At 32.1% G+C, this 541,617-nt stretch overlaps 3 protein-coding genes across 4 annotated transcripts; 1 reads left to right on the plus strand and 2 right to left on the minus strand.

Annotated features, from left to right (window-relative positions):
• Positions 1–6,733: 6,733 nt before the first annotated feature.
• Positions 6,734–104,992, minus strand: VAChT (Vesicular acetylcholine transporter). Its single transcript, XM_035353262.2, has 2 exons — positions 104,839–104,992; positions 6,734–15,703 (listed from the first exon to the last, which is right to left on the minus strand). Exon 2 carries the CDS (start codon positions 14,915–14,917, stop codon positions 13,172–13,174), a length of 1,746 nt encoding a protein of 581 aa, XP_035209153.1. The 5' UTR covers positions 14,918–15,703; positions 104,839–104,992; the 3' UTR covers positions 6,734–13,171.
• A 69,099-nt stretch (positions 104,993–174,091) lies between these two features.
• On the minus strand, positions 174,092–256,597 carry LOC118183663 (NCK-interacting protein with SH3 domain). Its single transcript, XM_035353261.2, has 11 exons — positions 256,380–256,597; positions 238,522–238,622; positions 230,289–230,368; positions 228,755–229,173; positions 225,054–225,212; positions 222,881–222,967; positions 217,057–217,195; positions 212,729–212,809; positions 208,118–208,336; positions 201,638–201,810; positions 174,092–192,320 (listed from the first exon to the last, which is right to left on the minus strand). The coding sequence occupies exons 1-11, from the start codon at positions 256,566–256,568 to the stop codon at positions 192,129–192,131; spliced, it is 1,839 nt and encodes a 612-aa protein (XP_035209152.1). The 5' UTR covers positions 256,569–256,597; the 3' UTR covers positions 174,092–192,128.
• A 267-nt stretch (positions 256,598–256,864) lies between these two features.
• bchs (WD repeat and FYVE domain containing 3 bchs) lies at positions 256,865–453,404 on the plus strand. Of its 2 annotated transcripts, XM_085827196.1 has the most exons (69): positions 256,865–257,087; positions 268,063–268,277; positions 268,672–268,795; positions 270,640–270,914; positions 274,518–274,710; positions 278,476–278,662; positions 278,753–278,913; positions 282,629–282,684; positions 283,355–283,501; positions 284,212–284,309; positions 286,861–287,036; positions 289,979–290,071; positions 295,066–295,259; positions 296,318–296,456; positions 308,535–308,635; positions 312,667–312,812; positions 313,252–313,341; positions 316,620–316,854; positions 317,096–317,310; positions 318,576–318,922; positions 321,361–321,582; positions 323,953–324,125; positions 331,522–331,750; positions 336,005–336,141; positions 337,877–337,988; positions 340,703–340,893; positions 342,416–342,568; positions 342,891–342,964; positions 345,792–345,953; positions 347,167–347,264; positions 347,531–347,639; positions 349,442–349,659; positions 351,354–351,544; positions 352,604–352,744; positions 355,269–355,472; positions 364,152–364,337; positions 370,463–370,664; positions 373,257–373,328; positions 378,109–378,195; positions 378,295–378,433; positions 378,651–378,807; positions 380,306–380,497; positions 386,554–386,652; positions 386,752–386,829; positions 388,487–388,619; positions 390,401–390,489; positions 390,742–390,907; positions 395,101–395,285; positions 399,039–399,187; positions 401,473–401,529; positions 405,159–405,219; positions 408,105–408,190; positions 408,339–408,422; positions 409,643–409,697; positions 410,507–410,626; positions 410,761–410,878; positions 417,623–417,729; positions 419,736–419,889; positions 421,135–421,226; positions 421,346–421,558; positions 424,445–424,595; positions 426,238–426,485; positions 428,949–429,176; positions 431,994–432,185; positions 435,224–435,500; positions 440,521–440,970; positions 442,465–442,576; positions 447,614–447,811; positions 451,313–453,404. In XM_085827196.1, the coding sequence occupies exons 2-69, from the start codon at positions 268,077–268,079 to the stop codon at positions 451,425–451,427; spliced, it is 10,644 nt and encodes a 3,547-aa protein (XP_085683322.1). In that variant the 5' UTR covers positions 256,865–257,087; positions 268,063–268,076; the 3' UTR covers positions 451,428–453,404. The 2 variants fall into 2 exon arrangements, with proteins under 2 accessions (XP_085683322.1, XP_085683323.1); XM_085827197.1 differs by lacking the exons at positions 256,865–257,087; positions 268,063–268,277; positions 268,672–268,795; ... (7 more) ...; positions 286,861–287,036; positions 295,066–295,259 and having other exon boundaries at positions 289,980–290,071.
• Positions 453,405–541,617: the final 88,213 nt, after the last annotated feature.

Genomic DNA, 541,617 nt, shown 5'->3' on the forward strand with positions numbered 1-541,617 from the left:
AATATATATATTTATTACCTAAGATTTTGTTAAATAAATGTAATATTAGTTTCGCTTTTTACGACATAACATTTCGTAATAAATAGAAAAAAGTGAAAATTTTTGTATACACAAAAAGAAGGTACAAATCTGCTAAGCCTACTTCCACAACGTAATTACTTTTAAGATATTTCAATAAACAGAATGACAAATGAAGTATTGTTATTCCTTATTCTAAACAATTCCGTTATCACGGATTCCTTTGACAATGAAATGTTCTTTTTTTTTTTTTTTTTTTTTTTTTTTTTTTTTTTTTTTTTTTTTGGTTATAAGTAGATTGTAGGTTTAGTTTTTTAAAATAGAAACTTTCTGGTACAAACGCTTTAAAATTTTCATGAATAAAATTTCAGTTACGAATAAAATTTTACCCTCCTGATAAAAAAAAACATTATATATATATATATATATATATATCTTAGAAGCTGAATAGTAGAATCTATAAGGGCGAGTCAAATGAAAGTGAGCCAACCCCTCCTCAGCAAGAATGGTTCGGTCCATCATCTGCGGCGCATGCGCGTAGCACAGAGACAGCCTTCATTTACGAAAGTGGCGCGAAAGTGTGAGGTTAAAGTTCTTTAAGGCGCTCTTACACTGGGTTGAAGACGGTAGCGTGACATAATGGACGCTCCAAAAGAGGAACAGCGTGATGTGGTCAGGTTTTTGACAGCTGAAGGTGTTTCCCAACATGAAATTAGTCGCCGTATGACTGCTGTGTACGGTGAACATTGCATCGCATTGGCCACTGTGAAGCGTTGGAGCAAACAGTTCAGAGAAGGACGTTAAAGTTGCAAAGGCGATCCAAGACCGGGCCAAAGCCACCTTGCAATTACCCCCGACACAATTGCACAGGTTGATGAGCTGATTAGACAAGAACGGAGGATAAGCATCGATGAACTGGCAGAGCGTGTGAACATCAGTCACGGTTCGGTTCACACCATAATTCATGATCATCTCGCTTATCGGCTTTTGTGTGCTCAATGGATGCCCAAGATTTTGAACGACCGCCAGAAGACGGAGAGGTTCGGCGCTGCTTTGACTCATCTCATCCGGTATCACAATGAGGGTGACGACTTCTTGTCTGCAATTCTGACCGGAGACGAATCATGGTGCCACCACTACGAACCTGAAACACGCCGGCAAAGCTTACAGTGGAAACATTTGAATTCACCACCCCCGAAGAAAGCAAAGGCTGTCATTTCCTCGGGAAAGGTGCTATTGACTTTTTTTTTCGATCGTCAGGAGCCATTACTGATTGAATTTGCTAAACGTGGAGAGACTATCAATAGTTCGCGATATTGTGCAACGCTGGATTGGCTGCGTGTCGCAATCAAGAACAAACGACCTGGAAGATTGACGAATGGTGTGATCTTGCTACACGACAATGCTCGTCCCCACGTCGCTGATGTGGTTAAGACACAACTGGCAAAGTTCAAGTGGGACACGCTGCAACATCCTCCATACAGCCCAGATTTGTCGCCATGCGACTTTCACATTTTCGGGAAACTGAAAAAACATCTCAAGGGTACCAGATTCGTGTCGGACGACACCGTGAAGGAGTCGGGTACAGACATTTTGAATCGACAGCCCAAGGAGTTTTATGAGACGGGGATCATGCGGCTCATTTGTCAATGGGATAAATGTCTCAATGTTCATGGAGACTACCTTTAAATAAAGTACTCTGTTTGTCATATATTCGCATTGGCTCACTTTCATTTGACTCGCCCTTATATACTATTAAAATATGTGCTCGTCTGTCCATCTGATGTGACATCATCTGCTCCGGAACGGCACAAGAGAGTTGAGTTTCAAGAGAGGTACCCGCCCCCGAATCCAAAAATTCATGGGAAGCCATTTTGAACATTCTCATCTTCGTACGATTTTAATCAGCCAAGATAACAATTAAAAACACTGAAAACGCTAATTTTCGCACTTATTTTTCCGACTGGCAACAGTCTCGCCCGCTGGAGATAAAAATCAAGGTCATATTCTGACGTCGAAAAAAAGCACACGATTGCATGTGACGTCATGTTATGTCAAAAATCTTTCGTTAATGTCAGCATTTTAAATAGATAGTTGCTGTTGGCAATTTTTTGGATTCAGGTTTGGATAATTGACACGATATGTTATTGACACGTTAATTCTTTTATTAAAAAAGTTCTTATATTACATTGAATATAAATCATGACGTCACACGTATACGCATTAACCTGAAGTGTCGATTTTTTTTTTTTTTTTTTTTTTTCCTGATTTGGCAACAAAAAAATTCTTGCTGAATTAGTTGCTGCTTGGAAAAAATACTGTTCAATTACTATAATTTAAGAACATAATTTTTATTTCTCATTTAATAATCCAATATTCAATTAATATAAGTTATGCCAATTAAAGATCTAAATTTTTTTTATGATTTGAAAAGAGATCAGCAAAGACGGGCAATGGGCAATGTGGGGCGCAGGAAACGAAACATTAAATATTTTGTAATAAACTTTTACTATCACATTACCTATTTCTCCACAGAATGATTCATCTACCTGTTTCTTTTACAAGCAAAACATTGTATCCAATATACGGATATATTTTCATAATTTGTACATATTAATTTTATTGCATTGTAAGGTATATGTTGAGTATATGTTAAAATGTCTTGGCGTCAGTTTAATCTCAAACGATTTCGAGTTAAAATATTTGGAATTCTTCCAGTAAAAAATATAGTTGTTCTTTCGATATTTATGGTCACTACAGGTTTGTTTTTGTTTTATAGAAGTTCAACAGGCAACAGTTCTTTGCCATTATAACACATAAATTTTACAAAATGGCTTCACATTTTTTAATGTCGATTTCCTGTGTTCTAGCGTAATGTTTAAATTATTACAAGTGTAGCTATGCAATTAAAACTGATCCATAAAAGGACTAAACCGTCAAAAACTCGCCAAAACCATTGATACAGAATGTAAACTTTATCGCCTCCCGATTTTCGCCAAATCTCGTGTGTACTCTATACTGGGATTAAACCTTAGAAGAGCGTGGGAGAAAGCACAAGCCTCAAATGATAATGTTTGATGCCATCAGAAGGGCAATTTATTAGCAATTTCTTCCCGAAACCGAAAGCCATTGGTTGATATTCACCAAAGGCAGGCAGTTAATACTAAAGTACCTGCTATTGTCTAATTTAGTTAGCAGTGCAGTATAATTTTAATTGTAATTGCAACTATTTCTTGCTATGCATACACACACATATATATATATATATATATATGCATATATATATATATATATATATATATGTTGCATGTTGGAAATATATTTTTTCTTATTCAAACAAAATTTCATTCCTTTACATAGATTTAAGACAAATTTCAAGTTATTCTGATTATTCATTGTTACATTACAATGTTTTAAAATCGAAACTTTAATTATAATCCACTGTATATAATTTTTTTTATTTTATACGTAAATATTTTTCTGCTGGGTCATCAAAAATAACTTTTAAGCTGTAATAGAATTAATTACTCGAAGCTATTGCATTTTAAAAAGAATTTTAAATTATTTAACTCATATATGAGTTTTCTTCGCAATAAACAAATGTATACGAACACTTATTACGATAAAACGGAATGATGCCGTTCGATAAGGGTTCAAATCCTGGAAAATCATCATAATGTGTTGTGGAGATTTGTGTTTTTCTGATATGTAACTATAAGCCAATTTCGCATAAAAAGTCCCCTCTAGAAAAAATTTTTTCTTTTAAGTTGGTAGTCATTGCATACAAATTTAGATAATCAGCGAAATCATATATACATGTAAGATAAAAAAATATGCAAATCAAAATTATGATTTAAGCTAGCAATAGCCTGTTAATTCCCCCTTTCTATTCTAAAAATAGTAATGTTTTTCCCTCGACTGCGTCATTTCTAGATCAGTGTATCTCGTATGACTTGCGTAACGTTGATGACATAGCTAATTCTAACCTTGAACTCAAAATTGGGAGACCTGAAGCTTTCTCTTAATAAGCAACTTAAACTGAAACCTTCTGTTGGTGAACTTTCATGTGGATAACTGCGCACTTCTGCGTCAGCTCTCTTCCCGTTCAGACTCTAGTTCTCTCCCGTAGCCTTTGCCAGCTATTGTCCATTGTTCTAAAAACATAATCTGTATAAAATTGTGGGCTACTTAGCGCACCTACAATGATGATGTGAAATGAAAACGAATATGCGTCCTCAGAATTAATTATCCAAGAATAAAATTATATGTGGAATTTTACGACTACGTCTGTCTTCGAGTGACATCTTTCTAACCACGCAGTAAAAACCACTCTAGTTATTATAACGCAGAGAACTTTTGCCAGTCTGTTGCAGCTTTCTTCAGATCATCTTATTACATACTTGTGTCACAAATCTAGTATGACCAAAGTACTTGTACAATCTAGTACATTATATATCAAAGAATTATTTACTAATTACATTTAGAGGTGTAATAATCGAAGTTACTTACTATGCTAATTTAAATATAATTTGTCCCAAATGTTTAAAAACCAATATTTCATTGAACTGTAAATATGTTTTTAAAAAAAAACCTTCATGGATGTATTGAATTATTTATTGAATAATAAAATGTCTCTTTTACCATAAAAGTAACTTTAATGAGCAATTAATTTTACAAACAAAAATATATAACATAGTATGTCAAAAAAGTTCAGAACTCTCAAACAAAATACTTTGCGAACCGAATTTCACACATAAAGTTAAATTACACATATAAATTGATCTGAAAATTGCTAAAAACGACAAAAATTACAGTAATTAATTATTTAATAATATAATAAAAATTTCATGCAAAAAAGGTAATCATTCTCTATATACATAAATTAACTCATGATAATGTAAGGCCGTTTTCTTTATACATTTTTCGAGATTTTAACAACCAGATGAAACGTTACATTATGCCAATTTGTATAACGTTTTGATAACCAATAGCAAAAGTGCTACATGAAGCAATGTTAATTACAGAAACAAGCCAAAGAACGAAGAACCTTCTTTTTTCTCATTGCGAAGAAATCGTTTGCAGACGTCCAAACAACTGTACCTTCTGACTTATTTATGCATTTAACATTGTTGCCATTTTATAATTTTTGTAACATTGTTGCCATATTATAAACATTGTTTGTCATTTTATAAGCTACTTCTCTATTTCAAAGTAATTCTTTTAAATAAACTTAAACGCTTTTAGGAACAGTCTATTGTAACCTACTTATGAAAATGAATTGAATATTCTTCTCCAATATATTTAAACAGTATGTAAGAAATTTAAAATTGACTTAGTTCTTCAGATATGAATGCTTCATCAAATCATAAATATTTTATTCTAACATTTTTCCTCATAACCGTGTTCTTTTGTAATAAAATTGTATAAGATGTTCTAAAACATTTAATAAAACATCTACTAATGTTTAATATATTTTAGAATATTCCACAATTAACATGAAAATAAGATTTGTAATATGCAGATAGAATAAATTTCTTCTTCTCTATACCATACATCGAGATAGATAAAAGTGGCAAAATTATTTCACTTTGTCTCAGAAATTTTAACGTGTTCTAAATCTACACACAATTTTCTACAATGTTAAGTTGATTTTTTACAGCACCAGGAGTTTCAATTTAAATAACATTGCATTTTTTCTTAAAAACACATATGTGTAGATAATCTAATTAGGACAGCACAAAATTTCAAATCGTAATGTGTTTTATTTTCTTTTTTACATTTCATTAAGTGCTAAATGAAGCTCAATTATTATTCTGATTTTTCTTCTGTTATTGGCTCCTATAAAATCTTTCGGTCTAGCTTTTAAGAAGCCATTTTCCAACCAGGATTCTTTTCAGGTTGTTAATATTCTGACTCTCATTTCTTCTAATAATTTTGTGTTATAAAAAATTAGCATTCACAAAAATAGGCTAATTTTGTAATTGATGAATTTTTATTTATTAGAATTTATTGTTTATTTATCTATTATTGTTTATTTTTAGCAATAATTAAATTGAGAAATTAATAACGTATTCAAGGCATTTCATTTTAAGAGATCCTTATAAAATGCTTCGCAGTTTGGAATATTTATTTTACCAAATTTCAGATAACAGCGCTTGATTGTTATAGCATATTTTGTAATATAAAGAGACCAAAATTGTAAAAACCATTTGCTAATTTGAACAGAATCCAAAAGTGATGCAAACAAAGTATTACTTATTGTGAAAATACTTAATTCTGAAAATAGCTATGAAAGCATCCCTTGAAATTTGACAGATCATTCTGTATACAGCTACACCTATTCTATTCACAATAATATAATTTATAGAATAGCTTTTATTGCCTCGTAAATAAAATTTGCATGGAGTGTAGAAATGTAAAATTTACAAATATTTTTTTAATTAAATCCATTTTTTGTTTTATGCACTCTATTAATCTAATTCAGATTGATAGGTAAACAAAACATTAATATATAAATTAATTTATCATTACAATAATGCTTTACAAAATACAATTTCTTCCGTATTTGAAAACATTTAACTGATATGTATACTCAGATTTAATTTAGATTAATAAAAAACATATTATTTGATAAAACAGCACTTAAGCCTTATTATTTTGAAAAATTAATAATTAACAAATTCAATAACATCTCAATGAAATGTAATAACATTTCATTGAGATGCTATTACAAATTATTACATTTCATTGAGATGCTATTACATTTTATTATGTATTTCATTGAGAAAGATACTGAAAGTACTCTTTTCTCTTCAGTGCTAAATCTTACACAGTTAGCAGCGTAATATTTGAAACTAAAGGAGAAAACATATATTTATTTATAATGTTTACTTTTACACATTTAGAAGAGAGATACTTGAAATTAAAGGAGAAAAATATACTTATTTATAATGCTTAAATTTCCAAGTTTTTTTCAGTGTAAAATATATAAGACTACCACTACAGATAATATTCCAATTTTTGAAATTTTTAGCTCATGAGGAAGATAGCAATAATAATGGCATCTCTTTTAACATCCAAGAAATTTCTTATTAAATATTTTTCCTAGAAGTCATAAATTTTATTTTTGCTTAGTTTCTAGTCAATTATCTACTCCCCAAGGAATTTAATTTCCTAAATAATTTTATTTATTATATTACTTTCCATAACTAACAATTAAAATTATTTATTCGAATTTTAAATGAAATCTAACTTAGCGTTGTAGAATTAAAACCGATGTGTATGCTTCAGTAAATAACAGAATTGATACATTGATAATGCTTCAATAAATTTTAATTTCTTATTTTTAAAATACATTTCTTATGTAAATTTATTATACTGATTACTGATACTGAATTAAGCCTTTTTACAGAGTAAAGGCAAAATGTAATTTTAAATTGACTAACGTCTGTCAGTTTAATTTCATTAGTGATAATAATTTTCAGATATTTTTGTAGTATTTCTTTAATACCAATATCTTAATTAATAATTTCTTCTTATCATTTTGTTCCATAAAACTATCTGAAGCCGGTGTATCCTTTTGAATTAAAATTTAAAATACATTTCCGATTTTGTTTGGCGATTTAATATTTCTGTATCTAATTTTAAAGTGTACTTTAAATAACTTGGTACCAAAAAAGGAACTTAACATTTATAATACTTATCTATCCTAAAACGTAATATACATATGTACAAGTGTGCGTCTAACTGTGAAAGTCACCAAAGTGTACTATGGATAAGGGGATAAATAAATTCTTGTGTTCTTGGATATCAATGCGAAACTTCTATGCCTCTTAACACTGATCAAATTAAAACACATCTTCATTCCAACTATCAATCCTTGAATAAGAAAAATGGCAAATATTTTTCCCTTTGAAAATACCCTGTATATTATTATAAACATTTAGAAAGAAGAATTCACAATTTAAAACAATTTCAACCCTTTGCATTCTGGGGATTTTGGGTTATAAATAAATTTATATTATTAATTGTAATGTATATTTTCATAATTTTATGATTTCACTTGTCTTTCAGAGGGAAAAATAATTCGAAAACTTACCCAGATTTTACAAATATTGAAATGTGGGGCATGAAACCTTTTGTACTAATGCATAAATTATTTCTTTGTTCTTCTAAATGTCATACTTATTCGTACATAATGTTATACTTACCCTCACTATCTTTCCTTCTCAAAACGAAAGCACTTGTCTTTCAATTATTCTCTGTTATAATTAATATTATCATTAATAATATTATCATAATTGATAATATTATCAAATATTATCATAATTGATAATATTATCATTATTCTCTGTTACATATATTGTAATACATATATTTTTAACAATACGCCGCTATTAGGACTAACTATCATAATAAAATCACTATCCCATACTGTTTAAAAATTCAAACTTCGCGTTTTCACATTTTTACATTGAACTTCTTTGTGGCCGAAGAGAAATCTCTAACAATTTCACTTCAGATTTCTTTTGCACAATATCAAACAGAAACGTTCGTGAAGATATAACTTAAATCAACCATGTCACCGGACTGGAGCTTGTAGAACTGTTTATAAACTGTTTATGTTGCCAGTGGAATAATGGCAACTTTACATGTCTCCGAATTGGCGCTTGTGAAACTGTGATATAAACTGGTTATGTTGCCAGTGGAATAACGGCAACGTCACATGTCTCCAAACTGGCGCTTGTAAAATGGTAATATAAACTGCTAAATTGTCGTTGCATCGAAGTAAGTGAAATAATAATAATTTCCTATGTCTCCGTAACGGGATTACTGGAGCTGTAACGGATATTTGCTATTTGAGTAGCGCCAATGGAATGACAAAAGTTCACGTGCTCCCGTGAAAGCGTTAGTGATGTTGTAAAGTAGATTGTAGAACAGTTGTCAAAAGTACACCAGTCTGTGTGGGTTTGTTTTGTCCGTACCGAATGCAATAGAGTTAGTGGAGTTTTGCTTGTTTCATTTTAATCATGACACTATTTTATAACATAGGACGTATGTATTGCTATAAAGTACAAAAGGTTTTGTTGATTTTGTTTTAAGAATTCAATTGTAAAATACATGATAATGTCAGAAAATTAGTGATAAATGTTTTTATCTTTAAATGTTTTTATCTTATTTTTAAGTTAAATATCACTCAACAAATTCAGTTCTTAGGCAAAGCCCTAAATTATTTTATTTTTAATTTTTGCAAAGAATTTTAAATTTAACCAATATTTTAATCTCATTTTAATCATAACACTATTTTATAACATAGGACGTATGTATTGCTATAGAGTACAAAAGGTTTTGTTGATTTTTTTAAGAGTTCAATTGTAAAATACATGATAATGCCAGAAAATTAGTGATAAAAGTTTTTATCTTTCATAATTATAACAGCGAAAATTTAGTCTTAAGTAATTGATCAAAATATCCAATTTGTGAGTTATTTATCTAAAGTTAAATATCACTCAACTAATTCAGTTCTTGGGCAAAGCCATGTATGTTTCTTAAATTATTTTATTTTTAATTCTTACAAAGAATTTTAAATTTAACCTATATTTTCCATTTTCCGTTTCAAAACAATTTACCCTTACTACACAAAAATATCACAATTCAATACCGTAAACAATACTGAAATCAGAAAAATTATTTTTTCATTCTAAATATCATTTGAAAATTAAATTTAGGCAAATTGTTAAAGACAATAAAATTTCTAAGTGCATTCAACTCAGAAAAGAAAAAATGGAGATTAGATTTATCATTTATCATGTCTTTTTATTTTCTTCAAGGTTTGTTAAAACAAAATCAAAAGAGATATTGTTCATGAAAGAGTCTTGAAAACATTAAACATTTAAAGCTTTAAAGAGTGATATAACAACAATAAAGTGAATTGCCAAAATTTAACTATATTAATGAAGTAATACTGTTAACATTGCCTATGCTTTCCACAAGCCATAGTCTTAAGAATTGTGTTCAAATATTGAGTCTTAAAAGCATTGTTTTAAAAGTCCTAGATAAAAAAAAAAGCAGCAAAAACATGAAAAATGAAAGATTTCACATCAAGCAAATTCTTCTAGAGAAGAGCTAACATTTGGTATTTGTTGCACAATACATAGAGAAATATAATACATTTGAATAATTAATATTTCGTTTACATGTGGACTTTATTAAAAAGAATCAGTTCCAGTATGCGAAAAAGTTAGTTAGTGAAATGAAAGAATATCTTGCATAGAACACCCACAATGTGCAACAGCAAATAAAGAACACGTTTTTCTTTCTTCCATACTCTAGAACTTGCTTAACTAATTGAAGGCTTAATTTTAGTTTTAAAAACAAATTTATACCATTTCTTTGTGGCAACAGTTCTATAAATTCTAAAGAGCTATTTTGTGATTTTTACTGGAATAAATAAATATCTTATCATGACAAAGATATTATGTACGAGTATGCACATTCATTAATATATTGTATCAAATGGTTCATAAATTTAAAAGAATTCAGTTATATATTTATTAACAGAACAGAGTTTCAAATTAAAATCTTTCCCTTTTATTTAAGATTCCTCTGTGCGATCCTCAACTTCTTAAAGCAAATCGTTTTCATTTTTGCAATTAAAATTTTCAAATGCAAGAGAGAAAAAAATTGAAAAATATTATTCAGAGACAAGTCAGAAGAGTATTAGTAAATGAAATTATAAATAAAATCTATAAAACATCACCTGAATGATTTGTATTTTATTAAAAAATTGGTTTATAAAGATTTTCATTTAATTTAGTTGTACAGATGAGCAGATTTTGCTATTACTCACTCAATTTATTAATTTAGGCAATTGCAAAATATTGTGAATGTTTAATTTTCTTTTTTAATAATTTATTTAATAATAATTTGTTACATAACAATCTAATCTATAATTAGCAATGTACATTGAAGTCCTGTACTTTATCATACATAAACGTAAAAACAAACTTGAACTCTCATACTAATCACATATATAGCTGTATATATATCTGTTTTCATACAATATTTTTGTAATTAGGTATCATGCAAATGAAAGTAAAAAAATCTTTCGTCACTATTAATTTGCTTTCATTTTTTAGAAGTAAAGGCTCGTAATACACTCAACCCCTTATGCTTATGTCTATACCAGTAACACTATAAATTATATCAACAACTGGAAACAACAGCAATTTAAGAAAATATATTTTTTAATATTAAAGGATATCTTTTCAATTAAATTTTAAGTCAAAACTAAACCAGAGATTAAAAATAGGAATTAATTGCAATAGGAATTGATAATGAGGAATTAATAAGAATAGGATTTAATATTGAGGAATTGATAGGAATTAGTAATGAGGAATTAATAGGAACATGAATCAATAATGAGGAATTAATATGGATATGAATTAATGAGAACATGAATTAATAATAGGGATAAGAATTAATACTAAGGAATTATTACGAATAGGAATTAATACTAAGGAATTATTACGAATAGGAATTAATAAGAGGAATAGAAAGAATAGTAATAATACTAACAGAAACTTAATAGTAAGAATTAACACTTCTAAAAATTCATGGTTATGAATTAATTATTATGGTATTAAACATAAATAAGACATACGAAAAGAAAAGAAATTATAATCAAATAATCTCTTTATGTTTCATTAAACAAAATCCTTCTCATTAAATGAAAAACATGTTCCTAGACATATAATACTAATTTAGACAATTAACTTTAGAGTCGGTAAACAAAATCTCAGTCATTAAGTGGTGTTCCTAAAATTTAAATGCAAAAAAAAAAAAAAAACTTCATAAATCTATAATAATTAGCAGACGCCCATATAGGTATAGTATAGGGGTTAGGGGAGCCTACTGCGATACCAAAAGGCCCGGGCTCGAATCTCGAAGAAGGCATGGTTGTAATTATCCGTTCCTTCATGGAGGTAACGGTGGCTGCCTGTTAGATGCCTCCACAATAAATTGGCCACTAATTCTGACCTTAGAAGTAGCCAGTGCTGAATATGCAAGTGCCCACCATTGAATTAAAAAAAGTATTTAGTAAGTGAATTATTAATTACCTTCTCATTGGGCTATTTGCAGTAGAGATTTGTTTCAATGATACTATAATTTCATAAAGTGGAGATTCCGCATTTAAACATAATAAAAATTTGACTGTTTTTCGTAATTTCAAAATATATGACTTTTTTTACATTGCTCATAGTAATCAAATTTGCTTGGATAAAATATTACAATTCCGTTGCAATGAACTGCTTGAAGCTGTTATAAAATATTGATTTAAATTGTTACCGATTCTTAGTTAAGGTCATTTCAATGAAGTCTTATTTTAATTATGAGAAATGTCACTTCAAACTTAACAATAAAATTCAGCACAATTTTTAGTACAAATATTTGAAACAACACTACAGTAGGGGAACTTATTGGGTTATTATGCCACACTTGAAATAACATGTTGTTTTCATTTTGAAACTGATTATATACAGTTCTTAAAGGACAATAACAAATAAAATAGTTATAATTAGAAACATGAGGATAATATCAAACGGAGAATAATAACCCATTTAAAATTTCTTGTTACGATCTCATTCCATCACAGTTACGACCCGAAGTTGGTATCTTCTAACATTAATAATGATTTCTTTGTTTTCTCTTAAATTTCACATTTCTTTGTTTCCACCAGTTTGCACTTATCAATCCTTAAGAGTAACAGTAACTAAAACATGCAGATTATTGCTGTCAAAGTTTATCACAATGACGATTGTTTAGCACAGTTCCACCTTGATCAGCAACATCATCAATTTATCAAGAATAAAATATAATACACTTCATAAGTAGTCAATTAAATACCTAATCAGTTATTTTGTTGATCCTAAATTAAATAATACATTAATTTATTTCACTAAACCAGTCAAACGGAGAACATCAGTTCCTTTTGTGGGCAGTAGAAAATGAATGCCATTCTTTTCACAACAACTTCGTACTTTCTGTATATTCAAATTTTTATGAAACTACTTCTTACCTTTAAAATTTACTCTGAAGTTCTCCGTTTAATCTGAGCAATAATACAGTGGTTAATGCGTTCCATCTAATCTTATTATTGTTCCTCATCAGAACTGCTAATTATTTTCTCCATATCTGAAGACCTGTAGCCTCTCACTTTCTTGGGACGTTTCGCAGCTGCTTGTTGAGTCTTGAATTGTTGCCCTTGAGGATTGTTATCAATATTTTGTTTGGCAGGGGCATTAACCGTTGGAGCTTGACGAAAAGGGTTTGTGTCCCGTACTTGAGTTGTTCTTGTATCTGCTTGGAACAGCTCCTGATTCTGTTGAGACTGGAAGAGTTCTGGCTGTAAATTCCCTGATTCTTCTGTTTGGTTCAAACTCAACGCATTTCCGTTGTTCATTACAAATGTCTTATATTCAGCTGCAGGCATTTCGTCTAGAACGATATTTTCTTCATTTTCAAAAGTATCGTAATCGTAAACATGTCGCAACATAAACAGCATAGGTACGTAAGCAAGATTACTTACGGCAATTAACATATTAAGCCCGGTAAATCCGATGGTATCCACTATACCTCCAGCAATGATAGGCCCAATGGCATATGCAAGGGAATACGATATATCCGCTATAGCATAAATAGATCCGTAAACCGACACGTAATATTTATCGACGAGGTATCCAAGCATGGGTAAAAGAGATGTATCGACTTGGGCTATTCCGAAACAGATGCCGGATATTGGTATCATCAGCAGCCAAAAATTCGCGGAGATAGGAACGAAGAAACTGCTTAATCCTTCCAAAGCTAGCCCTGTTGCAGCTATTAACCATTGCTTTTTTGGGTACTTTTTACAAAGCTTTACGGTTGTGTATACTCCCAAGACGTGTGGAAAGAAAGCTGGAAGCCATATCATACCCATCTGCCATTCTTCTACATTTTCAATGGTGTTCTCCATCCATAATGCTATCGTAGGTTCTAAGAAAGCCAAAGACACATTTGCCATAACCAGAGTGCCCGCTGCTACTGAAATATACTTGTCTATGAATAATTTGTATATAGGAGTTCCTTTTGGACGCTCAGCTCCTTTTTCCTTTATTTTTACTGGTCTCATGACGAATAGAAGGGCAAATCCATCCATTAAAGAGACCATGCTTAGAACGATGAACGGAACTTCCTTCCCAGCAAATTCATACAACAGTCCTCCAAAAGGAGGAGCCACTAGACTTCCAAATGATATAAAAGCTTGCGCAATTCCGATAGCTTTACTACGTGCTTCTTTTTCAGTAAACCGGTCAGCTATCATGGCCAAACCTCCAGTATCTGCAAATGCCGATCCAACACCCTGGAGACTTCGAGCGAAAAACAAGACACCGTAACTCTGCCCGCAAGCAAACATTGCTGTAGAAACGAACATGATGGTGAGTCCTATCATCATTGGTGTATCGTATCCAATCCTGTCAATTACTGCTCCAGAAAACGGATTGATGAAAAGCTGAACTATAGCTTTCGAAGCAAATAGTATCCCTACAGCACTGTCCTCGCCTTCATACACAATTCTGTCTTTCGCTCTCTTCCAGAAGGAAGCATTGCTACCAGGTACAGCACTGCTATTATCCCAAACCATGTCTCCTTTCACAGTGTGTGTACTCCAAGCTCCTATATACCTCAAGTAATCAGGGATGATTGGCACAATCACCATGTATAACATATTATCTAACAGTAGTGCAACACATACTATCACTAGCACCATTTTCCTTTGACTTTCAGGGTGCTCTAATTTATCATTCACTCGCCGCCATACTTGGGCAACATCCATATTTATTACTGGTATGACTGTCATCTTGAAGCTTTGAATAATTTCTAGGAATTTTCTTTAATTTTCTTTTTATAAGGATATTTCTCCTACTGCCTCCAGTGACAAATAGTGTAACGTATGATAATTTATTAGATGCATTAAAATGGTAATTGTATGAAACTCTTTGGAATGTTATCCGAAAAGATCAACCATTTCAGCTGTGCTGTGCTGCTAGGAGAACTCAGTTGCTGAATTTGACATCAATTATAGCTATGGAATTAGCATCTGAGCAATTCAAACTATGCAGCCGTAATGACTATAATTGGCTGGTGCGATTCATGCTGCAGCTTTCTCAAATTGTTTCATCTCGAGTTATGCAAAAATTATCCGGTCAATAATTAGCAATGGTAAATTTTACTCTTTCTGAATGTGTAATGTAAATCATTTTGAAATTTATATTTGTGATAAAAGATCGTTAGAAATTAGAAGATGGAATTTCGTCAAACTATTTTATTATTACTTGATGAAAGCTATGTATTTTCCAATTAAATCTTGTCCACCTTCTTAACATCCATTACTGCCACTTCAAGACAGATAAATACTTTAGATTTTATAACTTCTTTCCAGGGTTAGAATACATCTTTAATTAAACCTGTTGCGGTAAAATGAGTCTCTTTGTCGTCTCAGACTGAAGCTGATGCAGATAACAGTAACTTTCCAAAGAAGATGTTGAATACCAGGACAGCAGAATGTAACAGATCTTGACAATGGCGACATGGGTTTGACATCAGGACATCATTTTCCCTATCCTGCAGCCAGGTGAGATGAGCCCTTCAAATAGAAATAAAATTCCATTAGGAATGTGGTAAGCTTTTTCTTTTAATACAATAAAAAAAATTAAAGAATTTTAAATTTTAAATTTCTCCATTGGCCACAGGCTAGGGAAAAGATATCTGATATACAACAAATAACGACAAACATAATTTGTATGTCAAGATATTTGTTCACATTATATTTATTATGATTTAAATGAGAATGATTTTGAGCATAGTAAGTGATTTTTCAACTGAAGTAGGTCACAAAAACACTACATATTTGATTAAAATGCAAACAAAATTTTTACATATATTAATAAATGATTGGACTATATCCTGTAAATAGATTTTTCGAATAACAAGATAAGACACAAATTGCTTTTCTTATAAAAGTACCAATTGTTGTGCTTAACATTATAAATATATCCAATACAAATATCTGCCTGAAAAGCTGAAATAAAAATTCTGATGTGGACATCACGTGACTTCCTTGTACTGCCTATTAAATTCTGAACATTTCTTGCTGCATTTGATTGAAATTTATTTCCCGGAATTTAAGAAGAGATATATTCTCATTCAATCAATTCAGTTCTCCCTGCGCGGCAAGGAAAAAATACATATAAACTCAAAACAGCTTCAGTAAAAATTGTAAAATATAGACAAACCTAAGAGTTAAAAACCTTTAAGAAAACATTTTTGCAATTAAGCTTAGAGATTAAATTAATTAAAATTAGGCAGAAAGTCAAATTTTTCGGTGCATAAAACTTTTGACCCCACTCGGCAAAAAGACACTGAATTTGGTGTAGAAACTGACTTGATTCACTACGCTACTAAATTTCAAATGCTATAAGGTATTTCTCCCGTCTCCCTAGCGTTCCTACGTGATGTAGTGGTTCTGCACGCTGGGCCGGTATTCCAGAGATCCGTGGTTCGATTCCCGGCGAAGGCGATTGCTCATTTTTCATCTTGCCTGCTTTCAAAAAAATACCTAATATCTCTACAATGTAAACAAATGGCGGCGTCGTTAGGCTTAGTGCAGTTTAAGCAGCTTTTAAATTACTGATAATTCTACTACTATTGCATTTAGATTAACAAAAGGCATACAAAGCTTAACCAGAACATAAGAACAACACAATTAAAACACTTTTAAAGCAAAAAATGTACAATTTATCAACATATACGAATAAAAAGAACTTAGTTCACCGAGTCGGGTAAGAGAGTGGGTGTATATGTATACTTTTGGCGCGGCCGATTGCAACCAAAAGGGGAGGTCCACATGTGCATGTTATAGCAGTTCCATACACACAATTTAAATGTTCTGAGGCTACTCATTTTTGAACTATGCGAGATACGTCAATATGTACGTACGTACAGATAATCAAGAAAAAATTCTATACTGAATACATTTTATATCCATTTCACTATCCCTTTTGGGTAAGCCAGTCCTTTATTCTGTCCATATGTACCGATGTAAAGGAACAACATCTTTCAAATGGAATCGAAAGCGGCCAAAATGAATATTTTCTTTGGTATGCGATATCCAAAATGTTTCGCGATTGTAATACTTCCTTTACTTCGTATAAGGATGTAGAATATGTAGTATCTTCGTATATGGATGTAGTCTATTTTGAAAATACTACTGTTTTCATGCTTCACATTTTTAAAGCTCTTAATAATTTAATATTCGCAAATATAATCGATCACACTTGATATATGATTATAGAACTACACTTACATTTCCAAAGAAAATTAGAAGTTTTCCCATAAAATACCTGTTGGTAAAATTGTCTCAAATTATACCTGCGAACTCGTGGCCATCAAAACGTTTCGCTAAGCTTGTTCTATTGTGTCAGTAGCAATAGACCTGTGAAGCAACTATTCGCTAAGTTCTATTGTGTCAGTAACAATAAACCTATGAAGCACAACTATTCACTAAGTACTGTTGTGTCGGTAAAAATAGACCTGTGAAGCAACTATTCGCTAAGTTCTATTGTGTCAGTAACAATAGACTTGTGAAGCAACTATTCGCTAAGTTCTATTGTGTCGGTAACAATAGACCTGTAAAGCAACTATTCGCTAAGTTTGTTCTATTGTGTCAGTAGTAGTAGACCTGTGAAGCAACTATTCGCTAAGTTCTATTCTGTCAGTAACAATAAACCTATGAAGCACAACTATTCGCTAAGTTCTATTGTGTCGGTAACAATAGATCTGTGAAGCCTATTCGCTAAGTTCTATTGTGACATTAACAATAGACCTGCGAAGCAACTATTCGCTAAATTTGTTCTATTGTGTCAGTAGCGACTGTCCTCGCCTTCATACACAATGAAGCAAATATTCGATAAGTTCTATTGTGTCAGTAACAATAAACCTATGAAGCATAACTATTCGCTAAGTTCTATGGTGTCGGTAACAATAGACCTGTGAAGCATAACTATTCGCTAAGTTCTATTTTGTCGGTAACAATAGACCTGTGAAGCAACTATTCGCTAAAATCTATTGTGTCAGTAACAATAGAAATGTGAAACAACTATTCGCTAAGTTCTATTGTGTCGGTAACAATAAACCTGTGAAGTAACTATTCGCTAAGTTCTATTGTGTCGGTAACAATAAACCTGTGAAGCAACTATTCGCTAAGTTCTATTGTGTCAGTAACAATAGAAATGTGAAGCAACTATTCGCTAAGTTCTATTGTGCGAGTAACAATAGACCTGTGAAGCAACTATTCGCTAAGTTCTATTATGTCGATAACAATACACCTGTGAAGAAACTATTCCCTAAGTTCCATTGTGTCAGTTACAATAGAACTGTGAAGCAACTATTTGCAAGTTCTATTGTGTCAGTAGCAATGGAATTGTGAAGTGATTATTCGCTAAGTTCTATTGTGTTAGTAAAAATAGACCTGTGAAGAAACTATTCGCTAAGTTCTATTATGTCGGTAACAACAGACCTGTCGAGAAACTGTTCCCTAAGTTCTATTTTGTCAGTTACAATACAACTGTGAAGCAACTATTCGCTAAGTTTGTTCAATTGTGTCAGCAGCAAAAGACCTGTGAAGCAACTATTCGCTAAGTTCTATTGTGTCAGTAACAATAGACCTGTGAAGCAACTATACGCAAAGTTCTATTGTGTCGGCAACAATAGACCTGCGAAGCAAATATTCGCTAAATTTGTTCTATTGTATCAGTAGCAATAGACCTGTGAAGCAAATATTCGCTAAGTTCTATTGTGTCAGTAACAATACACCTATGAAGCATAACTATTCGCTAAGTTCTATTGTGTCGGTAACAATAGACCTGTGAAGCATAACTATTGGCTAAGTTTTATTTTGTCGGTAACAATAGACCTGTGAAGCAACTATTCGCTAAGTTCTATTGTGTCAGTAACAATAGAAATGTGAAGCAACTATTCGCTAAGTTCTATTGTGCCAGTAACAATAGACCTGTGAAGCAACTATTCGCTAAGTTCTATTATGTCGGTAACAATAGACCTGTGAAGAAACTATTCCCTAAGTTCTATTGTGTCAGTTACAATAGGACTGAGAAGCAACTATTCGCTAAGTTCTATTGTGTCAGTAACAATGGAATTATGAAGTGACCATTCGCTGAGTTCTATTGTGTCAGTAACAATAGAAATGTGAAGCAACTATTCGCTAAGTTCTATTGTGTCAGTAACAATAGACCTGTGAAGAAACTATTCCCTAAGTTCTATTGTGTCAGTTACATTAGAACTGTGAAGCAACTATTCGTTAAGTTTTTATTGTGTCTGTAACAATGGAATTATGAAATGACCATTCGCTAAGTTCTATTGTGTCAGTAACAAGAAAAATGTGAAGCAACTATTCGGTAAGTTCTATTGCGTCAGTAATGATTCAGCAAGAAGGACAAAAAGACCTTTTCATTTTCACAGAAGGCCCCACTTTGGAATACGAATAGCCAATACTTATGACTTAAAAATAGAAATGTAACTAAAAACTAATCCTATGTTGAATAATCAGCCGAAGCTGCACAAAGTAGTTTAACACGTAACACTGCCTCTTAGCTAATGTCATCGGTGTCGTATTAACAGACATTTAATATGCATGGCCGTAAAATAGCAAGCTTTAACTAGTGGCAGTAACATGACGGAAAGTCAGAACACGCTCTGTCTGAAGAAGCTCAGGCCTCAGCGTAAACAGTAGTTTCCCCCCTACTTTATAAACTGTAACAAATTCTGGCAGGAAAGCGTCGGTAGAAAAGCGATAATGTAAAGAAAAGTATGTTTCCCAAATAAAATTAACTGTTGGGAAAATAAAATAAAACCTTACAAAAAATATGCAAACATTGACGTGAATAAAAGGTAACAGATGTCTTTATAATCCCTTTGAATAACTAGGGTGTAAATAATGAATAACTGAATAATGTGAATAACAAACGGAGAACTCCAATGTATACTTTGTACCAAAAAAAAAAAAAAAAAGCGAGACAATTCTGTATCCCCCTTTCTACTGGACCAGTTGTCGAAATTTAACTTGCGTTTTCCATATCTCGAAAACGCGACTTAGGATATATATTAGATTTATATATGGCATTGTTCCGACATAGGCATTTTGACACAAAATCGCACTTTTTCTGAAATAACATACCATTTCTTTTCCATATTTCGGTTCTATGATTCAAATTATTCCGAAGTGCCAAGTTTTGTAAAAATCTCACGAGTAGTTTTTAAAAAATTAGCTCTCACAATTTTAGCTCCTCCTTGTTAATTGTCGGTAACGTCGCTGAACACTGGTAGTTCGGTCCGAGGTTCGAATCCCGCGAACGGGCTGGCTGCATGGGCGCTTTCGTGGTTTTTCCCATGTGTAACGTGTATACGAGCCAGTTTCTCTTAGAAAGTCCTCCACGAAGGCATCCCTCCCTTAACGCAGATAGCCCTCGAGGGCTTTGCCATAACCTAATAAAACCAAACCAAAAAAAATAAAAAACCTTGTTAATTGAATTTGGTACATATTTATTAATATCTCTTTTTTTTATTAATCTTATTTGATTCTTCCTTTCCCATTTCCAAATTTAGATTTATTCCAAATAAAATTCGCCCATTTTTTTATGATTTATTTTTAAAATTTATATTTTTAAATAATTTTTTAAAAAAAGTATCTAATTGTAACATACAAAATTTTTAACATAATCTTAAATTATATGTATTTCTAGGCGCACCTGAAAAAATTGGAGTTTTTTATTCAAAATTTCCTAAGATATAAATGAATTTACATATTGGCGCGTTTGGTTTCGGACTACGTTCTGATCAGCAATTTTGAAGAAATTTTTCAAAAAATTTTTATTACTTTAATTTAGAGCTTATATTTTTAGCTTCCAAAAACTTATTTTTGTTTTGTCTCTCCGGTGATTAGAAGTAGAGTTATGGCTGTTTTTGTTCTACTCCATGAACCGGAAATTGCTGTTTAAAAGGCCGCAAGTTGCTGTTTAATTGGCCAGAAGTTGATTTTAAGAGACACAGACTGCTCTAAACAAGACTATTTCATTTTAATACTGTTGGCGATATTCAAAAGATAATTTTGAAATATATGTATTATTATTATGTGCTTGGAAGCAAGATTACTTTCGAAATTTCAGTATCATATTTGGCAATATTTCCGTTTGTGTTTATATTCTGATTTGATTACACTCTGATTTAGCGTGCTTGCTGTTATTCAGTATTATTTTTTATCTCATTCTGCTTTGTTATTTTAACATTATAGAAATATTTTTACTTTATTATTGTAAACGTCGTGATGGGCCTGCGTGGAACTTTTCGATCTAAAAAAGGGCGATTTGCTGGAAACAGATAAACTGTGAAAGCTTCTACCAGTAAATCGAAACTAGGAAACAATAAAACATTTTCTGAAAATTATAATGAAGCTAATAATGCTGCTGGTAATAGAATATTCGATTTTGAAATTCTAAAATCTGTAATTCCTGCATTATTCTGTCCAATGTGTTTCGAAACTCAAAACAATAATGAGAGTTTTAATAACGGATTATACCAAAAGTATCTTACCAAAACAAGTGTTTGTTGAGTTGACAACTTTGTGTCTTGGTTTCTATATAGAAGTAATACAGTTTAATGATAGATTTTTGGGTATGTTAAAAATACTGGGAAACATAATATGAAATATGGACAATATACTGTCAAGGGATATAACTGTATTGATAAAACTCGGATTGTCGATTCAAAACGGCATTCTTTACATTGCGCAAAAATCACAAGAAAAAAATTAAAAGCTTCTTTAAAGAAAAAAATCTTCTAAAATAGAGTTAAGAGAAGGTGCAATATACAAAACAGGGCACTTTTAGCAATGTAACATATCAATTTCTAATACATTTTCTAAAGATAAAACTTTAAATTTGTTTTTTGGAAAACTTGTTTTTGTCAACATTTCTAATACGAAAAACACCGTAACTTAAAATATTACTATAGCAGTTTTATGATACTTCCCACAAATATTCTATAGAATATTGGGAATTAAATGTACTAAAATTTTAGGTTTATATACATATTTAAGATTTTTGCAGACAACTTTGTAAATGAAGAGAGAAAATTTCTCAAAAAATAGCTAGTATATGTACTCAAACAGGTATATTTAATAGACATTTTGCTTTATGACTTAGATTTTAGGCCATTTTATTCCTTATGCTTTAATAAATATAAGTGAAAAAAATAAATACTAAATAAGTAACATACTGATAAATAATTTTTAGGAAACTAATCTCGTGATACTGAAATTTCAATACATTTTTTATCCAAACTGCGAGAAAAAGTAAAAATTGCATTTTAATAATATGTTTATAAAATGTTTCTATCATTTTATGTAGCATTCTACTAATTAACACCAAAAATGAATTTATTTGTACACTTTTTAAAAATTAGGGTATCGAACTAGTCGGATACCTTATGTTATAGACGATAATAACGAGAAATGGGGTTTACGTACTTTGTTAAAATTATTTAAAAGTATGAACGATGACCTTTTTTCTTTCCGCTCATGTACAACGAAAAAAAGGGAAAGGAAAATAAGTTGCAGTAAATTAAGAAGTTCGCCTCGTGAATTATTCTTGGCGCGAACTGAAAAAAATTCGCCAAGATAAATTTTTAAATTTCTTCATAAATTTCTCACCAAAAATTACGAGTTGTAATACTTAGGTGTAATTGGAATCGTAGAATCGAAATATGGAAAAAAACGGTATGTTATTTCAGAAACAGTCCGATTTTGTGTCAAAATACCTATGTTAGAACAATGCCATATATAACTCTAATATATATTCTACGTTGCACTTTCGAGACGTGGAAAATGCAATTTGAATTTCGACAATCTGTCCGGTACAACAGGAGATATAGAACTGCGTCATTTTTTCGTGCAAGATGTACGTCAAGATGCTCGGTGTGTTGCCAATCAAACATTAAACGGATGTGTTAAAAATAAACAGTCCATAATGATAACTTGCTAAGAATTCGCAACAGTTTAGCTCAAATAGAGCCATTCCCAGTTACAACTTAGAATTTATTACAGGCAATTCCAAATTACTCAAAACGAGAGAGAGAGCACCTGAAATATTAAGCACAGGCTTGACCACCACTTACAGTCATCCCCGGCATTTACAGACATTCTCTGGAGTATTACTTGATAAATCCGTTTCGAAAGCGCAGCTTTTGTGCTGGCGTTCCAAAACTGAGCGCTACGGGAGTAGGATGTTCAAAAGCGAAATAAATAAGTAAACAGCTCTATAAAAAAAGAAGGCGGAGGAAATTTTTCGACGTAAAAGCGACCGTTAAAAGCGAAGGGATGTGGTAGAGCACGTGCGGCGATCCACGTCGGCACGGGCCAGGCTAGACTACATAATGGAGAACTGCACTCAGGTTGATTACGGCCACCTGCAAAATGTAAGAGTTGAGGAGCAGAGAAGGGGATTTCTCCAAACCTTAGCAATGATACCATCCGTCTTGCAGAAACACGAAGCGGAAGAAGTTTAAAAAACTGCGCTTAAAACAAACAATGTTTAAAAGTCCATTGAACTACAACAGTGAGTCCCGGCTAAATAAATTCATGAAAATCATGGCCAAACGTTTATTATAATACTAGCAGCTTCGCTGCCAGCCTTCAAATGTACCGGAAAAATGGCTGAAGGAAACACCAAACGTTAAATTTAAAAACTTCTTAGAATTTTACTCTGCAGAACAACTTCATAAAAAAAGTTATTACGTATAACAAAATTACAATGAAATAAGCTATATCTTAATACAAATATTAATTAACCTAATAAATAAATTAATCAGCTTCCCTTTGCAAACCTTTAAGAACTCAAATGGTATAAAAAAGATTAAGAACTTTGTTTCCTAAAAAAATCAATCAAAAGGTTTCACTCACTTTTCAATATCTTAAAGACAGTGTAATGAGCAATAAATAACATAAAAGAATACAAAAAAAGCAAAAAATTCTGAAAAGCAAAGTATAAAAAATCAATAAAAATGTATTATATATATAAAAAATGACAATGAAATATGCCAATCTCTTAAAAACAGTGACATAAGAAATACGATGAAAAATTGTTGCCAAACCCATATTTCTAAAAGAATGAAACTATTCAAAATGATGCCATTTCATAAAAAATCTATCAACAACAATAAGACAGGAAATTGTTGCCAAAATCACATTTTTAAAGATGTGAGATGTGAGAAGTGTACTCGGAAGCTTCATTTAAATTTTTTTTAAATACAGAATATTATCATTTTTCCAAAATTATTTTTGTAAAAGCAGTCGCAAGGATATAAGTTTAACGTGTCCAAAAATAAAAGAAAAATAAACTTTACATTTTTAAAAATAAACTTTTTTAGAAAAAATCCCGTTGAAAAGGTGTTAAGCTCCCCTTTGTAAAAAAATTGGTATTTAATCGATTTATTGAAGCACGAAATTTATTTTAAGTTCGCAAAATAGCTAAGTGCCTACGTTTCGTGACAATGTGAAAATGGAGTGCGTAGAGTAAAATCTCGCTTTCCTATAGCCCATTATGTCTCAAAATGACGCGATTTCGTCACAAAACATAAAATTAAAAAAATTCGAATTTGAATTTCGAAAAAATCGCTTCGAGGTGCACTGACTCTTGTCTAAATGCACCTATGTACCAAATTTCGTAGCCGTGGGTCTATTAGCTTACGCGCAACGCGAACGAAAAACACACACACACGGACAGACTCTTTCTTTTATTATATGTAGAGACTAGCAAAAGTCCAGTTAAGTTAAATTGACAGTAATGCATCTAACAGCAGAGAGAACGATACCGCTATAATCCTTCTGTAATAACGATGCAAAATGTGCGATTCATTTTCATACATTTTTCATTCTGATGCGATATGGAACCCACATAAAAATGTTTGATAGAAAAATAAGCTAATTCTGCCTTCAATAATTTCAATGAATACCATCCGTAAGGAAGCACATCTGCTTGGTTTTCATGGTCGTGCTGCTGGCCATAAGCCTTTGATCACAAAGTCCAACCGCGCTGCTCGGTTAATGTGGTGCAAAGCACATTGAAATTGGACCGTGGATGAGTGGAAAAGGGTTCTTTGGAGTGAGAAATCAAGGTTCACCATTTACCGTTCGGATGGCAGGGTCTGGAGAACATCTCCTGCCAGAATGCATTGTGCCAACAGTCAAGTTCGGCGGAGGTGGAATTATGGTCTGGGGGTGTTTCTCCTGGTATGGGCTGGGACCTTTGGTCCCCATTCATGGTAAGTTCAAATCCGATGCCTACTGCACTATTTTGGATGACAATGTGCTTCCTACGTTGTGGCAGTTTTACGGGTGGGACCCCTGTTACTTTCAGGACAATGCCAGTTGTCATGTTTCGACGTTAACCAAGGCTTGGTATGTGCCAATGGAGTTCATCGAATGGACTGGCCTGCTCAGAATCCAGACCTGAACCATATCGAGAACCTCTGGGACGAGTTGCATCGTCGAATTCAGGGGTGCACTACCCGTGGAAAATCGGTGAAGGAACTTCTATGTCTTCTCCAAGCAGAGTGGAAGAAAATACCACTAGCTGTCCTCCAAAGACTTGTGGAAAGTATGCCTCGGAGGGTCCACGCTGTAATTACCTCTCGTTAGAGCTCTACCAAAGTTAGATATTGAATAAAGTTAGTTTTTCTTTTCTATCACAGGTGTCCAAATACTTATTGGTAGTCAGTGTATATTTAAATTTCCTTCATTGAATGAAATTTATTAAGTACGAGAACGTATTTCTCATGAAACTGCTTCAATAAACTAGAGAATAAGTTTAAATAAAATTCATATGTAAGTTGAATGTGACGAAATCAAAGCTAGCAATTTATTTCTGGTAGCTGCTGCGTTACAACCTCACGCAAAACCCCTCTTGATGACTCACTTAGTGACTGTTCATTATCATGTCTTCACATGCCACGTGAGTGAGGTTTGATTGTTTTGCTTTTTAAACACAATTATAAAGCAATAGCGTTGAACATGATAGGAAGACAAATGAAATGAAATGTAAACTAGTAAGCTGTTTCTTAAACTGGATGTGCTACAACACCATACCTTCATACAAGCTGCAATTTCTTAAAAATGTAACAAATAACAGAATTCTAAACAAGAATACTTTGGTGATATCTAACTCAAAATTCTAAAACAAGCATAAAATTTTATAATTATTAATTAATGGAGACCAATTAAAGAAAATAAAAGTAATAAAGAACTTGTAGAGTCATTAAGATTTTTGACTGCGGGAAATGTTAAAAATGGCCAATGCCCTCGGCACGACTCGAACTTGGACTTCTGGAATACGCGCCGAGTATGCTACTGTTACACAACGAAGGCATGCTGGAAAACGGGAGAAAATATCTTATAAACTAAGTGCATTAATTCAAAGATGTGCGCCAAAAACATTGCGGCAAATAAACGCCTGCGGACAAAATAAGCAACAAAGGCTAAACACGGATTGAAACAAAAGTTATTTAACGGATTCGCGAGAAATTGGTCCACGAGGTTTGTGTGGTACAGCAGATAATAAAGCAAAGACATACAAAACACGTATATTTCGACCTCTTATAGCAAAATGCCAAACGAGTCGGAAAAATGTGCAATGAAATATCACGCTAATAACGGGTATGATACCCTCTAGCTGAAACGCATGCTTCACAACGGCAAGGCAAACTGGCAGTAGTGTCGTTGATCGCTTGTTGTGGCAGTAGCACGAATTCCTTTAGCAATGCATATCAAAGCTCGTGAAAAATACCTGGCAGCACACTGAGACCTACTACCCGGGGTTCAAACATGTCACACCCATGCTCTGCAGGATTCAGTGATCGGGTGATCTAGGAGGCCACGACAGATGTGGAATGGTTTGGCTCAGATAACTCCGCCATACTCGAGCTCTACGCGGGCGTGTGTTATCGTCCATAAATATCGTGTTGGTACCTATTGCAGCGGTAAAAGGATGCACAAGAGGGTGTAGATTTTCGGTGGCAATATCGTACGGCTGTGATAGAATCAGCAGGAATCACGTAGAGGTCGCTAAGGCAGCTCGTTACTAGCTTGCAACCTTTATAAAAACATACAACCCACGTAGGAACATGCAGCCCACATAGGAACATGCAACCCACTTAGGAGCCCCCAACTCGCATAGATTTTGTTTTTTGGTTTGGTTTCGGTTTATTAGATTACGGCAAAGCACTGGAGGGCTATCTGCCTTAAGGGAGGGATGCTTCGGGGAGAACTTTTAAAGGGGAACTGGGTCGTGTACACGTTACACATGGGAAAAACCACAAAAACACCCATGCAGCCAGCCCGTTCACGGGATTCGAACCTACCAGTGTTCAGCGACGTTACCGCTCGGCCGCTGGTGGGCCAAACCGCGTAGGAACACAGTACGTATACTGCGCCAAAAACAAAATGGACAGTTCTGTATCTCCCATTCTACTGGGACATTTGACGAAATTCAAATTGCATTTTTCATGTCTCGAAAGCACAAAATCGAACTTTTTCTGAAACGACATGCCAATGTTTTTCCATATTTCGATTCTACGACTCAAAATATGCCTAAATATTAAATTTTGTAAAATTTGGTTAAAATACTTCTGTGACTGGCAGCATATTGTTACGAAATGCCCATCTGCGGTAGGATAGCTTCTCCGGAAAGCGAGTTTAGGGTTGCTAGAAAGTAGAAAGAAAAGGCACGGTTGCCAGATTTGGCGCGAAATCGGCAATATATCGTAGATGGAGCGAGGACATTCTAGAACGTATTCTTTGCGGTTTTTCTCGGGAATGCTCTCGAAGATAGGATAATGCTATATATACACTACCTGTAAATAAAGGCGAAGTAAGAACTTTTAATCCAGGTTAGAGAGTGGGTATTTACCGATTGCAATAAAGAAGAAGGGGCACAACTAAGTGTCATAACAATCCCGCAATCTCATACATAAAATTTTAACGTTCTAACGCATATATCTTTTTCGACTTATGCGAGATACATACATGCACACATACGCATATACAGACATCACAGAAAAAGGTCTGTTTTGAATGGATTTTTCAATGGTTTTTGGAGAAAACATTCCTTTATTCTGTCCGCACGTGCAGACGTTACTCACAAAAATATCGCTCAAATGGATTCGGGAATGATAAAAAAGGTTAAAATGAATATTTCTATTGCATAACTTTACCTGAAAGTTTTCGTATTTACAAACCTTACTTTGCTTCGTACGAGAAAGTTAAAATAACGCTTTTAAGGTATTTTCAGTTTTATTAAATCGCCAGTAATTTCTCGTAGTAATCTTGAATGCCAAACCTTTGAATTTTCTGGATAGAATTTAGCGTTCTATGTCTAGTTTTCATTACAGTCTTCTTCTATGTCTAAATTTTTTCGAATCTAAATTTTAAAACATTCTCGAATATTTTGAATAACGAATGGCTGTAATGACTATAAACTAAAGGTGAAATGAATTTTAAATTTTCTCGAAATTGAATAAACGCTTCTTGAATCCCTCAATGCAAAATCTAAAATCTGCATTTAATGAAAAAGAATAAGAAGTAATGAAGTAGATAATTATTTCCAGAATCATATATATAACTATTGCAGACGTTTGATTTTTTTTTTTTTTTTTTTTGGAAATATAACTACCGCAGACGATTTTTTTTTTACATTTCTGTTAAAGCATATGTAAACAAATTAAATTCGATGTCAGTACAATAATTATTTTCTAAATTAATTTGGAAACAATGAGAACACTGAATGAAAGTTCTCTTTCTCATTTTTGGTAAACTTATATTAGAGATGATGTACAATATGTAAAATATAATATCCGCTTCTAATTTTAAAATTAATATGATTTTGACGTCCACTTTAAAGAAATGTTCTATATATTTCTTCAGAATCTGATAGAGGTGTATTTTCTTTAAGGAAATAGGCTGTTTTACGCCATGAAGCTAAGATTTGTGTAGTTTGAAAGTTCATATTGGCGTACTTTATCTTGCTCATATCAGTTTTAAATTTAAATTTATGAAATGTTACGCAGAAAGAGATAAACACCTTTAAATCTTATTTTCAGTTAATTTTGTAAAAATTGTATTTTTCACTCTAAATAGGATTACATCGTTCACCCATTTCCGTACCACAAACCTCTCTCGAGAGCTTTCATCTTGACAAGTTTTAAGTGCCCTTGTGTTGCTATGACCAGTGGCGTAGCTAGGGTGGGGCAAAAGGGGATATCTGTCCCCGGGCGCAGCATCCAGGGGGCGCCAAATTGATGGTACGAAATTTTGGAATGAAGTGTTTTCCATTCGTGGCACACAGAGAGGGGCGCAAAATTTTCAGTTGTCCCTGGGCGCTGAAAACCCTAGCTACGCCCCCGGCTATGACTCTATAAATAGCAAACCTCCATATTTTCATCTGGGGTTTAACTATGAGCTTCAAAATACAGGAATCAATCAGAGTTCTCCTACCAATTCATAAGTGGAGGGAACAAGCTCAGAATCGAACTATCAAAAAGACGAGGCAGCCTTACATAAGAAGAAATATGGATTCATAATAGCTTTTTAGAATTCATTTAATTTATTTGAATTAATATCTCATGAAATGAACTGTAGATAAAATATAAAACATTGAACTTTCAAAAATATAAATAATTTACGTCATAAAACTGCTGGTCAAATCTAAGGATTTAATTCCCTTTCAAAATTTCATATCATTTTGGCCAGCATTTGTTTATTCTTATTAATTATCACTTTGTTTATTTATAATTAATATTCTAACTTAAATAATTATAACTCATTTTAATTTATTTGGAATATGCTTACAGTGTTATTTTCCGTTAAAGTGTTATATAAAATCAATTATTATTTTCGTGATCTTTAAGTGAAATGATCATTTGGAAAATCGTATTACTATAGCATATTTTTTTCAGTATCATTAAAGAATCTTGGTGCTAATAATCAAAAGAATGAAGTATGACGAACGCTAATTTATGAAAAAAGAAATATAACGAAAGAATAAAAGTGAGAGAATCTCTTGTAGAGACACTGGGTATTTTTTGAAAGCAGGAGAGAGGAAAAATGAGCACTGCCTTCGCCGGGAATCGAAACACGAATCTCTGAAATACGCGCCCAGCGTGCTGAATACTACACTACGAAGACGGAAGAAATACCTTATATACTCCCCCTCCCCCAGGGAAAATGCGATTAAAACAGTAGTCTTTTGTCTTTGACTTGCGTGAGAGCCTTGTTGAATTCAAAGCGAGTCAGTTGACCCATCTCAGAAAGAACGTCGGGGGCCGTCCAGTACTATCTGAGTTTAAACGTGGTCACTGGCGGCCATTTGCTGTTCGCATCCTGTGTGGAGTTAGACCTTGTCGTGGTCTGGGGGCTCCCTCGAAAGAGGGTCTAACGTAACTCCACCCGCTAAGTAGCAGTTCCGTTGAGAACCCCAGGGTACCGGTTCTGTGAACAGCAGCTACCACATAAGTTGGGCCCATTAACGGTTCATGTGGTAGTCCCTTAGTGCTAGGTCACAATCCCTACACCCCTCGTACGCAGTACAAGTACAAGGTACGATGACGGGAAAATTACGATCTAAAGATTCTAAAAGATCCCCGGATCCTGAAGGCGGAGGGCCCTCAGAGAATCTAGCAAAAAGACCGGAAGGTCCCGACAGCGAAGTGCAGTCGGATATGAATCAAAACACGGAGTTAAGAAGACCAGAAGGTCCTGACAGCGGACTGTTGTCAGTGGTAACTCCACAAACAGATAGGACATATCCACAAGTAGGACGCGCAGACTTAACAACAGTTGATCCAACGGATCTCTCTACGATGACAGAAGCACATAATTGCCTAATTAACTTAGAAGGAATCTTGGCAAAAGAGCCCGTTTTCAATAACGTTGCTCACAAAATCAGAGAAGAATTCTTAGGGCTTTTAAATTTAGTGACAAAGCAGAATTTGAGGATTGCACAGCTAGAAGGACAGGTGGAGCAAACACAGCATCTTGAGGATTATGTTCAGGGCTTAGTCTCAATCGAGAAAAAGTCTTTCGCAGACGCCGTAAGGGCCAGATCCAGATCAGCAAAAAGGAGTAGACCAATGTCCAAGCGACCAGGGTCAAAGAAAAGAGACAACGCTCAGGAGCACGTTTTGTTTGTGTACCTGAAGCAAAACCACCTTTTGAAAGAGACTGGGGTTTAGGTGATCCAATCGTCAAATACTAGGTGTGAAGAATCATCATCCACCAACCCTTTTAGTTCTGGCGCCACTGTAGAGATATTAGGTATTTTGTGGAAGCAGGAGTCATGAAAAATGAGCAACACTCTCGCCGGGAATAAAACCATGACCTCTGGTATACGCTCCCAGCGTGCTGACCGCTACACTACGAAGGCCTGCTAAACAGGTAGGAGAAATATCTTATACCAGGGGTTCTCAACCGGTGGTAAGTAGGAGAAAATAGTTGGCACGCAAAGAAGCAAAGGATTTTTAACTATTAAATTCAAGAATTAAAACCCCAACATCCTGATTGAGTTTTTTCTCTAACATTTGTAAATTTATGTGATCTGAACTTTGTACAAGAATGGTGATGGTAGTAGTACTTTGTAGTGGTAGTACTAAAGGTTTTCAATTTTTGTATAGATGGTTCGCGTTAGTCAAAAGGTTGAGAACCACTGCGTTATATACTCTATGTTACATTGCTCTCGCGCAAATTTCGAAGTCCTAACTAACGTTCGTTTTGTCACATGACCTGTAAAAAGGAAAAGAATGTTTAGATTTGGGCGAATCTCGCATCACGTGACTTAGTGCAGATGCTGAGTTTGGGAACGACTCACGCTATCAGTTTGTAAGTTTTACAAATTAAGTGGCATTTTACTTTTCTATTAATAGAACAACAGAACTTAATTTGCTGTGCTTGAATTTGAAGAATAAATGAATGAAATTTCATAACTGCTATTCCTACTAATTCACCTATAAAATTCAAAATATATTCAGCTTTGATTTATTTTTTTACAATTAAAATAACCACCCACTCAAGTCTCCGTATTTCAAAGTATCAGAATACTTTGAATTAAACAACAAAGAACAAAATAACGAACTATAGTGTCAAAAATCATGCTGCAGAAAAACTCAAGTATATTTATAAAAAATTCTGACATCAAAAACCTGTTTTCTAAGAATTCCAACAAAGAACGAAAGCAATATTGATAAAAAAAAATTGCCTTACAGCGATGTTTCCTAAATCGAAAATGAAATTAGAGTCAATGTTTGCCAAACACCTGCAGATGTGTTTCTATTCAAACGGATTGTTTATTTTCTTCCAAAATTTTGAATGAGTTTCTTTTCCAAGATTGATAGCGATGCCTTTCTATGAAGGCCTTTATCATTAATGCAGATTTGGAGACAGGTTTTTAGTGATTAACATATCGAATTTCTAAGGAAATTTTTAAAAAATGTAACGGATATTACTTTCGTTTTAAGTCCGCTTTAGATGTTTCTGAGAAAAGTCAGATGTAATAATTACTAAAATGCAAATTAACCTTGTGTAACTCCGAAGAATTTATGCAAATTTTCTCATTTAATTAAAATTTTTGTTTTATATTTTATCGAATAGAATTGCGAAAAAACACCATTTTCTTATAATAAGGTTTTGATCATTCAGTATTATTCAAAAGCCGGAGAAATATTTTTAGTCCAAAGGGTCTTTGTCTCTGAAGGACTATTGTTTTCGTTTTGCGATTTTGCATTTAATCACTATAAATGTCCGTTTCACTTTTTAAACTGTTGCCACCGAATGTTAGAGTCTTGCATTATATTTGAAGAAATTAAATAATGAAAAATTTGCATAAAATGTATGTCTATTTTTCGCATTGTGATAAAACAACGGTACATAGAGCCATCGAATTTTGAATGACGTAACCTTCCTACAAATATGGGCATGCGGAAGACCAAATTTGGAATTTGGAATTTGTTTTATGATCAATTTCATATTTTGTAAAACTTTAACGAATTTTTAATTAACAAACTCAAGGATTTCAAAGCGAGCAATGGCAACACTCTACGGAACAAAAACATGTTTATCTTCAGCGCCATGAGACTGTGTATCGGAAATTCTAAAGATATACTCATTTTAAATTTATTTTGCGACATTTCTATTGAACTTGTAGGGTTTATATTTATTTTAACTAACATTTATTTTAAGTTTAAGCTATCTTTCCTGTCAAGCCTTTACTTTCCCCTGGAATTGCCAGTGCCAGAGTATGTAAATTTTAGTAGAACGCGCAGAGTATTCAAATTTTCAGCAGAAGTAATTTGAGTTAATTAGAAGGGAAGCGAGTTTGTAGGTGTGCTTTCTTGATTCATGAGCGTGAAGGTTCTGGGTAGAAATTTAAGAACCGCGCGTTTCGGCCTGTGTGCCTACTTCGGCAGTTAGTTGAATCTTTCAACTTCTTATTCAGAAAGTTTGCTGAAATCTCAGCTGTATCTTAGAACGCGTTTAAGTTAGTCACGTTTATAGAGCCTTCGTAGGTAGTGACCTTGTTATTTATTCATCCTGTTATTTATTTTTAGTTGTACTTTTCGATTTTTGTTTAACCGCCGGGTCGGCGTAGTTTGTGAGCGTCAAGTGAACGCATCTGTAACTTCTAAAGTTGAATAAAAAGGGAGTTAAACCCTTCTTAAGAGTTTGTGTAATTTCCAGTTCATAGCAGTCACTACTACTGTTGCGGGCAAGTTGGGGGCCACGCAACACCACAAACTTAATTTTATGGTTTACGTGCAAAGAACATGATATTTAATAAATAAAGGTAACACACAAAACGTTAAAAAACTCCTCTTTGCACGTAATTTAAAATCTGAAACCATTCAGATTTTTTAATTAATTTTCAAATATTTAAAACGTAAATGTTTTTATAATATAAAAATTAGGAAACCAATAAGAAATCGTTTTACCTAAAACAGAGGTAAACTCGCTATGTTTTTATCTCGTTATACATTTTACAGTCGATAATTATATATACCTCTGTTAGTAAGACAAATATCTATTATTTACAATAAAATGTCGGTTAAAATTAGCTACAAAGGGAGAGACCATTTGTGCGTGTCTCAATTAAAATTTACCAAAAAAGTCGACAGAATGCACAAGACAAGATGATGCGTTAACACAAGCGAGCACGAGAATTATCGTATTAAAATCCTCGTGACATTTTTATGTCTATTTTAAGTATATATTGTTGCGTGAGTACGGGTTCGTTATGAAATGAATGCACAAGTCCGATGAAAAATGAATAAAAATTTATTATTATCACAACAAAAGTGCTTAAATTTTCTCAAATTATCATGCAGTATTGCAATATCTCACAGTAGTTATCTCTTAACTACTCAAATGTACAATAGAACGTAATTCAAAACAGCTAAAGAACGCTAATCCGCGAATTCGCTATAATCAACAACAGCAGTTTTCTAAGCAACTACTACACACTGAGATGTTTTCCTCCTTTTATAACATTTTAAAATCACGCGCTAGAATTTTCCAGTACTTTCTCGAAATGAAAAAAGAGATATTTATTTATTTAATGCACGCGCTCTTGTATTTTCAATTTTCCGGCTTAGCTTTCTTTTAATATTCGTCACGCGCTGCACTGCGCGAGAAATAAAACCATTTAATTTATAATTGAATTAACGTTAGCTTTTTAAATACCAAATTCGTAACAATATTTTTGTGTACACGTCTTTAGCCCCTTTTAATCATCGGCTTACCGTCCACGGACTGATAAAAGTTGCTGAACATTGACAGGACAACTTTCATTCAAATCCGGGCGGGAGGGTGTGGCTGCATGAGAGTTTTCGGGGTTTACCCCATGGAAATGAGCCTTTCCCTTAGAACGTTCTTCACGAATTCATCCCTTTCCATACGCAAATAACTATGAGTTTCTCTGCCTATATCTTATTAATTAATCTGTAAGCTAATTATTTATTTTACATAACCAGTTTTTTTTATGTTCTTGCATTCAAATGAGGTAGAAAGAGATAGCATTTAAAGAGAGGTTTTGCATTGTTTAATTAGAGCGTGTTCCTCCTGTTGAAGGCCACGTTATTAGTTGAACTTCTATGTTAACTGTCTGTCTTCCGTGTTGCTTTATTCCTGCTAACAGTGCTTTTCATGCAGGTATAGGCTTAAGCCAACTTGCTTGTTATTTATTCATGTGTAGCCTTGGGGCTAGTTTAAGATATAACTTAGTTTCAAATTTAAATTCCTTATCTTTTGAGTTAAGTCATAAATGCTGGCTGCTTTGTGAGCACAAGAAGTAGCTTTGGTTCCGTTAGTTCAGTTCCTAATAAAATAGTCTTTTACACACTTTCATTAAGAACTCTCCTCCTGTTTTTCACTGGGCGTGGCGATAAGTTGCTTAGCTCCTTTCTTAAACCGTACCACTTCTTAACCGCACATAAAGCCAAACAGTAAGGGAGGAGAAAATTCCTTATATTCTCCTCTAATTACTGATGAAGAGGGTACCCAGTCGTCATAGCCAGGTGCTGAAGAATCACATTTTGTTTTACTTCGACCACCAGAGAGACAGTAGATGCAGTGTCAACTTATAACAGATCCGGAATCAACTTAGAAATGAAATCAACTTTATACCTGAAAAGAACTCTTTAAAGAGCATTAAGAAGGTGGTTACTTGATATCACTTCAAGTAACAGAGGACCATGCACTTTCCTTTCAAGAATTCTTCTAGGATTCTATTCCTGTCCAGTGAAAACTTTACACATAATTTCCAGGTGCTGCTGTTACCAAGATCGTGAACGTACGATTAATAACTGTAAAAATTCAATAGCTTGTTCAGTCAGAGGAGGACTTCACAATTGCCGTGATTGTACCCAACAAAACAAAACATTGCATCAACCGTAAGCGTAGTAACAAGAGATCAGAGTATAACTCGAAACTAGAACGCGATATTTGGCAGGTAAAATGCCCATTATACATCTTAGTCCAAAGATAATGGCCTCCAAAGACAAGAAGAAAATACTCCAAAACTACGCAGAATGAAGCTTACAGTGTTCTAGAGCGGAATGAATGCTGCAATGTTCTAGACTCTAGAGCGTTAAACTTACAATGCTAGACGGACAACTCAGTTAACGGTGCCGTATATGACATATGACAAGTGCCGTATATGACAAGTTCCTGTACCTTTTCCAAGACCACATTATAATAACAAGAAATTTATTGGCTTCCATAATTTTTTCCAGCCATACCAGTCTTAACCGCGTTAAAAAAGAATACAGAAGGGGCAATAGTTTATACTAGACCATTATGATCCTCTCTTCCTCAAACATACTTTTACTCGAATATTTGACAACCGAAAGGAGACACTCAGAACCACCTTTTATAGGAAAAATGTCACTAAAATCGAAAATCATCTTCCACTTAGAAGAAACGATGTAAATGCTAAAGGCCCGTAATGGGGCCGCCCAAGGCTTTAGAGGCTCAGAACTCATACAATTTGCAAGTGCAAAAGTATTCGTTGTATCAAACTCTTAAGATCCTAACTTTCACAACTACAAGAGGATGGCTCACACTATTTAGCCAGTAGAGCCCAGGAGTGGGAAATGAAATACACTGCGATTAATCATAACAATATCACCTATTCAGTAAATGAAAGATATTCTTATTCGAATGCATCGCATGTTATAGTGTGGAGAGTCTCGTGAGTACGTGGAGTTCCTAGAACGACCGAGCAGAGTCGAGACCTGTACTCAGGTGCTCTGCAGTGAAGCTATCTCCACCGTTATAACTTGATAACCTGAAGGCTGTGCGCTGATTGTTCCAGCGCGTGTATAGTAGATCTTCGACGACTGTAAAACGTGTCTTTGGAGCTGTCCTTATTAATATTTGCTAAATAAGGTATGTTTCGATATTCTATCAAGTAATGTCGCCGTTATTCACTCCAAATCCACACGAACCCCGTACGAACGTGAAGGAAGAAAATAACGTAACAACTGGTTTCAGAAAAAAACGCAACAATACTATTCCTTCCTCATTTGCATTCAACGCGATTCGGAAACCTCATTCCGGTAGGGAGTTGTAAGTTGAAACGGGGCAAGAAAGGAAAGGTTATCTAAATTAAAATAACTGTTATAAAATTCAAATATATCTTACAGTATATACCTGTAATTGTATTCAAAACTGCAAAATTTTGAGTTTAAAAATTGCAAAATTTCACTGATTACAATTTCCAGTTTTCCACAATGCTCTATGCGAGACTACATCGGTAAGCGTTTGTTGTAATTATACTCTGAAATAAATGTATAATTGGCCTGCTTATCCTGCCCCCAAGCCTGCTGCGATTGGCTGAGTAGAAAATAACTTTCTACTAACTGAACATAACCGCTTGAAGCATTATAGCAAGCAATCCTTCCAGCTTGAGAGTCAAAAAAAAAATCGAGTGCACCTTGTAGAATAATTAAGTATATTTCAGAACACGAGACATGAAAAAATGCCCTCATCAAGATTCGAAACCCGAACCTGCCAATTACCAATCGGACGTGCTTCCAATTGTACCACAAAGACACGCGATAAGGTGTGGTGTTGGTGTATTTAATTACGGCAAAGCACACTAGGGCTATCTGTCTAAGGGAAGGGATGCCTTTGTGGAGGACTTTCTAAGGGAAACTGGCTCGTATACACGTTACACATGGGGAAAACCACGAAAACGCCCATGCAGCCAGCCCGTTCGCGGGATTCGAACCTCGGACCGAACTACCAGTGTTCAGCGTCTTTACCGCTCGGGCGCTGGTGAGCCACGCGATAAGGAGAAGCTACTCTCTTGTAAGATGAAAGAAAGATTAGTCTTTCAGTTTTGAAAAAGCGTCATTCATTCGAGAAAAAAAAAAAAAAAAAAAAAGATTCCTAAAAAATCGTTACTTTTTTAATCAATATTTTTTACCATATTCTTCAACAAAAACCAAAAACACTCCCTCATTTAAGAAACGAAACAGCCAATGACTTTTTTTTTTTTTTTTTTTTTTTTTTTCTTTTGCTTTCAACAAGATTAAGATTTGTTCAAGATGGAATGAAGTGAAAAAGATTTTAGCTTCTACAGAATATTTTAATTTGTTTGTTTTGTTTTTACTTTTAAAATTATTCCCATTTTTAAAAGTGTACAGTAATGAAAAATTTTCCCCTAATTATCTACGAACTTCTTCAGGCATTTGTGAATTATTTAAAAAGTTTTTTTTTTACTAAATATGCTCAGGAAAATAAAGCTCATTACAAAAAAAAAATTTTTTTAATTAATACAAAACTTCCAATTCCTGGCAAACGGGTTCCATTTTAAAAAAAATTCATAGTTATCCTTAATTTTCAGAAGTGAATTTCAATAAACAGTTCTAAGAATCACCAACCAAAATTAGAATTTATTGAGAAAAAGTACTTAAAACAGAGATAAAAGCTGAGTTATATTCTGTTGTCCACACTTATTTCTATATAAATTACATTAACTAAGGAACTAAAAGCTAGCAACTATATATATCTTTTAAAACTCTCTATAAATATATTATTTATATAGCAGCAGAAATCTCTGATCTCTGAATAATATTTATTGGTTTATTTAATTCTGGCAAAGCACTCTATCTAAGGAGAGAGATGCCTTCGTGGAGGACTCTCAAGGGAAACTGGCTCATATACACGTTACACATGAGGAAAACCATAAAAACGCCCATGCAGCCATCCCGCTCGCCGGGATTTAAACCCTGGAGCGAAGTACCAGTGCTCGGGGACTTGTGCTGCTGGTGAGCCAATCTCTGAATAATACAGTCAAAAGTCGTTAATCTGAACTCGTCGGGACTTCGGCGATTCCGGATTATAGATTTTTCCGGATTATAGATCATCAGTTTAAATCTGGTAAGATGGCATGGAGAAATTATAAAATTAAAAATATGAAACCGTAATTTATGAAATAAAGAACAATTATGATCTAAAGGGTATCAAAATTTACAAAAAAAAAAAAGCTTAATATTTATTTGTTTACTTTATTAAACATTTCTTTCAATGTAAGTTGTTTAAGTTGCTTCGTTTTTTATGTGATAATACTTTCTCTTTAATTCTATAAACAGACATAATTTCTTGTTCAGTTACAAAGTTCCGCTGTCCAAGTCCTATAATTGCTGTGTCGAGAATACCGACTAATTCGTCAATCGAATTTTTTTCGTTTTCAATAACCTCTGTGTCACTTTCTTCGCGATCGGAAGCGAATTATAATGACGAGGAATTTCATTTAAATCATATCAAAGACGGAGTACATCGAGATGAAATACATTTAGTAAGGAATTATAAGCCAAATAAAATAAAAACATCTGCCCTGAAGATAAGGATAGTGCTGACAGATCAACTTCCAATTCATTGCGCGCCGTGACGTCCCCCCCCCCACCGTAGAGCAGCGTGAAATTGATAAACAGATTTCGGAATGGTTAGATAAACAAAGGATATGCCTTTATCCATTTTTTGCAGCAATTCTACTTTTTGTTTAATGGACTTCGAAACATACTTTCGTTTTGTAGATCCTTTACATATTAATAAATATATATCGGAAATTCTATTTGACATAATCGAAAGTTCAAGTTTACTTTTATAAAATTGTCTTTCATAAACTTTATAAAGTCTTTTATAAACTTTATAAATATTTTATAAACTTTATATACTTTTATAAAATTTCTCTAACAGTCTGCAAAAAATAATAAGCCGGATCCAATCCGAAGATTAAGGAACAACGCAATCTGCAACATTAACTGAATTAGATAACTTTAGCTTAGCTTATACCGTCCGTTATACATTAAACGCGCATGTGTAAACGTATTTTGCGCATGCGCACACGCATATTCGTAAAGGTCTCACGCGCATGCGTCAACGCGACGCATGCGCAGAAATTTTGCAGCTTTGAGGTCCGGATTATAGATCATTCCGGATTATGGGTGTCCGAATTAACGACTTTTGACCGTAATCATCTTCAATATCTACGCATAAGATATAAATGCCACTAACAATTAGGTCTTATTTTTGCTCTTTTTCTCCGTGTACGTTTAAAAATCCTCATGTCATAGATTACTAAAATATTTTCTAGATATAATTAATTAAAATTACATTAATATACAGCTTAAGGAAACATAATGTATAGCATTAACATCAGATGAATGAAACCATCAGATGAATCTACTAGAATTAAAGTATATTTTTAAGCTTCAGTATTGAATAAAAGCTATATTTACTCTATGTCACGCTTGAGTCAGTGATTTCAAATTCAAATTGCATTCTGTCTGACTGCACAAGATGAAAAGCGCTGACAAGTCGGATTTCTTTTGATAAAATGAAACATTTTTTTTAAACAAAACAAAATTTTTGTAACTAATTTTAAATTTTTCTTTGCTAAAGATTCATTAAAATATATGTAAACAGTAATAATAATAAAAACGTTTCATAATTATTTTCTTTCATATTTATTTTTATTATATTTATTTTTTATTTCACCAATTTATGTTTATTTTCTGTCCGAAATTTGAAAGTTGGTATCTACAAAAAAAATTCTTTTGATTACACTTTAATGCAAACAACTAAATACTGAAATTTGATTGACAGCTAAATATTGAACTTTTAGACTAGCATTTATTTGAAATAATTTTAATATGTAGAATGAACCACTAAATTACTTCGAATTTAAAACAAAAACTAACAAATCAGGAAAATTTTCTAACCAAACAAAACCTGAGAAGAAATGATGTTGTGTCCTTCTTTTAATTATTAATTTATTATTTGATATATCACAAAAGTACATATATTAGCACATAATTAATCATACTTCTTTATTTCTTATTAAAACTATCGACTATGGTGTTTCGTTTTGATAAAGTTTGTAACTTTAAAGGAAAATTATTAAACCTACCTTCATCATGAATTGTGGCTGCTAAGCAGAATCTTGTTTATATATAAATACATTCCCAAACAAAATTATTATTCTTATTGCAAAAACTCGTAACACAGGATATCCATCTTTTTATCAATCAATCAATAAATAAATCAATAAATAAAAAATCTGAAAGTTTTTCAGATTTTACTTTACGTCCAAAGGGATGTTTTTTAACGTTTTCTGTGTTACCTTTATTTATTAAATATCATTCTTCGCACTTAAACCATAAAATTCAATTTAACAACAGTATCGCAAAATAATTTTAAAGTGAGCATATCTTTAGAATTTCTGATACACAGTCTCGCGCGTTGGAGATATTTTTTTTTTCTTTTACAGTATTGCCATTGCCTTAATAGTGGCAAAAGCCTAAAAGTGGCTAGTGCCCGCCATCAAAAAAGAAAGAAAAAAATCTTTTAATAAGCACAAACAAAATCGGAATTTAATCAGCATGTTCAAATCTTTGAATAGGATTTATATCATTGTATAAATTAATTAGCTGCATCTGTACCTTTTATGAGGGCGTAACTCAAGTAACTCATTACTTTTAACAGTAGTGAAAATAAGAAAAATTGAACTCCAGTTCATTAAAATCTTAAATTGTTTCTTCAAATTAATGTCGTACAAATAAGTAATTTACGAAAAATGTGTACGCAAATCAAATAAAACTGCCTGTTTGTGATCACTGTTTTAGGCGAAATGTACAGAAAAACTGGACAATTTTTATGGTAAGCATCATGAAGTATCACTGAATTATAAAAAATATTATCAATAAATAAATTATTAGATTTATTATCAGTTCATAGGGACTTTGTCTCTGAGGAACTATATCGTTTTCTTTTTGCGATTTTGCTTCGAATCACTCTGAACGTCCGTTTCATTTTTGTAACTGTTGCCACCAAATATTATCGCCCTGCATTATATTTAAATAATCAAGAATCTGCATAAATGTATGTATGTATGTTTCTCCCATTGTGATAAAACAACGGTGCCTAGAGCTATTCAAGTTTGAATGACGTAATTCTACTGCGAATATGGTCATCTGAAAGCCCGAATTTTAAATTTGGAATTTGTTTTATAATCGATTTCCTATTTTGTAAAACTTAAACGAATTTTCGAGTAACAAACTCAAGGATTTCAAAGCGAGCAATGGCAACGTTGTACAGAAAAACATTTTTATCTCATGCGCGTGAGACTGTGCATCGGAAATTCTAAAGATATGCTCAATTTAAAATTATTTTGCGATATTTTTCTTGAACTGAATTTTATGTTTTAAGTGCGAAGAACATGATATTTAACAAAGAGAGGTAACACACAAAATGTTAAAAAATCGCCCTTTGGGTCGAAATATAAAATCTGAAGACCTTCAGATTTCTTTTATGTATTATTGTTCTATATATTTATTTTTAGGTTATATTTGGGATAATTTCAAGTTGTATTTTACAAAGCTATTAAAATAAATTGTGAAAATAACGTATGCATACTGCAATAGACATACCCAGATTTTTGCACATCTTTAAGACCTCCATTATCGCTGAGATAAAAGTAAATAATACTGTTTCTCATTAAATTGTGAATTATTGCTAAAAAAGCAATTTTATGCTTCAAAATGCTGTAAAATTGAATGTAGTACGCCATTGTTCAGAAAGCTAAAAGTACTGTCTTTTAATATTGCTTTAAGAACAAGTTAGTGTTCCTTTAAGAGGTCGTAAACATCATAAGGAAAGCTTGTACCCTGATGGAAAAAACTTCAAAGACCTCATCTCCAAATTAAAATCGATAACTAAAAGCATGCCTCACAGCCATTTTCCAAAAGACAGAAGCAAAATATAATAATAAATGCCTAAAACAAACAAACATCGCCAGCTATTTGCATTAGGCTTAGCTACGCAGAATATTCCTCCTGGATTTCCGCGTTCATTTATATTTCAACGCAAGAGCTTCCAAGAAGATGTTTTACAATCAAACGGGTTTTGGCGTAATAGCTTTTGAATTATGCAAGAGATTTACATTCGCATTTTTAATTCCTCTGGGCGAATATTTTTCATCGCTAAGATGAAAGCCCCAAAAATAACAGCGCTGTTGATGATCTGATTTAATTTAGAATTAATACTCTGGCAACGGCGCGATGTGAATTTGAATTTGCATTTGATACTTGGGCTTTCTTTGTAAGAACTCAAAATGAAAGTCGAAAATGAATTGTCAAAGTTTTGCAGAAAACGCAGAAGGAAAATGTTGATAAATGCGAACGTCAAACAGAAATTCCATGATCAAAGCATCAGATAATAAGTTAAGCCATGTTTGGAACTGCCTCGTATGAAACTCGATTCCCCAAAACATAGTTTTTATAAGCTTAGTTAAGGATGATACAGCAACCTTTCAATTTCAAATTAAAGTTAATAGCTCTTAAGATAAAGTACTAAAAATTTAATTACAGGAAGCTTAGTCAGTTGGAAGTCATGAAAAGCACATAAGTTAATTATGCACTTGAAATCCTGTAACTCAGTACCCAAATTTCTTATTTCTGAAGCTAGTTATTCCAATTTTGGATTTAGCTTGTCTATAGGATTTTGCAATAATATTAGGCTTCGTTTTATATTAGAGATGTTGTCCAACATAAATCGATACTTTTTAGTCTAAGATAAAATACAGTTTGGTAAAAAAAAAAAAATAATAATAATAATAAAAATAATTCAAACATTTCCTTTTTTAACGTTAAATGAAGCAGAACAAGCAATAAATTGTTAATACTTTTGAGAACAACACTATTAGAAGTGGCTGATAGTTGAAAAATATTTTAAATAAAGTATTGTGCAAACTTTGATTTTGAAAAAATATGCTAAATACTTTGAAATTAATATTTATTATTAAATTCCTACTATTAGCTCACATTCTCCCTATATCTTGTTCAAATTTTCAGTCGTTAATAAAATACTTTTTATTCATCCATTCAAGCTCAAAGAATTTTTTTTAATTTGTAGTGGATGTCACTTGATGTTAATACACTTTTTGTACATATTAAAGTCAATTCCTATTTAGTTATTGCTGTTTATCGGAACTAAAGATATGCTGTTTTTATTAAATATATTATAAGACTTACAAGCAAGGAACGTTTATTAGGAATTCTTATGTGTTGTAAAAATTAATTTTATAAAAACTTATAAATAATAGTACATGATTGTGATAAATGGGATTGTAATATTTAACAAAAATAGGTGGCAACAGTAAGACAGAGTTCTAAAGATTTTTAAAATGCATGGAATTAAAGAATTGTAGTTTTATAGAGTTGGATGAAGCGGATGTAATGTCCCATTACTTCGCAAAGTAAGTTCCGAAGCACTGTAGATTATCCAGCAACCACTGTAGCACTGTAGATTATGCAGTAATATATCTAGGACGAAACCTCTTCGCAGCAGGTCAAGCATATGTCGCGAGTCGTATGAAATCATTTGATGGAATATTAATTGAAAACCTGGACTGCCTGAAACTCACTGGAAAGGTTCCTTGCAATAATGAAGCATTAAAAGAGATGGATAGTATGAGAAATTATAGACCACCATCAGCTTCATAAATAAAAACGAAAAAATGTTAATAATGTTAAAAAAAGATACTAAAATAAAATTTTTCTTTGTTGACCTAAGTAGGAATTTATTTTTTTTTAATATTACTTGTTTTCTTCTTATTATTGCTCATTATTAAAGTACTGTAACATATGGTGTGAGTCATTCTTGAAAGAGATCGTCTGCTCTAGGTCACGTGATGCGTGATTCACCAAAATATAAACATTCATTTCCTTTTTGCAGGGGCCCACCAGCGGCCGAGCGGTAAAGACGCTGAACACTGGTAGCTCGGTCTGAGGTTCGAATCCCGCGAACGGGCTGGCTGCATGGGCGTTTTCGTGGTTTTCCCCATGTGTAACGTGTATACGAGCCAGTTTCCCTTAGAAAGTCCTCCACGAAAGGCATCCCTCCCTTTAGGCAGATAGCCCTCGTGTGCTTTGCCATAATTAAATACACACACACACACACACCTTTTTGCAGGTCATGTGATAAAATGAATTTTCATTATCAATGTAGCTTATGAAATCTCTTACTTTTATTCTTTTGTGCGTGTTACTTCATTAAAAAACTGCTGTTCGTCATAATTCATTTTTTTAATTATTAGCTCCGAGGTATTTTACTTTTAATGAGAGAAAATGTTTGTTACATTACTTACTGAGCTAAAATATTGTCAACGATTCCATTGTACTACATGCCATTAAAGATTATAATGATCTACAGCGAAGTTTCCATGGAAACCTTTTCTTGCAGCAATTATTAATTAATTATTTTTTCAAAACAATTTCAAGAAACTTTAATTATGTAAATTAATAAATTTGTTTGCGATGCTTTATTAACTATTGTAAAAGAACATATGTGTGATTTATTTGTTTACAATTATAAAATATGTATTTCTGGAATTATCCATCCATTTTCCCGTAATTTCAGTTAAAAAAAGTCTTAGAGTTCATCAAATAAAAATGTATTTCAAGAAAATGTAGATTTTTCCCTCTTCGAAACCGTATATTGTTTTCTTCTCAAACTTTTCCTTAAATTAAAGCCTGAAAAAAAAGGTCACTTTCATGAATTATTAAATATCTCAATACATTTCCCCTAAGTTATTAATTGAAGTAGTTTTCATTTCTGTTTAGGTATAAAGTTACCAAGAGTACAGAATTCTGTATCTGTAATACTCGTAAATGCACTTTTACATTTTGTATTTTTATTTGTGCTGCTCTTAATTTTCCAAACCAAAGATTAGAGTGTATCGGTGCCTATATTTTTCCTGTTACTTAAAATATATTTTTGGTATTTTGACTATTTTCCTAATAGGAAATAAAAATGTTAGAGAAATTTTAATTTTAACTAATGAGCTATATGTGCGAGAACAGATCTATGCACACAAGAAATCATTTATGTATAAGCATTAGTCATATTAATTGCAAAAAGTACATCATAATTTCAACTTTTTAGTCTACAGTTTTGTCCGTCTAGATATAATCTGAAATGAAATAATTAAATGCATTTCGGAAAAACAAAAGATATTGCTTCTCTTGTCTAAGAGCAAATTATCCTAATGCATAATTTATTTTTAAAAACAGAAAGAAAGGAAAACAGTGAAAAGTGTTTTAGCTTTACAATTTTCACATGAACTACTTTGCAAAACAAAATGTTTCGCAAAACGAAAGAATATACAATCTGGTTAAGGAAAGTACACCAAAATATTCGTTATAGACCCTTAATACTCATTCGAAAGAAGCGTTAACTGATAAGGGTTATTATTCTTGAAATGACATTTTACATCAAATCACAAACGCGCTAAATCACTGTTCAAATTGTTGCCACTAAGTATTATCGCCCTCTGTTATATTTAAAGAAATTAAATAATGAAGAATCTACATGAATGCATCGATGTTTCTCGCATTGTAAAAACACAACGTACCTACAGCCATCATATTTTCAATAACATAGTCCTCTATCCAAATATGGGCATCTGGAAGACCAAATTTTTATTATCGATTTTACATGTTGTAGAACTTTAAAACAAATTTTGATTAACAAACTCAACGATTTCAAAGCAAGCAGTGGCGAAACTGTAGGGGGTAAAACATATTTATCTCCAGCACGCGAGAATGTCTATCGGAAATTCTAAAGATATGCTGGTTTTGAATATTTGTAGCTGAAGTGCCCTCGAAATGTGTATGGGCGTATAAACGAAAAAAACGTTCCTTTGGGCGTAACATAAAATCTGAAAGCTTTCAGATTTTTTTAATATTATTCATAATTTTTATGGCTATTATGATAAAATGGTTCTGGTTTTATGATAAAAAAATTAGGCCTAACTGCATTTAAAGAACTTTTAAATTGTTGATAATTCTGCAACTACTGCAGGCAGATTAACTGAAGACATAAAAACCTTAACCGGAACATCAGAACAACATAACATTCAATCACTTTTAAAGCAAAAAATGCGCAGTTTACCGAAGTATAAGAATTCAAAATAATGATCTCACTGAACCGCGTAAAAGAGTGGCAATATACATTTACATATATATATATTTAGTGCACCCGACTGCAGCGAATATAGATAGGTACACAACTGCATGTTATAGCAGTCCCATATGTAAAATTTCGACGCTCTACGGCCACTCATTTTAGAGTTATACTAGATACATATATGAGTACGTACAGACGTCACGAGAAAAATTTCTTCGGAATCCATTTTAAATTCATTTTACAATCCGTTTTAGAAAAAGGTGGTCCATTCTTCTGTCCGTACGTCTTTTACATCGTACAAGAAAGTTGAAACAATTACACTCCATTTACGTTTTCGAAATTAAATTTGAAAAATGCTTCGAAAAGGTAACATTTTTTCAATTAACTTCACGAAAACATTTATCAACCTTAATTATATTTCTTTTCTAGACGCAAAGAAGGATAATTATCTAAGTAATCTTAGTTTTAACAGCATTCCCATATTCCTTTGACATCCGATATAGCAGAAAAGCATTTATGAGGCTTTTACGCTTTCCTACATCAATGAAAGCAATTTAAGAGTGAAATTAAGACTTCTTGCACGTGTATCTCTCAAGCAAATTAAGAACTGTGAAAATGCAAACAGAGGATAGAACAGTGAAAACAGTGGAAGTCAGAAATTCGGAGTACAGTAGAACTCCAATTGTCCGAATCAAATGGGACCGGACCCAATTCGGATACTTGGATTTTTTCCGAAGAAAGTATCTTCTTTAATTAACTACAGTAGAACTCCAATTATCCGAATCATTTGTGACCGGACCCCTTTCGGATAATCAAAAATTCGGATAATTGGATTTTTTCCGAAGAAAGTATCTCCTTTGATTAACTACAGTAGAACTCCAATTATCTGAATCATTTGGGACAGGACCCCATTCGGATAATAAAAAATTCGGATAATTGGATTTTTTCCGAAGAAAGTATCTCCTTTAATTAACTACAGTAGAACTCCAATTATCCGAATCATTTGGGACCGGACCCCTTTCGGATAATCAAAAATTCGGATAATTGGATTTTTTCCGAAGAAAGTGTCTACTTTAATTAACTACAGTAGAACTCCAATTATCTGAATCATTTGGGACCGGACCCCTTTCGGATAATCAAAAATTCGGATAATTGGATTTTTTCCGAAGAAAGTGTCTACTTTAATTAACTACAGTAGAACTTCAGTTATCCGAATCGTTTGGGACCGGACCTCATACGGATAATAAAATATTCGGATAATTGGATTTTTTCCGAAGAAAGTGTTTACTTTAATTAACTACAGTAGAACTTCAGTTATCCGAATCGTTTGGGACCGGACCTCATACGGATAATAAAAAATTCGGATAATTGGATTTTTTCCGAAGAAAGTGTAGTAGGACTCCAATATCCGAATCAATTGAAACCGGACCCCCATTCGGATAACTGGATTTTTTTTCCGAAGAAAGAGTCTACGTACACTTTAATTAATTACTGTATGTTGAAAATGAGAGGAAAAAAACATTTTTAAAGAAAAAGATATTTTAATTAATTAAAATGAAAATGCATCACTTTAACGTTCAGCGTAATGTACAGTACTTACAAGTGCTGAAAGTTATTGCTTGCTGAACATCTCGGTCAAAGTTAGCTGTCTGAAGGACACTGTGCCTTTCTTAGCCAGCCGTTATTTGCTTTCAAGGAAAAGCTTCTGAGCTAAGATCTTAGAGTTTTCACAAAGAATCGGACCGAGATTGGGTTTCCCATAAAACGTTGCTGCAAAAACAACTTGAAAACGACAGCTAAATTTTTCTTTGTTGCTGCCTTTATTGATTTTCTTGAAGAACTTCCATCATCCTTTCCAAGCAGTGCCATGAAGTTTAAAAGTGTAGGTTTGCTCATTTTAATGTCTGAAATCGTTGATTGTCCAACATTACGTTTCCGTCTTAATTTTCTTCTTAAATTCTGAAAGCGAGTCAGATAATCAGCGATTCGGTTCGGATAATTGGAATTGTAGAGTATATTGCATAAACTAAATTATCATTCCTTCTATTAATCTCTAGATCGTATGCATTTAGTGTCCTTTATAGAGAATGTAAATCCTCGATATAGGTCACCCAAAATGAACAAATCCACAGAAGAATACCTTATACTAAAAAGCTGAGAAGTAACTAATTTGGAATACTCATACAAACATTTTAACTTATCCCTCTATAATGCAAGAGTTTCTTGAAAGTTATTTGCTTGAAGTCAAAGTATGGAAGTAGTATTTGGCTCAGTCAAAAATATGGAAGTAGTATTTAGCTCAGTCAAAAGTATGGAAGTAGTATTTGGTAGTATAAGTGGAAGTAGTATTTGGTAGTATAAGTGGAAGTAGTATTTGGTAGTATTAGTGAAAATAGTATTTGGCTTAGTCAAAAGTATGGAAAAGTGTTGCTGGTGTTACGTGTACCTAAATCATTTTATTTGCAATATAATTACGGCCCCTTTTCCAGACGTTCTTGCACGTGCCCAGTACCTGGTTCGTAGCTTGAGAAATGTAAGTACTTAAGACGAACGACCTAACAACAAATTGAATTTAGGAGCTTTTCCCGTTTACTCCGCTGTATCTCATCCCCCTACACATACACTTCTCCTGGCAATTGGGACCTGTTTTTATGGGTATGCCTAGTTTATGTGGGTTCCGACCGAGAATCTTGTGAGTGGGTTTGTTGGATTAATTCGTGACGGAGAGGTTTTCCGACATTCCTCTTCTTTGTTTCTGTTTCCTGAGTTTTTATGCAGCCGATCGCATATGCTGTAAAATAACAACCTTAGAAAAGTAAGTACTCGTTTTGGTATTACATTAAATTACTTGTTTCAGCATATGCGTATTAGAAAGTAAAATAAGGCATTTCAGTAAAATTAATGCGTAATATCGATGAATTATAATTTAAAATTTGGTTTGGTTTATTTGATTATGGCAAAGCACTCGTGGGATATATGCCTAAGAGGAGGAACGCCTTGGTGGAAGACTTTCTAAAGGAAACTGGCTTGTACACGAAATACTCAAAGAAAAACCACTAAAACGCCCATGCAACCAGTTTGTTTGCCAGAATTTGAACCCCAGACCGAACTACCAGTGTTCGGCGACTTTACCATTCGGCCACCTGGTGGGCTCTCCAAATTTTCAGTTTATGCGCATTATTCTCCTTATATTAAATATAATAATCATAAATATTATTATTGTTATATGACCGAGACCCATCAAATTTTGAATAACGTATAATCCTCCACCCGAACATGTACGCCCTAATTTTGAATTTCGAATTTGTTTTATTATCTCTTTCGTATTTTGTAAAACTTTATAGAATTTTTATTAACAAACTCAACGATTTCAAAGCTAGCAATAGCAATACTGTACAGAAAAATCATTTCCATCTCCAGCGCGCGAGACTGTGTATCGGAAATTCTAAAGATACGCTTCAATTTAAAATTATTTTGCGATATTGCTGTTGAATCGAATTTGCAAAGAACATGATATTTAATAAATAAAGCTAAGATACAAAACCTTAAGCAAACGCACTTTTGGGCGTAATATAAAATCTGAAAAATTTAATTTTTTTAATATTAACTTGGAAAATGTTTAATAATATAGCAAACTTTGCTAAATGTTTTACCTCAGAATTTTTTAAAAGACCAATTTTACCGAAATGAATACAAACTTCGCTCTTAAAAAAAGGGAAAGAATGGAATTATTGTAACGTTAATGGTAAATCACAAATACACAAATATTAGTTCTCATTTTGTGCTGAGTACGGCAATGCAACTTAAGTAATTCTTAAAATAAGAGTAGGGCAGTGCAATTCTTAAAATAAACAAGTTTTCATATTTTCTTTGCACTTGCTTCTAATGAAAAGAAGTACATAAATTAGGAAAAGTCTGAATTGTTTTTCGAGTACATTTTTATGAAGAGAAAATGAGCCTAAAATTTCAGGGTTACAATTATGCACTTCATGTATTAAATTTCATTTGTCTCTTCGTAATAAATGCGGATGAATTTTTTTAAAAAATGTAATCTTTAATTCATTTTTCATTAAACGCAGATTTCAAATTTTGCATTCATTAAAAGCTTTTAAATAACTTTTTTTTTTCCTTTTCTTCTCATTATTCTTATTTTCATCTACTGGTATCGAGAAATTCGATATTCGAAAGATTCGAAGCACTTTAAGATTTGCCCTAACTGAAGTATTTCGGACCTGTAAAATCGAGTTAAATGATAGCCAGAACTATCTAAAGAATTTTTTTAACTTATCATGTAGAAAATATTTAAGTAAAAAACACTTCCTTAAGATTTACTAATAGTTAGTGAGATGATTTTGTCCTGTTTCATCTTTGTTCATCGCGATATTTGCTCAGACCAGAAGTATATGAAAATGAATAGCAAACGGCTTGGGTCAAAAGTAAGAGTTATGCTTAACCCTTAACCTATTGAAGCTTATTTATACTTGCTATCATTTTGCCTGCAAAAGTGGCTTAAGTAATAGAGAAGAAACTACCAAGAGCTGCAGATTGTACTTAATAAGTTTTTAAGACGTTAGTTACTTTAGATCCCCCTCCCAGAGTTTGTAGATTTGCGTTTTAGATTACTGTTGCATGTAATAGAATCTTTAGCACCACAGAAAGTTACCTATTTGTAAGTTTTGTTCAAGAAGAGTTAATTTAAGTTTGGATTATCACTTTAACATTGTAAGATTCCAACCTGTGTACTTTCAAGTTACGGTTAAAGTTGAAGAATCTTAAGAACTGGTAAGCGAATAATCGCTTGAGTTCGTAAAACAGAGAAAACCCTTTATTATTCTACTAAAGTTTTACAGACGACTCCTTTCTTGGAGTTACAATAAAGCCCCCATTTAGGCTTGAACTTAGGAAACTAAGAACTAAAACTTAACTAATCTTAACTAAAAAGATACAGCCAAAGCTATCAAGATTGGCGGCTTAACGCTAATTAACGGCGAAGCTATCAAAGGCCTAAAGTACGGTCGAGCCTAGTAATAGCTTAAAAGAGAGAGTAGCCTAAAAAGGTGAACGCGCGATAGTCAGAATCACTGGCTCTCTAACGAAGTCAGTCGCAACTTCTCTAACAGCAGTCTCCAACGAAGTCAGTAGAACAGTGGGTGCACAAACTTTGGCCTATCGCGAGCGTATTTCCAAAACATCAACTTTTTTGTTAAACATATTTCCAATCTTATGTGATACATCTGAAATATTAATTTCGGCAAATGGGTTTGAGATGAATAATAATATTGGTTGAACTTTATGGATTTCAGAGAAGCGGAGTTCAAAACTATTTTTCAATGCATTTAGGTTTTCTGAGTTTCAATTGCCTTGTGGTTATTAATATGGCATGATAAGTTCTAAAAACGGGTGAATTTGTTTTCTTTCATTTGATTCATCCACAAATTTAACTTTATCTGAAAAGCAGTTACAGTCGCAGTCACTAAAAAAGGTTTTTTTTTTTTTTTCTTTTCCCTGGAATCTTCGTTCAGTTTGTTCAATTTCGCTGTTATATCCGTGAGAAAACACATATCGGATAATCAATTATTATCGTCCAATTCTTTATAACTTTTCCAAAAACTGCTTTATTGGCGAAAGAAGTTCTACAAATAGTCAAAGTACATTTCCCCGGCTGATCCATTTGACATCGGAATGAAGCAATAAGATTCCATGTTCCCTATAAGCTCATCGCAGACCTCCTTGCGAAAGACGCTGCCCTAAATAAGGAAGCCGAGGAGCTAGCATTACAGTGGCCACACTCTACCTTAAAAAGAATGCTCCATCTGCAAGTACTCTCAAAGTGGCAGGCTTAGTGGGACATTGCTGAGACCGGCAGACGTACTCATTATCATCTTTTGTATGTTAATCCAGCCAGGCTCTACTCTAACCCGCACCTGGTCCGTTATGTTACAGGCCATGGACCCTTCCCGGAGTACTTTGCCAGGCACGGCACGACTGACACAGACCAGTGCAGCTGCGGTCACCGGAGCATTACGTCACTACCTGTTCTCTGACCAACGGAATGCACATACGTATTCCCACTACAAACACACAGGCGTTCTGTAAGCTCATGGTCAAACAGAAGCACCTCTGCCGGCAGCTCATCAAAATTATGGAGAAGCTAGCCAGTCTCGGCACGGACCTCTGCGCAGCAGAATAAATGACCCTGGAGTGACCATTACAGCAGGAAGTATCCTCTTTTAATGGCAACAACTAGAATACTAATCGTTAGCACTTTACAGACTATCGCTACATCTTTGTCTTTATCGTAACTTGTTATTTACACAAATGCAGCAATTTTACTGCCAAGGTGTACCACAATTGTTTGTAATCAATCATTCATTTTCAAGAATGTACTCACGTATTTGAATTAATGTTGTCTTAAGGGTTCTCTAGATCATGGTGGACGTGGTGCTATACTAATTAACCGTATGGTAGAGGCATAGTGCCCACGTCCCCCGTTTCTTATCCTTATCCTATTAAGCTCATCAGTCAACAATCAATTATTTTATAACGTCTTGCAAGATATCTCTTATGACTATAAATGCTTACCATATAACAATTAAGAAATATAAATGAATGGTTATTTTAAAAATATTTTTGGTCATAATATCTAATCGGGGTGGCGAGCACATACAAAACGATCGGCGAGCACACTTGTGCTCGCAAGCACAAGGTTGGGCATCACTGCAGTAGAACTTCACAGTTAAATTCTTCTCCTCATATGCATTCAAACACGATTCTAAAAATACGTTCTGGCCGGAAGTTGTAAGCTTGAAATTAAGAAGAGCTAGAAAAGTAACTTTAACTCAAAATTTAACTCTTAGATAAATTAACATAATTCTTACAAAAATTTTAAATCATGCCAGGAGTGGCATATAAGTTTATGTTGAAGTGTTACATTTGAATTGTACTGAGGCAGTTCGCACATTCTTTAGACGATTTTAATTGTATTTGCAAAAATATTTTACCTAAAAGTTTTTTAACGCTTATTCTTCACTATCTTTCTACGCCATAATTTCTAAGACAATAAAGCTTTTTTCAGTAGCGGGAAAGGAAAGGTGTTTTATCCTATTCCCCTTAAACAGCTTACCAAAGTCCAAGGAGAGTTGCTAGGTTGACGTCAGGACAATCCGCTTTTTAAAAATCCGAACGTGCAAAATTCCATGAATGATAGGTACATCAGGAGATTTAGTAGGAAAATGAGGGAAGGGTATGGCACTCATACACGGGTATACACGTTTCTTGTTCCATTTTTTCCAGGAAGTTAACAGTGGATTTTTACTTTCGGCTGCTTTCTTTGTCTTGATGCAATTCTACTCATTGATGGCACTGTGGGTAAAGAGACGGTGTTTCATATTTACGAACTGGGTGTAAAATATGTATCTAATAATATGCGGAGTTAACTTTAACAGTTTTCTCCATTCTCTTTATTTTTAATTTGCCGTTAAGTGAAAAATCAGCAACAATCATAAATCCCTTTGAAAAACGTTTCTTTAGATTCTTTAGACACAAAGCAGTCCATATATTTTAGCCATGTTTAGTTTTTTAAGACCCTCATTTTTCAAAAAAATCTTCCAGATTTTTTTAGGATATAAAAGGAAGTGTTAGAAAATAAATTTCTATGTTACTTTTTTCGGCTGTATGCTAATCTCCTTATTCTACATTAGTTTTAAATTTTTACCTTGAAATCTTGCCTAAAATCAAACGGCGAACGGTAGGTGTGGCCAGACCGGTTTCACCGATAATCTAGGATAACTGAGAGTCTGTAATTTTTGTTTCTCCCCATCTCATCGGTAAGTTTTTTGACAATAATGCTCGTTTCAGCACTCTTTTCGAAGCTCTATTCAATCAGTGTGCCACTTTAGGCACACCCACAGAATTAAAACGATAACTGCTATCTTCACAAAATTTTACTTGTGTACTCCTCTAGGCCTAATTAGACTGCTTGCCTTTTTTTTTTTTTTTTTTTTTAATCAAAACTCCGACTTTAAAAGGTAGCAAGCCGGAAAGGGTTAAAAGCACCATTTTGCATGAAAATAAAATTGTCAAACAGCAAACGATAATTTACATTTGAAAAATATATTTGCAGTTAAAATAATTTTTAAGCAGGCGATTTTTTTATAGCAAAGCAAATTCATCTAAAAGATGTGCGAAGAATCTCTGCATATTGTGTTGATAGATCAGTTAGGATTACGGGCGAAAAACTGGCTAATATTTTAAAATATTTCTATAGCTAGCCATGAGGTAGATAAGCTTAACTTATTTCACTGTAGAAGTTATATTTTTAATAGATTTCTCTATCGTCAACAAATGAGGAAAGAATTTAAATTATTTTTTCTGACAATATATATTTTCCGAAACCAGATACTTCACATTCATTTCACTTTCTTTTAAGAAATAAAATATTGCACATGAGTTCCAAATACATTTTATTTTGCCTCAGTACCGGAAATTTCGAATACTTTACGTATGAATTATACCACCAGCAATGTCGAATATTATGTCCAGCTTTAAACCTCTGAACAGAACTTTAACAGCCCCAACTAACCATTCCCGAAATTTATTGCCTAAGAAAAACGAGCGTCGGTTGGAAAATTTCTACCGGAACCGGAAACAGAATATATCCATACACGCCTACAACTATGGGGTGGGAGGTGACAAAGGATATTGCAGCTTTGGCAAAGCCCTCAAGAACCGTTACGTCAGCTCCGAATGGAGCAATATCTCCTATGTCGCCACTAACGCGAACGTATGGTGAATGACAATGAATGGGTAGAAGGGGGCTTTATGGGATGGTGCGAAAAGGGGATAGTTATTGACCCATTGCCAAGTGGCAGACAGAAGAAAGATCGTGCACACAGAGACTAGCATGTCCACAGATACTAAAAAAAAAGGAAGATTCAGATGCTTTGTATGAAGTACCTCGAAATAAAATTGCCCCATTTACAAATAAAAGCGGATTTGTGTCAAGAGTAGAATTCTCCTCAAATTTCAAATACATATTTTACAAACAAAAAGAAAACTAGAAATTTTCATAAACGCATACATGTGAATAAGTGGGAAAAAAAGGCACTAATCTAAATTTTAAATGTAAGCAAAATCTGAACTTGGACTAGCATTCTTGGATAAGCCCTTCTCCATCAGAATGCATAAGAGTCGCCTTTGCATAGCTTGTAAAAATCCACAGTCAGAAACATATCAAACCTTTGCAAAATGCGTTAAGGGGATTCATACACGTTAAAACCTATAAGATTTTCAAATATGTGACTGTTGCAAGAATTGGGATAGCTTGTTTATATTAAAAGCAATTATTTCCAGCTTTTTACAGCTGACTACATAATATAGCTGCTTTCTTAAATAGTAATGAGAAGGTTTGTGTTGCCACAAATATTTTTATAATTTAATCCGCTTTGTGACAAAATTTTTCGTCATGTTTCCACCTTGCGTGCACAGTTTAAAATGTTCTGTTGCATAATTTAATTCCATATTTAATATATATCTTTCATAACATTTGGAAACTACTGTGAACCAAAAATTCTAAGAATTTCATATTAAATTTTTATTTTATTTGGAGTTGAGTTTATAAAATGTATTTTATTAAAAAAATCTCTAATGTTTTCGTGCATGAATTTTTTTTAATATTGAAACATTTATCAGATTTTTAGTTCAGTTAAAAAATAAAGCCCATATAAAGAATTCCATCCAATTTCAAATATGTACTACTAGCTATTTTTAAAGTATCATGTGCGCAGTGTGGAAACATGACGAAAAGTTTTGTCATAAAGCGGATTAAATTACAAAAATGTTTTTGGCAACACAAACTTTCCGGTTGATAGTTCCCAAAGCAGCTAGTGTCTCACAAAAGTGATGGGATACTTGTGCTTTACAAAAGGAAACTGTAATAAAATAAATTAAAAACCATGTAAACATTTTTTGTGGGTGTGTTTCCTACTTAAATTTAGTAACAATTATTAAATAACATACATTTTATAAAAATATTAAAATACTAATTTAATAAAAATACAATTGTTTAGAACGGTGCCAAAAATGGCTCACATAAGTGATGGGACACCATTAGATACTACTATGTACTACAATAAAAATATGTTTTGTGGTGTTTATTTTTACTCAAAAGCAATTGGTATTAATTTCTAAAATCGTCTGCAGTATTTCTCTCCATTTTGTTTTGGAATTTTTGTGTTTTTTAGCTCTGTGCAGCCATGAATGCTAAACGAAAAGAAACTTTGCCTGATATTCGAAAATTAGTTATTAATTTGCATATTAAACGTGGAACATCTATTAGAGAAACTGCTGAAACAGTTGAGTCATTCATCAGTTTTCAATATCATTAAAAGATATAAAAAGAATCATATGATTCAAGATAAAAGAAGATCTGCCCTACCATCAAAGCTATCCAATGGAATGAAGCGAATTATCGTTCCAAATATTAAAAAAAAATCCAAGAATGTGTGCTCCTAAAGTTGCTGCTGATTTACAAGCATTATATAGAGCAATTGTTAATCCTGAGACTATTAGAAGAGCAATTCGATCTGCTGGATATCACGGCAGAGCAGCCAGGAAAAAATTCTTCGTAAGTGAAAAGAATAGAAAACTCAGACTGGCTTTCGCAAAATCCAACATAAATAAGAATTCTGATTACTGGAATGAAGTTATATTTGCTGATGAGAGTAAATTTAATATATTTGGTTCTGACGGTAGAACCTTCAGCACCAAAATTGAACCTTCATAACGATTTTAAATTCTACCAGGACAATGACCCGAAGCACACTGCTTTGAATGTTAGACTCTGGCTGCTGTATAACTGTCCTGATATAATAAAAACACCACCACAATCTCCAGACTTAAATCCCATAGAGAATATTTGGCAAGAATTGGAATCAAGAATTCGCAAACACACCATTTCTTCAAAACAACAATTAAAATCGGTGCTCCAAGAAGAATGGGGTAAAATCATTCCATAAATGACAAAAAAATTAGTCGAAACCATCCCAAGAAGATTAAATCATGTTTTAAAAGTAAAAGGATATCCAACAAAATATTAAAACCTTTTAAAAAGTAAAATTTTTGGATAAATATTTGACGGAAAAGTAAGTGTCCCATCACTTATGTGAGCCATTTTTTGCTCCGTTCTAAACAATTGTATTTTTATTAAATTATTATTTTAATATTTTGAGAAAATGTATATTATGTAATAATTGTTACTAAATTTAAGTATTAAACACGCCCACAAAAAATTTTTACATGTTTTTTAAATTTATTTTACTACAGTTTCCTTTTGTAAAGCACAAGTGTCCCATCCCTTTTGTGAGACACTGTATATTATGTAGCTAGCTGTAAAAAGTTTGAAGTAATTGATTCAAAAATAAATTAAATATCCCAATTCCTGCAACAGTCACATATTCGAAGACCATAAGAAGTATAAGGTGTATGAGCCCCCTTAAATTTGTCGATAAAAACTGATACTTAATTTAGTCTAAATTTGAAATGTGTTCGTGTATTCCTCTTATGTACGAAATAACTGCAAATTTTTTAAAGCTGCTAGTAAATATGTAATTTAATTTCTCGTCATAAGAGCAATCTTAGCTGTAAAAATTATTTTTATGCAACAGCGTCGGTAATATATGGCATAAACAGCATCTTTTTTTACTTAGCACTGAGTGTAAATTCGGAGGCCATTTCGAACATTCTCATGTTTGTACGACTTTAATTAAAGGAGTCATTACTTAAACAATCTGAAAACGCTATTTTTCAACCTCAAGTTTTTTTTAATAACAACAGTTTCGCATGCTGGAGGTAAAAATATGCTTTTTCGAAAAATATTGCAACTGCTTGCTTTCATATCGTAGAGTTTCTTAAGAAAATTTCTAAACTTTACAAAATATGAAGTAAAGATAGCTTTTTACAGATACAAAATATGAAGTAAAGATAGCTTTGTACATAATAGCTTACATATATTATTTCCATTCCAAAAAATTAATTACTACATTTTCTTAAGTGACATTTAAACTTCAAACTTAAGAGAGATGTGTTAACAGTTAATAACCATTCGATTCAATATGCATTCTGATTAGCAGAAAGAAATTCTAATTACATTCTTCAAGTTTACTTGTGAAACACATCTTTCGTCATAGACAGTATATATACATAAGCATTATATAACTTTTATAACAATTCTCGGCATCTAAAAATATCTCGACTAAAATTAGTTCTCCCATGGAAGTAGTTTATTCAATATTAATAATCATCTGGAAAAATCTTACTGTTGGCGTTAAATAAATAATGATTCATTAAGTAAACTAGAAATAATGGAAATGGCGTAGGAGTGTACAAAACAGGTAATGTAAAGATCTACTTTGTTGTTGTTTTTTATGCCAGATAGTTATTAGCTCAATCGAAAGCATTCTATGGAAAGGATACTCAAATAAATATTTTGGGGAAAGATAATTCAGTCGCAAGGTTACATTTTGCTGGAACATTCTTTCAACAAGTTGCTGCATCAAACGAAGTTTAATCAGAATTCAGGTTAAAAATAATTAACTCTTACACAACTTTTCGATCTTTAGTTCAAAGGGGCTTTGTCCCTGAGGTACTATTGTTTTCGTTTTGCGATTTTGCGTCGAATCACTCTGAATGTCCGTTTCACTTTTCAAACTGTTGCCACCAAATATTATCGTCCTGTATTATATTTGAAGATATTAAATAATGAAGAATCTGCATAAATGTATGTATGTGTCTCGCATTGTGATAATACAACGGTACTTAGAGCCATCCAATTTTGAATGACGTAATCCTACTGCGAATATGGGCATGTGGAAGCCCAAATTTGAAATTTGGAATTTTTTTTATTATCGATTTCATGTTTTATAAGATTTCAACGAATTTTTTATTAACAAACTCAAGGATTTCAAAGCAAGCAATGGCAACGTTGTACAGAGAAAACATTTTTATCTCCAGCGCGTGAGACTGTATATCGGAAGTTCTACTATTCTCAATTTAAAATTATTTTGCAATATTGCTCTTGAACTGAATTTTATGGTTTAAATGCGAAAACTGTGATATTTAATAAATAAATGTAACACATAAAATGTTAAAAAAACGCCCCTTTGGACGCAATTTAAAATCCGAAACCTTTCAAATTTTTATATTTTTTATTTTTTTTTAAATCGTGTATAATAGTCGTAAGTTTTATTATGCTATTAAATTATTTTGTTTTTGCAGTTCTGATATATGCTCTTCCTGTTAGACTGCTAGCCAACAAATTTTGGTTTAATTATTTAATTATTACATCTTGATTTTTTATCTGCATGTATATATGTATAATTAGAAATAATAACATAATCCGGAAATGGTAAGTCTCCCAATGAAAAGTGGAAAACAATTTATTTAAAATTTCCTTTTATTATTAATCTTTGTTTCTTATAAAAACTATCAAAGGTAAACTTTAAATAGACTTTATCAAATGTAACAGGAAGTTGAAGCATACACGGACTAAAGCTAGTATACTCAGCCATCAGACTTAAAAACAATTACCTGGAAGATGCACATCTAACATCTTTAGCACATATTACCACAGGAATAATCAGAATATATTTTAAACTTTGACAATAAGGTCATATATTGGTATTTTATACGAACATTCCGTATACATTTTCGTATACAGAATGCTCGTGACGGAAAGGTGAAACAAGCAGAAGGCATCTACACGAGCAATATTCGTCATAGAATGTATGATCGGAAAGCAAAAAGTAAGAAATTAAAGGGTAGTTTTCCACTTTCACATTTAAAGAATTAAGACAAGACTGAGAGGACATACATTGGAAATCATTTTTGTAACAAGACATGATGACAGAAATTGCTCAAAAGACCTTCCGCCAGCTGTGATTCAGGCTTCACGTCCATTTGTGAAAACACCAGGCATTTTCCGAATATTGCTGGCAACAGCGGCGATCCTGGTGACTACATCCATATTGGTTTCAATGGGGCACTTGTAGATTAGGCTCTTCATATGACACTCAGGAAAACGTCCAAACACGGGAGATCCGGTGATCTTGGTGGACAAGCTATGGGACCACCTCGACCAGTCTATCGCCCTAGAAATTTCGTGGTTCTTATAAACAGTAATCCTCTTGGCAATCCATGGTAGAAAATGTAGCTGCGTGATACTTTGATACTTTGATACACAAGTAATTATATAGGAGTTCTACTGCTTTTGCAGTGCTTCCCTGTAAAACTGAGATAAGTCCACAATGGGCATGCTGATGAGAGATACTGAATGAGTCCCATGGAGGGAGCTAGGAGAAGTTAGAAGAAAAAAGATGAAAACGTCCTCTCTTAGCCGTAGATCGTAGATCGTAACTTTGCCTCTGGTGTGCTACTACTGAGAGTATTAACCAGTACATTAATCGTAATTACCAATGGTCATTAGCTTTTTATAAATTTAAAGATATATATTTATGTATCTCACCCGAAGGCTATTAAATTTAATAAGTCATAACATGAATTAGGATGCCGCTTTGGGTGCGCGGACTATTTCTTTTTACACTATTTATTTACAATGCCACCTAGCGGTTTGCTGTTTGCGTTCCAACCGTACATTCTACGACGAATATTACTCGTATAGTTGCCTTCGATCACCCATTAAAGTTTTGTTCACTTGTTCAGGTTCACCTTGTATTGCTATACCCCCCGAGGTTGACTCAGGAGAATGCCTGGAAAGTACAGAATAAGATCTGTACTTAGGCAATCTTAACCACGAGGATACAAAATCAGTCTTCTTCACAGGGCTAGAGCCTCTGTTCACTCGAAGGTTGGTTCGGGCTTGGCACAGACCACACTAGTGCTGTCGTGTCTGTTCCTTCGGCTGGTGTAGAGCTACATCGGAGATCACCGACCACGTCCTCTCTATTTGACCCCATTCAGTTCTCGTGTCGGGGACTCACAGAGCGGATAGAGCCCCAAGTTGAATTTATGTTTGCCGATGGAGTGGTGCCGGAGGAAGAAGTGTCACACCGTATCTATTTTTGCATCGTATTTCTTGCTTTGCCCAATCCTTTGTATAAAGCCTGACAGGGGTTGTGCCTGCGTGTACGAGGGTCAATAGACCTTAGATATGAGAGGCTTAACACTGCATTATGCACGAGGTAACTAGGAGATAGAATCTAGTGAACTTAGAAGCAAATTTAGTTAAGTGATATGATTTCCGTAACATGATTCGGACTTAATTTGAATGCAGCATTATTGTCATCAGTTATGGAAAATGGGAGCAAACGATCATTTATAACGAAAAACGACACACAGGTAACTCACAATAAATAGTAGCATCAATGCTAATGCTCGGTAAGGAACGCAAATTTTCAGAATTGCTAGAAATTTAAAGCAATAAATGGAATCTGGTTGATATTGGTCCATATTCTTCTTAATCTAAAGACTTGATGGACCACTACCTCGTTTCCCATACCCGCTGTTTTCTTATCAAACGATGAGATCAAGTCTATAGCTATACTTCTGACTGACTAAGTATATGACACATTTTCGCTGTGCTTTTTTAATCTTTATTTTTCTCTGCATTATTGATGATTATTTAAATGCTGGAGTTAGAAGGAAGCAAATACAATACAATGAAACACCAGCTCATAAATATAATTTATTGCTGACGGTTGCTCTCCAATTGAAATGTTCGTAAATGGAAGCACTTTTTTCCGTAGGTGTTAAAATGAGATATATTAATTCGTTCTTGGACCCCAGATAATTGCTTGTTTAATCCTTCAGCAATTGCTATTTTAAGCAGTTCCTTCTTCCCAAACACAAGCGATATCTGTCAGTAGTAAATCTATAATGCGAGCTGGTGCGTTTGCGCCCACTGTCACGGCCGGATTTAGACTTGATAAAGGTCCTAAGCTGTTTGAGATATGGGGACATTGAAACCAAGAGAGGGACATCCATTTCCTGGCTGCTTCATTGAGCTGCCTTACATGTTAATAGCACTTTACGCTCAGAGACTGTACGGAGGGGCGCTACACCCATCGACCAGCCCGCGGGAACTTCTCATGTTCATAGCCACCATCCATCACCGAAGACTAAGCGGGGCCCTTTAAAAGTCCAGGTATTATATGTCAGTTCCAAATATGATTTTCGGATACCTAGAAGGTTTTCTTGAGGGGCTCCCAAGAAAGCGGGGGCCCTAAGCTATAGCTTGTGTGGCTTATGCGTAAATCATGCACTCCACACTGTGGTGCGTAACTAGAAAGCAAACTGAACTTGCTCATGACCATCAAAATATTAAACGTTTGCAAAAAACTTTTTGAACAAGTTCAAAAGACAAACGCTCTGGAAATCATCAAATCTTAAACGAAGCAAACTAGTAAAATGGACAAAAAATTAATTTAACTTCCCTTCTCTTAGTTCCACTCGATTCTGCTTGAGATTCACTGGCCATGCATCATTAAACATTTGTCCATTGTGATTTCTTCTTATCTATTTTTTGAAATATTGTTAGATAGAAATATTGTTCCTTGAAAAGGTCTATGCTGTAGCTTACTTTTGCTTTATCATAGTCATAGCCTTCCGTGAAATCTTGCACCTTACCCTATTTTGCATACATTTCGCGAACTAAAGACTTCTTCTTCCTCTGAAGACAATTTCTCGATAATAGCCTTTTGTTGCTTCTTTTTAAGGTGTTCAAGACCTAAACGGGCATTAAAAACTACACATTCGATACTCTGGACACCGTTGTTTCGTACTGAGCTAATTTTTGTTATCCTGTTGTAAATCTTTCATTTTTTATTACTAACTTCCAAGTGTTATGTTTGTTCCTAGAGACGCAATACGATCGACGGCACCTCAGTATCAAAGCTCTTAACTCCTCGATATCAAACCCCTCAAATATTTGTTTGCTACGCAATGCAGCAAACGTTCGAGTTCAGGTACCGGTAAATAATTATTCCCCCGGCTTTGTCAATGAGAGTTTAATAATAGGCAACGCTTAACTGAGAATTTCAGGTGTCTCTAAGTGTAAATTCGGTATCAGAAGTACCTTACATTCGCCTTTGAAACTCATTTCTTGTCGCCTTGGGTGCCGGCTACCCAAATACCATTCCTTTCCCGAGACATATTTTATCCCGAAAGTGTGTTTGTAACTGGAGGTTCTGCTGTACAACACGTATATAATAATTAATTGATGTGTAAGATCTTAACAGAGTCAATGATAAATCTAGATCAAATATAGCAACAGTTACAAGTTACAGTTACAGTGAAATATAGTAACAGTTTTTCTTGTTGCTTAATTAGAATGTAGTGATTATTTTTTAACCCAAAAGGGTAATTTGGTCAGAAGGGCTATTAATTTCGTTTTGGCATTTTACGTTGGTTCACTATAAACGGCGTTTCTCTTTTCAAATTGTTGCCACCAAATATTACAGCTCTGTATTATATTTAAAGAAATTAAATAATCAAGAATCTGCATAAATATATGTATGTTTCTCGCATTGTAATAAAACGATGGTACATAGAGCCATCAATTTTTAATAACGTATGTTTCCACCTGAATATAGGCAACTGATTGGACTAATTTGGAATTTTTTTAGCTATTTCATATTTTGTAAAACTTTAATAAATTTTTGATAATCAAACTCAATGACTGGCAACATTGTAAGGAAAAAAAAGACATTTTTATTTCCAGTGTATCGAGACTGTGTATCGGAAATTCTAAAGATATGCTCTTTTTAAATTATTTTGTGATATTGCTGTTGAATTGAATTTAGCGGTTTAAGTGCGAAGAACATGATATTAAATAAATAAAGGTAACATACAAAACGTTAAACAAACGTCCTCTTGCGCGTAACGTAAAATCTGAAATTACGTCCAAGAGACATTATTAGAGATTTTGCAACCATGAAAGGTATTTAATTTTTAATAAGGAATAGATATTTAATAAGGAATTTTACAACCATTAGAGGAAGATTTTACTTTTCAGATTTTTAATTTTAATTTTGTTAGTTAATTTAATAATTGCATTTTTTATGTAAATACAAAGCTCTTCTATGAAAGTTTTCTTTATTTTTCAAAACTGAAATAATGAATAACGAACTATTTTGAGCAGTAGATCTTTACGTTCCTGTTAATAATGTTGCACCTGATAAATACGCCATTTTGAAAATTATAAATTCAAATGCAGCTTTTGAATATAAATTAAATTTAACTTTTTTTTCTAGATAAACCTTTCATAATTTGTTTCTCATTTGCTTAAAAAGCGTCAGCTTGAGCGTTGTTAAGTGGTTTCTGTTTTAATTACTAAGCAAAATTATTCCCCGGACAAGCTTTTCTACCAATTTACACAAACGTAAAAAAGCATTCAAATTGCAACCGCAGCTAATGTATCATTTGCATAGCTTTACTTAACGGCAACCGTAATAAGACGCGCTTCGCGAGAATGTAGGAAATGTCAACCGAAAAACAAAATGATAAAAAATGTACTCGTCAATTACTCTAAGTGCATTTGACGTAGTTTACGTAAAAACTTCTTTCCCTTGCACGAACGCTACTCTGAAAGTGGTGAAAACATTCGTGAGTTTAGTTGCTTTTTTATTTTTTTTTAGACGATTGCGTTCTACGCTTTCTTTCTTTCATAAAAATAAGTTATTTGCAAACGATCGTACCTGCACGAAGTCTGTGCTTTTTAAATGAACTTTAAAAAGCTGTTTATTTCTAGCAAGTTTGATCAGAAACGTGAATTTTTAAAAATACGTGATCAGAAACGTGAGTTTTAGTCAAAGCCAAATAGATTCGAATCCGTTTTGGTCGGTTTTTGTGGAATCGCGTTTCTAACCGATGTGTACTGATGACCTTTTAGATCATGTCTCGCATTTCACAGTTTCAATCTTTCAAAATTTTTGTATTATTATTGTATTAATCGAATTATTATTATTATGTTTTTTTATTATATTATGTAGTATTTCGAAAGTTTTGTACGAGAGTAAGTTGAAAAATAAGTTTCCCCTGTCGACTGTGGTCAGAGTTGTGTATGAAAGTCAAAAAATAGAATGAGACATTAAAGATATGACATACCTTTATTTTTCCACATAGGTACCAAGTACATTGAGACATTTGTCATATCGCTTGATAAGCTTCAAAAAGCCCTCCAGGAAAAAATCAGGGCTTTGCATATGGAAGAAGCGTTGTCGAAATTGAAAGAGGCGATTCGGAAAAAGCAGCCTGGCCTTCTCACATCTGGCGTTCTGCTGTTGGATGACAATGCCAGACCACATTCGGCGGCGGCAACGCAAAACCATATTGCAACTCTTGGTTGGGAGCGCCTACACCATCCGCCATACAGTCCTGATCTCGCACCAAGCGACTTCCATCTGTTTCCGGCTTTGAAGAAAAATCTCGGGGGAAGGCGCTTTGGAAGCAATACTGAAGTGAAACAAGCCGTTCAACGCTTCTTCCATATGCAAAGCCCTGATTTTTTCCTGGAGGGCTTTTTGAAGCTTATCAAGCGATATGACAAATGCCTCAATGTACTTGGTACCTATGTGCAAAAATAAAGGTATGTCATATCTTTAATGTCTCATTCTATTTTTTGACTTTCATACACAACTCTGACCACAGTCGACAGGGGAAACTTATTTTTCAACTTACCTACGTATTATTATTTGTATTATTGCAGTAATTGTAAAAGATGTTCCTCTTATACGTATAATTACTGCAATACTACAATTTTAATTGTAAACGTAAGGCTTGAAATTTTCCTTTTTCGAAATACCTAATAAATCCTGAACATTTTCGAAGTTTTTTTAATCGAATGGCGGGCATTGGCCACTCCTAAGGCCAGTCGTGGTTGCCACTTTATTGTGGAGGGACCTAATGAAGACCTTACTCCTGTGAGGGGACAGACAATTTATATCTATGCCTTCTCCGGGATTGGAACCCGGGCCTTTCGCTATCGCAGTCGGTGCTCCTAACCACTTTTTTTCTTTTCGTCATCAACGGAACAGCTGGCCCACTGAGTTTGCTTTTCAGCCTGTTGGATCCATTCAATGGAATTAAAAATAAATATATATATAAAGAGCTTATTACTGTGTCCTGCGGGAATTAATTACATTAAGAACTTTGTGATGTGTCCTCCGGGAATTGGCCAAGCTAAACGAGAACAATGAAAGAACCACAGTCGGCAGCATTTTCGAAGTGATTTTACTGAATACGATGCTCAAATTCCGTTGATCCAGATCCTCGTTGAGGTTGACAGTAACGGAAAAGGGTTACGTAAGCCCTGCATCCATTCTTCAGATTATTCCTGAACAAAATTCAATTGAACTGGAACAACGTTTCACTATCCCAAGAAATGCGTAAAGCTTATATCTAACAACAAGAGCCATTTAATCCCTTGTATTTTTCATAATATGCCGTGAAGTACCTTTGATTTCAAATGGATCCATGTCATCCATAGCCTTGACATGGATCCATTTCCAACATCATAGGCACTTTCTTGTATTAAAAATGATCGTAACAAAATAAAAAGCATTAGCTTATAATGCAATAAATGATATTAATGAAAACGTGTTCTGCATTCTCTCATATATTCCTTAATTATTTTACATAAGAAATTTAGCAGAAGTTTCTAATATAGTGATGGCAATAGTTGAATTGTTCGAAACGATTTAAGTACTTGCAGCAGATTGTAAATATTATGAAAAAAATCTTTCTTGTTTCATAGTTTTAAGACATAAAGTTTTAAAAATATGCATACATTGCCACTTGTCCGTTTAAAAGCGGATTTTAAAGGGCTTATTGTCCAAACGTCGACCTACAGCCCTCCTTAGACTTTGTAAAACTGTTCGAGAGGAATAAGATAAATACCTCTTCAAAAGAAAGTTCGATTTTGTATCAAAATACCTATGTTAGAACAATGCTATATATAACATCTAGTATATATATGGGGGATGGCATCGTTATTATAATCGGCTGACGCGACAAGCTGTGAGAAAAATCTTTTACTTTTCCGATGATAGAAGTCAGATGATTCCGCCATTAAGACGATGATGCGACTGAAAGATGTTTACATGTAAAAGACGGTCGATTCTCTTCATCTGTAAATATCATCTATGTAAATTCATCCTTCTACACATGTAATCATTTTGTAGTTTGTAGCAACTATTCATGTTTCCATTAAATATCCAAGTTATTTGTAAATTGGACTAGTTTATTAGCCCCTAGATAGCCACAAAAGAAGTAAGTTTACAGACATCATATTCCTAGACAGTAAGTACCGATTCTACATATACTAAATCGCACTTTACAGACATGGAAAATGGAAGTTAAATTCCGACAATCAGTCCAGTAGAACTGGAGATATAAAACTATCCCATTATTTTTTGTGCAGGGTGTAAAAGCTACCAGCAGCAAATATTTAAAGATTTAACCAGAAATATAAAAATGGAAACAGATGCTCCTTGATCTTATTGTGATGCATTTCTAGTCGCTCTAAACTAAGAATTCTAGTATTGATCGGAATGTTAATCATTAAACTTAATCCTGTAGGATGAAGAAAGCTCTATTTAACAAAAAAATACCGATTGTCTGTCATTTAAGATGACGCCATGAGAATAAACACGAACCTCAAAGGCTTCTACTTTCTAGCTAACACACGAGAAGAATTACACAGCTGCATTCCAATGAACCTAACAATTCTAAAGTATTAAACTGTACGGAAACAAATTGTTCTTTCCTAATTTTTAACCATTTATTTCTCCTTTGTTGCGAAAATATAACGACATAAAAAATCACAGTTCTATCAAGCACCAGATCCAGTCGCTAAATTCGCAAATCCTGCGAGATCATCCAAAATCCTGGAAGCAATCGAAACGAGTTTAGATGTTTCGCGGCTGGGAGGAATAAAGCCCTTTTCCCATTACTCTTCATTTAAATGGCATTCTATACTCGACATGTTGTGGCTTTCGGGAGTTTAGAATTTTTCTCTTCTCTAGTACCAGAATCTTTGCAAAATACTTTTATTTATTCTCATCATCTGCACTTTTATAGATCGAACGACACGAAAATGTTAAGGTAATGTTGATACGCTTAGTGCATTGTTGTCTATGCATTAGTGTATAGAAATGTGTTGGCAGTTTTAAACTAGTATGTAGTAGTTCCGTCTTGAACAAAGAACATTATACAGTAATGCTAACTGATTACTTTATAGAAAGCATTTAAAATAAACTGGCATAATTTATTGTAAATTACATGAGAATTTAATTTAATGGACGTAATAACTGTAACATTGCTTAACAAAAATGTTTTATCAAAGTTCAGGGAATGTTCTTTCCTGTCTGTAAATAAAAGTTAATATCATTTATTCAATTTAAAATTTTGCTGTGACTCGTAATTTTTAGCAACGTCGCTTATATATCGGATTTTAACGAAAGTTTCCCGTCACTGCAATTATCGTCTGCGCAAACAGTTCAAGTTGACGTGTTTAATCATATTTTATCAAACGAGTTTTCGTATTTGAAAGAAAGAGACTTGCTTTAGAACAACACTGTGTTGTGAAATTTGTGAAAAAATATCATTTTCATTAAGTACAAGGTGTCTGAGATGAAACTATCGCGCTACCAGATTAGAGCCATCATTCACTTCCAGTTCTATTGCAAAATCTCAACTACAGAATGTCACCAAATCATGTATAAAGGTTTAGCTACTAATGTTGTATTATACGACACTGCGATGATTTGGTATGGAAAGATAAAAAAAAATGACTATGACTTTCAAGAAGCAGAGCTCTCTGGCCAGCCTACTGACGTTGATGAGGCCCGTCTGCAAGAACTTGTGGAAGAAGATCAGTATGCAACCACTCGAGAGCTTGCTGAGGAGTTAGACGTCCATTAGTTGCTCTATGCATCCCATAAACTTGACGTACAAATTCAATCGCTGGGTGGCGCATGTGCTGACTCAAGCAGATAAGGACAGACGTGTTGGGGTCTGCACTAAGCTGCTCGGATATCAACGAAAGGGCAGAATTCTAGACCGAATCGTCACTTGTGATGAAAGATGGATATAGGCATCTTGCTTGTGCTGTCTTCCACTCTGCACAGGACGTTTGAAATGAGGTTGAGCTGTTTCTTTGGACTCGCGGCCACCAAGTTTCTAGGCCGAAGACTTTAAAAAACTATGCCAAAACGTTGGCAGAAAATTATACGTTTGGATGGTGATCGCTATCTGCACTAAAGGTACTACTTTAATGCTTTTTCTAAGTTCATTAAGAACTTTTTCGGCGGAAAACTTTCATTACAACCAGATACTTTGCACAGGTTGTACTTCAGTTTTAATTAGGACAACAGGTTTTTTTTATTTTTGGCTGCAATTGTACTTTCTTTCATACTCTAGTTCCTGCATTTATGATTTACTCTTTCAGTTCATCTGGAATCACAAACCACATTGTAATTCTGAATAACACTAACAATAATCCTATCTTACTATTAGATCATCTATTAAAAATCCTTAAGTGCCCAGAATGAAACGTATCCTTGAACTTCAGCAGTACTATTCATAACAGCGTTCTTACTTAGGGAATAAGATAATAGTCATAAATTCAAAATATCCGAAAGGCGTTAACCAACATGAGCATCACTAAGCATTAACAATTAGCAACACTAATCCTAATAGACCACTCGTAAACCTTAATAATTGTATCATGTTCCGCTACATATAATCAATGCAGACTAATGGCTGGTAGACTTGTCTGAGAAATAAATATCTTAATTTTAGCAGTGATATAATTAAGGATGGTATTTTTTATTAGATCTCAAATTAAAAATTTATTTTTGGATCCGAAATTCAGTCAGTAACTGAATTCAACCGAAAATGTTGCATGACAAGTTATTTCTCTCGCCTTCTTAGCATGCCTTCGTGGTGTAGTGGCTCCCACGCTCGCGTTGTATTCGAGAGATCAGTGGTTCGAGTCCCGGTGAGGGCATTGCTCCTTTTACACATCTCTCCAACTTAAAAAAGCACTAATGTCTCCACAGTGGCGCTCGAACTAAAAAAGGGGGTGGATGATGATTCTCCACCATCAGGATTTGGCGATTGGGTCCCCTAATCCCCAGTTGCCCTTTAAAAAGGGGAGTGTATAAAGTATTTCTCCCGTCTTCTTAGCATGCATGTGTGGTGTAATGGTCAGCACGCTCGACGCGTATTCGAGAGGTTCCTGGTTCTAGTCCCCATTGTTCATTTTTCATTTGTTCTGCTCCAAAATAACCTAATGTCACTACATTCTTTAAAGAATGTTTGCAAAACTTTCGCGCGTAGTGTAGGGCACAGAACTGCAAATACATAGATATATATGTAGGATCTTTGAAAATCTTACGATGCCCTGAAATGAAGCAATTTTTAAAAAATTAATTTCCCACTCTCGCATTTAGTTGCTTTCTTTAGAAGTCTCGGAATAACGAATGGGTGCTTTGGTTTGTTTTATGTAATTACGACAAAGCCTCGAGATAGGGAAGAGATGCCTTCGTGGTGGGCTTTCTAATGGAAATAGGCTCGTATACATGTTACACATGGCAAAAACCACGAAAACACCCATGCAGCCAGCCCGTCCGCGGGATTCGAATCTCGGACCGAACTAGCAGTGCTCAGCGACTTTACCACTCTGTCGCTGGTGGGCTCGGAGTAACGAATGAATCTCAAGGGGTATCAGCAACCCCTATACCGACAATGTTAAACTGGCCATTTTCGATGTACCTTTTGTCAAAATCTGCTGTAGATACACGTATGAAATTTATTGTGTAATTAAAGTATGCCTACCTGATTATACTGAAATGAGCTTTTGAAACATTTTGAATTTTAGAGTACTTTATAGAATATTTTGTTGGGCATAGTAAAATTTAGCACTTTTCTCACACAAAAAGTTTTTAAATTTTTTTTTCTAAGTTTATCACAAAAAGCTCCTTTCAGTAAATATTAGGAGACCTAATAAATAAGCCATAAAAATTTCAGATATCTATGAGCAGTAGTTCCTAAGAAAAGCTACATCGAGTATAAAAAAATCACGTTTGGAAAAAAACGCGTTTTTAGGTAAAAATCCTCATTGATCAAAGCAGTCGATAACAAATTAAAACTAGATTTTTTACAGTTCTAATTTTTATAGAGATTAAAGAATGGTATTTTTAGATGGATAAAAGTGTAGAAAATTTGAAAATGCAAAAATCCGAAATCACAATTTTTTTAAGATTTTGGGGTTCCAACACCCCTTAAACATGGTTCTAATAATGAAAAATTATGCAAAGACTATTAGAGTCAAAATATGCTTCCTGGTCCCTGTTTTATCCTTAAAAGATATGTTCATTAAGTCCATTGCAACAGGAAATCGTGTAATTTAACTGCTCAGATGATTTTCTTCCTTGATGCCTAGTTAATTTATTATTTACATCCTAGCGATATTGCATCGAGTAGTGGCATTCAGTAACAAAACTACTGTCATCTACATATAATTTGATTAATATATTGATTAATTTCATATCTAGTTTTTTGTTTAAGTTAAACATAACAAAGACTTGGATTTTACAAATTAGTTCAGTATATTCGGTTTCTCCTTCTCTAACTGTGATTAGTATGTAACTGAAAACATTCTTAATGAAAGTTACAACATTAAAAAGTTTGAAATTACTATTGCTAAACTGGCACATTTATTAAACTTCAAAAACGAGAAGTAATAAACATTGTTTATGCCATTGTTTCTTCCTTAATAATCGTAAGAGGAAATCTAAAATATGAAGTCTTTTCATTAGTGTTATATTGTATAATTCAGCACCAATTAATTACACGCATCTTTTAGAAGCCAAACTTAGTTACAAAGTTTCCTTTCAAGCATTTAAGTAGAGTGATTTTTATTTGCTTATTTATGCCTTTTCGTTTAAATCACACAGATAAATACCACATATGATTTCTCTTCCCGGAGACTTCAAATACAATATCATATCAAGTATTATACATCTATATTATGTCAAGAAATGCAATTTTTGAGATTTTACGTTGAATGATTTAATTATTGATGTATTCAGAATAGGGAGGACTGTATTTGCAATTTCGGCTGGGAATACGTATTGATTTCCTTTGCTTTTTTAAGTAAAGATCAGAGAAAAGAAAGCAATTTTACAGTTTTATGTTATATTTGTAGGAATAAATTTGACCTTTTATTCCTCAATATTTTTTTGACTTAATCCTTTTTTTTTCTGTTAGAAAGAAAACGACCTCTCTGTGAGATCTTCTGATGATTTCCGAAACTGAAAAGTTAGAGTTTTACAAATATACCAGCGTTCATTTTCTAAACATCAATATACATTAGTTACATATTAGTTTAATAAAATCCGTATTTAATGGCCTGATTAGAAAAAAAAGCTAGCATTATTTTGCTGTGCATTTGTGAGCAAAACGTCAATTACCCAGTATCTGAAAACATTCTAAGTGCTATGGTACTTCACATTCAGGATTCTTATTTTCAAAAGCGATAGATGAAGTGTAATTCAATCTCGTTCAAGTAAGAGGTAATTGTTAATTAAATAAGATAAAAGTAATTGGTAAGAGACAGAAAATCATACACAAAGTTCTTTGATAACTAAGCAGAAAACAGCCAGATAAATAAGAATCAAAGCATAAACGTCATAGATTAGTAGCGAAAAAAACCTATAAGAGAAATGTGCAATCAGAAAAAGCACAAAGTGAAAACTAAAAGTAACCAAACAGGATATAAATATGAGTTTTCAAGTGGATAAGACCACTGCATATTAGTATTTTGACTAAAGTTTAATTAAGAAACCTGTGTCCATAATCACACCGTTCTCTTCGATGTCCCTTAGCTCCAACTCTCCGAGAAGTAGCACAAATGCATAACATCTTCTGCTCAATGGTATTTTAGTTAAGGTCTAATTAAGAGGTCTGGGCCCTTATGTACACCTTTCTGGTGTTCCCAATGCCAATGCTCCTAGGCTGCACGACAGTAAACATTATAAAGAAGTATAGGATGCTTGACTGCTTCTTAGAATCCGGGCTCTAAGACTGGGCTTTGTAGGCCTGAGGATTAATCAGGCGCTGAGTTAAACCCATCTCCGAATCTCAAGGAATGGTCCGGCATCATGAGAGCTTTCATGGATTTCTTCGTGTTTAATGTAAACAGCAGTTCTTTTCTTAGTCTTCAACCAAGAAACCTTACCCTTAGGAAAATACGTCACGGGTGCTTTGCTCTACTTAGTTGTCAAGTGGACATCTAGACATGAGCATTTTGACTAAGGGCTAATTAAGAAGTCTGGATCACTAAGCACACTGTTCCTTCCAGTGTCCCCAAAGAAACCTCTTCAAGAAGTAACTAAATAGGTAAGATCTCTGAACATTCATATTTTCACCAAGTGTTTATTATGAACATTGGTATTTTGACCCAATTATGAAGTATGTGGTCCTAAGCCCACCTTTTCGGTATTCTCAAAGCCAGTTCTCTTCGTCTGCACCACAGTAAATGTTACACAAAAACACGAGATAATTATCGGCTTCTTAAAATCTGGGGCTCTAAGACTAGGTCTTGTAGGCCTAAGAGCTAAGCAGGTGTTGGTTGGAACCAGGTCGAATCTTAAGGAATGGGCTAGTGTCGTGAGAGCTTTCATGGGTTTCTTTGTGTCAGACGTAAACAGCAGTTATTTCTTAGTCCTCAGCAAGCAATTTCTTACCCTTAGAAAGATACGCCTCGTGTGCTTTGCTCTCCTTAGTTAACAGGAAAATTTAATTAAATGAACAAAAAAAAATAAAAGCAAAATTAAAGTCTGTCAGAAAAGTATTTTTAACATTTTAGGCTAGCAGTAAATGCTTTCTAGTTAGACATAAAAGTCTTATATCTATCATTGAAACCATTATCTCATACATCACTCCAAAGTACATTGCAATTTATAAAATCAGCTGAACAAAACTGTCGGGTGCAAACATATTAGCAAATGTAAGATATATTCTATGATATTTATCAAGTTTCCTCTTCTTAAGCTTTTACATTCAAAGGCTGTTCTCACATTTTTAGACGACTTTGCTCTGCTATAAAAAAATAGTTTGTTTAGAAAATATTTTTTAACTGCAGTTATATTTTTGAAAGTGTAAATCACCGCCTGCTATTTGCCAATTATGTTTGCAACAAAATGGCGCTGTTAAAGAAGCAACGGACGAAAAGCGATATTTAAGCTCTTTCCGAAGAAAATGATTCGTTTTTAGTCATTAAAAAATGCTGTGAAATATTGCTTTTTTGGTATCTAAAGCGAAGATAGATAATATTATCAATAAGAAAGGACAGAAATATCAAAATTTGCGTTAAAGGGGAAACATTATTCAAAATACATATTCGAAGAGAAACCGGAATGTTTTGAATGAAAAAAAGGTAAGAAATTTAATGTTAAAACAAAATCTTCGAATTCAAAGGACATTTGCATAATCATTAAAATGCTCCATGTCAACTGTAAACACAAGGGATTAATGCTGATTTGAATCTTAAAAGGCGAAAAAAACTCATCTAAAAGTACTTCGTCTTTCTGTAGGACATATCGCCGAAAGCAGAATGCGCTGCAGAATTCACCATGAGAAACAATTATTCGGACAAAAAATTATAAAATGCTGTCGCAGTAGATAAATCTCGGATATATTTAAGTGACCGCAATACAACGAGACCCATTTATTATCATCAAACATAAGAAAATAATCTTAGAACATTGTTCAAAGAATCTAAATAAAGTTTTCCAAAGGGATTTATGATTGTTGTTGGTTTTTGATATAATGACAAATAAAAATTAAATAGAGTGTAGAAAACTGTTTAGGTCAGTTCCACATATTATCTGGAATATATTTAATAGCCAGTCCAAATATAAAATACCTTTTCTTTAGCCACAGTGTCATAAATCAGTAGAACTGCATCAAGACAAAGCAAGCAGCCGCAAGTGAAAATCCTCTTAATTTCCCGGACAAAATAGAATAAGAAACATGTATCAAACATGTACCCTTTACTCATATCCCTATTAAATCTCCTGATATGTCATTCACGGATTTTTGGGATTTTGGACTTTTAAAAAGCGGATTGTCCAAACGTCTACCTACAAACCTCTTTGGAAATCTGTTCAAGAGGAATAGGATATAATACCTTTTCCGCTACTAAAAGCTCTATTGTCTTAGAAATTACGGCTTAAAAAGATAGTGAAAAATAAGCGTTATCAAATGGAACATTTAAAACACAAAACGTTTAGGTAAAATATTTCTACAAATACAATGAAAATCGTCTAAAAAATTTGCGAACAGCCTTTGTATGTTCTCTTCTACGTAACACAATATTATCATTTGGTCTAACAAATCACGAATACAATGACACCACTACAGGATTTTATTGAAAAGGAACAGATGCTATGAGATACATGAGACCTATATAAATATATAGCAAGTAACGCTTATTTTTCTGAAACTTTAATAAGGTTTTAAGGTAAATTGCAGGCTGCTGTTATAAATTCCCTTGACTACAGCTCTAAAACTCTGTTGTAACGAAATTATTAATACCCCACTATTAATACCGTTTTTATAAAAAAGTGATTAATACTAAAGAGTTCCACAATGACAATAACGCAATGATGCAAAATACTGCCTTCAAACTTCAAAACATTGTTACAAATTAATTTTATCTTTGTGAAACTATCTCGGTGATTAAAACGATATTGATTCCATTAAAAGACAGAGCAAATTATGCTGATCTTTTCTTGCCTCGGGAGCTGCTCCTCAGCTTACAAATTACCACGCAATTTTTGTATTTAATACGAAAAATAGGAAATAAACACAAATTGTTGTCATTATTTCAAATAAATTACTAATGGCTGGTTGAAATAATCACTTACTGTGCCGCTAATAACTAAATTTGATAACTAATTGATCTAAATCTAGATATTTTGTACTTTTAAGGAAAAATAGGCAGTAAAATCTGCCAGATATTATATATATATATATATTAGATTTTTACTGCCTATTGTAACATAAAAAATCAAGCAAGTAAATGTTTTTTTCTCTTTCAAATATTGAAATATAATTTTATTAAACAAGTTTTAGTTATTATTTAAATAAAAATTACCATTATACGAACATTTAAACTTCTACATTTTCTTATCTTTTACTCTGAAATGAATTTAAATGCAAGAAAACGATCTGTAAAAAGTATGTTTTTTTTTTTTTTTTTTTTTTTTTTTTTTCAGTTTATTTGAAATACTAGGAATAATGAGTTCAAACTTTGTTCCTCATTTTCTTGCAAACTCTCTTACGAATAAAAACAAATGGCACTAAATATGCAAAATTAATAAATATGCAATATCTATCACTTGCTTTTTTTATTTTTTAACTGATATAATATGCAATCTTAATCTTATCTTGGTTTTAGACAATTGCTTTATCCAATTCTTGAGAATTTCACACAGATCTCACTTCTTTAAGGAACGGAATTATTGCATGGCTTGGAAGCTAAGATCGTCTGCCTGGTTGTCTGGTTCAAAATGTCTTAGTTTATTTTCTTTTACATTTCTTACTTTTAAATTTGTTAAATACGTATTACGTAACAAAAGACAATTTTGATCTAGAAAGTCCCTGTGAAATTCTGTTTAGGCCATAGGGCGTTAGCCCAGATGGGCTACCAATTTCGTTTTGGCATTTTGAGTTGGTTCACTATAAATGTCGGTTCACTTTTCAAATTGTTGCCACCAAATATTATCGCCCTGTGTTATATTTAAAGAAATTAAATAATGAATAATCTTCATAAATGCAGGCATGTTTCTAGCATTGTGATAAAAGAACGGTACCTAGAGCCACCAAATTTTGAATAACTTAATCTTCCACCGAATGTGGGCATCTGAAAGCCCTAATTTGGAAATTGAATTTGTTTTATTATCGATTTCATATTTTGTAACCCTTTAAAGAATTTTTTATTAACAAACTCGATCATTTAAAAGCGAGCAATGGCAACATTGTAGGTAAAAAAAAGCATATTTATCTCCAGCGTGTGAGACAGCGTATCGGAAATTCTAAAGATATGTTCATTTTTAAATTATTTTGCGATAATGCCATTGAATTTAATTTTATGGTTTAAGTGTAAAGAACATGATATTTAATTAAAAAGATAACACACAAATAGTTAAAAAAAGTCCCTTCGGGAATTTTTTATTAACTAACTCAACGATTTAAAAGCGAGCAGTGGCAACACTCTACAGGGAAAAAACATTTTTATCTCCAGCGCGCGAACCATGTATCGGAAATTCTAAAGGTATGCTCACTTTTAAATTATTTTATTTTATTATTTTTTATGATTTATTCTTTAAAATTCTTAAATTCTTATTAACAATTGAAGCATGCGCTAATAAATATTTAAACACTAGTTCTTTAACTCTATCACGAAGGAAACATAAAAAGTACATATTTTATTCAAATGTTTTAAAATAAAACACGAAAATATTCTTTTTAATGGCCACTTTTTATTTAACGACACCTACTTAAGTATTTTATGTGTCTTTTTCAGTGTTTGTTTCAGAACTACTTCACTTTTATATAGTCTCTTCGTCTGGTTTACCAACGATATTTTACAGCTAACCTTAAGCTCATAATTACACAGCCAGATTTTATTTTGAGAACTTTATTATCTTATTTGCACGCGAATATTTAACGATGTTACGTGTTTAAACAGATTCTTACGTTGAAGTTGGTAGTTATAATGCTATAAAACACTAATATTTTAATGATCAGTTTGTGCATTATATTTTGAATAAATTGCTGACTTGAAGTATTGAAATAAAAACACTCAATTTGTACAAAATCCAGCTGAAGTACTGATGAAAAATCACTGATGTTATGTAGATATATTACAGGCATCCCCATTGAAAGTCTATAGGCTAAAGCTTGTCTGAGTTTGGGAAATTGTCAAAGAAAAGAACCCAATATTTTCCTTAGCCTGAAATCTAGGTTGGCCATTGGAAAACATGAAAATGTAAGTATAAAACTATGTATTGTGAAGGTATACATAAACTAAACATCTCTCATTATAATGCAGACAGAATATATTCCTATGTTTAGAATGTTCGTAAAAGTGCTCCTAGACAGCTCAGTTTGAAATATTAAAATCTGTAAACATGCAAAGGCTGTTCGCACATGTTTAGACGATTTTCTTTTGCTGTAAAAACGTATTACTTGCTTCGAAATTACATTTTAACTGAAACTATGTTTTTGAAAGTTTAAATTATCGTCTGCTGCTTGACACTTTTGTTTTCATGCAAAATGGCGCTTTTAAAGAAGCAATGGATGGAAGTCTATGTTTGTGTTTTTTCCAAAGAAATGTATTCGTATCCAGTTATTACAAACTGCTGTGGAAGTCGTAGTTTTTCGATATCTAAAGCTACGATAGGTAATATCGTAGCTTTAGAAAATAAGAAATATTTTATATTTTGAAACTAAGAAATATCGTAGTTTTATGTAAAAAGAAAGAAAAAACATCAAAGGTTGACATTAGAGAGAAATATTGTTCCAAATATATTCCCAACGAAAAAAAGGAATGTTTCGAATGTTGCAAAGGTAAGATCACGATCTTTAATATTAAAAAAAATCCGCCAAGTCGAAGAACAGTTTCCAAATCATTAAAGTACTCACAATTACCTGTAAGAAAAGGTGATTAAGGCTGATTTTAATGTTAAAAAGGAGAAAAAACATAATAAGCATCGTGGTTTTCCACGACATGTCGTCAAATGCAGAACGTGTTGCAGAATGTTTTATGAGAAACAATTTATCCATATAAAAATGGAATAATGTTGTCACAACAGATGAATCTTAGGTGTATTTAAATGACCGCAATAAAAAGGATTCATTTATTATTATAAAAGGGGCGAAAAAAAATTAAAACATGCTTCAAAGAATCTAAAGAAAGGTGTTCAAAGGGATTTATGACAGCTTCTGGTTTTTCATACAACGGTAAATTAAAAATAAAGAGAACGCAGAAAAATGTTAAGATCAATTACACATATCATCAGAAACATATTTTATACCTAATTTTCAAATATGAAATAACTTCTGCTCACCTAAAGTGCCATCAGTCAGTGGAACTGCATCAAGATAAAACATGCAGCCACGTGTCAATATCCACTTCTAATTTCCTGAAAAAAATGGAGCAAGAAACGAGTATCAAGGCCATACTCTTTCCTTATATTCCTAGCAAATCTCCTGATATATCACCTACGGAGTTTTGTGCTTTGGACTTATAAAAAGCGAATTGTTGAAAGTCGACCTGTAACCCTCCTTGGACCTTGGAAAGCTATACAAGAGAAATGGGATAAAATACCTCTTCCGCTACTACAAAAGGCTTTTAATCTTGAAAATTACGGTCAGAAAGATAGTGAAGAATAAGAGTTATCATATAGAACATTAAAACTCGAATATTTTAGTTAAACTACTTCTGTAAATAAAATGAAAATACCCTAAAAAGGGGGCGAATACCCTCTACAATTGACGTACCCTCCGAGCGTTATGGGTTTAGTCCTGAAAGTTCCTCAAAATGTCATGAATAAGTGATATTTTCTTGATTTTAATTAAAAAATGACTCTCTCATTTTGTACCTTAATTCCTTTTCATCCAATATGCATCCAAACCGATATCAGATACATTAAAAACTGGCAGAAACTTTCATGTACTATAATGGATATAGAAGGCAGCCTTCTATGTGGAATTTTCCAGCCGTAACGCTGAGAAGGACCTATTTCCTATGGCACTCCTGGCATACATAATGTTCCTGTAATTAATACTATTTCTGACATAGAATAGTTGTCGCATCGCTTTGGACAGCTTTAATTGCTGTAAACCCTTGCTACCATCTTGACCAAAGATAGCATAGGGTCTAAAAGATATATAATATGATAAATAAGATACTCAAGCCATGATAGTTATTTCCTGGTCAATGATATTTAAGTAGTATTGTTACATTTCGCTTCGCTTAAAATGTGGTGCTGAAGATCCTTTAATTCCGTTTGCATTACAGTAGGAGCAATGTCGTTCTGGATAATATCTATTCGTATATTTCTCCTAAAGAGTATGTTAACGCCTTCTAACATTCAAAATTACAGCGCCATCCACGCACAAAACATGACTTTCCTGCACATTTTAACTCAAAAGGGCAATTTTCCCAGAATGCCTATCAATTTCGTTTTGGCATTTTGCGTTGGTTCACTATAAAACGGCGTTTCACTTTTTCAAACTGTTGCCACCGCCTTGAATTATATTTAAATAAATTAAAAAACGAAGAATCTTCATGAATCTATGTATGTTTCTCGCACTGTAAAAACCAACGGTACCTAGTGACATCAAATTCTGAATAACGTAGTCCTCCACTCGAATACGGGCATCGGGAACACCAAATTTGGAATTTGTTTTATAATATATTTCCTATATCGCAAAACTTTAACGGCTTTTTCATTAACAAACTCAACGATTTCAAAGCGAGCAATGGCAACATTGCATGAAAAGAAAAGCATTTTTATCTCCAGCGCACGAAACTGTGTACCGGAAATTCTAAAAATATACTCTTTTAAGTTATGTAACAGACCTATTTAAGTGTAATTGAACTATTTTATTCACGCCATGAACTCATGAACTGTAACCGAACTATTTTATTTAAACGCCATCTCGTGGCGATATGAAAAAACGTCAGTCGACCTCCAGCCGCCATGATGATAGCTTACTATGTTATGTTATTCTCAATGTTTGATGTTCCATTTCGTTTATGTTTCATTTTTATGTATATTTCTTTTGTTTGTAACCGTTCCTGTGTGCTCTGTTAATAAATCCTTTTAAAGCTAGCCGGCATTTGTGTCTATTGAGGAACGGCTACATCACATTGGCGCCCAACTAAATTTGAATCCAAAATGGCGCAACAAAATGTTTAGAATTTCTGTTTGGCTTTAACAAGCTCTTACTCCCGAATTTAACTTTTAGTTGCTGGAGATCGGCTCAGTTTCTTTTCAGGTGTGGACTACTGGTCAAATATTCTGGAAACGAATTCTGTAATTAAAATTGTCATACCGTGCTGCTAGCACATCGAATCATCAACTGGACAATTTCAACGGAAAAGATAAGTTTCGTTTACATTATCGTTTAATCTGAGTTTAAAGTTCTTTTAAACTGATTATTTATTATAAGCTGCTTCTTAAAGCAAATGTAAATTCTTTATTGAAATCTCATTTATTGATACTACATAAGAGTATTAAACGAAAGCAAACGGCTTTCTGTTAACCAAACGTTATTTCTTGAATTGTAATTTGTTATTTTAAAATGTTAATGCGCATAGGAAATAATTTGTGAATAATATTGTTTCACTGAATACATGTTTTGATATTAAAGTTTGAATATATTCATGGACGTTGTTCATTAGAATTTATTAGTTTCGATTATGACATACAGCAGCAGATGTTTTGCCCCGGCGGAAATGTTTAGACTAGAGATGATTTATGTTGTGTTTACGTCAAATTTTTTATTATTTTTATTTCCTTTGAGTGATGTTGTTCGTTATTAAATGTTTTATTCTACATAAAATAAAATATTGTACTTGTTGATTTATCTTTCGACGAACATTTTGAGAAAATGATTATAGTATAATACTTTAAGAAAATACGATTGTTTTCCTTTAATGAATGTCTTGAAAATATTTCTTGAAGCGAAAGAAAATAATTATGAATAAAATCGAATGACTATTTAAATAAAGTAAAAGAGTTACTAAGTGTGTGTCGCTTAATCAGCTTAATATTTTGTTAAGATTAAGATTTCGAAGAATTCAGCTTAAATATAAAAGCTTGGTAAGACATTTATGTATGTTTTTGTATGTTTTGCTAAGTAGTAAACAATTTTTGAGCAATTTATTATATGTTATTTTCTTGATACAAGTTGAATTTATGAGTGCATTTTATGATATTTTTACGACTCCGAAATAATAAACTTTGTGAGTATTATTGTTTACATTTATAAATACTGTTTAATAGTGGTATATAAATGTACGAGTAACATTGTTTACATTCATACATGCTGTTTAATAGAGGTATATACTTAAAGGTATAATTATTAATTCTATAATACTGTATTGTGAATAAAATCGAAATAACAACAAATTCAACTTCATCTTTTCCCTCCCCCCTGACCTCTCATATAATTATGGCTTACCTTGCCAAAGCACGAAAAGAGGATTTAAAAACTCTCGCTGCAGAACTGAGTTTCACTGTAAACGACACTATGCGAGTAATAGATCTTAAAGATCTTATTGTCAATTCTGACACTTATGATGAGGCTTTTACCAGGAATCTTCTGGAAACTTTAATCGAAACTAGACAACAAAAACAACGTGAAAGCAACGATCTGGAGACACGTCAAAGAAAAGAACAAGGACTTTTATTAGAATTGGAACGTTTAAAATTAAACCTGGCAGCTGCTAGCTCAAACCCTAACTATGCCGCCTTTGCTTCAAATGCAGCTATTGGAACAAATAGCTAATCCCTAAATTTACAGGAACTGACATTGCAACCTACCTGAAAATTTTTTAAAGACAATGTGAGAAAGTTAATATAAAACAAATAGATTACATCATTCATCTCCTACCTCTTCTGCCTATAGACATTTCGCAAATTATTTTAAGAGAACCAAAAGACAAATTAGAAGATTATTCTTACATCAAGAACATTCTGCTACAAAGATTCAAATTAAATGCTGAATCATTTCGAATTAAACTTACTACACACCAAAAACACCCTGGGTCCTTATGGAAAGATTTTCCTTACGAATTAAACAATTATCTCGAAGAGTGGCTTCATAGTCTCGATGTTACAGACTTTGAATCACTCAAAGACTTGGTCCTGACGGATCAGCTTAAAAGAAGAGTCAGTAGTGACGTTAAGGAGCATTTTATTGATACTTGGGGAAAAACAAAGAGTTCATCTGAATTAGTACAGAAATTGGGTGATTATGAAGCTGCACGTGTTAAAAATACGAACTATAAAACTGAACTTCCTGGCAGGCGAAACTATTCTTACAAACCGACTAATCCATCCAAACACAAAGTAGAAAATCGAACAAGTGACATACAGGGAACTCATAAAACCTTTTTAAATCGTGGTCAGCAACAAACAGAAGGAACGCGACCTCCTTTAACATGCTATGGGTGCGGAAAAACTGGTTTTATCAAGTCTAAATGTCCAGACTGTAACCCCCCAAAGACTTCAAATTCATTAAATTTTGGCACTATCCAAATCCGATCCTGTTTATCTTCCACTCGGACTGCTGTATTTCCAATTAGTATTGGTGGTGTTTCCGGTACAGCTTTCGCCGACACTGGTGCTAGTCACTCAATTGCAAGTGAATCCCTCTATCATATTCTGCAGAAACAAGATGCAGTATTTGAAAAGACAACACTAGAGGTGTCTTTCGCTGATGGTTTGGTATCTGAAAAAGAGGTACTTCGCACCGAACAAATTATTCTTCTCGAAGGCAGAGAGTTCAAAACTCCGCTCCTTGTGTTGCCTGATGCCAAAAATAACTCGACTCTGTTAGGAACTGACTTTCTTCAAAAAGCTAAAATTGTTTTAAATCTTGCTGAAAATAAGTGGAACTTTTCTGATGAACCTCGAAGAAAATATAGCTTCGTGAAACCTCATCAATCCCAAGTACTGGAAGAAACCCCAGTTGTTGTAAACAACTGCCAACTACGAGAAAATGAAGGACAACAATTAACTACAGCCCAACGGCTTGCAACTGATGCTTTGCTTAACAAATATCACACTGTCTTCAAAGTAGGGGGAGAAGCCACTCCATTCATTGAACACCATATTAACACAAGAAACAGCCCCCCTGTTTCAGTCCCTCCATATCGGATGAGCCCAAGTAAGAAAGAACTGTTGAAAAAGGAACTTGATACCCTTCTAAAACAAGGTATCATAAAAGAATGTGAAAGCCCCTATGCCTCTCCTGTGGTTCTGATTCCCAAGGCAAATGGAAAAGTACGGTTATGCATTGATTATCGTAACCTAAATGCTCAAACCGTTCCAGACACTTATCCTTTGCCACGTATAGATGACCTGTTGAGTGAAGCAAAACCGACACCTTATATGTCAACTATTGATTTGAGATCCGGTTATCATCAGGTGAGAGTAGCTGAAGAAGATCAAAATAAGACTGCTTTTGTTTGCCCTTTTGGTACATATAAATTTACCCGAATGCCCTTCGGATTGAGAAACGCTCCTGCCACTTTTTCTAGATTGATAGATAGGTTCCGTTCTGGACTTAATAATGTGTTTGCTTTGGCATATTTAGATGATATCATCGTGCTGTCATCTAGCTTAGAAAAGCACCTTTCTGACTTAGAACAAGTTTTCCAACGTCTATCGTTATTCAAGCTCAATGCTAATTGTGAGAAGTGCCACTTCTGTTGTGAAAAAGTGAAATATTTAGGGCATTACATTACTAAGCATGGTATAGCTGTTGATCCACACAAGACTGCTGCCATTGCAGACATGCCATCGCCGAAAACTGTTAAGCAAGTGCAATCGTTCGTACAAACGTGTTCCTGGTATCGTCGATATATTCCAAATTTTTCTCAAATAGCCAAACCGTTAACGGATTTAACAAAGAAGAAAGCGCTGTGGAAGTGGGAAGCACAACAAGAAAATGCTTTCCAAGAGCTGAAATCCAAATTAATTAGCCCGCCGATTCTTAAGCAAGCTGATGGAACGAAGCCTTTTATCATTCGCACAGATGCTAGCAATGTAGCCATTGGAGCAGTGTTGCTACAAGGGGAGAAAAATGAAGAACACCCTATAGAATATGCCAGCCGCTTGCTGACTGCATCAGAACGAAACTATTCCACCATAGAAAAAGAAGCCTTAGCAGTAGTATGGGCACTCAACAAATTTAGAGGATATGTTGAAAGCCAGTCTATCACAATCACCTCCGACCACCAACCATTGAAATGGCTGATGTCTTTAAAGTCACCAACTGGTAGGCTCGCAAGATGGGCCTTACAAATCCAATCCTACAATCTGACTATCAATTACATTCCTGGACGATTGAACTTTATTGCTGATCTATTGTCTCGTCCTATTTGTGAACACTCAAGTACAGATTCTTGTCAAGTATGTGCTGTCTCTGTCGAAATCCCTACTATTAGCCCTGCAGAACTAAGACAATCACAGCTAGAAGATGATGATCTTCGGAAGATCATCGAAACTTTTGAGAGTCCAGAGAAAGAAGCAGACTGTGCGACTTGGACTGGAAGAGGCTACGTTATGAACAAAAGAGTTTTGTACCGATATTCCCCTGATTCAGAAGAGGAAGAAGCTCAACTAGTTATGCCTCAAAAAAGAAAAGCAGAAATCTTGAAAGAATATCATGATTCGCCAACGGCCGGTCACTATGGATCTGAAGGAACATTTTATCGAATAGCAAAAAGATACTACTGGGTTGGAATGAGAAAGGATATAGCAGAATATGTCAAAAGCTGTCTCGAATGCTGTCGTTATAAAGCCACTAATCAAAAGCCATCTGGTTTACTTCAAACTCCAGTCTATGCTCAACGTTTTGAGACCTTGTCAATTGATCTTTTCGGTCCCCTTCCTGAAACACCGTCTGGTGAAAAATGGATTTTTATTGTGCAGGACTGTGCTACGAAGTGGACAGAACTATTTGCTTTAAAGGAAGCCACGGCCAGAGAATGTGCCACTATTCTTTTGGAGGAAGTTGCCCTTCGATTTGGGTTACCCAAGAAAATAATAAGTGATAATGGTACCCAGTTTACTAGTGCTGTTATGCAACAACTATGCTATATCTTGAACATTGATCAAAGTCTTACTCCTGTCTATCACCCACAATCTAACCCAGTTGAAAGGAAGAATAGAGATCTGAAACCACGTTTAGCAATACTTGTTGGTAACGACCATCAGTCATAGAAGGATAAACTGCCATTAATAAGGTTTGCTTTGAATACAGCCAAATGTGATTCAACTGGACATACTGCTGCTTTTCTTCAATTTGCACGAGAGTTACGAACCTTAGATGATGTAAAGCATGATATAAAAGCCGTAATTGAGAACGATAATTTTGTTCCCGAAATTACTCCATATTTGAAACGTTTTGCAAGAAATGTACAACAGGTACGAGAAAGAGTCGAAATGCATCAAGATAAGCAGAAACGATATGCTGACAAAAAACGAAGAGAAACACCGAAATTCGTTCCTGGAGATAAAGTTTGGGTCACCCTCCATCCAATCAGCAAAGGTCCACTGAAGAAAACTGCTAAATTCATGCCCAAGAGAGATGGTCCTTATGTGATAGTGACTACAAGATCTCCAACCACTTATGATAATGCCGATCCTCATGAACCAGACAAAATTCTCGGCAAGTATCATGTTTCAGCCTTGAAACCATATCAAAATCGAAATAAGGAAAACTCAGCTCGTGTAATTCCAGTGGTTCCCTTAAAGAAAAGAGGACGCCCGAAACGTGTAATACCATCCGAATCTGCACCTGTTGCACAAGGTGCTGGTGACGCAAAATCTACTCCTCGTCAAACTGGAGCCCGTCCATCTGATTCTCCGCCCGCTGCACGAAGTAGACAAATGTCAGTTCCTGACTTCTTGCCGAGACGTCTACGAAGTCAGAGGGGGAGGATGTAACAGACCTATTTAAGTGTAATTGAACTATTTTATTCACGCCATGAACTCATGAACTGTAACCGAACTATTTTATTTAAACGCCATCTCGTGGCGATATGAAAAAACGTCAGTCGACCTCCAGCCGCCATGATGATAGCTTACTATGTTATGTTATTCTCAATGTTTGATGTTCCATTTCGTTTATGTTTCATTTTTATATATATTTCTTTTGTTTGTAACCGTTCCTGTGTGCTCTGTTAATAAATCCTTTTAAAGCTAGCCGGCATTTGTGTCTATTGAGGAACGGCTACATCACAGTTATTTTGTGATATTGCCGCTGAATTGAATTTTATGGTTTAAGTGAGAAGAACATGATATTTAATAAATAAAAGTAACACACAAAATGTTGAAAAAAAGTCCCTTTAGGCGTAATATAAAATCTGAAAGATTACAGATTTTTATTGCTTTTAATAATTTTTTCATTCTTTTTTTTTTTACAGATTGCAGTAGCAAAAATGAAAGATACCTTTTAAAGACCCAAAACTGCTTAAAGATAAATTATAAAAAAGCTTAATTTTAAATATTTTATATCTATATGTATATATTAGAGACACCAAATTTTAAATAATGTTTATAAATAAATTTTAATAATTAATTTTTAAAAAATTATTATTTTTTATTTTTATTTATTTTAAACAAATAAATTTTAAATAATTTAATTTTAAATTAATTTTAAATCTACTCGAATATGGGCATCTGTAAATCTAAATCTGGAATGTGGAATGTATTTTATTATCTATTTCATATTTTGTAAAACTTTACCGAATTTTTGATTAACAAACCCTACAACTTCAAAGCGAGCAATGGCAACATTGTACCAAGAGAAAAAAAAAACAGTTTTATCTCCAGCGCCCGAAACTAGATATTCTAAAATTATGCTCTTTTAAATTATTTTGTGATGCTGCTGTTGATTTGAATTTTATGGTTTGAGTGCGAAAAACGTGATATTTAATAAATTATAATAACACATAAAACGTTAAGAAAACTACCCTTTGGGCGTAATATAAATTCTGAAAGCTTCCAAATCTTTTGTTTTACACAAATGTGCTTAAAACTGCGATAACATAAATGAAAGACAGCTGTTAAACATCCGGAACTGCTTAACGTTAAAGTATAAAAACTATTAAGTACTTTATATCTATTATATTTAAATATTGTATAATTAATTATCTGTGGTTAATATTTTCATATATGAGCACGATTAGGATAGCATCGACTCCCCGCTGAGCCTACAAATCTCAGAAACGGCTTTTACAAAAATGAATTTTACAACAAAAAAAATCTAATGCTGATGTTTTATTTCAAAAACCATTATTTATTCCACCGTTATGGAAACAATCACAACTCTATTGTATAAAGTATATTTTAGCGTAGCACAAAAATTTGAATAAAACTCGAGAATCGTAATGAATAATTGATCTTTAGAGAGGAAGCTTTCTGTGTGCATTTTCATTGTTATGGAGATACAAAAGTACACGACCTGCATTTAAATAGATATGCACGTAAAACGAAAGAAAATAGACATCGGAAAAAACGCCACAGTTGCCAGCATTAAAAAGAAAGGAAATAATTGTTTGTTGTGTTTTATTGATTAGGGAGAAAAGCTGAGTTTTAAAATAATCTTTCATGCTGCGCATCAGATAACTCTTGTTTTGCTTTTATTGTATGGAATGTAATTCTAGTGTTATTATTTATTAAAAATGTAAAAGATTTTAGTTTTCTGTAAGGTTATGTTAAGAATTTTTGGTACTTTTCCGTTTTGCCGGCGCAAGCGATAAAGTCGCCAATAATGGTACAACCGATGCCAAACAGAATATTCTCGCTGGTAACCTTTTAAGCCTCATTTTCAAAACAAGTCGCAGCTTTTTCTTATCAGATTGATTGTTTCTTTCAATACTGGCATATAATTACATGGAATTTTTATCAGATAGTTCAGTTTTATGTCTAAGGCCATTTTCGGTAATTAAGTCAATCAGGATGCAATCACAGCGCTTAACCCGAAGCCGAAAATATAGAAAAGGTAAAGTCAAGGGTTAAATTCATCAATTCTAACGAGAATGCATTAGCGAAGTAAAGCACTGCAGTTTTACATAATTTCTGAGTAAGCTATTCGTACGAATTGAAATAGTTCTTGCATTTAAACTTGTGTTCCAAATTAAGATTTAACTTGAAATTAATGTAGATAATTACTGAGAGCATTAGATTTTTGTAGAGTAGTTTACGTGAGATGAGATCGCTTGGTGTCACGTGATATAAACCGGCGAATCAGGATGTTGAACCATGAAAGCATAGTAAATTCTTAAATTAATGTCTTTTTACAAATTTATTGTCTTTATTTATTGGCTTTTTATAAAATTTTAAGTGATATTAAAATGTTTATGCCTTCAAAAAAGGAATTCTTAGAACTAAAATGTTTTTAATATTTTTTATGTGTATACTGTATGTTGTCGCCAATAAAGTCTGCTTGGCGAGATTTGCGCCGGCGAAACGGAAAAGTACCGAATTTTTAGCTCCTTTTGTTAATGAAGAAAGTTTCGTAATCTGATAATTCTTGTTCGGAAACAAAATTAGCACATATTTAACAAATTACATGAGTTATTTCATGAACTTTTTCACGTCAATTTTTGAGATTGAATATACAGGCTACACGGAAATAAATTTAATCTTTATTTTATTAGGTGTGTTAATCCTTCTACAATTCGCATTTAAAATAAAATAAACAAGAGAAAAGTAAATAAATTTTGGCAATATACAATAAAAATGTATGTATTCCTCATTTATCAAAGTGATCGAAGTTTCAGAAGAAAACAAAGCCAGAATTACAAAATTGTGAAGATAAAATATTTTATACATTTATATGTAATATCTACATATATAAAGAAGAATGTTTGTGTGTTTGTTCGCGATTAACTAAATCAATACTAGAGCTATCGTCACAAAACTTTCTAGGTCCTGGAAAAGGTTGACTTCCACATTTTTTTCCCAAAAAAATGTAGTTAAAATCAGGAATAATCATTAAAAACTCTGAAAACGCTAATTGTCGCCCTCATTTTTCCGAATGGCAACAGTCTTGCATGCCGGAGATAAAAATCCGCTTTATTTCGAGAAGTGTTGCCACTGCTCGCTTTCAAATCGTAGAGTTTCTTAATAAAAAATTTCGAAGTTCCACAATTAAATAAAAGTAGCGTTGCCAAACATTAAATACATTATTCCCGATTCCAAAAACTCGTGAGAAGCCATTTCGACTGTTCCCATTTTCGTATGACTTTAATCAGCCGAGATATCAATTAAAAAACTTTGAAAACACTCCTTTTTGCACTCATTTTCTCCGAGTGGCAACAGTCTCGCGCGTTGGAGATAAAGCTCTGCTTTATTTTGAAAGTGTTGCTACTACTCGCTTTCGAATTGTAGCGTCTGTCAATCAAAAAATTTGCAAGTTTTACGAAATCTATATATGTAAAGAAAAATGTGCGTTTGTTTGTTTGTTCGCGTTATTGATTTCTGATGAATTATGATCAATTTTTTGCCACATTAAATAGTCTAAAATTGAATACAGGTGAAATATTGGATGGAATTTGAGCTTTTACGACTATTTGATTAGAAAGACGAAAATCTTTAAAAACAGCGTCCCATTGTTGCTGACATAATAAGAGAGAATTAGTTTAAATATATGACGTATTTTTTGCATCGTTATTAGAGAAGGATTACAGCGGCATTGTTCTTTCTGTATGCAATCTAACTTAACCTGCTTCGGGTACTTCCGCTAGTATACAATAAAAACTAATGTATCTTTCATTTGTTAAAGCGATCAAAGTTCAGAATAAAACAAAGGCAGAATGACAAAAATTTAAAGATAAAATATTCTATATGTTTATTTATAGTATATATAAATATATATATGTGAAAAATGATCATGCAACTGTAACTCTGCCTGTATGACTTAACATTCATGCGCCATCTAGATGAGCGCGCAGACGAGATAATAACGATGACAAATGAAGACGCGTGATGTAACATTCTTTTTTTAATTTTAATTTATATAAATAAATCGTAATTTAGTAATAACTGGACAAACTAACCAATTCAAAATAAATCTTGAAATTTTTATATAGTGGCTTCCGAATGTGGTCGCACACTTTAGGAATTTGCAGAAGAAGAACTGTAACTCGGAACTGAATTCGAAAATAATGGCCAGTATTTTTTCGTATCATCTCCATGTGGTTTTGGATAAAATCGAGCTGCTTTTTCATTTTAATACAGGTTTATTTTTTTTTCTAAAATTTAAAATGTGAGGAAGCGTAGATAAAACACGCCAAAGTGATCGTACAACGAAACATTTTCGTAACATTTTGTAAATAAAATTATCCATCTGCCACTTTTTTATTTCTGCATTTTGGTGATGTTTAAAAAAATGTTTGGCTTTATTTTTTGCTTGTTTACATCATTATGTATTTTATTTAATTAAAAGATGGTTTGTAGTTTCAAGGAAACAATGAATGGCATTCAGAAACTGATCATTCTTCTCCGGCAAAGAGGACTCAAAGTGATTGAAGATTTATGGCTAGAAAATCTGTGAAAAATCCACGTTAGAGAGCTGTAAGATTTTTCTACAGGATTTACTGAAAATTTTTCTGCTTGGAACTGTTCGACAGGTACTCAAATCAGCTGGATTATATGGGCGCAATTCAGAAGTTTATGATGTTGTCATAAAATTCAAGACTCTATCGTTGCGTCATAAATGATCGTGTCATAAACCTTCAGAGCTAACTATTTATTTTGTTATTAGTTAGCAAAGATGTTCAGTCCTAAAATAATTCCATAAGACTGAGTTTTTAAAAGATCGTTATGCAATTCAATCCTTTATGGTTGTCTTAAAATTCAGGACTTTATTATTATTCGGTACTTTATGAAAAATGTGTTGTTGTGTCATAAAATTTTAGAACTATTTATTTATTTTCTTGTTACTTAAACGTTTTCAGTTTTAGAGACTTTAGGTATTTTTTGGAAGCAGGAGAAGTGAAAAATATGCAGCGTTTTCGTCGGGAATCAAACCGCTGACTTCTGAAATACTCGCCTAGCGTGCAGACCACCACACCACGAAGGCATGCCAAGAAGGCGGGAGAAATACCTTATACAGCTCTAAAAATCATTGCATATATGAATTTTATAAGACTGAACTTTTAAGAGATAGTTATAGAATTTAAGATTTTATATATTTATTTCAATAATAATGTTCACAACTATTTGAGAATTACAATAGAGTCTTGAATAATTATGTTCATTACATGCCAAGATGTAATTGTATAATCAGGAGATGAAGCTATTAGCCGTTTCTGCTCAATGGTAAAAATTCAGCAGTTTGGCTGAGCTATTAATCAAATGGTTAATTCCACATCTAATCATATTAAGTACTTAATACATTTATGCTTTCAGAAAATTGAAAGGCCTTGTTCAAAGCGTAAATCAGGCATAATTTTAATTCATTATTTAAAATATTTAAATTGGTTTTAGAATGAGCAATATGACTACATTTTTTTCTAATTCTAATGGCCGATTACAAAGACAGCTGTGGACAGAACAAGCAAAGATGAAAGAAAACAGCAAAACTAAAAAAGAGTTCGCAGTATAATTTATAAATCTATTTTGTGTCTCTCCTCCCAATATCTCTCCCAGGGTGATCTAGCGTTAAGTTCAGGGCAACGACCCAGATGTGAAACATCCATTTCCTGATGAAGGTTACACAATTTATAAATTGGGATTGGGATAATGTTCGTTCGATGCAAGTGTTTTAAAAGGCAATCATGGCCATTAACAAGATGAAAGACACCAACATATTTCTTTCTGGGCCTTAGAGGAGTTTAAAAATCTCTGTTAATCCATACTTTATATAACGATAAATGGTAACATCTTTCCAAAAATCTTCTCTAAAGTAATTTTGATTACTCTTTTGGTAGTGTGAAAAGGGATGTGGTTGTTATTTATTTGGAAAATATTGGCCCTTTCTCAGCCATAAAATCTGCCCCATTATTTCTACGAAGGCCACAGTGTTATGGTATCCATTGTACAGCAACTGTTTTGCCCTCTTGATTGTAAATTCAGTTTATATAAAAGCAACGAAAGTACAGATATGTTTAATATCAACGAAATGAATATATTGAATTTATAGCTCATTAATTTTTATCTTAATTAACAATAAAATTTACAATTACCTGTCTTAGGACTACGGTCAGATATATGTTAACAGCAAAAATTGTTCATTTTCTTAGCAAATCTGTCTGATTCTTCACATGTTTAGTAGAGAAACTAACTAGCCACTAGTTCATTCTAGGTTCAGCCCTCAACAAATGTAAATAAACTAAACTCAGTGGAGCAACAGCCCTGGTGGACCACGGCCAGCAGTGCACCGAAGTCTGCTTTCTTGACCATGGGCCCCGGGGGGGCGTAAGCATATGCCCTGAACATGTGGTCAGCTTGTCGCAGGACCCCCCAATGTTTAGTTCCCAAGCGAACTTGCTACTCATTTTATCGACCCAAGGATGGAAATCAAGGGATGAAAGGCTCAATCAACCTTGCCCCGCCCGCATATCGAACCCCGTACCTGTGGTTCTACTGTGTGATGAGCTAGCCACTGCGCCACCGAACCTCGCAGATGTAAATATATGAAGTAAAATTTCCAAATAATGCCTCAAATTTTAATGTAAAGATGGAAGGATTTCCACAAGAAAAGCATTATTAACCACGGGTTAACAAGAGATATTGTGGTAAAAACAATTATGCTGTCTGCAATTAACATTGCGAAGAAAGAATTCGTTTAAATTTCACTGAAACTTTGGCAGACGAGAACAACATTCTTCTTTGACAATACTTCCGCCATTACAATCAACATCTTAAAAAAACACTACAGTCTAAATTCTTCAGATGTTTTGCATTATGACATTTTCATTTCTCTAAGATGAGCGCATCGTTAGAAAAGCAATGTAATTGTAATGCAGATGTTATGAAAACAAATTTCAATAATGTTATGCAAAGCGTTTCTGGGAAAGTCTTCAAAAACAGTCTAGAAAGTTAGCTGCATGTGCTTGACATATGTGCGATCGCAGGTGTTTTTTAAATGCCTTCATGCAAGCAAAATCGTCAGAATCGTATTTAGACCTTCTTAAAAGCCCTAAAGCAATGCTACATAACTCTCTAAAGCTCGCAAGTCATGTAGAAATATACTACTATCCTTCTACCGTGAGAAGTTTTATTACAGATATCTCTTTAATTACCGAAATTGCAATTTAACCGAATAGCTGTTGAATGAAGATACAAAGGCTTTTCGCGCATATTTTAGACGATTTTGATTTGTAAAATAGTCTTCTTCTTCGAATTCTTTTTAAATGCAATAATATTTCTGAAAGTATAAATTATCGTCTGTTACTTGACAGTTTCGTTTTCATGCCAAATGCTGCTTTTAACCCTTTCCGGAACGCTACCTTTTAAAGATGGAGTTTTGATAATTAAAAAAAAAAAAAAAAGTTGGCAGTCTAATTAGGCGTAGAGTAAGAGATCACAAGTAAAATTTTGTGAAGATGGCACTTATCGTTTAATTCTGTGGGTGTGCCCAAAGTGATTGAATAGAACTTCGAAAAGAGTGCTGAAACGAGCATTACTGTCAATGAACTGACCGATGAAAAGCGGAGAAACAAAACATACAGACTCTCAGTTGTCCTAGATTATCCGTGAGCCCGGTCTGGGCACACCTAGGATTCGCCGTTTGATTTTAAACAAGATTTCAAGGTAAAAATTTAAAACTAATGTAGAATAAGGTGATTAGCATACAACCAAAAAAATAACATAGAAATATCTTTTCAAACAATTCCTTTTATACCCTAAAAAATCTGGAAGATTTGTTTGAAAAATGAGGTCTTAAAAAACTAAACATGGCTAAAATATATGGACTGGTTTGTGTTGAACTGCCATCTACTATAAATAAAGAAGGTTCAGAGTAACCTATAAATCCTTTTTCATTCAATTTTTTTGTGCGTACACAAGGAAATTTTTAGGTGTGTCCAGACCGGATACACTGTGACGCAAAGGGTTAAAGAAATAATGGATGGAAGGCTATGTTTCTGCTGTTTTCTAAGAAAATTATTCGTATCTAGTTATTGGAAAACATTGTGGAAGCCATTGCCTTTCGATACCGCTTCATAAATCATACATTATTTAAGTATCTAGAGTAATAATGAATGACTTTGCAAATCCAATATTTTTCTTACGATAGGTGATGCTGTTAACAACAAAGGAAAAAAACATCAAAGTTTAGCTTCAAATGGGAAAATTGTTCGAAATGCGTATCCAAGTAAAAAGCGGAATGTTTCGAATGTAGCAAAAGCAAGATCTTTAATGTTAAAAAAAATCCGCCAAGTCAAAGAACAGACGCAAAATCATTATAATGTTCAGTTTCAACTGTGTACAAAGTGATTAATGCTGATTTTAATCTTAAAGAATAAAAAAAACATAATATACATTGTCTTTCTAAGCGACATATCGTGAAACTCAGGACGCGCTGCAGAGTTCTTTATGAGAAACATTTATTCGGACAAAAATGGAACAATGTTGTCACAACAAACGAATCTTGGGCGTACTTAAATGACTGCAATAAAACGAGGCCCATTTATTATCACCAAAGAGAAGAACGAATCTTAAAACATGGTTCAAGGAATCTAAAGAAAGTTTTTTTCTGAGTGATTTATGATTGCTTATGGTTTCCCCTATAATGGCAAATTAAAAATAAAGAGAGTGGAGAAAAATGTCAAGATAAACTCCAAATATTATCAAAATCATATTCTATACCCAGTTTTCAAATATGAAATACCTTCTCTTAACACACAGTGTAATCATTCAGTAGAAATTAAACGTTGACCTACAACCTCCTTAGACTTGCTATTAGAGAAAAATGGTATAAAATACGTCTTCCGATACTAAAAAAAGCTTTATTGTCTTGGAAATTACAATTATAAAAATAGTGAAGGATAAGGGTTATCACAATCAGCAAAAAGTTTAACTTCTCAGAAGATGCAAGTAAAAGAGAAACTACTCATATTCATATAAAATTGCTTCATAAATCATACATTATTTAAGTATCTACAGTAATAATGAATGACTTGCAAATCCAATATTTTTCTTTTCATGAAATAAACTATAATGTAACCCACATAATTATAGCCAATTGAAATATTCTTTTGTTTTCTCTTTTGTAACGAAGATACCAATTTTTATTTAGAGAATCCAAATATATTCTAAAAAGACTTCTTCAATTTACTTAGCATTTTCATTATTGTTTTTCAGTTATTCCCGGGATTACTTTTCATTAATTAATTTGTTACTTTAAACCTCCATTAGTAAATTAAATTTCTTGTGTTTTCGTTTGAATTTATTACATTTCAGTGTTACTTGAAAAATGATATTACTTATCCACCTTCATCGTCATTATCATTTCTACGTTTTGCTTAATATCAAGTTAAAAAAGAAAGAAAAGTTTCTAATAAAAATATGGGTATTTATGCAAATTATTTTCCTCCGTAAGAATTGAAAAATTTAAGATTTTAACCTATTTTCTGAAAGCACACTAGTTACGTAAAGGGCACTTAAATGAATTAACACCGTAAAGAATGTTTTTGCTTAATACAAGTAAACATTTTGGGCTCCTAATAAAGATTATATTTAGATATTAATAGAGTTTCAAGTTACAGTAAACGAGATTACGATAATACGTTTAGTCATTTAGTACGTTCAAGATTGTTATAACAAAAAAAGGGGAAAGAAAAATAAAATCTGAAAATTATCAGATATTATATACATTTCGAGAGCATTGAGGCTAAAAATATTTAAAAACAGCATAGCTTTAGAATTTTCCACAGACAGTCTCCCTCGCTGGAGACGAAAATGTTTCTTTTTTTTTTTCTTTTTCTTTTTTTTTTTTTTTTTTTTTTTTGTAAAGTGTTGCCATTGTTCACTTTGAAGTCGTTGAGCTTTTCAATGAAAAATTCATTAAAATTTTACAAAATATAAAATAAATAATAAAACAAATTCGAAATTCAAAATTCGGGCTTCCAGGTACACACTTGCGTTATTCAAAATTTGATGGTTCCAAATACCATAGTTTTTTCACCGTGCGAAAAACATGCATAAATTCATGTAGATTCTTCATTATTTAGTTTCTTTAAATATAATGCGTAGCAGTAATATTTGGTGGCAACAATCTGAAAAATGATACAGCCGCTTATAGTGATTCCACACAAAATGCCGTTTCGAGAATAATAGACTTTCTGCGGTAACGCACATTTGCGCTAAAAAGTATTTCTGGTACGTTTAACTAAACCCATGTTGTTTGAAAAGTGATTTTACGTATGTTTACTAATTTTCAAGGAACTAATTTTCTTTCAATGTTAATTCAGATATGAAATGAGTGGAAAAAATTGTGTGTGGTCTTGATTTCCTTTTAAATTTATATTACTTTTAATTTTTATATTCCAGAAAATGAATCGAATAGAATTCTTGTTTAATGTTTTATCTTATTTTCAATAATTCATTTTTGCATAAGTTTTCTAAATTTTAAAAAGGGGGACTGTACTTTTTTGCAGATGAGTTTAGTAAGTTTCTTAAAAATTCAAGCAAGTGGATTTCTTAAGCTCAAAACTAAACAATTGAAATTAAATTTATTTTATGTAAATTAGAACTTAACTTCCAAGAAAACTTCGGCATTTTTTTTCTTTTTTTATTTATTTATATATTTTCATTATTTCATGCTGCCATATTTCATAAATAAAAAAATATTCTATTTTTTTAACTATTATAATATTCTATTTTTTAACGCCATGAATTTAATTTTCTAATCATCTTGGAACAAAAAGAAATAATTTTAAATTTGGAAAAATAATGTTTATGGTTTCGAATAAAGTCTTTTAAAACAAAATGGAGTTTGTTCTTGTCTGCGATATCTCTCAGCTCGAACTGAACAAAATGAAGCTATAAAATTGGCCGCCATTTTGAAAATTATGTTCCAACTCTAATTTTGGAGTAACTTATTACCTAAAATCTGATTCGCAACCCAAAAATATTTCATGATAACTGCAGGAATCTTATTCAAAAATAAATCAAATTAAAAGTTTTTCCGTTCTTGACGTTTTTCTTTCTCCTTTCCTAACCAAACGAAATGAAGACAAGAACTCAAATTAGAATAAACATCAATAATAAATTTTTACCATTTTATGTAAAAACGACGTATTAGCGAGAGGATAAATTCTATGTACTAATGAATATTTTGATTCTTTCTTAAATATTCGCTTTAACTTTTTTTTAAAACTATTTTTGTTGAATATATGTATATCGGGATCAACTTCCTCTAGATTTTTCTCAAACAGTAGAACTGCAGTTACAAATATTTTGTCTTTAATAAATTCTTCTTAATAATCACTGTTTTTAGAAGAAATAACTTACAATAATATTAGTGGCTCAAAATCTAGGCTGTAATTAAATTTATATTATATATTTATTAATATTTAAAGTCTTACGGGAATCAAAAGATTCAGATGCTGATGTTTCTAGAAAACGTTTCTTTCAACTAGAATTCTTAATCAAACTTTACCTTTCTGAAATGTTTTAAAACGTAGATTGGAATCGTTAAAAGTATAAATACGCATTTTTAGTTATAAAGCTAATTTACGTTTTTAACTTTGATTAAAAATCTGCTACTTGAACAGATTTTAGAATTTTTGCAGAAGTTAAAATACATACGTTTATGTATTTACTAGTATTCTTATCAGTTTATTAACAGTTTTTGAAACAATAAAGCTATCTATACTACTAAATTATTTATTTTTGTGTCTTAAAATATTTAAAACTATGCCCACTTATTGAAACCTGGTTCTGCTTTAAATTTCGTATCTGCAGTTCTAACATTTAAAACTGCTTATTCCAATATCTACTCCCACGCTGTAAAAAGAACAGGCAGACGACTTTTCAGTTTCATATACTTTGCTCACAGCCCTTTTGTTTTACAGTTGTTATTTCATTTACTTGTTCATTTTATTAATGCGATTTTGCATTATCTATAGTTTTATATTTTATTTATATTTAATTTTCGTCTTACTTTGCGTTGGTGGAACTGTACATAAAGCTCTTATCACCAATTTAATTTTGCTTTCTTTTATTTCGGTCACTTATATAGGTACACATTTGTAAGATTATTATACTCAAATTATGACAAAGTAATAGAAAACAGCTAACATTATTAACTAAACGTTGCTGAATTTTTCAAGAAATTATTTTTAATTAAAAGAATTCAACAAGAAGCATTTTAATTTAATTACTGATATATGCAATATATTAAATAAGAAATATTTTAAGCTAAATTTTAAAATTTACTATTTTAAGCTAAATATCATATATGCATTCATTTTGCGGTTTACAGAAAAAGGCTTTTATTAGTCTAAAGGGGCAATTTGCCCATAAGAACTATTAATTTCGTTCTGGTATTTTGCGTTGATTCACTATAAACGGCGAATCACTTTTTAAATTGTTGCCACCAAATATTAGAACCCTGTATTATATTTAAAGAAATTAAATAATGAAGAATCTGCATATACAGTGTCTCAAAAAAGTGATGGGGCACTTGTGCTTTACAAAAGGAAACTGCAATAAAATAAATTTAAAAAACATGTAAAATTTTTTGTGGGTGTGTTTCATACTTAAATTTAGTAACAATTATTACATAACATACATTTTCTCAAAATATTAAAATATTAATTTAATAAAAATACAATTGTTTAGAACGGAGCAGAAAATGGCTCACTTAAGTGATGAGACACTTACTTTTCCATCAAGTATTTATCCAAAAATTTTACTTTTTAAAAGGTTTTAATATTTTGTTGGATTTCCTTTTACTTTTAAAATATGATTTAATCTTCTTGGGATGGATTCGACTAATTTTTTTGTGATTTCTGGAGTGATTTTACTCCATTCTTCTTGAAGCACCGATTTTAATTGTTGTTTTGAAGAAATGGTGTGTTTGCGAATTCTTGATTCCAATTCTTGCCAAATATTCTCTATGGGGTTTAATTGTGGAGATTGTGGGGGTGTTTTTATTATTTCAGGACAGTTATACAGCAGCCAGAGTCTAACGTTCAAAGCACTGTGCTTGGGGTCATTGTCCTGGTAGAATTTAAAATCGTTATGAAGGTTCAATTTTCGTGCTGAAGATTTCAAATTTTGATTTAAAATGTCAATATACTTGTACTGATCCATTATACTGTCAATAAAAACAAGATTACCAACTCCAGCGGACGACTTACACCCCCATACCATAACTCCTTCTCCACCATGTTTTACTGTTGGCACCAAGTTCTGTTTGCGAAATTCTTCCCTGGGTTTTCTCCACACAAAGATTCTACCGTCAGAACCAAATATATTAAATTTACTCTTATCAGCAAATTTAACTTCATTCCAGTAATCAGAATTCTTATTTATGTTGGATTTTGCGAAAGCCAGTCTGAGTTTTCTATTCTTTTCACTTACGAAGAATTTTTTCCTGGCTGCTCTACCGTGATATCCAGTAGATCGAATTACTCTTCTAATAGTCTCAGAATTAACAATTACTCCATATAATGCTTGTAAATCAGCAGCAACTTTAGGAGCACTCATTCTTGGATTTTTTTTAAATATTTCGAACGATAATTCGCTTTATTCCATTGGATAGCTTTGATGGTCGGCCAGGTCTTCTTTTATCCTGAATCATATGATTCTTTTTATATCGTTTAATGATATTGAAAACTGTTGAATGACTGAAGTTAACCGTTTCAGTAGTTTCTCTAATAGATTTTCCACGTTCAATATGCATAACTAATTTTTGAATTCCAGGCAAAGTTTCTTTTCGTTTAGCATTCATGGCTGCACAGAGCTAAAAAACACAAAAATTCCAAAACAAACTGGAGAGAAATACTGCAGACGATTTTATAAATTATTGGCAATTGCTTTTGAGTAAAAATAAATACCCCAAAAGATATTTTTATTGCTTACTTCAGACGATTTTTATTGCATAGTACGTAGTGTCCCATCACTTAAGTGAGCCATTTTCTGCTCCGTTCTAAACAATTGTATTTTTATTAAATTAATATTTTAATATTTTGAGAAAATGTATGTTATGTAATAATTGTTACTAAATTTAAGTATGAAACACACCCACAAAAAATTTTCCATGTTTTTAAATTTATTTTATTGCAGTTTCCTTTTGTAAAGCACAAGTGTCCCATCACTTTTTTGAGACACTGTATGTATATATGTTTCTTGCACTGTGATAAAACAACGACACCTAGAACCATCAAATTTTGAAAAACTTAATGAACTGAATATGGGCATCTGGAAGCCCTAATTTGGAATGTGGAATTTGTTTTATTATCATTTCCCATTTTTTAACACTTTAACAAATTTTTGATTAACAAACTCCACGATTTCAAAGCGAGAAATGGCAACACTGTACGAAAAAAAAAACTTTTTTATCTCCAGTGAGCGAGACTGTGTATCGGAAATTCTAATGATATGCTCATTTTAAAATTATTTTACGATATTTCAGTTGAATTGAATTTTATGGTTTAAGTGCGAAGAACGTGATATTTAATAAATAAAGGTAACACACAAAACGTTAAAAAAAGCCGCTTTGGACGTAATATAAAATCTGAAAACTTTCAGATTTTTTTTATATAATTATAATAACACTTTTATGTCTGAGTGAACTTTCTCATAAAAAGTTTTATTATCAATAACCGTCGATTTTAAAACTCTTTAAATTTGTTTTCTTTTACCAACGCAATTTCATTAAAAAAGTAAGAATGACAATTTAAAAGTTTTTAACGTTACTTCTAGATATAATTTAATGTAACCATGAACGTTTCGTTTGTCTAAGATAGTGAAAAACCAAGATTTTTGACTACTCGGCTGGTCTCATCCTGTGTTTCTTAATATTTTCACCTCTAAACTTTTTCGTCACATAAGAAGAAAAATATATTAGTGAAATGCATTTATTTACATGGTAAGTGATTTCTTTCACATAAGCATGTACATTAAAAATGTCGAGCTCATTAATATGGACCATTCTAAATAGTTAATTTCTACAGAATTAGGATAAATTACGAATTACAGGCTACAAACGCAATCAAATGTCAGTAAATTAAAAATGATAAAATTAGAAAACAAATGATTGGAGAATTAAAAATTCGATGTTGAGATAAACGTTTAGAATTTATTTCGAATTCTACGTTTGAATACCCACTTCGAGTTAGAGAAATTCCAGCGTACTCTACTGAAATTATATTCTGTGTAATTCCTAATAATAAATAAAATAAAAATTAAATTATGATTTATGCGATATTAATAATACACGAAGTGTGAAATGGAACCTGATAATAATAAATTTTCAAATAGCGCAAAAATAAATTCTTTCACTCACGAGTTCTTTCACCTAGTACGTATTTCTTCCTGAATTCATAGCAATTTCGCAAATTTTCGATGGCTAAAAATTATTTCCACAATTAAACATATTAAATTTTGCAGCTAATTTCATGAGCCATACTGTAGGTATTAAATTATATACATAGAACTACTTTAATATAATTAAAATAATTGTTAGAATAAATTAGTGTCACTTTTGCATAATGAAACATGGCAACTCAAAAACAAACGAGCGTCAAACGATACATATTGACGAGAATGAATCGCCTATGTTGTTTTCAGATGCAGAAGTCTTAAAAAGAAGATTTAGTGTTAACGTTGTACTTGTGTTTTATTCTTTTCAGCACGTCACTTTCTTTTACGAAATACAGTCTTGATAATATTGCCTAATTGGTCAGCCTGAAGCTATTTAAACTTATAAATAAATTTCTTGTGAGTTCTTTTTCTTTAATACTTCGATTTAAATGTTTGTAAAGACTGTTATTTTTGATTTGTATTCTATTTGAGTTAAGCAAACTCTCTAACTTGTTAAATAAAGATTTCGTAGTTATTCTAACTTATGATTCTTTAATAAAACTGTGCTAAATAGGAGATAGTGTTCTCAAACGCCTTAACTGTGTTAAATCTACGACATATCGATATTATTTATGCAAAACACGTCAACATTTTTAACTGATTTGCTTGAACTAAAACTGAACCTCGTCATGATCATCTCGATTATGGTTCAGTTTTTAATTCAGCATAATTGATTAAATAAATTTGACTTACTTTGTATAAAACATTGCATTAAACATTGTAACGACACTAAATTTAATAAGCGAAATTTCTTAAAATTTGAGCTCTTGACGAAATTTAAAAAAAAAAAAAAAAAAAAAAAAAAAAAAAACCTACACTTGTTTTTCTGAATTCACATTTGATCTTTAAAAACTCACCTATAGTTTATTACTGTTATTTTATTGCATTTTTGATGAAATTAAAATGCTTTTGTAACCAGTGAATTATTCTCAGTTTTAGCAAAATTACAGTTTATGACTTCAAAACTGTTTATTATAACACAGCTCAAATTGTAGCATAACTAACGATACTCACAATACATATATGCACCTGAATGTACATTTATTTTCACCCTTCTAAGCAATTATTTTAACGGTAAAATTTTAATTATTTAATTTTACCGTTTTATTTTTCAACTTTCGATAACTTACATTTTTTTTTTTTTTTTCTTTTTTTTAAGTTTTTCTATCTAATGAGATTTATATTAGAAAATATTCTTTTCCCACACAAGTGCAAAGCTACGGTTACTGAACATTTCGAAAGAGTTAAACTTTTAAAAAGAAATCTTCTCACCTGTGACAGAGCGCAGACAAATCGTCGATAGTGGAGCACCTCCACGGCAGACGACGGACTCTCTCGGACAGCCGCCGAGCTCTCAACTCCCCTCTGCTTCTCTCTGCAAACCCGCGAACAAGATCAAGGACTGCGCCCTCGTACGGCGCAACATTCTCTCCGCCCCCGGTGGCGCCCCTGCCGACCAATGGCGAAGATGGTCCTCGCCCCCGAATTGAATTAAACATTGAGCCCCCATCCATTTTCTCTTTTGGCAAGGGTGGTCCTGGCCTGTAAACGGTCCAATCACGAGAGCTTTCCTTCCTTTGAGCTGTTTTTTTACAATCACTTAAGCCCCGGGCCTATACTGCACTTTAGGTAGCTAGCCTGGGAACGAAGGTGGGATCTTCTGCAGAATATGCTTAGCTATTTTGGGGGGTATACACCTTATGTTGCCCCATAGTGCGAAGTTGTGGTCAGCAGAAATTCGGCTCACTGTACCTAAATATGTTCTGCTGATTGGATATACTATTCAACCCTTACAACTCCTGGATAGTTTTTGTTGAAACCCTCGGTTATTCACATGCGTGCAAACTTTCATTTGGCCCCAAATGTATCGCACTGAAAGAACAGGAATCTCAGTCATTGTGATTTAAATAAACAACACATGGATGTACACCAAAATGTGCTTTTTAACATCACATCGTGCACGATGCTCTAAATTTATCGGCTCAAAGCGGAAACCTTGGATTATCATATTGGATATGTTTAAAAGTTATTTTATTCCTTCCTTTAATACATTGTTTAGAGTTCTACAACGAGCAAAACCAATGGATAATGACCTAAAAGGATATATTATAAGTATTAACTCCCAGTGGTTTTCTCGAAGTCCTTGCAGAAAGATTACGTAGCTAATAATGAACAAATTGTTCATCGTCTATCTATCGTAAATATTCGAGACATATTTATAATATATTTTAGATATCTTAGATTTTAAGTATTTAAATCGGCATAATAGATCTCAATATTTTTGCATTCGTAGCCATCAGACCATAACTCTTAAGTAAAAATATTACAAAAGATTACGTAGTTATGCTACTGTTGCCAAGGACTTCAAGAAATTTTACTTTCTTAAATCTTAAAAAAAAGCTTTGCTGTCATATTAACAAAGTAAAATAAAAATTGAGAAATTGTTTCTAAACTTTCTCTAAATTCGTTCTAAATTTTGTAAAAATAAGCATAAGAAAGAAATAAGATCTGATATCGTTTTGTGAGTTTCTAATTTCCCTTAGAAAGATAATTTGATCGACCTTAAATGAATACCAAAGTATATTTTTTAAAAATTGGAAGCTTTCGGATTTTATATTAAGCCCAAAGGAGCTTTTTAACGATTTTTGTGTTACCTTTATTTATTAAATATCATGCTCTTCGTGGTACATAAACCACAAAATTCGATTCAAGAGCAGTATCCTAAAATAATTCAAAAAGAGCATATTTTTAGACTTTCTGATACACATTCTCGCATGCTGGAGATAAAAGTATTTTTTTTCGTACAGTGTTGCCATTGTACGCTTTGAAATCCTTGAGTTTCTTAATCAAAAACTCCTAAATGCTTTACAAAATGTGAAATAGATAATAAAACAAATTCCAAATTTGGGCTTTCATATGGCCTTATTGGGCTGGAGACGTACGTTATTCAGACTTTGATGTCTCTATGCACCGTTGTTTTCTCACAGTGGAAGAAACATACATACATTTATTCAGATTCTTCATTATTTAATTTCATTTAATATAATGCAGGGCTCTAATGTTTGGTGGCAATAACTTGAAAAGTGAAACTCCGTTTATAGTGAACCAACACAAAATGCCAAAACGAACTTAATAGCCCTTTTTGGCTAACAGTTCATTTTAGTTCTTTTTGTAATTTGTTTAAATTAATTTACATCAGGAAACTTTTGTCGTCAACAACGTGGCAACACCGAGTTCTATGTTGCCCCATAATTTTTAATCTTTGGGAACGCACCTGTGTAAATTTAAAATATTTCTGAAACTTTTTAAACGTCCGAATAAAAGAAGGTTTTTAATAGAACTTCGTTTTAATGTTTAGATTTTCATATATAAGGTATTTCTTCCGCCTTCTGGGCATGCTTTCGTGGTGTGATGGTCTGCCCACTGCGCGCGTATTCCACAGGTCCGTGGTTCGATTCCCGGAGAAAACGTTGCTTATTTTTCATCTCTCCGGCCTCGAAATAATCTAATGTAATAAATAAAACTTGCTAAATAATAGCGCTTTCTTAAAGCTCATGCTTCCATCACAAAATACTTCTGAATCAAAAATTTAAATGCCACGTTGACTCTCTTTCAAAAATCAGCTCTTTTTCTTGCTCGCATCGAAATTTTTGACAGTTGTTGAATACTTTATTATTCATTATATTTGAGTTATTTATGCCCATTATTGAATATTTTTCAACCCGAAGGTGCAATTTGTTCAGAAAGGCTATTAATTTCATTTTGGTACTTTGTGTTGGTTCACTATAAACGGAGTTTCGCTTTTCAAATTGTTGCCACCAAATATTAGAGCCCTGCATTATATTTAAAGAAATTAAATAATGAAGAATCTGCATAAATGTATGTATATTTCTGGCACTTTGAAAACCCAACCGTACCTAGAGCCATCCAATTCCGAATAACGGAGTCCTCCACTCGATTATGAGCATCTGGAAGCCCAAATTTGGAATTTATTTTATTAACAATTTCATATTTGGTAAACCTTTAACGAATTTTTGATTAACAAGCTCAACGATTTCAAAGCGAACGACGGCAAATCTGTACAAAAAACAAACAAAAAATATTTTATCTCCAGCGCAAGAGACTGTGTATCAGAAATTAAAAATTATTTTGGCATAATTCTGTTGAATTGAATTTTATGGTTTAAGTGCAAGGAACATGATATTTAATTAGTAACACAAAACACGTTGTAATAACGCTCCTTTGGGCGTAATAAATATAACATCTGAAAGCATTCAGATGTTTTTAGATTTTTTCTTAGTCTTTCATTTCAATAATTCCAATAATTTTTGCATGCTTTTTTAATTTCCCTAATTGAAAAACAAATTGTTTTTTAAATTGTTTTTTAAAACAAATTGTCTTCTAAAATACTTTACAAATTTTTAGAAGTTTACAAATTTTTGCTTATTCTCAGAAAACTAAACTCAACTAAATTTTTATACTGAAAACAATTTGCAATTAGTGTGAATGCATTTATCAGACGGTAGAATTTTTTATGTAAAATTATGCACTAATATATTTCAGTCACTGCTTAATATGTAAAGAACTGTAGCAGTCTAAACGTGCATGATCGTGTAGTGTATGTGGTAGCAGGCACAGCTAGCAAGCGAGGCAAATAGTTAATTTTCATATTACCTGCACCAAACCTGCAGATACAGAAAATCATATCCGATAATCCGGCATATTCATGGCATGTCAGATGATCAAATACAAAGTATTATCAAATTAAAATTTTACGATGCCACAGAATTTATTTTGACTTACATAATTCAATTACTTAAGCCATGAAATTGTGTAAGAATGTTTAATGAATCAATCTCGTAAGTAAATAAATTTATTTATGGTTTAATTATATTTAATCAAATTTTGCTTTGAAAATATTAATATGAAGAGATTTCAAGTTCGAATATCGTACTGCTTAACAGATTCTTCTCTTTTTACCTGCCTGAAAATAAACAACTAGCTTTCAGCGTATTAATTTCTTGGCAACATTTCTTAACTTCTTACTATTTATCCTGTTATGTGTTTACCTTAAGATCTCTTCTCACTGAATCATCTTAATGTAATATATTATCCAGTTAATATAGGTAAGGCTTTCTTAATGTTCGCCAAATAAAAACACCTTTTAAAATATTAGATTTAGACTTGAAATTCTGTAGTTTTTTTTTTTTTTTCTAGTTTTAATAGTGATAATAACTGTAACTACTGTAATAATAGTGATAACTTTTTGTGCGGTATGAGGGCTTTCTAAATATGCGGCGAGCCAAAAGTCATCTCGAGAGGTTGATGTTGGGGGAAAAGAGGTGGGAGACCTCGGACCCGTTCGCAGGGGTCTCTCCTTCAAAACTGGTGGGGGGACTGAGCAAAAGTCACCTGGCTGCATGGGCGTTTTCGTGGTTTTTCCCATGTGTAACGTGTCCCTTATAAAGTCCTCCACGAAGGCATTCATTCCTTCCGTGTATTGCCTTAGGGCAGAACACGTAAATAATAATAACAAAAACAGCTGAGCAAAGGTGTGCAGTCACCTGTATGGTACCCAAGACTCTTGCCAACGACAGGCGCAATCTTGCCTTTTTCCTTGCCTCGATGGGCCCACCAGCGGCCGAGCGGTAAAGTCGCTGAACATGGGTAGTTCGGTCCGAGGTTCAAATCCCTCAAACGGGCTGGCTGCATGGGTGTTTTCGCGGTTTTCACCATGTATAACGTGTACACGAGCCAGTTTCCCTTAGAAAGTCCTCCACGAAGGCATCACTTCCTTTACGCAGATAGGCCTAGTGTGCTTTGCCATAATTAAATACACCACACCATACACACCTTGCCTCGATGAATTTTTGTGCACTTTCTCGGATATCAATCATTCTGTCGCCCACCAGCGGCCGAGCGGTAAAGTCGCTGAACACTGGTAGTTCGGTCCGAGGTTCGAATCCCGCGAACGGGCTGGCTGCATGGGCGTTTTCGTGGTTTTCCCCATGTGTAACGTGTATACGAGCCAGTTTCCCTTAGAAAGTCCTCCACGAAGGCATCCCTCCTCTTAGGCAGATAGCTCTCGAGGCTTTGCCATAATCACACACACACAATCATTCTGTTGTGGATTGGTGTTTAAGATACCCGGTACCTGGACGAACCCTACTACGAATCGTAAAACACAAAGCTTCTATAGTATCTCAACTAACTACAGATTGAATGTAATAAAAATGTATCATATGTAGATTTATACTAACATTTTTTTCTACTTATACAAAAAATATTAAAATGTGAATTAAAAATGGATAAATGGGAAGAAGCGTCAGAAAATCGTCGAGCTGGTACAATGAGCAATGGTGAAGCAAGTGCTAAAAGTCATACCAACATTGGAAAGGTAGAATAAAAATTACATATAAAAATACACAAATGTACAACAAAAGTAGGAAATGAAAACAAAGTAATAATAATACATTAAAAAAAATCTTCTGTAATAATTCTAGCACTGAGAATAGCCATAGGTTGTCTTATATTTGACACATCATTATAATCGCTATTCTAAATTCGCAATTCAGTGTTGTTACTATTTCTCATATAACAATGAAAACATTTAGCAAGATAGTAGTAAAATATACTGAGCTTGACAATTCCAGGCTCTTCACGATTATTACGACTGTACCATGGTGCGTCAGTAATCTGCCTCAGAGCGCTACTCTGGGCAGTTTGCAACTTTTTCCTGAAATATATGCATGAGTATGCCTAGACCGGGCAAGCATAACAGTTTGTGAATGGATCCGTAAATGAGTAATTTGTTATCAATAGATTAGAACACTACTTCAGGAAATTAAGGGCCAGAGTCTATCTTTACGCAGCCGAAACTTCTGGATAATAGAATGTACAAGTATGTGTGGGTAACATGTTAGAGAATCGGATTACATAACGTATTTATGGGTACCATGTGAGAGAATCGGATAATAGAATCTATGTTCGGGTACTATGTGAGAGAATTTATGATGCTCACACATGGATATCTACCTATCACCCCAAGATAAGGGACTTGCTTAGCTCAGGGGAGAGTTTCTGTCTAGAAATGAGGATGCTGATTTATGATCTTCTTCCTGATTAATAATATTGCCAGAGTTCTTTTAACGTTTATCTCGATTTTTACATCCTTGTACGAAGTAAAAAGGAAGTATTGTACTCGCGAAAAGTTTCACGCAGCATATTTCAACGAAAATATCCATTTTGACCGCAATCGAATGCAATTTAAAGATGTTTCTGCGTGACATCTGTACGTAAGGACAGAATAAAAGCCTCTTTTCCTCCAAAAAAAAAAAGATAAAATTGCTTTAAAATGAATTCTGAAGAGACGTTTTCGTGGTACGTACGTATGTATCCCGCATACCTCAAAAACGAGTAGCTTCAGAATGTTGCAATTTTGTATATAGGACTGCTATAACATGTAGATGTGCACCTCGTATTTTGGTTGCAATCGGCCGCACCAAACGCATGTAAATATCCACTCTGTTACCCGGCTCAGTGATCTCAGGTTCTTTACTCTTATATGTTTGTAAATTGTGCATTTTTTGCTTTAAAAATGATTGAATTATGTTGTTCTCATTTTCCGGTTAGGGTTTTTATACCTTTAGTAAATTTGCAAGCAATATTAGTAGAATTACCAACAATTTAAAAGCTGTTTAGGTGCGGTTAAGCCTATTTTTTAAATAACATGGCGGAAATGTTTGTTATATTTAAAACTGCAGAATAGTAGATTTGTTGCCAATCTATAGAGACTAAGCTTCGCAACAACAAAGATAACGCCTTCATTTATTATTGCGAATTAAATCATGCTTAATCCTTTCTGTAATTTTTTCGGGGAAATAAGTGTTTAAGATTTACTTCTTAATTTTTAATATAGATATTTTGAGCCTTTTCGCGAAGTGAGAACTGAATTAATTGAATGAGAAATACTGAATCGTCTGTGAAAAACTGTTTCTTTTTAGTTTTGTTTGCTTAATTTCTTTTACACATCTTTCTAGATTTATTATAGTATTTGTATATAACATGTGGCAACGATTAGATAATTCTTCAAATGGTATAAATTTTTGTTCATTCTGAGTTATAATATGAACGAAATATAAAGCTGTTAAGTGATCCTAGCGCCAGAGTGTCGCTATGGTAAACAAAGTGAATTTTAAAGAGTATGTTATTCTATTGTGATTTATTCACTAAATTTAATTCAATCCAATAAGTTTAAATGGAATGCAAGAAAAATGCCTATAATTTAATATTCCGTACAAGAAAGTCATGTGGTGTACACATCAGATTTTTTTATTTTCATAGCCAGATTTCTAATGCATGAATGCGATTTGGAGGTGTTGTATGCTTGGACTAAGAAATGCATTCTGAACAAGGATCGCTGTATCATCGGAGTATATTACAGGTATAGTGTTAGGTGTGCGAGTACAACAATAATATATACAGTTTTTGGTAAATTTTTTTAAACTTTCATGCTTGCGTTTTGTTTTCTTACAAGCAGTTTTTAAAATATTTAAAGTGTAAGTCAAAGAAGCAAATATATCATGTAAGAAACATTTCTAGTGATTGCAATAATATTCAAAATATTCAAAAATTTGTCAATTGGATAAATTAAATTAATATTTTTTATCATCTACGCGAAACATATTAATAATGAAAATATGAAGCGTTTCTGTATTTGGTACATTATGTATGACGTTAGAAACATCTCATGTAAACAGTAATGATGAAAGTTTCCTTCGAAATGAACAATTGATATATTACAAAAAATAAATATATTGAAACTATTAAGAAGTGCGTTCTTCGATTCCAGATCGTTTGACTTGTTGAAATAATTAAGCTCGAATAAATTTGAGAATTAATTTAAATATCCTTTGCTTTACCTAATAGAAAGATCCTGAGAATTCGCTATTTTTGAGGCCATGCGGAAAATAAATTAATTTTTTTTTCACTCCATGCGACACTTGTAAAATTAAGAAGATGATAAATGAAAGATAAGATAATATACAGTGTATCCACAAAATCCATCAACAGAATTAACAGCTTGTTGGTTGGGTATGGAATAACGCATTTTAAAAACTATAAGAAAGTTAGTTACAAATTTCTTGGTGTTTTCAATTCAAAACTCTAAATTAAGTATAACGGTTTCACTTACCTTTTTTTCTTCCAAAAATTTTAATCTAGGCCAAGCTTACCAAAAAAAATTTCAACGAACTGTATTTAAAATGTATATTCCAAGAAAACATTTTTAATTAAAAAAAAATCTTCTTACATGTCGAACATGAAAAATGCAGTTACGAAGCATGGCATATCTGCACATAAACAAACGATCAAAAAAGAATTATAGCCGACGTACATCTCTTTTGAAAACCGAACTCTTGTTGTCTTGTTGCCAATGTTAATGGCATAAAAAACATAACCTATGTGCCATCTGCTAAAAATACAACTGAAGGGCCTACAGCAAGACGGGCCCAGCTCCACATTTTCATATTTTGGGAAAATTCATTTTTTAACTTATGTTCTAAACATTTGTTATCCTTAAAAGGGCTAGTAAAAATGGCTTTTACGGTTTAATTACTATAACATAGTACTTTAGTTAGGCTACATTATTATTTTACTAAATTAGGAGCTAGAGTCTTATTGTTCCAGTGGTTGTTAAATTGCTTAAAGAGAACGTTTATAAGATATGAAAAATAAAATAAAACAACATAATATGAACAAAAAGGAGTGGACAAATGTATAATATATAAAAATTCATTTCAGTATGTATTCTTGTCAATATTACATACACTCATTAATAAGTACTCTTCATTATTCATCGTAGAATAAACCTTCAATTTCTTGAGCATCACTGCTTGTCAAGTCGTATTGTCTATGAACCAGTATTTCTAGGAACAACAACTTTTCCTCGAGTTGAAATATAACTCATAGCTTCATTAGGGATCATTTTCCCTTTGTTTTTTTTTTCTCACAGATTCCGATTCAATATTCTTTCTTCCTTCACCGTTCGTTGTATTGTCCTCGAATGGTATTCAGCAGAAGAGCCCGAACTGACTGGTTCAGAATCATTTGAACTTCTGCCACACGTATCAGAAAACAGGAAAATACGGTAATGTTATTAAAAATACAGTTGTTCTACACTTGAAACAATCAAGATAAACACTGCTGGAACTATAACACCAAGTAAACAAAATCTTACCCTATAGCGGTTCAACTCAACTGTATAACCACTTCCTTATCTTGAAATTTTCGAAAATTACCACTCGGAGCTGAGCCCTTTTTACTCAATGCAAAGAACAATTTTTTTAGCAAAACATTGCCCATGAACACAAAAATCTACCAGAAGTGGGTCTGGGCCTTTCTTGCTGAAACCCCTTCAAATGTCCATTTTCTAATATTTTTTTTAAATCATTTTCGACAGCGGTACTGGTCACACTTTCACAAGCAAGGCTCAAACCTTTTGGTGACAAGTGTTCATGTGATGGCGTTTCAGCCTGCTGAACGCCCTCCACCTGTGGGCAGTTGTAATTAATCAATGCATCGAACCAAGGTCTGGCTGTTATTGCTTGTCCATGGAATAAAAATAGTCCTAAAATCTTGCACCTTCGAGCTGTCCCGTTTCAGTTCCCTTGTAACATGAGGGATTTTCGAATCGCCGAATTCTCATATTATGTGTATATTAAGCCAAAATGAACTGTTAAGATAAAACTTTAACATAAGTGTATAATCTGACATATATACAGGGTGTATCGTAAATGTTGCGACAAACTTCTAGGGGAGGTAGGGCACATCGTAAGATTTGTTTAGGAACCCATACCAAAGAAACGAGTGATTAATTTGAAAGATGTATTGGACATGAACGCAAATGGTGTACGACAGCTTGAATGTTACAAGAGATGCTTGAAGTTTGCACCATCAGATGCCAAATATGCCTGACACCGACAGATCATTTGAATGCCGAGAATTATTTGATCTTTCTGTAGCAGGATCTTCCCGATTTGCTTGACGATGTTCCACTAAATGTGAGGTTCCATTATGATGAGGCCCCTGCTAATTTTGGACTGGATGTTCGTAGCCATTTCAACAGATCACGCCCGCATCGATGGATTGGGCATGGTGGACCAGTTCCATGACCCCCCACGCTCACTGGATTCATCGATCCTTGATTTCGTTTTACGTGTAAGCCATCAAAAGTGCCGTGTATCACGATCCTGTTGTGTCTGAAATGGATCTCGTGGCAAGACTCGCCTATGCAGTCGCTACAATCTAAAAAACTCCCGGGGTGTTTGAGCAAGTCTGGCAATTAATAGTCCGTCGCTGTCAGGCATGTTTGGCGTCTGATGGTGCAAACTTCGAGCATCTGTTGTAACATTCAAGCTGTCGTACACCATTTGTATTATTCATGTCCAATAAATGTTTCAAATTAATCACTCTTATTTCTTTTCCCATCTGCTACCTCTGCTACCACTTACCCCTGACATTTCCGGGCATGGGTTCCTAAGCAATTCTTAATCCTTATGATGTGTATATTACGTATATTGCTACCAAATTTTACAGCATTGCCTCGTCTCTTACAGGATACCCACAATAAAATTGTTCATGGACTTTGTGGGCACGCTGTACTTTAGCAAATTTTTAAAAACACCTTGGTTGTTGTTAACGAAACAGTGAAATAGAAACATTCAAAAATTGTAATTAATAAGTTCTCGGTTGAATTCGGGGTTGAGACAAAATATTTTAAACTTTTTGATATAAAGATTATTAAAATGATTATGTTTAATATACAGAGTGTTCGATGGATAATCGTCTATCAATGCATGATCGGAAACGCTTTCCTGACGCTGTGGTGACGACACGAGTCACAAGAAGGGAAGGATACGAACAGGGCGAGGAAACATGTTTGTTATGCTTAGCACAGCAGAAACTAAGGAATGGGAATAAAAATAGAAAATGATTGTCATTAGGGACTGATTTCGAGATTACGTCCCTCAGACTGTAATGCAAGCCGCACATCTCCGTTGCATGGAAGTTGAACACTTTTTTGGGTGACCATCGTTGTCTGTTTCTGTTCTTATTTTTGGTTTCTACTATACTAAGCATCATAAACATGTTTTCTCACCATCTTCGTGTTCTTCCTATCTTGTGATGTGTGTCGTCACTAGCGCCCCAAGAAAGCGTTTCCTACCATATATTGCTATATGATTTCCATCTTCTCTATCTTTCCTGAAAGTTTGTAACCGATTTGCTGAAACACTCTATGTATTAAAATTTTGAAGTCAATTAAAATCCTTAATTACGTATGCTAGGATTTCTGATTACGGGATCCATATACAAGCAAAGCGAATATTTATTATAGCAAGGCTTAAAATGAATAGGAAACCGTTAGCAGTTTATACAGACTTATTTTGCTTCATGTAGCCTTTGTTTGCATATCGTGGGCTAAACCTTGTAAGGATTTTAAGTTTTACTAACGTTTATTTTATATTAAATGTTTGCTATCCTCTCTTATTTCCCATATCCGGCCTGAATAAGAGCGAGCAAAATTGCTTATGTTAATTAAGTTGTAAACTATATAGGTATTTAAGATATGGCTTTTAGCCAAGAGAAGAGAGAGACTTCTTGCTGCCTGCCACGCGCGTGCTTTTGAGCCAATTCATGTCTGCCTTTACGACCATAACTTAGTTCCTGCTGTTATACTAAGACGTATTTGTAGTGCCTGCATTTCGCTCATTACATACGTACTATTAAAAGGCCAATCTTCGCGTTGCTAGTCTCTGTACAGCATCTAAGTTTTCTTATTTAGTTAAGTTAGTTTAGTTCTTATTTTCTACGTTTTAAACCATAAATGTATCCCGAAGTGCGGGAACGACTGTACGCTGTGAGAAATAAAGGGTAAATTTAACACTTCTTATCTTTGTCGTATCTTCTACGCAAGCACGAACATAGTTTTGAGTAAACTCCCTGTTCCTACTCAGGACTCCAGTTATGTTTCCAAAGGCAATTAGGAAGAAGAACAGTCCTGGCAACCTGACTGACTCCATCAATTTCCAGACCCATGTTGCATGTAACGAATAAGTAGGTAATATGCCGTAGAATCCATGTTCCTGATCTTATCAGTAAGTTCTTCTCAGTATATATTCAAATTTTCATGGCTTGTTATTTCAAATGCCTTTCTTTTAAATTAACCTGGAAAAGAACCCTTAACTTTTCACCTGAGTGAACCACAGATTCCCGGAAATTTAGCGTGTGTTAAAATGCTTCTTTAGTCCCGGAATAGACTATATAAATTGAAAAAAATATCTTGCATTTTGTTTGTTTGTCTGTTGCTGTTGTCTTTTCTTGTTGATGGTGGTATTATATTCATGCTGTTGTTAGTTTGTCATTTGTTGCCGTTGTTGTCAAAGTAATCATTTTAGGAAAAACTTTATTTTTAGATAACTTCAAACTCTTGATTCGTCTATTTGCCAGTTCCAGATATTTTAATTATTTTGCAGTCTTTATGAAGATCAATATATTCCACACTGCCATAAATATGCAGTGCTGCGAGGACATCTTCCTAGAAAACAGCTGCAGTCTTCCCCACAGTGTGCCAACGTAAATGAAGTTTCCGCAGGTCCATTTGTTGGACACAAATCAATCTAAGTCACCGCCAGCAGTACTTCTATACAATTTCTATTCTATTTCTATATACAATTCCTATTAGGTTTCTCCATGATAAAATGACCACCGCTTGCGACTTTAATTGTCGTCAACATCTATGACGAACTGTGCTGCCACTGGATGAAAACAAATTCAGCAAAAATGTTGCTGTACAGCGCCAATTAACTCAGTAGCCAAAACTATAACATATGATATTAATACTACTTTTTTAATAAGAATTACTTGTTTTACATCATTTTTCTTAAAATACGTTCTAAAAAGACTTTACTATTTAAAATATAAATTATGGATACTTTATTCCAAAATTAACTACCCTGCTCTATTGGCAATTAGTCGGATTATTTCAAATTCTTCGGCTCTAAATTTGGCAACAGTTTTCAGAACTGTCAGACAATGAATATTGCTGCAGTGATTCACAAGGTAATGCAACATAAGAAAAGCAGAAAGTAGAATACACATGACATTTCCAAATAATGAATCTGATCCTAAGCCTAGTATACTTTAGTAACATAGATTCCCTTCTCTATTAAAAATCACGTAAAACTTCAATAACGTAAAATCAAGTAAAACCTTCAAAATATTTGCATAAGTTGACAATATCTAGTCATGTGTGGTTTGGACTTTATGGGTCCGTTAGTGCTTTAATGAACAAAATGACTAATCATTATGAACAGCTCTATACTGGTTCAGATTTAATTGGCTTTATGAGCGTTTTCTTATTTTTAGCCCAAAGAAGCGTTGGCCCAAAAGGGCTCTTAGTCTCGAAACAGTATTTTGCGTCGAATGATTAAATTCGTTTAATCATTTTTCAAATTTGTTGCCACCAAATATTATCGCTCTGTTTTATATTTAAATAAATTAAATAATGAAGAATATGCTTGAATGGATTTATGTTTTTCGCATTGTGGAAAGAAAATGGTACCTATAGCTATCAAACTTTGAATAACGTAGTCCTACACCCTAATACAAACATCTGGGAGCCCGAATTTTGAATTTCGAATTTTTTTTAACCTATTTCATATTTTTTAAAACTTAAACGAATTTTTGATTAAAACACTTAATGGTTTCAAAGCGAGCAGTGGCAACACTGAAAAAACAAAACAGTTTTATCTTTAGCGTGCAAAACTACGTCCATCGGAATTTCTAAAGATATGCGATTTTTAAATATTTTTAGTCCAAAGGGACGTTATTCCAAATTCTCTCGAAGCGTGCGTATGTGCGTGTAAATGAAAAAAAAATGTTACGCCTTTGGGAGCAATATAAAACCTGAAAGCTTTCATTTCTTTTTTTACTTCCTTGTACGAAGTAAAAAGGAAGTACTGTAATCGCGAAAAGCTTCAGGCAGCATATTTCAACGAAAATATCCACTTTGACCGCTTTCGAATGCAATTTAACAATGTTTTTGCGTGATATCTGTACGTAATGACAGAATAAAAGACTCTTTTCCTCCATAAAAACTAAAAAACTGCTTTAAAATGAATTCTGAAGAGAATTTTTCGTGGCGTCTGTAAGAACATATGTACGTACGTGCGTGCGTACGTACGTATCTCGCATAACTCAAAAACGAGTAGCCTGAGAACGTTGAAATTTTGTATATAAGACTACTATAACATGTAGATGTGCACCTCGTATTTTGGTTTCAATCGGCCGCGCTAAACGTATATAAATATATTTATAAATATATCCACTCTGTTACCCGGCTGAGTGATCTCCGTTTCTTTACTCTTATATGTTTGTAAATTGTACATTTTTTGCTTTAAAAATGATTGAATTATGTTGTTTTTATCTTCCGGTTAAGGGTTTTATGCCTTTAGTAAATCTGTATGCAATATTTTTAGAATTATCAACAATTTTAAAATTGTTTAAGTGCCGCCTATTTTGATGGCGGCCATTGCTCTTGTTTACATTTGAAACAGCTGAGTAGCGGATTTGTTGCCAATCTAGAGAACCTTAGCTTCGCAACAGCAAACATAACGCCTTCATTTATTATTTAAATCATGGAATTTTTTCGAGGAAATAAGCATTTAAGATTTACTTCGTAATTTTTAATACAGATATTTCGAGTTTTTATGTATTTTTGCTTTGTCGTGAAGTGAAAACTGAATTAATTGAATGAAAAATACTCAATCGTCTGTGGAAAACTATTTCTTTTTTGTTTTGTTTGCTTAATTTCTTTTATACATAGTTCTGGCTTTATTACAGTATTTGAATAGAACATGTGGCAACGATTAGATAATTCTTTAAATGATATAAATTTTGTGCATTCTGAGTTATAATATGAACGAAATATAATACTGTTAAGTAAACCTAGCGCCAGAGTGTCACTATGGTAAGCAAAGTGAATTTTAAAGAATGCATTTATTCTATTGTGGTTTATGCGCTGTCGGCGAAGTAGGTTTAATTCAATCTAATAAGTTTAAATAAAATGCAAGAAAAAATGCGTATAATTTAATATTCCGTACAAGGAAGTCATATGGTGTACACATCAGATTTTTTTATTCATTGATATCTAGTTTCTCTTGAAAAGGACTTCATGAAAGCATCTCTTCTCTCAGGCAAATACTGTTGTGGATTTACCGTATTCGATTAAATAACAGCTTATCTGTTCTACTTTATATTCCATTTCTATAATTAATTTTCTATGATCTGAAATGAGAAAAGCTTTTAATCTCATCGCTATAACTCTTTCTTTCATATATTAGAGCACCTGTTTAATTTGTATGAGCACAAATTTTAAATGCCAATCAGGTAACTATATTTATTTGCAGTATTTTTGCACACGTGATCGTGGCAAGATGAATCTGTCAAATTTCAAATTAATATGTAAATTTTATTTCATTAAAAAATAAGCTAATTAAACTAGTACTAATAAAAAATATTTATAAAATTATAAGAAAAAATATTTTTAAATAATATTTATCAAAATATTTATAAAATTATAAAAACGTATAATTTTAAAGTAATATTTACGAAAATATTGCTAAAAAATAATTTTAAAATGCAAATAATTAAATGGTAGTATCTTTTGTTTGACTGCAAAAATCAATAAGAGAAAACAGCATATTAATTTCGCGCACGATCTCCAAATTATATTCGAAAGTGTGGGCTTCCAGAAGTTTTTATCTCTGCTAACTAGTATTCGTATATTTTACAGACCTAGATTGGTTGATCGGATTAGAATATGTCATACTTGTAATAAAGTATAACATATATATTAAATAACTTCCTTTGAAAAATCCTTCCTTAATGCTCCCTCATTCCTAGACTGATGGAAGTCGTGTGTTTTGCTACGATAGATTACTAACTACACAGCTATCTCTTTTACAGATCAAGATGACTTTTTTCTAAAGAAATTTATCAAAAAACTCAAAAAAAAAAAAATATATCTGAAAACTTTCAGATTTTATATTACGTTCAAAGCGGCGTTTTTTTAACATTTTGTGTGTTACCTTTATTTATTAAATAGCATGTGCTTCACACTTAAACCACATGAAATTCAATTCAACAGCAATAACACAAAATATATAAAAACAGCAAATCTTTGGAATTTCAGATGCACAGTCTTTGGCGTATAAAATCAGTCTTCACAGGACTAGAACCATCGTTTATATCGGTGATAGGTTCAGGTTCTGCAGGAACCAAATGGCACTGTCTTTGTCTGCCTCTTTGACAGTGGGGTTGCTACATGGTTAAATTACGAAGAAAGTCCTTCAGGGTTTGGCCCCCCTTGGCCAACGCTTGAGGACGGACTACGTTTTACTCGTTCTTCTCTTTGTTGGTGGATGCATAGCTATCCACCTCTAACTTTGCGTTACATGTACCCATACCGTGTGAATCATATAAGTCCTTTCGGGTTTAGCAAGGGAGTTACGGTTTAGGAGCATTATAACCGTGTAAGGAAATTATAGGCCAGATCTGACCGTCCCTTCTCCCTAATACACTGTCCAGTTAGTAGGCAACATAACCTGCATTCTTTTTTGGGGGATGTCATCTCGGATGGTATTGGTGAAGGCAGCACTGACGAAACGCACCAGTGACATGGACATCCGAATAGAAACATTACCAGTTTTAATTCCACAAATATCAAGAGCAGGGAAACACAACTACCTCTTCAAATCCGGAATTGTCTTGGAACTCTCTGACGGTTATTGTTTCAGTAATTGAAATGTCTCACAAAGGTAAGCAATTATTAAGAGCTTCATGGGTTTTATACAATTTTTATACCAGATTTACACTTAATAACTGTGTTATGATCAATATTTTTACGTAGAATTTGTATTCTAATCATCTGTGGTGAAATTTTAAAGCCTTTTCCAGGTCGCTGATATTATATTACATTAACTAATGCAATATACAGCGAATGGGCAAGAAACCTCTTCCAAATAAGAGTTCTTCTTTGCATAAGACTTTTATTTTGATTGCAATGAGTTAATTAATACTCTGCATTTTGATACACACTTGATTAGATTCACTGGCTTCAAAACATTAAGCACCATCATGACATTCAAATAAAAAAAATCGAAAAATATAGCTTTTATTGACATCAAATTGCCCACCAAAAGAGAAAATGTGTTCATGCATCAACGAAAATAAACATTAAGGACAAATATCAAAACAATATTTAACTTTCATAAATTATACTATAACATCACATTTCGTTTATCAACAAATTAATTAAGCCAAAACAGCTTAAAGCTGAAAACAAAAAAGTAGAACTGATATTAATAAGGACCACCCGGACCATCCCACAACATTTTCTGCGATTGCTGATGCATTCCACAAGATAATCAATCATTTCAGATGCTCTAGTAATGGCCATTACTCCATTAGAGTAATTTTCAACTCTCTGAGATGGTTGGACGAGATAACCGTGCAGAAGTAGCACGGAGGACGGCATCCTAAAGATTTTCGGTGGGATTAAGGTCGGTGATATGCGACGGCTTTATCCTACAAGAAATACCCTTACTACTCCAGGAACTCGTTAACAGCGTTAGCTCTATGGGGACAGGCATCCATAAGGAGGAAATCAATACCAACTTCTGCGTCTTAAAGTCGCACATTGGAATGCACGTCTTCATTCCGATACCATTCAGCTGTCATAAACCCGTTTTGGAGAGTGTGTAGCTCCATACGATTTTCCATTCAAATTCCAACCCATGTCATAATGTTGCCACCTCTGAATGAATGATGCCCGACGATGTTGTCAACCTTATTCCTTGTGGCTCGCTCTATCCAAACCCTTTGCGCTTAGTACCCAATTCCAGACAAATCTGTATTTAAGCAAGGATCAAGAAAAAATCATTTTCTGGGCTCTTAGGCAGAAAACTTTTATTCCCATATCATCAAAGAGAATGAAATTTAATCTGTGACAGGACGTTGCGCCAATTTGAGACTGTTCAACTGAAATGTTGAAGATGCCATATTAATCTTTCTTCTCTGGATTGTTAGTGAAACACAATAATAAAATCACTTCATGTACAGCTTTCGACCCATAGTACTGGTAAAACTTCTCTTACCAATTGGCACTGCAATCAAGGATGTAACAGTTGTAAAGGTTTCTTGTCAATTCAGTTTGTCGATATCGATCTTCCAGATATTATTTTGGCTTTGCAACCTATTGTTGTATGTAGAATTTTAGGTTTACTTTAGTTTCTTTGTACTAACTTTTATGTTACTCGGCTCCATGCTTTGGTTTCTCTTGGGTTTTCAATTTTTGTTATAATAATTATTCCTGGCTGGTGGGGGCGTGATCGGGCAGCTGACTGCCATCGTTTGTGGTATCAAGGAGAGAACCTTAAATGATCAAAAGGCAGTCTTGCCAGGCGGGTTGGTTCTCCTCCATTTTCTTACCGATCTCCAGATGAGGTGGTAACCCTTGTTTTGCTGGACACAGGACTCCGGCCTGTTTGCTGTTGTTTTTACATTCGAGAAATTATCAAATGTTCAACGCCAAAGAGAACAGCAACATCTTTGATTGACAGTTCTGCTTCAATATACGCCTAATCTGCTGTTTCTGTTCAACCACAGAAGCACAGATATCATTAATAATTATTCTACAAATGCTATACACGCTACATTTCAGAAGTCAGATAACTTTCTCAAACTCTTCAGAATACTGCTTAATTAGCAATTGCTCGGGCAGTTAATTATGATGTCTGTAGCGTACGATATTTGCATACTGCTATCAGCATCCGCAGCCATTTTCAGCCACTCAAATATGACTATGCTTCCGAAAACTGCTAATTTGCATTGATTGTAAAGTGTCAAATATTTTCTTATGAAAATATCGTGTGCAAAATGGGAAATAGTCTCAGCATAGGAAGCCAGTGTAAAATACGAGAAGATTATCGATGTTTCACAAAGTGCTTCTCTTGAATAGATTTTTCGGGAAATGTTTTTTCTTAATCTTATATTTGCTTTCACTTGAATTAAACCACATTCAAATTTTTCCCTTCGGAAATGAACTTGAAACGAATGTATTCATTTATCAGTGTATTGGTGTTTAGTCAACCAATCTGTAGATCAGTCCATATATTTCAATCAATGTATAGATAAATTGATCAATGTATTGCTGTTTAAGCAATCAATGTATTTTTCAGTCCATATTTCAAGCAATGTATCGAAAAATTGATCAATGTGTTAATGAATGCATTGATCAGTCAATGGACTGGTCGATCAATATACCGATAATGAGAGATAACTTTCACCCAAAGGTACAGCGATTTTTAGCAATTTAATTTTTACCTTTTCTGCAGTTGAGACCAATATTGTTTTAAGATTTTAATAAAAATAAATATCTTATTTAAATGTATAGGATTTTATTATTCAAAGAGCTGCAATAAAATAATAACCATGATAATAGGTGTATTCGTAAAGTCATTTTAAACTAACAATCGATTCATCAAAGTAAGAATAAATCAATAAAACATCATCGAAACTAATGTCCAGAAAATATAATCTACATTATTATAACATATCTTTTGTACAGATTTGTTAAATAAATAATTCAGTTTACGTTCCTAAACAAATAATTCATTATTATATCAACATATTTATTATTGTAAATACTTTTATATAGATTAACTGTACTTAATTACATCATAACATTCATTCGAGAAACCAATAACTGCAATAATATAATATACTCAGAATGCAAGACGAACGAAAATGTCATAGGTTAAAGATTTTCTATGCGCGCGCAAATAGCCGCACTCAATTCTAGAGGATGGTACATCAAAGATTAGTTACATGCTATATGTTAGGAATGCTAAATCCTATTCTTACCACCGAAGAAAATAATAACTTTTTGTTTGCGTTATAGATGAGAATATCAATAATTGATATGACAACCAATGAATGATAATCAATGAATGATAATCAATGAATGGTAATCAATGAATGATAAGCAACGAATGATAACGAATGACAATCAATAAATGAATTCCATCGCCTTATCATTATCATAAAACGATAATAAAAAATACACATCTCTACATATAATAAAAGAAAGAGTTTGTCGGTGTGTGTGTGTGTTTTGTTTGAGCTGCGCGTAAGCTAATAGACCCACGGCTACGAAATTTGGTACATAGGTACATCTACACAAGAGCCAGTGCACTTCGAAGCGATTTTTTCGAAATTCGAATACGAATTTTTTTTGTTTCATGTTTTGTAACGAAATCGCGTCATTTTGAAACATAATGGGCTATAGGAAAGCGAGATTTTACTCTACACATTCCATTTTCACATCGTCATGAAACGTAGGCAATTAGCTATTTTACGAACTTAAAATAAATTTCGTGTTTCAATAAATCGATTAAATACGAATTTATTTAACAAAGGGAGCTTAACACCTTTTCAACGGGATTTCTTCTAAAAAAGTTTATTTTTAAAAATGCACAGTTTATTTTTCTTTGATTTTTGGGCACGTTAAACTTTCATCCTTGCTAGTGCTTTTACAAAAAGAATTTTGGAAAAATGATAATATTTTGTATTTTTAAAAAAATTTTTAAATGAAGCTTCCGAATACACTTCTCACATCTCACATCTTTAAAAATGTGATTTTGGCAACAATTTTCCTGTCTTGTTGTTGTTGATAGATTTTTGATGAAATCGCATCATTTTGAATAGTTTCATTCTTTTAGAAATATGGGTTTGGCAACAATTTTTCATCGTATTTCTTATGTCACTGTTTTTAAGAGATAGGCATATTTCATTGTCATTTATATATATATCATTATATATATATATATAATACATTTTTATTTTTATTATTATTTTTTTTTTTTTGATAAAGTTGTTCTGAAGAGTAAAATTCTGCGCGGAATTTTACGTTTTTTGAGTTGCTTTCATGTTATGTTTTGCTTATTTCACTGTTTGTAAAATAGTGAAAAGTTTGCATGATTTTTTTTCTTCAACGGAAAGTTGGTTAATTTTTTATTAGGATAATTAATATTTGTATTGAGGGATATAGCTCATTTCATTGTAATTTTTTACTCTTGAAAATATAAGATAAAATATCGTTAATTATACTTTGCTTTTCAGAATTTTTTTGTTTTTTGCATTCTTTTATGTTATTTATTGCTTTTCACTGTTTTTAAGATATTGAAAAGTTTGAGTGATTTTTTTTAGGAAACAAAGTTCTTAACCTATTTTATACCATTTGAGTTCTTAAGATTTTGCAAAGGGAAGTTGGTTAATTTATTTATTAGTATAATTAATATTTGTATTAAGGGATACTGCATATTTCATTGTAATTTTGTTATACGTAATAACGTTTTTTTTTTATGAAGTTGTTCTGCAGAGTAAAATTCTACGCAGTTTTTAAATTTAACGTTTGGTTGTTCCCTTCAGCGAATTAAAAATAAAATAGATTTGCTTATGCCAAAATAACTATTAAAAATAAGAAAATCATTGCTATATTATTGTGTTTATGAGTATTTTGTTGAAAGGAACCAGAAGAGATCATTTTTCTTAGTGTTATTATGTAAGTCAATTTGCCCAAAACATTAGTACTGTGTAAAATCAGTAATGCTATGAAACTGAATGTATACATGAGGTAATACTTATAAAAAAGTGTTATTTCTTACACTTCAGAAACTTACATGAGAAGGTACCTCATTTTGTGTAAACACATTGCAAATTATACAGGGTAACCAATATATCGAGCATATCAAACTTTAAAAAATTGTAGAAATTCCAAAATGAATATTATTGACGGATTTTTTCAAAGAATGACATCTTTATCATGTTATAAGCGATAAATCATTTGAAATTTCAGTTGCAATTTATATTATTAACGTTAAAAAGTATTTATTTGTTGCAAGATAGAGATGAGTTTTTCCCATTCATAACGAAGCCCTATGGTTGAGCATTACTTCGCAATGCCTTCTTACGAAAAAGTTGTTCAAACATAAAAAAGAGAGCTTTCCTAACGTTTGTAAACCTAGCAAGACAGTGATTTTCTGCTTGGCAGTTTGAATTCAAGATACTGGTAGCGTCTGCAGTAAGAAATTAAATAGCCATTCGGAATAAAATTCTGTAACTACCAACAAAGAATATGAGACCTGCAATCAAATTTATGCATTTACGAATACAGTGTTCAATCATAAAAAAATAATTATTGCGTGGGAAAACTTCCATCTTTGTCTTGCACCATGCATGGTGCGAACCATTTGGTCTTGCACCATACGGTGCAAGATCGAGATGAGGTTTATTTGATGATCGTATAACAAATCGTTGGTTTAAAGGATTTTTAAGGATAACAGCATAAATTGTAACTGAAGTTCCAAGTGATATATTATTTGTAATTACGTAGGGTGTCTTCCATTGCAAACAATTGCCATTTATATCCATTTTGAAATTTCCACAATTTTTGAAAGTTTGAATAACGCAATTTTTGAAACACTCTGTAATGCTTCACTTACACATTTGTTTGAAAAATAAACAAGTGGAATGTCGCCTTAATAGGTACGGTGATTAGCAGATCTTGCTGCTATATCGTAGACGTGGCTCTGAATCTCTGAGAAAGCATTTATGTGTGAAAATGTATAGTCTCTTTGCGGTAAGGGTAAATTGGAATCCGTCGAACGGTCAACTCCTTCGAGATGTTATAGGTAAAGACGAGAGGTAAGAAATTCTTCGATTCTAGCTCCCCACCTTTCGTGGTATTTTCGATTAACACTGCGATGGAGCTTGACAAGAATAATCCTATTTTTTATTAAAGCGGCCATTGGCCAACAATAATCCTTTTCTTCGTCTTGGCCATGATGAATTCCTGGATCTGATCTGATAAATTTAGGTCAAGAGGGTAATAAACAACAATAACAACACGTAAAATGAACAAGTATAGATAGGATATCAGAATAAAAGCTTAATTATTGATAAAAGTATTAAAAACCTTTCTTCAGGATTTGTCCTTTTTCGAACACAGTAACCTTCAGACGATAAAAAAAGAGTTTTCATAAATTTTACGATAGAAAGCCAGTCGTTTCCCTTTTCACTTTGATATTAAGAATTCTTTTATAGTTCGACCGTCTGAAGCGCAGCCCTGGTTGGCATTCTGCCAAAACACATAGACTCGTCCAAAAGGGGCGGTATTACTTGCTGCGACGTGAAAGGTCTTCTCTTCTTCGGAAAAAGCTATGCTGGAGGGAAAGAAAGTCTCCATCCTTCCACCCTATTTTGAGAATAATTCGGTCCGAATGGTGCATGCGTGTTTGCGCTTATGGTCGCGGATGAGGCGGTCGAACTATATCCTGTGTTATCACGGAAGTCCACTACAAGAACTTTAAACTGCCTTCCTTTTTCACACCTTGAAAAAGATATAACCTTCTTATCACCTAAAAACAGATGCATCGTAACATGATACTGAATTAAATATCTCAATACAAAAGCGTTAGAAAACTCTCCTTATTTCTGATTGAGTTTCAACATTTTTACTTTCTTGCGCGAAGTGAAGGAAGTATTGTATTCCCAAAAATTTCGGGTATCATTATTTCAACGAAAATATCTCTTTTCGATCCTTCTCGAACCCATTTGCACGATGTTTTTGAGTGATATTTGTACGTACGGACAGAATAAAGGACTGTTTTGCAAAAACAAGATTGTAAAGTAGATTTAAAATGGATTCAGTAGAGATAATTTTTTTGACGTTCGTAAGCACGTGCGTACGTATGTATATATCTCGCGTCACTCAAAAGCGGGTAGCAGTAGAACGTTAGCATTCAGTTGCACAACTACTTTTTTCGTTGCAATTGGCCGCACTGAATATATATAAATAAATATATATGTATAATATGTAAGATATAAAAAAATACGATGGCTGCTTTAAAAATAATTGACGACCTCAAAATTAATATTCTAGATTTGGTGCTCTTCCTCTAATTCTCCCTGATTCGAGATCCTTTCATAATTATATAACAACTTCAAATTAACCAATCATAGCTTACAGTACTTTCTGCATGAACTTAGTATAAATGCCGCTCGTAAATAAACTGCGTCATCATCTTCTAGCTTCCACCACGCCAAGATCCAGTCTGCTTTGCTTGCCCGTCTAAAATGATATCGCCCCTTTAATCTGTGTATATAAGAAATTATTGTAATTTTTATGATAAAAAGTATTATCTACAAAGAACTATCCTAATGTGCCTTGAAATTAAGATGGTAATTAGCTGAACTGGGTTTGGTATCAATACCTTTGTCCTGTCTTGGAGCTCTGCTATCACGACTATGTCTCAAAAATCTTACATATATGTATATATATTCCTACTCTGCTTCCCGGTTTGGACAACATAATTTTTTATTCTTATACGTTAGAAAATTGCGCATTTTTTGCTTTAAAATTGATTGCATTATGTTCTTTTTATGTTTCGTTTTCCGTTTCGTTGATTGCATTTTGTGGTTTTTATGCCCTTAGTTAATCTTCATGGAATAATTGTAGAAATATCAAAAAGTTAAGTTCAAGTGGCAAGTTAAGCCTAATGAGCCGCCATTTATTTATGTTTGAAACTTTTCGAAGAACAGTGAATTAAGTCGGTTGGTCCACCAACTTCAGTGCTATTTTTCCGAATGGGATCAAAAGTTAACTTTCAGTTTTGTGCACCGAAATTTTTGCCTTTCTGCTCGCTGGACGAATTGCTTGTTTTCGCGCAGAAACTCTAAATTTAACTTAATTGTTGTCTTAGGTTTTTATACACTGCCGCGAAGTGAGAACTGAATTGATTGAATAAGAAATACATCTCTAATGAAATTCTAAGAAATATATTTAAATGAAGTGCATCAAAAAATGTGTATAATTTAATAGGCCGTGCATGGAAGTCATGTTGTGTTCACATCAGAATTTTTTGATAAAAATTTGTCACAAAGATATATTTTCATAAAATAATCGCCAATTCAGGCGTTTACCTCCTTGATACCTTATCTCAGTGATGAATTTGCTAAGTCCAACAGCAGCAACCTGATCAGAAGCAGGATGGAAACCCATCAGCAATTACTTAAATTTAACAAGTTATTAAATATAAGAGCTTTACTTAAAAAACGGAACCCGAAAGTTTCCATATTCAAAACTTTTTGACATTATCATGGCAGCAGACTGTTTCATAAAGCCTTTAAAGCGTTAGTCATGCGTTTATTCGCCTTTCGGTCGCAATAGTAAATTTCAGAATAATAATTCTCGAATGGTATTATGCAGAAAGCTAAATTTCTAAGAAAATAATTAAGGAATCTGCAACAATATTAATTCTTCCAAAACAATTAAGAGTTTGTATAAACTTCAATTCTGTTTATAGGAAGAGTCAAAAAAAGACACGCTTTTCAAATCTAATTGTTATATTTCAGATACATAGAATGCTATTTCAATATAAAAAGTGTCATCATTTGATAACCCATTGTTTTGTTAGATCAGTGATCTATCCTCTAAATAGAAGGTACTTACGAGGGTTGCTATTAACCCTTAGAGCTCCGTTGGCTCCGCTACGGAGCCGTCCGTCATTTGTTCCGTAACTCCGCTTTCAAATCTAATTGTTATATTTCAGATACATAGAATGCTATTTCAATATAAAAAGTGTCATCATTTGATAACCCATTGTTGTGTTAGATCAGTGATCTATCCTCTAAATAGGAGGTACTTATGAGGGTTGCTATTAACCCTTAGAGCTCCGTTGGCTCCGCTACGGAGTCGTCCGTCATTTGTTCCGTAACTCCGTAGGCTCCACTGCGGAGCCAAATGTTTTTAGCATGATTAGGCTTAATATGTTACGGAATCGTCGGCGTTGGCAATTGTTATCTGTAGTTAAAACGTGCTCAGTCTCGCTACTGTTACGATTGAAACATTATTTGACCCATTTTATGGTTAGCAACATGGAGAAAAATAATTATTGTGATGAGAATATAGAGTTGAGGGCAGTAGCGTAACTAGAGTGGGGCAAGGGGGGACATGTGTCCCCGGAGGCGGCGCCAAACTGATGCTACGAAATTTTTTAATGAAATGTTTTCCATTCTTTGCACACAAAAAGGAGCGCAAATTCTTCAGTTGTCCCATGGCGCTGGAATCCTAGCTACGCCACTGGTTGAGGGATAGTGAAGATGTGTTTGATTTTTCATTGTTAGAAGATATTGTGGAAGATAATGTTGATTATAATTCTGACACTTCAAGTTGTGGTTCTAAAATTATATTGCCAAAGAGACGACGAACGGTAGTTATTGAAAGTGAAAGCGAAGAGTCGCCGGAAGACTTAGATGAATGGCACGATGATAATAATCAAGAATTAGATATTCCGGATAGAACACATTTTAGTGTATCGCCAAAGGTCATTGGACCACAAATTCCTACAAATATTGTACGGCCCACACGATATTTCAAATTATTTTTTACAAACGAACTGGTAAATGAAATTATAAAAGAAACCAGCAATTACGCAGAAAATGAATAAAGAAATATCAATTAATTCTATTTGGAAAACGTGGGGTGCGGTGGAAGAGGATGAGTTTTGGGCTTTTATTGATGTTATTATCAATATGGGTACGATACCCCTGGCGAATATGTAGGATTATTGGTCAGTTAAGGAGAATAGTCACATCCCTTTCTTTGGTAAAATATTTACAAGAAAGAGATTTATGCAGATATTCTGGATGTTGCATACACCGGATCCTGCGAAACACCGGATCCTGCGAAAATGTGCCGGAGTTGTTGGTAGGCAGTGGTACTAAAACGTGCGGAGCGCTAAGGATTAATATTTCTGCCCTAATAATGAGAAAACAAATGTTTCTGATCTAAATTGTTTTTATTGTTTTTCACATTATTCTTCATGAATGAAAATACACTTTTGTATCCGTTTGAACCAATTTTCGAAGCACTTTATCAACTCCGATTGAGTTAACTCCAAAACATGCTTTTTGAATGCATCAACGGTTCTTCGGGTATCGCAAATTGCTGACCACATAATTTATTTTTGATGTGCGGGAATAAAAAAGAGTCATTGGGTGCCAAATCAGGTGGCTATACGGTGGATGACCCATCAATTCGATTTTTTGGCCCGTCAAACAATCCTTTGTTTAAGCCGATGTCTGAGAGCTCGCATTGTCATTATGAAGAATGTTTCGCCTCTTCTTCTGCTATTTTCGAATTTCCTGCGATGACTCCTGGCAAGCAAATGTTGTGTACCATTCGGAATTAACCGTCTTGCATAGCTCTAGCGCCATTTTTGTTACGTGACCGGTAATGCTGAAGAAACAAGCAACCATTTACTTCGATTTTCTTCTCCCGAGAGCAACTTTTGCTGAGTTTGGTTGTTCTTGGAAGACCTATACAGTCTACTGCCATTTTGTTTCCGGTTCATATGCACAGATCCATGATTCGTCATCTATGTAGATGTTTTAAACAGCCTTTGATGCACCTTGAATGTATTTCCCAATATTTCCTTGCACCAATCGGTACGACCGTTCTTTTCAACGTTTGTCAGATTATGGGGGATCCAACGTGAACAAATCATTTTTACTGACAAATTTTCATGAAATAACTTATTGATACTTGTCATACTAATACCAGAAGGTGCCTCAATCTCAAGGTATGTCACATGACTATCTTGCTTTATCAGTTCACTCACAGCATCGATGTTTTCTGTCACAACAACCGATTTTGGACTAACTTCACTGGATTCGTCCTGGAGTGAACGTCTACCACAATTGAATTCGTCATGCCAGTCTTTTACAGCGCCGTAGGGTGGTGCTTTATCGCTGTATAATGAATCAAGTTCCTCACCATGAACTTGATTCATTATACATTAAAGCATTCTTGTCTTGATAATCCACGTTGAAAGTTATGAAAAGTAATTGCACGGAAATGTTCACAAGTCCATTCCATTTTTTGCACGAGGTAAAGTTTTCAGTTTACTGCAAACAACACAAATCACGCGAAAATCGAAAAACGTTATGGTTAAAAATATCAAACTTACTATAGGAATCTTCTGCGGTCGCCTAGCAACACTTACTGTTGCCAAGGCCCGAAATTTTGTAACAAGAATGACATGCAGTGAAACCTTGGAAACAAAAACATAATTCATCCCTGATGATAAATTATCAATCGAAATATTCCTAAACCGAAACATTTTTTTTCTCAAGTGCTAATGTAAAATTAATTAATCTGTTCTCAGATGCAAACTCATTGTTTGGAAAAGATGTGTGTTAAGTTCGTAATGCGAAACCATTGAAATTCTTTAAACTTAACAAATGCACGAATCGTACACGCAGTATGTAACAAAGTACTAACTACATAAGAATTTGTTGTAGGCACCACGTGACCGCTTTGTACGGCCTATTAAATTATACACATTTTATTGCTGCTTATCATTAAAACTTATTTCCTCGAATTTCATTAAAGATATATATCTCATTCATTTAATTCAGTTCTCGCTTCGCGTCAAGGCAAAAAATACATAAAACTCGAAACATCTTTATTAAAAATTGTAAAATACATAAAATTATAAAACACCAAATACAGTTATAAAACAATTTTTACAATTAAAATTAGAGTTTGTATGCATCAACAAGCAATTCGTCCGGCGGGCGGGAAGATAGATTTTTCGGCGCACAAAACTGAAAGTTTACTTTTGCTCCCACTCGGCAAAAAGATCCTGAAGTTGGTGCAGAAACTGACTTAATTCCTTATTCTACTAAGATGTTCAAATGCAAACAAAAGGAGGCTTTGCTAAGCTTAGAAGCGCCTTAGACTTTTAAATTGCTGATAACTTTACAACTATTGCATGCAGATTAAGTAAAGGCATAAAATCCTTAACCGGAACATAAAAACAATATAATTCAATCACTTTTTTAAGCAAAAAGTGCACAATTTACCAACTCATAAGAAGATAAATACTGAGCTTACCCGGTGGGATAGCAAAGTGGGTATATATATATATATATTTACATACTTTTGGTGAGGCCGATTCCAACCAAAAGGGAAGGTGCACAATTACATGTTATAGCAGTCCCATGTAGAAACTTGGAGCTCTCTGAGGCTACTCATTTGTGAGTTATGCGAGATACATACAAACGTATAGACGTCACGAAAAGCTCTTCTGAATCCATTTTAAATCCATTTTACAATCCGTTTTGGAAAACAGGATTTCAGGTGCAGTCAAAATGGATATTTCCGTTGAAATATGATACGCGACAGTTGGTTACAATATTTTTTTTACTTCGTGAAGGAAGAAAAAAATAGGAAAACTTGAACTAAATTTTCTCGGATGCCTATGAAAATATTTGACGTCATTAAGTAGAAAATGATGAAGAATGTTTGAAAGAGTTTGTCACAGCCCTCTTGATATTTGCAAACGTATTGTAATTTCAGCAGCTCGGCGTACTACATACGTACCCTTTTTACGTAAAAGCCAGTCTTAGTGTTAGGCATTTGTATACTAATTCAAAGTTACCTTTTTAGTTAGAGTTTTAGTTAGTAGTTTTATATTCTTACGTTCAGACCACAGGTGGTTGGTCTCTGTATTCCGAAGTGCCTGTAAAGTATTGAAAATAAAGGGTTTCGTATACCCTTCCTGCTTGTGTCGCCTGTTATACACAAATCTTGAACATAGCTTGAGTAAGCTCCCTGTTCTTATTCAGGGCATTCCATGTTTCCAAAGCAAATCAAGAGAAACACAAGTCCTGACAAACCTTTGTCTCATTAAAAGTGTATCCGCTGTCATTTGTTTCTGTCAATGTTTTAAAATGTTTTCTAAAGCAATACATGCCATTGCCATTACACATATTTATGCTGTGGTTTTTTAGCCTTATCAAGACGATAATAATCTTTGAATCTTCGCACGTTATCCTATTTTACACAACATTCGCAGATCAGATAACTTACAGATTTCCTTCACTGCATTAAGCGTATTTTGGATTATCATTAATTATCGGCTTACTTATCGTATCATCGCTCGTTGTTCAAGACGTTTTTCATTTCGATAATTTGTTTGTGAACCGATTAGTTCGTTAACGGAGGCATTCGCAAGCCAAGATTCCACTATGCTAAGAATATATATTTCTTCATAGTAAAGAAATCCAGTATTGAGAAGTATTGATCATCAGAAACTCAAACGTACGCTGCAGACAACAAGATTCATTGTCAAAGGCAAAGAAAATTTATTATTTCAGTTCTTATACATTATGAAAGAGAAATCATGAGAAATATTACCAGCATTTAAATTACTTTTCGTTCATGCTTCTTGCTTATGAGTTACTGCTCGATTCTTTATTCGCTACTTGCTGTTTATTTAGCATATTTTCTCAGTCTTTCTTATTTCTTCTATGATCTGACTTTTCCCCTTCGTTGTGTTGAAATATTTTTAATTCTTTCTTCATTTTAGCCCAGGATCTACTTTTTAGCGCAAAACGCGTTATATCCCAGAAGAGCAGTTAACTTCAAAACAGCATTTTGCGTCGATTCACTTTTCAAACTGTTACCACCAAATATTATCGGCATGTATTATATTTAAAAAATCTAAACAATGAAGAATCTGCACGAATGCTTCTCGTATTAGGAAAAAATAACGGTACCTAGAGCCATCAAATATTGAATAACGTCGTCCTCCAATCGAATATGGACACTTGGAATTTTGAATTTCGAATTTGTTTTATTATCTGTTTAATATTTCGCAAAACTTTAATGAATTTTTGATTAACAAACTCAACGATTTCAAAGCGAGCAATGGCAACACTGTACGGAAAAAAACATTTTTATCTCCAACGCGCAAGATTGTGTATCGGAAATTCTAAAGATATGCTGTTTTTAAATATTTCGGTATATTGCTGTTGAGTTGAATTTTATGTTTTAAGTACGAAGTACATGATATTAAATATACAAAGGTAACGGACAAAACGTTAAAAAAAACGCCTTTTTGGGCGTAATATAAAATCTGGAAAAAAATCTGAAAGCTTTCAGATTTTGTGCCGTTTTTTCCCCTTTAATTTTAGCTAAAAAGATTAACTGAAATTAAAAGGGCTATGCTACTTTCATAAGATAATTATCATATTTCATAAAAGAATTATAAATTCATCCTTATGCAAAAAAACACCAGAGTTCAGATTAAGCGATCTCGATTCGCTTGAATGAGAACGTAATTAAAAAAACATCGAGGCTGAGATGTGCTCGACTCCTTAACTCTCAGCACTTCGTAGGTCTAATTTGTCTATTATAGATGACAACTTCTATCAGAAAGTAAATTTCCAATGTTAAAAACATCTAAAATTAAATTTTCAACGTGCAGTTTATCAAATCAGTTGTTACCATCTTAATGTTTAGTGTCAATTCCTGTAATTCCTTTAAATCTCAATCTAATTAAATACCTGAAAAAAAGTCTGCACTTAATTCCAACTGTTTCATGATGGAGATTCAAATCTGTTGTCACATGTCCAGACTTGTCATGCTCAAGATTTTGATTAGGAACGAGCAACATTCTTCTGCTTTGATTCTAAAAGCTCCGATATTTTCACACTTATCTTTTTCCATGTGCAAATATTCTTGAAAAAATGTTCATGAATGGCATCTTGAATTCCAAGTGTTACAAAGGAATGTTGGCAAATATTGAATGCGCTTGAATGGCAAATGTTACAAAGGAATGTTGGCAAATATTGAATGACCTTGAATGAAAAATGTTGCAAAGGAATGTTGGTAAATATTGAATGATCTTGAATGGCAAATATTACAAAGGAGTGTTGGCAAATATTGAATGGTCTTGAATGACAAATATTTACAAAGGAATGTTGGTAAATATTGAATGATCTTGAATGGCAAATATTACAAAGGAATGCTGGCAAATATTGAATGATCTTGAGTGGCAAATATTACAAGGGAATGTTGGCAAATATTGAATGCTCTTGAATGACAAATGTTACAAAGGAATGTTGGCAAATATTGAATGACCTCGAATGAAAAATGTTGCAAGGGAATGTTGGCAAATATTGAATGCTCTTGAATGACAAATGTTACAAAGGAATGTTGGCAAATATTGAATGACCTCGAATGAAAAATGTTGCAAAGGAATGTTGGTAAATATTGAATGATCTTGAATGGCAGAAAGGAATGTTGGGCAGTGTTGCGAAGGATTGTTGGTAAATATTGAATGATCTTGAATGGCAAATATTACAAAGGAGTGTTGGTTACAAATATTGAATGGTCTTGAATGACAAATGTTACAAAGGAATGTTGGCAAATATTGAATGATCTTGAGTGGCAAATATTACAAGGGAATGTTGGCAAATATTGAATGCTCATGAATGGCAAATGTTACAAAGGAATGTTGGCAAATATTGAATGACCTCGAATGAAAAATGTTGCAAAGGAATGTTGGTAAATATTGAATGATCTTGAATGGCAAATATTACAAAGAAGTGTTGGCAAATATTGAATGCTCTTGAATGGCAAAAGTTACAAAGGAATGTTGGCAAATATTGAATGACCTCGAATGAAAAATGTTGCAAAGGAATGTTGGTAAATATTGAATGATCTTGAATGGCAGTAAGGAATGTTAGGCAGTGTTGCAAAGGAATGTTGCTAAATATTGAATAATCTTGAATGGCAAATATTACAAGGGAATTTTGGCAAATATTGAATATCTATAATGGCAAATGTTACAAAGGAATGTTGGCAAATATTGAATGATCTTGAATGGCAAATATTACAAAGGAATGTTGGCAAATATTGAATGCTCTTGAATGGCAAATGTTACAAAGGGATGTTGGCAAATATTGAATGACCTCGAATGAAAACTGTTGCAAAGGAATGTTGGTAAATATTGAATTATCTTGAATGGCAAATATTACAAAGGAGTGTTGGCATATATTGAATGGTCTTGAATGACAAATGTTACAAAGGAATGTTGGCAAATATTAAATGATCTTGAATGGCAAATGTTACAAAGGAATGTTGGCAAATATTGAATATCTTGAATGGCAAATGTTACAAAGGAATTTGGGCAAATATTGAACTATCTTGAATGGCAAATGTTCTTCAATAGTGACCGTCATTCTTCCAACTACATTGGCATCCAATTAGCAACATCTTCTGTCGTTTTTAATATGTATGCCTATTTAGCTCTAGTTTTCAAATGATCCTTAAACTGCTTTTTTCAGATAGACCAAGATCTGTTTGGCAGTCTGGTGTTTCGTTATTTTTACCACTGCATTTACGTGAAAATATTTTGTTTAACTTACTGGACGATTCTGAAATTTTCGATTTCCCCTTGCTTCTGCAACTGGTAGTCACCATCAATTTCTATTTTACTGTTGGACTTACAATTTCCTTAGATTCCAAACTTATACATAGCTAAAAATTACTTCGTTGAGTTTATTTCACAATTCTACTAACGCATGTGAAACTTCGCAATTTAGTTTCTTCTTTCATTAAGAAAAAGTATTAACGAGGATGAATTCCTGGAAATTCAAGAGCAATGTGGACAAGTCAGAGGCTATCTGGTTCACGAAAAAAGTCAACATCGACTCGGAAGACTGCATCATCATGTATGATACTCCTGTACAGTGGACTAGGCAAGCCCGATACCTAGGTATTACTTTAGATAGGCGACTCACATGGACCCCACACATTACACAGCTTATTGCCAAGTTCTGTGCTCGTAAACGAACACTTACCCCCTTAATTAGCCGGAAATCCGTTCTCTCTATAGATAACAAATTGCTCATTTACAAAACTCTTTTGCGTCCCATACTTTCTTATGCCTGCCCTGTTTGGGAATATACCAGCCACACAAATGTTAAGAAAATCCAAGTGTTCAGAATGCAACACTTAGGCAAGCCACCAACAGCCAATTGTTCATTCGGAACACGGCTATCCATGAGGAATTTGAAATTCTCGTTATCTTTAATTACTTTACCCTACTGGCTGAGAAATTCTTTAAAAATATCCCCAATGTAAACAATAGTTCTATACCTGTTCTGCAATATGATTTTACAAATGAAGTTAACAGTAAACGGCCGCTTGCGGTCTTAAGATACCTATTGTAATTTAAAATATAAATTAATTATGCACTCTCCCTGATATTCTATGCTTTGATTTGGATCACCGTCTGATGTATATAGTGATTTTTCCTTTTGTATACTTTTATATTTTACTTGTATATGTTGATATTTAATTATGTAAACATGTGGTCACCACTTGGACTCTGATTCTCAGCGAGACTTAGGCAATTTCTTTATCCACTTATGCCATTGCCATGTGTACTTATCTCCGCCAAGGCCTACAGTTACTGGAGTATGTTTCTTCAGGACTCTGTCATCGGTTCTCCAAAACTTTTTGTGTTATGAACTCAACTTGATTCCTCGAATTTTTTCTCCAAATATTCGCACACACAAAGATTCGGAAATCGAAAAATTTCTATTCCGGGATAGCGTCATAACGCGGGAACCCGTTTTGCGATAAACTCGTCGAGTTTGCCTGAGCCGAAGTTCGAAAGAAAAGCTAAGAACCCACCACCCCCCAACCTAGCTGGACGAAGGAAGACTTTCCTAACCTGAAAAGCACAGATGAAAGCAAAGATAACAATGAAGCTGACGCCACTGCTAAACCTAAGTATAGCGAAAAGGTCAAAGGGCAAAGATTTCACATCCGGAAGGAAGCAAGCTCTGTAACGAATTGGATTTTGGATGATAAAGTAAAAGATTTTCTGAAAAACATTGTCATGCTCATCGAAAGAATCCGCAAAGCAAGGACTGTTGCCGACCTGCAGTTTCAGAGCTGCCACGTACATCATGAAAATTGCAGAAGATGAAAACTGATTTGTTCTGAGTATGTCACTTCTTCCTTAATTTCCTGTCCAGCTTTCCCATCATTTAGACCACCTTCGATGCTTTTTTCAACATGTTATTATTTTACAATTCATTCGAGTTCATCACCAGGTTATTTTTCATGAACCTTAAAACTTCAAACCAATCGTTCCACAAGGGGTAGGGCCTTCGGCCCAGGTACCCAGGTGTCACGATGCACCGTTCCACTGGAGGCTCTTGTACCATTATGATAAGTGTCTTAATTTATACGATGATTGTGTAGATAAATGGCTGATTAATATGCCTTTCAAATGTAAGTAATAAAAGATTTTTACTTTCATTTTTTTTTTAAATTACAAAACATAAGTTACTTTCTGAATAGCCTACGTATTTAGTTTGAGTTTTCACGAATGATTGGTGTTCTGCTACATCAGCAAGGGTGATCATAAGCAGCTAAGCATTGCAAAATATATTTAATATCTTCTTTTGTATGCCGTGCCGAGAATACTTGCTTTTATGAGATGTGTCGGATTTGCTGCATGTGAATAAATCACGCAAAAAATTTGAATTTTTTACTAAATTATTTTGATTGAAGTACAAATACCTTCCATTCTGTGCGACGACATTTGTGGTAACTTCCGCGCTCATAGAACGTCTGGTCTTTATCAGCAAAAACCTTAGCCAAGTGCGATTTGAGGTCATCATTATTATTGAAATTTTTAACATTTAAGAAGTTTTGTAAACTTTAAAATAAATGACAAACCGACGGTAAAAAATCGGCGCTATATGGAGGATGCGACATCACTTCCCAACCAATTCAAAGATTGCGCATGTCGTTGGCAAGAACCTTGGTTACCATACAGGCCCAGGACGACATTGCTCAGTTCCGATCTAATTTTGAAAGAGAGACCGTGGCGGGATTGTTCAAAGCGTCCTCCATCTCTCTTCTCCTCTCGAGAGGACTTTCGGCCCACATATTTAGAGTGCCCCCATGCCGCACAGACCCTGTACATTTACAAACATCCTGCCTTCTCTGGTATTCGAAACTGAGTCTTTCGGTATCCCAGTCAGAGTCATCAACCACTATCTGAGCTGTAAAACAGTAGCAGTTATCATCTTATTTCTTTTCTTCTTTTTCTTAAAATAAACATTAACATCCTATTTGTTTTCTTGATAATTTTAAAGTAGCCGTTACCATCCTATTTGTTTTACTGACCATTTTGAAACAGCAGTTACCATCATATTTGTTTTCTTCACTAATATTTATACTATTAAAAATCCGTGCGCGTCTGTCTGTTTGTTTGTTTGTGGCGTTATCTCCTCGCGAACGGCGAGGACTTGAGTTTCGAAAGAGGTACCCCCGGATTCCCAAAATTCGTTTGTGCCATTCTTCATCTCCGTGCGTCTTTAATCAGAGATATTAGCTAAAAACTCTGAAAACGCTAATTTTCGCACTCATATTTCCGAGTGACAACAATCTCACACGCTGGTGATAAAAAAACCTGCTTTATTTCAAGAAGTGTTGCCACTGCTCGCTTTCAAATTGTAGAGTTTGTTAGCAAAAAATTTGTACGCTTTACAAAATATGAAATAAAAATAGCATTTGCAAACATTAAATACACATCTTTATTATATGCGGCTGAAGTGTCTGTTTGTAACCGATAGTTTATTGGTTGTTGCGTACTTTATTATATGTGGCTTAAGTGTCTGTTTGTCACCGATAGTTTATTGGTTGCTTGCGAAACTGTACTAGCCAATGGTGTGAAGTTGCCACGACATTCTAATAGTCCATATACACTGATACCATACAAGCAGTTGTCATTGTTTTAATTAAATTATCATGGTGTTTAAGAACATTTAAATATTTTTAATTTATACAATTGCTGCTTATTATGAATTTAACTATATTTACATATGAATTACCCAGAAACTTGCAAACGTTGAGAAATTAAAGGAGACGAAACCAACTAACGAGTTGTGTGTAGTACATCTCATCAGGTAGGTTTATAAGGTATTTCTCCCGCTTTCCAAGCGTCCTTCGTGGTGTAGTGGTTCTGCACGCTGGCCCTGTATTCCAGAGGTCCGTGGTTCGATTCCCGGCGAAGGCGCTGTTAATTTTTCATCTCTCCGGCCTCCAAAAAATATCCTAATGTCTCTACAGTGGCGCCCGAACTAAAAGGGTTGTGGATGATGATTCTCCGCACCCAGGATTTGGCGACTAGGTTCCCTAAAACCCTAGTCGCCTTTTAAAAAGGGGAGTATATAAGGTATTTCTCCCGCTTTCCAAGCGTCCTTCGTGGTGTAGTGGTTCTGCACGCTGGCCCGGTATTCCAGAGGTCCGTGGTTCGATTCCCGGCGAAGGCGCTGTTAATTTTTCATCTCTCCGGCCTCCAAAAAATATCCTAATGTCTCTACAGTGGCGCCCGAACTAAAAGGGTTGTGGATGATGATTCTCCGCACCCAGGATTTGGCGACTAGGTTCCCTAAAACCCTAGTCGCCCTTTAAAAAGGGGAGTATATAAGGTATTTCTCCCACTTTGCTAGCGTCCTTCGTGGTGTAGTGGTTCTGCACACTGAGCCGGTATTTCAGAGGTCCGTGGTTCGATTCCCGGCGAAGGCGTTTGCTAATTTTTCATCTTTCTGGCTTCCAAAAAATATCCTAATGACTCTACAGGTTTACCCAAACTCCTGTGCTAAATATTCTTTCGGGTAAAAAGAGTTTAAAATTTTGCCCGATTTTATTCCGACATTGTATTTTAAACTGAATTTTCAGCTGAACGCAAATTGAGCGTGTCAGGGGGAACATGAATATTTGTTTGTATTAGCAATCATCTGTTTTTAAAACAATTTAAGGCTAAACGCAAATTGAGCGTGTCAGGGCGAAAGTGAACATTTGGTTACATTGGCAATCATCTGTTTTACATAAAAACTACGTCTTAACGTAATTTTTTTTAAGAATGCCTTCTAAAAACTAACAGTTCACAGTTCTATCTTGGTTTGAACAAATAAGATATAATTTATATATTAAAATATCAAACTTTTAACGTTATCTCTACATATTGTGACTGTAAATATTTGTTAAATCAAGGCAAAAAGAACTCAAATACGGTTTATCATGCTTGCCCCTATATTTCCTTGTTACATATCTTGAAATTTTTCATGTTCATTTTTAACTCTTCATTAAAAATGTAACTAAGAATGTATTTGCAAAAATAGTCGAAAAAGAGTGTATTTGCTAGAAATTAAAACTCTTTTCATTTAAAATATCTAAGATTATTAATTAATGTTTTGTTCCGACGTTTTCCTTTGTTTATCTGCCATGTCTTTGAAATAACTTCTAAGCTGAAACATTCCCGGGCGAATATCAGAGATAATCTTGTTTATTTCACATTTTGATTGAAAAAGTAATAAAGAATTCATTAAAAGGGATATCGAAGTAAACAAAAAAGGAACAATTTAAGCATGATATTAAAAGTAAAAATAACAACATTTTTCAATTATGGCAACGCACGAAAATCGATTAAGCTTATCCGCAGTTCTAGACTTCTGCTCATTTTCATGATGGTGTTAAAGGAATAAGTTCTCGTAGCAGTTACAAAAGCGAAATTCTAGTTTTCTGACTCATATATCTAAATTAATGAACTTGGATATCTTTCTCAGTTGTTCCATGATAAAATATTTTAGTCAACTATGCTTAGCTGTAAATATTGAGTTGGCAAGAAAGTAATTTCGGTTTCATACTGTGAAAGGAAACTCATTTTTTTCTGTACAAAAACCTTTAATCAGTCAGATAGCTCTCATTCTGTTCGATGACCTTTTGCCACCTTTGTTGGTAGCTTCATGATTCCGCACTCATAGAAGATCTGGTTATCATCAGCAAAAACCTTAACTAAGTGCCATTTGAGATTACCATTAATACTGAAATTTTTAACGTTTAAGAAATTTTGTAAACTTTAAAGCAAATGACGCTGAATCTTAACATTATGGCAACTTGGCGATTTTTTAGTGAAAATTTGGCGACCAACCCTGCTACAGCAACCTGTTAGTTTTGTTTTGGACGCCATTTTGTTTTCGCGAAGTAAAGGCATGTTCTATCTGCTAGCCAAATTACGCTTATACTAGAACTTTTATGGAAAAAAAAAATGCTTAATCATGACGAAGATTAGGTGCGAAATTGGGAGAAAAGGCAGAATCGCAAACTGCTTGCCGCGTTTTTAAGAATTGCATATACACGGTATCCATGTACACGTCGACCTATTTTCACTTAAGAAAACATGCCAGAATTGCACAAAAATGGCATTGCGCACACTCTTGACTTTATCTATGTACACATCGACCTATTTTCACTTAAAAAGTTAAAGAAAATTGACAAAATTCCAATTCTTCTTACTCTTGTAAAAAGCTCCAAACAAATAAGTGGGCGATTCTGCACTCAAACTCTGCAAACAATTCTGCAAACAATTTCGTTGTTTCTAAGTGCTTATTAGCTAACCTCATGATCGGAATTTTCCGGAAAATGTCACATTACATGTCTCATGATCTCTCATTTCTCTGAGACAAAATAATCTGTGATTCGAACTGTGTACTTCTCAGATTATTGCTAAAGTCCTAGCTAGTAACTTTTATCGCCTTACCAAAATGTCGACAAACTACATGTTACCATATTCTAAAGATTAGCCCAAATGACAATCAGACGGTACAAGGTCGTTGCTGTATGGGGAATACGACATTTCTTTCCAAACAAGCTCCAGTAATTTCGTACTGCTGCTAAAAAATTATAAGACCTCGCAATGTGGACGGTACAAGGTCGGTGCTATATGGGGGATGCGATATCTCTTGGCAACCAAGGTCCAGTAATTTCGTACTGCTGCTAAAGAATTGTGAGACCTCGTATTGTTATGGCGGAACACGATTCCTTTGCGATTTGCCAATTCTGGCTTTTTTCCCTTGATTGCTTCCTCCAGCTTTGTAAGTTGTCAGCGATAAACATCTGAGTTGATCATTTAGTTGTTTGGAAGCATCTAGGGGAAGAACAATAAACCAAAGAGCTTTAGTAAGAGATATGACCTTCACTAACTGCAATAATTGTGTTGAACCTTCTCAACATCAGATTATCTAACAACACTTGAAATAAGAGTTCTCACTCTTCAAGGAGCATCCGTTTCAGTTGTCTGGTGTTCTCCGGAGAATTGGATTATACCATCAGGCGTCTTTCTAAAGTTTCCTATGCATATTCAATGAGATTTAAATTAGGACAGCACTTTGGTTAATCTATTCTGTGGATATCTTCACTTTCCAGGAGCTCCTGAACAGCGTGAGTCTTGTGTGATCTTTGGATTATCACCCATAAAAACAAAATGGAGACCAATGGCACCACTTAAAAGATGCACCTTGGGGGGAAGATAACTTCATTACAGTAAGGATGTCCGGTAAGTGAACCTTTGTCGGAAACTCCGTCCCTCCGTTCATCCCTATGCCTCTACACATAAGCGCAGAGAGTGCCCTAACGATCTCTTTCCCTGTTGTTAGTGGAACAAAAGTGTGACCCTGCCTCTTTTCGTTATCAACAACGCTGAGAATCGTTTCTCAGATTGAAAGGACTCTCATCGGTAAAGAGAACATGACTTCACTGATGAGGTGGTCCAAGTCTTTGTGTCTCTACACCACTGTAAACAGTGCCGCCAATGGCTGCTGTCAGTGGTATGCAGTGTAACTGGACGGCAGATGAATGGGTCATTTTTATGAAGTCGTCTGTTCACAGTAAAGCGAAGCATCTGTTATCCTCATGAAGTGCGATGATGTTGAGCATGCTGCTCATTGTCTGGTTTTGATCGCTTTTCGCTTGCAGGGCGATATATTGGTGATCAGTCATCGTTGTTTTCCTTCACTGACCACCACCAACCTTTCTTATAGCTACACCTGTCATTTAGAAAGCTTTCCAAACTCCTGAAATAATCCTTTTATCCCAAAACAGATATCAAATTGCGCCCTCTCCTAAAGCTTGCCAGTCATTCTACCATCTGTAAAGGCTATCCGTCGCTTTCCTGTAGCATATTTGCACGGACGGTCTCGCTTTCACTTACAGAAGAATGCATGGAAATACGCCTTCTTTACTTCTTTTCAATTTGCCTTGCATTGCGCCCACTGAATCCTCGCGTTTAGCAGACCCTAACGACCCCTTTGATGTCATAGAGCTGATATTTGCATATTTTCTACAGAATTGGCTTTTCGTTGTGCTGATCGCCAAAAAAAAAAAGCCTTTTTCAACAATTTCATGATTTCTGTTGAAAAACGAATTTTGTTGCTTACGTTTTGCACACTAGTGTATATGAACATAATTAATATGTGCACAGTGAATTTCAAGACATATTTCTTAATATTAGTTAAATAGTGCTCTTAATATTAGTTAAATAGTTGCTCGCTTCCAAATCGTTAATTTAATGTTAATTAAAAATTTGTAAGTTTTACAAAATATGAAATCAAAATAACACTACCAAACACTAAATACATTATTATTATACGCGGTGATATTCTGACGTTAAAGAAAGCACACGTCTGCATATGACGTCATTGTACATCGAAACAGCTTTATTAATGTCGTCAGCATTTTAAACAACAACTTCTTTGTTTCAGGTTGGGGTAACTGATACCATATATTATTGCTACTTTAATTTTGCTGATATTGAGAAAAAGTTGTTATATTACACTAAATTTAAACCATGACATCATACTTATACGTATTCACCTGAAGTGTCCAAAGTTTTTGTTTCCTAGCTCGGGAGCACAATTATTATTTACAAACTAGTTGTTGCTTGGAAAGAATAAACTGCGTTCATTCATTTTGAAATGTTTTTATGCATTTTCTTTTCAGATGAATGCAGAATTTATAAATTTTGCCTTCACTGCAGCCCGCTCAATTGGCGGGCTAGCCCCTACAATTATATTATATTGTCTTATGTTACATGTACTAATATCACACATATTATATTACATTATGTTATTTGATATTATATTCCCCTATATTACATTATATTACAATATATTATATTATTTTATATTATGTTATATTCCACTATACTACATTATATTATATTACAGATAGAAAGCCCTGCGGTCATACGAAATGACAGCTGTTCTAGATATTATAAATTGTAATTAAAATGATTTGTGCAAAGGTGTCTGCTTTTCAAACTGAATAACCCAGGGCAGGCGGAGATTACGCCCCTTTGCTTACTGCCCCACGGGGTTTTCCCCTTCTACTTTCTTAATTGCTCAAAGTAGAGTGCAATGAAGGACACCACTGGCGGTACATTTCTTAAGAGCCACCGCTAGCTTAATAAATAAAGATGATTTAAATAATAAAATGTTAATTCACATGTCAAAGATCTCTTTGTACACAACATTTCTTGTGTAGATCTTTCCATCATTTTTAAGCTCGCCTTGCAGAGGAACATCCATTATTTTTAATTTTATGCCCGTTCTTTCACGAACTCTTGAACAGGCAACATAAAGTTGACCGTGTTTAAATGCAGGCTCAGGTAAAAAAAATGCCAACACGCTTAAAAGGTTGGCCCTAAGACTTATTAATGGTCATAGCAAAGGCAAGTTTTATAGGAAATTGTCTACGTCTCAATTGAAACGGCAACCCTGTGCCATGGCAACTTCACTGGCTAGTACAGTTACGCAGGACAGGACAGCAGAAAAGTGTAAGGGGCACCATTATGTCGCTATAGGCAGAAGTGGTATTGCCCCTGTACACTAACTATCCAGAGGCGGCCCGCGCAGGGATTTGGCTACGTGCTAAATTCTTTTTTCTCGAATATCTACGGAAATGCGCAGAGTTGAAATTCGAGACGCGTATCCTCGGATTCCAAAAAATTCTCCGAATCCACCGATATCGTTCTCATCTTCCCACGACTTTAATCGGCCGAGATATTAATTAAAAACTGCGCAAACGTTAATTTGCGCGCTCATTTTACCGAGTGGCAATAATAAACTATAAGCGACACACACTTTAGCCGTTTATATATATAAAAGATATATTATATTACATTATATTATTTTATATTGTATTCCACTTTATTACATTGTACTCGTATTACAATATATTATATTATTTTATATTATATTATATTACACTATAATACATTACATTATATTACTATATATTATATTATTTTATAATAGATTATATTCCACTATACTACATTACATTATATTATATTACAATATATTATATTTAATTTATATTATCAGGACTTGTGTTCCTCTTTACTTGCTTTGGAAACATGAACTGTCCTGACTCGGAACAGGGAGCTTACTCAAGCTATGTTCAATAGATTGTGAAGTAGACAATACACACAGGAAGGGTATACGAAACCCTTTATTTTTTCTATCTTTACAGAGATTTCCGGAACTTCGGAATACAGAGACCAACCACTTGTGGTCTGAACGTAAGAATATAAAACTACTAACTAAAACTCTAACTAAAACTAACTTTGGATTAATATACAAGTGCCTAACTTTAAGATTGGCCGTTATTTAACAAAATCCGTATGTAACACAGAGAGCTGCTAAAACTACGAAACGTTTGAAATTATCAAGAGGATTAAACCTCTGGCCTTGAAGGCAACCAGCAACCGAGTAAAACTACTCTGGCAAGCGGCCTGCTTCTAATAACTCCTTCCTCTCTCTTGCTTGGCAAAAAGCCACAACTTAAGTACTTGGCGTTAGCGAGACAAATTTGCATAAATAATTTAAAGCTTTTAATTCTGGCCGGAAGTAGAAAATAAGAAGTGATAGTAAAGATTTAAAATAAAATAAACGTTAGTAAAACTTAAGATGCTTACATACTTCCCGCCAGAGTTAATTAGTTTGAAACTGAGGTCTAAAACGACCTTGTTGAAAACTTTTAGCTCTAGAATCTAACGCGAGGCCAATCTTTTACAAACATTTCTCACTAGAAACTAGAAATTAAAAAGTCGTTTTTACATTATCAACTCCATGGACAAGTAATTTTCATCTGTACTGCATCTATAAACAGGAGTTTCTTAGTTGAAATCTGGTTCCTTCCAGAGATCTGGAAGGAAAACTAGTTTAATGAAATGTTACACAATCAAATGGCAAGTAACATGAATATTTATATTTCTCTTTTAAAATTCTTATTTCATTCATGACGTTATTTAATTATCTCCCCGTGCTCTCTGACATGTGTTGTAAAGAAAAACACCAAACACGAGCGTGTCTATGTACAAGTGTTCAACACTACCGCCTGCAATCAAAACACTAACGTGTTAAAATTCAACATAACAAGACCTCAGAACACACTTTATATTCATCTCTAAACCCTGAGGTACTATTCTGAAAAGTGGCTAACTCTGAAGTGTAGCGTCAGAGAGCCTAACTACATTCATTCAACCTTTAACACATATTCACCATAATTTGCTCTTTTTACAGTCACACGAATAAGTTAAATTTTTTTGGTATTACATTCACTTTTAACATATCACAGTATTTCTTAACGTTTAACATAACAGTTCACATTGTATATAAGGACATATTAACATGCCGTTTATTTTACGCATTTTAAAACATACATTAGTGGTACATTATTAACTTCTATTCGTTTCCAAGCAAGTGCCAATTCTTCTACATTGAAATACTACATTTCAAAGTCTTTCAGACTAAAACTTCTTTCTTGCCAGAATCTTTTAACTGAAATTTTATACAATAACTTTTACAATTTTCTTAAGGTACCTTTCTCAAAGATTATCAATGCTTTTACAATATTCAAGTATTTACACATTCCTCTTATACATTAATTTTAGTTTTACTCGCGAGTAATTGAAAAACATAATACCAAAATAGGTAACAACTCATTTCTCGCCTTTTTGGCAATAAAGGTAGGCCTCACATGAGGTAAAACTTCTTGAATTCTGCCACTTGCAGTAAGAATGAAAAATTAACTTAAGGTTTCAAAGTAACATAAAGTTTTACTTATCTTTGTGATATTCAGACATCCTTTTTTCTGCCCACTCCTGGAAAGTAGCGAAGACTACCGTCTGGTTTATCTTCCTTCTTGTGCGAGTTCGCCCTTCGGTTCCTTCCTCCATGAGTTTTCTTTTTCTTCCAGTTCGGTCACCCTTGAAGACCTTCTTTTTAGTCTTCTTTTTAGAATATAATTAACTGCTTGGCATGTTGGGCAGGACTGGACATACGCCCTTGTTAACTTTTGCAGCTCAGGAAAATAAACTGCTTCGCGTACGCGTTGGATGGTTTTTCGAATACCAGCATGAGAAGCTAAAGGGGAGTCGTGTAACTCCTGCAGTATATTTAATCTAAGACTAGCTGGGATAACAGGTCGAAATTCTTTGTTGGAATTCGTAGTTTTTGTATAAAATAATAGACCATCTATTAGTTCGTAATGGGCCGCCCTATTTCTTATCGCCACAATATCTTGCTGGCTAAAATTTTCAGGATCCTTTAAATACTCATAAATATTTTTAAATTCAGGATCCTTACCCAGTTCGGTTATTACAGTTTCTCGGGAATGTATCGTACATGCTGTGAGCATTGCCACCTTTACAGTATTACCTTCTTCATCTATTTTTATACTGGATAGAGCATCTGCTACGATATTTTCCTTTCCGGGGGTGTGCTTGATTACCAAATTATATTCTTGTAACTTGAGTGCTCATCTTATTAGCCTTGGGGATAAGTTTTTCCCTGAGTACAATCTAGTTACCGCCGCATGATCAGAATACACTGTTATTGGCGCCCTTCCAAAATAGACTCGGAACTTTTGCACTGTTAACAGAACTGCAAGTCCCTCTCTCTGACATTCGCGGAATAATTTCTTTGTGTTTGATTTAAAGTTCTACTAAAAAATGCCACGGGCTGCTGATTTTGCGAAAGTACAGCTCCTACCGCATAATCCGAAAAACCGCTGAAATTTCTAATTTCTCATCGTTTTCAGGAAATTTCAAAACAGGGGCTTGCGTTAATGCTTGCTTTAATTTTTTGAAAGCACTATTGGCTTCGGCCGTCCACGAGAATCTTGCCTTTTTCCTTTTTAATTTTAACAATGGTTCAGCAATAGTTGCAAAATCTTTTATAAAGGACGACCTATAATATGAACAAAGTCCTAGAAAAGAAGAGAGCTTCTTCGCCGTATTTGGCGGCGGATACTTTTGCACAGCGATTATTTTTGATTCGTCCGTCTCGATTCCATTCTGAGATATTTTGTAACCTAAGTATTTTAATTCAGGGGCTGCAAATTTGCACTTTTCGACATTAACTTTTAGACCGGCCTCATTTAATAATGAAAACACCTGTCTTAAATCCTGTACATGTTGGTCCAGATCACTAGTAATAATGATATCGTCTAAATAGTTAAATGTGGTCTTTCCTAGAACAGGCCTTAGCACAATGTCCATACATCGCTGAAATGTTGCCGGTGCCCCTGAAAGGACAAACGGCATACGCAAGAATGCATAAGTGCCAGACTTGGTTATAAAAGCAGTCTTAGGCACATCTTCTGGTTTAACCCCTATTTGAAAATAACCAGTCGTTAGGTCTAACGTAGTCATATATTTCGTAGAAGTTATGTTCCTTAAAATTTCTTCAATAATAGGTGACGGATATACCGGATATTTAGTCATGGAGTTTAATTTACGATAGTCAATTGCAAAACGCCACCTTTTCGGATGTGGTACTGGATAGTCATTATTTTTCTTACATAACACAACCGGGCTAGCATAACTACTTCAGATGGGCGTTATGATCTTTTTACGTAACATATCTCGAATGTGCCACTCTATAATTTTTTCTTTATTCTTATCATACCGATACGGTTTGTGGCGAACTGGCAGTGAATCTCCTGTGTCGATACTATGGTTAGTAACTTGAGTAAATCCGGGAATATCACTAAATAACGAAGCAAATTCACTTACCACATGTCGAATTTTTTTGTTGCTCTCTCTTAGGCAGGTGATTGAGATTTAATGTGGGTGGTTCTCTTTTTTCTTCCCGAACTGGTTGCATGGTCAGCTTAAGGGACACTTGGTTCAAATCCAGCTTTGCTTCGGCCTCTGAAAGAAAATCTATCCCTAAAATGACATGTGCTTGTAAATTTTTTACGATAAAAAACATGATCTTTACTTGCTCGTCCTTGATGCAAATATATAATGGTATTTTACCTATCCATTTGCATCTTTCTCCCTGCGCAGCTAACACTGTCGTATTATCCGAATTATATATGCGGTATCTACGGAAATACTTCCTAAAAAAATCTTCTGCCACACAGGAACACCGCGCGCCTGTATCCAGGAGTGCGGTGGCTGGGATGTTGTTCACCAAAACTTCAATCTTCGGAAGAGTCAAATTTTTCACCATTACTGTATTTAACTTGAAGGAAGAGGGGTTTTCGTGGCCTTCGGATTTTCGCACCCTCCCGTCAGCAGAAATCCTTTTTAGTTTAAATTTTCTTTCTTCCTTTCCATGCCTTCCTTCTTTTTCCACTGGCCTTCAGACTTTTTTTCTGGCTTACTATTTAACTGTCGACGTTCGCCGGTTGTTTTGGATACTTAGGTTTCCTTGCCCACTTATTCGATTTGCTTCCGTAGCCGTGTTCTTGCCTTTGCTGTGGCCTTGGCGCACCAAATTGGCTTCGTTGCTCATACTGGCGTCTTCTTTCAATGTCCGCCGTTCTTCTACTTTCAAACTGGATTGCTAGCTCAAATAACTTTTCCAGTGTAGTCGGATTCCTTAATTAAATAAAGTCTTGTACTTGGGGAAGTAACCTCGGCAAAATCACTTGGATTATCTCAGGATCCGGACGGCTTCCATACAAGAGTTTAAAGACGTGAATTTTTCTTAAAATAAAGCTTGAGAGATTTTCAATTCGTTGCTGGTATATGCTGAAGAGTTCCGCTTCTAATTTTGAACGATTTCTTACGACAGGGAAGGCTTTTACTATGGCAGTCTTAAAATTTTCGTAAGTATAGGTGGGAGTTCCCGCTTGACCCAAGAGGCTTCTGCCTATACATTTGAACCAATTAAGCGTTTGGCCCCTCAAAGCGCTGGTAGCTAAGGTTACTTTTTGGAATTCATGGACTGGATACAGCATGAAGTGGTCATCCAATTTTTCCAAAAAACTGGTTACCGGTGAGTTTCCATTGAATGTTGTTTCTGGTTTCATCGATGCGCGCATGGTCTGGACGATATACCCAAATCCTTCCAGGGCTGCAGCTGGCATTTCTGGATTCTGAGCCGCTTCTGCAGGCAGCACAGGTTCTTCTTGAAACTCGGCCATGGTTAATTCTTCTTCGTCGGGCGCCACTATCAAGACTTGTGTTCCTCTTTACTTGCTTTGGAAACATGAACTGTCCTGACTCGGAACAGGGAGCTTACTCAAGCTATGTTCAATAGATTGTGAAGTAGACAATACACACAGGAAGGGTATACGAAACCCTTTATTTTTTCTATCTTTACAGAGATTTCCGGAACTTCGGAATACAGAGACCAACCACTTGTGGTCTGAACGTAAGAATATAAAACTACTAACTAAAACTCTAACTAAAACTAACTTTGGATTAATATACAAGTGCCTAACTTTAAGATTGGCCGTTATTTAACAAAATCCGTATGTAACACAGAGAGCTGCTAAAACTACGAAACGTTTGAAATTATCAAGAGGATTAAACCTCTGGCCTTGAAGGCAACCAGCAACCGAGTAAAACTACTCTGGCAAGCGGCCTGCTTCTAATAACTCCTTCCTCTCTCTTGCTTGGCAAAAAGCCACAACTTAAGTACTTGGCGTTAGCGAGACAAATTTGCATAAATAAGTTAAAGCTTTTAATTCTGGCCGGAAGTAGAAAATAAGAAGTGATAGTAAAGATTTAAAATAAAATAAACGTTAGTAAAACTTAGGATCCTTACAATATTAGATTATATTCCACAATACTGCATTATACTATTTTACATTATACTTCACTATAATGCATTATATTATATTATAATATATTATATTATATTATATTACATTGCATTGTACTGTATGGGGTACAACTTATAAGTATTTTCGTTTCAGGGATACGCACTTCAAAAGGTTTCGAGCTTGTTGGCATAGAAACAGCCATCTGGTGGACTAAGCATCATCGTAAGCAATCGCCTTATCGCTCAATATCACAATCTCGCATTTCCGGGAACTCAAGGTTTACTTTAAAGTAAAGCGTCGTACTTTTCATGCAGGGTGGGAAAGTAAAAACAAGCTTTATTCTTTGCAGAGACGTCAAACCTAATGAAACACTATTTTAGAGCAGCACTACAAGAAACATCAGATAAGAAGATTTCGGCAACTATTTAAATACAAAATTTGAATAAACTTTACTATTGAAATGTAATATTTATTTAAGAAATCTGATCTTCATTTGGTACTGTTACTAACGGGAAAAAGTTCCACTCTTTAAAAAGCCTACTATACTAATAGTATAATAGAAAGTAAATGCATAATATGATACCCTGCGGAAAAAAAAAAAAAAAAAAAAAAAGTAATCTCCTGTTCTACTGAGACGTTTGACGAAATATAAATTGCGTTTTTCATCTCTCGAAAGCGCGACTTAGGACATATATTATAGTTATATATAGCAGTGCTCTAATACAGATATTTTGGCACAAAATCGGACTTTTTCTGAAATAGCATGCCAATTGTTTTCCGTATTTCGACTCTACGACTCAAATTATGCGTAAATATTAAATTTTGTAAAATTTGGTGCGAAATTTACGGAGGAATTCAAAAATTCATTTTGGCCCATTTCTTCCACTTTCCGCCAAGAATAATTCACTTGGCGAACTTCTTAATTTATAGCAACCTATTTTACTTTCCGTTTTTTTTTTTTTTTTTTTTTTTTTTTTTTTTTTTTTTTTTTTTTTCCCGTTTTACACGAGCTAAAAAAAAAGCTCATCGTTCATACTTTCAAATAATTTTAACATAGTGCGTAAACCACATTTGGTGTTTTATCGCTATTAGCATATACGCCAAATTTTAAAACGCGCCAATATGTAAATTCAGGTATATCTTAGGAAGTTTGGTATAAAAAAAAACTTTCATTTTTTGCAGGCGTGCCTAGAAATACGTCTACTTTGAGATGATATTAAAAATTGTATACAAAATTTTTTTATAAATACGAAAAATTTATAAAAAATATTTTAAAATACAAATTTTTAAAACAAATCATAAAAAATAGGCAAAATTGTATTTAGATTAAGCCTAAATTTCGAATTCTGGAAGACGGAATCAAGTAAGTTTAATAAAGAAAGAGATATTAATAAATATGTATCAAATTCAATTAACAGTTTGGACGTAAAATTTTGAAAGCTAATTTTTTAAAAACTACTCTTGCAATTTTTACAAAATTCGGCAGTTTGGCATAATTTAAGTCGTAAAATTAAAATATGGGAAAACACTGGTATGTCATTTCAGAAAAAGTACGATATTGTGTCAAAATACCTATATTAGAACAATGTATAAATCTAATAATAAGTCTAATAAGTACCGCTTCTGAGACATGAAAAACGCAAGTTGAATTTCCTCAATCGGTAGAAAGAAGAGAGATATAGAAGGAGATATAGAACTGTTCCCTCCCCACCTTTTTTTTCGCAGTATACTTGCAGTGTTATATGAAACAAATTATATTATGTTAGAAAAGGTGCATGTATACGCCGTGAATGCATTCGGCTGATTAGTGTTAACGCTTGCAAAATAAGTGTTGCCATACTTTTTACTTCCTTGTATGAGGTAAAGGAAGTATTGCAATCGTGAAAAATTTCGGGTATCATATTTCAACGAAAATATCCATTTTGACCGCTATCGAATGCAATTTAACAATGTTTTTGACTGACATCTGTACCTAACGACAGAATAAACGGGACTTTTTTCCCCAAAACAGATTGTAAAAGGGATTAAAAAGAGATTTATTTTTCATGACGTCTGTACGTACTTACGTTTGTAAAAATAAAAAGTTCTTTTTTTTTTTTTTTTTTTTTTTTTTTTTTTAAAGTCCAAAGGGGTTTTGTCCCTGAAGGACTATTGTTTTCGTTTTGCGATTTTGCGTTGGTTCACTATAAATGTCCGTTTCACCAAATGTTAGAGTACTGCATTATATTTCAAGAAATTAAATAATGAAAAATCTGCATAAATGTATGTATATTTCTCGTATTGTGATAAAACAAAGGTACATGCAGCCATCGAATTTTGAATGACGTAATCCTCCTACGAATATGGGCATGTGGAAGCCCAAATTTGAAATTTGGAATTGGTTTCATTATCGACTTCGTATTTTGTAAAACTTTAACGAATTTTTGATTAATAAACTCAAGGATTTCAAAGCTAGCAATGGCAACACTCTAAAGGGTGGGGGAAAACCTCCAGCGCGCGGAACTGTGTATCGAAAATTCTAAAGATATGCTCATTTCGAAATTATTTTGCGACATTGCTGTTGAACTGAATTTTATGGTTTAAGTGCAAAGAATGTGACATTTAATAAATAAAGGTAACACACAAAACGTCAAAAAAACGCCCCTTTGGACGTAATTTAAAATCTGAAACCTTTCAGTTTTTTTTTTTTTTTTTTTTTTTTTTTTTTTTTTTTTTTTTAACAGCATAGCAGTAGCAAAATTTATTTCAAGGAAAAGATAAAATATTTCTCACTGAAGCTGATAAAAGATTTCATCTTTTCCTTTACTTTAAAATTCACATGATCTCTTATAAGAGCCTAAGAGTAGCACCGTGGTAAAGCTTTATCATCGTTTTCATTATGCATATTTTCTGATTTTTTTATGCTTGAAATACTCATGAAATATTTTAATAATAAAAAAGGGGAAGGAATTATTGAAAATAAATAACTTATCGCTGCTTGTTATGTCGATTGTGATAATTGCAACAAATTAAGCGGTGAGCATATTTAATGGTGCTGCCATCTAGTGTTATCTATGTAAACAAATTCAGAACTTAAAGAAAGGAAATTTTTTGTGGATTCTATTTCTCGGTTTCTGAGTTAATGAATTTTTTCCTGAATCTGCCGTTGCATTACAGTCATTGCTAAATCTGAACGTCAGAAACAAAAGCAAAAGTTTTGTGTCTTTACAAGCAGACCTTTAAGGAGAAAATTTAAAAAAAAAAAAAAAATAGGGAATAATAATTTCTTCAAATAACTTAATTTGAGACCAGATAAGTCTGTTAAAATATTTGCATCTAAATTTAGCTACATGAATTACATATATGAATTGAAGAAACCAACTTCTACTTATTAAAATACTTATTTCATTTTAAAATTTAAAACTTTTTTTTTTTTTTTTTTTTTTTTTTTTTTTTTTTTTTAAGATATTGAATGCCAATGTATTCCTCAAATGTTTCAATAAATTTGAAAAACAGGAAATTTTAATAAAATTAACTAATAAAATGTTTATTTAAGAATATTTCAAATCACACATACATAATATGAATTAATTTATCAATCTGGCTTTATCTTACTCGGAGAGAACTTTATATGTTAGTACGATACAACTTAAATCTCAAATACTGTATATGTTGATTGCTGCTGTTCTAACACTGCTCTCTATATGTCGCTACTTACTATAAAATGTCGATTACAGAGCCATCATCAGGCTAGCGAATGGGGTCGAAATTGTTGGAGGATAAATTTTTCATATTGTAGCATTATAGACAGGAATATTTGTGTTCCTTGAATTGTAGCCGCCGCTAACGAATTTATCAGATCCTTGCATAGGTTTGCTATTGGATTTTTAAAAGTATTTATGTACCGAACAATAATACGAAATAAGTATTTATTTTTAAGTCCACTAGCATGAACTGAGTTGACCACAACTTTCACTAGCGTGATCAATGTCTTGCAAATGTATTGTTCTCGTAGTCTTTCGGTTTTCCTGAACATCACTTTTGCCATTTCTCAACATTTTAAAACACTTGTCATAAACATAGGCAGATACAATGTTCTTTCAATCAGTTTCGCAGAAAAATGATTATACGCCAAAATAAGCACTTTTTTTTTTTTTTTTTTTTTAGTCCAAAGGGATTTGAATCCCGAAGGACTATTAGTTTCGTTTTGGCATTTTGCGTCGGACTCATAAATGTCGGTTCACTTTTCAAACTGTTGCCACAAAATGTTAGAGTCCTGCATTATATTTGAAGAAATTAAATAATGAAAAATCTGCATAAATGTATGTATATTTCTCGTATTGTGATAAAACAACGGTACATAGAGTCATCGAATTTTGAATAACGTAATCCTCCAACGAATATGAGCATGTGGAAGACCAAATTTGAAATTTGAAATTTGTTTTATGATCGATTTCCTATTTTTTAAAACTTTGACGAATTTTTGATTAACAAACTCAAGGATTTCAAAGCGAGCAATGGCAACGTTGTGCAGAAAAAACATTTTTATCTCCAGCGCGTGAGTCTCTGTATCGGAAATTCTAAAGATATGCTCGTTTTAAAACTATTTTGCGATATTGCTGTTGCACTGGATCTTATGGTTTAAGTGCGAGGAACATGATATTTAATAAAGAAAGGTAACACACAAAATGTTAAAAAACGCCCCTTTGGACGTAATTTAAAATCTGAAACATTTCAGATTTTTTTTTTTTTTTTTTTTTTTTTTTTTTTTTTTTTTTTGTCATTTACAGACACGTACACATTTCGAAAGCATTTGGGCTAACGCCAGATTGGGCTAAAAATATTTAAAAACGGCATATCTCTAGATTTTCCGATAGACAGTCTCACGCGCTGGATATAAAAGTGTTTTATTCCCTAGTGTTGCCACTGCTCGGGTTCAAATTACTGAGAATTTTAATTAAAAATCCGTTAAAGTTTTACATAATATAAAATACACAATGAAACAATATCCAAGTTTCAAATTCGAGCTTCCAGGTGCCCATGTTCGGGTAGAGAGCTATGTTATTCAAAATTTAATGATTCTAGGTACCGTTGTTTTATCACCGTGCGAGAAACATACATACGTAGATTCTCCATTATTAATTTTTTAATATAATACAGGTCGATAATTTTCAGTGGCTACAATTTGAAAAGTGATTTGGACATTTGAAGTGATTCGATGCTATGCAGTTTGAAACTAGGAGCATACGTGGAAGGAGGGGAAGCCCTTTCACTGCTTTTCAGTCTATAATAGAAATATAGCTGCATTTTGAATTAAAATGCCATAGATCATTTATGGCATGAACTAAGTATTATGTTAAATTTATTTGAAAAGCCAAATAGAAATAATTTCTACTTATTTGCAGCCAGCTGAATTTTTGCCGACACATAACGCAATCTGCTGCGTTTGTTCCGAGGAATCGTTTCCCTTCAGGATCTAAAGTGATCATCAATCTTTTTTCTTCTATTGAAAAATTAATCTGATATTTGTGTACTAAATTTTTGGTAAAGCGACAACCAGTTTGTCAGTAACATCACCAAGTCATGACATTTCAGCATTGGCTTTTCTCAAGCCCCATCTTGTATAGTCTTTAAGTAAACTATACTCCTATAAATAACTATACTAACTACTCCTATAAATAACTATACTAACTACTCCTATAAACAAACACAACATATAGGCCATAAGAGCAGCATACCGGTTCCACTGCCGCCCAAACGGTATAGTGGAGCATACTGCGCTACCAAAGGGCTCGGGTTCGAATCCCGGAGAAAGCATGGATGTTTGTATAGTGTCTCTGCGGCATGGTGGCACTCTAAATATATGGCGAGCCAAAGAGGATTTCTTATTGAGGTTATGAAGACGTGAGTACCTTACCTACCTATTTACGTAATTTGTACGTTTTATTTACTTGAAAGTTAAATAAATTAAGATTGTATGAAAAACGTTGGTAAAGTTTCCCTCAAGTTTAAGAAAAACAGTTTTTCTGCATATGTTTTCCCTTATAGAAAACAAAATCACAATTTTTTTCTCGCTGGTCAACTTACATTTTAATTAATATATTTATTAAAGATTTTTACTTTCTTGTACGAAATAAAGGAAATATCGAAATCGCTAAAAATTTCGGGTATCATATTTCTATTAGAAAATATCCATTTGTGCCGCTCTCGAATCCATTTGAACGATGATTTTGCATGACAAAATAAACGGACGGACTTTACATACGTAACGGATCTGTGCGTACGGACAGAATAGAGGGCTCATTTTTACGAAAACGGATTGCAAAATGGATATGTACATGCATACATATACACACGTACGTACATACATATGTATGTTTCTTGCATAACTCCAAAACGTGTAGCCTCAAAACGTTGAAATTTTGTATATGGAACTGCTATAACACGTAGTTGTGTACCTCCCTTTTTGGCCGCACCATCCATATATAAATATATATATATATACATCTAATCTGTTACCCGGCTCAGTGAGCTCAGTTTTTTGTTCTTGTATGTTGGTAGATTGTACACTTTTCGCTTTACAACTGATTGAATTATATTGTTGTTCTGTTCCGGTTAAGGATATTATGCCTTTAGTTAATCTGCATGCAATACTTGTAAAATAATCAACAATTTTAAATTTTAAGTGTTGCTAAGCCTAACGAGGCCACAGTTTGTTTACATTTAAAACTCTTAGTAGAGTAGTGAATTAAAAATCAGTTTGTGCATCACCTTCAGTGACTTTTGGCGAGTGGGAGCAAAATTAGCTTTCAATTTTGGAAGCCGAAGAATCCTTCCCGCTGGCTGAATTGCTTGTTTCGGAGTAAGAATTCTAATTTTAATTGAAATTTTTTAACTATTTTAACTATATTTGGTGTTTTATGTTTTACTATATTTTACAATTTTTAAATACTTTGCTGCCTTGAGATTTTACATATGTTTCCCATACCGCGAAGTGAGAACTGAATCTATTGAATGAGAAATATGTCTCTGAAACGAAACTCGAGGAAATAAGTTTAAATTAAATGCAGCAAAAAAGGTGTATAATTTAATATGTTGTACAAGGAAGAGTCCACATCAGATACCTCTCTCTCTCTCTATATATATATATATATGTATATATATATATATATATATATATTATATATATTTGTAATAATAAAATTCCATAGTCAAGAATACACTTAAAATTCTAACTGTATGTTCTATTAATTTTTAATGGCGACGTTCTCTTATTTTAAAAGTACGTGGAATTAAATTCACAGCCCCGTAGTCGAGTTGTTTCTTACAGTTATAGAATGTTCTCGAGATATTTAAAGCGAACTGGATTGGCTGACGAGGCTGTCGTCATTTCTTGGAAGCTCCGCCTTTCCAGAGGCTATTAAAAAGACTCGGAAAAGGAATATCGGGGCTTTTTTCTTAAATGTCACGATGCAGTAAACTTCATACAAAACGTTATTAGTAATTCTTTTTATTTACTCCGGATATCTGATTACTCCGGATATCTGATTTTTGTAATTGCTATTGTTCCTGAATAGTAATAAATGGATCCTGTTTTTTAAACTTATCCTCTGATTATTTAAACTACGACTAAAGCTGCACATATATATATGTATATATATATATAAAGAGGAATGTCTATGTTTGTTTGTTTGTTCGCTATCAACTCAGTCACTACTACAGCTATCGTCACCAAAATTTCTGCATTCTTTTCTCGGTCCTGGGAATGATCAACATCCACTTTTTTTTTTTTTTTTTTTTTCAAAACAAAATAGCAAAAACCAGAAACATTAATTAAAAACTAAACGCTAATTTCTGCCCTCATTTTTCCGACAGGCAACAGAATCGCACGCTGAAGATAAAAGTCTGCTTTATATCAAGAAGTGTTGCCACGGCTCGCTTTTAAATCCTTGAGTTTGTTAATAAAAAAATTTCTAAGTTTTACGATGAAGTAAAAATAGCATTACCAAACATTAAATACATTATTCCCGATTCCAAAATTTCGTAGGAAGCCATTTCCACTTTTCCCATCTTCGTACGACTTTAATCAGCCGAGATATTAATTAAAAACTCTGAAAACATACATTTTTACGAGTGGCAACAGTCTAGCGCGTTGGATATAAAAACGCTTTTATTTCGAAATGTGTTGCTACTGCTCGCTTTCAAATAGTAGAGTTTGTTAATCAAAAATTTGTAAGTTTTACAAAATCTATACATATAAAGACAAATGCCTGCTTGTGTGCTTGTTTGTTCGCGTTATTGATTTCTGATTAATACTAATCAATTTTTTGCCACATTTAAACTACTAAAATTCAATATATACTAGATGAAATATTGGATAGAACTTAAAACTTTTACGACCATTCGATTAGAAAGACGAAAATCATTAAAAACTGCGTGCCATTGTTGCCAATATAATGAGAGAGAATTAGTTTATTTTTGTATCGAAATTTTTTACGTGGGTTCCGTATCGCATGAAAGTGAAAAGTGTATGACTATGAATCGTATTTTTTGCTTCGTTATTAGAGAAAGATTACAGAGGTATCCGTTCTCTCTGTTGTTAGATACTTCACTGGTATCTCAATCTAACTTCTCTGGTATCGGGTACTTCCACTATTTTTACATAAAAGAAGGTTAATTAATGGCGCTTTAATAAATCGAAATTCATATATTTCATAAAGTTTCCTATGCAGTTTTTCGTGTTGCCCTTATAAGTTGTTTTAGCAAACACATGTATTATATTTCGGTTTATTATAAATGCTCTCAGTTCAAAATCTGTGAGCGATTTCTCATCTCTATTGCATGGGGGGTGGACAAAAAGGTTAGGAACAACAACATGAAAGAGGATTTCTCCCTAATTAGCACTTCTTATGATATGGTAGAGCAATTCTTCCTCGGAGAGGAGAGGATAATTTTCGACCCCGCACGGCTTTGTATATCCATCCGAAAAACCGTCAGAGCCTCATTATCGAAAGCAGCACAAAGGGATTTCCCAAGGGAACCTGATCCTTAATCTAATTGCCAAGGGATTACAATTCATTTGAACGAAGGCTCCGTGTTCTTCAATTATTGAGCTGGAGAATTAATTACTTGTGTTGTGTTGACATAAAATTTCATATAACTAAAATATACTCTTTTCTTTTTATAAGTATTGCTAAATATAAAATCTCGTGGGCTTTTGTATTTAAATAGCAAATAGTCATGCTCGGGAATAGGAGGAAAGGGAAAATACATAAAACCATCTTTGAAATAAAGAAAAACATAAAATACCAAATACAGTTAAAAGCACTAGTTAAAAAAAAATTTTTTTTACAACTAAAATTAGAGTTTGTACGGGAAAACAAGCCATTCGGCCAGCGGGCAGGAAGACAGATTTTTTGGTGCACAAGACGAAAAGTTTACTTTTGGCCCCACTCGGCAAAAAGGCACTGAAGATGGTATACGACGTGACTTAATTCACTATTCTACTAAGAGTTGCAATCAAATGGTGGCCTCGTTAGACTTAGAACCACTTAAACAACTTTTAAATTGTTCATAATTCTACATCTATTGCATGCACGCATAAAAGCCTTAAACGGAACATGAGAATAACTTAATCACTCTCAAAACAAGAAATGCACAATTTACCAACATATAAGAATAAAAAAAAAAAAAACTGAGCTCACCGAACCGGGTAACAGAGTGTATATACACTTAGGTGTGGCCGATTGCAACCAAAAAGGGAAGTGCACAACTACATGTTAGAACAGTTCCATATACAAAATTCCAACGCGTGCTACTTGTTTTTAAACTAGGCGAAATACATAAATATAAAGCTAAACGTGACATCAATATAAAAACGTCTAAATATAAAACTAAACGTGACTTTCATGACGTCTGTATGTAGTACCGAATCCATTTTAAATCCATTTTACAATTCGTTTTTGAAAAAGAATCCTTTATTCTGCCCGCACGTTCAGATGTCACGGAAAAACATCGTTTAAATGTATTAGAGATAGCGATCAAAATGGATATTTTTGTTGAAAAATGATACCCGAAATTTTTCGCGATTACAATATTTCCTTTACTTTGCATCAGGAAGTAAAAAAAAAAAAAGCTTTACATTCGTAACTGTAGTGCTCGTATATGATGACAATTTGCCTATCTGCTAGCGGTTTTTAGGTCGTATTGAAAAAGTTATACCTACCTGGGTTAGATAAAAAGATTTAGAGTAATTAGGGTCCGCACTGCAAAGGGTCTCTTTAAAAGGACTGTCATAAAACTGACTATTTTTCCCCATACAAGACAACAATCAAATATAAAATTTTCATATTTATTATATCGACATTATTTATTATTATTTATGCAATTCATTTTGTACAAGCGTAAAATTTTTATACATATGACATGGTTATTATCATATGCTATTGAATTTAATTGTAATTGAAATAATTTGTGTTAAATTGTCTCATTTCATATGGTATGTGTAAATTTGAATTTATGAGTAAATTTACATAAAATAATTGAGACATTTTTCAATGGGTCCGGAATGTTCGGTTTATGGTAGCGCCGTCTTGTAAATGGAAACAATTTTACCTCAGTTAATAGCTGAAGTGGTTACGCAGCGGACTACTGGAGAGTTCGCTTGTCCCTCCTTTGTCTTCGATTTGTCCCTCCTTTGTCGATTCTACGACTCAAATTATGCCTAGAAATTAAATTTTGTAAAATTTGGTGAGAAATTCAAAAATTTATCTTGGCACAATTTTTCAGTTTGCACCAAGAATAATTCACTTGGCGAATCTCAATATGTGGCAACCAAATTTTCTTCCCCTTCCATTATGCCGGAGCGGAAAAAAAGGCACCTCGTTCCTACAGTTTTACATTGCGCATGACGGGGGGAAAGCCACTGCGTTTCTACTTACTACAAACAATTTTAGCGAAGTGTCTAAACCGCATTTGATGTTTTATCGCTTTCGACAAATACGCCAAATTTTAAAACGCACCAATATATAAATTCACGTATATCTTCGGAAATTTTAAATAAAAACTGTAATGTTCTGAAGGTATGCTTAGAAATACATCTACTTTAAGATAATGGTAAATATTTTATACATTATAATTCATAACATTTTTGGAAAAATTTATAAAAATTATTTGAAAATACAAATTTTTAAAATAAATCATAAAAAATGAAGGAATTTTATTTGGAATGAACCTAAATTTCGAAATGTGAAAGGAAGAATAAGTTTAATAGAAAAAGAGAGATTAATAAATATATACCAAACTCCATGAACATTGAGGAGCTAAAATTTTGAGAACTAATTTTTTAAAAACTACTTGTGCGATTTTTACAAAACTTGGCAGTTTGGCATAATTTATGACGTACAATTGAAGTATGAAAACAAATTGGCATTCATATCAGAAAAAGTCCGATTTTGTGTCTAAATATCTGCATTAGAACAATGCTATATATAAATCTAATACATATTCTAAGTGGCGCTTTCGAGACATAAAAACGCAATTTGAATATGTCCATCGGCCCAGTAGAACGGGAGCTATAGAACTGTCCCAATTTCTTTTTTTATAAATATTTAAAAAATAGGAATTTAAAAAATAAAACACAAAAAAATGGGTAAATTTTATTTGGAAAGAACCTAAATTTCGAAATGTGAAAGGAAAAATTAAAAACGTTTAATAAAAAAAAACATATTAATAAATTAAGACACAATAACAAGCCGAACAAATACTAATTCAGAAGTCAAACAACAAAAATCAGCGTTATATTTTCAAATTTTCACAAGCCTACTTTCGATGGTTTTACCGAACCACCATCGTCAGCTGCAAAAGCGCAAGCCTGGACAGAAAATAAACTAGTGGCGCCATCTGTTGATGAAACCAGAACTTAAACATACTTTCTTTACAGGCCCAAGGCAAAGATGGATTAGAATGAGGATCGTTAACTAGAACAGAATGATTTTTTTGAATCTGAAATGCCTCTAGAAAATCAAGTTCTCTAATGGAAGATGTTTTTTGAATAATTTTGGCAGCAGAAAAATTGAACGTGTGATTTTCGTACCAACAATGTTGGGCAACAGAAGACTTCAGCGTTTCCTTTTTTCTAACATATGCCTCATGTTCCTTGACGCGAAATTTTAAGGCTCTTAGTTTGGCTAATGTAAATTAAACCACAATTGCAAGGAATCCTATAAATATCCCAAGAATTCATATCCGGAATGGGGTCCTTGAGTGTGGAACTCGGAATTTTTTTGATGGGAGGATAAACGACCCGAAAGTTAAATTTCTGCAAAACACGTGCAATTTTATAGCTAATTGATGGAAAGAAGGGAATGACAACAGAATTTTTTATAATCTCCTAAAACAAGAGTGTGCCTTATAGTGTGTTGAGATGAGAATTTTTTAACTGCTTAATTAATAATGTTGGGTAAAAAGCCCCTGTCGATAGCTATTGCTTTCAAATAATTTAGTTTTTCATCAAGGGATAATTTGGAGGAGCAAACTTGGCTGATATATACATGCATTATTATGAATCAAAGTTGTTTGAAACTTTAAACTTTCCGGCATGGTTCCACTACGTAGACGATACTTTTACCCTGTTTGAAGGTAATAAAGATGAGCTAAATAAAGTTCTTTCAACAATGAATTCTATTGATCCCGCTATTCAGTTCACTTTTGAACTTGAGACTTGCAATTCTCTTTCGTTTCTCGACATTCTGGTCACACGTAGCACATCCAACTTCAGTGCTACGGTTTACCGTAAACCTTCATCGGTTTGCCTTCCACCACACTTTAAATCATGTCATAATAACTAAACAAAAGTTAGCTTCATTTTATTCCTATGTTTTCCTTGCTCTTCAAGACTGCTCCTCCAAACTATCCCTTGAGGAAGAACTAAATTATTTAAAAGCAATAGCTGTTGACAGGGGCTTTTCCCCCAACATTATTAATCAAGCAGTTAAAAAATTCTCATGTCAACACACTAAAAGACAAACTCTTGTTTTAGGAGATTATAAAAATTCTGTTGTCATTCCCTTCTTTCCATCAATTAGCTATAAAGTTGCACATATTTTGAAGAAATTTAACTTTCGGGTCGTTTATTCTCCCATCAAAAAAATTCCGAGTTTCATATTCAAGGACCCCATTCCGGATATGAATTCTGGGGTATTTATAGGATTCCTTGCCAGTGTGGTTTAATTTACATTGGCCAAACTAAGAGCGCTTTAAAATTTCGCGTCAAGGATCATGAGGCATATGTTAGAAAAAAAGGAAACGCAGAAGTCTTCCTTTGCCCAACATTGTTGATACGAAAATCATACTTTCAATTTTTCTACTGCCAAAATTATTTAAAAAACATCTTCCACTGGAGAAGTGGATTTTCTAGAGGCATTTCAGATTAAAAAAATCTTTCTGTTCTAGTTAATGATCCTAATTCCAATCCATCTTTGCCTTCGGCCTTTAAAGAAATTATGTTTTAGTTCTGGTTTCATCAACAGATGACGCCACTAGCTTATTTTCTGTCCAGACTTTCTTATCTTATCTGATCATTATATCCTATCTCGTTCATTTGCGCTTTTGCAGCTGACGATGGTGGTTCGGTAAAACCATCGAAACTAGTCCTGTGAAAATTTGAAAATATAACGCTGATTTTTGTTATTTGACTTCTGAATTAATATTAATAAATATTTGCCAAATTCAATTAAAACTTTGAGAGCTAATTTTTCAAAAACTACTCGTGCGATTTTCACAAAACTTGGTAGTTTGGCGTAATTTGAGTCATAGAATCTAAATATGAAAAAAATGGGTATGTTATTTCAGAAAAAGGCCGATTTTGTGTCAAAATACCTATATTAGAACAATGTTATATATAAATCTAATACATGTGCTAAGTCGCCCTTTCGAGACATGAAAAACCCACGTTGAATTTTGTCAATCGGCCCAGTAGAAAGGGAGATATAAAACTGTTCCCCCCCCCTTTTTTTTTTTTGCAGTGTACATTATGCAAATAATTAAATATTTTGTGTAGCCTAGCTTATTTACTGTTATTTCGAACCTGCACCATCATCTCTCATGCAAAAGAATTGCTATCAATATCCATAATATGGTCTGGAAAGATACCAGTCTTTCTAATATTTCTTCTAGTTTTCAGCTTATTTTCCGGCAAGTTGTACTTCTATTCTTCACATGCCCATTGTACATCAGTGTTAATAAATCATTCATTAATATTTATTGCTGTTTGATTTTGATGTTCCCACTGAGTGAGCAATAAAGCTGAAAGTGTTCATGGCGGCACAGCTGCTCACCCAGTGGTCTCCTGTTTGATTGTGATAAATGACGCACTTAAGTTGATGGAATCTAAAACATTGAAGTCAGTGCAGTCCAGTCTTCACTCCAATGCTGGAACTTCAGAAAACTGGTGCCCACCAGTGGCCGAGCGATAAAGTCGCTGAACACTGCTACTTCGGTCCAGAGTTCAAACGTCAAACTGCAAAGGCAATTTCGTATTGTGTAACATGTGCAGGAGCCAGTTTCTTTTCGAAAATCCTCTATGAAGGCATCTCTCCGCTTAAGCAGATAGCCTTCGAATGCTTTACCATTATCTAACAAGCTTCAGCCAACCGAGAGAAACCGTGAGCGGCTGAGCGATAATATCACTTAAGTGCTGGTTACTCAAAGACCCAAAGGCTAGATTTTAGGCAAACGGGCTGGCTACATGGCTATCCCCATGTATCACTTGGATGCGAGCCAGTTTCTATTAAAAAATCCTTCACGAAGGCGTCCCCCTCCCATAATCAAATAAACCATACTAGCAAGCCGAAATAAAAATCAAAGTGCCCATGTATCATCATAGCCGTCTCCATCTCCGCCAGCGGTAGCTATCAGAGTTCAAAAGCGACCATATGTAATGGTGAATCTCAGAGAAACTGAAATTTGTATCCATCGCATAAATTTAAAACAATACAAAAAAAGATCTAACTGCATAAAGGGTTTAGGTATTAAGAATAGTTTTCTGCATTAATTTATTATAATTTATTTCTGTTTCGCACGATTAAAGTTTATTCGTTTTGAAATTTTCAAACCGGTTTCATCGAAGCCAGACTATGTCAAAGTATACATATCTTACTTATGTATCTCCTCTTTTCCAGAAAGCATGCTTTTGTCCAGTTTCCCCCCACTCAAAAAATACAATAAAATTTAATGAAATCTGTTATAGACATAAAGTAATAATACATAACAGCAATTTATACCATACATTAGTTAAATGAACGTGTTAACAACCGTGCGTAACGTCGCCCGCTCAGCGTGACAGCAGCAGTGTCCAAAACTGACCTTGCAAGATGGTACCTAAAATAAGATTAATGATCATGTCTGACAAACACACAAGTCACACAGCAAGTCCTTATACTGTTAGATGTTCAGAGTCTCTGTGACAACCACACCTATTCCTGCACCGAAGAAGTTCTTAGTTCCTGGATGGCCGCGGCGGCTGATAAGTTGTAGTTGCCCTCTCAAGTCCATCCCAAATATCTTTAATCGGTTTGAGGTCCGAAGATATGAGTGAACAACATATTCCCTTAATAACCTCATTTTGAAGACATTCGTCCATCACAGCGGTTCTCAACCTTTTGACTAACGCGCACCATCTAAATAGAAATTGAAAACCCTTTAGTACCGCTACTACTAAGTACTACTACCTCCACCACTCTTGAACAAAGTTCAGATCGGATAAATTTACGAGTGTTAGAGAAAAACCTCAATCAGGATGTTAGGGGTCTTAATTTTTGAATTTAATATTTAAAAATACCTTGCTTCTTTGCGTACCACCTATTTTTCTCTTGCGTACCACCAGTTGAGAACCCCTGGTCCACCAGTTGAGCCTTGTGTAGAAAAACAGTACCATCCGTAAAAATGAACTGAGAGCCAGCTGTGTCTTGAAAGGTCGCACAGAGGTCCCTAAGATGTCTTCTCGAGGCCTATGAGCAATCAGGAAGCTTTCACAAACACATGAAATGGTCTGCGACCATCCACTACGATGCCTGCCTGGACTATGACAACTCTTAAGTTATCTCTCCCCTCGACGCTACAGAAATGACATCTGGTTCCATATTTTTCCTGAATGAAAGCACTATGAGAATCATTGTTGAGGCTAAATCGAAATTCGTCATTGAGAAGAACTTACGACCACTGAAACTGGATCCAAGTCTGATGCTCTCTGCACCGTGCCAGACTTATTCTCTTACGTGAGAGAATGAACAGTAGGTCCTCTGGTAAAAGCGATCTTGTATGAAGCCTTCAAGAGAAAGTAACCCTTCTAAACTTAGGTTGCAAGAGTATCAAAGAGCTTACAAAAGATGTGTATGGCGGTAGCAATTCTTCAGCGCCCGGTTGAAAATACCTTCATCTTGACTGTGAATCGTAGACGCTGTTCTTAAGTCTTCTGGATATCGATAGATCTCCTGAAATTTCCAATTTCAGAATTTCATACGATATTGGGCGTTATATTTGATTCTCTTGTCCCGACTTGAAACTGCTCTGCCTCCAATCCATTAATGATTCTCCACTTCTCATCCTTTAAACACTGGCGGTTACTTATTTTACCGCACAGCTTATGAAATTTAACAAAATTTTACAATACATGCTATAATTATCACTAATCTGTATAAATGAAATAAACGTGGAACAAGAAATGATCACTTTTTAATCTTATCCCTGGCGCTTCCGTGTACTAGTGCAATTTCGTATTCGAAGCTATTGCATTATCATTTGACTATATACATACTTTCCAGGTTTCGTCCAATATCAGTATCTCAAGGAAGCACAAAATATATAGCACGTTGAAATTCCTTTCCTAGAATGGTTAGAAGCTATATATTTATCATTATTTCCTAACTTATTTTCAGTATTTTTCATTATTTCCTAATCAAGAGAACTTTATATTAACTGACATATGGCTGCCAAACTGAGGAAAGAGAAATCCAACATTGCTCATCACAAATGGCACTGTGCGAAGGAAGAAGTAAATCATCATGCAACTGATAATTGGATTGAAGACGTTTTACTTGTGTTGTTGAATGAATGCAAGCAACGCGAACTCTATAATACAGACGAAATGACCTGCGTTACCAAGCAGTATCAGAATACACATTAATATTTAGAAGTGAAACAGCAGTTGGTTTAAGAAAGTGATGGAATAAATTACTCTACTATTAACATGCAATATGGGCAAAATAGTTAAGAAGGCAGCACTGATTTAGCCAAGTCACCTACCCGTTCGTTGCCCTTCGTACCTTAATATGCTCTTACCAGTTGAGGGAGAGTGTGGTGCTCAGGTTCCCATGTGCAGAGGATGTTCTTGAGCGCAAAGATGTGCAGCGGTATGTTACCTTTCTTGTTATGACTTTGCAGAACACTCATGTTGTCCGAGAAGATCGAGATATTGGAAAAGTTTGACTTGGCCAGTCCGAAGAGCTGTTCGTCTAAGTGCTTGAGATTTCGCTTGAAATACAGAAGTTGTGTCACTCAGTCGGAAGGACTCCGAGTGAATCTCCGTGTTGATATAGAAGACTAGAAAGGCTACCTTTTCGTTAATATTCGAATCATCCGTGGAGCTTTAGGACCTTGCTCGCTGGTTAGACATCTATGCCAAGATACATCCTCAGCTACGGTTGAATGTTGTAAGAATGTTATATGCCGCGATTCTAAGCAATTTTTTGAAATTATGAGGTTCCCATTTATTTTGACTTCCTGTTGATTATGAGTGAGCCTGAATATGTTCTTTTCCGCGACAACTTTAAGGTCCAGAGGTATTATTTCTGCGAACGTCTATAAGGCTGCTGTAGAGAACGCTTTCGTTATTTTCAAAAGGGCGATTTTTTGGATCTTTAGAAGTTTTTGATTAATTCGAATTTTATTCGTCATCCAAGCTGGACAACGGCATAAAATCATACGTTCTACTCCTTGAAGATAAAGTTCTTTCCGTAGACATCTTTTAGATTCCAATTGTGGTCCAGGATAATATTTAAGTGGTTTATGATTGTAGTGATTTTGATTTTGGTTTCAGCTAGACGCGGTACCTATGCGAGATTTTTGTCCAGCAGAAAAGATATTTAAATATATCCTCCATGCTAAATTGTAGTTTACATTTTTTGCTCCAGGTTTATTTTATCTAGCGCCTTTGTATGCAATCCGCTTTATGGTCGTCCTATTGCCTCCACTTATGATAAGGATAAAATCATCCGCATAGGCTTGAATCTGGGCATGATCCTCAAATTCTATATTTAAAACCGCGTTGACGAACCATGCTCCATAGGATAGGACCTATGCTTCAGCCCTGTAGTGCTCTTTTTTTCCTGTAATAATGCTAATAGTCAATCCGTCCTTTTTATAAATTACTTTTCAATTGCTAAGGTAGCTTTTGATAAGGTAGATTGCTGAGGCAGCTTTCTTCATCTTTTTTAATTATTTATATTTTTATTACTTTGTTTTAATACTTAATGTAGTCACGTTATTCCATTTCCCAGTTCGATGTAGTTATTATTATTGCAATGAGGTTAATTACTGATTTCTCTTTTTTTAATTCTATTTTTGTATTTTTTCGTACTCCAATCTCATGAATCTTTGATGCATGGGTGCCAATGATGTATAATCAAGTGCCTTCGCAATAAATAAATAAAAAAAAAACTTTTATATACAGAAAACTCCTTCAATTTCATAACTTTTAACTATTGAAAAAATCATTCTGATAAAAAAAACCCAAGTACTAATATGAGAATTCTTAAATAAATTATCTTTTAAAAAGGATCAATTCTCAACAACAGGTTAAGATTTAATACCATATTTTCTTGTGTGATTCTCTTAATACATGCTGTATCAGACTATAAATTTCCATACTGTTTAAGAAGTAATTAAAATTCTCGTAAATGAAAGTCATCACCATTGCTTAAGAAATAAGTATTTTCTTTGACTGATAACTATTCTACATTTAATGTTCTTTATTAGACAAGAGAAAGATGAAATATTATAGCAGCTCAATTATCCTTTCGAATCTCCTTTATTTCTATCAATTACTTTTATTATTATTACTGTTTTTTGCTCATATGCTTCATTACCAAGAACATTTCTCGTTTGTTTTAGCATTCCTTTTCTCTTTCTTTCCCTAATGAGAAAAGATTAATTTCAGATAAAGATTTATTAAAGTAAATACATTTGAGAAAATTGAAACATGCCCCATCATTTATAAAAATTGTAACATCCTTCATCTACACTCTTTTTCAAAAAAAAAAAAAAAATCGAAGCACCAAGAAGGACTTTTTGCGATCGTGACGAAATTTGGTATGTAAAAACATCTTGATCGAACATGCAAATGATCAAAGTTTCAAGGCAAATGAACAGGAACTGCGATCATAGCGCGCATTTCTAGTGTGCATTTTTTGTTGTTGTTGCTGCCATAGTAATTCCGTAAAGAAGCAACTAAAGAGGCCATTACGACGATATCGAAGACCTTACAGACAACTAAACGACTTCGAACGTGGTCGCATTGTACGGTTGCGTGAAGTTGGGTGGTCATACCGAGCAATAGGCCGCCACCTGCAGCGTACAGACACTGCTGTGCAAAGATGTTGGCAGCAATGGTTGCTACAAGGAAATTGCCGACGAAATGACGGCTTTGGAAAGCCAAGGAGCACAAATGCGAGGCAAGATAGGATGACTGTTCGCCAGGCCCGAACAGCCCCAACGGTATCATTGACGACTATTTAAAGCCCTACAGCCACGTCTATACCTCTCATGGCACCGTCTACCATTTCACGGCGCTTGTGTGAGGTGGGGTAAAGCTCACAGAGGCCTTTAAGACGCTTGCCTTTGACTTCACAACATCGGTGGAGTCGTCTGGAGTGGTGTCGCAGCCGATCATCATGGCTGCCATCAGACTGGCATCGTATAGTGTTCAGCGATGAGCAAATGACCACCGTGTTCGTGTCTGGAGAGGACGGGGCCGGGCCAGCGGTCCCGTCCTCTCCAGACACAAACCCTTTGTTTTACAAAGACAGCTAGCCATAACCCCTGGTGTGATGGTGTGAAGCGCTATTTCTTATGACCACAGGTCATCTTTAGTCATCCTCCGTACATCTTTAACAGCTCAACGATATGTTGGTTCCATCCTGCGGCCGGTTGCATTACCCTTCGTGGCACGCCATCCTGGGGCCATTTTCCAACAAGATAATGCCAGGCCACATACTGCTCACATATCTCTGGACTGTCTCCGTGCAGTTGATACTCTTCCTTGGCAAGTAAGGTCACCAGACCTTTCACCAATCGAGCATGTCTGGGATATGGTAGGCCTCCCCCCAGATTCGGGCACCACAAAATGAATGCCTGGCAGAATGTGTCGCAGGATGAAATTAGGAACCTCGACCACTCCTTGCCTCGATAAATTCAAGCATGCATTGCCGCCAGGGGCGGTTCAACCAACTACTAATTTGAACACTCAGTAGGTGATTGTGAGCCGTGAACAAGTACTATGACCTTGATTTTTTAATCATTTTATTATCTGTGTATACACATATTTAATTTCATCAAAAACAGCCACTTCCTTCATGGTGCTTTTTTTTGGGGGGGGGGGGCAAAAGAGTGTATATGTCAGCATGACACATTTCAAATATCTTGTTAGAACATATGACAGGAATGAAAAAGGGGATGAAAGAAGATTTTAAATTTAATGTTGTATTTTAAATTAAAACATTTGTAGAATACTGCAATAATAACAGTCTTGAATATCTAAAACTGTTTAAGGACTCAATTTTTATCCCTCTCTAATAATCTATTACAAAATATATTACTTTAGTTTTGGTACTTTACTAAAATAAATTTAAAATGCCCTTTCATAGCAGAATACTGCTCTTAAAACACAATTCACTCATTCATACTTGCCAGAAGCTTGCATATTGAAAGCACAAGCTTCAATTTTTTAATTTCATATTCTCTTTTATTACAGTTAGGATACAATTCAATACTGCTAAATGAATTCTGTTGCAGTACAAATCTATTTTGTAATACTTAATTATTTTCAATACACAGAATAGAACAAGCTTCATAATTTGTTTTAATTAAAAAAAAAAAGAAACTTCTAATTTCATTAGGCTAGGCCTTTAACATTTATTCGCTAACAAAATAAATTGATACACTGTTTTGAAACACTATATAGCTTCACATACACATATAAATAATTTCAACATCTTCTTAAATCTTTCTTCAAGCCTTAACTCACTGTTTGTAGTCTGATTTTAACACACACAAAATATGAAATCTGATTTTGCAATATGAATCATACAAATAAATTAAATTAAGACAGAAAGATACAATTCATTGAATGGAAATAAATTTTAAGAACTACATCCTTCTAAATATTTTTTACAGTGAGGGAAGAACAATAGTCAAAATTCTAAATTAAACTTTCAGAACTTTTTAAACATTTTTTTAATATATATATATATATATATATATATATAATCCTCTCCTCCCAATTTCAGGCATTCTTTCTTGGGGGAAAATTCTAGTGTTAATTATTTTTAGAATTCTCTGCAACAGTATTTATGTACTTATTCTTTTTTTAATTATTGGTAAAAATAAAATTTTTGTAAAAAGCACAAATGAAGGTTTCAGTAATGCAAAACTTGAAACATTTATTTCTTCATCAACTACAAAAATATCTGCTACTGAATATAACATTCCTTGTAAGACAGAAAATCATAGAACTGATAACTATTAAAAAATGGAACTCTTTTTCAAGTTATAAAAATGATTTCATCTGCAAATACTATAAAAATAACTTTTAAAAATGGCAACAATAGTAAAAAAAAATCCTCTCTTTGATTAGCAAGCAAAAAGGTTTTTAAAAGGAGTTTAACTGAATACTCTAATGATTATAAATGCATACACAATTTTACATACCTTTGTGCCAAATATAAAACATTTCACGAGTGTCAATTCTGAAAATAGCTGGGAATATGTTCTCAAGCTTTGTGCTTAAAGGATATACTATATATTATTTTTAATGGCAAGGCAAAATACAACATGAAGTTCAAAGACTGTACTTCAAAGAACATAACAAAAGTGACCGAAAGTCATTGCCTAAGGCAGTCTCTGGCACACCAATACCAGGTGGTTTCGTCGTCATAACCAAGAAGTGCCCCACAGCAAAGAAGGTGGACTCTGTTCATGGGTTCCACAAGATCACAGAGTGGGCAGAATAGCTGATCAAATATACCAATTTGGTAAAGACTGCATATTACTACCTACAGGTTATGACTGTAAGCGTACAGGTATGGCCTGTAAGCAGCCGAAAAAGGACCACGGCATTACATTGTATATATTCTGGAAGACAAGTGAGATTAAGGCCTTTCATTGTTTCCCCTTAATGCTATCCAACAATTTCAAATAATGTCTTTGTCTCATGGACTGTTTCATGTTTAGCTTTATTGATATGCCATACCTGAGCTTGTTCATTGTAACAGTGATGTACCCTTTCACGTGAGGAAATCTGCTGGCTCATTTCCATAGATGCTGCTGTGTCCAAGGATCTACTGTATTCTAATTTTCTTATTTTTCTGCAACAAGCTTCGGATCAACTCTCGACACTGAATAACTTCTGTTGATGTAGGGTTTCTAAAGAGCCAATGGCTTGAATTGCTGCTTTTGAATCTGATAACAAGACAACATTCTTGAAATTATAATGCAATGTCAATAAATGTTTCAGGGGAATTCTAACAGCGTCCAGCTCAACATCGAATGTATTTCGATTTTTCGTAGCAGAGGCATAGAAGGAAAAAAAAGGCTAGAATAAACCCCAAAACCTGTGGATATTAGATCATCATTGTATGACCCGTTTGTATAAACATGCACCCAGTTATGATTTGGGTATTTAGTATGAATGGTTTCCAGGGCAAGGCATTTGAAGACCTCTACAGATGTTTCATTCTTGGTGATTGAATCAATCAAGTGAAGTTGCGTCTCGATTTGGAACTGTTGGTGGCATTATTTCTTGTATTCAGTCGATTAAACCCCTTAATTTTATAAACGTTTTGTACGAAGCCACACTGGGTCTTGAGATTTCTAGATAATTAATCCAGAAAGGATCTGCAATGACAAGCAACTTTTCTTATAAGATAACAGCTCCCTCTTTAATAATAGTTCTCACAGGAAATTTTTTTTGTTAGTAGTAGCAGTAGTTCTAATAAGAGTAAATTTAAAACCTCCAGAAATAAGATACATTGCTTGATTTTGGAAAATTTCCAGTTTTGTGAGAATTTGCTCACTTGCCATTATGAGTGACAAATACTGGCAACCGTTATGATTAGCAGAGCATATAGGATCAAATGTAATACGAATGTCTTACAAGTAATACTTACAGTTGTTCTGGTGCTTCCCCACAAGCAGCCAGCCAAGCATTTCAAAATAGTCAACCTTTGACAAAAGCATTCTACAAGTGACTCTACATGTAGTCTCCAATTCAACTTATAATCAAAAACAACGCCTAAGCATTTAAATTTATCAGTACTTGCAATCCAAGCATCTTCAAACTTAACTTTAGGACACAGTGCCTGATGGGTCAGTGAGAAGGACTGAAATATATATATATATACAAAGAAATGGAGCTACTTCTAAACATCTTTTACAGAAAACCAAGAGAGAGAAATTTATTGCCAAAATGAAGCCCAGTTTTCATTTTAATGAGAAATTCATCAAAAACAACAGATCTTAAAATAAACACTTTTACTGCTCTTATCAAAAATTAAAAACAAGAGAACAAGCTAAAAATTAAAAACCGACTTTGCTTATATAATTATAATTCTACAGTTCTTGGATATTTCTTTAAGATATTGGCAAAAGAAAAGAGGGGAAAATAATAAGATCTCAATAAACACATCCCTCATGCCCAAAAGGAAATTTAACATGATTTAAAGGAGGAGAGGAGCAATAAAATTATAATAATATAAGAATAATAAATTGTTTGCTGCCATGGGTATATTTTCTTTTCCTTTCAGCAAAGAGGAAGATTCTAAATGTAATGATATATTTTACAAAACAATGATATTATCTGTTACACCTGCTTAACATAAAACTAAAGTTTATAAGTTAGTTTTAAAATTATACCCAAAACATATTTCAAAAAGCCAAATGCAAATTCTAGATTTATTAACTAATCTTCAAAATGATATAAAAGGTCCATAAATGAATGGAAGCAAAAACAATCTTTTATAATTTACTATCAGTTTTCAACTCAGTAATCATTGATCATACACATCTACCATCAGCTATTAATAATACGTTAATCTGAGCAAAAAACTATACAGCTAAAATTTGTTTAAAAAAAAACTTGATAAAGTGCTTATAAATTTACAATCCTCTAAGTTCAATAGAAGGTTAAATATAGCAACTATACAATTAAAAATAAATACCTGAACTATTTAATTAAACAAAATCACTTCATCATACAGCTAACTGATCATCTTCAATCTTCATTGCTTTTATTTTTTAAGAAAGAAGTGTGAAAAATAATGTGGAATATTTAAACTTGAACATGTGAAAAAAATATAAAATCAAAAATAAGTGCCTAATTGTATAAATACAGTTTGTACAAATTTCTGAGATTTCTATATTTAAAGAATGACTGAACAATGATCATTAAAAATTAAAGTTGTCATAAATAACAAATAGTTCATAACATGAAACATCAAAGTACAAACATGAAATTAATGAAAGAAAAAAGAATATTTTATTTCAACATATAAATTTCTCTCATATATCAACATTAGAGCTTAAAGTTTTTAATCATGATAAATTCCAGATATGAAAACAACATTAAATGAATCAATTTAGTATGAAAAATAATCATTAATAATAAATTACTTTTAAAAGAAGATATATTAATGCATAATCTACATTTTCTTTTCAGGCAATTCACATTTTAGCTCTACACTTCAAAACTGTATACAGTTTCCATTTTTAAGCCAGTTTTACTTCCATCTACATTTTTAAGAATGAAATACAAGTAATACACAAAAGTTAATCTTAGTTATCACATGTTACTCATTATGATATAAAGCTCAATCAGGTCAATAAATGGAACGAACAGGGGCAAAAGGAATGCACAATGAAAATATACATCAGGAGATTTGTGGTCCCATATACTAACAGGAAAGAAAATAATGCATGCTGTTCTTTGTTGCTGCAGAATAACTAAAGAAAGATTTTAACAATTATAGAAAATGGGGAAGACTGTAATTGTACTATTACAGTTCTAAATATTTTATATTACTAAGAGACAATAAATAGAATAAGATAATCACATAATACATGAACACCAAGTAAAAATTACAAAAGTCAAGGAACAGATATTTATATCAATAAAGTAAAGCTGTAACACGCTAAACACTACTTTGACATCAACACACAATACATAAAATCTTTGGCCATAACTGGGAGCATTTAGAGAAAATATTATGGATAAAATTGTAAGTGCAACTACCCATAGACAGGCAATCACAAATTAAATATAACATGCAATGTTTATAAAAATGTTAATTTAACACAGATGCATACACAAAACAATATATGTATATAATTATTTTCAGATGAAAAAACTATTTTAAATAATTTTTAAAAATGTAGGATAAAACCTGCTAGATTTGTTTTGTTATTACTTATTCTATATATTCTTCAAAAGTAAAATAAACAACACACTTATGTAGAATAGATGTGGCTAAACTACAGTGTCTAAAGTCTTGTTCACAAGAGCAAATTTGGTAAGTCTTACAACCCGATTCTTCAAAGCTGTCTCATTCATAGGGTGAAGTAGCATTAGTGGCTAGATGAGCTGAGATGGGTAGATGACTTTTCTACCCTCTTGAGAGCAGGATGAACAGAAAATTTTACCCATTTTAAACTGCACATTTTATTTCACATAAGATATTAACAGCATAACTGACTCAAATTATAAGCTCAAAAAAATGTTTATGAAGGCTTCAATTAATGTTTGACTTGATGGAACAATCAAAAATAAAACAGATAAAATTCCATTTCTTTCAAATGCACTATAAACAAATGTATGAGGTATAGAGATTACATAAATATCTTCTAAAACATTTCCAATGCTAGAAAAGGAAATAGGGCCTAGCATGAAAAAAGAAGGTTGTAAATTAATAGCTTCACAAACTTTCAAAAATGTATAGAAAGTCATTGACAATTTGAATAGTAAATTACAACCAATTTCAAGATAGAAATCATTCATAAATTCTTAATTTTTTTAAATGAGATAAATTAAGTACTACAAGTCATTCTTCACAGAATGTGAAAAAAAAAATCTGCCTGTACTTAAAAAAATTTTTAGTTAAGAAATACAGGGTGTTTGAATATGACCACAGTATTAATCTCCCTTGAATCACAAACCTGACTCAGAATTGTTTTAGAATAGCCTTCACCCTATGAAAATTTTTATTAGATAATTCTTTTTATACTAAGACTAACATCTGTCGGTGTTAACACTTATTTTTGCTACACTTGCTAGAGTACCAATGTGTTCTGCATATATGACTTTCTTTTGTAGAGAAGAAGAAAAAAAAAATTCATTTAAATCAATCAATCAGCAGTTAAATAAATCAATCACTGAAGGCAATAAACAATTAACTTTAATGCAATTTTACAGATTTAGTTCATTAAATTGGTGATCAAGTTGGTGATCAGTAATTTTCATTTTTACCTATCTTACTAATTTAGAAAATTTAATCATTTGAAAAGAGTAAATTTATTTTACATTTTTATTAGCTCAGAATATTAATCATCACTTACATTTGTAAGTTTGTAATAATTTTCTGTTTCTTTAATTCTAAGAATTTTCGTTTATAAGATGCACACAGTAATATTATCAGCATGATTAACAGAAGGACAAAAAAAAATTCCTATAAAAATCAAATAAACGAAAAAAAAATACCAAAATATAAAGAAGCCATATACAGAAGTTTTGCAATATGGGCAGGGCATAATGCATACTAAATAATAATAATAAATAATGCATACTAAATAAATATGCAAAAAATCTAATTAACTAAAGATATTGTTACGAATTTGGTATTTAAAAAGCTAATGTTAGTTCAATTAGAAATTAAATGGTTTTATTTCTCGCGCAGTGCAGCGCGTGACGAATATTAAAAGAAAGCTAAGCCGGAAAATTGAAAATACAAGAGCGCGTGCATTAAATAAATAAATATCTCTTTTTGATTTCGAGAAAGTACTGGAAAATTCTAGCGCGTGATTTTAAAATCTTATAAAAGGAGGAAAACATCTCAGTTTGTAGTAGTTGCTTAGTTTGTTGTTGTTTAGAAAACTACTGTTGTTGATTGTAGCGAATTCGCGGATTAGCGTTCTTTAGCTGTTTTGAATTACGTTCTATTGACATTTGAGTAGTTAAAAGAAAACTACTGTGAGATATTGTAATACTGCATGATAATTTGAGAAAATTTAAGCATTTTTGTTGTGATAATAATAAATTTTTGTTCATTTTTCATCGGACTTGTGCATTCATTTCATAACGAACCCGTACGCACGCAACAATTTTTGGTGTCAGAAGTGGGATTTGAATGCCAATAACAAGAGCGATGGAAGAACAATTGAGACAGCTCATTAGTGCTTTTGCTGCATTCCAAGAAAAGATGGAAGCTGGCCAAGCATCATTTAAGGAAGAAATGAAATTGGGCCAGGAATCCGTTAAGGAAGAATTGAAATTGGGCCAGGAATCCGTTAAGGACGAAATGAAAGCCGTTCAAGCTGGTCAAGAAGAAATGAAAAGAGAAATTACTTGCATAATAGAAAATAAATTTGAAGCTATGGAAGGCAGAATTGACGCAGTTGAAAATAAAGTTGGACATATTGAAGAAAGAGTTTCTTCGGTGAAAGAAGAAATAGAAGAAAGAGTTTCTTCTGTAAAAGAACAAATTGATGAGAGAGTTTCTGCAGTTGCCAAAGAAATGGATACTTTAAAGAAATTCGTAGCGTCGGCAGGGAGCAGGAGTGATGATTTTAAATTCTTACCAATGCCTGCTCATCCACCTCTGAAGCTATCCACATATGATGGGAAGACCTCCTGGCAGGTGTATAAGACACAATTTTCTATCGTGGCGGATGCGAATGGATGGGATTCCCAAGCTAAGGCCTGTCATCTCGCCGCTTCTCTAAGAGCCGACGCAGCGGATATCCTTCAGACTCTTCCCGAAAACAAAAGGTTAGATTTCGAAGCTCTGTCCGGCGCCTTGGAGTTGCGCTTTGGGGAGAAGTGTTTAAAAGACTACAGCAGGCTCCAATTAAAATCTCATCAACAGAAGCCTACCGAAACACTTCAGGAGCTCGCCGCGGATGTTGAAAGGCTGTCCCATCTCGCCTTTTCGGAATGCCCGACAGAAACAAGGGAAATCCTGTCCTTGCAATACTTTATCGACGGCATCCGAGATACTGAAATACAGAAAGCTCTACGAATGGCGGATGTAAAAGATTTAAAAAGCGCTCTGTTGTACGCCATGAAGTTCGAGGCAGCCCAGCAAGCAACTAGTAGAGATCGCTACCCAGTTAGAGCTGTGCGAGTCCATGAGCCAGTGGATCAACTGATGGCTCGTTTAGATGATTTAGCCAGACAAGTCGAAGATTTGATACGGAGTAGGAGCGAGAAGAAAGTGGCTCTAAGGTGTTGGAGATGTGGTAGTGAAGGTCACCTAAGACGGAATTGCAGAACTCCCCAGGGTACGGAATATAAAGCAGATGATTTTACCAGACAAGTCAGTGGCTTGAGACGGAACAGAAGTGAAAAGAAACTAATTCTAAAGTGCTGGAACTGCGGAGTTGAAGGCCACATACGAAGAAACTGCAGAACACCCCGAGGTACGGAAAATAAGACCATTTCCCAGCAACAACGCAGTAAACAAATTAGTGACCATATCGAGGAACGGAGGTTGCCAGATAGTGAAAAACCTTGTTTTAAAGCTCTTAAAATTTATACAGTGAGTGGCAACAATAACGGACTGTCCATCAATGGGAATATCGATGGAGTTCCTTGCAGAATGATCATTGACACAGGAGCTAATGTTACCATCATTAGGAAAGATTTAGCTGAACAGTTTAAAGATAAACTTATTTGGACGCCATCCTGTGTTACCCTTCAGCCTGCGTCTGGTGACAAGATCGACATAACTGGGAAGTTAAACGTAAACATCACGTTTGGAAGTGCCGCCTACCATCACACGGCATATGTGGCGGATATTACAGATCCATGCATACTCGGATTGGACTTTTTAAGGAAATACAATTTTTCCTTAGACTTGAAAAACAACAAACTGCTTTCAGGATCTGAAGACATGACTATCCATCCTAAGAAGGGATCCTCACCTGGAAATGCCGACGCTTTGTCCGAAAGAACCAGCTCGAGAAACAGCCGAAATCATGCTAGGGTCGAAAAGAAACACCAGACTACCAGCTATTCTCCATCTCAGATGCTCTTCGGTCGAGACCTTCGTCTGCCTTGTGACCGCCTGTTTCATCGCCGTACGGATGCGCCTTCATCGCCTGAGGAACACATCCAAGATGTCAAGGCCCGTTTTGAAGTGATGCACCGTTCCGCACGAAAGCGAGTGAACTTGACGACGGAGAAAGTGAAGACCAGATACAACACGAGAGCTGCTGGACATAGATCCAACGAAGGAGACAAGGTGTGGTTGTGGAATCCGACTCGACGGAAAGGACTTTGTCCGAAATTACAGTCACCTTGGGATGGGCCGTACACAGTCCTAAACAGGCTGAATGACGTCGTGGTTCGGATTCGTAAGTCTTCGAACTCTAAACCTAAAGTCGTTCATTACGACAGGTTAGCTCATTACTATGGCCATAGTACATAATGTAAATAATTGTAAATAGTATAAGACCATGGTCCATTTTTGTTTTTAAATGTGTATTTGATTTGTATTTGATAGCATTTGATTTGTTTTATGTATTGCATTTATTGTTCATGTTGTTTATTATTGTAATGTAATGCTTATTAATGCATTTATGCCACAGTTGTAAGTTTTGCTTCCTGTCCAGGGATTGTACTGCCCGGGACGTGCAGTCCTTGGGAAGGGGGCAGTGTTACGAATTTGGTATTTAAAAAGCTAATGTTAGTTCAATTAGAAATTAAATGGTTTTATTTCTCGCGCAGTGCAGCGCATGACGAATATTAAAAGAAAGCTAAGCCGGAAAATTGAAAATACAAGAGCGCGTGCATTAAATAAATAAATATCTCTTTTTGATTTCGAGAAAGTACTGGAAAATTCTAGCGCGTGATTTTAAAATCTTATAAAAGGAGGAAAACATCTCAGTTTGTAGTAGTTGCTTAGTTTGTTGTTGTTTAGAAAACTACTGTTGTTGATTGTAGCGAATTCGCGGATTAGCGTTCTTTAGCTGTTTTGAATTACGTTCTATTGACATTTGAGTAGTTAAAAGAAAACTACTGTGAGATATTGTAATACTGCATGATAATTTGAGAAAATTTAAGCATTTTTGTTGTGATAATAATAAATTTTTGTTCATTTTTCATCGGACTTGTGCATTCATTTCATAACGAACCCGTACGCACGCAACAATATACTATCAAAAGTTTTGCAAAGTACATAATATATATTATAAAATGACGTATATTTACTAGAATTATTCATCTTTATGAAATTTCATGTGAAAAAAAGTGTTTTGCAATGCTGACAAAAGAACTGAGAAAAGAAAGCTACATAAAATTATCAATAAATAAGCTTCATTACTCAAAAGCTTAAATTTTACTAAGTACATTAATCTTCTAAATTTTCATATTATTTTAAATTTTTAGATAATATACCTGTAAAAAATAATTCACAAGAATAAAGGTATTTTCCCCTTATTTCCTTATTTAAAGTACCTTCTATTCATGAATACCATAGACACAGAGAAGGGTATAGATAGAGACAGCTAGGAAGAAAATATAATTGTAAGCATGTAGACTTTTTATTAATCTTCAATTTTATCACTTTCATTAAATTCTTTAATAAGTATTTTAAGCATTTGCTCTCTATTTGTTTTTCTTTAAGGGCCAGAGAGAAGATGAATAAATCAGCTATTTGTTTAGTTTGTAATTTTTTATTTGTTTCTATTAACACATTTTTTATTCAAAGTAAAAGAAAAAATGTTGATTACTTTTCTTGCCAAGTCATATTGATTGATATGACAAACCATGTAGCAGCCACTGCATTATAAGAGATCAATAAATGAATATTCATAAAATCTCATCAAATATGATTCTAATATCTAATATATTCTAATATAAATCAACACAGGTGTAAAAAATTAATATGAATGAGGAAGTATTTTTATTTTCTTATTTTATGAGAAAATAAAACACTTCTCTTTAATAACTGCATAATGTACTTACATAAAATAAAGACATAAAACTTTATAATTAATATTATATTTAATATTTGTTTAGAATATGTATTTACAATAACTCTAGAAAGAATTTCTACATAAAATATTACATAAGAAACTAATATGTGTTATGAATTTCTATTCATTACTCAGCTGATACTTACTGAATACCAATGTTTGAATTTAAAAAATTCTTTATACTTCTCAAACAAAATTTTCTTTACATAATCATAATTTCTGCATTAGCAAAAAAAACCCTTGCACAATAGATAAAGTAAATGCCTTATTCCAACAAACAGAAGCTAAAAATCATTGATTAATTAATTAAACATATACACACATTGTTGCTCCTTAAAAGGATTATTATTAAAAATGTATCAAATGAAAAATCTTTGGCACATACTCAGATAAACAAGTATCTATGTGCTGCTGTGAATTACACAAAAAATGAATTAAAAATAAACTCATTAGAGCATATAGCTTTTTCAAGCTTAATAAAAAAAAAAAATTAACAGAAAGAATTTCAGCAAACAAAGAGAAAATGACGAGGTAGATACAAAGATGAAAGATATATATAGAAGATACATCTATGAGATATACAACAAAAATTATGTAATTTATGCAGAATAAACAGGAAAGAGATATAATGCTGATAAGATAACTCACTGAAAGTAATGATGAATTTAACAACAAAACTCCATAATATACTTAAAGAATTGAAATTATACATTCACTCCAAATATTTGATATTAATAAAAGCTTCTATTTGATAAAATTCTTAATATGAGAAGAGAAAATATGATATTAAAAAAGATGGATCACACCTTCACATCAACCATTAAGAACCATGGCAGGTTTAATTTCATAACTGAGAATTAAAGCCATTTTTATATTTGTTTGCCATCACAAATATCAAAAATACATTAAAAGTGTTCATGTTACTAATTTTACCTTACTGAAAATTACATTTTTATCATTTAAAATTTAATTTTAAAAAATTGGTTCATTTTTCAAGCATAAGAGAATTTTTCCAAATTTTTAATTTAATAGTTTTCAAAAAATTTTAATCAGTAATATTTTTAAAATGAAATCAAAAAAATATGTTCCATATTTACTATGCCATAGTCTTTAACACATTAATTACAGTATAATTTCCTAATACATTATTTGCAATTCTTCTCTACAATTTCTTTTTATGTGGTATATCTTCATGGTTATTAACAGCAGCTAGATGTCCATATGGCTTAAATCTTGATAAATACTTACATATCACAGTCCTGTATATTATTTGAAAAATATTTTGAATTCTTAACAATGCATAAAGGACTGAAGAGTTAATACTACCATTATATAAGACAAAGCAGAATCCAAATATTTAGCATATAATATATTGAATTAGGTCCTATTATATTAAAGTTTCCATGAAAGAAATGTAGTCTATTATACAAACATCAACTAAACAATCTTAAGCAATATCAGAGAGCTTGAACATTTAATAATAATTAATATGTTACGAATGACCTAAATTTGATAATTATGACTGGAATTACATTCTGTTGCATAAGTTATCAGGCTGCTATATATTACACAGATTTTATTCAGAGAAGAAAGAAAAGATTTGACTCTTAAATACGAGAAACCTCAACACCAAATACTAACATTACTTAAGACTAAGCTGAGTATAAAATGAATATTAAGAAGATTGGCAATATATTGCACAAAAAAAAAGTACTTATATGGAATAGATCAATGTCTCAAATATTATATCAAAATAAAAAAAAGACATTACATTAAAGTAGCAAAATGAAATAGTATTTTACTGTTAAAGGGGCACCCAGTCACCAAATGATGGAATCATGTGCAAAATGGCGCGAAATAAAGATCAGCATGTCAAAGGCCACTATCATTCATTCCTACTTCGTTGAATTCTTGTGGCAGTGATTGCATGAAAAAATGTGAATGTTTTTTGGCTATGTTAAACGAAATTAGAAGGTACAAATATGCCTTTTGTGTAATCAGGAATTAGTCTAGCAAACTGTGTTTTACATTTTTTGTATCTGTTTTTACTTTTTGTACTTATTCTGAATTTAATAAAATTCCATTCTTTTCATGGTGCTTTACATACTTTACATTAGGGTTGCTGCCACCTCACTAGATTTCCCACCAATGTTTAGGTTTGATACTAAGTGGTACCTCTTTAACAGAAAAATACAAAAGAAATAATTTATAGAAACATTTTTTACACATAAATAGTACACATAAGTAGATAATTAATCAAAAGCACAAAAAAGATAATAATCTACTATCCAATATTTTGCATTAATTATAAACTAAAAATTTTTAATTTATTCTGAATATATTTTAAAATTAAATTATAAAATATATACTTTTTAATTTAAATTAAAGAAAAAAATTCTCCATAACATGTTAATTACAATATGTTACAGCTTCTTACTAACTTATCTTAAATTTTATATTGAACATTGAATGATAAAATTAAAAAAAAAAAAGTATATAAACTTTGGCCCTTACTTGTCAGCATTATAATTAAGGATAGAATTTTAATCAGTAATTATTATGGACTATTAACAAAGAATACTGTGTACTTCTTTGTGAAAGCAACCACAGCACTTGGTTATCAAAATTAGCAAATTTAATTGTTCATTCTATAATGCGTATATTTCAAGTGTTCCCAAAGCCTCATGCTTTAACAAGAAAAAATTCTGTAAATTTCATTTTATCTTTGTTCAAAGGAACAAACAAGAAAATCAAAATATGCAAATTATTAATTTTGCTCTGTTTTTGTACCATAATGATTTCAAGTCATTCACAATTTCAGCACTTCTAAGAACACGGTTATTTATTTAAATTATTACAGAAATTTTTTCCAAGTATCTTTTTTCTTAAAAATAATAAAAAAAGACAGCATGAAAAGTGGATATCCATTAACTAAAATCTTCATTAATTAATAAATATATTCCTCACAATGAAAGAATTTCAGTAAATTATTTGCTCTTTTTAGTGAAAGCCCTACCATTGACTGAGTGGTTAAGACTGCTGATTACTGGAAGTTCAAGCCAGGTGAATGTGCTGGCAGCATGGTTGCTTTTTGTAGTTTTCTCCACATATAATGTGAATACACGCATTTCTTAGAAAGTTCTAAACAAAAGCATCCCTGCCATATTCAAATAACCTAAACCTATCCTTAAAAGTAAATAAAAAAAGAAAAAAACCATTGACAACAGTAAAGGAAAATATATATATATATATATATATATATATATATATATATAATAATTTTATTAACTAACTTTGCAGCAATTGCGCAAGTAATAATAACTTGTATTCGTACTAAATGGATTTAAGTTCATACAACATTATATATATATATATATCAATTGAAGGTATATAGTCAATCTTGAAAGATGATATTAACAACAGGCTAATTATGAATTTTATTTGTTTTTCAAGTTCAGTTTGGGACACATTTCTTATAAACTGCTCTTTTGCACACATTATCTAAAATAAAAAGTATTTGATTGATTATATTTTTACATATTTGCCTACATAATTTTATTTTCACTACCAAAAATAAATATTTAATTAATTAACATTTATAACTTATTTTCTTTTGCTATTGTTTATGGCAATCACAATGTAAAAGAACAAAAATTATCATATTCACCATTATTAAAATTTTTAAAACAAAAAGCTTCAGCTTCTTTAAAACATTATTTAAGTCCCTATTTCATATCTGAAATGTATTTTCTTATTATTAGATCACAAAACTGCACTGTTGAACAGAACTAAATTAAATAAAAATGCATTTGAATGAAGTTTATTGATCTGCATATTACTTTCTAAGGAATTTTATAGTAATTGATCAATTATTATGATTACAGCAAAACATTTACTATAACTTCTTTCCATAGTCCTCACCAAAATGTAAATTAGTTGTTTGTGAATCCAAGTGGAGGGTTTGAATATTTAGATTACAGCTTCAGGCAGCTTCATCTTGCTATTACCTAGTATCATTGACTCTACCAAATTTTATCCTGACTTTAGTATCTTGCTAACCAATGTTTAAATACAAGCCATAGTTGTCTTGAGCCACCTTACATAGATTAATTTGTGTTGTAATTTCAGACTATATTTCCTACATTTGAATTTAATGCTATCTTATGTTAATTTTAAGTTCCAACGAGTAGCAGAGGTTCATCTGCTGTACAAGCAGTGCTATCTGTTTGTTTATGACTTAAATAAAAAGGTTATTTTAACCTTCTTTAGACTTGGTGAGTTGTTTCAGACTAAGCAATTACTCACTTCCAATATAGTAAAGTCACTGACACAAAACCTTTTGCTCAGAATTGATTATTTTTATGATATAGCTGAAAAGAGCAAACACATTTTGCACTGTATTTTTCCATATTGCTAAAAGTTTTAGATTTTAGGATAATTAAAGGACAGTCATGAGAGACAAATTCGAGTGAACGTTTACATATATCACCCCCTTCAAGAAAATATGCTCTATGTCTCTGTGCTTCCACAAAAGTCTTAAAATTAGTATCTCTTCTTGATCATGAAATACACTGGATTTTTTTACTTAAATAAAAAAAAAGGGTGAAAACGGCATTTAGCATTTGCTTTATGCAATCTGTGATGAAGAATAAGACTTTAACCATAAAAAAAACCTACAATTTTAACTTAAGGGCAGTATGCACATTAATTTGAGAGTCTACAATGAACTATATAATAGAAAACTGCACAATGAAGCATATTATCTAATTTTAAAATTTTCACATTACTCATAGCAAAAAAACAAGCACTGACTTTCAATATTAGGGTACATTTGTAGAAAAATTAGTGAATAGCCTTAAAAAATAAGATATGGTTGTTTTCCTTTTAATCTCTGATCCCCTACAATCCCTACTTTTAAATTTCTAATTCAACCTCCGGTCATAATTATAAAATCGCTATGGCGAGAATTATCATCAATATCACCACCTTTTTGAAGAGCTGCATGCTAAGAAGAAACCAGTGGAGAGCAAACTAGCAGACTTTGCAAGGGCCAAGAACGGAGATATCCAAAAGATACTTTGTAAATTTTCTATGAAATGTAGAAATTATTGAGTTACAAGAATTTTCAACAGATTTTTCAAAGATTTGTGTTAAAAGATATTAAGCCATGAACAACCCCCCCCCTCCCATTGATGCTTCTGTTATCAGAGATCTGGATGTACCGCAGAATGTTAAAGTAAGATCAGGTGTATGAAATGCCTAAAAGGGCATGTTTCACACAAATGCACTCTGGACAAGAGAGTAAAAGTGAAATGTATAAACTGCAATGCAGGAGATCTATCTTCTCAACTATGAATAAATAGTAAAAATTATATATTACTCACATTATTCCAACTTATTCAATCAGTGTGTTTATGAGAACATTCTACTCTTAGATTTCATGCAATACTTGCTATGATTTGGTGTGACTGTTTGATCCTGGAATGCTAAAAAAATTCCCTGAATAAAGTAATAGTAATTTATTCTCCTTATCATTTTGTTTTAAAACATATTCATGAAAACTTTCGTAAAGCAGAGGAAACTTGTACTTCCATTCCTTAGCTTCTTCAGGGAATATACAAATGTGTGTATTTAATTTTTTTAATTCAAATTATTCTAGTCGAAAAAATTAAAATCTAAAACTCACTAAAAAATCTCTCAGCAATGAAAACAAAAAAAAAAAAAAAAAAAAAATTGTCATATGATAGCAATTTATTTTACTTGATAATCACTGCTATACTCTATAGAATAATCTGTTTCTATATACTGTTATAATAATAATCTGTTTTCAAAACAAAATTAGACTCTATAGGTCACTGCCCTAAAAATGGAACTGAAAATTCCTCCATGGTAACATGACAAAAATTGTGTAAAACAAACTTATTAAATTTGTGAAAAATGTAAAGCCAGTATGCCCTGAATATACAAAATATTTTTGTTCATAATTTGCTATTAATATTCAAGGGCCATATTTATGCGGACATTTCTTGTGCATATGTTTACTGCTTTACCCAACTGTTTTCCTTAGTACACCAAATTTCTACTAATATGAAAAGAACAACAACTACCGAAGCACAAAATTAAATGACTTTATGTCACTTTAAAAAATTTATCCCTAAAGATGTTAATAATCATATACTTCAGTGCTTTCTTTTACTATATATACGTTAATAGTCCATAATAAGATCATTAAAGATCAATATTATAATGCTGCAGGTAAGTAGCCATGAAATTAAAATTTTATTTAAAGAGAAACTTTTTAAATATTTTAAAGAAAAGGAAAAAAAATGGTTTATATATTCATTACTGCAATATTTTAATATAATTTTAGAATTAAAATGAGCAGAAGATTTCCAGAACAAGAAATAGAAAAGAAGGTTTTATTTTTAATTATGGTTTCATCTACTTGGCTCAGTATCCTTCAAAACTGAGTTATTAATCATATTAATCTTTCTTTAACTAATACCAAAATATTTATGTACTTAGTAAATACGGTGAATAGTCAATTATCAGGAAAAACCTAAACATCTAATTTCTTAGACTGCCTTATTCATGATTGAAAAATACATAGGAAAAAAATATTTTCCTGAGGTAGAGATATTTATATCACATCTTTGTTTCAAAACCTCTTACTTAGTAACTTCTAGAGAAAAGCATGATAGTACAACTTTGCTAATAAATTATCATATATGACAATTATTCACCACATGCATAACCAGACTGAAATTCAGAAAAAAACAAGATAAAACCTAATGGGCAGGAAAAGAGGATCCTAAACAAATTACTCGTTGAATGGGAGAATATATGAACACATTAGGACAAGCTTGTACTGTATAAATATAAAACCCTGATACCATTGTTCTATAGAGGTTATCTGAGCCAAGAAGATGAAATGTCACACAAAAAAAAGTATTTCTTCAACAGTTTTATATTTTATAACTAATTTTGTTTTTTTAACTTTCATTTTAATCAAGCTATTTAAAACTTGAGCTACAAATAAACTGAATTACTGTAAATAATATTTATTTAGGTATGGAATAAAGTATTATAAAGAAAACACTTTAAGAACTGAATTCTGAGGATATACTTTGATTTAACCACTATATAAACATCTTTCATATTACAGCTATCATTCTTCTTGAAACCAAACCTCAAATTCCTTGACTATGTCTAGAGTTATATCAACTTCTGCTTTCTCGGGAACTTCTTGAGCCAGAACAGAATGAAAACATTTACGTAAACTGTCTATTTGGTGCATGTGTTCAGCATAGTTAGAATTTCTTAGGAGATTTTGTATAAGTGTTAAATAAAGCAACCGTTTCTGAAAGAAAAATATAATAATAATGAACATTCGATAAAAATTTTAAGCAAATTATAGAAAGCAAAAATTAATTACACATAATCTGTTTGATTCCAAATTTATATCAAATCAAATTTTGATTTTTATTATTTAAATTAAGTAGCAGAAATCATTACAGCAGAAAAAGAACATCAGAAATTATATTGAAGAAGCAGAAATTACATTCACTGTACATATTTTTCTCTTAAAAGAAAAAAATTTTTTTTTTTTTTTTGTGTGTGTGTAAAAATGCTAGCATATCATTAACCCGTGAGCATGCATGCTGGATCCAATGGACCCACCCTATTAAAGACACTTTTCTGAAAATGCCCCTATTTTTCCCAAGTGGTTGTGGTTCAGTGTAGTCTCCTCCAAAGCCATCTTCTTTATGTTTCCGACGTTTTTTGCCGGAAATTTTTTTAAAAGACAAAATACCCAATGGTAAAAAGAAAGTCTAAAGCTGATGTTAGAACTCCTGCTCATAATATTATTACTAAATTGCCTGGAAACAACCGTGGTAACTTTTACTAAGTGAACAAATGTTGCTGAAAGTCGTCAGTTATACAAATATTTATATTGCATCTATTTCTGACAGCTTTCAAAGAGAGAGATATGCTCATAACACAACTCTAATTGAAATTCTCACTTTTATAGGTCTTTTATATTTTTGTGACATAAGTCATCTCATGTAAATGTGCGGGATTTGCGGGCAATAGATGGAACTGGCTTGGAAATTTTCCACAAAACTATGTCCTACATATGTTTATATATATATATAAAGATGTTTATGATGATGTTTATTTTGATGACATAGGAACTCGCGTCTTCAAGAATGAATCAGATAAACTTGCACCTGTAAGAGAGTTTTTTGAAGATTTTGTGAATAACTGCCAGAAATATTAGTGTCGGTGAGTTCATAACAATTAACCTTTTGAGACAGGGACTTTGGTAGCAGTAAAGGCCTTGAAAGGATGGGGAATTCTGAACCGAATGCTTTCTCTCCTTTAAGAAATCACCTCCTATTTGCAACAGAGATTCTTGTGTGTAGTTTAATGGATTCTCAGAGGGGTGCATCTCTGTCACAAAAGAAAGGGAAGTGTAGGGATTAGTTCCCAGACTTCAAGATGCTTTTTGTCACTGAGGGAAAATTTCATATTACAGTTGTTCCAGATTGAGATTATTGGGAAACCTGTAAATCTCTGTTGAAGAAAATTTCATTCTTTATATTATAGGACGTTACTTTCATTTTTATAAAATTTTGGTTTGAATTTTAAATTACACCGCAAAACTATGTGTTTTTACTAAGTGCTTACAATAATTATTTCTATCATATCCTTATATTAACGTTATGTCAAAAAAATATTTCAACTATTTGATTATTTCCTTGGACAATTTAAAATTCAACCAATCCTCATCTCAGTCTTTTTTTTTTTTTTTTTTTAACTGTTAAATGTCCTTATAATTTTAAATTTGTTTTGGTATATATTATCAAATATACCTATATCTTTGGACTTTCTTCCATACAGGGAATAATTAAAAAATAAATGCTTAAAGCTATAGAAATGATTAAAAATTAAAGTTCAGTGGAACTGTTAAAATTATGCTCTGTAAGCATAATGAAATTTTAATTTTACATAATTGTTCAAAATCTGCTTGATAACATACTATTTAAGGAGGAAACTTTCAGCAAATTAGAATATAACTGGTTTAATTTAAAATTATTTTATTTTACTGTAGACTGTTAGTACTGAAATGTACTAACAATCTACAGTTTATTGTAGACTGTTAGTACATACTAAGTGCTACTAATTAAAATTCAATTCTTTTCCAAATTAATGCATAATAAAACAGACACTCAAAAACTGTTTTTTAGAATATTTTAGTTTTAAAAATTTGAAAAAAAAAAAAAAAGATTATTTAATCATGTACCATTTTATACTGTTTATTGAAAATTAGTAAGTGATATATTTCAAGTATTAATAATAGAATGAATTTAAGTCATTAAAAATGTCAAATTATTTAGTATGCAAGCCCATAATTCAAAAGGTAAATTCTATTTGTCTAAAACTAAATTCCCAGCCTCATTAAGGGAACGTGTTCACTCGGGTATCAAAATTTAGGTAATTTCTTAGTACAAAGGGTTTTTCAAATTGAAGGGAAAATTGTTTGTTATGCATAGTGTCTGCAAAAACTGTGGGACAAAAGTTACATGATAATTAGTTGTTGTCTTCAATACTGTATTATGTTATTCTACATTATGCTACATAATTTGGAACATTAAGAGAAATTTCCAGATAAGTTCAGGTGCGCGGTCAGCAAAATTCTCTCCTGTTTGAAATTGTTGTCGCCTGTGAATTTTTCTATTTCCTCTATTGTTTAAACCAGTTCATTTCAACTCCAGACTGTCTTTGTAGCAGCTTTGTCATCAACCATGGCGGCATATTTTATATGGTGGAATTTAAATTCTACGATATATTAGCGAGTATCTTTACTTGCAGTTACTCAAAAAACCTTCATTGTCAGGTCATGCGAAATCTATACTGACACAGTTGAATTAACTGTTTTTCGCTTTTTTATTGAAAATTTGGCAGCTATTCATTGGTTTCATTAACACCTCATTAACACCATTAACTTATGCTTTTGTATCGAAACATTTCATAACTAAGTGCCCAAGGTATGTCCCCAGGAATTTGTCCTTGAATGTAGTTGCTGAGATATATGTCTAATGAATGACAAAGGCATTAAATCACTTAAAAGGTCAAGGTTCAGAAATTCAGATAGGGAACATGTGTTGTCTTAGAACAATGATTTGTACATTATTTGAGAGCTTTTACATTGTGTTTGTATTCTCAGAGCTCAACAGACAATGAAATTTTACAAATGCTACTTCAAAATTATTTGACCGTGAAAATTTCGGAGGTACCTTTTAAAATAACAGTACATCTCGAATCTAATGGCTAGAGATGACTTTTCAAACTGATTGGCTAATTTTAGTGTACTTACGATTTCCAGGTTTCAGACTGAAATTGTAAAACTAATGTTGTTTCTTTGACACAAAATTTATATTTATGTTCTTGTGATTTGTTTGAATAACAGTACCATCACAGTAAACTTCCTGTGTGAAGGTCACTTCAGCATAAACAGATATGTATAGAAATAAAGACAGACAGAACTGATAAGAATGTAAGAAAAACTGCATGTACATGTATACAAGTAAGTGGGAATTTATATTTATTTATGGAAATGTTTACGCACATATCCATGCAGTATATATGTCTGCACTGATATAATATGGTATAAGTGCAGATATGCACATAAAGCGGAAAGCATGCATACCCTTAAATGGGAATAATGTATATACAGACACGTACACGTACACACACAGCCACACATATGCAGTTATATATATGTATTTGCGTGTGGATTTATGCACACGTGTATAAATATACAGATAAATGTATTTATATATATTTCATCATCAAGCTTTCGAAAAAGTTTTCATATTTCTTCTTCAGTCAGACCTCTTTTCCTTTTCGGCATATTGCTAGAAAAATGTCAAAATAATTTCTAAAAACTTACAAAAATATGCAATATTCTAAAGCAACGCAAGGCTCTGTTTACAATTTGCAAATGCAGTTATCGCAAATTCTGTAACTATGTAGCTTCAAGAACTAAAAGGGAAAAATTGGGAAAAACCAGATTCTTAACACAAAGGTCTTTGAAAGAGATAAGTGGTTAAAATCCCAGGGATATCAAATTTGACATTTCACCCCACTCTTTCAGCCTGGAAATTGGGGAAAAATGACATGGCCACTAAAGTGGACAAACCCGTCATTTCAAACAGAGGACTCTATGGCCACTATAATGGCCTCTCGTCTTCAAAAGGTTAATGAAAAACTTGAAGCCTTCTGAGGAAGATGTTCTTTCAAGCAGTATTTTCCTGATAAACATGAATAATAATTCCTGAATAACCTGAATATTAATATAATGAATTCCTAATAAATTCTACATTCATATAATACGTTTTTCTATTCCTTTAAAAAAATTTATTTCATAAAGGATATTATAGAAATTGAAATTAAAATTTTAATTTTTATAGTTTGCATATTTTTTTAAGTTTGATCATAAAATTTTGGCATAAATGTAACACTTTTATCTGAAGAGTTTAGTTTACGAGTGTGTTGCAACCCTCCTGGCTGATAATAATCAGCCTCATGGTTAACACAGCACACCCAACGCAGACAAACAAAAATACAGACAAAAAATAAAAGCACAAATTAAACAGATTAACACAGATTGTGTATCTTGAAAAATACACTCACACAATACAAAATAAGGAAAATCATAAGCATAATCGGTTAAAAAACCAAAAATAGTAAGACGACACATAAGTCACTCACCCAACAGATAAACTCATAAAAAAAAGAAAAACTAAAATATTTAATGTCCTATTCCTATGATAGTCTTGTTTTCATTCACAATCCTCATAAATTCTGTTGCATAGCTATTCAAGAATTCAATTACCTGAAGAGTAACAGTTTTTTCTTCAAAAAACAGGAGCCAGGTCTTTTCGACCCAGGGTGCGCACTATTGTAACTCAAAAGAGCGTGCATGCTCCCGGGTAAAGTATAATTCTAATAAAAATTTTAAAATTTCAAATTTTTTTCATGTGGGTATTTCCTAATAAATTCTGAATGAGAAATCAATCACATACTTCTCAAATATTTTTTAGATTTAAATATTAGTTTACTAACAATTTTCATTGATTTCATAAAATAATACTAATTTTTTCTTTAAACAAATTATCTTTTGAAATAATATTAAGAATCAACTTGAAAATAAAAATTCCTGGCAAAAACTGGCAAAAAAACATCGAAATACTCCAGATTTTAAACTCTATCAAAGATATTAAAATGTATTTATTTACTAATGTTTCATATCCTAACAACTGCATTAGAAGTGCAGTATGTACATTATGTAATCTAAAAACTATAGTTAAATGTCATTTTTTGGCTTAGCAAATCTATGTGAAAAGAACTTCATTTATATTGATTGCATCACACAAATCCTCACCATACAAGATATACGGAACATGAAGGGTTGATTCTTAAATGCTTCTTTCATTTTTCTTCCCTAAATACAATACCTAATGAATAAATTAAAGATTTGAATGCAGAATGAAGCTAGCACAGAATTCTTAAACTCTTCTTTCCCATTTCTTCATAAAATAAAATAACTAATGAATTAATTGAAAATTTGACTGTAGAATTAAATCAGTCTTCATTGAAGATAAATAAGGAGAATTCTCAAAGAGAACCTAATTGGTTTATGAGCTATGAATGGAAATGGAATAATCAAGATTAAGATTAGGCTTGCAAAATCTTAAACTTTACACTGGCAACAGCTTTAAATTATTTTATAAATGTTAACATTATAACTTAATATTTGGTATGATTAATTTATTAAAAATCAATCATACCAAAATTCCTTATTTCAAGGTCAAGATTTCAGAAATATTCTATTAAAACACTGAATGCATCTGAGATTGAGTATTCAAACTTATTATACCACTGATGCATCAAATACGAAAAGAAATTTATAGACATTCAATTGCTTTAATGGTAAATTACATAATAGGCACATATTACCACTAAGATGGCTGATATTCAACCAAGTTTCCCATATACTGATTCACATAATATTTGTTTCAAATCTGAATTTCCTTCTTCTCCAAATAAAGTAAATTATTAAATTTTTTGAGCATGTATATATATCAAAAGCAATAATTCTGTCAATGGGACACATTTTTTTACTTTTAAAGTCAAAAAGATGTTTCAACATGATCTTAAAACCTGATCCTTTAAACTAAAAGCATATAAGAGGTTTCAAAAACATATACATATTCAATTATTCTTATTAGTAAGTATTTGTGCTCTTTCTCAATATGATGTACAAGAAATTACATGAAAAAAATATAAGAATGTAAAAATTTCTATACTAGGTTAATATGAGCAATAATAATGTATAGGTCTCTTTTATTTCCTTTGGTACTTGCTCTACATGTAGGAAATCTTAATGATGTTTGAGGAAGGTGTTTTCTTTTTATTATGAATTTAAATATAAGGGAAAAGATTTCAACCGAAATTTTAAGTGCTAATATAATTTGCAATTACGAAATTGCTTCAAGTAATATAAATTCAATAAAATTTCACTCAGTAAATCAACCTTAAATTTTAAAAAATGAGAAAATAAATTTATATAAAGAGTTTTCAAGAAAATAAGATATAAAATTTCTGAATATTCTACAGTAACAATGCATAGAATATATAGTAGTAAAAACACAAAATATTACCAAGTTTAGTTTTAATTTTTAGCCTTTAAACTAGAAATACAATCATATTTTAGCAAGGTTTAAATAAAAGTGTTAATTAATTGCATAAGAGAAACATAAATAACTACAAATTCTTTAGTATTCAAAACAAGAAAATATTCTGTTCACAAAGTCTGAAATCCTTTTAAGTCCTTTTTGAAACTGGAAGTTTTTGTGTAAAGCAGTAACTGTGATGAATAATCAGAACCAGTATTTTCAGAAGACACTAAAAAGGTATGTAATAAGTAATAGCTTCCTTCTGCTTCTTTCATCAGCATACTTTTCTAATGTTCCTGAAATTCCACTTCATCATCACTGTTTGATGACAATATGGAGAAATTTACATCTCTCACAATTTTAGCATCTGTTAAAATCCTACTTTCTGCAATGGATAAATCTGCTTCCAATAATTCTCCAGATTAAATTTCAAGGTTTAACTTCTTGTTAAGAATTTCCTACTGTTTAGAAGCTACATTTCCCTGAGATATGATAAATTTAGTGCCTTCATTCCCCCCCTCCCATTATAATTCACTGCTTAGAAGAAATAGCTTTTAACTATTTCTCTCATTACATTTCTCCAAATGAAGTCAGTCATGTGCATGGCATTCATTACATAGGTAACAGAAAGGATTTAACAGTCATCATTAGCATCTGAAACTGTTTAGCTTCTGTCTATAAACTTTACAATCTTTGATGAATCCCTGATGAAGAAGGTATAACTATGGTACCATCTTTGCAGGCAAAATCTTTACTATGATATTTCCTACACTTAAACAGGGAAAAGCAGACTTTTATTTTTATTTTTTGGGCCATGGTTCTGGCAACTTCTTCCAGCCAATCAACAAAAAATCCTCTAATATTCCAGGTTTGACTTTTTGCTTTATTTACAAATAATTTAATTTTAGTAAAGCACTTGGTTTCTGCATTCACTTGGTATTTTATTATAACAAATTCCAAACATTACATATCAATTTTTCAAGGCACCTTTGATTTGCTACTTATAGTATAAGTTTGTTTGCTTTGTTTACTACTGTAGCACTCCTCTCCCTAGGATATGGCTATTTTACCAAGTAAACACATAAAAAAAATCAAATTTCATGTATATTAGATATATGACCTTGTAGAGACATTAGGAATTTTTTGAAAGCACGCAAGATGAAAAATGAGCAATTGCCTTCACCGGGAATTGAACCACGGACCTCTGGAATACCGGCCCAGCGCGCGCAACCACTACACCATGAAGGCACACTATGAAAGTGGGAGAAATACCTTATATACTCCCCTTTTTAAAGGGCGACTGGAGTTTTCAGGGGACCCAATCGCCAAATCATGGATGTGGAGAATCCTCATCCAACACTTTTTTTTAGTTCGGGTGCCACTGTAGAGACATTAGGTATTTTTTGGAAGGAGGCAAGATGAAAAATGAGAAATCACCTTCACCGGGAATCAAACCACAGACCTCTGGAATACTGGCCCAGTGTGCAGAACCACTACATCACAAAGGCATGCTAGGAAAGCAGGAGAAATACCTTATAACCTGACTTCTAGCTTTGCAACAGTAGAGGAACCAGTTGTCTCACAAAAGAAAATTATCAAAACATTTTAAGTAAGATATTTTGACTGCTTTTGAAGTTTTCAGACAGCCTTTGAATTGCTACCTTTGAATTTATTCTTATTACAACAAATTCCTCACCAAAATTCAAAGTGTTTTGCTGCTACATTAATTCATGAATAGAAACTCTCTGAATTGCTTAAATTACTTCTCCACACTTTTTCTATATCAAGCTATTCCAATTTTCCAAATTTCTCCATTTCCTTCATGTCATCATAGTTCCTTTCAATAATTTTTTTATCCTTTATTATCATTCCAATAACACTTGAGAGTTTTTAAATTTTAAAGTATTTTTCTAAAAGAGTTACCTTCTCTAAAAAATTCTAAATTTTAATCATTTATTCTATTGATACAGTCCCCCCTCAGCATATTGTCTACAAATGTAATGTACACAAGTAATGTATAAGAAATTCCTACTGAACTTTTCCTTAAGAAGAAAGAGAGATCATAAATTATAATTTTTCCTTGCTGGTCATCATACTAGAGAATGAATAAGGAATAGAAAATAGAAATAGGAAACAGAAATAGAAAATAGAAAAGGAAATAGAAAATGTTCCATATGAGCATTTTTAAAAGTTTTGAATGTTCTGCACTTTAGAACACAAAAAAATGAATTTAAAAGATAACCCCACACCCTGTTATGATAACTCTTTACATTACCATTCATTTGATTTCTGTTCGAGCATTAAAATCCAGAGGCAACGGCGGGAGCTATCAATTCATAACACACGTAAACCATAGATCTATGCACAGATAATTTCTCAACCAGTGGTACTATGCAGTAGAGAGTAATAATAATCAACTAAGCCACTGACCATATATGTGGTCAATTTATTTATTGCTTTAACACAGAAATCAGAAATTTAATATAGCAAAAGTTAATGCACTGGCTTATTTATTTATTTATTGACTTGCTAAAGGAATTTAAGTAAAGAGATTCAAAATTTCAAAGTTTGATTGCAATAGCAACAAGACTAAGAGAATAAAAATTAAGTGAAAAAAGTATGTTTTGATGAAAGCACTTATTTATCAGAAATCGTGAAATTTTTGCTAGATTATTTGTCACATTCTTAACTGTTTCTGAAACACAAACTTTCTAATAAATTTATAGATATCTAAGGTAAGAAATATAAAGATATTCTTAAAAAAAAAAAAAAAAAAAAAGTATACATTAGGCTTCAAAACTGGTCAGTTAAAAATTAATTCAATAATTTGGATATTTAAAATCTTAATTTTTTATTAAAAAATTGCCAGATGAATTTTTACTCTCTAATTTATTCGCTCACCCTGTGGTGTAGTAAAAGACATAGAAATTACCTTTTCTCCAGGAATCAAATCCATTAGTTGCCTGACTATTATGTCAATCAATACTTTGATGTCGTTCAGATAAAACAGATCTATCAAGGATGGAACTGTGAACATATCTACCAAAAACTTTAAGACAGAATTTGGAGTTTCCATATCATGGCTTAAAATTCTAGCAGGATCTTCTGCAATAAACAAAGATAAACAATTAAAAAATATATACTTTTTGCACAATTTGGAAAGCAAATTATTGCAACACAAACGTGACTTTTTGGACAGTTCACAAAACAGATTATTTCAGTATTGACTTAGCATTATATGCATAACAGATGCTTACAAATATTACACATTTAAATTAACCCCTTGACATGCAGTGGGCGCACCTTAAAAGTTGAGTGTTTTCAATTTTCAAATTTTTTTCCTTTCTTCCTTCCGAAATTTTTGAGTGAAAACCGATTGATTACTTATCTTTTACCTCTAAATAACATGAAATGACTGCAGAACCATGCATTTTTTAGGCCTAAGTAATAAAAATTCAATGCCTTTTAAAATTTACTTTCAATGACACAAAATAACTTCCTTTTATTAATAAAAACAACTTTAAATTTCAAAAGTTATTCATCATACATCATTATTTCTATCATACCCAATAAAAATACAGCAATAATTAAACTGCATGTATAAATAACATGTATATATCATGGCATTTGCTTTGTAATCTCAGAGCACAACCACTGAGCACATTTTGTTACAATGCACCAGAAGCTCAGATGTCACACTCTGAAACCACTGCTCTTCACAATAGTGTTTCCTGCTTTCAAATAGGAGTGTTTATTTTTACCGGGATATAGATAAGGGGCTCTGAAATGACACAGTTATTTTATTACTAAACAGTACATGTACCTGCCCAGTGAAAAAGTCTTTAATTTCCAGAGATTTTTCTCTGAGCTCAACATGCTTGCTTCAAATGGTAGTATTGTGATTTTATAAATTATTTTGCATGGTTTAAATATAACGTAAATATATTTTTAACTATAACAAAAATAGAAATTGTGTAAAAGTTTTATTTAAATTTAAAATATTTTTTCCTACTGCTGAGATTTAAAATTCCTCATAAACGCCTAGAAATAGTTGATGTATTAGCTTTATTAGCTTTACTTGAAGAATTACCACCAGATTCAGAATCAGTGATCTCTGAGGATGAAAGTGACGGAGAAGGAAATACTCCTTTATCCCTTCCCTCCTGCTTATAGAAATATAAAGGTGATGATCAGGCAGAAAATGTTAATATAAATTTACCAGGTCCTTTTGGAACTGCATAGGTAACATGGAATAATACACAGAACGTAGTTAAATCAATACCCGAATTTTCCAAGGATTACGGCACAATTGCAAAAAATGTCTCTGTGGAAGATACAAAACCCATTGATATACTACTTATGTCTTCTTTTACTACTGCCTTCTTAGATCAGGGGATCCCAACCCTATGCCCGCTGGCACCATGGTGCTCGCCGATCATTTAACGCGTGCCTGCCGCTGTGCAATTACAATAAAAATGTTTTAGTTTTCAATAAAACTCTGGGTGAAAAATTTCTCATTTTTAATGAAATAGAGATTTTGTCCAACACACATACAAGCACAACGTGAAATGCGACCGATTTCTTCTTTTTATGTGCTCTATACAACTATAAATTTCCCTTGAAGAAGTAAATATTGCCCACCATCCAACAGATATTCTAGAAGAGAAAAAGGTTGGGAACCCCTGTCTCAGATAAATTAGATTTTGAAATAATTTATATGCAACTCAAAAAAATTCAAAGATATCAGATTTCTGGTCAACTAATAAAAGACTATGAATCTTATGTGGTGAAACAAATACCAATAAAGAAGTTTTCATAGGCAATTGGGGAATTTGCATTTGAATGACAACACACTAATGACAAAAAAGGAGAATAAGACATTTGCCAAACAATATAAAATTCAGCCTCCTATTGACTCATTTGTAAGAATGATTCAATAGTCTGTTTAGACCAAGAAAAAACTGATCGATGAATTAATGATTTGTTTCAAAAGTAGAAGCAGACTAAAACAATACTTGCCTAAAAAACCAATAAAACACAGATATAAAGTATGGATGCACTGTGATGAAAGTGGCTACACTTGTAAATTTTTAAACGTATACTGGTAAAACCCTGGAAGCTGAAAAAACTCTGAGTGAAAGCATGGTAAAAATGCTAAGTGAGGCCCTGTATGATAAAAATTATAGGGTCTATATGGATAATTATTTTACATCTTATTATCTTATGGATCTTATTTACATCTTAGTCTTTCAAGTTTTTAGAAAAGAAAAATGTATTTTGTTGGGTTACTGTAAATATAAAAAGAAAAAACTTTCCCAAAACGCTGATGGAAGACAAGAAATTAAAATGAGTTCAGTTTGACTAGGCAGTAAATGATGACAAAATAACTTGTCTAAAATGCAAAGACAAGAGATGTTTTACCATTTTCTCTAGCCTAGTTGATCACATTATTCCTTTTAGAAAAAAAAAAAAAAAAAAAAAACTAGACAGAAAGTTCAGATACAATGTCCAAAGGTAATTACAGATAATAATAAAGATAAGGGCTATGTAGATTACCTTGAACAATCTAAAAGGCTTTCATGAAATTGGCAGAAAAAGTAAATAATGGTCGCATCGAACCGTTTTTCATTTAATCGATGTCACCATTATAAACGCCTTCATCATTGAACGCTTTTAAAAAGTGATCCCAGTTTAAAAATACTCAAGTTTTTCAGAATAGATATAATCAGCAGTATGATTCGAATGGGAAACGAAGGATCCATACCAAAGAGAAAAAGACTAAACTCTCTATTAACATAAAAAAAATCACAAACTTCAGGTATCAGGTGAAAAGAGACTAAACAATGCAGAACATATGCCAGTAAAATGCAAATCCCTGCAGTGTACATTTTGTAACACAAGGGATAAACCTCATAGAAGAAGATACATGTGCGAAATTTACAATGTTAGTCTATGCATGTTTAAGGTGACCAGATTTTAACATTGGTATAACGGGATACCATTTACTGGGGAGGGATTCTTGATTAAAAATTTGGTCTATATGGAGTAACACAAATTTTCATAGAGCGCAAAAATAGTATATTTTTTTAATATATTTTTTAAACTTCAACATAAGTACAATTTACAAATATATTACATTAAAAAATTATGTATAGCATTATTTCATTTTTTGGCATATTTTGCATTTGAGAGAATTCTTTTAATAGACTGCTGTCATTTTTTGTTGAATAACTTTTGGACAACTTGTGATATACAAGATCTGAAGGAATGTTTGTGATTATTAGCATTAAAAGACATAAGTCCTTCTGCTAATGCTGATTTCTTTTCTTTGTGTCCATAAATTGTTTTCCGAAAGAATTCCTGCATTTTGGAGGAAGATGCAGTAGTATTTAAATATCCTTTGTCCCTAAGTGCTTTGAAATATCATTCTTCCAGCCGGGCGAAATAGAAAATTCACCATTACATTTCTCACATTTTACCATGAAATCGCTTTTGTTCTTTTTAACAAAAGGAAATTCACTTCTTAGATCCTCTTTGAATTTGCTTCTTCTGTTCTTACTCATTATGTTAAAAATCTAAAGAAGTAATTTATTATAAATTTATAAATTATATTATAAATTTTTATCTATATATATTGCTTAAAAACACAGTAAGTAGGTATATAATTACATGAACATATTTTATTAATTATTTAAAAATTAAATTAATTTGTTTGTTATAAAGTAACTATATTTTAAAAATTATTTTAATTTTAATCCTACATTTTTTTTAGTAATAACAATACTAACTTGTATTATTTTTCCTCTGAATTTGCCGTAACGTAAGTCATAAGCGTCACTTTCGAGGCCGACGCTAGACCTTTTTCCGCCACTATAAAATATAAATATAAAAGTATTGTCGGCTAAATTCAAGAAGATTTATGCGTTTATGAAATAAATAAATTATGTATCTAAATTATCTGAATAGCTGATTTGTTGACATCACTTGTTTTGTCTCTACAGAACAATGATCCTTTTGACTTTAAGGCAAAGCATCAGCGAAGATATTATCTTGATTCACTCTCACACACAGTACATTGTATTGAGCACACAGTACGATGTGTATCCTCTGAGAGACAGTTACAAAATGTTTTCGTTATTGCCAAAGCCAATATGTCCAAACAATAGTGATGGAATTCTAACAACTGATCAACAATACGAACTTTGATAAGCAGTTCTCGATAATCAGTTGTCAACAATTATTTGTTACTATTAAAATTTAACATTATAAAATTAACAAAAATAATATAAGACTCATATCCTGGCAAAGTAGCCACATGGCCGCCGAAAACCGTATTCTCCCGCCATTCCCTGGCTTGTTGTGCATTCTTTCCAAAAATCGGGTCTTTTAAAACGACACAGAATGCAGGACAAATTGTTAAAAATCGGGACTGTCCCGCCAAAAGCGGGACATCTGGTCACCTTATGCATGTACCAAAAAGACAAAACATTCTTTGAACAGTTTCACAAAAAATAACTTTGTTCTTTGACATAAAAAAAAGTTAATTAAAAAAATGAGTTTTTTTAACTATTTATCTAAACATCATTATTATTATTTATCCAAACATTTCTATGTTTTCACTGCTATAGAAAGATTACATAAATGTTTATTTTTTCATTTTTTATGTTGTTATGATGATTTACTTGGTAAAATAATGCATAATATATAAAATTGTATAATATATACAAAATTATATATTATGCAATTCTTTAATACAATTTTTTTTTAATTTGCAAATTCTGTCATTTATTGGAAATGCACATGGAAAGAAGTAAGTTTTTCCCCTACTACCTCAGTAAGTTTCAAAGTCCTACGCTGGTTTCACAGTGCAACCACCACCCACAGATCAATGGGCAAGAGTAAATTTCTTTTAATTCATATACTATTTGTCTCTAGAATAATAATATTCAATTTCTAGAGTTTTTTTAGTCAAAAAAATATAAAAACAATATCAACTACATCAAAGTGTTAATATGCAAACTGAAGACATAAAAGGAAAAAAAGATGAAATGACCAACAATAAAATTTTTTAAATATCTAAATATTCTATCCACTACATTTTGCAGTTATACATTTCAATTATAAACTGTGACCATAATCTGTTTAATTTAATGCATTTCTAATAATCCATGTAGCTTAGAGATTGCAGCAAATTTCTGAACAGCAATTTAAAAGTGTGCTTAAATTTTTTTCTACTAGTTTAAGATGTTCAAGTCTGCTTCATATTAAGATACAATAACATGCCGAACAAGTATTAATTTAGAAGTGAAACAACAAAAGTCAGCGTTATATTTTAAAATTTTCACAGGACTAGTTTTGATGGCTTTGCCAAACCATCACACTCAGCTGCAAAAGCACAAATGAACGAAGTAAGATATAGTGATTAAATAAGATAAGATACGAAAGACTAGACAGGAGTTAAGCTACTGGCACCATCTGTTGATGAAACTGATATCTCTTTCATCAACAAATGGCACCAGTAGCTTAACTCCTGTCTAGTCTTTCTTATCTTATCTAATGACTGTATCTTACTTCATTTATTTGCGCTTTTGCAGCTGAGGATGATGGTTCAGTAAAATCATTGAAACTAGTCCTGTGAAAATTTGAAAACATAATGCTGATTTTTGTTGTTTGACTTCTAAATTAATCTGCTTCATATGCAAAGAATTCTAAACTATTTTATTATTACACATACAATTTGATAATAACTACACAAACATAATGATTACATGTTTATGAAACAATGAAACTGTTTTTTCCCCTCTTTCACATATTTCATTATGCTTTATTATAAATCTAATTATCAGCAATGTATGTTAGTTTTTATGTAATATATGAAGTAATCAATCTATTTTTTCTTTTATGTAAATGAGTGATAAAATATATATATGTATAGATTTCACAATTAATTTTACCCTTACATTTTACAATTAATTACTTTTCCCTGTTAATTTTATTTTTTTTTAATTTATAATTTTTATTCATTTTTTATATTTTACATTTTTTTTTTTAATCACCATTACTTTCTTTAAACCTCCTGTTTATTATTACTGTTATTTACAATGTATTTTAAAAATTAAGCTCTGAAAAATAAAGGCACTGAAATTTTGCAAATTATGCTTGTTAAGAGACTAATGGATATATCCTATTGGATACAAATCACGTCATTTGCTGTGACTGCTCTGACTGGCTTGGTAGCTCACAGCAACTTAGATACAAAAGCAGCCTTGTAGACAAAATGCTGTCAGTTGGTAAGTCTGCAAGGGAAATTTTACTGTGTCACAAAGCAATGTTGTCTCCTCGTACAGATGGGTCTTTACATTTAATGAAACAAATATATCTTTAATAGCACTTCATATAATTAATAAGTTACCTTCTCGATTAAGAATAAAAACCAATTTTCCAGTAAGAGCTTGGGCATATTTCCTTTCTTTAAGAGTTTCTAAAACAAGATTTTCTTGATGCCTCTGAAAATGAAGATTGAAGGCTAGTATAATGCTTAATAAATTCTGTCCCATATCTTCCTCACCTTCTTTGACACATTCTTCAAGGTTTTCAAATAAGAAATGCATAAATTTCTTGTTTATAAATTCTAAAAGAATAATGTAATGGAAATGAGAAATTATTAGACAACAACAAAAGAAAAAATGCATTTTGTCAATCTGTATATATGTAAGATACTTAATAAGACACGTAAGGTTATAAAATAATGAATAAGAAAAACAGTGTATGATAACAGCCATATGGTAAACAAAACATGCATTTTGTCTGTCTGTATATATGCAATATACACTCTTTTGCAAAAAAAAATCGAAGCACCAAGAAGGACTTTTATGATCGTGACGAAATTTGGTATGCAAAAAGATCATATTTGAACATGCAAAATTTATCTTTTTTTTATTGCTGCCATTGTAATTCCATTCCCGCAACTAAAGATGCCATTACGACGATATCGAACACCTTACAGACAACTAAACGACTCAACAGGCCCCCACCTGCAATGCACAGACACTGCTGTGCAAAGATGTTGGCAGCAATGGTTGCTACAAGGAAATTGTCGACGAAATGAAGGCTCTGGAAGGCCAAGAAGCACAAATGTGAGGCAAGATAGGATGATTGTTCGCCAGGCCCGAACTGCCCCAACAGTATCATCTATTCAACGCACTACAGCCACGTCTATACCTCCCGTGGTACCATCCACCATCTCAAGGCACGTGTCTGGGGTGGTATTACGCTCACAGAGGCCTTTAAGACATTTGCATTTGACTCTACAACATCAACAGAGTCGTCTGGAATGGTATTGCAGCCAATCATCATGGCTGCCATCATATAGTGTTCAGCGATGAATTCCGCTTCACTCTTGAAGCAGATGACCACCGTGTTCGTGTCTGGAGAGGATGGGGCCAGCTGTCACAATCAACCTTTGTTTTACAAAGGCATACAGCCATGATGATGAGGTGATAGTGATGGTGTGGGGTGCTATTTCTTATGACAGCAGGTCATCTTTAGTCATCCTCCATTCATCTTTAACAGATCAACGATATGTTGATAGCATCCTGCGGCCGGTTGCATTACCCTTCATGGCACATCGTCCTGCAGCCATTTTCCAACAAGATAATGCCAGGCCACATACCACTTGCAAATTTCTGGACTGTCTCCATGCGGCTGATACTCTTCTTTGGCCAGCAAGGTCACCAGACTTTTCCCACTGGGATATGGTAGAATGCCAGATTTGGGCACCACAAAATATCACAGATCTGGGGAGACATCTAATGAATACCTGGCAGTATGTGTCGCAGGATGACATTAGGAACCTCTACCACTCCTTGTCTCGATGAATTCAAGCATGCATTGCAGCCAGGGTCGATTGGACCAACTACTAATTTGAACACTCAATGGGTGATTGTGAGATGTGAACAGGTATTATGACCTTGATTTTTTAAATCATATTATTATGTGTGTATGAGCTATACACATATTCAATTTCATCAAAAACAACCACTTCCTTCACGGTGCTTCGATTTTTTTGCAAAAGAGTGTATATGCTAAATAATGAAAAAGGTACTAGTAGAATTAAATATAGACTCATATTTTTAAACAAAATGAATAAAATACCAGTAATATGTACAACAAAAATACTATAAAGATTATGCATTATTAATTTGAACAAAGAAGGTAAAAGGCACAGTTTGGCTTGCAGCAAGCAATAAGGCAATTATATGCACATGTAAAAGTAAACAGAAGTTAAAAGTATTTAAGGTAACTTCCTTTATCCAGTACAAGTGAATGAAAAAGAACAGTTTGTGGAAATATAGATAAAAAATACAGTTAGATATAAAAACTACAAATAATTAGGCAAATATTAAAATGAAATTGTGAAGGAGTTAAATTATCAAAGTGAAAAGTCAAATCACATACCAATACATCAAAATAATAATAAAAATAATTTTGAAGGTGACAGTCACTTGGTTCACTGTCTAACTTCATGATTTCTGAATCAGTTTCCTAAATTCTCATCTCCTCATAAATTAGCACTTTTCCACGATCTTTCTTAGATAATGTCAGTATGCATTTATTTTAAATACTTTTTTATTCGAAATACAGTTACTGTACAGAAAGTTGTGTTCAAAAGCCCAGGCAGGGACAAAAAGGAAGACATGCATACAACAAGATCCATAAAGAACATAAATATACCATAAATATACCATAAAGAAGTACAAACAGAAAAATTCAAAAGTTCATCAAGCAGTTCTGCATCTCTCAATATTAGAAAGGCAGCAAATCCTTATCCCTTATTCTTATCCTTATGAGATGGAGGTTACTGAATAACCTAAGCTTGCTTAAAATCCCACTTTGTCAAGATGTTTTATAGCTATTTAGAATTCTCCGATGAGTGATGCAGATAGCAGATTGGTTATTAAAACTGGTTATTAGGTGCCCTTCTTTGGAAGGGCACTTGCACCTTCATTACCAGAGATATCACACTCAGAAGAACTCCATTCAAATACAATTTTTCTGTGATATTCAGAGAGATGGTATAAGAAATTCCAACATTCTTCAACTTCCTGACTAATTGCTGGTCTGTGCTGAGTTGCAAAAGGTAGAAAGGTGCCTTAAATTTAGAAACGATCACTATTTTTTTTTTCCAATGGCAGATTGTGAACAATTACAAATGTAACCCAGTCCATTAATCGGCCTTTCCTATAAATGAACGGATAGTTACAACCATGCCTTTTCTGGGATTCGAACCCAGGCTCTCCGGCATCGCAGTCAACTTCCCTGATCACTATACCGACTGGGCGGCACAATCACTGTCTTTGGAAGCAGATTATCAACAGTAAGCATGCATTGCAAACTATCATAGCATCAATAACAATTATGTGCATATATATCCTTTATTTCACCCTCCCCCCCCAAAAAAAAGTTTTGATTAGGCCAAGGGGTAAATAATGGGAGATGAAAGAATACTTCAGAGTTTTCAGTCCTGTCATTGTGAAACCCATCAATATAAATATGCAGCTGAGAAAATATTTTCTTACAATAGTAGCCATTACCACAGTATAAAGCTAATATCAGATATAGAAATCAACTAAGAAATATCAAGATAAAAAGCAGAATATCTCATTTCAGTAGGATTTGAACAAAAATAAAATATCTGGAGAAAATTTTAAGCAGAATCTTTGCCTTTTCTTTGAAAGTCCTTTTGGGTCTTAAATCCATGTTCCTGTTGTAACTATGTCTATGTGGTCCTGTGGTAAACAGTGCTACACACTGTTTCAAAAAATCAACAAAACAAAGACTTGCAGATTTCCCAATACAGTCTCATGGTACGTAGACAAATTTCCTTTATATGGACTTCACAGAACAAATTACATCAATTTCATAAGATAATTTGATAAAAGGAGGGCTATAACATTATTTTAAAAAATATATATTTTCTCAACACATATTCGATAGATCCAGGTTCGAGTCCCAGGGAGGGCACTGCTCATTTTTCATGTCTCCTGCTTCAAAATAATCCTAATGAATCTACTGTGGTGCCTGAACTAAAAGGTGGTAGATGATGACTCTTCACCACCAGGATTTGGCAATTGGGTCCTTTAATCCCAAGTCACTCTTTAAAAAGGGGATTATATAAGGTATTTTCTTCCTCCTTTCTGTATGACTTTGTGGTGTAATGGTAACAGACTCAGAGCATATTTGAGAGATCCAGGTTAGAGTACTGGTGAAGTCATTGCTCATTTTTCATGTCTCCTTTCCAAAATAACCTAATAACTCTACAAATACTTATTTCCAAGAGCACTGAAGATTGTGCATAGCCCCATCTGTTGCCAGACAGTCTTTTAAACAATGTTACTTGACTAGAACTTTTGTCTTTCAGATCATGTACATGAGATTACTTAATATATTAATCAAGCTTGTGCATGAAAGCAGTGGAAGCTTCCATTAACAAGTAGATAATCAAAGATGTTGTTTTCATCTACTGCAATTACTGCAGTAGGTGAACAATATCTTTGATTACCTACTTGTTGAAATAAGGTGACTATCTTGATCACAATCTTACTAAGATGTATATGTAAGATATGTATTAGCTATTTCCACAAGATTACAAACATCATTTTTTATGCAAGGGCACTTTTATAATAGAGATCATTAAAACCTACATTGCCAAAATCCTACATGCTCCCAGATAAAAAGATGACCATTTAAAATGAATAAATTTTCACATCAACTTAAACAAAGACTTATAAAAAATGAATTGTGAATTTTATAGATAAGTCCAGAATCACTTTACATAGGGGCTGCAGACATACTCCAAAATGCAAAGTAAAGAATATAGTATCACATTTATTAATGTCCATGGTAAAGGGTCTTTTGGTGACAAGTATCATAGTTTAGGATGGCATCACATGTCACACATACACATCTAATCAAATAAAAAATTATACTTCAAAACTAATAGAAAAATACATGATGTCCTTACCATATGTACCATTTGGTGGTTGCTCTCCAGTACTAAACACAACGGTCAATAAATAAGCTGAAAACTGTACCTTCTCTTGATCTGGAAAAGAGGGAAAATAAAACAAACTTGTGAGGTTCCTTTAATTTGAAGAACCAGTTATTTTATGTTTTGAATCTGTACTGTCACTTTTCTCTTTCCATTTTCTCATTAGAATACAAACTAGTTTGTGTGTATTGAGGTAAGAGTTCCTGTCTTCAGCCTTGAATATAATTGCTAATACTCAGAATCCACACTGGTGAAGTTCTGAACCAATTTAGCACAAATTGTTCTGTGTAGCTTTTGGCTATTAGTTTATTTATATTTGACTTACTAATTTCGAGTTTCTCACCATAAATGCTGACAGAAATGTAAGCACCAGAAGTGCATTTTGTTAATCTATTTTAGTTTTAAATAAAAGGTCTTTTACACCCTTCTCAAATCTCTGTGGTACTAGAATTAGCAATAAGTCACTTAACGCCTACATAGAGTTTAACGATAGATGATAGCCAAGAAAGTTGAACTTTACAAACTATTACACAAAGCTATAATATTTACTCAAGAAATTTAGAAGTATATTAACAATATGTGTGTGTACAGAGGCTGATTGCACACTTTTTTGATGATTTTGCTTTCCTGTTAAAAAAAAACAATTGTTTGGAAATAATTTTTTAATTGCAACTATATTTTTTTAAAACTATAAATTATCTTCTTCTACTTGGTGGTTTTTTTCATGTAGAATAGTGCTTTTAAAGAAGCAATTAATGGAAGGCTATGCTCATGCTCTTTCTGAAGAATATTATTCGTATCTACTTAAAATGCTTAAAAAATGCTGCAAAAGCCATGGTTTTTCTATATATAAAATTATAATATGTAATATATATTAAATTATACTGTCAACAAGAAAGGAAAATACGTCAAAGTTTGGCTTAGAAGAGAAAAATTGTTCCAAGCACAAATCCAAGGGAAAAAAAAAAGAATGTTCTGAATATTGCAAAGGTAAGATTCTTAGTCAATGCCAACTGGAAACTAATTAATACCTATTTGAATCTCCAAATAGCGAAAAAACATAATGCGCATCATCTTTCTCCACGACATATCACTGAAAGCAGAACACGCAGCAGAATTTTTTACGAAAAACATTTATTTGGACAAAAACAGAAAATGGTGCCATAACAGATGAATCTTGGATGTATTTAAATGATTATAATAAAAAGAAATTCATATATTATCATCAAAGAGGAGAAAAAATCTTAAGAAATGATTCAAAAAATCTAAAGAAAGTTTTTCAAAGGAACTTATGATTGTTGCTAGTTTTTCATATAGCAGCAAATTGAAAATAAAAGAGTGTGGACAAAAATTCCAAATGGCGAAAAAACATAAAGTGCATCGTCTTTCTCCACGACATATCACCGAAAGCAGAACACACAGAACTCTTTATGAAAAACATTTATTTGGACAGAAACAGAAAATGGAGTCATAACAGATGAATCTTGGATGTATTTAAATAATTACAATAAAAAGAAATTCACATATTATTATCAAAGAGATATTAAGAAATGGTTTTCAAATAATCTAGAGAAAGCGTTTCAAAGAAATTTATGATTGTTGCTGGTTTTTCATATAACAGCAAATTGAAAATAAAGAGTGTGGACAAAAATTTTAAAATCAATTCCACATATTATCAGGAACATATTTTACACCCAATTTTCCAATATGAAATACCATCTGTTTACCCACAATGCCATTATTCAGCAGAACTGTGTCAATACAAAGAAAGCAGCATACGTCAAAATCCACTGGAAAATTCTTGGAAATTAAACAAGTATCAAGGTTCACTCATATCCCTACTAAATCACCTGATAATTATTTCATGTTTTTGGACTTTTAAAAAGTGGCACTGAACAGTTAGATCAGTGAAATAACTTACATCTATTTTTATGTAGATACTTAGATACTAAACATGTATTACACAATACTAAACATGTACTTTTCACAAAGATTATGATTTTTTTTAAAAAAAACTAAGACTGTTATGGCACAGCTGACAACCTTGATATCTGAAAACCTGGATGGCAATGCTTCATGCTACATGATGATCCCACTTCAAAAAATCCAAACTAATCAAAATTTACTTTGTAATGCATGATTTGGGCTATTGAACCAGTTATTATTATTCACACATAAAATATAATATTATTTATATATAATATTATTTTATACACATAAAATATAATATTACACATAAAATGTAATATTATTAAATATTATTCACACATAAAATATATTAGTATATGTAAAATATATTAGTACACATAAAATATATTAGTATATTTTATGTGAATATTATATGTGTGAAATATTAATACTTTATATATTTTATGTGTGAAATATATTAGTATTTATTAGATATTTTGAATTTTATGTTCTCCATCTAATTTCATTTCTATTTTTCTAACACTTTTATGCTGAGAAAATCCTGAATAGGGAAGAAAAGCTCTTATTTATCCAAGTACTTATGATGAAAATAAAATTGATAACTAATGTATATTATTAATTGTATTTAACAAATATTCTCTATTTGCATAAAGCAAATATAAAATTCTCCATTCTAATAAAGCAAATTAATGTACTCTGTGGATAAACTTAATAATATGCTATATATTGATGGAGAACAAAATTAATCACAACATTAACTGATCAAACACTGGTTGAATCTTCTATAAATGTATGTAGTAGCTTGGCTGTAATAGAAAAAATTATGCTAAAAATCTGTTCAAGTCGCAGAATGGATCTGCATAACATATATCTCATTAAGTCAATAAATTTCAGTTATTATTGGGAAATATTTTCCTTAGTAAGGGATAAAAGTTCAAAATATAGAGATTCAGTGACCAACCAGGATACCAGGAGATCCAATGAAAAACCAGTGAGCAGGTAGTTATATTATGCCCTATTTTAAAATATATCATGCTGAATTAAAATATTAACTTGCACCCAGAAATTTTGAGATTTGTAAGGATGTAAACTGACTATCTATGTAAATAACATATTACTAGTAGCTAGTAAAAATAGCTAACATTAAAGGAGTAAAGATTACTTTTATATTTCTCTACATTTACTTTGTGTTTGGTCAATAAATGATTTTTCACATATATTTTGTCTAAAAATGAAATTTCTAAAATGAAAAATAATCAAATTTTGAAATTATTGAGATTAGAAATGGTTATTCAGATGAGAGATGGTACTAAAATTCCTCAGCTGAAAAGTAGTTAACAATGTTGCTTAGTAAATGTTTTGCCTAACTACTTAACAGCATTGCCCAAGCACCGTATGGATGCCATGAAAGGGGGCTTCCCTGATTTGCCCAAATGCCACTCGGGAAGTACATTTTCTTACACCAATCTGCTGATTTGCATGGCTTTTTTCACTTTTTTTACTTTGAAGTGTTTCTACTAAATATCTCTAGTAGTCCAGGACAGATGATAGTAAAACAGTTCAAGGGCAGGTTTTACTGCTTCAAATGATAGCAGAAAATGTGTTAGGAAAGAAATCAGATATTTTTGTTCCAATTATAATATTGTACTCTAATCATACCAAAGCTGAATCTTTAACATGTTTAAAAAAAAAATATGTTTTTCCCCAACATTTATCCTCTGTAAAGTGCTCTTTCCAGTTAAAAATTATCTTAAATTAATGAATGCAATATTTGAAACAGTTTTAACTGCTGATTTGAATTTGTGCAATATATTTTAACATAAAATTATTTATAAAAAGTATGCTTATTTTTGGTCACAATATGGCAAAAATTAAAAGCTGTAAATGGTTAAAGAGTAATTTTTATTTATTTAAAGAAATGTTCAGCTAAAAAACTAATTAGAAATATTTCAGTTCCATATTTTGTTTCCCAGTATCATCAAAAAGTTTATTACAGCAGATAAATGTATTTTAGAGTTGCACTGACGTCATAATTCAATTTTTAAACCAGACAAATTTTAAATAGGGATTAGAAGGTTTCCTTCAGTTTATTTTTATGCAACTATAACACAATGAGTGCCGTTCACATGTGAAATAGCAAATTTTCTACAAGTTTCTAAAGTTCTTTGAATTGCATTATTTATTTTTATTATTTTGGAGTTTCATAATCTGCAGTAAGTCCACTAACTATCAATGATAACATATCAACATTTTTTTAATTTATTCTACCTCTATTATGTTTCATACAAGTTAAAATGTTCATAACAATTCATTAGCCTAAAAAAATAAATAAAACATATTTATATTAAAAATTTAAATGAAACAATATGCACCTTCAAAATTATCTTGAATATCCCTAGCAAGTTCCATAGGCAAAACAGAGTTTACAATATGAGTTACAACAACCAAGTCTAATTCACAAAGTGTCAGGAACACATGAAGCATTTTGACTCTTAACGTTCTTCTTGGTTCCTTATTTCAAAAAGAAAAAAAGTAAAAAATTAGAATACCACAACTAGTTCATTTTAGTACATATGATTAAATACTATGAATGGAACTATGCAATGATTTTATCTGATAAACTTCATTTTTTTTTTAAGTTAAAATTTTAGCCAGAAAAATAGTTAAAGAAATGTATGTAACAACATAATCACCACCAAGATTTTAAAAGATAAGTTTATTGAAACTGTTACTAAATATTTCAAATATGTCATTCCTATAAAGTGAAGTGTAGACAAATTCTAGGAAATCTTTATTTAGAAGCACCACACAGCATCTGATATTAAAGCAAAAAATAAATTTATACAAAATACCACATATTAAACATAATCCAAGCAACATGATTCCATAAATTTATTTTGAACAGCAAGCATAATAAGGAATAGCAACATCTGCACAATAATATTAGAGGTAATTTGTATATTTTTTATTATACTTTATGTTTTTAAACAGAAACAACATTACTAAAAGAGGTTACAGAAGTTATTAAAAATTTAACTTATCTTTATTTTTAAGCATATTTCCTAGACTTGTAAATCTTTTATGAGTACTTTTTTCTATTTGTTGATAAATATCTATCATTCATCAATGTAAAAGACTTGTATCACTTTTAAAAAATTTTGTTAACTCCTCATCTCATGAAAATTAGGCAGGTATAGAAAAAACATATGGAGGGTAGCTGATACACAAAAATTACTAAAGGGGTCTCCACTTAATGTGCTTCTTTATATCAATCATATCCCCCCCCCCAATGACAGGCACTTGCCTATAACGGCATTGGCCACTACAAAGGCCAGAAGTGGTGGCCATTTTGTTATGGAGGCACCTAATAGGTGGCCACCGTTACCTCCTATGAGAGGACAGACAATTTTACATCCATGCCTTCTCAAGAATTTGAACCCGGGCCCTCCGTTATCACAGTCAGGCTTCCCAAACCACTACATCGTCTGGGGGGGAAATCAATCATATTATAATGTTTAAAAAAATTTACAACACACATGGGGAAAATAGTGGAAATACCCTTGACATCAGCATAATGTAGCATTAGACGCTGAACACAGGAGAAAAATAACCATTTTAAAAGCAAAAATATATAAATAAATCCTGGCATGTTAAGAAAAGTGCAAAGTTTAAACAAAGCCTACAAAACTCATTTATGATTAAGTGGTAATTTTTTATCATTCCCAGAATAATATGAAATACTTGTACAATGCAAAGTTTGAAATCTAGATTCGTCAAGACTTCAGCGATTCTGGATATTAGATATAGTTTAAATTTAGTAAGGTGATGAGTAGAAATTATATAATTAAAAATATGAAATAGTAATTTATGAAATAATGAGCATTTATGAACTTAAAATTTACAAATAAATAATTAGCTTAATATTAGTTTGCTTTATTAAATATTTCTTTCAGTGTAAGTTGTTTAACTCGCTTTGTTTTTTGTGCTAATACTTCCTTTGTTTTTCTAGAGGTAGACATGAATTCTTGTTTAGTTCAAAGTTCCATTGTCCAAATCCTATAATTGTCTTCTGATTATTTCCACCAAATTGTCAATAATTTTTTCATTCTCAACAATCAATCTTTCACCGGTAGTAATATTTTCTGGCTTTTGAACTATACTACAGATTTTGCCTTCTGTTAGTTGACTGATGACTAGGGCATTGTCATAGCAATGAGAAACTTTCATTATAGCATCTTCATTCATTACCACTTCTTCACAAATTCCATTAATTATGAACTTTCACTTTTTGTCTACAATATCTGAAAATCTTCAAATTTGTGGCTCTCATCACACAGCTTAACTAGCATTTGCTGCATTCTATAGGCGATGTATCATGAGATTGGTGTACAAGGACGTGTTCCACTAAATTTTTTTCTTCCTTCTCTCGCACACTGATAAAGTTAAGCATGAATTATATAAGTTTAATTATTTATTATACTTAAGACTATTTCTCATACATGCTTAAGACTTAGTAAAGTCCTGAATAAATTCCCACATATACTTAAGGCTTATCCAGGGTCAACCCTAGACATTTTGTGGCCTAGTGCAGTCTCTGTAAGGTTGAAATTCTGCTGTCAAGTGCCTTTGTAAATTTTAAAGTTTTGTTGTCCCATAATTTCGTTGCTTAGTGCTTCTCTAAATTTTCATATTTTTGCCTTCCCTGAATTCTGTTGTGCGATGCAACTGCACCAGCTCTGGTACAGGTTCTATGCTTAATAAGAAATCAGCTATCCTCAATTGAAACAACACTAAATGTTATCTTTTGGCCTATGAGTATCATATACGTTTTTTTTTTTTTTTTTTTTTTTTTTTTTTTTTTTTTGTGGAGCGAGCATATGCAAAGAAATATTGTTAAATTTCTCCTCATCAATACACTCAACACTTTAGATTAAGTCTGGAATCATCACCATGTGTAATGTCAAAAGGTCACCATCCTCTTTGTTATTCAATTATCAATATTAAACTTTAAAAAAAATCACTGCATGAGTCATCTCTCAATCTGCAGTATTGTTGATAGTCATGCGGTATGAAAGCAAAAAATTAATAAATAATCATTCACCAGGTTGGCATCAATGCAAAAGAAAAATTAAGAACTGGGACTTTCCATGCTTTATATGAAAAAAATGTCAAATGTGCAAGCATATAGCATACTTTTTCCCCCCTAAGTTACTGGTAAGTTGGAAGTCCGGATTTTAGATCATTCCAGGTGTTGGATATATGGATTTCGGACTTCGTAACTGTATAATTCTTTAATTTATTCCCAAACATCTTTTAGTCTACTAGCAAAATAAATTAAGATGCCAGTTTAAAATACAGCACTTCCTTTTCCTGAATTAGTAGGATTTATGGGATCCTGAATATCATAACATGCATTGAAATTTAGAATGACATTATTATACTACTTAAAGGTACTTACATATTACCCCATCAATTATGAAATTTGCCAACCATCAAACCATGAATGTTGATAGAGATTTACACCAAAGTTACACAAACGATTTTTGTGGAATTCTGAGCTGCATTTAAATCTGCAATTCTTATATCAAACATTTGTCAGTCTTTCTGCATAATCTGTTAAATAGCTTTTGCTGCTGTAGAATTCAAACCACTTTGTTTTTGCACTTCTTAAAAAACTTTCATTGATTTTTACTATTTTCTTATGCTATTCAATTTTACTGAAAGCTCTGTTTAGAATGCCATGTGTACAGATCTCCTGCAGATGTTTATTCCAATATATTAACGTTTTGTTGGCCATATTATACAGTTGTTTTTTCAACCTTTCAACACAGGCTAATTCTTTTGACTAGCTGTAAATGAACCAAAGTGCAGTCACAAATGTGATTCTACAACTCTGAAACTCATTTTTTCAAAATGCACTGAAAATATGCAGCAATAAAATTTATTTATATCCTTGTTCAATAAAACTAAAGGTGGCTTAATGAGAATCAATTCAAGTTCCATCAAATGAAAATACAGATGTTATAAATGTGAAGTGAAGTGACAATTACACACAACTGATGCTAAATCGTACTGCTTGGCGACAGTTGATGGCACAATGCAGAAGTAACTTTTATATGCATATTTAAATATAGATATAGTGTGACTAGCAAAGCAATCAATATATGACAGCATTAGTGAATAATCTCAAAATTAAAGAAAGAAGACTAAATATTCCTGATGAATCAAGTAGTGGGAGGCCATCTGTAGTGAATGATTCTCATCAAACAAATTGACAACAAAATCTGTCAGAACTGTCGATTCATAATCTTGGTCTTCATAATCTTTTACAACAATTTTCAGACTGTTTTGTACGAGATAAGTCATTGGAAAATTAGGCCAGCAGAAATTCTGTGCTTGGTAGCACCGAAAATTCTCACATAGATCCATAGAACCAATCGAATGGATGCTACCTTAGATCTTATTTTCTCGCCACCACATGGAGAGGGAGGAGTTTTGAAACAGAACAGTAACTGGAGATGAGATTTAGGACGTGCATGTGAATGCTGAGCCAAAACAACAATCAATGGCAGGGAGCATACTGGTTCTCCAACCCGGCTAATGAAAGCCTCTCAAACTTTGTCAGTGAGGAAGTTTATGGTCGCCGTATTTTGGGGTGCTAATGCAATCTTCCTTGTTAAATTCATGGAACATGGTATGGCAATCAATTCCGAATTGTACACACAATTCTGAAGTACACTTTGAGAAAAGTGAAAACAGGCTTCTAGAACAAATGTCATGCCTGCTGACATCTGGGGTTGTGTTTCTGCACAATAACGCTCATGCTCACAGTGCTCAGCAAACACAAGATTTTTTGTGCCAGTTCAAATGGAAAATGTTTCAGCATTTCCCTACAGCTCAGACTTGGCTCCTTCTGATTACAAATCTGTTCCCTGAAATGAAGAAGAATCTTGGTTTAGGACACATCACTTTGTTGACGATGAGGAACTTCAAACTACTGTGACAAGTCAGTTGAAGTCGCAGGCAGCTGAGTTTTATGCAGAAGGGATTGGTAAGTTAATAAAACACTATGACAAGTACTTGAATGTACATGGTTACTAGGACAATTGTACTTTTCAGATGTAAATAAAAAATTCATTGTATTATTCATTTTATTCATTTCAGATGTAAATAAAACCTTCTATGCATGTTTTTTATTTACTGCAAAATGAGGGTTAATTTCCTTATTGCCCTCATATAATAAAAATCATTAACATAATTTATATATTAATAAAAAAAATAAATAATATTGCTGCAAGGTATGGAATTTTTGATATTTTTCTGAATGATAAGTCTAGACAAGCAAAAAGAAATGAATAATTTATTAGGAAAACAGGCAAAATATGCAGTACACATGGCATAATAATGGTTGGAAATAACTCAAAGAGAATATGGATATTCAGTACTTTTTCCTTAATACACGAAATAAATTGCAAAACTCTTCAAATTACTCTCAGGTTAAACAATATATTTCACAGCTGATCTACAACTGATTTACAACTGAGCTATGCAGCTCTCTGACTCATATTTAAACTCTGCAGCAGGGACTCAAAAAGCTTTTGGAAGAAACAGTCATAGGGCTAAAGCTGTGTTTTCACGAACATTCTAGAAAATCGCCAATTTAGTGACAGTAATTATTGCCATGGCCCCCCAGGAATGAACTGTCTATATCTCGAGTTCTAACTGACCTATTTTAAAATCCCAATAACACTGCAATCAGAGTTAAAAAATCTATAATTCTATGCCACAAATAAACACTTAAAAACGAGAGGTGACAACAAATTAAATTAAATCCAAATAAACCTTAAAAATTAATATAAAATGATACAAAATACTACAACAATACAGAAGATCAAAAATACAATAAAAAGTATTAAATTAATTACAGTATGTTATGTATTGAAAATAATAAAGTTTAAACTGACATGCATTTTTACGAATATACTAAACTATTTTTAATTTTGAATAGTATATGAAATAAACTACTTGAATTTAAAAAATAAATAAACTAATTAATACTCCTAGGGAAATAATGATTAAGAAAAATAGAATTAAAAACCAAAAAGAAAAGAAAAAATGACAGCCGCTGCATTTATCATTTACAGATCTTAGCTAGAAATAAATACATTATGGTTTTTTAGAGAAGATTTTATATACCATTTGATAATAAGTGACTAGCAGATTAACCATCTCGTAATCATCACGTTGAACTATTACTCGAGTCACTCGAGGATTGGCATCTAACTATAACAAAAATATCATATTTAGTAACAGGACTATAAAGCTGAACAATACTAGAAAGTACAGAAAAAAATTTTCCTTTTTAAGAGAATTTTACTTACTGCTTCTGTATAATAACAATCTCAAAAACCAGAAAATTTAATGTTAACACAACATACTTATAATAAAATGCCTGGCAGATTTTTTTATATACAAAAATACTAAACTACTTCAAATGTCTGCACTTCCTGTAAGTGAAAGAACAAGACAAAAATAAAAATACTCATTAATTTGAAGTACCTATGGGTAAAAAAAATTAAAAGTATTGAATTAATTTTACATCCTAATTCATTACAAATTTTACACATTCTTACACTACTACAAATACATCAACAGTTATCTCTCTGTATTAAATACCTACAAAACTTACATATACCATAAAGGAAGAAGACTTTTGCAAAGAATCAATTAAATTTTACACAGTTTAATAAGAAAACTACTACCCTTTGATGTAAACCACATCTCTTTCAAGTTATATAACCAAGTAACCTTTTGCCCACAACCTTAAAATTAGCAGGAATCATGATTCTCTCACAAAAATGCCTTTTTTGAGTTTATGAATTAAAATACAATATTTGCCTATTATAAGATAATCATGCGATTTTAAGTATCTCACATGAAAAATAATATCTTGTTGCAGATTTTACCCTGACATGTTTTTTATTATAATAGCAGCAACTGGAAATTTAGTTTAAAAAAGACTGTACTCTTTAAAATGATAAAACACTTAACAAGGGTGAGGTATTATAGGAAGATGACTAAAGTGAAGAATTTCTTGTGAACAACTGATGAATCTTATTTACAGGATACAAATTAGAGATTATTTATAAGGAATGTCCATGAAAAAAAACCATGTAGCCACTCCATTACATCTTCATGAATGAAATCTGGGATACTATTACCACTATCAAAGGTACATTCAATCTATCAATCATAAACTATCAACTGCTTAACTATTGCTTTAAGAAATGAATGTAAGTAAATGAAACCAAAGGGTTTAGTAATGTTCCTTGGGATTTCTATATTATTTTGAAAAATAAGCTGTCTAATAATAATTTGCCATAAATATTTAAATAAATGCAGTTATTGTCCTTCACTGCTGTTAAAAAACTAGAATGATAACATTTCAAGCAAGCGTTTGATAATTATGGATCACACAGTTAAGTAAGCTTAGAATTCCCCATCCTTATTTCCTAATTGACATCATACAGTAGATGAATTCATTTTTGGTGTTGATTTCTGTGGGTCCTTGCAGGCATTATCCCACCATTTTTGTGGTATGCAACTACAGAAAACAAATAACATACATGAAATTTTGTTTTTTGTTGAAGAAAACTGTAATTTGAACCACTGTTGTGCTTCACCAAGACTTTAAAAATGATGCTTTGGGTAAATCACAAGTGTACAAATGGTTTTCCAGATTTAAAAATAGCACATGCAAACAAAGACTGTTGTGATTTAGAATTCATTTGACAGAGAGAAAGGGAGAAAAACCTTAAGACACTACATTACATTGCTATTGAAGAATAATCAGTGACTATTCACCAGATTTCTAAAGAAACTGTCTGCCAGTTGAGCAAAAACAGCACAGCACTTGTATCTCATTCATGCAACTCACAAACCTTTGTACTCAATGTAGTTTTCTTTTATTTCCACAGATTTAAAAAAAAAAAAAAAAAAAAAAAAACTGAAAAAGCAATTAAATGTCATGGATGAGGTGGGAAAAACACTGCTTACCTGCATATTCTACGTTAAGAGTTCCAGAAATATTCCCAGGCTTTCAGCAGTGAGTAAAAATGCTGAAAGCTGGTGAAAACCACTTTGAAGTGGAATAAAATAAAGAACTGAAAATTATAATATCTTTAAAATGATTATGGTTATTTTCAGGTACCCTTTTGTATTGTGATAATTTATTTCAAATTCAAATGAATGTTTAGAACTTTTTTTTTTTTATTTTTACATAGGTTATAAATGAAAAATACCTAGTTCACAAAAGTAAGAAGCAAAGTATTATAACTTAATAAAATAAATGATATCTAAAATATCTTACTAATATATTATTCAGATCTACAAGTAAACTGCTAATATGATCTTCATCTTCATGCACTGGCCAGTTCCTTTGCTGCTCATCATTTTTGCAGTACCACAGTTGCTTAAATATGTCTAAAAGTTTTCTTTCATCTTCAGAACAAATGTTTCTGGAATCTTCCTATACATGATAAATTGGAATCGCTAAAGAATACAAAAATATAAAACAAATACATTCTTTAAAAAATATTTTCCAAACAGTTTTGGAAAATAAAAAACTAGAGACTAATTAAAAAAAATACAAGCTTAAATATTTTAACTCATTGGAAAAAATATTATAAATTTATATAAAATATTTTCACATATAAATGAGTCTACCTACTTTTTAACTACTTGGTTGATATTTAAAATAAGAAGAACTTTTATAGAAATGTTTTGGACTTATTAAAAAAATAAGAAAAGCATTTTTGCAGCAACATAAAAATTTAAAAGACAGTAGAATAGTTTACTTTCATTTTTATAAACCACCAATTTTAGAACTACATTTTTTCATAAACTATCTTGCTAATTCTCAGAGTTTATGCTTTTTTGATGCCACTACTATTTACACACTTTTGATTTTATAAATATTTTTTTGTAAAATCAAAAGTCCACTGTGTCAAATATTTTCCATCTCTGTAAACCTGCATACACTAGAAAAAAATAAAAAAAAGATATACTATGGGAGCATGCGATTCCACTTCTGAAAGTAAGATAAAAAATGGCAAAGTCATGAGAAAGAAATTATTTCCTAAAAATATGTCAATTTATTTTCAATAATTAGTCCCATTCTCTGAGACAAATCAACCAATAAATTACATCAATCTTCTTAATATATGTTTATATAAATATTGATGCCACTTCATCTATCTGAAACTTCTATATGGAATACAACTACAGGAATCACAGCTGTGTAGATATGTCTTAAATAAAAAGTATATTTCCAGTGCATGAACATCTCTTCCAGTCTAGATTTACATGAGCTCAAATGGCCAAGTGAACATGCAGACCATGCCAGCAGACAAACACTGGGTTGCATTAACACTAAGTCTTAAATAGCCATTAAGTTCTAAGTATTATCAAACACTCAAACTAGCAAAACTTTGAAAATTTACAGGCTACCCCACAGTAGACCACAGAATGATTGCTCTAAGTAGACTTAACCCCTCCTAAATTCCCAGAGAATTCTGAATTCCAATATACATTATTTATTGATAAATTCTAAATACCTACTTTTTAAATTTCAGCAGTTATTTGAAGTGAAGATAATACCATCTGCACAACAAAATATTAGCTTCAAATATTACCCAAAAAACAAAACATCCAATATTCTTTCAAATTTGTCCACCAAAAGTAATATTACTCCATAAAACCTAAGCAGCTGACATATGAGAATACTTCATCCAGCTCAAAAAAAATATTATGCATTCTATGCTAATTAGTCTATTATCCTTGGTTCAGCATGAAACTTAGAACTTTCAACTCTTGCAGTATAACCATTTATCTCCAGTTGTGTCATAATGATAAAGTTCATTATAAATTCTGCTTATAGCTCTTGTGACAGTCATCCCATGGTATGAATGCTATCTTTTATATCACAGGAAGTAAAAATGAACCGAGATGGTGGTATACATAATCCTCGATACAAGTGGGTACTAAACTTAATCACAAATCAAATGTTATAACATCACATTTGTGAAAAATTAGTGTGAATCATATATGATGTTCTCATATACATGGTTAAGATTAATGAACACCATTTCTTCTTTAGATATATCCAAGCGCATTCAACTTTCATCACTGAATATTATAGTATAACATTCTCTTTACCAGTGACATACCAAACATACCATTCCTATAATGTTAACAGCAGTAATCTTGCTAATGGCACACATGATCTAAATATTATTTCCAAGAGGTGATTCTTCCATCTTAGATCTACTGCAAGTCTAAGTTGCACTGCATGACCATTCTTTTAGCTAAAGTAATTCTTTTCAGATAATAATCCACATGTTCGTGTGGCCACCACATTCAGTATTGACAAAGTCTTCTGGTTCGTGTACCTAATATCCACTGTTGAGAACACTCATAAATTTACATATTGCCCATCTCATCCACTGGAGAATCAGCAAAAGGCTATGTTGCTTCTCTATGATCTTTTTCATATCCCATTAGATAGATTAAATTTGCATAATATGGACCTCTGATATAAATTTCTTTACGAAAATCTTCAAATAATAAACAGTTAATAAAATTTAACCTTTCTTTCTAATCTTTAACAACCATAAGTGATCCAACATGCGCTATAGTCTGTGTTTTCTCCTTTTTTGCAAATATGTCTCAAGATGTTTGAAACTTTTATTATAATTTCTGCTACTATTCCTTATTACCACAGTAAATTCGTGCATACAGAGACATTTTTTTTCCTTAATAATATTTTTTTATTTTAGCCATTTATGTTATGGCCAAGATAGAAGGCAAAAGTGATCAGGTTTTAAAAAATATACGTTTTGGATGGATAAAAATACAGAGGGAAAATTCATTGCTTTTTGTTATAACAATTTAATACAACTGAGTTTATTTTTCACTTCACTCATATTAAAGTTCCTTTATCAGAAGTTCCAACAATAATTTGTTTATTTGATGTAAGCATACATATTCAAGCTTTATGAAAAATTAAAGACTCTGCTAAATATTCAGTGTCTGAAGGTAGATATGATTATGGTTTTTTACAATCCTGAAGATACATGCAAATTCAAAACAAACTGACCATAAAAAAAAATGACCATCATGGACATGAAGTCTTTTAAGAATAATCCATGAATGTATTAAGTACATAGTCAATAGATAGTTATATAATTTAAATTTAAAAAGCTAAAAAAACTCTCAATTCATAAATAGTACTGCATTTTGCTCTCTACCTTCACTGAACACTAGTCAAATTTCTGTTTCACATTTCTACTTTAGTATTAATTCTTTATGGTTGATAACATAAACCATACTTTTTAACCATGCTTGGAATAGCAAATTTCCATAAGCTACAAAGGACACCTAACAAAAATCCTTTGAAAGACAGCAAAGCATAATATCAGTCATCAGAATACAAAATTTGTGTATATTATAAATCCAACTGATATGTATGATTTGTGTATATTATAAATCCAACTTGCTGTCAATTATGAAATTTTGTACTCATAAAACAATTAAATATTCTCAAAACCAACTTTAATTTAATGAATACAAAGTTAAATGAGAACATATGCAAAGTTTCGAAAATCATCTTACTATTATATACAGTAATACTATCATACAGCAGCTTGAAAATCTCATAAATAACAAAAAGACTCAATTTAAGTATTTTCTGTCAGCTTTTATTTTTGAGTGTGTTGCACAGCATTTAAAATTCTAATTCTTCTTCTGTAACTTCTAAAAAAAAATGACTGAAGGCCAATTGCAAATTTAGAATGGAAAAAAAAAATAAAAGAAACTTTCCTGCAAAATATACTAGTACTGATCAGCTACACTAGGTATATCAGGCCACAAATCTGGAAATCTATGACTGGAAACATAATATCCTCAGTTATAAACATAAGCTATTATTACAAAAGAATAATTTCATTTTTTCAGTCTGCTTATAGTTATTACTAAAAATAATGATAAATATAAAATTATTAGGATAATTACTTGTGTAAATTCAGATTTTTTCAAACTATCTTTCATTTGACACCATAAATGACATAGCTGAGGTACAGCATCAATAAAAGTATTAAGAACGACACCAACAGCTGCTTTGGAATTTTCATGACTCAAATTTGTTTTGTGCCTAACATTCTCAATTAAAGTAGGTATTAGCCAATCAGGCACATTGATATCAGACACACTATCAGTTTGAGTGCTACACTGAGTGGTATTTACAATTGTTGCATTAGCTTTTGCTGCTTCATATTCACAATTTTTAGATTCTTGATTTTCCACTTTTCTGCCTTCTGTAGAATTAACATTATCTGTACATAAAACTGGACTAGAAGCCTCTACAGTGATGTCTTGAGTTGAACTAGAGTTAGAAATGCTATGATTTCTAAGTTCTTCTCTTTGAATTTCACCTATAAAAGTAAGTATACTTAGAATCACTAAGAAATAAATAAACTTAGATTAACACATAAAAATAATAAATGTTTTAAAAGTACAGTTTACGATAAAGGCTAAATAAATAAAACCTTTATAGAATTCAAAACACAAAAGACAAAAGCAATAGATTTTTAATTAATATGAAATAAAAACTGGTTTTAAATAACAATTAGATTGACGAAGTTTCATCTGTCTAATTATTATTTTAGAACCAGTTTTCATTTCTTATTAATAGACTACACTTGGTAATTACCTACAAGTATAACAGTGACCAGAAAATTGTGAAGTTTTGTGGTGGACTTAATGAAGGGATGAGAATGTGTTTCAGACAAAAAAAAGTTACAAATAGTGTCAATAGAGGGCATTTTACTTTGAAAATCTATAATAAAAATGTAAATCTCTGCTGACATCATGCAGCAGCTGTTATAAAACCTAGAAACATTTGCAGAGACTTTGTATTCTATGTGCTCGTTGTTCACAATGATGATAAGGTTAGGAGATCGAGCTTTGATAGCAATATTGTTTTACCAAAACAGCAAGCACTTTCGTAATGTGTGGCCTACCTCAATCCGTATGATTTTTGGCTTTGGGGCATTTGACACATCTGGTAAGTAGTGACAATCTAAGAACTTTCCCTGATCTTAAAGCCAGTATTTCATGCAGCTCTACAGCTCTACTTAACGAGATGGCTCCTGACCTAAAGTATTTCATGCAATGTGCTGAACGTCTCCCAACACACGCTTTGGTCAACTGTGGAACATGCCATCTTGCGATTTCAGATGGAAGTTGAAAATGATTGCCATCATGTGGAACATGTTTTTTTGTAACAAAATTTGTAAAATTTCAAAACTATTGTAAAGGTGTGGCTAAATGTATAATTTATTAATATGATGCTGTCCGGTGACATTATTTGAAACTAATACTTTTTTCACTGAAAGAAACTTCATCCATTCTCATCACTTCATTAAACCTGCCACAAAATTTCACAATTTTCTGATCACTGGTTTCGCTTGTAGGCAGCTTTGAAATAGGATTCTTCAATTATAGCCACATGAACAAAATTTTAATACTTTTGCATTAAGAATCATACCTTTTTCATCACAAGTCAAAGGATCTTCACTGGGCTCATAGGGAGAACCAAAAAGTTTAGCTCGTTTACGTGCCAGTTCTCTGTAAAAACACACTTTTATAAATAAATATGCACACAACACAAACTGCTGTTATTTAATGTTATATAATTCTGAATATCACCAAACAGTTAAATTTCATTTCAATTTCCTCATACAAAATAGAATTTTCTCTGGTTGCAAGGCATTAAATGGTTCTTTCTGACTCCCCTCTGGAAAAAGTCGCCAACAAGCTGGCAACTTTGTAGATTGGCAAAAATCATTTGTTATGCTATTTTTACAGCTCATTGTTCTATTCATGAACAATAAAATAAGCATTTCATAAGAAATCAAAAATTTTACAAGAAAAACAAAACTCCATGTGACAAATATTTACATTTTTATAACCAATGAATTAATTCTCAATTAATTGACAGTTAAATATAAAGCATGTAAATCCAATGCACCTGTCAATTCGTTATTATTACATGTGAATTTTAAACTAGGCTAAAAACATGACAATTCTACCACATGTTGAAATAGGGGTATAGATAATCTAAGATTATCCATTAAATTGTTGAGTAAAATATTTTTAGATATACAGTATGAATCTAGTAATTCATTTGAGAACATATCTAAAAAATATTAAACTTTTAACTAAAAACGTTTTTGAGGAAATTTGCTTGCTATGAAGGTTGTTTCAAAAATTTAGATATAGTGATCATTGCTCAGGATTTAAATCATTACTAAATGTGGTGTGGAGTTCCTTTTCAAATGGCAGCCTTCAAACTCATGAAACCATTTCCAAAGATACATTAGCTTTCCAAACATAGGCTGCAGCTTATTTTCAAAAAGCCAAATTAAAGCAGTGAATTCAACAGCTTTCACTTTTGGATCAATATTAAATTTCCATCCTTTTAACTCTTGAATTTGACTTATTTAACCACAACAAAAGCAGTAAATTACAGTTAAGTACATGGGGCTATATGCCTAGTCGAGGACTTTCTACAGAAAACTGGCTCATATTCATATGGGAAAAACTACGAAAACTCCTATGCAGCCCGACTATTTACTGAGATTTGAACCTAGGTTGAACTACCTAGTGGGCTCTTTACTTCTGTAGAATCTGGGCTGTGTAAAGTAAGGTCCAGAAACTGCTCACTAATTTTCTGGGAGTCTTTCTGTTAGCTGTAGTATCACATGTCTAAGAATATTAAAATTAACTTCAAAATCAGAAACTTGGTTTTTCGGGAGAATGGGAATGAGGTTTGATCATTGCAATTTCCAGTTTCATCAATTATGCGAAAACAGGTGACACCTTCCTATGGTTCACTAGTTGGTTGATGAGAAAAATTTTTACATTTTAAATAAAAAATTTTAAATCTCTTTTCCATTTAATTCTCTTTGCTCAACAATACATCATTTTAAATATGATTTCTTAAAAATGGTAGAACTCTATTCTATGGCCAGATGCATATGCTTTCTACTACTATATCCATGTATCTGTCTTAGAGTGATTTCTATTTTAGTGTGCATGACAAGAAGCCAAGATTCTGCAGCCTGTAATTGAATGTATCTATATCAAACAGCATTTTCAAGTACGATGATGTATGCATATCAAAGTATCATTAGGCATTCTTCGTAAACTGTTTAAGTGATGCCTTATCTTTAATGCTCTTCTCATCATTTGAGAAAAATAGGATAAGACTATTATTGAATGAATCCTTTATAGTGCCCTCATAATGCATATAAACCAAAAGTACTGCTCAGTGAAACATAGTCCACATTAAACCAAAAGAGAATTCAAGCACTCAAACTGAATTTTAAAAAATGAGTTTTTTTTTTTTGTTTATAAGATTTCACTTGGTGCTAAGCATAAAAACTGGCACAAATGTAACTAAATGGTGGCAACCCTAAAGATATTTAAAACTTCATGAAAAGAATAACTACTTTATTTATTATGAATACAATATACATTATATTTTATGAATATATATAATCTTTAGCATATGCAATGCCAAGACTGTGTGTTATGCTGCATTTGTGCAAAGACTGCTATGTACAGATTTCACACATTTTTTAATGATTTTGCAAAGATTTATATAAAAACCTTAGAACCTTAGAAATTTATTTTCTAATATCTGATAGCCCTTTTGTTGAACTATCACATTACATCTTGTTTTCCAAGGTAAAAGTCCTTTTCTTAAAACATCAAGGTTGATTTTATTCCACTCCCCCTTCATAATCTTCCAGAGTCCATTCAATGCTTTCGGATGCCGCTTATAAAGAGCTTGTCTTAGAAGTCCAAATGCACAGTAATCCATAGGAGAAACATCAGGGACTTGAGTGGGATACATTAGAGGAAATAGCTTCAATTCCAGTTTCATTTCTCTCTCTCTCTCTCTTTTTTTTTTTTTTTTTTTTTTTTTTTTATCAAAAAACAGAGCAGTAGATGAAGACACTTGGAGCATTATCCTGATGGAAATTAACACAGTGAAGATTGCTTGGATAAAGGGATTAAATTTCATTAAAAATAAATGTTAACACATATTTTTGATAGTAATCCAAATTAATTTTCAGATTTTTTCTACTTTCCTTATTTTAAGTTTTCCGTTATAAGAGAATTCAGTAATAACCATAAAACCTTTAGAAAAAATTTCCTTGTTTTCTCTGAACCAACATATTAAGTCTTTTTCTCCACTTTTTCGGTAGTAAATCAATCTTTTTCTATTGCATTCAGTTAAGTATATCCAAGCCTCATCAATTACAACTACAATATTTCATCATCTGCCAAATAATTTCCATACAGCAATCTGCACATAGTCTTACACTGAGAAACATGTTTCGACGCTGAGCATCCTTTTTTTTTTTTTTTTTTTTTTTTTTTTTATTTATTTATTTATTTATTATTATTATTATTAGCTTTAAATTAAATTTTATAATTTTGTTCACAGTTCCTAATGAGATATTTAAAGATTTTGCAATAGCTCTTTGGGAGGCTGGATTTTCCTTTAAAACAAGAGATGCGACTTCAGATTTAATACGAGCTGTACCTACCTTTATTGGGTATGCATTTTTTGCCTTCTTCCGAATCAGATATAAACTTTTTGCGTTCTTTCCTTTCATATTAATTGCGTCACTTATTTTATATGTAGAAATATTAAAACCATCCTTTTCACACCTTTTTTAATAATTAAATAAGAGTATTTCTCTTCGGAAGCACAAAAATATAGCCTTTGATCGACTGTTTAATTTTCAGTGCCATTTTAAAGAAAAGAATATTTTTAATACTGCAGATGATTATTAAATCTTATTCCAATTTGATGCCAGTCATGTTTGTATTTTAAAATTAACATTTAAATTCGTGGAGAAAATCGAAATCATTACAAAAATGTGTGAATACCCTCTGTATATGGGAAGAACAACAGTTCCATTCTACCCTTGTACACACAAAGGTTTTTAGCTAAAAAAATATCAGAGAATTGCGTAGCTTTGGCACAGTGCACATTAAACATTATACAGTCAAAAGTCTTTAATCCGGACTCGTTGGGACTTCGGCGATTCCGGATTATCGGTTTTTCTGGATTATAGATCATCAGTTTAAATCTGGTAAGATGATATGCAGAAATTATAAAATTAAAAATATGAAGCAGTAATTTATGAAATAAAGAGCAATTATGATCTAAAGGGTATCAAAATTTACACAAAAAAAAAGCTTAATATTTATTTGTTTACTTTATTAAACATTTCTTTCAACGCGTGCATGCGTAAAGCATACATTATGCATAGTTGAAATTAGAAAATTGAAACCAGAAAACTATTTGATGTGTATTCGTGATATTTATAATGATGAGGAATTTGATTTAAATCATATCAAAGACGGAGTATATCGAGATGAAATACTACATTTAGTAAGGAATTATAAGCCGAATAAAATAAAAACATCTGCCCTGAAGATAAGGATAGTGCTGACAGATCAACTTCCAGTTCATTGCTCGCCGCATGCGTCAACGCATGCAGAAAGTTTGTAGCTTTGAGGTCCAGATTATAGATAATTCCGGATTATGGGTGTCCGGATTAACGACTATTGACTGCACTCGGATAAATCTGTCATTCTTTCCCTAGTTGTGTTTTTAACTTTATATTCCTAGTTTTATTATTAATAGATTATTATTATTACAATTCAAATATAACATAATGGAGACTCGAATCATCAAGGCCTCATTTCACAAACAAATTGGTTTATGAACAAATTACCTGAACAGAAAATGCTTTGGAAGACAAACAATGTCTAAAGTTATAAACACTCGTCAGTAATACAATATTTTCAAAGGTGCTTTGAAGCAAACATATGCCCCATAATTAATGCTCAGAACTTCAAGAACAATAAAAACATCTGAAGATAAGGATAGTGCTGACAGATCGACTTCCAGTTCATTTGCACACCGCGTTGTACGACTATTTTTGTGGAAAGTTCCAGATCGTTGATGTGTTTCTTTTGATAAAATACATTTTATTAACCTATCATCAAAGCTGTGTGCATTCAATCTACTGTGAAGACATACACATACAACAATATTATCATTGCATGGCTATTCATGACCCATAATAAATAGACTAACAGATTTTGGCCTTTGGACACATATCTGGCAACTGGTGGCCTACAAAAAGTGCCAAAATATTTAACACAAAAAATGATGGCCTCATTACATACTGATCTCACTGTAAATTCAGCTACTAGAGATATACAGTTTTCATTAATTGAAATAAATTTTTAGAGCTTATTTTGCAAACTACGTGTCAAGTTTCATCTCATTATAAGCATTTTTTATGGTGTGGCACTTTCTCTGCAAGGCACTATATGATAATTCATAAAAAATAAGAAGCTTTTATCTAATTAATTAATAAAAATATTTACTTCCTTTTACGTAAAAAAAAACTTTAAAATTTAGTTCTTTACTTTGCAATAATTGTCAGAATTACCAAGCTAATAATAACAAAACTGATTTATCATACTTTCAAAAATAGCTGTTAGATCTAGCACATTTCTAATCACATGATCTACATATAATATAAATTCTATACCAATAGCTTCAGAAAAGAACTTTTGAAGCAATATCTTAGGTAGAAAAGCAAACTATTTGGAAGTACGAAGGAAACAAGAATTAGCATAATATTCATAATTATTCAAGACTACTTTAGAAGTTTTAGTTATAGAACCTTCTTCTTCAGCTGCAGAAATGCAAATTACAAAACAGAACACTGTGCTCAGGCAGCAATAAGGAGAAGAAGGAAGTCAAGCCATTGGTGCCATCTATTGATTAAAAATGAAAATAACTATGAGATAACTTCCTTAAAAACTGTGGGTAAAAATCGATTGTAAGTGGGATCATTAACTAAAACTGAAAGATTTTTATGATTATGAAACACTTCTAGAAAATCTAATTCCTCAACAGAAGATTTTATACATATATATATATATATATATCGCCTTTCCATTTTGTACACCTTAATGTGCCAATATATACGGACGTGTCGGGAAATTGCAACAGAGAATTGAGACTAAAGTTTTTTAGACATAGTTTTTTTAATTCATTGAAAATTTGTCGCGCAAAGTTTCAATTGTCTGTTTCAGCAAAACGCGTAATGGAGTTAGCTTGGTTCGAAGTTCATTTTAAAAATTTCCCTTGAAAAACCAAAATGAACTTCAAATTGGGCTAATTAACCATTTTCCGCTTCTTAATTTTAATATATTTTTCATATTTTACCTTGATCAATTGATTAATATTTTACTATGTTTTATAATCTACCTTTTTGATTAGCATATAGCCACTATCTTTATTCTACTTCATTCAATTGATTTGTTTTTCTACTGTGTTAAAATTTCCTAATTCGTTTAGCATTTAGCTTTTTTATTAATTTAACTTGTAAATATTCAATTTTTTTTTTCTCCTCTTTCACACTTTTCATAGTAACCAAATTTTTTCTCCTCTTTCATACTTTTCATAGTAACTAAATATGCTTATGTTGGAGTTTTTTCGGAGCCACAGTTTTTGGTAACTTTTTGGCGTGCTTACTAAAATTTATCTTCTAATTTCCTTAATTTTGCAGCACAATGCGCAAAATTTTGACCTAAATTGGTCTTTTTTCGTTTGTTCTTACAACCTTACTTATAATAATATATACTATATATATATATATATATGTTTTAGGCTGCAGAAAAAGGAAAAATGCAAATTTCTGACTAACAGAGGAATGTGTTTCTTTCTTCCTAAAATTCACTGTATTTCTTCACATGAAATTTTAAGAATCTGTTAGTTTGATTAATGTAAATTAAACCAAAATAGGAACGAATCCTGCATATACCTCAAGAGTTCATATCTGGAACAGGTCTTTTAAGTAATGAACTGAGAATTCTATTAATTGAAAAAAAAATTAATTGAAAGTTGAATTTCTATAAAATACATGCAAGTCTATAGTTATAGAAAGGAAGGGATGATAACAGGATTCCTAAAATCAGAGAGTACTTTCAGATGTGTTAAGATGAGAATTTTTTATTTGCTCAGTCAATAATGTTATCTTGTAGTGTTCTTCACCCCTTTTCTCTAATAAAATGTTGAGGAACTAGTGAACTACAAAGTGACTTATCGCAGAGTTCAAAAAAATTAAGACATAGTCTTAAGGGTTAAAATACCCTTTTATTCACTCAAATAAGAATAACAGTTGGACCCTTCTCAGGCTTACAAGAAAGCCCCTACTCCTGCTTTAACTCAGAATAAGAAATAAGAACTAAACTAAACTAAACAAGACTTAGTTGAACCTAGACAAAATTACCTAACATATAAATACACAATTCAATTTTAACAGAAGATTCCTACAAGTGCCCTATTTTCATTGATAAACTTCATTAGAGCAATAATATATGATTTTAAAACTTTACAATTAATGGCACTTATATTAAAATCAGTAATGTCAAAAATCTGTCTAATAGGGGCTGTTAAACTACAGTCAACCACAAAATGCCTAGCATCACCATCAATCTGACAACTATTACATAGTTTATTTTCCTGCACATTAAATCGGTTGAAATGGAACAGAAACCTACCATGTCCAATTAAAATCTGATTAACATCAATATTGTTCAAACATTTTATTTTATTCATGATTTTAATTAGATCCATAAATCCTTCTATTTTTTAGGTGAAGAGAACCACTGTACTTTCCATTTGTTAATGTAGAATTCTTCGATTCTTCGAATACAATATTATCTGTGGTTTTAGATATCTGTCATGTTCTATGTTGTAAATTTGTATTTATTTTTTGGGGGGGTTGTAATTTTGTGTTATATGTGCTTACTTATTTTTAATTTAGTATTTTTGTTTGTTGTTTGAGTGTGGCTGTGTTACTGGCTGCCCTTATTTGTGGAGATACGGGGGCCCTTCTTTTGAGCTATGGGGACACTCATGTCCAGGTGGGCTGAAAGGAGCCTCCAATTCTTACAATTACCTAACATAGTTAGCCCTTAAATTAAACTAGCTGGCAAATAATCAATAGACACATAATAATAAGGCTGAGCACAACAGCTTCTAGAGTGACTTAGCCAGATGGCAAACATGCATCACTAAGATACTCCTTCTAACTTAATTGCATTCAACACAGTTCTAAAAACTCATTCTGGTAGGAAGTTGTAAGTGGAAACAAGAATTGAAGGAAAAGGGTTCCAAAATTAAAATAACTGTTATAATATTAAAATTACCTTACAATCTGAAAAGCCTAACATTGCCATTATTAAATGTAATTAAGAAAGTTTAAGTAACAACATTTTCCTCTTACAAAACATTCACTACACAATATTACACTACACATTATTACACAGATTCGAATTTAAATACTTTCAGATTAGCCACATCCTCATGAAAGGTTGCCAGCACACTAGCAACTCTGTGATTTGACAAAAAGCATTTATTTAATTAATTTTATAGCTGACAGGTATTGTTCTGCTCATAAATAATAATAAAAAGAAACATTTTATTAGAAACAACAACTTACATGAGAAAAAGAAATGTCTATGCAGCTAATATTTTAATTTTTATATCTAATGAATATTGTTCAGAGAAAGGACACTTAAATGTTGAAAACAGGGATGCAGATAATCAGAAATTATTAAAATTTACTTAATAATTATCATAGAATATATTTTGCAGGTAAAATACAAACTTGATCACTTTTCTTGCTAACTGAGAATTAGTAGTTACAGACTCAGTGTGCAACTTTGCTAAAGCACTTTCAATGATCCATATTAATTCCATACTTGGAATCTGAAATGATAATTTTTATTAATTTACACAAATATGTAAAAATTATATTTGCCATTACATCAATTAACATAATAGAATGTTAATTTCTCTAGTAAAAGACTGTCAATACATACAAATGTTGTATTATTGAGCACAAACTGTGTATACAAACTTTGAATTACTTCTGTAAGCATCATAGTTTACGTTGTAGAACCCGAGAAGTTTTACGTTTGTTTTCTTAAATAATCATAAAAAAAATACATACCAATTTACTTCATCATATTGAAAAATTCAATTAATCAATCTTACAGCTTCTTCTTAATAGTTTTTATTTATAACTATCTGATTGACGATGTAAATTTATTTTTCTGATGATCCACTCTTACATTAGTATTACCAGAGCACTATTCTCTTAACTTGTTTCATTAAATTCAGAATGAAATCTGAGCTGTTGACACTAAATGACATACTATTAGTAAAATCAAGCATTTTTCTTTTTATTTCACACATAAATACAATTTAGAATAAAATTCACATACATGTATACTATAATTGTTGCATTTGTATCAACTAAATTTTTCCAATTAATTCAAAACTAAATTTTTAGCATTATATGAAAACAACTCTACACTGAGATTATTCATAAAGAACTTCTCAACGCAACTACTTATCAATCAGCCAACCTTACAGAAACATCTATAATAAACAGGATTAAAACTTTTCATAAGAAACTCAATATTACTTTCAATGCAAACTACAACAGATTTACTAATCTTTATACGATTCCCAAATTCCATAAAACACCATTAAAATTTAGATTTATAGCTAATGGAACTAATAATTACAAGAAAAATATAGACTATTATTTTTCAATTCAACTTAATAAAATCTGTAAATTTATTTTCAATGATTGTAACACTAATCATAACTATTGCTGGATCATTCATAATAACACTCCTGTCATTAATACCATTCTTACTATTAACATCCAAAACATTAACTGCTATGATTTTGAAAACTTATATACCTCACTTCCTCTAGAAGAAATCTATACCAGTCTACTTGATCTACCAAAACTTTTCCCTAATATACTCAATATCATGACTCTTGACAAATGGAAAACCTACCTAAAATGCACACTTTTTCATAACTACATCAAGTTTCAAAATCAACTTTTTAAACAAGTCAGAGGATTGCCAATGGGCTTACATTCCAGCACCTCGATCTGTAATATCTTTTTATTTGTCAAAGAATTTAACTTCCAAAAAAATCTACAACCACAAGAGTTAAATTACTACAAACACACCTACAGATTTATTGATGACCTTATTACAATTAATAATTTTGGTAAAATTGAAAACTCCGACATTTATCCGAATTGTCTTAAACTTAATAAAACTAATAATTCACAAAATAGCATAGACTTTCTAGATCTTCAAATCATTAACTACAAAAAAAGTTTACTTTTTGACAAAACAAGAAACTTCAATTTCAATACTAACAAATTAATAAATTGGAACTCCAACATATCCAAAAAAGTAATTAACAATACTATAATTAATCAAATACAACGAATTAAAACTATATGCACAGATACAATAGATTTACAACGCGAAATTTTGATCCTTATCAAAATTCTCAAAAATAATCTAATTCCCTTTCAATTTATCAACCATTGCCTTAAAAGAGCAGGCGTTAAATACTCACTCTAAATCATTTAACTGATAGGGATATGATAATTTATTCCTAAACCTGAGAAGGCGGTATAAGTTGGATGACTGTCAGTTGAAAGATTTGTATATAGTGTAATTACTCAATTGTATATATTGTAAAAAGCTAATTGTCTTCAGACATATACTGTTACTAAAAAAATGGGCCTATTTCCTGCCTTTAGACTGTCTACTAGCTCTTGGACAACGAAAATGCCTTTTTCCTTTCTTAAATTCTTAATCATTGCGACACGACAATTAGCCAGAAATTAATTAATTTCCATTCACTAGTATTTTTAAAAAAATCTTAACAGACGGTCTCTCTCAGAGAAGAACTCCACAAAATACATCCCTCAAGAATTCCAAGTCCCACCCACTACCATAAATTTCTTCACCCAAGTCTTACCGACTGATATAATTCAAAGCCCCTACTGCCGCTAAGAATTTTCGGACACCCTACACTTCTGAGTCAGACACGAAGAGAACACATTGCCAACTCCCCCACTAGAAAGAATGTAAGTTACTTAATACCTTTCTGGCCTTTATATCTTCATGTACATTCACTGATCTTATTTATATTATTTTTTATTTTATTTTTATATTATTTTTATATTATTTTTATGTTCTCTTTGTTTTGTTTTTACAAAGTTTGCATTATTTATCTTTTTTATAATCTTCTATGTTTATTTCAACTTTACTTTGATTTCGATTTCATAATGACAATTTCCAATGTTTAATTTCTACAAATAATATAGTACTCAAATACATAAAGATGATAGTGTCGGGGACGATTACTCGAGTTTTACAGGATTTCTCTACAGTAATTGATTTTTACTCCAAATTGAATTGACTAAAATGCTTCATGAGAATAAGTTCTTTGAGTAACAACTATTCGCGGAAATATTTGGCCTGACTAGAATTGCCGGTTTGGCTTTAACTTATAACTCGAGTAAAGACGAAACACTTTCATATTTACGTATTTTTATCAATTATTGATCATTGAATGGGAGTTGGTTTGTTCCCCTTGAAAAGTCAACTAATTTCCGATCAATGACAATAATTACATGTTTTAATTTTTACTTTTGCAATTGTAATATTATTCTTCATGATGATTTAACTCCAGTCCCCGTTAAAACATTATTAACATTTTGCTTTCAAATTACTTCAAAACATCTTTCAAAATATAACTTACCAGTATGGATGCACACTTTTAAAATAATTCTACTTTAATTAAACTTAGGAGATAATATAATCAATTAATCAATACTGTTTAGGAAATAAATTATTATTAACTAACTTTGCAGCAATTGCGCAAGTAATAATAACTTGTATTCGCACTAAATGGATTTAAGTTCATACAACATTATATATATACAAATATAATCTGTAATTATTTCAGGATTATGTGATAGTTTCAACAGCTTTGCAAAGTATTTTTGTTTAGATACAAAAATGACATTTATAGCTTATAAAAAAAAATCAAAGCTTATAAAAAGTGGGAGGGAAAAACCTCTCAGTTCAGTTGTTTAGAAAATTGTTGTTGTTTACTGCAGCGAATTCATGGTGGAATCGGATTAGCTTTCTCTATTTTTAATTAATTATGTTGAACATTTTAGTAGTTTAAAAGGTAACTACTGTGAGATATTGCAATACTGTAAGACTATCTGAGGAAATTTAAGCATTTTGTTTTTCCATTTGTTGTGATAAAAAAATTTATTTTATTCACTTTTCATCGGACTTGTGCCTTTAATTTATTATGAACCCGTACACATGCAACCCTTTTTGGAGTCAGAAGTGGGATTTGAATGCCAATCACAAGAGCGATGGAAGATCAATTAAGAAAATTCATGGCAGCCTTTGCTGCATTTAAAGAAGAGATGAAAGATTCTGTTAAAGAAATGAAAGCGGGACAGGAATCCGTTAATGAAAAGATGAAAGCCGCTCATTAAAGATAGAAGCTGGTCAAGAATCAGTTAGAGATGAAGGTTGTTAAAATAGAAATGAAAGTTGTTAGAGATGAAAGCAGGTCAAAAGGAAATGAAAAGAGAGATTACCTGTATAATAGAAAACAAATTTCAGGTTATGGAAGGCAGAATTGACGCTGTTGAAAATAAAGTTGGACACATCGAAAAAAAAGAGTTTCTTCTGTAAAAAAAAATAAATAAAAGAAAGAGTTTCTGCTGTGGAGTAATGAATCGAAGGAAGAGTTTCTGCTGTCCAACAACAAATTAATGACAGGGTTTCTGAAGCCGTCGCTAAAGAAGTTGACGCCTTAAAGAAGTGCAGAGCGACAACAGGAAGCAATTCAGATGCCTTTAAATTTTTACCTATGCCTGCTCGTCCCTCTCTGAAGTTATCTACATATGATGAGAAGACCTCTTGGCAAGTGTATAAGACACAATTTTCTAAAATGGCGGAAGCAAATGGATGGGATTCCCAAGTTAAGGCCTGTCATTTCACTGTTTCTTCAAGAGCAGACGCTGCAGATGTTCTACAAATTGTTCCAGAAAATCAGAGACTAGACTTCGAAGCTCTATCAGACTTCAGTTAAAATCCTGTCAACAGAAGCCCACGGAAACACTCCAACGGCTCGCCACAGATTTTAAAAGGCTGGCCTACCTCACCTTTTCGGAGTGCCCGACAAAACCAAGGCAAATTCTATCCCTGCAATACTTTATCGACAGCATCCGTGATCCTGAAATACAGAATGCTCTATGAATGGCGGATGTTAAAGATTTGAAAAGTGTTACAGTGTACGCTATGAAATTCGAGGCAGCCCAGCAAGCAATTCATTGAGACTGCCACCCAGTCACAGCTTTTACTAGTCAAGTCCAAAAGCCAAAGGAATGGCTGCCTGTTTAGATGATTTAACCCTACAACTGAATGACTTGAGACGGAATATCAGTGACAAGAAACTGACCTTAAATATGTTGGAACCTGTGGAGCTGAAGGACACATACGACAGAACTGCAGAACACCCATGGGTACGGATGTTAAGACCGCTTCTAGCAAGTAGCACGGAAATTAATTAGTGGCCATATCATGGGACAGAGATTGCCAGCTAATGAGAAGCCCCAGTTTAAAGTGCTTCAAATTTCTGCAGTAAGTGGCGGCAGTAATGGACTTTTCATAATAGTACATATTAATGGAGTTCCCTGCAATATAACAATAGATACAGGAGCCAAAGTTACTATCATCTGAAAAGATTTAGCTTAACAACTTGGAAGCAAACTTATCTGGACGCCACCATCCATTACTCTCCAGACTGTGACCGGGAGAAGATCAATATTGATGGAAAGTTGAATATTAACATCACATTTGGAGGTGATGCTTACCATCACACAGCATATGTGGCAGATATTACAGATACTTGCATACTCAGATTGGACTTTGTAAGGAAATGCAATTTTTCCTTAGGCTTTAAAAATAACGAATTGCATTCTACATCTGAGGACATAGCCCTATTCAGAATTAATGATGGAGTGAAATCTATCCACAAGATCATAGCTCAGGATGATATCACAATACCCGCATAATGTCAGATGTCAGATGCTAAATTTGAGCTTCGGGACTGGTAGTACAATACACCTGAAAAAAATGATGATCCTGGATTATTCTCAGAAACTGTTCCTTCTTTGAAGGCAAGCAAAAATACAACAAATTGTATTTCTGTATACAAGTATGGGACGTAAAGGAAGACACTCTCAGTTGTAACATAAAAAAATTCTCTGTTTAAGAAGTACCATCAGCAACAAAAAGGAAAATTTTATCCTTAGCACAAGCAATTTTCGACCCGATTGGATTCTCTTGTCCTTTGAAACTGCTGCCGAAATTGTCATTACAAGAATGTTGCAGATTAAAAAACTCTTATGGGATCAAGAAGTGCCAGAGAAGGTTTTGAAGAAGTTTAATTTATAGCATAGTCAAATTCTTGAATTGAAAGATATTAAAATTCCTCTTTGGATTGCGAAACGCTCTCATATTTATGAACCTGATAAATGGAGACTGCACATATTCTGTGATGCCAGCAAAATGGCCTATAAAACATGCATATTTATTAGAATAGAAAATAATGAAGGCATTCATTCGCAGTTAGTGCACGCTAAGTCCAGAATAGCTCCAATGAGAGTGTCAACAATACCTCGCTTAGAATTATTAGCTTGCCTAACTGGTGCTCAACTAGCAGCAGTGGTAAGAAGAGACTTACAACTAACGGATATTAATACTTTTTGCTGAACAGATTCCAGCAATGCTCTCTGTTTGATTAAATGAAAAGCAGTTTGGGCTACATTCGTGGTCAATAGAGTAAACTAAACTAGAAAACTAAGTAACATAAATGAATGGTATAACATTCCAGGTTCACAGAACCCAGCAGATATAGCTTCAAGAGGATGTACAGTACGACAATTACTTAAGGCTCGGTGGTGGAACAGGCCAGAATGGCTAAAGGAAAACTTAAGGATTGACACTTCTTATGAACTAGTGCAACCTGACGAATCTGTAATAAATTCGGAGATAAAAAAAATGTGCCATAACAGCTACCAACGTTATAAATACAAGGGATTTATTCTACAACAGATATTCTTCATATAAAAAGATAGTAAGGATGATAGCTTGGATAAAACGATTCGGCAAAAACTTCCAGAAATTTACCTAAAGATCGTATCTTCGGTAACATTACTTTTGCAGAATATGCAGAAGCAGAAAATATTCTTTTTAAATTAATCCAAGAAGAAAGTTTTGAATCTCATAAAGACAAAACAATCGTATCATTGCAACCTTTTTTGGATGAGAAAGGACTGATACAAACTACGACAAAGATCTCTCAGAGAAATGACAGTAGAAATTTTCGATTTCCAATAATTCTTCCTCCCAACCACGTTATTACCAACATGTTAATCAAGGAAACACACGAGGAAAATTCCCATGCAGGTATTCAAGCCTTAATGGCAATTCTGAGAGAACAATTTTGGATTCTCAAATGCTGGCGTACAGTTCGTCAGGTAATAAAAACTGCAGTCGCTGTAGATGATTTAAGGTAACCAGTTTTGACGTAAACCCCATACCATTACCAGAGGAGAGAGTAACAGACTCTTAGTTTTCCAGATTACGGGTGTCAATTTGGCTGGGCCTTTATACCTTCAAGGCCAGAAGATGGCATGGATAGTGATATTTACACGCGCCGTTTATCGGGCAATACACATTGAAATTGTTACTACTCTATCCACAGAAGCATTTATGCAAAGCCTGAGAAAATTCATAGCTTGGAGAGGAAGACCGAGTATTATACGAGGGCCATCCAGGAAGTAGATTACGTTTCCGTCTGTGTCCGCTAGGGGCGGGGCTAGCGCGGCCATCTTGGGGTCAGAGCGTTGCGCAGCTCAGTCTGCATCTAGCCGTGCTAGTGAGAGGTTTGTGCTGTGCTCCGTTCAGATACTGTGACGGTTTGAAATGTCTGCGTTAATTGAAAATCCCGCGAGCTGCGAGGTGCGCTCAGTAATAAGGTTTCTGACTGCAAAAAACTGTAAACCGATAGAAATCTATCGGCAGCTTCGTGAAGTGTATGGGGACAACATTATCACTGAATAGGTGGAGTGCATCAGTGGGTCATAAGATTTCAAAATGGCCGAACCAATGTTCACGACGAAGATCGAAGTGGGAGACCCAGCATAGTGACCGCCGAACTTCTCGAAAAAGTCGATGCTAAAGTCCGTGAAAATCGAAATTTCACAATAACGGAACTTTCTTTGAGTTTTCCACAAATTTCGCGAAGTTTGTTGCACGAAATCATCAGCGAAAAGCTTGGTTACCACAAGTTTTGTGCAAGATGGAAGGCAAGAAGAGGTAACGAAGTGGTTGAAGGCGCAGGCGGCCGAATTTTTCGACGAAGGAATTTCCAAGCTCGTACATCGCTACAATAAATGCCTTAATTTGTATGGTGACTATGTAGAAAAGTAGTATTTGAGTGTGGCTTTCATCTGTATATAATAAAATTTGTTTCCTATACTTTGTTTATTTTTTTATTCCAAAACGTAATCTACTTTCTGGATAGCCCTCGTATATTCAGACAATGGTACTAACTTTATGGGAACTAATAACCTTTTCCAGAACATTAATTGGAAGGAAGTGGAGGGAAAAGCCACGATTAAAAAAATTAAATGGAAATTTAATCCTCCTACATCAGCATGGTGGGGAGGATGGTGTTGAATATCTTAAAATTAAGTGTTTTAATACTTTTTTAAACTTTAACTTAACTGACTATGGTGCCGGACCAAAACTAAAAAAAATAATATAATCATCATATTCATCATTCATATATCATATTGAACAATCAATCGTATAGTGGTATTGGTTTAGTACAATAGGTCGCATTGTGAAGACCACTAGGAAAAAATCAATAACCCCAATTCAATAAAATTCCATGTTTCTTAAAAGCCCCCCGGCTCAAACAAATGGAGAGACATGACAGATCACAGTAAATTACACACAAGATAAATACGCAAATGCAATTAAATTTTAAACACACATTTATTAATTTCTAGAATATTATTATATTACTAAATAATGGATAACTAATCAGTAATCCTACCACATATTTTACTATGAAAAGTAACACATAATGTCACATGCATTTACAGCTTACAAAAATTAATATTACCTCAAGATGAAAAATAACACATATCTCATTCCAAAATTAACATACTCATATTAATTTGTAAGTTTACTATTTTTGACATTCAATAGCTCACTAAGCTGGTAAAACAAATCTTTAAACCTTCATTTACAGACTTTAAAGTAATTGGTCATTATTCAAAATATTCTAATCATTTAGTAGTTTACATATATAAAATAATTTTCGTTTAAGTAATTTGAAAAGATAGAGAGGTAGACAAATTTAAAAAATCACTCACAGATTTTCCAAAACATATAATCTTGAGGGAAGTGTCCAATTTTTCTCACGGAGGAAGTCTATTTCCTTAAGCCAACACCTTGATCACAGTTAATAAACTAACACTCGCACATTGAAGTCCATTCTGCACAAGAATATCTGGAAACAGGGTGAAGTCCTTTTTATAAAACTAACCGCTAGATCAGGGAAAAGTTCGTTCTTCAGGATCATATTTCTGTGTGGATCGTCTAGGCGTCAATGGAACCGGATAATAATAACTACACATCATTCCGGAACTTCCAAGTGTCAGGTATATTCACTTCGGGAATGTCAAATTTTCGGGTACAGAAGATATTAACCTGAGATTCGGGTAAAGAGAGAAAACCTGGGCTAGATTTTCTTGGTAGATTTTTCTCTATACATCTCACACTAAAGTAGTAATCAACTCACAGTAAAAATGCTCCTTGCAGCTCGCACAAAACTTTTAAACATCTTGCAGAAAAGAATGCATCCTCTAGAGCAAAGAAAAATGCAGCCCAAACCCTCTTGCTCAGGAAGCCCGCAGCAGGGCAAAACGCCCCTCGATCTTTCTTTCTCTTTCACATCGCGGCTGCCCAAAATTCACTCAAATCAGACTCCGCTACAACCATAACCGCAGCCCGCTGATTCACGTGGCTCACCCCGCAAGGACGAAGCACCGCCATACTTTCTGCTTCTCCTTTTCCTTTTAGCTCAAAAATCAGAATCAGAATGAATTCTAGCCTGGTGCAGGCACCCAGGAAAACTCGGTTTCTCCGCCTCTGTAAGTTCATAGGCCTACAAAAAATCATCAAATTAAATCTTACTAATCCCGGAATTTTACTTTATCTAGCCTGAGAAAATGGCACACCCATGACGAATCAAATACCAGAAATCCGACAATGTAGTCCAAAACCATCTGTACACACAACGTGAGAAACAAAGTGAATCTCCCAACTAAAAAGCGGAACTAAGCTCTACCAGAATCCAATTACCTAAACTCTGCACACCCCCCCTTGTCTTGAAGTAAGCAAACTTGAAACTATAACAAAGCGAAAGGAAGGCGATTTCTTTTCAAACCCATTAGTAAAAAGCGACAACACAACACCCTACTGCCTCCACTGTTAGTAAAAAGGCTATAAACCAATAAACCAGATGGCTCTTGCAACCATTTCCTGTCGTTGTTACACTACACTTTCAAGAATTACCAGTTAAATAAGGCTCTAACAACTTAAGAATACTTTTTTCCAGATTAAAATATACATGAATACAAATAAAAATATTAGAATAATAATAACTTAAAACACATATTAATAATTAAAATTCGCGACATAACAATGGTGGGAAAGACTGATTAGAATTGTAAAGGACATGTTGAAGAGTATTTTAGGCAGGGCAAGCCTAGATTACGAAGAATTACTCACTGTGTTATATGAAGTTGAAAATGTCAATTCCCGTCCTTTGACATACATATCAGAAGACATTCAAGATTTAATGCCTTTAAATCCAAATATGTTTTCAAGGGACAATGTAGAAGGTTCTATGATTGAATTTGATCACATTAATGGAACAGAGCTGAATAAGCGTTGGCAGTATCGTCAAAAACTCAAAGAAGATTTAAGAAAAAGATTCAGAGCTGAATACTTAGGACAACTAAGAAAGCCAGAAAAATCAAGGAACAAGTGAAAATAGGAGAAATAGTTTTGGTTGGGAATGAAAAGAGTAAATGGATTGATTGGCAGCTAGGAAGAATAATTAAGCTGTATCCAGGGAAAGATGGACATGTTCGTGTTGTTCAAGTAAAAACAAGGAATGGTGACATAGTAAGACCCGTGCAGAATATTTATCCTTTAGAAATGGGTGAACAAGCAAACAAAATGACAGTTTTGCACTCTATTCCAGATGGAAGAGTCAAAGCAGACCTGAAATCTCCACTACGTATTTCCAGGAGTGGGTGAATAATACATAAGCCAAAGAGACTTGTTCTGTGATGTTGAGTACAATTACATCGTACTCAAGGTGGGGAGTTTGTTACGAAACCATGAGCTGATAGACAGATGGCGCTGACTAACAGCGCACGAGCAATGCAGATGCTTTTGAAATAGATAAACAATTGAGAACTGTTTAACGGAAAAAATGGTCCCATGTAAAAACAAAATGCAGAATTGTAACAAAATTAATAGTGATGTATATATTTTGTAAATAGACTGTAGTAAAGTTTGTTCTAATAGCTTCACATTATTGGATTTGTGAAGAGCTACCTGGCAGTCAGATTGAACGTAAGTACAAAGTATGAACGTAAGTACAAAGTACGATTTATTAATTTGATATTTTGTATTTTTACGTAACATAACAGACCTTGTCCAGAAAGCTGCCGATATTGTTCCAGGGTCAAAGCGAAATACCAGTTGCTGACTCTGGTCAGTTGATCAAGATCTGTGGAGTGACAAAGAAATCAGGAACGACCAGCTGGGAGATGTCGACATAAAACCCATAATTGATTTAATGAAGTCCTCAAGCAGAAAACTACCTGGCAGGACATTTCGATCTATAGTCCAATGACAAAACAATTCTGGGCTCATTGGGATTCACTTCACATTTGAAATGGCATCTTATACCAGAAATTCAAATCAGATGATGGGAAGAATTTCAGATGGCAACTGATTACTTCGAAGATCTCGGGTTCCTGATGTCCTTAAAGAACTACATAGCAGCCCTACAGGAGGTCACTTTGGAATAAACAAGATCTTGCAGAGAGTTTGGGAGTGCTTTTACTGGAATAATGTAAAGGATGATGTACAAAAGTGGCGCCGTTCTTGCGATACCTATGCTGGTACGAAAAGACCGAAGAAACGCAGCTGAGGCAAGCTGCAACGTTACAACATAAGTGTGCCTTATGAACGTATCGCTTTTGACATCTTGGGACATCTGCCACAAACTGCTGATGGCAAGAAATATATCTTCGTTGTCATTGATTACTTCACCAAGTGGTCTGAAGTGTAGCTTATTCCTGATCAAAAGGCTGTCATAGTAGCAGAGGTGATGATACAGCACTAGATTTCCAGGTTCGGACTGCCTCTTTAGTTACATTCCGATCAGGGAAGTAATTTTACCTCAGCTGCAAAGAATTCTGCAAGCTGCTCAGCATTGACTAAACCCAAATGATGCCCTTACATCCTCAGTTGGACAGCATGGTAGAGAGGTTTAATCAAATCATCCTTAATAACCTCTCATTGGTGATTTGCAGAAACCAACAGGACTGGGACAAGAAGTTACCACTCTTTTGACTGGCTTACCACAGTGCTGCCCCGAGACTACCGGCTATTCCCCATCTCAGATGCTCTTCAGTTGCAACCTTCATCTGCCTTGTGACCTCTTGTTTGGTCGCCCTCCGGATGGTGCCTTCATTGCCTAAGGAATACATCCAAGATCTCCGAGGCTCGGTTTGAAGTGATGCACCATTTTGCAAACAGCGAGTCAACTTGGTGATGGAGAAGATGAAGACCCAATATGACACAAGAGCTACTGGACATCAATTCCATGAAGGAGACAAGATATAGTTGTGGAATCCAACTTGATGGAAAGGATTCTATCTGAAATTACAGTCATTTTGGGATGGTTCGTACACAGTACTAAACAGACTGAATAATCAAAATCACAATAACAACCTTGTATTTAGTGTACATATGTTAAAACAATCAATTTCGAGGGCAGCTAAAGGTCCCTCCTCATCAGGAGAATGAAGTTACTAGAAAGCTCAAAAGGTCTTTGAAAATCAGATGTTGCTAACTTGAGTTGCTAAGGAACTACTCTTACATGCGCCCTCAGGTCGCCAAATTTCTCGCCAAACATTTTTTACGAGAAACTCCTCGCTACCATATTACTATCTCAATTTTTTGTCTACATTTCGAACTTTAAGCCTAAAATGTCTCCAAAAACCATGTTTTAAACACACAATTTAAAAATCTGAAACAAAAACAAAAATTTAGATAGCAAAAATGTAAAGTTTCTAACCAATAATATTTGACAAGAATCCTTTACACAGCGATACGTTTTAACTTTGAACTAATCTACGAACTATGCACACCTCGCTTTGATAAATTAACATAACAGTAAATTTCAAAGAATACCATGTACACAGCATTCTGTTTCAACTTTAAAAACATCTATGAATTGCACAATCTAGGCACTACATACTAATCAACAAAATAAACTAAAATAAATTTCAAACAATTCAAAAAAAAAAAAAAAACCGTAACGACAGAAATTCATGCTAAAAAAACAATGAACATAACATTCTACAAAATAAGAACAAGAATAAAATCCACTTACCATGAATGAATGCTTTTTCGAACAGCAGAAATACCAATTTCATATTGCCTTTAACATGTCACCACATAATCACTATCCTATTTATATGACAGCCAGGCACACTATCCAGAAAATTCATACCATGGTTCACAAATAAATGTTCAAAACCTTCTTTTCTTAAATCCTTGTAAGATTTCCATCCATCCAAAAAAATAGTTGTACCAGTCAATCCACTCTTTAATACACTGCATCAGCGTACCCACTCTTTAATACGCTGCATCAGCGTTTCCCTATTTCTATCATGCACAACCACTAAAAATAATCTCCCAGACCCTCTTTCCACACCTCCAAATATCCACCGCCCCTCAACAGGATGGCCACAATGATATTTTCTTTTGGTAAACTTTGATTCATCAACTTCCATCACTTTATCTTTCCTCCCTATCTTCTCAGACACACAGCATTATACAGAGCAGACTCATTAACAACTCCAACATCGTACCTTTTAATACTAAATTTCCTTTGCACACAATTTAAAATACGCAACAGAAATCTTGCCATCACGTCTCTCATTACAACATAGGCCATTTCAAAACACGCATGATACAAACTAATGAGCAATTAAAGTATTCCAGCAAAATACCTTCAACGTCAACAGGGTTGCCATATTAACATGCAATCGCACTAAAAACCAGAGCAGAACACATATCGCCACATTTGGCGATATTAGGGTGCATATAAGAGTAGAGCCATTGTTAACTTGGGTTAGCAAAATTGTGTTCATACTCGAGGCATGAGTTTCACGAGTTACAACATGAGTGTTCGCAACTCAAGACACCATTCATCATCCAAGATGTTTTTTGATTCAGATAATTTGTTCATGATTTCCAGGCAGCATCTGCGCGAAGAACTGTGATGGAGCAAAGTCAGACATAAGTGGCCAGATAACCAAGGATTACCATTCTTAAAAAATGTTACCTTATATTAATTAGAAGAAGAGGAAAAAATGCATGTTGTACGGATACACTTCAGATGATCAATGTTAATTAAAGTTTCTTAATGTTTAGAAAAATTTTAACCCAAAACTTTGTGTGTACTGAAGTTTTTGATTGATTTCATTAGTTGGTTTATTTTGCTAACTATACTGCTTACTGCTGCAAAAAGTTTGAGTTATAAAATAATTTATCTATTTTCATTCTAATATTGATAATTATTTAACCTCATTCAATCTTATCATTAAATTTCAAAATGTATATACGTTCTCAAAGTTGGATTTATTCTCTATTTTTTAAATCTCCCATTCTCATTCCCATGCAATTCATACCACAGAGAATTTTACACGTTCGTTTATTCCGTACAACTCTGATATACGCCCTAATTTCACCAAATGTGGCGATATGTTTTCTGCGCTGGATTTTGCCACGATTGCACGTTGTATGGCAACCCTGTTGATGTTGAAAAATCTTTCGCTAGAGTTTGTTGGTTCCCGTCATGCTTTGTGTCTGAGAAGCTAGGGGGGGAAAGATTTAATGGTGAAAGTTGTTGAATTGAAGTTCGGCATAAGGAAATATCGACGTGGCCATCCTGTTGAGGGGCAATGGGTATTTGGAGGTGTGGAAAGAAGGTATGGGAGATTATTTTTAGTGGCTGTGCATGATAGAAGCAGGAATTTGTGATTATTTGTTATTTTATTTATTTGTGAACCATAGTATGAATTTTCTGGATAGTGTGTCTGGCTGTCATATAAATACGATAGTGATTACGTGGCGGCATGTTAAAGGCGGTATGAAATTGGTATTTCTGCTGTTCAAAAAAGCATTAATGGTAAGTGTATTTTATTTTATTTTTGTTCTTATTTTGTAGAATGTTATGCTCATTGTTTTTTCGGTATGAATTTCTGTCATTATTGTTGTTTTTTTGAATTGTTTGAAATTTATTTTAGTTATTTTGTTGATTAGTGCATACCGTCTTAATTGTGCAATTCGTACATGTTTTTTAAAGTTGAAACAGAACACTGTGTACATGATATTCTTTGAAATTTATTGTTGTTATGTTAATTAATTAAAGTGAGGTGTGCGTAGTTCGTAGATTCGTTTGTTGCCTAAATTGTGCAATTCGTAGATGTTTTTTAAGTTGAAACAGGATGCTGTGTACATGGTATTCTTTGAAATTTATTGTCGTTATGTTAATTTATTAAAGTGAGGTGTGCGTAGTTCGTAGATTCGATTGTTGCCTAAATTGTGCAATTCGTAGATATTTTTTAAGTTGAAACAGGATGCTGTGTACATGGTATTCTTTGAAATTTATTGTTGTTATGTTAATTTATTAAAGTGAGTTGTGCGTAGTTCGTTAATTCGTTCGTTGCCTAGATTGTGCCATTCGTAGATGTTTTTTCAAGTTAAAACATATCGCTGTGTACATGGACTCTTGTCAAATAATTTTGGTTAGAAACTTCACGGTTTTGCTATCTAAATTTTTTGTTTTTGGTTCAGATTTTTAGCTTAAATTGTGTGTTCAAAACGTGGTTTGCATTCGCAAACACAGTGTTTTTGGAGACATTTTAGGCTTAAAGTTTGAAATGTAGACAAAAAATTTAGATAGCAATATGGCAGCGTGGTGTTTCTCGCCAAATAAAAATCAGGGGCATACTAGTGCTCAAATAATATACAAAAAACGCATGGTTCTTCCAATGCTAAATTTAAAATCCAAAAGCGGCAGAATTTATAATTTTGTAATATGTTTTCTAGCTATTTTTAATTAAACAGATGGATCACGAACAAGGCTTTTAAAACTAAATGTAGAATCTTAAATTATGAATTTAAAGCATCTTTCCACAAAATATGGAATGCATTTTATTTGTTCAAACAAATATTTATTGCATACTAGTTGAAATTTTACAGATTATATGGTACAACTAATACAAGCCCTAATTTCACCAAATGTGGCGATATGTGTTCTGCGCTGGTTTTTGGTGCGATTGCGTGTTCTATGGCAACCCTGTTGACGTTGAAAAATCTTTCGCTGCAGCTCGTTGGTTCGCCTCTGTGTCTGAGAAGATGGGAGGGAAAGATAAAATGGTAGTTGTTGAATTGAAGTTCGGCAAAAGGAAATATGATTGTGGCTATCCTGTTGAGGGGTAGTGGGTATTTGGAACTGTGGAAAGAGGGTCTGGGAGATTATTTTTAATGGCAGTGCATAATAGAAGTAAGGATTTGTGATTTTATTTATTTGTGAACCATAGTATAAATTTTCTGGATAGTGTGTCTGGCTGTCATGTAAATACGATAGTGATTACGTGGCGGCATGTTAAAGGCGGTATGAAATTTATATTTCTGCTATTCGAAAACGCATTAATTCATGGTAAGTGCATTTTATTTTAGCCTTGTTCTTATTTTGTAGAATGTTATGTTCATTGGTTCTTTAGTATGAATTTCTGTCGTTATTGTTGTTTTTTTAAATTGTTTGAAATTTATTTTAGTTTATTTTGTTGTTTAGTGTCTAGACTGTACAATTTGTAGATGTTTTTTAAAGTTGAAACAGAACGCTGTGTACATGGTATTATTTGAAATTTATTGTTGTTATGTTATTTTATTAAAGCGAGGAGTGCGTAGATCGTAGATTCCTTCCTTGCCTAAATTGTGCAATTCGTAGAATTTTTTTTTTAAGTTTAAACAGGATGCTGTGTACATGGTATTCTTTGAAATTTATTGTTGTTATGTTATTTTATTAAAGCGAGGAGTGCGTAGATCGTAGATTCCTTCCTTGCCTAAATTGTGCAATTCGTAGAATTTTTTTTTTAAGTTTAAACAGGATGCTGTGTACATGGTATTCTTTGAAATTTATTGTTGTTATGTTATTTTATTAAAGCGAGGAGTGCGTAGATCATAGATTCCTTCCTTGCCTAAATTGTGCAATTCGTAGAATTTTTTTAAAGTTTAAACAGGATGCTGTGTACATGGTATTCTTTGAAATTTATTGTTGTTATGTTAATTTATTAAAGCGAGGTCTGCATAGTTTGTAGATTCATTCGTTGCCTACATTGTGCAATTCGTAGATGTTTTTTTAAGTTAAAATATGTCGCTGTGTACATGGATTCTTGTCAAATATTTTTGGTTAGAAACATTACGTTTTTGCTAGCTAAATTTTTTGTTTCTGTTTTGGATTTTTAGCTAAATTGTGTGTTCAAAACGTAGTTTTTGCATGTGCGAAAACCGCGTTTTTGGAGACATTTTAGGCTAAAAGTTCAAAATGTAGACAAAAAATTTAGATAGTAATATGGCAGCGTAAAGTTTCTCTCCAAAAATATTTGGCGACTTGAGGGCGCATATCAGAGTAGTTCCGATTATATTAGTATATAGAATTTTAAAGTAAAGTAAAACAGATTAGATTCCTAGAAGTCAGTGGAAAATAGATAAATGATGTATATTAAACTTGAATTTCAAAACCTGTATTTTTCAAAGCTTTGTATGAATCTTTATAAATCAAAAACTAAGAATGCATGTTTTTTATAATCTCGCAAAATGAAAGCACACGAGAAATGAATACAAATTTTTCGAAACGCATTTAAGAATTTTTAATTATAAGTCCTTATGCGGAAAATTTCAGGTATTTTCCATAGTTAAAACACACACTATAATATAATAAATTTAAAATATCATATATTGCAAAATAGAATCTAAAGAAATTTTAATAATCCTAAATTTTTCACAACTATATAAATTTTACAGAATACTCATAAAAATTTAAGAGTTTCAACTTTTACTAAAAAACACTAAAGCTCAATTTTCTGCAGTTCTGCCAGGTAAATAAGATTTTATTCTAATACAATATGAATTCCTTGTTATTACTTACTTGCTTTTTTTCCACATAGGTATAGGGTACATAACCGATTTTACTTGTCATATCTACACACAACGCCCAATTAGAATTATTTGAGCAACCTTGCACTGGAATAAAACGATCACCCTCTTTAAAAGTAAGAACAGATTCATGTTTAAGAGTGGAGTCGTATCGAGCTACATAAACGTAAGAGCCTGGCATGTTAGAAAATTGTAAACACCGCTGACATCGATACCTTGCATTGCGGCAGATAAATGTTGCCACTCATTTAAGCACAGAATTTGACACTGTCCCTTTAAACGTTTCACAGATGATCAATATGTAACATATACAAAACTTTGAAAAATATAAAAGCAATTTTGAATTTACTTCTAAATAAAGATTAGTTTACTATCTAGTGTAATTTTCCAGGTGTTATTTTTAACTTTGTTCTCATGGGTAATTTTCAACCTGTCAATAAGTTCAAGAAGTAAGACAAGCTCTAAACTCTTGAAATATGTCTGGGTTGTTCTGCTGTATTTATAGGATCGGTGTTTTTCAGCGTCATTTTCTAGTAAATTATGAATTTTAAAACATAGTTTTCATTAAATAAGTATTTATACAGAGATATTCTAAAAGTCCTAATTTATGTGATATTTCGCATCCTGTAATTTCGTCCCTCTCAGCGTAGGATGTGGTACCAGTATTTGTTTACAAAAGTGATGTTTTGATAATTATCCGGTAAGCTCAAACATCTGCGGGAATTATACCCGATTAAATTATTCGTTTTGTCTACATTTGGCCATGACGATTTTTTTTTGTATTATTTTCATTTTCTTTCAATACTGTTTCTTTAAAATTCAGGACGGCAAATCTTGGAAAGCATACGCAACTGAATACAAAATTTGCTCTGTCATAGCGTAATGCACATTATATTATTTTGAACCACTTGTAATGCAGTTAGGTAATTGTTTTTGTACATACATTTACTTGTAATAAATATTCAATTACTGTAAATAAATAACTTGATTTCACCTATTAGTTATTTTGCAAATTCCTCATGAACATCCGCCGAGGAGAATTTTAGTACATGATGAATGGTTTTTATGCAAGCAAGTGTAATAGTAACTTTGGGTAAAGTGCAGAATCGCCCATTTATTGGTTTGGCGCTTTTTACAAAAGTAAGAAGAATCGGATTTTTGTCAATTTTCTTTCACTTTTTAAGTGAAAATAGGTCGTTGTGTACGTGGATAAAGTCAAGGGAGTGCGCAATGTCATTTTTGTGCAATTGTGGGTTTTTTTAAAGTGAAAATAGGTTGATGTGTACATGGATACCAAGTATGTGCAATTCTTAAAAACGTACCAAGCAGTGGGTCATTCTGCACTTTCCCCGTAACTTTCATTCTCTATATTGATGATGTTTTAAAGATAAAATTTCTAAGAATGTGAAAGATATTTCAGTAGCTGTTAAATGCAATAAATTGTCCAACTATTTTGATTGCACTGTGCTACTGCGATTTAAACTCCCGCCATCCCCATGATCAATTATTTATAAAATATTAAGTCAGTTTTAAAAATGTGCGAAGTTCAGTTCAATTTTAACAAAATTGAGATTTTAAACCAAAATTAATTTATTTCATTGTGTCGAATGTTCTTGACTGAAATTCTTGATTATTAATATGCCTTTTTTGTAAGAAATGCGGTAAAAGTATATTCATGGGTACTCCTTGGCAAGTTTTGGCGGTACCTGGATACCGACTTTGTGCAGTTCTTTGACTTGTTATTTTGGCTTTGTGTTACACAAAGACAAAATAACAAGGGAAGCACTTTTGCAGAGAACCCAGGAAATGTAAACATTGCCAACTTTGACGATAATAGTTCAAACCTGGTAACCCAGCGGATTCATCCTATTCGCTTGTGCGAAGGTTGCAACCATTCCTCTTGCATTCATTTTGTTGAATTATCACCATTGTTGTTCGCATTTGCAGATTTGGTTGATCTTTGGATTATGGTAACTTGGCGATTTTTTGGTGAAAATTTGGCGATGCCATTTTTGTGCAATTCTGGGATTTTTTTTTTAAGTAAAAATAAGTCGACGTGTACATGGTTTAATTGTATTTTAATTAAATGATAGTTATTTTGTGAATTATATGTTTGTAGCAATTTGGTATACGTTTGAGTGGAAGTAAACGTGCATGGAAATAATTTAAATATTTGACACTAAGTATTTGTAACCATTTTTAATGTTTTGTTATGAATTCGTTGGTGACGTTTATAATAGATAATTTAGAGGTAAAAGTTTTGGATATTTTATTTATATTATACGTGGAAATGTTCATCCTTGGATAGGGTATATACTTTTTTGCGATCAGGTAATTTCATATATGTGCTTTTTACGTGGCGGATAAACTTCTCTTATTTCCTCCGCTAAATAAAACGCAATCGTATGTGCGCCTCTTTCAGGATCTTTAAAATCATACTTATACAGTCAAAAGTCGTTAATCCGGACTCGCCGGGACTTCGGCGATTCCGGATTATCGATTTTTCCGGATTATAGATCATCAGTTTAAATCTCGTAAGATGGCATGCAGGAATTCTAAAATTAAAAATATGAAACCGTAATTTATGAAATAAAGAACAATTATGATCTAAAGGGTATCAAAACTTGCAAAAAGAAAAAGCTTAATATTTATTTGTTTACTTTATTAAACATTTCTTTCAATGTAAGTTGTTTAAGTTTTGCTTCGTTTTATGTGATAATACTTTCTCTTTAATTCTATTAAACAGACATAATTTCTTGTTCAGTTACAAAGTTCCGCTGTTCAAGTCCTATAATTGCTGTGTCAAGAACACCGACTAATTTGTCAATCGAAATTTTTTCGTTTTCAATAACCTCTGTTACTTTTCTTCGCTATCGGAAGCGAATTATAATGACGAGAAACTTGTTTTAAATCATATCAAAGACGGAGCATATCAAGATGAAATACTACATTTGGTAAGGAATTATAAGCCAAATAAAATAAAAACATCAGCGCTGAAGATAAGGATATTGCTGACAAATCAACTTCCAATTCATTACGCGCCCGCCGTTGCGTTCCCCCCGCCGAGCAGCGTGAAATTGATAAACAGATTTCGGATTTCAAAACATACTTTCGCTTTAGATCCTTTACATATTAACAAATATATATCGGAAATTCTATTTGATATAATCGAAAGTTTAAGCTTACTTTTATAAAATTGCTCTTACAGTCTGCAAAAAATAATAAGCCGGATCCAATTCGAAAATTAAGGAACAACGCGATTATCAACACTAACTGAAACAGATAATTAGATAATTTTAGCTTATATGTCTATTATACATAAAACGCGCACGCGAAAACGTATTCTGCACTTGCGCACACTCATATGCGCAGTCGTAAAAGGTTTTACGCGCACGCGTAAACACCTATGCGCATGTGTCAAAGCGGCGCATGCGCAGAAAGTTTTTAGTTTTGAGGTCCGGATTATAGATCATTCCGAATTATGGGTGTCCGAATTAACAACTTTTGACTGTAGTTCAAAGCAAGATGTTGAAAACCTTCATCCTCCGAACAGACTTAATAAAACTTAATAAGCAATCTTTACTTCTATCTCGCACAACCTTAAAAAAACACTTATTACTACCCCTTTCAATCCCACTAAATACCCATTTCGAATTCACTTTAGTTAGGGCCATGTGATCCAAATATTAACCAATGCTGTTTCACACAACACAGAATAAAGCTAAATACAAAATTTCCAGATTTCTCCCCTTTTCCGATTAAAGAACTGTAATTTGTCCATTAATGTCGCATGACATCTCGTTTCCCTCACACAAAATAATGCATAATCGGAACTGAGTACTTCTCACATTATTACCAAAGTCCTAGGTAGTAACTTTTATCGCCTCCAAAATGTCGCCAAACTACCAGTTACCATATTCCAAAGATCAGCCCTTCTTAATCTTTTAAATATTAAGTACAGTTCCAAAATTCAAAAAAGTGTTGTATATTTGCTTACTACATTCCATTTTATTTTTTAAATTGGTACTTTTCCGTTTTGCCGGCACAAACGATAAAGTCGCCGATAATGGTACAACTCTCTTGTGCACTCCCTTTATCCATATACACATCAACCTATTTTTACTTTAGAAAAATCAGAGAATTGCACAAAATTGGCATTGTGCACTCCCTGGACTTCGTTCATGTACACATTGATATATTTTCACTTAAAAATGCTAAATGCCATTATCTTTGAGTAAGAAAAATTTGAGAGGGAAAGTATGTATGTATAGAAAGTTAGTATTTTATGCTGATTCTTAAAAGGGGAATATATATATTCTTCTATAACAAATAATAAATTTAGTAAAAATAACACTTTGTTATTTGCCATTATATTTTCACATGTCATTGATCTGTCAATATAATAATGTTTTAGTACTGAATTTTTAAAATGTAATGACAAGACATCTTAGATAGTTAATCAGAAATCAATAAGAAATCTAATATTATAATAATAAAAAATTTCATGTGTGTGTGTGTGTTTATATATATACATATATATATATATATATACACACTATATATACATATATATATATACATAAATGTTGTATGATGTTAAATCCATTTAGTGCGAATACAAGTTATTATTACTTGCGCAATTGCTGCAAAGTTAGTTAATAATAATTTATTTCCTAAACAGTATTGATTAATTGATTATATTATCTCCTAAGTTTAATTAAAGTAGAATTATTTTAAAAGTGTGAATCCATACTGACTTTTAAAATAATTCTACTTTAATTAAACTTAGGAGATAATATAATCAATTAATCAATACTGTTTAGGAAATAAATTATTATATATATATATATATATATATATATATATATATATATATATACACTATATACAGGGTGTTTCAGCCCTGTGGTTACAGACTTTCAGGAGAGATAGAAGAGTACGCGTAGCCGATTAAGAATCACATAGCAATGCATGATCAAAAATGCCTTCCTGGCATGGTAGTGACAATGCAAAATGCCAGAAAAGGAGGACATTACAAGGTGAGAAAACATGTTTATTTTGCTTAATGCATTTAAAATGTTTGGACAGCTTTGGCTCATGTTCATGTGTGAGGTAAATGGTGCTACATACACTGAAACATCAGGTAATGTAGCATGTGCATGGTAGTTGTGGCCACACTTGCAATGAATCTTCATTTCACCTGCTAACATAGTGGAAATAGGATGACACATTACACGAATGCAGAGGTCACTGATATGCATCTTGCATGTGGGGCCTCTGATTGCATTGAGTGAGTCCGCACAGTGATTATATCCCCAACATTATCCCATAAGGCAAACTCCCTGCCACAACTTTTTTCCACGCATATACAGAATGTTGTCTGAATGGGGATCTTTCAGCAAGAAGACACAACAATGTCAGCAATAGTAAAAATTGTTAGCTAACAAGGAGACCGTGCTGGGGATGGTACAGATCAGTCCCGGTGCCAGTACGTGGGCTATCGCCAATCTTGTTGGGATTTCCCACAACAGCTTCTGGTAATTCCTGCATGACAACTCCATTCACCTGTACCATACTCAATGTTTACAATTATTGGACATAAGTGATTTTGCTCCACCATTGACCTTTGCATAGTGGAATTTACCAGATGCCCTGAACATATTTCTGTTTCCCAGCCACTATTTTGTTCACCAATGAGGCGACCTTCCCACAGGAGGGAATTTTCAACTCATATAACTGCCGCATGTGGTTTAAGGAGAACCCACATGCAACAAAATCCAATGCAGTCCAGAGATGGTTTTTAGTTAATGTATGGGCCAGCATCATTTGGGTCCACCTCGTCCAGCTGTAGTGGTTGCCCCAACATATGATAGGTGCAATCTATCTCATCTTTCCTCAAAAAGTATTGCCGTAGCTATTGGATTATGCAAACATGCACACTGCAATGCATTCTGCCATACTATTTCAGCATGATGGAGCTTTCCCTTAATTACAGCCTTGATGTGCATCTCCACCTGATGCAATGTATCCTCAACATTGGATCAGCAGAAGTCGTCTGATGCATTAGGCAGCAAGATCGCCAAATCTCGCTTGCATTGACTGCTTCCTCTGGGGGGGTACATCAACACTGGTATGCGAAACCCCTATTAACAGTGCTGAGAAACTTGTTGCATGCATTGAGGAAATCTGGGACCCATCCAGTATTGTCCAGAACATTAGATCTTCTATGCACCGGAGATTTGAGGCCAGCATCACAGTTCGGGGTTGTAATTTCTAACACTGTCTTTGATGACAATAATTGTCAGTTTTTGTTCTTATTTCTTGATGTCTGCTGTACTAAACATAATAAACATGGATTGGCAGGAGTGGTCTTTTGCACTGCCCAACAAGATGGCCAGAACTCACTTGCACTGACTACTTCCTCTGGGGGTACATCAAGACATTAGTGTATGAAACCCCCATTAGCAGTGCTGAGGAACATGTAGCACGCATTGAGGCAACTACTGGGGAAATCTGGGACCCATCCAGTATTTTCCAGATCATCAGATCTTCTATATGCCAGAGATTCGAGGCCTGCATCACGTTCTATGTTCATAATTTTTAACACCTTCTTTGATGATGATCATTGTCAGTTTTTGCTCTTATTTCTTGGTTTCAGCTGTATTAAACATAATAAAGATATTTTCTCACCCTGTTCATGACCTTCCTTCTTGTGTTTTGTGTTGTCATTATCGTGCCAGGAGAGTGTTCCTGACCATGCATTGCTATGTGATTTTCCATCATCTAGGTGTACTCTGGAAGCTTGTAACTGCTGTGCTGAAACACCCTGCATATATATAATATAATATATACACCTAAAAACAGGTGGTAGACTTTGAAACACGGAATGGTACAAAATGCAGCATTTCATACAGCTGAAATCTCTACACTCATCTTCTGAATTTTTAAAACAAATATCTAAATCTGAATCATTATCTGATGAACAATTTTAATTTTCAGAATTAAATTCCTTATTAAAAATGTACTTTAACTTTCTCTTTGATACCATTTCTAGCCATAATGTAAATTTGAAATATAGCAGTAAAAGTTTCTGAACATACTGCCAAATTCACCTTTTATTATGCAGGAAGTTATCTAATACTCTTACCACATCTATACCAAGTATATGTATATTGTATATATGTATGTAGAGGGTGATCTGTAATGTTCTGTGGTTTTTCAGATCAAAATGTGTGCTTTTCTAATTACTTTGTTACTACTTGTAAGGCCTGACCTTGACTGAAGGATATTTAAATACAGTCATTTCGGCAAAAATATATTTACGGGTACCCCTTGGCGATATTTTGCAGTACATGGATACCGAGTTTGTGCAATTCTTCGACTTGTTAATTTGATCACTGCTACACAAAGCTAAAATAACAAGACAAAGAATTGCACAAACTCGGTATCCATGTACACAACAACCTGTTTTCACTTAAAAAAATCAGAGAATTGCGCAAACTTGGCATTGCACACTCTCTTGTCTTTATCCATGTACACATCAACCTATTTTTACTTTAAAAAAAAAATTAGAGAATTGCACAAACTAGGCATTGCACACTCCCTTGACTTTGTCCATATAAACATCGAACTATATTCACTTAAAAAGTCAATGAAGCAGCCAACAAAAAAATATGTAATCTCAATAAACTACATTTTAAACCAAACAATGAAATAACATTAAAAGAAATTTCAATTATGAATTCAAAAATTATGAATTCAATTATGAATCAATTATGAATTCAAAAAGAAAATTCATTTATGAATTAACATGTCTTCAGTCAAACAAAATTCCTTAACAGCATCCAAAAACTTCCCAAAATTATCCGAACTAGAATCTGTATACTGGCAACACCACATAAATTCACAAAATAAGAGTAAAAAACAGCCTGCATAGCGCCCTTTATCATCCGACTTTCGACCATGCGCATTTCCTTCCTACAAACAGGACACTTAATAATGGCTACTAAGTAAACCTCCATTTACACACCAGTCAAGTAATGCTGTTTTCCCCATTCTTTCCAAATCGTTCAGAAACTTCAAATTAATCTTACACATTCAGCCATTTTACCATCTAAACCACAAAACAAGCAATATACTTCCTAACCAACACACACGCACAACCCCTTATGAATTTACTGCAATCATGCAACTGATTAAATAGTAGGGTTTCCATAACATTCAACTACTCAGGCTACCATAAATGAAACAACAACTTGGCAATAAATGAAACAACTTAATACAAGGAGTACCTTTCTCTCTATTCTAATCGTCATTTCTGCTTATGTTGTGACATCATACTTGTTTCCATACTGTACTAAGAATGGAGTACCCAAATGTTCAATTTTGTCTCTTGTATTTTAAAAACAATGAAAAATTACTTGCTAGATTGCTCATAAAATTTATGATATATGTGGGCAAAGTGCTGTTTCTGGTGACACAGTTTGAAAGTGGTTTGAAAAGTTATTCATGGAAATTTCAGCCTCATAGATTGTGCCTGCTCTGGACGGCAGTTCTCTGTGAACAAGAACCTGTTCAAAGAAACTAATGCTGAAAATGCACTTCATACAATGAAGCAATTATTGGACAAACAAATAATTATATCCCCCCCAAAAAAATTATTATCATTTCCAAATGATTTAGTATGTAAGCTACTATAACCTGTGGATACTTCATACATTAACAAAATAGAATATGCTTGGAGTTTTGTGCAATTCTTCCCTGAAAATAAATGAAGAGGCTCTTTTTTTTAAAATGACTTATTATTAGAGACGAGAAGTGGCAACTATGCACCAATGTTACAAGAAAAAGATCATGGGGTAAGCGAATAGAGCTCCCATCAGTAATATCAAGAGGTGTGCTAGATCTCAAAAAAGTTATGGTTTGTGTTTGATGGAATTACAAAGAAAAGGTATCTTATGAATTATTGTCAAAGCAAATAATAAATTCAGAAAAATATTTCTACCAAATGTCAGTTTTAAAAACAGTCGAAGCAAAGCATTTAGAACTGACCACTTGTCGATGTGTTGTGTAACATCATGTCATTGCTCGACTATGCATTTTGATAAATGCCAGACAGACATATTAAATATAACTGATGTGTTTTGTATCATCTCTCACCAGGCCATATTCACTAGATCTTATCCCCTTTGGATTTCATTCTTTCAGTTCTCTTCGACACTCTCTAAATGGCTGGAGTTACCTGCAGAACTTTCTAGAGGATTCAATGTATGTATGCAGTCCAGTCACATTGATATGACTAACACCTACTTCCGCCGTCAACCTGAAATAATCAATCACAAAAGGCAGGTGGCAGCACTAGCAATGTAATGGATAATATATAAAGAATATTGGAGGGAAGCAGAAAACATTTCAGTCGTTGACATATTGCAGAAATAGAGCAATTTATCTGATGCCAGAAAGGGTATGAACATTGATTTCCAAACCAAGCATAGAAGAAGCATTTCCAAAACAACTAGTTTTTAAACTATTTGCATCATGCTGGAGTAAAAGTATACCACACATGGCAAACAGGCACTGTCTAAAATCAGCAATATGACAATGTGGTGCACCACAGACCAAAGATGACAAATGTGAACAACAGCTGTAAAGATGCATTCAGGCAAATAAACATGCAGTTGATGAGCAATTGATTGCCAAGATGACTCAAGCGACTACCAACAGTGTGTCCTCCGAACAGTTTAACGAACGTTACTGCGCATGGGCCTATGCATCAGATGCCTGGTTAATGCACCTATGCTGATTGTTGTTCGAGGGAAGGGTGGAATTTGTACGCTGGTACCCCAACTGCACATCTACTGAGTGGCGATAAATGTCTTTTCTGATGAATCATGTTTTATGCTCAATTGACAGACATTTGCATATATGCCATGAAACGTCTGAAAACAAACAGTCTGCAACAACAATTGCTGGAGGAGGAAGTAATATGATCTGGTGAATGTTTTCGTGGCCTTCCTTGGTTCACTCATCATTGTGTGTCTGGAGAGTCATGTGTGGTATACTTTTACTCCAGCATGATGTAAATAGTTTAAAAATTAGTTGTTTTGGAAATGCTTCTTCTATGCTTGGTTTGGAAATCAATGTTCATACCCTTTCTGGCATCAGATAAATTGCTCCATTTCTGCAATATGTCAACGACTGCAATGTTTTCTGCTTCCCTCCAATATTCTTTATATATTGAGCATGATGAGTCAACAGAAGTATGCCTCTCTTTGCGGACCATGTCCATCCCTATATGCAGATTGCTTTTCCTCAGCATGATGGCATCTACCAGCAAGACAGTGTGACGTGTGGGGTTCAAAGAGCACTAGAATGAATTTACCATGATTCCCTGGACTTAAACGCAATTGAGAATTTGCAGGACCACCTCCATCTAGTTGTTTGTGCAATGAAACTGCAACCAAGCGCAACTAGGCATGACACTAGAATTGCCATGACTTCACATCCCTGTCCTGACACCTTCCAAAACTCACTGATTCTTCCTGCACATCAAGCAACATTTGCACTGTGAAAGGTGGTTATTCTGGCTTTTGACAAGTATTCACATTAATATGACTGGACTGTATAATGTGAAGGATAATATGTACTTTTCCCATTAAAGCCATTTTGTGCATTTTCATTAGTGTCATCATAGCACTTTTTTGCTAATTTCTTTCCTTACGCCTTTGTCTTGATTGTAGACAAAACGCAGTGATCCGGAATAGTTATATGTCACTATGCAGGAGCATCACCATCCCTTGGAGATAGTATATTGCCCATTCAGTCTCAATCAGTTTCATTCAGGGGAAGTTTTGGTTATCAAAACTCAATAGACATTAACTCCTAACACTATTAGTAAATGAATCATACGGCAGTAAAAAAAAAAAAAAAAAAAAAAAAAAAGAGTATTTGATCCTATAAACCATGTTTACCACCTGTAGCCTCCCCCCCCGGCATGAGTAAACGTTGCATAACCATTTCAGCTTCAAATTGTATATTAGTTTCATGAGGTGGTTATTTGAATGCAATCTTTTTTTCTGAAAAACATTTTTTCCTTGGAGTAAGAAAATGGCTGCTTCTTCATCTCTTGACAAATTCCAAGTTGTGGAATCTGTTATAATAATAATAATGTGGAATTTGTTATAATAATAAAAAAAAAACTGTGTAAAAAATGTCACATGAGCGATGGTTATAAAGGCAGTTATTGCCGGGAAAGAAACCAAATCAATCAAACTGGCAATGCCTTGTGCCAAAGAAATGCTAAACAAAAAAAAAAAAAAAAAAAATGCTACATGGCATGCTTTTAATGAAAAAGTACCAGCAAACCTATCTTTCCACTTTAACCATAGATATACCAAATAAACTGGAGGTAAAATTAGGTAAGAATGTTTTCTCGTAGTGTAAACGTTAAGGCCGGAGGGATGTTTTTCTAATGTATTTTTAAACATTATAGGGGTGCATACAGAGTGGTTATGATTTTTAATAATTTTTAGAAGTCAAAAAACTATTTATGTCCATTATAGTATTACTTAACGTAATAAATTATGTAGTATTCTAATCTTCCAACTAAACTGTTTCTGTTTTACATTTTATTGTTATTTTTGCTTTTAATTTAGTTTCTTCTTCTTTTTGTGTAGCCTAATGTTCAAAGATGAACATCATGCGCAAATTGCTTGTCGGTCATTCGAGGGGTGCGGCCATGGGAGAAGATCCACCTCCATCATCACAACATACTGCATTAGGTCTTATGCACCTACACAAACTGTTTAGTGAACTTGCCCACCCTGCTCATCCTTTAAGTCAAAATGAACAGGAGCAACGTCTTTATAATATGCTGCCATTGTTTTGTAAGGTATAATAATTTAATTTTCTGTTTTTTCCCTAATTAAGTTTTTAAATGTATGATTATTGCATTTATTTCTTGTCATACACCTATGCTAAATTAGGGCCACGTTAAAATCATTACCCTAATAATAGAATGCTAAATTTCTTTTTTATTATTAATTACTATAATCTCTTACTGGTCATAGAATTGCTTTCAGCTTTTAATGATAATTATGGATTGTCATGTATAAGGCAAATATGATTTTCTGTAACCTGATTTTAAAATTTTGTCACTTATATGCTTTGCATTATAAAATTTTAATATTTCAAAAATATATGCATTTGAATTTCTCCTTTTTTTTTTCTGTTTGATTTTTATAGTTTAGTTTATTTCTGTTTGATATGTATTTTTCTTCTGATAGGTATTTGGAAATTGTCCCTCCTCTGATATGATGGAAAAATTTTCCGATATACTAACGTTTTGCCAATTGGTTTCAAGACTTATGGTATCAGAAATACGCCGACGAGCCTCAAATCAAAGCACTGGTATATATATATATATATACATATATGAATGCATTATTTCTGCTTTAATGTATGTATAATATTTTAAGAATAATTATGTATATGGCTGTATTTACATTGTGTGTACACAAATAATGCACATTTTGACTGCAAAGACATGCTAGATAATATAAATCTGGAAGTAATTTGTCATATAAAATTAACAATATTAATGATAGAAGCTCTATTTACTACTTTGTCCTGCTTTCAAGCAGCTTAATCTGAGAATAATTTCTGCTCCCCTTTCCCATGTAGATGGTGTAGTTTGTTTCCTTCCCAGTATGTAAAATAGAGCAGAGCACTATCTGATAATTTAAAAAAAAAAAAAAAAAAAAAATTGATATCTTCCATTTTTACTTCCTTGTATAAAGTATTGTAAACATGAAAAATTCCAGCTATCATATTTAAACGAAAGTATCCATTTTGACCACTATCAAATGCAATTTAATGATGTTTCTGCGTGACATCTGTATGTAAAGACAGAATAAAGGACTTTTTCACCCCAGACGGAGTATAAAATTGATTTAAAATGGACCCAGAAGAGTTTTTTTTTTTTTTTTTTTTTTTTTTTTTCTTGTGATGTCTGTACGTAGGTTTTATCTCACATAACTCAAAAATGAGTAGCTTCAGAACATTGAAATTTTGTATTTAAGACTGCTATAATATGTGTTGTGCACCTCCCTTTTTGTTTGCTATCGGTCATGCCAAAAGTATATAAATATATACATGCATATATACCCACGCTATTATTCATCTCGGTGAGCTCAGTTTTTTTTTTTTTTTTTTCCCCCTCATCTTTTGCTTTAAAAATGATTGAATAATGTTATTCTTAAGTTAGTTAAGGTTTCTATGCCTTAGTTAATCTGCATGCAATAGTTGTAGAATTAATTATCAACACTTTGAAAGTTGCTTAAGTGCAGCTAAATCTAATTTTTATTTACCACAGCAGCCGCATTTGTTTACATTTGAAATTTGGCAGAAATGTGAATTCAGTTTCTGCAAATGTGAATTCAGTGTTTTTTTACCGAGTGGAAAAAATAAACTTCCAGTTCTCTGTACTGAAAATATGCCTTCTTTGATGGATGAATTATCATGTTTCTACATAGAAACTCTAATTTTAATTGTATCAACTGTATTTGGCATTTTATTTATTTCTATATTTTTAAATTTTTAATGAAGATATTTTGAGGTTTTTATGCATTTTTGCCTTACTGAAAAGTGAGAACTGAATGAATTGAATAAGAAATCTACCTCTAATGAAATTTGGGGAAAGTTTAAATGAAATGCAGCAAAAAGTGTGTATAATTTAATATCCCTTGCAAGAAAGTTATGTGGTGTCCGTATCAGATTTTTTCGATTCGGTGTAGTTTTGTGAATGGGAATACTGGCCATATGAATAACAAAAATTGTCATATATTAACTATCATATGGTATCCAATTTAGATTTTACTCATTCATTTTGGCTTTCTACAGAATGTGTGGCTAATTGACCTTTCAGTGAAGAAGAGAGTATGGTTAAAACTTGAAGTACATTCAGCAAAATTTTCACTATTATGCAAATTTTTGTGTCAAAAAATGTTTGCTTTCAAACTAACATGCATTTGATATTAAGTATCATTTTATTTGGGTTGTTCTCCTGCATTCATTTAAAATTTTTTTTAATGAAACATGCCATATAAAATACTTATCAGTTGTTAGAATTAGCGTATTGTTTAAGAATTAATAAAATGACTGTTATTTTAGCTTAACCTGTGACATTTTTAATTCATGTAACTACTTATTTCAAGTCAGATTTTAAATGGATTATTACTTTTATGTCTTTGTAGAAGCAGCCAGCTGTGCAATTGCAAAATTTCTAGAAATTTCTAGTACTGAAGAACTTAGCAATGGTTGGATGTTGCTGACTGCTGTGAATCTTTTGGCTGCTGGTGATGCTCCTTTAGTTGATATAATGACTGCCTCCTCATTACCTTCAACATTAGTTAAGTGCCTGTATCTCTTTTTTGATTTGCCACCCATAGAAAACCCAGATGACATAGATCCAGAATGTGAATTCTCCCCCAAAGAAAGAAGAATTTTGTTACAAAAAGTATTTGTTCAGGTAATTTGTTCATACTTTTTTACTCTAAGCATTGTAATCATGACCTATTAAATTGAGTGACTATATTAATTCTTGCTTGTGATACCGTAGAATTAAAATTATCCAGCTAGCTGGAATTGCAGTTCATCTGGGTATTTAAAAAATCTCGATAATTGATTTGATTAAGAATCTAAATTTACTGCAGTGAAAATTGCAGTGTTTTACAGGGTTCGTAGCAGTCCTTATAAGTCCTTATATTTGAAAATAAAATATAAAGGCCCTTATAGGTGCTTACTTTTTCTTTAAAGCCTTTTTTATTTTTGTTTGTTTGTTTTTGTTTTCAGTGCTTATTTTTTGCTTTTAGTGCTTTTTTTTTTTTTTTTTTTTTTAATGAACGTGTTTTTTTTCCCTGTACCAAAGCCGAAATTAAATAAACAACTTTTCTTCCTAATATAGAATGTCAGATGGTGAATCATACTCCCGGAAATAGCTTTTCCCCATGTCTCTGCATTAACATAACCTTTGGTGTGCACGAAAAGTACAGACAGGTGCCCGTCGTTCTATTGGTCAAAAAATTGCCAAAGCAGTAGAAAATTCCGGTACATTCGACATTCTTTTCCTTCCACCCAAATACTACACACGTTTGAATTTCTATCAAGATCTTAAAAATTTGCATTCTCGTTCTGCTTGGTCAGTTCATATTCGTGTTTATTATGATCGTTATGCTTATATTATTTGTATGAATGCTTATAATAACATAGTTCAGTAGCTGCTGAAGTATAGTAAACTTCCAAAAATGATTGTGTTTTAACACAGATTAGCTTTCTAAGGAATAATATTCAGAATGGCTTAAATAAAGGGAAAGTAATCAAATAGTCAAAATAATTTCATTTTTTGGGCCAATATATTGTACAGTACAAAGGTTGGGAGGTCTCCCCTTTCTCCGCAAAATCTTAAATATTGGAATATTGAAACTGTTACAGTTCGCTGCAAAACAAGCAACGGACCCTTTTTTTTTTTTTTTTTTTTTTTTTTGTCATTTTCCAATCTGGATTGAATAGGACTAAAAGTTCTGCGGTCTACCAACCCAAGCGAAGTATGATTCTATTCCAGAAATTTAACGTCGTCTGTTGAAAATTAGAATGAAAAACACCCCAGTTATTTAGTTCTTTATTCACCCAATACCGGCAGTTGTTGATTCTGATTGCGTAGGGAAATCGTCGTATCGATATCACGTAGGGAAGAATTACGGCGCACGTATTGTGCAATAACGTTTACGATATTTTGCAGAGATAATTAATTTTGATGTTCAGTCCGAGATTTGTTTATGAATACTTAAAAGAGTTTTACTGTGCTTGCTTAGCAGAATATTTTTTAGTTCCGTTGGTTTATTTTTATATGATGCACATATTGAAATGTCAAAAGCATTTATTTAGCAGAAAAATCTAAAGAAAGGCTACAGTCTACCCCCCCTCCGCTCCTTCAAGTAACGCTCGACTGTCCGAATATTCGCCAATTTCCAAGTATGCGGGTTAGTTAAGCTTTTACTGTTAAAGATGACTGCATGAAGCAAATTTCTGTCTTCTGATTTCAGAAATGTTCCTCTTTTTTACTTAAATTACTTTGCTTGCAATATCTGTTAAGAGAAAACTGATACACAATGAAAATTTAGAAAATGTTCATAATTTAGATTTAAATTATTTAAATATCAATATGAGTGGAAAAATAAATTGTACTTATTATTAGGTTCCAAGCATATACAATAAACATGCCTTATTATTATTTATTTTCTCTATTTTGAACTGAAATTTCATCATTAAATCTTGTAATATTGTTTAGTTCTTCATAGTTTTTTTTTTTTTTTTTTTCCCTCTCATTGTAAACTAGTTCTGTAAATTGAACTATTATTTAAAATTTAAAAAAAAAAAAAGTAATTATTTTCCATGGTTGAGAAAATGTTATTCTCTCTTAATAAGTACTTCATTTCTCATATTTTAAATTACAAGTCTAATTTTTAATGTTATGCAGTTGTGTATGATGTAATTAGACAGGTGCTTATTTTTTTTCTTAAAATGTGCTTGAAAAGTGCTTATAGGTGCTTATTTTTGTAACTAAAATGTGGCTATGAACCTTGTTTTAACATTTTCATTTGTCATGTTTTATTTCAATGAAAAGAGTTAAATAAAATTTATTTTTACTTCTCTGAAACAAAATACAAAATATATTAATTTAGCAGTATTAAAAAGCGAATTTTTTTTTAGTTCATTAACATTGAACACATTCCTAAAATGAAGAAAAGAGGGGGTTATTTTAGCAATGTGTAATATAAAATAAAGAAAATAACAACTGGCATCAAGGATAAGAGGATTTTCATTGGAACTTGAAATCTTATTTCATATCTTGTTGTTCATGTTCTTCCTTTCATTGACTATATAAATCAGTCACAGAGTTCTGCTGTTCAACACAGTCATTTATTGTCAAACTATTCACTATCTGAAGGTCCATTATATGTCTTTCATCAGTACTTTGCATTATATTGTAAAAGGAACATGCTAAACCTCAGGAATAGAATGTAGAATTTTTATCAATCTGTATCATTTTTTGACACAAAGGACCATGATTTTAGCAGATATTAGGACCTTTAAATTAGAAGGCAAGTTCTACAAATATTACAAATTAGCTATCCTTTTATCACTGTTCTCTTAGGAAAATCTGATTGTGCAATGTATCGTATTGACTTTGATGTGTAAATATGCATCCACTAGGTATATGAATACCATCACAAGATGTGTTCTGTCTAAGCTATGCCTGTTTGTATAAACAAAAAACTACTAATTAGTTGTTGTTAATCTTCCTCATCTCACTCTGTCACCAGGATCAATTTTACAAATTTTATTATGACAAAGGTTATCAACTGTTGTTGAAATAGGCCTTGAGTACTTTATGTGTGACAGCAGGACTTCATTCAACTACATTCCATTTTTTGAGAACTTTCTTGAATGATGGATCTCAGGATCTCCTTCCCCACTAACAACTTCTCGATATGACTTGCAACTTGACCATATTTTAAGTGCATTATGCTGCAAAGATAGTAATACTCACAAACTTCTATACTGAGATTTGAACCCTCATCTGGCTGTAAAATGGGCTCTTGCCAGTAAAATGGCCTAGTTCTGATCAGTGTCCAGCTGTAGATTTAGATGTAGCTGTATATAATCTCATCTGTACACTCATCAGGCTGTATTACCCTCTTGCCAGTAAAATGGCCTAGTTCTAATTAATGTCCAGCTGTAGATTTAGATTTAGCTGTATATAATTGTTTTTTCCATTAATGTTTATAAATTGCATGTTTGTTAATGTTAATTTATATGATGTACATGTTCATCAAAATTAGTAGTAGTGTTTTTTAAAAAATGTTCTTCACTGTATTTATTTTATAAATAAATAAACAATTTAAATAATGTAAGTAAATTAAAAACAAACTTATTATTACTTAACCAAAAGAGAAGAACAAAACTGGATAAAAGAAATTCTTCTGTAATATATAAAAGATTTTAAAAGTGATGTTGTTATATAGATAGTTGTCAGAATATAGTTAATGTGTAGAATTAATTTTCCTCATAGGTTTTGGTCAGACTTTGTAGCCACTCTGGCCCAGCAGAAGAATTGAGCAGAAAAGATGATCTCACATTACTATTCAGTGCTATAACAAGCTGGTGTCCTCCACACAATGCAGTGTGGAGAAAAAGTGCTGCCGAAGTACTCATGACACTTTCCCGTCATGGGTTGTCCCATTCCGTTGTCAGTTATATTCACAGTAAGACTTTCTTTTCCTCACAAAATCATAAACTGATCTCTTTGTCATTAAATATAAATAATAAGTAGATCACTTCTTATATATATTTATAGCAGCACTTTGTGACTCAAACTTCGGCACTACAAAATATTTTGTACATATTGTAATGCAATCATAGCCATGGATGAGTATTCCTAGAGCTAGTGAGGTTACATGAAATAAGTCATGTATAATATCTTTTATGTTGATATAAGCAGATGTGGTAAAAATATATTTTAGGGTACCCCTTGGTGAAAATTGGTGATTTTTTTCGCGCCATTCCTGTTTACGTACAACGCCTTCCTCAGTAAAATGTCATCCAAAACATAATGCAATAAAATATAATTAAAACAAAAAATTTATAATCTCAGTAAACTGCATTTTGAATCAAACAATGAAATAATATAAAAAAGGAAATGCATGTTATCTTATTTATGCACTACAAAAAGGAAATATCGACTTATTTAGAAATTTCTGCATCTTCAGTCTGTGGCATACAAAATTTATAATCTCAGTAAACTGCATTTTGAATCTAACAATGAAATAATATAAAAAAGGAAATGCATGTTATCTCATTTATGCACTACAAAAAGGAAATATCGACTTATTTAGAAATTTCTGCGTCTTCAGTCTGTGGCATACAAAATTCCTTAACAGCATCCAAAAACTTTCTAAAATTATCTGAATTAGAATCTGTATGCTGCTGTTGCCACATAAATTCGCAAAAATAAGAATAAGAAATATCCTCTGTAGTGTCGGACAAACTCATTCAAAGCCATTTTAACATTCGACCATATGCATTTCCTTCGTACCTACAAGACACTTATTATGACTAAGGATTACTTACTAAGTAATCCTTCATTTACACAACAGTCAATTAATGCTTTTTTTCCCTTTCATTCTAAATCGTATGGAAACTTCAGATTAATCTTTTCACATATAGCCATTTTACGGTGTGAAGCACAAAATAAGCTTTAGAATTGGATCCTAATTAGGAAGCAGCATACTTCCTAACTAGCATCTAGCACCCAAATAAGCCCTTACAAATATTTTTGCCTCAATCACGCAACCAATCACGTCATAATAGGGTTTCCGTAACATTTACCTACTCAGATTACTGTAAATGAAACAAGCTGTTGTTTCATTTGCGATAATCCATGAGGTACCCTTAAATATAGACTAACCACAGTTGTTTCACATAGCCTATGGAAATCTTGGAAAATAAATTTGATAAATTTCAGTTAATAAAGTATTTCAAGTAAATCACAATTAACATTAATGTAATAATTAAATTTACTATATTCTACATTATGAATTTTCCCAATTTTTTTTTTTTTTTTTTTTTTTTTTTAACTTCTGCCTCTTGAGAATTTTTTTGTTGAATGCCTGTACCCTTGCAATAATGATATATTTGATGATCTTGTAATGTCATCTATAGGCACTAAGTAAATATACATTTTTTAAGTATTTATTGCATCTACTTGCTTTGCAACAAAGCATTGATTAAAACCCTTTATTCAGTATGAAAACAAAATAATCATAACTGGGATTTCTGAAAACATTTATAGTAAGAAATTCAACTTTACAAAAGCATGCAGAGATTGTTTTATCTTCTGCAGCCTTACCAAAAAGTTGCAACATCATTATCAAGAGCATTTGCGAACTTGTTGCCAGCTTTGGAGAGAAACATTTGTTTGGCTCTTAATATCTATTTCAAAGCATCAAGTACTGCCATTATTTTACATTCTTTTCTTTTTCATCTAGATCATGTATATTTCTTTGTTTTTTGTGCTGTTATTGTTCACATATACAATCTGTTTTTCACTAAAAAAAAAATCGGACAATTGCATAACCTTGGCACCAAAATTCTAAAATTTGAAGGAAAAATGAGGTGCATGATGCCTTTAAGCAAGCCACATTTTGCTGTATGCATGCAGAAAATTAAGTCGGAGATTTTGTCAAAAATGAGAAAAACTGGAGTATTTCAACCACTAGTATATTAAAATGCTGAAATTCCCATAGAAGGAATCATAAACTGCAGTCACACTGGCAAAAATGTCCATAGGAGTGGAAAGCCATCTGGGAAGATACCGTATCTGGGTTGCCATACATAAATACTTTTGGTGACATCGTAGGTTGCCACATAAATACTTTTTGCCAAGATGTCATATTCCCTCATCAATGCTTTTTTCCAAATTTCCTGTGGGGGTGTTAAATCAGAAATTCCTTCTGTGGCATGTGCTGTGGTATATATTTGCTATTTGTTCAGTTTGAATTTCAGACTGATAGTTTGAAACTTGTATTTTGAATTTCTTCTTGGAATTTTAAAAAAAAAAATGTTTATTTTTGTGTTTAAATTTGGTGTCAAGTGATGTCTATTAGCAGAAAAGATGCAAAAAATGAAACATTCTTAGAATTTGGATGAACATATATGAAATATTGAACTGATGTGATTGGTATAACTCTTGTAAATATGTGTGTCTGTAATGTTTGTATAAGCCAAGTAAACATTTAAATGCCTGTATCAAAAATGTTTAAAAGCTAAATTTTCCAAGCAGGTTTTTATTGTTTGCTTGCTTTTGAACATTTTCTTAATGTCCTTTGGAACTTAAACCGCCTTCGAGATCTCTTTCACGGGATCTGGTAAGCAGCAAAGCCAGCCTTGGGCAGTTATGATTTCCCGTGTACTTTTGTCTGTTTCGAAAACAAGGAATCCTGACTTTTTAGCCTTATCCTTAAGAGGAGATAATACAGCCAAGAAATACTAGACGTACACTCTTCAGTATCATGTAAAGTTTCAAGAGATTAAAAAATGTTCAAAATTCTGCTTTTTTGCCAAAATAATGATAAATATGATGAAATTGTTTGTGCTTATTGTTGGAAGATTGCAATGAAAACTCAATAACTAGTGCATTTAGGTTGTTGCATTTGCCTACCCTATTCTGCAATCTCTTTCTTTTTCTTCTTCTTCCCCTTTTTTTTTTTTTTTTGGCTTGTCACGTGCTCCGCCCTTAGGCACTACACGGAAAAGGAGAGATGCCCCATGAAGGTCTTTTTAAGGGAAACTGGCTTGTATCCACGTCACACGGGGGAGGGAACCACAAAAAACACCCATGCAGCCAGCCTGTTCGTCGGGACTTGAACCCCGGCCCGAACTACCAGTGTTCTGCGGCTTTTACCGCTAGGCTGCTGGTGGGCCCTCTTTCTTGTTTGACTTATGCTTTATTAAAGCTTATTTATTTCTTTAATTTGGAAATTTTTATGTAAGCTGTAGATGTTATTTAATAATAGGGTACTATTGTACTATACGTAGCTTTCTGTATTGCTTTCCATCGTCTGTTAGGTGTCTGGCATATTTTTCAGCAGTAAATTTCATTTGTAGAATGTTCTGTGCATTAATTCTCTGTCCTTGTGCAGTTTGCCTGTTGTTTTTGTAATACAATTTATTTATAACACTACTTTTCATTCATTGCAATTTAATTTTCCATATTATATCATATATGCTGCTTAAAATATAAGAGTATACATTAATGTATGTCTGTCCTCTAGCTATCAGATATGTGTAATCCTTTTCTCTACTGAATGATTGCGATTGCATTATTCATTATCTCATTTATATTTTAACTATATCAAAATGACAAGAGGTGAAGTTAAACAGAATGTCAATCATTTCTGTGTCTTTTTATATGAATTATCATCTTTTCTATATAGCATATTTTTAATTACATAATTTTTCTTGTTTGCTAGATAAAGCTTGCATAGCACTTTGTGTTGAAAACATGCAAAGGGTTCAAGAGTTATCACCTTTAGAAATTGTGGAAATGTTTGTTACTGTATTTTGCTTCTTGAAAGACTCAAGTGAAGTGTCACAGATAATTTTGGATGACTTTCGAACTTGTCAGGGATACATTTTTCTGTCAGAGTTTCTTCTTAGGTGAGTGATGTACCTAATTTATTTCTTTTTGCAGTGTAACTATTTAGAAAATCAGGTATATGTTTAATATTGAATTATTATTATTTTCAGGCTAGAACAGAATACCTCTGAAGAAGCATGTGAAGCCCTGCGTAATATTGTCCTGCTTATCGCTTCCCTCACTTCTTGTGGTTACATTGAGCTAAAACCTAGCCATGCTAGCACAGGTTCCCTTTATTCCTTGCCTGGCTTTCAAATTCCTCATTTATCTGGTATGTTATTCATTTTTCCTTATATAGTTTCAGTTTTGCATAAATATCTTTAATGTAGTATATATTATGTCTTTAGTGTGATTCCTAAACGACACATTTGGTAAAATTGTGCCAGTTTTATAAATCAGTTTATTTGAAAGTAAAAATAATTAATGGATATGGGGAGATATGGGGAAAAAATTAATAAGGTTAGCATAGATGTTTTCAATTATTCGGTCCCTTAAAGCATTACCAGTGACCTTTATATATCAGGTAGTTTTTTAATACTAACAGCATAATTAGTTTTTATCAAGAATGGAGGATCAGGCTGCAAGCTGATTGATACAAAGTTGGAAACAATGTAGGAACAAATACCTCATGCATGAAGATTTTCTTCAGGTTAAGGGATGCCATCTGAAGAATGTGAAAGATATCAAATCTTTCCCAACTTCCATCTATGAATATGTAGCAGCTACCAGTCATATGACAGTAAATATTTATCATATAGAAGAGTGGAAGGAATATATAGAAAAAGATGCTGTTATGTTTTTGTTGTTAACATGGTCATTGTTTGGATATGGGGAATAGTGATGGATGTGGGTGTTAATGCCATACTCTCATGCTTACTTCAGATATGAAGAGCTGTAATGATGTTACTCATTAGATTGATATTTTATTCAAAGAATCTCTAAGGAGAAGAAGTAAAGGTTCCCCGGGGCAAATGTGGCTCCGTCAGACGGAAGAGACACATTATGTATATCCCTGAAGCTTACTTTAAAGGGGCAAACCATTCCAAAGATATCCACCCTCCGTACCTCACTGCGCATGTGCGAAATAACATCAGGAGGCAACAAAGCAAAGAATGCAGCATGCCGTCGGCCATGTTAGCAATCTTTTACCACGTTGTTCGAAAACGTTCTTTGTTGTTGTAGTCAGAGGTACTTGGTTTTAGCTATGTGAAATTCTTTTAAAGACTTTTTAAATGTAATGCTGTAAGTGAAATGGTTTTGGCTATTGGGTGAAAGCTTTGCTCTTGGTTTTCACAATGGTCATTCCAAATAATTGTCTAAACGTTTTCATGGTAATTTGTTTTTAAAGTTGTTGTCGGATAATTATAATGTATTTCAGTGTTTTCAATTTATTTAGGGGTGCCTTTAATTGTCTTTAAATATTTTTTTCTGTTTCAGTTAGTTATTGCAAATTTTGCTTTTAAAATTTCACTGTAAAATTTTAACTATGGATCCATAAAAATTTATTACGTTTTGTATGGCATGTGTTTTCCCCCCTTTTTAAGTTTACAGAAGAAAAGAATTAAGAAATTTATTTCATTTAAATTTTGTCTTCGTACGGCTCGCTGTTTAAATTGAAAGTAAAAATTGGACAGGATTTCTATAATTCGCCCCAAAATTCCAACTAACATCCTTTTGCTCATAAAACTCCAGAAATGTATGAAAATAAAACATTTTGAGTTATTTCAAAGTAAAAAATTTACTATCTCCTCGAACTGCACTGTTTAAATTTCACCCTGCGCTGGTGTTTCACTGCATAGCCGTGGCTCTTCGGTACAGCGGCGCAGAGGCGAAACAGGTTTACATTGCGTCTATGGAAGCTTTCATTCTTCTCCTTAGAGATTCTTTGATTTTATTAGCCCAAAGAGGCAATTTACACAGAAGAGCTATTAATTTTGTTCCGGCATTTTGGGTCATTTACTATAAAATTATGTTTCACTTTTCAAATTATTGCCACTAAATATTATGCCACCAATATATATATAAAATATATACAGTATATTTAAAGAAATTAAATAATAAAGAATTTCCATAAATGAATACATGTTTCTTGCATTATGAAAAAACAATGGTACCTAGAGACATAAACTTTTGAATAGCTGCTATAACTAACTGCTGTAGCGTACAATCTCACAATAGGCTCTAAGACTTCATCTCGATACCAGGCAGCCATCAAAGAAACCCATTTAAAGATATGCAGGTTGATGCGGTATCCTAATGAAATCCCTTCCCACACCATAATGCTTCTGCCTCGGAATGCGTGATGTTCTGGGACTGATTGCATGTTCATTGTTCACGCCATATCCGTATACGCTTGTCATCTGGCTCCAGAGCAAATCTTGTCTCATCAGTAAACATAACATTGCCCCAGTCAGACACATTCTAATTGACATGTTCCCAGCACCACTGTAATCGTGTCCCTCTTGATTGGATGAATAGAGGAACACAAACTCGAGGTACCCGGGTGTACAGTCCACTCATATGTAATGTTCGGCATACAGTAGCTGCAGATATCGCCTTACCAATGGATGCTGTAACCGTAGATGTCACATGTGTGGAGGTCGCTCTGTGATTCCGCTTGGCTACAATAGCAATATATTGATCTTCCGCTGAGGTTGTAACCCTGGGCGACCGGCTACGAGCCTTCGGACAACTGTCTGTGGGGTTTGAAATTGTTTCCATAAACGTGAAATTACAGAATGATGAACATCAAAGAAAAGAACAACATCTGTGATCGACTGTCCTGCTTCAATGCACGCCACAGCATGCCAGCGCTCAGAATCTTCCATTCATCTTCTGGAAGTCATAGAAACATGTATGTCTTGAAAACAAATTGTATGAAAGTTTTAAACACCTTTTATCAGCACTTACAATCAACTTCTGTAACCCTTCATAAAGCTGGCTTCTTATAAAACTATCTTTTTTGCATATTTCTTGACATGAAAGCATGATTGGCTGTTACCTAACATATTTGCATACTTCCATCTACCTCTGCAGTGAATTGCATCCTCTTCAATTCTGATTGGCTTCCGGAAATTAGCATTTTCCTCTCTGTACATAACTTTTGGAAGTGAATGTATATACATTTTGAAAGAAATTGAAACAAGTCTGCCACTCCTCCAAAAACTAAAATATTTTGCAATCATTTGGAGAATCATACAAAAGAACTAGGCTTTGGCATGTGTCATCATTTGGTATCTTTCTGCCTGGATAATAACTTGTAATAATTGAAATATATAGCATTTTAGAAAATCTTTAATAAAAAATATTAATTCATAATTTTTTCCTCGTTTTTGATTAATACAGATAGAAATTTTGGCACCAGCAGAGAATCTTTTATATATAATATGTTAGCGCTATTTTTTTAAATCTGATATGCGCAATTTATTTCTGCTGAAATCTGGTATAAATAGAAAGTTTAAAAAATTATACACATGTGTGTTAATCTGATTCATTTAGCATAGATTTATTTTCAAAATCACAATTAAAATTAAAATATGCTTAATGTATATTTATTTAGATTTTTCATATCTATATAAACTAAACTAAAATTGAAGGCACAACAGCCCTTAGAAAGCCATGTCCAAGCAGTGCCCTGATATCTGTTTTTTTAATTATGGGCCTCAGAGTGCATGAGCATATACCCTGTGCAAGGGGTCAGCTTGTCACAGGACCTCTGGTTTTTAGTTTCCAAGCGAACATGGTACTCATTTTATCAACCAACTCAAAGGATGAAAGGCTTGCCTGGGAATCGATGCCCGGACCTGTGGTGCTGCTGTGCGACGTGCTAGCCACTGTGCTACCGGGTGTCTTCAAATCTATATATAAAGTAATAAAATAAAGAATAATGTATAATTAATTAGTAAATGTAAAAATATCCTTATCTGTTGTATAACTTTAAAAAAATTAAGTTTATTTTACTGAAATTTTGTTTACTTTTATTATAGGTGCAAGTGTAAGAAATCTTCAAGCATTCCAAGTTTTGCAATCAGTATTTATGAAGGTTTGTAAGAGTTCTAAATATTATTATAAAATCTCTTATATAAATTACTCTTCTCTAATGTAAATACCTCCATTCACTGGCATAAATATACCACTTATTTAAAATATACATTTGCGAGCTTTTGCTTACAAATTTCTATTCTCTTAATTATTATTGTTATAATAAAATTCAGTATTCATAGAAAAACGGCTGTAAAACTATTTAAGGACGGAACATGATTAGCCTGTTTTGTGGTATCATATTTTCTGATTTTTAGAATAGCAAGTTATTTTGCTGTTAATAATCAACAATTTTTAATGAGTTTTTAGGCATAAAATTTCAGTTTAATGTCTTTAGTTATACTAGGGTGGGCCTAATAAAAGTGGCTCAGGAAACCACTTTTATTTGCCCCATCCTGTATTACTCAGTTTATGCATTTACTTTTAATATTTTGCTTTCCTAAAATATAAATTTTATATTCTCTATTGTGAAACATACATTTTAGGAAAATATTCACTGAAGAGAAACATGTGTAATAATTTATACATATTTACCCTTCTTATATTTTTAACTGAGACTTTGGTTTAGGAATAAATTGTATTGTTTATCACACATAGTATACTTTTCATGCATAATATGCAATTGTATTGCTTATCACACATAATAGACTTATTACTTCTTTGTTTTCTAGGCCCAGACACCTTACTTGTGCAGCCTGTTATTGGATGCTGTCAGTACTGTTTATCATTCTGATAAAGCTAATTATTTTATTTTGGAAAGTCAGCATACTCTTTCTCAGTTCTCAGAGAAGATCCATGCTAAACCTCCAGAAATTCAGGTATGTTTTAACATATTTTATAGGTACATTAAGCTTTAAAAAAGTTTATAGTACAGAGCTTATGTTTTTTTATGAAGAATTTTGAGCGTAAAAGGCATAATTTTATTTTTTTCGTGAAAATGGAACTAATGAAAAAAACAAGCAATAAATATTTAGTGAATCTAAGCAATTTCTAATTTTGAAAATTTTGCCTTCGTATGACATCCAGGGTGTTCCTTAAACCTGAACTTTTTGTAAAAAATCTTATAAAATCGTGAAATAATAATCATGTGGTGTTTACAACGAAAGAGATCAGATGCGAGCATTTGGGGGATGGAGTATAAAATACATTTTAATTCAGACTTTCACCAGTAAATGGCTATTTCATTACAATAATAATTAAATAAGAAAAAGTTATGCTGCACTTATTTATTTACATTTGCAAGCTGATAAGAAAGGTCTACTAATAATGTGTGAATCCATCATCAGCTTTCTTGTTTACTTCCTTACTATGTAGTAAAACTAATTTGAATTATTACTATCCTGTAATATAGGTTGTGATACATAATTTAATACATGAAATTACTAGCAAGAATGTATGTGTTCCACAAGAAACATATTTTATCTGGCTGCAATGGACTACATAAAATTCTATTCCAGAATTGTATATATTTAAGTGCATGTAAAATTTATTTAATAATTTTTTTATATATGTTTAATTTCTTTAATAGGAAAAATTCTTCAAGTTACTAGAATTTGTAATTTTTGACTTGAATTTTGTGCCTTGTAAAGAATTTATCAGTTTAAGCATTCTTCTGAAAACACAAAAGTAAGTAATATTATTTCTGTAAGTTTTTTATTTACTCTCTGAAAAATATTTCCTACAGTTCTGTTTAGCAATAGCTGATTCCTGACAATTTGCACTTGGCTTAAATTCTGTAATTACCTAATAAAGCAATACTTATTTAAAGCATAATTCCATTTCACTTCTTTAAAGGAGACTGATATATAAAATGGCATTATTTTGTTTCTTTAGTAACTTTAAGTCATGCTCGTCATGCCTCAAACTTTCCTGAAAATAAGGATTAAAACAGTCATTGTTAGTCATGATGAAAATGAATTGCTTTAGAGTGAATATTTTTTAATTTATTATTATTTAATTTATTTTTAATTTATTATAGGTAATGGGAGATTTTTGAAAATATGGTAAAACCTTGATTATCTGAATTGTGTGAAAGTAGGATGGATTCAAATAATTCATTTTTATTTTTTTAAGTTATAATTTTTAATAAATCTTTTTATTTGAGTTTTGACTATTTTATTTCAAGATTAAGTTAAATGTTTCTGATAAACTAACATAAATGTAAAGCTCATAATATTAGCCTACTCAATGATCATCTCACATTTTGATTCTACTTTTTTCCCTCTTTTAAAATGGTGATTTTTTTTACCTGCATTAAATTGAAAGCTTGTTTATCCCATTATCAGAAATAAAATTATTAATAATAATAATAATAATTCAGGCAGAAGGATTGAAGCAGAATGGGAAAAAAATGAAATAAAGACAAAAGCAAGATTAGATAGGTTAATATAGAAGACTGTTTAGATGAAGAGAAACACACCAGTGTGACAATTAAAATCCAATAACAACCTTGTATTTAGCGTACATATGTTAAAACACTCAATCGATCTTGAGGGCAATTAAATGTTCCTCCTCATCGGGAGAACGAAATTACTAGAAAGGGAAAAAAAAAAGAAAAATAAAGCATTGGCAAAGGAGTCTCAGAAACACGTGGTCATTACTAGCACATACGTGGTCGTAACCGAATTTTGAATCAGATTTACACCTTCACGCACCAAGACTGAACCTCAAATCAGAGGTTCAGTCTTGGTGTGTGAAGGTGCAGTTGCCCCTCGCTACCTATTTTTTGACTTCTTTGATTTGTTTGCATTTTAGTCTATGTGTTATAGGTTTGATCGGATAGCCTGGCTCAGTAAAAGTAGGCGGCCAGTGTAAATCTGATTCAAAATCCGGTTATGACCACGTGTGTGCTGATAACGACCACGTGTTTCTGAGACTCCTTTGCCAATGCTTTATTTTTCTTTTTTTCTCCCTTTCTAGTAATTTTGTTCTCCTGATCAGGAGGAACATTTAATTGCCCTCAAGATTGATTGAGTATTTTAACATATGTACGCTAAATACAAGGTTGTTATTGCGATTTTAATGCTTAGATATTAAAAACTGAATTATTGAGTGTTAAGAGAAAAGTAATCCTGAGTTGTTATTAAAATTATTTTCTATATCCTATTTCTAGACGTTTTTGTATCTGAAATCTGCATCAGCATCTGCTTTAGTGTTTAGTGAATTTGGAGATTGTTATTTTAGCTAGTTGATGCCCAAGTAGTTAAAAGTCCTATTGTATTTATCATTCATTTTTTATGTTTGTATATGTATATTTCAGTGTGTATGCTTGTATACATTTATTTAAATTTTATTTACTTCTATTTCAGTACTTATATTTATTAAAACCAAAGCCATAGTCACTTCACATTTTAACCTGTAAGAGTTGGTCAGATCTCAAAATGCACAAAAACTTAGTAGTACTTAAAAATTTAATGAAGAATCTAGGTGAATTATATGTGTAAAATATTCCAATTAGTAATCTAAAATTTGAATATTTATCCAAATCACCAAAAGGATAGAGAAATAATTTGCTAATACTTGTTTTTAATGATTGTTAACCATTTTGGGCTTTGGTCAGTGAGTGACTGAGAACAAAAATTAAGCATGTTTATTTCTTTATGGAATTAGTAACTGAAATAATTTTATGTTTGCTATTTATTATAATAACATCTGATATTTGTAGGTTGAAAAAATACACTACATTAAATATCTAATTAAATATTTAAAAGTGTTTATAAATAATAATGATTTCAAAAGTAACAGTGTTCGACTGTAAAGACACATTTTTCAAGTTTTGTTCTAATAATTCAAAAAAAAAATTCCAGCATTTAATAAATAAATGCGTTCTTTCATCAGTAAAAGTTCGAAAACTTATTAATATAACTTATTCTACTTAATTGATAAATTGTATAAAATATTCTAAACATTCTTCAACATATAATACAAGGTAGTAGTAAATTATTGTATGTTTTAGGCTTTGGCTGGTTGATCAAAACAGAAAGCGGCCAATCAGTCACAAAGTAATGTGGGCACAGTATATCCAGTAATTAGTTTCCTTTATATTCTAAATATTTAGGAATTTGGGGGCATGTTTTTTATCTTGATTGCATTTGAATTTCATTATTTTTAACTTGTTCCTAAATTATTTTTTTTAATTATATTCTTAATTAATTTTATTTTATTACTCATTATATAGCTCTACAACATGTAGCATATTGTGTCTGAAGAGTTTGTTGAATATTCTACATTCCAATTCTATATTTAAAGATGTGTACAGAGAAGTTGGTCTTTTAGAAGTTCTAGTTACTTGTCTTCATAGGTATGCTGCTATTTTAAAGGAAGCATTCCCTGATGTATCAGATGAAAAGCCAGGTATTGTTAAGTTCTGTAGCATTATAATTTATTTAGTTATTAGATATTCAAAATCACAAATTAAGTTTTGTGTTTGTTTTACTGCTTCTTAATGTAAATATTGTGTTTTATTAATAATAGTGATAATTTTGTATAATAATTCTGTTTAGTAAAGTTTACATATTCTCTTTTTGGCGGGAACTAAAAAGTCCACATTTCAATTTCATATGGTCTTGTAGTAGATTCCATTTCATATGGTCTTGTTTTAACAAGAAGAAATAGGACCATTTTATGCATTCTTGTGTTAAGAAGTATGAGATTTTTCTCCTGCCTTCTTAGCATGCCTTCATGGTGTGGTAGTCTGTACGCTGGGTGCGTATTCCAGAGGTCCATGGTTCGATTTCCGGCAAAGACGTTGCTCATTTTTCACCTTGCCTGCTTCCAAAAAAAACCTTAATGTGTCTACAGTGGCACACGAACTACAAAAGTGGTGGATGAGGATTCTCCATGCCCAGGATTTGGCGATTCGGTTCCCTAAATACCCCAGTTGCCATTTAAAAGGAGAAGTATCTAAGGTATTTCTCACGCCTTCTTAGCATGCCTTCATGGTGTGGTGGTCTGCACGCTCAGCGCGTAATTGAGAGTTCTGCGGTTCAGTTCCCGGCGAAGGCGTTGCTCATTTTTCACATCTCCTGCTTCAAATTAACTTAATGTCTCTACAAAGTACGGTTACAATAAAGACTGTTTAAAACCAGTTATCTCCTTATCTGGCCATATTTTCATCAAAAATTTGTTATGCATATAAAATTTTTATTTTCTTTGTGAAAATGTTTTTCAACTGTCGAAAAAATATTGTTCAAAAGCAGAGAAAGTATCTTATGAACTTTTGTCATCACCTTCAAATGTATATATATGCTTGTCCCGTATTCTACCTGAGCTATATGTTTACGTACAAAATTTTCCTAATCTAAAAATGTAATGAAAAAATTAAATTTCCTGATTTTAATTATGCTTCAACATTTCATATATGTCGGAAAAATTTTATTGTTAATGTATGTAGCAATTTCTGTCTTGCTTTGTACTATTTTCATATGAATCTGATATCCTTTTTAGATGTACTACGCCGAATTTTCAATTATTCAAAATGTTTCGTGCACCTTTCTGTTTTGACATGTTGAACTTAATGTGAATTTTTAGTTATGTGTTGAACTTTTATGACATATTGAACGTTTTCCATACTGATCTGTAAAAAGTTAAGAAATCCATAAAGATATAAAATATAAAACCTTTAATCAATAACTTCAATATAATCTTAATAATCTTGTTTAATAATTATAAGAAAAATTTAAATAATATGTAATATAATAAGTAATAGCCAATAGGCTACTAACAATCTGCACTAAATCTTAATTAAATTTTAAAAATGTTTATTATTGATTGTGAATTTTCAATTATGTATATATTTTCAGACTTTTAACCATCATAAAGCTAATTTCTTGACTTAAATATGAACAATAGCTAACTATGTAACAGTATCATTAAAAACTAACTTTAGAGAACTTATTCTTCTCATAAGCACTTACCTTACTTGCTTGTGTTACATTTTTAGCCTAAAAATTTAAGAACATAATGTTTTTCCAGAAAAATGAGAATGCTCAGTTCAAGAGTAGATTACGTATTTAGAAGCTCATAATATTGTAAGTATTTAATTTTCACAAAATAATGAGACCAATGTTGTTCTTAAACATGAGGTGTTCACTTTCAATTGCAATAGCTGAAAACATAAATGAGTTTAGTGTAAAGGTGTTGGATTCATTTTTTTTTTTTTTTTTTTTTTTTTTTTTAAGGAGGGTCTGAAAACTTTTACAATTAAAAGCAATTTTGAAGACTATCATATTCTGTTTTTTCTCTCCAACTGTTATTTTATAAGAGCTTTATCTGTGTATCATTACTATTTTAGATCCCTCCCCCCCCCCCAAGATGAGGCATGATTTTTTTTTTTTTTTTTTTTTTTTTTTTTCCTCCTTTTTGGATATGTCCGTAACAAAAGTTTAACAAACATGAAGTTCTTAAAATCTACAATTGTTAATTGAATCTGTTTTTCATCTTGTAGAAATTAGCATCTAATCTGCTGTATTAAAGTGTTAAATTATCATGTTCTTTTAAATAAGCATGAATGCTGGGACCTGCCAAAATATTTATTGCCTTATTGTAAAAATATAAACATCATTCTTTGACACAGCAAAGTTATACAGTATATCCTTCATCAGATACCATCATAAAGATACTGAGTGAATATATTTTTGGCATTGGAATCATAGCCAATAATTATGACTACCTAAATTTCCAGATCTTACCAGTATAGACTACTATTTGGGAGACACTTAAATCAAACTTTGTAATACATAAAAATACTTCCACCTTGGAAGAGTTGAAAATGAATATCACTGCTGTCATCCAGAGTATATTAAACTTTGTAAGATTGATAGGCATATATTAAAATTTGTTGGCACACATATTGAAAAGAGGGATATATCATATGCAGTAGGTAAGATATGTCTCTTATATGTTTATAGTTACTATGTGATTGGTCCACCTTTTGATTTGAACACATGGTGTATTTCAAATAGTGTATTAAATTTTGTGTAGTCATGCTTTTGTCCTTGGTGTTATTCTGTCTGCAAAAATGTTTACGAAGATTATTTAAAATTACTACGACAAGAACCTTAAAGTAATCAGTTTTAAAGCTAGTACATATTTCTAAATATTTGCTATGGGCGATCCATGGGTCCAAAACAAGAATTAAAATTGCCTCCAAAAATGCAAAAATTGGCTGCTAGTGCTTTAAATAACACACAATGAATTTTAATGAGATATTTTGAAATTTGTACAGTGTTCATTGCTGTTTATTATTTAAATGATGCTGAAATTCAAGTACTAATATGCCATCTACCTTTTTCCAGCTAATTGTGAAATACCTGAAGATCAGTTAACCTTAGGATCATTAGTAATGGAGGCCTTAACAGCTTTGCTGAATTCTAATTCCAATAATGCTAGTAAGAATGAATTATTCTGATATTTTTGTCCTTTAGGCTTGTTTATATGTTCTCACATTAGACTATGTCTCTTTGAATCATTTGTAATTATTATATTACATATTAATTCTTTTCTATCCTATTTTTATGTTAGTGTTGTAATGTAAACAGCAGTTAAATTTACACCATATCCAGATGTATTATTGTGAGGTAGCGGAAACATATTGCATTAAAATACAGTTTCTGTTTCTTTGTGTTTAAATTGTAATTGCATGTGCTACTGTTTAAGTCTGTAACTTTTTCTCATAAGATCTTATATTTTTAATTTATAGCACAGTATAGCTATAAGTAACAGCTAAAATCATAATTATAGTTTTAAATTTATGGAAAGTTTAAAAGTATTATAATGTAATTTTTATATACTGCAAAAATATATTGCTGCGGATAGAAGTTGAAAATTTGCATAAAACTCAGTTATTTTAGAATTTTAATAGCCACTCTGAAAAGAAAAAAAATATATATATATATGCACTGAGAAAGAATTGAGTCACAGTAACCAAGCTCAGCAATAGTATAGTGCAGGGGTTCTCAACCATGGCACATGTACCACTGGTGGTACGCAAAGAAGCAAAGTATTTTTAATTATTAAATTCAAAAATTAAAACCCCAACATCCTGATTTAGTCTTCTCTCCACACTCATAAATTTAAGCTATCCGAGCTTTGTTCAAGAGTGGTGGTGGTAGTAGTACTAAAGGTTTTTAGTTTTTGTTTAGGTGGTATGAGTTAGTCAAAAGATTGAGAACGCTGGTATAGTGTTCAAGTAGGTAAACAAATTATCAAAAACCAGGGTGAAAAAAGCATTTACTTATGAGTAGCAATACAAAGAATATGAAAATCAGTAGGTGGTAAAGCCACCCTTGGCAGCTATACAAATCGATACTGGGTTGGGCATGGAATCTATTAAGTTGCCAAGTTGCCAATGTCTCTCTGTGATAGATTGTGCCACAAATGGAGAAACTGCTTAATGAGTTGGGATGGATTTGCACACGGCTGAATTTGTCTGCCCAACATGTCCCAAACTTATTTGATAGGCGAAAGGTATGGAGACCTAGCAGGCCAGTCATTGTTAGGAAAGTCGTGCTGTATGTGGCCAAGCATTATCCTGCTGGAAAGCAGAACCTGAACATAATTCTTTGACTTACTTCAAGAATTTTCTTTTGATATCTTCAGCTATCTCTGCATTACAGCTCTTTTGCAAATATAACTTTGGAAAGAGTGTGAAAGGGTAGGTGAAATCTATTGAGTCAAAAATTCTCAGTACAATTCATAATATGTTTCGTCTTGTCACTGAGAGATCAATCAAGTCGACACTAGGGATGTCACAAAACAATGAATCTTCATATTTATCCGACAGAAGACCAAGTTCACTCCCACCCTCTTAAGTCAGAGTTAACACTTACCATTGACTGAGTTGATTTTGCAATAAAGTAATCTGCTTTTTTATTCGAATTCTTTAAAGAGACACAGTTGTTGGCACAGAAGGAATTTTTCAATTTTGTTGCCACTTCGTTAGAAGAAGCTTCACATTGGTCTAAATGAGAGTTGATCACTGCTCTTAAAAAAAACGGACTGCATTTTAGTCCAGAGACTATTCTGCGATGGCGAAATTTTCTTATTTCCTTTTGTTCGGAGTTTTTACACCACAGGAATCAGGAAATCACAATCACTTCTGAACAGATATTTGAAGAAAAGCTCTTCTAATATCTGAAATAATCCCTATTTTTCCTTGTATAAAATCGAGAAGCAACCTAGGTACCAATTCAATTAAATTTTGACCTTTTGAAAGTCATTAAGCAACAAGAAATCCAGAAATCCTTTTGCTTGCATGAAGTGTCAAATACAGGTCTTACTGCTATTGTACAGTTATGTTTGAAGACCAGTCTGTGGAGGAAGGTAATGATTGTTAACTTGTTGCTCTTCTTCTGGTACTTCTTTTATTACTCCCGTTTCAAGCCATTCTTTGCACACAGCATTGTATATTTCAAATTTATCTTTCAGCAGGACCTTCTTTATCAGAGAAATCGATTGTTTTACAGCAACTTCTTTGTTGCTTGGTAAAGCTTCTTGTTAATCCAAGAAAAACTGACTTCATATCGATCGTCCACCCTTTTCAGAGTCTTGTGAAAGTGATCCCACACTTCTTCTAACTCTGAATCAGTTTTACTTTCTCTAGCACCTGCAGCTGCTTCAACAATTCCAAATGACACCCCAATGTCTTTTCAAGTATGTCAAATATTGTTCCTTTGTCTTGCATTGCGTTTCCTCGTGTCCAGTTTTCAGGCAGAATAAGCAACCCTTCTTCTTCTTAATTTCATCATTCTTTTAACTCGGAGTCATATTCTGAGCAACAAAGCAATTTTGGCTTCATGATTTTTCTCACAAAATGTGCAAGAATTGTTTTCACTATAATTGATTGCTTTATTATGGCCTGAAAATAAATCATTCGCTGTGTAGGCACGAAATGTTCTCCCTGGTACCTTTTATCTCTTCTACTTTCTTTCTTTGCACCTGAATCAATCAATTTAAATCCAACTTTCACCAAAGAAATTCTCTGCTCTCCTACCATGTCATACTTTAAAAAAACAATAATTCTTTTGATTTCTCAGAATGAGAATTTGCTGCTGTAATTATTAACGCATGACTTCTAAGCCAAACTCGTAAAATTTCCTCGAGACTGCAGGATTCAATGTTCGGAAGCATCATTGTGGCGTATTTGTCGCTTGTCATACCTATCGACTTCAAAAAATGTAAATATGATCTTAACTTGTCATACAATTCTGGTGTACCTTAATTTTCCTTTTTGTGAGTAACATTTTTAATAATCAGATCTAATAATTTCTGAATATAGAATTCCACTAACAATTCTTCCCTGCCGAACCTCTATCTTAAGCTTTCTATAAACCTTTTCATATTTTTTTGGAAGCTACAGGGAAGCTATTCACAATATCTCATTCAAGCAAAAATGGTAACCAATCTTTAATGTCACCACGGATATGTCTTAACTCTATTTTGAGTAATTTCAGTTTCCGTTTATTCAAATTTGATAGCCCGCTGCCAATGGATTGTGTCATTGGCAATAAATAGGAAAAGGAAAAGGAAAATAAATTCCGAGTGGAAAAGGAAAATAAATTCCAAGTGGAAAAGGAATTTTCGTATTAAATCTAACTTCTCTTTGTACTCTCTTTGTACTCTTTGCCCATACACTTTCAAACTGATTATTTGAAGAAATTTCTGAATTTTATATTTGAATATCAAATGTGTGAAGTTCAACAGATTAAACATTCTAAAATAGCAAGTTTCTTTTTCACTGATTTACATCAGAATTTTTTTTTAATTTCTGCAAAATTGCATTAATTGTTTTCATAAAAGATTCTATGACAGGTTTTTTGTTTCTCAACTAATGATTCCATTTCAATAAAAATAAATTCAATAAAACCAATAAAATTCTGGCCTTGACTTCTTTGTCAGTCACATCCGTTGTCGGCTGTTGTTTAAGATTTGCGAGAACTAACTGTTCTCATTTCTTGCTAAACTTAGAATAAAATAATTTTATATATAATATTCAAATGCATCATGTTTATTTCCAAATTCATAGAACAATATTAAGCTAGAACCAAAATCAGAAGACTGCCACTCTTACAATGTCAAACTAGGAATGAAAGATGACAACTGAGAGTTGGTTATTTTAGAAGTCAAACAACAAAAATCAATGGTTATATTTGCAAATTTTGCAGAACTACTTTCGATGATTGAACTACCGAACCATCTTCCTCAGCTGTCAAAGCGCAAATATACTTTTGGCAACTAGTCCTGGAGAATTTGCAAATATAACACTGATTTTTGTTGTTTGGCATGTAAGTTTAACCTAAACTGAGACTTCGTTCTAACACTGCGAGTTGTCAAATGATGTTCGCGTAACTGTTGGTGTGGATGTGGCAACTTTTCTAATTACCTATCATCTCACATATTGGTAGCCCAGGAAAGTCCTGAGCCACTTCGGTGACCGACTATGCTGACATTGCTTCAACCAATATGCCAGCTAATCCACCTGTTTGGCCAATCAACCTCTTTTAGCCCTATTATGCAATCCCTGTCAAAGTCTGACAACTATTCATAATGCTGTCGAGTATGTCTTAAAGGCATCTTTCATTACAGTGTCATGTATCCAAGCCATCAGTATGTTTGTAGATGGTCATCACTTATCATATTGTCCTTTTTCGATTCTGCCAGCTATGTTTTTTCAATTCTGCCAGTTGAGTCATGGTCTGTATTAATGTGATAATTCATAATGTATGTGTCTTATCAACTTCAGTATTAAACATCACTTTTTTCGCACCTATGCCACTTAAAATTAAAAAATTCAATAGCAAAATCACAAAATATTATCTCTATAATTCCCAATAAAAGTGTTAAAGAAGGTTATCATCCTTTTTTTCATTGTTATTTACAGCAAAATTTCATTAAAAATATGGGATCAGACTTCCCATTTTAATGGAGACTCTCTCGAGGATGTAGAAGAGAAATAAGATGTAGTTTTATTTCATTTAAATTATTTGCAAATAAATTTCGTGAATTTTTTAAAATTAGAATAAAATCTTAAACATCCAGAATGATTAATTCCATAAAAGTATAGACATTTACATTTTTGATAGTTTATTTTTTATGATACTTTTTATTTATTGTAGCTTATAACCTTAATACTTTTTACATATAAATAAATTATTTTTGTTATTATCTTTAGTCACTTATCTTTTTTCAGTCCATTGCTTATTATTGATTGCTGTTTAACAAAATGTCTTATTAAGTAGAAAATCAGAATGTCATCTTTTGTAGAGCAGTTTCATGTTGCTTCTGTTTTATGAACAATACAATATTTTTTATGTATTTCATTTGAAAGAAACCTGTTTTTTTTATTTTATTTTATTATTATTATTATTATTACTACTTTCATTAGGTGTATTCAGAGAAAGTGGTGGTGCTCGTTGTGCTCATAATATGGTTCCTTATCATATATGTCGTCAAGCTGCACTAGGCATTGTCCAACAACTTGTGTTGAGTGTTGGTGGAGATGACGATATGGGAACTTTGTTAGGATTAATGCATACGGCACCAGTTTTAGCCCTTGATTTAAAAACTCATATTTTAAAGGTATATGCATGTTTTATTGTGTGTCTACAAATGACACATTTTATTTTTCTGCTTTCTATAAAACATCTGTTAGTTTTTCAAAGTAAATTAGAAACTGGATAAAATAAAATATACAAAAATTAATTGCTTTTTTTTTTTTTTTTTATTGTGATGTATTGAAATATTTTGTGGTTAGTGAAGGGATATTTAAGATAAAATATATATATATATATATTTTTTAAGTAACAAGATTTCAGCAAATTTTTTTGAATCTGTATTATTAAATGTTTAAATATAAAAATGTTATCCAAAATTTAATATAAGTTATTTTAAAAAAGTAAGAAGAATGGAAAATTTTACTTTTTACGTTTTAAAGTTATTGATTATGTTGCAAATAAATTAGATATTTTAAACTTTCTAATTGAGCATGCTAAGAAATGTGGAATACCTTTTATATTCTTTTTTTTTCCCCTGTGTAGTCTCTAACTTAAACAAGTTTCTTTTTAAATAGAGACTTGTTTTGCAAGCTATGTTATCAATGCAGTATTCTGATTTGCTAATACAAACTTGTATTTTATTTACGTTAGAAGATATTGTCATATATTGTTAAAAAAATAAGATTCAGGTTCCTTTCATAAAGATGATGAAGATATTTTTAACCTGAAAAATTGTATACATGTACATATATCTTCTTTAAGAAGACAAATTCATATCATACTGTCTATTGAAATATATAAAATTCCTTTTGTAAGTTAATTTGATTTTAAAATTGAATTTAGAGTAGAATTGCCATTATAAAGCAATTTGTTCAAAAGCTATTTGTATGTTAATTCTGTTCTAAAATAGAACTTTACTCAAGTTCCAAATTTTTACTAGTTATACAGTAGAGAACTAAGTATTCTTAAATTACTGATGTCTAAATTTTCCATTTTAATGGTTTGTGGCTTCGATTTGACTTTTAATATAGCATCAAACTTTATAAGAATGCATAACTAAATGTAGTTACATGTTTTATGTCATATGCATTTGTGTATATTATTTATATATAAATGTAATTTGAATTGCATTTAAATTTGTAGTCCCTTCTCTTTGTCTTGCGAGAGAGTCATAGAACTCGAACGGTTTTTAGAAAAGTTGGGGGCTTTGTTTATGTGATGTCTGTCCTAGTTTCAATGGAAGGTTGTCTTGCAGAGCCACCTAAGCCACCCTGGAATACAGGTATTTATATTTTCAAAAATATTTCATTGTATTTGTGTATTTTTCTTATTTTGCCAAAGGGAAATTAGATTTTAACCATTTTATTAACAAGAGAGATATTATATATTACATCATGAATGCTAATTTTAACAAAAAAATAACTGTATTGTCATTTTCCAAAACGATAGATATAATATAAGATTTATTTATGAAAATTCTTAGAATTATCATACAGTCACTCAGTGTGGGAAAGCAGTTTTAAATTCTTCTGTCAGATGAAACATGTTTAGCCAAAACCAAAGCCACCCAGAACTGTTTTAATAAGAAACATTATGCATTGGGGGTGGTAGCCAGGAATTGTTTAGTAATTTTTTTTGTTAAAGTTTTCAGAATAATGGAATGTAAATTTTTGCAGTATGTTGAATTTGTCTAAACATGTCTAAACATGATTTAGGAAATAATTGCATGAGGGAATTCTTTCCACATTACAAAATGCTAAAAGTCAATTTTTATATAAATGGAGCAGTTATCATCCTCGTGAATTTCTAAATAAAATTTGACCGGAAATAATCTGCTATAAAAATTTGTTCCTGTAGCAAATTATTCCCTTAATTTAAATATGATAGGATGCAAAGGAGTATTTATTTATATGAGATAAAGAAGGAAACCAAAATAAAAGCAACAATTAAAAATGAAAATTCTTATTTCACATGTCAAGAATCAGCCACTTTATTATTATGAAGAAACAGGTTTTGTCTGAATGCACATCAATACAGAGTATATAATAACTTTTCATCTTTTCCTGGTGAAATATTTAAAAGTCCTCTACAAGGGTATCCTTTCCTTAGGTTTTTTTAGCTCTAATGTGCTTTGCCAGTATCATACGATCCACTCTATTCATGGCGAAATGCCCACATATAAAATTGAATATACCAAATTTAATTGTTCCAGAATTTTTTTAGGTTTGGGTTTTATTAACATAACAGAAATTTTTTAAAAAAATCTTAGTTTTAATATAAATTCAAAAAAGAAAATAATATACATAAGGGCTTATTGTATTGAAATTTTTAAGAAATTGTAATGTCTTAAAATCAGTATAATTGTTAAGAATAAAATTTCTTGTTTTTGTATATTTTATTTGGGCATTTTTGTGTCAATAATTGTAGCCAAAAAATATTAAAATAAAAATTTTAGGTTGCTTCAATATAAATGTTTTTACTATTAAGTGTGCATAAATAATATTTAGCAACTATCAATGAATGTTTTATTTTAAAGCATCTCATAAGTGTAGTAAAATTAAGAATTTTGTGCATCAAGACGTGAAAAATCTTTAATTTTTGTATTATTTTTTAAACTTGCAAAATATAATAGCTGTGGTTGTTCTCTGAGTGCTTAGTATGTGTTTTAACTACAGTCGAATCCGGTTAATTGGACCACCGGATAATCAGACCAGCTGCTTTTTCAGAACAAATCCTAAAGAACCAAAACAAATCCTATGTACATAAGCCTAATATTATTCGCTTATATGAACCAAAATTCCATTTAATCTGACCGAAAAATATGAGAGTGAATAAGAAACAGAAGCCACAAGTCGGCCGCGTACAGCGGATGTACAGGTGGTCTGCGACGTATGGGAGGATCTGTAGTTGCGGCTTCCCAGGAAAATGCTTTATCAAAGGTCAGGAATTCCTTAAAGTGCATGACAAAAGCAAAATCGGTGGGAGGTGAACACGCACACCATTTTCTTTGACCTGCGCCTTCGAGTTTCGAGAAAAGAGCAATAGAATGTCCAGCTTCACCTGAAACGAATTCTCGCCTATCAATCATGATTAAAGTTTACGCAAGAAAGCTATCATTTCATCACATTTTTCAGGTGATTTTAGTGCCAAAGCTTTGAATGGCGAGCATTTTATCTCCCTCTTAACCTCAACACCAAGGTTTCTTCAGACCACTTTAGTCTGAACTTGTGTCTTGTCTTCCCTGCCAAAATGCCATGACAGGACTTGACTTCAGCTGAAAAAATTGGTTGCCTGGATAAGATCAAGCAACAAACACGAAACACTAGTCAGCATCAGTTGGTGAAAATAACCGGATTGGAAAAGACAATTTCGCACTTGATAAAACAAGAGAATGAGCTGCGAGAAGAATGTGCACAATGTGAAGAACGAGAAGAAACTTCCTAAAAACGGAAGCGTCAAGGCAAGAATCTAGATGTCGATGAGGCCCTTAATGAATGGCCCATTGCTACTGGACAATCTGTGCAAGTAAGCAGCCCAATGTTAAAATGCAAAGCAGAACTAGCTAAAAAGCTGGGCCACGATAACTTTAAAACTACAAACCTTTTTTTTTTTTTTTTTTTTTTTTTTTTTTGTCTTGATGGAAATCTAGACATGTCATAAAATTCAAGAAAGCATATGGCGAGAAAGAAAGTGCTGATAGTGCAAATGCTGAAGAATGGAAATCAACAAAACTGCCCGAGCTTTTTGAAAATTACATATCAGGAACGAACAAGAGGAAGCTCTTGGTTATAGGAAAAAGCACTAAACCTCTCTGCTTTAAAGGACTTAGGATGGAGAGTTTACCAGTTGTGTATTGTGTGAACAGAAATGCATGGATAACGTCTGAACTTTTTAAGGAATGGCTGAAGGATTGAAACAGAGAACTACAATGCCAGTCGAAAAAAGTGCTGCTTCTTCTTGACAATTGTTGCTTGATGAACGTCCAACTGGAATTTCTACCTCCCAGGGCCACAACTTTGGTCCAGCTAATGGACATGGGCATCATAAAAAATTTGAAGACCCTTTATCGTGCAAAGTTGGTTAATTACATCCTTAAAGCATTTGAAGAAAGTTTGCTCACCTCATCATCAAAAGCCAGTGAAGTCAGTGCAAATTTCAGCATCTTACAAGCAGTTACATTTGTGGCCGACAGCTAGCGAAAAGTGAGCAGTGAGACAATTCAGAACTGTTTTTCTCAGTATGGCTTTAAGCACTTGGTTTTGGAGATGGATGTGGACATGCTCATTGAAAGTGAAAATGATGATTTACATGTGGAACTTCAACAGGTACAAAATTGCGAAGAATTTTTATCCATTGACAATGAGCTTCAATGCTACGATGAAAATGAAGACTACAACACTGCAATCGTTGCTCGAGTTGCAGCAAAACACACGACAGCATCAGAAAACCAAGGAAATGATGATAATGATGCCGCTAATAATTTGGTGCAAGTGACAATACTGGATGTAAGGAAATGCATTAAAACTTTGCGTCAGTATTTCATGCAGGAGGGAAATGAAGGCAGTCCCATTGCTGCATTAGATGTTTGTGGCGATTTTGTTCATGTGCAATCATCAAGAGAATGCATCAGATCACATTGGATAAGTTCTTTAAATGTTGACTGAAACTTGGTAAGAAATTGTTTTTATTGTGCTTCGTATGTTGAGTATCATGGAGATTGTTTCTTAGAATTTGTTTCTAAATTATTTTTCTCAAGGGGAAAAAGTTTGACTGTATTTCTTGTTTGTACGTGTATGTGTACCGCACCATAAAGTTCATAATTACATTTTAGTACATGATTTACATGTACACTGCTCAAAAAAAAAATGGGACAGTGCTATATCTCCCGTTCTACGGGGGCGATTGACAAAATTCAAACTAGTTTTTTCATGTTTCGAAAGCGCGACTTAGGATATATATTAGATTTATATATAGTACTATTCTAACATAGGTATTTTGACACAAAATCGGACTTTTTCTGAAATAACATACCAATTTTTTTACATATTTCGATTCTACGACTCAAATTATGCCAGAATACCAAGTTTTGTAAAAATCGTACGATTAGTTTTTAAAATATTAGCTCTCAAAATTTTAGCTCCTCAATGTTAATTGAATTTGGCAAATATTTATTAATATCTCTTTTTTTATTAAACTTTTTTAATTTTTTCTCTCACATTTCGAAATTTTGGTTCATTCCAAATAAAATTTACCCATTTTTTGCATTTTATTTTTTAAATTTTTATTTTTAAATAATTTCTATAGATTTTTCGAAAAAAATTTTGAATTATAACCTATAAAATTTTTACCATCATCTTAAAGTAGGTGTATTTTTAAGCATATCTGCAAAAAATTAGACTTTTTTACTCAAAATTTTCTAAGATATACACGAATTTACATAATTTCGCGTTTTGAAATTTGGCACCTTTTTTTTGAGCGATAATAACGCCAAATGTGGTCTATGGATTTTTGTTACACTAATTGCCACAGCTATTTTTAACCTTAAACTTCAAGTAAAATTTTACAGAGAATTAATTATATGACATTTTTTCCCTCAATGATGCGTAATAAATATTTATTAATACTATATGAAAGGCTATTTTTTTAAATTATAGATGATATTATTCAAATTTTTAACAATTTTTTTTTAATTTCTCTTGTATCTTTTCTTTTTTTAAAAAATTTAAGAGTAAGTTTTTGTAAGAGTAAATTTTTACCTTCGGCATTTCATCGTCTGCTACTTTACTTCGTTTAAATCGAATTGTCTAAAACTGAGAATTTTCGTTTGATATTTATTTGAATTTTATGACATTAACTGCATAATTTATTTCTAAACAAACTGTTGCTTTTGAAGTGGCTGAAAGAGCGGCTGATACCATTATCCATATTTTTAAAGCACAATATATTTTTATAGAAACATAATATTTAGAATAATCAATTTTTATAAAAGTCAAATTATGATATAAACATACAACCCTCTAGAGACTGAATTAATGGAAGTTCAATTGTTATGTAGAAATGATCTGCAGCTACTTAATGGCTGGATAAGTCAGCAGATTCTGTGGACAAGTAAGAATAATTATATAAACGACACCAACATTCTGGATTCAATAAACAACGAGGATACGATGTTTACTAAATGAATTAAGAAGTTTTAAAACATAAAAAATCAACTCATTTTTTTTCCTAAAATGTATTTTTGTGCGTAGCGTATTTTCATTATATCCTTAAAATTCTAATTTAGAATGTAATTGTCAAGAACTGAAACCTAATCATCAGTAATATAATAAATAATTATTGCTGTTATTAATAAATCCTTCTTATAAAGTAATTGCAAATATTTCAAAAAACTTTGTCTGAATGCAAACATTTTTCTATGCAAATATTTTAAATTTTTTTATTAATCAAGATTGCACACCATATTACTTATTTCCACTTCAATTCTTACCGTCAGTTCTAGTAGAATTTACAAATCAATTATATTTAATTAAGGATTGAATTGGATTATTTAATTATGGTAAAGCACACGAGGGCTATCTGCCTAAAGGGAGGGATGCCTTCGTGGAGGACTTTCTAAGGGGAACTGGCTCGTATACACGTTACACATGGGGAAAACCATGAAACCGCCCATGCGGCCAGCCCGTTCGCGGGATTCGAAACTCGAACCGAACTACCAGTGTTCAGCGTCTTTACCGCTCGGCTGTTGGTGGGCTATTTAATTAAGAAATGACCATCTAAGTTAAGAAAAGGCGTACCATAACAACATTTCAATTACTGGTTCCGTATATTTCATGTTACTCCCGATTGGCTAGCTACAGGATTTTTAATGAGTATTCGGATTTTACTAGTAACTTCACTTGGAAATCGCGCTTAAACTAGGTTAGTTGGTTATTTGAACATAGAAAGAACATGGGAGCTATTTGATTAAGATGCTTTCATAGAGAATCTTTGTAAAGAGAACCTAAAAAACTACGAAAACCAACCATGCAGCCTGAGTTAGACTGAGCAGCAAACAATTAGTATTTAACAATATTTTCTTTTTCAAATGATAGGCAACTGATGAGGCTCCCATTAAATCTCCAATTTAATATTTTATTTGTAAATATTTAAAATATTGTTGTATTCTTTGACACAAAAAGCAGAATTTAAGTTTTGTTAACTCATTAGTAAACTACCAAGCCGTAGTGCAAATGAATATTCAATTTCTTTGGCAATAATTGTATTCACTTAATATTCTTGGAATATGAGCTAAAGAAGGAACGTTCTCGGAAGATTAAAGAAGTGTTTAAATCCAGTGATATTAGGTTTGTCTTACAAGCTCAGGATCAAAACGATTCTGCAATTGCCCGAGTAGTTGACTTGTAAATGGATGTGAATTAAGCAGATGACTTTTAATCTTACGTTATTCAGCCAGAAAACGTATTCCAAATGTTTTGTATTGCATGACAATGCATCTTTTCATTATTCAATAACCAGTCGGAGAACCGCTTGTGTTCGGAAAATAAGTATGTATATTCAATCGTCCTGCATGTTCTTCAAATTTGTCTTCTTGTGATTTTTTTTCTTTCTCAAAAACTAAAGTTGCCTCTCAAAGGAATGTTTTTTGACATTGAAGAGACAAAATTAATATGACATCTACTTTTAGAGGCATGTGAAAAACAGATCTCTACAAACCTTCTCTTCCATTACATGTTGTGCAGTCAGACAAAAAGTTACATCAGCGTAAATTCTATAATCTATTTTTATTACACTCTGATTACTTTATTAACATACAGTGAATATATACTAAATCTTTACATTTAGCTTAAGTAATTCGGAATTTTTGACGGAATTGTTGTTGGAACTAGGACTTAGAAGATAAGTCAAATTAAATATTTCGATAACCCAGTAAATTCAAGTTCGAAATTTCAATATTTTATTTTCGGAGGGAGGGGAAATGTTTTCAGTTTTGGTCCATTATACTAAGTATATTTGCTTCGATTTTTTATTTTTCCATAAAAGCGAAAATTTTACGCATGGTATACATATAACGCATAGCTTCAAATTAAAATTTAATAATATACAGAGTGGTTATAATTAAAGTTCCACATTGAAACGGTCATAAAAGGAAAACTACTGGATCAAATGTTATCAAACTTGGAAATCGTGTAAAGGAGGTCATGGGAATTTATTTTCCGTGAAAAAAAGGAAGTTCGAAACCTCACCACCAGGGAGGGAAATGGCGCTGTATGCAATATTGTTAAACGAAATATGGGTCGGAATCTAACTTAACCTTCTGTTAAACGGGTTTAATATGTTGTATACCCTTAAGAAATTTTGAAGTAGGCAAATTATTATTTAAAGACGTTAAATTCGATAAATGTCGAGTGCGCCATCCCTGTAAGTGAGAATTTCGTCCGTGAAAACCACGAATTAGCGATTCAAAAATGTGAGATCGCAAATCACTCGCACAAGTGCGTACAATCTGGAAATCGTTTTCTTACAGATCGCTAATTTGTAATTTTTGAAGCCTGAATTCGGCACTAAAACATGAAGATACTGATTCAAAACGCTTTTAATCGATTTGGGCCAAAGAAATCTCTCATGTTATCTATCTAGTTCCATTGCATTCTCCTACTTCATTCGATTGCATAACAGTCATTTCACACCGTTTACTGTTGAATGACAGCTAGTTTTATAACTGAACCATTTTTTTTTCTGAAGAGCAGTCGACAGCTGGACCACTGCGATTGCAGTTCCTTAGAGCCAATATTAAAATGTTTCGTGATACATGAACTGCAGTAACGTGGCATTTTAGATACTACGATTTTTATGCAGGGCTGGGCACCACCTCAAGAGTGTCGCATAGTTACTTAGGCAACATTTCACAAATGAACGTCTTATAGGCCAACACTTCCCCTCTTCCCACCAGACCTCAACCTCTGTGACTTTTGTCTATGAGGTTATCTCAAAAGCACCGTTTATGGTGATAATCTAAACAATTTGGCAGAAATGAAAAATGTGATACACTGATAACATTCCTCCTGATATGCTATGTGTAATGTGTATACGAGCCAGTTTCCCTTAAAAAGTCCTCCACGAAGTCATCCCTCCCTTAAGGCAGATAGCACTCGAGTGCTTTGTCGTAATCTAATAAACCAAACCAAAACCAAACCTGATATGCTAAGAGCTGCTGTTGAGAATGCAGTAACATGATTTAACTTGCTTTCGGAAAATGCTGGACGCTACATTGAACATGCTTTGTAACACGTTTCGGAAAATATTAAACACATTTTAAACAGATGTTTTCGTGTCTTATTTCATTTAACAATATTGTATACAGCGCCATTTTTCCCCTGATGGTGAGTTTTTGAGAACTCTTTTCTTTTTTTCCGCCGAAAATAAATTCTCATAACCTCCTTTACACAATTCCCAAGTTTGATAACATTTGGTCCGGTAGTTTTCCTTTTATGACCATTTCAAAGTGGAACTTTAATAACAACCACCATGTAAAATAAGCTTTAAAAGTCTGACAGTTTGGTTCAAGTCCCAACTTTAAAAAATATATATATAAATATAAATTTTTATATTAATTCTCTTAGAAAGCATGTTTTAAGAAGCTAATTTTTTCTCTCGCGTTATAGATTGTATAAAAAAACATGATCTTTAATATGATTTAGATTGTTTCAGCCGATATAAGAATCGGGTGACTCTGTGGTACAGAATAAACCCTGCTGGACTGTTTTATTTCTTTGTCATTTAGCAAAAATCTTTTAATTAAATTATTTATCCTTTGGACTTCGCTTTAAACTTTATTTATAGCTAAAATGACTAGAAAATGAAAAGCTGTCTTTAGCTGAAACGCAATTCATATAATTGATATTTTAAAAAATTGACAAGAATGCAAAATGTATGGAAGCCTAGCAGTCGAAAAATCTTAATTTTCTTGTGTGAGCACTGAAAATAACTGTAGAAGGAAAGAAGAAAATTAGGGAGAAAAGTAAGCAAAAATTTGCAGGGAAATTTGGCTGTCAGACGTACCAAGATGTTCCAAAAAGTTGGACGCTTTCGAATATACTTTCAGAATACTTCAAAGAATTTAGGTGTTCAAAGAGAAAACACTTGGACGAGTACACCAGCAAATACCATCAATTGAGCTTGTGTTAACAGAAAAGGCAAAACGATATCATTGCAGATTAAAGTGAAGAGCGACTGGTTTTAAACTATATGGTTGTGTAAATGACGTTATAGAACATCATATCGTATCATAAATGGTGAATCCCATGATTTCCTCAATCGAATTATTTGAAGATTCAGGAGTTTATCCAGTGATGTATGTGGATGTCACTTAAAGATGTTTTTTTCCCTTCCTAATGAACTAGCGGCCGAGCGGTAAAGTCGCTGAACACTGGTAGTTCGGTCCGAGGTTCGAATCCCGCGAACGGGCTGGCTGCATGGGCGTTTTCGTGGTTTTGCCCATGTGTAACGTGTATCCGAGCCAGTTTCCCTTAGAAAGTCCTCCAGGAAGGCATCCCTCCCCTTAGGCAGATAGCTGTAGTGTGCTTTGTCATAATAAAATAAACCAAAACCTTTTGATGAAACCAGTCTTTCCTTTCATCTCATAGTTTCAAAATGTTTAGCCTCTAAAGGCTGATAAAGGCTCTGACGAAATACTTCGTGAAGAACTTTCTAAGGGAAACCAGCTGTCATACGCGGTGCACATGAGAAAATCCACGAAAACGCCCATGCAACCAGCCCGTTTACCGGGGTTCGAACCCCGGAGTGAACTACCAGTGTTCAGCAATTTTACCGCTCGGCCGTTTGTGGGCCTTTATGAAATGGAAGGCGATAACTTTATTTAAAATGATTGTCAGAAATACCAAAATGTTTCGAAAAGTTGGATACTTTTCAATATACTTTCAGAATGCTGAAAGAAACAGAGAAGAAAAATAAATTTTTTCGTAAAATTTAGTATTCGTATTTTTTTAAATTTAAAACTTTTCAATCTTATGATATTTGATTCTTGCGATTTCAAAAATAAAATATTTGACTAAAATATGAATAATATTTTAAGAAACCAAATGATAAAATTGTGTAAAGCAATGGGCACAATGATAAAACTGTTTAAAGCAGTGTATGCAAGTCATCCTAAGTTAAAATATCGGTTATACATCTCTCTTATTTATATATATTTTTTCTGAACGGAACATTGAAAGGCGTGTAAAACTGTGCTTTACTGTATTTTCTCTTTTAATATAGTATGCAGTTTTCAAACGCATCGTAGTCTGGGTTACAAAGTATTCTTCCGAAAAAAACGCAGTTCAAATAAATAAAATCAAATTCTGGAAAACTGATATTAATAAATATATTTAAAATGCTCAGTTTGAAGGAATAAATAGAAAATTTTAAAACAATTATCTGAAGAGACAATGCAACACAAACAATTAAAATAAAAGTATAAAATTTAAAAATGACCTAAAATAATAGCTATGACGAAAAATATATATAAAGAAAACTATTTTAAAAAAATAAATAAATAAACGCTGTACCTTTATTTACGCAGTTCGAATAGGTAAATAGAAATTTTTAAAACAGTTATTCGGAAAAAAAAAAAAAAAAAGGTGCAACTTAAACAATTAAAATGAAATTCGAAAAGAAAAAATTACTTAAAATAATAAGTTATAATTAAAAATATAATATAAAGAATATTATTTGGAAAAAAGGAACGATGGTGACTTTTTTTCCTAAGGAAACTAGGTTGCCATATATTAAGAAGTTTGCCAAGTAAAGTATTCTTGGCGCAAACTGACAAAAAAGTGCCAACATAAATTTGTGAATTTCTCCGTAAATTTTGCTCCAAATTTTACAAAATTTCATATTTAGGCGTAATTTGAGTCGTAGAATCGAAATATGTAAAAAAATTGGTATGTTATTTCAGAAAAAGTCCGATTTTGTGTCAAAATACCTATGTTAGAATAGTGCTATATATAAATCTAATATATATCCTAAGTCGCGCTTTCGAGACATGAAGAACGCAATTTGAATTTTGTCAATCGGCCCAGTAGATCGGGAGATATAGGACTGTCCCATTTTTTTTTTTTTTTTTTTTTTTTTGAGCAGTGTACATTTACTGTTTGCTACATGTAGCACGTCCTGTCTTACAACATGTTTGTGTAATCAAACCAGCCGGTTATTAGGACCAAAATGATCGCTTCCCAATGTGGTCCAATTAACCGGAATTGACTGTATTTAAATTGTCTACCAAATATAGGGAACAGAAATGTAGCTCTCTGCTTTAAAAAACAACTGAAAATAATAAATTGCCTTAAAAAATGAAAGGTTATTTATGTAAAATTCATTAAAATAAAAATAAAAAATCTAGCAGTCATATTCAGAAAGTCTTATTCAAATCAAGTGAACCTACTAGAACTTTTCCTGAAGTCGTTGATATCTGATTTCATTGTTTATTGTTCATTTAGTAAAATTAATAGATAAAATAACAAAATAATAGTTTTAAGTAGCTGCAGCTTGCAACATCAAAATTGTCTCTGTAAAAACGCAATCCAAAAAAAAACTTTGCTCAGTTATTTTCAGATTTGTAGAAAATTAGTTTAAAAAAAGTTATTTTTCATGTTATACTGCTACTCTTTCTATCAAAAAGATATGTGTTTTCTCCCCTTCTCCCTATAACTCTTATAGAATAAATCCAGGAATTTTAATCTGTTTGGAATTAGATATTTAATACTGCAGGAGAATAAAAAGAATTAATTTATTTAAATTTTAAACCAATTGGGAAAGCAAGAATTTACAGTAATTAACTGTTTAAAACTTTTTTATTTTGATATTTCATGTATTGAATCTCTAATTTTGCCTCTTAGGAGCAACTCTTTAGTATTTAGATAAAAATGAAATTTTATTTAGGTTGTTTTTCTTTTATAATAGGATATTAATTTTGCTTTATCTTATTGAAATGTATACATATCTTTAAAATTCAGTCAGATTACTAGCAATATTTGGTATTTCAATAATTAACTTATATTGTTAAATTTTCAGATTAATATAGTTGAGAAGAAAGAAATTCTTATTAAACTTATATTGTTAAATTTTCTGATTAATATAGTTGAGAAAGAAATTCTTATTAAACTTATATTATTAAATTTTCTGATTAATATAGTTTAGAAGAAAGAAATTCTTATTAAACTTATATTGTTAAATTTTCTGATTAATATAGTTGAGAAAGAAATTCTTATTAAACTTATATTATTAAATTTTCTGATTAATATAGTTTAGAAGAAAGAAATTCTTATTAAACATATATTGTTAAATTTTCTGATTAATATAGTTGAGAAGAAAGAAATTCTTATATTACTTCGTACCTTGTTTCACACTTTGGCTATGGCTATGCGTTATGAACCTGCTAATGCCAAATTTTTTGCATCTGAAGTAAGTTATTATTAATACATGTTTTTTCTCAATTAATTCTTTTTTTTTTAAGTATTTTATGTGTGTAATGTCACATTGAAGATAAAAGTCTTGGGTTGTTCAGATGTGTAAAAGTCTTATAAAGGCATTAATGAAATACTTACATCATATTATTTTCCAATGATTTGTCAGCATTTGGAGAATACAGAGGGTGTTTGTTACACATTTTTGTAACTGTTTTGCAAGGATTTATATGCAAACAAACCTTAGAATTTTATTTTGTAATATGTTAGTCTGATAATATTTTATTTTGTAATATACTCAGTCTGATAACTCTTTTGTTGAACTATCATATTACATCTTGATTTTTAGGACAAAAGTTCTTTTCTTAAAACATCAATGTTGATTTTATTCTACTTTTCTTTCACAATCTTTCAGAGTCCATCCAATGTTTTAGGATGCTGCTTATAAAGAGCTTGTTTTAAAAGTCCAAATGCACAGATCATAGGAGACAATTTTTTCTTTAAAAATAGCTGTTAAAACTTATTAAGAAGAACTTTCCCTGTTTTCTCTTAACCAAAATATTAAGTATTTTTCTCCGCTTTTTCGGTAGTAAAATGATCTTTTACTGTTGCAATCAGGTAAGTATATCCAATCATCAATTGTAACTATATATTTCCATTTTTCACTTCTCAAATAATTTTCATACAGTAATCTACACATAGTTTTAAGTCGAAAAACATGTTTCAGCATTAGGTTTCTTTCCTTTCATATTAATTATGTTACTTATTTTACGTACAGAAATATTAAAACCAGACTTTTCTCATCTAATTTCAATAATTGAATAAGGGTATTTTTCTTTGGACTGTGCAAAAATATAGCCTTCGATCCATTATTTATTTTTTGGCAACAGTTTAAAGAAAATTGTTGATGTTCCTGTGTTAGAATGGTGCCGAAATGGATGAAGTACTTTCGATTTTAAATATCCTTAATAAATTCAACCGCGCTCAGTCTATTTAAACCAAAATGAATACATTTAATAATAAAACATTCACACGTAAACATTTAGTAATAATTTAGCAATACAGATAAGCTTTAAAATAAGGATTACAACAGTTACAGGTCAGCTATGCTTTTAGTGACCGAATTCTATGAACGATAAATCTCAAAAGCATGTTGCCAACGCAGGGCAACGAAATGTGGAAATTAATTCGATAGGCGTGGAAGTAAACAAAAAGAATATTTTTAATGCAGCAGACTATATTTAAACCTTATTCCAATTGGGTGCCAGGCGCATTTGTATTTTAAATTTAATATTTAAATTTATGAAGAAAATCAAAATCATCACAAAAATGTATGAACACCCTCTGTTGTTGTATTTGTTGTTTCATTGTGTTATAATTTCAATTTATTAAAATTAGCATATGTTTTAAAATATATCTAAATGTTATTAGAATATTTCACATTCAATACTGTAATCCAGAGCTGCCAGGTGTTCTGGTAAAACTAAAAACTCCTGATTTTCTATCATGTTTTCCAATAACCTGCTAAATCTCCAAATGTCACATTTTTAATGCATTTCAAGATTATATCATATCTTTCAAATTAATGAATCTGTATCAAGAATTGTTGATCATTAAGTTTCAAAAGAAAAGAAAATGCTACGAAAAAAATTTTGATGATGAATCCTTAGAAAAACAATTGCACATTGTCATCTTTAAAGGAAACGTATGTTATGCAAAGTCAGTTTTTTCTTCCCCATAAAGGATTGTCAGTTTAGTTTTTCTAATTAATTTTTATTCAATTTGAGTTGAATACATTATGGAGATCTGTAGAACAGTTATGGAGACTAGTGTAGTGTAAAATCTTTAGAACAGTTAATAGGTAAATCTTTGTACTCAATTTTGTAACTAACATTTGATGTGTAGATTTTTCTATCTAATTTTGTTTTAAATCTTTAAAGGGTATATTACAAAATTTATTTATATACATTTTAATTTTTACTTAGTCCTTTGACAAGTAATAGCTTTTTATCTTCGTAATATAAAATTTTAAAAAATTACAAAGTTGAATACAATTAACTAAAGCATGTAACTTAAAGTAAAATTTTAATTTAAAATAAACATAAATTTAATAGATTTTCCATTAAAAATCATGTTAAAACTAGTTTAAAACTTGAATAATGTTGTATAAATTGAGCTTAATCAAATTTGCTTACGAGTCTATCTTAGCACATTGTAAAGGCTCCCTGGTTATGACTTAGTAGTGTGTAATATTCTTTAAATAATTTCGAGACATGTGGTCAACTGAATTTGCACATGAGTAATTTATAAGTTTTCAAATGCAGAAAATACTTTATGCAGTTTTATTATTTTACAATGATAGTCTAATTGTCATGGAAAAAAAAAATTCAATGAATAAGGAATATTTTTGATTTTTAAATTGTGCAAAAAAATGTTATGAGTTACTGTGTGCCATTAGAGCAAAGTCTACTAATGTTTTCTAGAACACTGATTCTATAAAGTTCTGTTAATGTGATCTTTTCATAAAAATTTATATTGGCTAATGCTTTTCACAACAGTTAGCTCATGATATAGAATTAATTAATGTTGAATCTCTAGCTCTCACCTGATATTTCAATTGTAATTACAAATGCAAACGTTCTCATTTTTGTATGAACTCTGAATACAATCTCAAACAACAAATTAAATGTCTAGGCTATTTTTGGTTGAAAAAGAATCAAATATTTTATATATTATTTTTTAGAATGAGTATAAAATTTTGCTAAATATAACTATAGGGTCTGAATGGCTATATAAAAAGTTAGATTTTATAATTTTTTTACAAAATTGATTTTTTAAATTTAAAAATGACGAATGAATTAATATTAATATTATCCTTACTTAAAGCTATTTTGTAGTTGCAATTATGTATTTACAACCAACAGTTGCAGATATAATGACTGCATAAAGACTGTTATAGGTGCAGTGTTTAATTTTTAGTATTAGTTCTAAAATATGAAAAAAAGAATATGAATTCCTAGATGTTTAATCTTCTGACTGACAGAGTTTTTAAGATCTGCTCATGAAAAACTATATTTAAAGAGCAGTTATTAGCTTGAGTTGTATAATAAAGTATTTTAATATTTATTTCTGTTAACTTTCATTTACCAGAATTGTATTCAAATCAGTAAAGAAATAAAAGAAAACAATATATTATAAATAATAAGATATTATATTCTAAGTACCAGCAATTTTCATGACTAGATAAAGTGATCATTCCACTCAGAAAGCTGAACAACTTTGAGTCAACTATACTGTATTTATAGAAAAAAGTATCTATGTGTCTGAAGGTTAATTATTTGTGAATAGTTAAATAAAATTTTAGCTAGCTATTAATATTTGAGAATTTAAAATTAAGAAAAATGTTCTCTTTATTTTTGCTGCTATTCAGTCTTTTCAAATGCCTGTTATATTTTTCATGGCTTTTTTCTTTGTATTATTATTCTGTTATTTGTACTAAGTTACTGTATTTTGCAGAAGGATTGCTTTAAATGCCAGATTTTGTATTAAGTAAATAAGATTTTAAGTGATTTGAAAATATATATGTATTTGGGAAAATGCATACATATTTTTAAGATGTATAAATGAAAAAGATTCAATATTTTTTTCCAAAAAAATTATAAAAAAGTGTAGTTAAAACAGTTTTTACTAAACAGATTAAAACTGTACGGGTTTTGATGTATTCTTCTGAAGTAGAGTAAACATAATTTTAAAATTTATGAAACGAAAATACTTTTCATGCAAATTTTAAAAATTGTGACAAACATTATGGGGTTTCTTCTGTGTAATTTTACAAAATATAATGCTTTTATTCATAGACCTTGAAAACTTTCTCAGAAGGGAGACTATGTCACTCATTTTGGTGCATAATAAAATTGCATTAAATTGCATTTGATGTGATTTAATATGTGTAATTGCTTTTGTGATCATTTTGATTACTCATTCAAAATTGTGGATGATTTGTTATTTGTTAATGTTTTATCTTTACAGATATGCCATACAAGCTTAACGGACACTGTTCGTTTACTTGGATGTTTTAGCAACAATACTTCCTTAGAAGATTGTAGTGAGAAAATTAGTGTTTTGCCTGATGACCATGTCTTTCATTTAATATTTTCCATGGTAAAGGACACAAAGTAAGCTGTTATTGAATAGTGTTACGAGTTATAGAAACTAGAATTTGTTTAATGTTTGTATTATCTCATGCATTTAATTTATGATTTTCTCATTGTTTCTTTTATCTATTATAAGTTATTGTCCTAAAGGACAAAGCTGATTTGCTTTGAAAAACCTTCATCTAATTATTATAATTTAAAGTGTTCAATTCCACTGATGTCAAATGTTGTGTCAAAATTCTGTAGCTGAAATGATCTTTTGGGGGAAAAAAAAAAGTGAGAAAGAAAGGGGGGAACATAGTTCAGTATAGGACATCATTCAAACAGAATTTATTGTGGGTTCAACTAAAAAAAGGAAAAAGCAAAAACTATATAGCTGAAGAAGTTAATTCATTAAATCTTTTTCTTATTTAATTATTTACATTGAAATTAATGTTTCAAATTCTTTTTCTCATTCTAGAATAGCTGTTCATAGTGTTCCAACACCACTCATTTCTTCATGTTTGATATTCAGGTTGTTGTACGACACAGCAACAGATGCTTTTGATAGGTAAGTTAATTTTTATTTGTTAAATGAACAAGTTCTTTTTTTAATACAAGTGATATTGATTATAAAAAAAATTGTTTTATATATGGATGTGTGTATATGTATATACATCTATATCTATGCATGTTATTGAAAAAAATATGTTTAATATGTGTAATATTGGATCAAAATGACCAGAAAACAAAACCACAAATTTTTTTATTTACAGCTGCTAACCTTCCCAGTAAAAATGAGAAATTCTAAATTTTTTGCCACATCTTTCCAATCTCCTGATAAATTTCCAAATTTTGTGGTTTTTTTTATTAATCTAGTTGAAATCCCCCCCCCCAATCTAGGTCTAGAAGAATTTTTTCGCTAAGTTTCAAAGAAAAAGGAAATGTTAATTTGTAAATAAATAAATTATTGATGTGATACTGTGATGCTGAACTAAATGTTCGTTTTGGTTGATAAGATCCTTCCGCAATGGAAATAAATTGGCTGGAAGAAGAACTAATTTTTGAGCTTCTTTCATATTTATGTTATGTATATTTGTATTATTTCCATATGTAAAAAAATTTATCTTTATAACTGTATAAAAAATTGTTAATTTTCTTGAATAGACACAATTAGAGTGCCAAGTAAATTGTAGCTGCAAATGTCGATCGAAATAAAAATGAATATTTAATCTGCCTCGGCTGCCAAGTTTGCTTTTCAATATGGGTCAACATTCTACACCATCAATATTACTTCTAAGTTTGCTTTATTACAATGAAGTACTGTTTCATTACATATATATGTATATACAGATAACATTTCCTAATTTCAGTTTGCAATAATTTTACATTTCCTTTTCCAGTACAACGGGCTGGCTGCATGGACGTTTTTGTGGTTTTCCCCATGTGTTGCGTATATACGAGCCAGTTTCCCTTAGAGAGTCCTCCACGAAGGCATCCCTCCCTTTAGGCAGATAGCCCTCGTTTGCTTTGCCATAATTGAATAACCCGTAACCTTTTTCCAGTAGATAATCATAAATAGAAAATTATTAATTAAATTTACAGATATATATACACATGTGTATTTTTATGTGTTTGCTATAAGATCTGCTTTTCCATCTGTGAATTCACATAAGATTCTGTAATTGAATTTCAGTTCATAACAATAATAAAATTCAAAAAATAACATAATAAATTAGAAAAGATTGAAACCAAAAAATTAAAAGGAACAGATATGCACAAAGGCTCACAAAGGAAATTAAACATGTTATTAGTTAGTAAATTCTGTATGAATTAGGTAACTAATAATGATAACTAACTCATGATATATAAATACAGGTTCATGAAAAATCCAATAAAAACTTTGAATACAAAAATGGATGTAGTTTTTTTTTGGGGGGGGGGGGTTTGCCAATAGCTGCAAAATAAAAAGAAGAAAATGAGATACTGAACAAATAGTGTATAAGTAAAGCCAAATAGTGTATAAGTTGGGGCATGTTTAAATGAGCACGAGTTATATCATAGGTCGAAGTTTGTCTTTAGGCGCCAGCTACAAGTTAATTCATAGAACGTTTTAGTTTTATTTTCGTCACATATGATCAAACTCGTAGTATTTTCATGTTTTTTGAAGTTATCTGGTTTTGGGGAATAGGAAAATACACAACAATTTGGCATAATTTAGGTTATTTATTATAATTAATGTAAGTTTAATATAAGTAATTATAAAGTGAATAACATAGGAACTGTAAAAATAATCAACCTTTGTTATGAGGTGCTGCCGTTTTTTGAATCTACTCATTACGAGTAGACTCATAGTTGGCGCTGTTATAAAATATTTTATTGCAAAATCTGACTCTGCTATGACTCGTATAATTAATAAAGCAATTAAAAATTATCTGAATTTGATATCTTTCCCATAAATACATGTTTTGTACTAATTCAGAATTCAAACAACAAAAATCAGCGTTAATTTACAAAATTTTCACAGGACTAGTTTCGATGGTTTTACCGAACCATCATCTTCAGCTGCAAAACCATTTGCGGTTTTGCAGCTGAAGATGATGGTTCGGTAAAACCATCGAAACTAGTCCTGTGAAAATTTTGTAAATTAACGCTGATTTTTGTTGTTTGAATTCTGAATTAGTATTTATTCGGCGTGTTATTGTGTCTTAACATGTTTTGTATTTTTATTTTATAATTGATTAAAATTTTTTGGCATGGTGGAATCATTTTTGAAAATGTTTCTTGGCAACAAACACGTTAAAACTCTTACTTAAATATACAGGTATTTTTTAAAAAAAATCATTTATAATTGTAATAATCCCTCACTCCCCCTTTAAATGTGGCTAACAAGTTTGAGAGAAAAGAGTTCACTGCAACATTTTATCAGTAAATGAATAAAAATTCTGTCATACTTTTCACTCTACTTTTAGAGAAAAATTATTTCATTTCATTTATATTTTGCTGCATAAAATATGAAACATTTATTTTCAAACTAGTTTTATTGTAAGTACTTTTATCCCCTTTAATAGCCCCATAGATGTTAAAGGGGGTAAATTTGCATCATTGTAAATTTCTTCCAGTTTCTCCCATTTTCTTTGATTTTTCCCCTATCTGGGAGAGACCATAATCTTGATGTTCATGCACATGTTGTGTAAACGTGTAAATAATAAAATCGGCTAACTGCTCACAATTTACTTAAAAGGCTTTCTGCTTGTATATCAAATGAAATATCATTGTTGCAGTAATGAAACACGGCTGAAATTTTCAAGAAAAGTTAGAAAATATATGATGTAAAAATCTTGGGCATTTAATAGCAAGTTTGGAACTTAATATCTATGGAACTTAATATCCAAGAAAAGTTAGAAAATATATGACGTAAAAATCTTGGGCAGTTAATAGTAAGTTGGAAACTTAATATCTATGGTCTTCTACATTGTTCATGGCTTTAATAGAATCAAAAATGGGGAATTGTTCTTTTAATATTATTGTATTGATAATTGATACAAATTCTGTAACTGTAAAGCTTCAGAAGCAAATATTTTGATTGGAAAAAAGAGCAGTAAAAAAGTATAATTATATAGAAACATATCATTTATAATAATCTCTATGTTTATGTTAAACTTGAGATATAAATTTTCTCATTTTTTTCTCTCTGTTTTATAATTTTTCATATCTTTTATACTTATTATTAAATAAATTTTTAAATGTTTGAGTACCTGATTTTTTAAATTATCTTTTCCTGTGATATTCTGTAATTATAATTAATTTTTCAATACATAACTTTCAATTTTCATATTTCTTTATTAGACCAAACATTCCTTCATCAATACCACCACAGTCAACTCCATTAAGACGAATGTATTCAGATTCTGAACATTCCTCTTCAAACACAGATTTATCACAAGTCAGTTCCCCAAACAAACGTTCAGGATTTATGATGAATTTTGCACCGCCATCACCTGACCCCATGATTGTTCATCCAGGAGTTGTAGTATCCATGCATCATTTACTCCCATCCATTAGCTGTGATGCCAATCCACAAGTAAAAATATACGTTGTTCCCCTAGAACTTGAGTGTATTTTTAATGGTTTAACAACACTAGAAATGTAATATTTTGCTTCTTTTTATGCTTTCATAATAAAAATTATAGAATTCTCGTTTGATTTTATAATTCTAAAGATGAAAAAGTGTTTTTAATTACAACTGTTGCTGTCTTTTAATTTTAATTGTATTTAGTAATACAGGATTTTCAAGCTACCACACTTTTTTTTTTTTCCTTCAGATGGCACTGACCTTACAAATATATCTAGCTGAAGTTTTGCGATCTTTAGTAAGATCTGAAAGGAACCAACAAGTAATGTGTGAATCAGGGCTTCCAAGCGAGTTACTCGTCCACTGTCACATTGCTTTGGAAAATGAAAATCATCTACTTCATCCTCCATTACAGTACATTTTAGAGCGTCTTTCTGCACAATCATTACAGCCAAAAGACCTTAGGTTTGATTTTAATTTAATCCTGTTTCATCTCTACTAGTATTCAAGAGTGGATCAAAAGTAGATTTATGTTTGTATTTATTCAGAAAATTAAGAAATATATTGACAAAAATAAGTATATTTCATAGCACTGTTTCCATGTGATGTAAGATGTAACATATATTTTGCACCTTTGACTGAAGAATGTTTAAGTTGTTTTTTGCAGCAATGAATGTGTTATTTTCTATAGGGAAATCATATATTTCTACTCTACGCCATCTCTTTTATTGTTTGGGTCATAATGATGAATTTATGTTTTGTTCTTGGTGATAATCCTGTCCAGGCTCTCATCTGTCTCATACTTCTTCAAAGGAAGAAAAGTGCACTACAACAGGCATTATTAGAAAGGCAGGATTAGAAAAGGTAGTGAACATTTCAGTTTTTCATCTTACACAGAGTAACCTGTAGGTCTTTATTAATTTGCTCATTTGAATGATCATGATTGGTCCTATGAGCATAAAAAGTCAACAGGCTGCCTAAGAGATTTTCATCAAAGACATTCATATTACCAACAGTGAACTTTTTGGCTTTTTTTTTTTTTTTTTTTTTTTAAGTTCTGACCTGGGTTTCAATCTAGGGCATTTTTTTGCATGGGCGTTTTTGTGGTTTTCCAGATGGCCCTAGAGTGTTTTACCATAATCAACTAAACCAAAGCCAAATTATACCATCTGGTAAATCCAAAAGTTTGCCATCCCTGAAGTCTGCCGACTGCTGTGGCTACACTGGTTACACTGGGTGTGATGTTTCACTAAACTTTGCTGCACAAAGATTGAGCGATCATGTTTATACCCTTACAAATGTTAAGTAACGTAAATTTAAAAAATGGAAATTGCATCAACCAATTGTCTGTGACATGTATCCACACCTCATTGTGTATCAATCTGCTGTGGCTGTACTTTCTTGTGTAAAAAGAAGAATGACCTTAATTTTAAATTCATCTGTTAATGTCAATATGCAGTATAAGTATTACTCTATAAGACTTTTCAATCTGAATCGTTTCCACTATCTGTAGATGTGTTTTTATTTAGTGTAAGATGCATGTATATTTTCAATATTTTATTAATTGAAATATAAAAGGTAAATGCTTTAAATTATTATTATTATTCAGTTTATCTGTAGATCTGAGTATTTATTATCTAAAGTCAGTTTTGATTTCATTATTAATATTTCTGATAAGATGGCAAAAAACTAATAGGTCTAGTTTTAAATAGGTCTTTCATGTGTTGTAGGGAATTTTTACGATTGGGCTCCCCATTGTGTTGTACTCCTTTTGATGAAGATGCCAAAGATCCTCTGAAGACAGGTTCAAAATGTGTGCGACCCGCAAACCACAGAGATGGTGGTCCCGTCCCACTCACAAGAGTGAAAACTCTAGTTTCCATGACTACTCCTCGTGACTGTAGACTTCATGGAACTTCCATAATGCCACCTTTTGTAGAGTTTGACATGAGTTCTGAAGGATTTAGTTGCCTTTATTTACCTAGTGTTGCACCACAAAGTATAACAACACCTGCTGTTGGCGTTGGAATGGTAGCAATGAGCTCTGACACATCTGTTGTTGGAGGAATAGGAACTGGTAACTAGATTGTTTATCCTCATGTATATGTAGTATAGTCTTTCATTTCAGCTTTGTTTTATAACTTAAAGAGCAAAGTGCTGATTCTGATATATTTGTATGTTATCCTAGTAATTTTAAATAAAACAAAATAAAGTGATTAGAAGATTATTAGCTATTAATTATATAATGTGCAATTTATCCTTAATATTGTTAAATTTAATACCTTAAGTGATTTATGTAAAAATGTAGTGTCTAAATTAAGATTGTCAAATTTCAGAAAATATGTGTCTGTAAACGAAATGAATTGTATATTAAATGAGTTCAGGATATTCTGTCTGTTTCATTTAAAACTAAAATGTTCATATTTATATTGTTAATTTATTCTTTTGTACATGTAAGTAACATGTGTTTTATTTTATGTTACAAAGTTTGAAATTAAGTGTTATTTGCCAGAGTGCCTGGTAGGTCTCACCATTCTTTAGAGAAGAAGTTTAAATCTGTAGTAGTTAATCTTTTTTTGAGTTAAAGCAGTATGGTGACTGTTCTGCTGTTTGTGGGTCTGGATGGTCCTGTTTTAGTATTTAATGTCCTGTTTATAGCTCTACTAAGCCCTGTTAAGCCCCTAACAATGGTACAAGTAATTTTGATCAGTCACAATGTACAAGATGTGTCAGGAAACCTTCAACAGCATGAAGTAGAAGTTATAAACTCAGCAGAGTATTTGTGTGTTATGCCAATAGAAGAAAGTAAACTATTTGTCATCTTTAATTCAAAATTGCTGTTCCTGTAGATCCTCTTTGTCTTGAGAAAAGTCACTCCATGATATCTTAGGCCACCATGTTGTGATATTCCATGATATCTTAGGCCACCATGTTGTGATATTCTGGTATGTTCACTAGACCTCAGAAGTGTTTTTTCCCTTTAGGATACATGAAAGCAGAAACCATTTGAAGCAACTAATGGCCAGCCAATGTTTGCATTGAGAAAGATAACTAATTGTTAGCCCCAGAGCTATGAGTGCACTTTTAATAGTGTGGACAATCTGATTTCTAGTCATCTGACCTACATTTCTTTCCTAAGATAATATTCTGCAGCAATGCCAAAAATAAGAGTTCTCTCAGTACAGACTAATGATTAGCTACAATTTTTCTGGTGCCACCACCAAACTGCAATAATATAGCAACCAATCAATCATATTGTAAGCTCATCCTGCCAACTAAATGCTGATGTGACATCATTTCATGATGAGGGTTTTAGCTAATTTCAGTTTTGAGTGCAAAATTTTTATATCTGGTGCTGCCATGTATGCAAACTTATCATGAGGTAAAAATATACACCTCCACCCATCTGAGGGAAATGATGACTGATGTTAATTACAGTACTTTCTGATATGCCTCAGAAATAGTTTAAACCTTGCTTGGCCTGGAGGTCAATTAGAAATAATGAATCGGTAAACAATTTCTTTTCATGATCCATATTTCATGCACTCTAATATTTGTGTAGTTAGTTTTGTCCCCTTGTTCATTGTTTATTTTCTCTTAAAATGGATCCAAAATGCAAAATTAAATGCACTGGTAATAAATCAATAAAAAAAAGTTCTGCAGTTACTTAGAAAGAAAGGTGGAAAATATTTCATGTATGTAAAAACAGCAAAATTGTGCCAACAATAGTTTGAAGTGAACAGCAAAACTATATCACCTATAGATTGGGATATAAATCAGGATATTTTTGCAGCAGAATAAAGTTTGTAATTTTGAAAGCATGAAGTGTTGAAATGCACAGATATTAGCAACACAAGAGGTTGGGCCCCGTTTAAGCCTTTATTGGATGAAGAATCTGGTATATAAATGCAGACACTGTTAGGTATTCTGATTATCCAGGAAAAGGCAACTTCTTTACATAAGATAATTACAAAAGATGGCTTGCATCACAGATAATGAGAGTGCATTTAAAGCCTTTGCTGGATGCAACTGTTTGAATATGTGCAAAAAAATTACATCCACTTAGATGATAACAAAGTAGTAAATTCTCTTTGAACATGAAAGTTAAGCTGCAGAAGTGTGTATAACATGAATACAAACATTCTAAGGGCATAATTTTTTAATCAAGATAGTTTAGTCAATGGTCACGTTGGATGGTAACATCCTGAACTTATATTCAAGTATAGTGATGATAAACAAGGTTGCTTTGAAGTTGCTATATCGCTGATAATTTTCCATCAGTGTATGCTATAAAAGTTCACTCAAGTAATTACTAAGAGTAGATAGTTTTATCCCTTAAATTCTTTGACTATTTCCTAGAATTATCATTCAAAATGTGCAGCACATTTTCATTTAAAATCAATGGCCACAAACATGTAATTTTCCTAGTTATTAGTGTTATAGTGTACAATTTGCGTGTTTTTAAATTGGTCACATGTGTTTGTTCTAGTGATTCTCATGTTGTGTATCTTTTAGGCGACCGAGTGTTTCCACCACAAACGGGGCTCTCTTTCTCGACTTGGATCTGCTCTGAGAAATTCACTGATCCCCACACTGATCCTCATGCTATTAGACTCTTAACGTTAGTGAGAACCATTCAAGGCAAAGATGAGCAGCTGATATGTCTGAGCATCCAGATATCATCGAGGGACAAAGCCTTGTTAATATCTACCACGGAAACTCCTCTGCATCAGTCAGGTACTTAGATCTAATTGATTTCTACATGACAGGGAAAGAAAGAAATTATTCAAAAATATGTACTGCATTTCTTTAATTCCAATATACACCTCTCATTTTCAATTAATGCCCCCCCCAAAAAAAGGACATTGATTGTAAGCAGATAAGATAAATGAGTAAATTAAAATATTCAAACACATATGTAAATTATGTTTTTAATAATCAACTTGGGTATATTAACAGTGATAATATATCTGTGAAATTTAGTATTTTAAAACAATTAATTCAGAATAATTAGTAATTCTGAAAAGTCTGCAGATCTAAGGTGCCATCAATTCTGAGATGTACTCTATTTTTAGTGGCATTTATATGGGAGGAAAAAAGTGCTCCTTAGAAACAAGAAAATATGACATATGAAGTATTTCTTTATTATACAGACATATATATATATATAGGCAGATAGCCCTTGTATCCTTTGCCATGTTCAAATAATCTTTACATTAATCCCCGACTTGTGTAACTGCAGAAAAATTGTGACATTCAAACTGAAATCAATTAAAAATAAGATTGGTTTGAATTATTTTGACAAAGCATGCAAAAGGCGAAAGATGCCTTCCTGTGGATATTTCTGTGGAAAACCACAAAACACCCATGTAGGCAGCTTGTTTTCCTAGAATCAACCAAGTTAAACTACCAGTATTCAGTGACTTAACTTAATTCAGCAACACAACAGGTTGGACCTAATTTCAGAGATGGAGAAATTGTAGTTATTAAATCAAGGATCTGATATAAATGCAGATACTGTCCAGTATTCTGATTATCCAGGAAAAGGCATGAGTGCGAGTTTGCCGCTAAGTGAGAACTGATTAATTGAATAAGAAATATATATCTTATGAAATTCAAGGAAATAAGTTTAAATTAAATGCAGCAAAAATGTGTAAAATTTAATAGGCCATAGAAGGAAGTCGTGGTGTCCACATCAGTTTTTACCCAAAAAATACTACTATATAATGTTTTATTTGTAAAATAATACTGTGGAAATAGTTTGTATGTACATATTTATATGCTTATAATAATAAATATTGCAGTTTTGTACCAAGTTATGTTTAAACAGTTTACAAATTTGATTTCTCTGAAATTCAAGTTACATAAAAGTTTACAGAATGCATTACTTATGTAACTCATGATAACTGTGCATAATTTTCCATTATATGCAGCATTTATATTAGTATGTAAAACTAATTATGCCAGTATTTCTTTTGTTTGATTGCTTAAAATAAATCGTTTTTGTATTCTAAATGTAATGATTATTTATTCTGAGTTCATTATCTTTTAGAAGTAATCATGAAATAAATAGTCTAGACAAAGTGTCCAGAAAGTTATTGTGCACTGAAATTATCATGTGCCTTATTGCATTGGTTTCTGTATGTTGTGATGAAATTGGTCTGCACTAATCTACAGACATATCTGTGTATTGCTTAAGACCTTTAGAGTATGTAGTGTGATTTCTTAGATGCTATAGTTTTGGTTTGTAGCTCCTAAGTTTGTGTTCAGTATCGGATTATAACTTTCCTTTCAGTACTAACCACCAAAAACAAAAAAGAAAACTGGCTGGTATCACATCAGCTGATATATCGTAGAGAAATTATATTTTTATTTTACTTTTTTTTAAACTTATTTGCATTGCATTGCTCCAGTTCTTCAGATATTAAACAGCAACTTTTTGGGCCAATACTTTTTCAGTATTTTACTTTGCAATTTACTTGAATTAAGTAGAGGTTATAAGAATGATTTCTTTAGTTATCCAGGTTCTGGGAGATAGTACAATTTCTACTTTACTGTGTTTATTTGCATTTTGCGTATCGTGGTTGCTTAGTGAAATATTTTCCTTTACAGTTTATTTAAATTATTTGCAGTTTTATGCAAATGATTTCTGAATCATTAACAGTAAACTTCACAGCTAAAATTTAGTTTCTGCTCAGTGTTCTCCAGTTCGAATAATTTTTTTCGTATTGTTGTGAGAGATATGAAAGGGCAAAAATCTAGCTGAAGTTTTTTATTTTAAACCTTTATTTTTAAATTTTCACCTCTTGTTTGTCTATCAAAACTTGATTAATATGGATTATAGTTTACTTTACTGCAAAAGCTCTTAATCATTCATGTATGACTGCATTAATGCTTCTCAATGTATATGAAATTTAAACACCCATAGGGACATTTTTATGTGTACAAAATGTGTACTTATTAAAAAACTTTTATTAAGTAAATATAATATATTTTGGTAAAATAATAATCTTGTGCTGATATGTCACATTGTTATTTTGTTCACATGTATGTTTATCTTGCAAATAGCATATCATATGATTTTTATATAATTTTATTTAATCATAGAAGGTGTAGACTGGGAACCAGAAGAGCGAGAAGAATGTTGTGTACGTGTATGGTGTCCTGAATTATTACAAGAAGGGCAGTGGCATCATCTTGTCATAGTTTTAAACAGAGCTGTTCTCAAAAACAGTTCTGTGTCTATATATGTTGATGGTATGCATCATAATACACAAAAGGTAATGGCTAGTTGTTAGCTTATATTTTCTTAAATTACTGTAAATGTTAGATTCAGATTCTCTGGCTTTTTATCGTTCTAAAATTTAGTATGTTGAAAGTTTGAAGTTATATAGTAAGGTATGTGCCATTTCAGTCTGAAATTAATGATTGATTATAGATGTTTTTGCATGCTGCAGATTTCTATATCTTCATTAGGTTAGATAAACAATATCTTAAAGCTTTATTGCAATGAGAGCAGTCTTAGTAGTTTTTAAAGCAAAATAAACAGTTATGGAATATCCCCTTCAAAAAAAAAAAAAAAGCAGATATAGGGCAAAATTCTCCTAATGTGCAATTTATATTGAAGACCACCAAAACTCATATAAATCAGTCTAAAACACTAACTACTGTATGTGATGTTCACAGGAAAACAGTCACATGATTTTCAACTGAACTAAATAACTTCAGAAATACTCTTTTTGGAAGTTTACATAGATTTGCCACAGTAACAAAAAATTCTTGAAATGTCATCAACTCTGTGTAGTATCTTAGTTTTACCCGGATGTGGTGGTCTTCAATTTTACTTTTGTTTCAGTGTCAGTCAATTTGGAATTTAAAAAAAATCTGTAACATAATGCATCAAAATTTATTAATACATTAAATTATCATAAAGTCAGAACTAAACAAAAATAAAGTAAATAAAAAATTTATAAAACAGAATTTAAATAAACACAAATATTTACAAAACTTTACTCATGTGTGAAATAAGTCTTGAATGTTATCATTAGTCACATTAAGGTAATGGTTACAGAATGTAATCAATGAGCTACAAATTAACAAAATTATTGTCATAAAAAAACTATGTATCCTTACTTTCAATATAGCTTATATAGAATTGCTGTGCTGCAGAATTTTGACTTATTGTATGAAAATTGCTAAACATTATGTGTCATTTAATTACTGTGCATATTATATCAGTTTGAAACATTTTTTTTTCGTATGCATATTATATAAAATATTTAATTTTAATGTTGCATGTAGAGAATGTTCTTGCAGTGTTATTTCATGATCTTTTGCAACACTAAATCACTAAATAATTTATAAAAATACCTGAGAAAGCATTAATACAAAGATTACTACTTCTTTTAACACACAAAATAAACATGAACAAACAAATAAATGTATTTTCTAAAATCACTTCTGCAGTAATTTTTGTATTAAAATAATGATTGAAATAAGGAATTTAAAGAATTAAAAATAAATACAGAAGAACATTTCGCAAATATTTTTATCATTTTTTTAATCTGTTTTTGTCTTCTTTTTCCTATCTTTGATAGTTTTTTTTTTTCTTTTATTTATCTGTGGCAAGTAATGTAAACTTCATTTGATTATATCAGTATCTTTTAGACCGAGATCCAGTTTATCTCAGTAGTAGTAAATTCAATTTCAATTGTAACTGTCAGACTTGAATATAGTAATGACAAGGTTTACCTTTTAATAGCATTTATTATTACAATGTAATGTTTTTGGCCTACATTTTAAAGCATGAACTGAAGTTTGACATCACTTTTAGTTGGGAATGTGTATAATGTAACAATAAATAAAATATTTGTTTGTTAAGGGGTCTCATACACCTTAAAATCTCAAAAAAAGGGATTTTTCAAATTTTAGTCCATTTTAAAGCTAATTTTTTTCTGCTTATTTTGACACCACTCCCAACGATATAACTGCAGTAGTTTTTTCCCTATGACCAAATATAAAAAATCAGTCAGGCGCCATTTTGTTGATTTAAAGGGCTGGCGTCAGCAATGAGGCTGTCTGTTTGGGTTTCAAGGGCTATCAACACGGATTTTTTGTAAACATTTTTTGCACAACTTAACTCGTTTTATAATTTGTATTTTTGCTTGAGTTTTTTCTAAGCTGTGTGTTGAAATCTTACTCCAGCTTTGGATTAGCGTGAAGCGTGATTGTTTACAAGCTCTTTTGCGATTTCTAAATTTCTTTTGACTTTTTTGAAGGTGTTTTTATTATAACATTGCAGTTTTTGTTTAGTATTTTTATCACCTGATAATTATGGAAAATTGTGAGGAAGATGTAAAAAATAAAAGATCTTCTGGTACTCGACCAAAGAAAAGAAAGTTCCAGGGAAATCAGCATAATGTTACAATGAATAAGAAGTGTGGTGTCAGTTCTTCGTTTAAAAAATTAAATAGTGACACTGTTTTGCCACCAAGAGATAAAGATAATTTAGAGCCTAATTTTAGTGGTTATAGACTATTTTATTTGGATATCCTATTTCAATTTATTGAAAATAATTTATGTTGTAAAATTTGTAAAGGTAATGTTCATTTAAGTGAACTATTTCATCATGGTTTAAGCTCAAAATTTGAGTTACTATGCTCAAAGTGTTCATGTAAAAGAACTTTCAGAAACTCTAATATGTTGGGTGTCCGAAAAAATATATCAGAGCTAAACAGAAGATTTACGTATGCAATGTGAACTCTTGGTCAAGGGAAAGCTGCTATGCAGAAATTCTGCTGCGTTATGGATCTCCCTCCTGTGATTGCACATCGTTCCTATAATATGCATGTAAAGCATATTCTGTCTGCGACAACACATGCTGCGGAAAGATCAATGAAGAAAGCTGCGCAAACACAAGCAGTTCTTTCAAATTCGTCGTTAAATGTGACTGTAAGTGGAGACGGTACGTGGAAGACTCGAGGACATACGTCTTTGGTTGGAGTCTGTTCCGTAATAGGGTCAGAAAGCAACAAAGTAATCGATACAGAAGTACTGTCTTTATATTGCAAAGGTTGCGAGTCATTTCAAGGAAATGGCATAAGTGAACACAAGGCCTGTTTGAAGAATCATGTTGGTTCTTCAGGAAAAATGGAAGTGAATGGAATGATAAACATTTTTTCACGTTCCATGGAAAAAAGAGGTGTAAACTATATATCTTATATTGGTGACGGTGATGCAAAAACTTTTGCAGGTATAACTGACGCCAAACCACATATGGTTCATTAAATATAGAAAAAATTGAGTGTGTTGGGCATATTCAAAAACGAATGGGAACAAGGCTACACAAATTAAAACTTGAAAGAAAAAAAGTAAAATTAAATGACGGTAAACCTCTTTCTGGGAAAGGGAGACTAACAGATAAGTTAATAAATGAAATAACTTCGTATTATGGTAATGCAATTAGAGAATATAATGAGTCTGTTAGTGATATGAGAAAAGCCATTTGGGCAATTTACTACCACAAAATATCGAGTGATGAAAAGCCGATTCATGACTTTTGTCCTACAAATGAAACCACATGGTGCAAATACAATAAAGCTAAGCAAAATAAAACTGATTATAAGCATATAAATTCTGTACCAGTCGCTGTAATGGAGGCAATAAAGCCAGTTTTTATAGATTTGTCACAACCTTCGTTATTGAGACGTTGCCTTGGCGGCAAAACACAAAATAATAATGAATCATTTAATTCTTTAATTTGGAAATTTTGTCCAAAGACATGTGGTGCTGGTAGTAGGATAGTTCAAATTGCTGTAAATGAAGCAGTAATTGCTTTTAACGAAGAGTCTGTTGGTAGACATTCTGTAATGAATGAGCTACAGCTTTTTAGAAGTAAGTTTTCTATTGAAGGATTTTTACAAATTGATAACAAGAAAATAGATAACGCAGAAAAGAAATGCTTGTCAGAAACAAAAGAACAGCGTAAACTTAAAAGGCAGCTAAAAATGTCAGAAGTGCAGGCCTCTATAAAAAATGATGGGGATGTTTATTGTGCTGGTGGGTTTTAATTTGTAAATAAAATTTTAGCAGTTTGGCGTGCAATTTGAAGTAAGTCGTAAAAAGTTTTTTCACCCATGTTAAATAATATATATTATACAATATAATACAAATCATATGCTTAAATGCTTGAGTTTATTTAACTAAAGTGGTTATATAAAAATAAATTATTTGTGCAAATATGCTACATGTATTTTAATATACGGCTATCATTCTGTCATGGTAATGTATATAGTAAGGTAAATTTAACGTGTTTCATACTAACAAAAGCTGATGCAATTTATTAGGATTTATACTTTTTAAATATATTTTGAAAATAAATATACTATGCACTTTGTTATTAGAAAGTTATATACTGAAGTATTTGCATTAAAACTCAAATTTCTTAAAATACGGTTTTTCGCAGTTGTATACATAGCATTTAAAGTATGATAAAGTTACCCTGTGGAAGAACTATTAAATGTTTTATATGTTTGATATACAGTAATATGTTACAGAGAACTTTAGCTAAGACATTTGGCTATAAGTAAATCCTAATTTGTAAGGAAGTTTTAGTTGTATCATTCTTAGTCGATATGTTATACTTCGATGAATGTAGCAGTTTACCATACAATTTCAAATAAGTCGTAAAGGGTTTTTTCCCACCTATGTTTAAATAATATTGCATAATATGATACATATCATATGCTTAAATGCTTGAAAGTATTTAACTGAAGTGGTTATGTAAAAATAAATTATTTGTGCAAATATGTTACATGTATTTTAATACACGGCTATCATTCTGTCATGGTATTGTATATAGTATGGTAATTTTAATGTGTTTCATATTGACAAAAGCTTATGCAATTTATTAGGATTTATACTTTTTAAATATATCATTTTGAAAATAAATATACTATGCACTTTATTATTAGAAAGTTGTATACTGAAGTATTTACATCAAAACTCGATTTTCTTAAAATACATTTTTTCGCAGTTGTATACATAGCATTTAAAGTATGCTAAAGTTACCCTGTGGAAGAACTATTAAATGATTTATATGTTTGATATACAATAATACATTACAGAGAACTTTACCTGAAACATTTGCCTATAAGTAAGTTCCAATTTGTAAGAAAAATTTTAGTTGTATCATTGATTGCGTAGAAGTTTCAAATCATTTTTAGTTGATATGTTATACTTTGATGAATGTAGCTTATTTTACATTAATTATGCTTATACCAACTATTGGAAATTGTATAATATTACAATATCACTCAGAAAATAAGCATTTTATTCATTTCATAACAAGAAAAGCTTTTTAAAAAAATATTTACATTAAAACTTGATTATCTCAAAACATGAATTTTCACTGTTGCGCGCATGATATTTTAAAAACGGTTCTTGGTACACACTTGAAATTTGATGGACTTCTTGATATGAGTATTATCATCTAACTGAACCAAAAATATATTGAATATTTTAATAGTCAAAAATTTTGTGCATGGAAATATTAAATTTTTTTATTAAAATGCATTGTATAAATTGAGTTCTAAATAAAATGAGAATTTAACATGAAATTCTTAAGATTTTTGGTTCACAGTAGTCTTTAAATACTATACAAGCTATATATTAACTATGAAATTAAAATATATAACAGAATATTTTAAATTGTGCGTGCAAGGTGGGAGTATTACGTGAACATATAAAAAATTACCTCACAAAGAAGATTAAATTATAAAAATATTTGTGGCAACACAAACTATTTGCTTACTAATTCACAAAGCAGCTGTGCTATGTAGTCAGCTGTAAAAAAACTGGAAGTAATTGCTTTAAAAATAAATAAGCTATCCCAATTCTTACAACAGTATCATATTCAGAGATTTTGAGGGTTTTTAAGGTGTACGAGACCCCTTTAAATTCATTTTAATTTTTAGCTAAAAACTGAGCCATTAAAAATCTAAATTGGAAGACTATAAGTAACAATAGAACTTTAAAAAATATAATATTTTTTATTCAAATTTTAATACAAACACAAAATAAATTGACTGAAAATTATTTCTTCCAAAGCTATGAGTAGTTACAATAACAAAGTACTTGAGATTGATAGATATCTATCTAAAATTAATTGATTATCTTCATTAAGGGGAAATTATTTGTGAATTTCTTATTTTGCTAAAGGCCCACCGGTGGCCGAAGTCGCTGAACACTGGTAGTTCAACATGGATTCCATTGCGAGACCAATGGGCTGGCTGCATGGACATTTCATGATATTCCTCATGTGTAATAGGGAGTGCCAGTTGCCCTTAGAAAATCCTGTACCAAGGCTATCATTCTTTAAGCAGGTAGCCCTTGAATACTTTGCTATATTCAAATAAACTAAATCAAACCTTGTTTTCCTAAAAATGCAATAAATCAACTTATCTGTTGTGAGTTTTATTATAATATAACTATTGAAAAAATTGCCAGTATTTTCCTCAGTTTTCAAATATTGTTACAGCACAAACTTAGCTCTCTCTTCACCAAATGCTTTGACTCATGCAGCAAGACTCTTCAGTAGAAAACAGTTCCATTGATGGGTAATATGGGTCTTGGAGTATTTTATGGCACCCATCTACCTTATTTCTTAAATAAATTGGTCAAAACTGTTCATCCACATGTGTGCTAATGGTGCCTGTGTTGTGATCAGACAGTAAGATAGATAGATATAAACTGTTGGTAAGACATACTGTTTAGATAGATAGAAACTGTTGGGAAAATATACTGTTTAAGTGCATGCTATTCAGTAACTAAGCTTTTCTTATCATATTGAGTAATATGATGCAATTAGATATATAAGATATAGAGTTCCTCACTTTGAAATGCTGAGTTACTGTTGAATGTGAAGAATCTTAAGAACTGGTAAGTGAATAATCGCTTGAGTTTGTGTGACAGGAAACAACAAGATGGAAGGGTAAATAACCCTTTATTATTGAAATAAGATTTAACAGAACTCCGTTTTGGAGTGTACAATAAAAGCCGACACTTGGGCTTGAACTTAAGAGACTAAGAATTAAACTAACACTAATCTAAACTAAAGAGATATAGCCGAAGCTATCAAGATTCTATCAGAGTTGGCTCCTTAACGCTAATAGACTGTGAAGCTGTCAAGGGCCTAATGTACGGCCGAGCGTAATAATAGCTTACGAGAGAGTAGCCTAAAAAGGTGGACATGTGCAGACAGGATACTTGGTAACTCTCTCACTAAGACCAAAGAACTCTGCACCTAGACCGCGGTTTAAATACCGCTCTTCCTTATTATGTATTCAAATGTGATTCTAAAAGTACATTCTGGCCAGAAGTAGTAAGTTGAATTTAAGAATCGACAGGAAAGGAACTTAAAATTTAACTGTTAATAAAATTAACATAATTCTTACAAAAAATCTGCTACTTCGACCAGATTGAAAATTTCAACTGTTCAGTGTTTCAAAAATTTCAAACCTTTGCCATCTTTTAAAAAAAATTAACTTTCCTGATCCTGTGTTAGTTTTAATCATATTGAAGGATAAATTCAGAAATGCGCATGAAAATAAATCAATTTTTGGTGCTTTATTTTTTTTTAAAATTATTCATACTTAACAATAGTTTATACTTTTTTAGCTCCATTACATCTCCCAGAATCCTGGTGGTGGTGCTGCCAATTTAACAGTGGCAACATCTGTTTTTGGTTATATTGGAACTCCTCCTCAATTTCGTCGGAAGTCGAGGCTGCTATGGAAGCAAGGTCCATGCCATCTAGTAGAGGAAGTCTTTTCTCCAGTTGCTGTTGCCATGCTATATCAACTAGGGCCTTGTTATACTGGAAGCTTTCAAGCTCCTACTTTATCAGGTATGTAAATTATATCCCAGTATAGCTTCAAAATTTCCAATATATTATAATAAATAAAATTATATGTTTATGCAAAATTTGATGTATTATCTTACTATTTGCAAGTACACTGTAGGCCATTAAAATTGCTGTACAATGAAGGCAGCATGCAAGAAATGTCAAAATTTCATAAAAAGTACTACTTGCTGAAATATGCAAATGTTTGGTATTTCAGCACAGAGGTTCAAAGCAAGTATGAGTAACACCATCTACATTTCATATAAGTGGGAAGACTGCACAGCAAGTTTCCTCCTCTGGAAAATGCATTTGAATATTGTTATTTGTTACACCTCGTGTAAGAAGGGCAAAATCCTAGTAGCACATGTCGGAATTCGAGAGTGGCAGGAACACGGCTTATCAGAACTGCAGTTTATTATCCTTTGACATTGCTGCTCATGTTGCTCAGGATTCCATAACTGTCAGTCAAACATGAATTTGATGAGTCCAGGAGAGCCGTATTGAATGTTATGCAGACCCAGATGTTTTACGTCACATACCCTGAGTCAGGAACTTGACTTGTATGCAGGATGACAAATGCCCACTCAGATAACAATGGCCATGGCCATGATGACTTTTTCAGCACAGTGACAATTGTTGCACCTTCCCTTATTGAGAAATTGATTCCCAGTAGAGAAAGTTTATGGATGCAGTGAATGAAAGCACTGGACGCAGGACTTTCACCATCTCATCTTTTTAGACCAATCACAGTTCTGCATACGGCAGCTTCATTTGCATGCTGGTATGGGTGGGGTCCTGTTATCCTGGTTACTTTACATAACCTATCATGTGAACAGTTGTGATTACATTTCTAGCGTGTAAAGCCCATGGATTTTCCCTATCTTTGAGGCTTGCGTGACACCATTTTTCAACAAAATAATGCATGTTAGAGACTGGCATACCACGAATCTCGGGCCACTATTATTCATGAACTCTGACATGGAATTGAAGCTGCATATGGAATGAAGTGCCCATATATGACATTCAAGCTCATTTTGACTTGTTGTTCTGCCATGTTACATCTATTGTTGTTGCTAAAGGAGGCATCTCTGTGCATTCTGCACATTATGTACCCCAAACCACATGCAAATTTAATTTTGTCTTCCTCCCATAATACTGCATAATAAATAAGATTCTGCTGTATCTTTCCTTCCTGGTGTAACTGTTTTAATTACCTGTAGTGCAGAGAATTTGAAAGCAGATTTATTAATATTTAGTATTTTTTATGATTGTTGTTGTTTTAAAAGAGAGCAAAGAGTTTGTTTTGTAACCTCAGAAAATTTCAAAAATTTGTTGCAAGTTCATTCTGGAATGTCTGAATTTTAAAATTTTAAAAAAGAAAATAATGTACTTATAATAAACTTAAAATCATCTTTTAAAATGAAATGCTATGAAAATTGTATTAATAATAATATATTTATGCACTTATAAGAAAATTAATAAAATTAACATTAAAGAAATTTATACAGAAAGGAAATAATGTGGCCTGTAACGACATCAAATCCTTGCAAGGTAAATCGTGATGCTCAAAGAAGAGCAGGACGTTTCCATCTGCTAAAGGTTATAATGTAGCATAGTCTTAAAAAAGAAAAAAAAAAAAATCTGAAAATTATTTAGTTAATTTATTTTTTATCATGCTTTTTTTTAAAAAATAGGGTGAAGAGTATATTTTATAGTTTATGAAAATTTCAGGACCTTTTAACAAATGCATTTTTTAATATGAAATGGTTAAAAAATTTCAAAAAATTGCCAAAAAGCAGTAACTTTTATAGACTTCATTTAAAAGACTTTTTCCCCTCCAAATTTATAGCTGATAGTATAGCAGTGGGTCTAGTGTACATTTCTTGTACTTTATACTACCATATCACATCAGAAGCTATATTTCAAGAACATATGATGAATAACTGCAATAAGAATACATTATTGGAGTGAGAAGGTTTAGATTCTTCTCTTGCAAAATTACCACTTATGTTGGACAATTCACCAATACCAATTATGAGGTTTAAAAGCTGTGATATATGGTTCTATTTAGCATATATTTTTAATATTATGCGAGTCCCATGGGTAATATCATAGTTTGAGATGCTTATGGATGCAAATTCTATTGCAAAGAGCTATTTTAAATGTAATATTCCTTCAGAATTCTTATAATAACTACATTTCAACACCATAGTGCATATCCATATATTTCCTGAAATATCCAAGATTTTTATTTAATGTACAGAAGACTGCTTTTTTACTATTCTGCATATCTGCAAGACATCTTTCTAGTTTAAGATATGTGGGGCATGCTAGGAAAACAAATAACTTGGCAGATGTCATTGCTTATCTTACAGTTGAATTGAAAACACACATTGAAGCATTTTGGCATGTTATTTCTCAAAAAGTTAGTGCACCTTTTTCATTCAGCACCATAGTGCACCATTTTCATTCAGCAAATATTGATGATAAAACAATATTTCTGTAGCCCCAAATAACTCCATATATTGAGTTTGAAACAAGAAATTCTCATAAAGTTTTATTATTCAAGTTCCAGTTCAGTTATCTGATTTGACATGACTAATCTGACATAAATTCCATTTGACTATCTGGGTTTTTTTCATAGTGTTTTATGGTTTATATTATTGCCAGTAAAACTTTAAAACAGGTATTATAGTGTAGCATTTTCATAGCTCTGAAATTCCAGTTTAATTCACGTAAATTAAAATTTTTGTGAATCTTTGGACAAGTTGTTCAATTTCACAAAAAGTTTTATCCTATTATGATTAACAATGCTTGAGTCTTTAGCACAAAATAGAGAATTTTGAATAAATTCTTAGAGTTAACAACAGGTTGTGTTTATATATACATATACGTGCAAAAATTCTTTTTCTATGCTTTCAGAATTTTATGTGATTAAATAGGAAAAAAATGTCTATTTGCTATTTTTAAAGCTGAAATGCTGTCAGCTGAATAATTGTAGTAAATTGCAGTAAACATATTTATATCTTAACCGAATTTGTATGGTAACAAACAGGAAAATATTTTTTTTAATAATAGATGCAAATTAGGATAAAAAACTGTTTCTTTAATGTATTCATATTTCTGAAGTGATTTTTCAATTCCATTTATAATTCTCATATTCACAACATGCTCTTGGAAGTTAATGAAAGACATTAACCCCTTCCCTTTCGCAATCACTGGGTGAGGTGGTATCACCTTCTATTTCGTGTGCCCATGATATTTCTGGGCTGGAATGCTCAAAAGAAATATATCAAAAAAATTTAAAATAACACATTTCTAATACCAAAAAAAAAATTATTTGTAATTTTACATACTAAATGGCTGTATCCTTGATTTCGAGCTAATTTTTTTTTTTTTTAATTCCAAAAATTAAAAATGAATACGTATGTTGTTTTATTATTTTATGTATTTAGTAAATTTTTAAGGGCAGATAGAATGCTTGATAAATTTTTAAATGTGGTTGCATAGTTTTATTCAAAATGTTATGTACCCTTGATTTCGAGCTAAAAAAAAATTTTTTTTTTAATTCCAAAAATTAAAAATGAATACGTATGTTGTTTTATTATTTTATGTATTTAGTAAATTTTTAAGGGCAGATAGAATGCTTGATAAATTTTAAAATGTGGTTGCATAGTTTTATTCAAAATGTTAATTGACTGTAATTTTTAAAACTTTTAGCTGTATTTTCTTTTTTGAAAGGAGGTGTGCTGTCATTTAATCTTTAAAGTATTTCTTAGTATGTAAATAAGAAAGTGCATAACAATTTTCCAAACTCATTTAAATATTTATTTATTTTATGTGTATCAAAACATCTGATGAAAAGGTCATTTACTGGTGGAAAATTAAAGAAACTAAACTAGTTCTTTTATTCCATAAAGTACTTTTTAAGTGCTAATACATTATCTAAGTATAGAAAAGATAAGCAGAGGTTTTAAAATAGTATCTGTGTCTCCTATAAAATTTAATTTTTTAATTTTTCAAGAATACTAAAGCATTCTCTGAGTGCAGCAAAGATAAACAGAGATTTAAAAATATTTGTATCTTCTATAAAAGTTTTTTAAACTAATTGTTATTAATATTTATTAAAGTTAAAATAATAATCCTTGAAAGTTTATTGATGAGGAGTACATTAATTGTCTTAAGTCAAATGTTTAAAGATAATAATAGTTAAAATATAAAAAAAAGTACTTGATTTTCAAGATGAAACTCTTATAGGTGGGGATGTGCATCAACCTCTTGTAGCTGAAGAGAAGATTGTATTTGGCATAAATGCTGCTGCTGTGTCAAGTATGACACTGAACAAGATTCGAAGGGGCTACAGCAAAGCAGATTGTAAATCCATAGCCAAAACGGTATGTATTTTGTAAGAATGACTGAAAATGTTATTTGTGAATTATTTGCCAAGTAATCAAAGTGTGTACCTTTTAAATACATGACAATAAAAACCATAGCATTTGTTAGTTATTGCCAAAGCATCCTGATGTGAAATAAATAAATTTCAAAATTTAAACCTGAAATGTGTTGATTGATCACACTCATAGTGCCGTCCAATTAATTGATAAAAAAGTCTATTGTAGATATATACAGGGTGATTCATTACCAATGCGACAAACTTACAGGATATATAAGGAGCACAAAGATGATTCGGAATCACATAGCATTGAAGGGTCTGAAAAGCCTTCTACCTGAGTTATGGTTAAAAGAAGTAAAGAGAAAGAATCAAAGCAAGAACACATTAGTGTCGCCCCCAGCAACCAGCAGATACTTTAGCCGCTTTAGGCTTGGTCTCTTTATTGTGGAAAGCATGTAGTAGGTGGGCCACTATTACCATCTGTGAAGGGATGGACAATTATAGCCATGTGTTCTTCAGAATTCAAACCCAGGCAGCAGATTATTGGCAGCTCAATTGTAGATTTTCCATGTGCAGAACTTGATTTCCCTCCTACATGAATATTTGGCTTAGCTGTCGATGTTGAAGCATGGCCAAGTTAATTCCCATGGTTTTTTCTTCTTTGAGTTTTCATAGTGGATCCATTTTTCATCATCAGTGACTATATGATGCAAAAAATCCTTTCATTTTTGCCTGGCAAGAAGCATTTAACATGTAAAAAATTGATTGTCAACATTTTCTTGGGTTCAGTACATGTGGAACCCAATTTCCTTGCTTTTGAATTTTTGAATCATTCTCAATAGTTTTAAACGATGTGAAATTACTTGTTGAATCACGTCTAATGTAAGTGCAACTGCTACTTGCATTTGGCACAAATCTTCATCCAATAATGCTTCCAATTTCAAATCTGCATATACTTTCATCTTTCTACTGCATTCTTTGTCTTTGATGCCAAATTCACCTTCTTAAACTTTTCAAACTGTTTACAACTTCTCTCACTTATGGCAGCCTCATCATATACTTCTACAAGCAGCAGATGTGCCTCAACTCCAAATTTCTTCAAATTAAAGAAGTAAATCAAAAGTTCCTGCAAATGATGCTCATTCACCTTGAAACTTGACATTTTAGCACAACATATATATATATATATATATATATAATCCTGATACGAAATCGCTACTATTTTAAGGTTTTCTTGTTAGCAGATGTCCAACCTTACGATATGACGTTTTACTTCAGATAATTTTAACCATAACTTACTGTTGCCAAAATTTTTGTCAGACATGCAAAAAGTTATTTATACTCCCAATAATATACCTATTTTAATAGTATACTTTAAAACATGTTTGAAATGCATTTTGGAACATTTTAGTTATTAGAACTATGTAATTTTATTCAATGAGTTTTGGAAGAGAAAAACTGATCTGAAGTTAATTATAGATCATGAATTTTTTCTTTAAAACTTTAGAGGTAAAGAAGATCAAGATAAATATTCAGATTTAAAATGCCGTATTCATTAAGAAATACTAAAAAATACCTTTTCATGAAGACAACATACTATGTAAATGATTAAAATAATACTGGAAGATTATAAGGGAAGATGTGAAATTTGATCTCATATTTATGAGTTTTATGCTTAATATGTAAATAAAAATGTTTGGTTGAAGTACATCTGTTGATTCATTTCTTTTTCATAGCTTGGTATGTCTACACATGAAAGTGCCACTCCTATTCAAATTCTTCATAATTCTGGAGGACATCTTAGTGGACCAGCTCGGTGCTTGGGTGGAATTCTTGTAGGATATCTTGGTAAGGATACCAAAATGTATTTTTCTGTTTTTCCCCTCTATTAATTAAATGAGAGCATTATGATATTATATGAAGGTTGCCAAAAATAACAAAGATACATTTATTAATCTTGAAATATATTAGACATAATATGATACAGACTTTTTTTCAAAAGTCTCCATTGATTACTGTACTCTTCGCCCAGTGTGTGTATTACAGCATGTGCTGGCAGACATCATCTTTAAAACTCAAAATGGCCATTGATAAATCACATTGATGGGCTTGGACTTTTAATTTTGGATAATATTTACACAGAGCTAAGTTTGAGCTCTATGGGGGATGCAAAACACATTGAATCTGTTTTAAAGCTAAGTATTGAAGAACATTGTGGAGAAATGTGAGCGCAGGCATTAACCCAATGTGAGTGCCAACCATATGTTTGCAGCTCAGGTCATTTTCTTCAGAAAACTAACTCATAATACTGCCAAGCAGCAATTCTGTGATCAGGCATTTCATGTTGCTAAACATTTCCGTGATGATCAAAGAAAAAAAAAATCACCGTTACTTTTCCTGCTGTATGATTTAAATATTATGCTTGCATGTTTGCTTTTACGAGGGCATTGTTGTAGCCAGCTCTCATCAGCAGGAATGATGAATTTTAAATATATTCCTTTCAATAATTTCGTAGCAGACTAGGAAGTTCTTGACATATATTTACCTTCACTTGCTTCTATTCTAGAATTAATAGTCTTGGCAGCCATTTGACCTGTTTTGTGTTCTGTGCTGTTGATCAAACAGAATGGTAAATGCACTATTATGAGAAACTGTACCATCTGTACCAATCCATCAACTCTTACATGGAAGTATTTGTTGTGAACAATGACATGGGTTGTGTTTATCATAACATGTTTCATTCCATCAGCACTAAAACCGCTTTGCTTTGAAAATTGAATATGATCATCTTTAAATCATTTGATCCACTAAAATGGAGTTGACTTTGGTAAAGCATATTTTCTAGATGTTTGTTGCAATATTTTATACTTTTCAGTAACAGGTTTGTGCAAATAAGCCCATTCAATACCCATAACTTCAGGGTTACATACTGCTTATCATAGACAGACTGTGTTTATATAGGCAGGAAGGAACTTGTCGGGATTTTTGCTTTCTTGCATTGCTTTATTTTGTATAATTTCTGTTGCAGCTTTTCCAGATAAACTGCAGATCTCTTCAAAGTATTTTTAATATCATTAACATCAAATTGTTGAATAGAATTTTAGTTAAGTATAGCAAAGTAAGGAGTCTGAATAATGTATGAGTATTTTCACATAAGGAATGGCATCAGCAATTATATATGATAGCTAAAAACAGTTTTGTGAGTAAGCATATCTTCAACAGCTGACTGTTAAAAAATTAATTGGCTAAGATAGGTTTTTCATAATGCAAATGTCTGAGCTATGCTTTTTTTTTTTTTTTTTTTTTTTTTTTTTTTTTTGCTTAAGATATATAAAACGTTTTTTTAAAAAATTATAGTTCCATATGGGGGAAAAGTCAATAAGGAAAATATTTTTTATAGTCAAATTAGGGAAACAACAAAGTTCACCTTTATGTCATCTAAATTATCAGCAATATTATTAATTTTTTGGGCCATTTGCACATTTCCGAAGACAGCTTTATAATCAATTTTCTGAAAAATAATATTTTTAGCATCAACAATTGTGATTTTATTTGTAAGGGTTTTGAACTGCCATTTGTAGAAATTAATAAAGTATGAAAAAAAACTTTTATAAGTAATGGAATTTCTATATGGGTGTGTTAATATTCATTTATATTTTACATATGTTTTCACCTAGGTAAATTATGTAATTTTGATAATTTTTTTCAAGCCTAATTTTGTGGATTACAAAACTCGCTTTTTTTAAAAAGATAATTTAGTAGGGGGAAAAAGTAACCTATTATTTGGAATTTTCTTTACTAACGACAAGTATAAAAGTAAAAATTTTCCATGTATTTGCTAAACGATATCACGCTAGATGTTGCCATAATATGAAAACTTGTGTTAATCAAAAGTTATTAATTACAATCAAAAGTCTGTGATTAAACTTTCTGAGTAATAAAATGATGGTGAATCCTTATTTGTTTGAAAATAAGGATTAGCCATTGTTTAATTATAAACAGGTTATTACTCAAAACAACGTAATTTTAATGTAACACAGTTGTAGTTTTCAAATGGTGAAAGATTTAAACTGCCCATTATCTATATCCTTGGTCTTCCACTGTTGTTATTTTTATTATTATTCACTTTCTTATAAATATGAGCATAAGTTTCCAAAAAAAAAAATCTGAACGAAATTGTGAAATGACATTTTAGAGTCATCTTTTTCAAAGACAGCTTATTTCAGTAACAAGTGTGATAATAAGTAAAAGCCTAAATTTAAAAAATAATTCATGAAATCCATGATGACTATTAATTTTAAAAATAACACATTTAAATAATTAAATTTTGAATACAGTTTTAATTCTTACTTTTATATAGCAAAATCTTTGCAAATCTTGATAATTTAGTTTTTCCTGTAGTATGACTAGTATCCATAAATTTTTTTACAAAAAAGGAAGAGTGAAAATTGCTGCTATGGAATAAGTATGTTTTTGATTTGTTTCTGAATCGTATTTTCTTTTTAATACTGAAGTGTATTCTGTGTAATTCTTCATACTGATGTTCATTATGACTTTACTAGGTGCTAGAACATTTGTTCCTCATCCTGTGTCCTTGACTATTGATAATGTTGGAGGCACAGCTACCCTTCTTGGTCTTGTGGCAATGGCAAAAGATGTTGAAGGTCTATATGCTGCTGTTAAAGCTTTAGTATGTGTTGTCAAAAGTAACAGAGCAGCGCAGCAGGAGATGGATAGAATGAAAAGATATCAGGTATTAATTTTGCATATCTTCATCAGATAACTTTTTAGTCCATGCAGTCAATGTTGTCTTTCAGTTCAAATCAATTTTTAAAAATTATCCCAATTTCTGTCGCTGCCCCCATGACTTAGAGGTTGACTCCTAGTAACCATAGGCTACTACTGGCAATCATTTGCTCCAAAGAGGACCACTATTATTTGATTAAATTTTATTTTCTGAACTTGTTAAAATTTACTTCCACTGCTTTATCATGGCCTATATTTTGACCTTGAATTAGATTTAATCTGTAGCTTGTCTGTGACCAGTGGCTTTAATGTGGACTGATCTGCTTCATTTTCATTTCAATTAAAGAATTTACTGCAGCACTGCTTTACACCAACGTAAAGCAGTGACCAGCAGCTTTAGAAGCACCGGTAGGCCTCTGTTTAATTTTAAAATCTACCCAAATTTACTGCACTTCAAATACTGGTAACATATGTGCTGATTGCCAATGACCGTCAGCCTTTCACATTTATTTTTATTCGTGGTGACCAACAGCTCTGACAGACAATAGAGTTATATATTTTAAAATGTAAATAAATTTACTGCAGTGCCTCATTTGTTGACCCTAAGTAGGTTACTAATAGTCACAGTAGACACCAGAACCAATCACCCGTATGTATGAGTTATGATTAATTTTTAGCTATCTAAATTAATTAAACTGCCTCATACAGGTGTTTCAGTGATTGACCCACAATGGCGGTAACACTCTAATACTGTGATAACTAGGTAACTTTTTAACAGGTAACAATGTGTAATGTCATTTTAAAATCTGTAAATTTACTGCACTACCATGTGTTGATGATCTGTTGATTCACAGTAGCTTGTAGATCATAAGTGAATTGCACTCTTAGAGCTACAGTGCCCTTAAATTTAGTTTTGGCATTAAAAATTTTCTTAACACTTTTCATAATTTTGGAATTCGAACTATTTTTGTCAGAGTATTTCCAAAATTTTGGAGCATTACATTATCATGTACATAACATTCACTCACTTTGTCAAGTGTAATTGCTGCACAAAGCTTACATTTAATTTATCCTTGGCACTTCTCATGACCCAGTTATCAGATTGTTGCCATTCAGCAAAATCTAACATCTCTTTATTTTGAAGTTATGAATATATAATTGCTTAATGAACTGGTTAATTTAAAAGCAATAATCATATTTCAATGTTAAATGTTTATTTTATTATTTAATAAGGTAATGGGGTAGAAGTTAAAATGCATTGAAATATATTATAATTAATGACATATGTTTCTAATGTCATCCATATATTACATTTTTAATTCAGAATCATTTGTTCCCCCTTTTATTTGTTACTTTTAGTTTTTGTTCTGTTGCAAAAAACATTTTCCTGTAATGTATGTTTTTTAACATCTATAGGTTATACATTACATTAGAACTCAATAATTTCTTCTGTATTACAAAAACAGTTATAGTCAAAGTGTGTTGTCTTGAACGTATTTACCGTCTAACATAAATCATGTTCTTTACAGACATTAGCAATGTTATTCAAGAAGAAAAGAAGTTTATTAAATAGCCATATACTTCATCTAACTTTCTCTTTGGTTGGAACTGTAGACAGTGGAAGAGAAAACACATCCATACCAAATATCTCAGCTTTTGAAGATCTATTATGCGATCTTGAAGTAAGAATTATTTAAAATGTGTTCTGCTTTATGTGAGTTTCAGTTTCATTTTTTACTTTCATTTTCTTTAGACTTGTTTTAAGTTCTTAATATTTTCAAAATGCCCATTGCTGAATTTTTTTATTAACTCAGATAGCTGTATATGATGCAGGTTTTGGAGAGTAATCCTATTGATTTGTATATTTTAACTGAATGTAAAGATGAAACTATATTCCAAAGACAAATGAAATTATTTAATAAAATATTGAAGTTTTATTACAGGAGAGTATTTATTATTATTATTATTATTTTTTTTTTTTTTTTTTTTTTTTTTTTTTTCCAGGTTTGGCAAGATTCACCTGGGGATCTCCAAAAGTCATTGTATGAACATTTCTGTGAGCTGGTTGCTGAATCTAGGTAGCAGTAACATATGTTTCTTGCTATGTTATTAAACTTCTGACTTCTAATTTATATTCATGTCCATGATTAAATTACTGAATAAGATGTAATTAACCCCTTAATACACCAATAAAAATTAACAAAGTGTTTTTGTTTCCATTTAGTTTTTTTTATTCTTTATTTAAACTCTGTTTTAATTTTTTTTTTATTACATTTATTTACTTTTTAGCTCAAAGCTTTAGTAGATATATTTTGTTGAACAGAGGCTGTGCACACATTTTTTAGATGATTTTCTTTTTAAAAAATTTTTAACTGCAGCTATAAATTATCATCTGCTACTTGATAGTTTTGTTTTCATGCAAAATGCCGCTTTTAAAGAAACAATGGATGATGGATGGAAGGCTATGATTCTCTTCCTTCCAAAGAAAATTATTCGTATCTTGTTATTAAAAAACATTGTGAAAGCCATAGTATTTTTGTATCTAAAGATACGATAGGTAATGTTGTCAACAACAAAAGGAAAAAACGTCAAAATTTAGCTTCAAGTGGGAAAATTGTTCAAATATGTATCCAAGGAAAAAATGAAATGTTTCAATTGTTGCAAATGTGAGACCTTTAATGTTAAAGGAAAATCCACCAAGTCAAGGAGCAGTTGCAAAATCAATAAAATTCTGTGTTTCAACTGTAAACACAGTGATTAATGCTGATTTGAATCTTAAAAGGGTGAAAAATAATGTGCATCATCTTTCTCCATGACATATCGCAGAACACACTGCAGAGTTCTTTATGAAAAGCATTTATCCGGACAAAAATACAAAAGTGTTGTCGCAGTAGATGAATCTTGGGTGTACTTAAATAATTGCAATGAAAAGAGATCCATTTTTATCATCAAACAATAGAAAAAAATCTTAAAACAGGGTTCAAGGAATCCAAAGAAAGTTTTGCTAAAGGGTTTATGAGTGTTTCTGGTTTTTTACATGATGGCAAATTAAAGATAGAGTGTAGAAAAATGTTAAGGCCAACTCCACTTATCAAAAAATGTATTTTAGGCCCAGTTTTTAAATATGAAATACCTTCTCTTTACACACATTGTGATCAATCAGTAGAACTGCATTAAGACAATGCAAGTAGCAACATGTCAAAATCTATTGTTAATTTCTTATAAAAAATGGAACAAGAAATGGGTATCAAGGCTGTACCTTTCTCTCATCCTTACTAAATCTCATGATCTATCACCAATATATTTTTGTACTTTTAGACTTATAAAAAGTGGGTTATCCAAACATCGACCTGCAACCTTCTTAGACTTTGGAAAGCTGTTCAAGAGCAATGAGATAAAATACCTCTTCCAATGCTGCAAAAGGCTTTTTTTTTTTATTATTGTCTTGGAAATTATGGTGTATAAAAGTAATAAAAAATAACAGTTATCAAATAAAACATTTAAAACATAAACATTTTTGGTAGAATATTTCTGTAATTACAATGAAAATTGTGTAAAAAATATGTGAACAGCCTCTGTATCCATATCTTAAAAAATTCTTAAATGTATTTACTGGGGCACATGAAAATAATTTAATTTGTGTAGCTGAGTTAATTCGGTTGAGTGCATTAAGAGGTTAGTAACCAGGGTGAAAATGTTCTCTTCATTGTTATTTCATTTACGCTTTGGTAGTTAATCATAAATGTAGCTTAACATCATTTTATGTTATGATGAATTGAAAGCTTTATTTATGCTATAATAAGTCATGATATCTTTGGAAGCTAAATGAGCCTTTTGTCTGTATGATATTTCTTGTTTGATGTAATTAGATATCTGATATTGCATCAGAAGTATAGTCATAAAGTTAAACCGAGAATTGCTGCAATTAAAATGTAAAGGAAAACATTGTAATTGATTAGTACTTAAAAGTTAATAAAGTGATTTTTCAGGATTTAATGTTATACCATTAATAAACAATTGTACTTAATAATAAGAAATTGTAGCATAATATAGAAATGAAATATGGAGAGAATTTTGTGTTAAGGAAAATTATTATGTCTTCAGATGTATAATTAATAAACATTTTAAATTAGCTGATGAACATTCATCTTAATGCATCCCCAAAAAATCCTTAAAACATTATAAAAATAAATAAATTAGTATTTTATGCTTATTTGTTATCCTAAGTCACGTTTTCTTGATGGTAGTTTTTTTATTATTATTTTATTTAATTAGTTGTGTGACACACACATGATGAGCTAAAGTTGGATTTACTTCATAGGAATTGTGTGCTGCAGAAAGATAAAATATGAAAAAAATGCTCATAAAACTTGTATTTTTTTGTATTTTGTGTGGCTGTGGAGAAAGAAAAAAAAAAACAATATTAGAAGATCATTATCCAAACACTGGATTGTTGGCATCATTATCAGAAAATAAAAATGCTTGAAAAGTGAATGCAAAACAGGCAGCATGACCAAAGGTTCAGTAATAGTTGGATTTTTTAGATGAATATTCATTCAACATAAGATAAAGGTTACCAAAATATCATTCTTACTCTAGGTGTTTTACCACCAAAAAAATTCTTACTGCCAAAAAATGTGACCCAGATAGTGAAAAAAGTGCCAACCAGTCTTTCCACACACACGCAGTATGCTTTTGAAAAGCATTTTCATGTTAAAAGTTGTCTGTTCCTTGTATTTGGTTTTTTTTTTTTTTTTTTTTTTTTTTTTTTTTTTTAAGATCTCTTAAATTTGAAAAGTTTTAAGTATGATTTTTCTTCCCTTATTTGATCAATTGACTGTACAGTGCAAATATAATTTGTCTATTGGAAGAAATTTAATTATTGTAAAACTGTATTTTCTCTAGTGAGCATAAATCTAATCTAAAAATCCTTCGTGAATTAAATATGGTGAATCGTCTGCTCCATGTCCTTAAGCAGCTTCAGTTATCTTCAGCAACTTGCCGCATTTTGTGCCGACTGCTTTGCATTTTGTTACAGGATACAAACAGAAATGGAGATATTAGATGGTAAGCAGCATAATTTAAGATACCTTCTTGAATTTATTATTTGATATTAATTTATATTTTAAATACACTAATAATTAGTTTTTAAGATCTATTACTAGCTTAACTCTTTATTTCTGTATGGGACTTTTTAAGTCCTGTTAGTAAAATTGCTCAATTATGTCCCAATGTAATTTTTATGGCCCTAGTTTTAGTTTTAAAAAAATGAAAAGCTTATATCAATTTTGTAAATCTAATGTGAGGTGTTTCTTATGCATAAAGAAGTGTAATGAAAATATTCTAAATTCTTTTTCAAAAAGTACAAGTAAGGGCATAAAGAGTTAAAAGGTGTTTCAGTTAGTACTGTAGCAAGTTAAGTTGTAAGATCTATCTCTACTTGTCCACATGCACTAGCTTAGATCTTACAATGAACCTGGCGAATTCTCACACAGGCATGAATTAAATACCAGCACAGAAGCAAAATAACCCTTTATTAACTCATACTAAATTAACAGAAAGCACGGACTTCATGCGTTACAAAACACCGTTCACTTGCGGCGATAACTAAACGCAGACTAGAATACAAAACAAAATGTGAAAAAATAAATGAGTGCAAGAACGCACTTCAAAATTACTCCTAAAAGATGGACTCGCAGAAATCTAACCGGCATGATACTAAACTGATAAGGCCAAGAGGCTTACTAGAGTGACCGGGAAATAACAACGAAACATGGGCTAGGCTAGCGAAACACGCTGTGAATAAACTGAGATAATTACACATTTAAATAGCACTTCACTTAACTTTAAATTTACATCCTGGTGAGAGAATGTGAGGGGAAGTTTGAGAAGTTGAGAACAGGAAAACTTAAAATAAATTTGTTATGCAAATTAAGAAAAACCCTACAAAGTAAATTTGATTTTGTCCTAAGAATTTTTTCCCTCATTTTCTGTAGCAAGATTATGATATTTAGCAGCTATTATTTTATTACCTGCCAATTGTTATTTAATTTATAGAGTGTCATAATGCTCATGTGCTATACACTTTTAGTAACATAGTAAATCAACTCTGCAAATATTAAATTTATTTGTTCTAAAATAAAATAAAAAATTATCACCTAATAGATGTTTTAATCCATCTCCCCCTTGCAGTTTTTTATTAAAGTACTTAAATGTATTATAAGAGTAGAAAATTAAATTTTGAAGTAATGAAATTTGTGTTGCTTTTTTATTTTTTTAGTTTAGGGCAGTTTATAGCTGCCACAATTCCAGTATCATCAATAAAAGAAAAAGAGATTGATCTAAAAGGAAATATAAATGATGCTTTGACTAATTCTGGTATGCTTTAGTTTTTTTTTTTTTTTTTTTTTTTTTTTTCTGTAGAATTGCTAAAACTAAAATTATTAGTAAAATTTTTGCACTTTTTTATTAACCCAGATGGCTGTATAACATGCAGGGTTTGGAGAGTAATCCTATTGGTTTATATATTGTAACTGACTGTAAAGATGAAACTGCATTCCAAAGACAAATGAAATTATTTAATATGTATTTGTAGCAATTATGTTGAAGTTACTTGTATTATTTTTTCTTTTTTAATTTCTCAGAAAACAAGGAATTTGTTGAAGCCAAAAATAATCAGAATATTTTGTTAAGAAACCACTGCCTTGGTTTATTCTGCTCTCTGCTTGCAAAAGGAGGAGCTGCTAATTATCAGTAATACTGTTTGTTAATGTTATATTCTTTATATATATTCAGTTTATAATTATGTATAAAATCAGTGTATGTATTCTTTATGTAAGTTGAATTAAAAAAGGAAATGACTAGCAATATATAAATATGTACATATATATGTGTGTGTATTTCGTGAACTGTTCAAATAGTATGGCCACTTTTATGTAGTTGTGAAATTTGTTTTTGTTTTATAAATATTAGATTTGAAATTATTTTGCTCTCTTATTTTCTTTCATGGTATAGACCCATTCGTAATACAAAGTAAAACACAGTGTATATATTTATACAAAAAAATAAAAATCGCTGAATTCTCCTTGTCTTTGAACAAGATGATGAAGGGGGAAAAAATCTTTGTCACAGTTGACCTGCTTTACATAAGTGACCAACTGACACTTTTGTAGGAGCATCTAAAGTAATAGAATGATTCATACAAACAAGAGAATGGTCTGAATGAGATAAAATTATGAGGGATAGATTTGCTGACATAGCACAGGGTCACTGATATTGCTAAAACGTCCTGTGAGCTCCACATATATATTTGAATATTTTATAGTGTGGTAGCTCACTGCATTCTTACACTATTTTCTGTAAAGAAACATATGTCTCGTGAATAACATATGCATTTCTCATCTTGCAGAATTATTCAAGAAGCATTCTATGTGAATTTTTAGCATCTTCCATAGCTGCCTGTCACATTCCTACATGCATGCTGTCATGTGTAAATGATTTGTACCTCCATCTAGCAAATGGAAGATCTTTAGTTTAAATTACAGTGAGGGCATAGTTGACTTTTCATGTTTCTTAAAGTTTCTACATTAGCACCTAAACTAAAATATAGTGGATACTTATTTCGTCACCACCAGGTTTGGGTGAGCTGATTCTTTTTCTTCTTCTCAATAATCCTTGAAGTTAGAGAGAAGAATATAATTATTGCATTCCATCATAAGTGCTGACATGGTATAAGATAGCATATCCAGCTGGCAGTTGGAAGATCTGAAGTTCCAATCCCAGAAGTCACAGTCAATTTCTCATATTTTTCCCACTAAAAAGTGAATAGTCACTATAGTGGCACGTGAAAAATATGGTGATATAGTGGGTCATAGGTTGTGACCACCTAGATTTGGTCGAATAAATATCATGCCCTTTCCCAGTCACATTTTGAGTAGAGAGGAATCTAAGGAATTTTGCAATCCATTTTGTGTGCTCTTGTGGTGGTATAAGCAGTTAGTACATCCAGCTAGCAAACATAAGAGTTTAGGTTCGAATCTTTGTAAGGCACAGCTGATTTTTTATATTTCCTGCATTAAAAAGAAACTGATAGTTCTTACAACTAGACAATTGTGAGAAATAACTTCAGTTAGGAGACATATATAGCATGAACTTTAAAGTTAATTAAAGTTTTAAAACTCAGTCTAGTTTGGCAGTGATTCAGATTAGAGACTGCTATGTTATTAAATTATAATTCTGTTTGCTTTTTCCTCCTCTGCCATGGATAGATTTCTGTTTTCGAAAAAAGTAGTACTAGCCCTTGAAAAATTTGGGCAGACTTACTATCTGCATTTCAAAGCAGATCTTCAGTGGACAGTTATAATTCCTTCATGGGCTACAAATTAAGTTGTAATGGTAATAGATTTTTATTAAATTTTGTTCATAGATTCTTTGTGAATTATTTAATTATAGTAATGTATTATTCATATTTTGCATATGTAATCTGAGTGCATGCACACATATATATTTATCAGAGAGAGAGCATGTAAGATTTAATAATGTAATTATATTTCTAGATTCTGTGAAGCACTGATTAAATGTTTGGGTTATGATTGGGTTCTTCTGTTTCTTCAAGAGCACTTACATCAGACAACAGTAATCTGGGGTCTTAAAATTCTAGCTGTGTTATTAAGTCATCAGCATCTTTTGCAGTTATTCAGGGAATCTTCAGTGAATGGTGGTTGGCTTGCTGAGACAGATGCTGTACTCAATAGTAGGATGGATATTGTTCTCGGTTAGCTACTTTTATGCTATGATCATGAGAGTATTTTAAAATCTCTATGTTTATTACTGTTTTTTAATGATTTGAAATGGATTTCCATTGTTTTCTTCTTTAGCTATTGAACTATTAAATTTAAAATCAAAATATCTGTATAATAAAAATTTTATCCATATTTTGATTTTATTTTTTGTTTGATATACCATCATGTGTAATTTTTTTACATTGTAATTGTTATCATTATCTGTATTTATAGCAATATGCAAAAACTGTGAATAAAAATTAATGTAGCAAATTTAAATCTGGTTATTTATTTTTTAAACTTAGAAGTAGTAATGGTTTCAGAGTTTACACAGTGATTATATATAAAGTATTAAAAGAACTGAAATTCATTGAAATCGAAAAAATTTATAATCTCTGAAATGGGATTTATAAAATGATATAACTATTTTCAAATTACATTTAGTTATATAAAACAGCAAATTAATCATCAAGCTATGCATTTAATAATTAATCCAATTTCTATACAGAGTGACATATTAATAATATTATGTAGTGCATTATGTATGCATAGATTTCTCGTGCTTTATGAAAATAGCTTTTTTGTGAAACCTTTTGTAAACCAAAATACTGTAAAACTAAGAAACAATTACCATTAATTTACATAACTGGAAAATATAGAGAATAAGTACAGTGAGTTGATCCATGGTAGATATCCATAGAGGTAGTGGTCTCTTCCATTGTAATGCAGTTATGTTATTTCAACTTGGCTTTAACTTGCATAATCTTTCAGTCTAACTTTTTATATCATTCTCATTGAGTCTGACATGTTTAAAAAGAATATTATGTGGAACAAATGCTGTTTACAAGGTTCCTTCTCCATATAGATACTGCATCACCCTACTGAACCATACTTTTATTCTTCAATGAATTTCAATGCATTTATCCCTTCAACAACCAAAAAACAAGTAACTGAATACTGCTCTTTTTTCATGCATGCTGCAAATACCATTTTTAGTAGTCATTGTTTAGCATTTTTGGATCCTGCACTATCTATCAGCTATGTTTTAACTCATCAGAATCCCTGTTGCCAATTTTTAGATTAGTTAGTTAATTTTTTTGGGGGGGAGGAGGCTTGGTGTATTATTTTAAAGCACCACAGTGACTTCCAAGTAATGTGTCATTTATGTTCCAAAATTATTTTGGAGTATTTTTCATTTTTATAGTAGAATTTATTTTTTTCTTAGAACGTAATATCTCTTTTGCGAACTTTAGTCCAATTTGCTATGAAACATACTACCATTTTGTGGCACGACTATATGGAACTTAAATCATTGCTGTGTGATCTGTTAAGTCATGAAAAGCTTATTTATATGAGCCCATTGAATAGGTATTTGTTCCAGGAATTGAATAATTTTTTTAAAAAAAAAAGTATTTATGTTTTAAAGTACAGAATGTTATAGCAAAAGAATAATATGTGTAAATATTTTGGATCATTTCATATAGTTATAGCAAAAAGAATTTTTTGAGTAGGAGGAGTGCTTATTTTGAACAGTGTCTATTTAATAATAATTCTGAATTTTTGATAAAATAAAAAATTGTGTCATATGTGATGTATATGTAATTACTCATTTAATTGTAAATTTATTAAATATTTTTTGCCTAAAATTGTTTTCATACTTTTTTTCATAATACATTTAATTTCTTAGGGTTCAATGTTAGTGAATCAAATCCAAAGTCTTTTGGAAGTACAGATGTAAGTGAAGAAGCTTGTCATGTTCCTGGTTTTCAGCATCTGCAGTTTCTGCTTGTTCATCATGTTGAAATTCCTGAAGCATATTATTTATTACTTTCCATTTTACTTGGCCTCTTTCCTTCTGCATTACCTGCTAAGGCAAAAGTAATAATATATTTCAATACCTCCATTCTCAGTGTAGTTAGTGCTTTAATGTTTGTTTAAAAAATGTATTATTTGTATATTGAATTTATCCAAAAATGGCAAACAGATAATTGGGTGAAGATCTAGGAAATCATTCTGAAAATCTGTAACTTTATCAGAGTTGATTTAATAATATATTTTACAAAGAAAAACTTTTCTTGGGAAAATTGCCATGTTTAAAATACTTGATATGAAAATCCATCCATTCCCAGATTTAGAATGTTACAAAATAGAAATATTGCCACTCGAGGGAAGTAGTTTTAGCAGACCTCATGCACATACCTTCCATTGAAATCTTCAAAATTTAAGTCTGTTTTTTCTTAAACAAATGTGCAAGTTTCTACATGGCACTCATTTTCAATGAAATAATAGCATATTAATTATTTTAAACTTTTTGTGTTGTTATTTCAAATAGCTCATTTTAAATATAATTTATCTGTTGCATCTGAAATTTTTGGAGGGTTAATTTTAAACTAATAAGGTTATCACAACTACTTAGCTGAAAAGTTTTTCATATGTGGTGTTACAATGTTTTTATTTTTTAATTTTTAAAATATTTTTTGAAGTTTTAAAAACTAAAATGGAATTTTTCAAGATGGTAAGTTATCTGAAGTCTTAGGTGTATTTTTTGGGGGGGGCACATAATTTATCTAACTATGTAAAGTAAAATTTTTTATCTGGAAAAGGTATTTCATTGTTATTACAGTAATAAGTTTCTTTATTATAATTTAATTGTAATGCATGCTTAATCTTAATCATTATATGTTACCTTAAAATATAAGCTCAAGCAGATATTTCAAATGTATCTCATGCACAGAATATCTTTCAAAGTGTTTTTCTTTTAATAATTTTTTGGAGCAAGATTGAAGATAAAGAGAAATGTTGTTGAATTGTAATAATTAATAAACTTGTAAGTGAGTGAAATTAAAATTGTAAAAATACTTTTATTTATTATTAATTATAAATTCAAATGGTATATTTTAATCATTAAAAATGCTAATAATTGTTTCCTTTTTTAAGCTTACAATGGATGCAGTGTGGTCTTATTTGTTTGGAGCTCCATCAGGTCAAACTCCCAACAATCAGATTATACCTAGAGGAGAAATTTGCCAAGAAGCTGCTGTTGTAGTTTTAGCAATGATCAGATCCATCATTCACACAGTAGGTTCTAAAAATATCTTTCATTTTAGATGGTTGGAATTGCCAAATAAATACACCAGCATTTTTATCATGCAGTAATTGATCTTCTTATGAAATTGAAATGAAATCTTGAATATGTAAAACGAACTTTTATTGAACAGCAATAAAAAAATGACCAGTTAATAGCATATCAGTGGCTAGGGAGGCCCAACGGTGACCAAGTGGTAAAATTGCAAAACACTGGTAGATCAACCTGGCTTCGAATCACAGCAAGCAGTCTGGCTGCATGGGTGTTTAATGATTTTTTTTTCCATGTTTGATTTGGATATGAAATAATTTCCATCAGAAAGTTCTCCACAAAGGTATCCCTTCCTTTAAACAGATAGCTCTTCAGTGCTTTATCATAATCAAATAAACCAAACTATGATAGTGTATTTGGAGTAGTCCAGTATTGGAATGGTCTTAATGCCAGTGCTAATTTGTGCATTTTTCATTATAAATAACATAATTTTGTTAAATGCAAGTTATTATTTACAAGGATTACAGTAACTCAAAAAATTAATAATCGGAAATGCGGTAAATCTTTGTTAGGTCTTTACCCGCTTTGTTTAACTATGATTTTAATTTAATGAGATCTAATAATTAGGAATCCACTCTATCACTTAATCACTTAATTTGAATTTCATTGAAGATTGGTCTGCATTAGATTCATTTGAACTCTGAAATCTGTTTTGTTTGATTTGGACCTTGTTTAAATTTTAGGAAAAGAAAATATGTGATTCAGTCTTGGTCAGATGTAATTAATAAGTATTCTTCTCCCATTTAGTAGTGTTTCTTATTTTTAAGTTTTGAACGGAAAAGAAAGCGGAGTCTGGTATAAAGCTGTAAAAAACATTTAATGTGTATATACTAAATGTGATGAATATGATATATTAAGTTCCCAGACTAGCTCTAAAAAATTACATACTTTGAGTATCCTTTCTTTTAAAATAATCCTGTCTCAATACTCTTACCACATCTGAAATGCAATTTCAATGGGATATTGCATAAACCGAATCCATAACCTTTTACTATTCACACTGGAACTCATCACCAGTAATTATCTTGGGTGTAAAGGATGGATTATTTTTCACATGCTTATACAAATCTTAACACTCTGCAACACAATATTCCATCTGCTGAGGAGTCAGCAAATGAGAGACAAAGATAACAATGCCACGCTGCATGATCAATTCTGAGATTAGCATTTTCTACACAGATCCATTCAACATACTAACAATGTCTGTAATATCATTAATCATCTTCCAATCATAAGCATGCATAAATTCCTGAATTTTTTGTTTATTTTGGAGGATAATGCTCGTAGAAAATCTTCCGAATGGTTCATAGTCTTCAAGGACTATTCTTCCATCTTTTCACCTGTGATATCTGAAACATTGTGAATGATTCGTTGCCTCAAGGCCATAAGCTTGCTAAAAAACTATCAGGATGGATTATTTTTCACGTGCTTAATCAAATCTTAGCTCTCTAAAACACAATATCCTGTCTGCTGAGGAGTCAGCAAATCAGGGACAAAGATGGCAATGCCATGCTGCATGATCAATTCTGAGATTAGCATTTTTTACACAGATCCATTCAACATATCAATAATGTCTGTAATGTCATTAATCATCTTCCAATCATAAGCATGTATAAGTTCCTGAAAATGTTGTTTATTTTGGAGGATAATGCTCATAGAAAATCTTCCAAATGGTTCATACACATCAAGGAATATTCTTCCATCTTTGAAACACCTGTGCCACTTGAAACATTGTGAAAGTTGCCTCAAAGCCATAAGTTTGCTAAAAACACTATCAGTGTCTCTCTGGTGAATTTACTCAGTTTAATAAAGCACATCACATTGGCAGTTTGTTCCACATTGTCCATGAGATAATCACACTAATTATAATACATTAGCTCAATTCTTCTGCTTAATTCCACATTTTTATGTTATAAAACTCTCAGTTAAGACTCAAACATAAATCATGAAAAAAAATTATATAAAAAACATGTACTTTTAATTTACTTTCATGTTTTTTTTTTATTCTAAAGCTCTGAATAAAATATTGATCATATTTTTGTACTTAATTCCATGACTTTAAAACTCTAAACTGAACAAAGCCATGTAATTATATTGAAGAAAAAGATTTTGTCATATGGGCATTTGGTGTTTGTCTGTTTTATAAATCAGAGTCTCCAGTTGGTCATTGCATATTAGCCAGTACATGAACAAACCGACTAAAAGTGTTTATTTCTTTATTTTTTTTTCATGTTAATCTCTTTACTAATTAATATATTTCAAAGTACTTTTCACCTTACAGTAGTTATATGTATGATTATAAGCATTTTATTGATACTGTAATATGAGTATATAAGCTCTATCAATAATTTAAAGTGTTGAAAATATTGCTGGTGCTTCTAATTTTTGCTAACTGTTCATAATGAAAAATATGATTTATAGTTTTGTAGCATTAAGTAAATAAAGTATGTTTTTATAATTTTACAGGTTGGAGACCAAAATGAAATTGTTCTAGACTATTCTGTTACTCTCTTACACTTCTTTATTTCTCTATATCACAATAGATGTGATTTTGTAAGTATCTGTATGACACAAGATGTCATCACAGCTCTAGTTGCAACATTATTTCCTCCTAACCCTCCTACAACAGAGCAAGAGAATATGGTGAATTCTCCTTTAGATGAATACCAGGTAAGTATTATGTACAGCATCAATTACACTCTTTTTTTACTTCCTTATACGAAGTAAAGGAAGTATTGTAATTATGAAAATTTTTGCTTATCATATTTCAACTAAAATACCCATTTTGACTGCTATCGAATGCAATTTAAGGATATTTTTGTGTGACATCTGTACATACTCTTTTTCCCAAAATGAATTGTAAAATGGGTTTAAAATGATTTTAGAAGAGTTTTTTTTCATCACGTCTTCACGTATATTTATATCTAGCATAACTCAAAAATGAGTAGCTATAGAACATTGAAATTTTTTATATAGGACTGCGATAACATAGTTGCACACCTCCATTTTTGTTTCAAATTGGCGACACCAAAAGTATATGAGTAACACATCGTTAAGTATGTCCTGGGACTAGCTAAGAAAACAACATCCATTTCACAAAATTCACGTTTATTGATCAACATAATCACCATCAAGAGCCATGCAATCATTCCAACGCTTTTCTAACTTTTCGATACCGTGCTTGTGAAATGATTTGTCCTTGTCCGCAAAATAAGCCTCAGTGGCAGCGATGACTTCCTCATTCGAGCCAAATCTTTTTCCCTGGAGCATCGTTTCGAGATCAGCAAACAGCCAGCAGTCGTTGGGGGCTAGATCTGGAGAGTATGGTGGGTGGGGAAGCAAAGTAAAGCCCAACTTGTTCAATGTAACAAGTGTTTGCATTGACTTGTGGCATGGGGCATTGTCTTGATGGAAGATGATTTTTTCTTCTTCATATGCGGTCTTCCCCCCCCCCACCAATTTCATCCTTCAGACGCACCAATAACTGACTGTAATAGGCACTATTGATAGATTTTCTCTTTTCAAAGTAGTCGATTAAATTATACCTCCAAAAACACTGATGCCATGACTTTGCCAGCTGACTGTTGCGTTTTTGGAACACTTCGGACGGCTTTCACCAGATGCACGCCACTCAGCTGATTGCCGCTTCGACTCCAGAGTGAAATAATGGATCCATGTTTCGTCCATTGTCACATACCGATGCAAGAAATTCTGTTTATTTTGAGTAAACAGTGACAAACAGTTCTGTGAATTGTCGACTTGTTTGTTGTTTTGTTGCTATGTTGCTTTTGTTCCATTGTGAGAACACGCGGCACCCATTTGGAAAACACTTTTTTTATGCCCAGCTTTTCATGTAAAATTGTACATGCACTTCCAGTTGATAAGTTTACGATCTGAACAATCTTACGAACTTTCACTTTGTGGTCATTCATCATGATTTTAAACACTTGTTTCACATTTTATGGAGTGACTGGCTTAATTTGGTCTACCCGAGCGTACGGCATCATTTGTATCTGTGCGACCATGCTTGAAATTAGCATACCAACAGCAAATGGTTGTTTTTGATGGAGCAGAGCCTGGATAACATTTTTCAAGCCATTGCTGAGCTTGGACGGTATTTTTGCCCATTAAATAGCAATGTTTAATCAATACTCGAAATTCGTTTTTCTCCATTTTGTCCCCAAATGCACAAGTAGTACCACTTTCACCACAATAGCTTCGCTATTTCCAGTCCGAATGCCATGAAACTCAGACACATGTAATTTGAAGATTAGTTCTTTCGAACAATGAAGTCAAGTTGATATTACTACACCATCTGTCGGCAGAGTCGTAGCTAGGGTTTTCAGCGCCCAGGGACAACTGAAGATTTCGCGCCCCCTACTGCTTTCCGAGGATGGAAAACATTTAATTCTAAAATGTCGTAACATCAGTTTGGCGCCCCTTGGATTCTGCGCCCGGGGACACATGCCCCCCTTGCCCCCCTCTAGCTACGCCCCCCTGTCTGTCGGTTAGTTCTGGGACATTGAACGATGTGTTATATATATCCACTCTGTTACTCGGCTCGGTAAGCTCAGTTTTTTTTTTATTCTTATATGCTGGTAAAGTGTGCATTTTTCGCTTTAAAAGAGATTGAATTATGTTGTTCTTATATCCTGGTTAAGGTTTTTATGCCTTTAGTTAGTCCACATGCAATAGTTGTAGAATAATCAACAATTTAAAAGTTGTTGATTAACCACCAAAACTACAAGGAATGTTTCTTTTCTCGTGAAAATAATAACAAATATTAAATTAAGCATTTATAACATAAATTTACATTGAAAATTTAAAAAAAAAATGCTCTTACCTGTGGAAAAAGCGAGTGTTGCGTTCGCGCAACGTCTGTGGAATAAGATTGCAGATGTTTAGTGAGTAGGATTGTACTCGTGTGATGTTTCTTTTGAGTGGAGCGCAGGATTACTTTTTAGCTGTATAACATTTTATAAATCTGTAAATCACTTTACTTGTAATTAATATTAAAATATACGTTGTATTTCTTTCACAAATACAGATTATTTCATTTGAAAGATTCAAGCATAAAAAGCTTGATTACGATCATGATGTAAAGCTACACAACGGACTTTACGATAAAATGTCTACCATCTCCATGGAATGGTTTTTGAATGCTGAATTTACTAGGTCTTCTTGTTGCTGATCTATTTCTGGCTAATTCTACACTCTCAATAGGAACTTGCAAAAGAAATAATGCATTCTCGCGTCTGAAATCTAAGATCTTCAATCTACTTCAAGATTTGACTTAGTAGTAAAAAGTGGTGATACTTAGTAAGTTTAGATACGGTCTCACCTCATATAATTTATCAGTATTGTCAAATGCAAATTCTGTTTCATATTCCTGTACTGCAAACATGTTATCAATTCTCGTACAACAGGAACACAATTGTCCTAATCAAAAGACCAATACATTTTTTGAGGTAAAGAATGATATCCTGTAAGTAATAATATTCCAATAAATCTTCTCATATAGGCTTCAGATGCAATAAATTCTATTTTTTTTTTTTTTTTTTTTTTTTTTTATGAAATTTGTAAAGAATATTTGTCCAGTTTAAACCTTAAATAAACTTATTTTCTGTCTGTCATACATCACAGTCAGAAAATATATATAATAACAAAACCCATGCTTTACCTTTTGATATTAGGTAAAACATGGGTTAAACGGGAGATGAATTTTAAAATTGCTGCCTATTACCTGAAAGACTTGAAAATATTATAAACTTAGATTAATGTAGGTGTTTTTTAAATTCTATAGATTTTGAGAGTGATTGATCTCTCAGTCAAAGAGCTGAAATTGACAATTTGTGCGTAGTTTTATGTAAATTCTACGTCAAATTAAGTTTTCTTTTGCCTGATTTTAAGTTTTTACATTGGTATGTGTTTTTTTCATATTCATTTTTATGAATGGTTAGATCCCTTTTATCATGCTGGTAAATCATCCTGACTTTTGGATAAATTAAAATCGTATGGAGAACAAGATAATATAAAACATACTAACTGGAGACATTCTGTGTTGAAGTTGACAAAAATAATCAAAATGATATCTGACATAGAGCAATAAAGCTTCTGTGTCAATTTCTGCTATGTGTACACAGACACTAGTACGGTAGTAGCTGTATAACTTTGCTTATCAAGTATAGTCCTCACATGCTACCTGTTTGTGCAGTATCTCAGGTAGCTTAAGATGAATGTATATATTTGTCTTTTCGATGAGAAGAGAGTAAATGTCTAAACCAAAAAGAAAATCGAAAATCTGTGCACTAGTTTTACCTTGTGTTTTGTCTTTTATAATTTCTCTTCTATCTCTTTCTTTGTGTTCTTCCTGAGACATAACTAACATTTCCTTTTTTATCCACTTCAAGATTTCAGTCTTCTGCTTTTCAAATTTTTAGTATGACTATAACTGCTTTTAGAAGGCTGAAACTTACTTCTTACGTGAATTTCAACTTCCCCACCAGTATAATTTGGTAAAATATCATTATCATTATTTAAAACATTGCCATTCCTTTCTTCTTCAACATTAGCCTCTGCAATTTCTGGGTGAACAACAACAATATCAGTTTAATTCTAGTCGTTGTTAACATTATCATCATCTGTTTCTTCATCAAAAAATCTTTGAAGAGCTTCTTCTAATGTAAGATACCTCGTTCTAGGCATTTTTAAACAACCAGAACATGAACCAGTGCATCGAAAGGAATGAGTGAAAAAGGAGATTGACTACTCGTTTCCTGCTGACGTTCGTCAACGCAACACCTGTTTTCCCTTCCTTCCCAACACAAATATAAACATCTGACTGATGTAATGTTCTGATAAACGGTGACCATGACTAAAAATAGATCACTCATAAAGACGGCGATTCTTTCGTTAAATATTTTCAGCAAAAACACCCGGTCGAAAATTTTGCTTAAAGTATGAAATTAATTATTATAAACAAAATTATTGTTGAAGGCAAATATTTTTTTACAGAAATAATCTTCATAATATTACCTACACAAAATCATCTGCTGGTATAAAATATCTTAGGTAGTTATATTTATATATGCATTTATTTTGACCGTTGCGTCAACACAACACCAGCGGCTAATGGGTTAAGAGCGACTAAGCCTAATAGAAGAGCCATATTTGTTTGCAATTGAAACTTAGCAGAATATGGAATTAAGACAGTTTTTGCACCTTCAGTGTCTTTTTGTCGACTGGGACCAAAAGTATTAAGTAAGGTAACATAATACATTAATTAAAATAAAACAAATTTTTCTGAAAAATCCTACCATATTTTTTTTCCTGTTTTTCTCCCCATGTGCAGAGTGATGTGTTTTCATTAAAAAAAAAAAAAAAAAAAATATGAGTGAATTACACAAACTTGGCATTGTGCATTGCTATCTATCAACTATCTATCAAGTACATCCTATCATTGTACTCTTCAGCGATTTTGTGGCAATATACAGTTTTCTTGCTGAAATTTTAACATAATTTCTTCCATTGCTGGCAAAGTCCTTAAGGGTCTATTTTAAGATTGAATGAAAGACAAGACATATCTTGATTTGTCTATAAAAACTATTAGAACTTAAAATACAATAAAAAAATGTGTACGAAATTGGTGATGTTGGTTGATTAAAGGATTGTTATGAGGATGGTTGCCTGAAGAATGGTTTGTTGTCATTCTTCAGATCATTGTTGTCAGAGTTTGGCACATTCTGAAAATTTGACGATTTCTACAAGGTATTTTCATCAATGAGGACCATCAAACTAGTTTATTTACATTCCGTGCAAAGAGCAAGTTTGTTTATATCATCAGTGAACAGAGAAATAATGATTTTTTGTCATCTAAAACAAAAAACATGGTTCTAAAAATTGGGCTGAAGAACGAATTCAAAATTTTAGTCCTAGCGCTTTTTGTCATTTGCTATTAATCCAGTTGCACATGCAGAGAACGTAATGGCAGAATTAGCAGAGGGATTCAATTTAAATTAAAACTTATTTGCTGGAGTTTCTGTAAACAATATATTTATTAATTTATTCTTCCATTTAAGAGCATAATTGATTTGAATTTAATATTGCTGATGAATATACCAATTTTTTTTACATAAAATGTTTTGATGGTTTTTTTTACTTCCTTGTACGAAGTAAAAAGGAAGTATTGCAATCACAAAAAGTTTCAGGCAGCATATTTCAATGAAAATATCCATTTTGACCGCTATCGAATGCAATTTAATGATGTTTTTGTGTGATATCTGTGCGTAAGGACAGAATAAAAGACTAGTTTCCTCTAAAAAAATTATAAAACTGCTTTAAAATTAATTCTGAAGAGAATTTTTCGTGGCGTCTGTACAAACGTATGTACGTATGTATCTCTCATAACTCAAAAACGAGCAGAATCAGAACTTTGAAATTTTGTATATAGGACTGCTATAACATGTAGATGTGCACCTCGTATTTTGGTTGCAATCAGTCGCACCAAACATATATAAATATATTTATATATATATCCACTCTGTTAACCGGCTCAGTGATCTCAATTTCTTTACTCTTATATGTTTGTAAATTGTACATTTTTTGCTTTAAAAATGATTGAATTATGTTGTTTTTATCTTCCAGTTAAGGTTTTTATGCCTTTAGTAAATCTGTATGCAATATTTTTAGAATTATCAACAATTTTAAAGTTGTTTAAGTGCCAGTAAGCTTTTTTTTTTATGGCGGCCGTTGATTGTTTACATTTGAAACAGCAGACTAGTGGATTTGTTGCCAATCTAGAGAAACTTAGCTTCGCAACAACAAAGATAACACCTTCATTTATTATTGCCAATTAAATCATGCTTAATCCTTCCTGGAATTTTTTCGAGGAAATAAGTGCTTAAGAGTTACTTCGTAATTTTTAATATAGATATTTTGAGTTTTTATGTATTTTTGCCTTCTCGCGAAGTGAGAACTGAATTAATTGAATGAGAAATACTCAGTCGTCTGTGAAAAAATGTTTCTTTTTTATTTTATTTACTTAATTTCTTTTATATATCATTTTAGCTTTATTATAGTATTTGAATAGAACATGTGGCAACGATTAGATAATTCTTTAAATGATAATAAATTTTGTGCATTTTGAGTTATATGAATGAAATATAATACTGTTAAGTGAACCTAGCGCCAGAGTGTCCCGATGGTAAACAAATATATTGAATTTTAAAGAATGCATTTATTCTGTTGTGGTTTATGCTCTGTCGGCAAAGTAAATTTAATTCAATCCGATAAGTTTAAATTAAATGCAAGAAAAAATGTCTATAATTTAATATTCCGTACAAGGAAGTCATGTGATGTACACAACAGATTTTTTTAAACAAAAGAGCTGTTTACTTCTTAATACATTTCTCATTTATTCCTTTCTCTTTCCACTGCACTTTGCTGCCTTTCCCTCCTCCTCCTTGGTGTATAATTGTATTTCAAAAATGGATTTTTATTGGTTTACCACATTGCATCTTGCCAATAATTTTTTAGTAACTAAACATCTCTGGGGACCTTTCTGTAACTCTTTTCTATTTCTTATTCCTAGTGTTTATCTGTAAAAAGTATATTCGTGGTGTTCATTTGCATTTATTATCTCATTTTTCAATAAATAATATCAATTGCTACTTTTGCTTCACATTACCATGTAAATTTTTAATTAATATTGCCAAGGAATGTAACTTGTTTGAAATTACTGTTTTGGTATATTCATTATACAGAGTTTGCTCCTGCTGTAACCAGATGGTTATAGCCATCTTACGAGAGTTCTGTGCTCACTACTAACCAAGCAATAAAGGCCACTGAATACTGATGGTTCAACTAAAATTCAGCTCCAGTGAGTGGGATGGCTGTGTTGAGATTTTCGTATTCTCCTCTTGTTTAACAGGAATATGAGCCAGTTTCTCTTAAAATGTCCACATGCAGGCATCCATTTCCTCAGGTTGATAGACAGCCATCATGTACTTAGCTATAATCCAAGTAATACGATCTAAAAATTCAGGATGTTTATTAACATGTCACTAGAAACGTTTTGTAACCAAAAGAATTCTTAATGCAAAAAAAAAAAATTATTGCCAAGAAAATGTTATTGAATATAACTTACAAGCATAAAAAATATATAATACTTTGTATTCAATAAATCTTAATTAATTTTTAAGATTTAGGTATGTTTCAATTAATTTAAGTCACTCCTACAATGTGGGATTTAACGTTATCCCATTGAAAGATTACTTGGATCCCATTGAAAGATCACATCAGGTCACTTGTTTTCTAGAGTTCAAAATAACTTGCATTTTCTGTGTCCTACAATATACTAAGTCAAACTTCTTTGGATACAGTACTGGCCTTTCTGAGTGACTTGGCTTCTCATTTGGGTCTTATTTTTGAGTAGCATAAGTACAGAGTATCATTTTTTTTTTCCCCTCTATTAACAGTATACCTTAAGAAGACTTTATCTCATTGAATGGAAAAGTACAAGTCAATACTCATTGCAAGTTCATTTGGAACTGAAATACCAAATACAGATGTAATATATTCAAATATGATTCCTCTAGACTCAAACAGCAGCTTTTGTAGACCCCATTTGTGGCCCAGTGATTGTAATTATTGAATTTTAAGGATTTGATCTCATGCAGATAGACTGGCTATTGGTTAGTTTTCATGGTTTTCCCCATGTATAATGTTAATGTTCTCACAAAAGCATCCTTCTATTAAGCAGATAGCTTTGTGCACTTTGCCTTATTTCTATAACCTATCAGCACTTTTATTGAAGCAACATTGTCTGGCTTAAGTATTGCATATTAAGTGTGTACTATTTTTAACCCCATGTGTGTCATGATTGCTTTTGTGCAGTCATGAAATTTTTTTGTCATTAATTGTATATTACCCTGTTATTTAAAATATTCCATTTTCTTAATTTCTTTAATGATCTAAATATTACATCTAAATATCTTAATGAATGAACATTTATAAAAACAAAGACTAAAATAATTAATTGTACAAATTCACTAAAAATGTGTTGTATAAGCAGTTACAAAAGGCTGTGATGCCCCAGGGGTTAATGGTCACATTTGTATACTGATAAATATGCCTTTATGATTTAGAAAATAGGTCAAACACTGTTTGAGTTGGCAACTATCTCCTGTTGTGTTTAGTTTTTATTTAATAAAAATTTCATTATTATTTTTAGATGTTAAAATGCCATTCATAATTTGGATCCATCATATCCATCATCTGTTTTTTGTTAATGAACATTTGTCTAAAATGTGTGTTCAGTGAAAATTTAATACAAATTTATTCATCTTTTAGCCTTATTCAGCTGACCATCAGTTTGTATTTCTGCAAAAGGATACTTCCAGCTACTATGAGAGAGATTCCCTCACAACTCACAGTGCACGTAAATTTGTGATGGATTTTTTACGTGTTATCGTTGTTGACAGTTTTTCCTTAGCACCTAGTCCTAAACATGCGCCTGTTATAGACCTCCTATTAGAAGTATGTGTTTTCTTTCTGCTTTTCTCTCAACTGTTTTAAAACACCATTGCTCTTTTGAACATTTATTTTCATTTCAGATGCATTTTTTAAAATTATTTTTCCTCCCTCCCTCTCATTATTGTGTGTTAAAAATATTGTCTTGTTTTAGCCTTTGTTTGTGTGAGGATTGGTAATTCTTTTTCATCTTCAGGGAATGCTTAAGTTTGCATTTACTATTCCATTTTGACTGTTGTTTATTATTTGTGTTTAAAGTTGCACTTATTGGAATATATGGTAATTAATGAAAATATCTGACGAAATTTGGTAATTTTTTCATGAAAGAAAAAGCATGTCGACTTATAAGTGCAAAAATTGTTTATTATATATGTAGTAATACATTTCTGTGTGCAATAGAAACATCTACTTAACATCTTTATATTGGACAACAACTTTAACCTTCCAGCGGGTGCGCGTATGTGTGAGATACACTAGATATTTTTTTCGCATTTGTTTTGTAGGCCAGAGGGCGCTATGACCGCGTGACCTTGGCTATTCTCTCCTCTTCATTCGCCTTTCTTTCAGTCGTCTGCTGGATTTCAAGGGGTTAATGCGAGTCTGCAGTATTCCAGAAATACGCGCGACCGTTGAAGTAAGTTTTTGTTATATCTAATTTCCTTTTTTATTATAGAAAATCTGTATTCTTTTGCATCTAATATGATTTTATATAATTTGTGTGCATAATTACTTTTAATGATAAAATAGAAGCACTGTATGCGTCACATACGCGCGACCATGTATGATATTTTTTGTTCTTTCCTTTTCAGTTATGGCAAATAAAAGTAAAATACTCGACATGAATAATCCGAAGGATCTTGAGATTATAAGAAATATGCTTTTATGTGACAGTGAGGACGATGAGGACATTATTTTAGATGAAAGCATTACAGATGAAGAACAGCGAATTTCAGAAAGAGAAGGTGACTCAGAATCGGAGACAAGCGCAGAGAGCAATTCTGAAGAGGAAAATAATGATGATAATTCTTCCGAAGTGTATATAGCTCATCAAATGAAAAACAGAAAAGTCACCGATTCTTGGACATGGCATAAAGAACCGTTTAAGAAAACTAAACAGGCACCTCGTAACATATGTGTTCATATTCCTGGAGTCATCGGTGAAGCTAAATATCTAACAGACATTTTGGATATATGGAAATGCCTCTTTACTGATAGTATGATAGAAATCATCGCTGATGATACGAATAAGTTTATTTCTTCTGTGAGGTCTAATTATTCTCGTATAAGGGACAGCAGAGACACGGATGGAGCAGAAATAAAAGCTCTTTTGGGCTTACTTTATTTAGCTGGTATTTATCATGGTAACAGAGTTAATCTTGAGGAACTGTGGAGAATGGATGATTTTAAAGTAGTAATGAACTTGAAGAGATTTTTGTTTTTATTAAGAGCTTTACGGTTTGATGACATAAACACAAGAGTAGAATGAAGAGGAGTCGACCGCTTGGCTCCAATAAGAAACATTTTTGAAAAGTTTGTCTCTAATTGCCAGAAGTGCTATTCACTTGGAGAGAATGTCACAATCAATGAGAAATTGGAAGGATTTCGAGGAAGATGTGGTTTCATTCAATACATTCCTAAAAAACCGAATAAATATGGCATAAAAATTTATGCCATGGTAGATGCTCGTATGTTTTACACATACAATATGAAAATTTATGCTGGAGCGCAGCCAGATGGTCCTTTTTGCGTAAGCAACAAACCACAAGATGTTGTAAAAAGGTTGACAGAACCTATTCATAACACTGGAAGAAATGTAACACAGACAACTGGTTTTCAAGTTTTGAGTTAGTACGAGATCTAGATGAAGAGAAACTGTCGTTTGTAGGTACTTTGAAAAAAAATAAACCTCAAATTCCGGATCAGTTCAAGCTGATGAAAACTCGGGAACCCAATACGAGTCTTTTTGGATTTAGAAAAAATATGACACTTCTCTCCTATGTACCAAAACGTTATAGAAACGTTATATTGATTTCAAGTCTTCATGATGACGTAGCAATAGATAAAGATACCAAGGAGCAAAAAAAGCCTGAGATTATCACGTTTTACAATAGTACCAAAGAAGGTGTGGATACAGTGGACAAACTGTGCTTCGTACAATGTTGCCAGGAACACCAGGCGTTGGCCTCTTGTAGTTTTCTTCTCTATGCTAAATATAGCATCAATCGACAGCTACATAATTCATTCAATGAATAATAGTGAAAAATTACTTAGAAGGCAATATCTGCGAAAGCTAGCAAATGCTCTCATGAAGGAAAACTTTGAAAGAAGAAGCCCTACCCCTCTTCAAAGTGAGCTGAAATTAAAATTGTTGAAACGAAAATCAGAATTAGGTGTTGTTGAAGAAATGACTTCAGGGAAAAAAAAAGATGCAAACCCTACCAAAATGGCAAGCGCACTAGAATTACGAGGTTCAGCTGTGAGATTTGTTTGAAATTCATTTGTCTAGAGCACTGTAAACATATTTGTTCAGACTGCAGCGATGCAATGAAGTGATTATGAAATTGAATTTTTATGTAACATTTAATGTGCTTTTCCACTTACTGATTAAAAATATAAAAGTTCAGTTAAAATATTGGCAGTTTAATTTTGTTTTACTTTCAAGTTAGTTTGGTAAGTCTTTAGTCCTTTTTATACTGTTTTAGTGTTTTATACTTATTTTATTTTCCTTAATTTAAAGTTAATATTGTTTACCTCAATTGTACTTATTAACATTTAACCATTTACAAAATAATTTTAATATTTTTGCTCTGGAAAATTTATTTTTTATAATAGCGTATCTAGGAAATACGCGCGACCTTTCTTGTTGGTGCGGAAGGCGCGCCCGCTGGAAGGTTAATTATATATATACAAATTTTCACAAATACAGAGTGCTACAAATTCAGTTCATTTATGATAGCTTTATTCATCTTTTTTTATCCCTAATCACCTGTTATTCAACATGTCTTAATAACTGCCAACTGAATACATCAGAGATAATTTTTATGAAATGCAGCTGAGCGCCATCTGGCATTCAACATTGGCACTACACATATATTTGTATTTTGCATTTATATTATATTTTAATTAGGCATTTGTCCCAAAAAACAATCAATAAACCTACTTTACGATCAGGTTTTCATTTGTTCCGGTTGAAATTTCATTGCCATAGGAAAAAATATTGTATGTTTTTAGAAATTTTATTGCACTTCTTCTGTTGCAGGCAAATCTCACAAGTGCATACTTTAAAATTTGGTTTAAGACAAAAGTATTGCATTTAGTTTGTAAAATTTGTTGGGATTTGGAATAAAAAGAGCACTTGCAAAAATGCCATCCTTGCTTGTTAAAATTGAACAATTATTATGCACATTGTCTTCATAATTTGCCATACTTTGAAAATTTCGCAACTTCTACTAAGGTGAGTTTGCTAATACATAAATACTAGTGATTTGCTATAATTATTGTATTAAGATGTGATATTAAAACCTTTGTTGTCTGTGTGGAGAGCATTGAAAAAAGTTAAACAAATTTTGATGTGCTTCACATATTGGTTTTCATATAGCTTCTGCTTGTCAGATTAGGTGTTCTTACTTTTAAACTGTAATTGTCTGTTCATTAAATATGAAGTGAATCTTTGAGAATGCAGACTTTGTCAGTTGATATCGGACTTTTATAATAACAGGTCTTGGTGTGTTATTGTGTTGTGTGGGTGGGTTGTTACATTTTCAAAAAAATCATGTTTTGATGTGTGAATGCCCTTCAGATTACTGCTAGCATATTTTGTGAAATTGTGGATGAGTCAAAATTCCATTTTATTTTTGTGTGTAATTAACACCATTGCTCATTACCCATTAGAACAGTTCCTAATGTCAAAGAGTGGTTGGCAATGATATGTTTAATAAACTGTTATGTATCCTGGGTTTAATGAATTCTGAAGAATTTTAATCTTAAAAATCATAGATGGGAACATTTTGAGTCTCCAATGCATAATAAGGAGCTGTCAGCTGTTGTGTAAATGAATCCATCTCAAATTACATACAAATTAGTAGCAAGGTGTGATGTTAATATTTTAGCAATATCATTTGCTTTAAAACAAAATGGATAAGTAAAAATGGTAATGGTTTTCCTATAAAATTAAATGAGTAGCAAAAGAGTACTTGTGACATAACTTCATTTTCTTTGGTGTCAAAGGTAATAAATATATGTGTCATATTATCATGTATAATGAAAAATGGATTCTTTTCATGGATCACGGGCCTTCAGCACTGTCACAAAATAAATAGGGAATGTTAAAATAATATACCAAACCAGAACTGTGCCAAAAAATACACATAAAACCCAACTGTAAACCAGCTTGATAGTATCCAGCATAGTTTTATGAAAATCAACAAATTGATTATTGGGGTAAGGGATATCTACCACAATCCAGTTGGACTAATGAAGTTGTTTGCAAGGAAGCCTCTAAGAATAGTTAATAATGGACAGACTCACCCACATGCTGCTTACCAGAGTGCAAAACTATATTTAGAAATTCTCTTGTCATCCAGTGTTCTTGCAAGGGAAAAATCTTCAGTTCACAATAAGGTGTGGAAAATGCCTTTCGTGAGTTCATTTGCATTACTTTCCAGGCTTCTTCTGTCAGTGACAAGCTTATTTAAGGATTACAGCTTGTTATATCAGTTGCAGGGTAGTGCACTCTAAGTAATTATACTTCATCATGTTGGGTTAAAATTGTATAACGTATGTTGTTCACTTAGCAAATCTGTGAAGTGTAGCTATTATGAATGCAAAAGCACGTGTATGCTAAGCCCTTTGACTACAAATTTTTAAAAAAATTCCCCATTTTCTATCCAAATGAACAAAATATGTCATAAATAAGGTAAATTTAACATTTGGGAATTTTTTTTTTTTTTTTTTTTTTTTTTTTTTTTTGGACAAACGGTTTTCAAACCAAAGGCTATAACACATATTTCCTAGCCACAGTTAATGGTGGGATACATATGTCTTACACGTAGCGATCGACTTACTATAAGCGCACCTATTATTCTGGAAAACTTTATTATATGAAATAGATTTTATATCGTTTAGTACAGGGTAAAGCATTCTTTGCATAACCGAACATTACACATTGGGCAACTCATGTTTGTTATTTTCTCAATGTCCATGTATGTACAATGAGCACAGTGGCATCTTGATTTTCCAGCTATTGGAAGATGATCCCCTGCATTCAGGAGATTCTAAGTACTTTTTAAGTCAGCAGTAACTTAAGACATATGTGTTCCATTAGTAGTCGAAGGGTTGTAGAGACATTAGGTTATTTCGAAGTAGGAGACATGAAAAATTAGCAATGCACACACCGGGTCTTGAACCGTGGACCTCTCGAATACATGTCGAGCATGCTGACTGCTACAACATGAAGGCATGCTAAGAAGGCAGGAGAAATACCTTATATACTCCCCCTTTTAAACTGCAACTGGGGATTAGAGGACCCAATCACCAAATCCTGAGGGTAGAGCATCATCATCCACCACCCTTTATTTCGGGCACCACTGTAGAGATATTAGATTCTTTCAAAGCAGGAGACATGAAAAATGTGCAATACCCTTACCGAGACTCGAACCACGGATCTCTCGAATACGCATCAAGTGTGCTGACCACTACACCACGAAGGCATTCTAGGAAGGTGGGAGAAATACCTTATAGGGTTAAAAATAAAAAACAAAATAATATGTTATTGCAGTAAAGAAAGAAGTAATAATTATCCTGGATAACTTCCTAAAGTAAAGCGCAACCCAGTAGAACATTAGATTGCAAAAAGTATTTTAGAAAGCATGATATAAAGTCACTGTGTGAAAATTCAGAAATGCTACAAGGGTAGTTGTTCCCCCTCCCCAATCTCTCTGGCATATATGGAATGTGTAATTTTAAAAATTCCATGTTTTTTTTATTGTACTAAATATTAGTTAATTAAAATTTATTTCAATAAATCACTGAGTAGTTGAAGCATCTTTGTTGTAATGATTTGTGTTAGATGTATTCATTTTTGTTATTTAATATTTTTGTGAGAGTTATTCCTTAAATTTCTTTCACTTCAGGCCATACCTATTGATTCAACTCACAATCAACAATGTGAATTCCAAATGGATATTTTATCACTAGTCATGGACCATTTGCTTGCTGCTGATGTTTTGTTGGGGGAACAGGCTGCCATGCCTATTGTTGCTGGTGGTAGCTACAGTAACATTGTGCCAAATGTATTTTATTTCACTAGCTGCCTTGTTGATAAACTTTGGCAAGGTAAGTGGTCATTTTGATAATTTTGGAAATATTTTCAAACTATCAGGTTCTTAGAATGTATAAAATCATTTGCTTAACACGTTTGCTGATGAGCGACATTTTCAAAAATGGTTCCACCACACCATCAAATTTTAATCAATTAATTGTAAAATAAAATTACAAAACCTGTATTTATGGGAAAGACACTGAATTTAGATCATTTTTAATTTCTTTATTAATTATATTGCAAGTTATATCTTGTAATTTTTTGTGATAACATGCAGGGCTGTGGAGTCGGTAGAGAAAATAACCAACTCCAACTCCTGAAATTTTAATCACTCCAACTCGACTCCGATTCCTTCATATATATATATATATATACATATATATATATATATAAACATATACGCATGAGTTACAGCTTTTTTTTTAATATAAAAGAAGTAATAGATGCTACAGAAAAAAATTGATGGCATAGCAAATTATTTATATTAATTAGCATTTATTATGAAATGGAAAAACTGGCATAAGTTATTTCTAAGAAACAGTATATCTTTAGCGACATTTTCTTTGTTGGAGGGCCACAGATCCGATTTGATAAACTTCAAAGCTGAGAAGAGTGTTTCCACACTAACTTGAGGAAGAGCTCTTACCATTAGGCCTACTTCTTTTAACTTTTCAGGATAGATTTTTATAACTTCTAAAAGAGGTGTCTTGCAAGCACAATCAGATTTCTCTGTTTCTTCAAAGGCTGTGTAGAAATCTTATTTTCATATTTATATCTAAAGGGTCTTGTGTCTTTATTTTCTTTCGTCTTTGCCTTACCCTTTTCAATATTATCCAAAAATATTTCTCAGAATCTAATTCATCACTGAAAAAGGATGATAGAGACTCAGTTGCAATGTCTGCAGTTTGACTGTCCTGATTCGAATTTTCCAATTGTTCTGAAAATAATTTCATTCTTAATGAAAGCTCATAGATGACTTTCTATGCCTTTTTAATTTGTTCATCATCCAAGAAAATTCGGCGTTTTGGATCTCCATATATTCAACTCAGCAAGATCTCATTGTCTAACCAACTAGTTTCTCTTTTCTTCATTGAAGAAATTATTCCTTCTGCAATAAACCCTCCATTTCAGAAAGAACAAACATCCCATTCTTCCATTCTCGCCTCATATCAATTCTTCAGATTGCAGCTTTTTTGTGGCTATATATGGTATAGAAAGGAGAGTTTCCAATTCTGCAAGATCATTCCACAGTCTTTCTGTTAGTGAAACATTAGGGTTATCTACATCTCCTAAAAACGTTGAGAGGCACCTGATTAAGCACCTGATTTTTCAGGTGCTTAATTATAAAAAACCCTTTATCATCAAATATGTACTTCCTTATCACATTGTTTGATCAATAATTGTTCCTTTTCCTGCTCGCTTCCTAAGAATGACATCCATTTTAGGAGTTCTTGCTGCTATTGCTGCTTACCTAAAGTTACCATTGAGATTTGTAACTAAATGAATCAGTTTGATCACTAATGGCAAATATCACATCCATCCTCCTCCCTTATATTTATTTATTAATATGTTGATGAAATAGAAAATAACTATCTATTAATTTATACAGTTCATAAATAAAAATAATGACTCAGCTTGTCATTAATTTTTTCAATTCATTTTAATCTCATATCAAATTCAAACTGTCCAACAAAAACTGCAGTCAGAGTTGACCTATTTTTAGTGACTCCAGCTCCGACTCCTTTTACTCCAAAATCTGCCCGACCCCACAACCCTGATAACATGTTTCATGGCAGTGCCAACTATGAGTATATTCTTAGTTGGAGGTTGCTTATAACAAGATTGGTTATTTTTACAACAATAATTATAACAAAAATTATTTTAAATTTCTTGATCATTTTTACAGTTCCTATGATATTTACTTTATGATTACTTATATTAAGTATAATAAATTTCTTGAATTGCACCAAATTGGTGTGCTTTTTCCCCTAACTCCAAAATTAGATACCTTCAAAGAACGTGAAAATACTACAAGTTTGATCATTTTTGTGGCATACGTAAAACAAAAACAATGTACGAATCAACTCATTGCTGCCACCTAAATACAAACTTCGACCTACGAGATAACTTGTGGTTGGCAGCAAACATGTTAAAAAAATTTTATGATATATGTATGTGTCTATTTATTTTTAATTATAATATTATTCAATTAAAAGTTTTGGTTGATTTTTTTATAGTAATAAGATGGTAAAAATGTTTTGCTTACCTGTATTTATGTGTGAGTGTTTTTGCTAAGGTGAAAATGAAGTTTTTTCTTGTAATTTTGTATTGTATGTTATATAAATTTCCTGTTGTAACACTGTAAGTATATTTCTTCATCTAAGCAAACATATTAAATTTGCTCCGATTATTTAATTTTAGGATTATTTTATTAATAAATTTTTCAAGATTGATAATTTAATTAAAATTCTTGAATCTTAGAGTATCTAAAATTGCTAATTTAATTAAAATTCTTGAATCTTAGAGTATCTAAAATTGCTTTATTAATCACTGAATTTAAGATTTTGATCTGTTTGTTCATTAATTCAAAATCTGATATTTTTCAGGTGTTTTCGCCAAAGATTCTCATAAGGTGCTTGATTTTATAATAAAATTAATTGTACAGGCCAAAAGAAAAGGTATGCATGTTAAAATGTTTCACCACTTTTATGTGCTATCTAGAGTCTTAAAATTAAATGCAAATGCTAATTATAGTGTAGCATATCTGCTTTGTGGGATAGATTTGATATATGTGTGTCTTATTTCTGTTTGCATAACCACAAGTAAGCTAAATTATCAAAATCAATGTTTTTAAGTACAGTGTGTTTCAAAAAGAGTATACGTATTTCGAAGGCATATATTTATTAAACTGTATGACCTACGAATATGAAACTTTACACACATATGTACAAACCTCTCAAGTTCAGATTACAGATGTTCAGTATGTCCTCCATCAGCGACACGAACAATATCAAATCGATACTCAAATTCCTCCCATACTCGGGCAAGCATATCCGTCGTCACTGATGTTATGAAGTACGAATCCGGTTCTTCACCTCTTCCAGGTTCTGTGGAAGTGGTGGTACATAAACGTCTTTAATGAAACCCCCACAAGAAGAAGCCACAGGGTGTCAAATATGGTGACCGTGGAGGCCAGCTGAGACATGCTAAGTCGGCATCTCCTTGATGACCAATCCAACAGTTCTGCAGAGACAGATGATCGGGATATTGCACAAAACACATTGATTTTGGGTAAATCTCACACAAATTCAATGGCTGCATGTGGGTTCTGTAGGCCCCAAATTCGAACATTGTGTTTGTTTGCATGACCACTAACATGAAAAGTCGCTTCATCATCACTAAGCACGATGTGTAGTGTGAAAATGTTATCATTGTCAATAGCATCAATAATCTCGTTGCAAAATGCGACAAATTTGCGTTTGTCATCAGGACTCACAGCCTGTAACAAATGTAACTTGTACAGCTTTTTAACAAAACGACGTCTCAAAATACGGCAAATTGTTGTTGTAGGCGGTTGAAACTCCCGACTAGCACGGCGAGTTGATTTTGGAGGACTGCGTTGGAAAGCAGTTTGAATTCGTGCAACAATTTTGTTGGGAACACAAGGGCAGCCAGGACTCTTTCCTTTACGTACACATCCTGTATTTACAAACTGTCAATACCATCTGCAAATGTTCCACACATTCGGAGGATCACTTTGGTACCTCAACTTGAAATGTCTTTGCACTGTAATCACGGAATTGCACTTCGCAAACTCAAGAACATAAAATGATTTCTGCTGCATAGTAGCATTTAAAACATGTGATGGTTACCATGCAAAGTAGAAGACAACTGGTATCTAGCAACTATTAATTTAAAGTAAACTATGTATTTGTTTCTCTAATAGTCGAGCCGAGGCACAGTGATGGATGGTTTGGACAAAATAACACTTTGTAATATGTATATTCTTTTTGAAACATAGTGTATTATAAAAAAAAAATGGCAGCAAAGATCTGAATTTTGATTTCAGTTGCTTAGCATTTTTAAAAAATGTACATCATCAGACTTTTTTTTAATATTACATCAGACTTCAATTAGGTAGATATAGCCCTCAAGTGCTCTGCCATAGTCAGATAAACCAAGCCAGACCTCAGTTGTTCAGCCATTAGTGTCTGTTGGACAGTCCAAGAAAGACTTGAAGCAAGCAAAATGTTAACAACCTTCTGAAAAATTAATTTTTGTAACGCTATTATGTCAGCCAGGCCATATGGCAGTCTGCCAAATTCACATTATAGAGGTGTTTTGGCAAATTACCATGGCTGCCATTACAATTCCTTACATCCACAGCTATGGGTAAGTTATAAGCAACTGTAATATTCAATAAAGAATCATGGGATTTCTCCTCAACCAATTCTCCAAAAAGGTTTTCCCGATATGTATCAGTGCTATGTTTAAGAAGTGCCATAATACTGGAAAAATCAACAATAGAATGTAGCTGAGATGATTAAAAGCCATCTGCCAAATCGTTTCTAATAATATTACAAAGACTGGGCATCAGACATACTGGTAGGTACAGGTTTAAGTACAGTAGAAACATGACTGTTGCCTCTCAACTAATTGAAAACTCCAGAGAAGCCATAATATTTAGAATGAGAAACATTTTATTCATATTGAAAAATTCAGAAAATGAGGGACTAGTAAACCATCCTATAGAACACTGATATGGTGTGATTTAGTGACAAGGTGTGATAGGACACTGAAATAATAGACATGAAGTCACAGTGCAATTATAAGATCTTCATCTTGGTTTTATGTAAACCCAATTAATTCTCAATAAATGAGTTTAGTTTTTGTAAAGAAGGATATCAGTAAACTGTTATTTCTCAGTTTCTCCTCACACTTAAATTAGAAAAAGTTATTAAAATTTGGGATTTGCTTTCTACAAAACTGCATGTAGTGGTGTATTTTCAAAGTTTTAGAATCCTTGTGTCAAGAACGTTAATGAGTACAATAGGTGACTTGAAAATGGAAAAATTATGACAAATGATTTAAATATTTTATATTCTTTATTTGTAACTATATTTGTATGTGTTAGTTATCTAACTAAGTAAAGAACAATCTGTTCTGCTGTAAAGATTGACCAAATTTGGCAGTATCTCCATCAGCTTTCATGGTCGATGAAATTTCATAATTGCATTTTTAGTCTGAAAATTTTTTATGCATGCAACTATCTGCAATTTCAGCATATTCAACATTTTCTGAGCATTTCAAATAGTTGAGCTTTTGCTCTACATCTGTTCTCTTGGTATAATAGATTTACTATGACAGAATGGCAATACATAAGCCAAGAATAATCACTACCGTGTGTGCAATGCACTGCTTAAATAGTTATCATAATTGTTATTTTAGAATTCAAAGTAATGATAAAAGTTTTATGGAATATAAATTTAAACTCCATATAAACTGCTTTTTAAATTTAATAGATGTATTTCAGAAATTAAAGGTTGCTTATCTCCGTGTGCCCCATTCTGACTGTAAAAGTTACTAATCTTGCATGGTTTTACTTCTGGGCAACTATAATAACTATGTACTAAAATTGCATAGTAGGTTATCAAAGTTACATAGAGGTTGCTTTTATTAGAAATGTCACTGTTGTGCATTAACCATTATTAAATAAAGCTGTTTCACTATTCTGCATAACTGAACTCTACATGTGTTGCAAATTTTGTATGTGGCTTCAGAAATCCATTAAAACATCAAAATATTGTGTTTTGTCTACTACGTATGAAAATAACTGTCTCAGGAGCTTCTAGAAGATTAATAAAATACCATGTCTAATTCTAGTCAACACAAGCAGCATTTAAAGTATTTTTTATTGTTTTTTTATAAAAACAATACCTAGCTAAGCTATTTAGCAGCCAAATGTGATCTGTTATTATTTATAATAAAAAGTGTCTTTAAATAAAGTATTATATAAGCATCTAAATAATTTTGCGTGCATTTTGTGCTGTTGCAAAATGTAAATTACATTTCTTGAGAAAATCACATTTTTTGGTATTAGATTATATTGAATAATTTATGTAGAGTTATTTTAGTTTATCCTTTCTTATATATACAGCATGTTTCAGAAGTCCAGGAACACTTTGAAAAATTTACTGTAGCCAAACGAGTAGATTACAAAGTAATGAAGTTCATCATTTTAGAAAGTAAAGTTGTAAGTTTTTTTCAGCAACACTCATTTTACAAACACTGTGAGAACCATGTGTGATCCTACAAGCATCGATGTGATAATCTAACTCTTACCACACACTGCACAAAGTGTCTTCCAAGATTGTGGCAGTTTTCCTTTTCATTTCCATAACATCACCTGGAAGAGGAGGAACATAAACAAGGTCCTTTACATAACTCCATAAAAAGACATCGCAAGTGTTGATATCCATTGATCTACGAGGCCATTTTTGCAGACATTGTTCTACCACACAACCAATCCAACAATTAAGTAGCTCTATGTTCAGATATGCTCTAACATCACAGTGAAAATGTGAAGGTACACCGTCTAACTGAAGGACAAAGTTCCCTTATTCAGTTTGCAACAGTGGTATTAACTGGGTTTGCAACAACTGAATAAAAGACTCTCCAGTAATAAATTCTTTTTCAAAGAAGACATGCTCATAAAGTTTCTTGTGAGACATGGCACAAAAAATATTGTCCTTTGGAGAATCTCACTGGTGTCCAACAATGTTATGCAGGTTTTCTGTTCCCTGAATTCTACAATTGTGTCTGTTTACCTTCCCATTTGTATGAAATGTTGCCTCATCTAAAAAAATTATTGAATTCACAAAACTATCGTCTTTGTCCTGCAAGGCACAGCAAAACTGCAATCACTGGTCTTTGTCTGTGGGATATAACTTTTGCACTAACTATAATCTGTAGGATTTCATGTTTAATTTTTTATGCATAACATGCCACACAGTCGTTGCTGACATTTCTAACTCATACAAAGCTCGGAAGACACTTTGTGCTGTGTGTGGCAAGTGTTATGTCTGTGGCAAGTGCCGTGTGTGGCAAGTGTGTCTTTTGCACTAATTATAGTTTGTAGGGTTTCATATTTAATTTTTTTATGCACAACATACCACATGGTATTTGTTGACATTTCTAACTCGTACAAAGCTCGGAAGACACTTTGTGCCTTGTGTGGCAAGTGCTATATTATTGCGTCGACGTTTGTAGGATCAGACATTGTTTCCATATAGAGTGTTTGTAAAATTAGTTTTGTTGGAAAAAACTTACAACTTTACTCTTTAAAAATGATGTACTTCGTTACTTTGTAATGTTACTGGTGTGGATGCAATAAATGTTTTCAAGTGTTCCCAGATTTTTGAAATATGCTGTATTATTTTTCAATATTTTTCTTTATAGGTTCATCTATATCATATGACAGTATATTTCATAGTCTTAACAGAACTATATTATATCAGTTATCAAGACCAATGGAAAATGTAGTTGGTAAATACCTTTTCTTTCCTTTGTTTTTAATTATTTTAACATGTCAGATCATTGTGCACTTTTTTAAACTTTGAATACACATTCAAATTTTCTCTCTAGATCAGATGGTTGTTTTAGAAGGTTTGCAGAAGATTGCTGCCCACAAAAACATTGTATTTTCACCTGCAAATCATGAACATGATTTTTTTGGATCTTTGTGTTTTTGTTTGTTACAGTTAACAGAAGATCCTAACCAGTGGTATGTTATTACACTTGGCTTTTGTAATTTGGTAATTATTTGAATAGATCTTAAAGATGGTCACCTTAATGTGAAACTTAATGTAATTAGAGTTAGTTTTTAGTCAGCAGTAAACTTTAGTCATTAATCGTAGGGAAGGCAATTTTCCATCATATTGGCCACTGTAACATAAAAATACTGTTTATTTTACCTGTTCTAATCTCTTTTCCCTTTTTAGCACCAATGCCAATAACACTCATACAACCTGGCATGTCCCTGTAAATATTAAAGAACAATCTGAAAGTAAGCATCGTACATCTGCACAGGAAGCAGCTTCATTGATTTCTAATGCAGCCAATAGAGTGTGGGAAGAATTGTTCACTTGTCGAAGACAAGTATGTGTACTTTTTATTAAGATAATTATGTATGGATTCAGCTTAATAATATTTTTTTGCTTTCTTATGAATATTTGTAAATGTGTATGTGCATATGTTGTGTAAAATATGTGTTTGTTCATGTCGTTATAAATCCTTTTATAAAAATGGGAAAAAAACTTTTGTATTAGAAATGAATAATTAATTTTGTTTGCATATGTATTCTGTAAAAATTACAAACTTGCTTATTGGATATATGTTAATATTCTGACTGAAGACTTAACATAAGTAATATATGTAAGACTTGATGCTATGAGTGATAGCTAAAAAAAAACTGACTTCTAAACTAAAAGTGATATTTCAAAACTTTCCAAAAAACATTCAACTTGTCTAACTGTACAAAGTTGAATGCAACTTATAAAATATTTTATAAAATATCGTACTTACATGAAGGATAATATATTTACTTATTATGCAATACAATCCATCTTCTCCTTTGTTATGGAAATTCATTCTGTACATAATAATATCGATAGTAATTTTTATTTGTTTGTTCATCAAAAAATACTATTTTTGCTGTGATTTAAAAGTTTTACTGCTACATGATTCAAAGTTTAAATTGTTTACATTCAAGTTTGAAAGCATGATTGTTTTTAAATTCTTTTTTTTAGTCCAAAAGGGCAATTTGCCCTGAAGGACTATTAATTTTGTTTTGGCATTTTGCATTGAAAACTCTAAAAGGCTGTATCACTTTTCAAATCTTTGCCACCATATATTATCACCCTGTCTTATACTAAAAGAAATGAAATAATGAAGAATCTGCATAAATGTATGTATGTTTCTCACATTGTGATAAAACAACGCTACGTAGAGCCATCAAAATTTGAATAACATAATCTTCCATAGAATATGGGCATATGGGAAACCCTAATTTTGAATTCGAAATTTGTTTTATTATTAATTTCATATTTTGTAAAACTTCAAAGAGTTTTTTATTAACAAACTCAATGATTTAAAAGCGAGCAATGGTAACACTCTATAGAAGGGGGAAAAACCTTTATATCTCCAGCTTGCGGTACTGTCCATCGGAAATTCTAAAGATATGCTTATTTTAAAATTATATTGCGATATTGCTGTTGAACTGAATTTTATGGTTGAAGTGCCAAGAACATAATATTTAATAAATAAAGGTAATACACAAAACGTTAAAAAAACTCCCTTTTCGATGTAATTTAAAATCTGAAACCTTTCAGGTTTTTTTTTAAATAAGGGTAATGTATTAAAGTGATAAAATGGCATTATTTTGTAAACATTTTACTGAAATTTGCGTAGACAGTTAATGGTTTATTGAAAATGCTTTCAAAATAAAATTTTTCGTTTCTTATGTTTGTAGTCTTTCATATGATCTCAGAATTGTTCTATTACTTTCATTCTGCATTATACAAACTTCTTAAAAAGTTTAGAAAATTGTAATAAATGCTAAATAAACTTGTTTCTTTTTGTCTTACTTTTTGTATAGGTTTTGGAAGACCTTTGCAAAATTCCATTCAGTGGTTATACTGCTGCACATAATGCAAAAGTTCCAAGTCTTGATGTGATGAGGTCTGCATTATATGATTCTATGAGCAAAGTGTGGCATAACTATCTAGAAACTGAACGCAAGCAAGGCTACACTAAAGAAACTTGGCAATTTCAGTCACAATTTCAATCAGTTAGTATTTTTGTTCCTTTACTATATGTGATTTAGTTCTTCATTTTTCTATATATGTATTACATTCATAGAATAGATGTTTAGGTTTCCTCTAGAATAATAATTTTCTAGAAATCTGCTTTCTGTGTTTCCTTTGAATTTATCTGCTGATTTATTTTGAACAGATGAGCATGTTAATGTTTTTTAATTATACCTGTGAAGTCACGTGTAATTAAACAAAGTTCGTACGGTCCTTAAAAGTCCTTAATTTTTTCAAAAATGATTTTTGGTCCTTAAAAGTCCTTAATTTTGGCCGAAATGTATAAAAGGTCCTTAATTTTGCTCATTTGACATTTCTTATCATTTCTAATGATTGCCATTCTAAGTGTGAATTACGATTTCTCATGAATATGGAATTAAAATTACACGGCTCTTAACCAATCTGTTGGCGGATTTGCGTTGCAAACGATAAAAAAAACAAGTAGCTACCCGAACGAAAGTATCGGTGTCTGATTGGCTATTCACTCAATCTTTCGAAACACGTGTTATACATAAATTTAGGCAGATTGTGACGAAAGCGTGAAGCCGGAAGTTCTTTAAGAGGCGAAAGTGATGATGAAGGTGCTCGAGAAAAAAAAAGGGGGGTATTCTGAAAATATTTGCCAAAATTAGAGCAATCTCAACCTGGAAGCCCACAACCCTTCCGACGCCAATAGGAACGAGATGCCTGGAAAGTGCATTTTCAATAAACTGTGGCTTCATCAAGCTGACTACAAAGACTGGATATTGATGGATGGCAATTCTTAAATGTGGTCTTTGTCTGAAACAAATTGAAATTTCTAGAATGGGAGAGTCAGTGCTGAAAATTCCCATGAAAATTAAGTTTTGTTTTATCATTTCAATTTGTTTTTACACGGTTTTGCTTAGCTTAATTTCTGTGTTTGTTCAATTAAGCCATAAATTAATACTACAGATTTCACCCTCCGTTAATTGATTGATGATTGGGCATTGTCATCGCAATGAAAAACTTCTGTTTAACTTCGCTAAATTCTGCCGCCTGGTGCGGCCATGCGAGCTCTTGCGCTGGTTCTAGCTTTATGTGAATAACAAATCAGTTATTCTTAATTCAAATAGCACTAAATATAATCATTTGTCCTATGAGTATCATTAACAAAATCTATTTTTAGCATAAGAAAAGAAATTTCTGCTAAATCTCCCCTTGTCAACATTTTAGCGCATTAAACTTAAATCTGTAATCAGATAATACTCTGTTATTTGGCGTCGCTGCATGATTCATCACTCAAGTTGTCATCCGTTGATAAACATGCGGTGATGAAAGCAAAATACAATAAATAATGATTCGCGGTTTCGGCATCAAGGATATAAAATATTAGTTGGTGTAAAATAAACAAATGTTTCAGTTTGAGATTATGCCAAGGAGATACGCAGCTATGGAGTCAAGTTACTAATCACACAAATTTATGCTAAAATAATTATTTCTTCAATAATGAGATATTTTATTTAGCGCCAAACTGAGATTAAGAATCGGGATTTCCGACATGTTTTTTTATGATGAGGAAAAAAATCTAATACGCGTGCGTAAAGCATACCCCTTCCCTTCAAAAAAGCCCTAAAAAATTGGTTGGTGGTGGCTTTGAGGTCCGGATTTTAGATCATTCCAGATATTGGATATCCGGATCTCGGACTTTGTACTGTATATATATATATATATCTTTCAAAATATAACTTACCAGTATGGATTCACTCTTTTAAAATAATTCTACTTTAATTAAACTTAGGAGATAATATAATCAATTAATCAATATTGTTTAGGAAATAAATTATATATATAGTAAAAAATGTATATTTTCACTATTCAGGTATTCACAAGTATTCTTATCTTGTCACATGAACAGGCCTCTGTGGAAAGGGGCTTCTCTGTAAATAAAGCAATTAAAATTGAAAATTTAAGTGACTCATCATACATTTTTCAACGCACAGTATTTGATTACATAAAATTTTCTGGAGGTGTTCTTAATATCGAAATTAATAAACAAATGAGATCAGCAGCAGCTTCTGCAAGAAGTGGAGTTCGTTATTTAGAAGTTCAGTATTTAGAAGAACAAAAATCTTTAACTAAATCTGAAACTTCAAAAAGGAAAAGAAATATTATTGAGGAAGAAATTGATTATATGAAGCAGAAGAAAAAATTTCTTCAAAGGGACATTAAAGATATTAATGAAGAAGTAGGTGCTTTAGCAGATGAAGCTGAGACCAGCAGGAACATTGATTTGTTTATCAAAGCAAATGAACTTAGAAGAATAGTTAAAGAAAAGGAAATAGACCTAAATAAATTAGATGTTAAAATAGCTGAAAAGATTTCAGATTTAAAAAAAGCACAAATGTTTTGTATCTTTTCTTGTATAGTTTATTATTCTAGTAATCTTTCAAAAAACCAAGGAAATAAATTGTATGTTTACAAATCAGTTGTTTTAATCTGCAAAATATTCTTACATTGTGATTATAATAGTAGTTGACTGTGTTTAAATAAATATCAAATAAGTTAAATAATAATCATGTAAATCTCTAAAATAGTGACTGTTATTAGTGTAAAATACACTTATACATGTTTTTCAAGAAATTATGTTCCTAATTTAATGTTATCTACTTCATAACTTGTAGGGAGTTAGTTTAATTTTCAAAATTGTTTTATGGTAAGTATTAAATTGAATTTAATAATTGTGCATAATACACACTTCTGTTAGTTTCTTAAAGTGAAATTACAAGCATGAAGTCGGTTGTATGGATAATTGCTTTATTCCATTCATTTTTTTCTTTGCTGATAGGTCCTTAATTTTTTCTTTGATGGTCCTTAAAAGTCCTTAATTTTCATGTAAGGAAATGTGTACGAACCCTGTTAAAATATCAATATATAAGCATTTATGTGATTTATGAAAATTAAGTATATGAATGTAAAATGTTGTAAAATTATGCTGAAAAAAGTAGCATAATGTTGGAGAAGGTTTACAGATTTTCTCAAACATTTATTGTAAAATTTGATTTATTTTGGCTTTGTTAAAAAGTGTCCTATATCTCAAAATTTGTTTAAATATTGCAATGATTTAAAACTGCAGCCTCTGAAGTAATTTTATGTGATCCACAAAGACAATTCTGTTATGTATTTGTTATTAATATCATGATTATAGATTTAGATATAGCATAAATTCATTGCACAGTGGTTAGCAGTGTAGTGTTTATTTAGCAATCATTACATTCCAGATGAGTTCAAAGCTACATTGGCACATAGCTAAGAATACATAAAGTACATACATATAACAATGCTGTGTCAAAGTTAAAAAAAAAAAAAAAAAAAAGACTAAGAGGGGGGGGAACACTAATCATTGCTGTCAAGAAATTACAGTTTAAAATCTAAATATAAATAACTCCAGAGACAACAAAAAACAGACTGACAATAAATAGGCTATCATTATTTATTCTGAAAATTAGTTCCATTCAGGAAGTTTTCATAACTTTTTTATTTTTAGGTTATGTTAAAAATAAGTCATATAACATATTAAGATTATTTAAAATGAATGTCGGTCTAAAAATTAAATATTTATTTAACTGTTAATATGTTTAAATTACAAAGTGTAACCAACAGAAATTCCTTACAGAAATTTGAAATTTTCCCTTTGATTTATTTTTATTGTTATTATTTATGGATATCCTGATAAATACTTAGAAAGGGAAATAGAAATTGAATTAAAAATTAATTTTTTTTTTAAGAAATATCCCTCTTTCTTTCAAGATCATGAATTCAGCCTGCATGCAATTTGAATTTAGACCACTGCTGTATCTTATTTCTGCATAATTATGCTTTATTTCCTGATGCTTTTTATTTTAATGTGTGTTCTAAGTCAGTGTTTATCAGTTTGTATCTCTTTATTTATGATCATTCAGTTTTTAAAATCTTTTCCGTTAATATATTTATCAGTGAAAGTTTTTTCCCTTTTGTGTTTATCAGTAATCTCTCCAGGTTTGTAAATGCTTATATTCAGGAATATAGTTACTTTTCATATTTAAGTCTTTTAATATATATTCTCTTTTATTTATTAGCAAATATTTTCTTTAAATATTTGTAGTCAGAAAGCAAAATTATCCTATATACCGCTTTGAAGATCTCCTTGTGACCAAATAGAGTTGAAAATGGATATATAATCTCATTTAACTGTAACTTTTTATCACCTAACACATAGATTCTTAACACTTTTTTATTCACTGACTCTTTTCGAAGTTTATTTTCCTCTACAACCCTAATATATTCAGCACTGCCTTCCCTTACAACATTGATATGCGAGATGTCTTTTGAGTGTAATGTATAGGCATTGACTGAAAACACATGAAATTTTTTGGCATTGATTGTAATTAGGAACAAAATGGTAAAGGTTAAAAAACGTTTTAAAACCTATGTAACTTTGAGAACTACAAAACAATCACAGATTTCTACCAGGGTAAATGCAGTGATGTACAGTCAAAAGTCGTTAATCCGGACTCGTCGGGACTTCAGCGATTCCGGATTATCGATTTTTCCGGATTATAGGTCATCAGTTTAAATCTTGTAAGATGGCATGCAGAAATTCTAAAATTAAAAATATGAAACCGTAATTTAAGAAACAAAGAACAATTATGATCTAAAGGGTATCAAAATTTATAAAAAAAAAAGCTTAATATTTATTTGTTTACTTTATTAAACATTTCTTTCAATGTAAGTTGTTTAAGTTGCTTCATTTTATGTGATAATACTTTCTCTTTAATTCTATAAACAGACATAATTTCTTGTTCAATTATTAAGTTCCGCTGTTCAAGTCCTGTTAATTGCTGTGCCGAGAATACCGACTAACTTGTCAATCGAATTTTTTTCGTTTTCACTAACCTCTCTGTCACATTCTTCATGTCTTTATCCATTTTTTGCAGCAATTCCACTTTTTGTTTGTTGGACATCGAAACATACTTTCGTTTTGTAGATCCTTTGGAAGTTCGAGCATCGGAAATTCTATTTGACATAATCGAAAGTTCAAGTTTACTTTTATAAAATTGCTCTTACAGTCTGCAAAAAATAATAAGCGGGATCCAATTCGAAGATTAAGAAACAACGCAATCATTAACATTAAGTGAAATAGATAATTAGATAATTTTAGATTACACCGTCCGTTACACATTAAACGCGCAGGCGAAAACGTATTCTGCACTTGCGCGCACGCATATGCGCAGTAGTCAAGTTCTTACGCGCACGCGTAAAACGCCTGTGCGCATGTGCCAACGTGGTGCATGCGCAGAAAGTTTTTAGCTTTGAGGTCCAGATTATGGGTGTCCGAATTAACGACTTTTGACTGTATATTGAAAAAAAAAAAAAATGCTATTTGGGCAAACTGAATAGCATGGCAAGTATGGATTCGTAGTCATGTTTTTAGAAGATTAAATTGAGAATTCATAAGTTCCAAACCCTTGGAAAGATAAATGTAGCTGCATGCAACTTGTATCAACTGATGTGAAAGGGCAAGTCCCATGATTTAATGTGATATTTAGAAAAATGTGTGATTGTAATACTTGTTCATTTAAGTGGTTGTTTAAAAAATGTTAAAACAACAAATTTTCCTAATATATTCTTATCTACCAATTTGCTTTTTAATGTCTCAGTACTGCCTTTTGAAACAGTAAACACCTGGATCCCATCAGTGCCCACCAGTGGGCAGTAATACCCATATTAGGGCTCTGTGATCTAATATAAGAATGTAACTATAAATGATAAATGTATCCACTTTAGCTTACGTTATAAGTGTATATTAATGAGATAAATAATGTATTAACAACCATAGAAAGTGAAACTTGTTGTAAAAGTTTGTACAAAAAATTTTAGGCAAGACGCACATACAAAAAAAGGAAGGGAGGAAAGGTGATGTAAATATCTGTCTTTCTACAAAAATACAAAATGTATAATATTTACTATTTATAGTCATAAATGTATTGCTGTATGTATCAAGAAATGGAATTGATATTTTATTGTTTATTAATTGTAGAAACTGCAGAAAGTTACTGGGGGTTTGTCACGTTTAGCATCCAGAAAAATAAAAAAAGACCATGCGTTCCGTGCTCCAATCAGCAACATTTCATACAAGGTAAAAAAAAAAAATTGTTTCTTTTTCAGTTTGCCAAATTAAATAATTATGGAAATTCAATTTTGCATGAACTGAAGTTTATATTTTTGCTTTTTGTAGGATTTGGAATTATATACTTCTTCACATGTGTCTGTAGTCCGTGATCTAGTAGAGTTTCAATCAAAGCAATATCAGCAGGTTGTTTTATTTTTCTTTAATGTGGTTTCCATTTAATTTGCATTAAATCTTAAACTCTGTTTTTTGTATTTGTCTGTATGTTTGTCTATTATTATACAGAGTGTCTCATAAATCATTTTTTAAAATCATATCAAATCAACAAATTGGCATACCAAAGCACAGTTTGCAGCTAAAGACATATCGCAAAAATGGAACTTCTTTCTTTTTTAATATATATGTAAAAAATATGTAAATAAAAATTATAACTTAAATTAGTTGTATTCCTTAATTCCTCCTATCTATTCTAAAAATGATAAGAACTTTTCTGGACTGCATCATTTCTAGATTATTCCATCTTGTATGGCTTGTGTAAGGCTGATGACATAGCTGATTCAGAACCGAAACTCAAAATTTTAAGAACTGAGACTTTTCTAACCTAAATCTTCTTTTGGTGGGGCACCATATTGGATAACTCCACACTTTCACTTCAGCTCTCTTACAGTCAAGACACTACATTGCTTGTTGTCATGTTGCTTCACCTCTGTAGCTATTGTCTTTTTTTCTAAAATGTGATACACTGTATAAAATCGTAGGGTGCATATTGCACCCGTGTAATAAAGAATGTGTTTCGATAATTATTTCATGTCCAGCAATAAAAATTATATTCAGTTCAGTCACTTCTGTCTACTAATCTCTCCTTCAAGTGTCTTCTTTCTAACTACACAGTAAAGGCTCTCCAAGTTATAATGCAGAGAACCATTCCCAATTCGCTACAGCTTTCTCTATGATATCCTATTACATATATATATGTATATGGGCATAAGTTACATTTTAGCTCAAATTTTTACCAATACATGACACTGTTAATTCGCACTGTAGAAATAGAATGAGAGAACTGTATATAACTTACGTTTGTTTGCATTTGTGAGCATGCTATAATACTGCAGTTATGTAATAGTCCATCATGAGAATTGAATTATGCGTTTTTGTTTTATAGAAATGTATACGTTATGCTAATATTATTGATATAGTGCCATTTATCAGTGAAATTTTGAATTAAAATATCTCATTTTAAAAAAAACTATATAATTAAGACTTCAAAGTCTTTAGTTGCAAATCTCATTCCAGCAAGCCACTTTGTTGATTTGATTTTATCTTATTTTTTAAAATGTATCAGATTTAGGGGCAGTCTGTACTTACATTAGCCTAGTTATCCATTAAAATGAAACATGGAAACTTATTTTAATTTTTTAATGACCTGAAACAATCAAAATATATGTAATGTCATATTGCAATGTCCTTCATCTTTTTAAAATAAAAACTTAATAAAAAATTTTAATTAAGGTTAAATAAATCTGGTTTTTAAATTAACTTATTTCTTTCAATAATTTTTCAGTAATGATCAAGTAATAAAAAGCATGCTTTGCTAACCCTAGAAAGTTGAGGTTTTATAATTATGGGTAAAATAATTCACAGAATACTGATATATAATGCTCAGCATACTTTTTAGTAATTTTTAAAACTACGTAAAAATAATAAATTTTTTACTGTATATTTTATACAATTTATCCGAATTTTATTATAAAGATATAACAATTTTTATATTATAAAACAAGATAAAAATCCATCGTAATATGTAAATTTAAAATTAATTCTTCTGTATACTGCTATTATTTAGAGTAAACAGTTTCTGCAGAAGTATGTTTTTAATGAATGGTTGCAAACTGAAGCGGAATTAACAAGAGAACGAGCATTATGGGGTCCACCTGTAGGTTCACGCTTGGACAAATGGATTCTCGATATGACTGAAGGTAAATTTTAAAAATAGATAGAGCTTTGTAATGGCTGTCACATTTGAAGCATTTTTGAGAGAAGTAAAGTAGACATAACAAGCCTGAAGAAGCAATTAAGTATTAGTTTAGTATTGTATCACTGCTGCATGCTGAGGCATAAATATTTGGCATGATGTTCAGATTTTTTATCATATTTGCATAGTTGTGATCTTTTATCATATTTGCATATATTGTTGCCAGCATTTCTTATTTTATTTTGCCTACAAATAATCCTTGAAGTTTGGTAATTTTATTTTATGCTTTCTTTTTTGCTTTGTCGTTTTTGCCATGTTTTTTTTAATTAAAGCTATCTGTTTTTATGAACCTAATTTTAAAAATTATTATGTATACAAATTAATAATTATATTTATTTTGAATACATTATTTGTTATTACAGTAAAATTAACTGAGGTTTCTTGTTTATTGAGCTAGCTGTTAGTTTAAAGGGGAGTTTCTAATCAGGAAGGCCTACAAAAAACGTTAACATAAATGTATCTATGTATGCATGTATGTATGTATAGGAATATTAAAATGAATGAAGCTAAAAATTGGTCTACTTTTAAAATTTTTAATGTTTATTGAGGAAATGGACTTCCGAGAATCAGACCCTAGCTTATATTTTGCACTAAATACATTTTTAGTCATGAGTGTTTCATTTATTTCTTGAAGAGAGAAGCTTTTCAAAGTTGACTAAAAACTCTCTTTGTTCAACAAGTAAGACTTAACGGTTTGGCAATCCTTTCCATCGAAACTGTAGTAACTAAAAACATTAATTTTGATGAAACTATGAAAAAAAATTTCGGAAGGCGAAGCTCACAATAAACAGTTTTAGCTTTTTATTGACAGAAAAGTTAAAAACATTTTTTTTAATCTTCAAAAAATGGAAGATTTCTTAAATATATGTTTGTCTACTAGATTTAAGTTGTTTTTTCTTTAGTCTTAAGATTTTTTTGTTTTCCAAATCATTTTAACTATTTAATTTTAATTAAATAAATGTTAATTATATATTTATGTTGACTTTTTGTGTGGGATCAATCCAATAAGGGGGCTCCTTAAGAGATTTCTGCCCCAGGCCTCAGTAGCTATGGGTCTGTCACTGGTTTAAAGAAATCATTGGTAAAATATAGTAGTTTTAGAAAAGATATTTAAAAAAGCCAATATGCACATATTCTCTCAGTAATTGATCCCCCATGACTTTTGCCATGAAATGAAATCTTGTAATCTTAGTAGTACTCTTTATTTAACTGAAAGAAAGGAATTTTATTTGCTATGAAAGAGTGTGTTAAAATTTTAATTTTAGTACTTGTAAAATGTTTAGAAGTTTAAATAAATAACTTGGCAAAACTTGTCTTATGAATGTATAATGTGTTTGAGTAAGAGCTTGACATTAATGACAAGCTGATGCGAAAGCTAAAGAAAGTAATGTTTTGTTGGAAAAAATCTTCAGTATGCTGCTATAATGCTGCTAGAATTCCTGAAAAAATTATCTTGATACTCTAAAGATGCCTGAATTCATTCCAGTCTTGTTCAGTGAAATGCAGTATGCTGAGACAGCTATCACATCCTTTGTTATTGATCTTTAATGTTGTCTAACTTCTAAACTATGTATTTTTCATTATATATTCCTATGACATTTTTTGCTTATCAGCCATAGAATGCATTTCTAGCCTTCAGACTGGATATCATAGAAGAGATTTGCCAATGTAATGACTACCAACTGTGATAATTTTCACTTTTTAATTATAATCTTGTTATTACAGGACCATGTAGAATGAGGAAGAAAATGGTAAAAAATGAACTTTTCTACATTCATTACCCTTACAGGCCGGAAGTTGAAGGAGGGGAAAATGTAAGTTAATTTTAACTTTTGAATGTTATTTTTGATGAAAAATATATTTTCCATGTTTCGGAATGTGGAATATTTTAATTATATAAATATTCATACATTTACAGACTTCTGTCATCTTTTACTTTGCTCAGCTGTATTTTTTTGCAATGTATATTTTCCAACATATTTAATTGTGTACCATGATATGATAACATGTATTTTATTTGTTTGAATGTAATTTACACAGTTTTTGTTGCTTCCTTTTATGTGCAGAGGGCTCTAAAATACAAAGTGGCGACAAGTTTTGATAGTAAAGAATATTACAAAAGGTGGAGACCTGAGAATATGGTTGAGCAAGATACAATATCTGTTGATACTGCATCACTAGAAACAGTTGACATCCTTGCAGATACTGAGATATCTGAAGAGAGAGAAATTGGTAAGCTCTTAATAACATTTTAAAATTTCTTATAGTGTTGTCACCTGGTGGCCCATAGACTACATAAAATCCAAAAGTTACTTTTCTGGGACCTGCAGCCAGATTAATAAAATGTATTAATTTTGGACCATGCATTTCCAAAATATGTATATATATTCCTACTTTTATAACCATATTAAAACTATCTTCAAAACTTGAATGTCAGTGATTCCAGAAAACCGATTTTGATGAACTTGTTCTTTGCATGAATATACACAGTGATTTCATTAACATGCGTTATTTCAGTCTTAAGACTTCAGATAGAAAGAGGCTTCCTGGAGAATATATTCAAAGTTGCAATTGAATTTCTTTGTATAATCTTACATTTGGTCTTGGAGTTGCTGTGTGTGCAAAATTATTCACAAACATTATTTGAAATTAAGCGGCCGAGCCGTAAAGTCGCTGAACACTGGTAGTTCGGTCCGAGGTTCGAATCCCATGAACGGGCTGGCTGCATCGGGATTCGTGGTTTTCCCCATGTGTAACGTGTATACGAGTGAGTTTCCCTTAGAAAATCCTCCATGAAGGCATCCCTCCCCTTAGGCAGATAGCCCTCAAGGCTTTGCCATAATTAAATAACCTAACCTTATTTGAAATTATCACAAGACTATTGAAATAATTGTTTATTTTTCTAGAAAATATTCCTGAATGTCTGTTGCATATAATATACAATATGGCTTATGACTCTCACACTCAAATCCCTAAGGGTTACAGAAATTGATTGTCACTGTCTAGTAAAAAAGTCAGACCTAGATGACCCGGAAATCAAAGAAACAGAAAAAATTCAAGCTAGAAATCCTTTGCTGGATTATGCTTAAATATTTAAGAGACTACGCAATCTCTTAAATATTTAAGCATAATCTGAGTGGCACAGGAGTATTTAACAAACTAACATGTGATTAAAATCAAGAAATTCAGTTTTTTCTGGGAAGAAGATAATAAGCATTGAATGAAATAAAAATGGCAGGAAATCATAATAGAGTTATGCATCTTTTTTTTCCATGAGAAAGGAGGCAATAATAATTAATAATGTTGTATTTCAGTAATATTTTGTTTTCTTTCAGCAGGTGTATTGCATTGAAAATGTAGGTTGTGTAAGAAAGAGAACTTTTTTAAGAAACAATTACTTTTGATTTCTGTGTGATAAATTGATTTTTGTGTAAGAAAATATATTAAATGTTTAAAGCAGGAAATGAAGTCAAATTATGACTCTTTCAAAGAGCCCAAGACTGCCTTCATTCGTATAACAAACAACCGAGATTGCATGCTTTGTTTCTACCCTTCTTCTCAAGTACACAATAGCCTAAGGTGCAGTTTTCCCAAATACATTATATCAATTCATCTTTATTGTAGATTGTCTTGTTCAAAAAAGATTCTTTTGTGCTTTGTCTGTAGGTTAAAGTTGACTTAGTGTACTCTCAGTGGCTAATGGCAGCTCTTAAAAACTAAAACTATATCATTTGGAATTTTTGCACCTCTTTGCTCGTTAATGAATGAGAAAAAAGAAATTATTATAAATTTGAAATGGATTTTGAGGCATTTTGGCATTTTAAGCAAACAGGTGTGCAAAGGATTAAATATTCACATATTCAAGACTTGGTTGATTGTGAAGGTAAGTAAATGAGACTGAAAATTCAAGATGATCAACAATTTAGGAATGAAAATTATTTCACATTTACAAAGGAGGTTTGATGCAAAATCTCCTGTGCTTGGGGATAATACTTCACTAAGTTTATTTAAAAATGCAAAGAAAATAATTTCTGCAGAGGCAGAATTTGACTTAGTTCAGAAAATATACTGTTACGAATTTTGCATTATGTAAATAATTTTAGTAAAATTGTTTTCTTCCCCCCCCCCCCATATAATATGAAAATTTAAAGAATCGAAGCTTTACTGGAGGAGTAAGACTACTGGAGCAAGTCTATTAGTAAATGGCTATGTTGCTAAATTGGCGAGATATCGCCAAGCTGGCAAGCCAAATTTGGTGACATTTTGATCCGATCCCCGTATAACTAAAATGGGTATTGTAATTGAATAAGTTTTATTGATCCTGTGTGTAACGGTAACCATATCTAGCCCACATATGACTTCCAGTAATTTTGAGGTGTGGAATTTACTAGAGATTTCTTAGCAGCTGTGTGAAAACTATGAGGCAGGAGAGAGCATCTACTCTGAGGTTGTTAGTTCAGAGCTGAATTCAGAGTATTGAGATATCCATGAGTGTTTTGCCTTTTAACCCTCTGGGTAGCACAGGATTTTAGATCCGTCATGAAAATCGGTATTTAAACAGCATTTATTAATTGAATTTATATAATTACTTATTTTAGTCTGTATTTTCATAAACTTACAATCATTAAGATGATATTTACATTATTAAAGAAAGTAAGAAAGCAAAATGTGTTAAATTATAAGTTAATATATGCCAAGTAGCAAACCTTCTGATGACCAGATAAAACCGGTCATAATGCTCAGACGGTTAAATGTACTTTGCATTTTGTTGTGTTTAATGCTGTTAGTAGTATGAAGTGTAACTGCTGATTATGCTGTGTTATACTGGTAAGAACTGTAAAAGTGCTTTTACACGAAAATCCAGAACTGTCAAGTGTTCCTTTTGGTAAAATAAATTTTATCAAGCTATCATCAGTTCTGTATTAATTTAATCCATTACAAACCCATATGCACACAATAATACATTAATTTTAATGCATTAATGTGATAATAATTTCATTAGTGAGAAGCATTCAGTTTAAATTATTGAAGATAAAGTATTGGGTGTTTTTAATTTTAGCATTTATGTATTATATTTATACTAATATAAACTTTTGTTTATAGCCTTATTTTACTTGATGTCTTACTGGTCATATTATACAAAATGTGCACAATGCGTTCTTATGCAGTATACAGAAAAAATATTGAGCATTTAAAAAAGAAGAAAAACAAAAAAGGTTTATTAGCTTTCTAGTTCCTCTAAGGCAAAGATACAGTCAGTCACAGCCCTGTTCGAGAAGGGAAAATGAAGAATCCACCATCAGGCAGATCCCAATCCCAGATGGCAGAATAAAGTACAATAAAGATCACAAGCTAGACAAACCAGGCCACCAAACAGGTTGTCAAAATGAACTCTGTTAGGATCCAGGCACTCGCTGGCAATGTCAAGCAATCTTCAAGGCCTGCTAGACTTCCCGATTTGACTGGGGGGTGGGTTCCTCTGGACAACCAAAAATAACAACTATGTACTGCCCCACAAGCAAGGGGCAGACAAGACAGTACCAATATAGTCCTTGCCAAGCTTGAACATACACCCAATCAATCGTGGCTCTAGTCTTGAGACAGATTATGTACCCCATGGTCGAGACTGCAGATCTCAGCCAATAGCTTCACAGGTTTTACCTGCATCAAACCCCAGGGGGGAGACAAAGATACATAATTCTGAGGTGGTTTACATGTAAATATGTATGTGGAATGTTTAGCAATATAAAATTCTAGAAGATTTATGCATATTGGGAGTTGACACCAAATGTTTGAATGTTATAGTTATGTTACTGTACTGGATTCATCTGTGGATAAATTTAAGACTTCTCTAAAGATTTACCCAATAAATGTAACACTAGAAATTTTTGAACAAAAATTATAAAATCCCTTTCCTTTGCACTTTAAAACATATAATTCAATAGTTTAGTCTTTTATGCCAAACAATTATAAAATTAATTTATATATTTTTTTTTAATTTGTTAACTAAAATAATTTTAATGCTATACCATGATATTAGATTACAAATGTCTTCTTAACAAGTTGGGACTATAAAATTTACAAAGATAAAAATTAAGCCTAAAAAAAGACAAGTTTAATTCCCTTAAAGTGGTAAAACTTGTTTCCTTTATTTTACAAGTTCTAGAGTGTGTCCTTAATATTCAATATGCTACATATAACCAAAATAGCATGGTTATTTTTTTTATTTAACATGAGATTATATTCGTTTATATTTAGTGCATGAAATTTTTTAAAAAAATTATATTTTTTAATGATTGTTATGGGACAATAAAATTTTAATGTTACATAAGTTTATAGTTTTGCATGTTAGAATTACTTTTGAATCATGCTTTACGCTATATTTTAACTGTTTGTTAAAAACTCTTATCATTTTTATTATATAGGCTTCCAAGGATTACGCACTGCATGCTTATTATCAAGGTCTTCTGTCAATCGTTCTAGTGATTGGGATGATGATCAAGATATTCCAGATGTAGGTGGAGATGGATCAGGTGATCATGATTCTAAAACTACTGAAACTAGTCCAGAAAACCAAAATATCTTCAGATATCTAGAAGATGGTGAAAAGGTATTTTTAATTTATTGTTATTATTTAGAAAATGAGTCAATAAAAATAAAGTAGTCTTAAATGATTGTGACTGATTATGACTGGACAAGTCTTGGGAGGTTGAATGATACAAATAGTATGAATCCTAAATTTTCTCTTACCTAAATCATAACAGGTTCTGAAAATCTGTTATACATATGAGAGAAAGAAGAGGAAATTTTAAAAAGTTTTATTTAATATTAAAAGTCTGGATTAAAGCAAAATTTGAAATTTTCCTCAAAACGTGTTGAAGTTTGTAATTTGCTTGAAGTGGAAAGCAAAACTGAGAAAACATTACTTTAAAATATACATTTATTTATTAAAAGGATAAAAATGAAATTTAGCAAAATTACATACATAATTTAAATTCTTGAATCTTGAAATTCATTTTTTCAGTCTAATTTAATAAGATTATTTGAATAATGGTTCACATTTTTTTCCCAACATCTTTATAAATTAAAGGAACTGTAAAAAGAAAAGCATTATTTCAAGAATTAATGTGAATAAATGATGAACATAGAATATTTAAATTCTTTTCTAAATATTAAATGTAACTTCATGGCTACTGCAAGGTGAAATTGGTAATCTGGATGCACTAGATTATAACAATTGCTTCTCCTCCTTAAAGAAAGTTTGTTTTGGATATCAATGAAACTAATCTTTCTGCAATTGTAAGTTAAAAGATTTAATTTAACAAATATTCTCTATTCAAATAAAGCAAATATAAAATTAAAATTTAATTAAGAAATTTTAATTGTAAAGAAATAAAAACAATTATTATTGCTGCGAACTAATTTACAATATGATTTAAATTTTAAGAGCATATGTAAATTAATTGTACTTATCTAAAACCATGAAAAAATATATTATTCCAAAAAATTAAATATATTCCTAAAAATTGCATAAGTGAATAATTGTTGAGCAGGCAGGAGACAAACTTATCAAGGGGAAGTTGCCCCCAAACTTAACTCTTTTGGACAGGAAAATTTTTTTTAAAAAAACTGGGAATCTAAATGGTATTGCTAATTTAATTCACTAAAATTTGAAAAATGGAAAATGTGAAATCAAACAAGGTAATTAGCACTAAAAGCTGCTAAGTACTAGCAAAATTGTTTCAGAAGAAAAAAATAAAATTAAATTAAATTTAAATAATTCTCTTGCACCATTGTTGCAAGGAATGAAATTTGAATTTAACAAATATTCTCTATTCCTATAAAGCAAATATAAAATTAAAATTTAATTAAGAAATTTTAATTGCAAAGAAATAAAAATAATTCTTATTGTTGTGAACTAATTTACAATATCATTTAAATTCTAAGAGCATTTGTAAATTATTTGCACTGAAACCATGAAAAAATATATTATTCCAAAAAATTAAATTTATTCCTAAAAATTGCATAAGTGAATAATTGTTGAGCAGGCAGGAGACAAACTTATCAAGGGGAAGTTGCCCCCAAACCTAACTCTTTTGGACAGGAATTTTTTTTTAAAAAACTGGTAATCTAAATGCTATTGCTAATTTAATTCACTAAAATTTGAAAATCTAAAAAAACTGTTGTTATTAAAAAATACTGCAAGTTAAAATTTTAAATAAAGTTTTAAAAAAAAAATTAGTTAAGTGTAAAAATTTAAAAGAAACTAAACTATTTGAACTAAGTTATATTTGAAAAAATGAAAAAAGTGAAATCAAACAAGGTAATTAGTGCTAAAAGCTGCTAAGTACTAACAAAATTGTTTCACAAGAAGATTCATATTTGAGTAACAAAAGTAATAAATGAAAGTTGGCATCAGGAATTGGTGGTTAGATTTTGATGATCACTCAAAAAAATTTAAATAATAGTTTGGAGAGCAATGATAATTAATTTTCTGATTCAATAGAATCTGCTGTTAAGTATGTGAAATAGTATGTTATAGTTACAAAAAACTTTCAAAATGAAACATAAATAATAATGATAAATATAATTTTATTTTATCATTGCCTCTGTATATCTGATTTCAGCTACAATGCTACTTGTATGTAACAGCCATTTTGCACTGGTGTAGTGTCATGTTAGAAATAATTTATGATGTCTTCCTCTGGTGATACCACATTAAAAATTTTGATAATTTTTCTTTCAGTCAAATCAATTAATAATGTAATTTATGGTCAGACAGCTTTCACAATGAAACTAAACATTAAAATATTCTGTAAGTCCTTACCACTGTATAAGTATAAAAATGCAGTGGTTGGTACAGAATCATAGTTGCTAACGTATCCAAGAAGCATAATAAATTAAAACCAAGTTATGAGTAATTGTAATGGTGAAAAAAATTAGTAATCTGTACTATTCAATAATGAAGAATCTGTTTGTGTGTTTTTTGCATGGTGGAAAAATGGCAACACCTAAAAACCATCAAACTTTGAACACACATAGTCCTCCTCTCAAACATGTGCACCTCAAAATTACAATTTTGAAATTCAAATTTGTTTTTGATATACTTCATTTTTTGTATAAATTTATTGTCTTACTCCAGCATGTTGCCATTCAGTAAAGTATAAGATATATAATGTTCAAATTTAATCTGTCTGTTATTGATTAACAAAATAAGCAGTTTAAATTACATGTTGTCTAATTAGAAAAAAGCAATAGTGCAGCTGTCTTTCTGCTTTTTATCTAATTCATTTAAAATGTGTCCTTATAAAATTAAAAGCTTCTTCTTTATTGATACTGACCTTCACTATAGATTGCTTATTCTGATATTTTATTAGATTAAACAATTTTCATTTTCCTTTCATTAGAAAGTATATTTTTATTAAAACAACAGAAATGACTTGAGTGTTTTTACCTGAGTACAAGGTTTAAAATTGCACAAAAAAAAATATATGATTTTTCACTTGAACATTGAGAAGGGAAAGAATGATTGATGGATCAAGCAATTATTTAATACTAGTTTATTTTAAATTAAGAGAAAACTAATTAAATCATCTAACAAAAATATTTTTTATGCAGGAAGTGCAAGATTAAAATGTATTTTTACTAGGCCAAATAATTTTTGATAAACATTTGAATAAAAATTAATTTTTTTATGTGTTGTAGTTATTAAATGTCATTTTCAAATTGTTCACAATATAAAGCAAAATAAATAAGTGGTTTTTTTTATATCAATACTGCAGTTTTTTAAGCTTCTTAAAAGAAACTCATTTGAGATCTTCATTGCTCTCATTTCATTGCAGCTGATTCTTACCATTTGGCTTTGTATTTTTAATACCTCATTTTAAATATGAGAATCTATGTTTTTTGTATTTTACATTCTGTAATTTCTGGGTAATAATTTCTTAAACTAGTAGGCCCATTATAACTGCTTAGCTGAAGAATGTTTCTCGAGCTAAATTGAAACCGGTAGCAGATTGCAGTTTCTTTTAAATTTCATTATATGTGTGTATATATATGTATATATATATATGAACATAACAAACATTCTCTATTCATAAAAAGCAAATTTAAAGGTAATAAATTTAAATGACATTTAATGCAAACAAATAAATGATATATATGTATGTATATATCATTGTATAATATAATATATATATATGTATGTATATTTAAAACTTTAATGTTAAACTCAAGTTGCTTCATTGTAATTTAAAAGTTTTGGATTCCGGCCTCTTTTTTTTTTTTTTTTTTTTTTTTGTTTTTTTGTTTGTTTGTTTGAGTTTGCTTTCATATTACATTGTGGGCATTTTTTTAAATTTAGATTAGTCATACATTTCGATGCGCTCGAATTCAAGGCCTGGATACTTGTGAAGGTCTACTGTTATTTGGAAAGGAACATTTTTATGTAGTTGACGGTTTTACTTTGCTGAAAACTCGCAAAATAAGAGATATTGATTCACTGCCTGTAAAGTAAGAATCCTTATATTTAGTTCATTTACTGATCATTTGCTATAGATGTGTTTCTTTTTTTTTTTTTTTTTTTTTTTTTTTTTTTAAAGGAAGAAAGAGGGGGGAAAGAAAGAAAATTTAGATTATTTTTGTGTACTTAGCATTATTGTTAAGAACTTAATTCACTTACAAATTTAGTGTGAGAAATAGAATTTTGGTTTAATCTAGATTCAGAATGTCTAATCTAGCAATCAAGAAGCAATTCAATTCTTAATTGCTACATTAGCTAAAACACATCTAAAGATAAAATCTTATTAGAAAATATAAAATTTATGTAGGTCTAAGTTAAAAAAAAGCATCTTGTGTACAAAATTATCATGAACTTTTGAAGATAGAGTGAAATCTGTTTTATATACATGGTTATCAATGTGTTTTGGAAAACATAGGCATAATATTTACAAGGTAAGAATGAATTTTAACAAAATGAATGAACTTGTTAAAAATAACAACAAAGAATTTAAGTGACATGCATTTATTTGTGGTACATTAAAGTAAATTTTAACTATTCGAATTTTCTTCAAGCTGTTTGCTGTTTCTAGCCGTCCTGATCTAAACCTTTTCTCAGATCAGGTTTATGAATTTATCATGACCAAGAGGCAAAGGGGACCCTAGTCCTCGGGCACCTGATAGATGTCGGTACGACTTTGCCCGATACCTTTTGTTTTCAGATCTGATGATCTTCTACAATTCTTCTCCTGTTGCCAACTTCTGAAGAGGATTTTCGACTTGCCTGTTAAACTGCAACTATATAAGTTTCTTGTCCTACATTACAGATGTTTTTTGGCAGATCCTTTAGTCACAACACTTGTCACTTGTAGTCTAAGGGGTGCACAATAGTGCATTCTTCCTCTTGTTTAAATTCATCAGTTCACACATAGTGCAATTTTTTATTTTGCATGTTTGTGTGTATGCCTATGTAATTGGGTATGTTAAAGCTATTGTTTCTATCCTAATCCTCAATGACCTCAAAATCTGCGCTATTTCATGCTGTTATGCTAGTCACATCAAATACGCTTCAATGTATATGGACTGGAATGGAATTGAGTTTTTTTTTTTTTTTTTTTTTTTTTTGGATTTGAGTTGTTTAACAAAAGGATCTTGCACTAAACAAATGTAATATGTGAAAAGCCACCTAGATGGCACGGAAATAAGGAAGGCAGTTGCCACAAGCCTTGGGGCTGGGTTCAAATCCAAGAGAAAGCGTGGTTGTTAAGTGTACAATGTCTTAGCAACATGGAAGCATTTAAAAGTTCCTACACAGTATAACATGGAGTTTCAGTGATAATAATAGGTCCTAGTTTATAGAGAATGCTCGTCCGGAGTTGGCATCATCTTCAAGGCTGAAATTTCTGTTCTTTAACTTCTCAAACCACCTCCAAATTATGTCATCGGAAACAACACTTTGCCCATATATAGCATAAATTTTACGAGGAGTCTGACTAGCATTTTTTTCTTGTTTTAAATAAAAGAGCATAATATGATGAAATTGAATTTTTGGGTTATCCAGTCTTAGATCTGCACTGAAAGCAAAATTATGGCACAACACTTGTTAGAATTATTCAATGTGAGCCGTCCTTATCACCAGTGTTTAGTCAGTGAAATTGTTCAATTTTTTTGCAGAAAGTTAAATTTTAGTAAGAGTACTAATGTAAGACGACATCACTGATATGATCATGATATATTCAAATTATTCATTAAAAAATTACAGTTAAGTGATTCAAATCGCGTATTTGAGGGGGGGAATAAAATATACCTTTTGCTAACATAAATTTTAAGAGATAATAAATTATTTTGATATAATTTTCAGAAATGTGTTTTACTGTGGGCAGTTAATATGATAGTTTGAGAAATTTTTCATAATAAAGTAACTTATCTGAATAATCCTATGTTATGTTACAAGAAATAAATGATATAAAATATATCAATAATTTTTTCTTAACAGCTGGTGAACCTAATGACCCTGGAATATGTGTTCTTATCTCTAAGTCCCACCACCACCAGTTAGGATACATTTTATCCCAACACCTGTAATTATAGCTTAATATAAGGTGTTACAGAATGAGTTTATATAAAATAATTGTTTTGTATTTTTCCAATATATGTATAATATTTTAAGTATTTGCGTTAATTATTGTATTATTAACCTATTTATTTTATACATTTTTAAGTGTACAGTTTTGTATTTTTACATTAGCACTATTTATACTTTTAAACTTCTGGCTTAAAATGTATTTTCTCCTCACTAGCATGCATGATCCAATTATACCAAATTCTACACCTGTTAATAAGCATCAGAAACGAATGTGAGTATTGAATATTAAACTTATTGTTAATGTGTGTTCATTTGTTCTATGTCTTTCATTTTTCCATTACTGTTTAGTTTCTTACATACAATAACAAAGCTACCATTTTTTCTCATATATATCACAAATATTGTTTCTGTTGTTAATATTATAAAAAGCAGATAGATTTAACTGTTTTTATAAAATGCTGTATGTCTTTGAGTAACTGAAATATTTTGCAAAACAAATATGGGATTTATATCTGTTTAAAAAATATTTACTTTCTGTAAGAATATATTAAACTTTGGGAATTATATTTTAAGAAGAATCTTTTATTTATATCTGGAGATTTAATAATTTGAAATAGCTCTGAGAGGGGTAACAAATTTTCTTTATGACAAAAGCTGTAATGGATGAAAACGTTAAAAAAAAAAAAAAAGTACTTGTCGTTAAATATTCCTATTTTAAAGCATATTTCTTCTTTTCAGTCCCAAATTTATATCTCAGTGCATCACTTTTCTGAAAAGGAAATGTTTTATTAACATATAATAAATAGCTTGAATAGATATTTCTTAAAATGCATACTGAACGTAATATTTAATACATAACCAAAGTGACTAAATATATTAAGATGATAGAAAATTTTAAATGGAAACTTTAAATTATCTTCCATTAATTAGTTTTTGAGCAAATTGTATTTATAACACTGCTATGTATCCTTAAATGCAAACTGTAGTAACTGATACATAGCTATAGTGATTTAAATTTGCAGTGATCTTCATGTCTTATCATTTCTGAAACTGGGAAACTTTAAAATTATTTGAAGTTCGCATCCTCAGTAGAAACTGTAATTTTTCACAATTTTTTAAAAAATTTATTTTGAGAAAGATTTTAAACAATAATATTCTTTGATCGTAACTAATGAAATCGGAATTTTTCAGGAAAGAAACTACATTAAAGTGTGAAAGTTTTGTGTAGTAAAAATTTGACTATCTCCCATTCAATTAACTGGAAAGCTCAAATAATTAAAAATTTTAGAACTTTAAAAAAAAAAAAAAAAAAAATTTAGTAAGTGAGAGGTTTTTTTTAATGCCATTGTAGATATTTTAACATTGCTAACACATAACACACTGTTGTCAGACAGTGCAATTTTGCACCAATAATGAGTTTGTTTCGGTTTTAATGTAAATATAATTAATTTTTGATAAGCTGGTTTAATTTTTATAAAGAAGTACAGTCAAAAGTTGTTAATCTATACGCCCATAATCCGGAATAATCTATAATCCGGACCTCAAAGCTACAAACTTTCTGCGCATGCATCAACGCATGTGCGTAATACCTTTACACATGCACATATGCGTGTATGCATGCGCACATTGACGCATGCGCGTTTAACGTATAACAGACGGTATAAGCTAAGCTAAAATTATCTATTTCGGTTAATGTTGCAGATTGCGTTTTCCCTTAATCTTTGAATTGGATCCGGCTTATTATTTTTTGCAGACTGTTAGAGCAATTTTATAAAAGTAAGCTTGAACTTTCGATTATTTCAAATAGAATTTCCAATGCTGGATACTGCCAAAGGATCTACAAAGCGAAAGAATATTTCGATGTCCATCAAACAAAAAGTGGAATTGCTGCAAAAAATGGATAAAGGCATATCCTTTGTTTCTCTAACCATTCCGAAATCTGTTTATCAATTTCACGCTGCTCTGCGAGGAAAGGGAATGTCACGACGCGCAATGAACTGGAAGTTGATCTGTCAGCACTATCCTTATCTTCAGGGCAGATGTTTTTATTTTATTCAGCTTATAGTTCATTACTAAATGTAGTATTTCATCTTGATGTACTCTGTCTTTAATATGATTTAAATCAAATTCATTATAAATATCACGAATACACATCAAATAGTTTTCTGGTTGCAATTTTCTAATTTCGACTATGCGTAATGTGTGCTTTGACGCATGCGCGTGTTGAAAGAAATGTTTAATAAAGTAATCAAATAAATATTAAGCCCTTTTTTTTTTTGTAAATTTTGATACCCTTTAGATTATAATTGTTCTTTATTTCATAAATTACGGTTTCATATTTTTTATTTTATAATTTCTGCATGCCATCATACCAGATTTAAACTGATGATCTATAATCCGGAATCGCCGAAGTCCCGACGAGTCCGGATTAAAGACTTTTGACTGTATATAAATTCTATTTTATCTTCGCATTTTAAAAAATGATTAATATTTGGGATTACATAAATGGAGTTTTGCAAAGTTACAGGATCCAGGCATGAAGAAAATCCACCATGCGGAACTTTGAAAACAGATAAACAATAGCAATGTGATATGAAAGTACATGATAAGCAGTTTAAGTTTTTCTATGCTGTATCCTTTTAACTCTTTATTTTTGTGTATATATATTTACAATATTTTAACTCTTTATTCTCTGATTAAACAAAAAATAATCTGTTCATTTTAAACTTATACCATAAGGGTGACTGTTCATCTCCCATGCAGTAAAATTTAGAATCTCCATAGAAGTTGATAGCTGTTTTTATTTGTCTCCTTGGTCAGAATGCCTCGCACAGCTACAGAGCACCATGTGTAAGGTGCTCTGTAGCTAATAACACAAGCTCTTTAACAGCTATAGAGCATCACGTGTAAGGTGCTCTATAGCTGTGCCAAGCATTCTGACCAAGGAGACAAATAAAAACAACTATCAACTTCTATGGAGATTCTAAATTTTACTGTATGGGAGATGAACAGTAGGGGTTTAGCACTATTATGATTTATCTACTGTTGTTAGATAGTAATAATTGAAATATTTAATTTTGTTGTGATCAGAATAGAAAAAAATGCTTTTTTGTCATTTCAGTTCTAAATAAAATCATGATTTTTTTATGAGTAACAGTGGTAAAAGAAAGTGAATTTAGAGCAAGAAAATTGCATAACTTATCAGAAAGTAGTGTTTATATAATTGGAAAAGGAAAAGGGATTAAAACATATAAAAAAAATTGAAAGATAACTGTAAAGTAAGTGTTTGAAAAATGTGAAAAAGAATTTTTATTGTATGATTATGAATTTCATCCTTATTCATATAAAATTTTAATATATATAATATATGTTTCTGCCTAAATGTGTCAGAAAGAGTATACTTTTATAAAAAAAAATTTCTTCTGAATTCTAAAACTCAAAAATGTGTATAACATCAAATCTCAAATTTTGTAGACTTGTCATTGTAATAGGGCAGAAAATAATACCAGATAAAACTATTCAAGCCACTTTAAGCATTAAAAAGTGGCACTAAGTGGCATTAAAAAGTCCATTAAATTGTCGGGTCATTTGAAACATTTATTTTGGGAAGGAAAAAGTGCAAATTTAAATTTGTATAAAAAATTTAAACTTACATGCAAAATGGTCATCCCAATTTTTTCCTTTTACTATTCACTTCAACATTACTAACAAAAGAGCTTAATGGCTGTATCTTAATATAAGGTATCAAAAATAGATGGATTGAGTGAAAATATTTTGTGTGAAACTTCTGCACTGGTCCAGCTGATAGCTTAATACTTGGAAATTCACAAAACTATTTTCTTCATTCATTTCATTTATTTTTTACAGAGTAAAGCAGGATCTATTTGTAATTTATTTCAGGTGCAGCAAATTCTCGTATGATGAAATTCGAGATGTTCATAAACGTCGATACTTATTGCAGGTAAGAAGCAAAACATATTTTGTTTCGTGCTTTACATTATTTATCCTTTTTAGAAGAAATTTTACTTAAATTGTAACATAGACTATGAAGCATATTTATTGAAGAAAGTAAATGTGACACAAGCCCTTCAATTAGAATAAAAATGAAAAAAAAAAAAAAAAAAAAAGAATAAGTTTGTCTTATAGGATCTTTTCCTTGTATAAATAAGTTCTTCTTTCTACAAAAGCTTTATTTAATCAAAAGGATTTGAAAAATCAAATATATCATATTGGATCCTTTCTTTTAGTACATGAGTTTTCTTTACTATTAAAATTTTATTAAATGGAAAGAAAGTGAAAAAATGTCTTATAGAAATATGTCTTATAGAATCTTTAATTAAAATATGAATATAATATTTATTTCAATACTGTTTATTGAAAAAACTAAATATGTCATATATGAACCTTTCTATGCATATCCCTTTAAACTATTTGTAAAATGTTTAAAATATTGTTAACTTCAAAAGAAAATGTACATGATGATGGATAGGGTGCCTGATAAAATATACAGTAATTATGTAAATGCATTATTGTCTACAATATTAAGTAATAGCTTCATTAAAGAGTTTAGCAATTTTTTAAAATAATATTTATTATAGCAATTAACTTTTAAGGAAAGCATGCTAAAGGGCTATTTAAAAAAACTGGTTAACTGAAAACTATTAAAAGTAAACTAAAAAAAAAAAAAAAATTTCACCAAGTAAAACTATTAATTTAAAAAATTGGATTGTCTCTAAAAAATGTTTTTTGCTTTGCAATTTGAGAAAAAAGATTTGCAAAATTTGGAATTTTTCAAAAGAAAACAATTGTGTTTCCTGTAGTTCATTAGCATACTATAAATTAAATAGTTATTATAATTTGGCTGATAAAAGTTGTGTTTCACTGCTGTAAAATGTTTATAATAATTTCAGTATGCAACCAGCAGTTGCACTTTGCTGATCTTTAAGACCTTCACATTTTATATCATTTCTTCAAAATTGTTCAATAAATATGCACATTTTTTTTTTATTTAAGCTCAAAAAAAAAATTACACATGTACTTCATAATTTAAAAAAAAAAGTTCAAATGCAAAATAGCATACTGCCATTAAAAGAAACTTTTAGCCTAAAAATGCTTGAGTTATTTATTGATAATCAGTAGATAAGTAATCTACTATAATTAGTAAATTAATTAATAAATAGATCTATTATTATAAAATTAAGAATTCCATCATAATTAAATTGTAGAGAAATACTCCCTCTGAACGTGAAGTCCGCAAGTATTTAGAAAGGCTTGAATGTTAAAATATCTAAGTATGTATTTTTAACACCATTATATCTGTCATTTATTTTTATAAGAAATGCAACATGTAATTCTATTTTTTGCTGAGTTTGTATTGATCAACAGATAATTATATGAACCAGGTATTATGTAAGTTAGAAAACAGGTGTAAAGATAGATTTTAAAAAACTAAGTATTTTAATCTTATGCAAATCTAATTACTTTCAGTTTTATGAAAAACTAACCGCTATGCAGCCAGCCTTCATCTGGCTTTTAAATGTATCAGAAAAATGCCTAAAGGGAACAAACATTAAATTTTAAAAATGCACATAATTTTACTCTGCAGAACAACTTTATCAAAAAAAAAAAAGAAAGAAAAGAAAACCAGAAATTTCAATACAAATGTATTATATATAAAAAAATTACAATGAAATAAGCAATATCCCTTAACACAAATATTAATTATCCTAATAAATAAATTAACCAACTTCTCATTGCAAAATCTTAAGAATTCAAATGGTATAAAGGAAGTTAAGAACTTTGTTTCCTAAAAAAAATTATGCAAAACTTTTTATATAATTAAAACATGAAAAAATTACAATGAAATGAGCAATGAATCTCAAATTTTCAAGAGAAAACAGTCAGCAGTCTAGTATCCAAAGTAATGAATGAAAAATGCCAAAACGACATTTTTAAAAGAATGAGAAACTATCATTAGAAAGCAATTACCAATCAAAATTGTGCTTTGGGGATGACATAATTCGAAATATATAAACCTCTTTGCTAATAAAGAAAGAAAAGAGGGGGAAAAGGAAATTCTTTCTGTTGTGCCTTGTGAGACACATGTGTGGTGATGGCGATAAGGAGCGCGCCTTGCGCCCTCCGATAAGTGTGGCAACCCTAGAGGAGAAGTTTCTTATGAGTAGCGAGCAGAGCGAAACAGGCAGGCTGTCGGGCAGTGTGCGCGAAGTTCCGAAATAAAGCTTAATTTTTATTGTGCACTATGTCTCGTTAATATTTATATCAATGCAGTAGGAACATAATCTGTGATATGGAATTCGAGGATTGGTGGTAAAAACATAACAGGAAATCACCATACATGTACGTCAGAATAAGAAGATTGAGATGTGCGTGTTGTGTGTATAATTAATAATATTTTATCTCATATTTTCAACAATTAGCAGTCCAGTATACAAAGCATTTAATGCAAAACTGTTACCAAAACCACATTTCTAAAAGAATGAAACTATCCAAAATGATGCAGTTTCATCAAAAAGATAAAATGAAAAATGTGTGATTTGAATTTTGAAAAAATCACTTCGAGGTGCACTGGCTGTTGTCTAAATGCACCTATGTACCAAATTTCGTATACACACACACAGACAGACTCTGTCTTTTATTATATGTAGAGATAATGGAACATATATTTTATTAGGGTTTCAAACAAGTATTTAAAATATATTTAATCTTTGTAAAATAGTAATAATGTTATAAATTGCATAGCCTGTTATCTTATTCATCATATAAATTATTTCTCTCTTTTTTTTTTTTTTTTTTTTTTTTTTTTTTTTTTTTTTTTTTTTAAAGCCCATAGCACTTGAGGTTTTTTCTGCTGATGGTCGAAACTATCTTCTTGCTTTCCCCCGGAAAACCAGAAATATAGTTTATGCTAGGTAAGAATTTTCTTTTTAAAAGAAACTACATCCTATTATGGGTGGGATTAAATCATATATCTTGCTCAAGCTGTATGATTGCATGTTATAATGCATTTCTCAATGTGTTTACATTTTTGGCTTTATTAAATGTATTTTAATATTTTAGGTTCTTAGCTACTGCCACTGCTATAACTGATAGTGCCCAGGAATCACTGGCTGGACAAAAGCGTACTGCTAATGTTGAGTCAAGGTATGAACAAAAGATTTTTCCAAGTTCAAAAATCATTTGTAGTCACATAGAGAAATGGTTTTCATTTTATATATATAAATTTATTGTATTTGCTACCAGGTTTTGTATATGAAATGTCACCAGAAGTCAACTCACATGAAAACAAAATGTTAATATAGATCTCAACACATACTAGCATGTTATTGGCTACTATATTATAACACCACTTCATGTAGACACATGAGTAAGACATGTGAATGTTGAGATATTTTCATTAAAAAAGGGAGAAAACAATATCCAAAATAAAGGGCTAAAGTATTCTAAAATATATTAAATTGCTATACCTATTTAAATTGTGATTTGTATTTGATTTCTGTATCAGAAATCATACTTCTTCCATTTTATAAAAAGGAGGGAAGGAGAAAATTCAAGCAGTTGATCTGTCATGATATGTAATAAGTTTTCAAGATCCTTACTCCATGCCAAGTGCAATTTAAAATAATGAAACTTTTGACTTGACTACTATATTCTCCTCAGTGTGTTGAAATTTCATGAGTTTGTATTCTATAATAATAATAAAATAATAATTATGGGACTTAAAGTCACTTGTGTGTTGTATTTTTATGGCCATGGAAATGGTGCGAAATAAATGTGTGGTTTGTGTTCAATTTCTATGTCAAAATGAGGAATAACAATAAATATTTCAGCTGTAAAAATAAAGAAAGAAGCTTATTAATGAATGATAACAGTATTATTCAAATGAAAAATATTATTTTTTTCCCTCAAATTTTTACATGTCAAAAATGGTTCATTTTGATTACATGTTTGTTCATTCATGTGATCGTATATTAATTTATCGTTATTCACCTTTCTCCTTAATTAATGAAACGTTTTATTTAATAAATTTATTAATAGCTAGCATTTTAAAAAAAGAATTTTTTTTTTTTTTTTTTTTTTTTTTTTTTTTTTTGTAATTGTTCCAAATAGTATTTAAGGATGTAAAATTTGAAATGTATGTACTCAGAATTTCAATACTTCAATGACTTTTTTTAAATTTGGTGAAATAATTGCTGTATGTATTTAAATTTACTCATCTTTAAACTGATGAAGTACATTTTACAGTCACATGTACTGAAAAGATACTGCTCAACTTAATTTGATTTTTCTTTTATCTTGTATCATTATAATACAATTAATATGTTATCCATGAGTGATACAAATGCGTTCTTCTCTTTTTTTAGTGCTAATTTGTTAAGCAGTCTCATCGGAGATACTTCTGTTACACAGCGATGGGTTGTAAGTATTTACTTTTGCTGAATAGATATGCATTTAAAGGAAAATATTAAAACTGTAGCATCTTTTATCAAGTATATTAGTTATATTTTCATATTTAACATTTGTAAATAAAAATGATTGTGTTTTTCCGATAATGCTAAAAATTATGTAGAAAAAGAATATCACAGCTAAATATAAACCTGAAAGTATTACCACCAGTCTAAGATTGAATAGTGTGTGTAAATTTTAAATATAAATACATTTTTATTCATTTTATGATTATATAATACTGTTTCCATTTATCATGGAAAATGACAAATGTCACTTTAATAGAAATATTGATGGAAATTTGCTCATGTAAATTTCCGTATTACATTCATTGACAATTATTTTAATTTTGTTTCTTACATACCTTTTATAATTTTGTTGCTTACATTTTTTAATGCAGCATCTGATTATAGAGAGGGATGAATAAGTTTTAAGAACTATGAAATTAAATAATTTTGGAGAGCAAGCAATAAAGTTTAAAACTATTAAACTTTATTGTAATTTTAAATAAAATTATTATTTTATAATACTGTTACTTCATTATGTACTGTAACATCCAACCTTGGAAGTGGAATTGGTAAAAAAAAAAAAAAATATAATATAATATAAATTTGGACAAAAACATTATATTTGACTGAAAGTAAATAACTTAAAGATAAAGTGAATTTCTGTAGAAGGAGAATTTTTGTTTTCTTAGAGGAAGTAATTAGTATTTCATGTTAATTAGAAATATTTCTTTTATACTCTTGGCTCATGTAATTGTTTCACTTTCTGATTTATAGCGTGGAGAAATTAGCAATTTTCAATATTTGATGCATTTGAATACATTAGCTGGTAGATCTTATAATGATTTGATGCAGTATCCAGTTTTCCCATGGATATTAGCAGACTATGATTCAGAGGTTTGTAAATGTCTTTTTTAAAGGCCTCTCTGATTTTATTTATTTAAATAAAAAAAGGTTTTTATTATTTATAGCTGAATAATAATTAATGTAACTAAATTGAACAATATGTGTAAATTATGTATTTTATATAGGAACTTGAACTAAATGACCATCGCACATTTCGCGATTTTACCAAACCAATGGGTGCTCAAACGCCTGATAGACTCAACCAGTTTAAGAAGCGTTTTAAAGAGTGGGATGACCCCCATGGTAATAATCTTTAAAATGCTTGTCTATGTTTTTATCATTATTTATTCCATATGAGTATTTAAAAGGCTGGTACGAATTTAATGTATCAGTTGGACAGATTAAATGCATAGCAGAATTTCTCCCTTCCCCAAGAACAATGCATATCTGGTTTCTTGCAAAATTTTAACTAAAAAATGTACATAAAAATAGGAAGTATTTGTATATTATGTAGACAACATGTTTTTTTTTCTCGTTTTGTGGTGTATATTTTGCATACAAAGGTAACTCGTTAATGAAAAATTAGTTATTCTAAATGTAGCTTTTAACCTCTCACTGCGTACTTTTTTTTTTCAAAAATTGCATATTTTTTATTACATATTTCAAATTTACATATATTTTTAGTTAAAATATACAAAAATTTTTTGTAAAAGAGTTTTTTTTTTTTTTTTTTTTTTTTTTTTTTTTTTTTTCATTATAGAATTAGATCATAGAAAAAGGTTGTCAGAATACTGAAATTGAAGAATAATGATATAAAAGGAAAATTTTGAAAATTAATACTGGTTAAATTATGATTTGTTTTATAAAATACAAAGGTAAAACATGTATAGTAATGAAAATATTTGCATAATGTAACATAAGAAACTGAATTTCCAGATTCATCACTATATGCAGAGGAATCCAAGAAATTCTCATCAGTTTCACTATAACTATCTTCAGTATACTTCAAATCAGAGTCAGGACTACTATCAGTGTCGGAAATATCGTCAGAAATATAGGTTATATCACTCACAAAACGCTTCCTGCCAGACATCTTTGAGCTGTGAAAAGCACACGCAAAATGCTACATTACGTATTCTTGTATATTTGGCAGAAATGTGGACAACTAATGCCATCTGTTAGCCAACATCTAAATAAACAATTAAACATCACAGAAAAGCCGAAAGGAAACCTTGAACGGGGAAAGAGCGGGTTGCACAGTTAAATTGACAGCAAAAATTCATCCCCACAGAAATCACAGGTTGTGCAAATTTTGCTACTTCTACGTTGTCCGTGGAAATCGCGGGATGTGCAGCGAGAGGGTTATACTATGTTGAACATGAAACAAGAATTTATCATACAGTATAAAGCTCTTAATCAAGTTAAGGCTGTAAAAATAAAACATAATTAGATTAGTTCTGTTGCATGTTTCTTGTGGATCATTTTATATTTTCTATTTCATCTGCATATGCATAATCACCATAGTTTTTCTCCATAACTTTTGCATTTAATCTAATAACTGCATATGTGTGGACATGTGCTTAAAGCTGTGGACTTATGGTTTAATTTCTTGTGTGATAGATAGTACATTTTAATCTAATAAATATAGCTGTAAAGTGCTGGTTTAGTTCTTTCGTTGATAAATGACATACATTTAATTTTAAAAAAGTTTCTGAACATAAAACTGGCTGAAAAATTTGATTAGTATTAAAGAACTTGGAAAAGAAGAAGGAGAATGAAAATTATTTCCATAAAATCCATCTAATGAAGCAAAAAGTCAAACAAATAATCCTAAGACTATAATTGATACTATTAGATCCTTCATTGAAACCTTTAAGTCTGTTTTAATAATAATTCTTGTAAAACTTAAGAAGATAAGTTTTGATAAAAATCATGATGTTACTTTGATAAATCTAGATATTGGTTATTGACAAGCAAGAGGAATTTTTATATTAGTATTTAACTAACCTAGATTGGCATTCTTAGTATGCATTTTCCCCAAAATTGTAATGAACCTGCGACTGTACATGAATAAAGTTATGTTTTTTCTCGCTATCAGTATAATGAAAGTTCAACAAATGTCAGATATATGAAAATTTTGAATTGTTGATCATATAAAAAGATCAATTCATGGTAGATAAGTCAAATGAACGGAAGAAAAAGTTTTCAGTCTAAAATAATAAAAACAGTTTTCATACTTATTATCACCTTGAATATAAAAACCTATATTTAAAATTGTGTACATTTTTTTAAATGTATTTCAAACATAAAAGCAAATGCTAGTCATAGTTTTATTTCTTGTAATTCTTTCTTTAATTATATAATCAACAGATATTAATTACAAGTATAGCATGTAATAAACTTATTTTTATGTTGCATCACCATTGTTTATCCATTTTGAAATAAAGTTAAATATTGTACCCATTGATGTACACTTTTCTTAATACAAAGATACCATAACTTCAAAAAAACTCCGCTTCATGCTGTTCCATAGAAAGCAGATTCCTAAAATTTAATACTTTTCTTTTCCAAAATGTGAGATAAAATCAGATATATATCAGTTAATTTATATCTTTATTTACAAAAACTAAATTGGGTTATTGAGAACTAATCAAGTTACATAAAAACAAGGTGAAAATTTTTATAGCTATGGCATCATGCTTATCCATTATTAGTGGTAAATCACACTATTTCACAACAGTGTCCATTACATGCTTTATTATGGTTTTGGAAGTGTCTCTGGAATCTGGGATCATCACTCTTCTAATGTCCACAACTACTTAGAGTTTTTACTGTAAAATTCAAATTTGTACCCTAAGACCTATCATTTTAGTTTTTGATTAGGTGCTGTCACACCATACATCTATAGACAAAAAATTAAATCATGCATTCAATTTTGGAAGGAATCTTAGTACTGATTTTAGTGGGATTCTTGGTTTAAATTTGCCTTTGCTGTCATAATTTGATAGCATTTCTTCTGACAATTTATATATGTACACATTTTTAGGCAACGCTATTTCATTTAGATACTTTTATCCTCAGATAGATTTCTGTACATGTATGTACTGTTTAATCATATGGTTGGAACTGGTGTATAGTGAAGTTTGTAGTGCATTTCTGTGAATTCCACAATATAATCTGATATTCCAATATTAAAAGTAAAATAATAGTAAAATAAGTAAAGTCTAAAACCTGATTTGCCAGGTGATTTTGCAAAGTCCATTGCCTGCTTTGCCATGCTAAACAACATCTGTATTCTGCTTTGCCATGCTAAACAACATCTGTATTCTGCTTTTCCAGGTAATTTTACAAAGTACATTGCCTGCTTTTTCAGGTTAAGCAAAGTCTGTATTCTGCGGTATCAGGAATTTTGAATGTAATGTAGAAATTTTAGCAGTGAAAATAAATTGTGTATTTACAGGTTTACCACCATCATGAGTTATGGTGGATTGTTCTTAGCCTTTTCACTATGTTTTCAACTGTTGGGTCATAATATATTACTCCTTGGATTGTACTGTATGATGAATTTTGCATGTTTTCAAAAACGTAGTGTGAAATTTTCAGAATCTGGTCATTAATGGGGTTGATTTTTAATTTATTATGGATTTGTAAATTTCATACAAACCATGGTACGTTCTCTACAGATCTGAATATTTTATTTTGCAGCATGTTTATTTTTTGTCTTTTGATTTTCTCTGCAGTGGCCCAGGCAAGGATGACATATAAAAGTATCATACAAATCAATATTAGATACAGGGTCCTTTTTATTCATTTTTTACTCAATTTCATTACTTTAGAATTTCTGTCAGTGAGGTTCTAAATGGCCATGACAGCTCCATTTGTTTTATTAATTATTGAAGTTATATGTTTCTTAAAAACTAGTTGTTTATCTGTAATCACCCTTAGGTATTTGTATCAATTCATTACTGGAAAGATATCATTGCTGGTATTGGTGTCTGTATTTGCACGCATATACACTGAAGAGCCAAAACATTATGACCACCTACTTAATAACGTGCTATGTGACCTTTAGCTAGCAAAACAGCTGTAACTTGCCTTGGCATGAATGCTACAAGTTCTTGGAAGATGACCAAAGGCAGGTTATACCAAATGTCTAAGCAGCCATCGTGCAAAATCAAGATATTCCGACATGGTGGTGTTTGAGCTCTGAGCTGCTTTTCCATGGCATCCCAAATGTGCTCCATCCCATTAAGATTCAGCGAGTTAGGGGGCCTGGATATTAATTGGAATTCATCCTTATGCTTCTTGAACCACAAGAACTTAATTTGAGCCTTGTGATTTGGAGCATTGTGTTTCTGGAAGATTCCATTTTCATTTGGGAAGACACATACCATGTAAATGTATAGCTGATCCTCAATTATGTGCAGATAGTCTGAAACTTTATTGTCCCTTCTACCACAACTAAGGGTCCCAGAGCTGCCCATGAAAATGTCCACATTATCTGTGTATTCATTTGTTATAATTCGGTTATTGTTAATTGATAGTAAATTGGTTTGTTTCCCTTGACAAGTCAATTAATTGGTGGTCAATGACAGTGGCTACTTTTTCAGTACTTTGGATTTTGAATTTAATATTTGGAATTTTTATGGTAAAGGGATTTTTCTATACATATAGTAAATAATGAATACAGTATAAATCTAAACTTGAATGCTGACTGAGAAAGCTACTTAACGTACTTACTAAAGTTTTTTCTAATAATTTAGTTTTAATTAAATTTATTTTCCTTGGAGATGATGTATAAATAAATACCTTTTCTAATAATAAATTATTGATTTATTATTTAACAGCTTTAGGAAAATTTTTGGAATTTTTAAATTACTCATAATTATTTTTATTCATATGTATACAGTCAAAAGTTGTTAATCCGGACTCGTCGGGACTTCAGCGATTCCGGATTATGGATTTTTCTGGATTATAGGTCATCAGTTTAAATCTGGTAAGATGGCATGCAGAAATTATAAAATTAAAAATATGAAACCGTAATTTATGAAATAAAGAACAATTATGATCTAAAGGGTATCAAAATTTACAAAAAAAAAAAAAAGCTTAATATTTATTTGTTTACTTTATTAAACATTTCTTTCAATGTAAGTTGTTTAAGTTGCTTCATTTTATGTGATAATACTTTCTCTTTAATTCTATAAATGGACATAATTTCTTGTTCAGTTACAAAGTTCCGCTCTTCAAGTCCCGTAATTGCTGTGCCGAGAATACTGACTAACTTGTCAATCGAAATTTTTTCGTTTTCACTAACCTCTCTGTCACCTTCTTCATGTCTTTATCCATTTTTTTGCAGAAATTCCACTTTTTGTTTAATGGACATTGAAACATACTTTTGTTTTATAGATCCTTTGGGAGCTCCAGCATCGGAAATTCTATTTGACATATTCAAAAAGTTCAAGTTTACTTTTATAAAATTGCTCTTACAGTCTGCAAAAAATAATAAGCCGGATCCAATTCGAAGATTAAGGAACAACGCAGTCATCAACATTAACTGAAATAGATAAATAGATAATTTTAGCTTATACCGTCCGTTATACATAAAACACGCACGTGAAAACGTATTCTGCACTTGCGCACAACCATATGCGCAGTTGTAATGGTCTTACGAGCACGTGTAAACGCCTATGCGCATGTGTCAACGTGCCGCATGCGCAGAAAGTTTTTAGCTTTGAGGTCCGAATTAACGACTTTTGACTGTATATGTATGTATTTGTGTAATTATTTTTATTCATATGTATATATGTATCTATCTGTGTAGATATATAATGAATAAGTCCTAGCAATATCGATGACATAGAAATGTAAATTGTGGAATCTGTAATTAACAGCAAATTTGGCAATTGAGGAAAATTAAATATTCATCTTTATTTTAATTGACATTTGCAGCCACAGTTCACTTGACTATGTCTATTCCAAAGCATTTAAATTTTTGATAATGTTGCGATAGGAAGAGAAAGCAGCACACCTGTTGTCTTAACGGCAAGAGAAGTAGAAGTGTGTGGAAAAAAAAGAACAGCGTAGCATGAGCGGGCTATTTATAGGGATGCAAAGTCATTGTCTAGAATCTAAGCAGGGACTGGTCACGAATATTTGGCGTAGAGAACACTACAGAGGTCAGATTTTAGGAGGATAAGTAATTAAATCTGAAGAAGAAATTTAAAGGGCTGTTGCTAATTACGTTAGCAATTTATTAGTGATTTATTTTCTTATTGTATATTACACACACACACATGTATGTATATGTATTACAGTAGCGGAAATTTATATATATATGGTCATTCAAAACTAGAGGAATGAACTTCTAGTAAGGATAGGTAACGACTTGGATTCCTTTAGCAGTGTAGGGTCCAAAATGCTGTCCTAATAACTTAGGTGGGATATTAGAGGCTGTTGCAAGAAAACCCTCAACAACCACTTGGGGAAGTGTTAAAAAAGAAAATGTGAATACATCATGTTGCAAACTGACATTTAAAGATCATAAAAATAAGTCCCGACTTTTCTGATGATATTTTATAACATAGCAGTTTCGAAATGGTGCATATTCATGGCTATGACGAACATCTGACCGATGCCAGTGTTCAAAATGCCCAAGATTCCATTTGGTGCTAACATTATGAAACTTCAGGCAACTTTATTATCAAGGAAGTCACAATTTATTTTAAGCTTATGGTCTTTAAATGTCAGTTGGTGATCAGGATGTATTCATATTTTCCATCCTAATAACTTTCCAGTTGGCTGTTGACGGTTTTCCTGCAGCAGCCTCTAACAATCCCTAGCTTATTAGGATTGCATTGCTATGGGATTGAGTCATCTAGGTATAAACTAACCCTGTAGAAGTTTGCTCCTGTAATTTTAATCCCATATATATATATATCTAGTTAGTTAGTTAGTTAGTTAGTTAGTTTATTTGCATTTAAAACTCCATGCTATTAGGTTCACAATTGATATATGTTAGAGATGCATTTTTTATTCTCTGTTTTGTAGGTGAAACTCCACCTTATCATTATGGTACGTTTTATTCCTCTGCAATGATTGTTGCATCATACCTTGTAAGAATGGAGCCATTCACTCAACATTTCTTGCATTTACAGGTAATTATAAAATATTTATTTCATTGCATTTAAGGATGAGATGAAAGTAAACATCATTTTTAGTAATGTAAATAAAGTTTTTATGCTTTTGAATTAAAATTGTCATACAATGTACAATTTTTTGTTATTAAAAAGGAAGAAAGTATTTAGATACTTGTATGCTTTGTTTTTGTTTTTTCACTCCCCATCTTATTTATTAGAATGAAATCAGTATTACAATCTTTTTTTAAGGTTGAGCTAAATTTTTTTCAATCATAGAAAATGTCTATATTTCTGATATGAATGTCAAATGTCAATAAAAAATGTCATTTTTCTAAATGCATAAATAATAAGTAGCAAGATTAGGTTTTGTTTCTGTGCTCAATTGAAATGCACCAAGTTTAAACTTGCATGTCTACATTTTATAGAAATTAAGACCAATTGTAAGTTAAATTTAAAACATAACTAGATTTGATCCAGATCTTATGCTTTAAGCAATGTATGTTACAGTTACAAATTCACATGAAGGCTTTATTTTTGATACAGAGGCACTTTATTTTACTAAAATGTATTCTACACAAATTTGAAAGAATCTGTATATAAAACTAGTTACTTTTGTATTATCCCATTGACCATGAAAGTTGGAAATGATCCTGCTACATTGCTGAATTCTGAAGGAACTTTTGCATCTTTATTTAATAAACAATCAATATACACCTATTTCATGAAAAAGACCATTTTATTAGCCTCTCCCTGTCCAGTTTTGCCGGATGCTCTATTTAGAATGCTGTGAATTCTCACAGATAATTGCTCCAATCTATTACTGTATCATTGGCTATAGTCAGATGACTATATATTGTCCAGCAATACCCCTTTTTTTTTTTTTTTTTTTTTTTTTTTTTTATAGTAGGATCTCATAACTTTGAAAATAATCCATTGCTTGCTATTATATAGAAGACTCCCAAATATATTATATATATTTTGATTGCAAGAAAAAGTACAATAATAATAGTCAACATATTTATGATCTTTGTTCAGAAAACAACATGCTTTATTGAGAATCAGCCAAGATTGTGTCAAACAAATGTGCAGGTGCTGTGGGTGTGTTGTTACGTCACCCTTGCTCATATTTAGGGCTAAATGGTGCTGCCTGGAAAGAGTTCCACAGTTGACAGGATAATAGACATAAGTACCTGTAAAAGAATTTTATTCTAGTGTTTAGAATTAGTTTGAGTAGTGTTTCATTATTAAAAGGAAATTTATTTATTTATTTAATGTTTCTTTACTAAAAGGAAATTAATTAAAGAAAATGGAAGGTAGTAATTAGCATTATTAGAATTCCCTTCACTTACATTTAATGGTAAAAATCTCATTTTTTCCCAACAAATATAAATCGAGTAAACAGCATGGGTTTCATTACTAAAAGGAAATTCATTAAAGCAAATGAAAGGTAGTAATTAATGTTACTAGAATTCCCTTCACTTGTATTTAATGGTAAAAATCTTATTTTTCCCAAACAAATATAAATTCAGTAAACAGTATGTGGAATTTAAATTTAAGGGAGGGGAGTTTTAAAAGTGATATGGGATAATTTTCGGCTGCACTAGGGAAGTACGCCTCATATTAATGGTGAAATCACCATGTTTAATGGAGTATTTGGCTTGCTAATTGAAAAGAAAATTTCATTTCATTTCCATTGTTCTTTATCATTCATAAGTAAAAGTGAACTATTTTTTATGTAAATAATGTTAAGAAACTTAACATTATTTCCTCTCTTCATTATCAGTCGTATTTTACACTTATATGTGTATTTTATTTCTGTATTTAAATTAACCCTATTGTCATTTTACTCTCTAATTTTATGTATATATATTTTTATAATGTGTCATTAAGTTATGTGTAAATAATAAACGTAACTTTTTACAATGTTCATTATCTACACATTACTTCTTATTGTTATAAATTATGTTATGTACCATCAAAATAGCTTTTACATTTGCAGAAAAAAAAATTAATGCTCCTTTTAGGGTGGTCATTTTGATCTGGCTGATCGAATGTTTCATAGCATAAAAGATGCTTGGCTTTCTGCTTCAAAACATAATATGGCTGATGTGAAGGAGCTCATACCTGAATTTTTTTATTTGCCTGAATTCCTCTTGAACTCTAATCATTTTGATCTAGGTAAGAGAAATTGTTCTTCTTTCTCCCCCCCCCCATGTAAAATAATAAACAAATATTTTTAATTGAGTCTTTTTGAAATGTTTTTGAACCTTAAGCAAGCTCTTTTTGTAAGAAATATAATTATATATTATGCTATGTTCTGTGTTTTGATATATTACTTGAAATTTAATGTTATGCAGTCCACACAGCATGTCAATTCTGTATCATATTTTCTGAGTAGTTGTTTATTAGTTTTTCATTTATGTTTTAAGGTTCATTAAAACTAGTTGCATGAATAGCCAGTTTGGAATTCATTTAAATTGTCCTCAAAATTAACACAATGCAAGAGCAAGCTGTTTGAGAAATATTGGGTCATATAAGACATCTCCATGCTTTTTTGGTACATTTTTTTAACAAAAATTTTCTTTATTGAAAATTTATTTTAATCAAGTACATATTGACCATTATTATCTATGACCTTTTGCCATTTTTCGGGTAGCTTCATGATTCCATTGGTGTAGAACTTCTGTAGTTTATCGTCGAAAAACTTGGCCAAGTGATTTTCAGTGGAGGGTCACTGGCCTTTGACCATGATCGCTTGCGTTTTCACCCATTTTTCATCACCTGTGATGATTCGCTCCAAAAATGGTTCGATTCCATTGCATTTCAGGAGCATTTCACTGATGGTAATCCGGTCAATCAAATTTCTTTGTGTTAATTCATGTGGCACACAAAGATCAAGCTTCTTTTTGTAGCCTACTCTTTTCAAATGGTTCCAAACTGTCATGTTGATGATGTTTAGAGACTCCGCTATTTTCTGACAGCTTGCGTGCTGGTCTTGCTTCCCAGTTGCAAAATTTTATTGACTGTTTCGGTGATTGGCTGACCAGAGCGAGGGGCATCTTTGACATCGAAATTTCCGGAACAGAATCTAGCAAACCTGGGTCCTTGGTTTACACACAGCATTCTCACCGTACACTTGACAAACTTTTCAGCATGTTTTTGCAGTATTTTTACTTTTTTTATAGTAAAAAAGCATTACATAGCATATTTCTTCAGATATTTCAATCAGTTTCAAATTCATATAACTTTTTACATGAGCAAAAAATTAATTTATCTTTACAAACAATGAAAGCTGAATATCACCTTTTAAGCACATGTTTGTTTGAGACAATCGGTGAGCATTGCTGGATTTTCAAAATCTGTGCAAACTAAGATTACTTTTTTTGCCTGATTTTGAAAGTTAATTTGCATTATATTTTTTAGGTTCTAAGCAAAATGGAGTGCCTTTAAATGATGTAGTTCTTCCACCTTGGGCGAAGGGTGATCCGCGAGAGTTCATTAGAGTGCATAGACAGGTGCTTTGCTTTTCTGCTATATTCATAAATTGTATGGATTTACTTATGAAAATATTTTAATAATTGAATTTTATTTGTATCCAAATTGGGACTACTGTTAATGTTCTTCAAATTATTAGGCACTTGAATGTGATTATGTTAGTGCCCATCTCCATGAATGGATTGATTTGATATTTGGCTACAAACAACAAGGGACTGCTGCCGTTGAAGCTGTCAATGTCTTTCACCACTTATTTTATGAGGGAAATGTCGACATATACAGCATTGATGATCCTCTTAAGAAAAATGCCACCATTGGATTTATAAATAATTTTGGGCAAATACCTAAACAGGTGAATTTAATCATTAAAAAAGTTTAGTTATATTCATAATTATTAAAATGTCTAGTTATTATTCAGTATTTTGTGGTATGGTTATGTTATTATTCACAGGGTTGCCACGCTACCTGGAAAACCGGGAGAACCGGGAAAAGTCAGGGAATTCGAAAATTAACCAAAATATTCATGGAAAAGTCAGGGAATTTAAGTATTTGTGTCAAAATCTGGAAAAGTCAGGGAAGTTCATACAACGATCCCGCCAAAAAAAGCGATTTTTGCGCCGACGTCGGAAGAGGTAACTTTTTTGGCGAATTATGTATCACGTTTCGGGTAGCTGGCATAGAGCCAATTTTCGCAGCTCCAATTTGATTGTCTTTTAGAAAGGCAAAGCAACTTTCCCGCAACTTTTGGTTTCCAATATTCTCGAGAATCGCATGTGCAGTGCATGAACTAAAGAAAGTACCTGTTCTCGTATAAAACAAAATGGGTTTAATCCTAGTATACGGTACCATGGAGGTTAGAATCAAAGAATATGTATTGTAAAGAAGGAAAACCTCTCTGCAACAGACGTGGCTGTGGCTCCGTTCCATCATAGAGGGAAAACAGCTGTGCATGTCTGATATATCTGTTGCCAAAGCTCGAAACCGGTGTCGAAGTTCGAAGGTCACGTTATCAAGAGTTCATAAAATGAATATCGCGAAGGTCACGTTATCAAGAGTTCATAAAATGAATATCGTTTAAAATTTCTTTAACCACTTGCGCTAAAAAGACGTGACACGCACGTCAAGATGTTTTTGTCTCAAACCGCGAGCGACGTGAACACCACGTCGATAAGCATTTATCGCAAAAATGAAAATAACGTGGTGCACACGTCGCCTAACAACGAGATTGTTTATTTCTCGAGTTACAGCTCTGGATTGCACTCGCAGATGCGGAGCGGCGTAAATGAGACACTTTACGGCTTGTTATATTGTAGCGCACGGCACCGCAACCGTGAAGTTTAGTCTTAGCGCAAGTGGTTAAACTCTAAAGGAAAAGAAAATATTTTTTGGCGCAAGTAAATTAATTCATGGATTAGTTATTTTCAGGGAAAAAAAAAAAAAACTACGAAAATCCGTTTTTAAAATTATTGCGAAAAATCCAAGAAGAAACGTCCTTTGATAAAACGTTTCTTCTTGGATTTTTCGCAATAATTTAAAAACGGATTTTCGTAGTTTTCTTTTTGTCAAAGAGCGTTTCTTCACGTGTTTCTCAATTTCCTGTACACATCGCGGAGAGGGAAATTCTGCCACCAGGTTCCGTCGCCAAATCCCTTGGCAAATTTTCCCTCCGCATTCTAGGGGCGTAATAGCATTTTACTTGTATGGAACCTTTTCTTCTTTACATAAACGTTCTTTGGTTAGAATACTAATGGGATTTGGCGACATCTTGATGCGCAGTAAACGGGTCATTTTGGTCTTGGCGACAATTTTCAAAATCGTGCCAAAGCCTTACTGTATAGTACTAGAATTTTAGCGCAAAATCTTTTTAAACCTTTTTTTTTTTTTCTTTTTAATAAATACCTTGCCATTTTGCAGTAAAATAAAAAAATAGTAATCAATCATCTAGGCTAGCCATGTAATATAACTATATTCGCTAAAATATCGTTGATTATTCTAATTCAATTTTTAAGTAATTATTTTATGTTATTCATATAATTTAATGTTGCTTCTTCCCTCTAAATTTATTTATTATTAGTAAATAATATTTCCAAATTTCAGGAAATTTTCTCTGGCATAATCCTGAAATTAATTATAGCAGTATGATGACATACCATCACGAAATTTAATGCACATATTTTTTCCTTATGTATGCTGCGAAATAAATATAAAATACCTCAATTTATTAAAATAGATTTCTTTCTTTTGTTTAGCTGCAGAATGTCTGCAAAAAAAGCCTTATTTTATTCCAGATTGGGAAGATTCTAATCTCAATCTTCAGTGGGAAAACAACAACTATTATAATTATATTTGTGTTTTCAAGTGTTAAGGTGCCTTTTAAGAACATACCTCACGCAAATTAAATTTACCTAAAATCTAACCTAACTGTTTAGCATTGTGTTGTGATTTATAAGGACCGGATTAGCCTCGTGTTGAACTGGTGATGATCATGAGTAATAATTAAATAAAACATACATTTGTTATCCAATATATATATATCTTAAATTTTATTATGTTTCTTAAGTGGAAAACTGAACAAAATTATCAAACAAAGTATACCAAGAATAAGTAAGAATAAATGTCCTCTGGGATTTATTGAATAATTAAGTGAATTTGCTACACAAGTAATACCATAATTAATTTACCTCTTAGCACAGCCAACGTACATTACGCGGATAGACTGGAATTTTCTTGAAACACACCTGGAAAACCTGGAAAAGTCAGGGAATTTCATTCTCCTGATTGAGTGGCAACCCTGTATTCAGTATTTTATGGTAAATTATAGTATCACATTTTTCAGCTCTTTGTTTGGAAATAGTTATTTGTTGTTTGATTTTTACTGGTTGAAATTGATTAAGAAGATTGTATGATTTCTCATTTTATAAAAAATTGTGCTGATGTAATAATAACAGCTAAAAATTTACATTTTAAAATAACCTTCTTCTTCAAATAATAACAAAATTTAAAGAACTTTGAAATAATTTTTTTTTATTTGTGTCATTTTCAACATAAAAAATGCAAATGAAACTCATGTATTTAGTGAAAAATAATCCTGTAAAAAAAAAACTTGATTTATTATGCAATATTAGTCATGAATATAGGTTTATAAGCTATTTTTTCCTGTTTATGTATGAGTGTAACTGTCTGTAATGTGACTTTGTAGTTTGAATTTATGTGTAATGTTTTTTATTTTCATTTTTAGCTGTTTAAAAAGCCTCACCCTTCAAAAAAGATAACAAACCGTACCAGCATAGTTGACCCTGGGCCTATAATGCCTGGATTAAGTTACAGTTTAGATAAACTATTTTTTCATAATTTGGATAATTTAGAACCATCAAAGCATTCTGTTAAAGGTATTTTATAAATTGAATCTTTGTAGTTAAAATTAATTTATTTACTTTGATATTTCTCAAAATATATTCTCTATAATGATTGGTTTGAGTATCCATCTAAAATTTTACAATTTCATTTATATTTTCAAGCCTGTGAATCTCAGTAGCTAAAATGAAATGTATTTACTTGGTATTTCTCAAAACATATTCTTTACAATTATTAGTTTGAATATCTTCTAAAGTTTTACAATTTCATTTATATTTTCAAGCCTATTTTTAATTCCTACCATTTTTGCTAGTGGGACTTGTTTTATAAAAATATTAATCATTATTGTGATGGATTGTTGATAGATTATTTATGTAAATTTATGAATTTTTAAGGGTGTAGAGAATTAATTTATACTGTGTACATAATTTTCACATGTTAAGAATTTTCTTAAATCATTTCTTCTGTAGTAGTCATTTCTTATGCGTGTAGTAATTCTTTTTTTTTTTTTTTTTTTTTTTTTTCCCTAAACATAAGAAATGTGTCTTATATTAGTTACTTCAAAAGACAAAAAGCTAAAATGACATATTTTAATAACTTTTAACAATAATACTTACTTTGAAACAAGAATACTCGTTTAGGAGGTAAGAACAGCACATTTAATTTAAAGATAGTTAGTAAGCAACAATACCTGCTAAGATCTATTCAAATGGGTTTTTTATCTTTATTCTAGGGTCTCAACATGAATTTACTTAAATATGAATCAAATACAAATAAAACCACAATGTACTCTTTCTCAGATATATTAAGTTAGCATATATATTTCTCTAGCAAATTGTTTGGCACCTGTTGCTCTTTGGGAGAAATCCCCCCCCTCTCTCTTTCCATTAAAACACATTATTTCATTTTCGTTGTGTGTGTGTGTGTGTATTATATTTGAAGAAATTAAATAATGAAGAATCTGCATAAATGTATGTATGTTTTCACATTGTGATAGAACAATGGTACCTAGAGCCATCCAGTTTTGAATGATGTCATCCTGCTGTGAATATGGGCATCTGAAAGCCCAAATTTGAAATTTGGAATTTGTTTTATTATCAATTTCATATTTTGTAACACTTAAACGAATTTTTGATTAACAAACTCAACAATTTAAAAGCGAGCAATGGCAATACGGTGAAAAAAAAAAACTTTTTATCTCCAGCGCACGCGCAGAACTTTGTATTGGAAATTCTAAAGATATACTCATTTTAAAATTATTTGAGACATTGCTGTTGAACTGAGTTTTATGGTTTAAGTGCAAAGAACATGATATTTATTTAATAAATAGAGGTAAACGTTAAAAAAAGTCCCTTTGGACATAATTTAAAATCTGAAACCTTTCAGATATTTATTTGATATTTTGTAGAATTTACTTCTTTTTTTTTTTTTTTTTTTTCTCTTAATTTATTTAACGAAACAGAATTTTTTTTTCAGTTGGGGCCTGTCAACTACCTTTCAATTTTGCTTTGGCGGGCTTGCAATTTGAGTTTGAAACCACTATCTTAAAGCACATAGAGTATTATATTTTGATTTAATACCTGTGTAAAGTGTAGCCTGCTTCCAATGTGAGATGTATGTGATATGTTTATTTTATATGTTTGTGTGTATATATATATATATATATATTGTTTTTAGATCTCAGAGGACCTGTAGGTCATATAGTTCATCATGAGAAATCGCTACTAGCAGTTGAGCAACACAAAATTTTAGTTCCTCCAAATTATACACGATATGTTGCCTGGGGCTTTGCTGATCATAGCATTCGTATTGGGTCATACGAAACAGACAGAGTTCATTTTGTATGGGAGGACACTCCTGCTGGTGAAATTTTCTGTTGTGCCTCTCCTAATGATAAAATTATCATTACAGCTGGAAAAAACACTGTAAGTATGGCAATATTTTTATTCTGGACTGAATATTACTTATTAGTCAAGTAATTTACTGTTAAGTAATATTATATATTTCATAAAATCTGTGTAGATTTAATTGCTATTTAAACTGTTATATCTTCTTAAAATCTCTTCATATCTGCAGTAAAAACTAAATTTTACAGAATTAAGTCAAACACTATATTCGTACTTAAATTTTATTTTTTCATATTTGCAGTTAATATGAAACATTATAATATAGCATTAGACAGGTTTTGTAAATTTATATTTACATAATATGAATAGAAAGTATATCAGATAATTGCATGAGAAGAATATTTCTTTTGATGATATTGTTCCAAACTTGCTAAAATATGTATTTATATTTTTAAAGTATGTTTCAAGCATCATTCTGTGTGTTAGAAAAACCTTACCTTGTGGCTGTATAATATTAGACTCTAAGAGGGTAATCTCCCCTCTTCCTCTCTCTTCATTAAAACATGGATTATTTGGTTTTTAGAATATAATTTTTATATTTAAAAAATTCTTCAATGATTAAAATGATTTGTTGACCATGCTATGACTTCAAAGAGCTTTTTGTTTAAATTTTTTAATTTTTGGTTAGAGTTTCTGTTTTATAATATTAGGTTTTATTTTAATTGAAACTTATTAACTCACTTATTAACTTTATGCATAAGTTTAAAAATATAAAATCAGACTTTAATTTCATTGTTTCTACATATGAGGGGCATCTAGAAAGTAAGTTACCCTTATACGTACAGTTGGCAAGTTATGCTGTCGCAGAAAGGTGGTGTGTGTGTATGGTTTTGTGGCATGGCAATTCCTGATTGCTTGCAGTAACATCACTGCAGTGACCATAGAAATCGGCTCTTATTTAGTCCTCTGCTGCTTGAGGTTCAGTTCTTAGCTCTGCTCTGATATATGAGCTGGACGTCATGAGCATGAAATGGTACAAAATTGTCCAATCAGCTTTGAGAAGATCAACAAAATGGGCATGATGAAGTGCACAGTAAACAACTGTCAATCATTATGTATGACTCTGTAGAACAAGTGAGCTTTAATTTTTTTAAAAGCTTTGTATCACACTTACAAAACTCTGAACCTGTTGTTTGTGGCAATAAATCGTCACCGAACACCTGTCTTTCCAGAAATTGTGTGCGGGATGAAGCCAAAGTAGGTGATATTTGAACACAAAGCAGAGTACATGGTCTGCAGTAGTATCTTGATAAGTTTCTGGACTAGTCCACTACTAGCGATGAAATATGGAATGCACACTTTGACTCAGCAGCCTCAGTATACTAGAATCATAGTAGATTTGTTATAAATATAACTCAAGCAGGTTAAGTTGGGACAGAAAGCAATATATATGATATTCTAGGACTCATCGAAGGTTCAACTCAATAAGTTCCTAAGCAAAAGTGAAAGCTTGAACTCAGGTCCTTACTGTGAAAAAAACTGCTATGGGCAATTCAAAACAAGCAATGATGTGCACTCAACACTGGCCAGATTTATCTTGTTGAATGGTAATACTTGATTTCGTATTGCTTATTACACAATAGATCTTTTGAGAAATTCCAATGGGAGGTATTCAAGCATGTGCTGTATAACCATGTGATTTCCATCTTTCTTTCACCTTAAGGTGTTCCTGTCCAGTCAACAATTTTAAAGTAACACAGATGTGCAAACAACTATTGCACATTGGTTCTGATGCCAGACAGCAGAATTCTGCAGTATGCAGATATAAAAGTTGGTCCCATGGTATGCAAATGTCTTAATTGTGGCTGGAATTATGTTTAAAAGTTGTTAATCAGTTTTTATATCTGTTGCAATAAATCCTTCCGGGAAATTACATTTACTGTACAGTTTCTGAAAAGCTTATTTTCTAGATGCTACAAATACCTCGTGTAAAGGTATGCACAAAAATCATGTGAATGGAAATAAAGAATAAAAGCCTAGAATTTGGTAAAAATTAAAAAAGAGTTCTTGGTAATAATTATAAAGTTACTGAATTTTATAAATACTACTGTAAGTTTTCATTTAAATATTGCAAAATTTCATGAATTAATTTTCTGCAGATAGGAAAAGAAATTTTAACTCGAATTTTGTTTGGCATCATCAAGGATAAGACTGCATATCAGTCTTTATTATTTTTCTTTCAGCATTGGGTCATAATACTTTACTCTTGAAGTCTAGGCTAATAATATTAATTATATTGTTTTTTGGCTAAAAATTAGTAAAAGTTCTAGCTTTTATCATTCTTTGCATTGAATAAAACTAATAATCAGTCATTATATTAAATTAAACATATATTGACTTTATTGGTTGGTGATAATATAATGCAAGCGCAATTTTATCCCATTATATTAATATGTAATTGTGTAGGAATTGTTTTGCATACGCTTGATATGCCATCTTCCTTTTATTTTATGTGTTAAGTATTCCTAAAATTTTTTCCAGATGGTCACTGTTTGGCATTATGATAAGAAAAAATTAACAATTAAAAAGAATTTGTATGGGCATACTGAATCCGTCACATGTCTTGCTGCGTCCCGTGCGTATAACTTAATCGTCAGTGGATCTCGAGATAAAACCTGCATTTTATGGGATCTCAGCCGACTTGTTTTTGTGCGACAGTTGCTCGGCCATCCTGCTCCTGTTGCAGCAGTTGCAATCAATGAAGTTACGGTATGCATAAATTTTATTTAAATGAGAGAATGTTGTAATTTTTGTAGAGAAGAAAATTATAAAAATAAATAATTGAAGTAAGCACCTGTTTTGTTTACTTTATTTATTGTTTAAGCAGTTAGATTTTTAACTACTCTTGAAGTCAGTTTTAAATTAACCATTCAAATCAAAGTTCTGTTGAATGAAATGTTGCATTTAAAAGTAGTTTAATTCAAGAAATGCATTTATGTTCAATGTAGTTGCAGAGTATTTATTATCTAATTAGCTACTTGATTATTATTTTCTATTCAATTAAATTTTCAGCTGGAAATATGATATTTTTCCCTTTTTCTTAATTTAAACCCTTGTTGGTATTTTTTTAAAAGCACCGCAGTTAATTTGTGCATGAAAATTTCTTTAAGAATCTGCTTGCAAGTATTAAAAAACGTGCTTTTGCAAATCTGCCAGAAAGACTCCAAGTTTGCGAGAACTCGCCAAATGTCGCCGAGACCCATCAGGAACTAATTGCCCATACTTGTGTTCTAATTGAGCTATCTTTGCAATTCCAGTGTTGTTGCATTCAGAATTAAAAGATCTACATAGGTTTTTTTTTTTTTTTAAATTAAGGTCTGATTCCTGACAAAACATAAACCATCGTAGATTTTTTCAAAAACCTTTTTTATTTAATTCCTTACTTACATATTTCTTTATTTTTTTTTACATAGTTTCCATATTTGTGTAAACCTTTTTAATAGCTTTTTAGAAACTTTTATATGTCTTAACGCACAGACATCTTCCTCCTGGGAGAATAACTACTCTTGAACTGCTTCTTTCATCTTGTCATCTTGACGAAGCACTTGCCACTGTGAAACTCCTTTAGGAAGCAAGATGAGATAAAATTACTCAGCGCCAACTCTGGACTGTACAGTGTGTGATCTGTTCTGTTCAAAATATGTCTGTTCTGTGTCCATTCAAAATATCTGATCAGATTTTGGATATGAATGGCTAAATGGTGTCTGTATTTTTCATGTAGTTACGGTAGCACAGTAAGCGGCTGCATTTATTGTTGTTGCTTGTTGCATAAACTCGACTAACAAAACTTCATGTCTATCCCAAAGTATGGTTGTCATAACCTTGCGTATTGAGATTATCTGCTTGGCCTTATCTCTGATTAGTGATGCCATGTGAAGCCATTCCATTGACTGACAGTGCTGTGAGATCATGTGAGAAACCCACGTCTTGTCCTTTCTGACAATCCTCTCTAAAAATTTATCTCTTTCCTTGTAATATCTGTCTAAAAAATCAAGAGCTCAAGTCATTCTTTTCATTTGATGTTCTTCACTAAGCAGCCTGGGAACCCAGTGTGCTCATAATTTCTGACATTCCAACTTTTCAGAGACAATTTTAATGCAAAGTTGTTCTACCTACATTCGAAAATTCCAATGCTGAAGTTTAAATTGTGAATCTTCACAAATCTTTTCATCCACTGCATTGATCAAATCTATGATTGCTGATAGTCGGCTTAATCATGGTTCCTTGTGGACATTTTCCTGTTTGTCTTTGAAAGCTCTCATCCACTTTACTCATTTTGCTGTCACTCATCGCACTGGAGCCACAGGTTGCTTACCTGCCGGCGAAGCTGCACATCTGAAATGCTCATTGCTGTCAAAAAAAAATTAATAATGGTTTGTATTTCACAGTCGGCAGGCTGATCAATTGTTTATTGCTTTAAACATTTTGAACTGACACTGTACACAGCACACTGAAACTATGCCAATGCAAATGGAGTTGTTTGATGAACAAGGCATGCCAGGACTCGCTGCGCATATACGTTTCAATATCCGTGTGACATTCAATTAGCTATCGCAATGCAGACCTTAGTTTCCGAATAACCCTAGTATAATTCTATGTAACAAATAAAACACTTAAATAGAAGACATAGCCACAAATTAGATTAATACAAAATAAACCCAAAAATTATCTATCTGTAAACAATAAATAAAACAATACAAAGCACAATAACAATAGAGGGATACAAAACTACAATCAGAAAGAATTTAAATATTTGCAGTAATATATATATGAGTAGATAAAGATGAAATCTGAAATATATGTTTTAGAATATTTTTGAATTTGTAAAGGAAATTATGAAATAGTTTTAGTTGTACATTTTTTTCATTCTTGAATCAGTATAATTTTCAAACTTTAGCCAAAAAAAAAAAAAAAATACAAGGCATCTTTTTATAATAAAAAGTTAATTTTCAGTTCAGTTCTAGTCTGATGTTGTTGCATTGTTGATGTGACTTATCTCACTTGTCTGACAGTAACATCAGCACAAGCCCAAGAAATTCATCATGGCAAAAAGTACAAGATTGCGCCTGTCGTTGGCAAGAGCCATGAGTACAATACAGGTGACTGTAGGATTTTTTTTATGGAGAATACCCGGGGGCTGTGGTTCCAAGGGTTGCTCATTCTTCTCCCCCTACCCCCAACCTCTCAAGAGGAGTTTTGGCTCACTGCACATTTAGAATGCCCCCCATGTCGCACAAGCACATCCATGCCTTCCAAGCCCTTTTGTATGGCAGTCAACGTCATTAACCATTATCCCAGTTGGGCGGCCAATTTTAGTCTTCCTTGATAGAAAGAAAAAATGTTTTATATAAAAAACCATGGATTTACAAATTATGTTATTGAAGTTTTTATTGCATGCTTAGCAAGGTTTTCATTATATATATCAAATAAATGATTTTAGAAAGTTTCATTTTAATAATTTAGGTAATGAGTAAGGAATTAAGCTAAGCAAGTTTCTTTTGTTGCATTTTGAAAATATTTTTATAGGGTGACATAGCAACATGTGCTGGGACTCACTTGTTTTTATGGTCTATCAATGGTGATGAAATCGCCTCTGTGAACACTGCAACAGGTAGAGCGGACAGAATGCAGACAATTCTATGTGTGGCCTTTTCATATCTGAATGAATGGGATAATCAAAATGTTATTATGACTGGCTCCAGTGATGGTGTTGTTCGTGTAAGTTAATTGTTTGTTTTTGGGGTACTTTTTCAGTTTTATTGCATATTCTTACAACATACCTGTTTTGCTAAAATACCATTGTCACTCTTGAGCATGATAAGCATGTGATTTTTTTTTAACCATTTTAGTCTTGAAGTATTTATGTGCAAGTATTTTAATAGAAACATTAAAATATCGCAAAACTCTGATATACAGTACAAAGTCTGAGACGCAGACTCGTTGGGGCTTTGAGATTTAGGATTTGAAAATTTTCTGGACTTTTGAAATTAAAAATCTGAAATAGTTGTTTATATCATAATAAAGTATTTATAACCTGAATTGAATTAAAATTTGCAAAAATTGTAAAAAAAAAAGGCTCAATATTTATTTATTTGCTCAAAGGGCATTAACCCAAAAGGGCTATTAATTTCGTTTTGGTATTTTGCATTGATTCACTTTTCAAACTGTTGCCACCAAATATTACAGCCCTTTAAAAAATATTCAAAGAAATTAAATACTGAAGAATCTACATAAATGTATATATGTTTCTTGCATAGTGAAAAAAACGGCACCAGAGCCATCAAACTCCGAATAACTTAGTCCCCCACCCGACAGTGGGCACCTGGAAGCCTGAGTTTGGAATTTGTTCTACTGTCTGTTTCATAGTTTATAAAACTTTAACGAATTTTAGATTACAAAACTCAACGATTTCAAATTGAGCAATGGCAACACTGTATGAGAAAAAACATTTTTATCTCCAGCGCACAAGACTGTGTATGACAAATTCTAAAGATATGCTCATTTTAAAATTATTTGCGATTTTGCTGTTGAATTGAATTTTATGTTTTAAGTATGAAGAACATGATATTTAATAAATAATGGTAACACACAATGTGTATGACAAATTCTAAAGATATGCTCATTTTAAAATTATTTGCGATATTGCTGTTGAATTGAATTTTATGTTTTAAGTATGAAGAACATGATATTTAATAAATAATGGTAACACACAAAACATTTAAAAAAACTTTGGTCTATGCTATCATCGGATTTGAGTGCAATGGCAATCATTTACGAACTATTATCAATCTATTACAAATCCGTACGCACACAACAATATTATAATTAATTAATGTATTAAAATTGTTTTGAATGTGTTTTACAAAACAAAAACAGGTAAAGAAAAATTCTGCTTGCGTTTTATGAGTTTCTGCAATTTTTCTGGCCACATAAGGTTTTAAAAAAAAGGTTTGTAATTTATGATTATATTTACCAATTGAATAAATACAACTAGGCTTGATTTATATACATATGTGTGTATTGAAATTCATTAATAAAATTTTAAAGATTTGAAATGATTAAATGTCTATTTAGACAGTTTGTATTCTTTAAACTGTAAATGCAAACTGAGAAACCATTTGCATTTTTTTCAATAAATCCTTTTACTTAAAGTCCTAAACCATATACAGGTATGGACTAAATATTTTATTATTTTTACTGCTTATTTAAAATTATATACTTTATAGAAACAAGGATGGGTTTTGCAAAATACTGAAAGGAAAAATGATTTGAAATGAAAATGTGACTGAGATCATATTTGTTTTAAAGATTTTAGATAAAAGTGTATTTTTATTTTTTTCTCAGAAACTAATTCATTAATTGCAAAATCATTCCTATTAAGAACACTCTAATAAATACAGTATTAATTATTACTCTAATAAATACATTATTAAAGTTATTAAGAACACTCTAATAAATACAATAAAAAGAACTGAGGGAGACATTGAAAATTGTAGGAGAAGAAAAACATTTTAATTGTAAAATTTTTCTTCAAAAATTTAAATTAAAAAAAGTTACTAGCAAAAACTTTTTTTCAGCTTAAAATTGTCTCACAAAACCATTTAATAATATTCATAAAAAGTAGATGAAAATGCTTAATTTTTTTTTTTTTTTAAATCTTTCAAAAGGTACCGAGTCCCTTGTCACGTTGAAGCCGATATGCACTTGTCTTAACTTTAGTTTTAATTTAAATGATATTTCTGGAATACCTAGCATCAGATAACCTTGCCTGCATTTGTCTATAATTTCCATATAACCTTGTCTGCATTTGTCTGTAATTTCCGTATCTTGTACAGTTCTATCTAATTTTTGGGGGTAAATCTATCAGTGCGATTGTTTCGCTGACAGTCCAGCGAGCAGTAACTAAAATTAAGTGAACCGCGCTGTATAGTACGGGAAATCTCCCCATTTGCCCTGCTCCTGAGAGGTAAGGAACATTCAACCAAGTTCTACCTCCAATTCGGCGAGACAGTTAATGCTTGTCCCATGTGAACGGGACACGTTGGAAGAACCAGTTTTCGCTACCAGTCGAATCTGCTCTTGTGAACATGGCTTTAGATACTAATTCTCATGGTCGGGACGTCTGGATATTAGATCATTCTGCATATTGGACATCTGGATTTCAACACTTTGTACAGTATAAATATTTGGAATAATAATATATTGCCTAATTATCAAACAAAACTTAGTCATTTTCTGAAATTTGATGTAGCTATTATTTTGGACATCAGTTTCTAAATGTTATTGAAATTTCAATAAATGTTGTCTTTAAAAGTTCATCTGGTAATCAGTATAATTTTAAGCAGAGTTTAAATCAAATACTTTGTAAAATGTTTAATATGGTCAAAGATTATTTCCATAATATTTATGTAATAATCAAACAGCATTTCCCCTCTATATTCTGTAATATTTTTATGCATTTTCTAAAATGTTCTATTAGTGCTAAAGAAAATAAAAGTTGAAAAGTTTTGAGTTGCACTAAAACAAAAGGTCAAATGAAAGTACCTAGATGAAAATGAACAATGAAGTATTTCAGAAAACTTTAATTTACTTCAGAGGAATTTCACGCTATACAGAAGAAAACATGCTCTTGAAACTTACGTTTTTATTGTTGCATGAAGTTTTACAAAATGGGAAATGCTTGCTGGAAGGTTATTACTCTAACAATGGACTAAATGTTACAAGAATTGTAAAATTTTATTTTTGATTTTTTTTAGATGTGGTCTGCTGATTACGTTCAAATACCAGAGGATACTTTTCTGCATTCAGAAGAAAAAGAGAGTGAAGATTCATCAAAGCAAAAGGCTCCAGAAAACTTGGCTGAAACTCAACCTCCAGCAGAAAACAAAGCTGCAGAAATTGTTCGTAGAATGAGTTTGGCTGGTTCAAAAGACCTCAGCGAACTAATGCAGCAGAGCACTCTATGTGCTGATCGCAAGTCACGTTTCACTAAGAGTGCCTCGGGTAGCTCTTTATCTGAAGAGGAAAGAGAAGGTTTGTAAAACATTTTATGCAGTTTATATTAAAGAATATTTTTCTAATTCTCAATATATTTCTGGTAAGTTTAAGCAACTTGTATATTTCTGCTTTAATTGTTTTGTCATGTGATAAAAGTACAAGGTCTATACCCAAAGTTTGACAACAGTCAAGTTAAATTTTTTATTAACTAGCATAGTTCATCTAAACTGCACCTAATACTGTAGTTTTCCTCTATATCTGTCTGTGATAATTCTTTTCTTCATTGCAAATAAATAATGGATATGAATTACAATCAATGTACCTGTGAATTCGTGTCAGAAGAAAGATCTAGTCTTTTTCATATCTGTAGATTGCTTAAGGTTGTTTAGGAAGATAAAATTGCTTTGGCAAAAGCTCTGGCATGGATGAATGAAGAAATTTAAAGAGGAGTAATTTAGCATTGAAGAAAAAACATGGAATGGAAGTTATCAAGTACATGTCTGAATTTTTTTCAAATAAAATTAGAAAATTTGTTTCAACAATGGCACAAAGGATACAGTTCCAGCTCGTATTCAGACTTTTGAGTATTTCAATTCTTAAAAATTTTCAAACCATCTGCTATTGCATTTCTAAGTATAAATGAAAATTTGCTGCTGTTGTAAAATATGGATCTAAATTTATCTTCTCTTAACAGACTATCCATTTTTCAACTTCTAGTTAGAAAGTTGAGTAGCCAAATTCAAATCCTAAAAGCTATGGAACACTGGCAACTGTTGCTAAGAATCAGTAATATTCAATTATGTCTTATACACCCCCTTTTCTTTTAAGTAAAACTAATTTGTATCTTCTACATGGAATAAGCATGGCTGAAGAGTAAAACTTGGTAAATTAACCAAAACTTTATCTATTATTGAAAATTAAAATAAAACTTCACTCTGTGATTGATTTTGTATGAAATAAAGCAATGGTCTGAAAGTGACAGCCTCAAAACAATTTTATAGGGGCACACAAATTCATTTCTTGTAAATTATTTAACATTATAATAGCAAGAATTTGAAGAAAGGTTTAAGATTTTTGTTAGTCCAGTTTTATATTATTTTCATAAATTAATGTGTGTAAAGCTCCAGAAAATCTACAAATGGAACTAATTAATTTACCCTGTGATATAAATCTTATTCAGAGATCTGAAAATACTGACTTGAATAAAAATTTTTTTGTGGTTGTCAAAATATAAAGACCCACAATTACGAATTTTTAAAATAAGAATAATTGCCTTATTTAAGAATACATGTATATAAGAACAGCTTTTTTCCTGTGATTGAAAATTAATGAGCTCAAAAAAAAAAAAAAAAAAAAAAAAACAAGCCAATTGAGCATCTACAATTCATTTCTCCGAGGTTACAAACTTTATCAAAATCAAAAGTTGTAGTAACAAAAAACGTTTATTTACATACAAGTATATGTACTTTTTCTGTTTGTGTCAAAGTAAAATTTAATAAAAGAGGAGGTTCATAAATTCTCATTGTTTATTCTCAAGTTTTGTCCCACTTGGAAAGGTTTTTTTAATAGTACAAACTGTAACCAACAGAAATGTCTTGAAGATCCCAACCTTTAGATTTCAAACAGGAAATAAGTACAAGTTGGAATTTTTTGCTTCGCATCATTATTATTACTGTTAATGCATGTTTTGATAAATATTTAGTGAATAAAAATTAGTTAAAAAAACTTTTCATTTTGGTAAGAATAAAAATAATAATAATTGGCCCATCAGCTGACTCCAGATCCTGTATTCTACTCATGTGTAACTTGAATTTGAAATAAAACTGAAGTAAAGGATCTCAACATTCAGCAATTTGATTTTCTATCAGTCAGTTGAAACAACTAAGTGGTAGAAAATTAAAGTAATATCTGTATAATAACTGTGTTTCTAATAACAGAAAGCGGTAATATTAATTAAAATTTACAAAAAAAATGCTCAATATTTGTTCATTTGTTTGATTAAAAATGTCTTTCAATGTAAGTTGTTTAAGTTACTTCATTTTTTTGTGCTAATATTTTCTCCTTAATTTTATAGATAGACAATTTCTTGCTCAGTCATGAAGTTCCATTTTTTAAGTTTAGCTGTCAATCAAAGTTTTTTTATTCTTAACTACTTTTGTCACTTTCTTCACTATCAGTAACAGATCCTGCTGGAATTTCAGAATTAGAAACTGTTTTTGACATAACCGAAAATTCAAGCTTTATTTTTCATATGATGTTATAAGAAAAAAAGCCTGAAAAAAAAAATTGTAAGCTGGAGAGGTTAGAAAGTTATGGAACAATGCAATTTCCTGTGTTAACTAAACTTTAAATTCCTCAGTTGTGTCTTGTTTTAGAATAAGCACTTAGTGTTTAACTAGCATAAGCTATATAGTATTGGCAATGTATCATGAGCTTGGAGACTTATTATTCCATTAAATTTTGTCGTACTTTTATTCCATGCTGTAAAACCTGAAGTATATTCATTTAATTGTTTATTAGACTTAAATCTATTTCCTGCTTATATTTATCCTTATCTGAATCATGAATAAATGAATTTGCTCATATTGTTAAGATTTAGATGAATAACAAATTAGTTATTTTTAATTCAAACATTACTAAATGTAACCTTTTGGCATGTCAACATAAAAGTAACTTGTGATGTCACCACCATGTTGTTTGGTAATCAGTGAAAATGAAAAAAAAAAAAAAAAAAAAAATTGTTTTAGGTATCACAGTGTGAGTCATTTCTCAAGCTGCTATGAGTTAATAATCACATGGTGATGAAAAAATAAAAAAAAAAGCAATTCACCAGGTTTTGTGTCAGAAGTACATTTAGTAGGTATAATATCAGTGATGAGTTATGGTAGAATGTATCACTTTGAGATGTGTGTCAACAAAAAGGAGCTGTATAGCCAAACTGTTTATTATATAGATTTATGCTAATAAATTATTGCATTTTTTTCAACATGCAAAAATTTTATTTAGTGAAGAAGTAAATTTAAGAATCAAGATGATCCACATGCTTTATTATGAAAATATGTCTACTGTGCATGTGTGAAACATTAAGCATATTCTAAAAAGAGTCACTATTAGCAAAATCTAATTTGTTTTCTATTTTCTGCAAAAAAAAAAAGTCTTTTTTAAAACCCATCTAAAACATTCGATGGATCAACTGGAGTCCTGGCTATTAGTATTCAGATTTCAGACCTTGAACTGCATATATGTTTGTTGGATTAAATTCACCTGACATGTGCATAAAATTGGAGAATTTTGTTAGTACTTTTTAACTTTTTGAAATTTAGTACTACAGTCAAAAGTCGTTAATCCGGACTCATCGGGACTTCGGCGATTCCGGATTATCGATTCTTTTGGATTACAGATCATCAGTTTAAATCTGGTAAGATGGCATGCAGAAATTACAAAATTAAAAATATGAAACCGTAATTTATGAAATAAAGAACAATTATGATCTAAAGGGTATCAAAATTTACAAAAAGAAAAAGCTTAATATTTATTTGTTTACTTTATTAAACATTTCTTTCAATGTAAGTTGTTTAAGTTGCTTCGTTTCATGTGATAATACTTTCTCTTTAATTCTATTAAACAGACATAATTTCTTGTTTAGTTACAAAGTTCTGCTGTTCAAGTCCTATAATTGCTCTGTCGAGAATACCGACTAATTTGTCAATCGAAATTTTTTCGTTTTCAATAACCTCTGTCACTTTCTTCACTATCGGAAGCGAATTGTAATGATAAGGAACTTGATTTAACCTTTTAACTGTCATGCCCGAGATTATCTCGGGCACAGCACTGGTGTTCGAAAATGTCACGCCCAAGTATTTCTCGGAGTAATTTTTTTTTTTTTTTTTTGAGTGCATCGTATTGTCATACCCGAATATATATCGGGAGATGTTTATTTCGGCTACATTTGGTTTTTCCAATAAAAAAATTTGACAATTTGTGTACCCAAATCATCAAAATAACTTGACAGTTAAAGGGTTAAATCATATCAAAGACGGAGTGCATCGAGATGAAATACCACATTTAGTAAGGAATTATAAGCCAAATAAAATAAAAACATCTGTCCTGAAGATAAGGATAGTGCTGACAGATCAACTTCCAATTCATTGTACGCTGCGGCGTCCCCCCCCCCACCGCAGAGCAGCGCGAAATTGATAAACAGATTTCGGAATGGTTAAGAAACAAAGTCTTTATCCATTTTTTGCAGCAATTCCATTTTTTGTTTAATGGACTTCGAAACATACTTTCGCTTTGTAGATCCTTTACATATTAGTAAATATATATCGGAAATTCTGTTTGACATAATCGAAAGTTCAAGCTTACTTTTATAAAATTGCTCTAACAGTCTGCAAAAAATAATAAGCCGAATCCAATTCGAAGATTAAGGAACAACGCAATCTGCAACATTAATTGAATTAGATAATTTTAGCTTAGCTTATACCGTCTTTTATACATTAAACGTGCATGTGTAAACGTATTATGCACATGCGCACATGCATATTCGCAGCCGTAAATGTCTTACACGCACGCGTAAACGCGACGCATGCGCAGAAAGTTTGTAGCTTTGAGGTCCGGATTATAGATCATGACATGATAGACATGTGTAATGTGGTGTTTCAAGTGCTTGTTATTAAATGTTTCTCAGGGTAGGCATGTGCTTACATATCTCCCATAAATTGCAAATTGCAAGTTTTTTAGAATATCAAACAAATTCTTTATAATCAACCGAAAATGCATAGTGTTTTCATAGTTGCTTTTTAGAGAGGTTATTGTTAAAATTTTTGAGAGCATATAATTGAAATAAAGAATTCCGTGTTCATTAACATGCCTTGTGAAAGTACTTATCAAACTTTGCTAGTCTATCTCATTAACTATCTGTTTACTGTTTTGTTCCTAAGTTTAACAAAAACATTAGTAATCATATATTATAAAAAAGTAGCTAAACTTTATTAAATGTGAAACTTTTATACATTTCTCTAATACTTACAGTAATTTGTATTCATTTTTTAATTAGATGATGATGATGAAAATGATCAATTTAAAGATAGTGAGAAAGAAGACAAAGCCGAAAGCCCTGTAAAGACTAATGAAATTCTAAAAGATAACCTCATTCCAACTCAGATTCAACATTCCAAAACAGTTGTGGGCTTGCATAGCAACAGCAGTGAAGTTAGTGTGGAGTCAAGTGACAAACCCAAAACAAAAAAGCTTGTTCATTCTGAACATTTTGAATGTCCACCAGAGCAATACAGCAGTTTTCAGCGTTGCAGCACTGTGGGACCAGAAGTCACAGTTACAGAAGAAGTGTCTGAAAGCAATAGTGGTAAAATGAGACTCAGTAAATCAGACACTTCTCTAACAGATTCCTTTGTAATGGTTTCTGAGAGTGAAGCTTTGGAGAGTGAAAGGATATTGGATGGCTCCATTATCCGCAACAAAAAGAAGAAGAAAGTTCTTAAAGATGGTAATCATAATATTTTCTTATATAAAGGATTAAATGTAGCACATTAGTACTAATTAAAATGCTATTGTGTAATATTAATTTAAAAGAGGGGTGGGCAGTTGTACATAAAAAATTTTTAAAACCATGAAATAATAATTGTTATTATTTGTTACTTTCATAAAATTTATGTTCAAAATCAAATTATTTCCATGCTAAAACTTCATTTAGGATTCAGTAAAACTGAAGCATTCGTGTATTACCAGTCCATTTTGTTATTATTAATCCGAATAGTAGTCATCTTGTCTTGTTCTCCTCTCTTCATTCTTGTATTCAGGGATCAGTTTTTACATTTTATCTTGGGGTTGCTGTAGTTTTCAAACTAGCTTCTAGATGTGTAGGTGATTATCATTTTTATTACAACATGACTCACTTTTTATTTCAATGGCTTCTGTAATTTTATCCATTTGAAATTGAATCTTGGCTATGTTGCTGAAAAGACTTCTTGTCAATCTCCTGTATAGTTCAGTTTATATTTATAAAAGTACCTAAAATCTAACAGAAATAGCAGAATTGCAGATTGTAAATGAACTGAACCCAGCAGCAGAGAGGATATATCATTCGTATTCAAGTTGATCAGTTCTTTATTCAAACACATTACACATAAAAGCTCTGATTTTACTGACCTCATAAACATAGTTTTAATAGGTGAATTGGTTTTACTTTTTTATTCATTTCATTTATTCAAATTGTGTGAGCCAATTAATCAACAAGTTTTATATTCATACAGCAATGTATTTAAAAAGAACTAAACAAATAAAAAAGCCAAAAGTCTGTATTTATGTGTATTATATGTTACCTCTTAAAATTAGAGTGTGCAAATTGCTTGTGTAGTACAATTCTAAAACTTAATAAATTGCTTTTGTGTAATTTGAATGTAGGCTAATTTGTAACAGTATTCTATTCCTACAAGTATTCAGTAAATAATTTATTGAAAGACTACTGCTGTGGTGTGTGTTGAAATGTTTTATGGAATAATAGTAAGTTATTATTTAAGTAAATATTGACTGCAGAATTATTTAATGCATGCTCAGTCATCTTTTTTTAATATCTCTACTATCGCTGTTAGCATTGTCAAGACTGCAGGATAATTGATAGAAATAATTTAGAAATAGAAATTATACTGTGACATAAAACACTTTACTAATGGCAAATTTTTAATCCACAATATAGGGATTATTTACTGTAAATAAAGTTGGATTATCTACTGTAAATAAAGTTTGCAAGTTGAGGAAGTTATTGTTGATCACGTTAGATTTTTGACCAGACTTTTTAAAAAATGAGGGGGGGATTACAGAGTAGTTTGCCACTTCCTTTCAGTTTGTAAAGTAATATGTTATCTTTTTCAGATGATACAGGCATATTTTAGTGTATTAGCTGAATCATATTAATCAGCTTTGTTATTTTATGTAATGAAATTAACGAATTTTTGTTTAATTTTCTTCTCTTTAACTGTAGGTTTTAAGTGGCATTGCCAACTGGTATTTCGTAGTAAACTGACAATGCACACAGCGTTCGACAGAAAAGACAATACAGAGCCTGCTGCTGTAACCGCCTTGGCCGTATCAAGGTAAAATTTCTATAGTTGTATTAAACTTTTTCTTAGTTTGATTTGTATTCACTTCTTGTTAATCCTGTAACCTATTTAATCTAAATTATAAATGACAAATTTATAATACATCAAAACTTTGATATAGATTTTGCATGTAAACAGGTCTAAAGATGTAGATTATCAACATCATAAATATAACATAGACACTAAAAACTATTTTTTTAATTGTGTGTTTTATTTTAAATGATACCTCCAACTGTTAGGAAGAAACTGCATTTTATCATCGAAGGATTATTTTATTATTCTATCAGTCTGCCTTTTAGGCTTAATTGAGTTTACAAATATGAAAAAAACAGGGCTTATAAACCATGTTTTTTTTTAATTAGATACTGTGAGAGAAAACAATACTTATATGTGCATGAATAAGGAAATTAAATAGGTTAAGATGTTGATTAATTATAATTGTGATAGTTCACTATCATAGTATTTAATAAAATCACTATCACTGTAGGTCAACCTCTTTTTTTGGGGGGGAGGGGGTAGATGGGAAGTTTTTTAATGGTTGGGTAGTTTTTTTTGGGGGGGGCAGGACTTAATATGAGTTATCAACTCATTAATGTATTATGTAATATGAGTTATCAACTCGTATTAAATATAAAACAATTTTAAAAAACTTTTTTAATATATTAAACTCCAGGCCTGTTTTGTCTTCCTTTCAATGTAGCCTGTGATGTCCAGTTTCACTGATGTACTGATGGCCAGAGATCTATGTAGGATTTGACACAGTATAATTTTTAAAATTGTATAGCATCAGTTTGCAGTGACTAACATGCAGGGTTTAATTTCTAAAATTAGAAGTGTCAGAGTCCTATGGAAGACTATGAGGAATGAAGGAAAAAAAAATAAATAAATAAAAATTAAAATAATTAAATTTTAATTAAAAGAAATATTAAGATATAAACAGACATATAATAAATCATTGATGGAATTAAAATTCCACCCTAAAACTAAGAAGGAGCTCAGCCAATCTCCATCTGAATTTAAACCCTGATTATATGATTAATGTACTATTTTAAGGGATGATGGATACAAAAGCATTCTTCTCCCACCCCACCCCACCCCGGCATATGAATGAGAAAAGATAAAGCATCGCTAAGAAGAATAGTGAGAATTCTATAAACAGTATGAGGAAATTTTAACAGAAAAATATAGCTTTGAAAATAAAGAAGGCTGAGTCCAAGACTTTCTGATCATAATGCACTGTCAATATGCCATCAAGCAGACATTTCCCCTGAATGTGAATGGATAATTGTGAAAATAAACCTAAGGCTGCTCTGTATATTTGACAGTAGTAGTTCTCACATTTGGTTAAATTGTTCAAAACATCTTCAGGAGCTCTGCAGTAGAAGTCATTAGAGTGGCATATGCATAACCAGGATATTCACTTTTAGTACTTTGTGGAACAATAAATTTATCCGCTGTGATAAATCCATTGCATATCTTGGAGAACAAGCCTCTGATATGTGGGAGAAGGCTTTTCTGTCCTGAAAAGCCTTCTCCAAACTTCTGCCGAAGGTTTTAGGGAAAGACAAACCTTTCAGAATTTAGAATCAATTTTTAAGGCATATATTTATTATTAAAATAAAATTTCACTGCTAAAATGTTGGTCCACTTTCATAAAGGAAGTGCTGTAGCCCTTTTATTTATGGCTCCAATACACTCCAGCTGAAATTATGATTTATCTCAAAAATTGAGAAGTACCGGAACTGGCCTTTGGTGGGCTCTGACACAGTTTAATCTCTGCTAACACGGCCTGAACAAAAAGTATATTGTCAGTCATTGTAGGATGACACATTCTGAATGGAAAGTATAGTGTCAGTTGGACGTGGTCTGTACAGAAAGTATAATACATATCAATCACCAGTGACTGACATGCACTTAATGTATTAATCTCAATGTACAGTCAAAAGTCGTTAATTCGGACACCCGTAATCCGGAATGATCTATAATCCGGACCTCAAAGCTAAAATCTTTCTGTGCATGCGCCGCGTTGATGCATGCGCATAGGCGTTTACGCGTGTGTGCAAGACTTTTACGACTGCGTGATGCTAAAGCAAAGCTTAAAGTTTATAAAATTAAACATTTAGCAGTAGTAGCAATAAAAACTCTCTGAGATAATATGTTGTGCAGACATTGAAGACAATAAAGAAGTTTCAAACTTAACCAATTTATTAGCAATATATTAAAAAGAATAAAAACACACACAAAAAAAATTTAAACAATATCAGAGTCTTAGAAAAAATATATTATAACCATCATTCATCAAATAATATTTTTACCTGGTCTCCAAAAATACTGGCATTCAATACAAACAAAATGTCCTAAACAGTAATTATGTGGTCTCAAATGAAATTGGCTACACATTCAATAAGTCCATGATCAATGGTCAAGAAAGCACCTGAAATTTAAATTAAGTCCTTGAAAGCACTTAAATCCGGCCTAACTCCGCTTACATTAGTTGAACATGAGGAATCGCCGCCAACTTATTTTAAATGCCACCTTCATGAAAAACATGGATGCCGCCCACGGCAGTCACTCACATTGTAGCTTCTAGAACCAAGGAACTTATTCAGCGGACTGTACGTATCCTTCAAAAGGGGCTGGAAACCGCACACCCAAGTGCCAGGAAAGCAGGAACTAGAAGGGCTGAGCCAGAGTGACGCGAGATACTTATACCAGAAGTAGGCATGACGTCATCTCACAGCAAACAATCAACTATAGACATGATTCGGCTTTCCAGATGACGTAACATCACGTTTCGTTTTTGCATCTTAATTAGGTTGAAACAGTCCGTTCTCAACACAAACAGTGACAGTAAGAAAAAGAAGTAGAAATAACTACTATATTACATTAAAATAAGAACTAAACCTAATAAACATTTCAAGGAGGAGAGATGATGCAGTAAAAGGGTTACAATAAGTCATATTTTCCAACACTGCGCATATGCGTGTGCGCAAGCACAGAATACGTTTTCGCGTGCGCGTTTAATGTATAACGGACGGTATAAGCTAAAATTACCTAATTATCTATTTCAGGTAATGTTGCAGATTGCGTTGTTCCTTAATCTTCAAATTGGATCTGGCTTATTATTTTTTGCAGATTGCAAGAGCAATTTTATAAAAGTAAGCTTGAACTTTTGATTATATCAAATAGAATTTCCGATGCTGGAGCTCCCAAAGGATCTACAAAACAAAATTATGTTTCGATGTCCATCAAACAAAAAGTGGAATTGCTACAAAAAAATGGATAAAGGGATACACTTTGTTTATCTAACCGTTCTGAAATCTGTTTATCAATTTCACCCTGCTCTGCATGGGGGGGATGAACGTCGCGGCACGCAATGAACTGGAAGTTGATCTGTCAGCACTATCGTTATCTTCAGGGCAGATGTTTTTATTTTATTCGGCATATAATTCCTTACTAAATGTAGTATTTCATCTCAGTGTACTCCGTCTTTGATATGATTTAAATCAAATTCCTCATCATTATAAATATCACGAATACAAATCAAATAGTTTTCTGGTTGCAATTTTCTAATTTTTTCTAATTTCGGCTATGCGTAATGTATGCTTTACGCATGTGAGCATTGGAAGAAATGTTTAATAAAGTAAACAAATAAATATTAAGCTTCTTTTTTTTTGTAAATTTTGATATCCTTTAGATCATAATTGCTCATTATTTTATAAATTACGGTTTCATATTTTTAATTTTATAATTTCTGCATGCCATCTTACCAGATTTAAACTTATGATCTATAATCCGGAATCGCCGAAGTCCCGACGAGTCCGGATTAAAGACTTTTGACTGTACTAATTTTAATTTATTAACATTTTATAGAAATCTTTCTGAGTAATTAAACATTCAATGTTTTCTTTTTAATTCCTTTTGCTTTTTATTTGTTCAAAACAAGCAACTGTTGTCCACAGCTGAAATTTATATTTAATATTAAAGCTTCTCATGCATTTTGTGAGATGATCGTAACGTATGACCAATGAATGTTAAAAATATCGTGGGTATTCAGATGTGATACTTTTTTAATCATGTTGTTAGAATCAAACTAAAATATATTTGTGTATAAGTTGTCTTATTTCTTTTTTTTAACAAATTATAAAAAGGAAAGTTCTCGTGCTTTTTCTGCATTTTTTTATTACTGGTTTATCTCTTCTAGTTTTCAATCATCAGTATAATTTTAAAATGCCAGAACAGAGAGAAGTATATTGAGAATTATTTCATTTGGAAGTTTGATGTTCTAATGTTTCATTTTAACAAGGTGGAATGAATATTAATAAACTGAAATACACACTGTACAAATATATAAGATGTAGTAGCAAACAAAAATATTAATGTGACTTTTCACTTCAAATATAAAAAAATATTTATTGGGTTGTACAAAATCCACTTTTGGCTTTCTTGTCCTTAAGATTAAAAATTATTTTTTATGTAAAGAAATTGATCAATAATGAACAAGTCATTTTGTTCAATATCCACTTGCCACACTACTGCCAACTTCATAGTTCTAAACAAACTTCTTAACTGCTTTTTTTTTGTTCTGAAAAAATAGTTTTCTAAAGGGGATTTGACATTGATATCTGAAATGAAAGTTTTACCCGACAAGAAGTTTCTTGAAGCTGAAAACAAATGGCAGTCTAATGATACAGTGTCAGGAGACTAGGATGGATGTGGTACCCCATCCCAACTAAGCTTCATTACTTTCTGGCAAATGACTGAAGATGTATGTGGTTTGGCATTGTCACAGTGGAACTGATTATCAACATGCAATAGTGGATGTTGAAAATACTGAATAATTAATAGTTTAATTTTTAATATTGACTGGAAAAGCACTTTTATAATATCCTCATTGCAAAATTTACGATACTGATACATAATGTACTGAATTCTTTAAATTATGGATTTCATTTTTAAATGTAAAATAAGGCTATATGTGTACTATCTATTAATGTTATAAATCTTGCATTTTGGGTTATATCCTTCCAGGGATCATAAGACAGTTTATGTAGGAGATGACCGGGGTAGAGTATTTAGTTGGAGTGTGACGGACAAACCTGGAAGAGGAATTGCTGACCACTGGGTCAGAGATGAGGGTGGGGATAGCTGTACTGCCTGTGGTGTCAGATTTTCTTTCTCGGAGAGAAGGCATCATTGTCGAAATTGTGGACAGCTCTTCTGCTCAAGGTAAATATATCATGCACTTGTTTTTTTTTTTTTTTTTTTAATTAGAAATCACTCATTTCTACTGGTAAACTATTGGTACTTAATTGTTTACACAAACTGATACCATATTTGACCTATTTGTCATTCTCTGCCATATATTTACATAAAACCTGAAATCTTAGAAAGAAAGCCAACACCTGTTGCACATTTGTTTTAACATCAGTATGTGCAGGGCCCACGCTAGACTTCTTGCCACCCGATTCTTTCCTAAATTCTAACAATTTTGCCACCCAGTGCACCTGCACTGGTTGCGCATGCTGTGGTGTCGGCCCTGAGTACATGAATGCAGAGTGGTGTTATAAGAGCAAATTTTATTTCAAACACTTTAATCTTTGGTATGATCCTGCTTTAAAGCAAATGCTTAAGACTATCTACTAGAATTATTATCTTTGAAACTAACCAATAAAAAGATAAAAGAAAAAGCTGAGGCAAATGAGGAAAGGTAACTAAAAGGGAAAAAGATGGACAATTTTTCTTCAGGTGATTCACCACTGAGTTATTTACTTAGTTGAGATCAGAGGAGCAGATTATATGGATGATTCATATTTTCAATTATAAAAATACCACTGTATTCCAAAATATTTCTTTTAAAATGTACATTATGCAATATATTGGCACATTTATAAAAATTAGAAAATCAGTTATTATGAAAAATTCCATTTTACATTCGGAAGTTCACTAAAGTATAGGGCAATGAAATTTATGTAAAATTTTTCAAAAGTCAGAACAGGAACTTCCATTGGCCTTAGTAAGTTTGCATTTAGAATGTAACATTCAGACATGTTATATATGTATAATAAACTTAATTAATTTATATGTACAGGGTGGTCATAAAAAACTTCCCCTATCTATGAACTTCTACTGGCTTATCCTCTCAACCAATCGAAATTAAATTTCAGGTACAGTTATTTAAAAATATGCACTCAAGACTGTGATGATTTAAAACAGGGTTTCTTAAACTTTTTTCAGTCGCGACCCCTTTTTATTATCGAGATTCTTTAGCGACCCCCAAGACCCCGTAAGCATTGCGCAAATCCAACACACGCGTGTGTAAAGCAGTCAATGTTTTCACTTGTACTGTAATGTACTATTGCAGTTTTAGGTAATTCACTTTAATTTCTAATTTTAAAACATAGAACAATGTGAAAATTTTAAATAAGTAGCAGACAAAATGACAGCGTCCCGTGCAAAGCAAGGCAAATGAACGTTTATATTATAAAAAGAATGCGTCAAAACGTTTTCGTTTTTTCTTTATCTGTATTGTCTTATCTTTATCAGTTTTCAGATGCATTGTGTAAAAATATTTGGTAATTGTAAAATTAATATAATAAGTTAAAGAAATATCAAAACTGCTAAATTTTTTGGCGACCCACTGTTTAAGAAATGCTGATTTAAAAGAATAGAATTCTATCTTTTACAGTTACAGTGAAACAGTTTCTAAATTTACGAATGGCAACACCTGTTTTTTCCCTTCATTAATTGATCAGCGCATTGAAAAACCATAAACGGCATTGGAATGATACATATGTGGTACATTACCAGTTCAAGACATTTGCAAAGAAGAGCATTGTAAAGAATCAATGACAACACGAGAGAAAACAAAGGGAAAAACTTTTATTAGAATTACTTGTACAAGTTTTTAACATGCACGCTTTCACAGATGATAACACATTGCATTGTTGACAACAGTGACAAACATAACATCACATGAGAAATCTATATACAACTTCACATTTTATGAAATCTTTTAATTCTTACAATTCTTATGGATTTGATGTGTACGCTTTAGTTTTCAGGTCCAGAACCAGAAATCTATGGGAGTGAGGTGGCAACAAAACTGTTACGGGAGATGATTCTTATCTCTAAAGTGCTGTTACAGCAATTGCTGAACACATGTGGGGATATGTGGAGGGGCACTATCTTGCATGTATAGAATGTCATTAATTTCACATTTACTGTCGCATTTCTCTACTGCAGCTCTGGAAATTTGTAACCCTGCAACATTATTGCATACTGAATACTTGTGAGGAAGCATATTTTCATACCTGTGCGAGTTTCATAGCTTTGAAAAAGTATAAACCGAAAACAAATGTGCTTGCAGTGCCACACTATACATTCACTTCAGGTAAAGGCACTGGTGCCACATCATGAGGATTTTCATCAGCCCAGTGCCACATCCGCCATATCTTCTTCATATATGATGAAGAAAATATTTGCAAAGTTCCATACTGGGAGCATTAATTCTTGCAGTATGGAATGGACCTGAAATACATTTCCACAACAACTTCTAACAGAATACATGGTTGTCTGAATCACAGTCTTATCACATGGGTATCTAGTTTCTTCAAATCTTTTTCCTAAATCATGTATAGTTTTTACGGAACATGAGCCTTGCCTTAGCTTATGATTTTGGCACTGCTTCGGCAGCATTTACCCTGTTCAGATAAAACAGCTTTATCAATTCACCTTGTTGTTTCCTTGTAAGTGTCATTTTGTTAACAATTTTGAACACCTGACTGAAGAAACATCTCCCCACATTGCTTATTAAATATTTTGCACAAGCAGAGCTTTGCACTTGTTGTTCTGTGATTAGTGCTTTTGTTGTCTGCCCCTGTGAATTCTGGAAAATGCACCAATACACCTCCTCTCTGTTTTGTCATTATTCCTTCACAATGCTCTTTGCAAATGTTTTATGCAGGCAATTTTTTCATAGGTATATCATTCCAACACTGTTTGTTTTTCAGTGGGTGTTGCCATTAAAAAATTTCAAAATTTTTTCACTGTAACCGTAACTACAAAAGCTGTATTGTTTTAAATCATAAGAATTGCAAGTGCATATTTTTAAATAACGATACCTGAAATTTTCTTTCAATTGGTTGAGTGCGTAAGCCAAGAGTGTTCATATATTGGCGAAGTTTTTTTTTTTTTTTTTTTTTTTTTTTGTGTGTGTGACCTCTTTAAATATATATTCTTATTTAAATCAAATTAAATCATATAAAAGATTATTTGGGAATTTACTGCTTTATGTAGTGTAAATCTTTTATATAGTGAATAATTTTGAGTTTACACCCAAAAGTTTTAGTTCACTTCATTCACATTAAAAAAGATTTTGATTAGTAATTAGCCCAGAACTGACTGGCAGCTCTCCCATTCTAGGGGTAATTCCTGTCACTTAAAAATTATTATTACAAAAATGGCATATTTATTTATGTTAAAATAATTATTTTACTTTATGAGTATCTAAATTCTTACTCTGTGTCAAAACTGAAAACAACATTTTTGATAATAATTAAATTAATTAAATATTGTTAATTTTTACATGAATTTTGTAATTTACATGATGGCATTTTTAATAAAATACCAATATGAGAGAAAATTATATCATTGTTGTATCTAATTTCCTATGATTAAAGGGCATTATTGCTGATATTTTCTTTGATAAAATGTGTGTTTTATTCACAGATGCAGTCGTTTTGAATCAGAAATCAGCAGGCTTCGCATACTGAAACCTGTCCGTGTATGTCAGGGTTGTTATAATATGTTGAAATCTCAACAGGATGGCTCACCAGCATCTTAGTAAAAAACCTTAGAACTTATAGTAAATAAAAGAGACTATTTTATTTAATAGCATATTTTTTTTATTTTCATCTGATACATTGTCAGATTGTGCTTCTCTACTGTCATATCCTAAAAAATAAAAATTGTTGATATATGTATATTTCTCACTATGGCAGCAAATCTCTGACTAGTGGCTTCAATGTCATACTGTGGTATTATGTGTGTCCTTGTTTTCTAATGTCATGTCATACTGTAAAAGGGTATTTAGTATTGCATTGGTTATGTCCAGGAATACTGTGAATAAAATCAAAATACAGTTCCGTTTTGCGATTTGATTAATCTTATTGTTTGATTGAATTACATTGAGTATTAAATCTGTAATTTAAATGTATCATAGTATTTATTGAGCTGTGTATTTATTATTATTTTTATTTTTTATAATTTTAATAATTAGAAAATAATTTTTTTATCATATTATGAGGTAGAATCAAAAAGCTTTTAATATGATTCTGTAAATTTCATGCTCGCCATTTTTCATTAAAGTAAATGGCACAGGCTTATAAATGCCTTTGTTCGTTAACCCCTTTTCTTTTTAGGCAATTTTGAAACCTTAACTTTTCAAATATTTCATTTTAATATAATATTTTACACATATATATTGTATACAAAACAAAGTCTGTAATCCGAACTCGTCGGGACTTCGGCGATTCCGGATTAGGGGTTTTTCCAGATTATAGATCATCAATTTAAATCTGGTAAGATGGCATACAGAAATTATACAATTAAAAATATGAAACCGTAATTTATGAAATAAAGGTCTATTATGATCTAAAGGGTATCAAATTTTACAAAAAAAAAAAAAAAGCTTTATTTATTTGCTTACTGTATTAAACATTTCTTTCAACGTGCGTATGCGTAGAGCATACATTACGCGCTTGCGTAATGCACATAATGTATGCACGTGCATTCTTTTAAAGGCATGCGTAAAGCATACAAAAAAAGTTTGTGGCCTTTGAGGTCTGGATTACGGATCATTCCGGATAATGGACTTTGTACTGTATTATTATTCTATGACCTAGTATTGTTTCCTTAAATGCTTCAATGCAGCAGCATATTTGTTTCAAAAAATTTTTCCACTTATTATTATAAGCTCATGCTCATGCATATAATCACAGTCATCGGAATGCAATATGTATAATTCTATTTTGACTCTACCTCATGAATTTGAAATCTTTATATATATAAATTGCTCTGCTTCTTGAAAAATTTAAGATAGAATTCTAAATTTCCTTTTAAATTGAAGAAATTAAAGTTGAGAAGTGATTTTTATAAAAAAAATTTTACATAGTTTTAAATGAGTTTCTTATATAGTTTTAAAGCAATCATTTGAATGTAATGACAGTTTGTAATAGCAAAAAATAGTTTCTTAGATGTTTTTCTTGAAGAGAATCATTTTCTCAAATGTAGTGTAAATTATTTTTGAAAAAATCATGTACTTTTATTAAATTAATGTAAAATATTTTAGCAAGTATATTAGCATGAATTATTTTTACTAGTTTACTCTTCATAAGATAATTTTACTAAATCAGTATATGATTGTGTATAAAATGTTAAATATTGTATCTGATATAAATTAAGTGTATATAGATATTTATTTGTTTTATGTATATCTGAATTCTTGATGGTTAAATATATCAAATTTAATTTTTAAAAAAGGACACCAATACAAATCTGATAAAACTTTTACAATTGTAAGATTTTATAGAATTTTGTGATAGGACAAATTGTAAATCTTACATCACCTGTCATTTTTTTTTTCTAGTTTGTACTGCTTAGTGTATGTAAAATTATTCATACTACATAATCATGTGTACACAATATGTAATGAATTTAAGCAAATGTTAAACTTGTGTAAAGTGTAAATATGGCAGAATATGTTGTAGTAATATTATTTGAAAAGATTGTTTACTTCAAATAAAAATATAACTGAACAGAATTTAGTTTTTTACTACAGATTTAATCATTCACTGCATCAGGAAGGCAGATATGATAGAAAATGCCAAGCATGAAGTGAGAAATTACGTATAACTCGTCAGTTATGCAGTGGCGTAGCAAGCATAACTGGTGCCCGGAGCAAAATACCTTCGTGGCGCCCCCCCCCACAAAAAAACTTTCAGTAATATAATATATAGAATATATTCGTAATAATAAAATGCTGAATCTGCCTTAAAATACTCAAAAATATATAAAGAATACTCACTACCTAACTACACTAGACTTGGATTCGGAAATGCATCTCTGTCAGCAGAAAAATCAGACATACGATGATCTAGAATTAGTTAAAAAGGTGTTACAGTCAAAAGTCGTTAATTCGGACACCCATTATCCGGAATGATCTATAATCCGGACCTCAAAACTACAAACTTTCTGCGTATGCATCGCGTTGACTCATGCGTGTAAGACTTTTATGGCTGCGAATATGTGTGTACACATGCGCATAATACGTTTACGCACGCGTGTTTAATGTATAACGCACGGTATAAGCTAAGCTAAAATTATCTAATTCAGTTGATGTTGCAGATTGCGTTGTTCCTTAATCTTCGAATTGGATCCAGGTTATTATTTTTTGCAGACTGTTAGAGCAATTTTATAAAAGTAAGCTTGAACTTTCGATTATGTCAAATAGAATTTTCGATATATATTTACTAATATGTAAAGGATCTACAAAGCGAAAGTATGTTTTGAAGTCCATTAAACAAAAAGTGGAATTGCTGCAAAAAATGGATAAAGGCATAATCCTTTGTTTATCTACCATTCCGAAATCTGATTATCAATTTCATGCTGCTCTGCAGTGGCGGGGGGGGGGGGTGCAATGAATTGGAAGTTGATCTGTCAGCACTATCCTTATCTTCAGGGCAGATGTTTTTATTTTATTTGGCTTATCTCCATGTACTCCGTCTTTGATATGATTTAAATGAAATTCCTCGTCATTATAATTCGCTTCCAATAGTGAAGAAAGTGACATGGAGTTATTGAAAACGAAAAAATTTCGACTGACAAATTAATCGGTATTCTCGACACAGCAATTATAGGGCTTCAACAGCGGAACTTTGTAATTAAAGAAGAATTATATCTATATATAGAATTAAAGAGAAAGTATTATCACATAAAACGAAGCAACTTAAACAACTTACATTGAAAGAAATGTTTAATAAAGTAAACAAATAAATATTAAGCTTTTTTTTTTTTTTTTTTTTTTTTTTTTTGTAAATTTTGATACCCTTTAGATCATAATTGTTCTTTATTTCATAAATTACGGTTTCATATTTTTAATTTTATAGTTTCTGCATGCCATCTTACCAGATTTAAACTGATGATCTATAATCCGGAATCGACGAGTCCGGATTAACGACTTTTGACTGTATTTATTTTACATATTTATATAAGTGTTTTTAAGCAAGTTTAATACACAGTATAGATAAATAGATATGTGGGAACTTGCCTACTACAACTGAACTCTGCCAGTCTGGTAACCCATAGCAACCAAAAACAAAATAATATTTATTCTATTCAATTGTCATAATTATTTAATGATCTGTCTAAAAAAATTGTACTTCCATAATTGGTGACCGGTATTTATTAGGAATAGCAACCTTCAATGTTGCACGAATATGGAGTTTATATGTCAAAATTCTGAGCAGTAGTAAGTTATCCAGTCTGATGAGATGCAAGTAAGACATTTCACCTGTCATTTCAAGCGTTGTGCCGCATTCGGGTGAGTCAACATATTTCTGTCATAATTTCAGCAAATATATGTATCATCTGCTGCATTTGAGGCGCCAATTTTACTGATTTCAAGTACCAAGAAACTGTGTCACTATATACATATTGATTATTTTTCTATATATATTATTATTGTGCATATTTGATTGATCTAAAGTGGTTGATAATGATGCTGCTTCACAATTGGCGTGAGTGGCAGTTAAGCCACCGCCCTTTTGTCGCCGAGATCTATCGTTATGGTTCATTTAATTGGATGCGCGTTGAGTCACATTACTGCCGACGAAACTCAATTTTATACAGCGATCGCCGCGTTAAGAGGTTATCACATATGGCTACAGTCCCTGCTAGACTGGACTTTTCTGAGAAACGAGATTCTGGTAGCACTGGTTTAAATGGGAGGATTCCTAGAAAAAAGAGCCCCGCTGGAAGCGAAGTCCCGCCTAGATACGGGAAAATGTTGCAGCTACGCGGGATTTTTTCAAACCTCACCGAAAATGTCTCGGCTGGACTTCAGTCCCGGGTACAGACAACTAGTCAGACGAAAGTTCTGCTTCTGAAAGATCACGTGATCCCAATTTGAGCGATAATCGATTAATGTTTGGCGTTCAAGGTCTTTGTAGTAAGTGAGAATGGTAATCTATCTGCTACGTGTGTTTCCTGGAATTGGGTGGGTTCTGAGAATTGTCCCTTTCAACGTCAAGTGACGCGTAGCCGAAACATAATTTGATTGGGATCTTAGAATCAGAGGTACCGCAATCAGCTCGTGAAATAATTTGACCGGCGACGGTCAAATACAAATCTTTAAAAAAAATTAATTTCTGTTTATGAAGAATCCGAGACAGTTAAAATCAAGCAGCTGTTGCACGATTTATAGTTGTACTCATATGAATGAGGACTTCTCAATTGCTGTCTAAAACAAGGAGGTCTAAAATGTCAGACTTAGCCACCGGTAACCTAACGGATAACATTCTTAAAACATTATGGATGAATAGACTCCCATCTAACATGCAAACCATTTTAGCGACCAGTAGCGAGTCACTTAAAAATCTTCCCGAAATCGCTGATAAAATTAACGAGCTGGTCATTCCAGCGCAAATACACGCTGTGCAACCTCCTGGTCCAGGTATTGTGGCGTTACAGGATCAAATTGGTGATTTCTCCAAACAGGTTGCTCAGTTAGCAGCCATCCAAGCTGAACCTTTTCAGGGCAACCGCTCCACATCACGTTGTCGAAATACACATCGTAGCCCGCTGAAGAAGCGTTATGAAAGCCCTCCTCCGGGTATTTGGTTTTACCACTACAAATTTCGAAACAAGGCAAACAAATGCCGCTCACCGTGTCGTCATAACGACCAGGGAAACGAGAAGGGCCGTTGCTCGAAGTTGTGAACGACAGCGGCCGGAATTTTGCACGCCTTTTCGTCATCGAAAAGAATTCGGGCTTAAGGTTTCTTGTAGACACCGGGGCTGATGTTTCTGTCGTTCCACCACATTTTCACGAACAAAAGCGCCTTTCCAAGTTACAACTTTATGTAGTAAGCTGAACTCCTATTCAAACTTTTGGTGAACGCCTGATATCTCATGATTTAGGATTGCGCCCCAACTTCCAATGGCCATTCATTATTGCTACTGTTTCAAGTCCTATTATTGGCGCTGACTTTTTTCAAAAATTTTCTTTGCTTCTCGGTCTTAAGAATCGCCGTTTGATAGATTTCACAACCAGCTTAACTTATCCGGGAGTAATTCGCAATAGTCAAGATTTGAGCATTAAATTGATTTCGGGTAACTCCCCATGGCATCAACTTCTCAGAGAATTCCCTACAAACACGCGCCCAGTTATGGGTATTTCCGAACCCAAGCACGATGTACCACATTATATTGAAACTACCGGACGTCCAATTGCCGCTAAACCAAGATTGCCGCTAAACCGGAGAAGCTTAAAGCCGCCAAAGAGGAATTTCGATACATGAAGGAACAGGGAATTTGCCGTCCTTCAAAAAGTTCATGGGCCAGTCCGCTCCATCTAGTTCGGAAACGAAGTGGCAATTATCGCTGGTTAAATGCAGCTACAATTCCTGATCGTTACCCAGTCTCGCACATTCAAGACTGTACGCAAGTTTTAGAGGGAAAAGCTATTTTTACAACCCTTGATCTTGAGCGGGCGTATCACTAGTGCCCGTTAACTCAGCTAATGTTCCAAATTATTATTACGCCTTTCGGACTATTTGAGTTTCCGGTCATGACTTTTGGCTTATGCAATGCTGCTCAAACGTTCCAACGCTTGATGAATCAGATGTGAAACGGCCTCGACTTTTGTGTACTTTATTTTGATGACGTCTTAATCGCCTCCTCTTCAGAGCAGGAAGACTTATCACATTTGAGAACAGTTTTTGAACGTTTTCAACGGTACGGTGTCAGTCTTAATCCTTCCAAATGCGTTTTTGGCCAACCAAGAGTATCCTTTCTTGGTCATGAAATTTCCGCTGATGGCGTTCGACCCCTTCCAGATAGAGTCACAGCTATCCACGATATGCCCGAACCATCTACATCGAAGGACTTAAGAAGATTTCTTGCTATGCTCAAATTTTATCGACGTTCCTTACCTCATGCAGCAACCATACAAGCACCTCTAAATTCTTTTTTGGTTGGAAGCAAGAAAAACGATAAACGTGTATAACCTGGACCACAGAATTTCGCGAAGCATTCCAAAAATGATATAATTTCGGCAACAAATTTGCAGTATCCTTCCGCATCGAAACCATTATCACTCTACATTTATAAGGCATTTCTCCCGCTTTGCTAGCGTGCCTTCGTGGTGTAGTGCTTCTTCTGCACACTGGGCCAGTACTCCACAGGTCCGCTGTTCGATTCCCGGCGAAGGCGTTGCATATTTTTCATCTCTTCTGCTTCCAAAAAAATAACCTAATGTCTCTACACGTTGACGCATCAACAACAGGTATAGGAGCAGTTTTACAACAGAAAGATCAAGAATTATGGAGACCACTTTCATATTTTTCTAAAAAACTCTCACCAGCGCAAACCAGATAAGCACTTACGATCGCGAATTATTAGGAATTTATGACGCTGTTTTCGACATATACTATAGGGGCGCGGTTTCAGGATCTTCACAGATCACAAACCCTTAACCTATGCTTTTCAACAGCGTTCGGATAAAGCTTCTCCTCGTCAAATGAAACACCTAGACTTCATAGGACAATTTGAACAGATATCCGTTATATTGAGGGTTCGCAGAATATTGTAGCAGATACCTTGTCACGTATTGAAGAACTAGCCGTTCCTTCCCCAATAAACTTTGCTGCCCTTGCGGACGAACAACACCGGGATTCAGAACTACAAACCCTCTTGAAAAGCAAATCTTCCACCAATCTCAACTTGCCGCTTATGCAGCTGTCATCTGGAAAATCACTTTATTGTGATGTTCAGGTTTTAAGATTTCGATCTTATGTTCCCTCCGGGTTTCGCCATGAAATTTTGAGTCAGTTAGATCGTCTGTCACATCCTGGCATCAAGGCTTCGAGAAAACTGATATAGCAACGTTTCGTATGGCCTAGCATGCAAAAGGACATAGCCAACTGGACACGTTCGTGCTTGGAGTGCCAAAGATCGAAAATTGTCAGACACACCACCAGCCAATTTACAAAATTTTAATTTGCCCTCATCTCGCTTCAATCACGTGCACCTCGACTTGGTCGGGCACTTATATTTATTAATAATAATATAATACATGAAATACAATTAATTACTATGTATACATTTTTCTTAACTTGGATGAAGCAAATTTATCATTTACTTCATCAAAGTCGATCCTTTCAAATTTTTCTCTTTCCACACTTAAAAATGCTAGATGAGTTAGAGGAAGCGTTTGTAAAGTGTTTTGTGATATTGCTGTAAAACTGAATTTTATAGTTTAAGTGCGAAGAACGTGATATTTAATAAATAAAGGTAACACACAAAATGTTAAAAAAAACGCCCCTTGGGGCTTTTATAAAATCTGAAAGCTTTCAGATTTTTTTTTTTTTTGAAACTTTTTTTTATTTTAATTTTTTGCTTATTGATAAACTTTGTTGTTTATCACAACATCACGGGAAAAAAAAAAAAAAAAAAAAGGAAAAATGAATCACTGTGTAAAGAAAGAAGTGAGCTTTAAAACCACGTTTTGGTTTTCAATCCCCTTTTCGTTGCACAGCAAGAACGTACGTAACAACGCGAATAGAAGACTTCTTTAAACCAAAAGTTAAATTTATCAGATGATTTTGAGAAGACAGCTTATTGCTATGATTTATTCCTTTGTCCTGAAACAATCTTATGGCAGTCTTTTCGTCCTTAGGTAATTACCAAATTGTACAATATGTGTTGCTCAAAAGAAATGTCAAAAGCTACAAAATATTCTCAAAACAACGAGTGACGATATTTCAAACGAAAACTAGAAATCTCGAGCGAGGATATTTCAAACGTAAACGTGAATTCTCCATCCAGGATATTTGGCGAGGTTATTGGCGCATTTTCAACTCACACCGCTCTAACGGAATTATACAGTTTTACGAAATAAGATATAAATATTCTTCCTATTATTTGTAGTTTAGTAAGCTAATCATATTAATACATTTGAGAATCTTTGCGATGAAAAGAATGCTTTTGCGACGTCTTTTATTTGGAAACTATCCATGAAGTTAAACCTTCTATCAATCGATATTTAGACTTGGAGATGAAAGTACCGCGATTTTCACTGCGTATTATATACAGTTAAATGTCTACAAAAATGTTTCCTTGAAGATTAATTTAATCTCAATTTCGTAAAGGAACTTTCCCATTAGCTGGTTCACGTCGCGTGACTAAAAAATCGAAAGTTTCAGCATTCTACAAGACTGTACAAATAGTGTATATATTATCGGCTAAGTATGAAACGCCGGCATTCTATAGAATACCGGACGATTTTAAGCAAAGTACGAAATACGAGAATTATTATATACTTTATCTAGACATTGTATATAATACTTTAGGTATTCAACAGAATGACAAATGCTGTTTAGACAACGTATGAAGAAAATTTCATGATGAGGCTATTATTTAAAAGACGTCCATTCCTCAGAAATACATATATTATTTTGAACCAATAATGAAAGAGTGCCATTAAAACACTTTTTTCCCCCAAAATACATAAATAAAACGTGAAAGTTGTAGGGAACAAAATTTATGTCTTACTAAATAAAGAACTCAAAATTTTCTTTTAAAAATAAGAAATTAAAATTGAGCTATTTGTTGCAAATATTGTAGGCTCGAATGACATTTTGAATTCATTTCATTACTTTTTTCACTCAGAGATATTTCATATTTCGGCACTTGTTTTAACACATACACTTGACGAATCCTTTACCACTTACATTGGACTGAGCAACTGCAATTCACCAGAGAAGAATCTCGTGGTGAGGAATATCTTCCAACACTAAGCAAGTTCTTGGAATATAAAATGGACTAATCTCGTATATAGCTGTTTTAAAATAATTTCAAAGTTCCAAACTGGTAGAAACTATCCTCTGCCACACTCATTACAATATATATTGCAAGAGTTATTACATACTTTCCCGAGGCGTAGTATATAATATGGAGAAGTACTTCATACCTTGCCGGTAACATATATATATAAATTAGATAATGAATTTCAAGATTGTAAGAGACTTTCATTATTAAAATTCAAAACTACGAATATATATAAATTAGATACTGAATTTCAAGACTGTAAGAGACTTTCAGTACTAAAAGCCTCTTACAGCCTTGAAATTCTGTTCGTAGTTCACTCGCTGATTTTGTGAATTTATGAACTTAGCTTTGCCAAAATAACAGTGCTGCCTACGGGTGTAAGGTGCCATTGCACCATAATTCAGAAAATTACCGTGCTTGGCCTTAGAACAATAAACGAAATCGACTAGTAAAAACACAGAGTAGTTGGAGCTAGTAGCAAATCATGATTCGTGATCCATGTTGATTGTGGAATATAGATAATTCAGAAATTTATTCTTAAGTCCAGAAATTTTGTTAAAAATATAATAATATAATAATATATGAAAGGCTAACTTCCAAATAAATTAACGAGTATCCATGGCTTAAGTTTAAAAAAAAAAAAAAAAAAAACCAGGAATCCTCAGTTAGCATGTATTTATCAAAGTACGTTTAAAATACTTATTAATATCTGGAAACCGCGATTAGTAATACTTTTACAAGCAAGTTTCATAACCAATTTTAATATATAAATGATTTCGCTTTACATAGTATATATATTTCTTTTATAAATATTTGATTTATCCGTGTATAAACCCACCCAAAGGGGAGGGAACCTGTCGAAAATTTTCTAACTTTTTAACTTACTAAGTTTTTATCTAAGGCAATGTAGACCATGGTTGCCAAACTTTTTAACTCCAGGCCGTATTGGCTCCTTTACGAATCCTCGAAGGCCAAGACATGTTCATCATACCATAGTTCATCATTTATTGATACCATGTAATTATGTTGAACATACACACGGTTTTAAACAAGAACAGCGAGATTTCTGCGACTGGATCTATACTGCTCTGATAACACACACTCGTTTTTTAGATCTTTAAGCAGTTTCAAATATGAATTTCTCAAAACTGCTTAAATATTAGCAAACATATTCCATGTCCCAGAATATCAGATTTCTTTGGTTTGTAAATTTACTATTAGAGGGATTTACTTCTCCACTGAAGAAATTTATCAGGGCATTTTGATTACATTTTGATTAACTGCAAATGTTGTGTCATAGATATTTCGTATTTCAGTAAGTTGGGGAGGAAAATCTCCAAAATTAAAATAAATTACAACATATACAGCATGAAAACTAAAATTTAAATAAATCGCTGCTGAAAATATCTCAGAATAAACGTAGAATATTACTATGAAAGTAGGTAAAAATAACACGCGAAACCTTTATCCTCGTAAAAAGTACAGCGACCAATTTTATAATGCAGTTTTACTGTATTTCCTTTATTGTTAGAACCGATTGTTTATAATACGCTTTATAAAGAATGTGCAGGACAGGCAATGTATTTATAGATTGGTTTTTATGTAAAAAGTTGATGTGCATGTTATTTCGCTTAATTTAAATTTATTTAAAAACCTTTGGCGGGCCGGGTTAACGCGCGCGTAATTTCCGTTACGTAACTGCTCCAATCAAAAACAGTGCAACAATTCATACCCAGTTGATACTGACCAAATATAAGAACATACATTCAGTTTTCAAAGTAAATTTCCTCAAGCTGAACTGCAAACGTTGTGCTGCTGGTCACGTTTCGTATAAAACTAAAGCTAATGAATTTTAAGGAAAGCATTAATTGGCAAGATTTAAAAGTTGAAGTCTAATTCAAACAATCTAAGTAAATTTAAAAGGGGCCAAAACAAAATTCCCTGTTGGAGCCTCTTGATCGCGGTCTCGCAACAGAGAACATGATTTAGCATTTACATTTTAAAGAATAAAGCTAATGAATTTTAAGGAAAACATTAATTGACAAGATTTAATTAATTGACAAGTTGAAATGCAATTCAAACAATCTAAGTAAAAGAACCAAAACAAACTTCGCATTTGGAGGCGTCTTGATCGAGGTCTGGCAACAGAGAACATGATTTAGCATTCACATTTCAAAGATAATGAATTTTAAGGAAAGAATAATTGACAAGATTTAAAAACCTGAAATAAAGTTCTGAGAAAGCTTAATCTGAAATAATTAAACACATATAAATTTAGAATAAATATTTCTACCTAGCAGAGAAAGAAATACGAATTTCTACATTTCAAAGTAAATTCTAAACACCATGCATAAATGAAACGAATGACCGTTCAGAAATTGATTCTCGATCCTTCAATTTTGAGAAAGTAATTTTTTTTATTCCTAGGCACGTCATATCTTCACTTTTCATATCGGTACTACATGCGAATTGAAGTAGAGCTTCATTTTATGGTTTTTTGAGCATTTTCTTGCATAGGGAATAATTCCTCTTTCCCTGAAGAAATTTTTTGAGTAGTTTCATCATTAGGCAAGTCCCCAATATCCATGGCAAATAATAATAAAATCTTTAAAAATAAACATTGCCGACTTCAGATAAACGAATCTCTTGGCGAGTTTAGCCATATATTTGGCGATGACTCTGGTCCCGATAATAGAAAGTACCTCTCTATACTTATGCTGTATCGTAAAGAAATTAGTATTTATAAAATTACAGAACGTTTCAATGAAGAAATTTAAATAGCCTCAGAATATAAGAATATAATAAAACACTATTCAAATTTCCATACGCTTCCAAACATTAATGGATGAACTTTTAGAAAACACTTTAACTTCCTTAATGTCTTAACACACGATTTGAACTAAACTTGCAGGAATGAACTAGCAAGCCTGCTCTAGGAGTAGGATTAAGGAATTTAACACCCTGCTCCGTAGAAGAGCCAGCTGGCTTTTTCTGGAAATAAAAAACACCGAACCAAATACGCTGAAGCAGCATTTTAATTTAAGATACAACAGATCATCAAAACAGCCGTAAAAATAACTCAGTTATTTCTATTCTGTGATTTACCTTTAACGATTTGAACTTAATTTAAATGCAATTTCAGAAGTTTTTAGGATAACATCTATGCACATTGTAAAGACATACATTCTAACTAACCACAAAACTTTACGAAATAAATACCACTATTCAAAGCAAAGTTTAATACGTTACCCTATACGACAGCATCAACTGATACTTTTATCCTAAAACCAATTATTTGAAAAAGTTTTTAATACTTAATCAAAATGGCAGGCCCGGCTGATAAAAGTTATTAAATACTGCGACATTCAAATCCCGGTGCACGGGCTGGTTATATGGGCATTTTCATGTACTTCCCCACATGTCCAACATAGATACTAGCCAGTTTCCATTAGAAATTAATCCACCAAGTTCTCCCTCCCCATGGACAGAGAGTTCTCAAGCTGTTTTATTTTGATGGATTAACCTACCTACAAACCAGAAAAATATAACTCGTTACCATTTCTTCCGCGTTCTCCCCCCCCCCGTGAAGATTTCATGCGAACAATGAAATTTCCAAAACCCAGGATTTCTCAAGAGCTAATCCCGAAGTTACCAATTACTGAAACAGCTCGAATATTCGGAAAGCTCGCGAAACACCGAATTTCGGATGGTTGAGAAAAGTACACTTCACAGCAGAAAAGCCAAATAAATGGAAGGAACTAATTATAAAGTCCTTATTTTGTTACCAGATTAAATACCAAAAAACCTGCATTTAAAATTATTTTAGAAATTCGGAAAATGATTATAAAAGGTGGCGTATTTTTGCATGCCTTAAACATGGGAAAGCTAAACATCGTACAAGATTACATAAATCCCATTGAATCATGAAAGTTGGCAGATATTCCGCCAAACTCATGCCAATAATTCCAGCAGAAAATGAAAGTTAATCTTCGCTATGTAGATTGCAAAGATGACGAGAATATAGTCAGCCATTTCATATGAAATTAAAGAATTAAACTTACATCTGATGGCGTTTATCAGTCTCAGAAATTCAAAGATTAAAAAAATTGAAATTAAAAGTTTCTGTACAAGAGAGGCCTATAAGTAACAGACGTACATAAGGATGAAATACAAAACATTACCTTAATCGATAGTTCGGCTTCAAATAAATTGAAAAAAGTTACTGTTAATAGCTAAGTATTAAGCTCACCAGAATTTCCTCGAGCTGAACTGCAACCGTTGTGCTGCTGGACACATTTCGCTGTAAAGATTAAAGATAATGAATTTTAAGGAAAACATTAATTGACAAGATTTAAAAGTTGATATCTAATTTAAACAAATCTAAAAGAGCCAAAACAAAATTCTCAATTGGAGCCTCTTCATAGAAGTCTCTCAAAAGAGAACTTGATTTAGTAGGCATTTTTATTACATTTCAAAAATTACAATAACATTTTTATAGTACTTTTAACAATTAAACCAGTTTATAGGAAAAAGTCTTTACAAAAACTCTTGAAAGAACATCCATGTATCTTCAGAAGGGACCTTGTTCATAAACTTGGAATCACATAGTTCGATGAACTTACCCCATACACGTTCTACAGGTTGATCACCACGGTGATCCAGCCAGTGCTGGATATATTCCACGATCATGCGGTCCACATCTCGAAAAAAATTCATCTCATGCTGGTCTGTAGTCTTGACCATAATGAAAAAGATGCCAAGAAGTTCAGCAAATCCAAGAACAGCCATGTTCATATTATTTCCATTCTGCATCAAGTCTTTAATTCTGGTATCCACTATCTTCCTTAAATGTTGGGTGTTACTTGGCTGAATGCTCCTGTAAGTTACGCATACTTGTTCAGCCTGCGATTCCATGCAGACTCTATACCAGTCGTCATCTCTTTCTGGAATTCCAGATGTATAAAAATACTGTACCTCAAACATATCCAGCTGTCCAATACTTGCAATACGCGCTATAGCTTTCAAAGCGCGTTGGACAAAGGGTCCACTTAAGGACTGAATAACAGGAGAAGATACTAAGCTTTCAGCCATGCTGTAAAACTACTAAGGAAAGTCGTGCTGTCTGCAGACTTGTATCCCTATTTATACAGTTTGGTAACTGCGCATGTCATAATATGCTAATTGTACGTACGTCAGAATGAGTATTCCAAAAGTAGAATAATTAATGTCTTTCTTCTTAGATTTAAATTTATACCTTAATTTTATAATTTGTAAGCTTTATTATATGACTCATTTTTTGGTTCTAATTGCCTGAAATAAAAAAAACATTACGAGAGCTGAAAAGAAAATTAAAAAGAAAGATACATTTAATATGCACTTAAAATTTACATTTGGTTAGCGCATAGTCTTAAGTGTCTACGGTTAACATATGAACGCGTTTCTAGTTAGTATACATTGGTGCAAAAAAGTATTGGAACAATATAAATTTATTCAATAATTTTATTGCATATAGTGTAAATTAAATAAAATTCTTACATAACAACTAGTTCACATAACTAACTTATGTAATAAATAAAAAATAGAGTGTTTACTGTCACCTGTAACATACAAGTATCAAGATATACAAATATTCAAGGGGAAAAAGTATTTCAAATAAATAACTATAATTTAAAATTCAAAGAAACCAATTAAAAATAAAATTTAATATTTCGTAAAAAGTCCACTGTTGTCTACAACAGCCTTCAGTCTTCTTGGCATTGATTCTACTAACACTTTTTGATTAGATATGACAATATATTTTCCTATGTTTTCAATAGAATATATTTGAATACATTGTTTTTTTTTTTTTTTTTTATTTGAAAATTTATGTTTTCTAGCTTCTTCATCCAAACATTACAACAAACTGTCAGTGAGATTGAAATCAGGTGATTGGGTGGAGTGTTTAGTCTTTAAGGAACTCTATATATGAGGAATTCCTTTGTAATGTTAGTTGCATGTTTAGGATCATTGTCTTGTTGGAGCCAGAATTTGACAAGCTTTGAAATAAATTATCTCGCAATATGTCGGCGTATTTTCCCGCATTCAAAATTACCTCAACTTTAGTCAAATTACCAGTTCTATTCCAGCTAAGACCACTCCATACCATAACGCTCTTACCACAGTAGGTAGAAAACGTTGGTTTGGAGCCGCAGGGATCAAATTGATCACGGGGGGGGGGTTGTTGGCTGAGGGGCACGTAGGGGTTTCTATGTCATCAACCACGAACGCGTTGCATCCTTTTTGGAAAGGGTGACGTCATCACGTATTGTTATCCCCAATTATCGGATTATCCTGCCTGTTGCTAGCTCAGCTACACGTTTCATCCTGTGTGTTGCAATCCAGTTTCACGTCCATTCCTATCTATTGACCCGGACCTCCCCGCTGCTGAGACATCATACCAAATCCGCAATGTGATTGCTACATGCAGATACATGCTAGAATTTTCCAGCGCATTTTTTCTAGTTCAACAACAGCTGCCAGAGGGCAGTAGTCTAAACCATGGTGCTTTCTGATTGGTTCCTTGTGAATCATGACCAAGGCCTATATGGAGAGACGCTGCACATTTCTGCCTATGCTATCACATTTTATGCTTGCTCTTGCTGCTTTAAAGCTTCCTGTTTTATTCGAGGTAAGTATATTTCCTGCTATCGTATATCTTTGTTGTGTTTGTAGTTATTGATTTCATGTTAATATTTAGTTCATTTTTATTAGACGGGAACATTTATTTATTTTTATTAGATATTAATATTTAGTTTATTTGTTCTTATTAGATGTCGAAATTTACTTTTATTATGGAGTGTTATTTATTTCTAAGATTGTTTTTAATATTTTTCAGATGGATTTGGAATATCAGTTTGAGAATGAACCTGTGGCTCTGAACGAAGACACTGCAGATTCTGATTGTAGTTCTGAACAAAACTATGAGAAAACCAAAGAAGAGCCCGTCTCGCAGAGCGCTGATGTCAAACGTAAAATAGAAGAATATTATACTTCTAAGAAGAAAGTAAGTATTTATGAATACGAAAAAGAGTTTATTATTGCTATAAGGCAAACTTATTTTTATTATTATTTTATCAAACGACTCATAATTATTTTTCCTCTTTCAGCGCAACAAAAGGTTTACTGAAAACGCCATCCCAGAGGAGTTGAGACATATTGGCAACATTATCTTGTGGGGGCCCACTGTTTACAACGGTTTGGTTTATTAGATTATGGGAAAGCACTCGAGGGCTATCCGCCTTAAGAGAGGGATGCCTTCGTGGAGGACTTTTTAAGGGAAACTGGCTCGTATACACGTTACACATGGGGAAAACCACGAAAACACCCATGCAGCCAGCCCGTTCGCGGGATTCGAACCTCGGACCGAACTACCAGTGTTCAGCGACGTTACCGCTCGGCCGCTGGTATATAAGATATGTTTACTTTAAAATTATTTTGCGATATTGCGGTTGAACTGAATTTTACGGTTTAAGTGCGAAAAACGTAGTATTTAATAAAGAAATGTAACGCACAAAATGTTAGAAAAACGCCCCTTTGGACGTAATTTAGAATCTGAAACATTACAGATTTTCTTTTTTCATTTTTTAATTCATGATCTCGATTTGCTAAAATGCTATCTCTATGCTAAAAAAACACCAAAGCCAAGGGAAGTATTAATTCTGATTCCTTAAAAACAAAACATTAAAGTTTGGCGTGAAAAATTCTGATAATAATCTGGGCATACTCAGACATAAAAATCTTAGAACTAATGAATAAAATTTTATGCACGAAAGCTTAGATTTAAAATAATATCTTTCACAGACTTCTGCTACGATTTTCAGCCGAAAAATGATACTGCTATATTATTCTCACAGAAATTTAAGGTGATCCTTTAGTTGAAAAATACCAGAACTTAGAAGAGATTTATTTAACCTTGGAAAAATATATAACCACATGGCCAAGGAGGGGGGAGATTGATTGTAATTAACGCTGAAAAGTGGTTATCTCTACTAAAGAACCTCGTTCGCTTAGAGATTCTTTGCCTTCAAAAAGGGGGATTTAAAAGGGGGAACGGTGGTCATTACCAAAGCTGCTTGAAGAGCTTACATACAGCTTTGATCACCACAGGAATAATGGTTGTTCCGTTGGTGACGGAACGGTAGTGCACAGAATTTGTAAAGGAGAAACTCCCTTACAAACTCTTTGGCGTGTGTGTGACGCATGGAGCTACCTCCATGGTGTGACGCGCAGGGGGGGGGGAGAATACTGAATTTTCCGGTTTCACGTAAACTGACAGGATTTTGAATGGGGCAACCAAAAGGGATGACCTTGGATATCCGTTTGGTCATTCATTCCGTTTGCGTTTGCGAAAGATATATTTCGGGAGTGGTGCGTGCCAAATTTTCTCAGCGTGTTTTAAAATCTGTTGTACCAACTTAAGCGATTTCCAATACGTTGGAGTTTATCGGCTTGGAAAGGATTTATGCACTTGTTTATGAACGACTGAAAGGTTGACTCTCTCTCTCTCGAAGATTTCAAAGATGAATATAGAAGAAATCTTTATTTTTAGATGGTATGCGGATGCGAGTGCGGTCCAATTCTTAGATCTACGTGTTCGAGAGTTGCACGTAAAGAAAAATATTACGCCCATGATTTCTGCTCTGGATTTGTCTGCTGTACCTCGAATATACCATATACCTTTCCCATGGCCTCATTATGTCATGACGGTTATTATGGCAAAAAATGGAAAAACGGGTCTTGAAGATATCAGTTCATCATGTTATTATGAGTGCACTGCCCCAAGTGTGCCACTTATTGAAATTTTTGGAGCATTCGAGAATTTTAACCTGCCACATTCCTTTTTTGACGAATTTACTCAGTACATATTTGAAAAGCTGGAAACGAAATGGGAACCGGAAACTCTGAGACTCTATTTAAAACAGCTGAAGATATACATTCATTACACTAATAATGCCTTATTTTATTTAAAGACTAAAAAAAGTCCTACTATAATATCTTTCGAGTGGCCATTAGTTTATATATATCGCGATCTTCACGTTAAAAAGTTAGTAAAGGAAGTCACTCCGAAGTTGATAAAACTCCTGTTCGACAATATTTGTCCAGATTCTACACTTGTAGAAGAATTGTTTCGCACAATATCCATTGATGAGGAATGTCGAGGAGATTTCTTATTTCGACATGAACCTGAAATAACGGATTACATTTTGCATCATCTCAAAAAAGCAAAATGCGACATAAATTCTATTTGGAAGAGTTTGCTCTCATATATTCGGAGGTATGGCAGCCGTTGGGGTTGGAGAAATGTGAAACCTGAAAATTTGAGAGTACATATGAATTATGGCTTCGAGAACATTTTCAAGAAATGGTGGAAAACAGACTATTATGAAATGTGTCTATATCGTAATACTCGCATCATTACCATACCACGGTAAGTGTTCATTTTCATGTAGTTATCTTTTATTTCATACTTCAAGGTGACAATTAATAATCTAATACATATTTTATACAGTATTCTATTTTAGATTTGTGGAAGGAACAGAGCGAAATAAGAAAGCAATCACATGATCACCCATATTTAAAAAAAAGTGTTTACTAGTAGAAATTAATAAAAAATAAAAAAAAAAAAAAAATAAAAAAAAAAAAATTCAGATCACTTCACAAAATGGATGTAAAAGATACATTTTTAAAAGTAAAGAATTAGCCTTAGGAAAAGAAAATGTGTGCCTGAAAAATATAAATAAATAAAAGTGAATGGATAAATAGAACTGTAAATATCTTCTAAAATTTATATCTGTGGTAAATAATTATTTAGTAATTACTAAGTCCCTTATTTTCCTATAAGAATTTCAGTTATAATTTTAAAGATAAATTAAAAATTTAATGCTGCGTATGAAGGTAGGATACCATGTGGCAGGCTAATAAGAATAGTTATGTTTGATGGTGATGGCGAACGGTTGTAAGGAAAAAAAGGGGCAATAGTTCGAATAGGAAAAATAAGACATGTTTACAAATGTAAAATTTACTTATGACAATAGCAATTTCGAACATATCCTTTTTACGTAAATTGCTATTAACCTTTCTATGTAAAGTACTATTACTATTATTTTTAGCCATGTTTCAAATTTATGTTAAATATCGAATAAATAAAATGTATATTATCACAACAGAAACTTAGTTCATTCTACATACTATTTAACATGTCTTAACAGCTGATGACGTAAAAAATGCATGATTTGAATTATTTTGTGAAACATACAGTATTCCTTGTTATGCTTCATTAAAATGTTACCATGTGTACTTTTTTTAAATACTGAAAATGAAAAACGTTAGTTAAAAACTAATTAAACAATATGTAAAGTTCGAAAATAGTTAAGCTACTTGATTTTGATTTAACCTGATATTCTCAGAATCTATAAGTTCTCTAATACAGTTCTGAGAACAAGTATAGTATACAATATGTAGAATTTGACTCTTCGGAAATGTTTTTAATTACGAATCTGGGTAGTGATTAAATTTTTCTGAACAAAAATCTAGCGAAATTTTAACATTTTATGGTCATAGCTTAGAAAATAATAAAACGTTTCCATTTTTTATAGAATTCTTTGAGAAAATTTTTCATTAATTTTATAATGTCGAACTTCGATTTCAGCCTAGCATTAAACAGGCTCTGAATTAATGTCTATGTATAATAAAAGAAAGAGTGTGTGTGTCTTTCGTTCGTGCTGCGCGTAAGCTAATAGACCCAGGGCTTTGCATCTAGACAAAACCCAGTGCACCTAGAGATTTTTTCGAAATTCGAATCAATTTTTTTTTAAATTTTATCTTTTCGATTATATCGCATAATTTTGAATAGTTTCATTCTTTTAGAAATGTTGTTTTGGCAGCAGTTTTTCATTCAATACTTTGTATACTGGAATGCTGACTGTTGAAAATATGAGATAAAAATGCTTTTTTTTTTTTTTTTTTTTTTTTTTTTTGAATTTTTGGACGCGCACATCGCAATCTTCTTATTCTGACGTGCATTTGTCTCGCCAGGCGCAACAGAAAAAAATTTCCCTTTTTTTACCATCTCTCTCTCTTTATTAGCTAATGGCAAAGAGGTTTGTATATTTTGAATTATGTCATCCACAAAGAACAATTTTGATTGGTTATTGCTTTCTGATGATAGTTTCATTCTTTTAGAAATGTGGTTTTCGCTTCATTTTTTCATTCATTGCTTTGGATACTGGACTGCTGACCGTTTTCTCTTGAAAATATGAGATTTATTGCTTATTTCATTGTATTTTTTTATATTATATTTTAATTATATAAAAACTTTTGCATGAGTTTTTTAGGAAACAAAGTTCTTAATTTCCTTTACATCATTTGAATTCTTAAGATTTTGCAACGTGAAGTTGGTTAATATATTTATTAAGATAATTAACATTTGTATTAAGAAATATTGCATATTTCACTGTAATTTTGTTACATGTAATACTTTTTTTTTTTTTTTTTTAATTTGTGTTTTTTTATTCCAAGGGGATTTGAGTCCCGAAGGACTATTACTTTCGTTTTGGCATTTTGCGTCGGACTCCTATAAATGTTGATTCAATTTTCAAACTGTTGCCACAAAATGTTAGAGTCCTACATTATATTTGAAGAAATTAAATAATGAAAAATCTGCATAAATGTACAGTGTCTCACAAAAGTGATGGGCCACTTATGCTTTACAAAAGGAAACTGTAATAAAATTAATTAATAAAACATGTAAAAATTTTTTGTGGGTGTGTTTCATACTTAAATTTAGTAACAATTATTACATAACATACATTTTCTCAAAATATTAAAATATTAGTTTAATAAAAATACAATTGTTTAGAACGGAGCAAAAAATGGCTCACATAAGTGATGGGATGACACTACGTACTATGCAACAAAAATCGTCTGAAGTAAGCAATAAAAATATCTTTTGGGGTATTTATTTTTACTCAAAAGCAATGGACAATAATTTATAAAATCGTCTGCAGTATTTCTCTCCAGTTTGTTTTGGAATTTTTGTGTTTTTTAGCTCTGTGCAGCCATGAATGCTAAACGAAAAGAAACTTTGCCTGAAATTCGAAAATTAGTTATTAATTTGAATATTGAACGTGGAAAATCTATTAGAGAAACTGCTGAAACAGTTAATTTGAGTCATTCAACAGTTTTCAATATCATTAAACGACATAAAAAGATTCATATGATTCAGGATAAAAGAAGACCTGGCCGACCATCAAAGCTATCCAATGGAATAAAGTGAATTATCGTTCGAAATATTTAAAAAAATCCAAGAATGAGTGCTCCTAAGGTTGCTGCTGATTTACAAGCATTATATGGAGTAATTGTTAATCCTGAGACTATTAGAAGAGTAATTCGATCTGCTGGATATCACGGTAGAGCAACCAGGAAAAAATTCTTCGTAAGTGAAAAGAATAGAAAACTCACACTGGCTTTCGCAAAATCCAACGTAAATAAGAATTCTGATTACTGGAATGAAGTTATATTTACTGATGAGAGTAAATTTAACATGTTTGGTTCTGACGGTAGAATCTTGGTGTGGAGAAAACCCAGGGAAGAATTTCGCAAACAGAACTTGCTGCCAACAGTAAAACATGGTAGAAGAGGAATTATGGTATGGGGGTGTATGTCGTCCGCTGGAGTTGGTAATCTTGTTTTTATTGACAGTATAATGGATCAGTACAAGTATATTGACATTTTAAATCAAAATTTGAAATCTTCAGCACGAAAATTGAACCTTCATAACGATTTTAAATTCTACCAGGACAATGACCCCAAGCACACTGCTTTGAATACTGCTTAGACTCTGGCTGCTGTATAACTGTCCTGAAATAATAAAAACACCACCACAATCTCCAGACTTAAATCCCATAGAGAATATTTGGCAAGAATTAGAATCAAGAATTCGCAAACACACCGTTTTTTTAAAACAACAATTAAAATCGGTGCTTCAAGAAGAATGGGGTAAAATCACTAAAGAAATCGCAAAAAAATTAGTCGAATCCATCTCAAGAAGATTAAATTAAATTTTAAAAGTAAAAGGAAATCCAACAAAATATTAAAACCTTTTAAAAAGTAAAATTTTTGGATAAATATTTGATGGAAAAGTAAGTGTCCCATCACTTATGTGAGCCATTTTTTGCTCCGTTCTAAACAATTGTATTTTTATTAAATTAATATTTTAATATTTTGAGAAAATGTATGTTATGTAATAATTGTTACTAAATTTAAGTATGAAACACACCCACAAAAAATTTTACACGTTTTTTTAATTTATTTTATTGCAGTTTCCTTTTGTAAAGCACAAGTGTCCCATCACTTTTGTGAGACACTGTATGTATATTTCTCGCACTGCGATAAAACAACGGCATCTAGAGCCATCCAATTTCGAATGACGTAATCCTACTGCGAATATGGGCATCTGAAATCCCAAATTTGAAATTTGGAATTTGTTTTATAATCGATTTCATATTTTGTAAAACTTTAAAGAATTTTTTATTAGAAAATTGAAGGATTTCAAAGCGAGCAATGGCAACACTCTACGGGGGAAAAAAAATCTCCTGCGCGTCGAACTATGTATCGGAAATTCTAAAATTCTAAAGATATGTTCATTTTAAAATTATTTTGCGACATTGCTATTGAGCTAAACTTTATGGTTTAAGTGCAAAGAACATAATATTTAATAAATAAAGGTAACACAGAAAACGTTAAAAAAAAAAAAAAACACGCTAGAAAAGACTTGAGTTTTTAAAATATTGTTTTCCAGCTTTCCAAAAATGTCATGTGATTAACAAAATAAACGGAAAGTCTACGATTTTCCATTTAGAAGTAAGATCAGGGAAAGTCATCCTTCCTCAGCAAACAAGCTTCTGAAAAATACTTCGAAAGTTATCACCCTGAACTCCGGCTCCCTAAGCTCCCGATCCAGAACTCTCATTTTCTTCTACTGTCATGGATTTATTTTCTGTTTTGTAGCTTTGAAAAATTAAAAAGAAAGATAAGAAAATGTATTGTTGCTGAAAATTCTGAAATAGCAAATTATATTATTGATTGGTTTGTTGATTATGTTGATTTGTCTATTAAGATATAATTTATGTCCTTTAAAACAATTCTTTTCCTGCATGCTTATATATTTTTAGCAATATACCATTGCAAGTATCTTACTTACTAATAATCTTTTTAACTAATGAAACTAATTCCATGTACGCATACCTGAGAATTAAAATAATAGTTTAATCAAGTTCAGTGACAGAAATATAGGTAGTAAAGATGAATGCTGAAAACAAAGAAAGTAAGTTGAATGGTTGATTTATGTAGAAAAAAAAAAAAAAAAAAAAAACGCATTCCTAGCACTGCTACCTATTATTTCCCAATTTGGCAGAATCTGCATTTAGTTTGTCTTCATAAAGAAGCAGCCTATACAATTGATATCATTTTTTTTAATATTCAGAAATGCAGTGTTTCATAAAATTACAGCAGAGGCAACACTGCAGAACAAAAGTGTATTGAGTGCCACATATAAAATCTGATATTTATTAATTTTTTTCAGTTTCACTTTAATGCATGATAAAAGTACACAAACATTATAAAAACATACTTATTAGAGAAAAAATGAGCATAAACGTTTTAATAGGAACATTGTGCAGAATTTTTTTAACACGTGAGCTCCTTGTTTGAAAAATATGATAATGATAGAAATAGTGTTACAAGATATGTGCCTGAAATTTGCACCTAAATGAAAATGCACCTAATTTCAGCTTGCAATAAAAAAACTGTCTTTTTTTTTTTTTTTTTTTTTTTTTTTTTTTCTTGTAATTTCTGATTTATGTATCTGTTGGATTTGCGAAGTCAGAGAATAGAAACTGTCTACTTTTTTTTTTTTAACTTTATTGAATTGGCAAGGAAATTATTTAAAATTAGGTTAAAAAAAAATTAGAGCCTAGATTTTGGATAAAACTAAATTGATTTTGAAAGCGAAGAAAGTTTGCCTGGAGCAAAGAAATTCAGTTTCTAGTTGTGTTGATATCATTATAAACAGTTATATGAGAGTTGGATATTTATCCACAAGTATGAATGGTGGCATGAAAAATATGTTATTGTGCAAGCATCATAAATCCAATAAAACACACAGATGTTTTAGTAGCAATTATATAAATTTTATTCACAAGTTTGCCGATGATGATGAATGATGTGACATGAGGAAAAAGTAGCAAATATATGGAAATGCAGTTGATTGGCATTTTCAAAAACTTAGAATCTATTTTTAAGGTCTGGTTACAAAATAACAGATAACTGTTTATATATATATTTTTTATTCAAAAATAGTTCCATTGTGAATTAAATTATTGATCTTACTGTGAGGTTACCATAATCCCAGTTTTATTCTGAATATTCTTTGAAGAGAAATATATAGACTAAATTTGCCTAGTTTTGCTAAGTTTAGCTTAATCAGTGAACTTGACAAAGCAATCGTATCATGTAAAAATAAGATTAAAAATATCTGATACTAGAATATCTTACTGAAGATTTTTTTTACGTGTACTACATTTTCTATATAAGACCAATCTAAAAAATGATCACTATTTATCCTTTCGCTTTCTTATACGGAGAAACATAACCAAGCCATTCAGTTGTATAATACTCGAAATCGTTCAAATATATATATTCACAGATATCCACAAAGACTTATTTCAGATTTCCGAATCAAAGTTGCGAACCATGTTTACATCGAACGAAGTTGTTGATGCTGGGCGGAGCTTCGTTGTGACGTCGGCTTACGCATGAAGCGCCGATCACGTGACCTCCCTGCGCGTTCGGGGATTTAGCGCTGACCAATGTAAACAAGCAATGGCCGCCATGGAAAAAATTATTAGGCTTAACAGCACTTAAGTAACTTTTAAATTGTTGATAATTCTAAAAATATTGCATACAGATTCACTAAAGGCATAAAAACCTGAACCGGAAGATAAGAACACCATAATTCAATCATTTTTAAAGCAAAAAATGCCCAATTTACAAACATATAAGAGTAAAGAAACAGATCATTGAGCCGGGTGACAGAGTGGATATATATATAAATATATTTATATACGTTTGGTGCGGCTGATTGCGACCAAAATACGAGGTTCACATCTACATGTTTTAGGTTATAGCAGTGCTATATACAAAATTTCAACGTTCTGAGGCTACTCGTTTTTGAGTTATGCGAAATACATACGTACGTACGCACAGACGCCACGAAAAATTCTCTTCAGAATTCATTTTAAATCAGCTTTACAATTTTTTTGGGAGAAAAGAGTACTTTATCCTGGCCTTACGTACAGATGTCACCCAAAAACATATTAGGCTTAACAATATGTTTTTGGGTGACATCTGTACGTAAATCTGTACGATTTTGGGTGACATCTTAAATTGCATTTGATAGCGGTGAAAATGGAAATCTGCGTTGAAACTTTTCGCGATTACAATGCTTCCTTTTAACTTCGTACAAAGAAGTAAAAAGAAAAGAAAGAAATTAAGCTCGAGTATTTAATTTTAAGATATTTTGAGCAATACTTAGTATCTAAATATTGCTCAAAAGAGAAACATAGAGAAACTTTGAGTGATTTTTTTTTTTTACATTAATTTCGAATTTCCGTTAAATCCATAAATATAGCAAAAATATTAAACTATTTTTTTGTAATAATATGGAGAAGGTGTCAACTTCGATTCTTTCAATGCCATGAATTTTATTTTCTTAGTCATCTAGCATTTTAAATTCTTGTTATTTAAAATGATTTAATAGGGTAGTTTTTGAATACGTAGATAGTTCATTCTCTGGCAAGAATTGCCTAGAAGGGCTATTAATTACGTTTTGGTATTTTGATTTGGTTCACTACAGACGGCGTTTCATTTTTCAAGCTGTTGCCATCCAATATTAGAGCCCTGCATTATATTTAAAGAAATTAAATAAAGGAAAATTTGCATGAATGTATGTGTGTTTCTCGCACTCTGAAAAAGCAACAGTACCTAGAAATATCAAATTTCGAATAATGTAGTCCTCCGCTCGAATATGTTCATTTGGAAGCCCAAATTGGAATTTGTTTTATTACTTATTCCATATTTTAGACATTTTCCCGGTACAGTAAAAAGCCAGACGAAGGCTGGCCAAGTAGCTGCTAGTTATTAAATAAAATTCCCTAAATAGTCATTAAAAATACCCAAATTGAAGAAACTATGTTATTTTCTTCCAAGTTATACCACATTTGGAAAGCATCTAAAGCTATTAAATTATTGTGTGAACATAAATTACTAGGTTAAAAAAATATCTCTTTATATCTTTTCATCTTTTAGAAAAACCTGCAGCGTTTATCTAAATAGTTTAAATGTTGAATCTAACTTTCCTGTGACTTTGGAAGTGGATATCTGCATATGTTGGTTCTAAGACAGGCGCGCTGGAAATATTAGTGTATTAGTCGATACTCATTATAACGATCATTACATTACAGTGAGCAGTATATAAAGCCTCCAAATGGGTATTAAAGCAGTTTTGTTATAATAGCCGCAGGTTTTCTGTTGGATGCGAGAAGTTGTTATAACGAGCTTCATCGGCATAAAAAAACGAAAAAAAATTTTTTTTTTTAAAGAAATTTTCCTTGATTGTTAATTATCTTGTATTGAATAAGGTTTCGCTATCATTAAAAATATTAAATTATTAAAAATTAACTTGTATCGTCTTACTGGCGCACTTAATAAATTGCAGAAAATTCTGATGTCCCGCCTCGCCTAGCATGCTGACCACTACACCACGAAGGCAGGCTAAGAAGTCGGGAGAAATACCTTATAACTTGACCTTATTTTACATTTCTTTCTTAATGTATTCTTGTTTGATTATCTCATCCCATATTTACTGCTATCATAAAAGTTCATCTTTTTAAATTTATTCGCCCAAAAGTAACGTTAGTCTCAAAACGAGATCTGGCGGAGTTATACTGAAATGCGTTGTATCACTTTTATCACTTTTCAGATTTTTGCCACTTTTCAGATTTTTGCCATCAAATATCTCCCTGTATTATATTGAGAGAAATTAAATGATGAAGAATGTGCATGAAAGTATATATATATATATGTTTCATAAGAATAAATTGAGTTTAATTAAAAAAATTAAATTTAACTACATATTTAATTAAATTTAACTACATATTTAATTAAATTAAAACTTACTATTTACTTGCTTTAAGTATTTTTTTAAAAATTTTTATGTAGTATCTAAGTATTTTCTAAATATGAAATTATTTTTAAATATATATTTATTTTAAAAATTGTGAATTAATTCTTTTTGTTTTTTATTTCTTATTGGTTTATATGGATTATGTATAGTTCTTTTATAGTTTCTTTTTATTGATATGCATATTCGTGTAGGAGAAGTTTCTGTAGACAAGGATTTCTAAAATACATTGGTTTCTAGATTTTTTTTATTATTATTTTATAAAAAATTAATTTTTAAAAAATTTAATTTTTTAAGAAAAAGTTTAATTCTTGACTTTACTTGCTTGTTTCTCAAAAGACTTAATTAGTATTTTCCTTTTTGAACTTTAATTCTTAAATGTTAATACTTAAATGTTAATTTCTAAAGGTACCACTTTATTGGAATTACTTTTGGTTTTGACTTTTACCCTTGCCTGCATGAATGACGAAACACGAATTGAATGATTGGAGAGTTAGGTTTGGAGGCAACTCCCCCTTGATAAGTCTGTCTCCTACCTACTCTACAATCATTCACATATGCATTTAAAAAAAAAAATGTTTAATTTAATTTTAATTTATTAAATTAGTAGATTTATTTTCATGGATAAATTTTGCACTTGATTTGCTTATGCTTCTGAATTTAAATGATATTGTAGATTAGTTCGAGAATTAAATCTTTTACGTGTTTGCATATTTTTAAATTATTTTAAATTATTTTGGCTTTTTTCCTTTTTTTAGAATTTAAATTTGCTTTCCTACTTTTTTACGTATTTGTTTAGAATTTAAATATGTTTAAATATATATATATATGTATGTATGTATTGTTGCGTGCGAACGGGTTCGTTATGAATTGAATGCACAAGTCCGATGAAAAACGAATAAGATTTATTATTATCACAAATAAATAAAACAAAATACTTAAAGTACCAAACTTAATACCAAACTGGACTTGTATAACAGAATAATGGTCTGAGAATGGACCTAGTAAATGAGTAACTCTTTGTCTATAGATAACACACTGTTTCCAGCAATTAAGGGGTATAGTTTTGCTTTACGAACTCGAAACTTCTGGGTAATAGATGTAATGTGTGGGGAACATGTAAGAGTGTTAATGAGGATCACCCCAAGATAAAGGACTTGCTTGGCCCATGGGATTGAGTTGCCATAGAACTGAAGATTCTTGTTGATCTTTGTCCTTCTGGTGCATAGAACAGCTTTGGTTTTCTCCATGTTCATTTGAATTTTCCATTTCAAAAGCCAAGTCTCTAACGTGTATACTGCACGAAATATTTGACATTTTCGCTTCTTATTAAACCGAGATAAAAATAAACTTGTTTTGCAAAGCTAGAATTATATTTTGATAAAATAAAGCAATAAAATAAAAATGGGATTTTTTTCCTCCGAACCTGGCCATTTGAACGTGTTCGGATACCTTAAAGATTTTCAAGTTTCTATCTTGTAATTTCTTTTAAATTCAAATGCTTTAAATGTGATTACAAGAAGTTTTATATATCGTTGTTTTACAATCCATTTTTTGTCAGGTACTTAGAGCATTTCGCGGAGGCGGTCCAAAGGACATCTGAAATGCCCGAGACAAGAGAATCTCAAATTCTGCGCATCCTTAATAACTACTTCAGCTGTTTCATCTCTACATTTGAATGGTTTCTGGAGGTTCAACACCTTTTATGGAAAACCATGCCATTTGCCTTCATTACTTACAAGGAGATGAAAGATGTGACGTTCAAGTACATCGAAGCCGAGTTCGCGGAGGCCATCTTCAGTGAACTCCACAACTACATCGATGGATTTGAAACTGTCCTTCAGCCGAACAGCTTATCGCATTTTTCCCGTTGCGTTATAAGACATCAACTGATTAGCACTTCACAGATGCCTGAAGGGATTGGATGTTTAGGTTTGCCCAATCGTTTGCAGTCATACCTCAAACTGGAACTATAGAGTTTACATGTATGAGATGTTCCTTTTCTAGTATGTAATGCAATGCATATAAGTCCTATGTAATGTAAATATGACGTAAAGCAATTTCCTTTAAAAGACAAAAAGACTTGTCTCAAATATGATGTATAGTTGTCTTTACCCAATACATGAGATAAAGTAATTTTTTTAATATGTCTAATGCTTCTGTTTTTTATTTCGAATAGCCAATTTAAATTAAAATCAGTTGCTTTCTTTAAACGTTAACACTTTCAACCAGTTTGTAGAAAGTTCTGTTTAAAATGAGTAAATTGTTTTAAAAAGCTTCTAGCTTTCTGAAGAGCCACATTATTTTTTTTTTTTGAATGAGGTGGCCTCGTATATTTTTCCTTCCAGTTGAACTGAATTTTTTAATTTATTTAAATATAGAACTGAAAAGCGTGCTACTTAAATTTTCTGAAATTCTATCTATCTGTTTTACATATAAGCGGCTTAATTATTTGTCGCCGATAGTTTATTGTTGCCACTCGGAAAAATGAGAGCAGAAATAAACGTTTCCAAAGTTTTTTAATTAATATCTCGGCCGATTAAAGTCGTACGAAGATGAGAACGGTATCGATGGATTCAGAGAATTTTTTGAAATCCGAGGATACACGTCTAGAATTTTAACTCGGCGCCGTTCCGTAGATATTCGAGAAAAAAGAATTTGGCACGTAGCCAAATCCCTACAATAGGAAAAACCCAAAAAAGAAAGTGGAATATGTAGGGTAAACACGGAAAGGAAAATTAGTTTTTAATTAATATCTCGGCTAATTAAAGTCCCACGAAGACGCGAATGGTCAAAATGGCGTGCCACGGACCTGCGGAATCCGACGGTGTGCTTCGCTAAGCCCGGAAGCCAGCCGTTTCGGAGGAGATGATGTTGCTTCTCCCCATATATATATATATGCAGCTTAAGTGTCTGTTTGTCGCCGATAGTTTATTGGTTGCTTGCGTAACTGTACTAGCCAATGGGTAGAAGGTGCCACGGCCCAGGATTGCCGTTTCACTTGAGACGTAAACAATTTCCTGTAAAACTTGCCTTTGCTATGACCATCAATAAGTCTCAGGGCCAAACGCTTAAGCGTGTTGGCATTTTTTTACCTGCATTTGGACACGGCCAACTTTATGTTGCCTGTACAAGAGTTCGTGAAAAAAAGGGCATAAAATTAAAAATAAGGGATGTTCCTCTGCAAGGCGAGCTTAAAAATGATGGAAAGATCTACACAAGAAATGTTGTGTACAAAGAGATCTTTGGCATGTGAATTAACATTTTATTATTTAAATCATCTTCATTTAGTAAGCTAGCGGTGGCTCTTAAGAAATGTACCGCCAGTAGTTTCCTACATTGCACTCTACTTTGAGCAATTAAGAAAGTAGAAGGGGAAAACCCGTGGGGCAGTAAGCAAAGGGGCGTCCTCTCCGCCTGTCCTGGGTAATTCAGTTTGAATTAGCAGACACCTTTGCATAAATCATTTTAATTACAATTTATAATATCTAGAACAGCGGTCATTTCGTATGACCGCCCGGCTTTCTAGTTGTAAAATAATATAATGTAGTATAGTGGAATATAACATAATATAAAATAATATAATATATTGTAATATAATGTAATATAGTGGAATATAATATAAAATAACGCCTGATCGCCGGGCTTTCTAGTAATGTTATAACTGCATAGTTAAAGCGTAAAGTATTCCGTTCACAACATTTCTTCATAATGTATTATTACAGTTTTAATTCCAAAAATTCAATTTCCAACCTCATCTCAAAAATCCTTTTTGGAGATTTGGTATAATTGAAAAGGTTTGAAAAATCTTAAACTGAGATTTTGCTTTTTAGCTATATCTATAGGATGCTGCGAATGCTACGACAGGCGCACCCATCACATGAGGATCAGATTATTTGTTTAAGAAATAATGACCTGATACGTTGCAGAACCTTGATGACCTTGCAGAAAAATAGTTTCGAATTAATTTGTAGAGCTATTATATTTTCCCGAAGCAAGAAACATAAAATATGAGAAGTGCTTTTCCTAGGATTCAAACCACAGATGTGACTGTTAGTCGGACCTCTACAAATTACCTTAGGTCATGGGGGAAGGCTTCCTAATAAAATTAAGAAGTAAAAAGTAACACCCCGTGGGGAAAAAAAAAAAAAAAAAAAAAAAAAACATTGGTTCGATTTTCAGTTGTCAGGATCTAATTTTACAATATTGTTTAATTATTACAGACGGAAAACGTGGCTCAGCCAATCAGATGAGGTTATGTGCCGGTCGGAGCTAATTGAGGTTCAAAACAATTAGGTTGGCGCCACTCATGCGACAGATAATTTCCATGTCCTAAATTTCCACCTAAAATACCCCGCATCTGTATCGGAAAATCCAAATTTAACTGAAAAGATTTCAATCAACTGTTGGAAAACGAAGACCTTGACGATTTCACGGCACATAAGACAGGTGAAGAGAAGTACGGAATTCATACAAAAAGCCATAGAACTCACCGAGTAATGACCTCACCTTTCAAAACACACGTTCTCTCATATCACTCCTGTCTCCTACCTGAAGAGAAAAATCTGAAAGTGATAATTAGGAATTTGCCCATCAATGTGGACCTTGCATATATACGCGAGAAACGCATGGAAAAGGACCTAACGGTTCTAAAGGTGGAGCAGCTAACGTAACACGGGGAGCAGTGAAAAAAAAAATCCCCGTGTATCTGATCATTGCAAAAAATGGCAAGAACCAGGCTATATATAATTTGAAGTCCCTTATGCGCATGGACTTTAAGAACATTACAGAAGTTGGCGTGCTACGACTCAGTTTGTAGAGATATTAGGTATTTTTTGGAAGTAGGAAAGACGAAAAATTAACGCCTTCGCCGGGAATCGAACCACGGACATCTGGACGCCTATTCTATAATCACTGGATCTGTCTACAACTTGAGCGAACAATATTGACTCAAAAAAACCGGTATGGACAGCTATCAACAACTTATCGGAGAAAGCCATTCTGTGGTCCTCAGTTGGTGGGCGGGTGGGTCCATTTAACTTTACTGAAAGGGGACAAGGCTTCAAGGAGCTTTAGACCAATCGCAGTATAGACAAAGAATCTCTAAGGAGAAGAAGTAAAGGTTCCCCGATGCAAATGTGGCTCCGTCAGACCGAAGAGACACATTATGTATATCCCTGAAGCTTACTTTAAAGGGGCAAACCATCCCAAAGCTATCCACCCTCCGTACCTCACTGCGCATGTGCGAAATAACATCAGGAGGCAACAAAGCAGCATGCCGTCGACCATATTAGCAATCTTTTACCACGTTGTTCGAAAAGGTTCTTTGTTGTTGTAGTCAGAGGTACTTGGTTTTAGTTATGTGAAATTCTTTTAAAGACTTTTTAAATGTAATGCTCTTGGTTTTCACAATGGTCGTTCCAAATAATTGTCTAAAAGTTTTCATGGTAATTTGTTTTTAAAGTTGTTGTCGGCTAATTATAATGTATTTCAGTGTTTTCAATTTATTTAGGGGTGCCTTTAATTGTCTTTAATTATTTTTTGTTTCAGTTAGTTATTGCAAATTTTGCTTTTAAAATTTCACTGTAAAATTTTAACTATGGATTCATAAAAATTTATTACGTTTTGTATGGCATGTGAAGTTTACAGAAGAAAAGAATTAAATTTTGTCTTCGTATGGCTTGCTGTTTAAATTGAAAGTAAAAATTTGACAGGATTTCCATAATTCGCCCAAAATTCCAACTAACATCCTTTTGCTCATAAAACTCCAGAAATATATGAAAATAAAACATTTTGAGTTATTTCAAAGTAAAAAATTTACTATCTCCTTGAACTGCGCTGTTTAAATTCCACCCTGCGCTGGTGTTTCACTGCATAGCCGTGGCTCTTCGGTACAGCGGCGCAGAGGCGAAACAGGTTTACATTGCGTCTATGGAAGCTTTCATTCTTCTCCTTAGAGATTCTTTGGTACAGACGAGTGACGAAATTTATAGCGCGTGCTGGCTGAAGTTCTAAGAATATTCTCCTATTATTTCACTAACTCACACGCTGCATTTGTAGTTCGAAAAAAATTGCACAAAACAGTATTATGACCAACACGCAGCAGAATATGCTGCTGTGTTATGTGAAGGAAAATGCCGTTTTTTAAGGACAAACTTAACGCAGGAATTTAGAGCTAAGAAATAAAGAGTGATATGGGATACCACGAAAGCAATGGTAAATAGATAAAGTAAATGAATTAAGCTTATTTCAAATCCTTTTAAAAATAAACAATTTTAATCATTTAAATTTATAATATGATTAATTTGCATTACAATCTAATAGCAAACTAAGGTTTTTTTTTTTTTTTTTTCCCATGCTTACATTAAAACTGTATTAAAAATAAGAACTTAGAAAGAAAATATTTCTTTCTTAATATTTCTTCCCTTTTTTATTTTCTTTTTCTATGAAAATTACTTCTTTCAGGAAAAGAAATAAAATTCATTCGCTGTTACAGTATGGTCGATTGCTGCGGCATTCAACTATCACACACGCATCAAAATGCTTTATTTTAAATAATTTATTCAATAATTAACATGAAAGAAAATATTTTTTCAATATAAAATATGTAACCAAAATTAAACTAATCTATCCCGTATGTGTGATTAATTCGTTTTGCAATTTTTGTCACACAATTACTAATACATTTTTTTTAATATTACATTGCTGTTATTTGAATTTTTTATATATGTAAGAACTGCTCAGTTTAAATATTCTTCCTTCTCAAAAGATTTTATTCTGTGAAAATAATTAAAAGATAGTAATATTTTCACAATGAAACCGCAAATTTTATTGACAGAAGATAAATATATGACAGAAGATAAAAAGATATTTCACAGTGCAAGTACTAAAGTAAAAATAATCAGTGTAGGTCTCTTGCAGTTGAAGTCCTTGTCAAACCAGCGTTTCGACACATTTTAAATAGAAAACTAATAATAATCAATATCTCTTTTACAATATAAAAATGAGAATGCTATGAACAGTATTTTTTTTTTTTAATTTGCAAAGAAACAATGATTTTTTAATAGTATAATAGGTTACAAAAGTACTATTCCATGAACAAACCCTCAGTCTTATAGCATTGTTACTTTATAGCATAATACAATAATAATGCAGTGTAATTTTGCTAACAAGCCCACCAGCCGCCGAGCGGTAGAGTCGCTGAACGCAGGTAGTTTGGCCCGAGGTTTGAATTCCGGGAACGAGCTGGCTGGCGTTTTCGTGGCTTTCCACATGTGTAACTTGTATACGAGCCAGTTTCCCTTAGAAAGTTGGGCTGGCTGCATGGGCGTTTTCGTGGTTTTCGTGGTGTAACGTGTATACGAGCCAGTTCCCCTTAGAAAGTCCTCCACGAAGGCATCCCTCCCCTTAGGCAGATAACCCTAGTGTGCTTTGCCGTATTCTCAATACACACATACACACACACACACCCTTAGAAAGTCCTCACTTAGAAACCAGTTTTAAAACGTAATAAAATTACACATACACAAAAATAATAATAGTAATAATAATAATAACGAATAAATAAATAATAATAATAAATGAAAATCTGAAAGCCTTCAGATTTTATATTACTTCCAAAGGGCCATTTTTTTAACGTTTTGCGTGTTATCTTTATTTATTAAATATCATGTTTTTCGCACTTAAACCATAAAATTCAATTCAACAGCAATATCATATAATTTAAAAAAAGCATATCTTTAGAATTTCCGATACACAGTCTCGCGCGCTAGAGATGAAATTTTTTTTTTTTTTTTCCGTACAATTTTGCCATTGCTCGGTTTGAAATCGTTGGGTTTCTTAATCAAAAACTCATAAATGTTTTACAAAATATGAAATAGATAATAAAACAAATTCTCAGTTCCAAATTTGGGCCTCCAGATGCCTATCTTAGGATGGAGGATTACGTTATTCAGAATTTCATGCCTCTAGGTACCGTTGTTTTATCACAGTGCGAGAAACATTCATACATTCTGCAGATTCCTCATTATTTAATTTCTTTAAATATAATAGAGTGCGATAATACTTGGTGGCAACGATTTGAAAAGTGAAACGCCACAAAATGGCAAAACGAAATTAATAGCCCCTCTGAGCTAAAACTTATTTTTAAAAGTATCACACTAGTAGTAGTAGTACAGCTACTGAAAAAGATATTATAAAGCTATTTTATAGTTTTATAACTTTTTTAAAATTTTTATTTTACAGTAGTGTGAATTTCGCGTAATAATGAACGACATTCCTTTTTGTGTTCACAGCCATCGTAATAGAATCTCTTATTATCTAATCTTTCGATAGTAATTTAAAGTGACCTCTTCAATTACAGGAGCTGACTCTCAGTTCTTTACTACCTCATTTCGCTCTATTTTTACGCAATCACACGGGTACAAATGTCCATTCTATGAAAGAATTTTTAGATAAGTTGGAAATCTTGGTGTCTAAGCGTATAGCACTAATAATGGAAAACGCACATTTTATAGTCATCGATTGCGAGTGAGGGGAAAATACGGATTTAAAGCTTGAGATAATTAGGTTAATATTTCAAAAAACTGCCAATGAGAGTTCACAAAAATCTATAATTATCATGAAAAAGCAGAATATCGACAGCAAAGTTGTAGGTTACATTAATATCATTTCCCATTTGGAACTAAAGTACTGTTCACAAATAATATCTTTTCTTAAAATTCGTAAGGTATTCAACTGTTAGATTTTAAAGTAAACGTAATTCTTGCTGTACATAAATCGAGTAGAAGCTTATCGGATGTCTATATTTGTATTAAATGAAGAAGGTTTATGCGCTTGATAAACTCATTATCTTCTACATTTTTAAAGCATACAATTACAATTTATAACTATAATTTCAGAAATAGTATAACCTTTCTTTTAGTAGAAATTGCGTTCTTGTTTTCTGAATGTGGCTACAAATACTCTCTCAGTTCATCGCAAATTAAAATAACTCTAAATTTTGGCAATCTGAAATACGCAATGAAAACATCTTTTGGCAGAGCAAAAGCATCAATATATTTTCTATAAATTCGCCACCGATTCAGAGACCTACGACCGCATTCTCCGTTTAAAAATATGAAAAAATCAGCAGCGAAAACAAATACAAAGTCATTGTCTATTTAGTACGTCAACTGCACAACCCTGATTGACGACGCGGCAACACTTTTTCACGCGCTTTCGACAACTTCCGTACTCAGAGAATATAGGATGTCGGGAAAAAAAAAAAAAAAAAAAAAAAAAAAAAAGATAGGCAGTCTAATAAAGTTAGAGGCCACAAATAAAATTTTGTGAATATAGCACTTATCGTTTTAATTCTGTGGGTGTGCCCAAAGTCGCACATTGACTGAATAGAGCTTCGAAAAAGAGTGCTGAAACGAACATTGTTGTCAATGAGCTGACCGATGAGATACGGAGAAACAAAGACTACAGACTCTCAGTTATCCTAGATTATCGTTGAGCCCGGTCTGGGCACACCTAGGATTCGCCGTTTGATTTTAGGCAAGATTTCAAGCTAAAAATTTAAAACTTATATAGAATAAGGAGATTAGCATACAGCAAAAACAATAACATAGAAATTTCTTTTCAAACAATTCCTTTTATACCCTAAAAATACCCTGGAAGATTTTTTTTGAAAAATGAGGATCTTAAAAAACTAAATGTGGCTAAAATATATGGACTGATTTGAATTGAGCTGCCATATAATAAAGAAGGTTCAGAGTAACCTATAAATCCTTTTTCATTCAATTTTTCTGTGCGCACAGAAGGAAATTTTTAGGTGTGTCCAAACCGGACACACTGTGCCGCAAAGGACACACTTGCTTCCGTCGCTCGACACCTCCCAGTGGAGCGGTGTTTTGGAACACCAGGGTTCCTGGGCCGAAGGCCCTACCCCTTGTAGAACAACTAGAAGTTTCGAATGCTGACAGGAAATAGCCAAGATGATGACCTAGAAGAGTTGTGAAAAAGAAGAAATATTAATGCACAACATACAAGTACATAATCTTGGGTTACGAAAGCTGTTAGTTCTGCCGAGACAGGTAATAAGCGCCGAGCTGGTGCGAGCAATCCTGCGATTCATCGTAGAACACGAGAAACGAAAATGCGAACACTGATTCGCCGGAGCCAGTCACGTGAGAGGTCACCCTCCCAAGAGCTGACCCCGCGCGATGCTGCTTAGGAATCCCGTAAATGGATCTTGTGGTGATGTAGAACGATGTGAAATTAAAGTTTTTCCTCGACACTGGAATACAGAGTTCTAGAATTCTTCATCGGCTATCTTCATAAAGTAAACTGCAGCTTGAAACCCTATAGAAAGTTTTTCGGCGGTAGATTTGGCTCTTTTGATGCTTGTAAGTAGGTGAAGTATTTTTTCGATAAGGCCTTGCAGTTTATCTCCATCATTTTCATCCGCTCGTCGGCGGGATTTTCCTTTCAGTACTTCACTGTACAGTTTGTCTCGAGCTTGAGATGTTTTTGCATCAGGTCCTTCGGAGAGGCGTGGGAACGTATCCGCAGTTACTGTTGGTATGGCGTTTTTCCGAGGTGCATGACGTCGGTCAAATTTCTTCTTGTAAACTTCACACCCACGATAACTTGCTACATGATTTTTCCCGCAGAATAAACAGGTGGGAGTGCCATCTTGATTCTTGGGACAAGTGTTACTGCGATGACTTTCTCCACATTTGCAACATCGTGTCTGGTTGATACATAAGTGCTGGGAGTGCTTCCGTCGCTCGACGAAGCTCTCGAAAGACTTTTGTACAAGCTTCTAGATCCGGCATTAAGCTGGCTACCCAATCAGCAGTTCGGATTTCGCTGAGGTCTCTCTACCACCATGCAGCTAGTTTAGATAGTCGAGTTGATAAGTGCAACTATCCACACACATCAAAGTGCGGTTTATGCTGAACTTGGAAAAAAACGTTTGATCGCGTCTGGCATAAAAGTCCTATTTTTAAGCTCATTTTCCTCAATATCACCAGACAGATGATCTTCATCATTAATTCTTTCATCTCCAACAGAACCCTCAGTAACAGGTAAGGTAGTAATTACTCTGACAGCAGAAGTATCAATGCGAGAGGCCCGCGCTGTCGTGCAAACGTCTAGCGAGCGCCTTTACGCAGTGACAATATTAAAGGGAAATTGCTTATGTTTAACACTTAAGCATTATTAACATAATATGAAAAACCAAAAAATTACATCTTTTAATTTCTTTAAATATGCAAACATTTTGTGCTTTGTAAAAACCTACACTCAAACATATTTATTGAAGAATTATACATAAAATTAAGTTATAAAAAGTCGCCCAACCGGTATAGTGGTTAGCGTCACTGACTGTCGTACTGAAGGGTCCGGGTTCGAATCCCGGAGAAGGCCTGGATAGTGTCCTTGCGGAATGGGGGCACTCCAAGTATGCGGCGAGAAGAAAATTCTCTCCAGAGGTTGCTGGTAGGGGAAGAGGGGGGTACGAGACGCTTGGACCCATTCCCCCCCGGTACGCTCTCCATCAAAATTGGGGGCAAAACGGAGCTAAATCGCACTGTCGTCTGTAAGCCTGTTGCGAAAGACTTCAGCTCCTTGCCACGAGGAAATTCGTGGGTTTGGGCTGACTGTAGGTCAGACAAGTCAGCATTAGTCAACAACAGTATGTGGTGTGGTGTATTTAATTATGGCAAAGCACACTAGGGCTATCTGCCTAAGAGGAGGGATGCCTTCGTGGAGGGCTTTCTAAGGAAAACTGGCTCGTATACACGTTACACATGGGGAAAACCACGAAAACACCCATGCAGCCAGCCCGTTCGCGGGATTCGAACCTCGGACCGAACTACCAGTGTTCAGCGACTTTACCGCTCGGCCGCTGGTGGGTTCCTAAACGCATTGGATACCAAATATGTTGCTGAACAATACTTATCGCCTTAAAATTAAAAACAAATTAATTTAAATATCTAATACCACCGAATAAATTGTTGTTCGCTACATTGTTGATGCTACATTTGCTCCAAAAGTTTGCAAAAACTGCAGTTCATGCATAAGATCTATACTATTTATGTCGCTTTGATTTTTATCAGTTATTGGTTTTTACACTTTTTGACATAAGTTGAGCTGATCTTGTTCGAAAATACGCGATGCCGATACGTATGTAAGGGTGAGGCAGGCACTGTAGACGCGTTTGACAAATTGCTTAATCTTTATTTTGTGTCTATTGTTGCAGTCGCAGTAATCGTTTTCCAGCAGTACCATTTATCTTTTGCCAGCAGTACCATTTATCTTTTGCCAGCAGTACCATTTATCTTTTGCCAGCAGTACCATTTATCTTTTTTCTGATTATTTTTTAGTGATTGCTTGTTGTTATTGTTATTCTACATAGAAAAAGATAAGTGCAGTTTCATATTACGTTAAATTTAGGTTAGCTTTTCAATTCAGAAAAACGACGGTTTGAGCATAATTAGTCGAATTTTTTTTTTTTTTTTAACATGAACCATTAGTTTATTAAACTAAAAATTATCATCTTTCGAGAAGAAAAGATTGACGTATTTATGGAGTATCACTGAATTTAAAATATACCTATTTTAGATTTAAAGTGAGGTAAAAATAAACAAGGTATTCTAAAATCAAAAATTGGCCACTTTTCCGATTTTTCGCGATACGGAAATCCGAAGGAAAATGTTTTCTTATTTCATTAGTCTTAAATAGATACTTTTTAAATTTGATTTATTTACTTTAATAAACAAAAGATTACCACCACCTCCTTCAATTATTTGGTATTGATCTAACAGGTCATATATTTTCCAAGTAATGGTTTAAGATATACAGTTTTTCAGAAGTAAGGTAAAATATTTCAAACAGCGACTTTCCGAGTGTTTTGAAGAAGTGTTTTACGCAAGAGTTTTTAATAATAGTCATTTTCTAATTTTATTTTTACTTCCACTTTTTTTTTTTATTTCCCCCCATATGTCGGAAGAAAAACAGGAAAAACTGTCCTGGTATCAGAATTTAATGAAAAAAAAGAAAGTGAGAGGAAGACTTAATAAACCAGGACTTTAGAATTACTCAGTTTTTGCAAAACCCAGAGAATACACAAGTTGACGCTACTATCACTAGTTGTCCATCAATGTTGTTGTTTTCTTGTCCACATTACATGGAACAATGGTTACCAGAGCCTACTCCAAAGAATGTCTATGTAAAAAAGGAAAGGTTCCATAGACGTAATGTAAACCAGTTTGTCTTCTGCGCCGCTAGAAAGAAGAGGGAACATTTGGCGACGGAACCTGTTGGCGAGAATTTCCCCCTCTGTAATGAACCGGACCTTACCGAGATTTTCCTCCTCCGCGACGTATTCTTTGGTATTATAGGAGGAATACAGATTAAGATGAATCCTTCTTTGACAAAATGTTTCTTTGACTTTTCGCGATAATTTAAACTCGGATTTTCGTGCTTTTTTAGTCCAAAGGGATTTGAATCCCGAAGGACTATTAGTTTCGTTTTGGCATTTTGCGTCGGACTCATAAATGTCGGTTCACTTTTCAAACTGTTGCCACAAAATGTTAGAGTCCTGCATTATATTTGAAGAAATTAAATAATGAAAAATCTGCATAAATGTATGTATATTTCTCGTATTGTGACAAAACAACGGTACATAGAGTTATCGAATTTTGAATAACGTAATCCTCCAACGAATATGAGCATGTGGAAGACCAAATTTGAAATTTGAAATTTGTTTTATGATCGATTTCCTATTTTTTAAAACTTTGACGAATTTTTGATTAACAAACTCAAGGATTTCAAAGCGAGCAATGGCAACGTTGTGCAGAAAAAACATTTTTATCTCCAGCGCGTGAGTCTCTGTATCGGAAATTCTAAAGATATGCTCGTTTTAAAACTATTTTGCGATATTGCTGTTGCACTGGATCTTATGGTTTAAGTGCGAGGAACATGATATTTAATAAAGAAAGGTAACACACAAAATGTTAAAAAAACGCTCCTTTGGACGTAATTTAAAATCTGAAACATTTCAGTTTTTTTTTTTTTTTCTCAAATAAATAATCCATTAATTAGTTTAGCGCGAAAAAATATTTTATTTTGAGCGAAAAAACATTTTATTTACCTTTACACAAAACGATATTCGCGTTAATAATATTGTTACTAAATGTACTTAGATAATTTCATATAAGAAAATCTTTTATATTAATTCAGATTATTTTATAAATTTATCAGTGTTTTTTAAATATACTGAAACGTATGACGCATAACTAAACATAAAATGTTGAAATTTTATGTTTGGAACTTATGACTAGTTTTAGCGCGACGTATGTCTGTACGTATGTATGCATGTATATCGCATAACTCAAAAACGGTTAACCGTAGAATGTTGAAAGTTTCTGTATGGGGCATCTGTATAACATCTAATTGTGCACCTCCCTTTTTTATTGCTTTCGGCAGTGCCAAAGGGGCATTTTGAAATGGAAGATCATATCTCATTTTCAAACGAAATAGGTTTAAATGAAGTTTATTTATTTGTCGTACAAGGAAGTCATGTGGTGTCCGCATCAGATTTTTTAAGATGTTTCAAAATAAATAAATATATTGTTTGAATATCAAATGATCTCAAATGTATCAGCTTCATTTGTTTGTAAATATTCTACAAGGAAGTCAAGAAATAATCTAAATAGCATACCTTGAGAAGAAACACATTAAATACATTTTCTTTTCAAGGAAAGTTGAAATTTGAAAGAATAACTGATTAAATTTTCTTTAAATCCTTTTATAAAATATTACATATAAAACCAGTTACGGTTTTCAGAAAGACAATTTAAGGAGGAAAATATTGTTTTAGAATGCATATCGCACAATATTTCCACCTTAAATAGTTTTTCTGAAAAATATTTGTGTAATATTCATTATAAAGTAATATTTTTACTCATAAATTTGGTATGCTTAAATTTGTGTTATCTACCTGTATATAATATAAGCAGTCAGTTCAACTACAATGTAACAATGATACAAGCTCTGTGTAAAGATCGATTTCTATCATCTATGTCCATCTGTTCTATAATCTATTTCTAACTCTATATTCAGCCAAAATAGTGTTATAATTATCCTTTTGAATATTGGAACGGGTAAAATATATCAATATGAAATATGCGATCAAGTAAAATTATCTCATTGCTGTTACAGGAGGATGTTGTGTATAAAACGTCATTTAAAAGGTGGCAAAAACACATAAGTGTTTTAAGTTTAGTTTTATTTATTTGATTGCGGCAAAACAAGTATTCGTAAGTATTATCTGCCTAATGAAGGCATGCTTTCGTGGAGAACTGCTTAAGGAAAACTGGTTGGCACTGACGTTAACACATAAGGAAAACCATGAAAGCCTCCATGCAGTCAGCCTGTTCGCCAGAACTAGACACTGGCTCGAAGTACTAGCGTTCAGAGATATTACCGCTGTACTATGTTAGAATTTTAAATCTATGTCATCTTTAAGTTATTTAGCAGATACTATGTAACAACAAATTACTAAATTCTCAATGACTTGATTCAAGTAATTTTCTATAAAACTGGGCCTTCTGGTGGCCGATTGGATAAGCCCAAAGAATTTGAGTTTTCGACCTGGGCCAGAATCATGGCAAATGCCTGGCTGCATTTGTGGATTTCTCCATAGGGAGTACAAATGTGAGGTAGGTTTCCTTACAGAATCCTTCACGAAAGCATTACGCTCTTTAGGCAGATAACCTTAGCATTTTTTATCGCTTACAGTTAAATCAAATGAGCTTCCGATAAAGTGCGATGTAAAAGTAGGACCGACGAAGTACGACAGTCCTCTATATACATATATACGATATACATACACAGAGAAAGTATTACATAAAAAAAGGCAGTAAATACATTTGAAGTGTTGAAACTTTTTTCGAAGGAGACTAAAATGCAAACAATATTTTGCTTCTAGACACACTTTCCAAACTGGGATAAATCAGAGTGCAGAATGCACTTAAAACAAATTAGCTTGAATAATTTTATCAAAAAACTTATTCATGAATGAGAAATCATAAACACAATTTTTGTTATTTTTTACGTTCTAGAGACATTAGGTATTTTGGAAGCAGAAAAAATGAAAAATAAGCAATGCCGGGAAGCGAACCATGGACCTTTCAATTATGCGCTGAGCGTGCAGACTACCACACCACGAAGGCATACCAAGAAGGTGGGATTTGGCAACTGGGTTTTTAGGTCGCCTAATCCAGGGGAAGGAGAATCATCATCCAACACCCTTTTAGTTCGGGCGCCACTGTAGAGATTAGGTAATTTTTGGAAAGCAGGAGTGATGAAAAATATGCAACGCCTTTGCCTTGAATCGAACCCCAGACCTCTCAATTACGCGCTGAGCGTGCAGACCACCACACCACGAAGGCCTGAGAAATACCTTATAATGCAATGAAATTTATAAGTATTAAAAATTTTAATACAGCTAAATTAAAACTGTATTTATATACAGTATATTATACATATAAAATATAAATACAGTATATTATACATATAAAATTAACTGCGATAATTCGATTCTTCGGTTATCGCCGTTTCAATTATGCAATTTTAATGTAATAACATAATTACAAAATATTTTTGCCGGTTTTTCAGCCACCTTCTAAAAAAGGAGCATATGATATGACGTGATTTTCTTCACTGCTTAGTTGTTCGATATATTGCTCATTAGCTGTTTATTTATCTGATGTCTCACTATATATGTTATTAAATTAAGCAAAACTTTATGTATAATGCAACTTAATATTTGCCTATAGCAGTTCTGTTACAGATCGGACATACGTACATATTATTTGTCTCATCGGTATATCATATACCTGGGAGTCTAAATTCCCTTTTCTCATTATTTAAAATCTGATAAAATTATTACATTTAAGCTGAGGTAATCTGGAATACCTTGTCACGCAAGGAAATTTCCCTTAAATTGTGCATTTTACATCCATTCGGTCGTTTTTTTTTTTTTTTTTTTTTTTTTTTTTTTTTTTTTTAAGTCCAAAAGTACAGGTTGGCTCTGAAGGACTATTAATTTCGTTTTGGCATTTTGCTAAGAGGCTGAATCACTTTTGAAATCGTTGCCACCATGTATTATCGCCCTGTCTTATATTTAAAGAAATTAAATAATGAAGAATCTCAATAAATGTACGTATGTTTCTCGCATTGTGATAAAACAACGGTACCTAGAGTCACCCAAATTTGAAAAACATGATTTTCCATAGAATATGGGCACATGGAAGCCCTAATTTGAATTTGAAATTTATTTTATTATAGATTTCAGATTTTGTAACCCTTCAACGAATTTTTGATTTAAAAAACGAAACGATTTTAAAGCAAGCAATAGCAACACTGTACGGGAAAAAAAATTATCTCCAGCGCGAGGCTCTGTATCGGAAATTCTAAAGATACGTAATTTGAGATATTCCTGTTGAACTGAATTTTATAGTTTGAGTTACAATGCAATTTCCTTGTAATTAACTATATAAGAGTTACAATGCAAGTATTTATATACTACGTGCATTATCGAGATGTTAATAGAAACCAAAAAAAAAAATTCTTTGTAGCAAAATTGTTAACGATATTATTTCTCCAAGACATTTACGCAGGTGTGTATTCTTTTCATAAATGATGAAAAATAAGTTAACAGTTTTCCGAGCAGATGCTCCAAATTATACAGCTTTGAAGATTAAGTAATGAAAACATAAACTCTTATTTCTGGTTATGTGCTGAAAAAGATATTACCCTTTTCAAAGAAAACACCTAATAGCGGAATCTTCAAGTTGACTTCAACGTAAATATACCTCCAGGGTAAACTGAACTAAAAGCTTACCACCTTTGTACATTTTCTACTTTGTATGGGAGACCATTACCTTTGTGCAAGGACAATCTATAATTCTGATCTTTCTCAGTTTGTTCCTTTTGTTAACTATGACGAGAAATGGAGCTGCCGTAAATTCTAAATTTATTGCTTCTTCCAAAGACTCTGATTTCAAGTTGTGTATTTGCATTCTGTTAGTAATTTAAGCTACCCTGGCTTTAAATTCAGAAACATCCTTTCATCAGTAATTACAGTACATATAAACACAATATCATTATTTAAATTCAGACTTTAAAATCTTCATCTATGTTAAACTATAGAAAGCGCAAGCAGTTTATTTCGTGAAAATTTATCACATTTTTCGTAGGAATTATTAAAACGGTTTTGTATGTAAACTATATATATATATGTAAACACACAGAACAAAACACTGTGTATACATATGGTGATGTATGTTTGTGAGCATGAGTGCGCGTGTATGTTATATTTCCCTATTATATATCAGTATTTTATTGAAAGTAGTTGTAGACGACATTTAATAAAAAAAAAAAAAAAAAAAACTGAAAAGTATAGTAAATCTCAAAATGCCATTATGAAACTGAATATTACATGAAATCGAAAATTTATGTGAAGCAACTATGGAATGAAAATAAATTCTAGTTAGGTTTCACAGCATACAAAATAACACTTTAATCTAACCACTTGAGTAAAACGAATGCCAAGAAAATATCCTGAAAATTTATATCGGTGAAAAAAATCTCCGGAAAATGCCTCACGGAAAATATGCATCTGGTTAAAAATATCGCTAGAATAATAAACAAAGTAAATCTTTTTATAAGGTACATATACACATGCACCTTGAAAAATATTTGTAATTTTTATACTTTGTAGAGATTTATAGAGGATTCTTTAACATTAAATATATTTTTCATTTATTTATTACAAAATATTCTTTCTTACTAAAAATATGCTTAATGATTACATCGTTTATATATCCTAATTAATTATAAACATTTTTTTAGTTTCTTGTTATTTGTGTTTCGTTTCTGAGAATTGTTAAAATTCAGGCAATCTGAATTTTACACACAAATAAATTCTTTCCTTAGTAACAAGTATAACTTTTGCATTCGAAATTATTCACGATAAATGCAATCTTGCTTTTTCGCCAACAGAATGTTTTGGCTTATTTGACTACATCAAAGCATGCTAGAGCTGTCTGCCTAAGAATAGGGTCTCTTCGTGGAGGACTTTTTAAAGGTTAGGTTATTTAATTACGGCAAAGCCTCGAGGGCTATCTGCCTAAGGGGAAGGATTGCTTCGTGGAGGACTTTCTAAGGGAAACTGGCTCGTATACACGTTACACATGGGGAAAACCACGAAAACAGCCATGCAGCCAGCCCGTTCGCGGGATTCGAACCTCGGACCGAACTACCAGTGTTCAGCGACTTTACCGCTCCGCTGACAGTGACAGAATGTCTGCTACCTATACATTAATCTACCACAGAGGTAGATTTGTTTCCGAGAAAGAGATGCGAAACAGAAAAGAGATGCGAATGTGCCAATTGGTAGTGCTCTATTTAAATGGTCAACGTCAAAGTTAAGTGGGTGGCCAAATCAAGTAAATGTTTTAATGATATATCTAGCATCTAGATATGATTCGAAATTTTTTTGAATTGGAAAGGCAACGATCAGTTTGCAAACAAACTTAAAAGTAATTGAACATAATATTCATTTTCAAATACTATTCTATCTAATTTTCGAAGTTAAAATGCCCAACAATTCATATAATTAATGCTGTCGTGCTAGTACATTTATAAAGACTTACTGGTTTACCTTGCGTCCTGTGGTGGTGCAAGTAGTAGCAGATCCAGCTAGTAAAATTGGAAGATCTGTGGTTCGAATCCCGGTCCTTAAGGGAGCAGAATATAAGGAATGATCTTTTTTTTGGGGGGGGGTGCCCTTGTAAGGTAAATTGACAGCACGTCTAGATGAATTAGTTTGAAGATTCATGATTGTGATCCAAGCCTCATCAGTGGTTAAGATACACCTCTGAATACATGCAGTTCGACCTGTTTTGGGTTCAATTACAAGCGAACTGACCGGCTGCATGTTTGGTTCTTATGGTTTTCCCCCTGCATAATATGCTAGTTTCTCTCAGAATGTACTCCACGAAAGTATCCTTCCTCATAGGCAGGTAGCCCTCGCAGCTTTGCGTGATAATAACTGAATCGATCATGATTTTGATCCTTCCAAGGACGTTTTGAGTTTACCTGTTTCATGGCTTTACTATTATTAATGAATTCCACTCAGGATGTTATCCAAAAATATATTAACAACTCAGATTTTTCGAGAACTTTTTTTTCTATCCGAATACCCAGTAAACACCTTTGTTATGCGTGAAAACTCTTATTCATCAGTTTCGACTGAGGAATGGTAATTGAAAGAAATATGATTATTTTCTATGTGAGCTTTAGTATGGAAGAAGAAAGATACTAGGATGCCGAAACAATGAAATTTTTATTAATTACATAAGAATAAACTGGCGGTTCTAGCTTCATTAATCGTTCATATTATGCTATTTGTAATTATTGAACTTAGAGTGGATCACTTAGTTTTAAAAAACAAGTGATTTATGCATTTACAATTACCAGACAAGGCATTTTTTAAAGCATAAAGATAATTAAATGTATTTTAAAAATTGAGTTTGTAATCAAGCTTCGCTATCTAGGAATAAGATATAGCGCTGCAGTTAAGTTATATTCTTTCTTAAAAATATATTTCTTTTGTTTACCTATTAAAAATAACAATCAGCAGCGTGTGTTTTTGAAAATATAACTAAATGCAACATAAATACAAGGCAGATTTCTATAGGGAATCCTTTACGAAGACATTTTACCACTTAGGTGGAAAACGTTTTGCTAAATTAAACTCTAAATTTACAAAGGCGATTTTATGAGAAAACAGAAGGAGGACTCTACATTGGACTAATAATTAGAAAGTTGCTCATCAGGAAAGAATAATGGCAATCTTGGATAAAATGAAAATCAGAACGATATTATTGCAAATTCTTCAATAAAGCATCTAACATACTGCAAATTAAAAATTTAAAAAAGCGTTCTTTATTTTGTGAGTTTATTTGTGAAACTATGTGAGAAATAACCTCATTTTATCTTGTAATATTGGAAAATGTTTTCAGCTGTCATTATCTATCACAAATTAAATACCTTGAAATTGGATTCATTTTAAGCTGTTTAAAATATTATTTGCGTTCGTGCTAGGGTGAAGAAATGTTTGTGTGCTGTGTTCATTCATAAATATATGTATTTCGCCAGGATTTTGATTTTGCACTTCCCAGTTTTTATCAAATAACATAAAATTAGCATTTCATGGGGGAAAAAGAAAACAACATTTTTTTGTTTATCTTTAATTTAAACAGCAAAGGGATTAGAATTTTTGTTACTTTGCAAAAAGTACTTAGTAAAAAGATGGATTTCGAATTTGAAATGTTTTTGCTATTTGGTTAGTAAATTAATTAATATAATGTAGTATACTACTTAGTTAACTATGTTTTTATTGGGGGAACCATTTAAGGACATATTATAACGATGGAAATTACTTTTTTTCTTTTTGAAGTTCCTCTATACATTATAAAATTAACCAATTGATCAAAATTTGCATTATACAATAAAATAAATACTGTAACACAACAACAACGATAAATAGCCTTCTTATATAACAGCCCCAATTAAAATTGCTAACTAACTAAAAACAACGAACGTGGAGACATTTCTATTATGTAGTAAAGTAAGCTTTAAAATATTTTGGAAGAACTGGTCATAAATTATGTGAAAGTGAATCCTATTTTCATTTTAAAAAATTTTCTTATAATGTGTCAGCTTATTTTAAGCCATTTTATCTAGTAATAACAACATGATATTGTTTCAGATTAAAAATAATGAATGCAATATCATCCATATTTCGAAATGGGCTTTTATTTAGTTATGCTGTTATAACTACTAATAACTGTTGATGAAACATTTCCACAGCAACATAATTTTGATCTGCTATGCAAGTTTATTTATGTGTTTATTTTAATAAATATTGAGTCGCCGAATGTAAAAGAAAGCATTAATAAAATCTTTAAATGCCTGTCTTTGAGTCTGAGTTCGAACACAGCATATTTAAAACAAGAGACTATTACAAGACTTTGCTAGGATCCTGCTAGCCGCGCAAGACGCTTTGTTTGAAGGAAACAACTGATTGAAAGCATGTGTTGAAATATCACATCTGTCATTTATCTGTCGAAGAAAAGGTAGGACTTTTGTATGAGTATGTTTCAAATCTTGTTTTTCCGTTCCCTAAGTACGCCAATCCCCAGGGGTGTAATTAGTCTTTTACGACAAATCTGAACTACTGTAGTTCTTCCGAAACGTGAAGAGAATATACTTACGATGACATTACTGAATGATCTGAAAGCCATCTGCTATTCTGAACTATTTTGTACTTTCTTTAAAAAGGCAGAAGGTTATAAGTACAGGTTTTTTGCGCATCTACAGTTATTGTTTTCTAAGTACTGTCATGTAACATAAATGCAAAAGCATTTAATATTTATTTAGTCTTTCACATAATATGTCAAAACAAATTTCTCTTAAGTCATCTGTTTATGGCTGAAGTTGCTATGTGTATTTCTTTAATTTAGGCTATGGAAGTTAAAAATACAGCAATCAATAAAAAATATAAAAATTCTGCACATGTGAAAATAAATTATGGTAAAATGCTTGAACACCATCTCCAAAACAAGAGACTAAATTTTAAAAAAAATCATGTTTAAGCTAAAATATTAATGTCTTGCAAAATCTTTTCTAACATACGTGACAATTTTATGTGACAATTAGAGGGACAAGCTTTTTTTTACTGCTTAGACCTAGAGTACTTTTTCTTACTTCTTACTAAAAAATCATAGATCCTTTCCCAGATTTTACTAATCAAGTCTTGCTGGCCTAAGATGTAATACTTTGATAAAGAAATTCTAAAAAGGTTAGCTTTTTTTATTTCAGTAATTCTAAATACTTTTAAAAATTCGGACTACTACAAATTTTATTAAAACTCATACTATGATTCAAAAAGGTGCTTCAGACCGAAGGTTTTTGAATTAAAAAGAAACTGTATTTGATATGGTAATGAAGTTAAAATATCATTGCACCTGCATAGACAATATTCAATCTAAGAATGCTACTATTTTAGAGAATTCTATGCATTTCAAATAAAAAATAGCACAAATAATTATTATATATTCAGATTATACACGACTACTGCGTCATTCGCCAACAACATATATTCAAAAAACAATAAAAATTAAAAAATTAAAAAAATACGTCCAAAAGGACATTTCTTTAACGTTTTGTGTGCTACTTTTATTTATTAAATACAATGTTCTTTGCACTTACACCATAAAATTCAGTTCAATAGCAATGTCGATAATTTTAAAATGAGCATATATTTAGAATTTCCGGTACACAATTCCGCGCGTTAGAGATAAAAAGGTTTCCACCCCCGTAGAGTGTTGCTATTGCTTGGTTTGAAATCTTTGAGATTGTTACTCAAAAATTCGTTAAAGTTTCACGAAATATGAAATAGATAATAAAACAAATTCCAAATTTCAAATTTGGTCTTCCACATGCCCATATTCGTAGGAGGATTACGTCATTCAAACTTGGATGGCCTTTTTTCAAACCTTTTTTTTATCATAATGCGAGAAATATACATACATTTGCGCAGATTTTCATTATTTAATTACTTCAAATGTAATGCGGGACTAATAACATTTGGTGGCAACAGTCTGAAAAGTGATTCGCCGTTTCTAGTGATTCAACGCAAAATCGCAAAAACGAAAACTGTATTAGTATTTAAAACAATAGTCTCTCACGGACTATGGGTTTCGGCTCCCCTGTTCCGAGTAACTAAATCTCACTACAGGTCGACTCTGCCTTCGGGCACGTCGTGGAGGTTCAACCTCCACTATTACCCTCCAGCAGAGCCGCGCACCACCTGGATACGTCACCAGGCAGCACCGGTCGTCAATTGCTCCTGCCAGTCGCTCGGGCGAGCCCGTCGCGGCGGGACATTACCCAGCGACCCCGGGGGAAAACCCCACGGGTTACTAGCACCACGCCGCGCTAGGACGTGCCAGACTCCGAGACCTTTCCCAGAGCCTTCAGAACCACCAAGTTCATAAATTTTATACCCCCGTGGCCGAGACTGCCTAGGTACAGATCCTAGCCAGTAGCTTCGCAGAGTTCTCTACGTCGACCCCCGGGCAGGGAGTCTCTCACGGACTATTGTTTTAAATACTAATACGTCCCTTTGGACTAATAAATAAAAATATGAAAGGTTTCAGATTTTAAACTACGTCCAAAGGAGCGTTTTTAACGTTTTGTGTGTTACCTCATTAAATATCATGTTCTACGTACTCGAACCATAAAGTTCAGTTCAAAGCAATATCTCGAAATTATTTTAAAATGACCGTATCTTAGAGTCTCTCGCGCTGGAGATAAAAATAGGATTTTTTTCGTACGGTGTTGACATTAGTCGCTTTGAAATCGTATAGTTTTTTAATCAAAAATTCGTTGAAGTGTTATAAAATATGAAATCGATAATAAAACAAATTTCAAATTCAAATTAGGGCTTCCACATGCCCATATTGTATGGAAGATTACGTTATTTAAATTTTGATAGCTCTAGGTACCGTTGTTTTATCACAATGCGAGAAACATGCGTACATTCATGCAGATTCTTCAATATTTAATTTCTTTAAGTATAATACAGAGCGATAATATTTAGTGGCAACAATTTGAAAAGTGATTCGCCGTTTATAGTTTTCAATGAAAAATGCCAAAGCGAAATTAAAAGCCCTTCAGGGCAAATTGCCCCTTTGAACTAAAAATAAAGTAAGTAAATATAAAAAAATAAATTTTCGTGCTTCTTTTCTTAATAGTATTTCGTTTTATTTATTTACTGCGGTTTTTTTTCTTAACTGAAATTTGTTACTTTTAGAAAAGTTGCGGGTTATATTTCGGACATTCAGTTGTTAGGCTGTAGGTTGGTTATTTTAATAATTTATATAGCAAAATACAGAAATTTTAACACACCTTTGCCTTTCTGCTTGTAGTTATTTTGCGTTGAACAATGTAATTACAATTATGTAAAAAAATCAAACTCATTGAATTTTTTTCTAATAAAAATCGCATTGAAATCAATGTACATAAAAAGATTTGGAATATTTGAAATGAATTTGAACAGAACTTCATCAAACCAGTATAAGCCACGAATATTGTTCCAAAATGAATAAATAATTCGCCATTATTATTTTTACTATCAGATTAGATTATGCTTCATAAACCCGTTCAAAATACGCTTATTATAAATTACTGTTGATGGCTAATTTTTATTTGAATTATTGCTTAATTATGTTATTCTTTACATGTAATTATATATAATTCATATTAAATGCAGTAATTAAATGCGCTTCGTTTCGCTCGAATAATTAAAATTTATAACTTATCGGTTTTAATTATGTATCTATATATCCATAAGTAAATTTGTTTAAATATTTCCTAATGCTATTTTTTAATTGAATTCACGAGCATTTCGCATATTTCTGAACATTCAATTTAAAAACTAAAGGATATTTTATGAAAATGTTATCTGTTTAAAGAGAGTATTGAAAAAACATGCTTACATGCTACTTTTTTATTTCGCAAAGAATGTCCACGTTTGTTTGTTTTTATAAACCACTACATGCTCAAGCGTTTTCTTGGCGATTAAACATATCGGTCTAAAACGAAAAAGAGCAACCCTCTTTGCCTCCTACTGAGAACTGTCATTTAGAGATCTCCAGGGTTCCAGAAATAAGGGGGGCAGGAGACATCTGCACGGCCGCTTTAAGGCGGTCATAACGCTTTCGAGGTCTTCACCACTGACCGCCTAGAACCGTCAGTAACGCTTTCGAACACTTTTCCAGTGACCGCCTAGAAGCGTCCGTAACGCTTTCGAGGTAGGCCGTCTTGACAGCCTAAACCCGGTCATAACGCTCAGAGGGTTAACACAGTTAAACCCCCCAATCCCTAGAGGCGCTCCAAGAGGCTGCTAACCTATCGGTCGTGTCGACGACCTAAGACTAAGCTGAGTCGAAAGAAATGCTCAGTAACTCAAATTCCCCGTCCTGAAGGGATGTTAAAAGCATCTGTCATCATCGTCAGACAGACCGGACCACAAATCCGGCCTGCCAGCACTACGTCATGGTATACAGACGCTGGCTTTAGGCACCCCCAGGGACAAATCAAGGAAGCACATGAATATGCAGTTTTCAGGCTTCAGGCGTCCACTGGAAACCTCAAGCAGTTTAAAGGCTCGCGCAATTCGCCAACTTCACCGACGGGGGTGTTTTGCCCCGGATGACCAACAATTTAGCTCCACACAACCAACGGAACGGACAAAATAGTACCATATGGTCCCTGCCGAGCATGAAATAGCCATTGCCAAAGACGACTCCAGTCCTGCGGAGACTAATTTTAAACACGTGGTAGAGACATGCTAGGTACAGATCCTAATCAGGACAGGAGCTTCCCAGGTTTTACTAGAGTCGACCATCGGAAGGGCGTTTAAATAAGACGAATATGCGGGAGGCAGGAGACCAGAGGGTCTCCAGCCTCTCATCTTATTTAAACGCCGCCATGAAGACTTTCAGCTTTATTGCTCATTCTGGGACCATGTTTATTTAAATTTTATAATCTATACAATATATGAATTTTTTTATTATACATAAATGTATACATTAAATAAAGTTATGAGAAAAAATTTGATATATATATACATAATTAATTAACTCTAATTTGAAAGTTCTGTAATAAGTTCAATTAGTACGTTGGAATTAGAGTTTTTAGGAGTTTATAGAGTTATTTAAATGGGTTAAAAGTTCATAGGTTTCTTTTTGATATAAGAGTATTAATAAGAGAAGACAAAAACACGTTCAAATAAGACAAGAATTTTCCTGCTCAGACAGGCAGCGAGACGGACCGCTTGTTTTAATGATTGCCCAGCGCCTTTTTGAATCTGCGCCGCACGACCCTGCACCTATTGTTGTCGTGGGCGCCTTAAGGCACAATAATCTACGTTATGGACTTCCCGATGTTCGACGATAACGGTAATTGTATCACCGCGTATTACGCAGATGACGCTGCGATTCTTTCCTGTCCGCTAAAACTGAAATTTGCCACAAAGCGCACTAAAAACCATATGCATGAAATAAAAAATTGGTGTCAAAAATGGAGAATGAGCATAAAATGCGTCTAAATCTCAACTATTGCACATAGGCCGTCATTGCAAGAAAAATGTTGGAGAAAATATAATATTCTCTAGAGAAAAGGTGCCAAAGATTACCAAAGCAATCTACTTAGGGGTGCGATTCAACTCCGCACTCGCTTGGGACAAACATATTTCGACTGCTACATGCAAAATGACTGGAGTAGCTCAAAAACTAAATAACATCCTTTAATGGATCTTGCAAGGAAAAAGTGAATGTACACCTCTCCATTCTTCCTTCTATTCTAACCAACGCTTCCCCCGCCCGTTTTTTGACTTCATTTAGTTGCAAATTTTCAAAATAATTTCCTGCGTAAAATCACGGTAGCTCCCTGGTTTATTCATAATGAGGACTTACACAAGGATTTAAAACTTGAAGGCATAAAACTTTTCATCAGTAAACACAAAAATAACTTCTTCCCCAAAGCTGTACAATGAGCTACTATTAACTATGATGATAACTTTAAATATGAACTTCTCGAAATAGACTTGTCTCACACCCTATGCTACCCGTCTTTATGTCACATAATAATCTCTTTTTCTCAACTGCACTGATATTTGCTTTCCGTTCTGTTTTTGTTCCACTTGAAATATGATTTTAAAGCAACAGTCGCTACGGTCAGCACTTGGGTGGATGACCATCCACGTAAGAAGTCTTGGAGAATCAGGTGTTTTCAGCTTCCCGCCACGTCCACTGTTTTGCGTATTCACACAAAATTATTCAAGTGTTACATACATATTTATTTAAACCCGTAGATGCTAAATTAATTATACATAATGATTTTCCCTTTTAAATATTACATTATGCCCTTCCACATGTTGGCCTCACACTATTAAATGGCTTCACCCCTAAATTCCTTCTACCTGCAATTAACCCATAAGGGCCGTTTCTCTATAGTAAATTATGTGTGGTCTTGTCTAAGGTAAATTATGTGTGGTAAGTCAGTTTTATCTGAAGTACATGTAATAGCGGAATAAAATTCATGCTGACAACAGCCTAAAGTCTAGCATCATATTATCACGAAGCCTACGACGCTGCAGCCGCTCTCAATTAAAGAAAAATGCTTTTCATGTTTATCAACTGCTATCGCCGCTTCAGTCAACACATTCAAACATTATTATCAATCTGTTACGCTTTATTGTCATATCAAATACCACAGATTAAACCCTGCCTCGGATTTTTGCTCGCGCTAATTTTTACATTGCTATATTGTTATTTAACATCCAGGTGACCAAGCAACATATTAATCTTAATCACTTTCTTATTCGCTTTTACTTTTGTTTTGTCTTATGTGATTAAAAATATCAAACACCAAATAAACTTACGGATTATAAAACGCAAAAATATCTGTTCCCTACCTTGTAGTGTCATTAGGTTATTTGAAGAAGACATGAAAAATGAGCAATGCCCTCGCCGGGTCTTGAACCTCGACCTCTGGAATATGAGTCAAGTGAGCTACTGTTACATTACGAAGGCATGCTGGAAGGAAGAAGAAAATACTTTCACTGACTGACTGATAACTTATAGCTAGAATACCACTGAGATCAGTAGTTTATCTGGCTCAATCAAATTTATGCCGGATGGGCACAATAACATAGAACTATCTTCACATAATGTCCGCAGTAAGGAGGAGAAAGACGGATAAAGAATAGGAAGACCAGCAACGCAAGAGCTCACTAGCAAGTAACCGGCCCGGTAAAGGCGTGACTAAAGCCCCGTTCACAAGAGCAGATTCGACCGGTTGCGAAAACCGGTTCTTCCAACGTGTCCCGTTCACATGGGACAAGCATTAACTGCCTCGCCGAATTGGAGGTAGAACTTGGTTGAATGTTTCTTACCTCTCGGGAGCAGGGCAAATGGGGAGATTTCCCGTACCATACTGCGCGGTTCACTTAATTTTAGTTACTGCTCGCTGGACTGTCAGCGAAACAATCGCGCTGATAGATGTCTGGGGATGTGATAGCATCCCCCCCCCCAAAATTAGACAGAACTGTACAAGATACGGAAATTATAGGCAAATACAGACAAGGTTTATCTGATGCTAGGTAATCCAAAAATATCGTTCAAATTAAAACTAAAGTTAAAACAAGTGCATATCGGCTTCAACGCAAAAAGGGACTCGGTACCTTTTGAATGATTTTTTTTTAAATTTAAGCATTTTCATCTACTTAATAATTATGAATCATCCATTTAATAATTATGAATATTATTAAATGGTTTTGTGAGACAAAATAATTTTGAGCTGAAAAAAAGTTTTTGCTAGCATTTTTTTTAATTTAAATTTTTGAAGAAAAATTTTACGATTAAAATGTCTTTCTTCTCCTACAATTTTCAATGTCTCCCCCCCAGTTTTTTATTGTATTTATTAGAGTGTTCTTAATAACTTCAAGGAATGATTTTGCAATTAATGAATTAGTTTCTGAGGGGGGAAAAATACACTTTTATCCAAAATCTTTAAAACAAATATGATCTCAGTCACATTTTCATTTCAAATAATTTTTTCCGAAAGTATTTTGCAAAATCCATCCTTGTTTCTATTAAGTATATAATTTTATATAAGCAGTAAAAATAATAAAAAATTTAATCCATACCTGTATATGTTTTAGGAGTAAAAGGATTTATTGGAAAAAGTGCAAAAGTTTCTCAGTTTGCATTTGCAGTTTAAAGAATTCAAACTGTCTAAATAGACATTTAATCATTTCAAATCTTTAAAATTTTATTACTGAATTTCAATATACACATATGTATATAAATCAAACCTAGTGCTATTTATTCAATTGGTAAATATAAACATAAATTTCAATCCTTTTTTTAAAACCTTATGTGGCCAGAAAAATTGCAAAAACTCATAAAACGCAAGCAGAATTTTTCTTTACCTGTTTTTGTTTCGTAAAACACGTTCAAAACAATTTTAATACATTAATTACTTATAATATTGCTGCGTGCGTACGGGTTTGTAATAGATTGATAATAATTTTTAATAGTTGTCATTGCACTCATCCGATGATAGCTTAATTAAATTTATTTTATCAACATAAACACTTCAAAGTTCTGGAATTTTCCACAGAAATACTCGTACAAGTGTTTAGCATATCACTAAGTATAATCAGTAGTTATGCTTCAATCTAAAGAACGTTAAAAACAACGCATCTTAAGAGAAAGTTAATTCAGAAATATCTCCAATCTCACGCTGAACTAACAACTGGTAACAATAACAACTTATATAGCGTAAATAATGTCATAAAAATAGTGTGGTATAATGAGATTATTACTTTGAAACCGATGTTTCGAATTGATGCCCAAGAAGAACCAATATTTTCCATTCTGCTTCATTGCATATCTTTCAAAAAAGTACAAAATCATCCATTTAATTTCCTTTATAATTTTTTTTAATGCGAAAAGTTTGTTTTATAAACTGTGAAAATGTCGGAAGTTCGTAACCGATATATTTTTAGATAGGAAATTTTAAAATTAATGGGCGTCAAAAAGTCTAAAAATCTGAACGATTTTCAAAAATTCTACCAAAATATTTAAAAAAAAAATTACGCTAAAAATTTAATTTAATTTTTTTTCTTTCACAGTGTGTTATGGTGCAAACTATAATATTCTGAGATTCTCAGTTTATTTGTTAATAATTGCAAAAAATCGTTTCAACTTTAAATTTGAAAAAAAAAAATCTAATCCTCTAAAAATCAAAAGCGTGACACCACATCCACAAGCAGTGTATGTACAAAGTTTGAGTTCTATATCATATCGGGAAGCAGTTTAAAAATTCATTACCATCTTTTAACCATAGCGACAAGCACCAAGAGTGAACTAAATAACAGCTTATAAAATAATAATAATAATTAAAAAGCATATATTTTTCAGGAACCATTACGAAAGTTCAGGTATCAGTTACGAAAGTACAAATTACAAAATTAACAACAGTAAACCACGTTAAAAATGTGTGAACAGTATCGTAAATGTAAATGTGTGAACAGTAGTGAAATCTGCCAATTCGGAGACGTGATTGTTCATAGAGGCTTCAGGTGTAAAGGGGAAGGAAGACGGTGGTCTTCTGAACGGGTCCTAAAGACGAAACTCTTTCATGTCTCCTTTTTCTCCCCTTGCTAACGGCAGCTGTGCGAAGGAGCGTTGCATGTGAACGGGGCTTAAGTGGGAGTCATAAAATGAGTGTAGAATGTGAATAAAACTAGTGAATTTAAGAAATACACAATACAATAAATGAGTAAGATACAAAATTAAGAATGCTAATAAACACATTGGGTAAATTATTTACAGGTGGGAAAGTTCGGGTCCCTGATAAGGTGGGCCGCAAGTGGGCGCAGTTTGGCGTCCTCATTCAATATTTCGTAGGTAAAGATATCAAAATTTCTCATATGGTCACAGTTCAGAGCTTTCGTGAAGAATTTCCTGTTGATCTTATTCAGGTGCTCTTCTAGAGTGTCCAGTTTTAAGTTACAGTGCAGTGTACCATTGCTCACAAAAAAGTGAGCATGGGTGATAAGCCTTAAAACTTTGTTTTGCATGATTTGAAGTCTTTTTATATCCTTCTTGGTAGCAGTAAATACTTACAAATATAACAGTTCCCCTTTTAAAGATGACTGGAGATTAGGCGACCCAATCGCCCAATCCAATTGGGCGATTGGGTCAACTAATCCTGGTGGTGCCCAATTATCATCCACTACCTTTTAGTTTGGGTGCCGCTATAGAGTCATTAATTTTTTTTTTAAGCAGGAGATATGAAAAATGAGCAATGCTCTCGCCACGACTCGAACTCGGATCTCTACAATACATGCTGTTACGCCACGAAGACATGCTGGAAGGAGTGCGAAAATACCTTACAGCCCAGCCGAGTGGTTAGTGTGTTAGACTCGAAATCGAATCCCCTTAAATCACTGTTAATTTTTCTAAACTTTTAATATTCTTAAAAAGTTTTTCTTTCTTCTCTTTAAAACTTTTTCAAGTCACGTTGACTTCCTCTTTTATTTTCGTTATTTACTGTTATGTATCCTGTCTCAACTTTGCCTGCTTTAAAAATTTTGTGATGTGGAGATAGAGAGTACTACACCCTAGACACTCCTGAAAACTTAATCCTTGGATATCCTGAAACAAGCGCCCTGCAGAGCAGTGGATCGCGATCCAGTGTTTGGGAGTTCGATTCGAGAAAATCTATTTTACAGTCCACGCCAGCAGAGGCATCACACGAGATGGAATCTCAAAAGTTTTGGGATTGGTTAAATGCTACTATACAAAAAGATGAAATTCTTTTCACATAATTCAAACGCTCAACATCTATAATCAAAGAAATCCAAATTGGATTCGAAGTACTAGAACTCCTAACGGATACAGATTGTGGCTTTAAATTCATCTGGCATCAGTCAATTTCAGATAATACTACAGCAGCTTAAATATAGCATTTTTCAATACGAATAATATTAAAAAGCAGGAGAACTTACTTGAATCCTATCTCAATAAATATAATATTGACATATTACTTGTCAATAAAACTCATCTTCGGCCTTGTGATCGCCTGCAGATGCAGCTTGTATCCTATCTCAATAAATATAATATTGACATATTACTAGTCAATAAAACTCATCTTCGGCCTTGTGATCGTCTGCAGATACATGGGTACTAAATATTCAGAACAGATCGCTTGCATAATAGCAGAGGCGGCACTCAATAGTGACTAGAAATTATTTGAAGACTTCAGAATTTCACTTTACCGGAAGCGATTCATTGAAAACACCCCAATAGCGTTACACAAAGGCTCTGGTAAGCCATATATTTTCGTTTTCGTTTACAGTTCTCCGAATAATAGATTTACCTCTCCAATGATCTCAAGACACTGACTAATAGTAATTTCCACACGTAAATTGCTGGAGATCTGGATGCAAAAGGCCTTACTTGGAAATCTCGCACTACAAATACTAATGGAATCATACTTGATAATTACGCAATCAATATCATCGGATTTGCTCAACCAACTAGTTATCGCCACACTGGATATTTTGATAACTAAAAACATGACTTAAGTCCCCTTCTTAGAAGTTAAATACAAACTTTGTTCTGTTTACCTGCTTGTCAATTTCACCTTGCAATTGAATACAGTCATCCTCCTGCAATACCTTTAATTGGAACATGTTTAAATCAAGCATCACCCTTTCAAATGCTAACGCCCCCAACAGCATTTCTGACATAGAGAATAAACTCCTCAAAATCAATCTCCAAACTAAAAGAAAATTACAGTAACAATATATTAATTATACCTCCCGGATAACATCCTCAACTTGATTAGGAGAAAAAACAGAACTGCAAAACAACGGAGAAGAAACAGCGCTCCTACTATTAAAAGACTCTTCAACCAACAAATCTGTAAATTTCATACCTGCTTGCAGAATATAGATCAAAGTAATGGGATTCTCCCCACGGTAACATGGAATTTCAGCCAGATGCAGTGTGGAAAATTGTCCATTCTCTTAAAAATCCTAACCCCAACAATAATTGGACCTACAATCACTTCAAATTACACAGCTTGTGTAGAGGAAGCTGTTGTCAAATTCATGCGAGCAGAATTTAAAAAAATCTTCACTACAAACCCCACCTTCGACCCTGATATTGAAAATAAAGTGGAAGAATTTATCACGAACCTACCATTCCCCAACTCAGCCAACGAGATCTCCTCTACATCTGCAACAATATAATCAACAATCTCAAAATCCGCAAAGCGCAGGGTTTTGATGACAAAACGGTGAAGAACTTTTTTGGATGCACGCCGTTCTGATCACCAATATTATGAATGCATGCTTACAACTCAACTTCTTCCCATAGCAGTGGAAACGCGCCATAGGTGACTAATATTTTAAAGCTTGGAAAAGATCCTACAAATTATCACTCCATAAGTCTGCTCCCTTGTATGGCAAAATATATGAAAGAATTCTGCAAATTCACATTAATACAATCACTGAAAGACTGTAATTGGACCGTTCTTTCAATATGGGTTTAGAAGTGGCCAAAGTACAGTTTATCAAATTATTAACGTCACGGAATTCATTGCGAAAGCTTCATGTTGATTGTGATTAACTAAGAAACTAAGAAAACAGCTGTCGCGAGTTGCTTCTTTGATATAGAGAAGGCATTCGATAAAATAAGACATGCTGGCCTCTTCTATAAACATAAAAAAAAAATAATTTTCCTGCTTGCATCATTAAAATCACCTGCTCCTTCCTCAAAAATTAAATATTTCACATCAGAATTCGAGAAACACTTTCAGAAAAAGAGGAAATGCAAAACTGGCACACCTCTACTTCTCAATATCTTTGTTAATGATCTTCCTGGACCATTTCATTCAGAAGTTACCAAATGTGCAAACAACACTGTAATTCTTATCAAGTCCTCAATTTGCCTATGAAAAACTTCAACTTGTTACTCAACATTATTGAACACCGAGGCAAAATCTGGTGTATCAAGCTTGAAGGATGTTACCATTGAACGAGTAGTATGGGTTGGTCTGACTCCATAATTGAATGGAACAGCATTGATATAATAATATATTTTATTATACACACAAGGAATTAGACTCGCAGTGGGAGCATTGCGTAGCGATTTTTTCACTCCAACGGCGTCAGCTAAAAAGAAGCTGTGAGGCGAGACAGAAGTTGTGATATAACAGGCCAGGTGTTGTTGCACCTCTTGCTGATTAGCTACAAGCTCAAGCCTCAGAAGTGCAATATTTTTTTGTGTAGAAGATACTGAAATCACATTCTCGTCAACACAGAAAACAAAATCAGTAATAACAATCACCGTCTGCACTTCAGTTAAATACTTAGGCATTTATCTGGATGAGCAAGTACATCATCTACTCATTTCGGAAAGCAAATGTAAGTTATGTTGCAATATATTCAATAATTGGAAGAAAAATCTAAACTCCATGTACGTATCAAAAGACAACTCTATCTCATCTTAACCAGACCAATGCATCTCTAATGCAGTTCCAGCTTGGGCTTTTGTTAACAATACACTCCGGAAAAAATTTGAAATATCAGGGTTCGTACATATTTCTGCACATGGAAATTAAGTACTTTTAAGGACCATTCATGAAAAAAATAAGGACCTATAAGGAAATGGGAACTGAATAAATTCAATCAAAAATATTATCTATGCTGAGCTTCACTTTTGTAATACCATCCTAAAAACAAAATAGATCCATAAGTAGGATGCATTAGTATTAAATATAATTATTAGTAACTTAAATAGAATAAAATAAAGTTTATGAAATTTATCATTAAATATTTTACACTCATGCTAACTGGACATATTTGAAAGAAGATAAGTGACATTTTATTTAGGTTTTACTAACAGTTAGCTTTGATTTTTTTTTTTTAATGTCTCATTTTGTCATATACTTGCTCACTCTATGAGTTTAGTAAATAGTAAGTAGATTTTATGTCAAGTGGCATAGGTTAAAGTGAGAAGTAAAATCACAATCAACATGATTCAAAACAAAAGACTGGCTGTTGTCGCCGCTCCTGCTTGTCTAGGAGAGACCTGATGATCAGAACAAGCCTTAAGGCCTGATGTAAGCACGGTTCGCAATTTTGAAATTTAGCTGAGGTCTGTCTGACGCAGTTAGTTTCGTAGCTTCTTGTAGAGTTCCAGGGATTGTAACTCAGTTAATATAGATTAAGGCCCTAATAATCCACTAAAGCACCAGAGGTGACAAGTTGTTTTGCACTATTTTAAGTCTCACTAGATGCAAAGAATAGGTTTTACATGAATTTTTACAATTTTGTTTTAACTTGTGACCACGATAAGGGTTAATGAAAAGAATAACTTGCTTTAAAATGCAGATAATCTTGAACAGTTGATCTCCTTGAACAGTTGGAATCAGATTTTAACGTTGATGTGAATTTCCAGAATGCGTCGCTCTCTGAAAGCAGTGATAGTGATGTCGAAGACAATTCTGGAAATGTGATCCCTATTTGGGAAGCCGGAAGCGGTCAAGGACGAGGCAACAACGTTGCTGGCAGCAGTAATGAGAAGTATACCTCATCCAGCGGTATTCTATGGACCCCTATGAACCCTAGCCATGGAGGTAGGAAAGGGAGGAGGGGCCATTCCGCGCTAGAAGTGAAGCACTGCTTTCAAGCTTGGGTCACCAGACGGGGTGTTTTTTATTTACATTCAGAAGCTCGCTTGACAAAATTCTGATAGTATTTCGACACACGACAGTTCCATAGAAATCGAAAAAGGGACACTCTCGCATGAAAGAAATATTCATAGTGTGATGGATGATAGCAATTTGTATAGTTTACTGAAATTTACGCAAAAATCACATCTTGGTTATTTTTCGATAACTAACAACAGCGATTTTGATTATGAATTTGTTTTATAAAATTCTAAGCTGTTGCACTACAAAAATATAGATTTTAAGAAAATTGCTAAAAGAGATCTGCCAAAATTTATTTTCTAGAAGATTTGAAAAGTTTGAGACTTGATGGCTAAATGTAAATATAAAATTATGTATGTTAAAATATTTGTAATTAGGTACATAGGTCAGATTAAGTTTTTATTAAATACAGTAACGCATGCAAGGGCTATCTGCCTAAAGAGAGAGATGCCATCGTGGGGGAATTTTGAAGAAAAACTGACCTGTATGCTAAATTAGTGTAAATTACTTTACACGAAAAATATAGTGAATGCACAGAAATTAAAGATTTGCACATGCCGGAAATGATAAATAGGAAATATGTATGGGTATTTAGGCATGTGCTTGCAAAAAGCATGTATCTGCCTTTGACAAAATACTTAAATATTCATTAAATTATTTATAAATGTATTTGAAATGAAGAATTTATTCACTTATAAACAACTGTGAAAGTACTGTGAAGAAATCTAATGATTAAATGTATCTAATTTATAATGATTATAAATGTTATTTAAATATATAATAACCTTAATATTCAATTGTAAACATAAATTGAAATTCTTTTGACAAATATGTTATAAAACTATTTAAGCAAGAATTGTTCGTATTGGAAAGCAATCTGTTAAAAGGTATTGTAAAGCAAATGCTATGAGATGCGCACTTAAGAACGTAATAAAGAGTTTTGGAATATGTATTATTGAAATGAAGGGTAAAAAAAAAAAATCTGATAAGTATAATTAAAAGAATTATTCCCTTTACATTTTATAATAACTCAGTTACAAGTTTTAAATAATACTTATTCCCTTTCAGAAATGTTCAGAGAAAGTCAAATACTATTTTCCTAATAATTCTCTAATTTAAAATGAACCGAATAGAGCATTAACTATAAATTGACTTACATTTTTCGATTTAAAAGAAGCCAAAAAATCATGTCATATTTAAGAAAGTATTTTAGGAAGAAGCTCTATAAATAGAAAAGAAATAATGCATAATTTTAATATTAATAATACAATAAACTTTGATCTTAATTTTTGTACCTTAACCGAATAAAATCGAATTACCTTAATTTTCTTTTCTAATGTAATTAACGAAAACTTGTGAAAATATTTCATTCAAATTAAACCATTCTGAGAAAACTGTCCTGTGAAAAGCATAGCATTTAATTCCGTTCAGAATGAAATGTTGTTTAAAAATATGTTGTTTTCATATACTTAGGACTCTGAAGTGTTGTAGAAAAGAAAATATATACATTTATATGTATATTTGCGACGTAATTACAAAATATTTACACCCGAACGCGTCAAATCCCATAGAACTCAATGGTAAATGACCCAATGTTTTGGTCACCACGTAGGGATCGCCGGTGCTTCAGAGCAGGACGGTTATTCTACGCTACGAGAGTCGACAGCAAGTTGTGGGCCGCCAGATGTCGCTGCTAGTAAAAAACAGGTCTGCTCGACATCCTATATTCTCTGAGTACGGAAGTTGTCGAAAGCGCGTGAAAAAGTGTTGCCGCGTCGTCAATCAGGGTTGTGCAGTTGACATACTAAGTAGACAATGACTTTGTATGCGTTTTCGCCGCTGATTTTTTCATATTTAAGCGAAGAATACTGTTGTAGATCTCTGAATCGATGGCGAATTTATAGGAAATATGTTGATGCTTTTGCTCTGCCAAAAGATGTTTTCATTGCGTATTTCAGATTGCCAAAATTTATAGTTATTTTAATTTGCGATGAACTGAGAGAGTATTTGGAGCCACATTCAGAAAACAAGAACGCAATTTCTACTGAAAGAAAGGTTATACTATTCCTGAAATTATAAATATAAATTGTAATTGTATGCTTTAAAAATGCAGACGATAATAAGTTTATCAAGCACATTAACCTTCTTGATTTAATACAAATGTAGACATCCGATAAGCTTCTACTCGATTTATGTACAGCAAGAATTACGTTTACTTTAAAGTCTAACAGTTGAATACCTTACGAATAATACTGTGAACACAAAAAGGAATGTCGTTCATTATTACATGAAATTCACACTACTGTAAAATAACAAAAACAAAAACAAAAAAAAAAAAAAAGAATATATATATATATATATATAAAACTTTAAAATAGCTTTATAATATTTTTTTCAGTAGCTGTACTACTACTAGTGTGATATTTTTAGAAATAAGTGTTAGCTCAGAGGGGCTATTGATTTCGTTTTGCCATTTTGTGGCGTTTCACTTTTCAAATCGTTGCCACCAAGTATTATCGCACTCTATTATATTTAAAGAAATTAAATAATGAGGAATATTCAGAATGTATGAATGTTTCTCGCACTGTGATAAAACAATGGTACCTTGAACCATGAAATTCTGAATAACGTAATCCTCTATCCCAAGATAGGCATCTGGAGGCCCAAATTTAGAACTGGGAATTTGTTTTATTATCTATTTCATATTTTGTAAAGCATTTGTGAGTTTTTGATTAAGAAACCCAACGATTTCAAAGCGAGCAATGGCAACATTGAAAGAAAAAAAAAATTTTTTCATCTCTAGCGCGCGAGACTGTGTATCGGAAATTCTAAAGATATGCTTTTTTTAAATTATATGATATTGCTGTTGAATTGAATTTTATGGTTTAAGTGCGAAAAACATGATATTTAATAAATAAAGGTAACAAGCAAAACGTTAAAAAAATGTCGCTTTGGGAGTAATATAAATTCTGAAGGCTTTCAGATTTGTGTGTGTGTGTGTGTAATTTTATTATGTTTTAAAACTGGTTTCTAAGTGAGGACTTTCTAAGCGAAACTGGCTCGTATACAAGTTACACACGGGGAAAGCCACGAAAACGCCGGCCACCTCGTTCGCGGGATTCGAACCTCGGACCAAACTACCTGCGTTCAGCGACTCTACCGCTCGGCGGCTGGTGGGCTTGTTAGCAAAATTACACTGCATTATTATTGTATTATGCTATAAAGTAACAACGCTATAAGACTGAGGGTTTGTTCATGGAACTTTTGTAACTTAATATAGTATTAAAAAATAATTGTTTCTTTGCAAATTAAAAAAAAAAAAAAAAAGTTCATAGCATTCTCATTTTTATATTGTAAAAGAGATATTGATTATTATTAGTTTTCTATTTAAAATGTGTCGAAACGCTGGTTTGACAAGGACTTCAACTGCAGGAGACCTACACTGATTATTTTTACTTTAGTACTTGCGTTGTGAAAATATTACTATCTTTTAATTGTTTTCACAGAATAAAATCTTTTGAGAAGGAAGAGTATTTAAACTGAGCAGTTCTTATATATATAAAAAATTCAAATAACAGCAATGTAATATTAAAAAGAAAGGTATTAGTAATTGTGTGACAAAAATTGCAAAACGAATTAATCACACATACAGGATAGATTAGTTCAGTTTTGGTTATATATTTTATATTGAAAAAATATTTTCTTTCATGTTAATTATAGAATAAATTGTTTAAAATAAAGCATTTGATGCGTGTGTGATAGATGAATGCAGCAGCAATCAGCCATACTGTAATAACGAATGAATTTTATTTCTTTTCCTGAAAGAAATAATTTTCATAGAAAAAAAAATTAAAAAAAGGGAAGAAATAATAAGAAAGAAATATTTTCTTTCTAATTTCTTATTTAAAGGTAAGCATGGAAAAAAAAAAAAAAAAAAAACTTAGTTTGCTATTAGATTGTATTGCAAATTAATCATATTATAGATTTAAATGATTAAAATTGTTTATTTCTAAAATGATCTGAAGTAAGCTTAATTCATTTACTCTTATCTATTTACCATTGCTTTCGTGGTATCCCATATCACTCTTTATTTCTTTGCTCTAAATATTCCTGCGTTAATTTTCCCCTTAACGGGATTTTCCTTCACATAACACAGCAGCATATTCTGCTGCGTGTTGGTCATAATACTGTTTTGTACAATTTTTTTCGAACTACAAATGCGGCGTGTGAGTTAGTGAAATAATAGGAGAATATTCCTAGAACTTCAGCCAGCGCGCGCTATAAATTTCGTCACTCGTCTGTACTGCGATTGGTCTAAAGCTCCTTGAAGCCTTGTTCCCTTTCAGTACAGTTAAATGGACTCACCTGCCCACCAACTGAGGACCACAGAATGGCTTTCACCGATAAGTTGTGATGGCTGTCTATACCGGTTTTTTTTTAGTCGATATTGTTCTCTCAAGTTGTAGACAGATCCAGTGATCATAGAATAGGCGTCCAGGGTACGGAGAAACTTGTTTAGGGCGACTCCTTCTTACTTCCTACCTCCATGACCCTAGCAGCACCGCTTCCACTTCAGTCTCACGCCAGCTCGAAATATTGTAACCACTGGAAGTGGACCAACGTCGTTTGCTCGTCGTAATATAGGAACAAATCCTGCGTCAGCGTGGCGTTTGATGGTGAGTGAATCAATGGTGAAACACATTCAATCATGTACAGTTGCTGAGGCACGACGCCAACTTAGAGATGATAGTAACTGGCATGTTACTCTAGAAGAACTTGATGCTTTTTTTGCCCTCCTTTATGCCCGTAGAGCACTAGGCCATTCAAAACTTTGTGCAGATGATTTGTGGAACAAGAATTGGGGACCACCTGTGTTCAAAGAAACAATGTCACGCAATCGGTTCCGAGAAATAATGCGCTATCTCAGATTCGATGCCCGAAGCACCAGAGCTGATCGTCTCGCCACTAACAAATTTGCTCTCGCTTCCGAAACTTGGTACAAGCTAATGAAAAACTGTTATTTATGCTATAATCCTGGACCAGAAATAACCGTTGATGAACGATTGTTGCCTTGTATATCAAGATATAGATTTATCCTGTACATGGCGAATAAACCGGACAAGCTTGGCATCAAATTCTGGCTAGCAACTGATGTAAAATTCAAATATGTTTTGAATGGTTATCCTTATTTGGGCAAGGATGAAGAACGACCAACTAATTTACAACTAGGGGAAAGAGTAGTTCTCAAATTACTGCAACCACATCTAAACTCTGGACTCAGTGTCACAACTGACAATTTTTTTACTTCTGTGAAACTTGCAGATGAACTTTCTGCGAAAAAAACCACAATTGTCGGGACGATGCATCTGAATAAGCAAGAATTACTCCCTATTGCTCGTGACACTTCTTTGGCACGATATTCATCTTTTGCACTGAAAAATGGAGACAAAACACTCACAATATATAGGTGCAAGAGCAAAAAGAATGTCGTGATTCTGAGCACGATGCACAGTAATGTGTTTGTTGACGATAGCATAAAGAAAAAACCGAACACTGTCACTTACTACAACACTACAAAATGTGGCGTTGATGTCGCAGATCAGATGCTGAGGAAATATAGTACAAGTAGTGGAAGTCGCAGGTGGCCCGTACATGTTTTTTACAACGTCCTTGACATTGCTGCACTCAATGCTTGGATTATATTCAAAGAATCCTTGGGCACCTCTATCTCCCGTCGAGAATTTATTCTTGCACTCGTGGAAGAACTACGAATTGGTTAACTACGCAACAGATGCCACCCAAATGCTCAAATACAGACACTTAAACCAAAGAAATATGCATTTCAAAGTTGCAAGGGACAAAACAAAACTGTTGTCAGCTGTGAGGGATGCCAGAAACCAATTTGTGGTAAATGTGTTGCTGTCACTGTCAAGCGTTCATATTGTATCACCTGAGGTAATGTATAACAAACTTTCGAAAACATTGCGTGTTTATTCACATTTTTTTTTTTTTTTTTTAATTTTTTTGCATATGTTCTATTTTCCACTTTTTGCATTTGTATCTTTTGTTTGTTTTTCATAGATTTTGTTTTTGTAATCTTACATTGAAAAATATTGTGTGCTAATTTGCACTAATTACACGAAAAAAAAATCTAAAGTATAAAAAATAAATAAAAACCTCTAAAAACTCTTTTATGTGGTCATTTCAGCATCATTTCAATCATTTACTGTGTTTCTACTTACATTTCTTATGATGGTTAAATTGACCCCCAATGGCGGTTTTCAGTTAGTCTGAAATTCGGCTATTCTAGTGTTAAATTGGCTATTAGATAACCTTAGTCGTTATGGATTTACATGGCTATTATTAAATTTTATTTATTTTTTAACAATAAAATTTCACAGTTTAAAATACATGTAATTTTTGGCATTGATTCTTAAACGATATTAGGATAATTACACATTAAAAGCTACAAAATATTTATATTTTGTAGCAACAACACTCAACAAGATATTTATGTGTTTTTTTAATTTGAAGCCTTTCCAGACATTTTGGCTAATTTATATCAATTTTCTTCTCTTTAAGCATCTTTTCTAACAGTTAGAACTTTGTCTCAATACGCAAAACAGTGTTCTCACTAGTTTCTACGATTCGTATCTACTAACCTGTCAACCTCTCCAAAATGTACCTGAGGGTTTACTTGATCTGGTAAAAGTTAAATAGTCCAAAACCCTCCGGACAGATGTGAAGCAAATTATCGCTATAGACTAGTCATCAAAGACAAGCTGACTCAGTAACTCTATTGTCATAACAAATTCAAATGTTGGCAGCGGTAATGTAAAGACGAATAATTGCAAATTATCAGGGCTGGCAGGAACTAATGCAGGAAGCAAGTGGTGGTGAGAAACACATTCTTGTCTTACACTCCAAAAACCTTAGTTTAAAAACTGTTTAAGTGATTTGCATTCTGATGAGAAAATAGAAATGGGAAATTATAGTAAACGCTGAAATTGTAAACAACTGGGTAATTTACACAATACATACATCTGTACATATCTTTGAAGAATAATTTTCCTTTCTCTTAATGTATTCAGTTTTTTTCTTCCACATTTCCTTCTCATTTTAGAGTTTTTGGATTTAATTAAAGATTTCTGTTATTCTAAAAATACTAAATGCATTTAGAATGTATAGAGAAAGCTTCTAATTTTATAGTAATAGGAACATTCAGAAGAAATATGAAATATATATGGTAAGGTCCAGTTACAGAGCTGGTGTAGCAGAATTTTTTGAATTTATTCACACATCAAGCAACAAAATCTAGAAAAGTCAAAACTTTTAGAATTTAGAACAGGCATTGAAAGCAAAATTTACAAAGGCACCAAGCAGCTAAATTTACTGTGTATGATGCATTAAGACATATTAGATGAATCGTCAGTTTTCAATTTCTTTATTAAATTATTTTCTATAATGCCTGTCCATATGATAAGATTAGAAGCATTTTTGATATTTTATGCTTCTGTCTAGTGAAAAATTAAGGGAAGATAAAAATGTTAAGAAAAAGATTCTAGTATCAGACCTAAAACATTCAACTATTATGTTTTTATTGCTCTTCCAGACGTTCTCCAAAAAGTAATAAATTATGTACTAATACCATGGAGACATTTTTCATTTTGCCACATTTTTCTGAAATCTTCTAGAATAGTGATTCTATAAATCTTGCCTTCAAATCTTTCTAAACTTTCCAAGGTGCATTGTCTAAAATCCTAAAGAAAAATTACCCCTGCCAATTCAGTAACTGCAAAAAGCCAGAAATATTTTTTAAAAAAACAGATAAAAAATGTGTAAAATTAATTTTCTAGAGATAACTGACGCATATTCTGAGACAATTACATGAGGAAACTCTTACCAGGAAAAAAATTAAAAAGAAATTTTTAATTAATTACATAGCTATTTTGCTTTTGCTAAGAACCGTTTCGTAAATTGTGCTTAATAGCATTCATTATACCTTGCTTATTTTTCAGATTCAAAATATTGTATAAAAAGTGGCCAAAATGGAACTTTATAATACGACAGCAAAAAATAAAATTGCTTTATTTTAATGTTATTTCTTAAATGTAATTACAATATATTACCATTATTTTAATGAAACTTATCAATGTTACAACGTTTTAAAAAAATCGTCAAAAAATTCCCAGATCTCGGAATTAAAAATTTTCTATAGAAACTGGTCTTAAAATTGCCAATGTTGATACGTCACTAAATTTAGAGCAATTTAACCCACCGGGTGGCTCGCATTCAAATCTATTTACGTCTCGAAAACTGCAGTAAAAACTAACCATGTTTACAATTTTTTTTTTCCTTTAGAGTGAACCAAAATTGTCCTGAAAACGGCCCTTGTTAAATTTTCTTCCCCCCTCGTTGTAGGGCGATCAACAAGTCGTTTCACTTAAGTGATGGTTTCCTACTGTCCTTTGATTACTGCCTAGAGCGATTAAGCAGATGGGCTGATTTTGCCCTTTACGGAGGAAGGAACACGTTTTGTGTCCATGCTTTGGTTAGACGAAAAAAGATTTTTTTTTCTGGAAATCCAGAACAGAAAAGGGAGGTTTGTACTGCCTTGCTACTAATTTTGTGCATATTTCTGATCTTAAATTGCTTATCAGACCCGTGCCAAGATATTTTTTCACCTGAGGCAGAAAGGTAAATGCGCGTCCATATAAGTATAAAAATAGCTACATTTGTATTAAGCAAAAGTAATTGTATTAAATCAAAATATCATAATTCTTATAGCATAATTATACCATAATTCTTAAAGTATTTTTTAATCGTAGTTTTATAAATTCAGAAAAATAATGTAGCCAATTATTTATAATTTTCAATGAAAAAGTTAAAAAAATCGTTTTTGATAAATAAGAAATAACACTGAAATGCATATTGTATTAATTTCCAGGTTTTTCTTGCAATTTTTTTTTTTTTTTTTTTTTTTTTAAAGTTTGTTTTATTGATTTAAGTTTGACGAAGCCTATTTCCCCTAATAATTACTGACAAATTAAAAAACATAATTAAAGTAATTTTCGAATTCGTATAGCCAATTCGGCGCCTATTCTAGTGATTCACATGAGGCAAGTACCTCACTTGCCTGACCCTTTTCCCGGCTTTGTTGCTTATTAAGTATAAATGTTATTGATTTTTATTGCATTTCGGTATTTTAATGTACGTTTATAGAATGTTAATTTGTTTTTATATGCATATTTCAGTAATATAATCTTACGACTAGTGAGATAGTGTAGTTTAACTAATTTTCTGCTTTTGATTCATGCTATCGAGCTTTAACGCTAAGAAAAAATTTATAAGAGGCTTAAAATACCTAATTCCTATTGAAAGCTATATGTAATTGATAATTAAATTACTATTAAAATAACAAACACATGCTCAGTGTCATTCATTTCGACATAATGTTTGTAATTCATTTTACCACAAATTTATTTCGTTTATCTTGTTTCATATTTATAAAAGGGGAGTTTACCTTTATCGCATTTATTGGTTGATAGAAGTTATGAAATATTGAATATTTTGAAACAAATTTCAGTCATAATAACCTTATTAAAATTTTTCTACATATAGACAAGATGTCACAGATAACTCTCAGTTTCCGAACTGAATTACATGGTACTGAAATTCGGTGCATTTTCATATGATTATTTTTGACAGAAAGAGTTACCTTATGTAAATCACAAAAGAATATTGTTTTAATTCTTAATTAAATATAGCACTTGTATTAAATTGCTAAAATTCATTGTTAGGAAAATCTCGCTCTAAAAAATTAGATACTTTTACCTTTCAAAGGGGAATATTTGTGGTTTTCCCTGTGCATAATGTGGGCGCGAGTAAGTTTTTCTTAGAATGTCCTCCACGGAGGCATTCCTCCCTTTAGGGCAGATAGCTCTCGCGTGCTTTGAAGAAAAAATAAAGCAAACCAAAACAAAAGCTTCAAAATAGGTGTTTAACATTTTTTTGGGTTCAAATACGCAAATTACTTCTTGATCTCAATTCACATTATCAAATGTTATTATTTAAATAAATAAAAGCAAGCTGAGGATTTCCATTTAAATTGTTTGTTTTAAAATAAAAAATAAGAACAGTAAGTTTTGAATAAATCTTGTCAACATCAAGCAGGGATAGGAACATGCCAATGTAAAATTTAATATTAGGCCAAAAAGAAAAGCTTTGACGTAGATTTTGGATTAAACTTAATCAAATTCGCAGGTAGTCAGAGACAGGCATTTCTTTAGTAGAGAGAAAAAATGTTTCTGAAGTATTTGTGTATTTATTACATAAATGTTTTAATGCTTCCATAGCACTGCTAATCGATAAAATTTATTTGATGAAAAGTAGGAAGTTTGCTTTTAAAATTCCGATTTTTCAATTGTTTTCAGTGCCATCGAAAAACTCGTCTGACCGGGAGGCAGATTAATGGCTGAAAAATTCTTAGAATTTAAAGAGGCATCGAACAAGAAAATTTAGGGATGGCGAAATGCTAAGAATTTGGCACTTGACAACAAAAATTTATTGGACGGCAAAAGTTTTAAAATGTAGAGAGCTACAGAATTTAGGCAGGGCAAAATATTTTAAATTTATAGAACATCGGTCAATAGAATTAAGATCCCACAGCGATTGCACTGAGAAGCAAAATGTCTAGCATCGACCTGCTTCAACTTGCGAAAGCTCAGTGAAGCAAGAGCTATACATAATGCAGCTATTTACGATTTCTGCTATAATAAACTGAAATTTAATATAATAATTTAACACTATATATCAGTTTACGAAAACATGATGATACTTTTGAGACGTTTTCTTTAATTCCCAGTACACTTAAAATAATAATAATAATAATAATAATAATAATAATAATAATAAAAAGATTATATAATGATAGTGCTAACAAAATTATGCCGATGACGCATTTAATTTTTACCTTTTTATTAATCTAAATAAATATGTCATTGAGTTTTCCATAACTTATAGTTTTGCAAATTAAAAATGTTCAGTAATATAATATGTGATTATGGTATTATTGGTATGGTACTATTTAATTAATGCAAAGCACACGAGGTTTATCTGCCTAAAGGGAGGGATGCCTTCGTGGAGGACTTAAGGGAAACTGGCTCCATAACTTATAGTTTTCCATAACTTATAGTTTTGCAAATTAAAAATGTTCAGTAATATAATATGTGATTATGGTATTATTGGTATGGTACTATTTAATTAATGCAAAGCACACGAGGTTTATCTGCCTAAAGGGAGGGATGCCTTCGTGGAGGACTTAAGGGAAACTGGCTCGTATACACGTTACACATGGGGAAAACGACCATGCAGCCAGCCCGTTCGCGGGATTCGAACCTCGGACAGAACTACACCAGTGTTCAGCGTCTTTACCGCTCGTAGGTAATATGTGATTATGAAAACTGTGTAAAAGAAGAAAAATTCTTGCACATTCGTCAGGCAGCACACGATGGGTACCTGCTTGGGAAAAGGATGCGTTTATAGATGACTTTTTCAGGGAAACTGGTTTGGTATATTCAACCTAAAATTCACCAAAATACCAAGCAACGAACGCATTCGCCGGAATTCAAACTTAGGCAAAACTACCAGTGTTCAGTTTCAAAAGAGAGTTGCATCCAAACACGCAACATGTCTGAAATTAGTATTTATTGCATCCAACAGTGATAGGATTTTCTGATATAATTTAATGGAATATCACTGTAAAAAAAAAGGGAATCTTTTTTTTCTTTTTTCTTTTGTAAGGAGATTTTTTTCCGCTTTGTTTTCAACATTTGCTTGAAATGCAAATTAAATAAATAAATATTTACAAATGCAGAATATTGCATAGCTATTCATGATTTCGAGATTCAGTTTCTGAAATCCATTTCATGTGTCATTTCCTTAAAAAAGTGATACTAAAACTAACTTTCGAGGAGTAAAATGATTACTAGAAAAGAGTTTCCGATTTCTTTCATTCTTTTATTCCCATTATAAATTTATCCCGTAGTTCTTAGAACATTTTTCTATCCTAAGTGATGATTTGCTTTCCGAGAAAATTTTCTGAAAGGAATAAATTACTTAATCTTCAAACCATGGGAAAATCTTGCCATCGCCGGTACTTAATTCCCTTCATTTACTGAGATAATCTGCTTTGTTATAAGTATTGTACTTGTTTTCTGATTTTTACTGAATTTGCATGCTCAAAGCTATCTAAATAAAGAAACGCTATTGTGAATATCAGGGTATGAGTACATATATGAAAGGGTTATATATTTTTCAGAATTCCCCTATGAGCCGTTTATTCTTAGGGCAGAAAGAGGAAAAAGCTTGCATACATCGCCATTCCCGGAAACTAGACAGTACCGAAAACATTACTAGACAGTCCGGTTTACCAAACAATAAAGTTTATCTGATTCCTAGTTGTAAAAGCTGACAGTTATAAATTGTTATGCTCATGGCGACCTTCAGAAGGCATCAAATTACTTCAAAAGTTCCGCTCCCTTTTCAAAATTCTCTTCTATTTGAGATGAATAAAATCATTTTGTACGTTTCTAAGTTTATTGGATAAAATAGGGCATGGCACACAAATAGATAGTTAGATTTCAATACCGTATGAAAAAAAGTTTTGTATCAATTGAAAAAAAAAAATATGTACACAGATTTAAATGTTCTTATATAAGCTTAAAGAAAGTATTCAATAATGTGGGTTATCTTTACCCAAAGCTAATTAATTAAACACAAAATTGTAAGTTTCCGTAAGCAGATTTAAATATATATCCTAATAATTTTACTATTAAAAAAGAAAGGCCCCCTAGATTCAACTATTTAGTGTAAAATTTTACCTCAGAATACTTGATACATTGACTTATTTGCGATTTCCTCAATTTCTATTTTAATTAAGTGCTGAAACTTCTACTCACACTTTAAATTAAATAGCGATTCTTTTTATACTAGATAATAGAAATAAGGAAATAATCGATATTACTGTTTTTCTAGCAATTAATTATTCTGTGCAATGTGATATTACGCAGTACACATTATTTATTTTATGAATGGGATTTCTGTAACAGAATGAATTATCTACATAACTGCATCACTTAAACGGAATGCATAGAAGACCTACATAAGAGGAATTTAAGCTCTTCTTTCTTTTTTTTTTTTAAATTTCTGTGGTAATAGTAAATTTACCATTCATCCCGAAGGTATTGCTACAGTATTAGCGATTTCATTTATCCATTGTTTATAACAAGATGAAAATAAAAAAAAAAGAGGTAGGATAGTTCACAGTTCAAATATAGGGAATGAAAAGGTAACTTATGTCAAACTTAGGTTTGTTCTTTGCTAACAGGTCAATTTTGGACTAAGGACCAAGACGTTTAAATTTCAATTACATCCACATAATCGAAAATAATTGAACAAATAATAGAGCGGAATTGCTAAGCTTGTATTCAAAGGAGTCGTTCAGGTACGTTTGAAGTAGAGATTTCATCTATCGAAGCGTGCAGCATACAAGGGGGTAACCACTAATGGAAGTCGAGAGATAGAGCAGTTTTTCCTACTCTGTCACACATTGTTCTTAACGGTGGCGTGGCAAATGCGGTCAAGAGCAGGAGACTGACGTTAATTACGGAAGGGGAAAGTAAACGGCTGTGTCAGGGATCATAAGGGGAGATATATTTTTTTTTAAAAGTGTTTTTTGGCTAGTTTATACATTCAAAGGAAAATACAAGTTACTCACTGAACTTCGCACATTAGTCTGAATAACCTTTAAACCCGATAAACAGTACATTTGTGCGACAAGGCGAGCTTTCTGACTGTACAATCTGTTTTACATTTAGCGAGCTTGTGCCGAATAAGTTTATTCGCTATTTTATGTAATTTCTGCAATATTTTGTAATTCTTTTATTTTTTTCATTTAAATTTTATTTTTTTAAAGATAATTTCTTTTTATTCACAAATATTTATATTTTATTTTTCTAAAAAGTGAAACATTTAATTAAATTCTGATATTTTGTTTTCATAAGATAAAGTACGAAGCCTTTGTTAAAATTTTCATAGCTCACTGTAGTTCAGTGACCGCGTTTTAATGTGCCATTTTACTCGCGAGTCCATTCATCCGATTTAAAACTTGGGAATGAATTAACAAATCGATCTTTCCATTCAATTGGTCCTATCGACTTGAATACAGTGAGCCTGAGTAAACGGGAAGTATCTTTCGTAAATATAAAAACCATTATAAGCGCATTTCTAAATAATAATTTTAAAATATAATTTTCACAGCTGTTTGACGCTGCTTTCATTTCTTAATTATAAATATAAATATATGTACTGAAAATTACGAAGAGAATAACACATACGTATCTGTTATTACGAGAATAAGTATTGCTAATGTATGCGATAGGGCTTGAAAACTAATTTTGATTCACCTTTCTTTTCTTTATGAATGACGAATATCTGTTTGCCATACACGTGATCAAATAGGGAATAAGTGTTTAATCCGTAAGATTATAAGTATTGATTAACATTTCATATAACTACTTTTAATTGAGGCTTTCTAAGAGCAACCCCCTTAATTTTGACTCGCAGCTTTTAATTTTAGACTAGGATATGAGCATAGAATCTACCTTTAAACAATGGGATTTTTTTTTTAAACACTGTGGCATGACAGTGCCTAGTAATAATAGATTTAGCGTCACTAAGAATCATTTTCTGGATTCTCATATTGATTTTTTTCCAAAAGATATTAAAAGCTGCAATTGACGAGTATGAGCAATGCATAATACATACATATATAACGTAAGCATACCATAAAGAAAAATGAACCCCAACAAAAGCTGATCGATGCTATTAAACTCTGAAGAGGGGTTTATCAGAGGGAAAATGGCAATTAAAATCAATTAAAATTCCATTTAATTGATTTTAATTATTTATTTACTGTATCGATTTATTATTAATTCTAATGGATTGGAATATTTGAATATGAATTAGCTGAATATTTAAGAAAAATATTATGACTGCGAGAATAGGAAAAAAAAAAAAAAACATTTTTTGAATATTTACTTTCTTATAGAATGCAGATAAATTCATTTTTACTCAATGAAAATCAAAATTTAGTAGCTAATTAATCTGTCCTGTATCGAGCACTTTAGTTCAGTGATCCGTATTAATGTGCGCTTTTTTTTTAAAAAATTTAAATGTTTCAAGAATAATTAGAAAAGGGCATAACTCTCTTCTTACCCTTAAATTCTTCAATAAAAAAACTGCATTTTCAGCTATAACCAAGTGAAATAATTTTCTAAATATAATTCAAAGCATGAAAAATAAGGTACATAAACAGCTTGGAAATGGAACTAGCATTGAGATTCTCTTTAAGAAATATGGTGAAGCTTAGCAGAAAGTCTACGAAGTGAAGTAATTCCGTAGAATATTTTCTCTTTATGATTAAATTGCACTCAATTATACTTTATAAACGACATGTAAATACTATTTAATGTATATGTGTGGATGTGTGTGTGTGTAGCTCACTAGCGGCTGAGCTGTAAAACCTGGCAGGTCGATCCGGGGTTCGAATCCGGATCGACGGGGATGGCTGTATTGGCGTTTTCGAGGTTTTCCCCACGTGTAACGTGCATAAGAGTCAGTTTTCCTTCGAAAGTTCTCCACGAGGCACCCTTACCCTTAGGCAAATAACAGTCGAATGCTTTGCTATAATCAAAGAAACCAGACCAAACAATAGATATAAGTAGCTTAAAAACTGCTATATTTTACGTATACTTATCAAGTAATATTTCAATATATATAATGATTAAAAGAAAGGAAAAGTAGGATCCTAACTGATTGTATATAATGTAATTCCTATGAAGGCCCTAACAATTCTTTCTCACTTAAAGTCGTAACCCAAAAAGAGAACAAATTAAACTTCAGATACGTATACAATACTGAATCTAATACAAAAAATACAAAATATAAAAATAAATTATATATGTACGAAACCTAACTAACCATTTATATTGATATTACGTAAATATACGTATGGTAATGAACATCGTATAATAAAGATATTTTATACCTTGTTCTATATATGGTTCCATTTATATATACCTATACATAGATATATATAATTTAAGGATTTCATTTAAGGATTATAGTAGTAGTTAATACTACTACATATAAAACACAAAAGTGCATCAATAATGTATCTTTCAGTATTATTTAACTTCATTCTTAAGAATTTTCTGCAGTCTAGTTTGCGTTATTTTATTCATAAGTCTCAAATAAAAACAGTTATTGTTTATATGTCATTAGAAAATTAACCAAAAAGCAGCGACCACAATGTAATTGAGAAAGAGTCCTTAGCCGTGAAAAGGTTGAAAGCCATTCGGTTTTGACTATTATCTCACATACTCAGCTACTTCGCATACATGGAACATAGCATTCGAAATGAAAAACTCAATATTTACTACAAATTCATTCGTGTAACAAATATCTGTCTTTCTACACCTATGGCTTTAAAAAAAGATGTTATTTATCTTACAGTTTATCATTAAGTAATACATTTTCATTGTACAAAACTGCATTCATTCGAAGAATTCAATTTGTATTTTCCTCTGTATAAAACTGAATGTAGAGAAGTTAGATGTTTAAACGACCCCCAAGACCCCGAGCAAGATTACTCCCTACTTTTCAGCCCCCCTGTGAAAAAAGGGGTTCTAAATTTACGACCTGACCGCATATAAGGGTATTTCGTTCTTAACAGCTGTAAGAACAGGCAGGGCATTCGTTGTTTAGGAACGTGTTTTTCTTACTTGTTCTCATGCTTTATCTAGCATTCTTTCTATTCCCATTATTGGTGCTTGAAAAAGCCGGAAACCGCCTCCGGTGTTTCTTTGTTTTTCAATGAAACTGTAATTCCAGCCTGAGCTGGGCTGAAATCGGATATTTTACTTTCTTATTTAACTTTTTGTAATTTATTTAATTTGCTAATATTTCTGTTTATTTCTTAACTTTTTATTTAATTTTAATCATTGATGTTTTATTATTTTATGTATGTATTTTTGTCATCATTCCGGACGGTCTTCCATAGGGCTGTGAAATTTTAGAAATTAGACCCTGCGTAATAGGTAATGTTAAACTACGATACAGTAAGACCCCGCTTAACGCTGTTTCGGTTTAGCGCTCTTTTATTTCAACCCGGGGATTCTCCGAAATTGTGCGCAGCGCTAGGTTTCCAAATAACATATCCGAAACAGTGTAGTTGTGTTTCTTGCTTTTTATCATTTGAAACAACATTTGTTGACATTATTGTAAGTTTAAATTTGTATAATACTATAACGATTAATACAGTGACAAATATTATGATCTTTAGTTTTTATCATGGGTGATAATACGAGTAAAACACAAGAAAAGAAAGCAACCAGAAAAAGCATTTCACTGGAAACTCAAATGCAAGTGATTAGAAGATTAGATTCTGGTGAACGTCAATCTCAAATTAGCGCTGCATTGATTTTGGCAACTTCAACAATAAGGACAATTCTTAAGAATAAAGAAAAAATACTGTCATCGGCAACTGCAACTACGTCAAGCTGTGCAACTAGAATTACCCGTTCTAGAAATAACATTATAGAGGAAATGGAAAAACGACTGTCTATATGGATCGACGACGAAATTGAACGCAATATGCCATTAAGCCAATCTATCATAATGCCTTCTTAACAAAAAGGCAGAAAATTGGAAACCCAGAATAGACTGAATGATCTGACTGAGAATTTTATTTGTTTTTAAAAGTATAAGTATATGCGTTTATATTGTTTTTATTTTTGTAAGAAATAAATGTTTGATTTTATTTTTATTAAAAAAAAACATTATTAAATTTAATGCCTAACCATTTTTTATCCGTCTTCCCTTAACCCCATTATTTACATGTTAAGATAGCCTCGCTTAGTGCTGTTTCGCATTACGCTCTACTTCGATGGAACGTATCCCCCGCGTTAAGCGGGGTCTTACTGTATATAGTTTTCCCTCTTCTTAAAATGCGAGGAAGGCACGAATTAGACCCGTGTATTACATCTTTTCATAAATGAAATAAAAATTTAGAAATATAATTATCGCTTTTAAGTACCTCAGTTTACTAAACAATTACAAATTGAATAAATTGAAAGGAAAATTAAAGATCTTAGACTCCGCAGAATGCTGCGTTTCTCTTCTCAAGACGGCAGGAAGAAATACGGATGTTAGCGGAACCCAATGGAATGAAATGAATGTAACAGTGAAAAATTTTTAGAAGGACTCTACTGAGGATGTTTCTAACAATAGAAATGCAGAACTAATGCTCGACCTTTTAATGCTATAATTCGTTTCGAGCTGATTTATGTGTTAAGTAAATAGCAATGCAAATTTAATTTTAGGAAATAGACACTTGATATCCTTTTTAATTAAAAGAAAAATAATATTATTAATAATAACAACTTTATGGCATTTCTAATTTAAAAATTGTTTTAAATCTTCTAATTTTAAAAACTTTGATAGTAAAATTTTCATTGAGATATTATGCTATAAATTTTCAGACTGCGATTTTGTTCCTTTAAATTTTCGAAAATACCTATTTTTTAAGTATTTTTCGGTACTTATATTAATACTGATTACACATAATATAGAAAGCACCAAACGTAGCTATGATGTATTTCAATTTGTCCTTAGTATTTTCTCACATATAGTATTAACACTTTGTCTACACATTTCTAATGTTTCACCATAGTAAGCCTTCTCTTTCCGAATGTATTTATTTCTTTTCGCTTTCGTTTTCTGCTTCTTCTTCTTCTTTTTTTATTTTATTTTATTTTATTTTATTTATTTAATGTTACCATATCCTGAGTTTTACTCTAGCTATTAGCTAGCATTCATTATATTCATATAGCTACTAGCTAGCATTCATTATAGTACAAAAACTAATATAGGTTGTCAATATCAAACACATTTTTATCTTCAATAAAATCCACTAATTCGATTGATGCTGTAAAAATTACAATTTAATACTTTAGCCAATTATTCTGATCATAGTGATTTAAATTCGATTTTAGGCAACATATGCATTCTTTCAGAATACATGATATATTGAGCACCGCTGTTACAAGTAAATACTGTACATTCAACCATTTCATAATATTCAAGTAAACCTTAATGGAACTTTATTTCATGAAAATTTAGAAGTATTATAAAAGCCTCAGAATTTTTCCATTGCAAACATTTATGAATTATGCAGAAAAATATATAAGAAAAACATCAATGAGAAAATATTATCGAATATACATTTCATGACAGTAGTAAAACATTTTTTCAGTACCGACGGTATTAAAAAGCTCAATATTGTGATAAGCTAAATAAAATAAAACTGTATTAAAAGTTTAATATTGTGATAAGTAAAAGTATACTAATCTATAACACTCATTTGATATTTTTGCCATTAGAACTATAATGTAATTCTAACCGTTAAAGTAAAATTGTATTTGTAGTAACTAGAATTATAATTGTAATTTCAATTAAATTTATCAGTACTCGTTGTTTCCTGCATCTTGAGGGAGACGCATTATTTTTTTTTCTATTATATAAAATACTGTCCTCGGAAAAAAAAAAAATGTCTCTAGACATGATTTTGTCTTCAAAATTAATGGATGAGATGAACAGAAATAATCTTGGAACAGTTTTTGGGCAAGTGCTGCGAGTATGCGAAATGTAAGACTGTAATTAAACTTTGACCATCCTGGAGACTACACTTTCTTAGAATATTGCCATTCGACAAATTATAAGACCTTCCATTTATCTTTAAAGTTTAAGCTATCTGTTATTGACTGAGAAAAGCTGGTAATTCATTGTAGTTACTTTGTAGTTAAAACTACAACTAATGCAGTTATAATTGTAATTGTGCTGCCCAGATGGGATAGTGGTTAGGGAAGCCTGACTGCGATACCGAAGGGCCTGGGTTCAAATCCCGGAGAAGGCATGGTTATAACTGTTTGTCCTTTCATAGGAGGCGATAGTGGCCCACATATTAGGTGCCTCCATAATAAAGAGACCACTCCATCTGGCCTTGTATAGACTAATGGACTGTGTTACACTGTAACTGTTCACAATCTGCCATTGGGAAAAAAATAATTGTAATACAATGATTGTTCGAATTAAAATATAACTTTAAAAGCAATTAGATTTTTTGCTCAGCAGAGTAATAAGTCGGCTTTTGAATACTACTAGTTCAAATCGGATGCCAATTTCGGTAAACAATCTAAATGTTTATATAGCTCCGTGGATTTCCTTATTTGTAACATGAATACAAATCATTTTATTTTCGAAAGTTCTCTATGAGTACATCATTCTTCTTAAACATTTCGTTGCATTCAATTAAATAAAGATCTTTTCCTGCTTTTATTAACGGGTGATGTGAACATGAGCCAATTTCCCTTAGAAAGTCCTCCACAGAAGCATCTTTGCAGTCTTTACCGTAATCCAAATAATATAACAATCACAGGTGCATAAGAAAATTATACTTTTATTTGTTCTTACGTGAAACAATGATGGAAAATATTTCATGCAAGTACTTTCCCTCGTAACTGAATAATGCATTTTAACTATTTATGGAAAATGTGTGTTATGCTGAATAAAAGACCAATTCGTAATTTTTTTTCCAATGGCAGGTAGTAGCCGTTTATAGACATTGATCACTACTAAGGACGGTCATGTTATTAAGGAGGGAACTAATACGTGGGCCACCGTTGCAACCTATAAAGAGGACGAACAAATTACATTCATGCCCTATCCGGGATTTGAACCCAGGCTCTTCGGTACGGCAGTCAGAGTCACGAACCACTTTACTGTCTGGGCGGTAATTCATAATAAATGGATTTAGTAAAATGTCTAGTACACACAGCAATTAAGCATACTGATTGCTGATCAGAATCCTTTTTTACCAGTTAAAGCAATAGGTTGGATATGAGACTTATTTTAGTCCTTGATGATCCCCTTTCTGAAAAGAAAACGATAAATTTAATTTTTATGATTTATTTCTTGTGTAATGCAAACGAGACAAGCTTTCCGTAACAAACCCTTTGCGAAAACATCCCTTTGCACTGGCATAAAGTCTTTGCTTGCTATTCCTTAATCTTGTAATTTAAGTTCACATGTATATCAAAGATCATAAACATACATATTTGCTTATTAACGTTATGTGCATTTCGGTCTATATAAAGTATTTCCTTTAAATAAACTTCAATTTATGCTGGTACCACCAACTACGATATATGTAAGATGATTCAGAAGACATGACAGAAAATATTAATATTTTCCTTATAAGTGATTATCCCGTTGTATTATTTAAAAACTCATTATACAAAATGCAGAAACATTTCGAATATATTATTATTGACTGTAATTTTCAAATATTATCACGATTTCCTTAGCCTATGTCACTGAAATTATAAGGGGCAATTGTTTTTCTGATTAAATAGTTACAATCATCTGCTGCGCAATTTTAATTAAGAGGTCATTACAATTGCATTGTAATTTTTATTAGATTATATAATTACAGTTATACTGTTTATTCAATTAGATTTCACAATTAAAATGCAATTATAATTAAAATTGTTTGTGCGTAAATTGTATATGTAATTAAAAATTGTTACATTGTAATTACAAAATAATTGCATAATATTATTACAATTACTATGTGTTTTCAATTGCATTCTACAATTATATTTGCAATAAGATCATGATTTTCCTGGGCTACGTAACTGGTTTTATCAGAAACATTTGCTATCCTAATTACATTATTATAATTACTTACTGGAGTTACAATGACAGTGTAATTGCAATTAAATTATATGAGTGCAGTTGCATTGAATATGAAATTGGACTTCACAAATATAAAGTAATTGTAATTTAAATGAAATTACGTAAATTGTAATTGTAATTAAAAAAACAGCTACTTTTTAACTATAACTACTTAGTAATTGCATAATTTTTTTACAATTGCATACTACACTTAGAATTACAATTATGATCATGATTTCACTAGGTTAAGTAATTCTAATTATCAGAGACAATTACTTTCCTAATTACGTAGTTATAATTACCTACTGCAATTGCAGTTAAAATTACGTTGCAATTAGCTAATATTACCGTAGTTGTGATTAGATGCAATAAAATTTGTAATTGTAATTATACTATATAATTATAATGTTTGTGATTATCAGTGCATTGTAATTGTATAACTTAAGAATTAAAATGCAATTACATACATTATTGTTGCATTTAAAAAGTTCTTACTTTCTAATTGTAATTGCAAAGTAATTGCGAAGCTAATTACAATTGCAATATAATTGAAATCACATATTTCAAAATATTGTTGCAGTTTCTTGCAATTTTAATTTTAATTCTAATTACATTTTGCCAAACTGCATCTAAAATTTGGAGAATAATTAGGCTGGAAAATAAAAATTCTCTTTACGAACATAAACATTTAAGTTTACTATAGCTGCTATAAGCACAGAACAGCTGGAAGTTTTGAACGAGCTATTTATTCCGAGCTGTTATTCAAAACCTAACGATAAAACCCATTTGCCCCTAGCGAATAGATAGTTTCCTCTCCTCAATTACCTCCCGCAGAGAAAAATTATCACCTGTCAGTTTACATTAAGAGCAGAGAGGGGAGGGCACTCTGAGACAGGCCGTATATATGCTGTTTTGCCGTTTTTTGCCAAAATTTAAGTTTACGTATATATGCTGCCTTGCCGCCATGAGGACCAAAATATTTGGATGCATATATGCTGCCTTGCCGCTATGAGAGCCATTATTTTTGAACGCATATATACGGCCTTGCCGCCTGGAGGGTTAATAAAAGAATTTACTTCCCCAAAAGCGAAAAGAGCTCTTCACTAGAAAAAGTGAAATAATTTCGAATGCTTTATATTTCACACTTGCCACGAAACTCTATCCCGCCCGTTATATTATAAATAGGAACAAATTATAACCCATCAACGTATTCACCCATTCAAAAGATAACGATATTTGTCAGAGAATTACCAAAAATATTCCCCCAAAATGCTAATTCACGCTTAAAATGACAGTCGTAAAAACAGTCAGAAATTTCAGATGATTAAAAATTAAGGGATTTTTAAGGACCAAAAATCGATTAAAAAAACTTAAGGACTCTTAAGGACCGTATGAACCCTGAATATTTCAGAACAAAATTCTCAGATCTATTATCAACGCTCCTTGGTGCAAAAGAAATTCCTCAAGAAGTAAAAATCAACAGTAGTCATGATTTCATCTTAACCACCTCTATCTTAGCCCATGGCACTATTTCATTAGGCTTTGTCATAGACATGACAACAGCAACCTCATCTTAACCTAGAGTCATAAAGTTTCCAAAAAACTATTCAATTCAGAATATCTCTTTCAACAACTCATAGACTACGATGCTACAGTAGAAAATCCGATTTAAATAGCCCATCTGGCTTACAAACATCATTAATGCATGCTTAAGGTTAGCATATTTTTCTCAACAGTGGAAAAATGCGATCATAATTACATTTCTCAAATCGGGCAAAGATCCACAAATTCCAACCAATTAATTATAATAAGCCTTCTTACCTGGCTTGGAAAAATCTTCTAGCGTGCGATACATACCTGATTCAGTGAACTTCTTACTGTAAACAATGTCCTCAAAGATAACCAGTTTGGATTAAAAAAAGATCACAGTTCTGCATTGCAAATTATAAATGTAGCTGAAAAGACTGCCGAAGCCCTCACAAGGAAATGCAGCTTCGCAGCCTGTTTCTTAGAAAAAGCTTTTGATGAAACCTGGAATAAAGGCCTGATACAAACTTACTATGATCGAGTTATCAAGCATTATAACACATCTCTTATCATCATACCTGCAATATCGTACTTTCCAAATAAGAATCGGTGATAAGCTCTCTAAAAGGACAACTTCATATGTGCTGGAATACAACAAGGATTGGTCTTAGCTCCAACATTCTTCAATATATATCTAAATGATATGCAGGAGCCTATAAACTGCAAAACAGTCAAATATGCAGATGACACTTGTCATCATTTCCAGATCAATCAGGACATAGCACACGGGTGCAAACTATGGAAAGTAAAACTGAATGCAGGAAAATACTGTGTCATACTTTTCAAAAGATATCGCAAAAATCAATAGGACGGTCTTAATTTACAAATTGATAATTAACTACTCCCAACAGTAAGCTCTGCCAAACACGCAGGAATCGTCTTGAATAAGCAGCTCAACCTTAATGAATATGTCATACATGCATTAAAAGCAAAGCAAATTTTAGACACACATGTTAAACATACAAACAGGTTAAAAAATAAGTTTTCTTGCATCAAACTGTTAATCATGAGCCCTCAGTTACTCACCTGTCTTTTAAAGGCTTTAAATTGACATATTTTTCAGTAATAATTATACCATTTGTCACTGAAAATTTGAACTAAAATAGCTTTTGCCCCCAAAATTCTTCTGCAACTGCAAATTACACTCAGCTAAACCAATGTGCTGATTTTTTTAAATGTATCCAGATTTATGAGAAATCCTATCTAGCAGAAAAAATAACTTTTTTTTGTACTGGGCAAAATTTATAAATTATTTCTTGCTTTGTAATTAAATTCTCCTTATTACAATGATCTGGAATTTAGCCTATGTGGTTCCTTTCCATCTAAAGCCACTGGAAAACTGTCTTAAACCACTGGAAACTAAGCCACTAAAGCCACTGGATCTAAAGCCACTGGAAACTGCTTTGTAATTAAATTCTCCTTATTACAATGATCTGGAATTTAGCCTATGTGGTTCCTTTCCATCTAAACCACTGGAAAACTGTCTTAAACAGAAAGATAGTATTTATCTGAAAACAAGTTAATTGCAGAGAAAGAACCAATTAAGAACTAGCATAAAGTTGAATCTAACTTCTTTCAGCATGAACTTGAAGAAGATATTTTGGTCTTTATAATACTATTTTAAACTTCTTTAATGCTCTCAGATTTTTACTTGACACCTCTAACGTCAAATCTATTCATATTAGTGAATATATTAAATGGAAAATCCAAAGAAAAATTTGAAAAAAAGTAAAAATGAAAAAATTAACGATATTGAAATATTTCTGATATAATTACAAAAGTCCTGATTCCTATATTCAGTCAGATTAGCCCCAAGGTCAAATTATCAGAAAAATATAAATCAATTAAATGAAATTCTTCATACTAATAATAATTTATATTATTCTATAGCTATAACATATGCATTTATTAATGGTAAAATTTTGAAAATTTAGAACCCCCATTTCCTTAGAATTTATCAATTCTAATAAAATTTTAAAATATGCCTAAAGGTTTAGAATACTCATTCATAATTAAAAAAAAATAATTTGACTATAATTTCCCTTAAAATAAAAATGTACACCCTCCTTAATATAAACCCTATTAATCTTGACAACTCTTGGAATAATATAAATTATTGTATAACTAAATGCAAAAGTATTAAAATTTGAACACCAATTTCTGGAAAAACTATTGATGAATTTAAATATAATGTGAAATAATTAGATATCAGACACAAAATTTTCAATGAAACATCCACCAAGATGGTGAAGCTATGTCATTGGAGAAAATTTAATTGTGGCTGAAACACAGTGATGATGATCCCGGCTATCAAATTTTAAATGAAGCAGATAGTGTGACAGCAATGGTGAATTCTGAAGAAAATATTAATAAAAATAATGTTGGTTAAACAGGGAAGAAACATTTAAATTGTATCATGTAGTAAGGTAAAAATGTGAATATGTCACCAGTAAGAAATGTCCATAATTTAATAATGAACCAAAAAGATCAATTTACTTAAATCCAATTAATTCATTAAGTTGTGAACCACAGCAATCCAAAGTAAACATGTCTTAAATAATTGGAACACATCATGTAAATGTATTTTTAATATTAATGAATTAATTTACTATGTATATGCATCTAATAAATATGTTAAAAAAATTAAAGATAGTTCAGATTATAAAATTTTACAATATATTTTGAAAATTTCACAATTTTTTACATCTTTTTTCATAATTTTTTAGTTATTTGTTTAATATGAATTTTCATTATGCCAGTCTCCACTAAGTTCAGAGCAACAAGT

This window comes from Stegodyphus dumicola, chromosome 11 (genome assembly GCF_044657685.1).
Source record: "Stegodyphus dumicola isolate Sdum_Otavi_A_Nest chromosome 11, ASM4465768v1".
NCBI lineage: Eukaryota > Metazoa > Arthropoda > Arachnida > Araneae > Eresidae > Stegodyphus > Stegodyphus dumicola.

Bases quoted from the DNA above. Each gene is read 5' to 3' on its own strand.
- VAChT (XM_035353262.2), bottom strand. From the start codon at position 14,917: ATGACAGTCATACCAGTAATAAATATGGATGTTGCCCAAGTATGGCGG.
- LOC118183663 (XM_035353261.2), bottom strand. From the start codon at position 256,568: ATGCCAGGCTCTTACGTTTATGTAGCTCGATACGACTCCACTCTTAAA. The intron at 238,623-256,379 runs GTAAGTAATAAC...TTATCATTTCAG, and splicing joins CCTATGTGGAAAAAAAGCAA to ATTCCAAGTATGGAATTAAT. The intron at 230,369-238,521 runs GTTTGTATTTTA...GTGTTTTTACAG, and splicing joins TTAGCAAGAAAAGTGATCAA to AGAACTGGCACGTAAACGAG.
- bchs (XM_085827196.1), top strand. From the start codon at position 268,077: ATGAACATCATGCGCAAATTGCTTGTCGGTCATTCGAGGGGTGCGGCC. The intron at 308,636-312,666 runs GTAAGTTATTAT...TTATCTTTACAG, and splicing joins CCAAATTTTTTGCATCTGAA to ATATGCCATACAAGCTTAAC. The intron at 352,745-355,268 runs GTAGGTTCTAAA...ATAATTTTACAG, and splicing joins TCAGATCCATCATTCACACA to GTTGGAGACCAAAATGAAAT.